We start from the raw sequence: 576716 nt of genomic DNA, 5'->3' as shown, positions 1-576716 counted from the left end.
CTGAGTAGTGGGGAGGGGTGAGTGCATGATGGAGCTGGCCAAGTTCACAACTCTCCGCAGTCTCTTGCAATGCTGTGCATTGGAGTATCCATAGAAAGCGATGATGCAACCAGCCCGAATGCTTTCCATCATTCCTCTATCGAAATTTTTATGAATCTTTGGGAACATATTGAATTTCTTTAAACTCCTTACGAAATAGAGCTGCTGGCATGTCTTCTTCATTATTGTGTCAACGTGATCTACCCAGGATAGATCCTGACACCCAGCCCGTTGACACTCAGGAACTTGGAGGTTGCTCACCCTCTCCACTGCTGAATCATCAATGAGACTGCTGGGTGTTCCTCCTGTCCTTACAAAGACATCATAGCATCTGATCACTTCTGAAGCCAATACTTCTTCATATGCTGCATCACTCACTCCACATATCACAGGCAACCATGTGGAAAGTGAATTGGCCATTTTGGGTTGGAAACACTAAGTATATGGGGTCCATGAATGGGATTAGGTGGTGGCAACTGTAGAGGATCAAGATCACATTTGCTGCAGGACCATTCTGTATTGTATCGTCCCGTATAATTTGAACTCCATGGAGCTGCTGTTTTAAGGAACGGTGTTATGTGACACCCGACATTTCCATTCCTGGGTTGTGCCTAACAAATTGAGTGGAAAGGATGCAGCTAAATCCTTCTGCTCAAAATGTGGGTGATTTGCCTGTTGTTGCATTGAAACATGGTATAGGGTGAACCTAGAATTCTCTAACTTCCAGTATTTTCTCTCCCCTCCCCCTTCTATCATTTCCCATTCCCCATTCTGGCCCTTCTCTTCAAAGGTTCATTTATTATTGAAGCAAGTATCCTTATCCAACTCTGAATTTTTTTCTTCTCCAGATAGTCACAGAACAAAGAGAGAACATGAAAGTCAGTCGTAGAGAACCATCAAACCCACACACCTCACAAAGAGCGGCATCCCATCGCCAGCCCCCAGGACCACCATCCCCTTGCACAACACTGAGAAGAAGATTGACTCCTCCCCCGCACAACAAACTAACAGAACACAACAGAGCATCAACCCTCAAACGCACTCTGCTCACACAACAAAATGGAAAAGGAACAGGTGATTCAAAAACACAATATAAAAACCAAAAGCTTGAAAAGGTCCACAGTCCATAAATGCAATAGTCCAATCCATAAACACAGAACTACGATATCATCTTATGATATCACCAACATTCATTGAAGGAGAGGGACACCACATGAGGCAGAGAGGCCTACCTGCCTGCTTCAGTAGCCCATGACCTTCCTCTGGCGGCGCTTTTTCTTCCCTTCCCCCCCACAATTCACTGGCCTCTCCAATCAGTTTCCTTCTTCTTCAGCCCTTTAGCACTTCCACCAGCCAGCTTGTACTCCTTCCACTCCCCACGTCCATAGAGCCTTCTTCCCTCTTCCTTTTCAGTCCTGATGAAGGGACTCCCAATATATCAACTGTTTATTTCTATCCAAAGATGCTGCATATATCTATCTATCTATCTATCTATCTATCTATCTATCTATCTATCTATATATATATTTTTTTTTTATTTTACATGAATTACTTTCTATTTGCTCTGTTATTCTCACCCTCAGGCAACTGGCAAATTAATACCATGCATGTCATTGCTCCTTTATCAGAACCATTAAACTAATCCATCATTAAAAATTAATAACCCTTTTTGCACATAACTCTTGTAGGTTTAATTTTTTTCAGCCTGTATGGAAAGACTTAATTGATGTGGAATCATTTCTGTGAAATTCCTGTTTTAATAGCTCTGCAATTTAAAAATATTATACTGGAATATTCTTGGGATCCATAAAGTCCAGATATCATACTTGGCCACACTTAATGCAAGTTTTAGTACTCCTTTAAACTTTTCTTTTAATTGAAAACAGAGCTTGAGTTGAGCTTTATCTGAAATAACTGCCCAAGAACTTCGCAGTGCAGTGCTTAACCCCAATAGAAACATGATGAAAAAGGAAACATTTGCAATCATTTAGTTTAGTGTTGTGTGGGAGCTAAAACTGCTCGCTAAATTATTCCCAGTTGTCCTGATTGTATGACACTTGCCGATAACTTAACTGAATCTTTCTTAACATCTATTTCACACCTCATCCCATTGGACTCTACAATACAGTACATTATTCTAGTCATAAATTGTGAAGAACCATCACAAATAGAACTAAACTAGAGATGTTGGAAAAATGAAATAAAATCAGAAAAAGACTCAACAGATTAGGCAGCACTTAAGCTTTCGATGAAGGATCTCTGATCCAAAGCATTGTTACTATATCTCTTTCCACAGATGCTGCCTGATCAGCTGAACATTTCCAACATTGTCTGCTTTTATTATGAACCAGTGTCTTTAGTTTCAATAAGTGATGAATATATTGTCATATATCATTTTATAAAGCACTTCATTCTTTACTGCAGTGTTCTCTCTTGCATCTGCTTCTGCTTCTCCCAGCTTAATTGTGTGAATTTCTGTAAGCCTCAGTACAAATGTTGGTTGAGCACTGTGCCCGGTGTTCCTGGTGTGGCCATCTGTGTATCTGTGAGACCCGATGTCGGTTGAGAGACCACTTCGCCCAGCACCTGCGCTCCATCCAGCCACCAGGAGAAGCGAGATCTCCCAGTGGCCACCCATTTTAATTCTGCTTCCCATTCTCATTCTGGCTTGTCAATCCATGGCCTCCTCTACTGTCATGATGAGGCCACGCTCAGGTTGGAGAAACAACACCTTCTATTCTGTCTGGGCAGCCTCCAACCTGATGACATGAACATCAATTTCTGGTAATGCCCCCCTTCACTATTTCCTGTCCCCTTTCCCCTCCCTCACCTTACCTCCTTGCCTGCTGACTACCACCCTCTGCTACTCCTCCCCACTTTCTTTCTTCCATGGCCTGCTGTCTTCCCCTATCAGATTCCCCCTTCTCCAACCCTGTATCTCTCTCACCAATCAATTTCCCAGCTCTTTACCTCCCCCTCCCAGATTTACGTAACACCTTGTGTTTCTCTCTTCCCTCCACCACATTTTAAATCTGCTTCTTATTATTTTTTCTCCAGTCCTGCTGAAGGGTCTTGACTCGAAATGTTCTCTGTACTATTTTCCATAGATGCTGCCTGGCCTGCTGAGTTCCTCCAGCACTTTGTGTGTGTTTCTTGAATTTCCAGCATCTGCATATTTTCTCTTGTTAGTTGCTCTACATAAACTGTATGGCCAAAGGCAGTAAAACTAATACAAAAAAAAGACATAATTAAGCTTTTTGTCTCAAGAATGCATTGCCTCAGAATCAGCTAAATACATGAATACAGTTTGGCTTCAAGTGTAAATGGGAATAAAAATGCATCAAATTTACTTACAGGCACAGCAACTGCTATTTAGGTACCTTGTCACTGTAGGTGAAGCAGTGTAGTTAATTTTACCTTATCCTGCCTGGCAAAAAACAAATTGTGTGGGAGTTGGCGGAAAGCTCACATAGAATGGGAATGGGAATTACCCACTTTCCACCCACATCTGGCCAACCAAAATTTTAAATTGCAAGAGTACTTTCCTGAAGGCAGCTGATTTCACGTTGTGCAGATCGGGCTTTGTTTACATCACTGGTGAACTTAAGGAAGTTTAACTGCGAAACCTGGGGAAACATAAACAACCAAGCAAGCTGAGCAAGAAACCTTTGTCATCCTGTGCGTTGACCCTTCTGTCTTCTCCCCATTAAAATTTGCCTGCTGGAATATTTGCCCTACAGTAAGAACTTTGCTCCAGCAGATTGGACATTTTTGCTGAGAAGCCAGCAATCAATATGTCCATCTGACTGTCTACTCTTATAGGAAGGGTCTGTGTTCTCCTGATCCAAAGGGCACACTGTTCTTTCACTACATACCCACCCTTAGATGTTAAAAGCAGCCCCACATGTTTTTTGCTCCCATATCTAGGCTCATTTACATATAAATGACATTTTTTCTGTAAGTGCACTCAGCATGAGCCTCTTGAATGTAAGCATGCAAACATCTTTTTTTGTACCTAATTTATCCACTCTTAGAATTCCTAATAGTCAGCACAGATTTATTTTTCTGTACTGCAATAAAATGCTGTCGTTGTTAAAGTTATGTTTATCTGTGAAAGCCTCTATGTCCCTCAATTTATGAAGCTGCATTGAAAGTAGTTATAAAAGACGCAAGTTCATACTTGGTTACCATTGATTTACATATTTCTGTCAGAACTGGCTGTAATTGCTGCAACAATGTCCTTCAAACTTTTATCTGACTAAATATGTCAAAAGCCAAATTTATCTTGAATTTGCCATTTGACCCCAACTCAGTGATAGAAGCAATTTTTGGTTGATGATAAACAATGGAAGTGTTAAGATGTGTTTCTAGTCACGAATATGTAGAGATGTGATAATATTATTATTTCATTTCCTTACTGAAGTAGATAGGTCCTGCTTTTGGAATATAGCAATAGAAATGTTTCTGTGTTGTTACTGAAATATACTTTCATAGTTTCCTTTTGCTTTTGTTTTGCATGTATAGACCAATTCTAAAACCCTTTCTAATGCAAATATTCTAAATATTATTTTAGCTACTTCCTGCTATTTTCTAATTTGGATCTGGAGCTGTTTCTCACATGTCTTTTTTGCTGTTCCTTTTGTGCTTTTTTCTTCCCTTATTTTGAATTCTCTGACTTTTCCAGCCTTAATTTCAGTCCATGAGAGCAACATGCTGTGGTGAAGATTCTCCAATATTTATAACCTCAGAGTAATTAGTTACTCAACCTTCTCCATATTAGAAATGGAAATCTCTGAAGAAAAGGGGTTTTAAAACAGTGTGGTAATACCTTCATTCAAGAGCTGAAAATCTGTAGGTTGTACTGGCATAGTAGCCACTGATCCATTGAGTGGCTACGGGGAGAAGGCATTATTTGGTAAAGTATAGATTATCTGCCTCTGCTATCTCCCTGATATCACAACTGTGCCCCCTCCCCACACACACACACACACACACACACACACACACACACACACACACACAGACACACACTCACTCACTCATTCACTCCTGTAGTCCATGTTAATTGTCCTGTTAGGAATATGGATGGTCTGAGTGTGTTTAAGGTGAAACAATTTTAAAACATTCTGTAACCAGCTATGGCCCTAACTCACATCTACAGTGGGAGGTCATTTCCCTTCTTCCTGCAGATCATCACACTATATCTGGCTCTGTAAAATGACTTCATACCTTGTTTATTGGCCTGACACGTGGTGTTTCCCATTGGAGAAAGGCCTTGCATCTGGTGTAATGATATGACTGGCCTGCTCACAAGTCTGAAGAAATTCATAAAGTCAAGTGCTGTCAGATAATAATAATAATAATAATAATAATAATAATAATAATAATAATAATAATAATAATAATAATAATAATAATAATAATAATAATAATAATAATAATAATAAATAGCTTCTTCTGGGTCATTTCCATTGGATTAAAAAACAGTACAGTAAAGTTGTTAATACTAAACTGACCCCAAAATGTTCAATTTCTAATAAATACTTAATCACCAATAAAAAGACTGCAGTGTAAGTGTATTCACTGATTGACATTACATGAAGTTGTCATGTAATATAAATACACATTGCACATTTAGATGGAGATGTAACGTAAAGATTTTTACTCATATATGTGAAGGATGTATGTAATAAAGTCAATTCAATTCATTTCAATTCAGTCTATTCAGTGGCTTTAAATGATCATTTGTGATATTGTACCAATACTTAGCAGTTTTGTATTAACATTTTCCTTTTTTAATATTTCAGTAATATCTCTTAAAATGATTATATCATATTCCATTGATTGTGAATTGCATCAAGGAAGTGCAGTGGATGTTTATCTAAACTGGCAGAATGACTAGATTTTGTGTTACTGAGTTGCATGAGCTGTTGTGGAGAGGTGGAGACCCACAGGCAGGGAACGTGCAGCTGAATCTCCTTGACAAATTGTTGGGCTGTCAGCTGGCCAGTTGGCTAGCCTGACCACCACAGAACTTCACAGAGAGCAAGGCATCAAAGGGATGGTCTCTTGCACTGATCAATGTTTAGAAAAGCTGAGGTCTGTCTTGGGAAGCTGAAGATTAAGGTCAGTAGGGTCCTAAATACCTCTTTGACACCAAGATTGAAAAATATGTTAATTACTTTGAGGAATTGACACCATGTGTCACAGCTGCTAGGATATACACTATGGGACTTCACTCACCATTAAATTCAGTGTTGATGTACTGCAAAGGATTATATCTGTCTTTTATTGATACCTTGTCCACAGCCTGACTCTTGCACTTGATAATTAAGAATGGGTTGGAATTTTTGGTTGGGATGTCTGAACCCAAAAGTTAAAACCCCCTATTGAATATGCTGCCAATCTTGGATTGACATATAGAACATAGAAGTGTATACAACACAGGGATAGGGACAGTCCTTCCACCCACACTACCACAATGCCAACCTAAACTAATTCCAATTGCCTGTTCATGAGCCTGTTTAAATGTCTTTTAAACATTGTTATTGTAACTGCATCTACCACCTCCACTGGCAGAACATTCCAGGCATTCCAGAACATTCCACTCTCTGGTCCCTAGGTCATAATTCATGTCTAATTGTCTTTCAACCACACATGAACTCCCACGAATACAGCCAATACAAACAGCGCTACTCTGGAATCGAGGTGCAAATCACAATACCAACTGTTGCAGAAGGCACATGGAGCGCATAGAAGATAGCAAATACATATAAGGTATCAGGAAAATATGGTCACTTAGAAAAATATAGTCGAAGATCCTGAGTCCATGAACGTTGCGGAAATCTGCAGAGAAGCACAGCAGGGCTTGTCTTCTGCTAAGCAAAGACTTGGGGGGAATAGTTGGGGGGGGGGGGGTGGAGAGGAAGCATCAACTCCAGGTAGGACACTGCACCTTACCACCTCCAGTAGAGGGCACTGACTCTGCCATCGCTCTCTTGGGCCTGTAAACAGGCTTCACTGCAGCTTGGGGCCTAGTCTTTGCCATGTCCGAGGCCACATAAATAAATAAATCAGCGAATCGGACTTGCAGCATTCCGCATTAACAATGTCCTGTATTCACAAGAAAAGGGACTAAGATGATCTCTCGCTGTTGGACTGCCCACCACCTTGGTGCACCATTGCCTCTCTGACGTATGCAGCAGCACGATCTGCATGAAATACAGCTCTGTGTAAGAAGACATACCTTATCCATTTCATTTAAAATTTCCTTCTTTCACCTTGAGGCTATATCCTACAGTATTTGATATTTCCTCCAGTGTATGATATTATAATACCTCACACTTGTCCGGTATAACTCCATTTGCCATTTCTCTGCTAATATTTCCAGCTAGTCTAAATCCTGCTGAATCCTTTGGCAACTTTACTCACTTCTATGGCCAAACCAATTTTGAATCCAATCTTTCAGTCTCTATAGTCTCTATATATCAAATGCAACTTATCTTCTCGATCCCTCTACCATGACAGACCTAGTCAACATTTTTACAGAAATCAAGTAAAACGTGACCTCCTCAGCATAAAGCCAAGCTAGCTATCCAAAATAAATCTATAATGTCCAAATAGGGGTATATCCTGTCCTAAGAACTTTCTGTATTAATTTCCTCACAAATGTAAGGTTCACTATCCTACAGCTTCCTGGTTTGACACTATTAGCCTTCTTAAATCTTCTCCAATCCTTTGTGATCTCATCTGTGACTGAAGACCATACTGAAGACTGAAGACTGAAGACCTCTGTCATGGCCCCAGCAATCTCATCACATCCATCTTAATGTTCTTCAAGAGTACCAATACATCCTCCTCCTTGATGTCAAATTGCCCAAGAGTATCAGCATATACCTGAAGAGCTAAACAAATGATACTTGGACAATGTGTTCAATATCATTGCACTTGCTTTAGTCAAGTATGAACTAGAAAAAAAGTTTCAAATCAAATATTTGATGTTTTGTACTGTGGTGAGTTGAATTCCCCAAGTTGTAAATCTAAGAAAGTAAAAATAAATAGACAAAAAATGAGGAATAAGTGAGGCTTAAATTTTTAAAGAAGTATTTCATTGATAATTTTGTAGCAATGAAAAACAAAGAGTGATATCAATTCAACAAAAATACAGTACTGTATATTGTTCTAAATAACCTAATACTTTTGGAGTTTTTAATTTGTTAAGATTGCACTAAACTGTTTAATTTCACTGGCTCACACACTGCACCAAACTGCAGAAACCCAGTGACAGAAGTGAGGATCATTGCTCAGAAAGCTGCCGAACGCCCAGACAAAAATACGTTGAGAGGAATCAAGCTGACTGTCACTGGACAGTTCTTCTGGTAACAGCCCATTGCAGTTCAAATTATTTCAGATATCTTGCATGCCTGGATCAGCAGGGTAGTTGGAGACAAGCTGCTGCTGGTCTTGCCTTTGAGTCAGGCAGCAGAACACAAATGTGCTAAGGAGAAGGACCAGACCTGGCCTTTTAGCTTATACTGGAGATGGTTGCCATGCTAAAGGAAATACTATTCAGTGGCATGGGGTTCAATGACTCCATGGAAAATACAGGGTAGTGATCAAGTTATTTTCACTAATTTTATTTAATTATATGTTTTTAATTATATGCTTGTATTTTAAGCCTATATTTTAATTGAATGTATAACGTTCCCTTAATTAGTTAGAGATTTTGAAGTATTTCTATTGGAGGATGTCATTAATTCTGAGGGTGTAGGTCTCAGTGGTGTATTACCCATGATAGAGTTGCTGCTTGGGATCTCTGTTGAGTGCAGTGGGTGAGATTCATAAATGGAATAAAACTAAGTTTCACACACAAAATGCTGGTGGAATGCAGCAGGCCAGGCAGGCATCGACGAAGGGTCTCGGCCCGTAACATTGACAGTGCTTCTCCCTATAGATGCTGCCTGGCCTGCTGTGTTCCACCAGCATTTTGTGTGTGTTGCCCGAATTACCGGCATCTGCAGATTTCCTCATGTAAAAGTAAGTTTGGTGGGTTTAACCAAATGCACCAGAATCAAGCCCATTGCCTTGTGCTTGGAGGGAGTAATAATGGCCAGTTTAGCGTTATCCTTTATTACTATTCCGTGACACAGATATCCAATAATCCACTGCAGGATCTCCACACACGTGGGGTTTAATGTAGAAGTGCTAAAGCTGTATTCAATGCTTCAATGCAATCTCACAGGTTGTGCTGTCTTCTGTCTTCTCCAGTGGAATGCAGGGAAATCACTTCAACTGGTGTGAATATAAGATGATTGCAATTCTGTCTCATTGGATGATAGCCAAAATAAAAATCTTTTCATTACATGAAACCTAGGAGTAATTCTATAGGCATAGTAAATCATAACCCTTGCAAACTGCCTAATTCTAAGAATTGATTTCAAGGTTTTTCCCATATTTCTAAGTTTCTTTATGTGCTTCATGCTGTGAGTGATGACAGACAAATGTCCTGCATTGTATAACTGTGATATTATGAATAGAATATATTTTTGGGAAAGAAGCAATTATCTAGGCAGCTGGTCAAAGCTTTTCTTCTGCCCAGATGTTTTTTTCTATGAGGTACAAGTAGTACAACATGGTGTAACCGACTGGAATGTTCTCCAGCATGAGGCCAGATTCATCCTTAACAGTTTGAGCAGGTAGCCCCCACCTCTGCCCATCATATGTGATACCCAGTGTTTCCAATTCCAGCATCAACACACAATTGATAAAGCTGCACACGATAACACTCAGGACTAGGGCTACAGAGGGTAAATTTATCTTTTTTTTTTGCCTTGTAGATTTGGACACAATCTATTTTTGAGCTTCAAACAAAATGCATGACTGGAGTGACTGCTGTAATCCATGAGCAATGTATGAAACACACCTTTGTCTCATCACACAATACCATGAGCATCTTTCACCTCATAACCACATTTCTTCAAATTGTTGAAATGGGAGTTGCTCTCACTTACCCACACAATTAATCTTGTCACTATGTTTTACCCAGGCGTGACACTTCCAAACCAAATTCTCAACATCCTCAGCTTTGGAGTAATAATGTTATTATTAATTGTTTGTTATTTATTATTATTTATCATTTATTAATTATCATTATTAATAATTAATATTATGTGTTATTTATGATTTATTAATCATCACTTCCCCGGATGTTGGTTGTCTCATTATAGAGCTAAATGGCGAGGGTAGGAATGGCTTCTTAAAGCGCTGTTTGGAGCAGTGCAGTTGTCTTCATCTTCTACTAAAAGTGCTCCTCTGTTCAGCCAAGGTGGCATACAGAGGGTGAGAAACATTGTCCAGAATTGCCAGGATTTTCTAGAGTGTCCTTTGTTCTACGGCAGCCTCCAGTGTGCCCAGTTTGACTCCTTTAACAGAGCCAGCCTTTCTAATCAGTTTATTGAGCCTGTTGGCATCACCCATGTTGATGCCATTGCCCCAGCACACCACCACATTGAAGAATGTACTGGTGACAACAGGCTGGTAGAACATGTGAAGGAGAGGCTTGCATACTTTAAAGGAGCTTAGTCTCCTCAGGAAGTAGAGGCAATTCTGGCCCTTCCTGTACACAGCCTCTGTGTTGGTGCTCCACTCTAGTCTGTCATCCAGGTGCATCCCCAGGTACTTGTAGGTCTTCACCACACTCACATTCTCACTTTCAATAGTAACAGTGAGCAGTGCATGCTTGGCCTTCCTAAAGTCCATCACCATCTCCTTTGTCTTACTGACGTGAGCTGCAGATGATTCAGCTTGCACCATTTAAAAAGTCCACCACCAGGGCCCTGTATTCATCCTCCCATCCTCCCTTTATACACCCAACTATTGCTGAGTCATCAGAGATTTCCTGCAGATGACATGACTCAGTGTAGTATCTAAAGTCTGAGTTATACAGGGTAAACAGGAAGGGAGCCAATACAGGCCCACGTGGGGCCCCAGTTTTGCTTATAGCCATGTCTGACACACAGCTCTGAAGCTGCACAAGCTGTAGTCTGCCAGTCGGGGAGTCCCTTATCCAGGATACAATGGAAGTGCCAACCTTCGTTGAGTGGAGCTTTCCCCCAGCAGTGAGCACTGTATGGTATTGAAGGCACTTGAGAAATCAAAAACACGATCCTCACAGTGCTGCCCTGCTTACCCAAATGGGAGGAGGCTCTGTTCAGCAGGTAGATCACAGCATCATCAACTCTAATGTGCTCCTGGTAGGCAAACTGCTGGGGAGCGAGAGCTGATCTGATCAGAGGTCAGAGGTGATCAAGGACCAGCTTCTGTAGTGTCTTTATGATGAGTGAGGCCAGGGCCACCAGATGATAGTCAGTCAAGACTTTTGGCTGGTCCTTCTTGGGTATTGGGACATCACACAATGGGTACAGGGACATCACACGATGGGTACTGGGATATCACACGATGGGTACTGGGACATCACATGATGGGTACTGTGACATTACACGATGGGTACAGGGACATCACACGATGGGTACAGGGACATCACACGATGGGCACAGGGACATCACACGATGGGTACAGGGACATCACACGATGGGCGCAGGGACATCACACGATGGGTACAGGGATGCACAGTCAGGACCCCTTCCAGGCTGAGACTCAGATTGAAAATGAGCTGGTGAACTCCACGCAGCTGCTCAGCACACTCACTCAGGACCTTGACATTCACAGCATTCGGTTCCGATGCTTTGCCATGGCTGAGTTTCCTGAGAGCCTTTCTCACCTGCTCGGAAAGGAGGATAGATAGAAGGGGATAGATGAAGCCTGATGTGGGGAAAAGTAAAGGGCTGGAGAGGAAGGACTGCGATAGGAGAGGGGAGTAGCCAACAGGAGAAAGGGAAAGAGGAGTGACACCTGGGGGAGATGATAGGCAGGTGAGAAGAAGTAAGAGGCCAAAGAGGGGAATAGACAAAGAACAGATGGGAAGAGAATTTTTTTTACCGGAAGGTGAAATTGATATTCATGCATTCAGGTTGGAGGCTACCCAGACAGAATATAAGATATGACTCCTCCATCCTGAGGGAGGCCTCATTGCGGCACAATAGGAGGCCATGTGTCAACATGTTGGAATGGGAATCAGAATTAAAACATTTGCTCACTAAGAAGTTTCACTTTTGGTGGATGGACCAACATTGAAGGGGTCACATAGGGAGTTTCTTTACACTGGACGCCACTCAAGATCACATTTTCCATGCTACTCTGAGTTGTTGCTTCTTCAGATTCTCTCCTGCCTCTGAACATCCCTGAAATGTAGAAATTCTTTTGTTTGTATGCCCACGAGACCCTTTAAGAAATAGAGTTAATGCAAGATCTTCGATGGTTCCTCCATCAGATGGTCAGTACCATTGCCTGAATCTTAGTGATGTCGGGAATGAAACTGTGGTTGTCTGCTGCACAAATAGCGGATGAATGACTCTTTAATGTGACATCTTCTGGAACTAAACTGCAGGATAAGTCCATGCTTTAACTACAACAGTTTTGGGAAGTGTCAACTACCTTCATATGCATCCTCCAATGCTAACAGATTAATCTCAGACCTTCAACCTAAATTCTAATATGAGTTTTGATACTCCAAACAAATTACATACATAATTGAAAATTGTTTTCAAGGGAGTAAGGAGAGAAATTAGTTAAAATGTCTTTACTTAGAGCATTATTGAAGCATGAATTACTCTGTCATGGGAAATGGCAAACACAGAGTCCATTGCAACTTTTAACAGAATATTGAATTAGGGAAATGCATTTTGGAGCAATGGAAACAGATAATTTAAAAGCATAATCTTACAAAAGTGATTTGTATTGTTATTGCAAAGAACTGCAGCACATGTGAAAGGCCAAATGATCTTTGTTATATTCTTCTTATGGAAAACTTCAAGGGAACCACATACAACCTAATGCTTACGTAACATCTGAATGTTATTTACAGATTACTTATGAGCTTCTTTTTGAAAAGAAGCATACTTCATATGCGCTGTATAGATGCTCAAGGCCACTATATTCATTACAGCTTACTGAATGGCCTGAATGATTTTCTTTCTGAGCAAAAGACTGATTGTGTAGAGATTCAAGAATGTATATATCTTTCTTACTGAAGGAAAGTATCCTCAAGCATTTTGAAAGAATAAAACAAAAAAGAACAGATGCAAGAGACAGCTGTGTAAGTTAGAAAAAAAATCCAAAAGCCTTGTCAATAAATTGATTTGTATCATAACTCAACATATTGAACATTGGGTAGTGGTGGTTAAAGATAGGACAGCCAAGTAGTGAAAATAAGTTTCCAGAAGCTTAAAGGGGCATTCCTGGGTCAGCTTCCGGACAGCAAATGGTGACTTGTTGTAGACAGCACCATTGAATCACTGCAGGTGCGACCAAGCTTTGCCATGAAAAGATGATTGTTCTGGGATTAAAATCTACTTGGAAAAGCATGGCCTAATCTCCCAAGTAACATTTCAGTTTTTTTCCAGGAAGTTATAATCTTCTGTACTTGATTGATGAAGAAATAATCTCATTGATTCACTCAGATTTGACTCCATTAAATGTCCAATCAAATATTTCCAGAATGATGCAATTTGATTGGAAGCAGTTCCCATCAAAAATAATGGATTTCAGTCACAATATACAAAAAAAACCTCACATTGTTAGACAAGTTTTCCTGGTAGAGGAAAGCACTTTGTTTGAGGACAAGTTGCAGAGCTGCCTTCAGTGTTTGAAGTAGAAATATATATTTACTGAAAATACTAGTTCCCTAGCCGTCACATTATTTGTGGAATTTTTCTGATGTGCATTGAAACAGATAGGGTTTACTTACAATGCGCGAGGCTCCTGAACATTCTAAATTACATTCAAATGCTAAATTAACACTGAATGCAATTGAGATTCTAAATGCTCAATTTTCAATGGCAGCTGAGCCTCCTGTTTTGGTATGGAAAGAAGTCCGTTTACATTTTTGTCCTTTTCTTAATCCTTTTTTTTCACTTTATTGCTCCTTGAGCTGAATTTTGATTTCAATGAGGGCAGAAAAGGAGCAATGTCAAATTAAGCACCTGTTTTAAATATTCCCCCCCACCACTCCCATCCCATTATGTGGAAGCTTGAATTTTTCAAGCTTCCTCATAATGGAAAATATTGTATATAATTCTAATATGCATTGACTATCCTGCATATCTATCTTTGATTTACTTTGTTTTAAGAAGTTCCAGTTGATTTGAAATGGATAGGGTAATAAATAAAGACTTGAAACTGTTACAGGATCCAATAAATAATGTAAATATCTCTATATTCAAAATCTAGTGGATACGTATATCAGCAAATCACACAAAGTGATATAGGTTAGTACCTGTTGGTAACCCACAGGTGGAAAACATTTCTTAGGTGTGCTTCTCTGCAGTAAGGATCATTTTAGATCTTTCTGTGATCTCTGTCATTGTGAGATGAGTAGAGCATTTGGAGAAATGATTCATAAACCGTTCTTAAACATAAATTACTTTTACAGATCAAATTTCTTGTCACTGACATATGATGTGAAATTGTTTTGTGACACCAGTATGGTGCAATAACATAAAAACTATACATTACAAAAATAAAGAAATTCTGCGAAAATGATTAATGAGGGAGCGTATGTGGGTTCATGGATCATTCAGAAATCCATTGACAGACAGGAAGAACTGAACCATTAAGTCTTCATGGTTCTTGTACCCGCTTTCCTAATGGTAATAATCAGAAGAGGTCATAACCTGGATAGTGAGGGTCTTTAATGATGAATACTGTCTTCTTGAGGCACGGCCTTTTCAAAATGTCTTTGACAGTGGGAAAGGTTGTGCTCATGATGGAGCTGACTGAGTTTATAACAATCTACAGTCTCTTTCAATATCGTGCATTGGAGGCTCCATACCATATGGTGATGCAACTCATCGGAATACTCTCAATCATGCATCTGTAGAAATATGTAACAGCATGTAACGACATGCCAGATCTCCTGAAGCATCCAACAAAGTAGACCAACAAGTGTACCTTCAATGATTTGAGGCAGGTTGTACTCACTGAGACTTTGATGCCCAGGTACTTGAGGCTGTTCAGCCTTTCCATTGCTGATCCCCATAACAAGGACTGGTGTGCGTTCCCTCAGTTCCCCTTCTCAAAATCCACAAGCAGCTTTTTGGCCTTGCTGATGTTGTTGTGACACTATTCAACCAGCCAATTATTCTCACCTCTGTAACCTTCTCATTGGCATCTGAGAATCTACCAAAACCAGTAGTGTCATTTGCAAATTTATGGATGGAATCTGAGCTGTGTTTCACCACACAGTCATGAGTGTAGAGAGAGAAGTGGGCTAATCATATGTCCTTGAGGTGCATCTACATTGATAGTCAGCAAGGAGTAGATGTTACCACTGATCTACACTGACTGTGGCTTCTCATTAAGAAACTCAAAGATGCAGTTACAAAGGGATGTACAGGGTAGAAGAATGGAGAGAGAAGCTGTAGGAGTGCTCATGGAAGAATTTCCAGAACTAATTTCAAAGCATTTGAAGGCAAAGCATCCCAAGGTGAGGAAATAAAATCTGAGATGAACAATAGGCCAGAATTAGAAAATAACAGAGAAACTCCAATGATCTGTACTATATAAATAAGACATTTCACAGTCAAGAAGGCATATCTTGAATGCAGTCACAGATAATATATACCTAGAAATGACATAATGTAGGTGAGCCTTGATATTTCTGATCATATGGAAGAATGCACAAAATACTGGAGGAACTCAGCAGGTCAGGCAGCATCTATAGAAAGGAGCAAACAATCAATGTTTTGTGTCGAGACCCTTCTTCAGTTCTGACTGGTTTACTCTGTTCCATAGATGCTGTCTGGCCTGCAAAGTTTCTCCAGCATTTTGTGTGTGTGTTGCTTTGGATTTCCAGCAACTGCAGATTTTCTCATGTTTGGGAAAGTAATTTTTTTTTTCCTGTCCTATTAAGGCAGTTCATATAAATTTGATGGAAAATGTGTTACACTTTTAGTTGGGTTAGACTTTGAGGATTTTAGGACTGTGAGGACTCGGAATGATGATGATGGTACAGAAGAAGGATGCTCACCCATTTATATCTGTGCTGGCTCTCTACGAGAGCAGTTTCTTACAGGAGTTCCATCTCTGGCCCTTTCCATCACCTTGAAAATTTATTTTCATCATATATTTATCCAGTTCTCTCTTGAAGACTGTAGTGGAAGCTGAATCAGTCACATCTGACAGTAGGGCATTGGATCTAACTTTATCTGTTGATAGATCAGGAACAATTCCCTATTCTGTGTTAGACCAGGTCAATAGCAGCAAGCTATATCCAGTAGTTAAAGGTTCCAGAACAGTATGAGGTTAAATACAAAGGGTTAGAAATGATGAGAAGTAAAATATAATCACAGAAGCAGTTGAAAATATGTGGATCTGAACAGAAAGGTCAGGATAAGAGAGAGAAAGTGAATAGAAGGGTCATGGGCTTGAGAAGTAATTGTCATATGATTAAATTCTGACAATGATGGACTCAAATATTTTGTTTCAGTGTTGTGTATACCTAGCCCCTCAATGATAATTGCTAACTTCTGAGTGGCTGTAAGTAATAGACAGCGTGACTAAATCATCATTGGTCCATAAGTATTACCACTGCCCTGAATAAACTATAATTAATTCAGGTCATATATATAACATAATTTAAAGCAATAGTGGACCAGGTTTTCCTAGAAGAAAAATGGTTAATAGCGTTACCAATGTGGATTATTTGTAATGTCAAATAGAGAAATAATAGTCCTCTGAGGATGCAGATCGGTAGAATTTCCATGAAGATTTACAGAGTTCAACACAAATGGCTTCTCACCCTTAGTCATTCTGAAATCATTGTCAATCACTGGCAATCATTGAAATTACTGGCTCTCTACTTACATTGTAAAAAAATTGCCCATAAATCCCAAGCAAAATCCATGGCATGAGTTAAATAAATAAACCAAAGTAAAATAATCATATTTTGAAAGTTATAATCCTCATAAGTATCCTCATACTTTCAGTGCTATGTATATTTTCCTATTATATCTAAGTATAGCATAATTATATACATAATATATTGAAGTGGATTTTAGTTAATTAGGACACATTGCGACCAATACATTCTGGCCCAATTAAGTGGCTGCACCAGTTAGCCCAAAGTCCCATGTAAATAGTTTAAAAGGTATTTAAAAAAGACAAACTGCTATTTAACTGAACAACAAACTATGTATTTACAGAGTAAATTAAATGCAGAACAAATTAGAACACTATCAATGCTACAATAGTACTGTAAAATTGCATATTGGTTATCAATGGAAGAATTTATATAATATATGCTGTTGCATTCTTTTGATTAACTGTATATGAACAAAATCCACACAGACACCCAGTGTAGATTATGGGCTGCCTTTATACAATGCTGCCAACTGCATCCTACAAACATTCAGTTCCATTTAAACATTCAAGATTATTGTTGATACCTTCAAATTCTTCATAATTCCTAATTTGTTGAAGTAGTGAAATAACTTCACTTTCACTCCCAGCTTTTTCTGGCTTTTTCAATCCTGAATGCTTGAAGCCATAGTGAGGAGAACAGTTCTGAATTGTATTACTGCTTATTTCTCATGAACTATTAGGGAAAAAAATCATTGCTTTTTGAACCCAAGCATACGCATCTTATGCTACTGAAAATCTGTTTACTCTAAGCACAGTGTAGTGTCGAATAAGTGCACATGTCTGATGCTAGTTAGAAACTAATTGGCAAAAGTCTCCTGCCCCAATTAAACAGCATTGTGTCCCAAATAATCAAAGGAAATATAGACTTTTTTCACAGTTAGTTTTTGTTCTTTAAGAGTTGTAACCACGATCCACTATGCAACATCACCAGGGTATTTTACAGAAAGAAGAGTTTCTAAACCCCCGAAATGTTTGGCACATGTGACTTTCCTTGATAATTCTGGCAACACTCCAAACAGCACAGCTCATAGACGATCACTAACCTATCAGCAATAAATTTATGATTTCCTTTTAAAGTGAAATGTAACATGAAATCTTCACAGACAACTCAGACAATTACAATGTTTTACAACTGAGTCACTTGCCATGGACCAACTAGATTTCCAGATTATTTCCCGTAAATCACCTCAGAGCATAAAACTAATGTATTAACAGAATATGTAATATTTGGATATTGTTCTAATATTGAGATTAGTTCAGAGAAATCTTTCTAACTGAAAAAAACTCCTGCAGATTCTTCAGGTAGACAATTATCACAGCAAAATTCAAATATAATGTAATATCACATTTCCATTCTATATGTTCTTTTGTAATCAATCCTTGTCTTTCTTTCTCCCCTATCCCTCATTTTACTCACCCCACTTATTCAACCTCCTACGTGGCTCATATTTTCTTTCACAATCCTTTCATTATTTGAAGAGATACATTGTTAGCCCCACAGTTTATGCTCTCCTTGTTGCATTGGTTAATCCATTAGCAGCTCACACTTACAGCAAAGTATGAAAATGTTTCCAAGACAGAGGATGCGAAAAGAATGACTTATGTTCTGTGCTGTAAATATCCCACTCCACTTTGATCAAGTTCACTTTAAACCCTGTCAGCAGCAGGTGAAGTTCATCACATTTTGACAGTGGACTTTTGCCAGAACAAAGGGACTTAATATTGAAGTATTTTTGTGCATACGCCTTCCAATGTTTGATCACCTGAACATGGTAATACTCTTCATTCATTTTGTGTGATTCAAAAATGGTAGCAACTTTTGAGTGCACAGATGTTCCTTTATCCTGTATATTGATTTCCCTTTCTAAAACATCTCTGTTCTATATTTCTGTTCTCACATAATGTCCTTCTACTGCATCTCGACACAGGCACACTTATATCCTAAATATTATTACATCTTTATTGTTAGTACAGTTATGTGTTGCTGTGGTAACAGAGCTAACAGAGCAGACCTACTTTCAGTGACTTTCAAATTAATTTCTGTTATTTCTTCAGCTGTGATCACCTTAATTCTTTTCATTCATAGAAAAGAGATTGCAATTTTTGTTGATGTACTTCCATTCTGTGGTAACCTACTCTCCCAATGTATCCTGGATATTTTTAGCCTGTCCAGTTAGACACTACAAAGAACTTATCCTGTTCATTTAGAATTAGAATCAGAAAACCATTGTAAGGTGCACAATGCACTGTAGTAACCTAGTAACACACTGTTAATACTGGCAGATTATGCTCGTTCATGAACCATGTGACTCTTATTTTTCACTCGTGGTTCTACCCTTCTCATGACCTGAATCAGCGCTTTTTTATCTGTTGTTTAGTCATATAATTCAATAGATTTTGTGTGAGGATGTTTAGCAAAGATTGCAAAGCAAAATAAGGCAAAAACATGAAATAAACTCCAGAATTATTTGCTTATCTCTCTGAACCCTCGACTGAAATGCTACCTTATAAGCTGTCTCAACAATTTATCTGATCCTATATCCAAGGCTGCAGGTAAATGGATTTATTGAAATTTGTATATTAGACTCTTGTATTCATATTTATTCTACAGTAAATGTCATGTAAATGAAGCAAAATAATTTAATGTTCAGGAAGGTGAGTGTATTTTTTAAACAATTCTGTCACCTCTTCTACTCTACATTCAGATGGAGTTAAGATCATTTGTATTAAACAATTACCATTATTAATTAACCTTGTCTTTTTATCATTAATTTGAATAACATTCAAGCAAATAATATCTTAGAAAAGCTGACTCTTCATTATAGATCATTTCTTGTATAGTAGTATCAGTACATACTATTTACATGAAAATATGAAAAATACAATATAAACTCACATATATTTCATAACTGAGCACCATATCGCCAAGAAAAGTTCCAGTAGATGTTCCTCTGAAGCATTAGTGACTTGCTGTATGACAAGTTACTGCAGATACAGTTGGTACAATTAATCAAAGTGCTCCGTTACAATGGCACTAAGCTGAAATATTTCAGTGACACGGCTCCCACTCAAACATGTCTTTAGCTGTGAATGAACATGTCAAAATTAAAATTCCACTGAGCAGTAGAATAATAACATCACAGCAAGTACCCCGCAGAGTGTTGACAAAAGAAATCTTCTAGCTCTATATGAACCTTTATCTCTGCTTTCAAACTGTGCTTTGATTTTTTTTATTCACTGTATCACAAGCAAGACATAAACATTAGCCACACTCTCCGTGTCTGTGGAGAGCACTGGTTGCAATTTTTCTGATTAAGTAATACCGAAGATGGGGGCTCTGATGGGTACTTTATCAATCCAGACGAAAGAAAGGAATCGTCGTAAAGGTAGGCAAAGTTATGTGTTTTTTATGAATTTGTTGATGTTAGTAAACTTTCACAGAGCAGCATTTTCACCTCCTGGCAAGTGTAAAGGAATCCCTAACCTCCTGATCCTTAAATAAGTTGTTAAAATAAATACATAATTTAATACTGATTTATAATCTTAATGTAGCAAACTATTCTGTAACTTTTTCAAATATGGAATGTTTGTGTTTGATCATTTGCAGTAACTGTGTTGAAAGATTAGTATATAATAATCTGTACCGTGGCTCACCAGTATTCTGCAGTCATGTTGGCAATTCATTTTTTAATGTTTGCTCTGCTTCAGAAGTCATCCATTTGTGTGACTCTGTTAATATGATTGCTTTAAATATATTCTACTCCAAGCGAAGGGATCGGGGTCAAAATCAAAGTGTATATAATTAGTAGATAGTTAAGTTAATGGAATATTTGATAGAGTCCAGGTTTTGTTTATATTTTCATTAAAATACATGTGAATTGTTTCACTCCAAACTGAAAAAATTATGGAGGTGTAATCAATGTTCAGGCAAACTGATGAAAACTTACAGTATGTTCATAGGAATGCTCTGCACAATTCCACAGTGATGGTTATATCGATGGCTGGATTCTGATGAAGTCTTGCTCAAATTCAAAAGACGTTGCTAAAGTGATGCTACAAAAATGGCAAATAGAAGAACCCTTGCACTTACTTACAGAGCACATAGACGAAACCTGAGGAAATACAGTAGACCTTCCATTTTTCTTTCATTTTTTTTATGCCAGAACAACACCAGTTTTCTGCATAGTATTGATTGGCTCAAACTAATTTGGTCTTTTTGTCAAACAGAGCAGGCATCCCATATGCCCAAAGGCTTGAAGTTGTCACTGATACTAAATTATATATTAAATTCCTAATGATTTTTTTTTGGTAGGTCCTATTGTTCAAGGGAGACCTTAAATCACTCGATACATCATAGGCTGCAAGAAATTGTTTTAAAAAGGCAAACATGTCAAAAGATGAAACTTTTTATACTTTTTTATCTTTTCATTGTTTCTTTTTAACCAAGAATGATTAAAATGATCATTAATTTGATTAATCATTAGCTCGAGGAGCTACTGTGTTTCTTCCACCATTTACACTTGCTTCTGTGTGCTTCTACTGAAGTGATTCACCAATTACTTAAGAACTTAAATTCAAATCCTTTTGGAGAGGTTCTTTAAACAGATGCATAATATGCACATGCATGCATGCATAAGTTTCCTTAATATGATTAATAAATTCCGGGAGTCATTAGAGGTTGTACACATTTTCAAGGAAGCTTTGAGAACATCCTTGAAATGTATTCTCCTCCCTCCAGGTAACCTTTTGCTGCAGCAGAGTTCATAGTGTCAGTTGTGGGAGTGCTACTTGAGGTTTGCAAACAATGTGGCTCGTCCATCAAAAGTAACTAAGCCTTTGTGTGGGTGATGTCAGCCTGGGAGAAGATGCTGATGTTGGATCAATTATCCTGGAGAATTTTGCTGCAACTCTTTTAGTGTTCGATTCCCAGTGCATTGAGTGTACAGTAGAGTACGGATCTCAGTAAACCAGTAGACCATGACCTATATGCTAAGACTGTGGTTGTAATATTCAAAAATGCTTTTCTTCTTATGGGGAGGATGTGCTGGTGAGAAGCAGCTTGTAATTTCTAGGCTCTCCGACAAACTTTTACAATTGGGAACCATGCTGTATAGCAAGGGAACAGAGATAAGTAATGCAGGGCCAATCTCTCATCTGCTTCAGTGAACGAAGTGAAGATAAGTTTGGGTTGGTCTCCTAACAATAACATATAGAAGTGCTACCTGCACCCTGTAACTTATGATTAAAGACATGGATACCTTGGTTCTGGAGTGGAGGCAACATACGTTGAACAATTTGTCATTTGTTCTGGTGGTGTGGTACAGTTTGGGCTGCACTAAGTAAGAGTGAAAAAGTGTTGGAGTATTGACACAGTCTTGCATCACAGCAAGATTAAGATGTAGGTTAAGATGACATAATGTTGGAAAGGATGAATTTCCCAACCAGCCAAATGGGAGCAGCATACACCATGGATACTTTCATATCAACAGCTTTTGTGAGGTAAAAAAGACCAGGTATAGAGGTCAATGCTGCTCCTGAAATTGCAGCATGGTGAGGATTACATTCACTGTGCCTCTAGATCAGGGGGTTCCCAACATGAGGTCCTTGATTAATGGTAAGGCCCATTGGCATAAAAAAGGCTGGAACCCCTGCTCTAGATGGGTAGAATCTATACTGCAACTCTGGGACCAACTTGTTGGCCCCTTGGAGGAGATGGTGGGGAGCTGATTGAATTATTGACATTCACATTGCCTTCAAGTTATAGGGCACAAAAAGAGGACCTTTAGCTCATCTTCTCCATACTGATACCTATCTAAACTAGTCCTTTGCCCACACTTGGCCCATTTCCCTTTAAACCCATCCTATTTATACTTGTCCAAATATCTTTTAAATATCTTTGTACCAGCTACAAACACTGTCTCTGGCAGTTTGTTCCATATATGTACCACCACCACCCTCTGTCTGCAGAAGTTACCATTCAGGCCCCTTTAAAATCTTTCCCCTCTAACATTAAAACTTTCAGTCCATTGGTCCAAAGAATAATTGCACTCTTTCCCGTTTAATGATTTTTTTTTCAGTAATAGGGTAGTTAAAACCCTACACAGTACTCGAAGTGTAGCCTCACCAATGTCCTGATGACTGCAACATAATGTCACAATTCCTATAATCCATGCCTTGCCCGATGCCAAAAACCTTCTTCACCACCTACTCATTTGTGAGGTCATTTTCAGGGAATTGTGCGCTTGTATTCTAAATCCCTCTGTTCTACAACACTCCCTGAGGCCCAACCATAGATTGTGAAAGATCGACCCTAGTTTAACTTCCCAAAATGCAACACCTTGCACTTATCTGAATTGAATACCATTGGCACTTTTCTTGCTGATCAACCTCCCCTGTGATTTTTCATAGCCATCTTCACTATCTGTGGTATTCTCTATTTAGTGCCATCTGCAAACTTACTAACCATGCCTTGCATATTCTCATGCAATCTGTTTATATAAAAGATCAGCAACAATGGGTCCAGCGCCAATCCCTGTGGCACATACCTCTCACAGGGCTCCAGTTTGAAAAACAAAATTCCACCATCACACTGTCTTTTTCCTATTATCCCATCTTGTATTCAGTTTCCAAGCTCTCCCTGGATGCCATGCAATCTAACATTCCAGGCTAGACTATTATGCAGGACCTTGTCAAAGGCCTTGCTAAGTCCATACAGACAACATCCATCATACTGCCCTCATCAGTCCTCACTGTTCTCTCATCAAAAGACAAATTTATGAGAGACAATCCCATGCACAAGTCCAGGTTGTGCTTAGGAAATTGTCTATAATCTGTCTTTGTCTACTGAACTACACTCTTTGCATTAGTTATTGCAATTGCCTTTGTCTGCTTCGGGATATCTATGATTATCACATTCTGAAATTCACAGCATATGCTTCTATCCCAAATGTGGAGGAGAGGATTGTGAGTTTGTGACTGAAGAGTCTTATTGGAAATTTTGGAACTTTAACGGGGATGCTATCATCTCACAAGCCCTGATGTTTATCAGTTGACAGATGACTTCAACAACTTCCTGTTAGTCTTGGATAGTGGAGGAGATGAATTTGATAGCTTTCTTTGGGATAGAGTCAGACACTGCTGAGTAGAACATTGCCATTTTTGAACAGATTTTTGAGTCTTCCTGCATTTTCTGTTTCTTGTTCTTTGAAGTGTTCCTCCCAGTGGACCTTGACTGTTTGTCTTTGTCCCTGTCCCTCCTTCGTTTTTGCCCCTCACTGGGAAGTGCCCTTGGCTGTTTACGTTATAGGTGGCTGTAAGAGCACTGGAGAATTTTCATGCTTCAGTGAGATTCTGGATCTCTAGGGCTCCATTTTTTCTTTATGTAACAGGCTTTTTGTGAGACCTCAGTCATAATGTGCCTGTAGAACTCTCTTCAGCTGATGCATGGAGAAGTTTCCAAGCCAAGAATATCTTGTGTTTGTGCATGGTTAACTTCTGGACCTCTTGGTCATTCCAAGAACAGTCAAGAGTTTTCACAGATAGTGATTATGATGAACTTCAGCACAGACAGGTGCTTTTGGTTGGGTAATTAGATCATTTACAATGTGCTGCCTGAGCTAACTTTGTGGAGTCTTTAAGACCTTCAACATCAATGTACTTGTGGCAACAATCCTGTTTCTACCATTGTTTTTTGCCAGTCTGGTGGAAGTTGAGAACAGATTGAGTGGGGTTCAGTCCAGCAGTTATCAATATCTGTCCCAGTGGTCTTGCTCGCATGACAACTTCCTCCAACAGAACTGATTAGGGCAAGAATGTACTCCATGCATTTTGACAGGAGAATTCTATTGTGATTAACTTCCCCCATTCCATTCTTGATTACATCTCTCCAGAAGTTTGTGTCCTTTCCAACTTTGTATTGAAGTTACCCAAGAAGTTCACTTTATTTCCCAATGGGATGCAGGCTAGACCTTTCTTAAAATCAGAATAAAAATTTTCCTTGGGTAGAACTGTGACTCCAGGGTTGAGAGAGAGGAACTGATAACTACACAGTGCTAGTTTCATGCTACAGTCAGGCTAAGGGCCAAGCGATATTAACTTATCCCATAGAGCACTCACAGAGGTACCAGGCCCACTTATTCTTGATGGTAAGGCCCACCCCATGGAGACAGTACAGTCCTCTAGTTCACCCTTCCAAAAGAAGGTATATTCACTTTCTTTGTCTTTGACTGTCCATCTCTGCTAACTCTGTCACAAGAAGTTTGGCTGTGTCAATGCCAAAATATCCAAATTCTTGAGCTAGTATTGTGAGTGATATTCAGCTGTTCTGCTATCAGATTTGCCTGAAGTTCCAAACTTCATATCGAGCAATAGAGGTTATCGGTGACCCCTTTTAACTTGGGCTAGCCTTTTCTCACGGATACCGCACAAGTTTAACTGAATGAAATCGTGGTCATGTGGCACGGTGGTTCTAGATGACTGGAAGCCATGCTCAGCTGCATCAATGTTGACATACTTAGTAATGCACACAAAATGCTGGATGAACTCAGCAGGTCAGGCAGCATCTGTGGAAATGAGTAAACTGTTGATGTTTTAAAATGCTTCTTCAAGACTGGAAAGGAAGGAGGAAGATGCCAAAATAAAAAAAAGGATGGGAAAAGGGGAAGGAGGGTTAGCTGGAAGGTGATCAGAGGAGTCAGGTGGGTAGGAAAGGTAAAGGGCTGGGGATGAAAAACATCTGATAGGAGTAGAGAGTGGACCATGGGGAGAAAGTGAAGGAGAGGCTCCAGAGGGATGTGATAGGAAGGTGAGGAGAACAGACAGGAGGCCTGAGTGATGAATAGAAGAAGAGGGAAGGGGAGGGGAAAAAAAGAAAGAACGAGCATAATAATGGGTTGCTAGAAGGAGGAATTGATGTTCATGTCATCGGGTTGGACGGATTATGAGACGACCCTGAGAGTGGTCTCACCATGGCAGAAGAGGAGGCCATGGATCAACATGGGAATGAGGGCAGGAATTAAAATAGTTAATCACTGGGAAGTGATGATTCGCAGGTGAAGTGTTGCCTCACCTGGAACGACTGTATGCTGCCCTGAATGGACGAGGGAGGATGTGAATGGGCACGTGTAGCATTTCCGTCACTTACAGAGATATGTGTCAGGAGGGAGATTAGTGGGGAGGGACAAACAAACAAGGAAATCATAGAAGGGGAGATCCTTGCTGAAAGTGGAGAGTTCAGAATCTTCAGAGTCTCGTGTGTTTATGTTAACATACTTATATATGTCTGGACTTGTCAATGTGAGCGCGCGTGCACATACACCCACACACACACACACACACACACACACACACACACACACACACACACACACACACACACACACACTCACACACACACACACACACACACACACTAGGCTTAGGCACAGACTCACGTGTCAATGTTGGCCTTGGTGCTCTCCCCATCCACCTTTTCCTTGACTTCTCTCCCATCGTTGATTCTCTCTATTCCTGTATTTCCTCCCTTGCATCCCACAGACCTGTAACTTCTTCCACAGCCGCTCAGACTTCCTGTCCCCACCTATGTTATGTTTGTGGTGCTGGGAAGCCTGCTGGCCGTGAATAACACACACAAGACACGGAACGATGAGGAACAACGTGCTGCTGCCTGTTTTACTTGTAAGTCTTCCACCCAGAATGCCCTCTCACAATATATTCAGTACATAACACAAACGGAAGCTTGATAGCAAACTGTAAGTGTCAAAGTACACATGAATACATAACATGTCTCTCCCCTTTCCCATACACACGTTAGCTGCTGAATTGATCTATAGAGTAATCATCAAATTCAATCAACAGCATAAAAATTCTTCCAATTCCCCATTGTCCACTGAATCCACAAATATTTGCACTCTATTTTCCAATTGGCTTCCATATCATTGACTGTGGGATGTATTGGTTATACGACAGCTACCCCCAAAGCTTCGGTACTGAGGACTGACTACAACATCAAGAACTTTTTCCTCTATTCCCTGCCGTGGATCTGCAATTGTTTGCTTGAGATCTACTCACTCCAGATCTGAAGCATAGTCCTTAGTTCCATCACAGGTAAAGCCCTCCACACCACTGAGCACATCTACTCAGAGCGCTGTCACAGGAAAGCAGCATCCATCATAGGGACCCCCACCACCCAGGTCATGCTCTCTTTGCACTGATGCCATCAGGAAGAAAATACTGGACCTTCAGGACTCACACCAGCAGGTTCAGGACCAGCTATGACCCCTCAGACACCAAGCTCTTGAATCAAAGGGGATAACTTCATTCAACTTTACTTGCTCCATCATTGAAATTTTTTATCTCATGTTCTCGATACTTACCGTTTTATTATTATTATTATTATTATTATTTATTTTGTATTTGCACAGTTTGTTGTTTTTTTGCACACTGGTTGAATACCCAGCTGATGCATTCTTTCATTGATTCTAGTATGGTTATTATTCTATTCTGGATTTATTGAGTATACACACAAGGGTTATATATGTTAACATATATGTACGTTGATAATAAATTCATTTTGGACTTTGGACCTAGAAGGTACAGTGGTGAACAGCTGCCAGAACTGAGACACAAGGATGCATGCCATCTCTCAGGTTTCCAAATGCCTTTACTGTCACATTTTTCCAAAAGACATGCTGGTCTCTGTTTTGCATATGGGGATTCTTTGATTTCTAGCAGTTTTTCCTTGGAATATCTATATGGTTTCTTTATGCCACACATTTTTATTGTATCATTTAATCGTTCTTTCCTTTAATCCATTCTTTTTCATCCCTGCCATATCGAGGCTCTGCAGCCACCTCCGCTGCTCCACAAAGAACCTGGGCTTAACAGTGATTCCTTTCATAGTGCCCATTTCTCCATTGAATATTTTTGCATGTTTCCTCAATACCTTTTTCAGACCAGTGCCCCCACCAATCAAGTGCGCGTCATGCTAGTTGAGTTTGAGCTAATCCTATCATGTGTGGCACAAAAGCGCAGGATAACTGCCTTTAACGATGTACAGCGGAGGTTTCATTAATCTCCACTACAACGTGCACTACTCCCTTCACTGCTACAACCTCACCAGTGTATATCTTTAAAGTCAATCTTGCCCTTTCTGGGGGTGAGACACTGCAATATCTGTTTGTCTCTGACACCAGTGATAATGTAGCACCCACCTCCACCTGTATCCTACTGAGGCTCTATCCAACCGCGGTTTCATCCAACTGAGTCTTTTGTGTCCTGAAATGAATAAAAAAACACAAGGCTTCTCAACCACAGTGAGAGTCACTCAGTCCATCCTGAATATGCTCCAGCTCATCCACATGTTTCTTTTTGTTTTTCCAAAAGTAATTTTTCTTGATTACAATGTTTTTGGTTGACAGTGTCTCTTTACTTTTACATGAGCTTTCAGAATGGCCCCTTTTGCCACAGCTTCAGCAATCTAAATCCTCATATTCAACTTTATATTCAATGTTCAACACTCTTTTGCTGAATGTCCAGCACCACCCCAAACTGTGAAATACTCACCTTCCTTTTGATTCCCTTCATGAAATCTAATCTAATCTCTCAAAAACAGTCAAAGGTTTAGGTGAATAGGGTTCCTTTTAGACTTCAACTATGTCCTCATAAGGCTATCACCAGGCTTAGCGGGTTGCAGTAGTCCATGTAATAAGTTAAATGTTTTTGCATTCATCACAGCCAATAAAGTTGGAACACAAATATCATCTGAAATTTGAGTTGTCGGTGCATAATATTTAAATCTTTCAGAAAATGAACTCCATTGCTCTTTTGCTCTGTTGTTTCGGCATACAGCCTCGTACTGCTAAATAATGTTGCCATTTTCAACCTCAATCATGTTTCATAGATGATAACTGGTCCTACCTGTCTCTCTCCCTCCCTCACTTATTTGTTTCATTTAACTGTCCCATTCTCTCCCCTCGGACTCTTCACTCACCAAGCTTCCTCACGCGCAGTGTCTTCGTTTCACTCACCTACATTATCCAGGATACACTGCCAGCATTGCACACAGACTTTTGTCACTGATAGAAACAAAACCAGAAATATCACGTGAGGGCTTGTCACCTCATCACTACATTGACGGTGCTGGGAAGCCATGTGGCCGTGAATGACACTCACGAGAACAGGGGAGGTGAGAAGCAAACATGCAGCTGTCTATTTTGCTTGTCAGTCATCCACCCACAATGCCCTCTCACATATGTTCAATATGTAACACCGAGGGAAGCTTGACAGTAACCCCTAAGACTCAAAACATACATGAATACATAACAACCTTTTCTTCCCCTTCCCCCTCTTTTTCACTTGGCTGCTCCAGACACCCCTTTTGCACATTTCCTCTGCACTTTGCCACTTTTTATCCTTCAAACACAGATGTATGTATGCTCACAAATACATATGAGCTTGCTAACACATTATTCTACATCCTCTTCTCTCTCACCCTCCACTCCAGACCCCTCACTTCCTTAGACTCCCCTTCACCTCCTGCTTTCTTTCTGAATTCTGCAGCTCGACTCCACAACCTTAAAACTCCTTTTTTTTCCATTCTTTAACAGCTAGTCACTCACTCACTCAAGGTTTCTGCAGCCATGCTACTTGAAGCCTACCCTAAAACTGCTGCATTCTTCCCAGAACCTCAGGGATGAATCTTCTGCAGGAAGACAAGAACATCTGCAGAGGCTGTAAATCCAAGCAAAACACACAAAGTTCTGGAGGAACTCAGCAGGTCACGCAGCTTCTGTGGAAAAGAGTAAAGATTCGATGTTCTGGGCTGAGGCCCTTCGTCAGGTCCTTCGGCCCAAAACGTCAACTGTACTCTTTTCCATGTTTTCTGCCTGGACTGCTGAGATCCTCCAGCATTTTCTGTGTGTTGCATGAATCTTCAGCTGCTCACCTGGTGCTGCCAGTGTTGCCAGGTTTCAATCTCCTGTTGTTAATTTAATTATCTTATTTATATAGAGATACAGTGTGGAACAAAACTCTCCAGCCCAGTAAGTCGAGCTGTCCAGCTACACACCTACATAATACTTGCCTCATCGCAGGACAACTTACAATAACCAAATAACCTGCTAGCCAGTTCTATGGGTGGAAACCAGAGTACCCGGAGGAAACCCACTGGGTGATGGGGGTAAACACATAAGCTCCTCACATATGGTGTCGGAATTATACTCTGTAATCTGGTGCCCCGAGATTTAACACCAGAGAGATAACTGCTGCCCTAGTGTGGCGCCCTTAGCACAGCAGACTCTGGATTCTACTTTCCAAGCTAACGGAAGCAGATTCATCCTTCATCTCAGCAGCATTTCAGTGGGTTGCCATTTATGGTCAACGGCTTTCCAATGTCCTCCCAATCGCAAGAGGAAGTTGATTCCTACAGCAACTGGGGAAACGTTCCTGGAAGCACAAAACCTCATGGCAATTTTTGCAGTAATTAAAGTGAGGCCAGTTTAAGAGCCTAGCCATTTATGTCTAGCAAATTTGTGCCAATACAAACATTTTGTGGCTTCCTGATCATGCCAACCTTACCTAGATCTTCTTGTTTGACTTCCATCAGACTAGGGTGGAGCAGTGACACAGCTGGTCAAGTTTTTCCATTGACAATGGTTCAATGCCGACCTTCAGTGCTATCTCTATGGAGTTTGCCACAATAGAGAAAAGGCTCAGATCCAGTCATTGTTTTCATCCTGTGTGACTGCTATGAAGATTATCTATCTTTCCTTGTTCTTCCTGAACTGTCTCCAGCCTCTGATATAACTGACCTCCATTGTCTCTTGGAGATCATTTGGACGAAGGAGTTACAGTATATGCTTATCCATTCACATGTGGCCAAAACAATAATATTTTACCCTCCCTGACTTTTTATCATTACCTCTAAAATCAGACAAGGATCTTAGCCATATCTATGCAGTACAGGGTAAGAATATATATTATCAAACTTAATATTAAATAGTTCAAAGCCATTATTTTTGGACCCCACTAAAACTTCTCCAGCTCTCTGTTCCATCCCTCTCCCACTAGATTGTCTGACACTGATCGGATAGCTTGACATAATCCTTCACCCTTGAGGACCTGTAAACTTCAATCTTACCATTTATTTTCCACCCTATGATAGATATAGCACTTGCTTTTTTAATTTTAATTTCAATATACTCATTAAAGCATTCATCTTCAGTTATGCTTTTGGCATATACCCAAGTATCTTGTGTGACTAGCCAACACATTATAGCTTAATAATTCCTTTGTATAGTACTTTGGTGCAATATTAATTTATTAACATATCGTATACAGTAGTTTGCAGGTATATTGACCAAATGAAATCTGCCTTTAGTATTGGTAAAACGTAATTGCAAAAATACTAAAATCTGTGGATTTACTTTACCATTGTGAAAAAAAACAATTATTTGATTTTGACTGTATTTAAGGGCAGCTTGTGAAATGAGCCAGTTCCATTTACATCTGGAATGAATTTATCAACAGCATACTACAAAATAGTGCAATTATGATGCATCCGTTACAGTGTTCATTGAGATATAACTAGAGAAAATTATGAAAATCTGTGAGCAGATCACAGCAATCAGTCAATTTGAGAATGTTGTCAGGATTCAAGTGTGCTAGGTCAGGCAGGGTGTGGTTTAGGAGCATTGCATTATGTAGATTCAACAAATCCTTTCATATAACTCTGACTTAAGCACTTAGAAATGGTTTATTTCCTTTCTTACATTCTCATTTCCTCTCCTTCTCCCTCACCCTCATCCCCCCTTCCCCCTCCCCATCTCCCACCTCTCACCCCCTTCATCCCCCTCTCTCACCGCACCTCTCACATTACATCTTTCACCCCCTCACCCAACTGTAACAACCCCCTCCCTCCCCTCACTCCACATTTTCACATTCTTTCTCTTATCCATCTGTCACCCCACACTCTCACAACCCCTCTCATCCCCTCTTCCTCCCACTTTCACATCCCTTTCCTCACCCCCTCGCATCCCCCTCTCACTCCCCACCCTCACCCCTTCTCAGCCCTCTCACCCCCCACTCTCACATCCTCTTTCACCCCCTTTCACATCCCCTCTCTTACCCCCTCTTATCCCCCACTCTTACTCCCCTCTCTCACCCACTTCTCAACCCCCACCCTCACCCTCACCTCTCACATCCCCTCTCATCCCCCACAACCCCAGCCCCACTCTCCCATCCCCTCTCTTACCCCCTCTCACCCCCAATTTCTCATCCCTCTCACCCCCCACTCGTGCAGCCTCTCCCAATCCACTCAGCCCCCACTCTCACATCCCATCTCTCAGCCCCCACCCACCACACTCACATGCCCTCTCTCACCCCCTCACCCTTACTCACCCACCTCTCACCCCCACCCTCACCCTCTCACACCCCCCTCATCCCCCACAACCCCACCCCCCACTCTCACATCCCCTCTCTCACTCTCTCTTTCACCCCCAGTTTCACATCCCCTCTTTCATCCCTTCTTATTCCCTACTCTTACATCCCCTCTCTCAGCCCCCACCCTCTCTCACCCACCACTCACCTCCACCTTCACCCCAACTCTCATCCCCTCTCAACCCCCACTCTCATCCCTCTCTCAACCCTCACCACCCCACACCCACTCTCTTAAATCCCCTCTTACCCCATTCTCTCACCCACCCTCACCCTTCACTCTCACATCCCCTTTCTCACCCCCCACACTCACATACCGTTGCTCAATCCCCTCACCCCCTACTCTCTCATCCCCTCACCCCCACTCTCACATCCCCTCTCACCCCCTACTCTCACATCCGCTCTTTCACTCCCCCCTCCACCCTCACCTCCTTCTCTCACCCCTCTCTCTCAACCCCCTCCCTCACTCCTCTCACCTCCCTCCCTACCTCCCTTCACTTCCTTCTCTCACCCCACCTCTCTCAACTCCTCCCCTCCCCCTATCCGCCCACTCTTTTCTCCCCCGGCCGTCATCAAAGACGAACACAGGTGGTGAACACAGCTTTCTCATCTTAACCTCTGGTGAATATGTTTATTCATGTGTGAATTTTCATTGCACCTTATACGCTAATATGTTCAAATTAATAAATTGGGTAATGTGCATAAAATATTAAGACACGATATTAACCATAGCATGGAATATCTTAAATAATACTGAAAAAAAATAGAACACACTTGGCTGAGGACGGTGATAAATGCTTCAAGCAGAGAAAAGTTATTTCTCCAGAGAGCAGAAAACGCAGGGGAATCAACCCACACAGAATTTGCTTGCTTTTTTGCCATCTTGCTGGAAGCAACATTAACTACCTATTCACGGGGGATATCATGGAGAATCCTAAATGTGAAAAAATAGACAGCATGAAATAGTAGGAAAACGAATTTTGTGAACTGACCAAGAATACCAGTGAGTTGAGTTGCAGTCTTGAATTATACATAATTGCTCTTTACCAAATAGTAGAGACAGAAGTACTCTGGAGCTATTCATATGTAACTGAACTAAGTAAACAAAATTCAGAGTCACAGAATCATAAAGATACAGAGTCCAACACAAAAGCAGCACAAATCATCCTTGCTGATCAAGATGCTCCTGTGTGAAAAATTGTCCCTCTATATTCCTTTTAAATCTTTGCCCTCTCACCTTAGGTCAAAACCCTCGTGCTTAGATTCCTCTGTTCTGGGAATAAGACTGTGACCATTCACCTTTTCTATAGTTCCCAAGAATTTATGTACAATAAATTTCATGAGTTATTAGAGCCATAGCAGAAATGAAAGGAATACTCAGCAGATCAGGTGCCATCTGTGGACAAAGAAAGATGAAATTGAAGATTGATAATCAGTCATCTGAATTGCTTGACCAGCTAAGTAGTGTCTGTTATTATTTTCATCATCTGCAGCATTTTATTTCGGGATTGTACTATAGGGCAACATGAAGATTTACCTGGCAATTTGAACGACTTATCAGTCTCAGATTCATAGAAGCATAGAAAATAGGTGCAGGTTTAGGCTATTCGGCCCTTCGAGCCTGCACCGCCATTCAGTAAGGTTATGGCTGATCATCCAACTCAGAACCCTGTACCTGCTTTCTCTCCATACCCCCGATCCCTTTAGCCACAAGGGCCATATCTAACTTCCTCTTAAATATAGTCAATGAACCGGCCTCAACTGTTTCCTGTGGCAGAGAATTCCACAGATTCACCACTCTCTGTGTGAAGAAGTTTTTCCTCATCTCGGTCCTAAAAGGCTTCCCCTTTATCCTTAAACTGTGACTCCTCGTTCTGGACTTCCCCAACATTGGAAACAATCTTCCTGCATCTAGCCTGTCCAATCCCTTTAGAATTTTATACGTTTCAATAAGATCCCCCCTCAATCTTCTAAATTCCAGTGAGTATAAGCCTAGTCGATCCAATCTTTCTTCATATGAAAATCCTGCCATTCCAGGAATCAATCTGGTGAACCTTCTCTGTACTCCCTCTATGGCAAGAATGTCTTTCCTCAGATTAGGGGACCAAAACTGCACACAACATTTTAGGTGTGGTCTCACCAAGGCCTTGTACAACTACAGTAGAACCTCCCTGCTCCTGTACTCAAATCCTTTTGCTATGAATGCCAACATACAATTTTTTTCACCGCCTGCTGTACCTGCATGCCCACCTTCAATGACTGGTGTACAATGACACCCAGGTCTCGTTGCATCTCCCCTTTTCCTAATCAGGCACCATTCAGATAATAATCTGTTTTCCTGTTCTTGCAACCAAAGTGGATAACCTCACATTTATCTACATTAAATTGCATCTGCCAAGTATTTGCCCACTCACCTAACCTATCCAATTCACCCTGCATCCTCTTAGCATTCTCCTCACAGCTAACACCGCCGCCCAGCTTCGTGTCATCCGCAAACTTGGAGATGCTGCATTTAATTCCCTCGTCTAAATCATTAATATATATTGTAAACAACTGGGGTCAAAGCACTGAGCCTTGCGGTACCCCACTAGTCACTGCCTGCCATTCGGAAAAGGTCTCGTTTACTCCCACTTTTTGCTTCCTGTCTGCCAACCAATTCTCTATCCACATCAGTACCGTACCCCCAATACCATGTGCTTTAAGTTTGCACACTAATCTCCTGTGTGGGACCTCGTCAAAAGCCTTTTGAAAATCTAAATATACCACATCCACTGGGTCTCCCCTATCCACTCTACTAGTTACATCTTCAAAAAATTCTATAAGATTCGTCAGACATGATTTTCCTTCCACAAATCCATGCTGACTTTGTCCGATGATTTCACCTCTTTCCAAATGTGCTGTTATCACATCGTTGATAACCGACTCTAGCATTTTCCCCACCACCAATGTCAGACTAACCCTTCTATAATTTCCCAGTTTCTCTCTCCCTCCTTTTTTAAAAAGTGGAGTTACATTAGCCACCCTCCTATCCTCAGGAACTAATCCAGAGTCTAGGGAGTTTTGAAAAATTATCACTAATGCTTCCACTATTTCTTGGGCTACTTCCTTAAGCACTCTGGGATGCAGACCATTTGGCCCTGGGGATTTATCTGCCTTTAATCCCTTCAATTTACCTAACACCACTTCCCTACTAACATGTATTTCCCTCAGTTCCTCCATCTCTCTAGACCCTCGGTCCCTTACTATTTCCGGGAGATTATTTATGTCCTCTTTAGTGAAGACAGAACCAAAGTAGTTATTCAATTGGTCTGCCATGTCTTTGTTCCCTATGATCAATTCACCTGTCTCTGACTGTAAAGGACCTACATTTGGCTTGACCAATCTTTTTCTTTTCACGTATCTAGAAAAGCTTTTACAGTCAGTTTTTATGTTCCCTGCCAGCTTTCTCTCATAATCTTTTCTCCCTTCCCTAATTAAGCCCTTTGTCCTCCTCTGCTGGTCTCTGAATTTCTCCCAGTCCTCAGGTGTGCCTCTTTTTTTTTTTGCTAATTTATATGTTTCTTCTTTGGACTTGATACTATCCCAAATTTCCCTTGTCAGCCATGGGTGCACTACCTTCCCTGGTTTATTCTTTTGCCAAACTGGGATGAACAATTGTTGTAGTTCATCCATGCGATCTTTAAATGCTTGCCACTGCATATCCACCGTCAACACTTTAAATATCAATCTTAGCTAATTCATGTCTCATACCTTCAAAGTTACCCTTCCTTAAGTTCAGAACCTTTGTTTCTGAATTAACTATGTCACTCTCCATCTTAATGAAGAATTCCACCATATTATGGTCACTCTTACCCAAGGGGCCTCGCATGATAAGATTGCTAACTAACCCTTCCTCATTGCTCAATACCCAATCTAGAATGGCCTGCTCTCTAGTTGGTTCCTCAACATGTTGGTTCAGAAAACCATCCCGCAAACATTCCAAGAAATCCTCTTCCTCAGCACCCTTACCAATTTGGTTCACCCAATCTATATGTAGATTGAAGTCACCCATTATAACTACTGTTCCTTTATTGCACGCATTTCTAATTTCCTGTTTAATGCCATCCCCAACCTCACTACTACTGTTAGGTGGCCTGTACACAACTCCCACCAGTGTTTTCTGCCCCTTAGTGTTATGCAGCTCTACCCATATCAATTCCACGTCCTCCAGGCTAATGTCCTTCCTCTCTATTGTGTTAATCTCCTCTCTAACCAGCAATGCTACCCCACCTCCTTTTCTTTCCTGTCTATCCCTCCTGAATATTGAATATCCCTGAATGTTGAGCTCCCATCCTTGGTCACCCTGGAACATGTCTCTGTGGTCCCAACTATATCATATTCATTAATAACTATCTGCACATTCAATTCATCCACCTTGTTACGAATGCTCCTCGCATTGACACACAAAGCCTTCAGGCTTGTTTTTACAACACTATTAGCCATTATACAATTATGTTGAAAAGTGGCTCTTTTTGCTTTTTGCCCTGGATTTGTCTCCCTGCCACTTTTACTTTTCACCTTACTACTTTTTGCTTCTACCCTCATTTTACACCCCTCTGTCTCTCTGCACTTGTTCCCATCCCCCTGCCACATTAGTTTAAAGCCTCCTGAACAGCAGTAGCAAACGCTCCCCCTAGGACATTGGTTCCAGTCCAGCCCAGGTGCAGACTGTCCTGCTTATACCAGTCCCACCAGTTCACAATTCAGGTTCACAAGTGTAGGGAACCTTGATTTTCAAAAGATTTTGAGGTCTTGGTTAAGAGACAAAAGGAAGTGCACTACAGGTATAGGCAGGTAGGAACAAATGAGGTGCTTATGGAGTATAAGAAATGCAAGAAGATGCTGAAGAAAGAAAACAGGAGGGCTAAAAGAATGCACAGAGCCTATAGAAGTGATGCAAAATGGCAAAAACTTCATGGACCCTCTACAGATTACAGAGGAGGAGGTATTTGCTGTCCTGAGGAAAATCACGGTGAGTAAATCCCCAGGGTCTGACAAAGCATTTCCTCAGATACTATGGGAGGCAAGTGTGGAAATTGCTGGGGCCTTCTCAGAGATAATTAAATCATCCTTAGCAGCAGGAAAGGTACCTAAGGATTGGAGGATAGCCAGTGTTGTTCGCTATTTTAGAAAGGCTCTAAACATAAACCAGGAAATCATAGGCCAGTGATTCTGACATCAGTTGTGGAAAGTTATTGGAAGGTATTGTAAGGGACTAGATATGTAAGTATTGGATGGACATGGACTGATTAAGGGTAGTCAGCGTGGCTTCGTACATAGTAGGTCACGTCTAACTAATCTTATGGAGTTTATTGAGGAAGTTGTCTGAAAAGAGGATGGAGGCAAAGTAGTGGATATTATCTACACGGACATTAGCAAAATGTTTGACAAAGCCCTGCATGGGAAGCCGGTCAACAGGGTTCAGTCACTTATCATTCACAGTGAGGTGGTAAATTGGATTAGACATTGGCTTTGTGGGAGAAGCCAGAGCGCAGTAGTAGATAGTTAGCTCTCTGGCTGGAGACCTGGGACTACAGACAGACAGACATACTTTATTGATCCCGAGGGAAATTGGGTTTTGTTACAGCCGCACCAACCAAGAATAGTGAAGAAATATAGCAATATAAAACCATAAATAATAAAATAATAATAAGTTAATCATGCCAAGTGGACTAGTGGAGTATCACAGGGATCATTGCTAGTTCTGTCATTGCTTGTCATCTATATCAATGATCTGGATGATAATGATGTCAACTGGATCAGCAAATTTGCGGTTGACTCTAGATAGGGGTGTAGTGGACAGTGAAGAAAGCTATAATGACTTGCAGAACAGATCCCTCTCTCAGTGGTTCCCACTGTCCATTACGCATTAGTAGTGATCCAGACCTGTTCAATTGGAAACATGGGATGTAAATGATAGATGGAATTTAATGCAAACAAGTGCAGATTGTGTTCTTCAGTAGGAACCACCATGGTAGGTCTTACACAGTGAATGGTAGGGCACTGAGGAGTGTGGCAGAAAAAAGGGATCTGGGAACATAGGTCTATAACTCATTGAAAGTGGTGTAGATAGGGTCACAAAGAATGCTTTTTTACATTGGCCTTCAGAAATCAAAGTATTGAGTATGGGAGATGAGATGTCATGTTGAAGTTGTATAAGATGTCAATGAGGCCTAATTTGGAGTAATGTGTGTAGTTTTGGTCACCTACCTACCAGAAAGAGGAAATAAGGCTGAAACAGTTCAGAGGAAATTTACAAGGATGTTGCTGGGTATGGAAGACCTGAGTTATAAGGGAAGTTTGAATAGGTTAGGACTTTATTCTTTAGAACGTAGAAGATTGAGAGGAGATTTAATAGAGCTATACAAAGTTTTGAGGAGTATAAATAGGGTAACTGAAAGCAGGCTATTCCCACTGAGGTTTGGAGGGATGACAAACAGAGTTCATAGGCTAAGGGTGAAAGCTGAACACGAGGGGAACTTCTTCACTCAAAGGGTTGTGCGAATGTGGAACAAGATGCTCGTGCAACTGGGGCATGCGAGCTTGATTTCAATGTTTAAGCAAAGTTTGGATAGGCAGATAGATGGTAGAGGTTTGGAAGGCTATGGTGCAGGTTGATGGGAATAGGCAGTTTAAATGGTTTTGGCATGGACTGTATAGCTGAAGGGCCTATTTCTGTGCTGTACGTTTCTATGACTCTGTGATTCTCGATCAGATCCTAGTGTCTGTGAATCCAAAAGTCCATTGGAGGCAGGAAGCCAAAGAAGATGGCTTGGCGTTAGGGGACTGTGTATGTGGGTGGGTGGGAGGGAAGGAGGAACAGCACTTGTTTTGCTGTTGTTGTTTTGTGGCTTGATATGATCTATTTTGTTGTTTTCTGTGTTCTGTTGAGCACTGCGGGCACCCTATGTTAGAGTGGCGATACTGGCAGGCTGTCCCCAGCACAACCCGTTTAATGCAAGTGACACATTTCACTGTGTGCTTCAATGCAAAGGTTTCAAAGGTGCATTTAATGTCCGAGAAATGTATACAATATACATCCTAAAGTGCTTTTTTCTTTGCAACCATCCACAAATACAGAGGAGTGCCCCAAAGAATGAATGACAGTTAAATGTTAGAACCCCAAAGTACCCCCCCCCACCAGCTTCCCTTCGTTTCTCATGCAAGCTGCAGGAAACAACAATCCCCCCCTCCCCACCGGCAACAAAAGGCATCGGCACCTGCCAACGAGCACTTGAGCATGAGCAAGGCAACAGCAAAGTACCAGGCTTGCAGTACTCCAAGGACTACCAGTTCACCTGGTATTTGACATATCATAGGCTCTCACTTCCCCTAATAAGGGAGAAAGAGATGTCTCTGTTTCACAGCAAGAGGGGAGACATAACAAGCAACTTGCTGGTTTATGATGCTAAAAGTCTGTTGCGTTGCTATTCCCGAGCTCTGTGCTCAAAGATCTCGGGTCTCTAGGCACACAGATCTTCCGTTTCCCATGACACATGTATCTCCTGCCCAGTCACCGACCTCTGATACCCACCCCACCCCCCGGCCCCAGAGCCACAAAATGTCGGTCCTCCGAAGGCATGCGATGCTCTTAGGTGGAGTCCTTGGTGTGCCAAATAACAGCCATTCATGAAACCCCGAGAGTGGATCCCATTCCCACTAAGAACTGTAGTCAGCGTGTAACTGCAAATCAGGGTCTTCAAAAACACCCCAAAAGTGAAAAATAGAGACATTAAAGATGGAAATAGAGCTGTTTCTGAAGATGGAAGCAAAGCACTCGCTGTTAGGTGCCATTAGTCCTCCTAAGCACATATGATAAATAAACCTGAATCTGAAATTTTATGTTTTCTGGCTGCATACAGTACAAGACATATAATCACTATAAGTTAAAAATAAACATAGTGCAAACATGAAATATGAGGCAGAGTCCATGGGTCCGTGGACTGTTCAGAAATCTGATATCAAAGGGGAAACTGTTTTTCAAACATTCAGTGTATGCTCAGGCTGCTGTAACTCCTTCCTGATAATAGCAATATGAAGAGACATGAATATGGCATGTTTCAAATGGTCTGGTCTTCAATGATGTACCACCTCTTGAAGAGGTCCTCAGCGTTAAGGAGGCTTGTGCCTTTGATGAAACTGCCTGAGACTGCAATCCTCTGCAGACTTCTGCAATTTTGTGCATTGAAATCTCCAAACCAAGTTGTGATGGAACCATTCAGAATGCTCTCCAGTATACTGTACATTATTAGAAATTTGCATGAGTCTTTGATAACATACCAAATTTCTTCAAAGCTCCCCTGTGGCCCTTCCCCTCAAGAACAAGTATACCGATTTGGATACTGTTGGGGGAGGATGACTTACTTGGGACAAACTGCGGAAGCCGGATCTCTGGCACTGAGTCTGGTTCTGCAGTGCAGAAGGGAGGGGGGAAGAAGAGGAGAGCGGTAGTGATAGGGGACTCGATAGTTTGACGTACAGACAGGAGGTTCTGTGGTCATGACAGAGACTCCCCGATGGTTTGTTGCCTCCCGGGTGCCTGGGTCAGGGATGTCTCTGATCACGTTCACAGCATTCTGAAATGGGCGGGTGATCAGCCAGATATCATGGTGCACATCGGTGCAATGACATAGGAAGAAAGAATGAGGAGGTCCTGGAAAGTGAGTATAGAGAGTTTGGAAGTTAAAAAACAGGACCTCGAGGGTAGTAATCTCCAGATTGCTACCTGTGCCACGTGCCAGTGAGGGTAAGAATAGGATGCTCTGGAGGATGAACACATGGCTCAGGAATTGGTGTAGGGGGCAAGGTTTCAGATTTCAGGATCATTGGGACCTCTTCTGGGGCAGGTGGGACCTGTACAAGAGAGACGGGTTACACCTGAACTACAGGAGGACCAATATCCTTGCAGGGAGGTTTGTTAGTGCTATTGGGGAGGGTTTAAACTAGATTTGCCCGGGGATGGGAACCAGAGTGCCAGAGTAGATAGTGGAGCGGGGGTGAAAATAAATGATGTTAAAGGTTCATGCAAAGTCACAAATAGAAGATCTGTGTGTGATGGCAATAATCTTCTGAGGTGTGTCTATTTCAATGCAAGGAGTATTATGGGGAAGACTGACAAGCTGAGGGCATGGATTGACACGTGGAATTATGACGTTGCAGCCATTAGTTAAACTTGGCTACAGGAGGGGCAGGACTGGCCGCTTAATGTTCCAGGGTTCCGATGTTTCAGACGCGATAGAGGCAGAGGGATGAAGGGGGGGTGGGGGGGTTGGCATTGCCAGTCAGGAAAAATGTTACAGCAGCGCTCAGGCAGGACAGATTAGAGGGCTTGTCTACTGAAGCCATATGGGTGGAGCTGAGAAACAGGAAAGGTATGACCACATTAATGGGGTTGTATTATAGACCTCCCAATAGTCAGCAAGAATTGTAGGAGCAAATCTGCAGAGAGATAGACAACTGCAGGAAACATAAAGTTGTGATAGTAGGGGATTTTAATTTTCCACATATTGATTGGGACTCCCATACTGTTAAAGGTCTAGATAGGTTAGAGTTTGTAAAATGTGTTCAAGAAAGTTTCCTAAATCAATATATAGAGGGACCGACTAGAGAGTAATCTAAAAGTAATCTGGGAAATTTTAGGCTGGTAAGTTTGATGTCGGTAGTAGGTAAATTATTGGAAGGAGTACTAAGAGATAGGACCTACAAGCATTTAGATAGACAGGGACTTATTAGGGAGAGTCAACACGGCTTTGTGCATGGTAGGTCATGTTTAACAAATCTATTAGAGTTTTTTGAGGAGGATACAAGGAAAGTGGGTGAAGGGAAGGCAGTTGATGTTGTCTACATGGACTTCAGTAAGGCCTTTGCCAAGGTCCCACATGGGAGGTTAGTTAGGAAGATTCAGTCACTAGGTATACATGGAGAGGTAGTAAATTGGATTAGACATTGGCCCAATGGGAGAAGTCAGAGAGTGGAGGATTGCTTCTCTGAGTGGAGGCCTGTGACTAGTGGTGTACAACTGGGATCAGTGGTGGGTCCATTGTTATTTGTCATCTATATCAATGATCTGGATGATAATGTGGTAAATTGGATCAGCAAATTTGCTGAAGATACAAAAATTAGAGGTATAGTGGACAGTGAGTGAGGTTTTCAAAGCTTGCAGAGGGATTTGGACCAGCTGGAAAAATGGGCTGAAAAATGGCAGATGGAGTCTAATGCAGACAAGTGTGAGGTATTGCACTTTGGAAGGACAAACCAAGGTAGAACATACAAGGTAAATGGTAGGACACTGAGGAGTGCAGTAGAACAGAGGGATCTGGGAATATAGGTACAAAATTCCCTAAAAGTGGCGTCACAGTTAGATATGGTAGTAAAGAGACCTTTTGGTACCTTTTGGCCTTTATAAATCAAAGCATTGAGTATAAGAGTTGGGAAGTTAAGCTGAGGTTGTATAAGGCATTGGTGAGGCCGTATTTGGAGTATTCTGTGAAGTTTTGGTCACCGCATTACAGGAAAGATATTAATAAGTTTGAAAAGTGCAGAGAAGGTTTACAAGGATGTTCCCGGGACTTGAGAAACTGAGTTACAGAGAAAGGTTGAATACGTTAGGATTTTATTCCCTGGAGCGTAGAAGAATGAGGGGAGACTTGATAGAGGAAAATAAAATTATGATGGGTATAGATAGAGTGAATGCAAGCAGGCTTTTTCCACTGCAGCTGAAGGAGAGAAAAACAGAGGACATGGGTTAAGGGCGAAGGGGGAAAAGCTTAAAGGGAACATTGGGAGGTGAGGCTTCTTCACACAGAGAGTGGTGAGAGTGTGGAATGAGCTGCCAGATGAAGTGGTAAATGCGGGCTCACTGTTACCATTGAAGAAAAACTTGGACAGGTACATGGTGAGAGGGGTATGGAGGGATATGGGCCTGGTGCAAGTCAGTGGGACTAGGCAGAAAAATGGTTCAGCACAGCCAAGAAGGGCCAAAAGGCCTGTGTCTGTGCTGTAATGTTCTATGGTTTCTATGGTTCCTGGAGTGTCAGTATATCTACTTTATGACTGCATCAGTGTGCTGAAGCCAGGGTCGATCCTCTTAGAAGATGAACTGGAAGTTGCTCACTCTTTCTCCCAATGAAGACTGATGTGTGTTGTTCTGACTTCCCCTTCCTGAGGTCCTCGATCAATTCCATGGTTGTGCTGATGCTGAGTGCCAGGTTATTGTTGCAACACCTCTCAACCAACCAATCTATCTCACTCCTGTGCCCCTCCTTGTCATCATTTGGGGTTATGCTAACAACAAACAGTAGAAAATCTGCAGGTACTGGAAATCCAAGCAACACACATAAAACGCTGGGTGGATTCATCAGGGAAGGCCTGAAATGTCAACTTTTCCATAGATGCTGCCTTCCCTGCTGAGTTCCTCCAGTATTTTGTGAGTGTGTTGCTTATGTTAACAACAGTAGTGTTAACGGTAAGTTTATTGAGTGGTGCCTTGCCACACAGTCACGAGTATACAGAAAGTAGACCAGAGGGCACGTTTTGAAGTGAGACTGTGTTGAATGTCAGCAAGAAGTTGGTATCACTGATTCACACTGATATTAGAGGTTCATTGTGATTGTGGTCTCCCAAACAGGAAGTCAAAGATCCACTTGCAGAGAGAGATACAGGGGACCAGGTTTTGAAGCCTGCTTATTAGTAGTGAGGGGATCATGGTGTTGAATGTGAGCTATAATTGATAAGCACTCGTCACTGGCCTCCAGTCAGAGAGACAACGACCTACTACCACAGTCTGGTTTCTCTTGTTAAACCAATTTTGAATGCAATTAATTACTTCATCCTGATAAGGAGATACAAATGTTCTTGAAGGTGCACACTGATCCATGCAGGTTCTGATGAAGTTGGTGGCGGCTGTGGTATATTCTGTTAGATCCAAAGATGAAGTCCTGAATAAGATCCAGTTCACTAATTCAAAGGAGTCCTGTAAATGTTCCTCCTCCTCCCTTGAACATTGCAAACCTCTCCATTGCCTTTGTGGTCCTCATTCTCTGTCTGCATGCTGCGAGTAGAAGTACCGCCAGGTGATTCGACTTGCCAGCATGTGGGTGCAGGGTGGTATGGTAAGCATTCTTGATGGTGTTTGAAAGTATTGGCTCCTCTGATCCTGCAGATGATGTGTAGGTTACTGTTACTACTTCACAATTGGTAGAGTTGAAATAGGATTCTTTTTGTTTCCTCATTAGATTAGACCTCTCAGTGTTTTTGATTCTGATTTGTCCTGCTTGGAAGGTAAGCTAAAATTATCAAAAATAACTGAGCCCCCGTATAAGAGAATTGAAACAGAACTCCAATTTGTCCAAACCAGCATGGTCTATGTTCATTGGAGCTCTGGGAACATCTTAACACCTAGTTTTTCAGCAGAGGTGGCACTGTTGATGATTAATCAAAGGTTGTGTTGCTTTGTTGGACACTGCACAATGTTTTACTTGTTGATAATGATGAGCTGTATTTACATTACCTGTCATACTGAAGCTAACCAATTTAATTGCTCCAACTAGTCACCCTAATCAGTTAAAGGTTAGATGCTGATACTCTGGACAGGTCAATTAGTAGTTAATTACAGGTCAAAACTTTACAAATCAACCCAAAACACCTGCAGTACTTTTCTTTGCCATACTATCTATCCAGTTTCTGAACTTAAAAGCAAGATGTTCTATTTGCAATTGGAACAGTTGTAGGAAATTAAGAAAGTTAATAATATTTCACATTAATGTTCTAAGCTATTCAGGTTTTAATCAATTTGATATGCAATAATATCAACAAAATTTCAAACTGTGTGAGCACTTAACAGAGAAAAAATTCACCTCCATCTGCTGATTAGAGAAACAACCTTGATCATTAAATTAAACAGTAGCTTTCATGTCATAAATTACTTCAATATTTTGAATGTGAAAAAATGTGTCTATTGAGTTACACATTTACAATGGGAGCACATCTTAATTGACAAGACCATTAAATATCTTTGATGAAACAAGATGGTTCACTTCGGCATTCCAAAAGCCTACGGTAACAGAGCCTCATACACAACAAATGTTGTTGTTCATGCTCAGGTTCAGATTCTGATCTATTTATTACATGTACATGGAAACATATAGTGAAGGGTGTCATCAATCAGCACAACCAAGAGTTTGCTGGGGGCAGCCCCAAGTGTCGCTGCACATTCTGGTGTCAACATGGCATGTCCACAATGCTCAGTAGAAACGTCAGGACCGACGAAGGGTCTCGGCCCAAAACGTTGACTGCTCATTTCAATGCATGCTGCCCGACCTGCTGAGTTCAACCAGCTTGTTTGTACATGTAGGTTATTTCAGTATCCAGCTTCCAGTGGGCTCATGGATTCACAAACTCTAAGCCCTCACTTTACCAGCAGACCTGGGGGACTCATAGGCTTGTGGTTCCAGCGTAGTTGACTAGATTTCCAATCAACTTTTGGGCTTTGATCTGGACTTCTGATTGGTCTTCAGGCTTTGATCCGGGTCTCCAATCAACTTCTGGGCTTCAATCCAGATCAGCCTTTGTGTTTCAATTTGAACCTCCAATTGACCTTTAGGCTTCTATCTCCAGTAATGATCCCAGGCTCAAAGAGGATGATGAATGAGGATCCTGGATGAGGGCACAAACATTAAACTCGCTGATGATGGGACACCAAAAAATAGGTATCAAACTCCATACACTCCTTTGAACTTAGAATTAGACTCTGGCCTGTCCTCCAATTTCCCCACATTATGTCTGTAAACCCTAACCTGACCCTAACTCCCCTCTTTGTTCCTTTTGAAGTATTCTCTGTCCCACTGAGGTGGGCTTTAAAATTGCACATTAATTTGTTGGGTTTGAAATGATCTCAATCCTGACATGAATCTATGCACCCAGATTGCAATTCAGAAACTTACCTTTATATTTATAGAACTCTTATGAGTTGACAGATGCTTTGATCTAAAATGATGAATTGCAATCTTTATATAAAAGTATTGTTGACATAAAATCAAACCAAAATAAATGGAAACCAAAGTTGTGTGCTTAAGTAATGCATCATATGTGGACAGTTTGTCACTTTATTAGGTGAACCACAATCCAAGTAGTTCATCTTCAAAGAAATGTTGTCTGAGATCTAAGTTTGCAATATAACATGAGGATCTTAACTATGGTTCACTGTGATGTTTAGCTGGCTGGTGGTGTAGTGATATCTGCCCCAGGCTTTGAGGCGAATGGTCCCAGGTTTGAATTCAGCCAGCACTTGCGATGCTTTCCATCCATGCAGGGTTGAGTGTCAAATTAGCAACTCAACCTTGTAAAAAAAACAGACAAATGCTAAAGAAAAGGCAAGATTGCCACCAATGCATCACAAAGCATGGAAAGGAGCAACATACAAAAAGCAAACAATGTGATGTTTAACTATAGTGTAGCTTTTGGAGAAATCTGGACCAAGATTAATCCAAGCGCTAATGGATGTGGATGGTGTTAGTACTTACGGCACTGCTGTTCCATAATATGATTACCGAGCTAGGGCTGTTTGTGGATACAAATTTGTTTCCTCCTTGCTAAATTTTGGTTCTAAAAATATCAGAAAACATCTGATCAGCTTCAACACTTCCCATGAGCTTCTCTGTTAACTCTTGTTCTCAACCTTTCTTCAAATATTGAACCTCCAACACTTATTGAAGGTAGGCAGAACAAGGACATGAGGGAGAGCAACCTACAAGCAAATCACGTACAGCTATTGGTGAATAATTAAGAATTTTGATTGTGATTTCAAGATTATGACTTCCAGTTTTGGCTTAACACTAGATCAGTAAGAGCAGTTAACTCTCTTTATAAAGTAACAAATTCCAAACTCCACATGGATTTAGAGAACACCCTTACTCATCTATTGTGTCTGAATACTTCAAGTAGTGGAAGCTGTGGCTAAAACTGACAAAATCTATAATCACCACATTCCACTTTGTAAACCACCAAGCAACTGCAAGACTTGATGTCGTCTTTCACTTGGAGAAAGCCCAACATGTTCCAACAGCTTTATGGATGGGAGTGACTTGATAACTCACTGACATCAAATCACAAGATGATGCCTGAATATAAAATTAAAACGTGGATTAATATAATCTGTAAATTCACAGACATGACCCGAGGAATTGATGGGAGCATATTTTGGGGCCTTCAAGCTTACAGGTGTGGGGTGATCACCCATATCATAATAAACTCCTTGACGTTCAACTGAACTCAGTCTTGCAGGCAAATACTAGAAGTTTCAGCTCAATATTTCCAATGCTGTTGATGTTGTGTGAATCTGCGGTGACTAATCTACTGGAGCTACTCACAACTTGTGGCATGATTTCAAGGAACCCTTTCTTGTCCCATTGCCTTGCCCATCAGTTTCAATGATAATAAATAGAATAGAGGCTGGCCAGCAAACAGGAGCAATCAATTCAATCAGAACCCAATAGCAAGACACCCCGATTTGACCAGTATTGAAGAACATGGATTGTTTTGAACTGGATCCGGGACATCAAAAATATGCCAATATAGAAACATAGAAACATTAAAAACCTACAGCATAATACAGGCCCTTCGGCCCACAAAGTTGTGCCAAACATGCCCCTACATTAGAAATTACTGGGCTTATCCATAGCCCTCTGTTTTTCTAAGCTCGACGTAGCTATCCAGGAGTCTCTTAAAAGACCTTATTGTATCCGCCTCCACCACCGTTGCCAGCAGTCCATTCCACATGCTCACCACTCTCCGAGTAAAAAACTTACCCTTGACATCTCCTCTGTATCTACTCCCCTGCACCTTAAACCTGTGTCCTCTTGTGGCAACCATCCCAGCCTCTGATTACCCACATGATCAATGCCTCTCATCATCTTATATACCTCTATCAGGTCACCTCTCATCCTCTGTCGCTCCAAGGAGAAAAGGCCGAGTTCACACAACCTGCTTTCTAAAGGCATGCTCCTCAATCCAGGCAACATCCTTGTAAATCTCCTCTGCACCCTTTCTATGGCTTCCACATCCTTCCCATAGTGCGGTGACTAGAACTGAGTACAATACTCCAAGTGGGATCTGACCAGGTTCCTATATAGCTGCAACATTACCTCTCAGTTCCCAAACTCAATCCCACGATTGATGAAGGCCAGTGCAGCATATGCTTTCTTAACCACAGAGTCAACCTGCACAGCTGCTTTGAATGTCCTATGGACTCTGATCCCAAGATCGCTCTGATCCTCCACACTGCTTAGAGTCCTATCATTAATAATATATTCTGCCATCATATTTGACCTACCAAAATTAACCACTTCACACTTATCAGGGTTGGACTCCATCTGCCACTTCTCAGCCCAGTTTTGCATCCTATCAACATCCTGCTGTAACCTCTGACAGCCCTCCATACTATCCACAACATCTCCAACCTTCATGTCATCAGCAAATTTACTAACCCATCCCTCCACTTCCTCATCCAGGTCATTTATAAAAATCACGAAGAGTAAGGTCCCAGAACAGATCCCTAAGGCACTCCACTGGTGACTGACCTTCATGCAGAAAATGACCCGCCTACAACCACTCTTTGCCTTCTGTGGGCAAGCCAGTTCTGCATCCACAAAGCAATGTCCCCTGGTATCCCATGCCTCCTTACTTTCTCAATAAGCCTTGCATGGGGAACCTAATAAAGTGCCTTGCTGAAATCCATATACACTACATCTACTGCTCTACCTTCATCAATGTATTTAGTCACATCCTGAAAAAAATTCAGTCAGGCTCATAAGGCACAACCTGCCTTTGACAAAGCCATGTTGACTATTCCTAATCATATTATACCTCTCCAAGTTTTCATAAATCCTGCCTCTCAGGATCAATTTACCAACCACTGAAGTAAGACTCACTGGTTTATAATTTCCTGGGCTATCTCTACTCCCTTTCTTGAATAAAGGAACAGCATCCGCAACCCTCTAGCCCTCCGGAACCTCTCCCGACCCCATTGAAGATTCAAAGATCATCGCCAGATGCTCAGCAATCTCCTCCCTCACCTCCCACCGTAGCCTGGGGTACATTTCATCCTGTCCTGCGACTTCACCAGCTTAATGCTTTCCAAAAGCTCCAGCACATCCTCTTTCTTAATATCTACATGCTCAAGCTTTTCAATCTGTTCCAAGTCATCACTACAATCTTCAAGATCCTTTTCCATAGTCAATATTCATTAAGTACCTCTGCTATTTCCTCTGGTTCCATACACACTTTCCCACTGGCTCACTTGATAGGTCCTATTCTTTTACGTCTAATCCTCTTGCTTTTCACATACTTGTAGAATGTCTTGGGGTTTTCAATTTATTGCATAACTGGCAAACCATATCCTGATTGCTCCTTGAATGTCGTAACCCAGATAAAATTATAGACCGAATCATCACATCCTGCACTAACACAAATTTGCTGGTGATATTTTAGAGATAAACTCTATCTGAAAATACCAGTGTGTCATAAATCTCAAGCGCATCTTATGAGGGTGATTGTTAAGTCTGTGGCCTGAGGTAGAAGGAGATGAGTTATACAGCTCTCGTTACATGCACATGCAGGTCAACTCTTTGAGTGATTATGTAGTCACTTTGAAGTTAATAACTCATCTCCTTCTACCTTAGGCCACAAACTTATCAATCACCCCTGATGAGTTATGAACTGATGAGTTATTAACTTCAAACTTTCTGCATAATCACTCAAAGGGTTGAACTGCATGTGCATGTAACGAGAGCTGTATAACTCATCTCCTTCTACCTTAGGTCACAAACTTATCAATCACCCTGCTCTGGGCACTTACTGGAGGTCCAAGATCTGTATGCTCCACAACTGCTGGACTAAGTGTGTAAATGTAGAAGGGGACTATGTTGAAAAATAAATGTGCTAGGTTTTCTAAGATTGATTCCTTCTCCCTTAGGCCACAAACTTATCAATCACCCCTCGTATGAAGTTCGAACAAGCCATAGGTAACAAGAAGATGATAAATTTTAGGTGTTAGGTATTGCACACATGACTCAAGAGCTTTATTAGTAGGAAGACAGGATTGGAGCAATTAAGGCTATAAAGGGATAAATCAGGAATGTGAAGCCATTGCGAAACATTATGGCAGACTGTAACTTGAAAATCTTGTAGATCCCCACATAACTACCTTCAACTTGGCTCGTGTGCAAGGGTGTAAAATTAGCTGCTGTTGTGGACCAATGGGAATGAACCTTGGCAGGGAGATTGATGAGGCTTCATAGAATTGTGCTGGAAGCTTGAAGTTGGATTCCATGTTAGTGAAACTGTCTGGTTTAGAGATTTCCCTGAAGATCAAGGAAACTTGGGGGTGGAGATTCCTCAGGCTCCCCTTGGAACTTAAAGGATAACAAATAAAGGAAGACATTTTCTCTAAAGCAATTTCTTTTCCCATCAGCTAGCCCACGCCATACACCCCCTTGCTGAGCAGCATGTGGCTGTAAGCCCTTTCACTTGAATAGTAATTTTTCATTATGTAATTGATAAAATCATCAAACAGTTACTCCTGAATGCTAAGTACACCTTTTTTAGTTTCCTAGCTTTGACTGAGTCCTCAAACACCATTGCCATTAAAGTGGCAGTCAGGATTGTGTGTTTTAGAAATAAGATCTTGATTCTCAGGATTATTGCTGCTTGTTGAATCCATTCTTGAGACTTGTGGTCAAGGCTGAACAAAAAATATGAGATGTTATATCTCCATAATCTTAGTAAAAGGTGGAGCTATCAAGAAATTATAATTGTTCTGCTCTTACACTCAATACTTTTATTTTAATAGTATTATTGAGATTGGTCAATTTAAACTGCCTACAACTTAGAATCCTGCAACAAGCTTAACACATCCCATAGGCTTGGAATTTCATCTACCACAGCAAAGTGTTTGAGACATCAGTTGATCTTCCAACTTCAAGTGGATTGAATGTTGGAGGGAACTACGTGTTCTATGGCTAGAGGCTGGGACTTTTTTTTAACAACATTTACTGAGTTTGGTTACATCATGCCACCAAGTTTGCTTTGACTCAGAGGAATGTCGATAAGGGAACCTCCATTCATTCTGTGAATCTATTTAATCCTGATCATATTTTATGGGTATATGCATCTTGGACCTGTGCACGGTTATTACTTTGAAGTGGTTACAAAAGCTCAGTTAGCAGACAAACGAACTCTGTATATCATGAAAACATGAAATCTTTGAACATCTGGGCTTAACAAATACCCCTTATATTCCACCTTCAGAATTGCACTAGTGGACATAAATAATTTGGAAGCTAACTTTTTCTTGCTTGCTTGTTGTTCCTATACATTTAGTCAGATGTGGGTTTATATACCGGACAACAATGGCCTGGGAAGCTGGAGATGAAAGAAATCCAGAAGGAGGCAGGAAATAACTGGACTGTGTTGCTAAGCAATTCTTCGCCCCTGTGCTGGGTATGCTAATTAGCAGGGCGTGGGCGGGAAATCTAGGCCAACAAATTAATTTTTTTAGCTATTACTTTAGAACTATAGGCAGACATGCAATTAACTTTTTTTTTCTTCATTCCTGTACAAAAACATTTCTTTGTTACTTGTTTCTTACAAGTATGTTTCCAAGCCTTTTTTCTCCAAGCTGGGTTTACAATATATTATTGGTCAAATAAATTACCTTTCTCATTTCAAATTCACTTGTGGGCTTCTTAGCAGCTAACTTCAGAAAAAAAAGAGGGGTCTGATAATTTAGTGGAAGTTCTCCAGCTACCAAGGCAAGGATATGAATGGTTAAAAATTACTCTTCATACTGTTTGTGCTGAGCTATTGCCAAATTTATCGCAGGTGTTTGGAAGATCTCAGAAAAATTCACAGCTTGGAGATGAATAATCAAGAAGTAATTTGCTTGTTATAAAAATGTGGCTTTTTTCTTAAAAGTAGAATTGATTCCTGTGTCACTTGGAAACAATAATATTTCCAATAAAAGTATGATTTAGAAAGAGCTGTGCTTAGAGTGGAAGTGTTCAGGAAAACAACTTCTCATTTTGTAATCAGACTGCATTGAAGATCTGCCTGCAGCGCTAGAATACTATCTGTTCTCTTACAGGCATGCTAGTGAATCCAATATTCTAAAACAAAATTATCATGCTATAATAATTCTTGATATATGGCACTGCATGTCTTTTCTGAATTTTTAAAGGTACTAATTTATTGGATTAATAAATTGCATTTTTATTGCTTGAAGCAAATAAGAGCAAAATTGAAAAAGGAAAATATGAGCCATTAATTCAGAAACTTATAAGTACACTTTGATCTGTTATGGTTTCCATTTGAAATTAGTTTAATGAAACATATTATCTTTGCAGGGAGATATTCAGAACTGTTTTCATGACCTAATTAAGCAACCATTCCCATAACCAGATCAATTAGTGTATTCTCCACAGAGGAAGTAATTATAAAGGAATATAATTAGTTTCCAGGATCTAGCATTGCTATTTTACCATGGTGTATTAATTATATTTATCTGATTTAATATTTATGATCTAACTCAATTACTTTACATAGTTTTTGAGTCAGGGTGGAAAATGGCTGTTGCATTCAGTTAAATTAACTTTTCCTCCGCAAAATGCTATTATTTTATATTCACTGAAAATGTAACTAAACCTGAATTATTTAATACCACTGCTTGTACAGATGTAGGAGCTGGTTTTTGAGGTAAGGAAAATAATAGTGATTTTGAAAGAATAGGATGTAAGAAGAAAAAAGAGCAAAATAACAAATGATTTAAGATTAAACGATAGACACATTGGCCCTGAAATTTTGGAGGTCAAGATGGCTATCAAGCTAATGGTTTTGTACAAGATGATATGAAGTCAGATAAATTGTAAAAGAGACACATTACCTTTGTCTCAAGCTATGGAACCAAAGCCATTAAGCACTTCTAACTTGCTAATAATGCTTTATCAGAATAGAATTTTACCATATAATTTTCCCATAGCCTTTTATCTTACTCCACTTTCTTGATTATTTTTTTGTTATCCTTGTTCTTAAGTTCACAATTGTCTCCAGCCAGACCCAGAGTGATGGAATATTCTGTTTCCAAAAAAATAGTTCGAAGTAAACCCGTACTTTTCTTGTCACTTATACTGATAATCTCAAAGTTGGAAACAGTGCAGGAAACTGGAGCCAAAAAAAACAAGCTGCTGGAGGAATTTGTCAGGTTGGGCAGCATCTGTGGAGTTGAAGGAATAGTGAAAGATGCACTATCAGGATCAAATCACAGTGGAAGAGGGATGGGGAATCAAAGTGGAAGGTGGCCAGAAGCTGCAGATTGTGTGTGGATACTCCACAAAGTGCCCATTCAATCCCATTTTGAGCACTGAACAGTAGATTGGAAGAAATGCAGGTGAAGTTCTGCTTCAGAATTTCTGGTTCCCAAATGGAGAGATAGGAAGAAGTGAAAGGGTGGGTGTTGCGTCTCCAGTGGTTGAATAAAAAATGGTATAATATAATAAAGATGAAGATTAGCTTTATTTGTCACATACCCATCAAAACATGCAGTGAAATATCTTATTTGTGTCAATGACCAACACAGTCTGATATCTGCTGGGGGCAGCCCTTCAGTGACTCTACGCTCCCAGCAACAACGTAGTATGCCTACAGTTTACTAATCCTAGCTCATCTGTCTTTGGAATGTAGAAGGAAACCGGAGCTTCCAGAGGAAACCCGTGCAGTCATGGGGAGAACAGAAATGCTCATTACAGGCAGCAGCGAAAATTGAAGCCCAATCTTACTCCTCGTGCTGTTAGTGGCAACAGAGAAGCGGAGTCCTGAAGGGAGTGATCTCTGGAAAATGCTGAAGAGGAAGGGAGGAAAGAGAAATCCATATCTGGTGGTGAAAACTTGTCATTGTTGATGGAAAATATGAAGGATGATCCATTGAATGTGGAGGACATCTGTGTCAGATGTGAGAGGGTGAGGGCAGAGCTGGGAGAAATAGATAAGATATATACAACGTTTCTGTCCACTATGGACGAAAGAAAACTGCAGTTTAAAAAGAAGCACAAGAGTGCCTCCTTCAAAGTCATCCCATTATCATTTTGTTGAAATTTCTCATTTTGAGATTTATTTTCTTATCTCTCTTACAAATACTCTCAATTCTGAGCAACATTGATATCTTCTGGAATTGTTGTTCATAATTCATCAGTGAAATTAACACTTATTTTCTTACAACCTTTTGTAGTATTGTTTACGTTAATTTCTCCCAATTCTTTTGTGGAACACATTCTTAATCGTCCTTGAAAAATTGAGTTCTAGGTTTTTCAATGCAATGCTCCCAAAGAAATGCAATAAATATTAAGATAAAGCTCAAAATTCAAAATAAATTTATTATCAAATTATGTACTGTATATGTCAACATGAGATTCATTTTCTTGTCGGTAATCAGAGTAAATAGAAGAAACACAACAGAATCAATGAAAGGTCACACGCAACAGGACGGACAACAGCCAATATGCAAAAGTGAGAAGACTGCACAATACAAAAATAAGGGAAAAAAAAATAAAAACACTACTAATAATATATAAATAAGTAATATATATCTAGAATATGATGAAGAATCTTCAAACGTGTCCGTAGGTTGTAGGAACAGTTTAGTAATGGAGCAAGTGAAGTTGAGTGAAGTTATCCTCTCTGGTTTAAAAGCCTGATGGCTGAGGGGCAATAACTGTTGCGGATCCTGAGTATCCTGCACCTTTCTCCTGATGGCTGCAATGAGAGGAGACGGTGGCGGCCCTTGATGATGAATGCTGTTTCCCTGTAAAAGTGCACCATGTGGATGTGCTCAATGGCAGGGAGGGCTTTTCCCATGATAGATTGGGCTATATCCACTGCAGGCTTTTCTGTACAATGTGTTTTAATGCATGATCTGCTGTTGATTTGTTGTGATGGTAGGCAAATTGGAGTGAATCCAAGTCGCTTTTTCAGGCAGGATTAATATTTTTCATCACCAACCTCTCAAAGCACTTCATCACGGTGAATGTAAGGGATATTGGATGGTAGTCGTTCAGACATGTCACCACAATCTTGATAGACACCAGTATAATTAAAGCCTACTTGAAGCAGGTAGGCACCTCAGACTGCTGAAGCAAGAGTTTAACTATAGCAGTGAATACGCCAGTCAATTGAACAGCACACGGCTTTACTACTACCCTGTCTGGGCCGAATGCTTTCCCTGGGTTCATCCTTCTGAAGGATGCTCTCCTGTCAGCTTCAGAGACAGAAGTCACAGGGTCATCAAGGGCTGTAGGAATTTATGAAGGTTCGTCCATCTTTTGACAGTCATAGCAATCATAACAGGGATCGAGCTTATCTGGGAGCAAAGCCTTGTTGTCACCTACGTTGCTCAGTTTCACTTTGTAAGAGGAGATGGCATTCAAGCCTTGCCACATTTATCCTTCAGATAAATCATTCTCTGGGTGTTCTATCATATTCATTAATATAATGTCATGACTTTAGTAGACCTATATGGAAATGTAAGACACTCATTTTTTTCAACAGACTTGCTTGCAAAATTTTAAATATATTTGAATAGAACTTATCATTCTGGGAAATCAATAGACAATATTACACGAACAGCTTCACACACTGCCCGTCCTGTTTTACAGACTCTTTGAGGAAGACTTACATCCTGGATCTCCATTCTCCTTGAGATGAAATTCTAAAGGAATGGTAGAATTGACCATCCTTTACTGAAATGTAGACATAGGGAAATATGTTCCCTACCTGCACCCTCAGTTATTCTTTTGTTCAATGTAGTCATCTTTTCAATTATTTGCTACTATTGATATTGCTGCATTGCCAGATCTATAAAGGACTTACTACAGTTAAATAGATAATATATTAATCTTCACATTATATGCTTTAGAAAAAAAACATACCATGCAATGTCATATATTTTGCAAAACATGTAATTACTCTGATTGAGGGTTAGCGATTTTAAATTAAATTCTTAATTAATTACAGCAACTAATTATTGTGCAATTGTTAAACTTTGCTCTAAAATGCACAGGGCAAAGCATTGATTAAAAACTCATTTATTTCAAATCATTTAACTAATGCCGAGAAAGATATTTAAGTTTAGTTGCTGTTCGTGCTGCTTCCAATGAGTCCAAATGATCTGTTTAATTAACTTAATGTTTTCTCCATTCTCTATTAACCAGAGAAATTAAAGTGGTGAATCTACAGAGGTTCCCTTGTTTTGTAAAATGAAATCTGAAATTGTGTTCATTCTCATCGGCATGTTGCTGTTCTGTTGACAGAAATCTTGACGTGCATTCAGTTTCATTCTGGATTATTACTTTTTTTGCAGGAATGTACTTTTGTTTAGTTCTTTGTTTACTTTCTCTGAGAGTTAGCACACTTTCTGTGCAAGCTATTCCTCCCTAACCATCTGTATTATTAGGTATCTTAACACTTTTGAAAGCCCTTTTTAAAGAAACAAGCTGGAACCATTCGGCACTTAAATCTGTTTTGCCATTCTATTTAGTCAAGGCTAAACTACATCTCAGATAACTGCATTCATCATTGTTCCTAATCTTATGCATACTATAAATTTTGACAAGTAACCTTGGATTTAGTTTTGCATTGCTTTGTGTTATTTCTGGTGGAACCTCATTGTGACGATTTCTGTATTGAATCACACCATTATGGAAATTCTGCCAACGTTCTTTCTTGCCCTCCTGAGTTTGTTTCTATCAATAATCCACACAAAGCCATCATTCCCAGTGGGATGCATCCTTTTCAGAGTTTTGCAGTGTTGGCAAGCAAACTTATCCATATAGTCTTGGGAGAGCCTTTTATCCCCTTCACAATCTGCATACCCTAAGAAAAAAAGTGTGAAATGAGCGTAACTGATATCAGTAGGGAGGGACCTGTGACCAAAGCAGCCATTAGTAATGACCCTTTTACAGCACATGATATCTAGGACGTTATGTTGCCTCAATCAAAACCTCCCAAACTGTTGATTTCTTTTCAGTTGAGCCAACTAATTGCCACTCATAAAGATGTTAATGGAGTCTTCTCCCAGTCTGAGTTTTATGCTCTTCCATTTGAAGGTAACTAGGATTCTAACTAGGCCTGTTGTCTATCTTGCTCAGTATTTCTCTATGTTATCCGGCTGGTAACGTAGTGTCAACTGCACCAGACTTCAAGGCAAGTAGTCCCAGATTTGAATCCGGCCAGTTCCTTGCACACTATCCATTCATACTGGGTTGAGCATCAAGTTAGCAACACGGCCTTGTAAAACAGACAAAATGCTAAAGAAACAGCAAGGTTGCTGCCCGATGCACCAGTGAGGGCAGGAGGATATTATGACATTATTATTTTCCAGATAGGAAAGGAGTGAGTAACACAAGTGCCACCAACCAATGTTTATTGATAGTCACTGTTAGATTACTCTTTTGCATTTTTCTGACTCTCTGTGGTCCTGCACCACATATTTTATGAAAGAAGGAAGTCATTCATAAAGGAAATATATGCACAGAATTTTCTGCCACTCGATGTAGTTGTAATTTATGGAAGTGCAGATATTGAAAATAAACTCAAACAATCTATCAGGCACAGCAAAATCTGACAGTTATATGGATCTACAGTGTCTAAAAGAAATAACATCATGAACCCACCTATTTTATATTTTTGGAATAGTTGTTGCTCACATTATGACAACCTAATAACATCCTTTTTATTCGTGTAATTTAATGTTTGGGTTGTAAATTAGACTTTTAGTAGAATAATGCTATCTTAACAAATTTCCATTCATGATTCAAAAGAGTCTTTGTAATCTCTGGATTTCTGTTTACTTTTAGTTGGAAACACATTCTGACACAAAACACAGTTCAATATCTTTCCATTTTCCTGATTACCTGCATTAATGCACTTGAACAAAATAGCAATCAAAAGCCTCCCAACAGAGCAAAACTCTTTAACAGTTTAATAGCAAATAATTAAGGGAGTGGGAAGATTTACATTGCATTCCTCATCCTGAAGTTACTGAAACTCTAGTAATTAGACAAATAATATATATATACGCATAAATTTTAAAATTTATCATTTAGCTCTCCCAAGAAAACTGAAAGGTGGTGTAGCTAAATGGAAAGATGGTGTATCATCAATCCTATTAGTTGAGATGTTAATTTGCTTGGCTGCTGGATGTGGTAAGGCCCAATGTTTTCCAAAAACTGTATTTCCTATGCCTTAGTAGGATTTTGCCATTCTGTCCTTCTAATAAATACCAGCACCAACAGTATGATGATAACACAGATTGTCAGCTGTAATGAAAGAAAATTGTTAAAGGGATTTAGGTTTGGAACAAGTACTTGCTAGCTGTGGTTCAGAAAGGAACCATCAATGTTTCACCATTGCAATAAAAGCTATTCTGTGATCTCTGTGCATACATAATTGAACATGGAAATGCCAGAATTACTGTTGGATTTGGGTCACTGAATTTGTCCACTCTTCCCATTGTTGCATGGAAGGTGAACTCTGGTGGCAGAGGTTAGCCCTGCTGAATTTCCCAGTGGATATGCTGGGATATTGTTCTAAAATCCTCCAGCACAAAGATTGGATGTTTTTAGGATATGATCTTCAAATTATTTTTCTTGATTCAATTGTTTTTACTTATTTGTGTGTTTTAGGTGTTTTAATTAGTTTAAATTTGTCTATATTTTGAAAAAAGTATTTTAATTGCAACAATTCATTACCTTCTAACATGCCTCTGAGTACTGAAGCTTTGTGGGCCAGAACCCGTTCATTGCACCACCAAAGGTGGCACACACGGAGAATGCAAGAGAAACCTTCCCCAGGCATGTTCAAGCATGGGGAAGCCAGGGACAGCAATTTCAGCTCAGTTTTTTTTTCTGGAAACAGTCCTTGAGTTGATTGAGAAGAATATTCAAAATCATTTAGGAAATAGAGAAAGACTGATCTGGACACATTGTTCAGTGCAACAGAAGGTTTAAGTACCATTGACCATGATTTTTAGGAAAAGCAGTTAGAATATTCTTGTTCTGAAATATGATACATCTATAGATTTGCCAGGTAGGGTTAATTGAAATGCAGACTACAGGTTGAATGAGATTCTCAGTATATAGAAGCTGAGCCTACTGGGCCTGAACACCTCCCTCTGCAACTGGATCCTAGACTTCCTGACTGGGAGTCCTCCGTCAGTCCAGATCGGGAGCAGCATCTCCAACACCATCACACTGAGCATGTGGGGTCCCCCAGGGTTGTGTGCTCAGTCCACTGCTGTTCACTCTGCTGACCCACGACTGTGCTGCAACACACAGCTCGAACCACATCATCAAGTTCGCCGATGACACGACTGTGGTGGGTCTCATCGGCAAGAATGATGAGTCAGCATATAGAGAAGAGGTGTAGCAGCTAACACTGGTGCAAAGCCAACAACATGTCTCTGAATGTGAACAAAACAAAAGAGATGATTGTTGACTTCAGGAGGGCATGGAGCGACCACTCTCTGCTGAACATCGACGGCTCCTTGGTAGAGAGTGTTAAGAGCACCAAATTTCTTGGTGTTCACCTGGTGGAGAATCTCACCTGGTCCCTCAACACCAGCTCCATAGCAAAGAAAGCCCAGCAGCATCTCTACTTTCTGCGAAGGCTGAGGAAAGTCCATCTCCCAACCCCATCCTCATCATATTCTACAGGGGTTGTATTGAGAGCATCCTGAGCAGCTGCATCACTGCCTGGTTCGGAAGTTGCACCATCTCGGATCACAAGACCCTGCAGCAGATAGTGAGGTCAGCTGAGAAGATCATCAGGGTCTCTCCTCCCGCCATCACGGACATTTACACTACATGCTGCATCCGCAAAGGAAACAGCATTATGAAGGACCCCATGCACCCCTCACATAATCTCTTCTCCCTCCTGCCATCTGGGAAAAGGCTCTGAAGCATTCGGGCTCTCATAACCAGACTATGTAACAGTTTCTTCCCCCAAGCTATCAGACTCCTCAATACCCAGAGTCTGGACTGACACCTTGCCCTATTGTCCTGTTTATTATTTATTGTAATGCCTGCACTGTTTTGTACACTTTATGCAACCCTGGGTAGATCTGTAGTCCAGTGTAGTTTTTTTTCTGTGTTGTTTTCTCATAGTTCAGTGTAGTTTTTGTACTGTTTCATGTAGCACCATGGTCCTGAAAAACATTGTCTTGTTTTTACTGTGTACTGTACCAGCAGTTATGGTTGAAATAACAATAAAAAGTGACTTGACTTGAGAAAGGTAGAATAAAGATATGATGAATATTAAGCTGATGTGGGTCTTCCAATTTTCCCTGAAGTAATTGGCATCCAAAAGTCCATAATGAGTGAAAATTAGATATTCTGGCGAGTGATCGGTAATACTCTTCAGTTATGAGCCCTTCAGAGCTTGAAGAAGCAAGTGGTAGGTATTGAGTTGTTTCTGAGATATGTGTGTTACTTTCCATCATCACTGCCCCAAAGCAGCTGCTTTTTTCTCTCATTATTCATACAAAATCCCCATCTGTTTATTAGGGCCACTTCTATCATCTTGGTCTTCTCTTCCACTTATCTGATGGTGAATGTACCTCATATGAGTCAATGCATCATCGACCACCCATAAGTTAGACTATTCTTTAGCTTTTGAAAAGGAAATCAGAAAATAGAGAGCCTCTGCTTCCATCTCAATTCCTTGGGCAATATTGACATTAAAAATCAGATTTGGAACTCACAGAGTAAACAGTGAGTCCTGCTGGAATCAAGGAAGAAATTTGTGGTTAAGTTCTTTTCATGTCATAGAAATTAAGTCTCACTATTTAGCATTATAACTACCAATAGTCTTAATGACCTTTTCAGAAATGTCTTCACAATGTTCTATATTCTGCACTCTAATTACTGATCTGCAGAACACACCTACAATACTTAAACAGAGCCGGTTCTTACTGTGAGGTAAACAATAGTGTCAGCAAAGGGCTGATAATCGTTAATGAGAAGTACATAATAGTGTGAAGTGTAGATCCATTTACGAAAATAAAAGCATGACAACATGAACCAAAAAATAACTAAAAAGATGCAGATTGCACTGAGAATAATACGTTGTTGATTTTCATTGAACTGTGCTATATATTGATATAGTGCTAACTTCTCACTGCGAGAGACGGCAGTCTTCAGCTAGTGCACCTTCTGCCAATTCTCTGACATTAGATATGCCTGTACTCCTTTCCAAGATAGAATATTGCCTACTTTTGTCTAAAATCTTAAGATTATAGGCTCATCCACTAACGTGCAGGTGCAGATTTGTGTTTTCCTGACCCAGGCTAATGGTCACTTCCCAATATTTGTGTTACTTTCCATGTAATCAGGAGGTGTTAACTGTATATTAAAAGATCATTGCCACCAAAAGGTAACTCTGGCTCTGAAACATTGAGTGTAAGATTATTGCTTTTAGAAAACCTATTAAGCAGATTTGAAAATAAATTAATATTGTATATTTCATCAATTTTTGTTTGTTTTGGAAATCTCTTTAATTTGATACTATTCTAAATCAAAAACAAGCATGTTTTCCATGGGGAAAGGTTTCAGGGTGCTGAGATGCAAATTCTGACTGACCTGTTACATGATTAGCAAAAGGCAACAGTTAAGCAAATGTTATTGTTCGTTACAAGGGAAACAAAGTTCAAAAGAAAGAGGCTACACTTCAAGTATAAATAGTATTGGTGAGATCAAATCAGTATTACAATATGCAATCCTTTTATTTTAAGAGGGAGGTTCATATTTTGGGAGTAGTTTGGAAATGCTTGGCTGTACCTGTAGCCAGAATGAGCTGGCTATTTTATTGGGAAATGTTGGGCAAATTAAGCTTGTATCTGCTGCTTGGAACAGCAAGAGGGGAATTAATTAAAACATAAACAATTCTGAGGGCTTTGACATGTTGGATCTGCAGAAAATGTTTCTTCTTGTGGGCACATCTAGAACTGGGGGTCCCTGTTAAAAATAAAAAGTCATCTATTAGATACAAAGATGAGTGATTTCTTTTCTCTTTTAGAATGCCATGGTCCTTTGGAACTCCCTTCTTCAAAGGGCAGTGGAAGCAGAACATCTGAATATTTTATGGCTGAGCTAAGCAAGGAGATGAAAGGTTACCATGGAAGGCTGGGAGTACAGAATTGAAGTGACAAATAGATCAGCCGTTGAATTGAAAAGTAGCCTTAAGAAACTGAGTGGTTTCTTATTGCTCCTGTTTTATATATTCACATTTCATTATCATTCTTAATGTGATTAAGGTATAGTTCATATTTCATGATTTATACATCTCCCAGAACCTTCTTAATCAGTAGTTAAGACACACTAAATGAGGCCTGTATAAAGTACTAACACCGAATCCACAGTCACAAAGTATAATTAAAATTGGGACATCCTTGCTTTAAGTTTTATATTTTCTGCTGCGTTGTCGATGGACAACATCCTGAGAGTGGGTTGGGAATGTAGATGATGGATGGATTTGATTGGTGCCTGCGATGGATCTTTGTTGAGCATGGTACATGGATGGGCTGGGGTAAAGATGCATGGTCCTCATAGCAGAGATCCTCATCCAAACATGTCCATTGTACCTAGTGATGTCTGATGATCAGCAAAAATATCAGGGCATCACGGTAATATAGAGATTAGCACAACACTTTACAGCACCAGTGATCACTGAGTGCAGTTCAATTCCCACTGTCTGTAAGAAGTTTGTACACACTTCCTGCGACTGAGTGGGTTTCCGCAAGGTGCTCCATTTCCTTCCTCATTCCAAAGACGTATGTGTAAGGGTTAATAAGTTGTGTGCATGCAATGTTGGCACTGGAAGCAGAGCAACATTTGTGTGCTGTCTCCAGCATATCATTTGCCTGTGTTGCCGTTGACTCAGAAGGCATGTTTCACTGTATGCTTTGATATACAGGTGGCAAATAAAGCTAATCTTTATCTTTAAATAAAGCAATTCTGAATTTGCTGGAGGCAGTCTTCACAGTGGAAATTGTAGAGATCGAATTGAGTATGAAAGACATTGAGAGGATGTCTTCCTACATATATGGAGGCAATAACCTCAACCTTTTGATCTAAGTTCTGTCATAACTGAGCCGTGCCGACTGGTGATGTTGTCATATGTGCAAAGTATAGCTGAGAACTGATACCCATGATAGGAAGTGCCTGGTCCAATTTCATGATTGATAGTACTTCAATCGCAAATGGGCACAAACACTTCAAAACAGGTGCAAAATATTTTTGAAGTATGATTTATGCATAAATAAACAGTTGCAGATGGTCCAGTTTCTAAGCATGCATGTGTCAGTGAGGATTCTTCAAACCGGTTGAAGTGCCTCATCTGTGCGAGAAAATGTGTAATCAAATCACTATGCTTATTACAAAAATTGCATTCTCTTTGGGCTTTCAAACATGAATCATGTGTGAACCATTTCAATTACCAGTGATTCAAAATGCTGTTTTCAAAATCACTTAGATCGTTAAAATAAGGTTTTCAGAAGGTGCTATCAGTTCTCAATCTCTGTATTGGAATTAAATTTGTAGTTCTAAGTGATTCAGTGACAAACATAAAAGTAGTTTCAACAAAATGTATCTTTTACAATAATATATCCTAAATTTAATGTCATTTGCAGTGTTTGAAAAAGCAAGGTGGAAGGGATGATAAAAAATGTAATCTATAAAAGAACCATACTTCACTGTGATGAGATGAATTTTTCAAAGAGTTTTCACCTGAAATATCAGGGTGCAGCGAGAGGTCAGTCACACCTACATCTGACCTGCAGTACTTTGCTACTTACATGTTGAGGTGCATGAGTGCAAAAGGGAAAAATGCAACCGAAGTGCATACATTGCAGTCTGCTGGCAGTTCTCTATGGAAACAATAGATACATGTCGGTGTGATCTTTCTCAATGAGGAATGAAAGAAAAGCCCTTGAGACCCCAAAACTATGTAACATGAGAACGTAAAGAACTATTCGCTTTGATGGAAATTAGGCTGGAGGCCTGATGCACCATCAATAACTCACACTGAGACGTAGGCGAGATATCGGCTTCTAGAGCATTGGCTGTCTCTATCGCCGAGCTTAAGGTAAGGTCTGAGTTTTCCAGCAGTCGCTGGCGCATGTACACTGACCTCAGTCCCGACTGCAAGACGCTCACGGCAGAACAGCATGCGGAGCTGCTGGTGCGAGACGCCTTTGTGACGGGACTGAGGTCAGTGTACATGCGCCAGCGACTGCTGGAAAACTCAGACCTTACCTTAAGCTCGGCGATAGAGACGGCCAATGCTCTAGAAGCCGATATCTCGCCTACGTCTCAGTGTGAGTTATTGATGGTGCATCAATTTTATTGACTGGAAGAAGGAACCAGGAGTGAGTGTCTATCATACAAGGTCTTGGAGACTGAGGCCGAGCGTCAGGCCGCAGGTCTCCTTTATACAGGGGCCTGTGGGAGGAGCCACAGGAGCAGTCAGCAGGGGCGTGTCCCGACAGGCACATAGTTCACCACAAGGCCTACATTACACTGCCAAGTTTTCTCATAATACATATAAGTGTTTCAAAATGTTGTGCAAGCAAAAGATTAGTTTAATTCAAAGTTGTTAGAAATAGCTGGAAGCTTAAGTTTGTGCATGGGTCCGGTAGCAGAGCAAGGCAGTTAGTGTGTAGGTGTTTGTGAGGGTTTTCTGTTATTTCAAGGAGTTTTTGAAAGCATCTGTGAATCAGTAAAGAGCTAATCCTTGCATTATAGAGAATATCAAAATATATTTGGTAAGTCCATGGAAAAATTAGGAAATTAAGCTGCTCTTGTTTATTATGATGCCACAACAATAAATTGAAATGGTGTTATACGTGTTGCAGTGAGTTGTCATGTAAGTGGGGGTACCTCAACTGAAGCTTAGCTTTGTAATACCTTCTCCTTTGGGAACAACTACTTATGATGAAAGTACTTGTTTTTTACTTTTGCATTTATGATTAAGGATCTTCAACTTGAAATGTTTCTTTTTTCATGGATATTCCCTGACATGCTGAGTATTTCCAACGGTTTCTCTTTATCTTTCAGACTTCCAGCATCTGCAGTCTTTATCATTTTGTTTTACTTTGTGACATTGCGGAGTTTATTACGTTGGAGACCTTGGAGTAGGTTTTAAATTAAAATGAAAATTCATTTTGTTTCTAAATTTGTAAAATCCATCTTGCAGTAGAGAAGAATGAATTGAATTATATTTCCAGGATTTGCATGTGCCAGTACATGTGGCATTGTATAAAATAACTGCAGTGATACTCAGCCGCTGGTGTGACATTTTATTAAATTAATTAACGTGATCATACATTGCCGATACAAGTTGCAACCCAATGTTTGTGTATCATGATGAGTACACAGAACTAACTTTTAATTTTCAATATTTCTATTGAAGGTCCTAGCATTATAATACCATTATTGATATTATGCACATTACAGATACTATAAAAATAATTGCCAATCCTAGGCCTTCAGTTCAAAAAATGCAAAGAAACCCATTTTATTTTCATTGTACTGTATTCTCACAGGGAAAATGGACTAAAAATGAACAGAAGTACTGTTTCTGAAGTGTTGGTGAGAACAACCTTCCATTTCTTTCATCTCAATCTACTGTATATCTTGAGATGAATATATGACTTGTTTACACTCAGTTCTGTAGGCTATAGCAGACACAGTAGAGGGAAATCTGATGGAACAAGTGTATGGGTTATTTGGGTTGCTATATCCACCCACTGCTCTTTTCAGCAAAATTACTGCATGTTTCTATTGTATGTTTTTAATGTCTTGCAGAATGTTCCTTCTCCACTCTGAGCAATCAAAGGCAATAGTTCCTCTGATTTGATGTGGGTGTTATGTTATTTCATGGAAACTTGCAAATATCCCCCAGACACTTGGAAATCTCATCACGATAAAGCTCCCTTTTTTCAGGGGTCTAGTTTCATGCATGCATACCATTTGACCCTCCCAGCAGAACTGCACTTTGGGAGGTGAAATGTAAACAGAAAGTACATACTAATGGCAAGACCATTAACAGTGTTGATATGCAAAGAGATCTTGGAGTCCAAGTCCATAGCTCCCCAAAAGTGGCTACAAAGGTCAATAGGGAGAAGACAGAAGAGATTTGCCAGGATGCTGCCTGGATTAGAGGCTATGTGCAAGAGGGAGAAGTTGGAAAAACTTGGGTTGTTTTCTTTGGAGCAGTGAGGTTGAGGGCAGACCTGATATACGTTTAGTAGACCATAAGGTATAAGACACAGGAGCAGAATTAGGCTATCCAGCCCTTCAACTCTGCTCCTCCATTTCATCATAACTGATTTATTGTCCCTCTCAACCTATTCTCCTGTCTTCTTGCTGTAACCTTTGACGCTCTGACTAAACAAGAAATTATCAACCTCCACTTTAAGTATATCCAATTACTTGGCCTGCACAGCTGTCTGTTACAATGAATTCCGCAGAATCATGACACTCTGATTAAAGAAGCTCCTCCTCACCTCTGTCTGAATGGACATCCCTCTATTCTGAGGCTTTGCCCTCTGGTCCTAGACTCCCCAGCTATAGGAAACATGCTCTCCACATCCACTCTATCCAGACCTTTTCAGTATTCGATAGTTTCAATGAGATGCCTCCCCACCTCATTCTTCTAAACTCCAGCAAGTATGGGCCCAAACCCATCAAATATTCCATGTATATTAATCCTTTCATTCCCAGAATCATTCTTGTGAAACTCCTCTGGGCCCTCTCCAATGCCAGCACATATTTTCTTAGATAAGGGGCCCAAAACTGCACACAATGCCCAAGTGTGGTCTGACCAATGCCTTATAAGGCCTCAGCATTACATCCTTGTTTTTATATTGTTTTGACGTGAATGCTAACATTGCATTTGCCTTCCTTAAAACCGACTCAACCCGCAAGTTAACCTTTAGGGAATCCTGCACAAGGACTCCCAATTCCCTTTGCACCTCTGATTATTGAATTTTCTCCCTGTTTAGAGAATAATCGAGGCCTTTTTTCCTTCTACCAAATCTCATGATCATCTACTTCCCTACGCTGTATTCCATCTGCCACTTCTTTGTCCATTCTTTTAATCTGTCCATTCTTTTAATTCTTCTTCAGTCTCCTTACTTTCTCACATGATCAACGCCCTCATTATCTTATACACCTCTATCAAGTCACCTCTCATCCTGCGTTGCTCCAAGGAGAAAGGGCAAAGTACACTCAATCTATTCTCATGTTACACCCTCCAATCCAGTCAACATCTTTGTAAATCTCCTATGCACTCTTTCTATAGAATCCACATCCTTCCTGTAGTGAGGTGACCAGAACTGAACACAGTTCTCCAAGTGGGGTCAGACCAAGGTCTTATATAACATTACCTCATGGCTGTTGAACTCAATCCAATGGTTGATGAGTGCCAACAAACCATACGCCTTCTTAAAAACACTGTCAAACTCTGCAGCAGCTTTGAGTCTCCTGTCAGCATGGACCCCAGGATCTCTCAGATCCTCCACACTGACAAGAGTCATACCATTTATATTATATCCTGTCTTCAAATTGGACCTACCAAAATGAACCACTTCACACTTACCTGCGTTGACGTCCATCTGCCACTTCTCAGCCCAGTTCTGCATCCTATCAATGTCCCATTGTAACTTCTGACAACCCTCCAGGTTATCCACAACACCCCCAGGTGTTGGCACGTGGTTAAGGCATTCATCTAGTGATCTGAAGGTCGCTAGTTCGAGCCTTGGCTGAGGCTGTGTGTGTGGCCTTGAGCAAGGCACTTAACCACACATTCTTCTGCGACAACACCAGTGCCAAGCTGTATGGGCCCTTCCCTTGGACAACTTCGGTGGTGTGGAGAGGGGAGCCTTGCAGCGTGGGCAACTGTCGGCCTTCCATAAAACAGAAACCTTGCCCAGGCTTGCACCCTGGAAACTTTCCAAGGTGCAAACCCATGGTATATTGATCCTAACGGAGGCCTACAACACCCCCAACCATTGTGTCATCAGCAAACTTACTAACCCACCCTCCTACTTCTTCATTCAGTTCATTTATAGAAATCACAAAGAGGACAGGCCCCAGAATAGATCCCTGTGGAACACCACTGGTCACTGATCTCCATGCAGAATATGAACCATCTACAACCACCTTTTGCCTTCTGTGGGCAAGCCAATTCAGGATCCACAAAGCAAGGTCTCCTTGGATCCCAAACCTCCTCACGTTCTGAAGGAGCCTTGCATGGCAAATCATATAATGTGAAAAGAAGCTGTCCCATCAAGAACCTCCTGCAGAACAGTCACTGGCATCCATCCAGAAAACCCCCGTTTATTCCCAGTCTTTGCCTCCTACCAGTCAGCCAATGATCTATCCATGCTGGTATCTTCCTTTTAATTCCATGGGTTCTTACCTTGTTAAGCAGCCTCATGTATGACACAGTGTGAAAGGACTTCTGAAAATCGAAGTATACCACATCAGTTGATTTTCCTTTGTCTATCCTGCTTGTTCTTTCCTCAAAGAATTCCAAAGATTTGTCAGGCAAGATTTCCTTGTCACGCTGACTTTGGTCCTTTTTATCTTATGTCTCAAAGTACCCTGAAACCTTGCCCTAAATAATGGATTTCAACATCTTCCCAAACACCAGGATCTATAATTTCCTTTCTTCTACCTCCCTCCCTTCTTAAAGAGTGGAGTGATATTTGCAATTATAAAATTATGACGTAGAGTAATTAGCTGATATTTTACCCCAGGTTCAAAATATCTAGTACTACATTTAAGCTGAGAAAGGGTAAATTCAAAGTAGGTGTACAGCTCGTGTTTCTTTACATCACAAGAAGTGGGTACCTGGATTGTGTTGTCAGGTGTGGTGTTGCTAGTAAGTATGGTAGAGGCATTTAGGAGGCCCTTAGAAAGGCATGTGAATTTGCAGAGAATGGAGAGAATTGTACATTATCTGGCCAGAATGGATTAGTTTAGTTAGGCATTTAATTATGAGATTAATTCATTTGGCACAATATCATAGGCCAAAGGCCCTATTCATGTGCTTCACTGTTCTGTGTTCTATGGAACATTCGACTGGGATCAGGGAGTTTCTGTGCTAGGAAAACCAATGGATGCTTAGTCCAAAATTCTTGTAGTTTTCCTCGAAGCACAGAAGTATCCTCACATCACCGTTCCCCTTAAGCTGTTCAGGTCAATGTCCACACAGTAAAGGCAACGTTTCGACACACATGGCCTTTGTTGCGGCACAGCTGGTATTTTCTTTTATTTAATGTTTTAGTAAAGTGCCACGTAATTTTCAGGCCATGCAAAAAATTCCTGTTCAGAGAATGTTTGCTCCGCGCAGCTGTGAAAAATACTAGAGGGAGTATTGACTCATTTATTCACGAAACACGGTCTCTGCTTCATTATTGACAAGTATATGTTGGTGCAGCTGCTGAATTTCCAGATAAATTAATTTCAAAAGGACAATCAGTATTTAAAAATGCTCATGGGAAATGACCGTTGCTTGTAAATTCAGAATTTAATGCCCTGCCTAATAGCTTTTGTGAAGGTGGTGGTGAGTCACCCTTCTGAATTGTTGCAGCCTTTGTAGTTGAAATACTCCCATTGTGCTACTGGGGTTTGTTAAAACATGGGCGATGGCAATTTACTTAAAGTAAGTGACAGTTGAATTTTGTAGTTTTGAGATTTGTAGGTGTTTTATATTCAAGCTTTAACATTTCTGGCTCTGGAATTGTCAGTTGAGTGATCCGTTTTCCTTTTTATATTATTTGAAGCAGTAAAGGAGAGTACAATAGGTGGAAAACATTGAGAGAGAATTCATTCATCTGTCTTAACCTTGTGGATGAAGCTGATCCAGTTCTGGGAACCTGAAGTCTTTATTGGGTGGGAATGTAAATATGGGATTATTGTTTCTCATGCATACAGATAATGATTACCAATGACAATGTTAAAAATACTTGCAGCCTTTCTAGGTTTGTGACAGACAAGTAGCAAGGAATCTCTTTAAAACATGACTGTAGCGAAGGTGTTAGGGATTGCACCTTCATGATATTTCTGTCCTGCGCCTTCAACATAAGAAATGCTCACTTTTCCAGACAAAGTGTTTTTTTTAAATTGTGGTTACTCTTAAAATGTGATTTCGCTAGCAATTTGAGTACATTCCCTCCTTCACTAATTCTCCTTGATTTGAGCGGCTTATTGAACCATTTCAGAAAGTGTCCTAGAGTCCATGACATTGCTAGGGGTCAGGAATCATCTGCTGGCTCTGATAAAGGTAGAAATGTTCCATTCTCTGAAGAAAATTTTGAATTCATGTACCATGAGCAAATTCAAAGAGCACGCAATTTAATGCATCAACGTTGGAACAAACTTCAAACTTTGAGGCTTCAGCGAAGAAAGGCTTCAGTCTAACAAACCAAAATAAGAAAAACTTTAAGTGAAGTTTTTTTCTTTCCTTTATTATGTCTGTTCAGTTAGAATAGTAGATATCCCAGGCAGGATGGTTGAATGTCCCTCTTGCAGGATGAGAGAAGGCAGTATCCCTGACCACTAAAGCAGCAAGAAGAACATCCAGTTACAACTTCTACCATCTGCATTAAGGTGTTTCAGTTGGAACTGGATGAACCCCGGCTCATTTGGGAGGCTGAGGGGGTGATAGGTAGGACATATGGAGAAGTAATTACACCTAAGGTGCAGGACACAGGGAACTGGGTGACAGTCTGGAAGGGGAAAGGGGTTCAGGAGCCAGTGCAGAGTACCCCTGTGGCCATCCCCTCAATAACAGGTATCTCACTTTGGATACTGTTGGGGGGGAAATGACCTAGCAGAGGAAAGTCATAGCCCTCAGGCCCCAGGCACTGATTTCACATCCGTAACTCATAAATGAAGGAGTAAGGAAAAAACATGTTGTGGTGATAGGGGATTCATTAGTTAGGGAAAGAGCAGGAGATCACATGGGCAAGAACGAGATTCGTGGATGGTATGTTGCCTCTGAGATGCCAGGGACTGGAGCATCTTGTTTTGAGCCCTCAGCATTCTGAAGTGGGAGGGTGAACAGGCTAGCGGTTGAGGTCCATGTGGGTACCAATGTCATGGGTAGGATGAGCAAAGAGTTTGTACATAGGAAATTCAGGGGGTAAGGTGTCCCCGGTTGTCATCTCAGGTTTACAAGCCGTGCCATGTGCTAGTGAAGCCAGAACTAGGACAATAATACAGTTTACCATGTGGCTAAGGAGTTGGTGCAGGAGGAATGACATAAGATTCTGAGATCACTGGGCTCTCTTCCAAGGAAGATGGGACCTGCAAAGAAGGGACAGGGTGCATCTGGAACTGGAAGGGGATGAATATCCCAGCGGGAAGGCTTGCTAATGCTGCACAGTGGGGTTTAAACTAGATCTGCAGGGGGATGGGAACCAGAGTGCCAGAACGTATAGTGGAGAGGATGTGGAGACAGATGTTGGTCAGACCTCAGACAAAGTCAGGAATCAAAAGGTTGAGATGGTACAACTAGTATCTTGAGCAGCATATTTTTCAATGCAAGAGGTATTGTAGGATAAAGCATGGATCAACATCTGGAATTATGTCATTGTAGCCATTAGTGAAACCTGGTTGCAGGAGAGGTGGGACTGGCAGCACAATATTCGGTGTTTCTGTTGTTTTAGACGTGGCAGAGTGGGAGTGATTAACTGAGGAGGGGTGACGTTACTAGTCAGGATCGACCGGAGAACTCGATTAGTCAGGCTGTTTGTGTGGAACTGAGAAATAAAAAAAGGTATGACCATGTTAATGGGGCTACACTACAAACCAACCCACAGCCCTAGGGATTTAGAGGAACAAATTAGTAAAGAGATCGCAGAGTGCTACAAGAAAAAAATAAGGTTAGTAGGTGATTTTAACTTCCCACATATTGACCAGAACTCCCATACTATAAAAGGACTAGATGGGATAGAGTTTGTCAGATGTGTTCAGGAAAGTTTCCTTCATCAGTACATAGAAGTCACAGCAAATATGTAATACTTGATCTGCTATTGGGGAATGAGAGGGGGCAGGTGATAGAAGTTTGTGTGGGGGAACACTTTGCAACTAGTGACCACAATGCCATCAGTTTCCAAGTAAGTATGCAAAAAGATAGGTCTGGCCCATGAGTTGAGATTGTAAATTGGAGGAAGGCCAGGTTTGATGGTATCAGAAATGATCTGGCAAGTGTGGAATGGGACAGGCTGTTTCTGACAAAGGTGCACTTGGTAAGTTGGAGGCCTTCAAGCATGATATTTTGAGAGTACAAAGCTTGTATGTGCCTGTTTTTAGAACCTTGGTTTTCAGGAGATAATATAGTCTTGGTTACAAGAATGAGTAGGTGCACAGGAGGTTTAGGCAAGTAGGAACAAAAGAGGTGCTTATGATGTATAAGAAATACAGTAGAACTCTTACGAAAGAAATCAAGAGGGCTAAAAGAAGGCATGAAGTTGCCCTAGCAGTCAAGGTGAAGGAGAATCCTAAATGATTCTACAGATATGTTCAGAGCAAAAGGATTGCAAAGAGCAAAATCTTCCTCTGGAAGATTAGAATGGTAATCCATATATGGAGCCAAAACAAATGGGGGAGATCTTAAAAGAATTCCTTTCATAGGTATTTGCTCAGGAGACAGATACAGACTCTATAGAAGTGAGGCAAAGTGGCACCAACTTCATGGACCATCTTCAGATTACAGAGGAGGAGATATTTGCTACCCTGAGGCAAATAGGGTGGTTAAATCCCCAGGGTTTGACAAGGTGTTTTCTCGGACCCTAAGGGAGGCAAGTACAGAAATTGCCCAGACTCTAGTGGAGATATTTAAATCATCTTAGTGACAGGGGAGGTACCAGAGAATTGGAGGATAGCCAAAGTTTTTCCATTGTTTAAAGAAGTCTCTGAACACAAACTAGGAAATTATAGGCCGATAAATCTGACACCAGTTATGGAAAGATTATTGGAAGTTATTCTAAGAAACCAGACACATAAGTATTTGGAGCGACATGGGATGATTAAGTATAGTCAGCATGGTTTCATGTGTGGTAGGTCATATCTAACCAATCTTAAGGAGTTTTCTGAGGAAGTGACAGGAAAGTGAATGAAGGCATGGCAGTGGAAGTTGTCTACATGGACATTTGACAAGGTCCTGCATGGGAGGCTGGTCAAGAAGGTTCAGTTACTCAGCTATAGTAGTACAGGGTTGCCTCTCTCAGTGGAGACCTGTGACCAATGGTGAACTATAAGGATTTCTTTGTAGTTCTTTGTAGTTTCTAATCTATATCAATGATCTGGATGATAATGTGCTGGTGACACCAAGATTGGGGGCGATGAGTTCAACTTGAAATTTGAAAGGGAAAAAGCAAAGTCTGATGTAGCAGTATTTCAGTGGAGTCAGGAAAATTACAGTGGTATGAGAGAGGAGTTGGTCAAAGTAAATTTGAAGGAGTTACTGGCAGGGATGTCAGCAGAGCAGCAATGGCATGCAATTCTGCGAAAAATGAGGAAGGTGTAGGACATGTGTATTCCAAAAGTGAAGAAATACTCAAATGACAAAATAGTACAAACGTGGCTGATAAGGGATGTCAAAGGCAATATAAAAACAAAAGAGAGGGCATACAATAAAGCAAAAATTAATGGGAAGATAGAGGATTGGGAAGTTTTTAAAAACCTACAGAGATCAACTAAAAGAATCATTAGAAGGGAAAAGATGAAATATGAGAGCAAGCTCGCAAATAAAAATAAAGTGGACAGTAAAGGTTTTTTCATGTCAAAAATATAAATGTGATGAGAGTGGATATAGGACCACTGGAAGATGAGGCAGGAGAAATAATAACACAGGACAAGTCGATGGCAGATAAACTAAATGAGTATTTTTCATCAGTCTTCACTGTGGAGGACACTAGCAGCGTGCCAGATGTTGTAGTGTGTAATGGAAGAGAAGTGGGTGCAGTTACTAGAACAAGATGCTTCAAAATCTGAAAGACCGAAAAGTACACAAGTCACCCGGACCAGATGAACTGCACCCTAGAGTTCTGAAAGAAGTAGCATTAGAGATTGTGTCAGCTTTAGAAAATATCTTTCAAAAATCATTGGACTCGGGCATGGTGCCAGAGGACTGGAAAATTGCAAATGTCACTCTACCCTTTAAGAAATAAAGAAGGCAGCAGAAAGGAAATTATAGACCAGTGAGCCTGACCTCAGTGGTTGGGAAGATGGTAGAGTCAATTGTTAAGCACAAGATAATGGAGTACTTGGTGACACAGGACTAGATAGGACAAAGTAGGTATAGTTTCCTTAAGGAAAAATCCTGCCTGATGTACCTGTTGGAATTCTTTGAGGAGATTACAAGTAGGATAGGTAAAGGGGATGTAGTGGATGTTGTATATTTAGATTTTAAGAAGGCCTTTGACGTTGCCACACGTAAGGCTGCTAAACAAGTTAAGATCCCATAGCATTACAAGAAAGCTATTAACATGGTTAGAGCATTGGCTGATTGGATGAAGGCAGTGAGTGGGAATAAAAGGATCCTTTTCTGGTTGGCTGCCAGTGACAAGGGTGGGACCACTTGATTTTTTTGCTGTATATGAATGATTTAGATGATGAAATAGATGGTTTTGTTGTCAAGTTTGCAGATAATATGAAGATCAGTGGAGGGGCAGGTAGTGTTGAAGAAACAGTTAGGATGCAGAAGGATTTAGACAGATTAGGAGAAAGGGCAAGAAAGTGGCAAATGAAATATAATATTAGAAAATGCATGGCTATGTACTTTGGTAGTAGAAATAAATGTGCAGACTATTTTCTAAGCAGGGAGAAAATACAAAAATCTGAGATGCAAAGGGACTTGGGAGTCCTTGTGCAGAACACCCTAAAGGTTAACTTGAAGGTTGAGTCAGCGATGAGGAAGGCAAATGCAATGTTACCATTCAATTCAAGAGGTCTAGAATACAAGAGCAGGGATGTGATGCTGAGGCTTTATAAGGCACTGGTGAGGCCACACATTGAGTACTGTGAACAATTTTGGCCTCCTCATCTTAGAAATGTGCTGGCCTTACAGATGGTCTAGAAGAGATTCACAAGGCTGATTCCAGGAATGAAAGGGTTATCATATGAGGAATGTTTGATAGCTCTGGGTCTGTACTCACTGGAATTTAGAAGATGTGGGAGGATCTCATTGAAACCTTTTGAATGTTGTAAGGACTAGTAGATGTGGAAGAGGATGGGTTCCATGGTGGGAGAATTTAGGACAAGAGGGAGCAGCCTCAGGATAGATAGGGAGGCATCCATTCAAAACAGATGTGGAGAAATTTATTTAGCCGGAGGGTGGTGAATTTGTGGAATTTGTTGCCATGTGCAGCTGTGGAGGCCAGGTTGTAAAGTAGTGTTTGATAGGTTCTTGATTAGACATGGCATCAAAGGTTACAGGGAGAAGGCCAGGAAATGGTGTTGATGAAGAGAAAAATGGATCAGTTATGATTTAATGGCAGAGCAGACTCAATGGGCCATATGGCCTATTTCTGCTCCTATGTTTTATGGTCTTATTTATGTCAGACTGTGAGGAAGGCTGTCATGGCTTGCAGAGGGATCTGCATCAGTGGAAAAATGGCCTGAAAAATGGCAGAGGAGTTTAATGCAGAGAAGTGCAAGGTCTTGCATTTCGGTAGGACCAACCAGTATAGGTCTTACACAGTGACTGGTAGGGTACTGAGGAGTGTGACAGGAGAAAGGGATCTGGGAATATAAGCTCATAAGTCATTGAAAGTGGTGTCACAGGTAGATAGGGTAGTAAAGAAAGCTTTTGACACATTGGTCTTCATAATTAAAAGTACTGAGTACAGGAGATGGGATGTTATGTTAAAGTTGTATAAGACTTTGTTGAGGCCTAGTTTGGAGATTTGTATGCAGTTTAGGTCATTTACCTACAGGAAAGATTAAGGTTGAAAGTGTACAGAGAAGATTTACAAGGATGTTGTCGGGTCTGGAAGACCTGAGTTATTAGGAAAGTTTGAATAGGACAGGACTGTAGAATGTAGAAGACTGAGAGGAAATTTCATAGACGTATACAAAGTTTTGAGGTGTGTCGTTGAGTAAATGTAAGCAGGCTTTTTCTACTGAAGTAGGGTGGGACTACAACCAGAAGTCATGGGTTAAGGGTGAAAGGGAAGAAGTTTAAGGGAACATGAGGAGAAACTTCTTCACTTGGAGGGTCATAAGAGTGTGGAATGAGCTGCCAGCACAAGTGGTACATGTAAACTCGATTTTAATGTTTAAGAGAATTTTGGATAGATACATGAATAGCAGGGATATGGAGGGCTATGGTCCTGGTCATGTTGTTGGAAGTGGGCAGTTTAAATGGTTTCAGCATGGACTAATTGGGTCAAAAGGCTTGTTTCTCTCCTGTGCTTCTTTATGACGATATGACTCTTTTTAGTTTTACCTGATATTAACACAACAATTGGTACCTATTAAAAATTTCAAGCTCAAACCTTATCTGTTGAATGAAAATGAAAGCAGCATTAAATTTCATGACATACTTGCAAAACTAAGCTAATGCCAGCAAATCTTGCCACTACCAATAATCTAACTAATGTATCTATTTTAATGCTGGGAGCATTGTAAGAAAGGTGGATGAGCTTAAAGCGTGGATTGCTACCTGGAATTATGATGTTGTAGCTATTAGTGAAACATGGTTGCAGGAAGGGTGTGATTGGCAACTAAATATTCCTGAATTTAGTTGCTTCAGGTGTGATAGAGTAGGAGGGGCCAGAGGAGGAGGTGTTGCATTGCTTGTCCGAGAAAATCTTATGGCGGTGCTTTGGAAGAATAGATTAGAGAGCTCCTCTAGGGAGACTACTTGGGTGGAATTGAGGAATGGGAAGGGTGTAGTAACACTGATAGGAGTGTTTTATAGGCCACCTAATGAGGAGCGTGAGTTGGAAGAGCAAATGTGTACAGAGATAGCAGATATTTGTAGTAAACACAAGGTGGTGATTGTGGGAGATTTTAATTTTCCACACACGTAGATTGGGAAGCTCATTCTGTAAAAGGGCTGGATGGTTTAGAGTTTGTGAAATGTGTGCAGGATAGTTTTTTGCAACAATACATAGAAGTACCGACTAGAGATGGGGCAGTGTTGGATCTCCTGTTAGGGAATGCGATAGGTCAGCTGACAGATGTATGTGTTGGGGAGCACTTCGGGTCCAGTGATCACAATAGCATTAGCTTCAATATAATTATGGAGAAGGACAGGACTGAACCTAGAGTTGAGATTTTTGATTGGAGAAAGGCTAACTTTGAGGAGATGCGAAGGGATTTAGAGAGAGTGGATTGGGTCAAGTTGTTTTATGGGAACGATGAAATAGAGAAATGGAGGTAATTTAAGGGTGAAATTATAAGGGTACAGAATCTTTATGTTCCTGTTAGGTTGAAAGGAAAGGTTAAAGGTTTGAAAGCACCATGGTTTTCAAGGGATATTAGAAACTTGGTTCGGAAAAAGAGGGATGTCTACAATAGATATAGGCAGCATGGAGTAAAGGAATTGCTCGAGGAGTATAAAGAATGTAAAAGGAATCTTAAGAAAGAGATTAGAAAAGCTAAAAGAAGATACGAGGTTGGTTTGGCAAATAAGGTGAAAGTAAATCCAAAAGGTTTCTACAGTTATATTAAAAGCAAGAGGATAGTGAGGGATAAAATTGGTCCCTTAGAGAATCAGGGAGGTCAGCTATGTGTGGAGCCGAGGGAGATGGGGGAGATTTTGAATGATTTCTTCTCTTCGGTATTCACTAAGGAGAAGGATATTAAATTGTGTAAGTTGTGGGAAACAAGTAAGGAAGTTATGGAACCTATGACAATTAAAGAGGTGGAAGTACTGGCGCTTTTAAGAAATTTAAAAGTGGATAAATCTCCTGATCCTGACAGGATCTTCCCCAGGACCTTGAGGGAAGTTTGTGTAGAGATAGCAGGAGCTCTGACGGAGATCTTTCAGATGTCATTAGAAACGGGGATTGTGCCGGAGGATTGGCGTATTGCTCATGTGGTTCCATTGTTTAAAAAGGGTTCTAGAAGTAAGCCTAGCAATTATAGACCTGTCAGTTTGACATCAGTGGTGGGTAAATTAATGGAAAGTATTCTTAGAAATAGTATTTATAATTATCTGGATAGACAGGATCTGATTAGGAGTAGCCAGCATGGATTTGTGCATGGAAGGTCATGTTTGACAAACCTTATTGAAGTTTTTGAAGAAGTTACGAGGAATGTTGACGAGGGTAAGGCAGTAGATGTAGTCTATATGGACTTCAGCAAGGCCTTTGACAAAGTTTCACATGGAAGGTTAGTTAAGAAGGTTCAGTCGTTAGGTATTAATGCTGGAGTAATAAAATGGATTCAACAGTGGCTAGATGGGAGATGCCAGAGAGTAGTGGTGGATAATTGTTTATGGGGATGGAGGCCGGTGACTAGCGGGGTGCCTCGGGGATCTGTTTTGGGCCCAATGTTGTTTGTAATATACATAAATGATCTGGATGATGGGGTGGTAAATTGGATTAGTAAGTATGCCGATGATACTAAGGTAGGAGGTGTTGTGGATAATGAGGTGGGTTTTCAAAGCTTGCAGGGAGATTTATGCCGGTTAGAAGAATGGGCTGAACGTTGGCAGATGGAGTTTAATGCTGAGAAGTGTGAGGTTCTACATTTTGGCAGGAATAATCCAAATAGAACATACAGGGTAAATGGTAGGGCATTGAGGAATGCAGTGGAGCAGAGAGATCTAGGAATAACAGTGCATAGTTCCCTGAAGGTGGAGTCTCATGTAGATAGGGTGGTGAAGAAGGTTTTTGGAACGCTGGCCTTTATAAATCAGAGCATTGAGTACAGAAGTTGGGATGTAATGTTAAAATTGTACAAGGCATTGGTAAGGCCAAATTTAGAATATTGTGTGCAGTTCTGGTCACCGAATTATAGGAAAGATATCAATAAATTAGAGAGAGTGCAGAGACGATTTACTAGGATGTTACCTGGTTTCAGCACTTAAGATACAGAGAAAGGTTGAACAAGTTAGGTCTCCATTCATTGGAGCGTAGAAGGTTGAGGGGGGATTTGATTGAGGTATTTAAAATTTTGAGAGGGATAGATAGAGTTAACATGAATAGGCTGTTTCCATTGAGAGTAGGGGAGATTCAAACAAGAGGACATGATTTGAGAGTTAGGGGGCAGAAGTTTAAGGGAAACACAAGGGGGTATTTCTTTACTCAGAGAGTGATAGCTGAGTGGAATGAGCTTCCTGTAGAAGTAGTAGAGGCCAGTTCAGTTGTGTCATTTAAGGTAAAATTGGATAGGTATGTGGACAGGAAAGGAGTGGAGGGTTATGGGCTGAGTGCACGTAGGTGGGACTAGGTGAGATTAAGAGTTCGGCACGGACTCGGAAGGCCGAGATGGCCTGTTTCTGTGCTGTGATTCTTATATGGTTATATGGTTATATAACAAGTTTTGTATCCAGGCATTTTATGCTGGGTATTATTATTGTGAAATGAATAGAATTATATGATGTTTTGCTCTTGATGTCTCTTCAAGTTATTAGCTTATGCTAAAGCATAATAAATCTTTGATCCATTTTATCAAGGAGACTATAATAAATAATATAGTACCAAACTGACTTTTTTCAATATTGTTCTGCAGTTGATTTGCAGAGATTTCTAGCCTGGCAAGAATAAATATATTTGAAATCATGGGCCTCTGGCTGTTCAGCTTTATACTTACTAGGGAACACCAGTGTACTCAGGGAGATTGAAATAAGTTTTTTTTTAAAAATGAGCAAATTCTGTTTTTCAAAAAGAAGTATATTAACATTTAGAGGCACAGAGCCATGCATCAGAGAAACAAGCCCCATTGTCCACCATGTTTCTGCCAAACATCAAGTCCCTCTACATTAATTCTCAGGTATCAATCACATAAGAAGCATTGATCCATTCTAAGTTGCTGTTCGACCAAGACCACAATAGGAAATTGGTTTGCAATATTTCAGCATCATTGGCTTACATTGTGCTCCGTGGCAAAAGTCAACACAGCATGCTGTCTTTTACAAGAAAACTCAAAATGTTGTGAGGTCATATGGAAGAATGGTTATTGACTCATGCAAAGCCCAAACCAATTAATATTACTTCTTACCAAAGTATGTATACCTTATACAGCCTTGAGCTTTGTCTTCTAACAGGCAACCACAAAGAGAAGACACCCCCTAAAAAACCTATATATAGAAAAGAAGATCTCTAACGGCCAATGTTCAGAGAATAAAAAAAAAACACACCATGTCCATAAAGCTACGTAAGAAAAGCTGAGTAAACACTGTAGGGCGGTGACCTGAACTGGCCCATACCTCACCTCAGAGCCCGACACCATGGCATTTTCAATCTGGCCCAGTGCTTAAGTATCCATTCGAATAATGGGTGCTGCCACCTTGATAAAGATTTAAGATAAAGATTGTTTGTCATATGCATTAATGATCTGGATGATGGGGTGGTAAATTAGATTAGTAAGTATGCAGATGATACTAAGTTAGGTGGCCTTGTTGATAATGACGAGGTTTTCAAAGTTTGCAGAGAGGTTTAAGCCAGTTGGAAGAGTGGGCTGACAGATGGAGTGCGGTGGCAGATGGAGTTTAATGCTGATAAGTGTGAGGTGCTACACTTTGGTAGGAATAATCCAAATAGGACATACGTGGTAAATGGTAGGGCATTGAAGAAGGCAGTAGAACAGAGTGCTCTAGGAATAATGGTGCATAGTTCCCTGAATGTGGAATCTCATGTGGATAGAGTAGTGAAGAAAACTTTTGGTTTGCTGGCCTTTATAAATCAGAGCATTGAGTATAGGATTTGGGATATAATGTTAAAATTGTACAAGGCATTGGTAAGGCCGAACTTGGAGTATTGTGTACAGTTCTGGATCACTGAATGATAGGAAAGATATCAACAAAATAGAGAGAGTACAGAGAAGATTTACTAGAATGTTACCTGGGTTTCAGCACCTAAGTTACAGAGAAAGATTGAACAAGTTAGGTCTTTATTCTTTGGAGCATTGAAGGTTGAGGGGGGACTTGATAGAGGTATTTAAAATTATGAGGGGGATAGATAGAGTTGACGTGGATAGGCTTTTTCCATTGAGAGTAGGGGAGATTCAAACAAGAGGACATGAGTTGAGACTTAGGGAGACTTGCCTTGGTTTTACCATTTTGAAATACCTTCAAGTCCAAAGGTAAGTTACAGACTATTACTTAGGATGATTATTTTCCAGAAAAAGTGTGGTTAACAAAGTACTAGGTTGTTTTCTTTGTTTCATTAGCCACCAGTCAGAAGTTGCAGAGGTTCACCAGTGGCATCTTAAATCTTAAATGTCTATCAGGATATTTAATTCAATGCCAGAAAAGAAACAAAAGAAAAAAATATATATAATTAAGAAAGAGTGAGGAAAATGGAAAGAAAAGAAAAGCAAAGCTTATCTTTTTTCAATCACTATTGTTAAAAAGCTAGAGAATTGGACATAGAAGCTGTTTGGTAGTAATTAAAGCATCGTAGCGGTGTGCTACACGCAGCGCTGCAATAACGACACGGAGTCGGTGAGCTGCAGTTACAAAAGATTTCAAACTTCGCGGCCTCGCTTTAAAGCCTTCCCGATCCCGCCCTCCCCAGGCAGGAATGCTGTAGGGGGTGCGTATTCACAGTCCCGTCCCGTGCGTGGGCTTTTCCCCTTGCTGGGGAAGCAGGCTTGGCACCCTCTTTGGGACCGGCCTCAATGCCGGTGCGCGCTGCTTTGGGAGCCAGTTTGAGTGCGCTGGGAAGTGGGTCACCACATAACCCCCCCCCCCCCAGAACCGGCGATACACCCCCCCAATGTCCACAGTCTGGGTCAGACTCTGTTTGGGCCAGTTTGAGTCGGTCCACTGTGAAAACCTCCTCTTTCCCCCCCAATGTCCAGCACGAATGTGGACCCGTTGTTTCTGATCACAGTAAACGGCCCCTCGTAGGGCCACTGTAGTGGTGCCCGATGTCCGCCCATCATACAAAAACAAACTTACAGATTTGCAGGTCTTTGGGTACACAGGTGGGGTTCTGCCCATGCTGTGAAGTGGGTATGGGGGCCAGGTTACCGAGCCTCTCGTGCAGTCTGCCCAGGACTGCTGCTGGTCCTTCCTCTTGCCCCCTTGGGGCTGGTATCAACTCTCCTGGGACGTCGTACACCAACTCGGCCGACGTGGTGAGCAGATCCTCTTTGGGCACCGTGCAGATTCCAAGCAGGACGCAGGGGAGCTCGTCCACCCAGTTAGGCCCTTTGAGGTGGGCCATGAGAGCTGACTTCAAGTGACGATGGAAACGCTCCACTGGTCCATTCAATTGTGGGTGGTAGGCAGTTGTGTGGTGTAGCTGTGTCCCCCAAAGGCCGGCCATAGCTGACCACAGGCTGGAGGTGAACTGGGCGCCTCTGTCGGAGGTAATGTGGGCCGGTACACCAAAGCGAGATACCCAGGTGGCAATCAATGCCCGGGCACAAGATTCGGAGGTGGTGTCGGTGAGCGGGACCGCCTCTGGCCATCTTATGAACCGGTCCACAATAGTCAGGAGGTGCTGCGCTTCACGCGACACTGGCAGGGACCCCACAATATCCACATGAATGTGGTCGAAACACCAGTGGGTGGGGTGGAACTGCTGCGGCAGAGCTTTGGTGTGCCGCTGCACCTTGGCAGTTTGGCAGTGCATGCACGTTTTGGCCCATTCACTGACCTGCTTGCGGAGTCAGTGCCAAATGAGCCTATTGGCCACCATCTGGACGATTGTCCTGATGGAGGGGTGTGCTAAGTTGTGAACGGGGTTGAAAATGCGCCACCTCCAGGCTGCAGGAACGACGGGGCGGGGGTTGGCCGGTGGAGATGTCACAGAGTAGGGGCCTCTCGCCTGGGCCTACTGGGAGGTCCTGGAGCTGTAAGCCATGGACTGCGGTTCTGTAACTAGGGATCTCCTCATCTGCCTGCTGCGCCTCTGCCAGTGCTTCATAGTCTACTCCCTGGGATAGGGCTTGGATGTTAGGGCGGGACAGGGCGTCCGCCACGACATTGTCCTTTCCCGAGACATGCCGGACATGCGTTGTGTATTCGGAGATGTAGGACAGATGTTGCTGCTGGCGGGACGACCATGGGTCGAATGCTTTCGTGAACACAAAGGTAAGCCGTTTGTGGTCCGTGAATGTGGTGAAGGGCCTACCTTCTAAGAAATACCTGAAATGCCAGTTTGCCAGGTATAGGGCAAACAGTTCCCGGTTGAAAGAACTGTATTTGAGCTCGGGTGGTCACAGGTGTTTGCTGAAAAACGCCAGGGGTTGCCAGCAACCCTCGATGAGTTGTTCCAGTACCCCACCGACTGCCGTGTTAGATGTGTCCGCTGTGAGGGCAGTAGGGACGTCCATTCTGGGATGCACTAGCATCACGGCGTTTGCCAAGGCTTCTTTCGTTTTAATGAAAGCAGCGGTGGGCTCTTCATCCCAGGTAATGTCCTTGCCCTTACCTGACATCAGGGCAAACAGGGGGCGCATGATTCAGGCAGCTGAAGGGACGAAGCGGTGGTAGAAATTCACCATACCCACGAATTCCTGAAGGCCTTTGATTGTGTTGGGTCGGGGGAAATGGCGGACCGCGTCTACTTTGGCGGGCAGAGGGGTTGCCCCGTCTTTAGTAATCCTGTGGCCCAGGAAGTCGATGGTGTCTAGCCCGAACTGGCATTTGGCCAGGTTGATTGTCAGGCTGTATTCACTCAGTCGGGCATAGAGTTGACGGAGGTGGGACAGATGCTCTTGACGACTGTTGCTGGCTATGAGGATGTCATCCCAATAGATGAAAGCGAAGTCCAGGTCGCGTCCCACCACGTCCATTAACCGCTGGAACATCTGTGCAGCATTCTTTAGGCCGAACGGCATGCGGAGAAACTCAAAAAGGCTGAAAGGAGTGATGAGTGCTGTTTTGGGGACGTCATCCGGATGCATCGGGATTTGATGGTATCCCCGGACAAGGTCTACCTTGGAGAAGATCTGTGCACCGTGCAGGTTTGCTGCAGTCCTGAATGTGCGGCACAGGGTAGCGGTCCAGTGTTGTAGCCTCATTCAGTCTGCGGTAGTCGCCGCATGGTCTCCAGCCCCCTGTTGCTTTGGGCACCATGTGCAGGGGGGAGGCCCATGGGCTGTTGGACCACCGTGTGATCCCCAATTCCTCCATCCTCTTGAACTCCTCCTTCGCCAGCCGGAGCTTGTCTGGGGGAAGCCTTTGAGCACGGGTGTGGAGGGGTTGTCCTTGTGTCAGGATGTGGGGCTGTACGCCATGTCTGGGCACGGCTGCCATGAACTGTGGTGCCAGAACAGATGGGAAATCCGCCAGGACTCTGGTGTAGTCGTTGTTGGACAGCATGATGGAGTCTAGGTATGGGGCCAGCAACTGGGCTTCACCCAGGGAGAACTTTTGAAAAGTCTCGGTGTGGACCAGTCTCTTCCTGGGCAGGTCGACCAGTAGGCTGTGAGCTCACAAAAAATCCACTCCCAGGAGCGGTTGGGCTACGGCGGCCAGTTTGAAGTCCCACGTGAACCGGCTGGAGCCGAACTGTAGCCGCACCTTACGGGTGCCATAGGTCCTTACTGAGCTGCTGTTCGTGGCCCTCAGGGTGGGACCCAGTTCTCTGTAGTGGGTGTCATAACTCGTCAGAGGTAAGACGCTGATCTTGGCTCTGATGTCGACCAAAAAGCGGCTTTCTGACTGCTTGTCCCAGACATACAGGAGGCTATCCCGATGGCCAGCCACCGTAGCCATCAGCGGCGGCTGGCCCTGCCGTTTCCCGGGAACGTGCAGGGCGGGCTACAGTGGCGGGCTTCTGTGCCCCACTGCTGGTGGTAGAAGCACCATTGTTCACTGGTCTCCTCACCCCTGCCTCTGGGGTTAGCGGGCTCTGCAGCTGGGCCTGGTCTGGTTTGCTGCTGGGTGCGTGGCCTGGTGATCTGTGCAATGGACGCCCCACTCTCCTTCTTGGCTTTCCACAGCACGTCCGCCCAGGCCGCCACCTTCCGGGGGTCGCTGAAATCCGCGTCGGACAGCTGCAGGCGTATGTCCTTGGGCAGCTGCTCCAGGAATACCTACTCAAACATGAGGCAGGGCTTGTATCCTCCGGCCAGGGTCAGCATCTCATTCATCAAAGCCGATGGTGGCCTGTCCTCCAAACCACCCAGGTGCAGTAAGCGGGCAGCTCGCTCGCGCCGTGAGAGTCCGAAAGTCCTTATGAGCAGGGCTTTGAATTCTGTGCATTTGCCGTCCACTGGGGGTGATTGTGTGAACTTCTCACCCTGGGCGGCTGTCTCCTGGTCGAGGGAGCTCACCACGTAGTAGTAACGTGTGGAATTCGAGGTTATCTGCCGAATGTGGAATTGGGCTTCTGCTTGCTGGAACCATAGGTGAGGTCACAGCGTCCAGAAGCTTGGCAGTTTTAACGAAACTGCATGAACAGATGTGGTGTCATTCATCTTCAGCTCAAATATCGTTTGGGCCGTCGGGGTCACCAATTGTAGCGGTGTGCTACATGCAGCACACTGCAATAACGACATGGAGTCGGTGAGCTGCAGTTACAAAAGAGATTTATTCAAACATCGCGGCCTCGCTTTAAGGTCTTCCTGATACCGCCCTCCCCAGGCGGGAATGCTATAGGGGGTGCATATTCACTGTCCTGTGCCGTGCATGGGCTTTTCCCTTTGCTGGCAAAGCAGGCTCGGCACCCTCTTTGGGTCCGGCCTCAATGCCGGCGCGCGCCACTTTGTGAGCCGGTTCAAGTGCGCTGGGAAGTGGGTCGCCACAGTGTCTCTATTATGAATGAAACTTAGAAGAAGCAAGGCATCTTAGGCACTGAAGTTCCAGATTTCAGACATATCACACAACTTCCTGTTGATTTACTTTGATAGCCAAATCACTAAATATGCAATTGAATTGATATTTGCTTGCTAGCCATTTCTTAAGTTAACAAAAATGAAGATTAACTAAACTCACTGGAATGGTCTGCTCAGGTTTGAAGGCATGGGGTCATGGGCTGACTAGACTTGGGAACCCAGACAGCATCAGATCAGCTTACTATGCAACATGTGCAGATTCGTGGGCTGTCAGTGACTCTACTGATGACTGAGAAAAGCCATATTGGATAGTAAGTGATCTGATTTGAATTGTTTTATTTTGGTAAAGAACATTCTTGAGCTACTTTTCACATTGTCAGGTAAATGCCAATAGCATTGGAACAGCTTGTCCCAAACCTTGGTTCATTCTGGAATGCAAGTCTTCGGCATTTCAGTAGGGATAATGTCAGATCCGTAACCTGTGCAATGTCCACTGGATTCAGTCATTCCTTGCAGTCACGCAGGGTGATTTCGACTGGTTTAATAATGTTTGGTAGTGGAGAAGCTAGGACAATGCCAGCAAGGGTCATCCACAATTCTGCTGACCAAGTTCTTATTTTGGCCATGCTTGTAGACTCTAATCCAACACATGCAAGCCCTCAGTCCTTCAAATGCTTCATCTCACCAACTACAGAACTGGAATATCTCTTTTGTTGGTTCACTTTTGAGGATAACTTTAATATATTTATGCATTTTTGTTTGTTTTCAAATGGAGGCAAAGGGAAACAATGCATTGTTTATCCTTTACAGCTGATGGCATTCCAATGGGTATATTCTAGCCAGTTGATGCACGACATTAAAAAGTATTTTGGTGGTTCTGTGAAATACACATCTGCTATCTTCTTTCAGGATGACTGTCCCTAAGTTCTAAAGCTGTTACTATGAAAGTACTCTCACAGTTATCCATCAGCCCTCTAGCCAAGATGGATGTGGTTCATGGAGAGTCAGTATAGACCGAACATGACCATCTGGGCCTCCACTGCACAGCAATATATATCAGGCCTAGTTCAGTTTGGGAGAGTAGCCATCCTTCCTACTGGAATGCAGCTACAGAAGGAGCACTGAATAGACAAATTGAGCAAGAGACAGACATTGAATTTATGTCTAAGCTTGACTAGGCAATGATTGTATTTTTTCTCTTTGATTTAGATGTACAGCATAAAGATATTAGTCATATTGTAATGCTTGGTTCTGGTTTTCAGGATCTGTGGAATGATCAATAAGAAAGGATGAAAACTTGATGGCTTTGTTGCTATGGGAATTTGGGTTTCTCCTTAGTTGTTACTGCCTGTGGGTGTTAAGTGTTGCTTGGAGGTCAGCATTTGTTTCTCCTCTCAGTTTGTCACTGAGGATGGTGGGAGCCCGTTTCATGCTTGCGGCACTGGTTGAGGTGAGATAATTCTTATGGTTTTGTTATGGAAGCAGTTGCAGCTTTGTTAATGAGTGAATACTCACTAAGGTAACCAAGCAACACATGCCTTTTACTTCCTAGATCTTACAGGTTTAAGTCTTTCCCAACGGTTGAAGCAACCCTGGGCACATTTCATGAATTCCATTGGAAAATGACAGACATTGTAAACATTGCTTTAATGCTGGCCTTTGTATTCAGGCCATCGTGATTTCTGGGCTTGGCCTACTTCCTGCTGTCCAGGATGGTGTACTGTTCAGTGTCTTTAGAGCTGTGACCTTGGTGACATGCCAGAAACATTGTAGTCCTAAAACACAGGCTATTTCACTTTCTGCTAGATACCTGCTAATTTTTTTCGTGCACTTTCTGCTCTTGTTTCAAATTCCACTACCTGCATTTTTGACATACATATTTCCAGCAAGAGCACAGTTCTATGTTCTCAGTGTGGTGCTTATTGAGGCCTTGTTGAGGGTTTCATAAAGGCAAATTGAGTGCATTGTGCTGTGTCTTCAGTTGTTAATTAACACTGATCTTATTGGTGATACCAACCTGGAAGATTATATTAAGAAGAGAAACTTTAAATGTCCACAAATGTCCACAAGCTTCAGAAGTAAACTGAACATGTTAAATAGTTAACTAAATTGTTGGATGAAAGTCATTACCCTTGTTCTTAACTATTTCAATTATTAGAAGATATTTGATCAAAGCATCATATTAAAATCTATTACTAGGTTTTATAAATCAGCAGAAAATTGTTGTAGTGGAGAGCACTGTTCTTAACAAAATTTTCAAGGATTTTTGTTAGCAGTTGAGTTACAACATTTCATTGTTTTAATACAATTAAGTTTGTAATTAAATCAATGATTATATATTTATTTCAATTCTGATTTTTATGACCCAAATCTGCTGAAGAGGAATCAATCAGCCCACCTCTGCAAGATATTAGAATAAAGCCAGTAACTTATGCTAACAAAATGCTTTATCAATCAACAGAGGAGGAGAGCATTTTCTACTGTGTGTCTACAAATAAGCAACCAGTTCAATACTAGCAATGTAACATTTAAAATAAATCATTCTAAGTATTACATATGCAGCACTAACATCCAAAAGAACATTTCAGCCTCTAGGCAATCCTCTATTACATGAGTTGATAGAATGTCCTTTCAGATCCAGCCCAGCAATTATGTCTCTTTTATGAGACTGTAACTTCTGTCATGACCTCTTCTGAACCATGTTACTTTATGTGTCCTCACTACTTCTATTATGCTGTTAGTTTGTTGTAGAATTCATTCTATTCTATCACCAATTTTTATCAGCGACACATCTATGGCAGTTCTACAGTAAAAGCCTCTCTGTCTTTTCTGACTGCCTCCTGGATGCTGTCTTGATACATCTATATGCTTGACTCAAATACTTCCAAGGAAGTGTGTGTTTTGTTTCTATGATAAAATCAGCACAGTAACTCTCTTGATCTTTTGGGTTCATCACTTTAGATCCAGTCCAGAATATTATACATCAACAGCACATCCCTCATCAGCTTTAACTGTACTACCTTTAGATTGATGGTTCAACTAGAAAGAACATTACTCATTACTCCTGAGTGAAGATTAAATGCTGTTGATTGTTCTTGCACTAACATCTTAACGTAGATAATTGGCCTTCTTTGGTACACAACATTATGTCCTACTGGGGCTCTGAAGTTGTCTTTGCATGGCGCATCTTATCTTCTACTTCACTTACTACTTGTGAAATGATTTTCCAATCCATGCTCTGCACATATTTTCCTCTTTACGTGCCATTTTTCCCTCAGCATTCATATTTGTGGCCACAGTAAGTATAACATTTAAGTCACCATGCTAAATTCTTTTCTATTCTGTCTTTTGTCTCATGCTTTATTAATTGTATTCTTGGTCGGCTAATGCGTTTTGCATTGTCTTGCGTAGTTCTACAGCTTTATATGTCTGTAAGACATACAGAATCAAAGGATTCTCCCAGCTTATGAAGGCAAGAAAAATAATTACTGGTCTGCTACATTATTTTTAAGTGGTTTACTCTGCTTTAACGCACCATTCTTCAGGGACTCACTAATTGGAATTTTGGGACTGTACACTTCTTTTCCTTTGTGACCAGTGATATACAATGGCAGCTATTCTTTTGCCTGTTCTAGTTTACTTTGCAGTCTCCGCTTTATTTAGATAGGTTATTGTCTTTAAGTTCCAGGGTGCAGACATCTTGTTTCATGATGTTGTATCTCACTGGAATCACACTACTTTCTGTCCCTCAGCACAAATCTATATATTCTTAATCGGGAGGGATCCCAGATAATGTTCATTGACTTGAAGCAAATCCAAATTTTTTTAAGAATAAACTGTAGCTAGGTTATTTGGAATATTTTGTTGATCAGAAAGAAAAGCATAAATTGGAAAAAAATGAGTTACAGAACTATGAATTCCAAATGCAATGACTTTTAAAAAATTTAAATGGAACAATGATGATTCTCGAGATGAGGTGAGGTGGAGAGGCATGTAATGTTGTTGACGGGGTGGAGGGACAGGATTGTCTCCCACTTTATTCAAAGATGACAATGTAGACTATTGCAGTTTCTTTTCCTCTCTCTCTTCAACAATCTTCAAAACATCATCTAAAGAGTATTTGACTGCTATGTTTCTTTTGGTGCTAAATGTCCTTGTAGAAATAACATCATCATTTTATTGTTCTGTTGAGGATTTATAACTGACATCTCTGCTTAGATTGTCCTTGATGAAGATTTCTATTGCTTCTTCGATAAGTTGAATTGCTTTGGTCCATTGTTTGTCGTTGACAATAGAGAAATGTTCTTTCCTCTTTCAGCTCTTTCTGTAGCAGCATTTGATAATTTATTTCCTTGTGACAATGGAGTCACACATTATCATCATTTATCTCATGGATCTGCAATGTTTTCAACATCTTTGTGGAGTTATTATCATTATAGAATCTTCTGACTGTTGGCTTATCTCCAGTGTTTGTTTCCTTGATGAGGTGCAAGACGGAACAATGTAAATAATAAGCCTTGAATATTGCTATTTCCCCTTGTTGCTTGGGCTGTGGCAATGGAATCATGTTGGGCGGCAACATGAAAGTCATCAAGGTCAATAAGATGCCAAAGAACATTTTCTTATGTGTAATCAATATTAACAGTTTGAGATTTACTTCCATTCTTAAAAACAAGTTTTAAAAATTGTTCTAGAGTGGTGTCATCTGCGAATTTATAGATAGTGTTTGTGCTGTGCCTAGCTACACAGTTGTAAGTGTAGAGGAAGTAAAGAACTGGGCTCAGCATGCACCCTTAAGGTAGCACCTGTGCTGACCATCAGCAAGGAGATGTTATTCCTGATCTGCACTGACTGTGCTCTCCTAATATGGAAGCCAAGGATCCAGTTGCAGAGGGAGGTACAGAGGTCCAGATTTTGAAGCTGTTGATTAGTACAGGTGGTATTGAATCCGAGGTGTGATCAATGAATAGCAGCCTGTCATATATTTTGCATTGAGGCAGTTCACTCTGCTCTTCTTGAGCACTGATATGATTTCTGCCATTTTCAATCAGATGGGAACCCCCAACAGCAGCACTGAAAGGTGTAAGACATCCCTGAACACTCCAGTCAGATGTTTGGCATAGTTATCAGTGCCCTGCTAAATACACTATTTGGGGCCTGATGCCTTACAAGTGTTCACCCTCTTGAAAAATGTCCTAACGTCGGCCTCAAAATCATAGGTCACAGGGAATTGCACATGCTGAGGGGATTTACTCATGTATTGTCACTCACCCTTTAAAAGGGTGTGCAAGGTGTATTGAGCAGAGCATTGGGGTTTGCTGCTCTACCCTTCTCTTTAATGCTTTACAAAGTGAAACCATTTCAGGGTGCTAAAACTAATGACTAGAACTCAAACACCCCTCTATGAATTAACTCTCTGTTTACATTTTATGACTTATTCAAATTTTGGCAAAACTAAGTAGAGTTCCTTGATTTTGGTCTTTATCTATATCTTTCATGATGATGCTTCCAGTATGGATTGTCTTGGCAACATTGAAAGATGCCATACTTCAATCATTACGTTTAATTCTTGTCAGCATTGCCAGTAACTGGCTCACTCTTGTGGCAATAATCCAACCACTCTCCAAATATCAGCGTCCTGTTTGAAAATAATACTTTCCCTCGTTTCCTTACTGCCAAAGCCAAAACTTATTGTGTGTATTTGACTTGTGTTCTGTAAGTGATTGAACATTATGAGAAAAAATAAGGATTATTGTGCTTCTCATAACAGAGGCTAAGATTGGGAGTAATAGCGGAGATCTGGTGTTAGGGAAAAAACTTACTGATAGCCATACGTCAGTGTGATATCAACTATCAATATTTGCTAAGACTGAATAAAAGTTAATCTAACAGTGACTATTAAAATGTTAATGTATATATATTCACTATTGAATTGGTGGAGTTTTAATTGGCCAATGACGATGGTGTCATCAGCAAACTTAAATATGGCATTAGAGCTGTGCTTAGCCTCACAGTCGCAAGGGAAAAGTGAGTAGAGCTGGGGCTAAGCACACAGCCTTCTGAGGCACCTATGCTGATGGAGATTGTGGAGCGAATGTTGTTGCCAACCCAAACTGACTGGGGTCTGCAAGTGAGGAAATCCAGGATCCAATTGTACAAGGAGGCATTGAGGCCCAGGTCTTGAAACTCATTGATTAATTTTGAGGGAATGGTAGTATTGACTGCTTAGCTGTAGTCAATGAAGAATATCCTGATGTATGTATCTTCACTGTTCAGATGTTCCAGGGTGGACTAAAGAGACAATGAAATGGCATCTACTGTTGACCTCTTGTGACTGTAGACAAATTGGATTAGATTCAAGACAGTTCTCAGGCAGGAGTTGATATATTTCATCTCCAGCATCTTAAAGCACTTCATCACAATGGATGTAAATACTACTGGATGATAGTCATTGAAGCAGGTTACCACATTCTTCTTAGTCTCCAATATAATTGAAGCCTGCTTGAAGCAGGTGGGTATCTCAGACTGTCAATACGAGAGGTTAGAGATATTGGTGAACACTCCAGCCTGTTGATCAGCACAGCTCTTTAGCACTTGGCCAGATACCCCATTTGAGCCGGATGCTCTTACTTCAGTCTCTGAGACTGAAAACAGTCACTGGAGGCTGTGAGAGATCGTGAAGGTGCTTCCATGTTTTGGCAGTCAAAGTAAGCATAGAAGGCATTGAGCTCACCTGGGAGTGAAGCCTTGTTGTCACCTATGTCCCTTGATTTTATTTTGCAGGAGGTGATAACATTTAAGCCCTGCCACAGATGTTAAACATACTTCAGTGATTTAAGTATGGTCTGGAATTGCCACTTGGCATGTGAAATAGATTTCTGGACCTCATACCTGGAACTCTTGATTTAACTTGGTCACCTGAATGCCACTGATGTGGCACTCAGCAGATTGTGAATCTCATGGTTCTCTCAGGGCTTCTTTTTATGGAAGACTCCGAATAAGTTTGTGGGGCCATACTCGTCTATGACTGTTTTTATAAAAGTCTGTGGCAACCATGTTGTATTCATTCACATCATCTGATGAGTCCTTGAACTCAGACCTGTCCACCGACTCATAGCAATCCCATAACCACTCCTCAGCCTCATGGGTCTACCTCTTTGTCGTCCTTATCTCTGGAGCATTCCTCTTTTGTCTCTACCTGTATGCAGGGAGGAAGAGGAGGACAGCCAAGTTATCAGATTTCGTGAAATACAGCCTAGGCATGGAAGGGTGGGCATTCATACTCGTAGTATCGCAGTGTTCGGGTTTGTTGTGACCTTGGTGCTACACGTTATAATCAGGCAGATATTTCTGCAAAGAAGCCTGTATGAAGTCCCCAACAATGTTTGGAAAGGCATCTCAGTAGGTTGTTTCTTGTTTGCTGAAGGGGGCACTCAGTACCTGGAGCGTTCAGTACCTTCTTAACATTGGCTTTTGGTGGTATGTAAACTGTGGTCAAGATTATGGAGGAGAATTCTCTGGAGCACCAGTAAGTAGAATGGTTGGCATTTAATCATTAGATGTTCGAAGTTGGTGGAACAAGAGTGCGACAAGACTGTTGTGTTCGAACATCACAAAGAGTTGTTCATGAAACATAGACCCTCCTCCCCTCCATTTGCCTTCTCCAAATCAGCAGTCTGGGTTTATTCAGTGTATCAAGAAGCCCTCAGGTCTTATCAATGAATCCATCACATTCTGAGTGAGCCATGTCTTTATGAAACAGAGCACAGCAATCCTTCATTTCCCTCTGATACAGCAATCTTGCCCATTGGTCCTCAATTGTGTTCTCCAATGACTGTACATCTGTTAATAAGATGCTGGGTAGAGGAAATTTAATTCCCTGGCATTTTAGTCTGGTATGGAATCCTCCTGTCCTCCTTCTCCTTCAGTTGTAATAATGTACCTTTGTCTGCTTAAAGATACCATACTTGCATGCTTGAGAGTGAAAACAACCAAGTCCCTCAGAAGACCATGAAATTGGTAGTTCATGAAGACAATTCAAAAGGACATTACATGAAGGAATATTACAGGCTGCAGATTACAATGAGATAGTTCAAAAGAAGTATATTTAGAAGTTTTGTAAGTTGTCCACCACATGTTGCTGTGTTTCACTAATGCCATCTTGTTATGGGAAGGAGTGCACACCCAGTATTAAGTAATTCATGTACGTTATAACGGTTTGCTCTCAGCATGCTAGACACAAATGATTTTTCCTTGTTCTTCAGTCGGAAACATTTTGTGCTTTAAGTTGCAGGAAATGTTCTTTGAATGCTTGTAAGATCAGTGGGCCATCTAGAAGCTTGGTGTTCAATGGATACAGATAATGTATCTCTTAAACGAATGTAATTTAGGCCTGCAGAAAGAAACTAAAAAATATTGGCAATCTCATCATTAACATTGTCCTCACAGTAGTATTTCACAAGTCCCAGCTTCTTGTGGTGTTTTAATTATATTTTAAACAATGAGTATACAGCAATTTGTTGGAGCTCATGGGAAGCCAGGTAATGGTTGGCAAGGCAGAGTAAATCTTCCAGAAATCGGTGTGCATTCACATTTTTCATAGTTTCTCTTCACTTACCAGTTACTGTCTTTTTCCTTTTATGAACTGTGCGTTTATAACTCTTGCACCATTTTCTCAGCAAACTTTGGTTGTTCTGATTTCTCAGTGATGACTGAATTCTTGCTTAGACTTGAAGTGTGTGTAAGATTTGAAGCTTTTTGCAGCACACTGTAATTCCTATTTATAAATCTAGTAATTTCAACTGACACAAGCAATAAGGTTTACAGTATATTACTCTATTTTACTATATGGCTCAAGTTTTAAGATTTATATTTTTGGAGATCAGTCATAGTAAAGAGCATAAACCTGTTTTGCCCCCTTGTTAAGCTGCCTGATTCCACATATCCACATTTAAGACAAGATAATATGAAATTTGAATGACTCTAAAACAAATGATATTTATTTTAATCTGTTGAGACTAATGACGAACAAAGAGATTCTCCTATGGGATCACTCTTGACTCACTACCATCTTGTTTCCCAGCAACAGTGAAAATGGCTGACATGCTGCATGATTATTGTGCAATTGATTTGACTTAGGAAGAGGATGTTACCAGTATAATGGAGAAAGCTGAGCTTGTAGTGAAATCAAATAGATAAAGTAGATTACAAGGAGAAATCCTTTGTCAAGTCTCCTTTAAAGATTGAATTTTTTTTCTAAACTTCTTTGAATATGGTTAAGGAATATTGAGCACTATTTAAGGAATGATGGTAATCCTTTGGAGGCAGTCTGGAGAAGGTTTACGAGGTCAATACCTCAAATGGCAGGTTGACTAATAAAGAAAGTTGGACAAACTTGGCTTGTATTCTACTCAAGACAAAGGTGTGGCATTCCTTTTCCAGACAATGGGTGAGTGTTTGAGATTTTCATTTTCAAAAGAGTGATGGAAGCAGAACACTTGAATGCTTTTAAGGCAGAGGTATATAGGTACTTAATAAGCTAAAGGGTTGAAAGGTTACCACATAGAGAAAAGAATATGGACATGAGGATATAACCAGGTCACACAGAATGTAATATGTGGAGAAACAGGGTGAATGCTTGAGTAATCCACAACTGTATGTAATTCATATGTTTGTATGATGTTAGGAATGAAAAAAATCCTTAAATAATAATCAAATCCCAGGACCTTGATTAGTGTAGTGAAATTAATTTAACCTAGTATTAGTATGTCTTCAGTTGATAATTGTTGATCACTTCCCCTCTCAAGATTGCGGGGAATACATTGTCATTACTAATGAGATAGAAAAGCTAATTACTTCATTTTATAGACTTACCAGACTGTTAATGGAGGACAAAATAAGCTCAAATTACCCCCTATGGTTCTGAACCTAAGGACACTATTCTCAGACTGATATTAGAGGCAGTAAGTGTCAGCATATTGAGGAGGAACCTGGATATATATTTTGCCTGGATACTTTTTAATTATCTTTAGGAACAGCTTATTCACAACAATCATTTTCTATTCCTATAAATTGGTGGTGCTTGAAATTGAAAAAAAAATACACTGCTGGGCAGAGCAGAGGAGACTTTATAATGGGCTTTACTACACTAAATTTAAAAGTATTTGCAGAGAACAAATTGTTACCGAGAAAGAAATGCATTAAAATTTTCGGATTTTGCTTAATAGGAGAGGGTAATGATTATCTGTATTTAGTATATAAGAGCTTAATGTTGTACCAGTAATAAAGTACAGCTCTTTGCCTGTTATTATTAAACATACTGAAGGTTATGTTTGTAATTTGACATCTGCAGGCTGCTCTAAAATGTGCTGTTCTAGCTCAGTCCTGAAAATAATGTTGAATTATTATATATTCAGCGACCACTTTTTTCAGAACACCTATCAACTTGTTTGTTAATGCAAATAACTGATCAGCCAATCATGAAGCAGCAACTCAATGCATAAAGAAATATATAAAAGCAACATAGGTGACTTTGAGCATGAAATGATTGTTACTGCTGGACAGGGTGATTTGAGAATCCTAGAAACTACTGATCTAGAATCTTCACATCCAGCTTTCTCTAGATTTTACAGAGAATAGTGTGAGAAACAAAAAAAAAAAATCCAGCAAGTGACAGTTCTATGGACAATAATGCTCTGTTGAAAGAGGTCAGAGGAGAATGGCCAGACAGGTTCATGCTGACAGGAAGGCAATGGTAACTCACATATCTAGATGTTACAACAGAGGTGTGCAGAAGAGCATTTCTGAACACAGAACACATTGAACCTTGAAGTAGATGGGCTACAACGGCAGAAGACCACGCCAGGATACACTCCGACCTAATAATGTGGCCACTGAGTGTATGCTGCATGCTTCTTTCAAAGTGTTTTTGGTAGAAGTTGATTTTCAGTGTAGACTGGCCACAGTGTGGCGCCAAAGTTTGTACAATTTTAGGACATTGAGAATGTTTTGGTTTAAATAAGATAAACCATTTTTAATGAGTAGTTTATGGTGTGAATCAAAATATATAATGAGATAGGATTTTCATTTTACAGCTAATAAATTTTATTACACATTTCAGGCTAATGGAATTGTGTGTTCTTTCCATTTGTCTCCGGGGACTATCTCAAATAATCTTGCTTCTTCAGAAACGATGAATTCAATGAAAGCATTGAAATAATGAAAACATTATTCTGTGATTTTGCACAAACCAAATTTCCCTGTAGTGAAATATATTCCAATATCACTTGCTTTCAAGCTTCTTGTTTCTGAAGTGGATCACTTATAATGAACTAAATCCAATTTGGCTTAGTTACTGGACTTTGCAGCTACACAAAGTGATGAAAGATAAAGGCATTTTTAAAGGAAACCAGATGGGTAGAAAGATATGGTGTAAGGCTGAGAGGGAACAAATGGAATGGGAAAACTTGGGGTGTAAAAACCAGGACTATATGAGGCAAATGGTTCCCCATCTCTACTGTATATGCAATTCCATACAATTATTTTTATTTCAATCGGAGGTGCATAACAGAGATCTCAAAATTATTAAGGAATTTCATGAAATAATGATATTCGCTGGTTGAACTTGACATATCAGGCAGCATCTGTAGAAAGAAGAACAGAGTTAATATTTCACTTTGAAGACTGAGAAAAGGTTTTTAACTCAAAATGTTAACTGTGTTTCTTTTCTAAAAATGCTGCCTGTACTTCTGAGTATTTAAAAATATGTCTTTTTTTTCCAGGTTCCCAACATCTGTAGTTTATATCTATTTTCAATTTTACTGGTCAGTTAGAATGCATAGATTTAACAAGAAGATTTTGTTTTTGAATGTGTCAGTGAAATACTCTAAATAAATTAATTATCATGCTAAGGCCTTCATATCTTTAATAAGATATGAATTAGTGTTCAGAAAATGAGGAGTTGGCAGTGAAATAGCTCTTTCCAAAAGTTGGATGGGCAACATAGACTGGTTTGACTCCATCTAAGAATAAAAATTAGAAGCACTAGATATGTATATTTCCTTATGATATAAAAAGAAGCCATTCAGCTCATCCATTAGATAACACAGCAAATTCAGGTGATTCAGCCCATCAGTTCTGCTCCCCTACAAAATCATGGAAGATTTATTTCTCCTGCCTTATCCCTGTGACCCTTAACACCTTTACTAATCAAAAACCTATCAATCTCTAGCTTAAGTACATTCAATAACTTGGCCTCCTCAACCCTTAGTGGCAATGAATTCCACAGAATTTCCACCCTCTGGCTGAAGAATCTGTCTGGTTTTTAGACGGTTGGTAGATTTCAATGAAGTCTTTCCCTCAACCTTCTGTACTCCATCCAGCTATGAAATGCTCCTCATATGTCAAACCTTTCTTCCCCGGATCATTCTTTTGAACATACTCTGGATCCTCTCCAGGGCCAACACATTCCCTTGATATGGGGCCTACAGCTGCTCTGAATCTAGTCCATTCAGGCTCTCAGAATAATTCGACTCGCCCACTTGTTTCACTGTAATTTATTCTCCCACCTGGATATCAATTTTCCATTTCAGAATATCTATGGATTGTCATTACATTAATACTTGAAAACAGTTAAACCAGGTAGGTATCAAAATTCAACAGAAAACATATTTATAATTAAGAAGTTATAAAGTAATTCTAATGAACTTTGAAGCCGTGAAGTAATAGGGAAGACTAGAGGGAAGTGTGCAGTGGAGTTCTCAGGAGTTAGTCCCAGAAGCACACTGCCTTTCGTAATATGTATGGTATCTTTTTTAAACAGGTCTATGTGGCATGATTTCTTTATATTTTAGGCATTACATAAGCTAGAGACTGCAATTCTGAAAATGATACAAGGATAGCAAGATGTAGTGTTAGTCTGTTGAATCAGTCTGAAGCAGATCATTAAGGTCTAGAAAGAGTAAATACAGAGAAGTACTTCTTAGTGGTGGCAAGTTGAGGTTTAGGAGAGAGAGTGAAGATGTCAGACAAAGGAACATAGAACAATAAAGTACAGTAGTATGATGTTGATACAACCATTGTTGGTAGAATCTCAGGTGGTGATGAGAGGGCGTACAGGAGTGAGATATGCTAACTAGTGGAATGGTGCTGTAGCAACAACCTGGCACTCAACGTCAGTAAGACAAAAGTACTGATTGTGGACTTCAGGAAGGGTAAGACGAAGGAACAAATACCAATCCTCATAGAGGGATCAGAAGTGGAGAGAGTGAGCAGTTTCAAGTTCCTGGGTGTCAAGATCTCTGAGGATCGAACTAAGTCCCAACATATCAATGTAGTTATAAAGAAGGCAAGACAGCAGCTATAACTTATTAGAAGTTTAAGGAGATTTGGCATGTCCACAAATACACTCAAAAACTTCTATAGCTTGGAGAGCATTCTGACAGGTTGCATCACTGTCTGGTTTGGAAGGGTTACAGCACAGAACCGAAAGAAGCTGCAGGAGGTTGTAAATCTAGTCAGCTCCATCTTGGACACTGGCCTACAAAGTACCCAGAACATCTTCAGGGAACAGTGTCTCAGAAAGGCAGCATACATTATTAAGGACCTCCAGCACCCAGGGCATGCCCTTTTCTCACTGTTGCCATCAGGTAGGAGGTACAGAAGCCTGAAGGCACACACTCAGCAACTCAGGAACAGCTTTTTCCCCTCTGTCATCCAATTCCTAAAAGGACATTGAAGCTTTCGACACTACCACACTTTTTAAAAAATATACAGTATTTCTGTTTTGCACTTTTTAAAATCTATTCAATACAGGCAGTCCCCGGGTTACGTACGAGTTCTGTTCCTGAGTCCGTCTTTAAGTCGCATTTGTACGCAAGTCGGAACAAGTACATCTGGTATTATTTAGCATCAGTTAGTCAAATGTTTGTCTTAGTATATAGTATGTATTTTACCTTTCTATGCATATAAAACACTTAAAAAATGTACATATTACAATAATTAAACCGCTGCATTGCTTAGTAATAATTGTAGCTTTCATCGGGGCAGGGCCTTTCACATGCTCCGTTATCCTTTAAAATAGTTCCGATTGTTAATGGACTGTAGCCTAACACCTTTCCAATTTCACCTCTTTCCAAATGCTTTATTATTTCCATTTTATTTTCAATCGCGATTGCTTCCCCTCAATGGAACAGAAACACTATGGGCGACGGGTCATGAGCTGCGCCGGCTCCCGAGGTCTGCTGGGTCCTAAGGGCCACCACACTGAATTCCCCGGGTCCTAAACTCCACCACACTGAGACAGGTTAAATGGGTCAAGTGGGGGCTGTGCTGGGTTTGGGTATTTGATCCTCCACAATATTCCGCGTGGGAATTTAAACTGGAGGGGGCAGTGTTTTTTTTTACGACATCGAGTTGCGAGCTTGACATCAACCCAGTACGGATGGTACGGGAGTCACTGGGTCAACATCAACCCGGCACGGGAGCAGCCTGTCACTAAATCAAACTCGGGAACCTCCGTTCTCCAGCACGGCGCTGATCTCACTGTGCCACCAGCCAACCAGAACGGGGGGCAGGGTCAGGGTGAATCTTACTAAAAAGAAATTTAAGCCAAATACAAAGGTAAACACTCAACACAGTGTCAATGGCAATGACTTAAAATGGTGGACGGCGTTCTCCTTCCTCGGATTGTAAGTACGATTTGTCCGTAAGCCGGACATTCGTAACCTGTATATGTAATTGATTTACTTGTTTATCTTTGTTATTATTATGTTTTGTTTTTTTCTATTTTTTTTCTCTCTTCAAAATTATATATTGTATTGAACTGCTGCTGCTAAGTTAACACATTTCACGTCACATGCCGGTGATCATAAACCTGATTCTGATTCTGATGATGTCGTACTGACCAATTAACCTTTGTTAAGATCATTCTAACCCTTCCCCCAACTTAGCCATCCATTTGTATTTCATCTATGTGCCAATCTAAGAGTCTCATAAATTACCTTAATGTATCTGCCTCTACATCCACTATTGGCAGCACATTCCACACATCACCACTGAATGTAAAACAAATCTACTTCTGGAATACCACCACCCTCCCCCCATACTTTCCTCCAATCACATTAAAATGATGCCTTCTCATATCATTAATTAACCACCTTGGAAAAAGCCTGGGGCTGTCCACTCTATTGTTGCCTCTTATTAGGTCAGGTCACCACAAATTCTCCTTTCCTGCAAAGAGAAAAGCCCTAGCTCACTGATCTATTCTCACAAGACATGCTGTCTAATTCAGGCAGCGTCCTGGGAAGTCTCCTCTGCACACTCTCTAAAACTTCCACATCCTTCCAATAAGGAACTAACCAGAACTGAACACAATACACTAAGTGTGGTCTAACCAGATTTTTTTAAACTTTATTTTAATTGTTTTGCCAATAACAGAACAAACAAGATAAACACAAACATCATAGGTGAAGTTTCTAGAGCTGCAGCATTATCTCACAGCTCTTGATCTCAATTCCCCAACTAATGAAGACCAACACATCATACACCTTCTTAACCACCCTAACAACTTGGGTCTTAACTTTGAGAGATCCATGGTTATGGACCCCAAGATCCGTCTGTTACTCTGTTCTGCTAAGAATCCTGTCATTAACCCCGTACTTTGCCTTCAAGTTCAATCTTCCAAAGTGTATCACTTCACACTTTTCTGGATTGAATTTCATCTTTCACCTTTCAGCATAGCAACCTACTAATACCCCATTGTAACCTATCTGAGCAAAAGGATTTAGTAATGTCATGGGGTGGTCAGCAAGTTGTGCAGGCAATTTCAGTTGTAACATTCAAAATGAATCTGGAAATGTATCTGATGGAAAAGAATCACAGAGTTATTGAGAGAGGGTGGGGGAACCGAGCAACCTAAATTGCTCTAACCGGACTGGTATGGAGACAACAACCCTATGCTGAAGGCTGTAGTTTTACTTTTGTTACTTCTCAAAGCACTGTTAATCTTTTTTTTCAATATAACAAAGTTTCCATTTAAATTAGTCATTTTAGATTGTCAGTATTTGATACAGAAGCATAAAAAGTTGCTCTGTTTCTTTGATCGAGCTACCTTGTCTTCAGTATTTACCTTATACTTGGTTCAAAGTAAACAAGATCAAAATTCTGTTCAAATGTTTTTTTGTACTAAGGATCTCAGTTTGGAATTGCACAGCAAAATTAACTTGACATGCTCCATTAGACAGAACTGGAATTATTCACTAATTGTTACGTTATGATTTCTGGGCTATTTCTCCAAGAAAGTTGTTGGAATGCCATTTCTACATTTTTGTTCTTGCATCAAAGGTTCATAACTTCTAAAAATATTACAAAAGTTTGGGTCTTTGACAATTTTCAGCTTAACTTTAATTTTTGTAGGCTTCAGCTTCTGAGTCAGAGTTTCACAAAGATCAGCTTCTTAAATGCAATATTTCCCTTTGAAAAGTAGATGACTGTAATGGGAATTCAATCAGGTTTGTATTGACTCTGTGTGTATGTGTGTGCGTGTTTGTAACCAATTGGACCTATTCCTGGAATAAAGCTTAGCATGGTGGTGTAGCAGTTAGCGTAAGTCTACATTGCCAAGTGATATGTCCGCTCGTTCTACCTCTAGGTTTTCTCTGGGGGCTTCATCCCACACCCCACAGAGGTACCGACTCGTAGGTTCAATGTTCAGATGGATGTAACTGGGCAGAATGGGCTTGCTGGGCCAGAAGGGCCTATCACAGTGTTATACTTCTAACTAAATAGCAAAATTTGTACTGTACATTTATCGTATGGCCAGGTGGTCCATTTCCAATTGTAACCATTTTTTATCTAATAGAGTAAATTGTGTTCAAATAAAATAGAAAAATAAACACTTTTTTTCTGCGAGAAGAACTGGAGAATTGGAGAAGAATTAGGTCATTTGGCCCCTCGAACCTGCTCTGCCATTCCATCATGGCTAATTTATTAAATCTCTCAACCCAATTTTCCTACCTTCTACCTGTAATCTTTAATCCCCTGACTAATCAAGAAAGACAAAGAAATAATACTAACAAATAAATAAGCAATAAATAATGAGAACATGAGATGAATAGGCCTTGAAAATTAGTCCATAAGTTATGGGAAAAATTCAGTGAGGCGGCAAGTGAGGCTATCCTTTCTGGTTTAAGATATTACCCGATGGTTGTCGAGTAATAACAATTCCTGTACCTGGTGGTATGGGTCCTGATTACAGTGGCTAGAAGAGTTTGATCTGGATGGCGTCCTTAACGATGGATGCTGCTTTCCCCGACAGCATTCCATGTAGATGCACTCAGCGGTGGCGAGGGCTTTGCCTGTGATGAATAGAGATAGGATCCTCTCCTGCCACCCCACCAGCCTCCAGCTTTTCTTTGCAACTTCTGATAGCACAGAAGTCCTCTCCTGGATCCATCATATAAATATAATTGCATAGGAAGCATGACAGCTCCTCTACTTCCTCAGGAGTCTACGGAGATTCGGCATGTCATCAAGAACCTTGGGAAACTGCTGTAGATGTGTACTGACCGGCTAACTGCATTACGGCCTGGTATGGGAACACCAATAGCTTTGAGTGGAAAATCCAACAAAAGATAGTGGATTCTTCCCAGTACACCATGGTAAAGCCCTTTCAACCATTGAGCACAACTACATGAAATGTTGCCATAGAAACACAGCATTCTCACCACCCAGGCCATGATCTCTTCTCCCTGCTGCCATCAGGTTAAAGGTATAAGTGCCTCAGGACTCACTCCAGCAGGTTGAAGAACAGTTACTGCTCCTCAGCGTCAGGCTCTTGGGAAGAAAAGGGGATAACTGCACTCATTCTATTTCTGGTTTTCCCAAAACTAATAATCTCATTTTAAAGACTCTTTACTTGTTATTTCATACTTGTGAATTATTTCTATTTATTTATATTTGCATTTGCACAGTTTGTTGTCCATTGATCCTGTTTACAGTTACTGTTCTATAGATTTGCTAAGTATGCCTGCAGGAAGAAGAATCTCAGGGTTGTATGAGGTGACATGTATGTACACTTATAATAAATTTTACTTTGAACTTTGAAGAGAATCCTACCAACAACCACATTTTCCCTTCCTGACCCCTTAACACTTTATACAGGACCAGTCTTTCTGTCTCCCTAGCCTTCTTATCTCTCCCCTGTAACTACCAGAGATGTAGTGCCTGCTACTGCAATCTATTGGATCTAGTGCTCCTGTTGTGGCATCCTCTGTATTGGTGAGACCAGACGTAGACTAGACAATCCCTTTGCCGAGTACCTTCACTCTGCGGTCTGGATCTCCCACTTGCCAGCCATTTTAAGTCTCCCTCCCAGTCCCACACCAATGTGTCTGCCTCGGTTTCCATTACTGTCCATTTGGGGCTAAACACAGAGAAATGGTAACAAGGTTCACCTGGGCAGCCTACAACCCGGCAGCATTTAAACTTAATTGTTTTAATGTCCAGTAAATGCTTTCCCCTCACTCCTCTCTTCTCCTGAATGATCTGCCCCCCTACCACCATGCCTTATTTCCCTACCCCACCTTCTCCATCTACCCATCACCTACACACACCTCCCATTGCTTTTCCCCACCTCCCTCTCTTTATTGCATCTCCACCTTCCTCTCCCTCATCTTCAGCCCTTTGTCATCAACACCTATCTCCTCCCAGCCTCTGGTGTTGTTCACTTTCTGCCAATGCCCATTTGATTATCACCCCCACCCCCTTCCTGCCATCATCTTCCAGTTGTTGCTGTACCCCCTGTCTTCTCATTTTTATACTCACTACTTCCCCTCTACCTTTGAGTGCAGATGAAGAGACTGAACCCAAAACGTTGACTGCCGATTTCATTTTTCTCCTGCCTGATCTGTTACTTTCCTCAGGCATCTTGTGTTTTGCTTCAGACCCCATGCATATGCAATTTCTTGTGCTTCCAAGTGTTTTCTCAGGCAATTGAGACTCACCACTTATCTGATTGATGCGGAAGTAAAATTTCACCTGATAGCAGGATATGTCAGGATGAGAGAAAAGCCATTGCAAGCTGTTGTTAGGAGTCACTTCAGTAACTAGTACAGGAATTCCTTCTTTGATATCTGTGTGTTATGGTCTGTGCATGTGGTCCTGAAAGGAAAGGTATAAAGAATTATATGTCTTCTGAGCTCTCTTGGAAAAGTTTAGTGTTGTAGATCGTGGTGACAAGAAGGCATGTCAGTCTGCATTTATGAACAATAATTTATCAGACACAAAATGCTGGCAGAAGTCAGCAGATTATAAAGCATCTATGGAGAGGAATAAACCTTTGACATTTTGAGCCAAAACCCTTCATCAGGACTCTGCATTTTGTGTTTTCTGTTCTGAATTGCCAGCATTTCCAAAATCTCTTGTATTATAATTTATTAGGGTCTTTATGAAGAGCATGTCTCTGAAGGAGAGATTTTATAGACTGTTCATTCATACCTCTTCTTTCCAATCTGCAAGAGGATGAGGCTGTAAGATACTAATGGAACCCCTTATGAACCAATAAATGCAATTACTGATTGCCTTCCTTGATGGTGTAGAGCAGGGCTGGCAACATGGGTGTCTTCGTAGCTCTGCACTGCAGGCTGCACCGCAGACTGAAGTCAGCAGCCTGTGCACACAGGCCCACGTCCTAAGGAACATAAAGTACTAACTGATGAACAGCAAGAGCAAGAGGACACAGACATCTCCAAACAGGGTACAGGAAGGAGGCACTGCCTCCACAGGCAATAAAGAATTCTCTCAAACAGAGGTGCCATGTGTGACACCAGGCTATCAGTGACTATCTGGCCTTACTGACGCAGTGTGAAGAGCAGACTTGTATGGCTGCTTGGAAAGACTGTGATGTGGATGCTGAGAATCAAGTAGCTTCTGTAAAGAAGCAGTGTGGACACAAGAATATAACCAATGGTCTTGTATTTATCTCAGTGAAGGGAGCCTTGAAATACCCGAGCCTGCAATTGCGTAATTCAGGGAAGTTCAGATAGAATACGATTTCCTAGAGGGATGAGTGGGCGTAGTCTGTTCTGACATAGGCATAGCTTTTCTTTCTGCTCCATAATCCTCCGCTAACCCTTGGTTGCCATTCTTTGCCATGCCATCATCTTCATTTGCTTCCAGCAGTTTCACGATAGAATCTCCTATTGATTTTCTAAACAGCTCAGTGAGGAAGAAAGTACTTACTAGTGTTTTAGTACATCTTAAAAACACTGAAAGGTGTTTAACCTATTTAATAGCTGCTTCAGAAGCTACACACGCATTTCCTGGAATATGCTAATTAAGTACCAAGAAACCCAACAAGATGATGCAATTTGCTTCAAAATCTACCACAACCATAGAGTAATTCTAATAAACTGCATTCTAATTCTTCAGATTAAGGACAAATGTTGATATTGCATGAATAGTGATGTCATAAAATGCTCATATGACACTGAAGAAACCTAAGAAACATTAAGATGAATGGTACCCGAAATAGCTTCGTCCAATCTCTCCTCAGCTTCAGTTAGAAAGTACTGTTCACACAATTTCAGTTGAATCAATTTTTTGCACATCTTGAAAGTAAAAACACATGCTAACTGATCCAATTAACAGTTTTTTTTTTAAATTGGTGTGTGAGCTATAAGTGTTTGTAATTTTTGAGAGAGGATGGAGATTGATAGGGTTTTTTTATCTGTTGAACATTGTCGAAAAAGTCAGTCCTGTATGACTGTATAATACAAAAAAATTGTATATAATTCTACCCAACTTCTAAACAGTATTGACAGTATTACTTTTAAAGTAGTGATATAAAAATCAGTGTAAACAAATATTGAGTCTACTCATAAACACAAGCAGTTCTAAAGCAACACACACAAAATGCCGAAGGAACTCAGCAGGTCAGGCAGTATCTGTGGAAATGAGTACAGTCGATGTTTCAAGTCAAGACTCTTTTTCAGGAATGGAAAGGAAGGGAGAAGATGACAACAACAAGTGGGAGGGGGGAGAGGAGGATAGCTAGAAGTTGATTAGGGAAGTCAGGTGGGTGGGAAAGATAAAGGGCTGCAGAAGAAGGAATCTGATAGGAGAAAGGGAAGTAGAAGGGATCCCGGGGGAGGTGATAGGCAGGTGAGAAGAAGTAAAAAGACAGAGTGGGGAATAGAAGAAGAGGGGAGCGGGAGAGATTTTTTTCTATCAGAAGGAGAAATCGATAAATATGCCATTGTGTGGGAGGCTACCCTGATGGAATATAAGATATTGCTTCTCCACTCTGAGGGGCATGGCACAAGAGGAGACCATGCTCCAACCTGTCAGAACGGGAATGGGAATTGGAGTTAAAATGTTTGATTCCCAGGAAGTTCCACCTTTGGCAGACAGACTGGAGGTGCTCAATGAAGTGATGCCCCAATTTACAACTGGTTTGACCAATGTAGAGGAGGTTGCATTTAGACACCGGACACAATGGACAACCCCAGTAGATTCACAGTTGAATTGTTGCCTCGCTTGGAAGGACTGTTTGGGCCCTGAATGGAGGTGAAGGAGGAGCTGAATGGCCAGGTGTAGCACTTTGTTGCTTGCAGGGATAGGTGCCAGGAGGGAGATTAGTGGGGAAGGACGAAGGGAGAAAGGAATCACGGAGCGAGTGATCCCTGCAGAAAGTGGAGTAGGGTGGGGGTTGGGGAAGGTAGAGATATGTTTGGCTTTAGGACCACTTTCGAGATGGTGGAGAATGATGTGTTGGATCAGGAGGCTCATGGGGTGGTAGGTAAGCATAAGAGGAACTATATCACTGTTAAGGTGACAAGATGATAGAGTGAGTGCTGATGTTCAGGAAATGGAGGAAATGTAGGTGAGAGCAGCATCTGTAATGGAGGAATGGAAACCCTGTTTTTTTTTTAAGAAGGATATCGCTGATGTCTGGGAAAGGAAAGCCCCATTCTGGGAATAGATGCATGGAGATGAAGGAATTGAGAAAAGGGAATTTTTACAGGAGATGGTGGGAAGAGGTGTATTCAAGACAACCATGGGAATCAGTAGGTTCATAAAAGATGTCAGTCAATGGTTTGTCTCCAAACATGAAGACAGAAAAACCGAGAAAGTGGAGGGAGGTGTCAGAAATGGACAAAGTGAACTTAAAGGCAGTGTGGAAGTTGAAGGCAAAGTTGATGAGCTCAGCATGGGAGTGTGAAGCAGCACCAATGCAGTTGTCAATGTAAGTTCCAGAGATGGAGACAGAGAGATCGAGAAAGGGGACAGAGAAATCTACACGAGTGAATTTTAAATAATAAGTACTCTTCTAAAACTATGATTCCAGAGCTTTATGTGTTGTGAAGGCTCCTGGCAGTAAATGTCCAGCAGGTGGCATGCCTTGATCACTATATGCTGCTTGTTATGCATTCTAACCAAAGGCAACAGCTATGCTGAAGGAAAAGCGATACACAGTCCCGGACCTGAGGAACATGATGCACTGATAGAAAGACAGAGCAAGTGTAAGATGACAAGGAAGGCCACTTCTCCAGCAGAATGCCAAGAGGCTTATCACACTGTTGTACCGGACAAGTAGGCAGGTTCTGGAAAGGAAAGATGAGGAAAGCTCACTCAGTACCTTTCACTAGCATACTAAGCCTCCAAGCTTAAAATGCAATTGCATGCTGAATACTCATCTGAATACAAGAAGGAACTTGTGAAAACTGTGTGGGAAGCTTTGATCAGTCAAGTTTAGAGCCCGAAATGTACTGGAGCTGCAGGAAGGAGGAAGGTTCTCAGCAAAGTTAATATGGGATTCCCGAAGGCAGTTTACTGTGCTTCATCATAATGTTAAACTGGAGTTGGAATTAGAATTAGAAGTGGAACTGATTTATTATTATCAAATGTACAGTGAAAAGCTTGTCTTGCATACTGTTCATACAGATCATTGTTGAGGTAGAACAATATCAATGCTGAATAAAGTGTAACAGCTACCGTGAAAGTGCAGTGCAGATAAACTCTAAGGTGGAAGATCGAAACAAGGTAGATTGTGAGGTCAAGAATCCAATTTATTGTACCAGGGAACTAAAAACTCTTATAACAGTGGGGTAGAAACTGTTCTTGAGCCTGATTATACATGCTTTCAGGCTTCTGTATCTTCTGCCTGATGGAAGAGGGGAGAGGAGTGAGTAACCAGGGTGGGGGTGGTGGCCCTTGATTACTGAGGCAGCGATTAGTATAGACAGAGTCCACAGAGGAGAGGATAATTTCTGTGATGTGCTAAGCTGTGTCCACAAGTCTCGACTGTTTCTTGTGGTCACACCCGGAGCTGTTGCCAGTCCAAGCAACATCGATAGGATGCTTACTATCGTAAGACTGAGAGAAGAAGAGATTAAACAATGTTTAAACACCTCCTTAAACAAAATGTAACAATCCAGAAATTTCTGGGGATTCCTAATTAAGCATAGTAACAGGAAGTCAGGTATCTGTGGAACAAGAAACAGTTAATTTTCAGGATCAGTTATAACACCCTTAAGGGTACTGTTTGCACAGATACGGTCTGATTTGCTGAGTGTTTCTGGTACTTTCTGATTACATTTAAGGTTTTTGGTGTTTGCAGTTTTTCTTTATCATTTCTTGAGAATTTCTACTGCCCAAAGTGGAGAAAGAGTGCTTAGGAGCCTTCATTGCATGTATTAGGAGCAGTCATCCTCTCTAGCTACTCACTTTTTGCCCTGGCAAACACCTCTTGCCTCACCTGTGGCAGAGATGACAGATCCCACCTCAGAACTCACAATGTTAAGAGTGGGTGGAAGATATAATCCTTAAGAACAAGGGATGGTCTAAAGAAAAGGATGGAAACAGTCAATACTTCAAAATATGACAAAATTTCGAGGCCATAATGACACTCGATTAGATTTTATTTTCAGAGGTTCACCCAAATTTATTGCAAGGCTAAAATATAATCCATGCATTTATTAATAGGAATCCATTGACTGTTGGAGCAGTAGGCTAGGATCATGAAGCTGCTTTGCAGGCCCTCCGTCAGATCCATGCTCACAGAAGATCAATTTTGAATACATCCTTGCGATTAATGCCTGAAGGATGGCATTCAAATATCTTGCTGGAGACCTTCATCTGCTAGTAGATATGCAAACTTCACTCAACCATTTGCTGTAGTTCCTTATTGATCTTATTTTTATAAAGACAGCCATTTTGGTCCTTCAAGTCCTTGCTAATTACACAGCAATCCCATTCCCCCATTATTTTTTCCCATGGTCCCATACAATTCCCACTCACATATGCATTAAGGGCAATTTACAATGACCTATAAACCAACCAGCCTGCATGTCCTTGGGCAACTGGAGTGCCTATGGGAAGTTCACATGATCAGAAGAATATGCAAGCTCAACTCAGACAGCACCAAAGGTCATTGGAATGGTGGAGTAGCAGCTCTAACTGCCGTGCCATTGCACTTCTCTCATCACAGCCCTCTAATCCCTCATCTGACATTAAATGCTAAGTTTAAAACAATGTATAACTTCCATATTTTATATCAGAGTAACTGTTTTATTTTGAAAGCCTCTAATTTGCTCTTTCTCAGAGTAAGATTACTTCTGCTTTTGTGTTATCAGATATCTTAAATTAGATCAACTCTCTATAACAAAAGAGAGACCCATTCTCTTTCTCCTTTTGATCCATTGCCAATGGAACTACTTTTTCATTGTTGCTATAACTTTACTTTCTATGATGAATGGAATTTTTAGAGCTGTCCTTATGGAATTAAAGTGCTTGACCTGGCTTGCTAAGTTTTAGTGATTTGCTTATTTCTATTCAGAGATTCTGTTTTCCTAACACACGAATTTCTCTTTTTTTCTCAAATGAAGCTTTAGCTCTTCAAGGGCTTCAGCGGAGAGAGGCTTCAGTCAGAGAAAGCAAAGAAAAGAAAAGCTGTAGGTTAAGCTTTGTTTTCCTTCCCTTCTTTATATCTGCTCAACTAGGACAGTAAAGATCCAAGGCAGGATGATCAAATGCTTCTCCTGCAGGACGTGCGAAGGTGTGTCCCTGATATCTATAACTGCGAGAAGTGCAGTTCATACACTCCAGGTTCAGAAATTGGAGCTTGAACTAGATGAACTCCAGATCATTTGGAAGGCTGAAGACGTGACAGATAGGACATAGAGAAGTAGTTACACCCAAGGTGCAGGACACAGGAAACTGAGTGACAGTCGGGAAGGGGAAAGCAGTTAAAGAGCCAGTGCAGAGTACTCCTGTGGCCATCCCCCGCACCAACAAGTATATCACTTTGCATACTGTTGGGGGTGGATTGAACTAATAGACGAAAGTCATGATAGTCAGGTCTCTGGTAATGAGACCGAGATCTGTGACTCAGAAGAGAATGGGGGAGAGGACACGCTGTGGTGATAGGCGATATGTTAGTTAGAGGAATGGACAGCAGGTATCCAGGATGGTATGTTGTCTACCAGGTGCCAGGGATCAGGACTTGTTGGTTCGAGTCCTCAGCATTCTTAAGTGGGAGAGTGAATAACCAGAGGTCGTGGTCCATTAAAGTACCAATGACATGGTTAACAAGTGTCGAGGTTCTGCATGGGGAGTTCAGAGAGTTAGGTGCTGAGTTAAAGGGCGGGACCTCCAGGGTTGTGATCTCTGGATAACTACCCTTACTATGTGCTAGAACTAGGAAGATTATACAGTTCAGTATGTGGCTAACAAGTTGGTGTAGGAAGGTGGGCATGGGGTCAGAAGGTGTTGAAACATTGTCGATAGAGCTAAGGAATTGAAAGGATAAAAAAACCTGATGATAGTTGTATGCAGACACCACCCAAACAGTAGTAAGGATGTGGTCAACAAATTACAATGGGAAATAGAGAGTGCCAAAAGAGCAATGTTACAACAGTCATGGGGGATTTCAATATGTAGATAGATTGGAAAAATCTAAGAGATTGCTAGATTCCAAGAGGGGGAATTTCTAGAATGCCTACAAGATGGCTTTTCAGGGCAGCTCATGGTTTAACCCACTAGGGGATCAATGATTCTGAAATGGCTGTTGTGCTATGAACCAAAATTGGTAAAAAGAGCTTATAGTAAAAGAACCCTTTGGGCCAACTGATCACAATATGATTGAATTCACCCTGAAGTTTGAGCAGGAGAGGCTAAAATCAGATGTATCAATATTACAGTGGAGTAAAGAGAATTACAGAGGCATGAGAGAGGAGTTGGCCAGAGTTGATTGGAAAAGAACACTGGCAGAAATGATGGCAGTGTGGTGAACTACATATACCTGTCTGAACACGCCCCCTGCTGACTGCTGCTGTGGCTCCTCCCACAGACCCCTGTATAAAGGCGATTGAGGCTGGAGCCCGGCCTCTCAGTCTCCAGGATGTAGTATGGTGGTCACTCACTGCTTGTTCCTTCTTCCAATCAATAAAAGCCGATATCTCGCCTTTACATCTCAGAGTGAGTTATTGATGGTGCATCAGGCAGAACAATAATGACTGGAATTTCTGGAAGCAATTCAGAAGGCACGGGATATATACTTCCCAAAGAGGAAGAAGTATTCTAAAGGCAAGATGGCACAACTATGGCTAACACGAGAAGGCAAAGCCAACATAAAAGCCAAAGTGAGGGCATATGATAAAGTAAAAATTAGTGGAAAGTTAGAGGATTGGGAAGCTTTTAAAAACCAATAGAAGACAACTGTAAATGTCATTAAGAAGGAAAAGATGCAATTTGAAAGTAAGCAAGCCAATAGTAATATTAAAGAGGATAACAAAAGTTCCTTCAGATATATAAAATGTAAAAGAGAAGCGAGAGTGGATATTAGACCGATAGAAAACGATGCTGCAGAGGTACATAATGGGGGACAAGAAAATGACAGATGAACTGAATAAGTATTTTGCATCAGTCTTCACTGTTAAACTCACTAGCAGTATGGTGGAAGTTCCAATTGTCAGGCATCATGAAGTGTGTGAAATTAACATTTCTAGGGAGAAGGTTCTTGGAAAACTGAGAGGCCCAGAAGATAGATAAGTCACCTGGACCAGATGGCATACACCCCAGAGTCTGGAAACAGATGGCTGAAGTGATTGTGGAGGCACTAGTAATGATCTTTTCAAGAATCATTAGATTCTGGAATGGTTCCAGAAGTCAAGAAAATTGTAAGTGTCACTCCACTCTTCAAGAAAGGGGAGAGGCAGAAGAAAGAAAACTATAGGCCAGTTAATTTGACCTCAGTGGATGAGTTGACGTTGGTGTCAATTATTAAGGTTGAGGTCTCAGGGTTCTTGGAGGCACATGATAAAATAGGCCGTAGTCAGCTTGGTTTCCTCAAAGGAAAATCCTGCCTGACAAATCTGTTGGAGTTCATGGAAGAAATAACAAGTTGAATAGACAACAGAGAATTGGTTGATCATGTGTACTTGGATTTTCAAAAGGGCTTTGACAAAGTGGCAGACATGAGGCTGCTTAACAAGCTATGAGCCCATGGTATTGCAGGAAAGATTCTAGCACGGATAAAATAGTGGCTGATTGGCAGGAGGCAAAGAATGGAAGTAAAGGGAGCCTCCTTTGCAGGCTGCCGGTGACCAGTGGAGTTTCACTGTGGTCTGTGTTGGGACCAATTCTTTTTATGTTATATGTCAATGATTTGGATGATGAAATTGATGGCTTTGTTGCAATATTTGCAGACGATATGAAGATAGTGGAGGGCAGGTAGTTTTGAGGAAGTAGGGAGGCCACAGAAAGACTTAGACAGATTAGAATAATTGGCAAAGAAGTTGCAGATGGAATACCATGTTGGGAATTGTATGATCATGCACTTTGTTAGAAGAAATGAAAAAGTAAACTATATTTTTAAATGGAGATAAATTTTTAAAAAAACTAGGGTGCAAAGGGATTTGAGGGGATTCCCTAAAGGTTAGTTTGCACATTGAATCTGGGGTGAGGAAAGCAAATGATAGTTAGCATTCATTTCAAGAGGACTAGAATAGAAAAGTGAGGATATAATGTTGTGACATTATAAAGCACTGATATAGCCTTACTTGGAGTATTGTGAAAGTTTTTGGCTCCTTATCTTAGAAAGGATGTTCTAAAACTGCAGAGAATTCTTTTCTTTCTTTCTAAATCTTTTTATTATTATTAATCATATGGACAGAATACAAATGATATATTAATAAAGAAATTACAAACATACAAATTACATTACAGATGAAAAATGACATAAACAATAGTTACAGTATAAATGAGTTTACCAAGACATAAACCATACAGTAAATGTATGAACATAGTAAGTCTAAGTATTTCATAATATATGATATAAAAACACAGAAAAAAGAAAGAAAAAAATATATAATGCAAAATTAGCTAATCTACTAATCTAATAACTAATAACTAATAAAGAAGAAAAAAGAATCAAAAAAAAGAAGAAAAAAAGAAACATTGGAAAAAGAAAGAAAAAAAAGGGGCTGTTTATAATATCTCACAAGAATAAATATTCATCAATGCCGTCACTTCCGGTCCTCTCAACATACATAAGCTAAAAGCTGGGAAATCAAATGAACTTGGAACAGGGTCATATTACATCATATGAAAATGTTGAATAAATGGTCTCCATAACTTTTCAAATTTAATAGAAGTATCAAAAACACCACTTCTAATTTTTTCTAAATTTAAGCATAACATAGTTTGAGAGAACCAATTAAATACAGTGGGAGGATTAATTTCCTTCCAATTCAACAATATAGATCTTCTAGCCATCAGAGTTAGAAATGCAATCATTCGACGGGCAGAAGAAGATAAATGCAGTGAGTCTAACATTAGTAAACCTAAAATTGTGGTAATAGGATGAGGTTGTAAATCAATATTCAAAACCACAGAAATAATATCAAAAATATCTTTCCAATATTTTTTCAAAAATGAACAAGACCAAAACATATGAGTTAAAGACGCGATTTCAGGTTGACATCTATCACAAATAGGACTAATAGGAGAGTAAAAATGAGCTAATTTATCCTTGGACATAAGGGCCCTATGTACGACCTTAAATTGTATTAATGAATGTTTGGCACATATCGATGATGTATTAACTAATTGAAGAATTTCTATCCCAATTCTCACTAGAAATAATAAGGTTAAGCTCTCTTTCCCAATCCTTTTTGGTCTTATAAAGGGGCTCTGAATGTATCTTCATAATTATATTATAAAGTTTTGAAATAAGCCCTTTTTGAAAAGGGTCTAATTCAAACAAACTCTCCAAAATATCTGAAGGCACAAAATTTGGAAACGTAGGGAGTACAGAACTTAAAAAATGTCTAATCTGTAAATATCTAAAAAAATGAAATCTAGGCAAGTTATATTTGTTGGATAATTGCTCAAAAGACATAAAACAATTGTCCAAAAATAAATCAGAAAATCTTAGTAATCCCTTAGTTTTCCAAGCCGAATAAGCTTGATCTATAATGGAAGGGTGGAAAAAACAATTAGATACAATAGGACTATTTAAAACGAATTGAGTCAACCTGAAAAATTTCCGAAATTGAAACCATATACGTAAAGTATGTTTAGCTATCGGGTTGTCAATTCGTTTCAGCAATTTAGAAAGAGCAAAAGGGAGAGAAGTCCCTAAAATAGAACCCAGAGCATAAGCTGATACAGATTTAATTTCTAAACTCACCCAATGAGGGCCGAAAGATCCACCCCAATCTTTCAGCCAACATAACAAGTATCTAATATTAACTGCCCAATAATACAATCTGAAATTAGGTAATGCTAACCCGCCTTCCTTCTTTGTCTTCTGTAAATATATTTTACCTAACATGGGATTTTTATTCTGCCATATATATGAGGAAATTTTTGAATCAACATTAGTAAAAAAAGATTTCAGAATAAAAATTGGTATCGCTTGAAAAATATGTAAAAACTTAGGTAAAATAACCATCTTAATAGCATTAATCCTACCTATTAAAGATAAAGATAATGGTGACCACTTAGTAAACAAACTTTTAATCTGATCAATTAAGGGTAAAAAATTAAATCTAAATAAATCTTTATGGTTTTATGTGATTTTGATCCCTAAATAAATAAAAGAATCATTAACTAATTTAAAAGGTAAAGTTCCATAAAGCGGGACCTGTCTATTCAAAGGAAACAATTCACTTTTATTAAGATTTAACTTATACCCAGAAAACTCACTAAATTGAGCCAATCATGATAAAACTGCTGGGATAGATTTCTCAGGGTTAGAAATGAATAGTAATAAATCATCTGCATACAAAGATAACTTATGAATGTCTGTCCCACGATTAATACCCAAAATATCCTGTGATTGTCTGATGGCAATTGCCAAAGGTTCTAAGGCAATGTTAAATAGTAATGGACTAAGAGGACATCCTTGTCTAGTGCCCCGAAATAGGCAAAAAAAGGGAGATCTTTGATTATTGGTAAACACTGAGGCTACTGGAGTGTGATAAATCAATTTAATCCACGATATGAATATCGGACTAAAATTAAACTTCTCCGACACATTAAATAAGTAAGGCCATTTAACTCTATCAAATGCTTTCTCCGCATCTAATGAAATCCCGCATTCTGAAATGTCATGTGAGGGAGTATAAACAATATTCAATAATCTCCTAATGTTGAAAAAAGAATAGCGATTTTTAATAAAACCGGTTTGATCTTCTGAAATAATTTTGGGTAATACCTTCTCCAATCTGGATGCCAGTAACTTGGAAAAAATCTTGGAGTCTACATTCAATAAATATATTGGTCTATAGGATGCACAGTTAGTAGGGTCTTTATCTTTCTTCAATATTAGAGAAATGGAAGCTCTATAAAAAGATTGTGGCAAATTCCCCAATCTAATTGCTTCCTCAAAAACCTTACATAACCAAGGGGAAAGAGTAGCAGAAAAAATTTTTAAAAATTCAACTGTATAACCATCTGGACCCAGTGCTTTCCCAGAATTCATTGAGGAAATAGCCCCTTTCATTTCTACATCCATAATAGGAGTATCCAATATTGAAAGATCATCAGATGATAATCTTGGAAAATTTAATTTCCCAAGAAAATCACACATGGTATTACGATCCTGAGGAAATTCAGATTGATACAGGGAAGTATAGAAGTCTTGAAATGCCTTATTTATCTCATCATGATTAACTGTCAAATTCCCATTCTGCTGACAAATCTTAGTGTTTTGACATTTAACCAAAGCATTCTTCAATTGTCTAGCTAACAGTTTACCAGATTTATCACTATGTATATAAAAATCAGATCTGGTTTTCATTAATTGATTTTCAATCGAGGATGTAAGTAATAAACTACATTCCATTTGTTCAACCCTTTGTTTGTAAAGCTCATTACTAGGAGCAATCAAATATTTCTTATCAATCTCTTATCGACCAATAAAAGAGTTTCCATCTTAGTGCGTTATCTCAAACCAACAGAGTAAGAGATAATCTGTCCACGTATATACGCTTTAAAAGTGTCCCAAAGTGTTCTGCAGGAGATATCATCTGTGGAATTAGTTGAAAAGAAGAAGTCGATCTGCTCCTTCATAAATTTTATGAAGTCCGAGTCTTACAACAAGGTAGAGTCAAATCGCCATTGTCTGGCATTAGAAGCTGTATCCGTAAATTTCATAGAAAGTAATAATGGAGCATGGTCAGAGATAGCTATAATATCATAGTTACAACCAATTACCAATGGAATAAAACAAGAGTCTACAAAAAAATAATCAATTCTTGAATAAGAGTGATAAACATGTGAGAAAAAAAACTCTTTGTCTTTAGGATGCCGAAATCTCCAAACATCAAAAACTCCATTGTCAGTCAAAAAAGAGTTAATAGAAGTGGCCGACTTATTAGGTAAAGTCTGAATAGATAAAAATTTATCCATCAAAGGATTTAAACAACAATTAAAGTCACCACCCATTATTAACTTATATTCATTTAGATTTGGTAAAGAAGTAAATAAGGACTTAAAAAAGTCAGGACAATCCACATTTGGAGCATGAACATTAACCAAAGCAACCTTTTTATTACAAAGTAAACCCATAATTAACAAAAATCTACCATTCGGATCAGAAAAAATATCATGTTGAACAAATGGAATAGAGGAGTCAATAAAAATTGAAACTCCTTTTATTCGAATTTGCATGATACTGTTGACCCCGCCAATATCTAAAAAAATGGAATTTGTCCTCCTTCCTCACATGAGTTTCTTGTACAAAAATGATATGAGCATTAAGTCTTTGGAATACTTTGAAAATCTTCTTTCGTTTAATTGGATGATTTAAACCATTAGTATTCCAAGACACAAAATTAATGGTCTGAGCCATAATTCTAAAATCAACCCTTTGGTATAGAAAGGGTTAACCAACTTATAAACTCATGCACCCTGAAGAGGAACAAAAGTAAAGAGAGGACCCAGAAGTGACAACAACGCAGACATATTTGAAGTGCAAAAACAGCCCAAATGAAAAAACTAACACAAACTGATGCAAAACAAATAGAATTAGGAAACAGACCATCCCCCCCCCCACCCCACAAGAAAAAGAGAACAAGCCAAAATATGACTTAAAAAAGGAAAAAATGAGACTAATTCTACCCCTATGTCAGCGGAAGAACACTCCGTATATAAAGGATATATAAAAAAAATCACCCCAACTTTAAAAATTAAAATCGCTATAATAAAAACCATATTTCTACATATTTCTAAGTATAGTTAGTTGTAAAAAATAAGAATATAGTCACTAAAAAAAACTTATAAATCGGGCTCTAGCCCAGACAAAACAAAAAATATTTAAGCTATGATAAGCGATGCATTGTAGGAAGAAGAGGAAAGAAAGAAAAAAATAACACCATCTTAAGCAAAACCAAAAATCTTTTTCAAAAAACCACCATCTTAATAAAAAAAATTCACCTTCAAAGGGTTAAAAATATACCTTCGAAGAAACAAAGTTAATAGACAAGAATGTAGTATAATGGTTAAAATGTATAAGACAAAGCAATTGATATGATGAAAACACACTTTAACTTAAGTATAAAGTATAGGATAAACCTACACCAATAACCAGAGGTTAATTCTGGTTTAAGAAATCGAGAACCATCTTACATGATCAGAATCGTTCATTTATTAGAGAGTGGTGTCTATAGCAGTAGGGAAGTTCTTCTCCAGATAATTTCTCGTTTCTGAAGTTGAAAGGAAAACTGGCATGGAGCATTCAACGGAGAAATTCGAAGCTTCGCAGGGTATAGGAGCGCAGGTTTCAGATTTTTCTCATAGTATTCAGCCATCAACGGTTTAAAAAGAAGCCTTTTTTTAAAAGATCAGGACTAAAGTCTTCAACCAGATGGAAGCATCTTGAAATTTAACCATTCCTGGCCGACAAGCTGCACGTATATGTTGTTCTTTGTCTTGTACATAATGGAACTGGACAATTACAACCAAAGGTTTGTCTGTAGCACTCGGTGATCGACGCTGAATTCTATGTGCCCGATCCAATAAAGGAGGGTTATTTGGGAAAATCGTCGGAAACGCTTCTTTTAATAGTTGAGCAAAATATTTCGAAGGGTCATCTTTTTCTATGCCATCTGGAAGACTAAGTATACGTAGGTTCTGTCTTCTGGACCGATTCTCAAAATCGTCACTCTTGGCTTTAAGGGCTTCCATCAGCTTAATGGTCGAAATTAAATCCTGTTGCAGTTTTTCAATAGTCAAATCTCACTTCCGAGCATCTTCTTGCAGAGATGCGATAAGAGCTTGTTGCTGGTTAATTACTGAATCCGTCTTAACCATGTAATCTTGAAAAGCCTTTATATCTTCTTTAAAAAATTGTTGTAGTTCATCAAATTTTTTGTCCAAAACCTCCATAAACAGTTCATAAGTTAATTGAATGTGTTGTGACGGAGCCTGCTTCTTTCCGTTACCGTTCAGATTGCGTCCGGGTTCTCGTCCTTTAGACCTGAGAGATATTTCTGTTTGCATATCTTCAAAAGTTCACGACAAACTCTTAACAGTAAGTTAAAAAAAAATTAACAAAGAAACTTTCAGTATAGGTAAAAATAAGCTGAATAAGGGTGATCAAAGGTTAAAAAAAAAGTAAAGGTTGTGGAGCGAATCCAAAACAGTACTCACTCCATGAGTGTCTCCCGCTGACCACTGCAGAAAATTCAAATGAAGTTCACAAAAATGATTTCAGGATTGAATGGCTAGTTATATGAAGAGTGTACGATGGCTCTGGGCCTGCATTCACTAGAATTCAGAAGAATGAGGGGTGACCTCATTTTTGCCTAACAAATGGTGAAAGGACTTGATAGAGTGCATGTGGAGAGGATGTTTCCTATGGTGGGAGAGTCTAAGACCAGAGGATACAGCCCCAGATTAGGGAGGCGTCCTTTTAGAATGGGGATGACAAGGAATTTCTTTAGCCAGGGAGTGGTGAATCTCTGGAATTCTTTGCCACAAGCAGCTGTGCAGGCCAAGTCTTTATGTACCTTTAAGGCAGAGGTTGATAGATTCTTGTTTGCTCAGGGCATGAAGAGATTCAGGGAGAAGACAAGAGACTGGGGCTGAGATGAAAATTGGATCAGCCATGATGAAATGATGGAGCAGACTTGATGGGCCAAATTCAGCTCCTATATCTTATACTTATATGATCTTCAGATACACGTTGATGAAAAATTCAGGAACAATCAGCATAGACATATCAGCATGTTCTCCCTTGTGGAATTTACGGAGGATCTTTCTTGCCTTTATGCAATGGACTAGGTTGATCTGACCTAAACTATTCAAATGTCCAGGAGGTTTGGTAATAAGCGTACAAACATAATAGAGCAACAAAGCAATTTATCAGAAATAAGACACACAAAGTACTACATAACAAACCACAAAGATTTCAGGGCTTACAGTTCTCAGACACCACTTGATTGTCACTGCTGTCAAGGGAACTTCAAATTCTGACTCACTTATGAAACCATCCATGGTTCCAGATGCCAATCAGTTTCCGGTCTGGGCAAAGTCCAAAAATCCCAGGGAAAGGTACCCCAATAAAAACAAGCTGCACAAGTAGAGGGAGACACAGAGGCAGACAAATTCTTTGATCTTTTGTTCTCAAGTCGTCTACTCAGCCTAGTTTCTTTCATTGAAACAACAGATGTGTTCATTAACACAGTGTTCAGTATACCCTTATAAATTAGTTAGGCACTCCTTATCAATCTGTCCACCAGTGTTTTGGACTTAACATTCCTTTAGTTACAAAAGGACATTAGCATCACATATGAGCAATAACCCTGAATTCAAAGAAGATTCAATCAAGCCAATTTGACAGATGCTAAGAAAGAATCCATCAGCCCAACTCTCAATGTGGCAACAGACATTGAGTCCTTAACAGACAGCCTTGTGTTAGTGGTGACTGAGACTAAGAAATAATCTAGCTGCTATCAACAAACTTTAGACATAAACAAACTTACAGTGCTTACCTTGTACAGACACTCTACACGTTGCAAGCTCGGAAAGAGTTTAATTGTCATTTTGAACTTTTCAGACATTCATTTACAATTATACAAAATTTAACATAACATATTCCATCCTTTAAACATCTGGATAGGCTAAAGACACATAAAACTCTTCCTTCTGTTTAAATTAATACACAATGGTATCCCTTGAATGATTAAAACTAATATTATCATGATTATCAAAATATGAAAAATTATATAGATCCAACGATTAACCTCAACTTTCACTTTAAAATATGTATCATCCTTAAGGGATGACAACATCTTGATGACAATTCAATCAATATTAGTACGAAAGGGTCCTTTAAGAGGCTTTTAGATAGGTACATGGAGCTTAGTAAATATAGGTAAGTCTAGTAATTTCTAAGGTAGGAACATGTTCAGCACAACATTGCGGGCTGAAAGGCCTGTATTGTGCTGTAGGTTTTCTATGTTTCTATGAGTAAGATTTATAAATACTATAATGTGATCAAGAATGCAAGAGTCAAATTACAATCAATTTGGCACATGTTTCACAGGGAAAAGGTCCTTTGAGACCAGTCACTCTAGGTTTGCAATACTCCTTCACACATATAAGCCCCAATTAGCACATCTATCACATAATGTACATCTTTTTCCAAAACAATAATACCACTGTTACAAATCCCTAAGTTATTAATGGCTTGTTGGGTCTCAACGGAAGTCAGACATCCAAAAAAACACAAGACAAGCATTTGAACAGAACAAAACAACATTCTGTCAGGAACCTTTAAGTACAGAAGTGGAGAGGTAGTTACAAATGTTTTCTTTCTCTCTTAGTCACTTTTCCCTTATCTACACACATAGGATGTCCTTGTATCCATCACCCAGTATGTTTTTCCTTGTCTGTCAGCAGTAATCTCACCCTCCACTGGAGGGGAAGATGGATATGTCACAAACACTTTGCCTCCTCTTGCAGAACTGAATCGGTTTCATTATCAGCACATTCAGTTGTGCCCAGGATCAAAAGGAATATATTATTCTGTCATTAACAAAAAGGGAGTACCTCCTTTCAAAGAGCAGTGATACAAATTATACAAAGCACAAGGAAGGACAGGTAACCATCCAGATAATGTATGGGCAGAAATAAGTAAACAAATTTGCTGTTTTAATAGACGATTCATTTGTTCAATCAGATCACTGGCCTGAGGATAACAGGGGGACAGAGATGATCCACCATACACTATTAGAGAGAGCAAATTCTTGTACCCTGGAACCCCTAAAGTGAGAACCACTAGCGGATTGAATTTCAAGGGGATTGGCGTATGCAGAAGCAAGATGTTCTAACCCCCGAAGGGGACCATCCTGATTAACTTGAACAGCAGGGATTACCATCAAAGGTTCAAAATAAGTGTCTGGCATAGTGAAGAGATATTGGAGTCACTTTTCTAAAGGGAGGGGCTGACATAGTGTACTTGCCAAATCTGAGCAGGGGCACGCCCACTGTGAATAGCAACTAAGGGTTGTGTTAAAAGCTGTTGGTATCTTAATGTCTAAACGTAGCCCACAATTCTCTACCACTCTTCGGGCTATATCAGCAGGAACGCCCCATGCAACAGGCGAGGCATTGAACAGAGTAGCTTCAGGCATGGATAAACTTAGCTCGAGGGGACTCAGTAACCAGTTCACGTAAGTTACTAATACTGTCCTGCTGCTTTGATGCTTGTTCAGAAATACAGCACTTCCACTTGACAATTGAACTCTGTTGTGCATTCCTCACCTATGGATGAATGTGTCGGAGAGAACCGGTCTCATATTGGGAAGGTCGGGGGGAGAGAGATGAGAGAGTCTCCCATCTGTGTTTCAGTCTCTAGCAAAGCCTAGTAGCAGGCAAGAAATAGTTTCTCAAAGGCAATGTATCTGGTGGCAGCATAGGGAAGCTTTTGGGACCAGAAACCCAGAAGCATGTTCTTTCCTCCATACTTCTGCCAAAGGTTCCAGATGACACATCATCTTTAACAGAAAATTGCATTTCCAAGGGAAGGTTTTCTCCATGAGAGACAGGGGTAAGGGCCTGTGCTCAGTGCCCCATATAAATCTAATCTTTTTTCTAGCCACAGCGCACAGGAGTTGGAGGAACATAACCAAATGGGATATGTAATGCCACCAGTATCCCAGAAGACCAACAAAGCATTAGGCTTCTTGTTTTGTTACGGGGAGGGGGGGGGGTCTATGTCTAGGATTTTAATTCTGACCTTATCTAGAATTATCCTATGGTCCTTAGTCCATTATATTCCCAGAAAATAAACAATTGTAGTTAGGCCCTGTACTTCATCAAGGTTAATTTCACATCCCTCGATTGCATGTGATCAATCAAAGTATTAAGGGTTTCGAAAACCAGCTCTTCAGAGCACATCATCTATATAGTATGCTACTTTAATGCCTCAGGATTGGACATATTCAGGCAAATCCTGTGCCACCACGCTGTGGCAACTAGAAGGACATGGACATATCCTTGTGGAAGCTGTGTAAAGGTGTATTGAAGGCTGTTCCACCTGAAAGCAAACTAATCTTAGGACTGTTCATCCATAAGGATAGAGAAGAAAGCATTAGCCAAATCAATAACAGCGTCATAACCGTATCCAGTGGAGGGGCAAACTGACTTAACAAGAGGTAATTGATGGTCATAAGCTATGAACTATCAGGTTTCCGAACTGGCCAAATTGAATTATTATAAGAGGATGAGGCAGAACTAAGAACTCCAATGTTTAAAAAGGACTTAACTGTTTCATTGATTTTCAATGCTGTCCTGCAATGTGATATTGCTTGGCAGCAAGTAATTATGATTTAATTAAATCATAATTATTCACTGGATAGAAGATTATCTTACTTCACCATTAGATCTTCTGTCAGTCACTGCAGTTTTGTTAAATATATACAAGACCAAGACAGACAGATTTTAGACTACAGAGGGGTTGTGGTTATGGAGTGAGGAAGGAAAGTGGAGCAAAGTCAAAAATCAGAACCGTTAAAATCTTACTGATCAGCAGGCAGCATCAAGAAAGTATTTGTCCTGTTCCTCATATATTTTATGTAATGTATAACATCTTACTCTTTTGTTCACTTCAAACATGTCTCTTATTATTCTATTTCCCATAAAATCTAACCAAAGCACCTCAAAAATCTCCCCAGTTAACTTAAAACTATTAAAAACATTTCAATGCCCTAAACTCATATGTTTCCCAGAGAAGGAAATAGGCCATCTGAATTTGCAATCATATTGAAAAGATAAATGTTTAACGGCATGGAAGAACAATCCTTTATAGTCATTGGAAATTGTCTGTGGAATTCTTTTTTAAGCTATAAAACATCTATTGGACAATTTCCCAGGTGAGCCTAAAAATGTTGGTGCATTTTGAAAAATGATGCTCCACCGCTCACCACTGAAACTGCTTACCATCAAATAAGGAAGTAGTGCTGTGTTCAAGGTACCAAGGCGCAGATGAATATTGCTCCTTGCATAGAACATATGCTCATGTGCCCCATGTAGGCCTCCGCCATTTTATTCTGTGCCTTACTAGTATCACTGAAGTGTTCAAAATTGACTTTCATGTATTCAATTGGGAATCATCTTTTAATAAGCAGTTTTCCAATTCCCCTACTAATATTGTATTACCTTACTAAGTAACAAATTCTTAAAGATCATACATACATCAAATACCATGCAACATAAATAGCATAATTAAAATCCAAATTTGAAATTATTTATCATAACCTTAAGCAACTTTAGAGCGGAAAAATAAGTAAATACACAGTATATTTTTCTCTGGAGTTCCTTCAGATTATGTTACAACTTATTCTTAGTAGAAAACCCTTGGAAATTGAACCAGAAAGATATTTTTTGATGAAGGAAGCTGTGCCACAATTGTGATGAGCACAAGAGGGCAGTAGAAAGATGTAATAGTTTTGCTCAGAGAAAAATCCTGCGTTAGCTTAAGCAAAAGCAAATGAATGGTTAATTGATAACTTCTGATTTTTTCATGTGTCTCTGAGAAAAAAATTAAATTTAAGAATTTTTCACTGAAATAGGCAGATATCAAGTACTTTCTTAAGGAAACTTCAAATTAAATTATTCGGAAATCTAAATACGTTGTCTGTCCTGTGTAGAATGTAGAGTCAGCCCTCAGGAGATTAGTTATAGAGTCATGGACTTAAACAGCACAGTTACGGGCCACTCGGCCCAACTTGTCTATGCTTACCAAGTTGTCTATTTGAGCTAGTCTGATTTCTTCATGTTTTACCTATATCCCTCTGAACCTTTCCCACTCTAAATGCCATTTAAGCATTGTAATTGTAACTGTCCCTACCACTCCCCTGGCAGCTAATTTCGTTTACCCACTACTCTCTGTATGAAATTTCTCTTCCCCGCCCACTGTCTATCACTTACTTAAGGATAAACTCTTTATCAGAACAATTTCAATGATTCCTCACCTCGCTCCTCTACCTGTAGCCCTGCATTTATTTTTCTTCTTTCAAGTACTTATCTGGATCCTTCTTTCAATATAATGATTTAAATTGCCTCCCCTTACCTCCCCTCCCATTCCTAAACCACTGTCATGTCTACACAGCAAAATAAAACACACACTGGTTGATTTGAGAGAAACACACAGTTCATTAGACCTCTCGATTCAAGAGTTGAAGGAGTTGAATAAGAAAAATTCAAATCCCTGGGAAATAGTCTATCTATACAGATACACAATTAACCATGCTGACTCTCTGGTTCTCAGTTATGTTCTGAAATAATGCAGACTTCAATAATTTAGTTACCAGATTATAAAGTCTATTAGATACTGGATCATCTTCAGCCTCCTGTCACTGTATATGTCACCTTGACTTGACATTGTTATGATATGCTGTCACTGGTAGCTTGTTCTTCCTATTAATAAAGTACTCTTTCTCATAGATTTTGTGGGTTCTTGCTGAGTTATATTATCAGATATCTTTGTGCTACTTACAGGCCTGTAATATAGTTACCTTCCATCTCAGCATCATGCCCTCTGACTTCAAAGAGCTTAATGCTTATAGTTGTTCTATTAGCATTTGGTCACTTTACTTACTTTACAATCTTTCAAAGAAGCCACCGTTGTTTCTTTCAATTGGGCTTTTCATTAATTAGTAATCAGATAGTAGATGAGATCTGTAAGTATGCTGACAGGTCAGAGATCAGGAGCACCTTCTCAGAAGCAATGTTAAAAAAAAGTAGTTCCCAAAAATTTCAAACTTCCGATATTCAGTAAATGACCTGATTATTCTGGGCTTCCATTTACTTCCCTGTTTAAACCCCATTTTCTTTGATTTCCTGAGTATGCAAAAAATATATTGATTTCAGCCCTGAATGTAATAACTTGGTAACTGAATTCTCCAGGATGGAGAATTACAAAGGTTTACTATCTGATGCCTGATGAGATTTCTCCTCATCTCTGTACTAGATATCCTAAATAGCCTGAGACTTCTCACTTAGAGAAGACAGCCTGTTAACATTGACCTATTTACCTAATGCAACCAGAAACCCTTTCATTCTTCAAAAGGTGAGTGAATGCAAGCCAGTCTTAGACTTTCCTTTGTTACAAACCACCACCTAGAATTTAACTTTGTGAATTTGCATTCTACTGACTATGAGGCAAGAATAATCTTACTTAGATAAGTGAACCAGAACTTGCCTCTGGATTTAAGATGCCATCTTACCAATGGTAGTGTAGTGGTTAGCATACACTTTACAGTATGGGTGAATGGGGTTCAATTCCTGTAAGGAGCTTATACGTTCTCCCCATGACCATGTGGGTTTCTTCTGGGTACTCCAGTTTGCTCCCACAGTCCAGCGATGTACTTGTTGGTCAGCTAATCGGTCACTATAAATTGTCGCATCATTAGGCAAGGATTAATTGGGGGTTTACTGGGCAGCGTGGCTCCTAGGGTCAGAAGAGTCTATTCCACAGAGAATCTATAAATAAATAAATAATCAACTCCTGAATGATCTCAACAAAACTACCCTACCTCTGCATTCCAGTCATTTTACAATGAATGCCAAAGGTGTCCACCTGTCTGTAGTTTAGCATACAACGTATATCCTATCTTTAACTATTAATTGATTACAGTATGACATTTTTTTTTTCTCTAAACGTGTTCCATAGAAATTTGATTGCATCATATTTATACCTTTAGGTGTTACTTGATGTTGCCTGGAATATAGTAGATCATACTGGAGGTCATTTCCAGACAAATTGAAGCCAAGAACAAGACTGGGTTTGGTAACTTATGTTTATGATCTACATTGGTGCTTTGACCTTTCCTTAGCAAGAGGCAACAGTCACCAAGTAAACTCACTATTCATTCAATCCTATTTCCGCCCTTATGAACAAATCTCACTTGAACCTGGATCACTTCAGGTTAGTTTGTTGCTTTTCTTACGTTGTAAAGCAACATTGTACTGTCATTTTCTTCAGCAGTTTAACAGGGGCACGACTGCGCAAGCGCGTGTAAGTCGGACCGTGAGGCAGCGGGAGTATTTAAAGAGAGCAGTAGATGGAGCGGGCGACATTGTAGTGGGCGACGGAGTAGAGGGAGACAGAGTAGGAAGGCTTTGTCTTGAGAGGCTTCGGCGAGCAGAGGCTGAGGACGAGCTTCACTCCAAGTGAGGTAAGGCTGGGTAAGTTCCTTTCAAAGGAGAAAGTTTCAAAAGTTGAGGCAAGTATTGGGTAGGTCATGGCAGCTGAGATTGGCCCCATGGTTTGTTCATCCTGCGGCATGTGGGAAATCGGGGATACTTCCAGTGTCCCTGATGACTATGTGTGCCGGAAGTGTGTCCAACTGCAGCTTTTGGCAGACCGCATTGAGCGTCTGGAGCTGTGACTGGATTCATACTGGAGCATCCACGATGCTGAGAAAGTCGTAAATAGCATGTTTAGTGAGTTGGTCACACTACAGGTAAAGGCTACACAGGCAGAAAGGAAAGGGGTGGCCACTAGACAGCATAGCAGTAGGCAGGTAGTGCAGGAGTCCCCTGAGGTCATCTCCATCCTAAACAGATATACTGTTGGGGGAGATGTCTCATCAGGGGAAGGCAGCAGCAGCCGAGTTCATTGCACCATGAGTGGCTCTGCGGCAGAGGAGGGAAGAAAAAGGAATGGGAGAGCTATAGTGATAGGGGATTCGATTGTAAGGGGAATAGATAGGCATTTCTGCGGCCACAAACGAGACTCCAGGATGGTATGTTGCCTCCCGGGTGCAAGGGTCAAGGATGTCTCTGAGCGGCTGCAGGACATTCTGGAATGGGAGGGTGAACAGCCAGTGGTCGTGGTGCACATAGGTACCAACGATATAGGTAAAAAACAGGATGAGGTCCTACAAGGTGAATTTAGGGAGTTAGGAGATAAACTAAAAAGTAGGACCACAAAGGTAATAATCTCTGGATTACTACCAGTGCCATGTGCTAGTCAGAGTAGAAATAGGAGGATATTTCAGATGAATACATGGCTTGAAATATGGTGCAAGGGGGAGGGATTCAAATTTCTGGGGCATTGGAACCAGTTCTGGGAGAGGTGGGACCGGTATAAACAGGATGGTCTGCACCTGGGCTGGACTGGAACCAATGTCCTAGGGGGAGCGTTTGCTACTGCTGTTCAGGAGGATTTAAACTAATGAGGCAGGGGGATGGGAACAAGTGCAGAGAGACAGAGGGGTGTAAAATGAGGGTAGAAGCAAAAAGTAGTAAGGTGAAAAGTAAAAGTGGCAGGCAGGCAAATCCAGGGCAAAAAGCAAAAAGGGCCACTTTTCAACATAATTGTATAAGGGCTAAGAGTGTTGTAAAAACAAGCCTGAAGGCTTTGTGTGTCAATGTGAGGAGCATTCGTAACAAGGTGGATGAATTGAATGTACAGATAGTTATTAATGAATATGATATAGTTGGGATCACAGAGACATGGCTCCAGGGTGACCTAGCATGGGAGCTCAACATCCAGGGATATTCAAAATTCAGGAGGAATAGACAGGAAAGAAAAGGAGGTGGGGTAGCATTGCTGGTTAGAGAGGAGATTAACACAATAGAGAGGAAGGACATTAGCCTGGAGGATGTGGAATCAATATGGGTAGAGCTGCATAACACTAAGGGGCAGAAAATGCTGGTGGGAGTTGTGCACAGGCCACCTAACAGTAGTAGTGAGGTTGGGGATGGCATTAAACAGGAAATTAGAAATGTGTGCAATAAAGGAACAATAGTTATAATGGGTGACTTCAATCTACATATAGATTGGGTGAACCAAATTGGTAAGGGTGCTGAGTAAGAGGATTTCTTGGAATGTTTGCGGGATGGTTTTCTGAACCAACATGTCGAGGAACCAACTAGAGAGCAGGCCATTCTAGATTGGGCATTGAGCAATGAGGAAGGGTTCATTAGCAATCTTGTCATGCGAGGCCCCTTGGGTAAGAGTGACCATAATATGGTGGAATTCTTCATTAAGATGGAGAATGACATAGTTAATTCAGAAACAAAGGTTCTGAACTTAAAAAAGGGTAACTTTGAAGGTATGAGACGTGAATTAGCTAAAATAGACCAGCAAATGATGCTTAAAGGGTTGACGGTGGATATGCAATGGCAAGCATCTAAAGATCGCATGGATGAACTACAATAATTGTTCATCCCAGTTTGGCAAAAGAATAAACCAGGGAAGGTAGTGCACCCGTGGCTGACAAGGAAAATTAGGGATAGTATCAGGTCCAAAGAAGAAACATATAAATTAGCAAAAAAAAGCAGCACACCTGAGGACTGGGAGAAATTCAGAGACCAGCAGAGGAGAACAAAGGGCTTAATTAGGAAAGGGAAAAAAGTTTATGAGAGAAAGCTGGCAGGGAACATAAAAACTGACTGTAAAAGCTTTTATAGATATGTGAAAAGAAAAAGATTAGTCAAGACAAATGTAGGTCCCTTACAGTCAGAAACAGGTGAATTGATCATAGGGAACAAAGACATGGCAGACCAGTTGAATAACTACTTTGATTCTGTCTTCACTAAGGAGGACATAAATAATCTTCCGGAAATAGTAAGGGACCGAGGTTCTAGTGAGATGGAGGAACTGAGGGAAATACATGTTAGTAGGGAAGTGGTGTTAGGTAAATTGAAGGGATTAAAGGCAGATAAATCCCCAGGGCCAGATGGTCTGCATCCCAGAGTGCTTAAGGAAGTAGCCCAAGAAATAGTGGATGCATTAGTGATAATTTTTCAAAACTCCTTAGATTCTGGATTAGTTCCTGAGGATTGGAGGGTGGCTAATGTAACCCCACTTTTTAAAAATGGATGGAGGGAAAAACCGGGGAATTATAGACTGGTGAGTCTGACATCAGTGGTTGGGAAAATGCTAGAGTCAGTTATCAAAGATGTGATAACAGCACATTTGGAAAGGGGTGAAATCATTGGACAAAGTCAGCATGGATTTGTGAAAGGAAAATCATGTCTGACAAACCTTATAGAATTTTTTGAAGATGTAACTAGTAGAGTGGATAGTGGAGAGCCAGTGGATGTGGTATATTTAGATTTTCAAAAGGCTTTTGACAAGGTCCCACACAGGAGATTAGTGTGCAAACTTAAAGCACATGGTATTGGGCGTATGGTACTGATGTGGATAGAGAATTGGTTGGCAGACAGGAAGCAAAGAGTGGGAGTAAATGGGACCTTTTCAGAATGGCAGGCAGTGACTAGTGGGGTCAGTGCTGGGACCCCAGTTGTTTACGATATATATTAATGATTTAGATGAGGGAACTAAATGCAGCATCTCCAAGTTTGTGGATGACACAAAGCTGGGTGGCGTTGTTAGCTGGGAGGAGAATGCTAAGAGGATGCAGGGTGACTTGGATAGGTTAGGTGAGTGGGTAAATTCATGGCAGATGCAATTTAATGTGGATAAATGTGAGGTTATCCACTTTGGTTGCAAGAACAGCAAAACAGATTATTATCTGAATGGTGGCCGATTAGGAAAAGGGGAGGTGCAACGAGACCTGGGTGTCATTGTACACCAGTCATTGAAGGTGGGCATGCAGGTACAGCAGCCGGTGAAAAAGGCAAATGCTATCTTGGCATTCATAGCAAAAAGAATTGAGTACAGGAGCAGGGAGGTTCTACTGCAGTTGTACAAGGCCTTGGTGAGACCGCACCTAGAGTATTGTGTGCAGTTTTGGTCCCCCAATCTGAGGAAAGACATTCTTGCCATAGAGGGAGTACAAAGAAGGTTCACCAGATCGATTCCTGGGATGGCAGGACTTTCATATGAAGAAAGACTGGATCGACTAGGCTTATACTCACTGGAATTTAGAAGGTTGAGGGGGGATCTTATTGAAGCATATAAAATTCTAAAGGGATTGGACAGACTAGATGCAGGAAGATTGTTTCTGATGTTGGGGAAGTCCAGAACGAGGGGTCACAGTTTAAGGATAAAGGGGAAGCCTTTTAGGACCGAGATGAGGAAAAGCTTCTTCACACAGAGAGTGGTGAATCTGTGGAATTGTCTGCCACAGGAAACAGTTGAGGTTATTTCATTGGCTATATTTAAGAGGAAGTTAGATATGACCCTTGTGGCTAAAGGGATCGGGGGTATGGAGAGAAAGCACATACAGTGTTCTGAGTTGGAAGATCAGCCATGATCATACTGAATGGTGGTGCAGGCTCAAAGGGCTGAATGGCCTACTCCTGCACCTATTTTCTATGTTTCTATGTCATTGAGAGCCCTGACTACACACACTCCACAACATTCTCACCTATTTCCTTGTCTGGGAATTCTCACCTCCTCCTCCTCCACTGCCCCACCCCATCCCAGCTGGCGACGCTTTGTCTATCTCTAGCACTCTCCTTCTACCTGGACTCCTTCTGAACTTCTCGACCTTTTATTCCTAATTGCCACATCTAAGGTCCATTCAGAATTGGTTGCTCAAGCACTTCCAGGCTATAACGCTTAAGATGAATAACTACTACTACGTCGACTTAGGCCTAGGGGGCCGGCGTCAGGCATGATGACAGATTCTCCACTCCTCCCTCTCCCTCATCAGTGTGTTCAGTTCATCTACATTAGCCGTGCTGCTATCTTCTAGGAGCGTGTTGACCGTAGTCTTGGGATGGAGCCCAGGGTTCATCCTCCCATGCGATGACTAGGCTGGCAGGTAGCTCAGGGTGGCGTAGACAGTGCCCCACTAGTTTGCAGTCTTTTTGCCTCAATTTTAGTAGTGAGCATCAATAGGTCGTCATAGAGCTCGATGTTCATCATGTGCTGTAGCCAACTCACATCACGAGCCATCCAGAGCATTCGTGCATAGCAACCATCTAGTGACTTTTTCATGGTCTTGGTGAGTGTCCACGTCTCACATCTGTACATGAGAATGGACTCTCTGACTGATGTGAAGATCCTCTTTTTGAGCCTCTGGTCAGGTTTGACCTCCAGATTTCCTTCATGTCATTCATAGCCCTCCACGCCAGCGCCTTCCGTATCTTTATGTCCTTCTCCGAACACATCATTCTTGACCTGAGGTACTTGACATCTAAGACTTCCTTAATGGTATCATTCTTTATGGTCTTGAGATGAATAAAGTGCACCAATAACCAGCACAGAGTTCATGTGAAGCAGCAAGTCCCCTCACTTTGTGTGGTCAGATTCACTTTAACTAAATGTACACTCCAATCAATGTTTCTCTGACCCTACAGCTTGCTCTAAATTATTTTGTTGCTTAATGAATTATCAACTCAGCACTAAAAAAAGGAAGTTCCTTTGATCAATCCCACTCAAAATATTGGTTGATGCTCTTGATTACTGTTGAATATTAATGGTGACTGGTGAGCATTGAAACCATGCCTGATGAGAGGGGTGCATTTTAATTAAGAGGGAGATATATTAAGCGGCTAAGCCTTAAGCAATGCAAAGTTCTTCATGAGACTCCATTTGAGATTAATGTTAAAGTTACTATGAGAATTAACATCTTTAAGGTACAACTAAAGGAGTATCAGTGACTAGAGCACTATTTTTCCCCTCAATACACATCAATAGGATCCAGTCAATATAACGTTACGTTCCACTGCACGGGCCATTAATTTCAATGGATGTTCGCTCATATGTTGCCTTGAATCCCACCCTCTACCACACACATAAACACACTCATGAGTCTCTGGGAGAAAGGACAATGTCAATCAGATTTTTTTTTGCTGTACTACCTGCCAACAATGCTGCTGACCAGTAGCATCTGTCTGCTCCAGGAGCTCATCACATTGCTACCTGGAAATACATCACAACTTTCCCAGTCCTTCAAGGTACCACATGCGACAGAGAGAAGACGAGTGGATGTTTCTTTAGATCAGAGCAATTTGAGAAGAGGCTTAACTGAAGGGCATAAAGTTATGAGAGGCTTAGACAATGTTAGGAGGCTACAGTATTTCTTTTATCAGAATGGTCAAAAAACTAGGGGCAGGGACTTAAAGTTGTTGGTGGCAGGATTTTAAGAGGAAAGAGGAAGTTTCTTGTCATCCATTACCCAAAAGGGTGATAAAGGCAAAGGCCCTTCAATACATGGGTGTGCACTTGAAGAGCCATGACCTGCAGGACCAAGAACTGGAAAGGGGGATGACAATCTCTAGCTCTTTCTTGACACTAAGGGCTGGATGGCCTCTTTCTGTTATTCTATGATTCCACAATTCTACAGCTTACAAAATCCAAAACGTCCTGGAAGCATGCTGGTTTTCAAATTGGAAAATGATTGGTTGCAGAAGTGCTGTTTGATTGGCTGCATCAGTCTGCAGAGTGGGGTCCTAACATTAGCAGTAGATCCTTGACTAAAAATTGCTATAACTGGATGAAGTTTTCACCAAGCATGATCCATCTTAATCCAACGCTTCAACACCCTAGCCTACAAACAGGAGAGTAATTCCACTGATGAATTTCTGTGTAGCCAGAAAGAACATTGATTTTCCATGCTTTTCCTCAAAATTAAACTGTGCGCATCCATCCCAGGCTATTTATCCTCTGTTCTATCATTATATCATTCAGTTCAATCTCTAGATCTATCTGTACATGAGTTTACCACTGGCTCAGTCTGAAATTCTGAGACACAAATGCTATGCTGCACTAGGAGACCTGATTGGTGTCCATTGCTCACCACTCTTATGCAGCATTGGGTTACATACTGAAGAACGTAAATCTGTTCCATTTTAGTTCTGTAGGAATGTTGCATAGTCCGCAGTACCATCATTCAACCAGTAATTAAAATGAGATTGAGATTAAGATGAAACTGCTCTACTTCCTCTATAACAAGGTTTTTCAACTGGGGTACCATAAGAGGTCACTAGGAGCTCCAGGAGAGTTTTTTTAACTTTGTGCAAAATGAGGTGCTAGCACTTGCAGTGGTGGGCAGTGACCAAGCAGCCCTGTTAGCAATCTCAGCCTGGTATGGCAGTGTGCAGTAGGACCCCATTTATTGAAAACTGCCTGGAAGAGCTGCGGAACAAATTGAACTGTATTTTTCCTCCCTGGATGAGGGAACACATTCTCTAAATCTTCTGCTCAGCCTGAGAACTTGACTTTGAGAGGAGAGGAAGAACTTTGGGGACAGCAGTCTGTTAGTACACTCACGATGAGATTTGCTGACCTGCCCCTGGACAAGTTCTGGATTTCTGTTAAAGAAGAGTATCCTACCATTCCTAGGGAAACAATGAGCATTTTACTTCTCACATGTGTGAACAGGCTTCTCTTTGTTTAACAAGCATCAAGAGCAGGGATAGAAATAATTTTATTTCAGTTAAAGATGAAATCCATGTGTGCTTATCTCAAGTTTGACCCAGAATTGAGAAATGTATTATGTTTGCCTGATAAGTTTTTAGAACTTATGAAAGGGAAAGAAACAGATTAATTTCAAGAAAGTTAAGCTTAGCTTAACTATTTGTTTTTTTTCCAAGAAAGGTTGACTAAAATATCATTCCCTACTCAAAAGAACATTGATAATTATTTTTGGATTACTATATCTACAACTTGCTGATCATGTCAAAGTACCGTAAGCTGTAGATATAATAATTTTTATGCAGGGTTCTCTGAGATTTGAAAATTATTTCAAGGGTTCCTCCAAGGCAAAAGGTTGAGAAAGGCTGCACTATACCCATGACTGTGTGGCTAGGCTTAGCTCAAATGCCATCTATAAATTTGTTGATGATACAATCAGTGTTGGTAGAATCTCAGATGGAGATGAAAGGGTGTATAGGAGTGAGATATACCAGCTAGTTGAGTGCTATCACAGCAACGGCCAATAAAATGAAAGAGCTAATTGTGGACATCAGGAAGGGTAAGATGAGGGAATCCTCATAGAGGGAGAGAGTGAGCAGTTTCAAGTTCCTTGTTGTCAAAATCTCTAAGGATCTAACCCGATCCCAACATATTGATGTAGCAATAAAGAAGTCAAGACAGTGACTGTATTTCATTAGAAGTTTGAAGAGATTTGGTTTGTCACCTAAAAGACTTGAAATCTTCTATAGATGTACCACGAAGAGCATTTTGACAGGCTGCATCACTTTATGGTATGTGTGGGTGGGCTACTGTACAGAACCCAAAGAAGCTTCAGGAAGTTGTAAGATTAGTCAGCTCCATTTTAGCTACTAGGCTTCGCAATATCTAAGACATTTTCAAGGAGTCATGCTTCAGAAAAGCAGTGTCCATTATTAAGGTTTCCCATCACCCAGGACATGCCCTCTTCTCATTTTCACCATCAGAAAGGAGGTACAGAAGCCTGAAGGCACACACTCAGTGATTCAGGAACAGCTTTTTTCCCTCTGCCATCCGATTCCTAAATGGTCATTGAACCCATGAACGCTACCTCACTTTTTAATATATTATTTCTGTATTGCACTATTTTAATCTAACGATTTAATATACATATATACTTACTGGAATTGGTATAGTTCGTTATTTAGTTTACCTTCTATATCATTATGTATTGCATTGTCCTGCTGCTGCTAAGTTAACAAATTTCACGACACTTGCCAATGATAATAAACCTGATTCTGACTATATCTCAGTTTGGTGAATGTAAGAGTTCTCTTGCCATTACTTTGAAGGAGATCAGCCATCAATAGTGTTTTTTTGTGATTACCTATCCCTTATTTAACATGTGTAAAACGACTTCCAATCATTATCAGTTGCTGTTTGTGAGAACTTGCTGTGTACAAGTTGACTGCCATATATTATATTTCATAGCATTAAATACATTTGTAAAGTACTTCATTGCCTAAAGAGATCAAAGGAAATCCTGGAAGATCCATGTAAGGAGCTGTATCAATGAAAATGTATTAGCGTCTTTCAACATGAGTTCCTTCACTTTCTTCCTCCCATGCTCAAAACTCATACTGTCTGAATTTCTAGGGTCTTTCAGTGAATATTTCATGATCATAACAAAGCTACTGATTGGTTAACAATGGCAAATATCGTATTGATTGCTTTATCAAATACCCTGATTAAACTTCTAATAATAATTTCTAAAGTCGACCTAATTCATTGAAGAAAAGGGTCATAATTCCAGTTATATAATTCCTGGTTTACCAATATGTCTCACTCAAACACCCTCATAACTTTTGTTTTGGATTTTCATACACAATTCAGAGATAAAGATTTGAAGCAATTATAGCTAACCACCCAAATAATGGCCAGACAAAAGAATACACTGCCTTTCTAGAGTTTATATTGACTTTTCCACCTTATGGTTTCTGCAAGGGAAGAAAAGCCACAATGTGCTTTGATGAAGTTAAAGAGATAGAAGCTCTTCTCATGTGATGTACATGATTCCTTTCATTCATTGGTCCTTGAGTTTGGAAAGAGCTATTATGACTACCGGACTTCTTCATTTTCCTAAGCCTATCACATAAGTTTGGACTTCTAGCTCTGTATACACTGTATGGTAGTTTTCCTTAGGTGTTGTAAACAAATACTTCCAGGTGTATGATCATTTCACACATTGCTACTGGTTGGTTGCATTAAATTAAAACATCTATGCTTTTGATGAAACTTAAAATAGCTTTGGAGGAGAAGAATCCAGAGAACTGTGAACGGTCTTGGCAGCGGCTGTTTTGACAGCATTAACTTGAAGATTTCACATAACTTATCTGCAACAGACAGAATAAACCTTCCAAACTCTGAGTTATGTATCCTTTATAGCCACACTACGGTCAAGCAAAAAAGATTCATTAGCTTAATCCATGTGGGGTATTCTATGAGTGTTACAGAGTCACCTGCAAATATTGGATGTATGGTTTTTAAAGAAAGTCCTGATATTTTTCATTTTCAGCTGGAAGTGTTTGGATCTATTAAGTCATCTGTTAAGATGCTCTGTCTTGCAATTAAACAAGCATAGCATCAAATCATTCTAAGTAAAGTAAGCATACAACAGACAACAAAGCAGTTTTCTGCTGCAAGAAGTGAATCCGGACAACTTGAGTCTCTTGATCTAAAGGTTGTCAATATCTTAAAAATGTTTATTTTTGGGCGCCAGAGTAGCCTAGTGGGGAGTGCAATGCTATTACACCTTGTGCAGTCAGAGTTTGGAGTTCAGTCCCGGCATCCTCTGCAATGAGTTTGTATATCCTCCTCGGGGAATGCAAGGCTTTTCTCCAGGTGCTCCAGTTTCCTCCCACAATCCAAAGGCATACTGGTTCGCAGGTTAATTGTAAACTGCCTGTGATTAGGTTAGGGGTTGCTAGATGACACAGCTCCAAGGGCCGGAAGAGCCTGTTCTCCACTGAATAAATATCTAAATAAAACCTCATTGATTAATTGAGGAAGGAAAGTGAAGGGCAGAGCTGTACATTAAATATCTCCAGTCTTTGAAATTAAAATTCCCATCTGCCAGTTTCACTTGAAAGGCAAGGATTGCTATCAACTGAGTTGAACAGTGCGAACTTCACAGCAATCACCTCATTCGCAAGGTGGAAATGAAAACTGTCAGAGTGAAATATAAGAAGGTCCGTTGAATTCTGAAAGCATCATTTCAAACTATCTGTAATTTCCTTCCCTGTAAAGTCATATATAATATTTGTAAATAACAGTATATTTTATTAAAGGAACTTGTATGTCTTGCAGTGTTTTCTATACAAACTTAATTTCCAAGACTGTTTGACGATATCTGTTAGAGATATCTGATAGAGAAAAATCTGATAGAGATTTTTTACTGTGTTAGTATGGTACTAAAATTACCTGGTCTGAAAATAAGGAGTAAAATGTGGTGACTGTAACTTAATTTAAAAGGGTAGGCATGTAATATACATACAAGCATGCCCGTCTTCAGGCTCTCTATTGGTGGAGATTGACTATGGATATTGCATCCTAGTTGTCCATGTGTTATATAAACCTGTGTGCCAGCCAGGGCAGTACGATATGGAGAGCAAGCTGTTGCCCATGCAGCAGGCTCCCCCTCTCCATGCAGCTGATGAATCCAAAGGAACGGCAGAGACTGATACAGTTTGGCACCAGTGGTGTCAGAGGAGTTGCCAGACAGTGTTGAACCCAATGTAGAGCTGCCTTAGGGACTCGCACTCCAAATTTTACCTCGGGGTTTATTTCTGAAGCCTACCCCATGAGTGGGTACAGCCGCAAAGGAGCGGAGGTTTGAGGTGAGTTTTCCTTCTCCTAGGTGAGCTGACAAGTCGTATCTGCCCAAAGCGACTGGTTTTAAGGTGTCAGTAAACCACCTTTTCCCCTTCTCCTGTCAATAGAAATGGTTCCACTGGGTTTAGTGTCAAAGCCACATCTGAGTCCTGATGAAGGGCCTCGCCTTGAAACATCGACATTACTCTTTTCCTTAGACGCTGCCTGGCCTGCTGAGAGTTCCTCCAGCATTTTTTGTGTGTGTTGCTTGGATTCCAGCATCGTTTGTTTGTGAAGGCCAGGAGTTGTACTTGATTGTCAGAGGATATTTGAGACTTATACCATTGGGAGCATTTAATTGGGAGTGGGCGCTTATCCCCAATATCATCACCCCCAACCACCACCCCCACCCCCAAGCTACAACAGCCTTAAGGAAACTGCCTCCATCTAAACTCCTGGAAAGTACATGGATGGGCAAGGGTGTATGACTGGGGTTGGGGGGTGGGTAGGTTAATATTTAATCTCCAGTGATTTCATGGAATCAGTTGTGCGTCCATTGCAAAGTGCCTTCATTTTCAATTCAGTGAAGACTGGTAGCACAATACATTCTGAAAGATAACTCTTTAGATGACATAGATGAAATTTAACTTTGCCGTAAAGGTGTTGGGAAGTAACACTTTCTGGAAAGTGGGGAAGAAGAGGAACCCGTATATTCTAGCTAAGGACTATGCTGCATATGTTTAGCATTCAGATCCTCCTCTGAACCGCTTGTTCCTGAGCTCATATTTATATACATACAGTGTCAAAGCCACAAGAATAGACCTGCGTCTGACTACACTTTTGGTTTCATTCTTTGCTTGCATCACATGTAATTCATGGTCACAGATGGTTTTAATTTGTTATGCTTTGGGGCGTTTGTGTGTTTGTATTAATCCTCTAAATGAGCCATCTGGTTTTTCCAGATGTTTGTCTTGACTTCTCTTCTCTCTTTTACCTCCCTGCCCCTATGAATGTGGGAGTGGTGAGTTGAAAGTCACTGAGAAGAAGATGCTCACCTTCTACCCTCAGTCTTTCAGAGCTTTCTCTCTGACATCACAATGCTTTGCAGAGCTACGGCTCCTGGAAATAGGGACGAGCTTTCTCCCTAATCAATCCATGCCAACATCACTGTTTGCTTAACCCAGCCACTAGCTTGTTGGTAAGTGCCAAGAGTCAGTTATCATTTAGAAAGTGCCATCCTGAAATTGTGAAGGATATGCACTGTCCAGGACCATGATGCCTTTTTTGCCAGGCTCAGCTTTCTAACACAGCAGTTGACTCCTGCAGGCGTCAAAGAGTTGTTTTGGAGTAAGTTAAACTTCCAACCAATATTCTTTGTTCAACTTCTTGCTGTAAACAAGTACCAGCCTTCAGTTCTTAAAGAAAGTTGCAAGCAATAATCAGTCTGAAGTTAAAAGGACAGTTTTGTAAACAAACATCACTAACTACACAGCATGGGACTGGCTGTTGAAAGGATGTAGTACGAAAAAATAAGATTATGTTCATTGGGCCTGCATCAAACCAAACACTGGCTAAGGTATTTCATTCAAAGAAGCCTGCAGACCAAGCTGATAGCATAGCAAATAGCTGATCTATAGCTGATTAGCTGTGAGTTTTGTGTACTCAGACTCAAACATTGCAACATTAATTTTGGGTGCCTGGGATCTCTGTTGTCAGAAGCTTTGAGACTACATGCGTGAATTTCCCAGCAAAGGTATCCGAGAAAATCTCAAGTGTGTGAAGTCACCATATAGCAAAAAACAGTATAAATGTTAGACAGCAGTCAGGCTTGTTAGGAACGGTGAAGGAATGCAAAGAATAACGATAGAAGGTGACTAGAATCCATTCCTTTGCCTTCGATTTCTATGACAGATGATTTGTTTATTTGCAACTTATTCATATGTCTTTCTAACTTATAGGAATTGTACCTGATTTAGAAATCCTTGGTGTTTCAGGAATCATTTATAATTTGATAATCTTTTATAAAATAGAAATCCTCTGAGTTTTAAATGCTTTTTAAGAATTTTATCTAAATCTAAAGGTGGATTACTAAAAGCAAATTAACTGTGTTTAAGCTACTTTGTTAGCTGAAAGTATCTCCTCCTCCATAGGGAGAGGAGACCCAACTCTCCTATAAAATAGAAATAGTGGGTATTGGTAGCTGGACCTGGGGTTATCTGTGAAGTGGTTTGTCATTGCCTTCTTCTGGGCAGTGTCTTTACAAGACTGGTGACCCCGCCATTATCAATGCTCTTCAGAAATTATCTGCCCCAACGGCAGAGGCTGCATATGCACCAGCTGCTCATATGACCATCTACTACTTGTTCCAGTGACTTCATGTGACCCGGTCTGGTGGGCTAAGCAGGTGCTACACACTGCCCAAGGATGACCAGGAGGCTAGCAGAGGGAACGAGCGCCTTGAACCTCCATTTACCTCCACCCCGCCACCCAACTCCTTCATAACTTCAGTCTATTAACAATGCAATTAGCTATGGCAGCCTACACACACAAAATGCCTGAGGAGCTCAGCAAGTCAGGCAGCATCTATGGAAAGGGGTAAACAGTGAACATTTCAGGCCAAGACCCTTCATCAGCACTGTTTGCTTTATTTGCATATTTTATCAAAACCAGTTCCTTGGCTGTTGACAACATCAGGTAGCTTTGTGGTATGTCCATTTCTCAAACCTTAGAGATAAACCCTGTTACTTGCAAAAGAAAAACAGATGGGGAATCTGGCCCTTATAATCAAAGTTGTGGTGTGCTTTGCTGTGTCTATTTGTTGTCAGTGAAAAGTTGCTTACAGCTGTTCTAATCCCAAAAGTTAACACATTCATATAGAGCTGATCAGTTGTACAGTGAATGATTTCAAAGGTTTAGCTCTCATCATTTTAAGTTATGGAATAACCTGAGGGAAATAAGTGCCATATCAAATGTGTCACTTATGTCAGTTCTCAATAATACACCTACAGTTGGATGCGAGCATGGGATTGGGGGGGGTGGGGTTGCTTATGGAGTTGTCTCTACCACCTCAAGACTCCAAACAGCATGATTTTCTATCACTACAAGACACATTTCAGAATTGTTATACAGTAGAAAATTACTAAGCTGCTGTTTTGAAAAGGAAGGTAATTAACAGCTGACTTTCTTTAATTCTCCAGAGAAAGAATGCTATATATACTGCCAGTTGGTTGACAGGGTTGGAAATTGCTTGACATAAAGTCAGCTGAAATGTTTCTTACCCCTGAAAAGCACAAATATGTTTATACCTTGGGTGAATCTTCCACTAGAAACACGGATTTTATTTACAATTAGTTTCATGCTGAGGAATGTACATTTTATTTTGCAGATTTTAGCTCATATACAGTTGGCAGCACCTGATGCTCAATAGCTAACCTATCGTATGAGCACAGATGTGTGTCCCTGCAGTCTGCATTGAGCTAATAGTGAATGAAGTGAGGAAAGTAAGTACTGACGGGCTCTTTATATTAAATTGTCTCTTCAGGCTGCAAGGCTTCTGGCTGCAAGTATGATTTAAAGAACAAAATTAGCCATTTATCAGAGAGCCTGACTGTAGTGGAAACAAAGATGCAGGCCAAATGACGTTAGTTGGGTATTAAACTCAACATCTGGTTTCATTGGGGTAAACGTGCAAACTCTTCAGATTACTTTGTATAGTTTTAGGTTTGAGGTAGATTTCAAGAGCTATAGTTTCACTTAAAGGGCTCATTTATATGCAGAAAATTGAATTAATCCATTAAATTCTATTAATATTTACGATTGTACTTGGTCTCAAAATAATGTAATGCAACTCAAAAAGGGTAAAATATTTCATTTTCCATGTTAGAAACAGCAGGATGAACAATCTATTTTGTGCTGCATTTTTTCCCCAGGAAAATATTGTTCATGGCGTATCTTTGTGTCTATGTGTATGATCCCATTGGACAGTTCAGTGATTTGGTGCACCTACTCTGCAGCGACGTGACATTGTAATAAGACATTGAATCTACATAAATAACTTACTCATCTACAAAAAGTTCAGATACATCATCTTGCAAAACAAAACAACTTTGGATATATTTATATGCTGTGCCTCAATTACAAAATAAAGTAATAAATAACATTATTAATTATAGATGTCTGTCAGGCAGGAATGCATATTCCTGAACATGGAGCATAGCTGTCCAATGTCCTTAGCCAATTTAAAAGTGTTCCATCATTTGTATCTGCAACATGTGATTATGAGCACTGAATCATTAAATAACACTGATTAAACTTTGCCCTCTGATACCTAATAAAATAAACCAGAGTCGAATGCACGCGATGGATCCTGTTCTGCACAATTAAGCTAGAGCAGGACAGGTTCAGAAATATGATGAAACAGGTTAAGTGAACAGGTCAAAATGTCCAACACTACATTTTTGCTTCTCAAACAAAAGATGCTTTAAGTTTTGACAGGGAAAGGGTAATTTTGAAAGTCTGAAAGCAGCAAGGATTGAATCAAGATTTCTTGCTCCTTTAGGTTTCTGGTTTACTCTTTAGGCAGCAGGACTATAATTGAGTTTGAATCGTGGTTACAAAAATAAAAGCAACCTATTTATAATTGCTCACTTATTGGCAGCAGAATTGCAAACCTGTCACTTTTACTATCAATTCTCATCCAAGTAATTGCACTTCCCTGACCTTCCTTTCTGGCTGCTGCTTTATCCAAGAGGATTTACGAAGGTGACCTGTCACAAAGTAACATAATTTATCACATCCCCATGATAATCATAAACATGGGATTAATAAGATAGATAGTAGTTAGGGAAAAAAAGCATGAAAAGCTTGAAATTTGCTGACTTAGTGATAACATTACTGAAAAGCTCATAATCCTTTTCTTTCTTCAGTATTCACTTGACTGACATACGTCTATTCCACCAAGGATATAAAGAGCTATAAATGATTGATACCTATCAATTTCCATGAATTATTAACATTGTTTTCCTTGGGAAAATTAGATTTTTCTTGTGTTTTCACTGAAGAAAAATGAGGTAAATTTCAACAGGAATTGACTGGGCAATGATGAACCCAAGGCTCAAAATCACAATGACATCTTTAAGAGTGATGGGCCTTATCCAATGAAATTTCTCATTTGTTGTGTCTGGAAGTTCCAGGTAAAAAACTACAGACTCGGTTTTGTCTCATCTGTGGTTTGATCTGACCCTTTGAAGTATCTTCCAGAATCTCCACTTTTAATCCCTTTCAAACAATTTGCTCATCCGTGCCGGAAATACGAAAGAGTAGTTTAGTTATCGTGAATGGGATGAAATTTATGGAGTCTGCACCAATTGATTCATTCATATTGAGACCCAAACACAAATTCGGACTACTCATTTGGAATGCTGAGTGGGCTCTGTAGAACATTTTACAAAAACTATTAAATCTACACACGTTTTGTTTTGAGTGTTTTACAAGGAGTGCAGACATTTGAAACATCTATTTCTTAACCTGAATAAGATATGATCACTTAAACAAACCTTTTATACTATAACTTGACTTTAAGAGTTTTGTTCTGGTTTAATTTTCAAAGTCATGGAGTCATACAACAGGATCTTTCGCCCACAATGTCCAGCACCATCCAGCAATCTTCTCTACTAATTGCATTTCCCAGTACTTGCCCTGGAGCCTTCAAAACCTTGACAGTTCAAATGCTCATTCAAATCCTTCTTAACTGTTATGAAAGTCTCGGACTTCACCACATTCTAGAAACCTGCCACACTCTAAAATGGGGGTTCCTAATCTGCGGTTCACAGACCTCCTGCTTAACCATAGCATAAAAGAGGTTGGGAACTTCTGCTCTATACAGGTGTCCCCCCCCCACCTTTACAAAGGTAGAGTGTTCCTATGAAACCTTTCTTAAGACAAAATTGCATAAAGCAAAGAACCATTAATTTATATGGGAAAATTTTCATAAAAGCAAAAAATCCTCTTTATAATGTGAAAACAGGTTACTAATGTCGGTCTTTTGTAAAGTGAACATTCATAAAATGGGGGACACCTGCAATGAAAGAATTCTTCCTTAAATCTCATTGAAGTATCCTACCCCTTATCTTAAACCTCAGACATGGGGAAGATTTCTTACAGTCAACTCTATCTGTGCCACTGATAATTTTGTATAATCCAATCATAACTGCTCCCCACCCATTTGTGGTTCCTGGAGCAAAGAAGATCCCAACTACTCAGCCTCTCTTTCAAAGAGAAGTGCTCCATATCTGGCAGCATCCTAGTGTTTCTCCTCTGGACCATCTCCAGTGTGATTATGTCATTTATTTTTTGCAGTATCAGCCAAGATGCATACAATACTCCTATGCTAATCTAACCAATATGTTACAATGTTGTATCATAATCTCCACGCTGTTATTGTCTGGCTCCTGGCTAATGAATACTGATAATTTATGTGTAATCTTCGCTGCCTTCTCTACTTGTGCTGTCATATTCAGGTTCCTTGAACTTGTGCAGCAAGCCCCTTCTGTTCCCAATACTCCAAAAGAACGCCACTCATTTCACACTGTAGGTCCAGCTGTATGACTCCTCCTAAATGCATTGCCTCAAAAATATCATATTACATTTCATTTGCCATTGCCCTTGCCAATTAGTTAACATCATCTCTGTTAAATAAGACTACCCACCTCAGTATCAATAGCACTAATCTGCATGCCCAATCACAAAAAAAAACAACCTTCCACCATTACCTGCTACCACCTGGAATTAGATTGCCAATGTTATAGAATCATTTATGCAAAAACAAGTCCTTTGGCCCATCATGCCAATACCAACTCTCAGGTACGTAGTTCTATTGATACTATTTACCATCACTTAGTCTGATGCCTTCCAAGCCTTGGCAAATCAAATGCTTGTCCAGATGCTTTTCAAACTATGCCAGAGTACCTGCCTCCACCATCATCTCAGTGCGTCCCAGCTTGTAACCATGATCTGGGTGAAAAAATTCTTCCTGCATGTGCAATAGTCATGTTGCTCCACACTCTCCACCAAAACCTTTGGTCTTAGACATCTCTGCCTTGGGAAAAATGTTACTCACTGATTAATATATCTATGCTTCTCATAACTGTGGATCCAATTTTAGACCCGTTTGCCATGTCAAATCTTATTAGAGACCCTCCTGACTATAGAACGTAGAACAGCACCACACCCATAATGTTGTGCTGACCAATTAAATTAGTGATCAAATGCCCAATTGAACTAATCACTTCTGCTAACACATTTTATACATCCTTCCACTTCTTCAGAGTTCAAGTGCCTACCTATTAGCCTATTGAACACTTCTATCACATTTGCCTCCACCACCAATCCTGACAGTGCATCCCACTCACTGTGCAACAAAACTGATTTCCTTTGAATCTCAGATACATGCCTCCTGATACATGTGATTGCACCCCTCTATCTTTGAGCTCTACTCACATAGACTCAATGGATGAACCTTCTGCGATGTTTCCTCTGAGTACAGCTGTGAAATCTTTCTTAATGCAACTTTTCCAATCGTCTCCCACCCCAACACTACTTTACCTCCATCTCTATATTTTTGTAAGGAAGGACCGTTCAGCATCCAGTCCTATCCCTCTCTCAACTAATTCCCTGTTATGGTCAAGACAGGCTAAGAAAGGTCTTGATGTTTCATGGAGAATTCTGGTGATGAGACATTTTGCCACAAGATATTAAAAGTCTGTTCAGGATATTTATGCATAATTGATTCCATCTATATTTTAACCTCTAACTTTATTTTTAATATAACTCTGACCTAACTTTGAATCAAATTGTAACAGTCCTGTTAGTTTCACAAATACTGACACGAGAATTTAGCTGCCATTTCTTAACCCAGTTCCCTGTTTTTCCAATGAAACACCACCCACTGCAGCATGTTTTGGTTTTCCAAAGAAATATGAAATCTTCCTACAAAGTTTAATCTGGGAATGTTGAAACTACAGTCTCACTTGCCCCCGAATCATTGATTATGGAGGGAACAGAAGTGGTTCCGGAATGGAATGAAAGCTCATCTTTACAGTGCCTTGAAAACGGATCCAGCCTCCAATCCTTTGTTCACATAAACGAGTGTTACAGCCAGGGAGTTTGATCAATTTAACAGAGATTTTTTTTTATTTTGTGAGTCACATGCCTTTTTACAGTAGAGCCCAAAAAGCAGGGAAAAGTGTAAAGCATAAAAGAGTAAAAATTCAAAACCTGAAATGTCAGCAGTTCAAAAGTATTCACCCCCCTTTGCTCAGTACTCAGTTGAACCACATTTTACAGCTATTACAGCCAGTAGTTTTTTTTTTGGATACGTTTCCATTAGCTTTGCACAATATGACGGAGCAAGGTTTGCGCATTGCTCCCGGCGAAAATGCTGAAGCTGTGCCAGGTTAGTAGGGGAGTGGCAGTAGACAGGAAATTTGAGGTCTTGACAGTGATATTTGATTGGGTTAAGATCAGGACTCTGACTGGGCTTGTCAAGGACATCAATTTTCTTCATTTAAAACCACTCCATAGTTGCTCTGGTAGTATGCTTTGGGTTGTTGTTCTGTTGTAAGATAAACTTATTCCCAGCTTCAGCTTTTGAAAGTTTAGATCTAGGAACTCCCTGTATTTAGTAACATTCATCTTCCCATCAATCCTGACCAGATTTCTAGTCCTTGCTGCTACAAAGCATCCCCATAACATGATGCGACCTCTACCATACTCTACAGTAGGGATGGTGTTAACTGGCAGATGTGCAGTGTTAGATTTATGCCACATGTACTGCTTAGTGTTGGAATTAAAAAGTACCATATTAGTCTCATCCGACCATCTTCTAAGTGATGCTATGCGAAGACTTTTTGGGCAAGGATATGTTTTATTTTATTAGCCAGGGTTCTTCCTTGCCACTCTTCCTTTCTGTGCAAGGCCTCAGAGATTGTAGTCATGGACTTCATCTCCAGTTGTAGCCACTGACTTTTGCACTCCATTCAGAGTGTAGCTGTAGTGATATATTTTGTCCACTTTTTCATTTTCAGTTCCTTTGGGATTTTTAGTAAATTGTTGACAGGTTTTGGAATTTTTATTTTGATTTGACATGATACAAAATGTTTTGTAGATAAGTTCAAAAAATACTGCTTCAATATATTTTAAATTTGGAAAACGATGCAGTAAAATGTGAAAATAGTTGGGGGCTGAACACACTTTCAAGGCACTGTAAGTCAGTTTTCTCTCATTCACATTTATAATCCTGCCACTACTTTAAAGCTCCTTTTTTACCCAGAGTTCCCCTGCCTCAAATATTTTTCTAGACACACCACCAATATATCTGGTACATTTCTTCCACCTCCTATGTGAGTCACCATCTCAAAGAGGGATGGTTATGTACAATCTTTCCCTTTTTTGGCTGCTTTTAAATGTAATAATTTTAAGCTAGGTATTTCATAATGTTATTCTTAAGTAAAACCCTGACTTTGTATTCAAAAGATGTTAAGCTAATTCTCGCTTTACTAAACTGCTTAATGTACCTTCAAAGTCTTATTACAGGATGCAGATAATTCCATTATCACTCCTCTTCTAAGTAAACCAGCACAACCATTCAATTAAAATATACTTGTTACTCCAGGATGTGCACTTAAATATCATGGGCTTGGGCTTGCTACAGTAAAGTTTTTTTTCAGATTCAGATGCATTTAACATTCTCTTTGAGGAATGTTTTTACCATGCTATGCAAAGTTGTGTTCTACCGCAATAATCATGTAATCTGCATATGACATATTGCCCTCTTTTAAGGTGCAGCATCTCCAACATTCCTTAAACCAATTCACACTCAAACTGCAGAATGCTGCTGCATCAGTCTGTCTCCAGTTGGACAGGCATCAACCATAATCACCCTGATACCTTAATTGGCTCACAGTGTTTAAGTAAATAGTCCAGTGATAGATCACTGCTAGTTAATGAATCACATATAGGAATTAATATTAACTATTAAATACTGGCCTGGGTGGGTGGTGTTACAATCTGGGTTGTGGTCACTCTTTATGCAAGGAGTAAGTTTGTGTGGCTGCTCTCCTTGTATGCAGCAAAAATATGTTTCCCATATTCTCAGATTTATGTGATTATTTTGCTCTACTTTATGTTGGTTTCCTTCAGGTTTTTAGTGTTTTCTTTCTTAATCTTTAAGAATAATTTCACCCAAAATATTTTCCAACTGATTGGCCATTATCTTTGACAGGATCTTAGCATCAACATTCAATAATGAAATAGGTCTATATGAGGCACAATCAGTAGGATCTTTATCCTTTATCCTTTATCCTGTTTTCTTTCTTGTGGTTGATCAGTGGGTGAGAGATCTGTCAATTTTGCTGTGTGGGGGTGGGGGTTGAGGATATGGTGCCACTGTTGTTCTTTTCTGCAAGTGAGGGGGTCGGGGATTGTTAAGTGTAGAGTGTCATAGATTGTTATTGCGGCTGTTTTTTTGCTGTGGGTGGGGCGTGATTTTGGGAGTCCACAAGTTTTGTTTCTTTTCTTTTTCATGCTGGTTGTTGGGTGGTTGATGTTTTGTCTTTCATCAGCACCTATGGTCTTTCTGTATTTAATGGCTATCTGGAGAAGTCAAATATCAATGTTTTACTATACAGGCATACTTTGACAAAAAAATGCATCTTTGAACCTTTAAAATAATGACCCCTGCAATATTGTTTATATGGGAACATCCCTTTAATAGCTGGTGAACTGCATTGTGACTTGGTATGAATATGAATGTTCATCGTTGAGAGTGTGAATTTATCCAACAATAGAAGTCCAGGAGGAAATTAATGCCTTTGCAGAGAAGTAAAGATTGTCCTTCTAAAGTATTCTTCAATGAATTACTTCTGAAGGTTCTGGAACTCTTAAACTTTAATTAATAGATAATTGTAAACTTTGATGAATGTAGTGAGGATATAACCATTAAATGTGAGGTAGATGTAGTCACTGGGAGCTTGGCTTTCAGATCATTATCCCCATATCTCCCACCCTTCAAGGAAGGTGGGAAGAGGAGATGGGGATTGATATAAATTCACCCCATACTTTTGAATTCACACCTTTGAACTGGAGCTTCATATAAGTACAGTAGTGGGAGTTGACTCCCTTCTCCAATGGACAGTAGTGAACCATCTGATTTTTACAGCAAGCTTGATTATTTTTCTGATACTGGCCCACAGAATGTCCATATTTATTACATTCTACTCGTGATGTATCAGATTAGGATTTGGCCTCAGGACCTCCGGATTGCATGCCTTCATGTTACCACATCCTAGTCTTTGGTTTGATTCATCCTTCTTTCTAACGTTATTATGTTTACTCTGTCTTCTTGAAGTCCTTAATGTGTTGGTAACTTTGGGGTTGGTTTTCACTGCAGAGCAAAGATATACAGTGTTGACCAATCCACTGTTGTATGGAGCACTTCTTCTGAGAGAAATTCAGGGACACCAGTGGAATTGGATGGGTGTTGGAACTTTTGCTTGATGACCTGACTGGCCTGCTGAAATAGAGGCCTAAATGATTCAAGCAGCTGATCCCAGTGTATTTGGGCATTGCTAGCTCCAACATAGAGAAATGAAATATATTAGCTCTTGGCACCAAGCAGCCTGCCTTTCTCTTGTGGACTAAATCGGGAAGATGGAGAATTGGTACAAGGTTAAGATAAGATGAAATAAACAATGGATGAAGTCCAGGACTCATTAGGAACACAGTTCAGTCCAAAGAGTGAGCAGCTTCAAATTCCTTGGTGTCAAGATCTCTGAGGATCTAACCTCACCCCAACATTTCTATGTAGTTATAAAGAAGGCAAGACAGTGATCATACTTTATTAGGAGTATGAAGCAATTTGGCATGTCAACAAATACACTCAAAAACTTCTATAGTTGTACCGTGAAGAGCATTCTGACAGGCTGCATCACTGTCTGGTATGGAGGGGCTACTGCATAGGACTGAAAGAAGCTGCAGACGGTTGTAAATCTAGTCAGCTCCATCTTGGGCACCAGCCTACAAAGTACCCAGGACACCTTTAGGGAGCAGTGTCTCAGAAAGACAGCGTCCATTATTAAGGACCTTTAGCATTGAGGGCATGCCCTTTTCTTACTGTTACAATCAGGGAGGAGGTCAGAAGCCTGAAGTCACACACTCAGCGATACAGGAACAGCTTCTTCCCCTCTGCCATCCGATTCCTAAATGGACAGTAAAGCTTTGGACCCTACCTCACTCTTTTTCAATATACAGTATGTCTGTTTTTGCACGTTTTTAATCTATTCAATATGCATTATTTATTTATTTATTATTATGTTTTATTTTATTATTTTCTCTCCCTGCTAGGTTATGCATTGCATTGAACTGCTGCTGCTGCTGCATTAAAAAGATTCACATCACATGCTGGTGATAATAAACCTGATTCAGATTCTGAGTCATGGTGCCTAGAAACAGGCCCATATGCCCACCATGCCCATGCAGACCTTCATCGTCGCCATCCATATTTATTCTATGGCTCACAGCTTCAATGCCTTGCTAGTTTGGCTGTTCATGTAGTGAATTGATGCGGTGATGGTATGTGCCTCCACCGCCTCCACAGACAGTGAAGCCGCCGATTGTTTAAGGACTATCGCTGATTATCTAGGCTTCACCTGCTTTGTGCAAATACTTTGCTGATAGTTTTGAGGCTACTACTAGAGACAAAGAAACATTTGTTTGAAGAGCTCCAGTCAGCTACTAGCAACAGTCAAGGCAGTGTTAAAGTTTTATTCTGGAGGGGGCACAGATTTGTGGCTGCAGTAGCTCTCAGAGGATTGCAAGTATAACCCGTCTCCTGGCTCTGCACTGTGAAGAGGGTGACCATCCCGGTGAGCTCATCTCCAGGTACTGTGTATTCTCTCTGCGTAGCTACTTGCTTTCTACTTTTGCTGTCACTACACTTTGACCTCTAACCTGATTGGATTCAGCAAAAGTTCTCAATGACTGCGCTGAAACTACATTCACAGAAATCCCTCCAGGCATTTTATAGCCAATTTGTAGCCATCACATCACATATCTGTTTAAATTAAGAAGCAACAAAAACTACCACGGTCACATGATGCACCACAGGCAGCTGTGGAGGCCAAGTTTTTATATCTATTTTAGGCAGAGGTTGATAGGTTCTTGACTGGTCAGGGCATGAAGGGATATGGGGAGGAAGTAGGAAACTGAGGCTGAGAGGAACATTGGATCAGCCATGATAAAATGGTGGAGCAGACTCGATGGGTCAAATGGACTAATTCTGCTCCTATATCTTATGGTCTTATGATACAGACTATAAGGTTTGAGAAAGTGTGTATCCTTCAATGACTGTGTCTCATGAGCTCCTTTCAATGTGTACCACTCAGGGGCTTTCAGAAAAAATGTATGGAGGAAAAGTTATTGTCAGTGACCTTGACTACATTTCAGTCAATGACCAGTCATGAACTTTTCTCCTAATTTTGACTGAAGTATTGGCTGTTGAAATGTAAACTGTATAAAAAGGGGAATATCACAGAAACCAGCACGGCATACTTTCCACAGATTTTTACACCCTTTTTGACTAGTTTTAAGGGTAAGTGAGGTATGTACCTTTTGTAAGTAACTGCATTACTTTAATTTCTGAAGAATAGTTATTGGATTTGAATGCCAGTGAATACCAATGATTGATGTATTAGATTAAATTAGTCTCCTGATGTACTTCCATAGGTTTAAACAGATTGGCAGAGAAATCTTCCAATTACACATGCCAAGAAGATTAATCAACCAATTTACTATATTAACACTGAAACTTGGTAGCAAGGTATTGATAAAAATAATGGAACTACCAAAATGAAACTAAAATACATTAATATATATGCCAACCTCAAACCATAAAAAGACTAAGAAAGAGTCTTTACACCTTCGATAAAAATTAACAAGAAAGCAAGTCTGTAATATATTCAACATTTTTCCCTTACCACTTTATAATTATTCTGCTCCACAGAGAGGTATAGTAGTGATGGATACAGCTTTATTTACTAGATGTTACAGTGTGAAAGAAGTAATTGCATTTTGTTCTTTCTGTCCAGGCGTCATGCTGTGTTGCAAGTGTATTTAATCTTAACTGTATTGAGTTGAATCTGCTTCAAATGACTAATTTTAGAAGCCTTGTACAATGAGAAGTAGACAAAGATTTATATGTCTCTGGTCTGGAGGCTAACAGAAAATCTACTTATGAATCTGTCTATCTGCAGAGACCTCTGAAGCCATGCCAGTACACAGCAAATTGTTGTAGCATCACTGATAAATAAGCTGAAGTATAAAGTACGGTGTCAAAACCACAAATTCTTCTGAATTATGCAATTCTAAGTTTTACATCCTAGCCACGCTGTGGAGAAGTAAATCTTGCCAAATAAAAATGGTAACTCATCAATGTTGTGTTTTGTAAATTCAAAACATTAAACTAATTAAAAGAAAGGCATAGGAGTCGGAAATGCAGGTCTAACTTTGTGCTTACTTTTAAGCTATGCACGCACATATCACGTGGTAGCGTGATGACGTATGCAATTCACATATTTGTACATATAACCCGGAATGAATTATTTAAACAAACAAGTTTACTTAATCAAACAATATATACTAAATACACACAGTGAGTTTGGCACTCTAGTGCACAGTTGGTGATGCTTTCTCACATCTCCAGTGATCTGGGTACCATTGATGCACAGTTTGCACACTCTCCCTGTGATTACATGGGTTTTCTGTGGATGTCTGAGTTTCCTCCTGCATTCCAAAGTCAGTGCAATTGACAGTTCAATTTACAGTAAATTGTCACTAATGTAAGGGGCAGCAAGAGAAACAGGGAAATGGAAATTTGATGGAATGCGAGAGGGAAAATGGAACCCACTGTTCTTATTCTTTGATAGGATTGAGGTTGTGGTTTGGGAAGTGCTGTCAAACAAGCATTGGCAAATTGCAACAAATCAAGTAACAGCTAACCTCTTGACCTTAACCCACAGTAAATGATTGCACAAAAGGAATTCAATATTCTATGTTGTGCAATCAAAAGCTGATTTCATCACCAAAAGACAACTAGGACCAATTCTGTGCGAAAAAAAATCTTGCTAGACAGCTTGGTGTTGGAACCGCCTGTCTGTCTGGCTTGTGAAAATGTATTTTCAGAACGGCACCACAAATAACTGGTAGATTTATTTTACAGAAATGAACATTGATTTTTTTGAATGTGTCATTCAGTCCAAATGGTTTGATTGGAATGTTATTTTCCCAGTGCGCTGCAGAAGAAGTGAATGACAATCACGACAGAGAGACTTTGGAGACTATTAAGTGAAGCCAATATTATAGAAAGTACAGTTTTCACCTAACATCTTTCAAACAGTCAGAAAGAAAAATGGGGCCAAGCAAAAGATATTGAAACTTTATAGGATTTGCTGTATTCACATTGGGTATGCTTCACAATTGACACACATTTACATTCTGTGGACATAAAGATATGATTTGTCTTTGGTCTACTGAAATGATCAGTGGCAACTCTCTGGCATGTGAGAGAAATGAATTACCCAACTAATTGGGTTGTCATGACAACAATGACATAGAAACAGACATTAAAGATTTTCAGTATAATTCATCTGATGAATGGAAAAGCATTTCCATTAATTGATTTTGTTCTGGCCACAGTCATTTAAAAATCTTTGAACTAAAATATCTAAGAGTTATTCTGTGATTTTATCAAGGTTTGGAATTCCATTTATGAAAATTCGTTTTACAGTAAATCATTTTAAGAGTAACAAGTGATAAATAGCTTTGTTTTCTTTAATGAGTCTCATTTTGTCTTTGTATTTATAGAATCTAGTAGTCTGTAACATAAAATGAGATTATAGTGCAGTGGGCTGAAGAAGGATTTGAAAGCTGGGAGCTGGAGGCTAGAGGTTGGTTAGTGAAGCCAGAATATGAAGGCAAGAAACAAAAGGGGTTGTGTTGTAGCGACAAGTAAAACAGGTTTGTAATATCTGGCCACAGATTAGGAAGAGGGAGGGGGCAAATGAAGAAGATGGCAGATGTGGTTATGTCACAAGTAAATATGAAACAGAAGGAATATGTTTATTATCAAAGTATATATATGTTACCATGTACAACCCTGAGATTAATTTTCTTACATGCATAATCAATAAATTCATAATAGATTAATAACCATATTAGAATCAAGAAAGATGGCAACCAACTTGGGCATTCAACCAATGTGCAAAAGACAACAAACTGCAAATATAGGAAAGAGATAATAATAAATATTGAGATAATGAGATAACGAGGCCTCTAAAGTGAGTCCATAGGCTGTGAGAATATTTCAGTGATGGGACAAGAGGAGTTAACCCCTTTGGTTAAAGAGCCTGATGGATGAGGGGCAATAACTGTTCCTGAACCTGGGGGTATGAGTTCTGAGAGTCATGTACCTTCTGCCTGAAGGCAGCAGTGAAAAGAGAGCATGACCTGGGTGGTGGATGATCCTTCCTCATGAGAACACTCCATGTAGATGTGCTCAATGGAGGGGCGCGCTTTACCTGTGGTGGACTGGGCCATAGCCACTACTTTTTGTAGGATTTTCCATTCAAGGGGATTGGTTTTTCCATGCCAAGCTGTAATACATCCAGTCAATGTACTCTCCACAACACATCTGCAGAACTTTGTCACAGTTTTAGATGTCATGCCGAATCTTTGCAAACTTCAAAGGAAGTATTGGCATTGTCGTGCTTTCTTCCCAATTGCACTTACATGCTGAGCCCTGGATAGGTCCTCCGAAATGAGAACAGCAAGGAATTTAAAGTTGCAGACTCTCTTCACCTCTGATCCTCCGATGAGGACTGGCTCATGGACCTTAGGTTTCCTCCTTCTAAAGTCAATAATCAGCTCCTTAGTCTTGCTGACATTGAGTAAGATATTGTTCTGGCCCCAGTCAGCCAAACTTTTAATCTCACTCCTAGTTGATTTGTCATCACCTTTGATTCGGCCCACGGCAGTGGTGTCATCAGCAAACTTGAATATGGCATTGGAGCTGTACTTAGCCACAGAGTCATAAGTGTAAAGCAAAGGAGAGCAGGGGAGTGAGCATACAACCTTGTGGGGAACATGTGCTGATGGAGATTGTGGAGGAGATTTTGTTGCCAATCCAAGCTGACTGGGGTCTGCAAGTAAGGAAATCAATGATCCAATTACACAAGGATGTATTGAGATCAAGTTCCTGAAGTTTATTGATTAGTTTTGAGGGGATGATGATGATGTATGCCGAGTTATAATCAACAAGGAGCATTCGGATATGTATCTCTGCTGCCCAGATGTTCCAGGGTTGAGTGAAGAATCAATGAGATGGCATCTGCTGAGAGCCTGTGGTCCAGTAGGCAGATTGGAGTGCATCCAAGTCACTTCTCGGACAGAAGTTAATATGTTTCATCACCAAAGTAGCTGGAGGCAGGGTGAGATTGAGAGATAAGAGAAAATTTAATCAAGAAGATTGATAAAATGTCAATGCAGAACGTGGGATAAAAATGGGAGCACAGGAAGAGAAGTGGGGCAGACAGGAGGTAAAAATACTCTCAAAATATTTTAATATAATTAATCAAAGGAGAATCAAAGCGGGCCCATGTACAGCATAAAGTCGATTAATGGACAAAGGGCCAAATGATCGTTTATGCTTCATAGACTCACTATGACTCAATGTGATAGGATATAAATAGATATGTCACAAGCAGTACCATGAAATATATTTAAAGAAGGAAAGCGGTTATTAGACCTTACAAACTATCTCAATTTTTCCATGGCCTGTGAAGTGATATGAAAATCAATGCTAGTATCATTCTTCTAGGTGTAAATTGTGATTTATTGCATTTTTTATATAATTTTCTTGTTTAATCAATTTTACTTGTTGTTGAGAATCAACTCAAATATGAAATGGAAAATCCTAAGCTATTCATCTCTTCATGATTTGACTACCTTGGCAATTGTGCTTCTTTAATCAGTTGAAGTCTATTTAAAATATGCCTGAACTTTTAATAATGTAAATGAAGTAGCAATGACAAATTTGCACTAGAGTTTCACTTATCAGAGTTTAACTGGACGCAGGCTGCTTTTTTATGTGTGAAGGTACGGTTGAAGTGACACATATCAGATAATGATATTGGAACCTCAGATTGAACATCACACTGTGAAGCAATCACTGCTGTTAATTGCTTCAGTTTGTTACAATGATGCAATTTTAAACTAATTGCAAAATGCTAATCTGTAAATGTCTTTCATTCAAGCAATAAGGGGAATATTTAACTCATTACTTTATTTTGTCAGTGATGTGGATGTTGCACAAAGTATTCGTCAGACAGATAGATATAGTGCTATCAGTAATTTCTTATGACTGATGTAAGGATTGACTGAAAATGTTCTAAGTATATATTGGTGTCATCTGTAGTTCATTTCATGCTTGAGGTGTTATGATACTAAAAGAATAATTATTTTGCCTAGATCACTGTGGGTTATGGGTAAAATTAAGTCTGTAATGAATTGTGGTCTGATATAACCCAAATCTTGAACAGACAAGAGATATTCAAAGTCACACAATAATAACTTGGCCACTAAGTCTAGTTAAAAATGGAATAAAAATATGATCTCTACCCATACAAGTATTAAGAGGTAAGCTGTCTGAAAGTGAAAATGAAGCGACAAGAAAGAATTGAATCAAAACACAAGAAGTAGAGACATGAGTCAGCCATCAGCATGCCCTGACTCTCAATAACATCATGGGAGTATCTACAGCATCAGAACCATTTTCTTGTACCATGAAATAAGCGCAGAAGCATGTCATCCAGTCCACTGAGCCTCTTCCACCATTTAACAAAATCACAGTTAATCTTTGGCCACAATTTATTCCCCACACTGTCTCCACATCCTTCAATTCTATTAATATCCATAGAAAAATCTGTCAAAATGCGGGGGGATCTTGGCAAGTCAGGCAGCATCTATGGAAAAGAATAAACATTTGACGTTTTGGACCCTGACTCTTTATCGGAACTGGCAAGGAAGCGGGGAGGTGCCAGGATAAAAATGTGGGGGGAGGGGGAAGAGGACAAGGGAGAAGGTGATAGCTGAAGGTAGGTGGGTGGGGGAGGAGGGATGAAGTAAAAAGCTGGGAGGTGATGAGTAGAAAAGGCAAAAGGCAGGTCTGAGAAGAGGTAAGAGGGCAGAGTGTGGAAATTAAGAAGAGGGAAGGGGTGGAGAAAAAATTTGTCAGTAGTTGGAGAAGTCGATATTAATGCCATCGGTTTGGAGGATACCTAATCAGCATATGAGGTGTCAACCTAACAGTGGCCTTACTGTGGCAGAAGAGAAGAACATGAACCAACATATCAGAATGTGATGAGGACAGGAGTTGAAATTGTTGGCCACCAGGAATCTCCACTTTTTGCAGATGGAGCTGAGGTGCTTGACAAAGTGGTCCCCCCAAACTACCCTGGTCAATCTGCCTAACACTTTCCCCTGGTGCTGCTCCTTCCCTCACTCCCATGATCACTCTCCTCTCATATCAGAATCCTTCTTCTCCAGCCCTTCACCATTTCCACTTATCTCCTAGCTTTTTACTTCATTCCCCCTCCCACCACCCAGCTTCACTTATCATCTTCCAGCTTGCCCTCCTCCCCCACCTTCTTATTCTGGCATGTTTGCCCTTCCTTTCTGGTCCTGATGAAAGGTATCATTCTGAAATGCCAACTGTTAATTCATTTCCATCGATGCTGTCTGATCTGCTGAGTTCTCTCAGCATTTTGTGCATATTGCTCTGGATTTCCAGCATCTGCAAGATTTCTTGCACTCAAAAGAATCGATCAATCTCTGTTTTTGGCTGGGGTCCCACAGCCTATAGGGGTGAGCATTTTCGGAAAAAAAATGTCTGATCCCATCCTTAAGAATCTTGTTCCTGAGACTGTGATCCCTGAATTCCTTAGCCAAGGGAATAATCCAGCCACCCTGTGTTGTTTATGTCAAACTCCACAACAACTCCAGATGTTTCAGTGAGATCATCTTATATTTTTCTAATTCAAGACTGCATGGACTCGGAATTCTTAATTTTTGTTCTTGTGACAAATATGATATCAAACTTCCTTGCACTTCTTCTGTTGAGAGCATACACTTCTTTTGGTGGGGAGTCTAAACCAAAATGTGTAAGACTTCACAAATCTTGTACTCAATTCATTTTGCAATGAAAGTTAACATTCCCTTTGCCTTCTTCATTTCTTGCTAAACTCACATGTTAAACTCATACAAGAAAAGGCAGGTCTCTTTGCATCCCAGTAGTCAACTTAAAAAATGACCATTTATTCTGAATCTCTGTTACCACTTCATCTGAAATTGTATTTAATCTTATTAGAGCACAATATCTTCTGTCACATCGTATTAATGGTCATTTAATATCCAAATACACCACATTCATTGACTTGTCCTTATGAATTCTGTTGTTAAAACTCAGAAAATGTGTATTTTCAAGCATTATTTCCCTTTCATAAATCCATGCTGACTCTGTCCAATCTAGCCATTATTACCAAAATGTTTTTATTCCACTTACTAAACCATAAATTCCCTTCCACTGGTGACATGCCACTTGCAATTTCTCTTTTCTTTTTAAATGGTGGTATTACATATATATCCTTTGAAGTTGTCAAAACTTTGCCAATTTTTGGAGTTGGAAGATGATAATCAATAGATCTATTATCTTCATTCCTACTTCCTGCAAGATCCTAGGAACCAGGTGAATATGCCACTGTTACTTTTCAATCTCCTTGATTTTTATAATGTTTATTTCTTTGAAATTCTCATTTACTCAGGTCTGTATTATACCAATATTTCTGAGTTTCTTACCTTCTCTCACGAAGGCAGACAAGAATACTCATTTAATGTCTGAGTCATTTTCTCCAATAATTTCTACTGTCTCAGTCTTTGAGAGTCCTACTCTGACATTAGCTATTTTTTTCTTTACATATCTCTGGAAGTTTTTACACTTACTAGTTTATTCTTATTTTCCACTTACTTTCATCCTTATCAATGCTTTAGTTCCACTTTGCTGAATTGTTTCCACTCGTCAGATTTACTGCAAATTTTGGAAACATTGTGAGCTTTTTCTTTTGGTTTAATACTATTTTTACCCTTTATTCATCAGTAGGCTGCAGAATGAGGTGAATATTGAAGAGGTCAATGATATAAATCTGAAACTGAGAACAAAGATTTTAAATTCAACACATTGGGAGACCAGAGCAAATTAAAATCCCATGACTAAAGTAATAGGTGACAATGGCATGTAAAAGGATAGAGTGTAATGATTTACATTTTATGGCACCTAAGGTTAAAACTTGTGCATTCATGATAATTTCCTATGACAGAATTTCCAGGCTGGAGTAGTAAGATGATGGTGTGGAGTTTTCAAATGCGACTCTATCATGAAATCTGCCCTGATTGACATGAAGGAATTTTGCGGCATGATTGTGATTCAGGAATAGATATCTATAGTGCTGATCAAGGAATTAGAAAATTCCATTGGGTACAAAGTGACATGCGTGTTTGAGTAATATTGCTGAAGCTGGGAGTCACTGACACTTTATGGATAGAGGTGGGAAGCTAGTGTATTGAAGTTAGTGAAGATTCCAAATGCAGGATATAGACAATCTGTGAGTGATAATATGAGCTTGAGCTTCCAATAACGGTAGGAGATGTGATCATGGCAAAGGTGGTCTGAGATAACAGGAATTGAAAGTAAATTATTTATTTCTACAGCTTTGCCAAAGTGATTACATTTGGTTATTATTAATTGCTACCATTTTGTAATGTGATTTACCTAAAGACTCAATTACCATCTGGAAGTTTTCACTCAATCTTCTAAATCCTTATTGACCTCAAATCTACTTACAGAACAATTAATATTAAAATTTATTTTGATGTTACATCATCTAATAATTTTGTTTCTTTTTACTTCTCTCTGTTGTCCTATTATTATAACTGGCTTGACTCCAAGCCAATATACTGTACATTCATTGATTTACTACAAGACAATGGCAATACCAGAGACATGTCTGCAATTAAATAAATTTCTAGTCAACATATTTCAAACAATTATAGTGTTTGTAAGACTGACACCACAGGAGAAAAATGGCCGTTGTGATCAGGAGTAAAAGAATCAAAACAAGTTAATTAATTAATTTTAACAAAAGCCTTGAAGATGCTGTTTCACCATATAAATGCAGTGAGCTATATTTTAATAGTGATTTTCACATATATCATTAAGGAAAAATTTGAAACTATTTCATTCATTTAGGACTTTTAATGTGAAAGCTAATAAATTTTCTTGGCTTAAGAGCTAATTTTAATTGAGCAAATAACTTTGGAGATATTTGCAAGCAATCAGCATTGAAAAGAAAGTATAAGTGTTTCTTGCAAGATGAGAGAGGTAAGGTCTTCCTTACAAATTTCTCCCAGAGATTACCGAAAGAGTGAGTGTCTTCAATATTTCTTTATACTTATGATAAATTAGATACGTATTTGAACCTCCATCATTTCAATTATGTTAGGTATGCTTCAGTAACACCTGTAGAGAGCACATTTTGTCAGAGGCCCAAAGAGGAATCCAGAGTTACTGGGACAGGTGATGGAATTTCCAGAGCAGCATTGGTATATTTTGTTTCTGGAGCAAAGGAAACTGTGATATCTGTCAAAATTTAACATATTTATGTTTTTTTTTGTCTGGTTCTTTTTCTTGATTGGCTTATAATTAGGCCATTCTTGAGGTCTTGCTTTATTGAAGGGTTGATCATTTTTGTTGAAATTGTTCATTATCCTATGCTGGTTGTCTTGCCCTCCTAAATTGGTGTTTATATGGAAGCAGGAAACTATCTATATCTGTATTGGATAACCTACTTGAAATGAGTTGACTAAGATACTTGGCATTTATTTTCAGCATTTTCTGATTACTTAAAATTGACCACCAGAGTGAATTAACTAGAGCACAGTTCAAAAGGTGATTAAAAAGACTATGAAACCTGGCTCATGATTACAGAAATGTGTGATTGCATACTTAACCTTCACAGTTATTTACAGCTCTGTGCAAGGTGCAAATATTAAGTTCATTTTCAGTTTAAGTAAAATAAGTATGGCTTAATATTTTTGGCTTTAATTTATGTTTAATTTCTGATGGTTTTCAGTTATTATTGGTGATAAATTTGGACTTTTTGATACTATAAGGGAACTTTGGACAAATGCGTTGTCTTTCAGTTTCCATCTTAAATTACTACTGGATGAATGGTGACAATACCCAATGCCTGCACATTCTGTTGCTGCTGACTGTTGTACTAACATTTTTATTCTCTAGATTTATCTGTTCATGGTACATATTCCATTAGACATCTGTGAACTAATATGAATGGTATATATTCTAGCCACAATACTTGCATCTTAAAAGCTGCATTCTTACAGAGAAATAAAGCTATATTTGATGAAAATCGCCAAGGTTGAGTTTTATTAATGTAAAAAAAATCTGTATTTTCAATTAGGTCTTCATGATTTTTCTTTCAGTTATTGATGGTGGAGATTAAAACAATCAGGCTGTCTTTTTAAATTCTCTCTGAATCAAGGTTGACTTCCTTCCACTTTTTTTTAGTTTAAAATGTGACTTATAAGACCATTGTGGCAATTGCAGACTATTGCACTATTGGAGCAGGATGTGCCAGGCAGGGTAGATGCAAGGGTAGTGTAGAATGGTGCTTGTCTACACAGAGTTTCTGCATGGTCCTGATGCTTGGACTTGAAGTTCTTCAGACAATTTGAAAACTCCTTCTCTATTTTTGGGAGTTATAGACCAAGGATTCCCAGGAGTCACTGCTTCTGTAGGCATCAAACACTTCATTGGATCATTTTCTCTGTATGCCATATAATACAACAGAACTTAAAATACAATGTCTGTTTTGGGGAATTCAGACTGAGGCATGTGAAGGACATGGCTATTGTAACAACTGAATATAACAAGGGCCTCAGCACTGGGCATGTTGACCAGCTACATTGCATTAACATTAGTTTGCTTATTTTCCAAAGAATTTGGAGAAATTGTTGGTGGATTTATTCTGGTGTCCTGAAACTCCAGTCATTGATAATCCAGGTATCTAAACACTGGATTATGAATTTTGAGCCTGTGTTTAAACACTTCTTTTTCCTTAATCAAACAAAGACTGTGCTGATGTATTAAAGGCTCTGCTGTATTCCCCCTTTGGAGTAAAATACTGTAGCTTCAAAAGTATAGGAAACAGTCCATGTCTTTCAGGGTTTTGCTGTGAAGTATTACTTTCAGAGAGCAATGTAGTGCAGCAAATGATTTTTTTTGGGGGGTTTATATCATTCTTTTAGATGATTAACAGGGAAAATTAGCACATCAGAATATCTTCTTGGACAATAAATATGCTGACTTAACTCTGTTCCAGCTCATCACCTAATGAAACCCTCCAATATCTGAAGGCCAAGCTATTTCATTTACCTTACATAAACTAAACATCCAAAACTTTGCTGCCCATTTCCTAACTTGCTTCACGTTTTCCTTGGCAGAGCTCCTGTGAAGTGCTGTCACTTGCTTTACAATGGCAGAAACATTACATACAAGCTGCTATTATTGGGAAAACTGAAATATTGAATAATAACAGACACTTCTGTTGGCCAAAGCTATTCTGAATGAGTGTAAAATTGAAAGTCCCCAAACGTCAATAGTATTGCATTATGAATGTAACATAATGAAAGCTGAAATTGTCTTGACAGGCAACATGAGTTTGGTTTTATTAGCAGAAAGTATTAAAAGAAACAGTTTTAGGAAAGGAAACCTTCATTAATGTTTTTCCAATATATTACTATTTATTCCAATATATTACAGTACCAGCTAGAGGGAAATGCTATTTCTTCTGTTAATAACCTAGGCAAAAATTATTCAAGTTTCAAGGGAAAAGCAATAATCCACTTTGTACTTGACTTTATTTTAATTTTAATTTTAAGTAAGTAATTTCTTTGCTATTCACTTTTTAGTTTGGAATGACACCAGGAAAACCATTTAATTATTTTATTTTGGGACTTGAGTGTTGTGATCTACAATGAAATTGATAAATACCCTGAGGGAAAGAATGCAGAGGAGAAGCAAATGCTGTTAATGACCCAAGACTGGGTTAGTTAGTATCCATGTCTGATAGTGTTTTTTTAAAGTCTTTTTATATCTAACACTGTGTAGCTTTCATTGCAGTTTACATGTCCTTTTAATCTCATTGGAACCAAATGAAATTGATCAAAATGCTTTTCATGAAGTAAACATGATCTAGGGTGGTATTAAAGATGTCACTTTGTCTACGGTTTTGACAACACACTATTATTCTCTAATTTATAGTCGATATTTAAGGGAATTAACTAATCTTCATAATTTTACTCACAGCTTTAAATTTAAATGCTCTGAGCCAAACCATTACTTGTGATTTTGTTCATTAAAATAGAATTCATTGTGTAATTATAATTCAGTTGAATAATTGATTTATTTTGAATTAGTAATACATTTCTTATAACATTATTCATGGCTATTCCAAGAATGGACCTTGAGATTTCTCACATTTTACCTTTGTTCAATTTTTCATTGTTATATTAACTCAGACTTTGTGAAATTTCACTAATAGTTTGCCTAGAGTCATAGCCAAAGAAAAGAAAAACCTAAAGCTAAACTGACAGAGAAGTTTAGCTGCTTCTAATTCATATCAATGAATGGATTTGGAAACAAACCAATTTCTCAGGCTTGCTTTTAAAATGTAGAAAACTGAATCTGAGGTAAGAACTCAAAAGACGAGCATTAAAATTTAGTCCTCAGGATTAAAAAAAAGGTGAAACAATTTAGCAATCATGTGTTTTGCACTACCTGGTTTCCTTTAGAACTAATCAACAGTTAATGTAGCACCCTACTCCACAACATTAATGAATATTTCATTATTTCTGTTTCCTGTTTTAGCTTGGCCGTCTCATCTGTCTGAGCTGTGGTTATAATGGCATAGAGTCATACAGCACAGAAACAGGGCTTTGACCCTTTGCGTCTAATGCACCATCAATAACTCTTGGAGACTGGAAGTGAACAATAGGCTTTTATTAGCAGCAAAAAGGGAGCATGACATCTCGGAGACTGAGGGAGGAGCAGTGCCCCAATCGCCTTTATACAGGGGTCTGTGGGAGGAGCTACAGGAGCAGTCAGCAGAGGGGTGTGTCCAGACAGGTATACATAGTTTACCACAGGGTCCTTGCTGACCATCAAGCACCCACCTATATTAATACTACATTAATCCTATTTTATCCTCCCCATATTCCTATCAACATCTCCCAGATTCCAACTGTCTTTGACACATCATGAGTAAATTACAGTGGCCAATTTAACCAATGTACCTTTGGGATGTGGGAGAAATCCAGAGCATCTGGGGAAAACCACACAGGCATAGGAGAACATGCAAGCCACACAGACAGCATTTAAGATCAAGAATGAACTTGAGTCACAGGAGCTGAGAGACAGCTGGTCTCCCAGCTGTGCTACACTTTGTTCTCAAAAATATTTGCACTGCCTTGATTATTTCTGACTCTCATTTAACTTGGAAGTTGTTTTTTTCAGCTTCTATGCCAGCTTTCAAATCCAGTGATAGAAACAAAAGCACATTCCTTGGGCTGACCCTGCAATATCTTAATGAGAGACTGTTGGAAGCATGTCTTTTAGATGAAATACCATTTTGAGGCTTTGCCTACATTTCTGTTGGGCATAAAAGTCCCAAGGATACTAGTCAAACATGATTTCGTGCTTCTTCTGATTTTGCTGAACCATATCCTAGAAAACAGAATATCAAGCAGTTCTTGCATTGCCCTTTACTCTTCCCACATTGTACATAAGTTTGGTATTATATATAACATCGAGTTATCATTTGAGATGTCGTAGCATTGTAAAATGTACTCTAAAAATTCAAGGTATCTATTTTCCTCTGTCTTTCCTGACAGATCTCGTATTTCCTTATTCTCATATAAAGGTACAATTTCAAGGATTTTATGCAGTCCTTCATAGAAAATACAATCTGTGAAAATGTGATGCACATTTGAAATGAAGTTTTATGAATTATATTCCAAAAATATCTTTGATTAAACAAATGTCATGTTTGTAACTTTAGAAAAGTAATGCATTCTGAGAAAGATCTCAATTTGAACTTTCTAGAGCAATATTAGTCCCAGAATGATATGCTGATGCTATTTCTGAGGAGCAGTCAACAATAATTACCAGAGGTCATATTTAGTGATGAGGATACATGGCAGCTGAACTGAAGATAGAAACAAATCCACTCCATGACATGAGAAAAATGCTCTTTCAGTCACAGCATTTTGTGTGTGTGTTCCACTTCATACCGAACTTCAGAACCAAGTTTAATATCATCAATATGTGTCATAAAATTTGTCAACTTTGCAGCAGCAGTACAATGCAATACATAATATAGAAAAAAAACTGAATTACAGTGAGTATATGTGTATATCAAATAGTTAAATTAAATAAGTACGCAAAAACAGAAATAAAAAAGTAGTGAAACAGTGTTGGTGGATTGAATGTTCATTCAGAAATTGGATGGCAGAGGGGAAGAAGCTGTTCCTGAATCACTGAGTGTGTGCCTTCAGCTTCTCTACCTCCTTCCTGACGGTAACAATGAGAAGAGGGCATGTCCTGGGTGCTGAGGATACTTAATGATGAACATTGCCTTTCTGAGGCACCACTTCTTGAAGATTTCTTGGATACTCCGAAGGCAGGTGCCCATGATAGAGCTGACTATGCAACTTACTTCAATCCTATGCGGTATCCCATCCCCACCTCCCATACAGACAATGATGCAGACAGTTAGAATGCTCTCCACAGTACATCTGTAGAAACTTGCAAGAGTTTTAGGTGACAAACCAAATCTCCTCAAACTCCTAATGATACATCGTCACTGTCTTGCCTTCCTTATAGCTGCATCGGTATGTTGGGACCAGGTTAGGTCCTCTTTTGATCCCTCTGTGAGAACTAGTGTGTTTTCCCTCATTATACCCTTTCTGAAATCCACAATCAGCCTTTTGGTCTTATTGACGTTGAGTGAAGGTTGTTGCTGAGACACCACTCAACTAGTTGATATATCTCGCTCCTTTACGCCCAGTCATCACTGTCTGAGATTCTGCCAACAATGGTTGTATCATCTGCAAACTTATAGATGGCATTTGAGTTGTGCCTAGCCACACCATCATGGCTGTTAAGAGAGTAGAGCAGTGAGCTAAACATATATCCCTGAGGTGCACCAGTGTTAATTGTCAGACAGATGGACATGTTATTTCCAATTCACAGAGATTGTGGTTTTCCAGTTAGAAAGCTGAGAATCCAGTTGCAGAGGGAGGTACAGAAGCCTAGGTTTTGTAGCTTTTTAATGAGGACTGTAAGAATGCTGTTGTTAAACGTAGAAAACATAGAGAACCTACAGCACAATACAGGCCCTTCAGCCCACAAACTGTTCCGAACATGTCCCCTGAGCATTTGCCACAATTCTTCTGTACTTTTCCCTGAGAACATCTGTTTCCAATTTAAGCTCTCAATCTTCTGCCAGATAGCCTCATAATTCCACTTACTCCAAATAAACACTTTTCTAACTTGTCTGTTCCTATCCCTCTCCAATGCTATTGTAAAGGAGATAGAATTATGATCACTATCTCCAAAATGCTCTCCCACTGAGAGATCTGACATCTGACCAGGTTAATTTCCCAATACCAGATCAAGTACAGCCTCTCCTCTTGTAGGCTTATCTACATATTGTGTCAAGAAAACTTACTGAACACACCTCATAAACTCCACCCCAACTGAACCCCTTGCACTAGGGTAATGGTCACCAACCTTTTTAAGCCATGATCCCCTACCTTGGCCTTAGTGAAAAGCAAGATTGACCCCAGATTGATTAGCTACACGCATGCGCACTGGGGCAGAAAAGAGCTGAAGTAAAACCCTGCAACTTGGAAGTAGAAATAATGTATAAACACCAGGGGTACCCACCCTTTATTGCACCGCGGACCGGTATAATATTAACAATATTCTTCTGGACCAGCCGAAGGGGTGGTGGGGGGGGGGGTCAGGGTGTTAATCACGACTGGAATACGACAATACTCGAAGGAGGTTCCTTATGTCCGGTCTATTCCGCAATTTCGTTTTCGCAGCTCTCGTCACTTAGCTGCTGTCCTGCTTGCTCACGTTTTTTTCTGCTGAGAAAACTCAGTGTGTTCATCTTTAAGTGCAGAGTGCTTGGACTCAGGGTACTGAAGCAGTTTTGAGGGCTTCATTGCCTCATTAGACAGCCTCCCGGCCCGAACTGCAGCCTCCTGCCCGCCCACCGCCAGATGTCTTGGCCAGGTGCGGCTGGTCGTGGTGAGAGGACAAGGTAAGGGCTGGAGGTCCCCGTGCCGGGGCCGCGGCAGTCGCAGTCCAGAGAGAGCAACTGAGTGAGCGAGGATTGCGACAGGGCATGCGTCTCCCCCCCTTGTAGGATCTATCAGCTGACAAAAGTTTGGCTCGAGGGATGATTTTCAGTAGATCGCAGCGAGGTAGCTGCTCTGCTACTTACGAAACCCTGAGCCCAAATGAAGTCTGTAAATATTTTAGCACTGGGTTCCCCATGAACATTCGGTGTGGTGAACAGGTTCAGAGGTGGTGCCCATCTGTCCGCGCTCCAGGCCGGTAGCATCGGCATTTCCCGCCGGCCGTGCAAGACCAACCAGTGATCCCTGGTGCGAGGGTATCACTGTGTTTAGGCGACTGATGACCTCGCATGGGTTCAAGTTCAACAGTGGCGTGACAGGGGATGAGGAAAGGTGCAGCTGACTCTTATTGTTTCCTCGCGACCCAGTGATTGGGGACCACTGAAGTACACTGTGTAGTGCGGGGGAGCTACACGCATGCCCACTGGGCAGAAAGAACAGAACTAAATCCCCGCAACCTGGAAACAATCTCTCAACAGTATTTGTGTATTTCTTTTCCTTTTTATTCGGGATCTACTGGGAAAGTCTCAAAGATCGACTACTATTCTAGGGAGATGCCAATCGATATTTGGGAAATTAAAATCTTCCATCCCGACAACTCTGTTATTATTACACCTCTCCAGGATCTGCTTCCCTTTCTGCTCCTCAATATCCCTGTTACTATTAGGCAACCTAAAAAAACACACAGTAGAGTTATTAACCCCTTCCTGTTCATAACCTCCACCCAAAGAAACTCCATAGACAATCCCTCCATGGCGTCCAACTTTTCTGCGGCTGTGTCACTATTTCTGATCAACAGTGCCACGCCCCCACCTCTTTTAGAACATAGAACTTAGTATAGTACAGCACAGTACAGGCCCTTCTGCCCACAATGTTGTGCCAACCCTTAAACCCTGCCTCCTATATATCCCCCCAACTTAAATTCCTCCATTTACCTGTCTAGTAGTCTCTTAAGTTTCACCAGCGTATCTGCCTCCACCACTGACTCAGGCAGTGCATTCCACATGCCAACCACTCTCTGAGTAAAAATCCTTCCTCTAATATCCCCCTTGAACTTCCCACCCCCCAACTTAAAGCCATGTCCTCTTGTACTGAGCAGTGGTGCCCTGGGGAAGAGGTGCTGGCTCTCCACTCTATCTATTCCTCTTAATATTGCCTCCCTCCCTGTCCTTTCTGAAACACCTGAAGCCCAAAGTAACTATTCCTGTCCCTCAGCCATCCAAGTCTCTGTAAAGTCCACCACATCATATCCTCAAGTACTGATCCATGACCTAAGCTCATAAGCTTTGTTCGCAACACTCCTTGCGTTAAAATAGGCACATCTCAAACCTTCGGTCTGAGCCCGTGCCTCCTCTATCACCTGCCTATCTTCCCTCACACACTGTCTCCTAGCTTTCTCTATTTCTGAGCCAGCCACCTCTTCCTCAGTCTCTTCAGTTTGGTTCCCACCCCCTAACAATTCTAGTTTAAACTCTGCCCAGTAGCCTTAACAAACCTCCCTGCCAGGATATTGGTCCCTCTGGGATTCAAGTGCAACCTGTCCTTATTGTACAGGTCACACCTGCCCCAAAAGAGGTCCCAATAATCCAGAAATCTGAATCCCTGCCCCCTACTCCAATCCCTCAGCCACACATTTATCCTCCACCTCATTCTATTCCTATTCCATTGTTGCGTAGCACAAGCAGTATTCCTGTGATTACTACCTTTGAGGTCCTGCTTCTCAACTTCCTTCCTAACCCCCGTAGTCTTTTTTCAGGACCTCTTCCCTTTTCCTATCTATGTCATTGATACCAACATGTACCACTACCTCTGGCTGTTCTTCCTCCCACCGCCGGATATCTTGGACGTGATCAGAAACATCCCGGACCCTGGCACCTGGGAGGCAAACTACCATCCGGGTTTCTTACCTGCATCCACAGAATCGCCTGTCTGACCGCCTAACTATAGAGTCCCCTGTCACTACTGCCTTCCTCTTCCTTTCCCTACGCTTCTGAGCTACAGGGCCAGACTCTGTGCCAGAGGCACGGCCACTGTCGCTTCCCCCAGGTAGGCTGTCCCCCCACCCACCAGCAGAACTCAAACAAGAGTACTTATTGTCAAGGGGTACAGCCACAGGGGTACTCTCTAGTACCTACTTGTCTGTCTCTCGTGGCCCCGGTGTGACCACCTACCTACAACTCCTTTCTATCACCTCCTCACTCTTCCTGACCAGGTGAAGGTCACCAATCTGCAGTTCTAGTCCTGCTACCGCCTAAGCCGATTGAGCCAAAGCCCTGTCACTCTGCTGCTTCTCACTCCGCGGGCTGCTCCAATGCTGCCCGCTGGATATGGCGGCCTTTTTTTTAAACCTTTTGTCTTCTAGTTAATGACATCAGTATTTGTATTGTTCAGGTGATCCAAGGCTGCTCGGAGAGTCAATGAGATCATGCTTGCCGTAGGCCTATTGTGGCAATAGGCAAATTGTAGTGGATCCTTGCTGAGGCAGGAGTTGATTCTCACCATGACCAATCTGTCAAAGCATTTCATCACTGTAGATGTGAGTGCTACTGGACAATAGTCATTAAGGCACCTCCCACTGCTCTTCTTGAGCACTGGATCTCTCCTTCAGCACTTTTATTAAAATGATGTAAAGAAAATATTTTCATTTCCATTTGAAGTCTTCAGTGAATCCTATTTACACAATTTATTTTGTTTAGATCCTGTATACACTGGAATAGAAATTATTCCACATTAATTTAAAACCTAATAATTGGAGGAAGTTCATTCTGGGTTGGGAACACTGATGGGTAAAATACTGCTGGGTAATTTTTACTTCAAAATTAATTTGCAAAATTTTGACACATTAAAAATGGCTGCTTTGAGCAGCCATTCAACTTCTCATTAAATTGCAAATTTGGCAAAATATGGGATGAAATGTCATTAGTGAAAACAAAAACTTAAACAGGATCCTAATAATCATCCTAATAATAAAGCTCAAGCTTAACTTTGCTTATTCCCAACAGTAAAAGTGCAATCCTTCATGGCCACATCAAACGCTTTGGCTGCTTTGGAAGAGAAAGAGGCTGTGGTAGAACACGGGAGATCCTAGATTTAGGGAAGGAATCAGAAATCTTAATAAGTGAGATAGTGAAGTCCCAACATATGAGATAGCTCTGTTATTCATTCAAAATGACAGGCAAATCCTGGTCAATGAGATATATGCAAGGAGCAAAATCCTTTGAAACAGGACATTCAAAAGCATGCCAGGTCCACTATGGCTGTTGCTGGAACAACATTGAACAAATTGAACAAATTTCCTGATCTCACAAAATATGTCAATGTGATCTGCATGCTATAGCTTACACCTACAGAATGAAGATCCTCACAGAAAATTCATTTCTTAAGATTGTGAACTCTTAATGGAAGGTACCACTTCATAGGAAACACATTGATCGGGAAATACAGCATCCATTAAAATAAGTGGAGTGGGATGTTACTTCCAGTGCAGGATTTGAGGAGAATTATTGCACCTGTTTGCCTTTCCCAGCTGATTATTAATATGTTGATGCTTGACTTACCAGTTCTAATATGTCAGGACTTTGTTTCAGAGAATTTATTTTTTGGGCTTCCTTGAATATCAGGGAGTCCCTTATATCAACCAATATAAGACTCATTCCACTCATCTGGGAGAGGAGGAGGTTGATGCTGATTAGCTAACTACACGATTCATTAAGAATGAGACTCTTTTCTCTTAAACATATATTCTGAGTGTGGCCTGAACCCGCTGACTGTAGTAAAAGTAGTCATGCCTCACAGATTGCTCTTTCAATTGTATGATTACACTTTACCAAAATTGAAATATAATTCAAAAACATTAACAATCATTAAAGATTTTAAGGAAATGATCTAAAAACATAAATAACTAAAAGGAAACATTAAAATGAATTTCTGTAGTGCTAAGGCAAATCACTTTATTCCCCAATTTAAATGCATGGGGTCTCTTACAGGTCTAGTCCAGTCTAGAATGAAAGAAATAGTTTCTTCAGGACAATGCAAGGCATTTCAGTAAGAATATTTCCACCACTAGAGTTTGATAAAATGAGCTGGCAGATTTGATCTTCTGGCACTTTCATATTTAACAATACAATCATAGAAGTTACAGTATTACTATTGTTTACACAGTAGAGTGACTAGCTGTAGCCAACAAGATCTGGTCAAATGTTTTTGCCTCCATCCTTATAAATGAGTTTTCAAGGATAAGTATAAACTTGTTATAGCTTTACTTATAGTGACCATGAAATAAAAATCAAAACATGCACATGTTGGAGATCTGAAAATAAAAAGAGAAAATGCTGGTTGCACTTGGTAGGTTGGGAAAGGAAAACAGAGCTATGATTTCAAGTCAAAGACCCTTCCTATCAGAAATGAAGGAGAAATTGTTCAACATGAGAATGAAAGGAGAAGTTGTTTGGATTGAAACGTCAGTGGTAGGGAAAGGATTGGAGAAACATCTGAGTGATAAGGTTAATCTGCATTTGCAACGATAGGGTATAATCAAGTAAACTCAGAATGGCTTGACAAATAGAGGTCCTCTCTAACTAAATTAATTGTATTTTTTGATGAGATAATCAAGCATGTCGATGAGGGTAGCACTTTTCATGTCCTTTGCATTGATTTCAGGATGGGCTCCTGTATGGTGCTGGACAGTAACAACTCTTTGTGTGCAGCTCTCAAAGGAATCATCAAATATAGTGGATTCCAGTTAATTAAGGCACATCAGGATTAGTATATCTTGGCCCAACTAAGTGGCTGGCATAGTAACCCAAATTTTCATGGAAGCAGTTAAAAAGGTATACAAAGGCAAACTATCATTTAACTGGGTAACAAATTATGTATTTAAATAAAATACACAAAAAACTAGAACACTACCAATACTACTACAGTACTGCAAAACTGTTTATTAGTTCCTAACAGTTATCAAGAGAGGAATTCATCCTGTGTACGTGTCCATTTGATTGACTGTAAATGGTCTAAATCAATGCAGAACCCAAATAGACTACCTTCATACAATGCTATCAATGATCGCCTCCTCCAAATCTTCGTTTTCATTGTAGCATTCCGGATGATTGAATGTACCAATGTTAGTGCGCCTTCAACTACTGTGTAATTTCTAACCAGCTGAAGTAGTGAAATCATTTCATTTACACTGCTGGCCGTTTCTGGCATCTCCCAAGTCTCAGTGCTTGAATCCTCAGTGAGCAAACCAGTTCTGAATTATTTCTCACCAACTGTCAGTGACAGAAATCACTGCTTTTTGAACACAAGTGTATGCAACTACAATGCTATTTAAAGACTGTTCACTCTAAGCACAGTGTTGTATCTAATGGCCACACAGGTGCATGCATCTGATGCTAATTAGAAACTGTTCGGCAACAGTCTTCTGCCCTAATTAAGCAGTATAGTGTCCCAAGTAAACAAAGAGAATCTTGGCTATTTTCTTGATGAGTGTTTATTGGGTGGTCCCAAATAAGCGACTACACTGAGTAACTAGTGGCCCACCTAATAAGAATCTATTGTATTCCCATTTTGGATTACTACAGCTGAAATCTAGTCACAGTCATAGATACCTCAGTAAGTCACATTGTTTCAGAACATTTCATTAAAAATTATCCTTAATCTTCATCTCCATAAACATCGACAAAATTGGCAGACTCAGGTCCACCTCAGCGGTGAGTGCAGTTTCCCTTTAATAAAGTGAGGCCACCAAGCTGGGCTGCAAATAAAAACCTGAAATGCAGAGCCCTAAGGTTCCTACCCTCTTTTCTCTGGAAAATAGAACTGAAGATCTCACAGTAAGATTGCGGTATCAGAGGGTTATTAGAAAATGCTGCACTCTTTGCTTCACACAGAAATGGCTTATCCCCAACATGCTGGACACTACGCTTCAGCCCGATGGCTTTACCTTCCACCACATGGACCAGATGGGCAGCATGAGGAAAAGGCAGAGACAACAGTGTTTGCTTCATGATTAACTCGTCATGATGCACAGACGTTGCAGTTCTGTCTCACTCTTGTTCCCCCAATCTGGAACATCTAGTAGAACATCAGATATCATCTATCCTATCTGCTGGGGGAAATTCCTGCTGCCATCCTTGTTGCAGTGTACTATCCATTCCATTTGGACATCTACTTTAAGAAAAAAAGAAATTGTGTCTTTCAGATTTCAATCTGTTCAGATTATTCATTAGCTTTTTGCCTCTTGTCAGCTTTTAAATTGGTTCCTACAATTTGATGGAACAACAAACAATTATGGATTATTTTTAATGAATTCAGAAAACAAAATATTTCTTCAGATAGCTGCTCAAATGAAGTCAAATGGATGGAATATCAGTAATACCTGATATTCTTTTACTATCACATCTGCTGAGAGGCAGAAATTCCCTTGGAATATAAAGGTCAGGATTAGGCAGGTTGATGGGCTGGGATGAAGATTATGAGGCCAAGGTGGAGTGTTGTGGTTGGTGCTCACCATGGTAACCATCTTCCTGAACGCAGTATCCCCTTTGCCTGCAAATGTGAAATCACTTTCGATTTGGGTTTGCAGCAGCTGAATGTGTTGCTATAAATAGCAACATGCTTTTGACCGACAGTCCCTGCCGCATGTTGGCATGGATTCCAGACATAACAAACATAGTGATGCACAATTCATTATAATGTCACACAGGGCTTGATCAAGCAATGAAAGCAAGGGGACAGGAGGCATTGCTGCTGATCTTCATTCTGTCCAATAATTAACCAGGAATTAGTTGTAGTCAGTCATTTACATTGCCTGGTGTTCAATAAATGTGAAGTAAATTGCCAGCTGCTACCTTAGAGTCCCTGATTTCCGAGCATTTGCTCTCACAATATGCTCTGATAAAATCAGGGGTATAAGAGACTGACTTGTATTTATAAAGGTTGAAAACATTTTGCTTGTTTTGCTTGCTTTGAAGCAGTCTGTGCTCTGAAATATTCAGCAAAGTGAACAGTCAAACATCGTAGTGGAAAAGAAATGCCTTACCACCAAAATCAGGTTAGGTGATCCCAAGCCCATTTGGTACAGTACATGCAGCAAATTTAATCAGTGCTCCCCGTCCAATGAAATATTTGCTGTCCATACTGTACGTTAGCTGCATGCTTTTGCAAGTGATCCAATACTGTCGATGGTTGATGCCACTTCTAGGTAGTTGGCACCTTTTATAGGGAAGTGATTTATGATTGCAGGAAGCTTTGGGAGTTTTCTCGGGTCAGTCTGGGTCATGACGTGCTGTGGCATGGCTGAATGTTCAAGAGAGTGAACTGCATGAATTCCAAACAATTCACCAAGAATTAGAGTAGGGGGAATTGAAAATGGAACAGGCTTCCTTTCTCTGCAAGGATGGGGAATGGGTAAAGCACCTCATTCTAGAGTCGGTGGAAGCAAGTAATGACGGAATCATTGCCAGGAGTTTTGATACAAGAATACACAGCTATATAAATTACTAGAAGAATTGTAGAGCTGTAGCATCATGAAGTTAATGCAACATGGAAACAGGCCCTTTGGCCCAAAAAATCTCTGCTAGCCCAAGTACTCATTTAAACTAATTCCACTTTATTATTTATCAGCTCCTGCGTCCCCAGGTACTACCTCTCAGAAAGGCACTGCATCCAATTAATCTACTAGCTTGCATCTATTTGTGCCTTGGTGGGGGGAGACCAGAGCAACCTAGACAATCATGGGGAGAACTTGTAAGTTCCTCATGGACAGGTGCTGAGGTCGGGATTGAATCGTAGTTGTGAAGCAGCAACTCTACTTGCTACGTCACTGTGCCAAGCAAGCCTACTTGTTATCTCAGTGAGTGAACTGATTTTGAATTGGAACTTTAGCCAGCTTCATTGGTACCTTCTTCTGAGGCTGAGTCCACAAGATGCACATCACCTATCATCCGTTCATCTCCGTCAATCAGAAATTAATCCTGAATTTAGATGGTTCTCTGCTCTCTCACCCATTTGGTGCTGGCTCTAGGCTCATCTTCATTAACAGCTGATCAACTGGCACAGCTGCATCACTAACAAATATTGTAGGCTCTACAACAATTTGTGGCCTCCTTTCTCACATAAATAATGGTGAATAGGAAGGAGAACACATGAAGTGAAATCCCTGGTATTGCCCAAAACAATGAGAGCTACTATGGCTGATTTCTGTTTAGCAACACCCTGACACTATGGTCAAGTAAGGGTGCAGCTCCCAAGGATACAGTATGCTACAGTCTGACCCATTATATCAGAAGGACTTGTGGACAGGAGGTCTTTAAGAAAACCAATTGAATGAAACAATAAATGAGGTTCATATTGTTTATTGCTGTTGGATACCTCAAACTATCATGCTGTCACAAAGTCTCAAAATCAATCTGCAGGAATCACTCCACATCTCTTCCTAAAAACCACTGTTTCTTTTCTGTGTGTATTAAATGCTTCTTCTCAGCCACCTACAGAAGTGACAATTATTAATTTGTGAATCCTGATGAACATCATAGAGTCATGGCTGGACAGTATCTTTCTCTACTTCCTGCACATGCAAATATTCCATCAAGAACCTTCGTTAAATATTCAGATCTTTTTTCTCTACTCTTAATTGTAAGATCCTCGAAAATATGTAAATAGGTGTAATTATACAACCATTTTGACTAAAATCAACCTAATGACTGCAGATCAAGATCTACTTAAAAATCTGGCGGAATACTATATTTTGATCAGATCAAATCAAATCAAAGAAGAAGTTATATGCTGACACACACTTGGAACAAAATTCTGTATTTAAATTTCAGTTGCAGGTGCTATTCAAAGCTGGTTAACATACATACTTCACTGATTACGGATTTTTCAGTTGGTATTTAAACTAATATGAATATTTTGCAACACTTGATACATGAGTTAGCATTCCAACACCTGGGTTATTACATAGACAATATTAAAATTCCTTTAAGTTACTTGAGGCAAGAACTACAACACTTAAAGACAGCCTTTTATCTGTTTCAGCAATCAACCGGTTGCTGGAAATATGATTATTTTGTTTCAAGTGTAAGTAAAAATGAAGAGTGAGGATAATTTAATTTTTATTCGTATTGTACCACTTGATTTGTTTAGTAGTCCTTAGCAGTCCTTTTTATTCACTTAAACTAAGATGATTTAAATACCTGGCCTTTGCCAGCTAATCCATTGATAGGATTGCTTTCACTCGCACTGCTTTTTGTTCTCCTATGGTAGGTCGGATTGCCAATTTAATAAATCACTTGCAATGAACATTCAAGATTATAAACTAGTCAAGGACATCAGTTTGTTCCGTCCTGTCTGGTAAATGAAATTTAATGTATTTCCCAAAACTGTAAATGAAACACTTCAAAATATTGTCAACAAGTCAAATAAATGCAAATAATTCTTTTCCTTTTCAGTGAAGTATATTCCTCCTTGGAAAGGGTATCTGAGAAAGAATGTCTGAAATTGTGAAATATATGTTGAGCTCATAACAGTTTTATTGAAAATGGTTTGGACATGAAAGTATATGTAAGGGCACTTACAGGCAACATCCTAAGAGCAAAGGTTTAATATCAGTGGAACAAGAGCTGCAAGTAACTTGTATAAAATAGAATAGGCTTTAAAATATGCTTTCACAGGCATACCTGTATATGCAATTTCAAAAGATTTATTTTACTCAATCATTAATTGGAGGTATTGCTGACAAAGTCAAGAATTTTAATTGGCCTTATGAGCTTGGGAGTAATGCTGGAAATGTGGCAATTCTTCTTTTGAAGCTACTCCCAAAGTTCTGTTGGATAGAAAGTACCAGAGTTTAGAGCCATTGATGATGAAGGATTGGTGATATATTTACAAAGCAGGTAAGACCTGTAGAATAATTTGAACATTATAGCATTTGCAAGTATTTACTGCCTTAGATCTCTTAGGCTGTAAAAGCTAGGGGGCTGGGATAAGCTGCCAACTAAATCTGACAAAGTTGCTCCAATTAGTTTGTACAGAATGCACACTGCAGCTGGTGGCAGTAGATGTGAAAGAATTGGGCTACTAGACTGAGCAAAAATCAAGAGGGTTGCTTCGGTGGGATGGTAATGGAGGGATAATTTTTAAATATCTTAAAGATGTAGAGATCTTTATAGATCTAGAGCTGTCTATTATTGATCATTAATATATGATGTTCAAATAATTCTTTTCATAGCATTTCTGGTCAAATGATAAGGAAAAGCAATCTCACTCCGAATCTCCCTTCTCCTCAGACACCATCAACCCCCATCCCCCCCACCCCCTGATCCCAGCTCTCATCCATGCCGGGTTTTTACCATTCCCTCCAAACATCCCCTCTCTGAGGCAGAATGGTCTGTCCTCAGCAAAGAGCCTCACCTTTGTCAACATTCCCTCCGACCTTCCCCTCTCTGCAGCAGGATGCTCTGTCCTCAGTAAGTGCCTCACTTTTGCTCCCCTGTGCCCACACCTCAGTGAGTTCTGCGCTCTTCTTCTGCTGCCTCCGTCCCCGGGCCTGTTTCTTTGGCAGGGTCTCCCCAGCCCACACCGATGACCCCATCTCCCACCTCAACTCTCCTCCTCTTCCTGGACACCCCATCCTGGTCTTCTTCCTGCTCTGGGCCTTTTCATTGCCAACTGCTGAAGGGATGTTAACCATCTGACTTTAGCACTCCTTTCTCCAAATCCAACCTCACTCTTTCCAAACGCTTGGCTCACAACTCCCTCTGTACCAATCCTAACTTCACCATCAGTTCCACAGATAAGGGAAGTGCTGTAGTAGTACAGTGAACTGACCTCTACCAGCTGAGGCCCAACACCAATACTCAAATACTCTTACTTACCCCCCAAACATGATCCCACTAAGTAACACCATCACCAACCTTATTGACTCTGGGGAAATCCCATCTACTGCCATCAACCTGATAGCTCCTGCACTCTGCACCTACTGTTTCCATCTCCTACCCAAATTCCACAAACCTGCTTGTCCAGGTAGACCCATTGCTTCAGCTAGTTCCTGCCCCACCAAACTCATAACAGCTTACCTGGACTGATTTATGCAGATATGAGTTGTTGTTCCCCCTTGGTTCAGTCCCTTCCTACCTACATCCATGACACCTTACATGCTCTGGATCTTTTCAAGGATTTCAGGTTCCCTGGCCCCCATCATCTTATGTTTACTGTGGATGTCCAGTCCCTATACCCCTCCATCCCCACCAGGAAGGCCTCAAAGCTCTCCGTTTCTTTCTGGTCATCAGACCCAACCAGTTCCCCTCCACCTAGTGGAATGTCCTCATTCTAAATAATTTCTCCTTTGGGTCCTCCCACTTCCTTCAAACAAGAGGGGTAGCCATGGGCACTCACATGGGTCCCAGCTATGCCTGTCTGTTTTGTCAGCTATATCAAACAGTGTATGTTCCAAGCCTACATTGCCAACCATCCCGCACTTTTCCTATGCTACATTGTTGACTGCATTGGTGCTGCTTCCTGCTCCTGTGCTGAACTCGTTGATTTCATCCACTTTGCCTCTAACTTCCAACCTGCCCTCAAATTCACCTGGTCCATTTCTGACTGTTCCCTTCCCTTTCTCTATCTCACTATCTCTATCTATGGAGACAGCTTATCTACTCATGTCTATTATAAATCAATGTACTCCCACAGCTACCTCATCCCACCGTGCTATTTGTAAAAATGCCAATCCCTTCTCTCAATTCCTCCGTCTCCTCCGCATCTGCTCTCAGGATGAGGCTTTTCATTCTAAAACAAATTAGATGTCCTCCCTTTTCAAAGGAAGGGGCTTCCTGTCCTCCACCATCAACAGTGCCGTCGACCGCATCTCTTCCATTGGACGCACGTCTACTCTTAGCCCATCCTCCTGCCACACTACTAGGGATAGTGTTCCTCTTGTCCTCACCTACCACCTTCATGTCCAGCACATAATTCTCCGAAACTTCCGCCACCTCCAAGTGGACCCCACCACCAAACACATCTTTCCCTCTCCCCGCTTTCTACTTTCCGCAGGGATTGCTCCCTATGCGATTCCCTTGTTCATCCCCACTGATCTCCCTCCTGACACTTATCCTTGCAAGTGGAACAAGTGCTTCACCTCCCCCTACATCGCCTCCCTCACTACCATTCAGGGCCCTAAACAGTCCTTCTTTTGGGGTTATATATTATGTTCGGTGCTCCCGGTGTAGACTCCTGTATATCAGTGAGATCCAGCATAGATTAGGATATCACTTCACTGAGCATCTATGTCCATTTGTCAGAACAAGCAGGATCTCCTAGAGGCCACCCGTTTTAATTCCACTTCCCATTCCCATTCCGATATCTGCATCCATGGCCTCCTCCACTGTTGGGATAAGGCTACATTTAGCTTGGAGGAACAACACCTTATATTCTATTTGGTTCACCTCCAACCTGATAGCATGAACATTGACTTCTGAAATTTCCAGTAATATCTCCCCCCCCCCCCCACTTCACCATTTTCCATCGCCTTGTCCCTCTCTCATGTTATCTCTTTGTCCATCCATCGCCTCCCTCTGGTGCTACCCCTTTCTTCTTTCTTCCATGGCCTTCTGTCTCTTTCACCAGTACACTTCCCAACTCTTTGCTTCATCCCTCCCCCTCTGAGTTTCACCTATCGCCGGGTGTTTCTCCCTCCCATTTCCCCCATCTTTCAAATCTTCTCCTCAGCTTTTTATCTCCAGTCCTGCCGAAGGGTTTCAGCCCAAAACATCGACTGTATTTGTTTCCAAAGATGCCGCCTGGCCTCCTGAGTTCCTCCAGTTCTTCATTGGTAACTATCAAAATTGACAGGAAATCTGAACTTACACTGTAATTTGTCACATTTTATATATTTCTGTTACTGGAAAACAGAACAAAATCTAACCAGGAAAATAGAGTCTAGCATAGCTAAACTTTTATGCAGTGCAATGCTACCTTTCGTCACAGATTTACAGCATATCCTCTGTTGTACCAGAACATTGTGCTTTCTTTGACTTCTAAGTTCTTTGTTGATTTGAACTGGCAATGTGTTCTTGTCAATGCAAAAACTGACTAATCAGATAATGACCTTGAATACTGACCATACCGGATTCTAAAGAAAAGAGGCAAGTTACAAACAGCTCACCACAGACTCATTGATTGTTATTATCTGATGCAATGTGCAAAGACAGACCACACTGCCCTGGCTTCTGACCTTCGAATTAGACCAATTTACAAAGTAAATCTGAATAGCTTGCACACATGTAGGTTACTGTCCATTCTCCAAATAATATTTCAACCTGGAACATTAATTTAACCAATAATAGTATTTAAAAGACAGTCAAAAATCACTTACATAGTGATTGTTTTATACTCTCTGTGGTTCATATGGTAGCCTACTCTGTAATCGATGTCTATGTACCTAAAATATTATTTTTACTTGTAATTTTCCTCCTAATTTTGTGTGAGAATCCATTTTCTGGTTATAATTTTATCTTTTCCACTAACTATTCCACACAATGAAGAACCACCAAAAGTTCCATATTGTTTAATATCAATAATAAAAGCTAAAAAGATATGTATCATATAACAAAAGGTAATTATTTAATGCTAAACTGAAGATTATATCACCTTAGTATTAGTTCCATCTTTGGTGCCAGCACATTAGGGCATGTTCCCTGCACTCAACACCATTTTGGATAAAAGCACACCCCAGAATAGTAACAACAGTACCCAACATAAGTTGAATTTTAAAAATCTTTTTTTAAATCCAGTAATTATTTCACAAATGGAAAACACATTGAACAATAATGTCAAGTGAATCATTAATCTTTGTTCATTTGCAATGAGTGACAAAGTAACAGCATTTGAGTTATCAAATGTTGATTGACCAACACAAAATAATACACATGATGTTTTCCTATATCAGTGGGTCACCTCACTTGACAACCAGAATAATTGCTTACTCTTCACCTTGCCTCACCTTGTTCAATCAACGATACAATTTTGCTGGCCCTGAATGTCTGCCATTGTCTCCAGCTTCGTTCTTTATGTCATTCATGCTCACAACCTGAAGGATTAGAAACTGCACATACAATGGCTGAAGAAGACTAATATTTATCCCATTTGCAGACCACATTTTACTGTAGATCATTTTAATGCCTCTTTCAAATGTGCGAATAAAGTGCAAGATATAAAAAATAACACTTCATCTAAATCTTTTCTATGATAAAGTTTTCCACAAATTCTACAAAGTAATTGCCCATTCAGGAAAAACATAAGAGCAATAAATAGCGTGGAGGTGCCTCTCACTAAAATAAATATGTGCGGCACCATTGTAGTTGTTAATTTGCCAAGACTCTTTCAGGAAAATATTTCTTTCAATTCATATTTAATTATACCCTGGTTTATAAGTTTCAATACAATTTAATCATTGCAACTGCCATTTCTTTAAAGTTAAATGAATCTGAATTATCCAGAACTATGGAAAAATAAGATTATAGACATTACATATTATTTTAGATTATAGATGTATTACAATAATGTTAGTAGCACAAATTAATTTAATATAATCACAATAAATGTTAAAACTGCTCATGAATTAATCCAGAATTTTTTACATCATAATATAAAAAAAAACTGTTGATGTGCAAGTGATGCACCATCAATAACTTTCGGAGATGTGAGACGAGAGATAGGCTTTTATTCGCTGGAAGAGAGAGTACTATCAGCAGCAAGAGGCCATCATACAACATCCTGGAGACTGAGGGAGGAGCAGTGCCTCCAATCGCCTTTATACAGGGGTCTGTGGGAAGATCCACAGGAGCAGTCAGCAGGGGGAGCACGTCCAGACAGGTATATGTAGTTCACCACAGAAAGTAAGTTTGCTGTCAGATGAAAACCTGATTCAGTGTGAAGAGAGACCGTGTTAAAGTCCAATTAAGTAAAAGCAACATTTCTGTTTTTTCCTGTTTTTTTTTTGTGTATTTGTGTTTACTTTCTCATAAGGAACATACTGTTTTGTTAGGTAATCACAAGGAAATCAGAGACTTTCATTTTAGGAGAAGTAGATGCTGATGGCAAAATATTTTTCAACTCAACCCTAGCCTATTACTTTTGGAAACATTATACAACAAATAAAGAAGTCAGCGTCAGCAGTGTGGCAATTAGCCAGTGAGAAAATAGCCTTACAAATGCATTGAAGTAGTACTGATGAAATTATACTTTATATACTAACCACACTTTATTCATTGTCAAAGTTCAGTATTCAAACTTAATAGCAAGGCAAGCAGTCATTTTAAATTCTTTGCAAAGTCCCGAAATTTTTGGATAAATTATATTGTTTACAGGATCTAGTGCTTTCCCAGCGTATATGACAATAAACTCTTCTTGGGCTTCCATCCAGGTACAGGTATTAATTTAAACAGATGTTTCAATGAAGATGGCAGAGTTTGTCATTGAAACGTCGGTTAAAGTCAATATCTGTACCCGGCTGGAAACATGAGAAGAGTTTATTCACATATTGTTTACCCTCTTTAAGATCTCCCTAAAATGTATTTTTTATCAGTCATTAGACAACTATTTTAAAGTGTTGGAAGTAACTCAGAAAATGTGTAGCAGAGGTGGTTGATGGTTGGTTTGAGCTGTTCTCTGATCTTGGCAGTCCATTTGCAAACATTTCATCACCATACGAGGAGACATCATCAGTGCGCTCTTCACTTGTGTTGTGTCCTCCAACTGCTTGGCTTTTATACCTATCAATCAGTTGATTGGTCATTATTACGGAAACTCAATTGTGATGTAGGGAGGGGTTCTCGTTGCTGACAGGTTGTGTGGCGAGCTCTGTACATTGTCTGGAGTTTTGATGCATTGGCTGATAAATGGGATCAAGGTGTACATTTGTGTTTATAGAATTATTTGCAGAAAACCATGCTTCTAGGAATTCTCTTGCATGTCGTGTATTTGCTTGCGCCATGACTTTCATTGATACCCAGTCGAATTTGTGTCCCTCTCGATCTTCATGGGTAGAGACTAGGGAGAGTTGGTCATGTTGCTTGACAGCCATTTGATGTTCATGGATCCTTGTGTATTCTACCACCTTGGCTGATGTAACACCTTGCTGCAGTCCTGCTTTGGATTTTGTGGACCAGATTGGTCTTGTCCAATAGCTTGCTTTGTTCTTTAGGTCTTCAGAGTTCCCTCCTCAATGTTGCTATTGGATTAGTAACATTAAGTAGAGCACTTGGCAAACCTAAAGAACAAACCAAGCAACACACACAAAATGCTGGTGGAACACAGCAGGCCAGGCAGCATCTGTAGGAAGAAGCGCTGTCGACGTTTCAGGCCGAGACCCTTCATCAGGACTAACTGAGAGGAAAGATAGTAAGAGATTTGAAAGCAGTGGGGGGAGGGGGAAATTACACAAAATGTTGGTGGAACACAGCAGGCCAGGCAGCATCTATAGGGCGAAGCACGGTCGACGTTTCAGGGCAAGACCCTTCGTCAGGACTGACGAAGCAAGCATTTGCAGCTTATTCAATATATGCACTACCATCTCCATTAAGTAGTTTCACCTCTCATCTTAAACCAATATCTCCAGCTTTTAATTCACTTTACCTGGGAAAATGACTGAAGGCGTGTGGTGAACTCCGTGTGCCTGTCTGGACACGCCCCCTGCTGACTGCTCCTGTGGCTCCTCCCACAGGTCCCTGTATAAAGGCAATCGAGGCCTGATGCTCAGCCTCAGTCTCCAGGATGTAGTATGATGGTCACTCACTGCTGGTTCCTTCTTCCAGTCAATAAAAGCCGATATCTCGCCTTTACATCTCAGAGTGAGTTATTGATGGTCCATCAAGACACACACTCAACGATCCAGAAACAGTTTCTTCCCTCCAACATCCAATTTCCGAATGGACATTGAACCCCTGAACACTATCTCAGTACTTTATTTTTTTTTGTTATTTTTACACTAATTATTAAATTTAATTATATATTTTTTTCATGTTTTATCATTTTAAAACATTGAATCATAGTGGATTTGCTTTTTTATTGACACTGATCAACAGAAAAAAGCCTCCTTGGTGTCAAAGTGAACAAAGGGAAAACAGATCTCTACAAAGTAATCTAAATTAATTACAAATATAAAACAGTCAATAATTCATTTCATAAGTATTCACTCCCTTCAAGTCAGTATGTAGTAGATGCACGTTTGGCAACATTACAGCCTTAAGTCTGTGTGGCTAGGTCCCTATCAGCTTTGCACATCTGGACACTGGAATTATCCCCATTCTTCTGTACAAAACTGCTCAAGCTCTGTCAGTGGCTTTCTCTTTGCCATTCTCCCATAAAGCTGCGACTGGTGAAGCAACTAGGCAACAGTTATTGTATGCACAGTCTCTCCCATCTCAGCCACTGAAGCTTGTAACTCCTCCAGAGTTGTCATAGGTCTCTTGGTTGGCTTCCCTCTCTAGTCCCCTTCTTGCATGGTCTCTCAGTTTTTGAGGAGGGTCTACTCCACGCAGGTTTACAGCTGTGGCATATTCTTTCCATTTCTCAATGATTGATTTAACTGTACTCGAAGGGACAGTCAGTGACTTGGAAACATTCTTGTATCCATCTCCTGACTTGTGCTTCCTAATAATCTTTTCACAGTGTTGCTTAGTGTGTTCTTTTGTCTTCCTGGTGTAGATGTTGCCAAGAAACTGACTTAAAAGCAGTTGAACCTTCCAGATACGGGTGCATCCACAGTACTATTACGGTAGATTTCCACTTCAGTAAAAATACCATATTTGTAATTGATTTAGACTTTGACATGAGAGAGTTTTTTTCTATTGATCAGTATTTTAGTCATGCCTTTTCCATAACAAGTGAATGAAACTGTATGCAATACTCTACTGTGTCACCAATGTCTTGTCCAACTGCAAGATAACATCCCAATTCCTATACTCTGAATCCTGACTGATCAAGCACAACGTGCTAAATTCCATCTTCACCACCCTGTCTACCCTTGACACTGCTTTAAGTACCTGTACTCCTACGTCCCTTTATTCCACAGCACAGCATGGATATTCACTGCCTAAGTCCTACCCTGGTTTGACATCCCAAAATATAACACTTTGCAATAACCTGAATCGAAAGCTATTTGCCAATGCTGGATCCACTTACCCAGTTCATCGTGATCCCGCTGAAATTTTTGATAACCTTCTTAATTGTTTACGACACTACCTATTTTGGTATCCTCAAAATTATGAAAATAATGGTCTCAATACTGACCCTTGTGGTACACAGGCCTCCAGTCCAAGGAACAACTTCCAACCATTATCTTCTGCTTTCCACCATTGAAACAATTGTGAAACCAATAAGGTGCAGTTTCTCTCCTTGAACTCCATGTAATCTATCTTTCAGACTAGCCTGCTATGTGAGGTTTTAAAAAAAGGCCTTGCTAGGTTCCTTATAGATAACGTCCACTGCCCTACCCCCATCAGTCTTTTTTGGTTACTCTTCAATAAGTTCTGAGAAATTTGTCAGAGATGATTTACTGCTCATGTTGCAGTTTACCTGAGTTAATATCACAAAATATCATTACCAAAGAATGCTATCCATCACTGCTCATTATCACATTCTTTGATGGAAAATAAAATCCATTAAACAAAAATCTATATGTTCTGCTATAAGTAACTACAGACAGCACTCTTCACATAACTGACCCAGAACTTGTTGCAGCAGGAGCCCATTTGTTAGCTTTTATTCCTCATTATACTGGTCAAAAACTATGTATTTTATTTTATTTAGGGATACAGTTTGGTAACAGGCCTTTCTGTCCCAACAAGCCCAATATCACCCCATGTGACCAATTAATCTACCAACCCATACATCTTTGGAATGTGGGAGGAAACCGGAGCACCCGAGGGAAGCCCATAAAGTAATGGGGAGTACATTCAGTCTCCTTACACAAAACTTGTCATGACTTTTTACAGTAAATTTATATTTTTAATAGCCAAAGATAATACCTGTTATGTCTAATGGTCAAATAACCAATAGTTATTACAGAAAGTTTCAACAACTGGCCCCTACCTCTCCTAATCAGCTGGCAGAGAGGGTGGAAAAATTAAATGAAGATGGAGCTTTTGCAAAGTGGTTACAACTCCACTCTTACAAAGTGAGGAAGAGAGGTTTCATTGCCGAGGAAGGTCAGAGGAAACTAACCACAGCAGGTGAGGAAATTAAACATAGAGAACAACTAGTCAAGAGTAATCATAACATAATGTAAGTGATCATAAAACAAATACCGGAGTAATATTCAGAAGAATAGAACTAAAAAAATGTTAAATTTACACAAAATTTCAGATCACATTTGAATTGCCAAAGTACAGTAGGTATTAAATGATGTTAATAATGCAAAGATAATTCACAGGGATGGCATTAGAGCAGAAGAGGTAAAGCTGTTAAGAAACAGTAAAATTTCAAGGTCCTTTATCATTAGATAATAAAACACTGTGAACAAAGTAATCAAAATACACATTCTAAGTTAGAAGTGGAAAAAGCATAATCACTTGAAGGAGAGTCTAAAACTGAGGGCTATGAATATAAGCCATCTATTAGTAATTTCAGTTATACATATATGAGTAATTTCTTTACCTGAAAACTGCTTAGAATGTGGAATGTCCTACAACAATGAGTGATTGAGCAAAACAGCATCGATCCAGGTATTAAGCATAAAAAAGAGAAAGCCACTGAAGGGTAAATTTATATGGATTGATGGGAGAGATGGATAGAGTTGGGAATGTGGAATATAAATCAGCTGTACATATGGGTTATTATTACACAGTAAGCTTGAATTAACATTATATAGTTTTCATACAGTCTGGGAGATATGTAAGACAATAATGTTTTATATAAAACTGCAATCAATCAGTTTTGGTCTTATTTATGAAGGATATTAATGCAGTTTGGTAGAAGTTGACTTAGTTGAATGGTAGGATGAAAGGGTTCCTCTTGAAGAGAAATTGAGCAAGTTGGAAGTTATCTGAATGTGTGAAGAATAATTCTTGAACATCTTTCCACTTGTAGCACAATTTAGAACTAGCTTCAGAATGAGTCACCCACTTAAAATAAAATAAGAATGATATTATTTTTCTCTGTTGGACAATTGTAAACCACTGTAGTTCTCTATTCCAGAGCTGCGGACATTGAATTATTAAATGATTTCTAAGCTGAGATAGCTTTTTGATCTAAAAGAAGGCACAGGTTATGCAAAATAGGAAGGAAAGTAGATATAAGGCCAAGATCCAAGTACGATCTTATTGTATATTTGTGGTGAACTACATATACCTGTCTGGACACCCCCTCTGCTGACTGCTCCTGTGGCTCCTCCCACAGACCCCTGTATGAAGGCGATTGGTGGCACTGCTCCTCCCTCAGTCTCCAGGATGTTGTGTGGTGGTCTCTTGCTGCTTATCGTTGTCTCTTGCAGCTAATAAAAGCCTATCGTTCACCTCCCGTCTCTGAGAGTTATTGATGGTGCATCAATATTGGAGCTTCCTCAGACTAACTTGTTATGTTCTATGTAAACTGCAGATCTTTGTAAATTGTCCAGCAATTTGTGGTGATTAACACTTAAAAAAAACTTAGTGAGGACAGCTTACCAGCTCTCGCTTCTCCCTCCCACTCACATCTTTGTTTGAGGTACCTCCCCTTTACACTCTGGTGCAAAGCCTGAAAGTAAAATGTTGTCTGCCCACTTACTTCCCTAAATGTTGCCAGACCCACTGAGTTCGTCCATCAGATTTGTTTTTGCAATTGAACCCACCATGTATTTGCCCCTAAACAAAGTTGGTTGGCTTGGCTTGGTCAATCACATAGCCTTTGGGAGGAGAGGGGAGGGTGGTTCTGGTGTCACATATAGGCCACGCCAAGTAATGATGATAAATTTCCTGCCATCGAGAGCAGTTGTGAAGCAGGTGGCTTTTTAAGACATTCCAGGAATTTTGTGATCATTATTACTGCAACATCTAGTTCCAGATTATTAACTTGAATTTAAATTTCATAAGTGCCTAGTGGGATTTGAACTTGATTTGTTTGTCCAGGCCTGAAGGTTACTATCTGGTAATTTAACTGCTGTGTCAAGTCACAGTGCAGCTTTTGCTCGTCAGAAATTACACGATCTGTACATGTTAATTATAGTACACACATTCAACCTTCTCTTATGTTACCAGAATTTTTATGACCAATGCATCTTATTGAAACTCCAAGTCCTTTGAGATCAATCAGTTTTTAATTCTTTTTTTGTAATCATTACTCCCATTTCCAGTGGGTAATTATCTTGTAAATCAATTGGTTCTTCTAGTCTCTCTTTTGGTTAAGATATACTTTGTTTTAATGAAACAGTTAGCTACAAAGTGTACCTTTCCAGAGAGGGCAGCAAGAATAATGATAAGTTAATTATTCTGGAAAAATTATACTTGCTTCTTAAATAGCTTTAGATAATATATTTAATTGGAATTTTGTTCCAATTTCTGTTTCTCCATCTCACATCATAGCAAGAACTTTGAAAGTATCATAATTGGTTTAGCCACAAGTTCGATGCACTGCTTAGTAGAAATGCTGGACAATGACCCACTCACAATGGCTATTGAAGATCTCAATAAAACTGCAGATGCTAAAATCTGAAAGCAAAGCAGAAAGTGCCAGAAGCTGACAGCAGATTAAAGAGCATCTAGACACTTGTTAAATTTCAGTCTGAGCGATTATAGTTGTAATGCTCAATATAATGTTCTTCAGGGTCTATTGCTGAGCAGTTCCAGAGTAGGCAGGAAGCCCATTTGAAATGGAGATCTTGGACAGCATATTTGGACTGAACATTGAGCAAATGCTTTTGAACCGTGTGTTTTTTTTAACCATATACGGATCATGGTGACCCAGCTTAACAGGATCCTGGAAGTAACTCCTCCCCTTATTTTTTGGCTCCTCAGGGGGAATAAAAAAGCTTTTTAAACTGCATAAGTCCCCAAGTCTTCTCCTTCCAGTATAGAGTCTCAGAAATGGTAATGCTTCTTTTTAATGAATCAAATTGTTCACGATTCGATCAGCATAAAGAAAAGTGCTACTTGGATGGAAGGAAATGTTGTTTACATTGCAAATGACTGAACTATAATTGATCCAGGAGTGTGGAATGCTAAAATGGAAAATGATTTGATTTTCCAGGATGAACATCCCAATTGAACATAGAACCATAGAACATTACAGCACAGACCCTTCTTGGCTATGCCAAACTATTTTTCTGCCTAGTCCCACTGACCTGCACCTGGGCCATACCCCTCCATACATCTCTCATCCATATACCTGTCCAAGTTTTTCTTAAACATCAAAAGTGAGCCCGCATTCACCACTTCATCTGGCAGCTCATTCCACACTCCCACCACTCTCTGCGTGAAGAAGTCCCCCCCCACTTTAAACTTTTCCACCTTCACCCTTAACCCATGTCCTCTGGTTTTTTCTCCCCTGGCCTCAGTGGAAAAAGCCTGCTTGCATTCACTCTATCTATACCCATCATAATTTTATATACCTCTATCAAATCTCCCCTCATTCTTCTACGCTCCAGGGAATAAAGTCCTAACCTATTCAACCTTTCTCTGTAACTCAGATTCTCAAGTCCCAATAAAATCCTTGCAAACCTTCTCTGCACTCTTTCAACCTTATTAATATCCTTCCCGTAATTAGGTGACCAAAACTGCACACAATACTCCAAATTCGATCTCATCAATGCCTTATACAACCTCACCATTACATTCCAACTCTTATACTCAATACTTTGATTTATAAAGGCCAATGTACCAAAGGCTCTCTTTACAACCCTATCTACTTGTGACGCCACTTTTAGGGAATTATGGATCTGTACTCCCAGATCCCTCTGTTCTACTGCACTACTTAGTGTCCTACCATTTACCTTGTATGTCCTACCTTGGTGTGACCTTCCAAAGTGCAATACTTCACACTTGTCCGCATTAAACTCCATCCGCCATTTTTCAGCCCATTCCTCGAACTGGTCCAAATCCCACTGCAAGCTTTGAAAACTTTCCTCACTGTCCACCTCCAATCTTTGTATCATCAGCAAATTTGCTGATCCAATTTGCCACATTATCATCCAGATCATTGATATAGATGACAAATAACAATGGACCCAGCACTGATCCCTGTGGCACACCACTAGTCATAGGCCTCCACTCAGAGTAGCAATCCCCCACTACCACTCTCTGGCTTCTTCCATTGAACCAATGTCTAATCCAATTTACTACCTCTCCATGTATACCTAGCGACTGAATCTTCCTAACTAACCTCCCATGTGGGACCTTGTCAAAGGTCTTACTGAAGTCCATGTAGACAACATTCACTCCCTTCCCTTCATCCACTTTCCTGATAACTTCCTCAAAAAACTCTAATAGATTGGTTAAACATGTCCTACCACACACAAAGCCATGCTGACTTTTTCTAATAAGTCCCTGTCTATCCAAATACTTGTAGATCCTATCTCTTAGTATTCCTTCCAATAATTTACCTACTACCGATGTCAAATTTACCAGCCTATAATTTCCTGGCTTACTTTTTGAGCCTTTTTTAAACAACTGAACTACATGAGCTATCCTCCAATCCTCCAGCACCTGACCCGTGGATATTGACATTTTAAATATTTCCGCCAGGGCCCCTGCAATTTCAACAGTAGTCTCCTTCAAGGTCCGAGGGAATAACATGTCAGGTCCTGGGGATTTAGCTACTCTGATTTGCCTCAAGACAGCAAGCACCTCCTCCTCTTCAATCTGTATAAGTTCCATGACCTCACTACTTGTTAGCCTTGTATCCAAAGACTCCATTCCAGTTTTCTTAGTAAATACAGATGCAAAAAAACCCATTTAATATATCTCCAATTTCTGTTGGTTCCATACATAGCCAACCAATCTGATCTTCAAGAGGACCAAATTTATCCCTTACTATTCTTTTGCTCTTAACATTCCTGTAGAAGCTCTTAGGATTATCCTTCACCCTGACTGTCAAAGCAACCTCATGTCTTCTTTTAGCCCTCCTGATTTCTTTCTTAAGTATTTTCTTACTCTTTTTATACTCCTCAAGCATCTTATTTCCTCCCTGTTGCCTATACATGTTATATATCTCTCTCTTCTTCTTTATCAGAGTGCCAATATCCCTCAAGAACTAAGGTTCCTTATTCTTATTCATTTTGCCTTTAACCCTGACAGGAACATACAAACTCTGCACTCTCAAAATTTCTCCTTTGAAGGCCTCCCACTTACCAATCACATCCTTTCCAGAGAGCAACCTGTCCCAATCTATGCTTTTTAGATCCTTTCTCATTTCTTCAAATTTGGCCTTTTTCCAGTTTAGAACTTCAACCCAAGGGCAACCCTATTAATGTGGTCATACCTTTCCTGTTTCTCAGCTCAGTAGACAAGCCCTCTGATCTGTCCTGACAAAGCACTGCTGTAATATTTTCCCTGCCTAGCAAAGCCACCCCCCCCCCACCCTTCATCCCTCTGCCTCTATCACGCCTGAAGCATTGGAACCCTGGAACATTGAGTTCCCAGTCCTGCCCTTCCTGTAGCCAAGTTTCAGTAATGGCTATGATGCCATAATTCCATGTGTCAATCCAGGCCCTTAGCTCTTCTGCCTTTCCCACAATACTCCTCGCATTGAAATATACACGCCTCAGAAGATTATTACCACCACACACAACCTTACTATTTGTGACTTTGCATGAACTACTAACATCATTTATTTTTACCCCCATTTCACTATCTACTCTGGCACTCTGGTTCCCATACCCCTGCAAATCTTGTTTAAACCCTCCCCTGTTTAAATCCTCCACTGTTTAATTGCTTTGACAATATAAAATACTGATAATAGGAATACGTTTTTTTCCAGTTTGAAACATGCATTCATAACATTGAAGCATGTATTCATAACATTGCTTAAACATCGCCTGCGCTGTTATAGTTTTAGTTAGAACAGTGATGAAATAGAGCTTAATATGCAGCAAATTGGAGAGCACCTTCCAGAGTAAGCATGAGCAGTTCAATGCAGAAACTGGGGAGTTATGTTGATAGTTGTTCTATGGCAAGAACTCACTAATAAGCTTGACAGTGAAATGGTTTGATGTCAGATATTTGCCCACTAACACACTAGACATGCTGAAAACTAAGCTCACATTTTCACAAGCAAGTGAACTTTAAAATACATTATCCCTGACATTTACTGCCTGGAAGTTTTTCTATACCATTTTTTAAAGTATAGGTTTAGGGTTCAGTGTTAAGTGTAGTGTTAGCCTTCTTTCCTTCCTTTAGTATTTGATATTCAAAGCAAAACTATTAACTTTCTATTAACCTCTTTTATCTCTCACTGCCTGTCCCATGAATAAAATGATTGCATTCAATTTGTTCTTCATGTGTAATCTGCCATGGTTTAGATTCTACTGAAGCTAAATTCAATATCTGGAATACATGGGAACCAAGATTAGGATGTATGATTAATCCAGACTTGTCAGCAACATTGTAAAGAGAAGGGCAATTTTGTGTTTTCTATTGAAGATATTTCAATGTCCATCCAGTGCTTCCAAAGTGAAACACCTTACCCTTGGAGCTTGAAACACCTCACTCTGCAATAAGTTCCATCTAACTATTTTCAGTCCATTTATTCTAGCTGGTCCAGATAATGCTACAGGTTTTGAAAGCCTTTTTCACTGACCACTATACCTCCAATCTTGATGTCAGCCCCGAATTTGCAGAACCATTCAGCAGCAGGGCCAGCATTGTTCAGGTTATGGCTTGCAGTGACACTGGAGAGGTCAAAGGTGATAGAACCTATAGAAACAACCACAAAGAACAAGAGTAACACACACAGAATGCTGGAGGAACTCCCCAACCCTTTGGAAACGAATAAAAAGTCGATGTTTCATTTCTCATCTGGACGGGGAGGTCTCGACCCGAAACATCAACTCTTTATTCTTCCCCAAAGATGCTGCCTGACCTGCTGTGTTCCATTATGATGTTGTGTGAATTATTTCGGATTTCCAGAATCTGCAGAACCTCTTGTGTTTATACAAAGTACCAGGCACTCACAGAATTATTGTGCAGTTAGAAGAAAGCAAATTCTCTGTATCGTTCATGTAGTCATTTCTTCGTGCTGCTGAACATGTGTGTGCAGCTGTGTAAGTTAATGGAGGGTGTTAATTCAAGCACAGAGCTTGAAGCTGGCCTTGCAGATATTGATTTATGTTGATTAATGCTGTGTTGTGCCTGCTGTGTGCATTCCAGTGGGGCTTCATTGAGCACAGTTGCCAGCGGCCCTTACCAACATGGTGCTTGGAATGACTCACACCACAAGCACTATATTGGCACTGATGTTCACGTTGATAATCGCAACTTTGTGCGCAGAGTGATTCAATGAGGGTTTTTCAGCCAGTTCCTTCTCTTTTTACAGATGCCCTGTAGGTGGCATTGTGGAGGATCTGATGTCTAATTGGAGTAGACTGGCAGCAGCATGACATTTTTTCCACATTATTTCTTAAAGATATTCCTCATCTCACTTCTTAATGTTGTTCTGTTGTTTTATTTCCTCTGATCATAGATAAAGCATTTTGGGGTGTGCAGGTAAAAGTATCTCCAAGCAATTTGACTTTACTGTTCTGACTTATGCATTGCCACATGTTGTGGCAAAATTTTGGTTTTACCGTACAGTTCAGACATACTCAACTTCCCTTTAGATTTTCCAAACTGGTTTTGCTGTATCTAGCTTCCCTCATCTACTGTTAAGAAAATTCAAGGGTTTTGCTTGAATTTTCTCCCACATCCTTGCAGATCTTTTCCTAAATACACTTTGGAATTAATTCTACCCAATAAGTTTTCTGTTCAAGCATTTCATTTGGGTGAGGTTGTTTTGGAGAGGACAACCCGTGATGTTCAATGTTTTGTATGGGGTGTTGAAGTTGGCTTTGTTGAAGAAGATAATAATCGAACACTTGCACTGGTAAATGTGAGACTTGCGCTAAGGGCAGTGACAAGGAAACTTTGACTTTTGGTTATGAAAGAAGTACTTATTGTTTTTTTTTAGCTTTCAGCAAATTGAAATCAGCTGTCTCGAAATTACCAACTGCACTTTGTTTTGCATGTAAATGCATTATATTTAATTCAGTTCAAGTTTAATTGTCATTCAACCTTACGTGAATACTCATGAATACAGCCAACTGAAACGGCACAACTCCAGGGCCAAGGTGCAAAACACAGTACCAACAGTCACACAGCATAAAGCACACATAGCACGTATAAGAAAGCAATTAAAGTCAACAGTAAGAAACAGCCATGCAAAAAAAGTCCAGACTCAAGCCATCAATGCAGAAACCTGCAGTCAACCACAATAGAGCTTGTCTTCTGCCAAGCGAACATTGGGGGCAGCACCGACCCCAGCCTGAACATTGTGCCACACTGCCCCCGGTGGAGCACACTGGGGGTTCTGACGCCTCCCTCCTGGCAGCCGTAACAGGCAGCCCTGCGCCTTCAGGCGTTGAACATACTAGATAGCAAGCAGATAGAGGATATCAGTGATATACAAACCCATAAAGCATATGGAACGTATAAGTTCAAACCCTGATTCCATGAATACCAAAGACTACAATAGAGCTTGTCTACTGCCAAGCAAACACTGTGGGGTGGGGGTCAGTACCAATTCCAGCCTGGACACTGCGCCACACCGACCCTAGTGGGGTGCACTGACTTTGATGATTCTCTCCTGGCAGCTGTAAACAGGTGACACTGTGGCTTGACGTCTTGTCTTATGACTGAAATTTGTGAATAAGTATTTTCAATACCTGCCAAAATCAAAACCGCCATTTTAGCATTCAACGCCAATCCCAATTGATGAATGCAATGGTGCAGCACAGGTTTCTGAATTTCAATTACCATTATAGGGATGCCAGTCTTTGAAAAATTACTCATTTTTTTGCTTTCTCTGTTACATTTGAAGGAAATTTTAAATAATTTTCAAGAAATCCTTGTAAATCTTCAGACTTTGCTACTAATTTCATATCAGTTGTAAATTGTTCTTTACAATGGAAATCTAGGGTGGTATATGTTACTGTAGCTTCAGAAGTACCTTAAGTAACTGCACTAAAATTTCAGAAACATGAAGATACTCATACCTTTAGGGTGATATTAGGTCAGTACTTTGCAAAGCATCTTGAATGATATTTTCCTTGAGGTACAGTGGCCAACTATATCAGAAAATAATGAGCAAGAATGGCACATTGGGCAGTTCTGTGCTTTCATGGAAAATGGATTTTAAAATGAGAAAGTGGTTGGAAAATGTACCCAGGCTTGAAAATAATGTAGTATCAACAAAACAATTTTTCTTTAATAATTTCACTGTAATTGTACTCCTTTCTTATCATTGGGACCCTAGGGTTACCTTTATGTTATCTCACAATGTCACATTCATCAGGCTTAAGAAATGACTGGGGTATAGATAGGCAAATAAGTAGCCGTGTGGAATGGATTAAAAGTTGGTATACAGTATTTCAGAAGCAGGCAGACAACTGGATGATACATGGCACTGAACTAAATTTGGGGAAACGCAGAAAAGTTACAAAGTCAATTCCAGTAAAAAGTTAGAAATCTGTACGATTACAGAACATCTTATATATCTTGATAAATTCACATCAAAAAATAGATTAGAAATGAAACGCTGTACAACAATTCTTTTCTTTAACTCAATAAAAAATTCTTGCAACTCTTCAAAATATTTCAATATCATCTTTTCCTCTGTAAGGACTCAAGGACATATGCAATTGCTATCTTCAGTTTAGGGCCTTTGGTCCAGCCTAATATATACATAATTCCAAATCCCTTAATCCTACCTGAAGTCTCTTAAGTTTTGAGTTCCAGATATTTCACCCTTCCTTCTATTCCTCCTGTTAACATTGTCTCTGAACCTGAACAACAACTAAGTTAGGACTAATCACTTTTAATTAGGCCTGCTTGATTCCCAACATCATATCCTGGTTGCAGATTTTTTAGCTTCTGGTTATTTTCTGAAGCTTAACTGAACCATTTAGATCTACTGACTGTTAACATTGCTATAGGGCATTTGCACTCACCCTGTGCTATTTGGTTTTTCATAAATTCAGGCCTCGTTTTTGTTAGCCAATCTTTTAATTTACCAGGTCCAACAAGCTTCAAGTCCAGTCAAGTCACTTTTTATTGTTATTTCAAACATAACTCCTGATACAGTACATAGTAAAAATGAGACAACGTTTTCAGGACCATGGTGTTAGATGAAACAATACAAAAACTACACAGAACTACGTAAAACAACACAAAAAAACCACACTAGAATACAGACCTACCCAGGACTGCATAAAGTGCACAAAACAGTGCAGGCATTACAATAAATAATAAACAAGACAATAGGCACAGTAGAGGGCAGTAAGTTGGTATCAGTATAAACTCTGGGTATTGAGGAGTCTGATGGCTTGGGGGAAGAAATTGTTATAAAGTCTGGTCATGAGAGCCCGAATGCTTCCGTGCCTTTTCCCAGACGGCAGGAGGGAGAAGAGTTTTTATGAGGGGTGCGTGGGGTCCTTCATAATGCTGTTTGCTTTGCGGATGCAGTGTGTAGTGTAAATGTCCGTAATGGCAGGAAGAGTGACCCCGATGATCTTCTCAGCTGATCTCACTATCCACTGCAAGGTTTTGCGATCCGAGATGGAGCAATTTCTGAACCAGGCAGTGATGCAGCTGCTCAGGATGCTCTCAATACAACCCCTGTAGAATGTGGTGAGGATGGGGGGTGGGAGATGGACTTTCCTCAGCCTTCACAGAAAGTAGAGATGCTACTGGGCTTTCTTTGCTATGGAGCTGGTGTTGAGGGACCAGGTGAGATTCTCTGCCAGGTGAACACCAAGAAATTTGGTGCTCTTTACGATCTCTACCGAGGAGCTGTCAATGTTCAGTGGGGAGTGGTCGCTCCGTACCCTCCTGAAGTCAACAACCATCTCTTTTGCTTTGTTCACATTCAGAAACAGGTTGTTGGCTCTGCACCAGTCCATTAGCCGCCGCACCTCCTCTCTGTAAGCTGACTCATTCTTCTTGCTGATGAAACCCACCACAGTGGTGTCATTGGCGAACCTGATGATATGGTTTGAGCTGTGTGTTGCTGCACAGTCGTGGGTCAGCAGAGTGAACAGCAGTGGACTGAGCACACAGCCCTGGGGGGCCCCTGTGCTCAGTGTGATGGTGTTGGAGATGCTGCCTCCAATCAGGTCTAACTGAGATCTCCCAGTCAGGAAGTCTAGGATCCAGCTGCAGAGGGAGGTGTTCAGGCCCAGTAGGCTCAGCTTTCCAGTCAGTTTCTGAGGGATGATTGCGTTGAATGCTGAACTGAAGTCTACGAACAGCATTCGAACGTATGTGTCTTTTTTTCCAGGTGGGTGAGGGCCAGGTGGAGGGTGATGGCAATGGCGTCGTCTGTTGAGCGGTTGGGATGGTACGCAGACTGCAGGGGGTCCAGTGAAGGGGGCAGCAGGGTCTTGATGTGCCTCATGACAAGCCTCTCAAAACACTTCATGATTTATGGACGTGAGTGAAATGGGACGGTAGTCATTGGGGCAGGACACTGAAGACTTCTTTGGCACAGGAATGATGGTGGAGGCCTTGAAGCACGTTGGAACGGTGGCACTGCTCAGGGAGATGTAGAAGATGTCAGTGAGCACATCTGCTAGCTGGTCTGCACATCCTCTGAGCACTCTATCAGAGATGTTGTCTGGTCCAGCAGCCTTCTGTGGGTTGACTCTGCACAGGGTTCTTCTCACATCGACCACGGTGAGACACAGCACCTGGTCATTTGGAGGAGGAGTGATCTTCCTCGCCACCATGTCATTTTCTGCCTCAAACTGGGCGTAGAAGTTATTCAGCGCATCTGGGAGGGAGGCATCACCTGCACAGTCAAGTGATGTTGCCCTATATTTGATGATGTCCTGAATGCCCTTCCACATGCACCACGTGTCATCGCTGTCCTGAAAGTGGCCGTGGATTTGCTGGGCATGTGGACGCTTTGCCTCTCTGAAGGAAAAAAAATTCATGATATATATACCGAACCAAAAGCCAGACAAAATCACAACTAAACTTTGGAATAACAGCAAATATTTACCCTACTCAATTAAACAAACTCTTTCCTTTCACAGTTTTAATATTGACATATATTTCTCATTATAATCAAAATAATTATTAGCTAGCAGGAATTGAGTTTCTCTCATTAGAATAAATTATGGGTACAATCAAGCAATTATCATGGAAGTGTTAATGAAGCTTAAGAGGAGAATCAAGCATTCACTAAGAGTGGCTAAGAAAGTGATAAATTGAGTGGGAGAATTGCACCAAGCATCAGCAATATCACTGATTGGAAAGTTTGCTTGTCAATGATCTTTTTGTTCAGTGAACAAGGGCAGATCATATCCTGCCTTTCATTTCCTCTGTCTGACCTAATCACAGTGACAACAGGAGGTGCAAGAGGTTGGAAGTCATTTGGTGGAATGACATCTGATGAGTTCATGCAGATTATCATCTGAAAACTGATCCATATACTGAGAATATTTGCAAAGATTTAGAGTGGTTTGCCAATTTAGTTACAATGCAGAGCTTAATTGTTTCCTAAAAATAAATGCACTATCTTGGATTTTCTCTGCACATTTTAGAGAAATTTACAAAGACTAGATTCTTTGAGAGTGATGATAAGATGGCTTGGTCTTCCTGAAAATCGGACTTATTGTCTGCATGAAGATAACAAGAAAAAAGACACCTCGATGTTACTTAGTGCTACGTATCAGATGTTCTGCATTGACAAATAAATGAAAAATATCCTTGAATGCAGGATTAGGCTTTGAAGAAAAATACATCTTCTCTCATGTTACCACTATTTCTGCAGACATTTCAGTTTTCCTACTGGGATTAATAGTCAGTTTCACTTTTATTTATATCAACAATAAACTTTTCTAATTAGGTTTTCAGAATTCATTCAAAAAATTCATGTAAACATTTTCTGTATTATTTTAATACTCAATATTTCAGGTAGTACCAGGCTGTAATGACATATCGATGAAGCACTGTGAGATGAAAAAGATAATAAAGTATTATTGATTTTGCAGAATTAATTGTTTATTATTTACTCATTCGGCAAGGGTCATATTAAAAACTTTCATGCCTTTTCACAGTTTGACAGCTTCAGATCTTGGTTTATAATTCTGTGCAAGTCTAAAGCAAATGTATATGCCTAGGGTGCTTTTGCACAGCACTGTAGTAATTTTTTTTTGCATTGCACTTTACTGCTGCCGCAGAAACAAACAAATTTCATGATATACGTGAGTGGCAATAAACCTGATTCTGATATGGGTCTCTATTGTGGACAGAGAGTGGGGAGAGGATAGGGAGAGGGGAGTGATGGTTGGGAAAAAGGGAAGGAAGAAGTGAGGGAGAGGGAAGCACCAGAGAGACATTTTGTAATGATCAGTAAGCCATTTGTTTGGAATCAAATGACCTTGCCTGCTGTCTCAAGTCTGGATATGTGTATGCCCGCATCACCCCTGCCCCTGGGACCCCTCCCATGACTCTCCACCTTGCCAGATCTACAATCTTGCTCTCCGCTCCACACTGATAAATAGAGTACTGTGCAGAAGTCTTAAGGCTCTCGCTATAAAGGCGTGCCTAAGACTTTTGCACAGTACTATATGTTATTGTGAGACTTCACATTTTGTAACATAGAAGACAATGAAAATTGCCTACTTTATGCTTACAGATTGTCACTTCACAATATTGAGAAAATGGTATTAATCTGTTGCTTTAAATTGAATTTCATCCAGAGGCCTTATTGACAACATTAACTATATATAACATTTGAAAACCCATGTGCATCAAATATAATATCACCAGCTGACAACCTTCATACAGCCCACATCCAGCCCAGTTCATTTTCTTGCTTGGACTGATAGTGAAGACTATATTGAAAGGGATGGTAATTTTTTTTTTGTTCCGCTTGGCATCCAGGCATCAAAAAAGCTGCTAAGCAGCCCCATTACTGTCTAATTTTGTCTCATCTACTTATATGTTTTACAGCAGGGCATCATTTTCAAGCGGTTGGAACAAAATTGAGTGCTGATTTTATTTTTCCTTCTTCACTCCTGGACATCAAGGTCAATTGTAATAGCTCTGTCAATATCCCACTTGTGAACAGTTATCTCAAGGAAGAAACATAGAACTTTCCTAGTCTATATAGTTCAATTTAAGTTCTATATTGAAACCAAAAGTTCAGATGTAATGCAGTTTAAGTGCCTGGAACTCCACATAAACATGCCTTCCTTGGTATTCCACCAACTTTCTCCCACATAATACCAAGCTCCTCACCAAAAATTGGTAAATTGGTAGAATCTCTCCTTTGTACTCTTGGTTGGCCTTATGTCACTTTGCAAGCAGCTTAAAGCTTTAAGCCACAAAATGACCTGATGATGAACAAAGACAACAGAAAAATGCAGATGTCAGAAATCTGAAATAAGGCAGAAAAAAAGCTGAAAGTTCATTGAGCTGAGATGGTGAGTCTTTTTTTGTTGTCTGCAGTTGCTGGCTTGCATGTTGAATCTTTTCAACACTGTTTTAATTATTTCTATACAGATGCTCCTTTTTTGTCATTTTCTCTTTTTTTTGCTCTTTCTGCTGTACATCTCAGTAAAAGAAGAATTTGGTCACAGGCTACTGTGTATTCTGTTTTACAGAACAGCAGCTCTCTATACTATTTTCACAACAGGTTTTCCTATCTCACATCAAGGAAGCACCTTACTTCCACTTGTGCCTTTGCTTTATTTGGAAATAAAGGAAAATAAAGTTATATAAAATTCAGACTGGAGGCCCTAGATGCTTGAGCATGCTTTAGACTCAGATGGACGGTGGTGGATTTAGATAGATTCAGACAGAAATTCTTTCAATTGTGCCCAATTTTCTGTGGTTAGCACAGCTTCAAGTGCGCAAATGACAGGACTGGAAAATAATCTGTTAGTAACATTCTAAGAAGGATGTTGTTAAGAAAGATTCAAAAGCTTTCAGGAAACTTCAAGGGGAATTTCAGGTAGCTTCCATGAATAAGTGGAGGGCAATGTTTCCTCTAATTTGTAATGGCACGTGCGCGCAAAAACCTCATGCTGTGCAATTTCTTGACCAGTGACAACAACATGTGTGTGCTGAAATTTTAAGTGGAAGTAAACTTGAAGCTACTCTAAGAATAATGAACTACCAAATCCAGTTTGTTGTTCATTGTGTAAAAGAAATAAAATAACTGTCAATAAGAACTTTGATCTCCTCTGGGTTTGAGCATTTTCGCTCTCGTTCATCTGCATTCTCATAAAACATCCGTAACAGGCCTATAGTGGGTAATGAAGGATTTTCTCACCGGAGCTTTTGCACACTGTCCATGCTTCTAAACAACACTTTTAAAAGTCAAGTTTCCAAATATCACTCCACTTCTTCCCACTTGCAAATTCTCCAGCAACTTTTGCATCATGACAATACACACAGGTAGCACCAGTTACTGTACTTAAAAAAAATGTTCTCATAGCTTCATGTTCCTGACCTCATGAGCTTTCAGTGTAGCAATTTCTACTGTTTCATTGAGCCACTCCGCTTTAAATAAACTGGTAATTCTTTTGCGCTTCACCCTAAGACTGTATAAGTAAGCCATTTCTAAAATCTGTGGAGCAAGTTTGCTGATGATACTAAGCTGGGTGGCAGTGTGACATGTGATGAGGATGTTAGGAGAATTCAGGGTGACTTGGATAGGCTGAGTGAGTGGGCAGATACTTGGCAGATGACATTTAATGTGAATAAGTATGAGGTTATCCACTTTGGGAGTAAGAACAGGAAGGCAGATTATTATCTGAACGGTGTAAAGTTAGGTAAGGGAGTAATACAAAGAGATCTAGGAGTGCTTGTTCATCAGTCACTAAAGGTGAATGAGCAAGTGCAGCAGGCAGAGAAGAAGGCTAATGGAATGTTGGCCTTTATTACAAAGGGAATTGAGTGCAAGAGCAAGGAACTCCTCTTGCATTTGTACAGGGCCCTGGTGAGACCACACCTGGAGTATTGTGTACAGTTTTGGTCTCCAGGGTTAAGGAAGGACATCCTGGCTGTAGAGGAAGTGCAACGTAGATTCACAAGGTTAATTCCTGGGACATCAGGACTGTCTTACGCAGAGAGGTTAGAGAATACTGGGCGTGTACATGCTGGAATTAAGGAGATTGAGAGGGGATCTGATTGCAACATATAAGATTATTAAGGGATTGGACAAGATAGAGGCAGGAAATATGTTCCAGATTCTGGGAGAGTCCAGTACCAGAGGGCATGGTTTGAGAATAAGGGGTAGGTCATTTAGGACAGAGTTAAGGAAAAACTTCTTCTCCCAGAGAGTTGTGGGGGTCTGGAATGCACTGTCTCGGAAGGCAGTGGAGGCCAATTCTCTGGATGCTTTCAAGAAGGAGCTAGATAGGTATCTTATGGATAGGGGACTCAAGGGATATGGGGACAAGGCAGGAACCGGGTATTAATAGTAGATGATCAGCCATGATCTCAAAATGGTGGTGCAGGCTCGAAGGGCCAAATGGTCTACTTCTGCATCTATTGTCTATTGTCTAAATCATCACAAACTCCACATTGTCAACACTCTTTGCATCAGAAATGTGATCTTGTACGATCATGAAAAATATTTAACATGCCAACAAGGTAGAGAGTGACAACCTTTTGTGCGCAGTTCAAATTCCTTTGGTCACTAGAAGCAAAAGACGTGTGCACACCCAGGCGCGCACACCTCAGTGGAAACATTAGTGGAGGGGGCTACAATGTGATGGAAAAGGGGATAGAAACTTAAGAAGCATGAATTTGGGGGCCAGACAACTTGCCGATAACAGTTTAAATGGAATTGGTGCTCCACAAAATCTTTGATTGCATCTATCTTTAATGTTTTACAGAGGCACGTTTCAGTTTTGTCTTGCCATGATCCGAAATGTTCCTCACCATGAGGAAATATGTGGCTTTAGTCTAATGTTCTGAAGAGTCAAATCAGAATGGGATTATTTGACCATAATCATACAACACTTCATGGTTCAAAATACGTGAAAGGGCATCACCAGTTTTTTGAGTGCCAGTCCCAAAGATCTTTTTATGTTTCACAATAGGGCTACAGTGTAACTTAGGCAGTGATTTTGAAGATTCAGTCTGTACTATTTTTACTCATACTTTGTTTTGTTATAGTCATTTCTAGTGCTTGCGTCTTAACTTCTGGAATGGAATCGTTAAATCCCATCGGTCCATCCACTGGCTACCAAGGCATCCACCACACAAAGATATACATTTGCAAGTCATTGGTCACGAGGCTGCATCAGCTGTCCCACCCTGTTCTTTATTACTGCAGAACTCAACCAGCGTCTTTTGTGGTTTTGCATGGTTGCTGATTCATCATGCAGAATGACCCGTTGGGGTCCACCTCCTCCCCAGGTTTGGAGAGGTAACTACACACTCTCCCCACCCAGGTTAGACCAGTTGTGACTGTAGGTTCATAGCTGACTACTTAATCATGGAATAGAATTTCAGCAATTTGAAATCCATGCATAAGTCAAGTCTATTTTTGGAATTTACAACTTTCTTCTCATAAAGTGCACTGAAAAATCATAGCAGCCGTAAAAACTTCAATCTATGAAAATGCATATAAATATTCCACATGGTACGGAGTCATTAGCAAAGGCATCCCTCCCACTCCAAACTTGATCATGGGTGAAGTAACAGAGCTAATGACATATAACATTTTAAGTCATTGCATAAATCATAGTTTTATGAAAATCTGTGTGTAAGCTATCACGTCTAGTGCAGGGGCTCAGCAATATTTACTCAGTTTTCCTAAAGAAACCTAATGAAGAGCTGTAGCATTACTTTGCTTTTATCTTTCATGCTTTTGTTCACAATATTCAAGACTTGCTTGTTATGTCTCAGATCAACCTATTGGCCTGTAATCTGCAAAATACTCTGCATTCAGCTGATTCGAAGTATGATAAGGATGTTTGATTTATCGGAGATTAACTCTGGTAGTGTGATTTACAAAGCAATCATTGTAAATTGTTTAAAAGAGTATTATGAAATGCTATGCAAATTGCAGAAGGTGAACTATTAGTGACGGTGCTTTATCACATTTTTTCCCTCAGTTGGAAAATACCCTATAGATTGAAGCTTCAATAGAATTCTTTGGGGTGGTGAAACATTTCACTACTCGAGCTTTTGCTTTCTTTATGGTGGAATTATGTCACTCGGCAAGCTAGAACTGTTTGATTGCTTGTCACGCAGCCAGATTGTTGAAACCCCTCGTGCTCACTTAAACATCAATTTCAAAATTTAGTTCAATTGTTTTTAGTGTGACTAATTGGCTTTAGCTTAACTACAGCTTTGAAACTATGATAATCTCCTGCAAAGGATTTCCTTTTGAAGCTGAACCTGATTTTTATATATATATTGGAAATATTTCAACTACAATGAAATAATTTCATCCCACATTGGCAGGATGGGCGATGCGTTTTGTCATGGACTTTAAACATAGACTATTCTTTAAAGTGCACTGTCTCAAAAAGTGTAATTTAAAATTTGCATGTCTTCATGTTTCAATAGTTATTCAGATTATGGGAAGAATAAAGACCTAATGTGGTTTCTGAATGCGATAAATAAACTGTTGATGCTCAGGAGTATTCCATTCACTCTCAATGCTTTTACCATTTTGCCTCAAAAACTCTGCTCCGAAGCCAGGAGCTTAAATAGCAGAAATTGTCAATAACATGTAAACAGTAAACCAGAAATCAAGGAAATTGAGGACAAAGGTTTATTCATATTTTAGTCTGCCTTTACTTATCTGCCAGGCTTGTGGAACATAGGGACATAAGAAAATGCATATGAAGTGGTCAGATAACTCCTCAAGCCTACTTCCTGTTCAATAAGATCATAACTAATCTGATATTGGCCTCAACTTTCCCGCCTGATCTCTGTCATCTTGATTCCACCATGGCACATAAATTGTCAACCTCAGCTTTGAATAGGTACAATATTTAAGCTATATTCAAATGCTCAACCTGATTCTACAGTTCTCTGGGATAGAAATTCTAGAGATAGATATAGGTGATTCCTTATTGTGAAACAGGCCAACTGCAGTCCCAAAGCTGGAACCATCCTCTCAGTATCTACCCTGTCAAGCCCCGTAATTTATGGGGAGTCATGGGGAGAACATATAAAATCATTACAGGCAGCAGTGGGAATTGAACCAAGGTTGCCTATACTGTAAAGCATTATGCTAACCACTGCACCATTGTGCCATCCGAAGTAGTTTTTACATTTCAATAAGATTTCCTCATTCTTCTAAACTCCAGTAAGCAGTGGCCTAACTCTTCAATGGTTCTTCTTAAAATAATCCCTTCATCCCAGGATCAACCTATTAAACCTTATTTAAAGTGCCCCTAATGTAAACATATCTCTCGTTAAACTGGGAGACCAAAACTGAATGTAGTACAGTAATGGGACTAAGCAATGCACCGTACTGTTGTAGTAAATTCCTCTTACTGTAAAGGGAAAGATCATATTGGTATAACCAAATGCTTTCTGTCCAACAGCACACAAAGGTTCCATCCCTGGAAGCTGTAACAGAGCTGAATACCAAATGCATATGTTTTCCTGAACATTTTGTCCATAGATTACCTATATCATTTGGGCTCTGACCTGAGAAAAACCAATTTTGTTACATATATTGTAATAGGTTTAGATTACCTACATTAGTACACTGAAAATCAAAATAGGTCAAAGAAGAGTGAAATATTTAGGTTAATGTTCTCAGGAAATGCAGAGGAAGCTTGAGCCAAATGCAGAGTCCTGGAGACAATTTAGCAGTGAGGTATCACTTTAATAATAAACTGCAAAATTACAAGCTGCAGAAGGCCACAAAACAAAAGATGACAGATATTTAACTTAACAAGGGAACTGAAGGCCAGGAGCTGCTAGTTGAACCTAACTGGTTCATAGGGGTGAACAAGGATTGCGGATGAAAACCGGGTCTAAATGGACTGCAGGTGATGAGTTGGAAACAAATGGCAGGTGACTTCTCTTAGCTGGGAGGAGGCCAGGAGGTGCCTGGGCCTGACAAATGCAGATCTTTGTATTTTATAATATTTTCCTTAAAAACAACCAGCAAGTACATTTCTGCAATCACGTTATCTTCTTATTTAAGGTCAAACCGTGTGCTTTTCATCCAAGGGTCTTCAGTAATTGTTGTGGACACTGAGTGCTCAGTGGAATTTCTAACATTTGATTCTCATAAAATGAAGGTGTATCATACACAATAATAGTATTGGGAGACGAATCCTTTTTCTATTTCAATCCCATGGAAAATTCCAAGTTGTCATGATATAAAGCTATTTCTCCTTTGCTTCTACAAGTGTCCTAATCTCCACTTTTAGGGGAGCAATCTCTATTGCAGCAAGGGTCATTGGGTTATAGGGTTGTACAGCATAAAACAGGCCCTTCAACCCATTATATCTATGGCAGCTGTCATGGCTATCTATACTAAAGCTGTTTACTTGCATTAACCTGATATCCCTCTGTGTATTGCTCATTTAAATAGATGCCCAGATGCTGATTAAATATTATTACTTTTCCCGACTCTGGCATCTCACTCTAGCTGCCGACTACTCTCTGTGTGAAAGACTTACCCCTCCAAACACCTTTCATTCTCTTCCTTCTTGTCTCAGTCTACTCTCCTTTTATAACTCAAGTCTTCCAATCCAGGCTACATCTTGGAGAATCCTTTCAACATCTTCCCTATTGGGCAATTTTCATTTCTCCCATCAAGGCTTCTTTTAATTAGACTGTCAATTAAGTGCCATAGGTAAATAATTCTGGGATTACATATCCAAAGGCATATACACCAGTAACTCTCAGTGATTTTTCCCACTCGAGATATACAGAATGCTGGTGTCTGAGAAGACAGGGAGAGAAATTGCAATATAATTCAACTTCTCTATTCAGAAGTAGCCAGCTTAAGCTGAGGAATACAAGTTTCTGTACATGCTTATTGGATTGTTAAGTATTTCAAAACTAGTTATAAATATTATTTTTGAAGTGAGATCACTTCTTTGATGTGAGTGATAAACAATATACAATGCCAGACTACAGACATGATGCTTTACTCCATTTATAAGTACCTTTTCATAACTAATGTGTTGTGGTGTGGATTATGTTGAGGTTCCTTTACTGCCGAAGATAACTACTGAAGAATTCCAATATCTGTATTGCCTCTTTTGAATATCTTTAAATCACCAAATGTAGCCATCTGTGGAAATCTATATCCCTCATAAGCCTCTTTTTTCCATAATCTCTCCCCATCCTGTGTTGTTGACCTTTATTCTCATTTTCATTACATCCTTAAAGGCAACCCAGTTTCAATTTGTATGTAGGAGGATTCGTACTTGCAATCTATATATGATCTGAGGTAGAGAAATTAGGAAACGACGAGGCTGCATGGGTGTGCAACAGTTAGCGTAATGCTATTACAGCACCAGCCAACTAGGTTCAGTTCCACTGTAAGGAGTATGTATGTTGTCTACTTGACTGCATGTGCTTTGTCCGGGTGCTCTGGTTCCCTCCTATATTCTGAAGACGTATGGGTTAGTAGGTCAGTTGGGCAGTGTGGGTTTATTGGTCTGGAAGGGCCAGTTACCATGTTGCCTCTCTAAATAAATCAAAAATAAATAAAATGTGGTACTGGCACAGAAATGCTAGCAACAAGTCTGGCTAAAGCTAATTTTTGAATGGAGGAGGGCTTGGTTAGTTTGTCATGCAAATAGCAGATGTTGTTATTATGTTTCAATGCAAGAATGAAAGATAGCCTGAAGCATCATGGGTAAGATATCAGATGGAGTAGCGAAACAGAGAGAGGATGGTATGATGGTCAGTAGTCATGAAGTTTAACCAATCATCACACATGGGCCTTATGTTCAGCTTTCACAGAGATTTGGAGGCTGCTATATACAAGAATGGGTAATTTTCTGTTAAGTTCTCTACAAATATTTAGAAAATACAAGCAAGGAGGTTGATAATGACTTAAAGGAATGAATATCCAGCATTGATTGATCACAGGATTCTGAATCCAGAATTGTTTCGCAAAGCCAAAAGTGGCAACTATAAGACTATGAAGTAAGCATAACAATAAGCTGGGACTAGAACAGCAGAAGATAAGGGACATCCCTAATGTAACATCCCTTCAACTTCACTAAATAACCTTCAGTGACCGAACAAGTTTGAAGCAATATGACAGTGGCCATTTGGTTGAATTGAAATAAGAAACAGTCGATCCACTCTGAGACACCTCAATAGCATGTAGCGTGTCAAGGGCAGACAAAAACAATTGGAATTTGTTATGACATTAGCTGCATAACGGACGTTAGAAGGCAGACTATCTTGTAAGATGAGACAAAATCTAAAAAGGAAAAGGAAGAGTCAGAGAAAGACCATCTGGAGGTGAGAGCAGGGTGGCAACTGGTAGCAAAATAATGAATTTTTCAGGGTCTGCATGAATGCAGGAATAAGCACCAAAGCAAACGTCAACTTAACCGGTGAAAACGTTGAGGGAATGGCCCAACTAGAACTGGAATGAATAAATTAGGATATTTCTCACCAGAAATCAGACGATTAACGAAAATTTCAAGAAGTTTCCAGATGATGAGCTGAGAGGGAAGTTATCTTACATACACAACAACTAAAAGAGGAAATAGCCCAAGGAAACAATTTGTATTGCAATTATCTGATTACTTTCTACAAATTGCTACAAATAGAATTATATAATTGTTTATAAAAGATAGTTTAAAAGAAAGGTGTGGAATGAAGATAAAGAATAGATCAAAAGGCCAGTATGGAGAAAAACACCATTGCAAAATGGTTAGCCAAGAGGCCTAGTTTACATTTTCGATATTTCAGTGATTTTTCTGACAGAAAATCAAAGTAACTAAGTTAGCTGAGGTCTAGAACTAATATTGTTTGAAGTCAGGATATGATTAGATACTCTAAAGGGACGTGCTTACTTCAGAGGATTCTTTTGCAGTCTTCTGTGTGAGACAGATGCACAGATGCTCTTGGGCACATACAGTGATATCTATCAGTATAACGTTGGATTGGTGCTTTCTCACTTTTCCTGCAGAATTAGTGGTAAATGAGCAGCCTGGGTCCCAACAGCATGGGACCTCACCCAAAACGTAGCAGCCTGCAGCCATGCTACATAAAGGGTTCTCTCATAGTCTATCTGTACTTATTTCTGCTAGGCAACACACAAAATTCTGGAGGAACTCAGCAGGATCTATGGGAAAATGTAAACAGTTGACGTTTCTACAGGTTTCCTCGTGTTCGTGATACTACTTCTTTCTGCTACCCTCCCAGCATCTCACATGGTCCACGAACTCTGAAACCTTAGGCTACTTCCATTTCATCAATCTTCTCCTCAGTCTTCTCTCTTGTGACCCTGTTGTGAACACTGATTTCTTCCCCAACCATTTTCCTGATCTTCTCCCAGACACTCTGCTGTTGTCTTTTGTACATCACAGTTTTCTTCCATTTCCACTGCCTCTGCTCTCTACAGCCCATTCTAATTTTCCCTTCACCAGAATAGCTCCCAATCCTTGTTTTTTTCTCAAAAACCCTTTTGTCATCCTCTCCATGTCACAGTTTCTTCTTCAGTGGGTGAAATCTGTGTGGAGCCTGCACTTTTTCCTGCTGACCACATGGGTCTCATCCAGGTGCTCCAGTTTCTCCCTATATCCAAGAATGTGTTGATTGTAGATTAACTGGCCAGAGTAAGTAGTCCCTAGAGCACAGGTGAGAGGTAGGGTCTGGGAGATTCAATAGAATTTAGTAAGACATTTTTTTTTAATGAGATCAGTATTGGCTTGGTGTAAATGGATGGTTGCTGGTCAGTGCAAAATTGATGGGCTAAAGGGCCTGTTTACATACTGCATCTTTCAATGACTTTATAACACTATATTCTGATTGTGACTTTGAAGGTGGTAAACTGAAATCTAGTTAGTGCCCCCATATTCTGAGCATTTTTGGAAAACCTGTGGAAAGGCAGCTAGAAACATAAGATAAACTGGTTTCAAGGCCACAAATTGGGATTTTCATCATAAGTTACTGCTGTCTGTCATGACACAATACTCACTCCACCATGAAGCGGCAAGCACACCAGGTTCACACTCAATAGAACATGTTCATGCCATTCCTGTTTAAGCTATTGAGCCTCAGCCACTGTCAACTCTGCCCATGTTTCGTAGGAATTTGCCTGACTACACATTTCAGACCAACTGTTTTGCAGAACTTTCCTTGGACAATCTAATGTTTTCAGCACTTTGATTTTCCTACCTATGTTTTCATAAAAATAACTTCCATTTCTTCGATGCATTGGTTGAACCATAGTATATACCGTACTCATACTTAATCAAGAGAAAACTAGGATTGAAATAATTTCATTTAATGTTCATAGGTATTATTGCTTTCTTGGAATTACATCAAAACAATGTGAAAAAAGAGATTACTATAAACGCTTTATGATAATGATTAATCTACAAACAGGCACAATCAGAAGTGAAATGTATTTTAAACATGGACCTAAAATAGTTGATCTTATTACGATTCTGGAACAAAAATATGCTGTTAAAGGGAACTTTGGTGCCTATAAATGGCTTCAATTTCTTTAAATAAACCGAAACACATGAAGTACGGACAAACACTTGAACCTGGGAATTACTTTGGGTAATGTTATCACTTCAAAGAAACACAATCATGCTTCAGATATCCTTAACCTGTTATGAATATGGAAATATTATTAATATTCTGTTGAATTATTTTAATGGTAATCAGGATTGTAATCATTGTAATCATAATGTATACATTTATTAACTGCCAGTCAATGAACTGCACAAAGCTGATTGCTTTCTGTCATTAAAGTTCTTATCTCTTTCTCAACCTGCAGTATGATTTCTGACACTTGAGCTTTAGCCTTGCTGCTTCTTCTTCTTATAGCACATTACAGTAATTTGACTTCCACCATTCATCACATTGAAGAATTTCAAATGCACTGATGCCATTATAAATATTCTGCTTCCTGGAGTTAAAGTGTGCAATTACCATTAATCATTTCTTACTCTGCATATCTATCTGATACTTGTGCATTTAGTTTCACACGATAAACACTGAAAATCGTCTTTTTCCCACTCAAATTTATTAAACAGCAGTGCATATATAATTTACAATTAATGAATTAATTAACATTTTTTGTGATGCATTTACCTTTCAAAATCTAGATGCAGTAGCATTCAACTGGATTTCACATGGTTGGATATAAATGACAATTGGATATTCCAGAAAAGTAAGCTTCAGCTGTTAAAATAAAATCTCTTTAAAGGTGCAGAAATGCAATGCTCACAATTATTGGAAAATGAATACGTTAAAAGCTTCTCAATCACCTCACTGTATTCCTGCTCACTTTTCTTTGGATATTCGAGTCTTATTTTTACTCGGCATCCAATGTGAATCCACACTCAATTGCTCTTTCCTGTTACCAAGGCAACTGATAATCCACAACAATGCCACCCAGCAGCATTGGCATAAAAAAGATGTGAAACCCCAGAAGTCTAGCTATCACAGCTGCTCCACAGTCGTTCCAGGACGCTTTAGTGAATGACCTCCTAAATCTTTAGGTGATCCATGTGTTTATTCATGCACAGCTGTTTTTTTCTGTGTTTCAGAGATAACGAAGGAGTAGATAATCCTGGCAGGCCTGACTTATCTGTCTGCCACTCCTGGTCTGTCTTGGTATATACAGGATGTGTTCACTCTCTGAACTGTGGCTTTAACATAGTTTGATGGCCACACAAACAGAGCCCAGCTGAAAAAAAAATTCTTAGCAGCACCAGTGAGACAATGACCTGATCACCATGAACTTGGAAGGGCTTGAGATGATAGCAGTTTTAGTGGTGATTGTGTTATTTGTTAAGGTGTTGGAACAGTTTGGTCTGCTGGAAGCAACTGTTGAAGGTAAGGGACATCTTGTCTCAGATTTGCTGTGTTTATTTGGGAAGATGCTGTAGCAAACTTTACAGTGGGCATATAGCTGTTGCTTGAAAGAATTGAATTACTTTGAATCACAGTGTTAGATCACAGAGTTTTGTTTTGCTAACTAATGCCGGGAAAATTTAACTGAGACAACTTTTTTCCCCACAGTGATTTTCTCGTACCTTGCTCTAGTATATTTTCTTCCTTTCATGCCTGAGAAAATGAGAAAGATTTTCTGAGCTGTATGAATCAGTTTTGTTTCATATATATGGGTAACAATGCAGTCGACTGTGTAATAGAACCAGCTTTTCTGTCATCTGTCTGTCACCTGTTAGATGCATATTTGAAAGCAAATACCAAATATTGACAAAATAAAAATTATTTTAGGATATTTTCTTGGGCATAGTCATACAAATCGATTCTCAAGCTTTTACTACCCTTGAATACTGTCTTCTAGTTTGTTATTATTTCCCATGATCATGAACAATGAATCAGTAAAATCAACCAATTAAAATATTACTGATGAGGAACCGTAGTTTGTTATATGACTTAAAATTTCCTTGCAAAGAAAACTTCTTTAAAATGTCTGTTTCATAAGAAGGAAGGCAATTATTATAGCGATTATACAGTACATGATCCAGCTTTACGAGTTGGTGTTATTCATGTGGAAAGTGTTTTGTTTAGATGTGTAAAATGCATACATATATGTACCTGGCTTGAACGTAATGTGAATCTGTTTTGTTGAAGTCTCTACGTGGTCTGTTCTGTGAATTTATGACATCTGAATATTGTTATTCAGGCAAAATGATCAGTGGATTAGCAACATTCAACTGAATGTCTGTATACTGTAACTTACTTTTAACTAAGGATTTATATTATTCAATGTAGCTCTTCTGAAGCTAATTTGGGAAAAAAAGTCTAAGCAAATTAATTACAGAAAACAATATGTAAAATTCTAATAAATGTTTAAAGAGTTTTTTTCAATAAGTTAAGCTGTAATACATTGATTTGTTAAATCTTCATGATATTATTCATGATTACTTACTGGCATATAATTGATTTCATAGTTTGCAGTCGTCTCCAGCCATCCAATAGGAGAAAGCCACATTTCTGCCTGAATATTTCTGGACAGGCAAGTTGTTTGGCCAAACCATGTGACTTCATGCCAGTTGTGTTTAATACCTTTTGTCTTGCTTTGCTGGAATTATGTTAACTTCGATTTTAGTCCTGACGTGCTTGGCAGCTGGAAAACAGAGCTAGGGCAAGGCTCTCCCTGCTCAGATATCATGATAAAACACAGAGTTGAAAATTCCTTATCACCACATCATGCCAGCAGCAGTTTCTAGCAATCGTGTTACTGCATCACCAAAACTTCCTCCGAATGTGAAACGAATCATATAAACGCAAACCTGAGACGTTGCAGGTGATACTTCACATTGAAATAGTTTCATTTCTCCAGATTTAACAAGCAAAACAGATTCACTGACCATGGTTAAATAAAGCCACTTTGACAACACCTTATAACTTAAAGGACTGGATTGAGAGTATTTAATGATAAAGAGCAGCTGTTAGACATGAATTTAATATTTTACCCAGAAATAAAAATTCTTCCATGAAGAAGTCAAACACAGTGATAGTTCAATCTTCTGTATCTTTTCGCTTTCAGGCGATTTTCTTTATAAACTGCAGATCACATTTCAGGGAAGGTATGCAACAGCAGCTGGAAGTGTGAAATATAAAATGTTATTCTGTACAACACAGCTGCATTCTTTTTGACTTTTACAAATACGTCACCTCAGCAGAGCTGAAACATTGAATTAATAATTAGTTTCTTCACACCATCTGTGAAACCTATGGGCTAATTGATGTTACAAATAATCAAATATAGTTTGTGTTTATGGAAAATCCTAGGAGCCAGATAACAGATTTTTTTAAATGTGTCTAATAAATAACATTGCTATCATTTAAAAAGGTGGGAACATAAGAAATAGGAACAGGATTAGGCCATAAGACCCTCAAAACCAGTTCTGCCATTCAATAATATCATGGTTGATCTGGCCATGGACTCAGTTCCATCTTCCTGCCCTATCTCCATAACTCTTAATTCCCCTACTGTGCAAAAATCTATCTCACAAAGTCTTACATGTATTTAATGTGATAGTCTCTACCTCTTCCCAGGGCAAAGAATTCCACAGATTCACTACTCTCTGGATCCATCCTCTTCTCCATCCTAAGTCTATTCCCACAAATCTTGAAACTATGTCCCCTAGTTCTAGCCTTACTTACCTGTGAAAACTACTTTCCTGCCTCTATCTTGCCTACCCCTTTCATGATTGTATATGTTTCTATGAAACCCACACTCATTCTTCTGAATATCATGAGTATAGTCCCAGGTAACCCAATCTCTCCTCGCAGGCTGACCACCTTATCTTCAGAATCAACCCGATGAACCTCTGTTGCACTGCCTCCCGAGCCAGTACATCTTGCCTCAAGTAAGGAGACCTGAACTACAGTACTCCAGATGTGGCTGCAGCAGTACCCTTTACAATCTCCTTGCTTTCCTTGCTTTTAAATTCTATCCCTCTAGCAATGGCCAACATAACCTGTTGCACCTGCAAACCAACCTTTTCCAATTCATTCACAAGCACTGCCAAGTTTCTCTGCCCAACATGCTTCAGTCTTTCACCATTTAAAGACAACTTGATCTTCTATTTTTATTCCACTATGGATGACCTCACATTTTCCAACATTGAACCCCATCTGTCAGAGCCCTGCCCACTCACTTAACCTATCTATATCTCTCTGCAGACTCCCGGCATCGTCTACACTGTTTGCTTTTCCATTCAATTCAGTGTCATTATCAAACTTAGATGTGTTATAATCAGTCTTCCAATTCACTAATTGTGAACAGTTGGAGGTCTAGATCCTTGCTCAGGAGGTAATTAATTCTAGCCATAACCGAACTTTTGAAGCATATTATTATGGCTGAATTCCACAGATACACCACTCCCTGAGAACAGCATTTTCTTATCATTTCAGTCCTAAATCTATTCCTCTAAATCATGAGGCTATGTCTCCTAATTATCATCTCATTTACCAGTGGTAACAATTCCCTTGTGTCTATCATTTTTTAAAATTTTAATCTGTTTCTATAAGATCCCCTCCCCCATTTAATAATGAATGCAATTGGCAAGTCTACATTGTACCTAATGTTCCTATAAGGGAGGAAATCTACATTTGGAAAATAAATATTTTGCTGTGATGATCCAGTGACCATCCTGGAGCCAGATACTAAAAGATGAAAAATTATCATCTTGTTCAGGGATACAGCACATAATTATTAGTTTGCTGTTCAACTTCTAATTCAAGACAAATATAACAAACTAGCATTTCATATCCATTACTAATTTTATGGCTGGTAATTAGGAAAATGTTCTATTGTCTATGAGAGTTACTACTTCATGAAAACAATGCTTGAAAGGTTTACTCCCCAGATTCACAAACACATAAAATGAGAATTTAAACAGAGTCAACAGGTGATACATACATAACTGATATTAGACACCCAAGTCCATTGTCTGATCTTATTACAGAGACAAATAAATCAAAATGTTTCAAGAAGACCACTCTCTTGTCCACACCAGTACAGATACAAATGACGTAGTTTTCTGTCATCATATTTTGCTATGAAAACATGTGGGTTAACCCTTAACCTTATAATCCATTCCTGAGTGGATAGTTCTATTTTTTAAAAAATTCTGAAGCAGATTAGAGTCTTATTGTTTGGTGTGTATGAATATTTAGTCAAATTTTTCTTACCATAGAGCTCCAGTAGATTCTTCTATATGCTTATTTAAATAAATGTTCTTGTTTTCAGTCTGTCTCAAGTCTTTGAAGCAAATTTGCTTTAGTATACCTGGGAGGAAGAATATGTCTTTGGTTGGTGCAACAATCAAACTGCTGGAGGAATTCTATCGGCCGAACTACAGCTGTTGGGGGAAAAGAATTGTTGCGAGCTTTAGACCTGAAGCATTAACAATTCCTTTCTTCCCTCAGATGCTGCTTCACTCAGTGAGCTCCTCCAGTCAATATTTTGTTGCTCCAGATTCCAGCAAACATGTAGGGGGATCTCATTGAAACCAAGTGAATGTTGAAAGACTAAACAGAGTAGATAGAGACAGGATGTTTCCTATAGTGGGTGAGTCTAGGACTAAAGCACTCAGAATTCAAAGGAATCCATTTAGAACAGAGATAAGGAGGAATTTCTTTAGCTTGTGGATGGTGATCTATGGAATTTATCACCACAGATGGCTGAGAAGGTTGATAGATTATTAATTAATTAGGGTGTCAAATGTTATGAGGAGGAGAATGGAGTTGAGCGATAATTGAATTGAATTGAATTGAGTGATTTTTATTGTCATTATACATAGGTACAATGAAGCTCTGTTTGGCTTCCTCTCGGGCAATCAAACAAAGCAGTAGATAAAAACAAGACAGTAATAGAAAAACAGTATTAAATGGATAAGTAGCAGAAAATAAGTTGCAGCAGCACCAGAATATCACAGTAATGCACAAAGAGCCGTTAGTGCAAGTATTTGAGTCCTTGTTTATGCATATGTGCACTCATAGTTTCAGTCATTGTTCTGTGGGAGTGGTGTGATGGAGGCCACAGCTCTGGGGTAGAAGCTGTTCCTCAGTCTATTTGTTCTGGCTTTTAGTGCCCTGAACTGGATGGCAGCAGGTCAAACAGTGAGGTGTGTGGTGTCTCTGGTTATGCTGATTGCTTTCCTCCTGAGTCTGCTGGAATAGATGGTGTCCAGTCCTGGGAGCTCCATCCTGACAATTTGCTGGGCCACCTTCACCACACAATGCAGGTCTTGTTGCTTAGCGGCTGTGCAGCTGGCATAGTTAGATGGCAGAGTAGACTTGATGGCTGAATGACCTTATTCTACACCTATGTTTCATGGTCTTATAGCCAGCAGCTGATACTACTTAAAGTTTTTAATACTGTCAGTCAATGGTCTGTTTCTCTTTATTAATGAAGACTAATTTTCAACCACCAATGCCATTTTTCTTTCCAGAAAAAGACAAGTGGGATATTCTGTGATATGTTGTTGTGTCTCAGAGTCGCCTAATACAGTTTCCAGGTTTGCTAATGCTTGATTGTGCAGGTGGTTTAAGTTGCAAATCCTGGATTGGAGTCAGTTGCAGGAGACAGGTTCCAGTATTTTTACGGAAAAATAGTAGAGTGGGCCTACTATGTCCATTATACCAGGTAGTGAATATCAGCTCACTGGAAGTCCCCTGGGGTCCACAGGAATTAATTCATGTTTTTGGAACTCTGATTCACTTATTTTTGAGTAGAAATGCAGAGTAAATTAAATCCTTATGACCTACTGTCAAGTTGGCCAGAGTCAGGCTACTTCCTGGGCAGAACGATAATGAATCCAAAAAATGTGCAATCTCTTTTCTGTTTCACCTCATTAATGTGCTCACCTAGCTTGCATTTCATGTGCACTAAAATTACCAGGCCATAATTTCTGATTCGGTTTTATCAACTCTTGGTTTATTGCTGCATGAAAGTAATTGTGCAGATGTCACTTATTCATTTAACTAATTAGTTCTGTGTATTTAATTTGCATCTGGATGACCTGTGGTTTCATTACGCAAGTTGTTGAGAGATTTATAAGTATGCCTCACAGCCACCCTACTTCGTTTCTGCACAATTGGTTTCTAACCATCTGATCAAGGACAGGAAGTCTCATGGGGATTCCCCCTCCCTTTGATTTCCCCCAACCTCAAGCTAACCATAGTTTGTTCAAGTTATCCAAATGTAGCCTTGTTTGGGGGGGGCTAATGTATCATCTAGATATCAGTGATTGCACTATGGTCTCTGAGGCAGAAGGTCACATCCAACTCAGGCAACTCAAGTACAAAATCAAAGCTGATGTAAAATTTCACTCTTGGACGTGCTGCCATGTGGGGGGGGGGTGGAGTTCAAATCAATGGCCCACCTACTCTCAGAAGAGTAATGAGGAACCCTTCTGGCCTGTTTAGAGTTGAGCAGATGAATTCCTTCAGTGACCTGGAAAATGCATACTGCACAGTCTTCTTCACTCAGAACAGACTGAGCTTATTATCTTATTATTCATGGAGAGTTGCTATTGCAAACTGGTAGTTGCTTTTCCAACAATATAACAATGATCACATTTGAAAATGCCTTCATTGTCCATACAAGTATTTTTGGGGATGCAGTTGGCCATTTTAGGTGACATATAACAGCAAACTTGTTCTTCTCAGGAAGACCTTTGGGACTTAGGATGACTTACTTAAACTCAGCCTTTTAACTACTTTTACATACAATATAAGACTGCTGGGTGAATATTGTAGGAGATGGAAAGATACTTGGGGGAGGCATGGGGGTGTAGAGGGAGTATTGGTACAGGAAGGTGATGTAGTTTGTCATAGGATGACTACAACTTTAATCTGTCTTCAGTGCTTTAGTCAGCTCTGATTAATGAGTACATGAGGTTAAACAGATAGCTGCAGTGAGGTAAAGTACTAAAATAACAAAGGTACAGCAGATGAGACCTCAATATTGACACTTGTTTCCATTAGGAGATTGGAACCATTTAGTTCCCATAACTAAAATAGGTTACTAAATTCAATAGATTATTTATTTTTCCACAGTTTTTTTTTTACTTAGGAAAGATGCAGGAGATAACCATCACATTCAGAAACATTTAATATACAACTAAGATGCCAGAGGCTGTCAGTTTCTATAGAATAACAAAACAGGATAAGTGAGATTCTAAGATTAAAAAAATACCTTGTAAAGAAGAAAACTTATTAAAACTCTGTTATGTGTTAGAGAATTATGTTTTTAATACCAGCAATGATGTCTCCAGGCATTTATTGGTTTGTTTTGTATTTTACTCTTTCTTTCTTGAAATTTAAGTCATGAGGTTAATTTTATGCCTCTGACTCCACTGACAATGTTAATATATGCAAAAATTTAGCTGCAAATTACATTTAACACAAATTGACTGTCTGTGATCTATTGCGCTTATTTCAACAAATATTGTGTTGCCCACATAGTTGGTCATACTCAAAGATGAGTTAAGTCCCACTAGAAAATGTCATTATCGGAGTTCATTTACAGACCTTTGTCAAGAGTCTTAACAAAGTGCAAAGTGATTGTATGTATAAGAAAGGTTCTCGATATTTTGAATTGCAAGGAAAACACTGATTATTGTATCCAATATGATGAAGACATTTTGTTTGGAGCAACATATATCTGCAGATTTTCTCTTTATTTTGCTCAGAAGTCATTTTCTGTAATTTACCCTATAAGAAGTAATATTTACGAATACATATGCTTTTACAAAGAAAGAATTTACAGTACATTAAAAGATCTTTATTGAAACATAGAATCATAGAAATAGACACCAAAATGGGCCCTTCTGTACTAATTAATTTGCCTGTATTAGGCCTGCATACTCAGCTCCTTTCCTATTCAAGTGTCTGTCTAAATGCCTGTTAAATGTTGAAATTGTATCTGTCTTCACTGCCTCTTCTGTCAGTTCGTCCCACATAACCGTCAACTTTGGTGTGAAAAACCTTACTCTCAGCTTGCCTTTAAATTTCTCCCCTCTCACTTTCAACCTGTGCTCTCAAGTTGAAGGTCCCTGTCGTCGGGGAAGGATTCTGACCTTTGTAAAGATTATTAGATTCCACACTTATGGTTTCCAAAAATGTTGCATGGTATGTTACAGCTCTTAATATGAGGATTGAGCTCATAATTTCAATATCTCCCCTGCTTTTAAACCTTCTGTAAAACTTGTTTCTTTATTGAAAACAGTTGAATTGTTACCTTAATAGCTGCTTCTTCAGTGTCAGTATTTGAATGATTACTCTCCTATTAAGCTCCATGATATATTTTCCTATGCTAATGTAACATTTAAAATAAAAGCTGTTGATGCAGGTTGCCAGAAATCTAAATGACTTTAATAGCATAATATAAATAAGTAAAACATGGTTAAGAAAATAATACCTGTATGAATACAGCAATTAATTGTTCTGGTTTTATAAACGAAGCCACAAATTTCCAACAGTAAGATTAATTATTAATATGTTATTGTTAATTCTGATGCTACCATAAATTCCTTTATCTGATGTCATTCATATCAATCATACTATATGTGTCACGACACAGAAGGAAAGCCTTAGAAGGAAAGCCCCCCCCACCCCCCATGTCTCTGCTGGATCTCTGGGCATTCCTACTAGCCCCATTCCCCCACATACTTCCAGTTTCACATCACCTATTCTCACTTACATGTCCATTAATTCTGTTCCTATTTTTCTTTCATACTCTAGCTCACAGAAGTCAACTGGTCAACTTGCTTTTAGTATTTGGGAGGGAACTGAGTACCCAGGGAAATACAGGGAAAATGGGCAGATTTTACTGCACAGATAATACCAGGAGTCAGAATCAAACCCAAGTGATACTGTGAAGCAAACCCTGTATGTGCTAAATGAATGTAGAGAATCATCAAGCTTACCTGCATTTTCAACAGTTCAATGGTTCCATTTAGTGTCTGAGTATATATACAATACACAACCTGAAATTCTTACTCTCCACAGACATCCTCAAATAAAAGTAAATCCCCAAAGAATGAATGACAGACAGAACGTAAGAACCCTAAAGCCTCAACCTCCCCCCCCCCCATACGCAAGCAGCATCAGAAAATATCAAAATAATAATTCCTTCTAAAACATGTTGGAGTGATTTTAGCCCATGGCAGTTAAAATACAATTGTGGAAAGGTATTGTCTCAGGTTCCTATTTAATTCTCAACTAGCTCAGACAATTACTTCATTAGCGTGGTAAATAATTTGGAATTATAAGAATTATTTTTCATAATGTACAATGATATAATGAATATTCTAACCCATGCTGTCAAAAAGGTGCCTCTTTCAAATCAGTCAGTACAGAAGTCATTATTTGTTGCCCAGTTTATTTGAACAGCATACTCATAACAAAAAAAAAATCACTAGTGAACGCCTGAACCAAATGCCATAGCTGGCATTTGGTAGGTCTATGATCTGGTAAGTATAAGATCTATGTAGAACAATTGGTCCAATTTCATTGTCTACGCCTAAAGAAGTCAATGTATTCCAGTGAAACAGTTCAGTGTGCATACAAGATGTAAGTGATATAAACATTATCCTTTGTATAGAAGTAAAGGACATAACTGCAGAGGACTCTGATGAAGGGTTTCTGATGAAGCCAGTCCTGATGAAGGATCTTGGTCTAAAACTTCGACTGTTTATTAACTCCTTTCATAGATGCTGCCTGACCTGCTGAGCTCCTCCAGAATTTTCTTGGTTGTTACAGAAATATCTTGGTATTAGGTATTGCAGGAAAAGCTATCAAAGGGATCCCATATCAGATTTGCAATAACTGGCAAGTCATGTCTAACTTAAGTGTTATTGTGGATTCAGGGCTTGAAGGTTAACTATACACATAATATCTTGCCTGCAACAGTTTCAAAACATCATTTTTGGTAAAGAAAGAAAACACTTTCTCTGACATCTCCCCCAAGTAAATTGTCTGCTTTTAGTTATTGCTGCCCTGAAAAAAAAGGCTCTGTCTGTCCACTCTATCAATTCTCTTATTACAGTATCTAATACTCCTCTAGCAAGTCACCTTTCATCTTCTTCTGCTCCAAAGAGAAGAACTCTAGCTTACTCAGCCTTTCCTCATAAGACATGGTCTCTAATCCAGGCGGTATCCTGTTAGAACTCTTCAGCACTCTCTGTAATGTTTCCACATCCTTCTATAATGAAGCAATGAGAACTTAACATAATACTCCAAGTGCGGCGTAATCAGAGTTTTATGAGCTGCAACATAACCTCTTGAACTCAATCCCTTGAATATGAAGGCTTAAATGTCATAGGTCTTCTTAACCACCATATTAGTTTGCACAACAACTTTGAGGGATTTATGTACTTGGAACCTAAAATCCCTCTTCTTCTCCACATTGCTTTGTACCCTGCCCTGAAGTTCAATCTTCCAAAGTGTATCACCTCACATTTTTGGGATTAAACTCCATCTGCCACTTCTCCACCCAGCTCTACATCCTCTCTGTATCCCACTGTAACCTACAACAATCTTCCACACAATCCATACTACCTCTAACCTTTGAGTTGAACATAGGAAAATCTATTACTACCTTCATCAGACCAACAAAAAGAGTAAAGAATAACTCAATGCAACATCATGACAATAAAATGCTAACATACATTGGGCTTGCAAGCTTAGTATGTTGAAGAATTATGGATTAATTGTACACACCAAAGCAAGGTTAAGCTGATTTCCTTTGCACTGATTATGCTGCATTCTCTATATCAAATGGCATTTAAAAGTCACATTTAACAAGTGTGGCAACGCTATGCAAAATGATTTGATTGTGCTGGTTAGACCATCTGAGGAAATTGGATAGTGGTCTCATAATCCAAGAGCACACTTCTGAGGGAAAGGTCTGGGAGAATTTGTTGGAAAAAACATGGAACTATTTCATGAACCGTGCTTATTACAGCTTATGATGTTTGCACATTATTAATAGATTTAATTTTTTAAATGTCAGTGATTAACATCAGTCTATTAACAAAGTACTTGCTGTAATCCTTTAGTTTGTTCCCTCAATAAGATGTTTAATTACACAATGTCAGAATTAATGTTTAAGCTTTAGAGTTACCTAGCATGTTGTGTGCAATGTAGGTTGTATAAAAGGATCTTCTAAATGAGAGCTGTGTACGATGTACTACCAACTCCAACAAACTGGTGGAACTGGGCAATAACAGAAGACCCAGCATGCCACCTGTGCCAGAAACCAGCCAACCTAGAGCATATTCTTTCTTCGTGCCAGGTTGCCCTTCCCCAGGAATGGTACAGATGGAAACACGACCAGGTTTTGAGAGCACTTACCCACTCTTTGAAGACAGAGAGGAAGAAGGACCACAAAAAGGACAGCCAACCAAACTTCTTCAGGACTGGGGAACATCCTACAGCAACAAACAGGTGCAGAGACGGTATCCTGAGCATGACAAAGGACTGGGAGATGAGGGTCGAGCTTGAAAAGAAGCTGGTATTTCCACCAACAGCAGAGACCACACTTCAACTAGACGTTCTACTATTGTCAGAAAATGCAGAGAAGCTCGTGGTGATAGAGCTAACAGTACCATGGGAGACCCGATGCCAAGAGGCCCACGAGAGGAAGCTGGCGAGGTACGAAGACCTAGTGGCAGACTGCAGACGGCAAGGCTGGCAGACATGGAACTTCCCTGTCGAACTGCGGTCAAGAGGATTTCTCGCCATGTCATGCTGGAAGATGATGGCAGCTTTAGGGATACAAGGGAGAAGCAGGGAGAGAGCCGTTAACACCATGGCCCAAGCAGCAGAGAAAGCGTCCTGTTGGCTTTGGCTGTAGCTGGAAGTCTGATCATCAGCGGTAGAAGACTGATCACCTTCTGCTGTCCCACCATCCCAAGGATGTTCTGAGTTTGGGGATGAAACGTCTGGAGACAGATGGACCTGGCTGATGACTTGACGGTCCAGCAGCAGAAATATCACAGCTGTGTAAGGTAATGTCTATTACCCTTGTCACCAGTGCAATTATGCCTTAAGTTTTGAGACATCGACAATTATGCTCCAGAACCATTGGATTGTTATTTGATTGACCAGAGAAGTATTCTATTGCTTCATCTTTACCACTTTCCACTGGCAGCATGTTGTGGTAAATGCTTCCCTTTCAATTCATTGTTAACTGCAGAGTGACAATAATATAAATTAACATTTTCCATTTAAAAAAAAACAGCTGTAGAAATTGCTTATCACTAAAGATGGGTGCAAATATTTGGCCTGTTCAGGACCTTCATAGTCCCTATCTCTCATTTGCTTTCAGCAACATGGAATATAACCAGATGTTCACATTGCTTGAAGAGTATACGTCATTATTCTATAGCCCATTATTATTGCCCAATATAACTTTAATGCTGTTTGATAACATGGGGCATTGAGCGTACAGGCTTGTATTACAGCGTAAAGTGCTTTAAATTTATGATATAATTAAAGCATGTTATTTTTGTATCTCAAAGCATTGAAAGAATCTATTTATGCTTCATGTTCCACTAAGATTCAGCTTCAGCTTGATTTTTGTGCTGCTCTGATGAATTGGGACAAGCACTGGTGGTTTGTTTCTTTTAATTAGCAAGTCATTAAGTTACCCATCTGTTTATTACATCTTAGCAGTAATAGATAACGCGTTCAAGTTTCATAGGTTCTATTGTTTCAATTCAATGACTCAGTTTCAATCACTGTTGTTATCACATTATTGCTGTGTTTTTTCTCTCTAAAGAAAGACCAGCTTGTGCAAGTTTCCAGTAGATTGTAAACATTCCATTGAATTTAATCAATATTAAGATTAATATCTCTTCCGACAGCACAGTTTTAGTTAGAATTCTACCGTGCATTCCACAGAGCAGTGGCATTGCTCATCATGGTGGCGGGCAGTTCTTCGCAGCTCATTGTTTTGCTGTTGATAATTATTGGTGTGAATGGAATATATGCAATCCACTGTAAGCTGCATTTAAATAATGAAAATCAAATGGAGGGTAGAAGAACTCAGACATGTTTATAACTGGTGTTGTCTATTTGCACCCACACATTGAGGTTTCAGCCATATTTCTGTGAGTCAGCTGTAAGAGAAGCCACTGTTAAAGACTCAATTTCCATGGCTTTGCAGTGGAGAAATGGATTTGGATTTCATTAACAACTATTCAACCCCTTGTTCTCCGACTAAAGAACAGGCTCAGCTGAAGCATTCTCCAACCAATGTCATAGAACAGAAATGGATCTTTTGGCTCACTGAGTCTCTGACAACAAATAAAGTGTGCATTTCACACAAAATGCTGGAGAGTGGATGTCAGTGGAGTTAGAAGAGTGGACCAGATAAGTTGGAGAGAACAGTCCCTTTGGAATGGTGAAAGGAAATAGCAAGGGGAGGTTGCATCTAGTATTAAAATGTCTTTATGGAAATTGGTCTATTGAATATTCAAGTGGAAGGAGAGAAAAAGAACCCCAGTTTAATAGTTATTGTTATATCAATTCCAGTAATTAAAAGCAGCCTAATTTTATTATGAGGAGACTGATAATTTCCAGTAGTGTAACAATACAGAAATTGATGGATTCAGTCGAAATGAGAATATCCCTTTCTCAACCCAATCAATAACCCTTACCTACTGATAATTGCTTCCAGATCATAAAGGGAATCATCATTTCTTATAAACGACATGCAAAGTAGGCAATCCAATGTGATTTTCTCTTCTATGCAAAAACATAATCTCTCTGCATGTATAAATTACAGCTTTTAGAAAATGCAGATGTGGTTTCAATTCTTACCAACAGTAATACAGGTCATAATATGACCACATTCAAGAGGGAAACGTGTAATTCTCAAGGAATACATGCGTGTATGTTGATGATCTCAACCTGCAAAATGACTCTCATTTCCAGTTTTTATTTTGGCAACTGCTACGCTTTTCAGACTTTATTTAGATACCTTAGATTAACACAAATCTGTTTTGAAACCAATTAACACAATTTTATAACAGAATACAAACTGTTTATAAAAAACTGCACATTTTTATGTTTAAATCACTGGTGAGAAAGGACAGATACTTTACTCAACTATAAACGTTTTGTCATTTTATACTTGGGCCATCTGAATGAGGTGCTAACTTGAGCCAACTTCCAGACTAATCCAATAAGAATTAATAACTTCATTAAAGAATTACACTGAAAGTATCAATCTATTTCTGTGTATTAATCTTATGTGAATGTGGATGTTGATCCAGAAGTGGCATTTCCCATTACACTCTCCCATTATAAATAAAGGAAGGAGGAGGGATCTGCTCCCTACAATGCTTAAATTAACTAGTTGGATGTGCCTCCGGACATGCTGTCAGTTTAATCTCTAAGCTGCTCCTAAATCTTCTTGTTCAAATATTAAAATTCTGGACAAATAGACAGTTAGAAACCTTCCAGGTCCTGGAACCAGTCTTCCAGCAAATATTTAAAGAATTACAGTTGGCCCTTCTTATCCGCAAGTTCCGCGTGTGCGAATTCAACCAACCGCGTATCAAGAAAACCCGGAAGTGCACTTGTTGTTCGAGCATTGTTTGCCTCGCGTCTTGTTCATTCGCCTCTGTTCCTGTGAAAAAATGGCTCCTAAAAAGCAATTAGGTAGTCAAAGTAATTCCTCAAAGGCTAAGAGGGAGCGAAAAGTGCAATCTCTCACCGAGAAGATAGAACATGTCACGGAAGCATATCCCTGTTGAAGGCCAAGTTATATGTGAGAAAGCTCCTAGTCTCTATGAGCACTATTGTGATGCGGTTGATGAGAGCGAGAGAAAGGAGTTTAAGGCTAGTAAGGGATGGCTGGCTATGTAAAGTGCTACAGCCTCAAGGACGTAAAGGTCATGGGAGACAGCTTCCTATAACAATGTTTCTAACTAAAGCATCTGCAATTCTGAAATCTCAATGTTCAATGCTTGAAGATCCTCAGCCCTCAACCTCCACAGTTCCTGACTTTAGTATTATTGAGCCTCCTCCAAAGTGTCCTTATTCCCTAAACAAGACAGTGTAACAACTACTGTACAGGTATTACAAGTTTTACTCATTGTTTGATCATTGTTCACTGCGTCTCATTCATTCACTGTTTGTGTTGTGAGCGGGAGGAACATGTACAGTTTTTTTTTCTTGTCAATATTTCCTAAACATTACAGTATAACAACTACTTACATAGCATTTACATTGTATAAAGGTATTATATTATAATCTAGAGATGACTTAAAGTGTATGGGAGGATGTGCGACGGTTATATGCAAATACTACGCCATTTTAGATAAGGGACGAGCATCCACATATTTTAGTATCTGCAGGAGGTCCCAGAACCAATCTCTCATGGATAAGGAGGGCCATCTGTATATACTCTGCTGCAAGATTGCCCCTCATTGTTTTAAACTCCTGCCCTATAGGATGTCTATCTGAAAACCTGAGAAAGCAGCAGAGAGTAACCAAGAATAAGTATGATAGGAACAACAGGGTGATAGAAAGAGTATAGGCAGAATGCAGACCAAGCAAAAAAGGTTCCTTTCCATCCGTCCATTCTTCCTTCTTTCCTCCTTCCATTCTTCCTTCTTTCCTCCTTCTCTAGTTTGTAGATTATTAGGGAGAAGGAATTTGTTAGCCTTTAGCCCATTATTTTCCAAAGTACTATTTTGTTACGACACAGATTACTTCAGTTTCTCCTTTTCACTGGATCTTTTGTTTGCTGAGATATTTGAGAGGGCATTTGTGGGAGTGAGTATAAGCTTTGGTGGGAGCCCTTCAGAGGATTGCACTGGGTTTTTGTCATATTATTGACATGATGGGAATGCAACAAAAACTTACTGGACAATTTCCAGATGGTTGGACTCCTGGGTGAGGAGAGATGATATGAGTTAGTCCTATATTCATTGGAGTATAGGGAAGTGAGATGGAATCTCATAGATACTTGTAGAATTCTAATAGAATTAGGTAGACAGATACAGGGGATAAGTTGCCGTAAGACTGTGAAGTCCAGATCCAGAGTTCACAGACACCAGGATGGAGTGTGAGTTAGAACCGAGAACTAAGAAAAACTTCTTCATTCAGGTGGCAGTGAACACATGGAATTGTTCACCGCAGAAGTCCAAGTCATTAAATACATTCAAGGAGATAATAAATACATTTCTTAAAGCAAAATGTATCAAGCAATAGACAGAAAAGCCAGTCATAGCATACTGAAGTACTGGTATTGCTATTGATTTATTACTGTCACATGTACCAAGATACAATGAAAAGCTTCTCTTGCATACTATTTTACAGATCAAATCATTACAAAATTCAGCATTTCAGTGGAAATTCCATTAGTCAGAGCCTGAATAAAGCAGTATATGTAATACTAAGTCCTATGAAGGTCTCAGAATATTGTCTCCAAACTGCAAAAAATCAGAAACCAACTGTTGCTTAAACATCAGATCCGAAAATGAAGTAAGGACACAAGAGAGCATCTTACTGTCATGCGGTCCATTCAAGAATTTGATAACAGTGGGATAAAAGCTGTGATAGAAGCTCACTAGCCTTGCCTGACATCTGAGCCCAGGTGATGCCAGCAAATTATTTCACGCTATGGGGTAGTTTTAGCTTCTTGTCATTTTTAGAAATTGATGCAAAATTTAAATTAGTTACAGCTGGCTTCCCTAATTTTGATCAAATGTCTTTATAATGCCTGAAGTCTGGGAGCTACACCTGCATCAGTTTTGATGCCAGACATGGTTAGCTGCTGACTTATGTCAGGATGTTTAAGCAAGGGTGTACAACACAGCAGGAAACCAAATGAGGGAGATATAGAAATAATTTCCGAGCATATGTTTCTATATTCATTATATTCATAAGAAAAACGATCAAAATGTGAGTCACTCACTATTTTAAATTTTTTATTGGGCCATCTCAAACAAATCTTAAAACAATCTTTGTGAATTTACTATGTGGGGAAAAAAAGATGATAAATTCACCGATTCAAAATATTTGCTGTTCTTTATTAGTGAATTAATTATGTAGAAGTTCAATATGTTTGCAGATCCTGTGACATCTTAAGAAACAGGGAAATATCTTACCTAGCCAGCCTATGTTGTTTCCAATATCAAATGCAAATATGATGGGTTCAAATGATTGTGATGCAGTTATAAAACTGTTTTCTAGCATCAGAAAAGTGAAAAATTTCCAGTCTCTCAGGCAATTCTTGTAATGTAGCATTACTGACACACAAGATGTTGTTATTCAACTGCCTGGTGAATATAGTTTATGTATATTTTTGTATCAATATGCCCACCACTTCTAATAAATTCTTCATTACTCTAGTGGTAAGCCACTTGCAGGAAGAGGATCACTTTCAATGTAATAATTGTAAACATTAACAAAGCCATTCTATATTACTAAAGGAAAATGATAATGACGGCAAATCGCTCAAGTTTCCCTTTTACAGACTGGTATCGTCTGGGAGTCTGTGGCTTATCTCAATGTTTATTAAGGTCTATTCTGATTGTTACTTTATATGTTAATAAGGCTGAAAGTTCTATTTTGATGGGGAGTTAGTTCATCTCTAGCATTTTCTTAAAAATGAGAATTTTGAATGATACGAAATGAAATGAAATAACAATTTTATCTCATTGCATTTACCAGATATTGCAGTCTCTTACCTCTCTTTTATTTCTAACTGGACTCACAACCTATAGTCTATACTTTGATACAGAGAAAATAGGAACTAGAAGAGTCCATTTGGCCTTTCAAGCCTGCTTCAGCTTTCAATCCCATTATGACTGATCCTTGATCTCAACACCATGTTCACATTTTTACTTCTTGATCCCTTTTGTGTCCCAAAATCTAAGTATCACTTCATCAAAAGCATTCAGTTGATTGGCCTCAACTGCCTTAGGTGGCAGAGAATTCCATAGGTTCAACTACCTCCTCTTCACAACCCCTGATGTCTTACCCTATATCCACTCTCTGAGTATCTCCCAAGCCAGGGAGAAGGATCCTCCCTGCATCATTGTTTTCGAGTTCCATAGTAGATTTAAATGAGACCCCTTCTGACTCTTCTAGCATTGAGTAATACTGCCCTAATCAACCCAAACTTCTCAGAGAAGGTCCTCCTCAGCTTGATAAACCTTCAATGCATCCCTCAATGGGGAATAAATCCTTCCCTTGGTAAGATGTAGTCCCAGCAAGATCTTGTATGACTATACAATCTTGATCTTGGTCGCCTTGTTCTTGCACACAATGTAGGCCAACAAACCATATGGCTTCTTAACTGCTTGTTTTTCCTTTAAACTTGATCTCAGTGACTGATATTACAATGATACTGATCTCCTTTGTACATTAACATTTCCTGATAAATAATACTTGTTTTTCTGATTTTCTATCAACACGAGTAACTTCACACTTAACCGTTTTATATACATCATCTGCAATCATTTGCCATTTATTCAACCTGTTTAAATCACCTTGAAACGTTATAGTGTCGTCCTCACAATTCACAAACTTGCCAATGGAAATTGGTGGAGGACAGGAAGGAAAAGTGACATAGTGACTAGCTCCAGAATTCTATGTGTGTTGTACCCACAGGCACTGTTTTAGCATTGTACAGAATTAAAGAACAACACAGCACATTCAACTCATTGGAAGATTACTCTCACAGAAGGAAACTATTTGGCCCCTAACACCTGTGCAAGTCCAAAAAGTACCACATGACCTGAGCTATTTTAACACTTTTCCGTCTATAGCCCAACAGATTACATCCCTTCAGGTACTCAATCAGGCAGTTGATAAAGATTTCTGTCACTACCCCCTTTTCAAGTAGTGAGTTCTAGAACAATACCAGCCTCAGGATGAAAACATTTCTTTTCATCTCCCCTTCAACCTTTACTTGAGCCTCAGAATTGAAAAGATACTTATAATTCACTAATTCAGTCACCAATACATTGATCTTTCCATCTTATAGAAAATAATTCTACAATCCACATGTCTTATCTGTTACTAATTGGTTTATTTTACATGCTGAAGAAGATTTTTAAATTTCCATTTCCATTTGTGAAACTACTATGGTTACAGAACTGATCTGGCGTCAGTCACATCTAAAGTAAGAAGGTTATATTCCTGATGCACTTATCAGTATTAGAAGTTATTAGAAGTTGTTGAACTAAAACCAGATTTTGAGACTTCGCATAATACATATTTCACTGAAGGAAATACTTAAAATTATGCAAAATAGAACAGTTGACAGAGTCTCCCACCCTGGGGCCCACAGACCCCTCAGTTAATGGTCAGAGTCCATGACATAAAATGGTTGAGAACCCCTGTTTTAGAACCTTCATTGCTTAGTTGCAGTAATACATCAGAAAGCATCCATTAGGCCCAGAAAGAAAATAAAAAATTCTCTAAAAAGCATTTTACTTTACTGTGATTTTCTACTTAGCTTGAAAAAAAAAACATAAAACTGCACAGTTCATCTTGGGAATTATATGTCCCACAGGGATGTCTGCGAATCTAACACTCCTGCACCAGAAAAAAAAGAGATTTAATTTCCCTCCATCCATTGAACCAAGACCATCAGGAAGGGCTGCAGTTTTTGATTGAGGGACATTCTACAGCACATTAACCTGTCCTCAGCTGATCTGCCAAGAACAACTAATGACAGTCAAGGCACAATATGTGTGCCTGCCTGTTGTTACATCATTTTAGTATTCATTAAGAAAACTATCCTGTAATTGAGCAGAAAATGATGATGCACATAATTCTATTACTTTGGTTGTTTTGGCATTTTCTTTTCATAATCCAAATCATTAATCTCTCATTATGAATAAAAAATATAAGATTTTTCAAAAGTGTGCTTTTGAAAAGTCTGCAATATTTGTCAAAATGAACAAGCCAAAAGCATTAGTTTGTCTGTCCATGCAGATCCAGAAAATATATTATACACTGAACTGAAGCTGATAGCAGTACCACTATAACAAACCAGTTAAAAATGGAAGTCAGGTGATGAAATGTCCCAGATTCATTCTCTTCAGGGAGCGTCTGAACATGTCAAATAAGAATTATTTGTACCAGTAGTACGTTTCCCATTAATGTGATGAACTAGCAGCTGTGAGTGAACTTTAACAGTATTCTGTCCTTTCCTTGGAGTAGGTTCAGGAAATAGATTGAAGTCAAGAAAATATAATGATAAGGTGCACCTAGGTTTGTCCATTTTTAATTTTATTCAGAACATTGCATTTATGCTTTCAAATATAACGTGAAAGGAGGAGTGAGGCCAGCCTTCATGCCTATGGAGCAGACACTGCCAATAATACTGGCAGTCACTTGTCATGCTGAAACCGGATTCAGCAATGAGCAAGAAACCATGGAGAATCATATTATGCTCCTGTAAATCTATCCCTACTCAGTAACTCTCATTTGAGACATAGGATGAAGATGGTGGAAGTGCAAACTTCCTACATATCTCCTTTCCCAAATCTCCCAAATTTCCCTTGTGATTTTCCCTGCCATGTTTCCAAACCTGAACAAGCAGTAAAGGAATTGGATGAAGGTAGCCACGGTGATGGGAATTTCACACGCACAGCCATTCCCGTAGGTAAAGGCTTCCAGTTTGGTGCCGTTATTTTTCATTGCAAGAGAGGGGCAGTGAATTTTGAAAGATGTGATTGGGTAATGTGGCTATCATAATTGAACTGATGGAAGTTTGTGTGAATTGTGGGTTGTCTGAGAGTGAGATGACACAATGCCTATCTATTGGACAGGAGGCCAGTTTGATAGTGATCATAGTGAGGTGAGTGATGAGATCTGTGAACCGAGTAGTGCATGGAGTGAGTAGTATAGTTGGTATGATAGGACATTTAAAGAAGCATCCACTGACTCTCACCACAGGTGTAAGATTATTGGAACTTTATTGTGACACTTGTTCATTGTGTCAAGTCTTAACTCTTTGACTTTAAGGTTTATCTGCTTTGAACGTGAGTCTACATGGACTCTTGGGCCCCTGAAGAAGTGAGATATTATTTCCCAATCACAAGAGATTGTGCAGATACTGGAGATCTTGAGTAACACACGCAAAATGCTGGAGGAGCTCAGCAAGTCAGCTAGTATCTATGGAGGGGAATACACAGTTGATGTTTTGAGCTGTGGCCCTTCAACAGGACAGGACAGAAAGGGGGGAAAAGACAATAAAATGGTGGTGGAAGTGAAGGGGTACCAGCTGACAGATGATAGGTGAAAGCTGGTGAGGGGAAAGATGGGTGGGTAGCGGTGAGAAATGAATTGAGAAACTGGGAGTGACAGGTGGAAGAAGTAAATGGCTAAAGTAGGAATAGAAGGAGAGGATGATGGATTTTGGAGAAAGGGAAGGAGGAGAGGCATTAGTGGGAAGTGATTATCTCCTAATGTCCAGCTCCTCTATCAAGTCATTCAGTGCAAAGTAATGTCCAATAACCTTGGCCTACTATTTCTAATTGTTTCTCACTCTCTGCACAGCTGCCCACATCTTCCTCAATCTTACTATTACAACCCTTTAAGAGGTTTAGGCTGGATTTCAGCAAGGCTAAACAAATTTGACTGGAGCTACCCACTCACATAACTTGACACTTGTAAATACATTCAACCAATCAACACTGCAATCAAATATATTCAACCAATTGAAACAAAGAATTCTACAGATGCTGAAAATCTTGAACACCATGCACAAAATGCTGGAAAGACTCAGCATGTCATTTTGGGCAGAGGCTCTTCATCAGTGCTACAATTAACATTAGTTGTATAATGAAACAGTTGAAATGAGTGGCTAAGTGAAGCTAGCCTGCTTCTTGCTTTCAACACAAGAGGCAGAGGCTCATTACCCAAGGAGATCCATAAGCCCATTTCATAAATGAGATATTCAGTTTAGTTCCCTCCATCATTTTTTAACTTTACAGAAAGGTTGTACAGGTTGTGTGTTGCAAGCGTAGGAAACAAAAAGCTGCATTTGTGAAAATGACAAACAGTTTTCTCTGAATCTGCTATCCAAAATGGGAGAGGCATGTAGAAGAGTTTTCTTTCCAGTAACAGTACATCAAGACCAGTAATATTTTGCTATAATTTCTAAATATTCAGATCTAATTTTATTTTTAAAATAAATATAACTTCTGTTTTGGCTTGTTGAAAAGTACTGCTTCCAAACTTCCTCTTAACTGTACTGTTAAACAGAACTATTTTGATACATCACTAACATCTTTGTAGCTCTTTTTAATTGTTCATAAGGGGAAACCAGATCTTCAAAATTAATAGCTATTCCAACATAATTAACATTAGATACTCATAATAAGCATTTACATAATAGGACAAAATTAGAATATATGAAAATTAAAGCAAACTAATGCACTGGCATATTATATTCTTGAATAGGTTTGTCAAACATTTGCAATTTCCTAAAGTCAACATAGTTCTTATGAAATCATCTACAGAATTTTAATGCAACATTAAAAGCTAAAGCTCAATTGAGTCCGTGATGGAATATTTGTTCTATTTCACTTGATTATCACGATTCACAAACAGTTACTTTTAAAGATCAGTTTGTGAAAAGGTAAATATCAAAGGTCAAGGAACTTAAAATGATTTGAAGATAAGTGGAAGAAACTGCAGGAAATGTTAATGATTGTTGCTAAGATTAGTTTTGGTGTTTACTGGTAAGAATCTAAGTATAAAAAACCATGGCCACTATGTGCAGTCTATGCAGCAATTTCAAGATTACTCTATAGGCTATGCAGATAGGAAGAAACCATAGAGAGAGCCACTTTAAAAAATTAATTGAGAACTTTAAAAATGTCAAATGATTGGTGATCCTGAATAATCCAATTTAAGAAAATGCGCATAGATGCTGAGATACAATAATTCAGATTCTTTGAGAAAAAGAGCAGCTCAGATGGCGCAATGAAACAGGAAACTGAACAAATCTCAACAACTGAATGACTTCTAGATCTAGAAACTATTAATTCTGGTTCAGTAATTTTTGACATGAGATCAGGGGCTAAGAGCATGTGTGATATCAATAAATCTAAGGAATGAAATGAATAGCCATCTTGGATAAAATGTACCAGTCAGCTCTTCAGGAAAATCAGACTAGAAATGTAAATATTCAGTTAAATATTTAGGGATTACAGGCATCAATGTCGACTTCAACAAAGCCCATCTGTTTTTATTTTGAAAGGGATGTGATGTGTGACTCTGTAATGGATTTTTTTAAAACTATAAATGAAAACAAATATGAGCTTTGCACATCACAAAAGTGTAGAATTCCCATAAAAGAGTTGTCAAATATTTGGTAACATAAATCGAGAAATACATCAGGACCTTGAAAGTCCTGTTAAATTACTGATGATTAGCAGACCAACATATTCCTTTCATGACCCTCTGGAGGTAAAATACTGTTGCACATCAGGCCCAAGAGCTAATGTGCAACCGGTGAGATCGGTGTCTGGAGCACTGAATGTGCAAGGGATACTCAAGCAGAGAGAGGCCAGAGAAAGGAAGGCAACTGGGGTGGGTTGAAAGTGGATCAAGACCAGAGGAATTATCAGGATATCAGGGATTGGAGGCCAAGTGTAAGGCCTGGTGTGTTCTGAAGGATTGCTTCTCTGCATTTGGCCCATGTTAACTCATTGGCGACTATTTGCAAGTTAAAGATGTGCGTCAGAAAAACACAGCACACAGAAGAGAAATAATGCTTGTTGTGATCCCTGCAGTAAACTTTCACAGAAGAACCCTCACTTCACATATATAAATGTTCTCATTCAGACAGAGTCTAATCTAACGTTTTTTTTTTCGGTTTCTTTACTGTGTATCCATTTTAGTTGATGTTAAGAATCCAATGCTGAAAATGACTGGATAAACAAAATTATATTTCACTTCAGAGACATTTCTGAAAGGCTGAAGAGTTGTAGTATGGGAAGTGGTAAAGAGGAGCATAAAGGCATGAAAACACCAATCAACTCTTTCAGATACACCATGGCATTATAACTGATATACAGTTTATATTAAATCCAAAATACTGTGGATGCTGGAAGTGTAAACTATATCCTACGTAAGTCCATGAATCATTTTATACTTAACCATTGAATACATGTTCTTAGCAGATGTACCAAGATTACTTGAGCTTGATTCTATTGTATGTTGTGGGTAAAATCACTACGCCTCTGATACCGTTTACAAAGAAAAACGTTACTAACTTCTCAATGGCACCTGTCTGAATTTAAGATTGCGTCCCCACGCACACAAATTGAAAAAGTTGCTCTCTACTTGATTCATCCAATTTCCAAAGCTATAGTAAAATCACCTTTTTATATTCCATTGAACTGAGAAAAAAACATCTTGTGTAGTCTCTCTTCTTCATAATCGAACAAATGGACCTCTGGTAATTTTCAGGTGAATCTGTATTGCATAAAAACTAGGATCTTTCATCCTATAACTTATCATCAATTTATATCAGGTGACATTTCATTGTGCTTTCTTTTTATTATTTAAACTTGAATAATATAGTTGAGTGATCTGTGTACATATATGGACCCCTGAATCTTCTTTATTTCCATGTTGCTCTCATAGGTTTGGAGAATGCCTGTATGTTGGTCTATCCTCCAAAATCTGCAAAGGCTTCTTATTCCTCCAATATCTCACTGGGATTTTATGATCACTATTTACAATGCTCCAATCATATTTATAATCAACAACAAACTTGATCATATAGTTGTGGACAGTGAATGGTGGAAGCACCAGTACAGAAGCTTCAGCAAGGGTGTGCAGTTGTGGTGTCAAGCAGTTGGGGACACGACTCCAGTCACTTCCTCCTAAATCAAGTACATATTCAAAAGTAGTGGAAAGCCAGGTCTATTATTTTTTCCCTTAACTGTAGAATTGTTTCATTTATAGTATAAAGGGCCTACTTAGCTCTATGCAGCACTTTTTCTCGATATACTATACTTCTCAGGTTTCTTTATTATCTTTGATTGGATATTCTCATACATTTTTTTTTTACCTTTGCCATTTCTCTTCCTATCACTTGCTACTGTGCCAATCGCAGCACATCTTTCCTTTGGCTTTATGTTACCTTACATGCTTTGAATTATTTACTTGGTGCTGAATGCTTCTGTTTGTTAGAGGGGTCTATGTCCTGTATTAAGATTAGTTTTTACATTGGCTTCTTTCACTGTTCATCTGTAATTTTACACAGGGTCAATTCTGGTTGGCATACAAAAATCCACATTTTTTTTATGATAGCATTATATCCCTGGTTTTTAAGTATTATACTAAATATCATATTATAAAAAATACTTGAAAGATATTCACTAGCTGTTAGATTATGAACTGCTCTGGCTCATTATCCAGTACCAGATCTGGGAAACTAGCCCTCTTTTTGGTTCTAAATAAAACTATTTTGAAAGAAGTGGGCTTGAATATGAAACAAGGGAAACATTTCTCAAATGACAACCTATTTCCCAGAACAATTGTGGCCTTTGGCATATCCCATGCACAGATTCAAGTACTGTAGAACTTGAATTATGTGCCTTTTCATGAGATTGCTAAATAACAAGGTAACTTCTCTTAGATTTTGTTAATATTTTGTTGAAGTATGGCATCACCATTTTGGATGCTGCTGTGTTGTAAAAGGGTTTTCAAATACTATTTTTGTAAATTTTGCAAAGAGATCTTACAAAGGTGCTGAATAACACAGCAAACACTCCTAAAATAAATGTCCATAACTCTATAATCAATTGCCTTTGGAGCAAAACATTTCTTGAATTTGATACAATAAAAGTTCCTGCTCAAGTAGTATTAAATCCACCATAGTTAACATCTGCTCCCTCCACCATTAAGCATATGGTGGCTGTAATGTATACCATCCATGAAATGCATCACAATTAGTCATCTGGACAACAACAATACCTTCCAAACTCACATCCACTAAGTGTAAGGGCTGCAGTTGTCAAAGAATGTCATCTTTCCTAGTTCAGATTTACAGATATATCACAGTTATTTTATCATCACTGATACTCCGAGAAGCCCGAATTCTACAGCACAACAGGAGTAGCTTCTCCAGAAGGAATCAAGTGATTCAGGACAATGGCTCACCAACATCTTCTCAAGGGCAATTCAAGATTGGCAGTAAATGCTGATGATGCCAATGAGACCAACATCTTATTAAAAAGAATTAAAATATGCATTTAACGTGAAATAAATTTAAATTTAAGTTGAATGCTTTGTTGAAGGTCTTCAACTCAATATAACTCGCTAACAATTAAGTTGAATGGGTTCTCTTAACCGTAAGTCATGAGAGATTCACATATTAAAGATTGTTCATTTAAGGGGAGAGTTACTTTTGGCTGCTTTTCAGCAGATCACCTATAAATTTTAGTTTTACACAGTAATTAGAGTGAAGTATAATGCATGAAATGAACGGTACATTAGTTTAAATGGGCATAAAGTATCAGTGTATTGCAACATGAAGCAATGTTTGATCTCGTGTTTTCTCTGTTTCTTAAAATTGAGAGATTGTACCATTAATTTTGTCATCTCAATAATGATATGAATTGAGACAAGTTAACGTTTCTTTCAGGACTGTGGTTGGACATATTTTATTGTCACGTTCCGGTCCATGGATTCTGCATTCCAGTTCATGGTCCGGTCCGTGGATTCCGCAGTCCATTTGTTTCCGTTTTCCCTTGTTCCGTTGGGCACCTTAATTGAGGCACCTGATTCTCCGTCTGGACCATTATCAGAGCTACTGAGTACCGTGGACTCTAGGTTGCTTCAGTGCCTGTGGCTGCTTAGCGAATTCAGTTGTTTTCATGTCTAGCTGAGTTGCCGGCTGTATGAATTATGACGCTTTTGTGGCCAGCTGAGAATTGCTGGCAGTTTGCAGTACAAAGAGTCCCAGCTCTGTGTCCATGTCCAAGTTTCAAGTCAAGTTAAGTCGAGTCCAAGTCCAAGTTAAGTCAAATTAAGCCTGAGTTCTAAGTCAAGAGCCAAGTCAAGACCCAGGTACCGAGTCCCTGCCAAGACCTGAGTTCCGAGTCATGACCCAAGTTCCCAGTCAAGTTCAAGTCCCAAGCCCTAGCCCAGGTTGTATCCTGTGTCTACATCCATGTTGTTATCTTGTCCTGACTCCTTGGCTTCCCTAGGATTCTTAATAAACATTGTCCTGCTCATACTGCTTCAGCGTCTGTATCTTGCATTTGTGTCAGCTCCTAACGCCCCCTTGTAACATTTATACTGCAAGGGACTAGCGTTAGTATGAAAACACCACTGTAATAATACAACTGCAGTAATGAGTGAGAATATCCCAGAAGGTTCTTCAAAGGAGGACATATGGGTGGAGTTTATGAGCAAAAAGGTGTGAACCTATTTCTGAAGACACATGGAAAATTCCTAATAATCAGCAAGAGCCAGAAGAAATATGAAGAGAAGAGTTACAATAGTTTTGAGATTCTGACTTCCCCCAATAATAACTGGCATCACCTTAGTGTAAAAGAAGTAGAAGAGGTGGAATTTTTGAAGACCACCCACTACTCAATTCTGTCTGATTCTACCTAGCCTCTACAAATATTTCTGCTCAGTTAGTCATTGACGAGTTGCGCTGAAGAGCCAGTTTCCATTATGTATAATTCAATGACTCAACATATACAATTTGTAGATAATCCTGCTAGAAGAAGACGGGCCTAATGCTGGGGAAGGTGGCCAGACAAGTGATTCATGTCTCAGTGGAAGAGCATTTTAGAAATAATGGCATTATCTCCGTAAATTTCCAGGTAGTTATGGAAAAGATGATGAGGAAATTAAGGTCTTGAATTTGGAAAAGGCCAGTTCTGATATCAAGAGACAGGACCTGACAAAAGTAAATTGAGAGCAGCTACTTTCAGGTAGGACGGCATCTGACAAGTGCGAGGCATTCAAAAGTCAAATAATAAAAGTTCAGGACCAATGTGATCCCCATAATGGTAAAAGGTACAGACAGCATTTCCAAGGAATTCCAGATGTCAAAGGATAATCAAGGGCTGCATGGAAAAAAAGGAAGCTTATGGCTGATGAAGAGAAATGAATGCTGCAAGGGTATAGAAAATATAGAAAGGTACTTCAATAAAATCAGGTGAACAAAGATGGGCATGAATAAATCTCAGCAGACAAGATGAAAGAAATTCCTAAAGCATTTTTAGAACTGAACTAAGTGCAAGGGGGTAACCGAGGAAAGAGTTGGACCTATTAAGGACTAAAGTAGCAAACTACTTAGAGAGCCAGAGAGCTAACGTAAGGTTTTGAATGAATACTTCTCTTTTGTATTTACCAAGTAGAATAATATTGTAGTTGGAGGATTCTGGGTTGTAGGTGGTGTGTGTTGAGAGTTTAGAACATTATTTTTAAAAAGGAGAAATTAGATATCTTAGTGAGTTAAACAGCAAACATGTTGTATACGTGATATTATTATTTAAAAATAATAATAAGGATTAACTAGATAGTTCTAGGCTTATTAGATTGTTATAGTTGATGAGGTTATTGCAAAAAATGTGAGGAACAGGATTAATTTATTCTTGGAAAAAAAAGGGACAAATGAATGATAGTCAGCATAGCTTTACTAGGGGAAAATCCTGTCTGACAATTTGATTGTATTATGTGAAGAGAGAGTAAAATATATAGTGATGAAGGTAGTGTAGTTCATATAGTGTCATGGACTTTAACAAGGCCTTTGACCAGGCCAAAAGATTAGAGCCCATGGGATGGATCCAGTGCAAATGGGAAAATTAAATTAAAGATTGGATTAGTACTGGGAGCCTCTGACCAGTGATGTATTATAGGGACTGGTGCTGGGACCGTTTGCTTTGTAATACACATTAATAATTCAGACATAAATATAGGTCCATTTAAGACTTCAGATGACATGAAAATAGGTGGTATTATTGATAGTAAGGGTGGTCATAGGCTACAGAATGACATTGGTCAGCTCATAACCAGGGCAGACAAATGGCAGATGGAATTTAATCCTAATATGTGTGAAGTTATGCATTTTGAGAGGACTAATAAGTGTGTAACTTAAACAATGAATAGTGAGTCTTGAGGAACAGACTATTGTACAGCTAGTGTACAATCCCTAGGCAGATGCAATCTAGAACACATTGCCGGAATGGGTGGTGGCTGGCCAATACTCTCACAACATCGAAGAAGCATTTGGACAACTGCTTGAATTGTCAAGGTTTAGGAGGCTAGTAAATGGGATTAATATAGATGACTACTTAATGGATATGGTGGTCCAAAGGGTCTGTGGTTCTATCTCTTTACTAGCATGGTGGTTATTGAAAACCATACAGAAGCATGTCATGGCCACAATACATTGAGATTATAGCTGTTTAAAATCATTTTCCTTATTATCAATAGAGTGAGCAGCCGAAGTGTTTCAAACACATGTAACACAAATAAATATGAATCTGTTGAACATAAACTTAGGTAATCAAGACCATGTTGTGGTATTAGGCCACTCAGAGCCTTTGATTCATTGAGTTGTCATCCCCAGAACAAAATTTAACTGCTGTAGTTATAATCAGCAAATTTTGAGGTAGAGGATAGAGGAGGCAAAACTACTTTTACCTGAGTTTCCACAGTTGGTTTGACAGATTGTTTGCGTGAGAGATAACGTGCTAAATATTTTGTTGTTTGTGCATACTGTAGAGCAGCCAAATTATGAGATAATGAAAAATATGCTGCTTTAAATTTGCTCATTAATTCTTGTTACATATAAATATTAGATGACAGCTATTTGCAATGAAAAGAATAATTTTGGTTCACAATTCAGTGCTTGATTTCTTCCATCTGACCCCAGGCTAGTGGACAGAAGTCCTAACTGAAGCAGAGTGTGGAATTAGAATGCATAAACCAAAGTAAAAAGTGGGCTTACTTCCAAATGGACTGTCTGCCATGTATTTGGATTTCTTGCTGAGTAATCCATGTTGGAGCCAAATATCTTTCTCTCATGTATTAAAATTTAATTGCATGCTAACTTCATCAAAGTGGAAAAGGATGTGATATTGTAATACAATTCATGTTTAGAATATTTACTATGGCTTCCAAAAAAAATCTCAGTAAGTGAGTCCTGATACCAAGTCAACTCATTAACATGTAGATTGAAAGCAATGACTAGTATAAATGGGCTTAAAGGAAAGGTAAAACTTAGAGAAAGAGCTACAAATTATAATGACATGGTGATGCAAGTTCAGAAGGCCAAATGGGATGTTCCCAATCAAAATAATTTTCAGGACTGGCAAGTCTAGCATTAACTTTCATTTCTTCAGGTGGTTACCCGCCTTTGAGAACTAGTGCAATTTCTGAGGCAATTCCATAATGCTATTAGGAAGAATTTGACTACCAGAATAATAGTTGAAAAAGATGGAATCCAAGAGATGACATTGCTTCCATTCTCCAGTTGCCCTCTACCTTCAGAGACTAAAGCTGCTAAAAGAGCAGAATAAGTTGCAGAATTTCGTCACTGCAGACAATGAGTTTGGTGAGTTTGAGAGAGTGAATCTGTAACTTGATGGATGACTGTTTAACTCCAGTTAATATTGAAATATGCATTGCAGAATATTCTATCACAAGTTTGGTATTTGAAGTGCTGAAGAGGCTTTGGAAGTGAATCATTACTATAAGATACAGAGCCTCTAACCTGCTCCAGCAGGCAGAACATTCATGTAGCTGATCAGGTTAGAAACTACTACTCAATAGAAACTACTATTCAATAATTACTCCATGTTATGGACAATAGGGAAAACGACAATGCTAATACCATTGAATGGTAAGATACACAAGTCTGATCCTCCTTTTGAAATTGTGCTGTAAGATGTATGGTTAAAACTTAACAGCCTAAAAACAAATATTGTCCTGTCTGTACTGCATGGAGCCATGATCTACCTCATTATCTGTTATGATCTTGCACTTCATAATTTACCTGCATTGCACCTTTTCAGTAGCTTTTGCATTCTATTCTGCATTGTCATTGCTTCATCTTATTTAAGCTCAACACACTGAAATGAATTGAACTGCACAAACAGCTTGCAAGACAAGCTTTTCATTGTATCTTGGTACATAAACCAATATAAATACAATATGAGCAAGCAGAAAGAGACTAATCAAGAATAGAACCAGAACACTGAATTGGTTTTAACAGTTCATGAAAAATTGAGGAATGTTTTTAAAATATTTCTCTATGTATTGCTTATTTCTTGAAATTTATGGCTTATTTAATTATTATTGTTGTAATGTGAGTATTATTAAAAGTAAGTTAATACTACCGGGGTTGGCGGGGTCTTTACTTCCGCTCTTTTTACTCCTAGTATGCATTGTATATAGTTCCTCCACCCATGCTGCACGAGGTACCTGGAAGCCTCTGTATTGTAAATATCATTTCCCATCCCAGATAAAGATGCTCTTTTGGCCATCAAGTTGTCAAGTGGTCTTTTTGTAAAGTAGAAGTTACCACAATTATCATCATTATTTTTTCTTGTCCTTTTATACTTGTGCAGTTTTTTTGTTTATTACACATTAGTTGTTTGTCTCTATCATGTGAGGTTTTTCATTGATTCTGTTGTGTTTCTTTCTATTTACTGTGGATGCCTGCGAAAAGATGAATCTTGGGGTAGTATATAGTGACATATACGTATGTACTTTGATAAATTTACTTTGAACTTTGGGCATGCCTGGAAATTCATGTCATGATGGGGTGCAGAGGAGACTAGTTATTAGTTTAGTGATTTTATTGTTAACTGTGTTGAGCTGCAGTGCAAAGTTCTTGTTTGCATGTCATCCTGACAGATCACTCCATACATTTGGAAAATGGAAAACAGAATGCAGAATATAGTATTACAGTCACAGAGAAAGTGCAAAGCAAGTAGACAAGTGCAAAGACCATGACAAGAGTTCATCAAGAGTTCATCTTTTAGCATATGACAAGAGCATTCCTTGAGGCCGAGCGTGGATGCTGTGTCCCAGCTGTCTATGTGATGCGCAAGCCAGGGCAGTACAATATGGAGGGCGAGGTGTTGCCTGTTCGCCGGGCTCACCCGCTGTATGCAACTGATGAATTCAGAGGAACGGTAGACTGAAACATCTTACACAGGAGTTGCGGGTCAGCATTGAACTCAGCGCAGGACTGCCTGAGGGACTGCAGCTCCGTATTTTTCCTCTGGGTTTATTCCTGAAGCCTTCTCCATGAGTAGGTGCAGCCACAAAGGCAGCAGACCTTTGAGGTCAGAGCTTTTCTTCCAGATGAGCTGCCAACCATGATTGGTGATGAGCTGCATCTGCCTGAAGCAATTGGTTTTAAGGCATCAGTAAATTGCCTTTGTCCCTTCTCCTGACAGCAGAAGCGGCAGCTGGGCTTAGTGGCTAAGCCACATGTGAACGCCAGGAGCTAGGTTTCAGTCAGAGGCAATTTGAGACATGTGCCATTAGGAGCACTTAATAGGTAGTGGGAGTTTATCCCCACTACCTCCCCCAGCTACGACAGCCTCAAGGAACCAATGTCTATTAAAAGAGTGGAATAGAAGCTGCCCTTGAGCCAATTGGTACATGTTTGTTTCTTCTGCCCATTGCAAGTGAAAAGAAGAGATTGACTAGGATGGGATGGACCCTTGATTTTGTTGTCTTCTTTCCTGAGACAATGGGAAGTGTGGACAGGGTCTAAGGACAGGAGGCTATATTGTGTAATGGACTGGTTTCTTGCCGTCTTGGACAGAGCATTTGCCATATTAAGCTGAGATTACCACATCTGTTTTTCAAGGAACGGGAAGCAATTGCTCTGATATAATTAATATCCTATGATTCAGTTGCTTGAGAAGAAAAATTGAATTAGACTGTCATCTTGCTCACCATGCAGCAGTTTCACTTATTATGATGTGTTATTAATAGAAGCTTCAGTGACTCCCGCATTGTTCATTCTACTTGCTGACATTTGTTTAGATGAGACCTATAGAAATGTGAAGATTATCAGCTTTGCTATATCTTCACATGGCAGCTGTTAAAATCAGATTTTAGAGGAACAATTTAGAAGGGCACTCATGGATCATTATAAAACCCATGTTTATTTATTACATGTCATTTGTATGAGCTTGGTGCATGCAGTTGGTTAACACTGGCAATTCAGTGTTGTTTTTGAACTGCTACAACAGGTAGCTATAATTTAGTTTTTCAGCAACAAATCCTGCAACTTAATAAATGGGCCAGATGGTGAAAGAGTAGGAATGTACAATAATATAGCATTCCACAAGAGGTTGTCTGCCACTGATCTGTTAAAGTAGGAATCAGCTTCAGCAATGTGCCTGCTAGCATTGTATTGAATTGATTTGACTTTATTTCCTACATCCTTCACGTACATGAGGAGTAATCATCTTTACGTTATGTCTCCATCTAAGTGTGCAATATGTGATTTATAGTAATTTGTAATAAATGGTATGTACAACAGGACAGTTAATATAACATAGAAATACAGTTGCATCAGTGTAAATTAACCATGGCCTGGTGGAAGAAGCTGTCCCAGAGCCTGTTGGTCCTGGCTTTTATGCTGCGGTACCGTTTCCCGGATGGTAGCAGCAGGAACAGTTTGTGATTGGGTTGATTCAGGTCCCCAATGATCCTTCAGGCCCATTTTACACACCTATCTTTGTGTGACAGATGTGTTGGGCTGTCTGCACCACTCTCTGCAGAGCACTGTGATTGAGGGAAGAACAGTTCCCATACCAGGCAGTGATGCAGCTCTAGCAAATGGATGTAAAAGGTTCTAAGTTGAAGAAATGTCAATGACATTATCACCACTATTAAGAACACAAAAAATTGTTCAGATGCTGGAAATCCAGAGCCATGCACAGAAACTGCTGATGGAACTCAGCAGGTCAGGCAACATCTTCGGAATGAATAAACAGTTGATGTTTCGAGCCAAGATCCTTCATCAGGACTGGAAAGGAAAGGGGAAGAAGCCAGAATAAGAAGGACAAGCTTGAAGGTGATAGGCTGGTAGGGGAGAGGGGATGAAGTAAGGAGCTGAGAGATGATATGGTGGAAAAGGTAAAGGGCTGGAGAAAAAGGAATGCAATAGGAGAGGAGAGTGGATCATGGGAGAAATGGAAGGAATGGATCCAGGTGGAGATAATAAGCAGGAGAGGAGAAGAGGTAAGAGGCTGGAGTGAAGAAATGAAAAAAAGGGAAGGGGAAGGGGAAAAGGCACCAGGTTAGAGCAATCGATATTCATGCATCAGGTTCAAGGCTACATAGACATGATATGAGGTGTCGTTTTTAGCAGATAAATTGAATGGGTACTTTATAAAAAATGTATCTTTCTTTACACGTTACTAATGTTTGGAAAGGAGATAAAAGATAGACAAGCCTAAATTTATGTTGATTTGTTTAAAAAATTGCTGAATTAACATGTGGGGTGGTGCAAACTTACAGTGCCTATAAAATGTATTCAACCTCCTTGGTTTTAATGTTTTACAACATTGAATCACCACAGATTTAATTTGGCTTTTTTGACACTGATCAACAGAAAAAGACTCTTTTGTGTCAAAGAGAAAGCAGATCTCTACAAAGTGATCTAAATTAATTAACATAAAACATTAAATAATTGATTGCTAAGTATTCACCACCCACACCCCCCCCCCTTTTAATATGGCACACCAAATCATCACTAGAGCAGCCAATTGATTTTAGAAGTCACATAATTAGTTAAAAGGAGATCTGTTTTTGGAGATCTGTGTGTAGTCAAGGTGTTTTAATTGATTGTAGTAAAAACACACCTACATCGGAAAGGTCCAACTGATGATGAGTCAGTTACCTGGAAAAAACCACACCATGAAGACAAAAGAACATTCCAAGCAACTCTGTAAAAAGGGTATTGAAGAGCACAAGTCAGGAGATGGATGCAAGAAAATGTACTTGGAGTACAGTTGTCAATCGTCAAGAAATGGAAAAAATATGACACAGCTGTAAATCTGCCTAGTGCAAGCTGACCTCAAAAATTAAGTGACCGTGCAGGAAGAGGACTAATGAGGGAGGCCACCAAGAGACCTATGACAACTCTGGAGGAGTTACAAGCTTCAGTGTCTGAGATGAGAGAGACTGTGCATACAACAACTGTTGCCCAGGTGCTTCACCCGTTGCAGCTTTATGAGAGATTAGCAAAGAGAAAACCACTGTTGAAAAAAACTCACATGAAATCATGGCAAAATTTGGCCAGGAGGTTTTGGAGTCCATGAAATCAGCTGGACGAAGGTTCTACAGTCTGATGAAATGAAATTAAGCTTTTTGGACATCAGACTAAATACTATGTTTGGCATAAGCCAAGCACCTCACTTCATAAAAAATGGACAATCCCTACCATGAAAGCATGGGGGGGGGCGGGGGGGGGGGGCTGCATCGTACTATGGGATGGTTCACTGCAGCAGACCCTGGAAGGCTCATGAAGATAGAGGGTAAATTGAATGCAACAAAGTAGAAGGAAGTCCTGAAGGAAAACCTGATGCAGTCTGCAAGAGTCTGCTATGACTTAGGACAAAATCTGTTTTCCAACAAGACAATCACCCCAAGCACAAAGCCAGAGCTACACAGGAATGGCTTAAAAACAACAAAGTTAATCTCTTCGAGTGGCCAAGTCAGAGTCCAGTCATCAATCCAATTGAGAATTTGTGGCTGGACTTGAGAGGGCTGTTCACTCACAATCCTCATGCAATCTGACAGAGAGCCTGAGCAGTTTTATAAAGAAGAAATGGGAAAAATTGCAGTGTCCAGATGTGCAAAGCTGATAGAGACCTATCCACACAGACTCAAGACTGTAATTGTAGCTAAAGGTGTATCTAATAAATAGTAACTTAAAGGGGGTGAATACTTACACAATCATTTATTTTGCATTTTATATTTGTAATTAATTTAGATTGCTTTGTAGAAATCTGTTTACACTTTGACACAGGAGAGTTTTTCTGATGATCAATGTCAAGAGAAATCGAATTAAATCCACTGTGATTCAATGTTGTAAAGCAGTAAAATATAAAGGGGGGGGGGTGATTACTTTTTATAGGCACTATACATTGCTCTGTAGCTGCTAAATAATTATTTTTATCAGCATGTGTCATGCAAGCCTTTATAGATTTAAACAACAAGATCTGCAACCCTTTACCCAGCTGCACATACTAACCACATACAATTTATGAGATATTGAGAGAAATGTGAACTATCACATGACATGCCATCCTGAAACACTAGTATTCAGCTGCAAGCACTGAGGACATTGAATGTTGTGACTTGAATATAACGATGAAATCAAGTCAAGTCAAGTCACTTTTACTGTCATTTCGACCATAACTGCTGGGACAGTATGTAGTAAAAATGAGATGTTTTTTCAGGACCATGCTGTTACATGACACAGTACAAAAACTAGACTGAGCTACGTAAAAAACAACACAGACCTACCCAGGACTGCATAAAGTGCATAAAACAGTGCATCATTACAATATGTAATTAAAAAGACAATAGGGCAGTAAGGTGTCAGTCCAGGCTCTGGGTATTGAGGAGTCTGATAGCTTGGGGGAAGATGCTGTTACATAGTCTGGTCATGAGAGCCCGAATACTTCGATGCCTTTTCCCAGACAACAGGAGGGAGAAGAGTTTGTATGTGGGGTCCTTCATAATGCTGTTAGCTTTGCGGTTGCAGCATGTAGTGTAAATGTCCGTAATGGCAGGAAGAGAGACCCCGATGATCTACTCAGCTGACCTCACTATCCGCTGCAGGGTCTTGCGATCCAAGATGGTGCAATTTCGAAACCAGGCCTCGTTGACGCCTGAAGATAATATAGACGGCTTTTCCTGTATTATGATTGAAAGCCTGGACCATTGTTGCAGCCAAGCTGACTATATCGACATCTTCTTTAATGGACTTCTCAATAAAAATACAGGGAATGGTGTAAAACTTGCCTGATCAAGCTTTAAAGTTTGCCTGATCAAACCAGGTTCCTTCTTGTAGGCAGCATGCCCTTGGCACTCACTGTTCCTTTATATTATCCAATTTCATAACAGTAGATATGACAATCAGCATTGCCACAAGTATGTTGTGTTCCTTAAAGCACAGATGTGCATAACACAAAGTTTCATTGAACACCATATATATTGTGCAGACCTGTCCATATTCATTGGTCAAATGAACTTCAGGCCAAGAAACTAGTTAAGTATGAATATTAAATGTATGAATGAATACTTAATATTCATAGTGGCATGGTAGCGTAGTAGTTAGTATAATGCTTTATAGTACTAGTGGCATGGGTTCACTGCCTGCTGCTGCCTGTAAGGAGCTTGTACATTCTCCCCATAACCAAGTGAGCTTCCTCTGGGTGTTCTGATTTCCTGCCACAGTCCAAAGACGTACTGGTTGGTAGGTTAAATGGTTATTTTAAATTATCCCATGATTAAGCTGGAACTAAATCGGGGGATTGTTGGGAGGTGTGGCTCAAGGGGTCGAAAGGGTCTATTCCATGCTGTATCTCAATAAATAAATAAAGTTGTCTCATGTTACTAAGCTATGGCTGGAATTTATTACCGAGGCAGTCCATTTGCTTTAGACCACCATGGCATTGAGAACATCAGTGCAATTTGTGTGAAAAGATCACTTCCTAGGAAGGCTCCTAGCCAGGAGTGGAACAGGAGAGATTCCAGAGCATCGGCTGTCCAAGCTGAACGAGCCGAGTATAAAGGAAAAATCCTGTTTCTCCTGGATTCACAAAGAGGAATCTAACTTAGCATCTTCATTGACCAAAATGTTTTTAATGATGATTAAAGCACATTGTCCTAAAAATAACATGAGACTGCTTTTGATATAACATTGTTGCAGCAATTGAGTGCTTGTGTTTACAGTGTCTTTACAAAATTTCCATGATACAGTGGGGAAGAAAGAGATCTCCTTCCCACAGCCACTTCTGAAAGGGAGGAGACCTGAAAATTCATCTTCTAAAAAAAATCATCCTTCGTAACAAGGAGACAACACAGTAGAGGCTGCAGATGCTGGAAGTCTGAAGCAACACCCAAATGTGCTGGAACAAATCAATGGGTTACACAGGGAAATGGACAATCAATAGTTTGGCTCAAGACCAGTGACCTCAAATGCAATTGTCTACTTCCCTCCATAGCTGCTACCTGACCTACCGAGTGCCTCCAGCACACTATGTGTGTCATTCTTTCTAGCAATAGAGATAATCTGCTTCAATGTTGCCTTGGTAACAATTTCAGTTAATTAACTTATTGTTTTAATAAATGAATGTAAACTGATAATTACTCTTCTTTGCTGATTTTTTTTAACTAGGAACAGATTAAATGAAACCATCATTGAAATGTTTGTAGAAAGAAAATTGTTATTAGTGATACCTAGTCAAAGTTCAAAGTAAATTTATTATCGAAGTACGTATATATGACACCTTATACAACCCTGAGATTCACTTTATTGTGGCCATACTCAGTAAATCCAAGTAACATAATGGAATTAATGAAAGGCCACAGCTCAGACAAACCAATGTGCCAAATACAACAGACTGAGCAAATACAAAAGAAAAAAGAAATAATAATGGTAGTGATAATAAATAAATAAATAAATAAATAAATAGATAAATAAATAAATAAATAAATAGATAAATAGATAAATAGATAAATAAATAAGTAAATAAATAAATAAGCAATAAATATTCAGAACATGAGATGAAAGTGTGTCCATAGGTTGTGAGAACAGTTCAGTGATGGGGCAAGTGAAGTTATCTCCACTGGTTCGAGAGCTTGATGGTTATGGGGTAATAACTGCTCCTGATCTTGGTGTGTGGGTTCTGAGGCTCCTGCACGATTTAGCTGATGGCAGCAGCAAGAAGAGAGCATGATCTAGATGATGATAGTCTCTGATGATGGATGCTGCTTTCCTGTGACAGTGCTCAGGGTAGATATGCTCAGTAGTGGGAAGGGCTTTACCCGGGATGGACTAGGCCATATCCATTAGCTTTTGTAGGAGATTCTGTATTAGGACATTGGTGTTTCCATACCAGCCATAAAACAGCCAGTCAGTATCCTCTCTACCACACATCCATAGAGGTTTGTCAAAATTTTAGATGTCATGCCAGATCTTCACAAACTTTTAAGGAAGCAGAGGCATTGTCATGCTTTCTTCATAATTGCACATACAAGATGGATGCAGGGCAGATCCTCTGAAATGATTATACCAAGAAATTTAAAGTTGCTGACCCTCTCTACCTCTGATCCCTCGAAGCGGATTGGCTCATGGACCTTTGGTTTCCTCCTCTTGAACTTAATAATCAGCTCTTTGGTCAAGCTGGCATTGCGAATTTGTTGATGTGGCACCTTCCAGCCAGATTCTCTGATCTCCTTCCTATATGTTGATTCATCACCACCTTTGATTCGGTCAACAACAGAGGTGTGGTCAGCAAACTTAAATATGGCATTGGAACTGTGCTTAGTCACACAGTCATAATCATAAGATGAGTAGAGCAAGAGACTAATCACATTGCCTTGTGGTGCAACCTATGCTGATGGAGATCGTGGAGGAGTTGCCAATCCAAACTGACTGGGGTTTACAAGTGAAGAAATCAAGCATCTAATTGCACAAGGAGTTTTTGAGGCCAAGGTCTTGAAAATGATTGTTTAGTTGTGAGGGGATAATAGTATTGATAGCCAAATAGTCAATGCTCCTGACTTGTTTGTCCCAGGAAGTGAGATGTGTTTGTTTTGCTGAGTATGCTATATTGGCACTGGGATGAATAGTGACACTTGTGGGCTGCTCCCAGCCTCGGGGTGTTGGTTGTTAATGCACTTCACCGTGTATTTTGATGTACACATGATAAATGGATTTGGATCTTCAAATGTGAATCTTAAGTCTTAATTCTAGATAACTCTATGCAATCTTAACATGAGAGTTCATATTGTTCCCTAGAATGTCATAAAAACTTTACACTTACCAATTTTGAAAACTTCAGAAATATTTTGCATTCATCTGCAGAAGTTCAGTGATTTTATTAAGTCTGGCTTCAATAATCAAAGAATTTTAGAAAATAGAGTGTCTAAGTATATTGTACATAAAGAATAGAACTTGGCAACTTCAGAATGTTTTCATCTCAGTGATATCATCCTTCATAAATTGATAGCGGAGGGAGATTTATGAAGGCTATATCACTGTGATGAATATCAGTGGTTACATTGATTTTCAATATAATCTCAGTTGTACATTGGCTTATTGTACAATTGATATATTTATATAAATAAATACAAATATGTTTGATAAATTGGATAATTATTGTCACATGTCACCCAGACAGATCATTTCATCATGTCAGTGCATCGAGGTAGTACAAAAGAAAATAACAACAGAATACAAAATAAAATAATATAGTTACAGAGACAAAGCCATACAGGCAGACAATAAGATGCAAGACTGTAGTTAGACAGATTGTGAATTAAATTGTCTACCTTATCATACTAAATAAAGGACGGTTCAATATTTTTATAACAGTGGGTTAAAAACCTTCCTTGACCTAGTGGTACATTACATGCTTTCATGCCTCCTGTGGAAGTGGGAAGAAGAACAAATGTCTAGGGTGGGTTTGGTTTTTGACTGGACTGGCTGCTCTAATGAGACAGCAAGAAATGTGACAGACAACATGGTGGGGGAGTCTGGTTTCTGTGCAGTGTGCACAACCCGCTGCAGGTTCTTGGAGTCTTGGGCAAAGCAGTTGCCACACCAGGTTGTGATGCATCTGAACAGGATGCTTTCTATGGCGCATGTATAAAAATTCATGAGGGTCAAAAGAGATATGCAGGTGATCTTCAATCACTTAAGGATCACCTAGGTGAATACTTGAATCACCAAGGCATATATTAGCAGTGGACCAAATGTCAGTAGGTGGGATTGTTGCCAAAGTGTACTTGATTAGCGCATGGACATGGGGGCCAGAGGGTCTTTCTCTCTACTGTATGGCTCAGGGCCTTAAGGAGATACCATAAATAGACTAATATTTTTCAACACAGACATCAATTCAATTTCTGTCAGAAACTGGGCACGAAATTGCCCTTCAACCACTCATCAATTCATTGCACAGCTGCCAACTGCACTCTGTCCATATATTGAGCGTACCTTTGCTGAATTCAAATTTCTTGTTTACCTCTTAGTGCTTTTATATGATGTATGCCACGTTTCTTCATCAGGGGTTGGAGGCATGCTGTCAGAATCAAGTCTGAATTGCTCAGGTAGTCTTGGATTGTACTTTCTGATTCTTGTAGCAACTGACAGCCTTTTCAAAGAGTGTCGTGGTTACCATCAGGGCTACATGTGGGATATTGGAGCAGTAGGTAAGTAACAAGTGGGTGAGACACAGGAGGATTATATCTTCTTCATTAGTACCAACTCTACCAACAACTGCAGGCTAGTTTTATGATGATTAACAACGTGCTTAAGGTTGTACTGCAGCTTCAGGTTATAGACATGATGCCATCCAATATATGTGTCCTTGGTCTGTGTAATCTCATTCAAGGATCTCACTCGTATCCTTACATCTACTTCCTCCATCACAGAAAATCTTGCAAATTTGGTTAGATTAAGTGGGTTTGTTGGATTTCCACTTGCATAGGTAGATGGCAAAATGAGTCAAAGTGGAGTTGCTGGGCATAAGAGAGGGAATATTTGCAAGATTATGGAAAAATAGAATGGAATTTATAGAATTGTTCTATTAAGAAGTGGCATGAAACTGATGGGCTGAATGTCTTCCTTCTGTGTTGCAATAAATAAATCATATTTTATGCTACCAGTCACTGGTGCTAGTTATGCTCTTAAATATAAAAAGGAAGCAGGCATGTGGTGTGTCTGCCACACCTGAACAAACAGCTGATGCACCTCAAGCATTCTCCTTCTCAACCATACCTGCCAGTCGTCAGCATCTGGGCCCAACTGTGCAAAGTGTAAAGATAATTGTGTCGCCTGATGCAAATTCCCCACAGCTCTCTCTGCCAGCAGTGTCAGTCTCTGCTCATTTATGCATTGTGAATCATCAGGTAAAAGACACTCCGGTTCTTTAACTCAACCCACTGAGGTGTGCTGGTGCATTGCTGAGTCCTGCGACAGTTCACCCTGCAAAGCAATGAAATCCTCAAAGGAACAATTCTCTCTTATGCTCAGCTGCCACTCGCTATGTGCCTGAAGGCACTGGAATCCAGCAGGAAAGATCAGATTTATAGGAGCAAAGTCAGAATTATGACAACTGCTGCACTTGTGTTTATCTTAAATTTTTCATTGCCGACCAGTTGTCGGTGGTATTTGTAATTCTGTGATCAGCTATCAGTGACTTCCCAGTAACTCATTGGGTTGCAGATGTTCTCAGTATCTCCGGGACCTCCTTCACCAATCAATCAGCTGGAAAATTTACTGCCCACTTTTAGTCCTCTCCTCTGTCTTGTAATTTTTGCCATCTTCTCCTAGAGGTGGTTAAGTGAGTGAGGGAAATTAGGGTATTAACCCGTTCTTAACCGAGGTGATCAAGAGGCAGACACATCCCAAATTGAAGGCTTAATACTGTTGGAAGTTGTCTGATAGGAGGAGTGATATGCAGGAAAACAGCCAATATCAAAAGCGAGGTGATGCTTTAATTACTAGATGTAGCATAGATACCTATTTCCTGCCTCGCCAGATCATTTTCCATTTCTATCCATGTCCTGAACACCACACTGCTCTTGTACACCTCCTTAGCATGTGCTACCAGATTTCCTCATATTCCTTGGGATATGCCACCCTTTCACCACCTACCCTTCTTTACCTCACCTTTTCCTCTCCCCTTCCAATACAGCAGTAGTTATTAAGGTCGTGTTAAATCTGGGGACTGCCTTCTATATTCAACACTTGCCTTAAATACCTGAAATTCAACAGTCAGTGATTTTTTTTTTAAATCTACAGATGCAGTAACACAGTGATAGAAAAACAGAAAATGACAGAAACACTCAATAGGTCAGACAGAAACTGTGGAAACTGAAGAAGAGTGTATGTTTCTAGTCAAAGACACTGCACTCCGTACTGTAGTATCAAATTTGTTTCACAAAGCATGGATGTTTCAAGTGTATTCCAGCAATTTCTGGTGTGATGTCCAAATCTGAAGACCCAACACTACCTTGATGTTTATCTCAGAATGGCAAAGCATATAAGTACGCTCCATACTGACCTCACTCAAATTATTATACAAAAGACTCCACCAGGACATTGAACAACAAAAATGTGGGCAGATTAGGGATGGAGGTAATAATAGGGCTGTTGTCATGGATGACTTCAATTTGCCCAATATAGATTGGGACTTTCTTGATGCCAAAGATTTAGAGGGGACAGAATTCATTAGATGCATCCAGGAGGGTTTCTTAAATCAGTATGTAGATAGCCTGATTAGAGGATCTGTTGTACTGCCTGGTATTGGTAATTAACCTGGCCAGATGACTAAATATTCAGTGTGAAAACAGTTAGGGACCACATCTTAAATGCTGGAGGAACTCAGCAGGCCAGGCAACATCTATGGAAAAAAAGTACAGTCAACGTTTCAAGCTGAAACCTTACTGTGGGACTAGAGTCAGTCTCCAGTCCGGCTGAAGGGTTTCAGCCCAAAACATCAACTGGTACTTTTCCTCCATAGATGCTGCCTGGCCTGCTGAGTTGCTCCAGCATTTTGTGTGAGTTGCTCGGATTTCCAGCTTCTGTTGATTTTCTCTGGTTAGTGTTCACATCTTTTTTCTTTCGAGACAAGAAGAAAAAGGAGGCATATGTAAGGTTTATAATGGTGAAATCAAATGGAGCCCTTGAGGATTATAACAAAGCCAGAAAAGAACTCAAGAAGGGACTTAGGAGAGCCAGGCGGGGCTATGAAAATTCCTTGGCAGGTAGGATCAGAGAATACCCTAAGGCATTTTATACATACGGTGCCCATACAAAGAATTTACTCCTCTTGGAAGTTTTCATGTTTTATTATTTTACAATATTGAATCACACTGGATTTAATTTGGTGTTTTTTGACACTGATCTACAGAAAAAAACCCTTTTGAGTCATAGTGAAAACAGATCTCTACGAAGAGATCTAAATTAATCACAAATGTATATTTCTATCACACAGATAGAGTAGATAACTTGTATCTTTTTTCCAGTGTCAGGAAGTTTAACACAAAAGGACATGCATTGAAAGTAAGAAGGAATAAGTTCAAAGAAAATATGCAGAGCAAGTTTATTACATTGAGAGTGGTGGGTGCCTGGAATATGCTGTTAGGGCTGTAAGCGGAAGTAAATACTACAGAGGTGTTCAACATGTTCTTAATTAGTTGAATGAATGACTAGAGAATGGAGGGTAATGGACGTTGCGTAGGCAGAAGAGATTAGTTTAGTTGGCATTTAATTACTAGTTTAACAAGTTTGGCATAATATTGTGGGCTGAAGTGCCTGTTGCTGTGTTGTACCGATACGTGGTCTATAGTGCATTCTAAATCCAAATTGGGCAGTGTCCCTTCAAGTACAGCTGAAATTACATCTTGTATATTGTATATTTCTCATGCAGTGAAGCTTGGAGTCATGAACAAAGAAGACAGAATTAACCAGTCCAGTTCTACTGAGATTTCAGTTTCTGATGCACTCCACCAGTTTCTCGGCTTTCCTCCGATGGTTCTGTCGTACTGCAATGGAAAATATATTCATGCATATCAGGGCTAACATTTCTCCCATTAATATATAGTACCACACATCTATACATGAAATATTAGATCCATTAAAAATGACATTTATAACCATTGATAGTTATCGTTCTGCCACACCAAAGCTTTTATTTAAAATCTAGCGAATGATATTCTCACCTCATTCACCCTTTTGTTATCAATATTTTACATACTATACTATATGCTGATGTTTGATTGATCAAAGCACACATAAATTCTATACTAAAATAATATTGTATCTTTTAGAAGACCATTTTATGTTTCTTTATTTTCTTATGACTGGGTCCATTGAGTCTACGTCAGCTCTCAACACATTCCCATCAATCCCATTCTGATGTAATACATTCTCTTATACATGAGTGACAACTTCCCTAACCCCCAATTTCCCTGCCAAATAACTACAGCAGGGATCATTCACAAAAACATAGAATCTATCAGTCGGCATGCATTATTTAGGATATGGAAGGAAACCAGAGCATTCACAGAAAACAAGATAGTCCTAGAAAGAATGTGCAAACTCCACAGAGTGAGCAGCAGAAGTCATGATTGTACCTGGGTTTCAGGAGCTGTGAGGCAGCAGCATTACCCACCAAAGTATTGTGACGTTCATTTACTCGAAATATCTAATTTATATAACGTATGCATTAGTTTAGCAGCTTGCTTAAGTTGAAATTGTAATTTGTAATTGATTAACAGTTTAAAAAAAAAAGACAAACCAAGAGCAAGATTTAGTTTCTCATCAGGACTGAATGCAAGAAGGCATGATCAGGGTCCTATATTCCAAAATAGCGACAAGGAAGTGTGTGCATGCTTGTCTTACCAGATGCTGGGTGAAGGGCTCCTTAAGGTTGTCAAAGCCAGGGGAGGTAGTGGGGATAAGCTCCCACTACCTATTAAATCTCCCATTAGCGTGCATCTCAAATAGCCTCTAACAACCAAGTCCAGTTCCTGGCCTTCCTGTCAATGATTTCTACTGACAGTTTACTAGCACCTTAAAATCAATCGCTTTGGGAAGATAGGACTCATCAGCCGTGGTTGTTAGCTCATCTAGGTGCACCAAAGGGAGGTGATGGGCAGGTAAGGAGATAAGTTGAGAGAGGGAAATGAGAATGGAGACTGGTGAAGGAGAGAGGGAGGCAATTACTGGAAGTACAAGAAACCTCGACTGCTTTGTGTTTATACCCACTCATGGGGAATACTTCGGAAGTATTATGGGGAACGCGCTAAGACGGTAGTGCAATAGTAATACGCAGCAGCCTCTCCAGACTCTGGATTTGGGGATTACCAAACGTTATGTGAATTTTCTGGTATAGTCTGTTTTGTCGTGTGCTTTTGTGATATCATTCTGGAGGAACGTTCTCTCATTTTTTAACTGCATTGCATTTGTGGTTTCTAAAAGACAATAAACTAAAACTGAACAGAACTGATGTAAACCCTGAGGAAAAATTTGGATCTAGAGTTCCCAAGCCAGTCCTATGTTGCATTCAATGCTGACTGGCAACTCCTGCAATACTGCTGGTGCCAAACTGTAGTGTCCTCTGCCATTCCTTTGGATTCATCAGCTACTTGGAGAGAGGGGAACCAGCCACATGGGCAACAGCATGCTCTCTATATCGTACTGCCCTGGCTTGAGTATTGGCTTGTGTATCACGTAGACAGCTGGGATGCAACATCCATGGTTAACTCTGACCCACAGCGGACCTCATTGGGTGAAGATAGTCATGAATCATCTTTTCCCCATGCTGGAAGGAGGTATTGGGCACTTTTTATCAACGTATAAGTAAAAGACTAAGCATACACTGGCAGTCCCTGCAACAAAATTGTTTGCACTTGTATAGCCATCCCTGTAGTTTGCTTTTAGGCAAAGGATAAAGGTGAACTATGCTTCTAATAGATGCCAGTTCATCCACATGCACCAAGAGGCCTGAGTCCCATAACGTGGCCACAACTTCCAGTTTCCCTTCCCTTGGCCAATGCCCATTTATTCTTCTACCGCTCTGCAGTCATACCTGAAACCTGTTCCTGCCCTCAGTGCCATATACTCTGTCACTTAGTCTCCTGATTACATCTGATGAATACCACAGGAATCTGTCCATATATTGTATTTGGAAGGCTTGTTCTAAAAAGAATTGGACCTACCCTTTCTTGCCTCCTGTTGTGAAGTTACATAGCTTACAAATGGAATCCAATTCACTTTCAGTCATGACAGTTCAAAAGGTTTAAATTGAACCTTCCAAATATCTACTTGAGTGAAACAGGTGGCATGGCAATGGTCTGCTCAGGCTGTCATCTCCCAAATCAAAGTTCAAGATATCTGGTGGAGTATTATTATCAACAGCAGCAAGAGATGAAGTACCAGTGTGCTAGAAATAAATAAGGTGCAAACAATGGAAAGATGAAGCAGAAACAAGATTAACATTTCTGAAGTTTACACAATATTGTAGACAGAAATTAACGTGCACCCTTTGAAAGACTGTGGTTCCAGTTACTTAAGAGTGTCTAAATTACACTCTATGCCTATAGTAACAGAATCAAAGAGATTCCACAAAGTGATAAGTGACCTCCGTCCACCCTTTGGTTGGGTCCTTATGTCACAGCCATTGCTGTGAGTTATCCAGCCAGCCAGTATGGTCGATTTCGGCTATGTAATTACATTTTTGATTACATTCTTTAGACTATGAGGATTTATGGGTTGGAATTAGATAGTAAGATTTAGGATCAGAATTAGGCCATTTTGCCCCATTGACTCTGCTTCACCATTTCATCGTGGATGATCCAATTTTCCTCTCATCCCAATCTCCTGCCTGCTCCACATATCCCTTCATGCCCTGACCAATCAAGAATCTATCAACCTCTGCCTTAAATATACATAAAACCTTGGCCTCCACAAGTGTCCGTGGCAAAGAATTCCAAAGATTAGCCACTCTCCGGCTAAAGAAATTCCTCCTCATCTCTGTTTTAAAAGGATATTTTGCATTGTGTAGTTATTAGTATAATTGTTATGCAACGCATCGCCAGTCAACTAACATAGGTTTTGGAAATACTGTAGATCAATCTAGAAAGATCAAGGTTATCAGTTTCATCATCTAAGAATCACTAGGCAAAAAGCATATTTACAAAGTTTTGATTTAACATTTAAGGCCTGTTATAGTGGAAATCCAAAAGGAATTAGAGAGGTAATCATCATTCACCTCATCACTTATAATAGTCACCTCAGTTGCATGTGTTCAATTGCTTAGTATGATCTTGAGTTCAAGGTTCAAATTAAATTTATTATCAAAGTACAAATACCGTAAGTCAATATATACAACCCTAAGATTCATTTTCTTGTGGGCACACTCAATAAATCTAATAACCATAACAGAATCAGTGAAATACCACAGCAATAGGGTGCAAAAGATCACAAAATGCTAATAAAGAAAGAAAAAAAAATAATAATCAATAGGTTTAAAAACATGAGATGAACAGCCCTTGAAATTGAGTTCATAGGTTATGAGAACAGTTCAGTGATGGGGCGAGAGAACTTGAGTGAAGTTATATCCCCAGTGGTACAAGAGCCTGATAGTTGAGGGGTAATAACAATCTCTGAACCTGGTGGTGTGAGTCCTGAGACACCAGTACCTACTTCCTGATGGCAGCAGTGAGAAGATTATGTGACCTGGGTGGTGGGGGTCACTGATGATGCAAGCTGCGTTGTACATGTACTCAATGGTGTGACGGGCTTACCCATGATGGACGGGGCCAATACACTAATTTTTGTAGAATTTTTCGTTCAATGACATGGATGTTTCCGTACCAAACTGTGATGCAGCAGGTCAACATGCTCTTCAGCACACATCTACAGAAGTTTGTCAAAGTTTAGATGTCATGACACATCTTCACATACTTCAAAAGAACGTGCAGCCATGCATTCTTCGTAATGGCACGCATGTGCTGCACCCAGGACTGATCCTCTGAAATTATAACACCAAGGAATTTAAAGTTGTTGACCTTCGCCACCTCTGATCCCCTGATGAGGGACTGGCTCATGGACCTCCTGCTTCCTCCTTCTGATTCATCACCACATTTGACGCAGCCTATGAGAATGGTGTCGTCAACAAGCTTAAATATGACATTAGTCATAACACAGTCAGAGCTCTTTTCTTTCATTTGCTACCTTCTCGTTAACATACATATTATTATAATAATCTTTTCAGAACTGGTGATAAATTTACTTTGTACCTAAATCAGCCTCTTGTAGCACCTCAATAGTTTCCCTAAGAATTCTCTTCACTCTTATCCATGTAATATTCTTCTTAATTATTTTGTTTCCACTGACTATGATGCAGTATATTTATCAGTAAACTGCAAAGTTAGTTCAATTTAGCTTATGCTTCACACAATATGATATATTTAAACAGTTTAACTGGAATATTTGTTTAATTAAGGTTAATTTTAAAACCATTTGTAATTATTTCTAATGGCAAAAAGTTGCTTTTACTATTTCCTTACTTTCACCTCCCAAGCCATCCCTCCAGCTTTTTTGTCTGAAAGGTCAGGCAGAAGCCCAGATAAACGTCATTGAACACATGACAGAACTGATTATTAGTCAGCAATCAATTGTTTTCTTTCTGATTTTGGATTAACACTTCAAGCATTCTCAGAAGTTTCCAATATATAAATAAAATATCTTTTTTATTTTAAATATTGCTGCCAATAGACTTATTATTTGGTCTTTCTTGTACTATGATTGTTTCTGATAATGTATAACCTTCAAAGTCATTATGAACAAACATAAAATTTCAATCATGGTAATGGGATAAGCTTGATTTAGATTCCATCCTTTATCAAATAGAAACACATTTTGTTGACTTCAGATCCATTCCAGCTCATGCACACCCACCTGCCCCTGCTCTGACTCAATTGCATCATCATTTACATTTTGGAATTTTTGTTTTGGAAATTAATTTGGAATGGCTCACAATGGGCAGCATTCACATTTTGGTTTGCAGTTATGTGAACATCTTAGAACTGGCATAACTGTTTTTTTTAACCATCCATTTAAAGGTTCAAAGGTTCATTGGTTTTATCAAAATATATAAGCAGTTTATAACCTCTGAGATTCGTCTTCTCCAGATAGCCATGAGGTACAGAAAAACCACGAGTCAGTCAAAGAAACGTCAACCTCCTTCCACATGAAAAAGGAAAAAGAAACAAAACTCACAAACCTCAACCCCCCAACCCCTCCTTCACACAAAACCTAACAGTTTATCCACTCAAACATGACAGCTAAAACATCAAACCACTAACTCACAAGACCTTCACATGCAAAAAAAAAACAAACAATAACGTCAAACTCTCAACATCTCTCACACACAAAAATCTAACAGGTCCTTCACATGAGAAAACACCAACAAGAGCATTAGAGCTCAAATCCCTAAACCCAATAAAGTAACATATAACCCACCTGCCAATTAACAACAAGAATGAAAGCACAGAAGAACTGAAGGAGATCTATATAAACCACAGTCCACTCCAATAATCGCATGTCTCAGAATTTCAAAAACATCTTCTGTCAGCATCAAGGATAGGGACAGCTCGAACTCAATCCTTCCATGGGAAGCGACTACTGACCCACAGCCTTCATCGGCCAACCTGCAGCCACTTGACCTCTTGCCCGACCCGTGAAGAGCAACAGTTGACCTGACATGACCTCTCGACCTTGTTTAATATGGCTACACCCAATCCCTCATATTTTTTGGTTGAAATCACTGTTGGATTATTTGTGTCAAATTTCTTATTTCTTATTAAAAGTTAAAATCATGTCCTCTTGAAATTGGCACCTAACTACTACCCGATCCTCTGTACGATTGAATGGAACTGAAATTCAATGTTTGTCATAAAAAGCACATTTATTGTATCTATATTCATAGTCTGGAGGATATAGATTCTGGAAGAAAGCAGGAGTCTTTACTAAATAATAGCAGATGAGATTAACTTTAAAAGCCTTGATGTTGAAATGGCTATCTCATACAATTATTATACCCATTGAAAAGAAGTCAAGCATAATAATTTATCTGTTTATCAGTAGCATGAGTTTTATGAAAATGGACAAAGCATTCTGCCGCTACTGATTTCTAAAATGTTGGCTAAAAACTGTTTAGTAATTTCCATTACGTTAAGTTAGTGATTATAAGAAAAACATTAAGTGCATTTTGAAAACCAATAATTAACCAACATTGTCATGAGTGATAGGCGGTTGAGGGAGATATGTCTCTACCAAAGGAAGTATCAGTATTCTTTCCTGCACTAGCCTGCAGGTCATACTTGGACAAGGTGCAGCAGTCCTTTGATCAGGGTCACATAAAGCCATGGGAGCAAGCAGTGGATGGCCATATGAGCAGCTGGTGCATACCACAAATCCTGGTTATGTGACTAACACCTGGCAGACAATCTCTGAAGAGTATTGACAATGGCTGGGTCACCCTTTTGTAAAGACTCTGCCTAGAAGGGGACAATGGCAAAGCACTTCTGTAGAAAAAATTGCAAAGAACAATCTTAGTCAAAGGCCATGGCCGTCCACGTCATACGACACTGCACTGAAAGATGATGATGAGTCATAAATGGATTTAGCAGAAAATGTGTTATAACATTCTTGCATTGATGGTGTTATGATCTCATATACATTGATGAGAAAACTAATAGATAAAGTGAAGGATTTAAAATGGAATTTCAGAAAGAGAAGAGGGAGTATGACAGTTCTGTCAGAACTGCTGTCAAAACTATTACTTTTCATTTTTCCAGGATTTTCTCCTGGAATATGTCATTTTAAGATTTTTTTTGCATCCTTAATAATATTAGGCAGGATTGTGAGATGGCTTTGGCTGTGTTGTGATATCCTTATTCTAACTTTAAGGAAGTACTCCACAGTACAGAATTAGATCTAAATGTGAACAAATTAATTGCTGAGGCTGGTGTTTGAGGCATTAGTCAAAAAAGCAAGATTTACTCCTTGTTCTAAGAAGGGTACATTATATTTGGTGATGGGATAAAATCTTAAACATGTTAAATTGGATATGGCAAATTCCTGAATTTACAAGTAGAGTATTATTCAGAATCAGGTTTATTATCACCAGCATGTGACTTGTAATTTATTAACTTAGCAGCGGCAGTTCAATGCAATACATAATCTAGCAGAGAGAGAGAACAGAAATAAATGAAATGAAATAAAACATAATAATAAATAAACAATTAATCAATTACATATATTGAATATATTACTAAAATTGTGCAAAAACAGAAATACTGTATATTAAAAAAGTGATGTAGTGTCCAAAGCTTCAATGTCCATTTAGGAATTGGATAGCCGAGGGGAAGAAGCTGTTCCTGATTCACTGAGTGTGTGCCTTCAGGCTTCTGTACCTCCTACCTGATGGTAGCAGTGAGAAAAGTGCATGCCCTGGGTGCTGGAGGTCTTTAATAAGGGACACTGCCTTTCTGAGGCAGCACTTCTTAAAGATATTGTGGGTATTTTGTAGGATCTTACCCAAGATGGAGCTGACTAGATTTGCAAGCTCCTGCCACTTCTTTCTGTCCTGTGCAGTAGCCATTCCATACCAGACATTGATGCAGCCTGTCAGAATGCTCTCCACGGTACAACTATAGTTTGAACATATTTGTTTTCTTCAACTTAATGCAAAGAAACAAGGTATTTAATGTGAATAAAACGTGCACAATTAGAAAATATAGCATGAATTCATTCTGTTATCAAAGTTGCTACCTATACTTCTGATTACAGTTGTTATCTCCTGCATGTTGATTATCAGATCACTCATTTTTTTCCCTGATGAAGAGCATAATGTAAACCAGAAGCAAGTGGAAATGCTCAGTAGGTCAGGCAACAACTGATGAGAGGGAAACAAGTTGTTTATCTTTCAATAATTCTCAGCTTTCAACAGTATTTTCTGCATTCAGTTCAGATTCCTCTGTAAGTAATGCTTAGCATTTTTAACTTCCTAATTTGATATATATCATGTATCAGAGCTGAGGAATTGTTCACCTTTCTTTGCTCTCAGTGCTAAGTTGCTTTCCTAGTTATTTTTGGACATTCTTGATTTGATTTGAATTGACTTACATACTTCACATACATGAGGAGTAAAAATCTTTACGTTATGTCTCTGTCTAAATGTGCAATGTGCAATTATAGTCATTTATAATAAATATTATGTACAACAGGACAGTCAACGTAACATAGAAATACAATTGTATCAGCACGAACTAATTAGTCTGATAGCCTGGTGGAAGAAGCTGTCCCAGAGTCTGTTGATCCTGGCTTTTATGCTGCATTACCGTTTCCTGGATGGTAGCAGTTGGAACAGTTTGTGGTTGGGGTGACTTGGGTCCCCAATGATCCTTCGGGCCCTTTTTGCACACCTGTCTCTATAAATGTTCTGAATAGGGGGGAATTCACATCAACAGATGTGTTGAGTGCACCACTCTCTGCAGAGTCCTGCGATTGAGGGAAGTACAGTTCCCATACCAGGCAGTGATGCAGCCAGTCAGGATACTCTCAATTGTGCCCCTGTAGAAAGTTCTTAGGAATTGTGGAGCCCATACCAAACTTCCTCAACCTTCTGAGGTGAAAGAGGCACTGTTGTGCTTTTTACGGAACACGTGAGATCCTCAGTGACGTGTATGCCAAGGAACTTAAAGCTGTTCACCCTCTCAACCCCAGATCCATTGGCGTCAATGGGGGTTAGCCTGTCTCCATTCCTCCTGCAGTCCACAACCAGCTCCTTTGTTTTTGCGACTTTGAGGGAGAGGTTGTTTTCTTGACACCACTGTGTCAGGGTGATGACTTCTCTGTAGGCTGCCTCGTTATTATTGATAATTGCCTCATTGATTAGGCCAATCAATGCAGTATCATCAGCAAACTTAATTAGCAGATTGGAGCTGTGGGTGGTGATACAGTCAAATGGGTATACAGATAGCAAAGAATGGGCTTAGTACATAGCCCTGAGGGGCTCCTGTGTTGAGGGTCAGAGGGGCAGAGGTGAGGAGCCCATTCTTACCACCTGCCGGCAATCTGACAGGAAGTCCAGGATCCAGCTGCACGAGGCAGGGTGAAGGCCGAGGTCTCTGAGCTTCTTGTCAAGCCTGCATGGAATTATCGTGTTGAATGCTGAACTGTAGTCCAAGAACAGCATTCTCACATAAGCATCCTCCTTCTGCAAATGCGTATGGACTGTGTGTAGAGCTGTGGCCATTGTGTCATCTGTCGATCGGTAAGCGAATTGTAGGGTGTAGGTGGTAGTGTGCTGCAGATGTAGTCTTTGACCAGCCTCTCAAAGTATCTTATTGATTTCTAATGCATCTGTGAAGCCAAATTTTTACAGAAGCATAACAATACATTATTACAGAATCATAACAAACAGTAATTTTTGAATCAGATTTGACTTCCAAGTAAATGAGCCCAGAAAATATTAATGGCAGTAGGGGTAGAAAATCTGTAGCCAATTGAAGTGATATTTCTCTATCCGTCTGAAAAGCTAATGACACCACTAAGGTATTATATAATAGATTTTGATGTAAAAACATTCAACTTTTCGGCTGGTCAATAATGATTCTCAGCCATTATTAGCATTGTGTAGTGAAATCCAATTCAACAGGGAGAGATGTCACAGAGGAGAGATGTGGTAGCAAAAAGTACAGAAGGTAGAGATTGAGCTGTCATTGGACACGCTTACAATTGCAGATCATACAGAAGATCAGACCATGAAAGGAAGCAGGGATGGGCCTCTGGGCAATAACAAAATTAACATTACAGTCCAAATGGATACAAAGCGGCTCACTTGGCTAGGCACAAAAGCAAAGTTCTTACTTCATTTTGATTGAGATAAATCTAGAACAGATGACATCCATTGCACAGCTGTACTGCACCCTTAGCACGATTTATCTTGCATTATAAGTCTGACAGATATTTTAACAGATCAGTAACTACATTTATTTAAGGTGACTTCACGTACAGTATTTTTAATTTGATAATTGCTTCATTTGTTTTATCAGAAACTTCCGAGTCCTCTGTGAACTGGCCACCTGAGGCCTTAGAGAACAAATCTGCCTTGAGACCCACAGATAAAGTAAATTCTAGTTGTAGCTTTGTGCTCTGGAGAATATCTTTCAAGATCAAAAGTTGCAAAGGAATTTCTTTCAGTTTCTTTTAAAGGATGTCAACTCATAAATGTCAGATGATCTATCAACCCGTGGGATTCTTTCATTTTTATTCTCATGAGAAATTTGTAGATTTGTTTGGCACTTTATCTTAAATTTCAGACCAATGACAATTTTAATTGAATTGAATTGTCTTTATTTCTTACATCCCCCACATTCATGAGAAAAAATCTTTATGCTACATCTCCATCTAAATGTGCAATCATAGTAATTTATAATAAATAGAACAGTCAATGTAACATAGAAATACACTCCAATCAGTGTGAGTTAATCAGTCTGATGGCCTGGTGGAAGAAGCTGTCCTGGAGCCTGTTGGTGCTTTTATGCTGTGGTACCATTTCCCAGATGGTAGCGGCTGGAATAGATTGTGATTGGGGTGACCTGGGTCCCCAGTGATCCTTCTGGCCCTTTTTTCTTTGCAAATGTTCTGAATCATGGGAAGTTCACAATTACAGATGCGCAGGGCTGTCCACACCACTCTCTGCAGAGTCCTGTGATTAAGGGAGGTACAGTTCCAGGCAGTGATGCGACCAGTCAGAATGTTCTCAGTTGTGACCCTGTAGATATTTCATTGGATTTGGGGGTCCATACCAAACTTCCTCAACCGTCTGAGGTGAAAGAGGTGCTGTTGTGCCTTTTGTGCCACACAGCTGGTGTGTACAGACCACGTGTGGTCCTCGGTGATGTGAATCTTAACAAGGCCTGCAAGTAACTTGTTAAGAACTGAAGAAGTACACCTCAATTTCTCCCAAACAGTTTGTTATTAAGCTCTAATCAGTAAGTTCTTTTCCAAGACTCAAGCATCCTGGTGAGCAACAGAAGAGAGATGATGAAGCGACCCAGTCTGAAACATCTACTGTTTATTCCTTTCCATAGATGCTGCCTAACCTGCTGAGTTCCTCCAGCATTTTGTATGTGTTAATATAGATTTATGGCTTGTAGCACTTGGGAAGTCTACAACATTAACATGGTTAAAGTGATGCCAGCTGCCTGAATAGATTCTTGTATTGTACAGAAAGCGCTCTGGTACAAAGCTGTTCCACTTTTGTGTATTAGCACAGTGAAATTTAGAAGAAGGCTAGGTATGAGAACGTATGCTCATTGATTCAGATCTCACTTACCATGATTGCCTTGCAGAGAACCAAACATCTGCTACTGATGTACCCTATTTAAATCTGTTGGATGCTCATGGTGTGGCTAGGGAAATGCAGCTTCATGTATTATGGTTGATTTGTGCTAAGTTTCATACAAATTCAATGAGCTACAGGTATTTATAGTTGGAATCTAATTTGCAAGTTATCCAACAAAGATTTTAAGTCCTTTTTCAGTGATATACTTGTAGATTAATGGTAATCTGCAGATGATTATGTCTTTGAACTATACTGCTGCCATAAAACAGCAAGTTTCATGTCATCTAAGCCAATGGTAATAAGCCTGTTTCCGATTCCTAGTCAGTAATTGTTTTGGGATCTACAATATGCTGTGGGTTTCTGCAGAGGTTATGTTGATTAATCAGGAGAGTGATTGAAGACATTGCCAACAGGAGCCTCATCAGGTAGTTCAGAATAACCTAATAAGATTTACCTACACTGATCAGAGGCATCTGAAGACAGAAATCAGAGACTTTCAAAAGCCGATGAATGATTCTTATCAAAAGTCTATAGACCCAGTGTTTTGCTTGGGCTTTGCATCTTCCGTTGAGGTGCTTATTTTTATTTTATGAAATCCAGAAAATCAGTCAAAGCTGTGAATGTCAGGGAGATAAGAATGTAATTTATGATGAAAAGGGCTAACATAATTCATCTCCCCATACTTTAAATATTTAGGTAAGGAAGTTTCTCCCAATTTCACTAAAGTATTTTTTTAACTAACTCATGCTTAAGCTCTAGCCCTCCCAGATTCTTCTTTTCGTCAAAGCCGGCATTTTCATTTCTAGAGATGAGAGCCCCAGACTATTCAGTTTATGAAGGTGCTGACAAGAATGACAACAGTAGCACAGTGGTTAAACTACTAGACAAGTGTCCACAGAACCAGGTCATTGGCCCAGAGATATTAGGTAGACCTGAAGAATTCAAGTTTAAATGAAACATTGCCAATAATGGTAATGGTATATTTACCAAATTGAAATAAATACCCAGTTAGTTCAGTAATTCCTTAAGGAGAGAAATCTAGTAGACTTGAAAATCAAAAAAAAAATTCCAGATGTTACATATCGGAAATTTAAATAGGTAGTGATGGAAAGCTCAACAATTCAGGCAGCATTTGTGGAAAGAGAAAGAGTTAATGTTTCAGGCTAAAGACCTTTCATCAGAACTGAGGAATCTTCAGTCTGAAATATTAACTATTTCCCTTTTGTTGTGAGGAGTCAGGTTCATATGTTCTTTGAGTGGGGACAGAAGAAACTCACTGTCAGTAAGTAGGTTAACTATTTACTTACAAGACAAAACAGACACTAAGCATTGAGTAAACCCTTCAAGCTAAACTCAAATACAGATAGTCATCTAAAATGTGAGTTCACAGTAGCAGGACAAAACTGACACTAAACATACACACAGTGGCAAATACTTATTTAAAGTGTGCACCCAAGCCTTCTGCACTACAACACACCCCCTACAGTCTACCGTTTTCCCGGCACCCTCAGCTACCTGGACCATGGCAACCCGAGTGGAAAAGTGATCATATGGTTACTGTGCAACAGATTTAAACCCTACTGGCGCCATGAGGTCATCAACTAAATGGAAGCTAGTGGGAGGGGCTGCAAAGCTCCTTACACAGGCCATTCCCTGCCTCCCATAGTGGCTTTCAATGAGCAATTAAGACCCATACAGCAACATCTTGCTAGTTAATTTTTATTTTATTTAGAGATACAATGGGGAACAGGCCCTTCGAGCCCAAAGTAAAAGAAGTAAGGACCAACATTATCACTATCTGGTCCCTAAATAGCAAAGGACTGTTAAAGTGGCGGCATGTCATTTCTTATCTGCTGGCAGGACACTGTCGTTGTTGCCACTTTAACCATTCATTCTAGAGCAGTGTTGCATCCTCATTTCAGACACATGAGATTTAAACCACAGTGGCTCAGCGTGCCAAAAGGGCACAACTATAATCTTACTATGCAACCCGAGGTAAAAGGCATGAGAGAAAGAGCAGCAGTTCTGAGGTGTGAGAAAAAGGCATTTTAAATAATATGTTCAAAATGAAAAGGAAACTTTGGAGTTTCCTCAGAATGATTTTAACCGACTTCCTCAAAAATTAAGTAAGTAGTGGAAAAAGAGAGAAAAAAGTACTGAGATGGTAATGTCCATTCAGAAATCTGATGGTAGAAGGGAAGAAGCTGTTCCTGTGTTGTTGAGTGCGTGCCTTCAGCCTCCTGTAGCTCCTCCCTGATGGTGGCAATGAGAAGAGGGCCTGTCCCGTGGGATAGGGGACGTGAGCTTGACCCTTATTACACCAATTCACTTCAGTTAAGACTGTGATAGAAAAGTCCCCTGAGCAGCATCAGAGGTTGTAAAAGTGTAAGAGAAAAACTAATGTCATGTGAAGGGGAAAGAGGAAAACAAGCAAATTCTACATAAGAAGTGGTGACTAAGAGCAGAGGATGGAAGATGGACAAGTTGGTAATTGAGACTGCTTATTGCCTGGAGGCAGCAACAAGATACCGATCACAACATGCTGGGGAAAGGGGAAAACAATGCACGTCCATTGATGTTAGACAAGAGAAAGATGAGCAGCAAAGGGATAGAGAACTGAAGGGAATTAGATAGTGACTCACAGTGACAGGCGATCACTGGCATCTATGAGGTGAGACACAGGACATGTCAGTTGGTAACTGGGTAGAAAATCAGCTCCTTTCTAATACCTTCATTGTCATTTATAGATGCCAAGTGAATGAACGAGAGGCAGCAGTAGAAGAGGGGGCCCATAGAGAGCCATATTTATCAGACTCTAATGAAGACCATGTCTTCAGAAAAGTGGGTGTGCTTTTGGATGTTCACCCAATCTGAGATTAAATGTGTGATTTTAAAGAAGAGAAAATAATACATATAGAGAAACACAGAAACATAGAAAACCTACAGCACAATACTGGCCTTTTGGCCCACAAAGTTGTGCCAAAAGTGTTCCTATGTTCGAAATTACTAGGGTTACCCATAGCCCTCTATATTTCAGGAGTGCAAGCTATCCTCAATTAGTGCACCTGATACATTCATACAGTGGTTATCAACGTGGGGGCATTTGCAACTCCCCATCTGCTGGGGGTCATGTTGGATTTTGTTCTGGCCACAAGTGAAAATCTAGAAACACAGGAGTTTCTGAATTGGCCATGATATATTGACTATTTGAATGAACTATTACTAAACTATAAAGATATAAATAAAACAGAAATGAATGTATGTGATATAATTGTAACCCTGAACCAAGTGACTGGGAAAATATAGTTGATGTTGCAAATGAGTCAATCAGTGTGTATGCAAGAGGACACTGGTTCTGGTTGCCTTCCACTGACTTATAAAGCGTGACATCATCTTTTTCGACAACTTTATGAAGAAAGCAAAGAAGATTTTGAGCGGCTACTAATGCGTACAGAGGTCAGATGTTTATCAAAATGTAATGGTCTCCATTACTTAATTGCACTTTAATCATAGAGTCATAGCATAGAAACATGCCCTTCAGCCCACTTAGTCTGTGCCAAACCATTTAAGCTGCCTACTCCTGTCGGTCTGTACCAGGACCATAGCTTTCTATACCTCTGTCATTCATATACCTATCCAAACTTCTCTTAAAAGTTGAAATTGAGCTCGCATGCACCACTTACACTGGCAGCTCATTCCACACTCTCATGACTCACCGAGTAAAGAAGTTTCCCCTCATGTTCCCCCTGATCTTTTCACTTTTCACCCTTAACCAATGACTTCTAGGTGGAGTCCCACCCAACCTCAGTGGAAATATCCTACTGCATTTGCCCTGTCTATGCCCATCATAATTTTGTATACCTCTATCAAATCTCCCCTCAATCTTCTATGTTCCAAAGAATAAAGTCCTAACCTATTCAAGATTTCATTATAACTCAGGTCCTCTAGTCCCAGCAACATCTTGTAATATTTTTCTGTACACTTTCAACCTTATTTACATCTGTAGGTTGGTGACCAAAACTGCACAATACCCCAGATTAGGCCGCACCAATGTTTTATACAACTTCAACATAACATCCCATTTCCTGTACTCAATACTTTGGCCAAGGTGTCCGAAGCTTTGGGATAGTATAATAGCGTTTCTAAGTGATAAGCAGCTCGGAGTACAAATTGTCACTGCTGTCTGACATATTTTGCCTGTCAGATATATTTGAAAAGTTGAATTTATTAAACAGTTACATGAAAAAATCTGCAATCTCATTTCATACAAAGTGGCTATTACCGCTTTTCTAGGAAAACTGAAACTTTTCAGCAGCAATAGTAGACGTCATGAGTTTATGCAATTTCCTTCACTGGCCATTCTTAAAATAAAATTACAAGACAATAATCTAATTGGATATGAAACAACTGCAAACTGATATGGGATTTTGATGCAGAAACCTGCTGGAGATGCATATTCCAGATTGGGTGGTGGATCCATTTGGGTGAATGTGAATGATATTGACACCACATTACAAGTTTGTGTTATTGAGCTGCAGAGTGATGTAACAGCTCAAGCAATATTCAACCATACCAAGCAAAATTGCTGGATTACTAGTGATATTCAAAATAAGTTTCTGAAGCTCTGGGAGAGAGCAAAGTTGTTTTTAATTGGACTTCCCACCACTTATCTAGTTGAATGAGGTTGTAGTCAAGCTCTTCACCTGCTATCAAAACCCCTTAACTGTCTTGATGTTGTGAAAAGAGGAGATCTTTGATTATCTTTAACCAAGTTGCAACCAGATATGAAAAAACTTGATAGCTTACACCAGTCACAAAGATCTCACTAAATACCCAAAGTAACAATATTAAACACTTTTTCATTCCTGGTTGAAGGAATACTATATGTTATAAATTAAGTATCCTATTCAGGCCTTTTAAATACTTCTATTTTTCATATACACCTGTGTCATTACATTCAACAACAATAATAGCTACAGTATAACCTGTAAAACATAAATATTGAGTGTATTAGCACAGTTGATAAAAATGGGGACTATGGAGGGTGGGGGCTGCAGAGGGAAATGCAAGTCACAAGTGTGTCACGAGAAGGAACAAGTTGAGAACCAATGCATTAATACAACTACAATTTGAAATTTTCAGCTTCAACCTGTTAAAATTGCGGCATTTGATTGTTAGAATCGTGGTTAGGCAACTGACTGATTCCATTTGATATGCATGGTCGGTGGCCTGACGGGAGTGAGTAATGATCGATGACTAAAAGAACATGCTAAAATGAAGCAGTATCAATGTCCCCATTGGAGTGTAACTATAATGAAAAGAAAGTGCAAGGAGGAGGCGATGTCACTCGTGAATATGTTTCGGCCACTCAAGGGTCACATTGTCTCAGGAGATATGCCTACTGGTGAGTTATTTCACCGTCAGTAAACACATTATAAGGTTATTGCAGGAATGGCTTATGATCTATATTGTGACAGGTGCAAGAACACTAAAAATCACTGGATGGTGTATCAAATGTTAAGTAGAATGCACATGTTGCATCTCTCAGTGGCACAGAATGAACCCAGAATGAGTAGATGAGATGGTTAGAATTTTTGACATTTTGAATATCATAGTATTGCTGACGTACTCCTGGAAAAAATAATCCACCAAACTCCCACTTTCCCCCATGTAAAGCACCAAATAATTGAAGAGGAAATGGAGCTGTGAGGGATGGTGCTAAAAAGGATGATGGCCATCACTAAGCCTGGGCTAGCTCCCATGTAAGGAAAAGGATGCCTGATATGCCCAGATCTTGAGGGCGAGGAACAAAATATCTGGGTACTTGGAATCAAAAATAATCAAACAGAAAATGCTAAAGACACATACTGTAGATGCAGCAGCTATAGAAAGAGAAATAGCTAATATTTAATAATTATTAATAATAGATAAAGGGGGGAATATTTATTTGGATGCAGAGAATGTGAGTGAGGTACTTAAGTCAGTACTTTGCTTCAGTGTTTTCTAAGGAAAAGGATATAGAGAACCAGGAGATCGGTTCTGAGGGAATAAATTCATTAGGGTGCTTAGAGGTCAAAGAGGAGGAAGTGTTGAGCCTCCTAACGAGTATTAAGGTGGATAAGTCCCCAGAACGTGATGGGATTTACCCCAAGTTGTTGAGATGAGATTGCTGGGCCCTTGACCAGTATCTTTGTGTCCTCTCTAGCCACAGGCGAGGTCCTAAAGGACTGGTGAGTGGCTAATGATATACCACCATTTAAGAAGGGGACAAGGGAAAATTCTGGGAACTCTAGACCGGTAAGTCTCACATCAGTGGAAAATTGCTGGAGAAAATTCTTAGGGATAGGATATACTGTATGAGCATTTGGAAACCCATGGTCTAATTAGGGAGAGCCAGCATGGCTTTGTGACAGGCAGGTCGTGTCCTACCAATGTGATTGAGTTTTTTAACAAGGTGATGAGAAAGATTGATGAGGGCAGGGCAGTGGATGTTGTCTACATGGGTTTTAGAAAGGCATTTGACAAAGTCCTTCATGAGAGGCTAATCTAGAAAATTAAAGTGCATGGGATTTCTGGCAAATTGGCTGTTTGTATTCAGAATTGGCTTGCACATAGAACACAGAGAGTAGTGGTTAAAGGGGCTTATTCCAGCTGGAGGTCTGTAATTAGTGGTGTTCCATAGGGATCTATACTGGGACCTCTGCTGTTTGTAATGTGTATGAATTAAATGGATGAAAATATAGGTGGGTGGGCTGGTAAATTTGCAGATGATACCAAGATTTTTGGAGATATGGATAGCGTAGAAGATTGGTAAACAATACAGCACGGTACAGACCAGATGCAGATATGGGCTGAGAAATGGTAGATGAAGCTTAACCCAGATATTGTGAGGTATTGCACCTCAGTAGGGCACATGCAAAGAGACACTACACTGTTAAGGGCAAGGTCTTCAACAGTTTTGCTGAGTAGAGAGATCTTGGGATCCAAGTTCATGGTTCCTTGAAAGTGGCTAAACAGGTCGATAAGGTGATTGCAACTTTATAAAACTCCAGTTAGGCCACATCTGGAGTATTTCACACCATTCTGGTCAGCCCCATTATAGGAAGGACATTGAGGCTTTGGAGAGGGTGCAGAAGAGGTTCACCAGGATGCTGCCTGGTTTAGAGGGCAAGTGTTCTCATGAGAGTTTGGATAAACTTGGGCTGTTTTCTTTGGAGTGTTGGAGGCTGAGGGAAGATCTGATTCAGGTATATAAGATTACGAGTGGCATAGACAGGGAGGACAGAAAGTATCTGTTTCCCAGGGTTGAAATGTCTAATACCTGGGCATGCATTGAAAGTAAGGGCGGAGTGTTAAGTTCAAAGGCAAACAGAGAGTCATGGATGGCTGGAATGTGCTGCCTGGTACGGTTGTAGGGTCAATACAATAGATGACTTTAAGTGACGTTTGCATAGACACATGGATATAAGGAAGTTGGAGGGAAATGGACATGCTATAGATAGGTGGAAATAGTGTTTGGGTGTTTTTAATTTGTTTTTTAACTGGTTCATCACAATATAGTGGGTTGAATGGTCTGCTCTTGCACTGTACTCTTCTATGTTTTATTTCAATTTGATGATCTTTTATCAAAATATCCTATCTGCCAAAACTGGAAAGATAATTGAGTTAACATTTAGATCATCACAGCATGGGATCTTATTTGTTCATAGACAAGATATTTAAAGACTATTACTATAAGATTCCATTCAACAAAAGGATAATGACTTGAAAGACACCATAATTTCCACAACAGTTATAAATCAGTCCTGCCGAAGGATTTTGGCCTGAAATATTGACTGCTCATTTCCACGGATGCTGCCTGACCTGCTGAGTTCCTTCAACGTGTTGTGCATGTTGCTTTGACCACAGCATCTGCAGTGTATTTTGTGTTTATAAATATGTGTGTAGAACCAAGAGCTCCTTAGCAATCCTTCTGACAGTTTTACTTCTGCTCTAGACCTTAAGGTTCAGAAGTCCCTCAGTAAACCTCACTGCGGTTCTCTCCTCCTTTAAATCTGTCTCGATGGCTAAGCTTTTTGATAAACTGTCATTGGTCTTGACATACCTTTATGTGGTATGTGACTACTTTTGTCTGCTAATGTTCCTGAAGAGCAAGCACCTTGGGATGTTCTAATATGTTAATTGTAATGTTTAAATCTGTTTTTGGTGGTGCTGCGCAATGGCATCGTTATGCGACATGCATGTGTCTGATATCTATTTACAGCAATTTAGAGCCAATGTACACACATTATGCTGCCAGTTTGAATAATACTGTGCTAGGAATGGGGGTGATTCTCATGCAGAGTTGGAATTCACATTGGTAGCATTCCAAAGCATTCAAAGAAACAATAATTCTTAGGTAATATAAAACAAATTAGTTTTGAATATTTCTAGTTAACCAAGTAAATGGAGGGATTTTATGAATTGCTTTATACCAGTTGTATTTATTGCACAGACACTGTAACAGTTCTTTGCTCACCAGAATTCAAACTGCGAACTACAAAACAAACAGCTATGCTTTAAATACAGACAATCTGGTAATATCATCAGTGCAGACTTCATAAATCTTTATAAATCATTTATCAAATATTAACTACAATATAAAATGTTAAAACATTGAAATAACTGGAATTACTGGGCTTTTTCTTTAATTTAAGCCTATGAAAAATAAAATTTATATTTCTTGTTTGAACTCTTTGGCACAGTAATGTATAATTACTTAATTGAACTTCCCCCTGGTCCTTACCTATCACCCTACCAGCCTACAGATCCAACGTATAATCCTCCGTAATTTCCGCCACCTCCTACGTGATCCCACCACCAGCCACATCTTCCCCTCACCCCGACTCTCGGCTTTCCGCAGGGATTGCTCCCTACGTGACTCCCTTGTCCATTCATCCCCCCCCCCCCCCCCATCCCTCCCCAACGACCTCCCTCCAGGCAATCATCCCTGCAAACGGAAGAAGTGCTACACCTGCCCCCACACTTCTTCCCTCACCACCATCCCAGGCCCCAGACAGTCCTTTCAGGTGAGGCACCACTTCACCTGTGAGTCAACTGGGGTGATATACTGTATCCGGTGCTCCCGATGTGGCCATTTATACATTGGGGAGACTTGCCGCAGTCTGGGAGACCGTTTCGCCGAACACCGGCGCTCAGTCCTCCAGCAGTGGCAGGATCTCCCTGTGGCCACACACTTCAATTCCACAGACCACTCCCACTCCAACATGTCTGTCCATGGCCTCCTCTACCGTCAAGATCAGGCCACACGCAGGTCGATGGAGCAATACCTTATCTCCTGCCTGTCAACATGAACATCCAACTCACAGACCTCCGTTGATACCCCTGCCCCCGCTTACTCCCATCCCTATCTATTATTTTAGTCTGGTTCTCTTTCTCTCTCTCTTTTCCCTCATCACTATAATCTCCCCCCAACCCTACCTTTCTTTCTCTTTTATTTCCCATAATTCTCCATCTTCCCCCTAGCCCATTTCCCTCCTGCCTATCACTTCCTAGCTCTCTACTTTATCTCTCCCCCCACTTCTTATCCCGCCTCGACCATCCCATGTTACTTCACTCCTGATGAAGGGTTTTGGCCCGAAACATTATCACTACCTCCTCCCATAGATGCTGTCTGGCCTGCTGAGTTCTGCCAGCATTTTGTGTTTTTATTTACTTCAAATGAACCCATTTGTTCTACATTATCGAACTTTTTCTTTGCTTCAATCATAGTCCCAAAGCAGTTAGTTTGGGTTGTATTTTCTTAGTCGTAGAAAAAAATCACAGACCATTCCGATCTGTTGTTGAAGCATTTCATTGGGGTTTTCAGTTCAATAATCAGCCAGCTTTGAGCTATGATGATCCACGTGCCTGACGTAGACTAGTTGTTATTACAATCTACAATTACAACTCAGATAGCCAAAGGTCAGCATGTTATTATGAATTCAGATTAACTCCAGTAATCTCTGGGGTTTCATTTCTTGCCCAGAAGATGACCAGAAATATTCTTAATATGATATTTCACAAAACCTTTGAGATGCAAATCATTTTGAGATATCTCCATGTTTTTTTTGCAATTATTTCTTTGTAATGTCATAAAGACTGACAGGTTTAGAGTGTCCCTTTTGGAAAGCAATTTTCAAGTAATTTGAACTTTACCTAAAATATCTGCATCCCCTTCATGCACATGTCAGTAGCCCTTTAGCAGTTTTGGGATCTGCTAAGCAAGTGGAAACATTATTATTTTCAATTTTCCAAACATGCATTTAACGTTGACCTTAAAATCATAAAATTAAAATGAATTTTAAATTAGCATTGCTACAGCAGTCCCTTTGTTTTGATCTTCCTAGTATCTTCTTCATAAAGCTGGAGATTAACAATAAAAATAATTTTCTTAAGGTTATACAGTATTTAAAAGTTCATACAACCTATTTATGTCGATTAAAACATTTAAAATAGTACTCATTTACTCACTTCTTTATGTGATGGCATAGAGTTTGCTGAATGCAGAGTTCGAAACTCATGAAGACTTTAAGCCCTATTCGATATAAACAGCCACAACTACTCTCAATAAAGGGAGGTTATACTGTAACTACCAAATCTTCAATGTCTTGTTCAGTTCCCTTTTTATTCTCCAGGGTGAGTTTAGATGCCAATAGCCACTTACCAGTAATAACAGTTCAGTTCATTTTACTACATTTTGACTATGTTTTACAACCCAATCATAATGATTTGAACGGTGTATGACTATTCTCTTAACAGGAGTTTGCCAATTTAAAGGAGGCAATCAATTCTTTTATAATCTATTTTGACACACTAGATAGCAAACATCAAATGGAATATTTATGAATCCAAATCAGGTAATATCACTTGCATATGTTATGAAATTTATTGTTTTGTGGCAGCATTACAGTGCAATAAATAATACTAGAAGTATATGAATGAATGAAATTAATTTATTTCAGTCAGTACAAACATAACAAAAAGCATCATTTACAATGATGATTTCATAGGACAAAATTATAACCAAAAATATAGATATTTTTAAAACAGAAGATCTGTGCATACATTACAATGCATTATAGTTGTATATACATTACAATAAGAAGAACATGTATAAAAATTAAATTAAATAGCACAAAAAGAGAACAAATTAGTGAGGCAATGTACATGGATTCATTGACAATTAAATAATCTGCTGGTGAAGGGGAAGAAACTGTTCCTAAAATGTTAAGTGTGTGTGTCTGCAGGCTCCTGTACCTCCTCCTTCATGGTAGCAATGAGATGAGGGCATGTCCTGGGTGAAGGGGGCCCTTAATGATGGACTCCAACTTCCTGAAGCATCATCTTTTAAAAATGTCTTCAATGCTGGAGAGGCTAGTGTCCATGATGGAGCTGCCTGAGTTTGTAATTTTCTATAGCTTTTTCTGATCCTGTGCAGTGGCCCATCCATATCAGATTGTGATGCAACCAGTTAGAATGCTTTCCCTGTAGATATCTGTGAGGGTCGTTGGTGACATATCAAATCTTCAGATGAAATAAGGCCATTGTAGTGTTTTCTTTGTAATTGCATCAATATAATGGGCCCAGGATAGACCTTCAGAAATAGTAACACCCAGGAACTTGAAACTGCTCACCCTTTTCCCTGCTGATCCCTGGATCAGCACTCTGTGGGTTCCCTTGAATTCCTCTTCCTGAAGTCTATAAGAAATTACTTGCTGTACTGATGCTGAATGCAAGGTTGTTATTACAACACCTCTCAACTAACTGATCTATCTCACTCTTGTATGCCTTCTCATCACCATCTGAAATTCAGCCAACAGTTGTGACATTGGCAAATTTATAGATGGCATTTGAGCTGTGTATAGCTGTACGGTCATGGGTGTAGAGAGAGTAGAGCAGTGAGCTAAGGACACAGCCTTGAGGTGCACTAGTGCTGATCGTCAACGAGGAGGAGATGTCATCTTCAATCTGCACTGACTGTGGGACTTCGAGTTGGCTGTCAAAGATCCAGTTGCCAGTTGCAGAGGGAGATACAGAGGTCCGGGTTTTGGAGCTTGTTGACTAGTACTGAGAGTATGATCGTGTTGAACGCCGAGCTGTAATCAGAAAACAGCTCCCTGACATAGGTATTGGTCTCGTGTTGTGACCTGAAGTGCCTACGTAATGTGCTATTGAACTATGTAGAAATGCCTGTTTAGCATGCTATCATGCTAATCATTGCACTCTCCCAGATATTTTTCACATACACCTTCTTCCTTTATAACCAAACCAACTCATGTACTGGAAAATAAAGACCAAATTTTCAGGCTCAATGTGGCAGAAGATACTGATTTTAACTAGCTTCTCCCCCTCCACCCCTTTATTACGTGTGATTCCTGCAGTAGTGCCAACCATTTCTGTCCTGACTGAGGCCTTGCTGAGGCCATCCAGTGAGATGGAGCCCTCTGTAAGTAGCAACTAGGCTTCAGAAGGTAAATGATGAAGCCCTGCCCCAACAAACCCTTAAGCTGTTGAAGGCAGATGGTTTTGTTAAAGACTGTTCTCTGTTTCTAAACATCTTTGATAAAATCATATTTGTGAATTCCATACAGAACACTTAGCCAGCAGTTTTGTCCTGTACACTGACAAAATGGAAATGGAAATAAAAGGTGATTAAGGAGCATCAGTAACCTCAGAATTGTTTTGTCAATGGGCAATCATGGTATTGATTGAGGTAATGGCAGGATACCTCACATTTCTGGCTATCCACGTCGATGGTTTTAAAAGAAGAATGAGATATTAGGCTTTAACAGAGAGTGGAACATTTGGAATGTGCTCATATAGATCCGACACAGAACAGATTAGCCAGTAGCTGCCTTTTGTGTGTAGATTTCTAAAATTCCACAAGAACATATTCCTAGCAATTGGGTAGATTGCCATTTTGTACAGCAATTTGCATGGGCACTGAGAATGTCTGGAAAGTATAACTGCAAATCCTCTAATGCATGCTCTAACATCAGCGATGAACCAGCAGAAATTATGACCAGCTACAATAGCTGACCGTTAATTTAAGGAAAACTTCCCATACTATTTTAACAGGAATTTGTAGTGTTTAGGTAAATGGAAGGATAAATCTTAATTTATCCAATCATGATTGAATCTGGAAGTCTATTTATTGTTTTCAGTGTGAGATTGTTGAACCAAACAAATGGATTCATTCTCAAGCCTTGTGCTTTTACATCAGAACATATTTAATGTTCTCCAAAAGAACTGTGTTATTTAATTTGATGTTAATTCTCAATCTATAAGAGTTATAGTACTTTATGCTTACTGATGACCAGAAGAGAGCAGTAGTGCCATGTTTAATACAAAACCCATTCTTGTTATTGTGTGAAATGTTATGTTATTGATTCCAACCATCCAAGTGTTTTCCTTTTGTTTTACATTGACTTCAGTTTTCCTGGAGTATCTTGATGTCACAGTTAGTCAATTGTAACCTTAGTCAAAAGCAGTTGTTCTTGATTCACACCTGGAGTTCATTTGTAACCATTGCTCTGATCAATTGCTTGATATTGCATAAAGCAAACCAAACTGGCAAGAGGTTAGCTTGTATGATAGTGGTGATGTCAAGTGAAAGTCAAGTTGAATCATCTATTCAGCACTTCTGGTTGAACATAGATGTTAAGACTTGTTTGTATGACTCCCATGCTGAGGCCTGCCATTATTGAGGATGGGGTTATTTCTGGAACCTCTTCATCCGTTTACTAGTTTAATGATCCACTAGTACTCAGAACTTAATATGGCAGAAATGCATAAAGTAGATGTGATCTATGAGTTATAAGATGTATTGACTCTATCTATTGTATGTTGTTTCATATCGTCTTGTGTTGCAGCTTTACTAAGACAACACCTCATGACATCTAGGTGTGCCTATGCTCACATACTCCTCTGCACACCTACTTGATCAGGGTAGCTTTCTTGGCTTGTGTGGTGAACTACATATACCTGCCTGGACACGCCCCCTGCTGACTGCTCCTGTGGCTCTTCCCACAGACCCCTGTATAAAGGCGATTGATGGTGAACTACATATACCTGTCTGGACACGCCCCCTGCTGACTGCTCCTGTGGCTCTTCCCACAGGCCCCTGTATAAAGGCGATTGAGGCCAGAGCCCGGCCTCTCAGTCTCCAGGATGTAGAATGGTGGTCACTCACTGCTTGTTCCTTCTTCCAGTCAATAAAAGCCGATATCTCGCCTTTACGTCTCAGAGTGAGTTATTGATGGTGCATCAGCTTGATTACACTGGACAGCATTTTTTCTTGAAGGCATTACTTCCTCAAAATTTTTTTGTGGTTATGATAGACAGCTTGAAGCTGAACACAAATATAAGCTCAGATGACTTGTATCATGTAGGAATTTGGAAAAACAAGAAATCAATTTCCATTGGATATAATGTGCTTGATTGCATAATGGCGGTGTTCATTGTAAATGTCCAACTAATCTGAAATGTTTTGTGGATGATTTTCATTTGTACTCAGTGTCTGAAGCTTCCTGCTTAAGTGTCCAACAATAATCAGCCAGTGCTGATTGATTCCAGTTACCTTAATACCATTTCTCCATGACCACAATGCCCTGGTGAAAACTTTCACAATGTTTGTCACTGACAGCACCAGAATTTGCAGGGAAGAAGTCTAAATAGGAATGCAGAACATGAACCTTTGGTGATATGTTGCACTTCATAGTGTTCTATGCTTGAAGCATGTTGTCAACCAGCTACACGTAGTTTGGTGCTCTGTAGTTGCAAAGAAAATTCTTTTCAGGCTTACAGCCGGGCACAGGTATTGATTATAACCAAAGTTTTGATTGGAAACTCTGCCACCTTCATCAGGGATAATGCCTGAGCATGTCTAGTCCAGCGGCATTTATACCCTCGTAGTCCATCCTCCTGATTGGTTAGCCCTTACCCGAACAGGTTTCTGCTCTCCCACCTTGTTTACAATCAAATTCAAGCTCTTACTCAGAGCGAGACCTTTGTCTTTCTGAAAATTCTTTTCCTTTAGTTTTATATCAATGATTTCCTTTAACAGACAGTCCCAAAAGCCACTGGCATGGCACAGTGGTCTTGTGCCATCCAAGTCAAAGAAAGACAAAGGTCTCGGTCTAAGTGGGAACTGGAATTTGATTATAAACAAGATGGGAGAACGGAAACCTGATTGGATGAAGACTAAACCATTCAGGAGGGACGGACTACGGGGTTATAAATACCACTGGACTAGACATGCCCAGGCATCACCCCTGATGGAGCTGGCAGAGTTTGCCATCGATGTGTCAGTTATAATCATATCTTGTACCCTGCTGGAAGCCCAAAAAGTGCTTATTTGTCATATACACCAAGAGAGCATTAGATCCTTTTTCAACATCCTTGAATGCCCTCCATGTGATTTTCTCCAGTCTCACTAGAAGTTCTTTAAATTGCCTGTCATTGATGGCCAGTTTGATTTGTGGACCAACAAAAATGCTTTCCTTAATCTTGGCATCAGTTATTCTTGGAAACATCTGTCTCAAATATTGAAAGCCTTCATAGAAATTTTTTAGCCTTTTTAAACCCTGTCCTGCAATGCAGCATCCACCCTGTCTCAGCATGCCAGGTATGCCTGGTCAGGGTAGAAGACTTTTCAGCTGATGGTGCAGGCAACATTTAATTGACTTGAATTATGAATTGAAATAACAAATACAGGAGATTTCAGAAAAATGGTGCATGATAGGAAATTTCATGGAGACTTTCATGATCGGGAGCCCAAAATCCACAAGATAAATCCAAGTATTCAGGAAGCATTATCTTTGTTGTCCAGTGTTATAAAACAATAAGTTACAATGCAGCAACATTTCTTTAACATTATCCTAAAGCAGTTAGACCATTTCACGAAAGAATAATAAACTCTTATATTCTTCAGAAATGTATTTCAGTACAAGATGCATAACAAAATGTGGTTTTGGAACATGAGATGGCAGGTGTCTTTCCCATTGAATATTGAAATAATGAGTCTGTAAATTGTGAGCAGGTTCTTTGAAAAGACTGAAGGAGGCAGGATGCTAAAACAATTGTGATTTCAGCGGGCAATTGGACATATTATCTGAACATAACAAGCCCCTCTGAACAGACTCATGGAGAGTGAAATTCATTTTAGTCTTCAATTCAAAACTGGAAAAAGCAAATTGTCAGCTAGTTTTACTCTCTGCTTAATCTTCCTTTCCATTTTTCCAACCATTTTGCATTATCATCCAAAACAATTCTTATCAATTGTAAATGTTTTCAGTTGCACTGAAGAGGAGGGTTTGGTGATGGGATGAAGATCTACTTCAAAATTCTTGTTGCATAAAATATCTGATAGCCCTACACAATAAGTCTTACTAATTGTGTAGGGTTTTCTGATACTTTATATAACTCTTACTAATAAGTCATGCAAAATCATACATCACTGGATTTGAACTAGTGTGATTAAAAGTTCTTTTTTCATTAGTTTCTTATCAGGAATGTATTCATTGCAGGTCAATATCCTTCACACAGTTTATTTACTGGAAGATGAATTTCTTGTCAAATCAATATCTTGAGTTCACTATGCACTCAAATTGGCACATGGACTTCACAGTTCAATGAAGAAATTACATACAGTAACTTAAACCTCATTTTATTCAAAATCCTGAAGTTATTAAATTGTGCGAGAAATAAGTTGTAGATACATTCTAACTTATTACTTTTTGATGCGTTTGCAACATCAATAACTTGGTGCATCATTCTTCTTCTCTAAAATCACCTTTCATTTAAGTGCACCCATTTGTTTTACATCGGATACACTCTGGTTGGTATCTTATGTTTAGGGGAATCAAAGGATATGGGGACAAGGCAGGAACCGGGTATTGATAGTAGATGATCAACCATGATCTCAGAATGGTGGTGCAGGCTCGAAGGGCCGAATGGTCTACTTCTGCACCTATTGTCTATTGTCTATTGTTGCTGTACTGCATCAAAATGATTAATTTCATAGGTATGATAAGACATCTCCTGGTATAGCTGCTAATAGTTATTTGGAAACTTCTAAGACTGGGGAGAAGGGAAAATGTATGTTCTGTTCTTTCACATTAATTTTGATGTACTAAATTCACAGAATGAGGTTATTCTGCCCATCAAATTTATGCTGGCAGAGCACATGCTTCAGTCCCATTCATCCACTTGACTCCCTGCAACCTATTTGCTGTCACATGCAGCAACTCCCCAAAATTTCCTGCCGTCTTGTTTCCTCAGGGGACATTTATAGAGGGCAGCTCTCCTGGCAGCACATCTGTCACAAGGTGAGTTTGCAAACTTCGTTTAGATAGCACCTGAGACCAACGTTGAAATGGAGCTCTGAAGCAGCAGAAGTATCACTTGAACAATTGAAAGTAATCAGGTCATCACTTCAAACAGATCACTTCCTGATGAATGCTATCCTCCCCTAGATGTTTAATCTACTTCATTGAATGTTGAACACCACTCTGATGATCTGTGAGAAGAGCAAGCTACCGAACATACTCTGATCTGGGAACATCTGCTTCAATCACCAAAAGTACTGTAGCTCAGTAGCACCATTACTGAGCTGGCAAACCTCTGCACAAAATAACACCAGACTGGGTCTGCAGCAGGTAAATTATCTTACCTGAGGGTCAGCCTACAGGTTTTATCCTCACAAAATTATCCAATGTAGACCATCTGTTCAATGCAGTTTTAGTAGGAGTGACCATAGTATGGACCCTTCATAAACAAAGGCACACCTTCACATAAGTCAACACGAGGAAATCTGCAGATGCTGGAAGTTCAAACAACACACACAAAATGCTGATGGAACACAGCAGGCCAGGCAGCATCTATAGGGAGAAGCACTGTCAACGTTTCGGGCCGAGACCCTTTGTCAGGACTAACTGAAAGAAAAGCTAGTAAGAGATTTGAAAGTAGGAGGGGTGGGGGAAATGTGAAATGATAGGAGAAGACCGGAGGGGGTGGGGTGAAGCTCAGAGCTGGAAAGGTGATGGGTGAAAGTGATACAGAGCTGGAGAAGGGAAAGGATCATGGGACGGGAGGCCTAGGGAGAAGGAAAGGGGGAGGGGAGCACCAGAGGGAGATGGAGAACAGGCAGAGTGAAGGGCAGAAAGAGAACAAAAAGCAGAGGGGGAAAAAATAAATAAATCAGGGATGGGGTAAGAAGGGGAGGAGGGGCATTAATGGAAGTTAGAGAAGTCAATGTTCATGCCATCAGGTTGGAGGCTACTCAGACATATCAGAATGGGAATGGGAGGTGGAATGGGTTGTGGGAATGTGGTCAGTGGCCACATATTTTAGTTCCATGTTTCCATGTCCCATTCCCATTCTGATATGTCTATCCATGGCCTCCTCTGCTGTCACGATGAAGCCACACTCAGGTTGGAGGAACAACACCTTATATACCGTCTGGGTAGCCTCCAACCTGATGGCATGAACATTGACTTCTCTAACTCCTGTTAATGCCCCTCCTCCCCTTCTTACCCATCCCTGATATATTTAGTTTTTTCCCTCTTCCCCTTTTTTTTTCTCTCTCTCTCTCTCTGCCCATCACTCTGCCTGTTCTCCATCTCCCTTTGGTGCTCCCCTCCCCCTTTCTTTCTCCCTAGGTTTCCGGTCCCATGGTCCTTTCCCTTCTCCAGCTCTGTATCCCTTTTGCCAATCACCTTGCTAGCTCTTAGCTTCACCCCACCCCCTCCAGTCTTCTCCTATCATTTCACATTTCCCCCCCTCCTACTTTCAAATCTCTTACTACTATCTTTTCTTTCAGTTAGTCCTGACGAGGGGTCTCGCCCCGAAACGTCAACAGTGCTTCTTCCTATAGATGCTGCCTGGCCTGCTGAGTTCCACCAGCATTTTTTTGTGTGTTCCTTCACATAAGTCATTTAGTTCTAAAGCTTTTTGGCCACTCTGTTGGTGCTAGGCTCAAGTACCTTCCCATACTAATAGCATTTTATTTCCTATCACTGAACACAAAGCCTTCAAGGTAATGACAGTTCAAGTGTTTATTCAAGACACTCCATTTGTGGCCTTACTAATGAAAACTCTCTGGTCATGGCTGTCCATCAGCACTTTCACTCGTTTTCTGGGGGGTTTGGAAGTGACAGATAGGATTCATGTGGGAATGATGGCTCTTCTACAAAAAGACCAGATGTGCCTGAGTTGAGTGGCTATTTCATGAGATGAGGCATTACTTTAGCCTCTGCTTGTTTCCCATGTGTGGGTGCAAGGTTTTCAGTACCATCCTGAATGTTTCTTCTTCATTTTGAACATCCAATGGCCAGGGATTATTCAGAGTCAATATCTATACTGCATTATTTGAGAAAATTGGAGCATGTCATTCAATCTTGTTCTTTGTTCTTATGGTAATTCCTTTCTGTATCTGAACTTGGAATTGAATTCATGGACCTGGAGGTTCTAATGTTGACAATGAGAACAGCATTGCCTATTCAACGGGTTGCTGCTCAATGTACTCATAAAACTATAGAACATAAATTATAGGAGCAGAATGAGGCCTCCAGGCCTATCAAGTCTGCCATTTCATCATGACTGATCCATTTTCCCTTTCAGGCGCATTTTCCTCCTTTCTCCCCATATGCTTTCATGCCCTGACTAATCAAGAATCTATCAACCTCTGCTTTAAATATACCCCATGACTTGGCCTCCACAACCACCTATGGCAATGAATTCCACAGATTCACCACTCTCTGGCTAATGAAATTCCACTCTATTGAGCCCTTTCATCATTCAATAGGTTTCAGTGAGTCACCCCTCATTCTTCTGAATTCCTCAAAAGTTCCTCATAATATAAGCCTTTCATTCCTGGTATCATTTTTGTCAAGCTTCTTTGAACTCTATCCAAAATCAGTGAATCCTTTCTTAGATTGGGGCCCAAACTGCTCACAATACTCCTAGTGAGACTTGATCAGTGCTTTATAAAACCTTAGCATTACATCCTTGCTTTTATATTCTAGTCATCTCAAAATGAATGCTAACATTGCATTTCCCTTCCTCACCAAAGACAGTCTACAATTTAACCCTAAGGGAATCCTGCACCAGGACTCCCAAGTCCCTTTGCACGTCTGATTTTTTGAATTTTCTCACTATTTAGAAAATAACCTATGCTTTTATTTCTTCTACCAAAATGCATGATCATACATTTCCCACCATTGCATTTCATCTGCCACTTTGCTCGTTCTCCTAACCTAAGTCCTTCTGTAGCCACTCCACTTCCTTAGTCGTAGACACCAATTCATCAACATTAGCCAAAAGCAGCGCAGATCTGATTCACCATCTACCAGCATCTGATCCCTGATCTTCCTTCCAACTATGACTTCTCTTCTTTATTACCCTAGGACCCAGCTTTTCCTTTGCACACTGTGCAGTGGCAAAATCTTGAATCTAAAGTTGGTTCAGTATTACGGGAAGTACAAGGCATTTGCACAGAGCTAGATTACCAGGTAAATGGCTGTCGGTGAGCAGTGAAGTAGCTGGTTAATTTGATGCTTTTGTAAATTAGTCTGGAACAGAAGTAATGCACAATGTGAAAGCATACTGACTAAACATGATAATTAGATGTTGCTAAACGTTTACAGAGGCTGTTTGTCATCTTCTGGTAAACTAGTGTTAAATATACTGTGGTGTCTAATAAAGAACATAATAGCAAACAATTTTTCCGTTAGATTTATTGCTTATCACTTGTAAACTATTTGAGTAAAACTGCTGTCCTCGATCAGAGAAATATGTTACAAATTTTCTTTTTTTAATATGCTATGATCATCATTAATCAGAAACTTTTTCATCATCAAGAACATTAATTGTTTTATTAAAAATGTACAATTAAAGTGGAAGCCAAAATCTCATACATTAATGCAGCTAGGATGCTTAGTTCTTCTGTCCATTTATAATTCCCAAGATGGCCAGTTAGAATAAAACCATGAGCCTTGATAATACTGCATTGCAGCAGATTGACATCTGTGTTTGGGAGATATGCTGAGCTGGTGGAGGAGGTCACTGAGTCACAGACCAGTGGAAGAAAGCAATATTTCAAATCAATTTTTCATCACGTATTTGGATTTCTTTTTAGTAATATTTGCCTGTTACTTTCAGTAAACTAGTTTCTGAGATCTTTTCAATTAGCTTTAAATTTACAAGTTGGTACTGTATCCATGTTTTGTGTAAAAATTAAGATTTTATTGAGGCATAGTGTTTATTCTCTAAATATTGGGATGGCTGACAACCATTGTGCTCAGCCCCAACGTAAATATTACAGCATTGTTATTGATTTCAAACGCACCCATTGTCTCAGAGTAAACCAAGCTGTTTGCACCTTTGACATTGTATTCAAATCTTTGCTGCTGCTCCCTAATATCTCTCCCTCACAACTGCCTTCTACATGCTTACATCCTCACACACTGACCTCCAGTGCAACTTCTTTCTTAAAATAACAGAGATGATTTTAAAACTGAAATTTTCTCCCTGGACCTCTGTACTTCTCTCCACTTTTTCTCCTAATGTTTCTTCTTTTGATTATGTACACTTCTTCCCAATGCCTCCATGAAGTTTCTAAGGACGTGAGTCAGATAGCACAGAACTGAGACCTTCAGCCCAACAACTCCATACCAATCATCAAGCACCCACTGACACAAATCTCCTCCATGTTTCACATATTCCTATTAACAACCTTCTGGACACGATCTCTGGATATTATCCCAAGTGTACGAGGGGTGATTGATAAGTTAGTGGCCTAAGTTAGAAGGAGTCAATTTTAGAAAACCTAGCACATTTATTTTTCAACCTAGTCCCTTCTTACATTTACACACTTAATCCAGCGGTCGTGGAGCATACGGATCTTGGACCTCCAGAAAGTGTCCACAGCAGGGGTGATTGATAAGTTTGTGGCCTAAGGTAGAAGGAAATGCATTATTCAGCTCTCATTACATGCACATGCAGTTCAACTCTTTGAGTGATAGTGCAGAAAATTTGAAGTTAATAACTCATCAGTTAATAATTCATCAGGGGTGATTAATAAGTCCGTGGCCTGGGGTAGAAGTTATGATTTAGGCCACAAACTTATCAATCACCCCTCATATGTCACATCTTGTTTCTTCCTGAAGACCCTGCACATCTGCTTCAAGCATCAATCTAATTGCCCTTTACAAACTGTAATTGAATTTGCCTGTAGAATACTGTACATTGTCAGAAATGAATTCCTTATGAATAGAAATTCTCAAATGTTCAGTGAAGCATCCTTTGCTAATGCACCATTGTATTGTCTGGCTTCATATAAAAGCTCATTAGTAAAAATGGCAAATGTCAAAATTAACACCTGAAATTGAAAACTGTGAACTTCTTCTGTCAGAATAATATTTCACACACTACAGCTTGATCTCCATTATGATTGCATGAATAGAATCTGCATTGTTATGATAAACAATGTAAGCATTAATAATGAATTGAAATGACCTTACATTTTAACCATGGTATTGCACCGGTCATTGTGGTGCTGTTGCTGGTTATTGCATTTCAGAGTTCAAAGGTCAATTCCGGCACTGTTTTATAAGGAGTCTCTGAACGTCCTCCCCATGGAATGTGTAGGTTTCCCCGTGTGCTTGGGTTTCCTCCCACAGTCCAAAGTCCTACTGGGTAGATTAACTGGTCATTGTAAATAGTCCTGTGATAAGGTTAGGGATAATCAGGGTTGTGGAGTTGTTGAGGTGGCATGGCTCAACAGACCAGAAGGGCCTACTCCACACTGTATAGCTAAATAAAATAAATGAAGTATCTTGGCACAAACATAATTAATGTTAACATAGAAAATGAAGATAGAGTTATTATTGCCAATGTCAAGATAGGAATGTACCTTGCCTTACTTTTAAATCAGCTTTCAACATTTTTTGTCTTTTCAAATGTACCCAACATATTTTCTTGGAGGACTTTCTAAATATATTTTCTCTGCAACTATCTACAACCCAATACCACAGATTCTATCCATATAAATAATATTTAATCCAAAAAGACATTGAAATATTCAACCCATTTTCATTGTTCAGGAGTTTGCACAGAGTTTCAAAGTTAAATAAAAATATTGAACTGAGACCACTTTGCCTTAATTCTTTTTTCACTTTATTCATGCCTGTCAATATTAAATCCACATGTCTCCTTGTTTCACGGAATAAACAGGTTGACTTTGAAATGTTTCTTTAACCTTCATGGACTCTTAATCTATATACAAGTTGGTTTTTCTTACCTCGGGGTTAGAACAGCCTTATTTTTCTCTCTTTCTGCTGCTGATTATATTTCTACTATTTGGTTGAAATAACTGTAGAACTGAAAAACTGGGAAAACTGTGATGAGATAAGCTGGGGAATAACTCTGCCCTGCCTTTGAAAGCATCTTTTCCAATGAGTGTGTTAAATGGTTTCTATGAGTTGGTAGATTTCCACAATAGAAATGTGAATCACCTTCACCCGTTAAACAGCTTCTTTCAACTCAAGGTTTAGCTAACAATGTAAATATAATTTTCAATCAGTCATTTGTCTGATGTGATTTGACATCCAGTGAGGTCCTTGTAAAATTACAGGAGTTCATTCTTCATCTTGTTTTATTAATTTTCCTCCCTTATTCTTTTATTTGCTTCATGTTCTTCTGATTAAGGCACAGTCCAATCAATATTCGCTGTCCATTAATCAACCTGAGAGCACATAAGAGGCTATTATAAATTGATAGTAAATTTCTTCAAAATATAAGTGTTTCATCAGAAAAGTACAATTCCCTTGGATAATACAGGAAACTGAAATTATTCATTATGAACATTAAACTTTGATCAGTACAGCACAGGACAGGCCATTCAACCCACGGTGTTGTGCTGATCTTGATGCTGAGTTATACTAAATGTCCTCCTCCTTCTTATCTGTCATAATTTTCCATTCCTTTCATAACCATGTGTTTACCTACAAGCCTCTGAATCTCCACCAAACTGCCTTCTTCCCATACTATCCCAGGAACCCTCCTCTCTTTGTGTATGTAAAAAAGTACCCCTCCCATCATCTTTAAACTTTCTTCCTCTAACCTTACAAGGATGCCCTCTGGTGTTTTATATTTCTATCCGGGGGTAAAGATTTTGACTGTATACCCCATCTGTGCCTCACATAATGTTTAAAAACCTCTGTCAGGTCTCCCCTCAGCCTCCAATGCTCTAGAGAGATCAACCCAATTTGCCTAACCCTTTCTCATAAGTTATACCATCTAACCCCGGCAGCATCTTGCTAAACCTCTTCTGTATCTTCTTCACAATTTCCACATTCTTCCTATAATGGGGTGACCTGAACTGAATGCTTTAGTCCAAGTATGATTAGCCCATAGTTTTATGTAGTTGCAACACGACCCCCTTACTCTTACACTCAACACCACTACCAATAAAGACAAACATGCCATACACTTTCCTTACCACCTTATTGATTTTCAGCTTGCAGTGAAATATGGACCTGGACTACACCCCCCCCCCCCCGACCCCATCTAGATCTCTCTTTACCTCAGTCCTCTTTCTGAGGAAAGTCCATCTTCCACCCCCATCCTCACCACATTCTACAGGGGTTGTATCGAGGGCATCCTGAGCAGCTGCATCACTGCCTGGTTTGGGAATTGCACCATCTCAGATCGCGAGACCGTGCAGCGGATAGTGAGGTCAGCTGAGAAGATCAGCAGGGTCTCCCTTCCCGCCATTACAGACATTTACACTACATGCTGCATCCATAAAGCTAACAGCATTATGAAGGACCCCACGCACCCCTCTTACAAACTCTTCTCCCTCCTGCCATCTGAGAAAAGCATTTGGGCTTTCATGGCCAGACTATGTAACAGTTTCTTCCCCCAAGCTATCAGACTCCTCAATACCCGAAGCCTGGACTGACACCAACTTACTGCCCTCTACTGTGCCTATTGTCTTGTTTATTATTTATTGTAATGCCTGCACTGTTTTGTACACTTTATGCAGTCCTGGATAGGTCTGTAGTCTAGTGTAGTTTTTTTTCCGTGTTGCTTTTACATAGTTCAGTGTAGTTTTTGTACTGTTTCATGTAGCACCATGGTTCTGAAAAACATTGTCACATTTTTACTGTGTATTGTACCAGAAGTTATGGTCGAGATGACAATAAAAAGTGACTTGACTTGACCCGACTCTTGAGGGGCTCACTATTCATTGTATACTTTCTCCTTTCACTTGATCCAAAAATGCAATACCTCACACTCTTCCACTTCTCTGTCCTTATCTGTAATTGATCTATATCCAGTGGTATTCCTTGATAATCCTTTACACTTTCCACAGCTCGACCAGTCTTGGTGCTACTTGCGGATTTGCTAATCCAGGCATCTACGCTTTTATCCAAATCATTGATATGTATCACAAACAACAGATATCCAGTTTCCATACTTGCAGAACACAACTGGTCACAGACCTTGAGCAAGAATAAAATCCTTGTAGCCCTACTCTCTGCCTTCTCTGAGTAAGCCAATTCTGAATCCAAATTTATGGTTCATTCTGGATCCCATGCATCTTTATCTTCAATCAAGCTATCAAGAAGGAGCTTATTAAATGCCTTACTGAAGTCTCCAATGATAACGTCCACTGCCTTACCCTGATCACCTGAAAAAACTCCATCAAGTTTGTAACGCATGACATGTCCTACATAAGGCCATGCTGATTGTTCTCAATCAGGCCATACTTCTACAAATGTGCATAAATATGATCTCCCTGAATCCTCTCCAATGTCATTCCTACCACGCTTAATTATAGGCTTAATGGCCTATAATTATCTGAATTATCCTTATTTTCCTGCTTAAACAAAGGCACAGCATTTGCTACTCTCCAGTACTCTGAGACCTTGCCTGTTGCTAGCAAGGACACAGCAATCTTTGTCAAAGCCCCAGCAAAACCCTCGCTGCTTTTTTTTTCAGTCTCTTAGGAAATATGCCACTCCAGTGCTTTTCAAACACCCTCCTCCTTAACCTCAAAATGTCCCAGCACATGAGCCTGCACCAGTCTGCCTTTGCAATCATCCAAAACTTTCACCTCAGTAAATACCAACACGAAATGCTCATTCAGTACCTCAGACACTTTTTCTGATTTCAGACTCAAATTTCAGCCTTTATCCTTAAGTGGACTTATTCCCTTCTTAGTTATCCCCCTTTTCTTAATTTAACTATAACATGCCTTGGGAATTTCTCTGATCCTCCTTTCCAGGGACATTTCTTTTGACCTTTTGCATCACTTCAGCATTTTTTGCTATCTTTATACTCTATAAGGGTCCAGTCCGAGTTTTAGTTTCCTAAACCTTACACACATTTTCTTTTTTATATTCTTGCATGTTTTCCAATGATGTATCTCCACAAGCTTCCTTAAGTTATGAACCTATTTACTATGGATTGACTGTATGAAAGGTTTCAAATAAGCATAATTATTTGACTTGAATACTTGCTTTGTGTCCACTGCTGGCTTCATCTGGTGCTTTACATCAAGGAATAAGCACAAGGTTAAAAATAACTAAATCTTGCTCAGTGTCCATGATTTCTAGTATGATTGCAAAGGATGTGTCTCTGAGCGGCACAGTTGGATTTATGTGAATAAAAGGAAGCAGTAGTAAAAAGTATATATACCTCAAAGTATTTCTGATTCCTTTTAGTGAAACAAAAGTTAAATAAAGGTCGAGTATTTAGATAAATGATGTCTGCAGCCAATGAAGTAGTTTTGAAAAGTGATCACTGATTAATAAAGGAAATTAATGTCTAATCTGTGCAAAGAAAGCCTTCATAAACAACAATGCTAACCACCAGATGCAGGTTCTTGTGATATTGATTGAGGAATAAATATTTGTCAAGGCTTCATGGAAAGCATCACTAATCTTCCTCAAAGTAGGTCCATGGGATATTTTAAATCCACCTGAAGGATGTAAATGTGTTTAATGTTACATTTAAGATATCTTCAATAGTGTGGCATTGCTCAATACAGTAATTTCAGCCCAGAGTAAATACCTGGAGTAAGACATGAACTCATAACATTCTGACTTAAAGGCAACAGTGATTCAAATTGAAAATTTTCTGACATGGGAGGAAGGAAGTTTGAGAAGAGTGTGCGATGATTGAAGAGTAGCGATTTCAAATAAATCTGTAATACATATTTTACTTCAGATAATAGCTGTCAAGAAACTAGATCCAATCAGAAGTGCAGACTTTCAAAATGATCAGTGACACAAGCTGAAGAAAGAAGAGACTGCCTTAATTGTACCCTGAAGGATTGAAGTGCAAATTTCGAGAGCAGTGGATAAAAACCCAACTCTGCAGCTGACTCAGATATTATAATTGGAAAACTGGTTGTAAGGAAATATTTTGTTTGAAATTGAAGTAATTCCAACACACAAACATGCACAGCTCACCTCTGCACCACATAGAGTGGAGGTAGCTGCCATTCAGCAGAACTGAAGTGCCAAATGTCTGGAATATTGTACGAGTATAACTAAAAACCCACTTTGAACCAGGTAAATGCCAGAGCAAGCAGAGAAATGGTCCAGGTATTTATAGGGAGGACACTGGACAGAGCAAAAGCTCCTAGGGAATGGATTGCAGGCAGGGAGTGATGTAGAGATCCTATTGATTTTAATAGTAGGGTTTCTCCTATTTCCCACCAAATAGCCATTGAATTGGCAGTGAATTTTGCTCATGGACCTGGCCAAAAGTGAGCCCTGGACCAATCTCATTGAAAGGACTTATCAATGCAATACAGTATGTGTAAACTTGATGTATGAAAATTGGTGCTATAATTTCCGTGATAATAAATAGAAGCCACCTTTATTGTCTGTAAAACCCTTTCAGAACTCAGTTCTTTATATTCAGATATTAAGCTTGAAAATCTCATGAAAAATCTATCTAGATAGGACTAGGAAATGATGATTTTAGGCAGAGCCAAATTTAAAATCAGGCTTCTTCATGTTTATGACCCTCATACTTATGGCAGGCATGTGCACATGCCATCAAATATTACATGTTAATGTTGCTATGCAAATGAAACTTGAAAATATTGCAGGCCTTGACTGCAGACATAGGTTTAAAGCAGAAGGTAGATATAGTTATAGAAATAAACTCTGCCCAAGAATGTATCTTCCACAATTCTTTAAGTCTTTCTTTCAAAATTCAAGACAGTTTAATGTTATTTTCAGTACACAAGTCTAAAGAAGAACAAAGAGAACAAAATAACTGTTACTCCAGCTCCGTTGCTGCAAGGAAAAAAATCAATAAGATAAAGAACATGATAATAATTAAAAACATAATGAATATCCATACATAAGATAGCTTACATACTATACATATGATTGTACAATATGTCCATAATGAGATGCTAGGCACAAGAGTGCCTACAGAAGGTGACTGAGAAATGGAAAAGTGGTGGTGGTTGGGGGCGTGGAGGGGTGGGTTAATGGGTGGAGGTGTTGATTAGCCTTACTGCTTGTGGAAAGTAACTGTTTTTGAGTCTGGTGGTTCCCTGGTTGCTACACAGCCTCCTCCCTAATAGGAGTAGGACAAACAGTTCATGAGGAATCCTTTCATGGGTGGAATCCTTTATGATCTTACTGACCCTTCTCTGGCACCTTTCAGTATAGATGTCCTCAATGGTGGGCAGGCAGTTTTGACTACACATTGTAGAGCCGTCCTGTAATTTCCATAGCAAGCAGTGGTGCAGCTTGTTAAGATGCTCTCTACTGCATATCTGTACAAGGATGAGCTCTCCTGAAGCCGATGAACAACCCTTTTGTCTTGTTGAGATTGAGGAAGATATTATTTACCTGGAATTAGGCTTTGAGCTCTTCAAACTAGTTTCTGTAGGCTGTCTCATCATTGTTGGTGATGACCCCTCCTCTGTCATGTCATTAGTGAACTTGACAATCTGAGTACTCAGGTGTTTGGACGCACATTTATGTGTGAGCAGAGTGTCCCACAATGGGCTCAGCACACAGCCCTGGAGGGCACCTATGTTGAGGATGATGAGGAAGCAGGAGCAATTGTGCATCCTGACCATGAGGTCTGTTGGTTCGGAAATCCAATACCATGTTGCATAGTGGTATATCTGTTCACTGAGGTCGATGGGACAATAGCGTTGAACTGGGGCATTGATCATGTGGACGGCCAAAGGCTTAATGGCTAACATGAGGGGGCATAGTTTTAGGGTGCTTGGAAATAGGTACCGAGGGGATGTCAGGGGTAGGTTTTTCACTCAGAGGGTGGTGGGTGCATGGAATGCACTGCTGTGGTGGAAGAGCCTCTTAGATAGGTACAAGGAGCTTAGAAAAACAGAGGGCTATGCAGTAGGGAAATTCTAGGCAGTCTCTAGAGTAGGTTGCCTGGTCAGCACAACATTGTGGGTTGAAGGTGCTGTAAATTTCTATGTTCTGAGTTCAGTGTTAAAGTACAGAAACAGCATTCTGCCAGGTGCATGACAGGTACAATGGTATTTGTCGTAGAATAGTGCTGTCAGTAAGAACATGGGTGAGTATCCATTGTGTCAGGAATGGAGTTTTTGAAATGTGCCATGACCAGCCATTCAAAGCACTTCATGATATTTGTCCTCACTGCTATCTAACAGTAGTTATCTCAGGTAATTCTTTAAGTCTTCATAGTTTATGATTGCTGTCAACACCCATAACCCCCAGCAGTCCCCAAACATTATCGTTAGCCACCAGAACCCCACCCCCCCCCACACTTCAACTGTAATGCTCTCTACCCTCACCACCAAACCTTGAAGAATCCCAACTGCCAATCCTCTATAATCTTTGTTCTCATCAGCGGTGGGAGATAATGCTAGGAAAACCAACTGCATGTATATGCATGTGTAAGAACTATTAAGACCATAAGACATGAGCAGAATTTGGCCACTCAGCCCACTGAGTCTGCTCTGCCATTTGATCATGGCTAATTTATTTTCTTTCTCAACCTCATTCTTCTACCTTCTCCCCAGAACTTTTGACACACTTATTAATCAGGAACCTGTCAACCTCTGCTTTGAATACTGCATATCCTGTGACCTGGCCCTCCACAGCCATCTGTAGCAATAAACTCCACAGTTTCACCACCATTTGGCTCGATAAATTCCTCCTCACTCTATTCTAAATGGCATCCTTTTATTCAAAGGAAGTGCCCTCTGGTCCTAGACTTATCCACTATTTGAAACATCATCTCTATGTCCACTCTGTCTAGGCCTTTCAACATTCAGTACATTTCAAAGAAAGACACTTCAAAACTCCAGCAGGTGTAGGCCCAGAGCTATTAAACACTATTTATATGTCAACCCTTTCATTCCAGGATCATTCTTGTCACCCTCTTCTGGATCTTCTCTAATGCCAATATATCCTTTCTTAGAAATGGAACCCAAAGCGGCTTCAAGTGCAATCTGACCATTACCTTGCAGAGTCTTAGCATTACATCTTTTCTTTTACATTCTAGTCTGCTCAGAATGAATGCTACATTGCATTTTCCTTCCTTACTGACGACTCAACCTGCAGGGTAACTTTTAGGAAACCTTGCAATAGGACTCCCATTCCCTTTGCACCTCTGATTCTGAATCTGCTCCTTATTCTACCATGTAGATCTCTTTAAGCCTCATACTGTATAAAACGTTGGAACCTGAGGACCTAAATCAAATTAGATACTATGGTTTTGCATGGCAGTAGTTTAAAACATGATTTCACATGCAGACTTTTTCAGAACCATTTCCTTTTGCAAGCAGTGGTTTATTGGCATGCATGAAAGAAATCTTTCACACTTACATGAAGAAATATTAAATTTCATTAGATTATTTGCTCTATTGATTGGATCAAATCTATAGCAAAAGATGTTCAGTTAAACTGTCTTAACCACAGTAATTAATGACTAGGAAATATGCTTTGAGGTTATTTGCTTTCTTACAATTATTTAAGACCTATACTTTCTGATCCTGCCTTAAGGTTTCTCTGTGCAACATTTTAAATAAATGTTAAATGTCTGCATGAAAACAACAGAAAGAAACATTTGCTTGATTTAATACCCCTGAGATAATTTGGTATTTATCATGTTCAGAAAACTTCCCTTGCTTGTTTTAAACATTATTTGATTTTAAAGCATCTTAAATGATTTGTTCCATATAATCTAATCAAGGTATTGGACATAGAGCTTAGAAAGAATAATAGAATTGTTTTGCTTGTCACAATTAAGCCTGCATCAATAGGCTTGCTATTAAGGCAGTATTTAATTAAACTGAAGAACAGCTTACTCCTATAAGCAAATCTCATTTGTATAAGTTTTTAACTCGCATTGCTCAGTAAATCGCACTCCAGGTTAAATAAGATCTTTCAATCATGCCTGAGAATAATTGTCCAAAGATATAGGATCTAAGAATTAGGGTACTTTTGATATGTTGGGGCATATTGGTTCTGAGTAAAGCTTCACAGCCTAGCTGTGATGTGCTCTCCCAAAATCTGTCAGCACAAAAGATTGATGTCACAATACAACATGTCATGGAGCAACTGAAGATGGAGAGAGGTAGGACTAGAGAAGAAGGAAGCTGCTAAAGAGATAGAAAAGCACAACAGAGAAAGTGTGAAAGAGAGAGAGACAGAGAGAAAGTAGCTTAAAACAGAGTGAACGTAAGATGGAGTGTTGCAGTGGATCACTTAGGTAACAAGAAACTTGGACAAAAGTGAGAGATATCAACATGAAATTCTGGAAGATAACTCCCTTGTTGTGTGATGCAATAGTGAATTGGCATTAAGTATACAAAACACAAACTTTCTTGGTAGCAACCAGAATTGTCCCCTTTCCAGCATATAGATAGACTTGTAGCCAAGCCAGCAATGGCTCTGCCCCAAGACAAGCCTATAGCTGAGGTACCAGATGACTTGAAGTACCTTATTTGAGAAGCCAAAAGCATCTCTGAGTCATTTGTCTAAATCACTGTTCCTTCTAAACTGTGCGGGTGCACAGCTGAACAGTAATTGAAATGCATCCGTGCACATAACATTTGTTGCCACACAGCTGAAATTTATTTTATATAATGTTAATATAATTTTGAAATTTATGTTAATACAATTGAGAAGTACACTGTAATTAATTATGTTAATGAATATCATACATAAATTTGCTAAGATAAATGTATCACAACCTTTATTTTGAAACATTTCAGAGTTTCAACATATTTACAGTGTTAGTGTTTCACATTACAACTATAACAATAAACACAAGGAGGCAAGTTGGTAGCTCATTGCTAATAAATTGCTGGCCCACTGAAAGCCAACACCATCTAGTCAAAACATTTTATTCTTGCCATAGCGCCTGACAGTTGTTTTGACTGCCTGATATCATTGCAAGTTGTGGTTAGTGTTTGGTTAAAAGATATGTGATTTTTCAACTTTCATTCTAAATATTCATTACAGACAAAATTCACTTAAGGTGCCATGAAGTATTCAGGCTGCGTAAAAATTTCCTGCTCAGAGCAATGATTAGTCCATGCAGCTGTAAAATAAATTAGAGGGGATGTTAGTCTAAATGCCTCTATTGATGGCTGACCTCACTACTGCACAATTTAGACCCATTTTCCATCTGTAAAGCATAAACTAATCTTGGAGTGCTGGAAATTTCAGTATAATATAGGTTTCACAAATAGGAAAGTTATACAATCCCTTGTTCTGATGTTACTTTACTTGGCATGTATAAACATTGTAAAAACAAGCTAGAAAAAAACAACAGGAAATTTGCAAAACAGTCTAATTGAGGTTCAGCTTGACTATTACTTATACAAAACACCTGAAGTTATTATTATAAAGTATCGTGTTTCTCTTTCTTATTCTATTTTTGAACTAGCAATTGCAAATACGATTCTTGTTCTCTCTATAGATCCAGCCTAAATCATGCACGTTGTCTCTTTAAAATATAATTAGCTTGGATATTGAAAGGGCCCTTTCCTATTTCACCTCCAAATCTATATTTCAGAATTATGAAGAGCTAAATTGGCTTCACCAGTTCATGTATTTAAAGCTTTGTTTTTATTTGTGAATAAATATCACCAAATATCTTCACTTGCCTTTATGGTCCCCTCTTGACCATGTTCCATCTGACATAAAATAACAGGAATGTGCTTATAAAAAACTTGATATATTTTACAGAATTAGAATCTCTGAAGATGATTCAATTGCTAACCCTCTCACTGGCAGACATTTGGCTCTATCATACAGATAAACTAATGGACAAAGACCACTGGCAATAACATCTTGTAAAATTTGTACTGATCCTAGCATCATTACAGAGTCACTGTACTCAGTGAATGGGTGAAATGTTCAAAGGTACTCGTGAATTTTACCATTCAAATGCATGTTGACATTACTTGATCCATGCAGTGAATTGTTCTATGGCCAATGCTATAATCATAGCCTTTCTTGACAGAAGAATAGTGATGGTGCAGTGACAGTTTGAGCAAATAGTTTTCCTTCCATTAACGATATTCATGTTAGTATAAGAGCAATTTACATTTTAAGTTGTCAAATCATACAATATTATAAGCCACAGCTCTGAGGAACAAAAATCAGAATGGTCATCATAATAGCTGTCATTGTCAAAAAAGAAAAAAATATGAAATATTCCCTGATTACAATTGAAAATCACTTTTCTATCACTTGCTAAATTAACTATTCATTAAGTGCATCTTTTTAAGTTATTCTAACCCAAGTATAAAAGCTTACCTGTAAAGTGTTAGGTAATTCCAGAAAGGCGAATATCCTTCCACTTCCAAAGCTTGGCTTTGGATCTATTTGTGAATTCAGGTTGTATCTTAAACAACTTCAGGTAGAATCGGTTTAATTTCAAATAAGTATTTCGGCATGACAAAAAAGTGATCAAAATTGGCATGAATTGGTCAAAACATGAGATGCCCCAGTCTTTTATAGCATTTTTCTTTCAAAATGGTAGGAGATACTGAATGTAAATGAAAAAATACAGCTTTCAAACACACAAATTCCAAACTCAAGACTACAAGGATCAGCATCATTAGCCTCTCCTGTGAGAGGCATACACGTTCCAGAGAATAACTTCCTTGGTCTGCTCACTGATCAATCTGGGGTTGGAAGGGAAGTAGTAGTGAGCAGGAGAGTTTAAATATCAGCACAGAGTGAAAGGGAGAGGGAGGGGGTAGGGAGAAAAGTAAGTAAGTGATAAAGTGCAAGAGAGAGGACTAGGGGAGAAAGTATTTGAAAAAGATTGTGGAAAGACCAGGAGGGAACTGTGGGTGAAGAGATTCACAAGTGGGGAGCATCAAGGACTTAAGTGTCTGAGGCCATTGGAATGCAAGCCTGCCAAATGTGCATGACTTGCTTCTGTGTTTGTGTTAATGTCCATGCAGCAAAGCTGGGGTCCAGTCATCTTAGATCTTTTTTTGTACTGAACCAAGGATTACATTCTATCCGTGCTGGTCCGAAATAAACACATTAAAACACATAAAAAAACACATTAAAAATAAATTCATTACAATAAATCAAGCAACTTCTGCTGCTCAATCTGATGCTGAGAACCTGAATTAATAAAAAAACTATGTGCTCCAACAACTCCAACCTGAATTTCATTCCTCTATCATAAGTAGGAACAAGTGCACTTTAACATTGTCATTGTTATCCTGCATGGTGCATAGGGGATGCTCAAAGATGAGTGCTTCTTCCTTTGAAAGGTCATATCAGAAGAGGAAAGTTGCCTTTCTGTGGTGGGTTTAAAGAATGACCTGGTCTGATTTTACAGAGAACCACTGTAGGATATATCTCATGACCCTTTGTCTGACTCCACTTTGGGAACAATGCACCATCAGTGCATATGTCCCTATCCTACATATGAGACCAGGATGGACTTGTGCTCTAACATTACAAAAACCCTAGCCTACATCCTCGAAAGAAACTAAGTAATCTTCTTGACCCGTTTCTGGGCCACTTAAAAGGTGAATGTTTCTGGGAAGCAAGAAGTAAAGAAATATCTCCAAAGATGTATCCGTATTATTGATAAAAACATCTATGGGAGGAGGTAGTGATGACATTTCGGGCCAAAACCCTGACTCCTGATAAAGGGTTTCGGCCCATAACATCGTCACTACCTCCTCCCATAGATGCTGTCTGGCCTGCTGAGATCTGCCAGCATTTTGTGTTTTTATTTATTTCCAGCATCTGCAGATTCACTCGTGTTCCCTATTATTGAAGTGCTAGGAACATGGTCTTGTCAGAACCAACATCCTGTATCATCGGAGAGATGCAGTGCAAATTCTCGTAGCAAGACTTCTGAATCAGGGATTGACACTTGTTGGATTGCGGGGTCATCTGACTGAGGGACCATAATAATATCTATGTCATTCACTAATACCCGTTGACAAAGTTCATCACCATCTTCAGTTCATCAACTTAGTCCTGGTCCATCCGAGAAAAATAAATTGAAAATCAAGACCTAGCCCGAACCTGCTCTACCAGGCAACACTGAGTTGTATCCTCCCATATTATCTGAGACACGGGCAACTGGCAGCTGCCATATCAAAGCACTGGATAATAATCAAGTGAACATCAGTAAGCTTTCTCACACCAAAATTACCAACACCAAGGCTTTGATTTTACTCAGCATACCCAGTGCATGAGCTACATTTTCCATATGCCTGTCACCACACAGACACAATGAAATCTCAACTCTGGAGACACTAGAGGCTGCAGATGCTGGAATCGAGAGCAACATCGAAAGTGTTGAGGAGCTGAGTGGGTCAGGTAGATTGGGTGACCAGTTCATCTTACCTTCACACCATCTGTCATGCTAGCCAGGAACTCCTGGGGGCCAGCCATTTCAATTCCACTTCATATTCTCACACAGACATGTCTGTCCAACCCCTCCCCCTCTACCTAGTCACAGACATAAGCAAACTTGAGGGACTGTACCTTATATTCCACCTGGGCAGTCTCCAACTTGGTGGCACAGACATAAATTCTCATACTTACAGTAACTGGACCCCCTGTCCCTTTCTCCTTATTTTTGTTCTCTCTCTACCAAAACCCTGTGCCATTCCCCTCTCCCATTCCTTTCCCCTCCCTCTGCCCACCACCTTACCATTTCCCTTTTCTACCTCTCTCCCTTTATTCCATATTCTATTGTTCTCTCCTATCAGATTCCATTGTCTTCAGCCCTTCATCACTTCCACCTATCAGCACCCAGCTTCAGTTATCATACCCACTTTCTCCTCCCACATCCACTTATCACAAACCTCACCTTACTGTGCAAAAATCTTAGGCATATGCATACAGCTAGGGTGCCCAAGACTCTTGAACAGTAACCTGTTCGTCAACATGGAACAGAGAGCGAGTTTGTTACTCTGGCAGCAGCAAAGGATGTTGGGAATAGTCAGGGTGGAACATCGTAGGAGGGGTGTGGGACAGGTGGCAGAGGAGTGCCAGGGTTAGGGGGAGGCACGGATCAAACACACCCAGCCTCTGTCACCAGGCAAGGTCACTTTATTCCAAACAACTGGTTTATTGTTCATTACAGTATGTCTGTTTGGTGCTTCCTTTCTCCCTTCTCCTGATCATGATTCCCCCTCCTTTCTGCCTTCCCACTCTCAGTCCACAACAGAAACTCATATCAAACAAGTTTTTCATTACTCACATATGTCATGAAATTTGTTTTTTGTGTGGCAGCTGTAACATGCAATATGTGAAGTTACTACAGTACTCTACAAAACACTTAGGCACTCTAGCTATATGTGCCTCAGACTTCTGTGCAGTACTGTAGACCCACCTGTCATTTCCCCAACTCTTGCTCCACCCTTTTCCTTCACTTCTAAAATTGGCTCAATCTTTCTTTCCAGTCTGCGTTAAAGGTCTTGACCTGAAATATTGACTGCCATAGATGCTGAGTTCCACCAAAACTCAAACCTGAGTTTCTCCATAGTGAAAAAACATGACCAGATAGAATAAATAAACACTTTGGCCGATGACTATTCAAAATAGAGAAGGAGAATTTGGAATGACTTCGAAAACCATGCACAAATATCAGGAGCACATAAAAAATCTGCATGAATAGCAGGAGGAACATGTCACCCTGCCTCCACATACCATTTGCCTACCCAATCAAGAACCTCCTATCCAGCCTGTGGCAGAGTTTTCAGGTTCTATGCTGGGTTCATCACCTAGCTCAAACTCTGTTTAGAGTGGAGCATGTTATTCTTAACCCCAAAGGAACACCTAAGAAAAATGCAATGGAGATCTCTTGTTCCTACTGGCTCTGTAACATTAAAACAGACACATTTTTCCAAAAATAATACTATGATGCTACACAAACTCTGGTGAAAGCAAAGAGATCTAGAACCTTTTTCATTGAATGTCAAATAAAAAGATGTTTGGTCTGTTATTTATGCAGCAAAATGCCTTCTACATGTGTCAGCTGAACTCACCCAAAAGTTGCCTGTGGCGGAACTCCAACCCACAGAGACTGCTTCATTGCTGGACTCTTCTCTTGAAATTGATTCCTTTTAACTTCTGGAGAGCAGGTGTAACAAATTTCTAAACAAGCAACCCACCATTAAAAATAAGATTTCCGTGTATGATTATGGAAAACATAAAGGGATTAGGGGAAAGTTTAACAAAAAAAACCTACAAATTTGAAGACAAAGATTTAAGCTATCAAGCAGCGTAAAAGGAATTAGCAAAGTATTTTGCAAGTATCATTAAAAAAGGGATAGTTGATATGGAATAAGGTTCCTTAAGGTTAAAAAGGACAAGTAGCACAGATAAAAGAAAATAAACTACAACTTCACCTTGATATTTACCAAATATCAAGTAGCAGGTGCACAAAATATTGGATGACAGTGAGTAAAGCAATAAGTTCAATTAAAACAGTAAATGAGGGAACATTAAATAAACTAATCAAATTAACCCCTGGTCTGGATCAGTTGTATCCATGCATCTTAAAAGAACCTGGGGTAAGAAGAGCAAGTACATTTTAAAAAACAGAGAGCAAACAAAAGGAATTATAGAACAATCAGTTTATATAATACAATAATAAAAACTCTCTCCTTATGAAGAGAATAGAAAGCAAAATTCATCATAATAATTATGAGCAAAGATTTTACAAGGGAATATCTTACTTGACCAATCTAATTAATGTGTAATGAAGTTACAGAGAGAATCGTTAATGGTGATAAGTAGATGTCATTTGTCTGGACTTTCAAAAGGGATTTGATAAGACTGCCTCTAATGGAGAAAAGTATAAGATCATAGAATATAGAGTCAGGATGGTAAATGCTGGAATAGATTGCTCCTGAGCTTCAAAATACAATGCCAAAAAGAGTGGGAGTAAAGGGAGCTATTCATAGCAGAAAAGGGTAGCTCTCTACAAATATCAGCCATTGCTGCTCACAATTTGCATTAGTAACTTAGTTTTTGAAATAAATAAAATATTTTCACATTTTCTAAATGATACCTAATTAAGCTGGCATTCAGAATGGAGGAAGTCTGTGACAATTTACAGGAGGACAATTTGCAGAATAGAAGTAGAGTTTGACACAGATAAGTAAAAGGTAGTACATCATGGTAGGACAGAAAGAATAGGGAGGTCACTTATTACTTTGAAGCTGTGAGGGGAGGTGAAGTAACAGGGCAGAAGAGCCTCAAGAGTGGATATCTACTACAGTTCAGTAGGACCAAAAGAGAAAGGAACAATAGCACAAGAGAGGGTGAAGTGAACTATTTTAAAAAAGAATAGAATCAAAAAGTATGTAATGTTAATTCTATATCGACCTTAATTTCACTTTATTTAGATCACTATGTACAGTTATGGTCACTGCATTATGAAAAGAATAAAGCAACACCAGACATGGGAAGAGAAGTGTTCTAAAAATGATCAACAAATACTGGGGTGTATGCATTAAAAAGGAAAAACAGACAGGGATCTTTTCTCATGAAAGGTCAGTATTGAAGGGCAACTCAGTCCAGGTCTTCAAGATGGCAATGGGTTATAATTTAATGAATATAGAGAGAAAGGTCCCTCCTGGAGGAGAAGTATAAGAGGATGCCATCATTACAAGATGGTTACTGGGAAATCGAACAGAGAATTGGGTGAATTCTGTTTTCTCAAAAATGTTGAACATGCTACTTCATCAAGTGAATGAAGCAAAGAATATGGATAGATGTAAAGGAAGGCTAGACAAACATATGGAGAGAAGGGAGAAAAGGAGTGCACTAGAGAGCTGGATGAGCAAAGCTGAAGAAGATTTAATTGGAGCATAAATGCAGGAGTGACTTTATTGGCTGAATGACAAGTTTTAGTGGAGATAATCATATTGCAGACAACTTGATATTCCTGAGAAACATACAAAAAGCTGGAGGAACTCAGAAGGTAAGAAGTCACAACATTTTGAGTCAAAATTTTTCTCTGGGTTGGTGTCTCAACCCAAAACATCGACTGTTCACTTCTCTCCATGGATGCTGCCTAACTTGCTGAATTTCTCCAGATTTCTGTGTATTGCTTCCAATTGCAGCATCTGCAGTCTTTTGTGCCTCCAAAATAATATACCTCCTGACTAAAACTGAGCGGCACGAACTATAATTGGGAAATATAGAAGTTCATTCACACAGCAAACCTCCAGGAGAGAGAGAGAATGTCCAGAGAATCTCACTCTCCTGACAAGATTTTGATACTTCTTCAACACAAAGTAACAATAAAAAATTAACTACAGTTCAATTATTATAATCACCTACTTTAACATTTTGAATATAGTCAGGGACATTTACAGAATTCCATGTTACAATGGTAGCCCATCTCAACTAGCCAACCCCCTTTGAACAGTCAACATGGGTTTCTGTTCCAAAAGCCTCAATACAAACTCCAGACACCCAAATAGACACCTTCGCTTACAGTGGGGAAAGATGGACCCATGAATATGCAACTCACCAGAAGGTTAAGTGACAAGTGGATCTTCCCTGAACTGTGCCTTAACTGGCAGTGATATATTTTTATCTATGCTAACTGCAAGAACATTCATCCGCTACCTTTTCCGAAGGAGTTTCAATGGGACAAAATCATAATGACCCACACCCAATGATTTGGTTCACTAGCCATAAAAATCAGTTGGAAGTTAAACTATGTACAGGTTTTAATTTCTAAAGCCTTGTTCTGATTTTAGTTAATTCATAATTATGCTATCCATAATTTAATAACTTCAGAATAATTCCTAACACTAACACTAACATTTACCCTGAGCATGGTTTATGTTGTTTCTCAAAGTAAACACATATTCCATATCTGGTTCACCTTATCCAAGACCACAAAAATACCGCAAAAGAATAAAGACTTGTTTCTGACAATGATTTTTTTTTCACAATTCAGGAAGGGTAATCTTTCAACTTTGCACAGCCCTCATGGAAGCTTTGCCTGCAGGTGGGGCACATCAATAATTTGCCCATCTCCTTTGTACTATGAGAGAAACTCCATGCTGGAAATGTGAATCTGTAAAACTATTCCTGAAACTGTCCTTGTCTTATTTGCAACAATTTGAAAGATCAAGATTCCATACCTAAAACGGTAAACTTTCTCAGCTCAAAAAAAGCATTAAATTCAAATCCAGTTGGATTGAAAATAGTTTTTGTGAAGCATAGTTCGGATAGAGATTAATTCAATTCACAGACCAGATGGCACGGTGACGGTGTTTTGAAATAAGATTACTTGATATTTGTACATTGCCCTTTGCAAACTAATCTGCTTTTGTCGAATTTCTCCTTTGCATATCAAAATGCAGTGCTGGAAGCAGGCAGCTTAGCAATGAAGAGACAATTGGAAAAACATTTTAAATATTACACTTCAAATCCCCATATCAAAACAAGATGATTATACATTCACTACAGAGTCCTGCAGAGATTTTTGACAGCAAGAGGTCCTGCTGCAGCACCTGTAGGCATGGAAGGGGTCTTAAAAAAGACTGCAGCAGATTGTTAAATTAAGTCTGTGGTCTTCTCTGCACAAAGGAACTTCAGAGCACATACTTTCAGATAACACTCAAGGGAGTGAGACCAGGTTTCTCAGAACTATGAAAAACAAATGGAAAGGAAGTATACAAGAAACTGTGACCCTGTCTTCATTCTATCATAACCATGTTGTGGGAAAAGGAAAGGGAACCTTTTATATCTCAGTCCACAGAAGGAAGATAGCCTGGAGATTATAAAACAACAGTGACTAAGTTACTATTGATTTGGAAATAGGAGCTAAATTTCACTGTGGTTTCTGAAAAAAATTAAACTTATATAATTTAATTATTCTGGTATTATCCAAGATGGCGGCGCGACGCAGCTTGCAGCGGCCACTCCAGAGCTGATTATCTGTTAGTTGTTATTTGTGAAGTGGGGTGCCGTGCGCAATCATAATCAATTGAAAACGGACGTGGGAACACGGAGGAACATTGGGAAATCTCCAGGAAGACCTTCTTCGTTGCTGCTGCTGCTGTGAGGTCTGGGACTCTGCTGAGAAGAACAAGCCACCAGTCCTCGGGGTCGTATTGTCGATGGTCATTGGCTGGGCCATCTTAATACACTCGGCAGAGGATGGTGCTCGGAGAAGCTGTGCTCGGGATGGTCGTCGGCTCTGAGATTCGACGAACTCGGAGCCCGTTGCGGTCAGATCGCTTTCACTGTGTGCTGTGTCTGCGAGGCTGAGTCGGGCAGCGCTGTGGAAGTCCATAGCGGGGGTATTCCCTTCTGCCGCCGGAGTGGGATGGCGAGTCTGTCGGGACCCTGGGGACTTGTGGAAACTGTGTAGTGATTTCTTTTGAACTTATAATCCTTTAACATCTTCAGACTATTTTTACTGTGCCCATAGTCTGTTTTTTATCAATTATGCTATTGTTTGCACTGTTGGAACTACATGGTTTTGTGCAGGTCTTGTAGCTTTAGTTTTTGGTCTTGTTTTGTCTGGTGGTTTTGGAGCTCCTTTCTGGGGAATGCACTAAGACTGTAGCGCAATATTAATATGCAGCAGCCTCTCCGGACTCTGGATTGGGGATTGCCAAATATTATGGAGATTTTCTGGTGTAGTCTGTTTTGTCATATGCTTTTGTGTTATAATTCTGGAGCAATGTTGTCTCATTTTTTTTAACTGCATTGCATTTGCGGTTTCTAAATGACAATAAACTGAATCTGAATCTGAATAAGAATCAGTAATGGTGACTAGGAATCTATAGGATTTTCATTAAAATTTTCATGATTATGTAATACACTTTGTAGAAAGAAGTATGTCATCTTTACCTAATCTGGTCTATATGACTCCAGTTTCTGTTTAATATGGTTGGATGATTCTCACCAAAACAGCATTTACAGTAGTTCAGGGGCAAAGAGAAACACCATTAAATCCTGATCTATCCAATAATGATGATATCTTTGAATTATTAAATAGAAAAGGCAGGGTGAGAATGTGGTTGCCAGCCTTGTTTGATTTGAAGTAAAATGGTCGAGAAAACAAAAATCCCAGTAATAGCGATTACTAAGAACTGAGTGACTCAACAGGTTTCCTAAATGACTTGGTATCTGCTATGCTATTTCAACACATTATCACACAGAAATCTTGAGTTCTTGATCCTGCCATTGTGCACAGGATTGTGCACACCCTGCAGTTCTGAATAATCCTCTGCAGTTCACTTGTACTACCCTGCCTCATTGAGCATTTCGCTCGCAGAAGAATTCTGCCTCGTCTGTGAACTGACGTTTTCTTTTTGATGAGTAATGTGAATGGGAATATTATAGAACACAACTGAGAAACAACATTTGTCCCTCAGTTGTGTGATATAATATTCCTATGACTAACTCTCTCTCTTATACATTCTGAATAGCAGAAAGCATCTGTCAGGCAGAGATGACAAGCAAAAAATGAAAAATAACTGTAAAAACTAGAAACATGAAATGAAAACAGAAAGATGATGGAAATTTCCAGGAGGTCAGGCAGCATCTATGAACAAGAAACAGGACCCTTCATCAAAACTGAGAAAGAAGGAAAGCAAGTTACTTGAGATGACAGGGAGAGAGGTACTGGATGGGTAGAATCAGGTGAACTTCCCAGATCGATTGAGATTGAGTGACGTAACATGGCAGGCTAAGCTTCATGTAATGCGTTGGTGATAGTAAGACCAAGGAAGATGCCTTGAAGACCTGTCTATACAGAAGAAGAAAAGAGAAAAGGGAAAAGCTGAGCTAAGTTAACTAAGCAAGAGATGATAAGTTATCCAATAGTCAACACTGAACCCTTCAAGTTGCAATATGTCCAAATGCAAGATGTGATGTTGTCTCTCAAGCTTCAGGCCTCACTGTAAGCAAACAGGACACAGCAGACAGAAAGGTCAGAGTCAGAATGGGATGGTGAATTAAAGTTCCAGGCAATGGGAAGATCAGGAGTCACTCCTGTGGACTGAATTCAGGCGACTACAAAAGAATCACCGAATCTGGGTCTGGCAGAGGAGATTACAGTGCGAACTCTGAACAGAATACATTAGCTTAGAAGAAGCGCAATTGAATCTCTCCTGCACCTGGAAAGGCCATTTGTTTCAGGAAATGTAGAGATGGCTTGAGATGATGTAGCAGTAAACAATAAGACCTAAGACCATAACACTGGCAGATGGTATACAGTGTTGGGAAATGTATGATAATGCATTTTGGTAAAAGGAAAAATAGTGTGGACAATTATCTAAATGGGGAGAAAGTTTATGAGCAGTATTAGGCTATTCAGCCCATCAAGTCTGCTCTGCCATTCCATCATGGCTGATCCTGGATCCCACTCAACCTCATACATTTGCCTTCTCGCCATGTCCTTTGATGCCTTGACCAATCAGGAACCGATCAACTTCCACGTAAAATATACCCACAGGCTTAGCCTCCATCGCAATTTGTGGCAGAGCATTCCACAGATTCCCTACTTTCTAGCTAAAAAAAATCCCTCCTTACCCCTCTTCTAAAAGGTCAACCCTCAATTTTGAGGCTGTGCTCTGAAGTTCTGGATTCCCCCACCTTAGGAAACATCCTCTAGACATCCATTCTATTTAGTCCTTACAACATTCAGTAGGTTTTAATGAGATCCCCACACGTTCTTTTAAATTCCAGTGAGTACAGACCCAAAGCTGCCAAACGTTCCTCATATGTTAACCTCTTCATTCCCAGAATCATCCTCATGAACCTCCTCTGGACTCTCTCCAATGATAACACATTCCTTGAGATAAGGGGTTGCCCAAAACTGTTGACAATACTTCATGTACAGCCTGACTAGTGCCTTATAATTATCTCTTTGCTTTTATATTCTATTCCCTTTGAAATAAATGCCAACATTGCATTTGCCTTCTTTACCACAGGCTCCACCTGTAAATTAACCCTCTGGGAGTCTTGCCCGAGGACTCTGATGTTTGAACCTCTCCCCATTTAGGTAATAGTCCACACTATTGTTCCTTCTACCAAAATGCATTATCATACATTCCCAACACTGTATTCCATCTGCCTCTTTTTTTGCCCGTTCTTCCAATTTGTCTCAGTCTTGCTGCGAACACACTACCCTAACCCTAACCCTCAGCACTACCAACCCCTCTACTAAATTCACATCATCCACAAACTTTGCCATAAAGCCATCAATTCCATTGTCCAAATCAATGATAAGCAATGTGAAAAATAGCAGTCCCAAAACTGACCCCTGAAGAACACCACTAGTCATTGGCAGCCAACCAGAGAAGTTCCCTTTACAAATAAACTGCAAAATAACTGGCCACCAAACAAAAGAGAACAAATATTAAGCACAACAAGCAAAGAAGTAACTGAAGGCTAAGAGCAGCTAATTATTTTAATAAGTGAACAAAGGCTGTGGGTGAGAACTGGTTTAAATAGGCTGCAGATGATTAGTTAGAAATGAGTAGTAGGCGATTCCTGTTAGCTGGATAATGGGATGTTCCTGCCTGTACAAACCTGTCAGTTTGTATCCCCCTTGTTTCACTTCCCTTCCAAAATGGTTTTCCAATCCCAAATAAGGAAAGAACAGGTTACAATTACAAAGGATGTTATGTATTTGTAACACACACAAAATGCTGGTGGAATGCAGCAGGCCAGGCAGCATCTATAGGGAGAAGTGCTGTCAACATTTCAGGCCAAAACCCTTCATCAGGACGTTGACAGCGCTTCTCCCTATAGATGCTGCCTGGCCTGCTGCTTTCCACCAACATTTTGTGTGTGTTACTTGAATTTCCAGCATCTACAGATTTCCTCATGTTTGCCTTATGTATTTGTAAATTTAGATTCAATTTTATTAGCTTTTTGAGTATCTAAGTATTTTAGAGGTTTGAATTGACCTTACCTCTAGCCATTCAGAATCCTAAGTAAGCTAAGCATGGCTTTGTCCATGAAAAGTTATACCTCATAAGCTTGATTCCTTTATAGAAGTGATCAAAATGATTGGGGTGGATAGGGCAGTGGACATTGTCTATGTGGATCTTAGTAAAATCTTTGACAGGTTCCATATGTTAGGTTGGTCTGGAAGATCTATGGTGAGCTTGCCAATTGAATACATTGGTAATAGTGAGAGATTGTTGCTTTGCTTATAGGCCTGAGACCAGTGATGTGGGATTGGCCGTTGCGTGAGTGGAGTGGTGTTAGAGTGGAGTTGAAGGTGTGGCTCATAAATTGCTATTAAGTTTCCTCTTAAAAAGCAATGAATGCAATGATTTAAAGTCATCTGCCCATAGACTGAACGAGACTGTTCTATGATATTTATAATACACACCTTTGAGTTCCAGTTTTTAGAGAAGAAATTGGCATTCGCATGAGTAATAGTGTAATTAAAGATAGTTTTATTTGTTATCTGTACATTGAAGCACACAGTGAAATCAGTTGTTTGCATCACGAACCAACACAGTCTGAGGATGTGCTGAGGGCAGCCTGCAAGTGTCACTATGCTTCCAGTGCTGACATAGCATGCCCGTGATCTTCTAACCCTCATGTCTTTGGGAGGAAACCGACATGGTCATGGGGAGAAGGCACAAACTCCTTATGGACAATTGCAGGAATCAAATCCCGATCGCTGATTGCTGGCACTTATGCCACCATGTTACTCTACACTATATTACATTATAGTAGTGGCATTACAGAGTCATCACCCATCAATACGCTCAGTCACCATTGAGCAACTGGATCTCAAAAACAGACCACATGCTGATTCACCTCCTGACATTCCTCTGCCTTATTGGTCAATGAGTTGCATGATGGGATACTCTCCACTCGAATGGCTGAGGGCAGTGCAAACAGCTCTCATGAAACCCAACATAATCCAAGACAAGGATCTCAATAAACACTCCAAACATTCATCCGCCACCAGCACTCAGTGGCTGCAGAAGTATGATCTGCATACTCCAGCTGCTTGTCTAGGCTATTGTGGTAGCACCCCCGCCCCCCCCACAAAGCCCAGACCACCAAGAAAGGCATGGGCAGCAGGTAGGTGACATAGGAATATATTCCCTGTCCTTCATCCAGTCTGGATGTAAATCCTACAATTCCCTCCACAAAAAGCATCTTAAGAGTACCTTCACCAGCACGGCTGCAGCAACCGTGGATTTCCCAGGGGCAATTAGGCATGGGCAATAAATACTGGCTTTGCACTGATGCGCAGTTCCCAGAAAAGAATATCTAATGAAAGTGCCTGGATCGCAACCAGAAATGCCTATTTCAATTTTGCAGCAGCTACGCTTTCATCCATAAATGCCTACAGCACAACATGCAGGTGGCATCTAAAAAAATAATAAGGAGCAACATGATGAGGATGCAAATAAGTATGCAATGCTGATCTTAAGCCACCTCTGCTGTTGGAATTTCACACTTCAAGCAGTGTCCCAGATTAACATGGCATAAATGAACACAATGTTAAAAGGACTGAATGTTTGCTAGTAGAACTGTTAAGGGAGATTATAAAATGCTTACGGTCCAATTGCTGAATTATTTCTTTTGCCTGCCGGTATATTTCTATGTATTATTATCTCACTGGCTTTCAGTCTTGCTGTATTTTTATGATGTTTCATTGCTTCCAGATTTAGATGATTAGGTGAGGTTTCCTGGGGTGGGGGGGTGGGATTGAGCTTAAATGGGAAAATAAACGTAGGTCAACCAGAACAGGAAGATGCCAAAACTAACGGAGGGGAGGTTACAACAGAGTTCAACTTTTAATACACAGGCACAATAGTACCATGGAGCCGGGTAAACTCTGCATTCTTCAGTAGTTTCATAGTTATACCACCCATCATTACATCCTCCAGCTTAGAGCATAAAAATCCAAACGTCCAGACAATGTGAATTTAGATCCAATGAAATAATACATGAAAAATTACTCAATGTCCTTCCTTCATATGCCCCGACTTGACCTAATGCTCCTTTAAGGTGCTTTTTTAAATGGCAGTAGCAAGGCTCGTAGGATGACCTTCAGTACTTCTGGACCCAGCCATACAAGTTTCAGAGCCCACTTTTTTAGCACTGTTGACAACAGTCATACAGGCAACAGCAAAGGAGTGGGCAGAATGCTACAGAGCTGCAGAGTATGGCAGAGTATGGCAGGTCCACATTCCACTGCTGTTTTACTGTCATGGCACGAGAGTAATCTTGGCATGCTGTTAGAGACTGGCATATGATTGATGTGTCGTCTGAAAACCATCTTAATCACTGGCACACAGAGGTAGTCTGAGTTTGCAAAGCAACATTCAAATCTCTTGAGAGATGCAGGTATTTTAAATAAATTTGTGACACAAGCCAAAAATTTGGATTGTTCTACAGATCTACTGATAGATGCAATACCTGTTGTATGCCAGAAAATATGGACTCTGGGCTCTGTATATTCATATATAAGTGATTCTGCCAGTTTGGGGCAAGTTTTAATAGGAGGCTTTCCAGCTTAGCAAGTATCATCGTCTTCTCCTTTTTTTGGCCATCCACTCTCTCCTATGTCCCCCTTTCCCCCCAGCAACCCTTTCCCCCGGCCCCACTTTCCCCATCCTCCCATTCCCCCATCCCCCCTTTCCCACCATCCCACTCATTCGCCCACCTGTCCCCCACTTTCCCCTGCTCATCCCTTCTTCTATATCCTTCCTCCCCTTTGTCTCCCCCAATTCCTCTTCCTCCTCCACCCTTTCCCCTCACACTAGTTCTTCCCACCATCTTCTTTGCTCCCTCCTAACTCCATCATCCTCCATCCCTCTGACTTCCCTTCTCTCTTGTTCCTCTCCTCTTCCCTGCTCTTTGCCTCCTCCCACCATCTGTACTCAAGTAAGAGATGATGCCTTCTGATGCTGAGCTTGTGGTCACTGTACTAGTATCTTTCAGAGACCAAACAGAAAACTTTGGAACACAAAAATACAACTGCAGATGCTGTGGATCAAAGAATACTTACACAACACTGGAAGAACTCGGCAGGTCAGGCAGCATCCATGAGAAAAGAGTAGCCAACGTTTCGGGCCGAGACCCTTCATCAGGAATGGGGGGGAAGAGAGGGCCGAAGTCCAGTAATAGAGATAAGGGAGGGGTAGAGCCTAGAGGTGCCAGGTGGAAAACCAATCAGAGGAGAGATAAAGGGGGGAGGGGGAAGGGATAAGCATGAAAGAACTGTAGAGATAAAGAAGCAGAAAGTTGAAAGGGGAGAGAGGCAGAGAGGGACCTGGGATAGGGGAAGTGGGAGGAGGAGGGAATTACCGGGAATTGGAGAATTCAATGTTCATACCACCAGGCTGGAGGCTACCCAGACGGTATATGAGGAGTTGCTCCTCCAACCTGAGTTTGGCCTCATCATGGCAGTAGAGGAGGCCATGTATGGACATATCCAGATGGGAATGAGAGACAGATTTGAAGTGGGTGGCAACTGGGAGGTCCTGTCTATTGTGACGGACGGAGCAGAGGTGCTCGATGAAGCGGTCCCCCAATCTGCGTCAGGTCTCAGCGAGGAGAGGAGTAGAGGAGGCCGCACCGGGAGCACCGGATGCAATAGACGACTCCAGCAGACTCGCAGGTGAAGTGTTGCCTCACCTGGAAGGACTGTCTGGGGCCCGGAATGGTGGTAAGGGGGGAGGTGTGGGGATAGGTGTAGCATTTGCGCTTGCAGGGATAAGTGCCGGGTGGGAGTTCTGTGGGGAGGGATGTGTGGACCAGGTAATCGCGGAGGGAATGATCCCTGTGAAAAGCTGAGAGGGGTAGGGAGGGAAAGATACGCTGGGTGGTGGGGTCCTGTTGAAGGTGGCGGAAGTTGCGGAGGATAATATGTTGGATCCGGAGGCTGGTGGGGTGGTAAGTGAACTTCTTTGAGCACCTACGCTCTGTCTGTCACAATAGACAGGGCCTCCCGGTTGCCACCCACTTCAACTCTGCCTCTCATTCCCATCTAGATATGTCCATACATGGCCTCCTCTACTGCCATGATGAGGCCAAACTCAGGTTGGAGGAGCAACACCTCATATACCGTCTGGGTAGCCTCCAGCCTGGTGGTATGAACATTGAATTCTCCAATTTCTGGTAATTCCCTCTCCCTCCCCCTTCCCCTATCCCAGGTCCCTCTCTGCCTCTCTCCCCTTTCCACTTTCTGCTTCTTTATCTCTACAGTTCTTTCATGGTTATCCCTTCCCCCTCCCCCCTTTATCTCTCCTCTGATTGGTTTTCCACCTGGCGCCTCTAGGCCCTACCCCCTCCCCTATCTCTATTACTGGGCTTCAGTCCTCTCATTCCCCCCATTCCTGATGAAGGGTCTTGGCCCGAAGTGTTGGCTACACTTTTCTCACGGATGCTGCCTGACCTGCTGAGTACTTCCTGCACTGTGTTCATATTCTTCAGAAAACTTTGGAATTCTTTCAGTTCACCGTGTTTGATAACATGGTGTCCTGGACTGCAGAAGTTAGAAAAGTGTTGTCTGATAATGGTGATATCATAATACAGCAATCAACTGCACTTAAATTAACAACAACTGCATGATAGTTCTGTAAATACCTCATCACCTGAGGGATACCAATGGCAATAAAAATGCTTCTGATTTTGTAACACAAATGCCTGAAATTCTCATTCGAAAACTAAAACTGGTTCTTAGCTTAAGTCTTACAATTACTTCTGTAATAATTAGTTCAGGTTTTTGGCCTATACCTAGGTATAACTATCAGCAGTTCCTAGCCTATATGCTACCAAGTCTGTGCAGTAAGAAGTTGAGATAATTCGCAATACATTGACTGGGATCCCCACATGAACATGCATCAGGTTAGGCCAAGCTTAGGACCAGCACCAACATCGGTCTGATCCATCTGATGGGGAGAGTAGCTCCACACTAAGTAGTAGCTAACCAACTTTTCAGTTTCATTTGTGTTTTAATCATCTTGTCATTTCAAGAGAAATTGTTTGTGTGATTGTTTTCCAAAATGGGAAGGATGGGGAGGTTTTCCCACTTTATTTTAAACATTTTGTTATATCAATTTTTCAGAACAAAGTATGTGGGGTACAATTTTAAAGTTTAGAGGTAACCTAAACCTGAATAACATAGTGGACAATAAGGAAGAAGATAAGAGACTTCATGAGGTCAGACAGGCTGGTCACAATGGCAGGCGCAAGGCAGATGAAGTTTAAGGCAGAGAAGTGTGAACTCATTTGTTTAATATGTTGTACATATTTATTTGCTGCTACATAAAATTAGTACTTTGAAGTCAATGATAACTGCTCCCTCATGGGACTGCACCATGGTATAATTTACTGTAACATTGTTTGTACTGCGCTTTCAGTTCAGAATTCTGACTGCCACAAATACTGTTACATTTTTCTTGCTGCTTTGCGTGTATAAAAATAATGATTAGCTTTATTTGTCACATGCAGCTCAAAGCATGCACACAGGCATCATTTGCATCAAATAAAATCAGTGAAGACTGTACTGGGAATACCCTGCAAGTATTGCCATGCTTCCAGTAGTAACATGGCATGCCCATTACTTATAACTCAAGTGGGTTATTGAGTGGATATGATGCTCAGCTCCTGACAAGTTCGTAAATTAGTCAGAATACCAGTTGGAGGAAGGATCTGGGACAGTAATCTAAGAGAAAAATAAAGTGACTGGTTCAGATGGAACACTGTGCCCAATTCTGGGCATCATGCTTTTGGAAGAAAACAAGAAAAAATGTACTTTATTAGATGGTCTTAAGTTGAGGGACTTGTAGGTATTGTAATTGTTCTCTTTACTGCAGAGAAGATTAAGAAATGTTCAAAATTATGAGACCATCTGATGGGAAGAATATTTTTCACTAGCAGAATGCATCACTGGCACCAGCTTACCCAGCATCAAGGACGTACGTACTGAGGTTACATCCACACTAGACTGGATAAATCCGTAACCAAAGTTTTTTCTCTTCATTTTGACCCCCCCATCCACACTGAAACGGTGTTTTCCTCCCCCGAAAATGGAGCTTTTCTAAAATGCCCTCCAGAGTGTGTAAATTTGAAAATGCCGATTGGGCTGAGTAGTGTGGATGGGGTAACCAGAGATTTTTAAAAACACTGTCATGACGTGCCGGAACAGATGGTGGCAGCAGCAAGGCATTTCATTGTTTTCTTGAACACAACCGAACAATTTCAGAACAGACGGCAATGAGGCTGAAACCAGAAGAGTTAGAAATGTACTCACCAAATATTTTGACCCATAACTTACTGAATAAATAAGTATACTCACTTTGCGCTGTTTTCTATCCTTGCTTGTTTGAAGGTAATTTACCTATTTATGCAAGTACTTCTCTGACAATGGATGTGTAACAGCCTAATGTAACATTGTATGGAAATCAAGTTAACACTGATGCAGACATGTTTTATACATTTAACAAGGTGCTTTATTAATACAACAGAGTTAGTCAGTTTTTTCAATGTTCATCATCAGCCAGGTCATACTGCCCATGAACTCCCTGTATGCTCTATATGCTCCAGTATTTGCCTCTATATGCTCCAGTATTTGTTTTTTTTTAGTTTTAAGTCCTTCTGCGCGAGAGCCAACAGCCGTCCATTGCTTGGCAATTTCCTTTTAAGTTTTTCTAGTCTGTAACGGCACAAACGTGCACTTTCACAGCGAGATTCGGCACCAAACATATTGCTTGTTTTCTGTAGGTGGGTCCTGCGCATGCCCAGTAGGAGGAGATTCACCCAAATACCCGTGTTACTGTAGACGGAGGTATTTTCAAAAATGCTTGGTGTGGACTCCTATCGTTTTTACACAAAACCGGCATTTTCAAAATTATCCGGTCTAGTGTGGACGTAACCTGAAAGTTGCTGGAAAATGGCCACCAATATTACAAAGGTTCCCACTCACTCTGCTCATGGGATGTTCAGACCACTTCCAACAGAGAGGAGGCTACATAGCATCCATGCTAGGATTACCTCAAAAGTAGTTACTTTCCTTAAGCTGTAAGGCTGTTCAACACCTCCACCCACTAAACCACCCCAGCACTCCCTCTACCACCACTACTTTATCATTTCCTGTCAGTCACCTTATGTATGGACACTCCTGTGCTTAGTGCCAGTTTATAAACATTGTGTTTTGTTTATGCTGTATTGGATCAGGAGTAACAATTATTTTGGTCTTATTTACACTTGTGTACTGGAAATGACATTAAACAGTCTTGAATCTTGAATCATGATTAATAATTAGAGGATATGGATTCAGGTAAAAAGTAATAAAAAAAGAGATGAGATATTCAGGAAAAAGTTATGTGGTGTTGTTATGATTAGAACAGCAATGCCTCAGGAAGTTTGGCAGGCAGATCCAACATTAACTTTTAAATGAGAATTGGATAAACATCTGAAGTGAAGAAAATGACAGAGCGATGGCAATAAGCATGCATGTGGGTCTAATTGGAAGACACTAACTATTGAGTTGGTACAGGCAAGTGGCCACTTTCTGAACTGCATCATTTTTATGATCCTGAAAAATGTCTTGATGTCTCCATGCTTATATTAATCCATGACGAAACGGTTCCCAACTGCTTATAAGAACTTGTCTGTCATGTATGCACAACCATTAAAATTTTTTAATTCATAATGTATTGACAAGAAATCATTGAATGAGAAATGGTAGTTATATCTTTGAAACTCTGAGGACAAAATATCATAAAATGCTATTGAAATGGCTTGGCAAAATGATCAAATACAGTTGTACAGATATTCTTATTATTCATCAGTTTTCAAGATTTTAATGAGAGGCCTGCATACTAAACCATCCCAGTTTAGTTTAAGTTTTGCACACAACGACAACATAATGTGCTGCACAATGCACCACTCACTTTGTATTCACGCATTCATGCAAATGAATGGATGCACACTTAAAAACTGCGGTCCACAGAAAGCAATTAGAGATAGTCAAGGCTGTTAAGTATGTGCTGTTAATATGAAAAGTTTAGATAAGATGGAGACAGGATGTTGTTTCCTCTGGTAGGTCAGACTAGAACTATAAGACATAGATTCAAGATTCCGGGGAGCAGATTTAGTATTGAGAAAGGAACAGCTGCTCCTCCTAGAAAGTTATGAACCTATTGAATTCTCTGGCCATGGAAGCAGTAGAGGTGACCTCACTAAGTAAGTTTAATACAAAATTAGATAGATTTTTGCGTAGTAAGGGAATTATAGGTTATGGGAGAAGGAAGGGTTGGTGGAGTCGAGACCACAGCCAGATCAGTCAAGATCTAAATGAATGACAGAGCAGACTTGATGGGCCAAATGGCCTAAACCTGCTCCTATTTCTTATGTTCTTATTTGAAAATTAGTATTTCTAGATTTATCATTTACTATATTATTATTTGTTCACTGTGATTTGGGTCAGGGCAAATGGTTTTCTTCTCTTAGGATGGTGATACATAATTAAACTATCTAATCTAAGCTTCGCAGATTAAAGAATCACTCTCCTCAGACAATTACATTTTTGATACAAGCTATTCCTGATATTACTGCCTTGAATTAGCTCAATTTGAAAGCTTCTGAACGAAATGTTTTCAATTTATGAACATGAATATAAAACTGCCACTTGTTCATTCTGTGATTAACTTGTTTTTAAATCATAATAGTGAATATAAACATTAGAGTTATAGAGACATAAAGCTCTACAACACAGAAACAGGCCCTTCAGCCCATCTAGTCCATGCAGAACTATTAAGCTGCCTAGTCCCATCGACCTGCACCTGGACAACAACTGTTCAAATCTCTCCCAACCATGTACCTATCCAAACTTCTCAAATGTTGAAATTAAACTCAGATCCACCATTTCCATTGGCAACCTGTTCCACACTCACACTCCCTCTGAGTGAAGAAGTTCCCCTTCATGTTCCCCTTATATATTTTTCCTTTCATTCTTAACCCATGATCTCTAGTTCTAGTCTCACCCAACCTCAGTGGAAAAAGACTGCTTGCATTTTGTATAACTCTATCAAATCTCCCCTCATTCTTGTGTATGCTAAGGAATAAAGTACAAACCCATTTAACCTTTCTCTATAACTCAATGTCCTAACCTGGATTGTCCTTACCAAGTGCAACACCTCATACTTAATTGCATTGAATTCCATCTGCCATTTTTCAGCCCATTCTTCTAACTGGTCCTAATTCTGCTGCAAGCTTTGATAGACTTCTTGACTGCACACTACATCCCCAATTTTGGTGTCATCTGCCAGTTTGTTGATCCAATTTGCCACATTATCATCCAGATCATTGATGTAGATGACAAACAACAATGGATCAAGCACAAATCCCTGTGGTACACCATTCATTACAGACATCCATTCAGAGAGGCAACCATCTACTACCACTCTCTGGCTTCTCCATTAAACTAATGTTTAATCCAATTTACTATGTGGGACTTTATCAAATGCCTTGCTAAAGTCCATGTAGACAGCATCCACTGCCTTGCCATCATCAACTATTCCTGGTATTTTCTTCGAAAACTTTGTATGATTGTTTAGCCTTGAATGACCACACAGAAAGCCATGTTGTCTATCCTTAATCAGTCCCTGTCTATCTGAATACTTATATATCCGGTTGCTTAGAATACTTTCCAATAACTTACCCACTACTGGTATAATTTCCTGGCTGATACTTAGAGCCTTCCTTTAAAAATGGAACAAAATTAGCTATCCTCCTGTCTTCTAGCACCTCACCTGCAGCAAATACTTCTGCTAGGGCCCTTGCAATTTCTGCACCAGCCTTCCAGAGGGTCCAAGAGAACACATTGTCAGGTCATGTGAATTTGTCCACCTAATACAGCAAACACCTCCTCCTCTGTAATGATGCAAAATATCCATTTAAGATCTCACCGATCTCTTTTGCCTCCATGCATTGATGACCACTCTGCTATCTTTTGCTCTTAGTCTATCTGTTGAAGCCCTTGGGATTATCTTTCACCTCAGCTGCTAGAGCAACCTCATGTCTTTTAGCTCACCTGATGGTCTCTTTTATTTCTTATATTCCTCAGGTACCTCAACTGCTCCTTGTTACGAATATCTGCTATGCACCTCCTTCATTTTCTTAACCAGGACCTCAATATCTCCCAGAACCCAAGGATCCCAAAACCTGTTATCCTTGTCTTTTATTCTGACAGGAACATGCAAACTATGCACTCCCAAAATTTTACTTTTGAAGGCCTCCCACTAACCAAGTACACCTTTGCCAGAACACAGTCTGTCCCAATCCACACTTGCCAGATCCTTTCTGATACAATTGAAATGATCCTTTCTCCCATTTAGAATCTCAGCACAATGACCAGGCCTTCTCCATAATTACCTTGAAACTAATGATAGCATGATCACAAGATGCAAAGTGTTTCCCTATACAAAATTCTGTCACCTTCCCTATCTCACTCACTAATAGGAGATCTAGTATAGCACTCCCACTATTTATGTACTGATTAAGGAAACTTTCCTGAACACATTTGCAAAGTCCACCCACCCCTTTTACAGTATGGGAGTCCCTGTCAATATGTAGAAAATTAAATTCACCTACTACCAAAATCTTATGTTTCTTGCAACAGTCTGCAAAGCCTCTACAAACTTGCTCCTCTAGATCCTGGAGATTGGTGGGTGGTATATAATATAATCCCATTAATGTGAGCATTCCTCTCTTATTCCTCATTTCCACCCATATAGCTTCAGTAGAGAATCTCTCCTGTCTAATTAGCACTGCCTTGACATTTTCCCTGACTGGTAATGCCAAACCTCCTCCTTATTCCCTCCCACTCTATCAGGTCTAACTCAATAGAACACTGGAACGCTGAGCTGCCATTTCTACCCCTCCTGCAACCGAGTTCTACTAATGACTACATTGTCATAATTCCACATGTTGATCAATGCCCTAATCTCATCTGTCCTTCCTGAAATACTCTTTGCATTGAAATATATACAACTCAGAACATCAGTCCCACCATGCTCAATTTTTTTTATTCCTGACTTAATATGTCAGCTTAACATCTTTCTCCACAACCACGCAACTAACTGCTCTGGCACTTTGATTCCCATTTCCCTGCAGCTCTAGTTTAAACACACTTCCTCCCCCCCCCCCCCCACCCCACCTTCCCCTTGCAGCACTAGCAAACCTTCCCACAAGGATATGAATCCCCCTCCATCTGCAACTATCTCTTCTGTACAGGTCCTCAGGTCCTTTCTCTTCATTGAAACTTCAACATTATCAGGTAAACACCATCCTTGATCTATCATGTGTTCATGTATCTTCTCTATTAAATATTTGACTCTTCCATAAGTTCACTATTATTAAGAACCTAAATTAACGCCGTCTTTACTTAAAGCGTCAAAGACTGGCAGCTTATGTACATTGATGAATCAATGCAAATGATTTAAAACTTTCATTTCTGTTGCATTCAAAATATTATCTTTTTAACTTTGGCTACTTTTTCCAATAAAATATACATGATACTCCATTCTTACGACACATTTTAGGATCCTGTTCTCTGGAAACTTTTCTATTGCCCTTTACTCAGGAACGCTCGGGGACTGTGTCTGAACCACCTCAGTAACATGACTAAGGGCAACATTTTTGGACCTCAAGAGAGCCTTGTACACTCAATGCATCCACTGCACTCATCCTGTCTCTCAGCTGTGCTGCCTGTATTCATTGTCAGCCTTCTTGTATCTCCCATTGTGGCAATGCTCCTCCCCATTCAAAACATTACCATGCAAAGCCTCATCCTGGTTTTCCTTCTGAAGAATTTACTCATTTCCTTTGCAATACATCATTTTTCATGCTTGGATAATGGTACACTGAGAGCAACTGTTTGTCACTTGGAAGCCAGTTTCCCACTGCCATGATTATCAATAAATTTATTAAGCTTTTGGTTTGCTTTACACATCTTCATGAGGACTGAGAATGACAATTAATATTAGTGATAGGTTGAGAGTCTATGTTCCCATTAATATTCTCTTCACCTCCCCATGCACCTTTTTGTGCTCTGATTCTGATGTTAGTTTCTGACCATCCCAGACACTATGACTGCCTCTAGCAGAGCGGTCCTTGTTAGTTTTTGAACGGCCTGACCAATAACTTGTGATTTCCACCATTTTCCCCATCTAGTGCTATCAATGTTCTTGCCAAGCTTCTTCTTTTCAGTTTATGGCATTCTCTAATGTCTTGTCATTTACCTACATTGAGGATTTTGACCTATCATCAATACTTGTGATGTGTATTGGTTCATTTTCTCTTGGTTTTAATCTTCTCTCCTTAGTTTCCAATGTGGATGGCCCTGTTCCAGCATATTCATTGTCTTGTTCCATCTCTACAGAAGCTTCATAACCGCTTTCAGGAGCCACATTCGTATTGGAACAGACCACTTCACCTGTGATAGTCATCTTTAAATCATGCTGTGTTCCCTGTGCTTTACCTTAAGCATCCCTATGACATCTCTTAGAACAGAGATGAAGAGGAATTTCTTCAGTCAGAGGGTGGTGAATTTTGTCACGGATAGCTGTGGAGGCCAACTAATAGGGTATATTTAAAATGGAAGTTGATAACTTCTTAATTAGTAAGGGTGTCAAAGGTTATGGGAAGAATGCATGACAGTGGGGGTAAGAGGGATAATAAATCAGCCAAGATGGAATGGTGGAGCAGACTCAATAGGTAGAATGGCCTCTAATTCTGCTTCTGTGTCTTTCTTATGTTCTGTTAGACAGCTATCAAACTCCAACTTCTATTCAGTGGCTTCAGTTCAGCTTCAGTTCAGTCATATCATTCTCAAATATAACAAGTCTAACTCTTTGGTATTCTGCATTGACTCAAGAGATAGGAGTTGTTATGTCTATAGTATTGCTGAAGGCTTATTTAGGTATCTAGCATTATAATACATGGAAGCTTTTGTACAACAAATGTTCTGCAATAAAAACAGAAATGGCTGGAAATATTCATTTGGTACAGCATCACCTCAAAAGCAAAAAGTAAAAGTTACCATTTCAAGTGGATGACTTTTCATCAACATTAGGAATAGTTAGTAAAACAATAAGTTGAACATTGCTGCAAAAGAGGGAGGGGGCAATGAGAACGAACAGTAAAACATGTGATAGGATGAACTTGCTCCCACCTAAATATTCTACAACCCCTTCCTGGGTTGTCTTCTCTGCTGGACAACTCCTTCAGCTGCTTCTTTGCCAGTTAGGCAACTGCATAATTTCTCCTGAGAAGGTGAAATCATTGAAACATATATATTACTTACTGGGCTTGACAAGGTCAAGCCCCTTGCAGTATTTAAAACTAGGGGCCATCATCTCAAAATTGGGCATTGGCACATCAGGACTGAAAAACAGCAGGGACGTTTTCACCAGTGAATTTTGGATTAATCCATTTAAAAAGGATGGTGGCTCTACTATGGAGTATGTTTCAAACATTTTAGATATTGAGGGAATCAAAGGGTATAGGTTTAGTGCAGGAAAGTGATGCTGAGGTAGATTACCCATGATCTTGTTGTATGTCAGAATGGGTGTGAGGAATGTTAAGAGTTCTATTTCTATTTCCAAGTCTCTGTTAACTTTACATCTGTTGAGTATTTTTATATACAAGTTCAGAGCATTGACTTACTGTTTTACAGACAATATTGCTGAAATCTTATGTCTGAATGACTAGTATTGCCTATGATTCAGCTGAACATTACTCGTGCATTGTTCTAAGCTCAGTTGCTGGTCTTTGTAAAAAATTCTGCACAGGAAGGTGATGTACTGAAATTTATCTGAGCCCTTTAAGAATTGAAGGCTTTATTTCTGTCAAAGCCATGCTTATCTTGAAACACGTCTTTCACTTGCTGACATATTAAACTGCTCAGCGGCTCTAGTTCCTAATGATGTAAATGAGTTGCCTCATTTTCTGTAGCATCTGTAGATCTCTAACATCAGCGTATTCATACCAATCCATAAATTACTGTTCTGTGTCAGCTTTATCATGTCCTTGGATTGGTATGTTAGGGCTGTCCCAGCTGACATTTTGATAAACTGCATTACTTCGTTTGGGAACTCAGGACTACATGATCCTTTGCTGTCCCATGTGAATGGGAAGATTTAATTGTCAGGCCTGCACAGGAAGGCACAGCTCAGTCTCCACCCAGCTAATAGGAGTCACCTGCCACTCATTTCCAACTCATCACCTGCAGCCTATTTAAACCCAGCTCACATCCACAGTGCTTGATCACTTGTTGAACCAGCCAGCTGCAACCAGTGGCTCCTGGCTTTCAATTGCCCTGTTGTCTCTGATGTTTATTATCTGTTTTCTCACTTTGTGGCCTTTTGTGCCTTTTTACTTAAGCAGTCTTTTATCAAAGTTATCATTCATTGCTGAATTGTCCCTGCTTGCTTTTGGGTCAAGTTTCCTTGACATTTCCTGACATCAAAGGTGAGGCCTGTAAATGTCTAAATGACAATGACCTCTCAGCTTCCACTCTAATTTGTACAGTGATTAGCTGGAAAACATATTCTTTTGTCCATGTGATTATTTAAGAGTTTTAAGTGCCCCTGATGTTTCCTTAATGTACCATCACCCCCAGCAGTGCATTTTATGTGCTTACCACTTTGTCTGAAATAAAAAAAATAATTCTGACACCCCACCATAGTTTTCTCCAATCACGTGAAAAAAAAGATGATATTTCATGTTAGCCATTGCCACCCTGGGGAAAAAGGTACCGGCTGACCGTTCTACCTCAGCCTCTTCTTGCACACCTCCATCAAGTAATCTCTCATTCTCATTGACTCACAAAAGTCCTAGCTTGCTCATAAAACATGTTCTCGAATTCAGGCAACATCCTGGTGAACTCCCTTTGCATTTTCACTAAAGCTTCCGCATCTTTCCTATAATGAGACATCCAGAAGTATACAAAGCGAGATCTAACCAGTGTTCAATTGAGCTGCAACATTCCCCGAACTTAATCCCCTGATTAATGAAGACTAACACAGCACATGCCTTCTTAGTCACCTTATCAACTTGTGTAGCAAATTTGAGGGATCTATGAACATGGATCCCAAGATTCATAACATTCCCCCACACTTAAAAATTCTTCCATTTTCCTTGTGCTCTGTCTTCTAGTTCAACCTTCTAATGTGAATCACTTTGTACTTTTCCAGATTAAGCAGCAGCTGCCAATTCTCAGCCCACTCTGCGTCTTGTCAATATTCCATTGTGACCTCTGACAACCTTGTATCTTATCCACAACATCACAATCCTTTGTGTTAACTGAAAACTTACTAACATACCCTTTCACTTCCTCATCCAGATCATTTATAAAACTCACTAAGATTAGGGGTCCCAGAGCAGGTCCCCGTAGAACACCACTACTCACCAACATCCAGGCAGAAACAACTCCATCTATAACTATCCTCTGCCTTCTGTGGGCAAGCCAATTATGAATAAATGCAGTAACATTTCCCAGGATCCTATGCTGCTTGATTTCTAATGCATGTCTGATGGGCAACCTTGCTAAACACCTTACTAAGATCCACTGCTATACCTTCATCACTTTGTTTAGTCACTTCCTTGAAAAAGTAATTCAGGCCTCTGAGGCACAACCTGGCCCCTCACGAAGCCATGCTGAGTATCCCCAATCAGACGATGCTCATGAATCCTGTCACTCAGAATCTTCTCCAATAATTTACCCACCATTAAGGTAAGCCTCACTGGTCTATAATTCCCAGAATTATCCCTGTAACCTTGCTTGAACAAAGGATAAACATCCACCAGACTCCAGTCTACTGGCACTACTCAACTTGCCAGTGCGGATGCAAAGATTATCGCCAAGCCTCAGCGATCTCTTCCCTCGATTCCAATAGTAACCTGGTCTCTTTCTATCCTAATGTTTTTCAAAAATTCCGGTATATCCTCTTGATTAACCCTTGTCATGCTCTAGCACATTGGCTTGTTCTACATGGAAGTCTGAGTAAGAGAGGGAAACTGGAATGGTGAAGGAGGAGGGAGCAATTACCGGAAGTTTGAGAAATCGATATTCATGCCATCAGCCTGGAGGCTATCCAAATGGAATATAAGGTGTTGCTCCTCCAGCCTGAGTGTGGCCTCATCATGGCAGTGGCGGCCATGAAACCGACATGTCCAAATGGGGTTTGTAACTGAAATGGCTAGACATGGAGAGATTCTGCTTTTTCTGGCAGACTGTGCGTAGGTCTCGGCGAAGTGTCTCCTAGTCTATGTCGGGTCTTACTGATATACAGGAGGGCACACCGGGAGCACTGGATGGAGTAGGTGATCCCAACAGACTTACAGGTGAAGTGTTGCCTCAGATTCCCCCTTCTCCAGCCCTTTATTTCTTTTATCTATCAACTTCCCAGCTCTTTACTTCACCCCTCCCCCTCTCCAGGTTTCACCTACCACCTTGTACTTCTTCCTCCCCTCCCCCCAACTTCTTGCTCTAACTTCTCTTATTTTGTTCCAGTGCTGATGAAGGGTCTCAGCCCGAAAAGTCAAATGCAAACCCGTTTCCCTTGGTGCTGTTTGGCCTGCTCAGTTCTTTCAGCATTTTGAATGGGTTGCTTGGATTTCCAGCATCTGCAGACTTTCTCATCTCAGTGGTGGAGAAAGGAATGTTTCAGAATCCTGGGACACTGCAATCAGTTCTGGAGGACCAATACAAACCAACTCATCTACACTTAGGCAGGACTAGTATCTATGTCCTAGGGCAGTGGTTCCCAACCTTTTTAATGCCATGGACCAATATCATGAAGCAAGGGATTATTGGACCCCAGCTTGGGAACCCCTGTCCTAGGGGATTGTTTTTTTGGTGCTGCTGGGGAGGGTTTCAAGAAATATGGCAGTCGGGTTGGAAATCCATTCACCAGGTAGAAAAACAGAATGAAGCAATGCAGCGACTAGGTGCTTCCTTCTATTTTTCTACCTGGCTGGAGATTAGGAAGAAGGAAGAGGAAAAAACCACTAACTAGAATTGTCTATAGGCCACCAAGTAATAACATTACAGAGGGGGAGCCAATAAACTAATAAATATCTGATGCATGGTAAGAATTGAACCATAGTTGTCATGCGGGACTTTAACTTGCATATGGCATGGATGAATCAAGTTAGTGGAAGCAGTCTTAAATAGGACTCCATGGAATGCATCCATGAAAACTTTCTTGAACAGTATGTTACTGAACCTACAATATAAAATATTTTAGATCTGGTGCTACGCAATGAGGCAGGTAAAATTATCAACACTGTAGTTAGGAGTTCTCTTGGAAACAGTGATGGTTAAATTTCTCATACTAATAGAGGAGGAAATGGTTTAACCTAAATCCAGTGCATTATAGGCAAATAAGGGAGACTACAACAGGATGAAGGGGGCAGTTGGCTAGCATAGACTGGGAACACAGGCAATGTGGTAGAACAATTGAGAAACAGTTGAAGTGATTTCAGTTTCAGTGATTTTTCACAGTGCTCAACAAAATTATATTCCAGTTAAGATCAAGGACATTAAGGCTGGGGAGAGCCTTAGATAATAGAGAATAATGGAAGGCATCAAACTAAAAGCTCAGGCATAAAAAGTCAACAAGACTAATGGGACTGGATGATTGGAAAACTTAAAAATTCTTAAAACACACTTAAAACTCAAAGGTTTGTTATCTTGTAAAGGATTTACTAATGACAAATGATTTTTAAAAAGAAGCATTTCCAAAACACAGGTATCAACAAGTAGCAGAGAGTAAGTCACCCGTTGTGGGAATGACAAGTAGAGGAGTGATTTCTAGTTCATTTCATCTTTTTGTCATTCTTATCATTCCTTGACCATTCGTAACAAGCCTGACTGCTCCTTTACAATTATACTGTTATTTTTGCCGCTGGTGACTTCACATGCATATTTTGTTCCAGATATCTTTTCACACAGATGGTCTAAAGGCTTCTGGTAACAGAGACCTCAGACACTCAAAGTGAATGCTGTGAAGGCTATCTCTTTAAGTACACATGTTATCCAACTATTGATAAAGCAGCTATATAATGTATTAAGTGATAGTAGCAGTGGTCTGCAAGCTTCCTTGAACTAAATAACTTAGCCGGTGGTGTCTGGTTTGATACAGGCCAAATGGCAAAACCCTATTGTTTTACACTGTATTTTTTAAGCATTCAGTTCTGATCTATAAGCCAGCACTGCTGTCCACTGATAGTGCTGTTTGTTAACAAAGCAGTCTTTTTAACATCAGACTGGTTTTTACTTGCCATTTATATTAAGAACTGATTCTTATTTATGAGAGGAAGCTGAACAAAGAATATCGGTAGGAAGTTTAACTTACTCAAAAACAGTTCATTAATCTCTAGAGAAGTCAGCTGCTGTGTAGAAATCTAAGCTTGGCAAAAAGGTCTCCAGGACCTTAACAGCAGAGGAATTTGGGAGTGCATGTGCATGAATAACAAAAGGTTGGTATGCAGGTGGAAGAGATTATCTAGAAGACAAATCGAATGCTGGTTTTCATTGCTAGAGGGATTGGATTCAAGAGCAGGTAGATTATGCTGCAACCATACAGGGTACAGATGAGGCTACACATGGAGTATTGTGTGCATTTCTGGTCTCCTTGCTTGTAAAATTGCTGGCTTTGGGGGCCATGCAGAATTAGGTTCAGCAGGTTGATTCTAGAGGTGAATTAGCTTACAAAGACAGACTGAGTTTCCTCGCACTCTACTCACTAGAATTCTGAAGAATGAGGAGATCTTATAGAAACATAAAACTATGAAAGGGATTGATAAGGTAGAGTCCTGACGAAGGGTCTCGGCCCGAATCGTCGACAGTGCTTTTCCTTATAGATGCTGCCTGGCCTGCTGCGTTCCACCAGCATTTTGTGTGTGTTGTTTGAATTTCCAGCATCTGCAGATTTCCTCATGTAGAGTCAGGAAAGTTGTTTCCACTGGTAAGTATGATGAGAATTACAGGGTATATCCTCAAGATTTTGGAGAGTAAATTTAGGATGAAGATGAGGTAAAACTGCTTTGCCCAGAGTAGTGAACTTGTGGAATCCTTTGCCCAAAGATGCAGTGGAGGCAATTGCATTAAATATGTGGCCATATTATTTGGTACCTCCTGTACCTGAGTGTACTACTGCTGCTGTATCGCATCCATGTCAAGGTTTGGCATGATGTAAACAACACTGTTGAAGCACATCATTATTTAAGTTAAGTTACTGTCAGCTTGAACCAGTCTGGCCATTCTCCTCTGACCTCTCTCATAAACAATGCGTTTTCATCCACAGATCTGCTGCTCATTGGATATTTTTTTTGTGTTTACCACACCTTTTTCTGTAAACACTAGAGGCTGTTGTGTGTGAAAATATCAAGAGATCAGCCATTTCTGAGATACTCAAACCACCCCATCTGGCACCAACAATCACTCTGCAGTCAGTCACTTAGATCACATCTCTTCCTCATTCTGTTGTTTGGTCTGAACAACTGAATCTCTTGTCCATGTCTGCATGCTTTCTATGGATTGAGTTGCTGCTACATGATTGGCTGATTAAATATTTGCATTAACACGCAGGTGTACAGACGTAACTGATAAAGTGGCCACTGAGTGTACAGAAATATTTGTATAGTAGGGAGTTGAGCATTCTAGGAAAAAGACAGGTAAATGAAGCTGAGATCATGGCCGGGTCTGCTATGATCTTATTGAATGGAAGACCAGGTGGCATTTTCCTACCCTGATTTTGTATGTTTCTTAATCTGAAATAACTTTGATACTCAGCCTTCAGGTTCACTGTGCTATCATTAACGGCAGCTTTGTAATATTTCCTAACTCCAAAACATGAAACTAATTGAAAGGAAAACAGAGTCCAATGTTCCTTCTAAGGTGCACAAGTGCATACATCTTTTTCTGCTAGGAAAGGAATTTAAACTGTGCACAAAAGGTTGTCACCCTCTACCTCATTGGCATGTTAAGTGTATTTCATGATTGTACAAATTCACATTTCCTTTTCCGGTTTCTGATGCAGATGGTCCTGACAACGTGGAGTTTGCAATGATATGTCTGCAGATTTTAGAACTGGCTTAGTTATATTGTTTTTTTAAATGAAACAATTGATTCACTATGTCAGATTCCAAAGAAACTAAAGGTGTGAAGTGCAAAAGGACTGCTGGTTCATTTAAAGCAGAATGGCTTAATGAAACAGTATAAACTGCTACAACAAAAGCTCAATGAGGTCAGAAACATGCAGCTATGAAGAATATTTACATACAATACAGAAACTGGTACAACATGCATGTATGTATTGACGTGATGCAAAAGATACTGGATAATTTGTAGGAAGAAGTGGAGTGATATTTGGAAACTTGCCTTTTTAAAGCATCATTTAGCAAAGTTATTGACAGTGTTTTGCTAGCTTTTAAGTGAATCCCTCTATATTAAAAATAATCAGTGCCCACATGTTGTCACTGGGCAAAAAACTAAAGGGAACATTGGGGGAGTCTGTAATGTATGTCTGACTTCAATTTACTTTAAGCAAGGCACAGGCATGACACTTGATAGTGTCATGACTTATGCAATTCACATATTTTTACATACATCCCACAATGGATTATTTACACAAATAATGAATGCTTAGTCACACAGTGTATTTATAATATTACTCAAGTTTTACTGAAATATTGAATACAAAATACTCCTCCTTGCTCAGCTATAAACTCCAACTCAATAGAGAATGCATCTCTTCTGTATACACAGTATACTACATAGCACAACTACTATATACAGACATCAGTGGCATAGTAAATTTTAAATTGTCCAATACAGGCCTAAAGATTTAATTGCTTTGGAGGCTTTAAACTCTTGTGGAATAATGTCTTCTCTGACAAAAGGGATCAGTCTGCTCGTCCGCTGAGACTTGTGACTGTGAAATGATCTCCGGTAAAGGGTTCTCCTCCATGGTGGTTGTATAAGTTAACTTTGGGACTGCAGGAAATGGTTCCGATAGCTTAAGCATCTTTCTTCTGGGTGTGTTGGCAACCTGAACAGTGGATGGCAAGCTTCACTGGATGATGTGGATCATAATGTGTGAGTACAGTGTCTGATGTCATATTTCTTTTACCTTTTGAAAAGCCACCTCTCACTGCTTTGTCCATTTCCATTTCTTCATGATCTGGAGTAATGAGTTCAAGGGGTCAAGCATAGTAGCCAGGTTTTGCAGGAATCTGTTGTAGTAAATGACAAATCCAAAAAAAGTCACAACTGCTTGAATTTTCTTACCATACGTGCATAAATATTCAATGATGTCATCACAGTAAGTGATGCTTGGTTTAAAGAATTCACACTTGTTATAATGAGCTCTGAGGCAATAATGTATTAATATTTTTAATACTGTCTTGGGATTTTGGAAATGTCCCTTGTCATCCTTTCCAGTAACACTGAGTGCCTGGGTAGCTTTGTAGCATCTGATCCATAACTTTCTGCTAGAGTACCGGTACAGATGCTACTCCAAAAATAAGTCTCTTGTAGTGATAAAGCCTTTTATGAGTGTTTATGGTGATTTCCATCTGAAGGCAGACCTCAGCTAAATCCACTTTGCTTAAGTTTTTTCTTCCAGAAGGGTTTACAAAGATAAAATTCATTCTGTACTGGGTTGATGGTGACCTTATAATCAGCACAGACCCTGACAGACACTTACTTCTTGGCTACTGGGACTACTGGTGATGCCCATGGGCTCCAGTGAAACTTGGAAAGAAATCCTTCAGCCTCCATGTAATGTAGCTCAGTGACGACTTTATTAGGGATGATAAAAGGAAATAGATGGACTTTGCATAACTTGGGTGTGGCATTTTCATTTAACCTTATTTTACCCTTGATATGTTTGAGTTTTCCAATACTATCCCTGAACACTGCTGTGGCATTACTTAGTTCCTTTCCTAATTTGCTTTCAGTTGGCTCTATTACAGGGTATGCAGCATGTAAATTCTGGTTGGAACAATTTGTAGCTGTCTCAGCCAATCATGAAGTTATCTTTTTTTCCAGTATGAATTCGTTGTTGGATATCTACACTACAGGCTTCAGTCCAATATCTTTGGAAGCCCTCTCAAACTCATTTTGTGAAATGACTGAAACAGCCAAGCTGGTGTCCTATTCCATTTTAAGCAGTTTGTCATTCACTTCTGATGTAAGACATATTGCTTGTCTATTGTTATTTTTCATATTGAAAATCTCAAGGCAACTCAATCCTGTGCATTCTCATCATTATCAGATTTTTCATTTTCAGCATGCAGATTAGTGCTCTTTCTGAAACTGCTACTTCAATTTCTTTTTCTCTTCTCTGTGTAGTCCATTTATTTTTGTTTGCTCTTTGTATGTCTCATACATTGCATTTTCTGCAAGTTTTGCCTATAAACCTGCATTTATCTGGTGTCTGTGAGCCCTTGCCACAAAGATAACACACTTTGTCGGCTGCAATTTTTTTCAAGCTCACTTTTGTTCCTGATGGTAACTTAATTGTTTCTCTGGCCATTGATTCTATTGATACAGATATTTCAACTGCTCTTTTAAATACAAGCTACACTTCAGTTGGAAGCTGTTTTTGTAAATTTTCTTGTAAGATTCCACAAACTAAATGATCTCTCAGCCCATCACTGAACTGGCAATGCTCAGACAATCTCTTCAATTCAGCCATATAAGCTGAAATGGAATTCCCTTCATTTTGATTCTGCTTTTGAAACCTAACACATTCTGCAATCAGCAATGGTTTTGGTTCTAAATGTTCCTGCATTACTTTTGTGATATCAGCAAAGTTAGTTTGGTTAGAGCAGTTAGACCTCCAAGCAAACTGTATGCCTTAATATCCAATGTATTCAGCAAAATTGGCACTCAGTTCTCATTGGCTATTTCATTTGTTTCAAAATTCTGCTTAATTTGCTCCGTATACATTACCAAGTTATCCCTTGTGCAATCGAATATGTCAGTCTTTACCATGCAGCCAGCCATTTCTGCTATTTTTTTTTTGTTTGTGATTATTGTCACCCGGTACACATTCTTTATGAACCAGTGAACTTGTCTGTTTTCAGCCTTGTTTTTACTCAACCATGTCTGTCCTTTCAAAAGAAGCATGTGCTGTGCTGTTTTTATTTTTACTGTACTGTTTTTTGCTGTGTGTATTTTTACTTGAACGCCTCGCTGCACTTCAGCAGGTAGGTAGTCATCTCTGGTTAATTTCAAACTTCCTCATCACCCCTGTTGTATTTTGTAACTCTAATACATAAAAATAATTGAAAGAAAAACACAATACATCTATAATGTATGACTAACTTCATTTTTACTTTAAGTAAGGCATGTTCATATCACGTGTGACCTATGTGATTCACTTATTTTTGCATGTAGATCACAATGAATTATTGAAACTAAACATGCTTACTTAAACTATATATTTACAATATTACTGAAATATTAAATACATAACAACTTTGGTCACATTGTACCTCATTTCTCAATCTCTTTGAAACCCTTTTTCCATCTATGTGTGAAAGAACCCCACTCTTTGAAAGTAGAACTTGTCCAAAATAATCCCAATAGATAATTTGAAATATTGCTGAATTGTCTTCCGCAGTGCCCACATTATTACCATGTCCTGATCATGTGTTCTCTTGGTTATCCATTTGTATTTCTCAATGTTATAATTGGCTTCAATAGCATCCGGAGTTTCTTGCAGCTGTAAGTTCTTATTTCTGGATAAACTCCAGATTGTGGTCTTGAGTCAGTTACATTCTGTTGGCTTTAATAACCTGGTGCTGTACATCCAATTATAACAGTGAGTTTTTTTAAAGTAGGCCGATGGAAGCTGCAGAGTTTCCCTAATATCAGCAGTATGGCTGCTGCTGAAATCAGCGACTCCCTAACCAACAGTTTACTGACCAACTACCCACATGAAAAGAACTGAAAGTCTAAGACTGCATGAAAGTCTTAGGCACATGTATATAGCTAGGGTGCCTAAGACTTTTACAAAAATTCTAGAAGATACTACCATCACTGTCCTGGTTACTTTGTTCAATAAACTCACTTCTACTGTACACTCAAAGTTGACTGAAACACATCCACATTTTTCAATGCCTTTTCCACTGAAAATGCAATTCTTGCTTTTTTTTTCAAAAGTAAGATATTCGGTGTTAATGAGTCTGCATTATTTTCTCACTACTGCACACTAATGTCCCTGAATTCTCTGTCTAGGAATGATCCAAGAGTATACCATCTTGCCAAGTTCCTCAGTCTGACAACATAATCCCCAATTGTCTCCTTTGCCATCTGGTTACAAGTACCAAATGTGTAATTCTGAAATATTCTACATGCTGCTGTGTTGAAGTATGTTCCTAGCTTCTCAACAATCTCATTAACTGAAACATCTGTTCCACTCTACGAACATGTTTGCAGAAGTCATGTTATTAGGAGCCTATCTGTAATCAGTTTATGACTTTTTTTTCTGTTCAATCATCACTGTATTTCATTCTTGCCATTATTGGCTGAAGCCTCTACAATACTGTTAGTCTTAAAAATGGACATCAAAGTGTCTTTGTATTTGCACTTTATATATCTGGGCTTTTCCTTACACTGAGCAATGTGAAAACTATTAAAACTGGACTGAATATTTCTGAAGAATCACTAACAAAAGTAAAATTAAACAGAATCAAATCACACATCCAGAAATTTAAAAATATTGAACCAGAGCATAATTACTAAACAAGTAAATAACTTCCTTCCCGGTCTTGCTCCAAATCTGCAGACCTAGAAACCAAATGAAATCAATTGGATTGCAGGTCCTTGGCAGATCTGCCTCCAGATAGTCTGGAAGGTGATTTATTGCTGTTAATTGAGGAATCCCAAGTTCTGTTTGAACAACTGAACTCTGGCATTTTCCCACTGAAACATTACCCACAGCCAGCAAGACTTAGCCTAATATCTGAATCAGAATTCAATCCATTCAATTAAGTGATTTTTAGATAGTAATCATTGTAAATCAGAAATTTCATGACAAGTAATTAATTGCAGTAGTCACAGGTAGGCATTAGTAAATTATTGTATCACAGTCACATGTACTGAGGTACAGTGAGAAACTTTGTTTTGCATGCTATCCATACCGTTCATTTCATCACATCAGAGCATCAAGGTATTACAAGTGGAAAGCAATAACAGAGTGCAGGAAGTGTCTCAATTATATAGAAGGTGTAGTGCAGGCAGACAATGAGGTGCAAGAGGTAAATTGTGAGGTGAAGAGTCCATTTTATTGTCCAAAAGTTCCTTCAATAATCGTTTAGCTGCATCTTCTGCTTTACAGAAGTGGAAACAGAGAATGTCTAGAGAGGGAGAGGGTCTTTGATTCTGGTAATTGCTTTATCAAGCCAGCAAGAAATGCAGTCAGTCCTTGTAGAGAAGGCTGTATTTTGTGGTATGCTGAGCTGTGTTCACAACCTACTGCAGTTTTTTTTATGCTCTCAGGCCAAGTAACTTCCACAGTAAGCTATGATGCTTCTAGAGAGAATGCATTCTATAATGCATCTATAAAATTTGGTGAGGATCACAGAGGATATGTCAAATTTTGTTAATGTCCTGAGAGAGTCGAGGCACCGGTGGTTTGTTTTGGCCATGGTGTCCAGATATTGGACCAGGACGGGCTGATGATGTTCACTTCCAGGAATGTCATCTCAACTATCTTGAGCTCAGTACCATTGATGTAAACAACAGCAGGTGTACTGCCCACCTACCAGCTCTCTTGTTTTGCTGATGAAAGGGAAATGTCTTTGCCATGATATCATAATAGTAGGTTTACTATCCCCTTCCAGTACTCCAACTCATTATGTGAGATTCAGCCCACTGTGATGTGTTCTCTGCAAACCTGTAGATGGAGTTAGAATGCAATGTGACCACACAATTGTGAATGTAAAGGTGGAAAATATAGGTAAATATTTAATACATCAGGTATGTTAGAAACATAAATGTCAAGCTCTGATCATATTGGCAATTCATTATATTGAAGGAATGGTAATTGTCATCGATCTTTCTATTCCCCAAGCAAAGAATTTGAGCATTATCTGCGATGCTGTCAATGTCCTACAGCTGCTCTTGTTTTTATTTTCCACATATTCCAAAGACATGCTGCTTAGTAAGTTAATTGGCCAGTGTAAATTGCCTCATGTGCAAGTGAGTGGTAGGATTTGGGGGAAAGTGATGAGAATGCTGGGGGAATAAAATAATAAGGAAGCTTTGATGTAAATGGGTAGTTGGCAATTAGCATGGACCGAAGGGCCTACACCCATGCCATATGTCTATGTGATACCATGTCTCAATGACTATGACAAGGTAGTGTTTACTTGCAGGACATAAGATGTTGACGACTTTGATCTCTGAAAACTTCTTTGCAGATGTGAAAGGCAGACCCTTGAGTGCAGAGTTGTTAGCTGGGATGTGGTGCAGCTGTTTTCTTTCTCAGATACTTTCCAGTTTCTTGAGCAAGGTGGTTCTCCTCAGAATACAGCAAGATGGCTCCTGACTTCACACCCTACCTCATCATGGCCTTGCAACATATTATCAGTGGCATTGCACTTTTTCCATATTTGCAACACCTTACTCTGCATTTTACTATTGCTATTCCTTTCTAATACCTCAGTTCACTGATGTGATGAAATTATTTGTATGGATGGAATGTAATATTGCTTGTTTTTCACTGTGCATCAGTATATATGACAATAATAAACTAATTTACTATGGTGCTTTACCAGCCAGCACTTAACTCCTCAAAGGAACAGAATTTCCACAAGTTCGACAGGCTTTAGAAAATATGAGATAACATGAGAGAGGATGCAATGAAAATTCAACATCATGTTGCCTGGCATGGAGAACGTCAGTTATGAAGAGAAAACGGAGAGGCTAGACTTGTTTTCCATGGAGCAGAGAGGGTTAAGAGAGAATATCACTAAGGTATATGAAATTATGAAAAGGAACAGATAGAATAGACCTGCAGAAAACTTTTTTCTATATCAGAGTTGAATAAGCTTGAGGTCATAGATTTATACTAAGGAGTGAGATTCATATAGCGTTTGAAAAAGACCTTTTTTATGCAGAGTACCCAGAATGTACTGCTTGAAACAGTGTGGGAAGCAGAGTCACTGTGGGCGTTTAAGAAAAACACTTCAATTGTCTCGGCATACTTTAATTTGGAAGGGTACTCTGTAGTCAGTATGGATCCAGTGGGCTGAAAGGCCTGTTTCTATGCTGTGTAATTCTATTTTAAAGGTGCCATTCGGGTGCCATATTGGATCTGAAAAATTATGGTGAAGACAAGTATCGCACATTCTGGACAGAAAATATGTATTTGACAGGTTTCTGAAATTTAAAACTGCAGATACTGTACTGAAAATCCAAAATAAAAGCCTAGAGGGCAGACAACATATGGCAGGCAACATCTGTGGAGAGTAACAAAGTTCAAAATTTAAAGTAAATTTATTATCGAAGTACATATTACCATATTCAAACCTGGGATTCATTTTCTTGTGAGCATATTCAATGAATCCATAATAGAATAAAAACAATAATAGAATCAGTGAAAGCCCATGCCAATTTGGCTGTTAAACCAGTACGCAAAAGATAGCAAACTGCAAATACAAAAAGAAAAAAATAAAATAAAATAAGCAATAAATATCTAGAATGTGAAATGAAGAGTCCTTGAAAGTAAGTCCATAGGTTCTGGAAACGTTTCAGTGATGGGCAAGTGAAGTTGAGTGAAGTTATCCCCTTTTGTATAAGAGCCTGCTGGTTGAGAAGTAGTAACTGTTCCTGAACTTGGTAGTGTGTTCTGAGGCACCTATACCACCTACCAGATGGCAGCAGTGAGAAAAGAGCATGGCCTTCGTGGACAGGCTGCTTGGTGATGGATGCTGCTTTCCTACGATAACGCTCCAGGTAGATGTAAAGCGATATGAGGGGTGGGGGGCTGATAGAGATTGTGGAAGAGCTGCCGCTGCCAAACCCAACTCACTTGAGTCTGCAAGTGAGGAAATCGAGAATCCAATTGCACAATGAGGCATTGAGGCTTAAGTCATGACGCTTATTGATTAGTTTTGAGGTGGTGACAGTACTGAATGCCGAGCTGTGGTGGATAAGGAGCATCCTGATATATGCATCTTTGCTGTCCAGATGTTCCAGGGTTGAGCGAAGGCCAATGAGATGGATTTTGCTCTGGACCTATTGTGTTGGTAGGCAAATTGGAGAGGATCCAGTTTGCTTCTCAGACAGGAGATGATATGTTTCATCAGCAACCTCTCAAAACCTTCATCACAGTGGATGTAAGCGCTATTGTACAGTAGTCATTGAGAACATTACCACGTCCTTGTCAGGCACTGGTATAAGTAAAACCTGCTTGATGGTGGAAGTGAGATTCTAAAGATCCTAGTGAGCACTTCAGCCAGTTGATCAGCACAGAACTTTAGTACAAAGTTAGTTTATTAAGTCAATGATGCTTCATTGTGTGTAATCATCTGTGAAGTTCATTTGTCATAGTTGGCTGTGGTGGCCAAGCCACTGGATATATTTTACACTGAGGTTGTAAGATTCTTGATTAGTAAAAGTGTCAAGCTTTCTGCGGAGAAGCAGGAGAATGGGGTTGAGAGGGATAATACATCAGCTATGCTGGTTTGGTGGAGTGGACTTGATGGGCCAAATGGCCTAATTCTGCTCCTATGTCTTATGGACTGTTTGAGCTCAACATTTATGTCACCTGTCTGCAGTTCATTATTTTGAAATTAGTAGTTTGAATATTAGATGAGCTTATTCTGCCACAGAGGACATCTTTATCAAATTCAATTTTCTCCTCATACAGTGTCCAAATGGATAATAGATAATCTGCAAACAATCAGTGACTTGCAAACAAGTGCAGGAAAGTTGCTGGATTTCCTGCCTCCACCCAGTTCGTGATTACTTTTATCGATGCGATAGTGAGCATACTGACATACAGAATGACAGTGTGCTGCTCCAGCTGCAGTCAGGCAGGTCACAAAGCCCTCCAATGTGCAGCCCTCTGCACATCACTGGGTCTCAACTCCGAGACCCGGAGACAATCCATAACTCTCGGCTGGAGTTCCACTGCAATCTCGTTGTCTTGAGCAATGACAATGAAGTTCTATTCTATTCTATTTGTTATTAACTCATCCCATTGCTCTTCCTCAAGTCTGCACTGGTAGAGATTCCCTGGAAAAAGACAAGTGTTTCCAATGGCCTGGCAGCCATTCTCCAACAACTTTAATGAGGGAATGATACATCAGATCTACCTTGCCAGCACTTCAGTAAATTGAGTAATGCCTTTACTGACAATAACCTCAGGATGAAAACAAAATGCTAATGAAGAAGGACAGGTAGCTTTCATTTAGCAGCATTAACTTCAATGAATAAAGGCATATCAAATTGACCTGACACAAAGCATTACGTGACATTTTCTTGCTCGATGCAGAATATACACTCAGTGGCCACTTTATTAGATAACTTATGCATCTAATAAAGTGCCCACTGAATGTCTGCCCATAGCCCATCCACTTCAAGGATCAATGTGCTGGCAGTCAGAGGGCTTCTTCTCCACATTACTGTTGTTATGTTTGGCTACTTGAGTTACTGTTATCTTCCAGTCAGATTGAACAAGTCCGGCCATTCTCTTCTGATCTCCCTCACTGACAAGATGTTTCCATCCTCAGAGCTACCACTCACTGGATGTTTTTGGTTTGGTTTTCAAAACATTCTCTGTAAACTCTAGAAAGTATTATGTGTGAAAGTCCCAGGAGATTAACCATTTCTGAGATACTCAAACCACCCCATCTGGCACCAATAATCATTCCACAGTTAAAATCACTTAGTTCACATTTCTTCCCCAATCTAAAGTTTGGTCCAAAAACAACTGAATCTCTTGACCAAGTCTGCATTAATGCATAGGTGTGCATAATGAAATGGAGACTGAGTGTATAATTAAGGTATAATTCCTAGCAGAGAGCCATGCAATGAGCTAGAGCCCATTCTCTGATCTACACTCCTTGTATGATTTATGCGTGGGCCATGGAACTATTCTTTAGTACCTTTTGTGCAAACTTTGGACCGGCTACATGGAAGTTGCTGCACAGCTTAAATAGAATATGCAATAAAGCTCAAATTTAAATGAAACGTTTACCGTTGCAGAATGTTTTGATTTAGAGTAGATATTAAGTTATAAGAATAGCTGAGTTGAGACATAGTACAGTTCAAACGATAGGGATATTTCAGCTTGCTGCCAAATTAGCAATAACATACCTTCCGGTAGAGAAAGTCAATAGGTCGAGCAACATCTTTGGGAGGAAAGGGATTGTTGACATTTCTGCTGGAAACCCTATGTCAGGATTTAATGAAAGGAGTCAACCCAAAACGTTGACAATTCATTTACCTCCACAGATGCTGCTTGACCCATTGAGTACCTCAAGCAGATTTTTTTTTCCTTGTTGCTCCAGATCCCATCACCTGAGATCTATTATGTGAGCAGGTTAGGAACGTCTCCTACCTATTGGCAATGCAAGCAGCGTGGAAGATGAGGAATCCAGTTAGCCCCTTGAACATGTTCCACTCTATAGCTAATCTGGGTCTGGCTGCCATGTTCCTGGTGTTCATTTCATGATTATAGGTAATCAGGAGAATAGTTTATCAATGTAACTTGATGTTCATTATTTGTTAAAGAAGCTCAATCCAGTATTAAAAATCTACAAAAATATTGGTTCATTAGGATGCCATTCAAGCTGATCCCTTAAACATTGTGTAATAACCTTATCAAGCACAGTTTTACTGAGGCAATAACTGTGAGGCATCTATGATGCTTTGGTCATTATCTTTTGCATAACTTACGGGTCAAGATGACAGAATTTTAGCTTTTACAGGCAAGTGATGTTAAGCTGCAATCATCGCAACATCTTTGTTTTGTAATTATTTCCCATCCAGCTGGGTATGGTATTGTTTTGTTATCTTAGCTAAACAGACTGAGCAGTACCTCTGAAAGCACATGGGAAACTTATAAACTATACGATCAAACATTTATCCACCTGTTATTCTGCATCTTTGATGTCCATCATTCTGAAAACAGTAACAAAGAAAATCGTGACTGACAAGACAGTCATAGTGAAAGAAGATTACTTATTTTAATATAAATCATGATAACATATGTGTTTAACCTTTGTTGATTTTGTGCTTTCATCTAACATCTAAATTTTATGATCATGTAAAGATTGCTTCATCATTAACTATACAGATTTTTCACAAACAAAACTGCAGAAATCCATTACAGATTAACAATACCTTTTCAGAAGGAGATGTTCTAATAGTTATTAATGTTAAAAAGACAATACCAAATTGGAGGAAGGTCAATTTTGATGGTATCAGAAAGGATCCGGCAAGTGAGGATTGGGACAGGCTATTTACTGGCAAAGGTGTACTTAGTAAGTCGGAGGCCTTCAAAAGTGAAATTCTGAGAGTACAAAGCTTGTATGTGCCTGTCAGAATAAAAAGTAAACATAACAGGTTTAGGGGACCATGGGTTTCAAGAGATATTGAGGCACTGCTTAAGAGAAAAAAGGAGGTGCATCGCAGGTATAGGCAGGTAGAAACAATGAGGTGATTATGGAGTATAAGAAATGCAAGAGAACAAGAAAGAAATCAGGAGGGCTAAAAGAAGGCTTGTGATTGCCCTAGTACACAAGGTGAAGGAGAATCCTAAGGGATTCTACAGGTATGTTAAGAGCAAAAGGATTGCAAGGGACAAAACCTGTCCTCTGGAAGATTAGAATGGTAATCAATGCACAGAGCCAAGAGATGGACACAGTCTGTAGAAGTGAGGCAAAGCAATCTCGCCTTCATGGACCCTATACCAGTTATAGAGGAGAAGGTGTTTGCCGTCCTGAGGCAAGTTATGGTTGATAAATCCCCTGGGACTTGACAAGGTGATTCCTCAGACCCTGTGGGAGGCAAGTGCAGAAATTGCAGGGGCACTGGCAGAGATATTTAAATCATCCTTATCAATATGCGAGGTATTGAAGGATAGCTATTGTTCTGCTGTTTAAGAAATCTCTAAAAATAAACTAAGCAGTTATAGGCTGGTTATCCCCTGGCACCAGTAGTGGGAAAATTATTAGAAGTTGTTTAATGGGACTGGATATGAGTATACGGATAAACATGGACGGATTTGGGATGGTCTGTATGGCTTTGTGCATGGTAGGTCATGTCTGAGCAATCTTAAGAGTTTTTCAAGGAAGTGTACGAAGGCAAAGCATGGGAAGTTGGTCAAGAAGGTTCAGTTGTCAGCATTCAAGATTAGGTAGTAAATTGAATTAGGCATTGGCTTTGTGGGAGAGGCCAGAGTGTAGTAGTAGAGAGTTGCCTCTCCACCTGGAGGCCTGTGACTAGTAGTGTGCTGCAGGGACTGGGGCTGGGCCCATTATTGTTTGTCATCTATATCAATGATCCCAGTGATAATGTGGTTAACTAGAGCAGCAAATTTGCAAATGACACCAAAATTGGGGTGTAGTGGACAGTGAGGAAGACTATCAAAGCTTGCAGTGGGATCTGGACCTGCTGGAAAAATGGAATTTATTGCAGACAAGTCTGAGATGTTGCAATTTGGTAGGACCAACCAGGGTTGGTCTTACACAGTGAATTCTAGGGCACTGAGGAGTGCTGTTGAACAGAGGAATCTGGGAATACAGGTAAATTATTCATTGAAAGTGGTAGATAGGGTCATAAAGAAAAGTTTGGCACATTGACCTTCATAAATCAAAGTAGTGAGTATAGGCAATGGATGTTATGTTGAAATTGTGTAAGCTGTTGGTGAGGCCTAACTTGGAGTCACCTACCTACAGGAGCATGTAAATAAGGTTGAAGGAGTACAGAGACAATTTACAAGGATGTGGCCAGGTCTGGAGGTCCTGCGTTATAAGGAAAGATTTAATAGGTTAGGACTTTATTCCCTGGAACATTGAGGGGAGATTTGATAGAGGTATACAAAATTATGAGGGGTATAGACCAGAAAAATGCAAGCAGGGATTTTTTGCTGAGGATGGGTGGGACTCCAACTAGAAGTCATGGGTTAAGGGTGAAAGGTGAAAAGTTTAAGGGGAACATGAGAAGATCATTTTTCACTCAGAAGGTGGTGACAGTGTGGAATGAGCAGCCAGCATGAGTGCTGCATGTGAGCTCAATCTCAATGTTTCAGAGCAGTTTGGCTAGGTACACGAATTGCAGGAGTGTGGAGGGCTATGATCCCTGTGCAGGTCGATGGGCCGAGGCAATTTAAATAGTTTGGAACAGACTAGATGGGCCAAAGGGCCTGTTTCCATGCTGTATTTTGTTAAGGCTCTATCAGTCTTTGTGAAGGAGTGGGTGAATACAGCATCATGACATTGTCCAAGTATGCCTCACAACTACAGCTGATGAGCTGCTATACTTTTAATGTAAATTATTTCATTGCAATCCAAACGCTGTTTGAAAAACAGGAAAGCTTTGCAACTGTAGCCTTAAAATTTCAGTGTATTTCATAACATTGTTTTCTCCAGCTCATGTATAATTCCACCTTGTAAGAAATTCACTATAACTGCAGACCCTGTAAATCTACCCTTCAGGCCAGATTAGCCTATTTGCATCTGCTAATTTTAAACTCAAAGTATGGCTCTGCAGATTTTTTTTGGGGAGGGGGGGGGGTCACTGCCTGGTTGAAGCAAAGCAGTGACAGTGTTAGTGTTCCCACTTTCATTGTTTCTAGACTGTAATGGATAAGATTGGCCAGGGTGATTATTTCAGAAAAAAAGACAGCACTGAGGTGCCAATTGAACGTCCAGGTTGGTGGTGCAGTTTCTCATTGGAATTAGCTTTGCGTCTCTAACTAATCTGAGCATCACAAATTACAGCAGAGACAGCTGAGTAAAATCTTTAGACTTAAATATTTCTGCTAGCTCCACAAGTGATATTCCAGTCTATTCGGACTTACTTGCTCCCAGGTCAGTCCAGTGCTCATTATCATTCCAATATACCTGCCAGTTTGGTGTCACAGAAGAACCACTGGAGATTCTTGATGCCCCTGCATCCACTCGGTGAGGTGATCTGTAAACACCAAAGTAGAACTTGCACCTCATTGGCGTGAGCCAAATGAACCTATTAAATAGCTCACATATTTTATTGAGGAGTAGCAGGATCACATTGGCACACCATCTGCCTGATATCAAAATTAGCTTCTCTTTGAATCTAAGACAGATTAATGAGTGGGACGTCTTATCCAAAGGGTCTGTCAGTCTTTAATTTTATTTTCACCTTGCTTCACAAGACAGTAGGAAACAAGTCAAGTCAGGCAGACAGGATTTGGAATCTGGGTGGCAACCAGGCAAATTCCAGACTCCAAGAGCACCCTGATATAAGCTGAGGGGTCCCATGTATACATGAGCATAGAATTGGAAAAGTAGGTAGGACAGATGAATCAGTAAGAATTTTCCCGTTCTTTCAGATCCCTAAGGAATTCTCAGAGAATTAAAAAAAGAGTTACTTTGTCTTTGCTTGTTACTCTGCTGCCAGTAGGTTTATAATATTGCACGTTCATTGACAATTGGTGAATTGAGAATACTTTGGAGCTTTAGTTGAATTTCTTTACTAAGCAAACCAGTACTTGTGTTGTTTTGCCCTAAATATCCCTCTGATTTGGTCACTGTGGAATGCATATCTGTGCTGAATAAATAAAAAGAACTGAGACTTTTTATTTTTCTTTCAGGTTGGCAGTGAACTTTATACTGTTAACATTTGTACCAGTTTTATGGAAACTGTAGTTTTGTGCTTGCAGCTGATTTAGAATCTTTCAATTTTCTCCATGTAAGTCTTTAGAAACTGAATAAGTTACTTTATTTTAGTGTCTCATTCCGTCAGTCTACTGGAAATGGTTTTTAAAATTCAGACATCCAAGAAGATTGTACACACATAAAATAGAACAGTGCTTTAATCTTTTGAAATCTGAGGTTGCTAATAATCCCATATGAATATATAAAGATTTTTTTTTCCCCAAGACTGTTGAGAGCTAGTGCTGTTTTACATTGGTTTACGTAAAATAAAACACTGAATGGACCTTGGTAATTAACATTTTGAACCCCATTTTACCTCAATAACTGTTGTAGATTTTTAGTGTAATTCCTGTAAAGTCAAGTAAAATGTAGCAATAGCATTTTAAGTTATCAAAGGTGTATGTGTATGTAATGTTCCACAAGAAGTAGCATCTTGAGATTGCTTTGCTAGTGGATTGAATCAAATCATCTGTCTTTAAAACTGACAAAACACTTCCAGTGAAGCTTATCAAACCTGGTGGCATTTCAAAGGTAAAAGGATATTTTCCTTTGTTAAAACAAGTTTCGTTCTTAAAACAAGTTGGTGCATGTTCCCAAGTGTCAATCGTATTATTTATTTGTCTATTTTCCCAAAGTGACATGCCACTGTCTCTTGCTAATTCCACTTATCAGACATTTCTTATAGCAGGGAGGTAGGAAACTGTTCACTGTTCTTGTAATAGGGTTACTGGTCACAGGAGCATTCTTCAAGAATTCAATGCTAATAAAATTAGCTGCTGATGAAAGCATGATATGCATGGTTCTGATGCCATTTCAGAGCAAACATTGTAGATAATTATTTTTGGTACAGCTATGGAAAGGTAATTTCCACTTCGTAGTTGTTCTGTGTTGCATTTTAACTATTGTCACTAGCAGCACTGGATTGCACGGGTTCTGTAAAAGCATCAGTGGTATGATTTGTTTAGTTGGAAAATGTTGAGTGTGGAATGGGAGTCAGAAGGTCTACAAACTGTTGGCATTGTTGTGATAATCTGCGCATCTCTCAAATTGCTCCATTTCCTAGGTCTTATCGATTTTTCTGAAGGTAAGGAGGTTGCTATTTGTTTCCATATATAAAATACAGTGTGAAGGCTTGAAGTGCCAGTCCTTAGTCAAGTCTGCATATTTACACTGGCTGTCATCTTTAACTCATTGACTCCTTCTATAAACCTCTTTTAAGAGTACCTTATTAGTGTTACTGAATGTGCAGTAAATCTTTTTATGTTGTGATATTGGATTTAGTGGAGCTAAATTTGGTTTCTGAGCTTGATACAGCTTGTTTCTTTAGACATATATATTCACAAGATCTTGGGTCACTGTCAGTGGGGTCAATATCCCACTTGCTCCTTCCATGCTCACTGCTTTAACCCCAGAGAGGGAGCTGTAAATATAAAAGCATTGATCTCCTAGCTCCTTGAAATTCTGCTTTTACTCCATGTAAAACCAGTGTTAAATTATGTTATGAATGTAGTTTAATCTAGATTACAAAAATATGTTCAGATCTTTTATATTTCTATGTTTAATCATCAGATTTGAATTATGCATTGCTTTTCGGACTTCTGTCTTTATGTTAACAGCTATACACAGTGATTTCAGATATTGGTCAAAAATGTTTTGTAATACAAACTAAAATCCCACGAATGCGTGGAACATCATTATGTATTGAACTAAAAACTCCCCTATTAGTCAGTCAATATGTTGTACAGTTGTACAGGGAAATTACAAAAATAGGTAATTTTGATAAAGCATCAAGTTTAGATTTGTTCAATTATAATCAAATAATTTGGTATTAAAATTATTACCACATGCATAAGTTCCCTGAGGAGTTACTGCAACATGACTGCTCTTGTCCCATGACAAGTGATTATAGTGTTTATATTTTAAGTTCAAAGAATGATTACAGTGTAAAATGAAGCACAGTCAGAAAGGAGGTTTTAAGGATAATCTTCAATTGTGTATAATTCTATTTACATTACTGGAGAGAAATTTATTCTTGACCTGATGTCTCCATAAAGATATTGGTAAATATTCAATCTTTTAGTTCATGCAGGGCATTGTGTCTGATGAATATATACTCGGTGACGTCCTTATTAGGTAAAAGAGTGGAGCTTGGTGTGGTTTTCCACTTCAAGGTTCGATGTGCTCTTCTTCACCACTGTTGTAGTGCATAGTTATTTGAATTACTGTCACATTCCTGGCAGCTCTGGCCATTCTCCTCTGACCTCTCTCATTAACACCCAGACAACTGACACTCACTGAATACTATCTGTTTTTCACACCATTCTCTGAAAACTCTAGAGATCATTGTGAACAAGAGATCATCAGTTTCTGACATACTCAAACCACTCCATCTGGCACCAAAAATCATTCCACAGTCAGTCACCTAGATCGCTTTTTCTTCCCCATTCTGATGTTTAATTTGAACAACAACTGAACCTCTCAACCATGTTCACATGCTATAATACATGTTCAGCATGGAGTTGCTGGACATTATTGGCTGATTAGATATTTGCATTAATGAGCAGGTGTACAGGTGTACCTAATAAAGTGGCTACTGAGTGCATGTTCCTTGTTTTACAACATGCTCAGTTACTTACAAGTGAGTCTAGCCAGTCAATAGTTCATCCCAAATCATGAATGAACTTTAACAGGTTTTGTCACAAGCAGAAGTAACAGCAGCCCCTAGAAGTTACTGCAGTTGATATTATTGTGTAAATTAAGACTTGCCTATCAATTTTTTTTTCTCACAGATTACTAACTCTTCATTTATACTTTTTTACAAAACACTTGAACTGACCAAAATTGTTGTATGCTGCTACAAAAGAAACAACATAAATATAAAAATAGTAAAATGCCAGAAAAAATGAACATAAGGGATTTTCGACCAGAACAGTATCTCAGGTGTACCAACATCTCAACAGAGCATAGAACATCGAACATTACTACACAGTCCAGGCCCTTCAGTCCGTTATGTTGTGCTGAACTTTTAATCTACCATGAGATCAATCTAACCTTCCGTCCTACAGAGCCCTCCGTTTTTCTATCACCATGTGCCTGTTTAGGAGTTTCTTAGATGTCTCTAATGTATCTGCCTTATTATCACATCTGGTAGGGTATTCCATGCACCCATCAATCAATACTTTTTTTAAAAATCACCTCTTACATCCCCCTCCCCTTATGCTTTTGTCCAATTACATTAAAAATATGTCCCCTCATATTAGCCATTTCCACCTGTCTCCGGCTATCCACTCAGTATTTGCCTCTTATCTTGCCCAGCTCTATCAAGTCAGAGATGTGACACCTCCTTCACTCATCCACCTCCTCATACACTTCCTTTCAGGACCCCAAACAGTCCTTCCAGATAGGGCGAAACTTTTCCTCTCAAGGTCATCTAATGTACCCAGCAGACCATTTTGTCGAGCACCTTCTCTCTATCTACTTCAAGAACCAATGCCATCCATTTCTATTTGATTTCCCATTCCCATTCTGACATATTAGTCTGTGGCCTCCTCTACTGCCAAGATGAGACTATACTGAGACTGGAAGAGCAATGCCTCATATCCCATTTGGATAGCCTCTGACCTGATGGTATGAACATCCATTTCTCTAATGTCCAGTAATTTCTCTCCCACCCCTTCTCTCTTTTTCCATTCATCATTCTGGAATCCCTGTTACCCCTTCCCTTCTCATCATATTCTTCTGGTGCACCTTCCCTTTCCTTTTCTTACATGGTCCACTGCCCCTCCTATCAGATGATGGGTCTTGGCCCAAAGTTTCAACCATAGATACTTGCTGAGTTCCTCCAACACTTTATATGCTTTGATCAAGATTTCCAGCATCTGCAAATTCTCTTGTGTTTGATTTGCTGGGAATATTTTGTTTAATGTAAGGGGATCAATGCCTTTGTGTTGTTTGATTGCAAAAGACTTCTAACTAGAATTGGAAAGTAAGGTTGCATTGCTACAAGGATTGAATGCTAAAGAAAACTGGATGATAATTTCAAATTAGGTTGTTACCAAACACAGTTATATAAGGAATAACTGAACATCTTGTATGTTGTTAATCTCCTGATATGCTGAATATTATAGTCAATTCACACACTCTTTTAGCCTGAGATTTCTCTGCAATGAAGGCTGAAGATCTGCAAGATGAAAAACACCCTGCCAGGGGTGTGTAATTACAGTGTGACGCTTATAAAGAGTATCTCCATATGCGTGGGCGTAAAGGTGTATAATGGGGAAAGCTGACATAAAAATTTGACAAGAAGTAATACTTGGCACTAAAGATGTATATGTAGATGTAATTTTTAAGGCATTTCCAATGTTGATGCATCCAAGGAGTAATGACTAAGTGAAGTGTTCAAGTGAAACAGGTTACAGAGGAGAAGAATAATTGTTCCATTGAATTTGCAACAAATATAAACTGCAAGATTTTGGAATAACATAAACATAAATTGTCCTATGCATCAGAGTCCCAAAGCTTATGAAACAAATAAAATGTGAAGCATAACTTCATGAATGAAGTCACCCTGTATGCTCAGCTGAGTCTTGCAGATCAGGGACTTTGGAGGTTTTTTCACCAACTGCAGAGAGTGGTCTAATTGCATTTTCAGTGTCTTTGGGAAAAGTTAATTTACATGGGCTTCGATACCTGCTACACGTTTCTGTCTAGTAATCTGTATTGGTAAATTATAAAGTGAGCAATTTTTTGATGTCCCAAGAAGGTTGTAAAAATAATTGAAATTGATGAGTAACTTGCCAAGCTGGCTGGTGGCATAGTGGCATCAGAGCTGGACTTTGGCTGAAGGTCCCAAGTTCGAATCCAGCTGGCTCCTCTGCACGCTCTCCATCCGTGCTGGTTTGAGCATCGAACTAGCAATTTAACCTCATAAAAAAGAAATTGCCTGCTGCAGAAACATCAACAGCAAAAAAGATAATGGCCTATGCTCTCTCGTGAGTTGAAAGGCAATCTATTTCTCTAACTTGCCAAGCTTCCAAGTAATGTCAAAGATTTGACAGTCTTCAAAAAAGATATCAAAGAGTAAAACCGATAATTGGGCAATGATCCATGTGCAGTATGCTCTCTGAAGGGCACAATCTTTTATCCATGCAGATGAAACCAGTTCATTCAAATACTGCCCTAAACAAAAGTTAGGTTAGAATGCTGGATCTCCTGCTTGTTTATTAAATATCTTGTCCTTACCAAGTGGGAGAATCCTGCTTGATATCTGCTTATCGGTCTTACTAGTTTTTGACTAAACCGGAAAATGCAACAGGTTAGTCAATATCATGAATTCCATTGAGCTGAAACGTTAACTCTGTTTCTCTCTCAGCAGATGCTGTCTGACCTGCTGAATATTTTCAGCATTTTCTGCTTTCAACTTAAATTTACAGCATCAGTAATTTTTTGGTTTTCTATTGATAATTAAACTTCAATATTTTCTATAGCTGACTTTGATTTATCTTCAACCTACGGGTAAGCAATATTCATTGATTAATAAATTATGACATACTTAACAGAAAATATCTTAAATTGATCATTTATTTGATTGCAGTTAATTGAAATATATTAAAAGTGAATGATTAATTTCAGGGCTTCATAATAATATGAAATAGATATAAATATTACATAGAATAAAATTATTATTTTTGAAATGAATAAGCTTAAGTTATATTCTATTCTATTTTCCAGTGAAAGGAATTTCAGTCAAGAATCTACATCTTCATTACATTTTCATCTTCCAATCTGTTGACTTTCTCATTTATTCTAGACTGAATGGAACCTCAAAACTTTTTTCCAGTTCCAAATGCAACTACACCTCATGATATTAAATGCCTCATCTTACCTCCACAAATTCATTCTCTGCTGCTGCCTCAATACAATAGAAATTTAACCATTTGTCCAAGTGTAAGTTAGACCAGGGTGGGACTTGCACATTAAAAAGTAGGGTAGGCATTCACCCTGGAGAAAGTTGTAGATTAGAGAAACCTAAGGTAGAAGTACTTAGTTCCATGAAAGTAGGAAAACAGGTAGGCAGAGTGGTGAAGAAGGCACCTGTGAGGTTTGCTTTATCAGTCAGGGCATTAATAGCAAGATTTGGGATTTTTTTAACTACACAAGATATTGGTGCACAAGATACTTGGAGTATTGTGCAGTTCTGGTCATCTCTCTGTAGGAAGTTTATTATTAAGTTAGAAATGAAGCAGGAATTTTTCAAAAGTATAGTGTAGCTATGTGGAAGCATTGTAAAGGGTACAGAGGAGATTTACCAGGATGCTGCCTGGTTTAGAGAGTATGGATTATGATCAGGGATTAAGGGAGCTAGAGCTGTAAGGTGCTGTACTATTCTATTTTTCTATGTTCTATATGTGTAACTAGAGAGCATAGGTTTGAGATTCACAAAGAAATATTCAAATAGGACCTGAGGAACAGGTTTTACATACAAGAGGCGGTAGATTTATGGAATGATCTGCCCAAGGAAGTGGTAGAGGTGGGTACAATTATAATGTGTGGAATACATTTAGACAGGCACATGGGCAAGAAGGGTTCAGAAGGATATGAGCCAAATGCAGGCAAATGGGTCTAGTTCAGTCAGGCATCTAGGTTGGTTGGCATGAATGAGTTGGACAAGGGCCTGTTTCCCTGCTCTATAACTATTGCACTCACTATTTTTTACCTCAGGGCAGAAATATTCCAATGATACCCTCTTTTCAACTGTTAGTTCGGTAACAACAAATTGCTTATATTGCCTTTATCTAAGTAAAATGTATTTTTAAAATTGCAACACAGTGCAGAGAAGGCCCTTCTGGTCCTTCAAGCCGCGCCACCCTGCAATCCCACAATTTAATCCTAGCATAATCACGGAGCAACTTACAAAGACCAATTAACCTACCAAGCGGTGCATCTTCTGGACTGTGAGAGGAAACCAGAGCACCCGGAAAAAAACGATGTGGGCACAGGGAGAACGTACAAACTCCTTACAGGCAGCAGTGTGAATCAGACCTGGGTCGCCGATACTGGAAAGTTTTGTGCTAACCACCATGCTACCGTGTCTCAAACCACATCACATAATCAATACCAGGCAAAACATGATAAGACACTTCGGAAATATAAAAGTAGATGACCAAAATGCTCATTTTTAAAAAAATAGTTTTTCAGTAGCACCCTTAAATGTGGAAAGGAAGAAGGAAAATTGGGCAAGATGGGGTGATGACTTGATGCTTGTTAAGAAATTAGGGTTACAAACATGTTTTACAACAGGCGTGAAGAAAAACCCCAAGCATGGGCACCAATGAAATGACCTTCCAATACTTTTTAAGCACATTACGGACACTCACTGTGTGTGTTTATGGCCCTCATAAGCAGTCAGTTTTAAGTGTCTGTGCACATTCATGAAATAAAAACAGAAATTTCTGGAGATAATTAGTGAGTGAGGCACCATCTGCAGGGAGTTAATATCTCTGGCCTTAAACCTTTGAACCAGACTGAAAAAAACAGCATTTTAAATAGCAGAGAAGGGGAGAGGTGAAGCAAATACTATAAATGAGGGTGGAAAGCAAAATAACACATTTTGTACCATCTGAAATGAGAATGAATACACATTGGTCATAACTTCTTCTCCAGCTCTTCACCTCTTCCATCTATCACCTCCCAGCTTCTTACTTCATACACCCCCCCACCTTCCCCTCACCTGGTTCCTTTCACTTATTACCTGCCAATTTGTACTCCTTCCCCTTCTCATATCTTATTCTGGCATCTTACTCCTTCCTTTCCAGTGCTGATGTAGTTTATTTGTCTGACTGTTTATTTCCCTTCATAGATACTGTCTGACCTGCTGAGTTCCTCCAAAATGTTGTGCATGTTAGTTATACAGTAACTGGTCTGTTTGTGGTCTAAACAGGGTGAGGTGAAGGTGGGCAGCAGAGGTAAAGTGCAACGCCAGAACGGTGAGATGCAGAGCACAGCAAATGCTGGCAATCTGCAATAAAAGACAAAGCTAGAAATATTCAGCAGGTCAAACGGCATCTGTGGATAGAAAAACTGAATGAATATTACAACCTCTGGCAGTCCATTAGTCTAGAACGTTCTGCATCAGAGACTTGATTATTTCTATTTACATATTTAAAATATCACAATTCCAAATTTGTTAAAGATTCAGGTTATAAGTAGCCTAGATGGAAATATTAGAAATTTGAAATACTTAAAAAACAGGTGAATGGAGAAAACTGTGGTAAATGGATTTCAGTGAAGGAACATAGAATCATCACACTTTAAAAGCAGAGATCAAACGACTTTTTAAATAGTGACAAGCTAGAGGTAGTGGAGCCTCGGAGATTTAATGGCAACATGTAAGTAAGTCATTTGTAAATGATGGAACAGGTTGTAAATCTAATGAAAAGTGTAATGACATATTGGCCTGGATATCCAGAGGAATTAAATACACTGTATAAGAAATTAGACTGCAACCACGCCAGCCTCTTGTTAGAATGCACCTTAGAATACTGCGAACACTTGGAGCGCTAACTTAGGAAGGACCTTCTGAAGAATAGAAAAAAAATCTAGAATCAGGTTTATTATTGCTGACATATGTTGTGGAATTTATTGTTTTGTGGCAGCAGTAAGTGCAATATCTAAAAATTACTATAAATTACAATAAGAATATATACAAAAATAGTTCAAAAAGAGAACAAAATCATGAGGCTGTGTTCCTAAACAGTTCATAAATCTGATGGCGGAGGGGATGAAGCTGTTTATAAAATGTTGAGTGTGTACCTTCATGTTACTACACCTCCTCCCTTATGATAGCAATGAGAAGAGGGCATGTCCTTTTTGGGGCATCACCTTTTGAAGATGTCCTTGATGATAGGGAGGCTAGTGCCAATGTTGGAGTGGGCTATACTTAGAACCCTCTGCAGCTTATTCTGAACCTGTGCATTGGCACCTCCATACCAGGTATTGATGCAACCAGTCAGAATGTGCCCCATTGGTAGACAGTGTAAACTGGCAAGATACCTGCAGATCAGTTATGAAGAGAAGTTACAAAGTTATGTGGCTTCAAAATTAGGGAGTCTATAAATATGCAAAAATAAGTGCAGAAAATCACACTCCTCACCCTATTATATAGTGCACAGCTTCTAACAGCAACTTAGTCGAGAAAGCCAGATCACCCTGGACAGAAAGTGAATAGAAATGCTCTCTGTACTGCCATCTGGGAAGCAGTTCCATCCATGGTGCAGAGAGAACATTTTCAGCAGTCAATTGTAAAGATGGGGCTTCCATCTTTATACACATTTGCATGGAGTTTGACAGTTACAGGCTATCAAGAGGAACTGATAGAAATAAACTGTTTCTGCAGCTTGGAGAATGAATAGAGACTGGAAATCTGGAACAATACACAAAGTACTGGAATAACTCAGCAGGTCAAACAATGTTGGTGGAGGGAAATGGAGAGTCATGACCTCTCATCAAGAGGGCATAGCCGGTATAAAAAGGTGTCGGGGAAGGACTAGCTTAAGAGGTGGTGGGTAATGGGTGTGTCAAGGTGATGAAATGATAAGCAGGTGACAGATGGGGAGAGTAGGAATGATGTAAGAAACAGGGAGGTGATAGGTGGAAGTGATAAACGGCGAAAGAAGGTGGAATCTGAAAGCAAAGTATAGTTGACCATGGAACAGTGGGAAGGTGCTGCCTGAATGACCGAGAACTGGGAAACTTTGCTTAGAAATCAGAGCCAAGCCTTTTTCAATTGAGGTGAAGATAAACAAATACATAAGGTGTCAGATATTTGATGCTCCCTTTCATAATAACAATCATGCTAGGTTATTTGATCATTTAAAATCTGAAATGTATAGTGTATGTGTAAATAATATCAGTAGTGCTGTGACTAAAACTGCTGCCTCACTGCTCCACCAACCTGCATTCAATCCTGATCCGTCTGTGTGCGATTTGCATGTGCTTCCCTACCCAAAAGAAGTGCAGTTTGGTGAGTTAATTGCCCATTGTTAATTGCCACTAATATATAGTTGAGTGGTCAGATCTGGGGGAAATTGTGGGGAAAATCAAATGTCATCAGTATGGGCTTAATGTAAATGGGTGCTTCATAATCAGCTCAACTCTAATAAGCCAAAGGGCCTGTTTCCATGTGGAATGAAAATGAGCTGTGCTTCCATATGAGATAATGATGGCATTGTATCTGTGACATAAGTACAAGCTGTTCTTCAGCATCAGATAGTCTGCGCAGTTTTGGTCACCATGGTATAGAACAGTGTATGAAATTATGAGAGATATAGAGAAGCTAGACAGTAATAAACTTTTCCCTATAACAGCATTGTCTATAACCAGAAGTTTAAGGTAAAGAGTAAATGGTTTAGACAATAGACAATAGACAAAAGGTGCAGAAGTAGACCATTCGGCCCTTCGAGCCTGCACTGCCATTTTGAGATCATAGCTGAAGGGATATGAGGAAGAACTTTTTTATTCAGAGGATAGATGGAGTTTGCCTGAGAAGGTGGTGGAGGCAAAGAAACTCAGAACTGAGTTTAGGCACAAAGAAGCTCAGAACTGAGCTTAGGCACAGAAGTCTGCAGCCCATATGACGGTGAATGAGATTAATATAGATAAATAATTGAAGGTTGGCATAGACAGGATAGTCTGAAGAAGCTGTTTTGTATTGTATAACTGCATGACTATGGAGCTGGTACATGTTTTCAAACTCCACTGTGTCCATGAGTTCACCTGATACATGATATTCCAGGTCCACAAAGTGGTGCATGCATTCACTATCTATCCAGCACTAGGTTGACCGATTGCTTATAACCAGAGAGTTACGGAGGTATGTACTGATAGACTTGAGGCCTTCTCAGTTAGCAATCTGCTTTGCAACTCTGTGGGTGAGTAGCATCTCTAGAGCGATAGGAATCGTGTTGAATAAAAATTGATCTAAAAATCCAACTACATGCAATATGCAGTATCCAGTATATTCAAGGGATATGATGTGGCTGACTAACTCTCACTTCTGTTCCACAAAGCCAAGTATTTATGATTTTCTATTTTGCATTACAATTCCTTGATGCTCTGCTTCATCTCTAATTTATGTACAGGTTAATCTTCCTCTTTTCCTTTGAGTTTTGATTGCTTTGACACATAAGACCATGTGACATAGGGGCATAATTAGGCCATTTGGCCCATTAGATCTGCTCCACCATTCTATCATAGCTGATATACTATCCCTCTCAACTTCATTCTCCTGCATTCTTCCCGTAACCTTTGACGCCCTGACTAATTAAAAACTTATCAGCCTCCACTTTAAATACACTCACTAACTTGGCTAAACAACCATCCATGGCAACGAATTCCACGGATTCACCACCATCTGGTTAAAGAAACATCTCCTCACCTCTGTTCTAAATGGGTGTTTGTCTCTTCTGAGGTAGTGTCCTCTGGTCTGATACCCACAATAGAAAACAAACTCTCCATATCAATTCAATCTAGGCCTTCCAGTATTCAATAGATTTCAATGAGATACCACCCCCCCCCCCCCCCCCCACCGCCTCCACCATTCTTCTAAACTCTAGCAATTACAGGCCCAAAGTCATTAAATACTCCTCATACATTAACACTTTCATTCCCAGAATCATTCTTGAGAACCTCCTCTGGAACCTTCTCCTAAGCCAAAACCTCATCCTAAATAAAGGGTCCACAACTTCTCACAATACTCCAAGTGCAGACTAATCAATGCCATACAAAGTTTCAGTATTGCACTCTTGCACTTGTGTTCTAATCCTCACAAATTGAATGCAAACATTGCTTTTGCCAACACTATCTGCAAGTTAATCTTTACGGATTCCTGCATAAGAACTCCCAAGTCCCTTTCCACTTCTAATTTTTGAAAGTTTTCCCACTTAACAAAAAATCCTTGCCTTTATTCCTTCAGCCAAGTTGCATAAATGTGCACTTCCCTGCATTATACTCCATCTACCACTTATTTGTGCATTTCCCAATCTGTTTAATTCCTCCTACAGACACCCTGCTTCCTCAACACCACCTACCTTCTATCTTCATATCATCTGCAAACTAGACCACAAAGCCATCAATTCCTTCAGCAAATCATTGACATACTACGTGAGAAGAAGCGGTCCCAAAACCAACCCCTGTGGCACACCACTAGTCCCTGGCAGGCAATCAGAAGAGGCCTCTTTATTTCCACTCTTTGTCTCCTGGCATCCATTCTAATTCCTTTCCTGTAATACCATGGACTCTAAATTGTTAAGCAGTGTCATGTATGACACTGTTATGAATGTACCACAGCTCTGAGGGGCCGAAGGAGCGGAAGCAGCCCCCTCCTTCCGGAGAATCGCAAGATCGCTATTAATTCGGGTCTCGGAAGTGAGAGACAATGCAACGGTTTTGGCCATTGTTCTTAGAGGCACCTGTGTGACGTGCATGTCCCTGCTACGTGACAGCTACCATGGATATGGACACCCTCAGGCAATGTGGGGGTGGAGATTGTATCACCCTACTTTGATGGACACCTACAACTCTGCAAGTAAAGATAAAAGAGGACTGCAGGAGGTAGTACCCCCAGAGAGACGCACCCGAAGGAGACCCTCGCTCAGTGCTCCCGTGAGAGCTGGAAGCCACTCAATCCCACGTGCGCTCCTAACTCCTTTGGCCTAGGGAGCGGGTGGCTGATGATACCGAGAAGGACTTCGAACTAACAACAGGGAAAACAACACTCCCCTGATTTTACTGAGTGGCCTCATAAAGACCCGGGCAAGTTTTCTTTTCGTTTTCACCGATCCCTCTAAAACACATGAAACCCAGCGATTCTCCGAAAGGCTAAAGTCTGCAGACTTCTGAGTGACTTTTATATTTCCAACGGACAATATATTATCCCCTAGACAACAGTCGAGATTACTTCTTAATGATGATTATTACTATACCCGCACTTTAGATTGAGTATTGACGACGTGCATTATCTGAATGTTTGTATTCACCCTACTTTTGTGCCCCTTAATAAATAAAAACGTTTGAAAATAGTGACATCAGACTTCAACGGACCTCTCTATCTTTGCTGGTAAGTTATCTAGTTACGGGATACGTAACAACACCTTGTCAAAGGTCTTCTGAAAATCCAAATAAACAACATCCACTGACTCCCCTTTGTCTATGCCATCAGTTGTTTCCTCAAAGAATTCCAACAGATATGTCAAGCAAGATTTCCTCTTTAGAAAATCATGCTGACTTTGGCCTATTTTATCATGTGCCTCCAAATACCCCGAAACCTCACACTTAACCAATGAAGTCAGGTTGACCGGTCTATAATTTTCTTTCTTCTGCCTCCCGTCCTTCTTAAAGAGTGGAGTAACATTTACAATTTTCCAGTCCTCAGGAACTATGCCAGAATCTAGTGATCCTTGAAAGGTCATTACTAAAGCCTCCACAGTCTCTTCAGCCACCTCTTTCAGAACCCTGGTGTGTCGTCCATCTGGTCCAGGTGACTTATCCACCTTTAGGCCTTTCAGCTTTCCAAGTACCTTTTTATTAATAGCAACTACACTCACTTTTTCACCCTGACAATACCACTTCTTTGGCATACTGCTAGTACCGTCCAGGGTGAAGACTGATGCAAAAAACTTATTAAGTCCATCCACTGTTTATTTATCGCCCATGACTACTTCTCCGGTGTCCTTTTCCAGTGGTCCAAGATCCACCTGCGACTCTGTTTTATGCTTTATATATCTGACAAAACTTTTGGTGCTCTCTTTGATATTTTTGAATTCCCAGTCCTCTAAATTCCCACTATTTTTTGCTTTATTACATGTCTTGTTTTTTTCTTTATGCTGTCTTTGACTTCCCATGTCAGACACAGTTGCCTCATTCTTCCTATAGAATATTTCTTCGTCGTTGGAATGTAACTATCCAGCACCTTCAAAACTGCCCCCAGAAATCAGCCATTGCTGTTCTGCCATCATCCTGGCTAAGACACCTTCCAATGAGCTTTGGCCAATCCTTTCTCACGCCTTTGCAATATGCTGTATTCCACAGTAATACTGATACATCTGATTTTATCTTCACCCTCACAATCTGCAGAGTGAATTCTATCACTGCCTCCTAAGGGTTCCTTTACCTTATCAAACACCTCCCTAATTAAATCTGCTTCATTACACAACTCCAAAATCCAGAACTGTCTTTCCTCCAGTGGACTCAGCCATAAGCTGCTTTAAATAGCTATCCTGTAGGCATTCTACAAATTCCCTCTCTTAGGATCCGGCAACCTGATTTTCCCAATCTACCTGGATATTGGAATCCACGTGACTATCATAACATTGCCCTTATTATATGCCTTTTCTACCTTCAGTTTTAATTTGTAGCCCATATCCTGGCTACTGACTGGAGGCCTGTATATAACTTCCATTAGGATCTTTTTACCCTTGCAGTTTCTCAACCCTACCCACAAGGATTCTACATCTTTCAATCAATCAATCATGTATCACCTCTTTCTAAGGATTTGATTTCCTTTTTTTAATGAGAGAGCCACCCCACTTTTTCTGCCTACCTGTCTGCCCTTCCAATATAATGTATATCCTTGGAAGTTAAGCTCCCAGCTGATCTTCTATCAGCCATAAATCAATGATGCCCACAATGTCATACATGCTGTAATGCCCTAGTTAAGTTTTCTACTGCTGTGCTGTAGGTATTTCCTTTTAGCAGTTTTCTGCAAAAGCAATGTGTCCTGCTGGATGTATGTTTTGATTTTGGCTAAAGATAAGACACCATGTTGTTCAACTTAGGAATATGTGTTAGCCGATCAGGATGGTGGGATTGGGAGAAAGATCTAGAGAGAGTGGAGCAGAGAGTGTTTTGAGATGGATAGTAGTCCAGTCTGGGGTCTTTTGATGGGAGCTGTGGAGTGGGATAGAATGGAAGTTGGTGCAGAATGTCATTGGAAGGAGAGTCCCCATTGTACAGTGCTCTGTGTAGGTGATTTGCTTCGAGGAGGAAGGACCATTGCTCCTGAGGGTGACCGGTTTGTTTGAGATGGACTTTGGTGGAAGTAGAGAATGTGACTTGTGCTTTCATGCAGACCATGAGTCCAGTGAGTGAGAAAAAGACAACTCCAGTATAAGTTCCAACAGTGATGTACACATTGGATTGGTTTAACTGGAATGGGCCCTTTTAGTTTCTTTCTCTTTCCTTTTTCCTATTAACTGTTTAATAAAGCTGAAATTTGTAAATATACTTTATAATTTTATGTGGTGTACAATCTGTTATTTCTTGCCGACCAACTATTGTGTATGGGCAGTATTTACACAGCATTCGCTCAAATCTAGGTTTCTTTAATCAGAACATCACTATGTTCCTGTTCGGTTGAACCCCAAATCATACTGACCCCAGATGTATATTGTTTACGATAGGAACATTTCTCACCGCTGAGTCGTTTGGCCGTCAGCAAAGCTCGCTAATGAGCCAGGTTTGTATATGAGCCCATAGAGAGGGTTACACAGCCAATCTCTTCTGCATGCTCAAATTCCACCTCAACAATGGAATCTTTCCGTTCCACCATCTAATTAGACGTGAAATCTTTGCTTCTCCATTTTCTCTCCTTACCTTTATGAAACCTTTCTCTGGTATAGTGACTAATGTTATAATTAATTGAGTGGTGTTAAAAAAAAGTTGAATTTTAGGAAACATCATTAACAAAACTATACAGTAAACCAATGACAAATGTTCATAATGCTGTTAATTTAACTGAAAGGAATAAAGGGAAATATATTTCCAAAATTGTGGTAGAACCATTTTCTATAAATATCTTTTGAATGCTAATCCATAAATAATGCTCTTCTGCCATTTGATGTTTCAGTGACATTTTCTATTTCCCAGCACTTATATTCTCTAATTTAATAATCATTTTATCTCTTTTCCCCATACAATCAATGGGAAAATGACAAATTTCAATTGAAATGAAAAATATATTCATTATACCAACATTTTTTGTATATGGAAAAGTGATAGTATATCTTTTGAGCTTTTCATTATGCAGGACAGTTTTTCATTTCCCCCTTTCTCCTATGAAGAATAATGAATAGTCTGAATATTATCTTGGCAGTCCACAGGCTCTGAATGACAATAGTACAAGACCACAAGAATCAGATTTAAAGTGCAAATTTATTTCCCACTCCTGCTGCTGTTCATATTTTGTCACTGCAACTTAAAAACTTGCTACATGAAAGCCTTAATTAAGGCCAGATATCAGCAACCTTTTTCAAAAATGTGGAAGTCACAGTAAGACAAGGATAGCCTGGGCAGTTGTAAACCTTTGAAACTGAGACTGCCAGAGACACCCCTGCTTGCTACAGACAAGATGGGCTGGGTTGACTGTGGCAGTCGTACTCAAGCCATAGGAGTGAGGCCACTGTAGTGAGACTTTTTCAGTGGGATGTTCCTGAAGCATAGCACTCCTTCACACAATGGGGGTGAAACATACCCAACAACTAAGGCTCTCTTGTCTTCACTAACTTCAAAATATCATCGATGTCCCTTTGAAGATTCAACTGACTTTAACACCTTTATTGTGGAGCGATTGATCTTGCAAGTAAGAAATTCAGACATTTACAATTTACAATTATTAATATCCATAAATGATACACAGTAAAGATTTTGTATAAAAATAGCAGTTTTCTGTTCAGACCAGGACAGTGCACAAGTAAAATAAAAAACATTGCTTGAGTCATAAAAATGCGTGTGTTCTGGACCCAGTTATGTCAGTTATTTTATGTATTATCAGTGATGACAGTCACTTTGATACATATCATTCACAGGGGACATTTGGCAGAAATAGATGAGGAATGAAACAGCAAGGAGGAAGGAATGAAGGGGTGGGAATGGCAATTGAAGATCCTGTTAACTTTACAGGGGTACTTTTGATTTGTGTGAGTGAAACGTAAGTGCATCCCACCCAGCAGAGTCTGTCTTAAATCTCTTGCAATTCTTCCTTCTACTGAATGAAATGTAAATCAAATTCAGGCAAGATCTAAGAGATGTAGCCAAGTCATTATCACTCAAAATTTATGCCTATTAGTTTTCAGGCAGCGTTTGATGTAAAAGAGCAAAGTACCAGTGAACTCAGTTGGGAAGAGTTATCTAAAGAGCAAGGACATATTGGTTAAAAGATTATTTTTGATTATGAAGCTGGGAGAACATAGGAATTGTAATCTAGGATTATCAAAGTACAGTGTGAGCTAGAGCATATGGTGTTGTGGTAAGGTCTGCTGAAACAGGCAGTACAAAGGTCCAAAACAGTGCAAATCTTGGCTGGATGCTGAGCATAATAGGTGCAAGGGAGGGTGAAGATTAACACCAGAAAGATGGGCATGAGTACAAGTGGATAATATTACAGGAATTAAAATTGTAGTTCTGCTGACCAGCTGCCAGACAGATTCAGATTTATCAATACACCAGGGCCAAGCAACAATTGATCGAAACTCCTCAAGGAGATCCAAACATGTATAGTTTACATAAGTGAGCAATAAATAAAACTTGGGTTGAGTTCTTATTTGAGAGACTGAAATAAGTGTGATTTCTTTAAAGAAATGAAGTTAATATTTTCCAATTGAGCTTTGCATTAAGAAAGCAGAATTTTAACTGATTGATCAAGATTGCGTTTAAAGGTTCTCACCCATCTTGCAAGCACCTGACTTGTGTACAGCCCATATATTTTCTGATTTTCTGCCTGCTAAGGAGCTGAAGGTATCTTCTACCACCTGGGAACTTGCAGCCACAGTTCTAGTTTATCACAGGAATGAATTCCACTGTAACCAGGGGACAAGTTCTATAACTATCCATTTATGTTATTTTCTAACCTAAATAGTAAGGCCCAGAAATTCAATCACACAGAAGGACTGGTCCCATGTGAGTTTTGTGCCATCACACCTGCATCAAAATTCTTGTACAGAAGGCACTGTGAGTAATAGAGTGCATATGGGCAGACAGGCCTTTTCTCATATAGAATAGTTCACAGAGAAAGACATACCATAAATACTCAAATTGGGTAATAGAGCAGGAGTGTTAGATAAGATAAAACCTTTGAGGGTGAGAAGTTGAGTTAAAAGGATGGGTTGTAGGGATATGTCAGCACCATTGAGGCATGTGTCAGAGACAGTAACTGATTAGTCACTGGAATAAAATGTGTTTTGGAGACCCAGATGGGTGGTGGGAAGGAGATTAGTGATACAATTGAGCCAGGGCTTGGGGATTTTTGATCCACTTCCTAAACGTTAAAGCACTGTCACCTCGCTTAAAATAAAAATAGTAATGCTGGTGTCACTTATCAGGCCAAGCAGTGTCTGTAGATATGAAAGCAAGCTGACATCACAGACCAGTGGCAATCTTTGTCCACACACTAACACCCATCTTCTCGCCTCATTACCTGATCTAATGATCCTCCCTTTGGACTGCTCTTCAATCTGATTAATTTCCTGAGGCTGATGGCATGTATTTTTATAACATTCTTTGGTAAATCAGCCCACTTCTATTTACACCATCAGAATTTACTGACCAATATTAAAATCACATTTCCATACTGCGAAACTTCCAGTACTCACTGCCATCACAACACATCATTTCTCTAATCATTCTGATGAGACTTATCTACCCTTAGTGTAAAAAAATCTAGTCTCACCGCAGCAGCCAAAGATTTTGTCCACGGTGCAAACTCAGTCTAGCATATACATATGGTATACATGTATAGCCTGGCCGGCTGAGTCTTTCCAATGATTTCATATTTTTTATTTCAGATTTCAGCAAGAGCATTTTTTTTTATTTTTGAACCATAGTCTTCAGGTCTTGCAGCTTGCCTCAAAGTCAATTCATTTTCGACATGATGTACAGTATACATCATTAAATACTCCCTGAGATTTTCGTGAAGCCATTTGCTGTAGAACAAAGTACAATAGAATGAATGGAAAACTATACACAAACACTGACAAATTGTGCAAATACAAAAAGAAACAAGTAATAATAAATAAATAAATAAACAAATAAATAGATCTGAGATCATGAGCTGTAGAATCCTTGCAAGTGAGTCCACAGATTGTGTTCAATAATCAGTTCAGTGTTGTGCCAAAACTGGCTCAGGAGACTGATCGTTGAAGGGCAATAACTGTTCTTGAACCTATTGATTTGGGACCTAAGGTTCCTGTACCTCCTTCCCGATGGTAGCAGTGAGAAGAGAGTGTGGCCGAGATGGTCGGGGTCCTTGATGATGCTTTCTTGTGGCAACGCTCTTTGTATCTGAGCTTTGCTGCTTTTGTCATTGGTGGGAGTGAAAATGATGGCATCAGTATTAATAAAGATCACATGGAAATCCCAATAAATACCAGGGACTAGAACTGTGAAAAATCAACAGAAGCATTGCAGAAAAAGAGACTGTGTGGTAGAGACCAAGGAGAGAGATACTGTAAATGAAAACTGGAGGAACATAAGTACAGTAGGGCTGACAATAAGGGCAAGTTGAATCGGTAAGGACTATATTCACTGGACAGTAGGATAATGGGTGGAAACCTACAAACTTCTAACTAGACTGAACAGATTAGCTGCAAGTAAGGTATTCCTGATGGCAGGTGAGTCCAAGAGTAGGAATCACTGTCTAACAATGAGCCAAACTACAAGACTGAGAAGGAGAAATCTCTTCTTTCAGTGTGTAGTGAACCTGCCGAATTCTCTACTGTGGAGAGCAGTTGAAGCTAAATCAGTAGAAATATTCTGGAAAGAGTTATATATTCTGAGAGTTACAGGGATTGAGTGGTTTTGGGAGAAAGCTAGAAGAGGGGTTGGGTGTTAAACCATGATTATATTTAATAAAGATCAGGTTAAAAGGGTTCAGTGGCCTACATCTGCTCATATTTTTGATGTAATAATACTAAAAAGTTTATGTCAGTGTTTTTGGAAACAAATGCCATCTGCCTTCGGCTGAATTTGCTCTGAAAAGATAGTACAGGCTACAGCTCTAACTGCTCATGCCAGATGCCAAATGTTTTGATTAATTTGTTAATCTCTCTATCAGTGAAAGTTAAGGAAGTTAGAACATGAGGCCTTTTATTTTTTAAAAAAGTGAGAAAGACAGACTAACTAGGTGTAGTGTTTCTGCCAATATTTATCCTCTTAAAACAAAAGTGTGATCGTCAGGCCACTGTTACTGTATAGCTTGCGAGAGCTTGCTCTGTGCTAATGGAATACTACAGTGACTGTACTTTAAAAGTATTTAATATGCTAAAAGGTACTTTTGGTCACTTTGAAGACATCAGGTATGGAAGATCAACGCAAAACTTTATATTTCTGATAAAAGCTTAGTAATGCAAATGCTGGAAATTATAAATATGAATTTATTGCAAAACCTCACTGGGATTGGCAGCTGCGTGGGAGGGAAATAGAAATACATAAATGAGGATCAAGTTCCATTTAGATTGCTTTCCTCCTTTACTAATGGTCCTGGGAATATAAAAAGACAGTCTAAGCCATCCTTCTATTCATTTTGATCATGACTAATCTGTACCTTGGAGCCGCTTGTCTGCCTTTGACTCATGTTCCTCAATACTTACAAAATCACATGACATCAGTCATGAAAACAGGCGTCCCAGTTTGGATATCACTGCCATAACTTCCGTTTATACATGGATTGACTACAGGTGCATGCCAGGGTTTTGCAGGCTCAAGCCTTCACAGGATATCTCAGAACTCCTCATTATTTGTTAAAGGGCTGTGGAGTTCAATACTGGAGTCTGCTTCAAATCGGTCCACTGAATAAATAAAATGTAGCTCTTCCTTACTAACCGTACCTATCACTGCTCCTATTTCCCAGTCCCAAGCAACTCTACAGTAAAACCCTAACCCTTTCCCTCCTAAACTCCCCCCAGACACTCAAGACCCAAATTCCTTCTCCAGACTCACACTTCAGCCCTACCTTCCTTCTAAAATAATAAATAGATATTAACAACTTTCCATTCCGGTATTACAAGTCCTGAGCATAGAGAGGACTGGAAGAAAATTACTTACATATGCAGCTTTTTCCTTCAGGTCATGATGAGTCAGTTATCCCGCTGGTATCACACAGCACAGGGTTATGCACACAGCACGGTACAGTTCCACCAGGACATTTCAAGTCATGTGCAAACCAAGCCTGGATGCCATTTCTATGATTGTCATGGCCCATGTATCTGGCTTGTGGATGGTGCGGTTCACTCACGAAGAAGTACACCTTCACAGAATCAGAGTCAGGTTTATTATCACTGACAAGTATTGTGAAATTTGTTGTTTTGCAGCAATACAATGCCATACATAAAAATTATCTAAATTATAATAAGAATAAAATACATAGTGCAAAAAGAGAGCAAAATAGTGAAGTAATGTTCATGAGCTCATAATCCATTCAGAAATCTGATGGTGGAGGGGAAGAAGCTGTTCCTAAGATGAGTGTGTGTCTTCAGGCTCCTGCATCACCTCCTAGTTAGTAGTAATGAGATAAGTGCATGTCCTGGATGGTGGGAGTCCTTCATTAAGGAGGTCACCTGCTTGAAGATGGTCTTGATGGTGGGGGGGGGGAACTAGTGGCCGTGATGTAGCTGGCCTCCCTATTATATTCATGTGATGGCTGCTTTGCTGTAACTTAATAATAACCTAGCCGAACAGGGCACTCATCATGGAGAACCCACAACAGGTAGGTCTGCAATGGGAAAATTATGTGGCTTCCCAGTACCCAGCTCCCATTCCTCTTCACCCCCAGACTTGAAAAATCCTCACTCCATCCCCATATTTGATCAAGACTTGGAACTTTCCCAATCCAAAAGTCAAGTCACAGTGCCCCCTGTTGAGGATTTGGTGGTGTGCAGTTTGCATGAACTGTTGTAGTCCTTCTGATGATGTCGCTCCTACAGTGCCATTGGATATGAAGTTTAAAGAGCTTGTCCAGTGCATAGGATAAATGACAACTTACTTTCAAATCAAGATTACGTGTGACTTGGAAGGGAGTTTTCAAGTCGAGGCATTGCCATATCCCTGTAGCTCTCTTCCTTCTAATTGGAAGACACTACAGGCAGATGGGATTAGTCTAGCTTGGCATGTTAGTCACAGACATGATGTTTCTGTGCTGTACTATTCTATGTTCTATTAAAAAGTGGTCAATGATCAGGAGATAATCTTTTGGGAGACAGGGACCTGCTGTGAACAAGTAAAAGGAAGTGCCAGTTCTGTTTGACATTCAGTCTTGACAAATAGGTAAGTAGAGGGAATGATTTAATTAAACAATCCTTTCTACTATTGCATGAATAAAACATGGTTGTTCCGAGACTAATCTCTGAATGTTGACCAACAGTTCTACCTGGAAAATGTGATTTAGTTTAGCTTTGATTAATATCCTTGGCAAGTTTTTGTTTCATACATTCTTTTGGAAGCTCTTGCCATATTATTACAAAACATTTACATTTCTTTAGTGACTTTGGGTAATACTTTAATAAAGGCCTTCGAGTATCATAAAATATACTGATGACGTGATTACAAGTTAGGTGACACTTGCTTTCATCCTCTGTAATCTGCAGAAAGGATCTGACAATCTTTCAAGCAGCTATTGGATTTTCATTTGGAGTTATTGGTGGGTTAAGAAATGGCTATCCATAACTTTGCTTCAGCTCAGAGACAAATGAAACTAGCAATAGACTTTATTATATTACACTGAATTGTAATTATGAGCATAAATCAAACCAGCAGTTCAATTCTTCAATCAAAAAATAAAATTATTTATACTGTTTAGATTAACTTGTGAATAATGAAAAGGCTGTAACACACAAATGAAGACTATTTGTTTTACATAATATTTAATTTTCTACATGTTAAAATATTTCATATTTTATTAAATTCTGCATCCATTTCCTTTCTGCAGGATAATATTTAGTAATTTTAAGTCATTGAAGATATTCCATCCTGTCCTGAAGTCACAGCTATATTGCCAGGGCTAATTTTCTACTGGTATTATTTTCTATATAATCATTTCTATTATATCTACTTGCCAAGAGCAGTGGGAAACTGAAAGATTGGGAGAAGTTTAAAAGGCAACAAAGCACCACAAAGCAATCAAGAAAGGAAAGATAAATTATGAAAGTAAACTACCACAAAATAGAGGCACAGATAGTGGAAGCTTATATGATTATGTAAAGCAGAATCGGGCGGATAAAGTAAATGTAGGTTTCTAGGAAGATAAGAAGGGCAGGACATATGGTGGCTTTAGGGGGGTTCACAGGAGTTCAACCAGGTGAACTCTGGATTTGTGGAGATTAGCCTATGAGAAGAGATTAAGTCAACAGTGAAAATTCTCATTGGATTTCAGAAAAATCAGTGGGGATCTTATTGAAACATATAAAATTATGAAAGGGATAGATAATATAGAGGCACAAAAGTTGCTTCCACTGGAAGTGGGGCTAGAACTTATGGACATAGCATCATGACTTAGGGGGAATTGTTTTAGGATGGAGAAATTGTTATTCCCAGTGTACAATGTACTCTGAATGTTAATCAAAATGGCTTCTTTGGTTTGCTGGAGTAGGAATGCTTTTATGTTTGATAAGTGTTTTCTCTCGCAGTTGTTTAGCTTTGTACTTGCTGATATATGAGGATTGTATTCATTTGTTAAGCAATGGGGAATATTATTTTGTCTTGTGAGGCTGGGAGCTTGGGGGTTTTGCGGTCTTTTCAGGGGAGGCAGGAAGGAGGCGCCGAGGAAGGTGGACGTGCGCTGCACTGCTCGGTCGACCACCTGGGTGGTCCCAGGTGCGAGGACGTGGAGGTCGGAGGCAAGCGACGAGGGGTCAAATGGTTCGATGGTTGAGCTCCAACGATGTGCACTAAACTGACTGAACTTTGATAAGTTGACACCTTTTACTTTATCTTCTTTTCCTTCATATATACTGTATTGCATAGTACTCTTATAGTTTTAGTAAAATCTTTAAAGTGTATTCTGTAACGGTATCTGGTATGAGTTTGATATTGTGTGGTACGCGCGGCATAAACTTGATTCTCACAGCACCTGCGTGTACGGAAGGCGGGGTTGGTGAGTGGCTGGATCTCCTTTTCCCCTAGACATATACCAGCCTGTTGGGTAAGTGTTACACAGAGAGTAGGGAATGGGTGGAATTCTCTGCCCAGGCAAGCAGTAGAGACTACCTCACTATATATATAGATATAAATATTTAAGACACAGTTGAGAGATGGTTGCACAACAGGGAATTAAGAGTTATAGGGAAGAGGCAGGTAGGTGAATTTGAGTACATGGTCAGATCACCATAATCTTGTTGAACGGCAGACCAGGCTCATCAGACCAGATAACCAGCTCCTGCTGCTCACGTTCTTACATTTTCAACCCTTGGAAAATGGCGCTATGTGCTATTTCAACAAGGACATCATTGCCAAACTAGACCTGATTTTCACCTGTTGTCTCAAAACTACATTCAACGCATTGTGATTATCCAGAGAGATGCTCATGCTTGAGTCTGGAAATATTATAATCAAAAATGTGTGTGTGTGTGTGTGTGTGTGTGTGTGTGTGTGTGTGTGTGTGTGTGTGTGTGTGTGTGTGTGTGTGGTGTGTGTGTGTGTGTGTGTGTGTGTGTGTGTGGTGTGTGTGTGTGTGTGTGTGTGGTGTGTGTGTGTGTGTGTGTGTGTGTGTGTGTGTGTGTGTGTGTGTGTGTGTGTGTGTTTTATAAAACACTGCCATCCCTCTCAAGTTAAAGAGACCCTGAGAAGGAAAGTGATTTGGAGTTTTTCATTGCTTGCCTCAGCTGCTCCATCATGAATTAAACTGCTCAGCCTCCACGGGAGTGCAGGATTATATACTGTGATACTTCCAAGATGTTTTGTATATTACTGCAGAGTTTAACCAATACTTATAGTACAGTACAGCAGCAGGAGAAACCTCCAGTCACCACATCATTGACCAACTACCACAATATGGAGTATCACCGATCCCATTTACCTGACCTACTCACATCAATCCCTCTGCCATGATGTTTCTGGCTCTACCTGCTCTGATTAGATTTGACCTTTTGGGCCAGGTTTTTCAATGTCTTAAGGGACTGTAGTCAGCAAATTCACCTGCCAGAAGGAAGAACCTAAGAGAGGTCTGCAATTACATTTTGGAGCTTTTTCAGGGACTAGGTCTTCCAGTTGTCATCCTTGATCTTAATTGCTTCAAGTTCCTTTTCCCCTCCCCCAACATAGGAATCAACAAGTCTAAAGTCCAGAACTTCCTCTAAAGGTCTGTTGAACTGTAAGGAATATCAAGTAGTGTTTTGAGAATATTTTCATCTTTTACTTCAGTTTTCCTCCTGACACTCTGTCCTGTTCCTCACATTCAGATTCATTTATCTATCACATGTACATTGAAACGCAACAGTGCACTGCATAGTTTGTACTGACAATCAACACACCGAAGGGGACAGCCCTCAAGTGTCACTTTAATTTCTGACACCAACATAGCATGCCCATGACGCTTGGCAGAACAACAGAGAACACAACAAGCAACAAACAACAGCAAGCAGTCCCCTTTCCTCCCTCCCACCTACGCGCACGGCCTTTCCTCCACCATTTGGCCTCTGGGCTTCGACATCTGCATTTCCAATCCCCATCTGAGCTTCAGTCTACGATATCAACCCCTGCAGACAAGTATCAATCCCATCTGAGTCCCTGTCTTTGAATCTTCCTGCGTTCATCTGCTAGCCCACTCATTCCAAAAAGAAAAGCATCCCACAGTGCTGATTTGGCATGTGTTTTGAAATGGCTTTTGCCTTTCTAGATTCCCATTGGCTGACTCACCTGTTGTGTAGCTGATCTCCAATGAACAAAGATGGAGGCAATGGGGCCAGACATTTCTGCACTATTGTTTGTCATTCCAAACATTTATTCATGTTGCATCTTAATAAAATCACTACTTGAAGTGTAATGGAGTCATTAAGTCATGCAGCATAGACGCAGACCCCTCTGTTCATCAACTAGTCCTTCATACTAATCCCATTTACCAGCAACTCATCAGTAGACTTCTATACCTTGAGCATTGATCTGCTTGTCCCTTGTTAGTTCCAAATGTCATATAAGAAACAAGTGATCAGTTTTTTCTTTCTTCTGATCTAATGAAAGAATTCAACAGGCTTTTTTGGACAGTTAACAAGTGATGCAGTGTTCACTCCAGTGAGCCAGAGCTTAGTGCTACATTTATTTCATCTCATTCACTCATTAACACTGTCAGCTTGTGACTAATTTATCAACACTTAGTCAGGTAACTATTTATTATCAGGTAACACCATTTCATTATGGAAGTTTTCCATTCTATTTTGGAATTGGAATGATTGATAAGAAGACATTATGTCAAGCCTATTTCTAAATGCATTCTTTAGTATAATCAGAGAACAATTTAAGTTTGTCATTTAGTGAAGTTGCATTCTTTCATGAATATACTCACAATGCAAATTGAAGCAAACATTGAGCTTCTCTGTTAATGGCTTCCACATATCATAGTATGGAATTTAACAAAACCAGTGGTTTGTTATTAATGGTGGTGTGCTCTGACGATATATATTAATGCAGCTAGATGTATTGTCAGGTTTTAAATGACTCCATATAGTGAAGCAATACTAAACTCAGGTTACAATTAAATGTGAAATAAATGAACCCCAGAATTTAAACATTCTCACATTCAGTTATTGCTCAGAATTAGAGCTCAGTTCACAAGAGTAATGATGAGAACACAGGTTAGTCTACACCAGTCTTAATTTGACATTTTATCAAAGAATAACCTGCTTAATAACATGAGCCTATATCATTACTCTGAAAGTCAATTGCATAGCACTGAATCGTTATATATTTTCATCTGCATATCTCTTATCTCCTGGGTACATGGCAATTACCATAATTTTTAGGTTGATTTGCATCTTTCCGAAAATTATCCATGACATTTCCTCCTGTGATTAACTTTTTTAATTCCAACATGAGCTCTGTATCGGGGTACAAAGGAGGATGTTGCTAATCAAATAGAACTGATTTTGGCACACTGGGTTGCTGGCCAGGGTGGCCAGGGATGAATAAGTCAACCATGTTGCTTTGAGAGCCCATAGAAAACATAAGGATGAAAGACAAGATTTCTTTTCTGAAGCAACAAGGACAATGATAATTTCATTGGACTACTGGTATTGACAAAAGTAATTTCAGTTTCATACTAGAACAGTTGTGTCACTAACATTACCATATTAAACCATTTATGTTGATTATGTTATCCATTATCTTACTCACTACACTCTACAGACTTAATTTTACTTTTGACTATTTGTTTGTTTGTTTATTAATTAATTAAGATACAGCATAGAACCAGCCCTTTAGGCCCTTCAAGCAATTTCACAATTTAACCTAGCCTAATCACGGGACAACTTCCAATGGCCAATTAAACTAGCAATCAGTATGTCTTTGGGCTGTGGGAGGAAACCGGAGCACCCGGAAGAAACCCATACGGTCACTCCTTACAGATAGTGGCAAAGTGAAGTAAACAAGTGAAGGAAGCCTCCCAGCCTCCCAGACAGCCACATCTGCGCCAGGTGCGTCAAGCTGCAGCTCCTTAGAGACCCCGTTAGGGAACTGGAGCTGCAGCTCGAGGACCTTCGTCTGGCCAGGGAGAGTGAGGAGGTGATAGATAGGAGCTACAGGCAGGTAGTCACACCGGGGCCTGGGGAGACAGATAAGTGGGTCACAGTCAAGCGGAAGAAGGGCAAGAGTCAGACACTAGAGAGTTTACCCCAGTGGCTGTCCCCCTTAACAATAAGTACTCCTGTTTGAGTATTGCTGGGGGAGATGGCCTACCTGGGGGGAGCAACAGTGGTCGAGCCTCTGGCACAGAGTCTGGCTCTGTGGCTCAGAAGGGTAGGGAAAGGAAGAGGAAGGCAGTAGTGATGGGGGACTCTATAGTTAGGGGGTCAGACAGGCGATTCTGTGGATGCCGGAAACAAACATGGATGGTAGTTTACCTCCCAGGTGCCAGGGTCCGGGATGTTCCTGATCGTGTCTGCGATATCCTGAAGTGGGAATAAGAACAGCCAAAGTATTGGTGCCAATGACATAGGTAGGAAAAGGGAGGAGGTCCTGAAAACAGACTACAGGGAGTTAGGAAGGAGGTTGAGAAGCAGGACCTCAAAGGTAGTAATCTCAGGATTACTGCCTGTGCCACGTGACAGTAAGTATAAGATTAGAATGAGGTGCAGGATAAATGCATGGCTGATGGATTGGAGCAGGGGGCAGGGATTCAGATTTCTGGATCATTGGGACCTCTCCTGGGGCAAGCGTGACCTGTACAAAAAGGATGGGTTGTACCCGAGTCCCAAGGCGACCAATAAGCAGGTGGGGAGGTTTGCTAAGGCTACTGGGGAGAGTTTAAATAAGAATTGCTGAGGGGTGGGAACCAAACTGAAGGGACTGGGGAAGAGATGGTTGGCTCACAAATAGAGAAAGCTTGGAGACAATGCGAGAGGGAGGATAGGCAGGTGACAGAGAAGGGATGCACTCAGACTAATGGTTTGAAATGTGTCTATTTTAATGCAAGGAATATTGTAAACAAAGTGGATGAGCTTAGAGTGTGGATCAGTACTTGGAGCTATAATGTTGTGGCCATGACAGAGAATTGGATGGTTCAGGAGCAGGAATGTTTACTTTGAGTGCCAGGCTTTAGATGTTTCAGAAAGGACAGAGAGGGAGGTAAAAGAGGAGGGGTCATGGTACTGTTGATCAGAGTTAGTGCCATGGCTGCAGAAAAGGAGTAAGTCATGGAGGGATTATCTCTGTGGGTGGAAGTTAGGAACAGGAAAGGGTCAATAACTCTATTGGCTGCTTTTTATAGACCACCCAATAGTAACAGGGACATCAAGGAGCAGATAGGGAGACAGATTCTGGAATGGTGTAATAACAACAGGGTTGTTGTGGTGCGAGATTTTAATTTCCCGAATATCGATTGGCATCTCGCTAGAGTGAGGGGTTTAGATGGGATGAAGTCTGTTAGCTGTGTTCAGGAAGGTTTCCTGACACAATATGTAGATAAGCCTACAAGAGGAGAGGCTGTACTTGATCTGGTATTGGGAAATGAACCCGGTCAGGTGTCAGGTCTCTCAGTGGGAGAGCATTTTGGAGATAGTGATCACAATTCTATCTCCTTTACCATGGCATTGGAGAGGGATAGGAACAGATGAGTTAGGAAAGTGTTTAATTGGAGTAAAAGGAAATATGAAGCTATCAGGCAGGAACTTGGAAACATAAATTGGGAATAGATGTTCTCAGGTAACTGTACAGATAACTGTACAGGTGACCTACTTCTGTACGTGTGGATAGTCAGAGGCTTTTTCCCAGGGCTGAAATGGCTAGCACGAGAGAGCACAGTTTTTAAGGTGCTTGGAAGTAAGTACAGAGGAGATGCCAGGGGTAAGTTTTTTTACTCAGAGAGTGGTGAGTGTGTGGAATGGGCTGCCGGCAGCGGTGGTGGAGGTGGAAATGATAGGGTCTTTTAAGAGACTCCTGGACAGGTACATGGAGCTTAGAAAAATAGAGGGCTATAGGTAACCCTAGGTAATTTCTAAGGTAAGGACATGTTCAGCGCAGCTTTGTGGGCCGAAGGGCCTGTAATGTGCTGTAGGTTTTCTATGAAGCAGCAGAATTTGAAACCGGAGTTATTTGTACTGTAAAGCGTTGTGCTTTGCAATACACTACCATACTTGCCATCAATGTCCATTTCCTCTAAATGACTAATGGTATCATTACTAGTGTTTATATTATGTTCCCTGTTTATCTAATTAACCAGACTTGAATTCCCCTTCTGTGGTGTGAAGAGATTTGAACCCATGCATTTGGAATACCAGTCTAGGGTTAAAGATCTGGCACCCTTCACAGCCTGACTCTCCATGATCCAATGCTTGCTTTGGAAAGAAAGTTTAGCCAGTCAGCAACAGACTCATGCAAATGTCACGGGGAACTAACCATCAGGAGCAACCTGACTGAACTTCCAGCATACTTTTACCAAAGAGCAGGTGGATGATAGTTTTATGGAATTCACTTGCAGCTTCTTTGATGCTCATCTAACGCTTCAAATTCACATTCACTCTGAACTCAAGCACCAGTGGCTGAAAGTGATGCAGGTGACATCTGACTGTGATGGAACAAGAAAATCTTGTGGTTTTTGAATTCATATATTTCTGCCCCCTCAGTATAATTGTATGCTCTGCACACCTCACTCGTGTTGATTTGCAAACTACTTGAAGTGACGGAAATTATAAAGCAATTAGGATCAAGGCAATAGAGCAAGATGTCTTTCAAGGGATTGCTTAACACGACAGGGGAGGTGACTGACTGCAGCTCTTAAGTACTTCTGCTTAATGTTACAGGTTCATTTCCCACAAGAGCATTTCCTTATTTAAACACTAATAATACTGCCTCAAAAATCACTATCAGCTTCAGTAAGCTTGCACCTGCAAAGCAAATGCTGCAAATGTAAAAATAGCAATGTATAGAGCTTCAGTCCACCCAACCGAATTGATTGAGAAAAACAGGTTGTAAATGCTGAAACACTACCAAAATAAATAAGCATCTAGAAGTGTTGAGATGGGACTCAGCAAGAATACTTTGTAGTTATAAACATTTTGATTATAGAAAACCTTAACATATTTTAATTACAATGAAATATTTTGAAATGTTAATCATTTTTTAAATTTTGTTTTACTTATAACTATTTAGATAGATTCTACTTATCTGACTATCAGAAACATTTAAAACTGTCGTCTGCTGGTTGAACCCTAGGCACCACTCACAGCCTGTTCCATCTCACAGGATACCTCTCAGTTGCTGAGGTTCAGCCTTTCCAGTCCTACACATCTGGAAGACTGGGGACTCAAGCAGTTACAGGTCATGTATGATGCCTTCTGCCTGACAGGCGGCTCTAGCACGACCCATTATTCCAATCTTCGAGGTTATATTTGCCAGGCTTGAAAATAAATTAACATTAACCATATAACCATATAACCATATAACAATCACAGCACGGAAACAGGCCATCTTGGCCCTCCTAGTCCGTGCCGAACCCTTAACCTCACCTAGTCCCACCTACCCGCACTCAGCCCATAACCCTCCACTCCTTTCCTGTCCATATACCTATCCAATTTTACCTTAAATGACACAACTGAACTGGCCTCTACTACTTCTACAGGAAGCTCATTCCACACAGCTATCACTCTTTGAGTAAAGAAATACCCCCTCGTGTTTCCCTTACACTTCTGCCCCCTAACTCTCAAATCATGTCCTCTAGTTTGAATCTCCCCTACTCTCAATGGAAACAGCCTGTACACGTCAACTCTATCTATCCCTCTCAAAATTTTAAATACCTCGATCAAATCCCCCCTCAACCTTCTATGCTCCAATGAATAGAGACCTAACTTGTTCAACCTTTCTCTGTAACTTAATTGCTGAAACCCTAGTAAATTGTCTCTGCACTCTCTCTAATTTATTGATATCTTTCCTATAATTCAGTGACCAGAACTGCACACAATATTCCAAATTTGGCCTTACCAATGCCTTGTACAACTTTAGCATTACATCCCAACTTCTGTACTCAATGCTTTGATTTATAAAGGCCAGCGTTCCAAAAGCCCTCTTCACCACCCTATCGACATGAGACTCCACTTTCAGAGAACTATGCACAGTTATTCCTAAATCTCTCTGTTCCTCTGCATTCCTCAATGCCCTACCATTTACGCTGTATGTTCTATTTGGATTATTCCTGCCAAAATGTAGAACCTCACACTTCTCAGCATTAAACTCCATCTGCCCATTCTTCTAACCAGCATAAATCTCCCTGCAAGCTTTGAAAATCCACCTCATTATCCACAACACCTCCTACCTTAGTATCATCGGCATACTTACTAATCCAATTTACCACCCCATCATCCAGATCATTTATGTATATTACAAACAACATTGGGCCCAAAACAGATCCCTGAGGCACCCCGCTAGTCACCGGCCTCCATCCCGATAAACAATTATCCACCACTACTCTCTGGCATCTCCCATCTAGCCACTGTTGAATCCATTTTATTACTCCAGCATTTATACCTAACGACTGAGCCTTCTTAACTAACCTTCCATGTGGAACTTTGTCAAAGGCTTTGCTGAAGTCCATATAGACTACATCCACTGCCTTACCCTCGTCAACATTCCTTGTAACTTCTTCAAAAAATTCAATAAGGTTTGTCAAACATGACCTTCCACGCACAAATCCATGCTGGCTACTTCTAATCAGATCCCGTCTATCCAGATAATTATAAATACTATCTCTAAGAATACTTTCCATTAATTTACCCACCACTGATGTCAAACTGACAGGTCTATAATTGCTAGGCTTCCTTCTAGAACCCTTTTTAAACAATAGAACCACATGAGCAATACGCCAATCCTCCGGCACAATCCCCGTTTCTAATGACATCTTAAAGATCTCCGTCAGAGCTCCTGCTATTTCTGCACAAACTTCCCTCAAGGTCCTGGGGAAGATCCTGTCAGGATCCGGAGATTTATCCACTTTTAAATTTCTTAAAAGCGCCAGTACCTCCACCTCTTTAATTGTCATAGGTTCCATAACTTCCTTACTTTTTTCCCACACCTCAGACAATTCAATATCCTTCTCCTTAGTGAATACCGAAGAGAAGAAATAATTCAAAATCTCTCCCATCTCCTTCGGTTCCACACATAGCTGACCACTCTGATTCTCTAAGGGGCCAATTTTATCCCTCACTATCCTCTTGCTTTTAATATAACTGTAGAAACCTTTCGGATTTACTTTCACCTTATTTGCCAAACCAACCTCGTATCTTCTTTTAGCTTTTCTAATCTCTTTCTTAAGATTCCTTTTACATTCTTTATATTCCTCGAGCAATTCCTTTACTCCATGCTGCCTATATCTATTGTAGACATCCCTCTTTTTCTGAACCAAATTTCTAATATCCCTTGAAAACCATGGTGCTCTCAAACCTTTAACCTTTCCTTTCACCCTAACAGGAACATAAAGATTCTGTACCCTCATAATTTCACCCTTAAATGACCTCCATTTCTCTATTACATCCTTCCCATAAAACAACTTGACCCAATCCACTCTCTCTAAATCCCTTCGCATCCCCTCAAAGTTAGCTTTCTCCAATCAAAAATCTCAACTCTAGGTCCAGTCCTGTCCTTCTCCATAATTATATTGAAGCTAATGCTATTGTGATCACTGGACCCGAAGTGCTCCCCAACGCATACATCTGTCAGCTGACCTATCGCATTCCCTAACAGGAGATCCAACACTGCCCCTTCTCTAGTCGGTACTTCTATGTATTGTTGCAAAAAACTATCCTGCACACATTTCACAAACTCTAAACCATCCAGCCCTTTTACAGAATGAGCTTCCCAGTGTGTGGAAAATTAAAATCTCCCACAATCACCACCTTGTGTTTACCACAAATATCTGCTATCTCCTTACACATTTGCTCTTCCAACTCACGTGCCCCATTAGGTGGCCTATAATACACTCCTATCAGTGTTACTGCACCTTTCCCATTCTTCAATTCCACCCAAATGGCCTCCCTAGAGAAGCTGTCTAATCTATCCTTCCAAAGCACCGCCATAAGATTTTCTCGGACAAGCAATGCAACACCTCCTCCTCTGGCCCCTCCTACTCTATCACACCTGAAGCAACTAAATCCAGGAATATTTAGTTGCCAATCACACCCTTCCTGCAACCATGTTTCACTAATAGCTACAACATCATAATTCCAGGTATCAATCCACGCTTTAAGCTCATCCACCTTTCTTACAATGCTCCTAGCATTAAAATAGATACATTTAAGATACTCTCCATCTCCTCCTCTCTTTCCATCCCTAACATTAACTTTACTCTTTGGAGAGAAGGAGAATGAGAGGAGACATGATAGAGGTGTACAAGATATTAAAAGGAATAGACCGAGTGGACAACCAGTGCCTCATCCCCAGGGCACCACTGCTCAGTACTAGAGGACATGGCTTCAATGTAAAGGGAGGGAAGTTCAAGGGGGATATTAGAGGAAGGTTTTTCACTCAGAGAGTGGTTGGTGCATGGAATGCACTGCCTGAGTCAGAGGTGGAGGCAGATACACTAGTGAAGTTTAAAAGACTATTAGACAGGTATATGGAGGAATTGAAGGTGGGGGGTTATATGAGAGGCAGGGTTTGAGGGTCAGCACAACATTGTGGGCCGAAAGGCCTGTAATGTGCTGTACTTTTCTATGTCTATGTTTCTAAAGTGGCAAATGTGGTGCTTTCTATTGTGAAATTAAAAATGTCAACAAGTTCCAAATTATTGTTCAGCTTTTATTCAGAATAAACGAATGATCAAGACAAAATAATCCACTAACCTACAGCAAACAGATCTACAGTAGAGAGCACTTTTCAATAACTTCATATGCTTAAACGATGCTAAATGGTACCATCAAAAGAGAGAAATATTACTGTGAGTATTATAAACGAGATGCTTTTTTCATTATTACTCATTTCATATTGAGTTATCTTCATTCACAATGCTGGAACTTCTCTCATTCCCTGGGTAAAACATTTAATACTTTTTTTCCAGTTTCATTTGAGAAGGAGAAAGCAAAAGTGTTTCTTTCTCCAGAGTCGGGTTCTGTTATTTTCCTCAGTGACTGACCTAGTCATATGGCAGTGTTACCTGTTCAATGATTTTTTTAAAATATCGTCAGCCTTGATAGTCAACCTTATGTTGACTTTCTGATGGTTCATTAAAATGTTGGAAGTAAGAACTTCCATTAATTTCCCTTGGAGACTATACTTGTATCTGAAGACAACATAACAAAAGAACATGAAGAATAAAGCAGGGTATACATCCCAACAAGCCTGCTCAGCTGTTCAGAAGATCACCATTGAACTAGTACAAGCTCCAGTCTAGTCTTCTATCTCTTAATTCCTCTGCGTCCAAAAGTTGATGTCTATCTTAGTCGTAGTCTTCTAAACATTTGCAGTTCTCTAGCACAGTGAGATCCAAGGATTCTCAACCCAGTGAGCTGTGAAATTTCTCATATTTTTAGTCCTCAGAGGCCAAACCGATTATGGCCATTAACTCATCAGGCAGGTTATATGGCCTCTTGGCATATGCAGCCTTAATCACAGTTAAGAAGAAATGTAAGTGTAATAATACAATCATTACCTCCGCTGCAGATCACTCTTTGGCTTGCAGGTACAAAATCTCTCAAAAGGAAAACCTGTTCAAACAAACTAAATGTTTCTGTGTACATCTTAATTTACAATTTAATTTACCAGCAGCCAGGCTAATTGATCATGGAATTTAGATTTTGTTCTACTTAACGTGGCATGAATGATCATTCCAAAACAAAAGTTTAAGGCATAAAATATGTGCCTAGAAATTCAATTGCTTAGTTTTTTTAACAAATGCTTCTGAAAATCATTGATTGTCCAGAGTTAAATGCAATCACCACTATCTTCAATTTTATTCAAATTAGCCTGGACATCTTGCAGTGAACCAGTCCTATGCTCTTGATATCATTTCTGCCTATGGGACATGCAAGATGACGCAGTTGCCTATGTGCTCAATCAATAACTCTAGGAGACTGGAAGTGAATGATAAGCTTTTATTAACAGCGAAAAAGGGAGTACAACCATGTTGGATGACTGTGGGAGGAGCCACAGGAGCAGTCAGCAGAGGGGCATGTCCAGACAGGTATACTTAGTTTACCACACTATGCAGTGCTCTTTGAGTGCATTGCAAGGGAGTGTGAATATCCTTTCCCGGGAGCACCCATCTCTAGCCCACACCAGACAAAATGGTCTTCCCAGCAGAGTGCTGGACCAGGGCACTAGCTAGTTAAATAAATTTCCTCTCTTCATCCTTAGGTTTCACTACTGCAGCCTCACCACCCAACAGATCAATCCTCCAAATACCTTTATTTCCTGTCCATTTCCCCACAGACAATTCTTCAAACCATTCCACAGAAAATACCAGCCCTCCTCCTACAGCAGCTGGCCACACGCTGGTCTAATTTCTGTTTCTCCTCGCTCCAACTTAGATGGTTCCTTACTCAAACTATTTCCACATTTCTATAAGGTTAGTTCTGATTTCCAATCCACTGTAAAAAAAATAATGGTTCCAATCCCTTATTTCACCAACCACCCCTCCACCTACCTACCTTCAAATCTACCTGTAGTAGTCTGGCAAATTGACCTCTACCTTGCTAAGGCCCAGTGACAACTCTCAGACACATCCTCTTACCCCTCAAACAGGACACCACTAAAAAACACCAGGCCATTGTCTCCCACACCATCACCAACCTTACTGACTCTGGGGATCTCCCATCCACTGTCACCAACCTCATAGTTCCTGCAACCCGCACTTCCCATTTCTACCTCCTGCCCAAAATCCACAAACCTGCTTTTTCAGGTAGACCTATTGTTTCAGCTTGTTCCTGCCCCCACTGAACTCCTATTGGCTTACCTCAATGCTGTTTTATCCCCCGGGTTCAGTCCCTACCTACATCCGTGACAATTCACACGCTCTGGATCTTTTCAAGGATTTCAGGTTCCCTGGCCCCCATCATCTTATGTTTACTGTGGATGTCCAGTCCCTATGCACCTCCATCCCCACCAGGAAGGCCTCGAAACTCTCTGTTTCTTTCTGGACACCAGACCCACCAGTTTCCCTTCCACCTAGTGGAACTTGTCCTCACTCTAAATAATTTCTCCTTTGGATCCTCCCACTTCCTTCAAACAAGAGGGGTAGCCATGGGCACTCACATGGGTCCCAGCTATGCCTGCCTGTTTGTCGGCTATGTGGAACAGTCTATGTTGTAAGCCTACACTGGTGACTGCCACACACTGTTCCTACGCTACACTGATGACTGCATTGGTGCTGCTTCCTGCACCTCGTCGATCTTATCCACTTTGTCTCCAACATCCACCCGGCCCTCAAATTCACCTGGGCCATTTCCAACACTTCCCTTCACTTTCTCTATCTCACTGTCTCTGTCTCTGGAGACAGCTTATCCACTGATGTCTATTACAAAGCCACGGACTCTCACAGCTACCTGGACTATTCCTTGTCCCACCCTGCTACCTGTAAAAACGCCATCCCCTGCCGTCAATCCCTCTGTCACCACTGCATCTGCTCTCAGGATGAGGCTTTTCATTTTATAACAAAGGAGATGTCCACTTTTTTCAAAGTAAGGGGCTTCCCTTCCTGCACCGTCAATGCTGCCCTCAACCGCACCTCTTCCATTTCACGCATGTCTACTCTTACCCCATCCTCCTGCAACCTTACCAGGGACAGGGTTCCTCTCGTCCTCACTTACCAGCCCACCAGCCTCCACATCCAGCACATAATTCTCCGAAACTTCTGCCATCTCCATCTGGACTCCAACACCAGACACATCTTTCCCTCTCCCCACTTATTGCTTTCCACCAGGATCGCTCCCTACACAACTCCCTTGTCTATTGGTTCCCCCCATCCCTTCCCACCGATCTCCCTCCTGACCCTTATCCTTGCAAGCGGAACAAGTGCTTCACCTACCCCTACACCTCCTCCCTCACTCCCATTCAGAGCCCCAAACAGTCCTGCCAGGTGAGGTGACACTTCACCTGTGAGTCTGTTGGTGTCATATTCAGTGCTCCAGGTGCGGCCTCTTGTTTCACTGAGCCCCTATGCTCCATCTGTCAGAACAAGTGGGATCTCCCACTGGCCCCATTTTAATTCCACTTCCCATTCTCATTCCAATATGTCCATCCGTGGCCTCCTCTACTGTTGGGATGAGGCCATACTTTGGTTGAGGAACGAGGCCTTATATTCCATTTGGGTAACTTCAACCTAATTTCTCGATTTCTCAAACTTCCAGTAATGCCTCCACACCCACCCTGCCCCTTCACCATTTCCTATCTCCTTGTCCCTCTCTCACATTATCCCTCGCCTGCCCATCCCCTCCCTCTGGTGGCCTCCCCCTTCTTTCTTCCATGGCCTTCTGTCTCTTTCACCAATCAACTTCCCAGCTCCTTGCTTCATCCCTCCCCCTCCAAGTTTCACTTATCACCTGATGTTTCTCTCTCTCCTCCCCCCACCTTTTAAATCTACTTCTCAGCCTTTTTTCTGCAATCTGGCCAAAGGGACTCAGCCCAAAACTTAGACTGTACTCTCTTCCATAGTTGCTACCTGGCCTGTTGAGTTCCACCAGCATTTTGTGTGTGTTGCTCAGATTTCCAGCATCTGCAGATTTTCTCTTGTTTCTTACCTTCAAACAAAGTTGCTCTGATTCCTAAGAAGCCACATCTCTCTCCAAACCCCCAACTCATACTAGCTGAAACTCAGTGATATACAAAACAACACAATTATTTGAAAAATGTGCCATGTCTGATCATTGCACCTTAGATTTTGATCCTAGAGGTGAAGTAACATTTTTGCCCGATCATCAGCAGAAATTGTCACTGGTGAACAATTTCTATCAAGTTAGATGCACCTGAATTTCTAGGCAAGTATTTCCAGAGACCCAAAGGGCTCAATTCTTCTAACCCATCCACTTGACATCCAAGTTGGTGAATAGACTTCACCATAGCATTTAGAACAGTGAATACATAATCATATATTTCCCCCAGTGAGTTATATCCATAAGCATCTTAAATTTTTGGTCATTTATAGCAGGCATTCTCAAGCTTTTTTGCCATGGGCCTGTACCATTAACCAAAGGGGTCCTTTGTCCCCAGGTTGGGACCTCTGATTTATAGGATCCCAGGCATCCTTCTCAATCAGGCCTGAGCTTGGCAGCCTCTACTACTAGGAACTGGAGAATATCCAGCCCTGGACTAGGATTCCAACTAAATCAGAACTTACTTTCGCACAAAATATCAGCTAAAACTGTATAAAAACATATATTCATGTATCAGAGCCAAACAGCCAGTTGGCATCCAATAATATTTTCAAAATAATGATATAAGAATACTTGCATTTATTTAAAATTGAAAATGAGTCTTTAAGTCAATGTGTTCTTTGAAGGTGTATTTTCAGGTGGTGCACCGGTCCTTCACTGGAGTGTGAAGTGAGTTTTTATACCCAGGGCCCCCAGATGAATTTAGAATTAATAGCCTCCTGAGTCAATATAATTCAGATCAATGCAAAATCATTTTGTGTCGTCATTGTTACTGCCCACCTAATTATGTTGGGTGGGTGGAGGAAGAGGTTATTGATACACTGTGAAGTTGCATATCTGATTTGTTCAAAAGAAAAGTTTTAGTTGTTGATATGGAATTTCCTTTGCAAAATGAATTGTGGAAGAAAGCTATAAAGCTTTGATTAAATAAAGTGACAAGAGGTGTAACTTTAACTTTTATTACTAATTTGAAAGCACAAACTGGCACCTTGCCAATCCTTTCTTTGCTCAATAACAAAAGTTGCAAATATTCCCAATAAGTGACGTATCCAATAATGTTGTATTGTTTCTCAGGGCATTGTAGTGTTTGTTTAGTTGCTTTTGTGCCTACTCATTGCCTTGGTACTCTTTGGTATGGTGTTGTTGTCAGCCAGCCCCTTGTAGAAGGTGCAAAGAGTTTCTGGACCAGGCTGGAAGCATCATCTATAGTACTGTGCAAAATTCTTAGGAACTCATATATAGCTAGGCAGGGCTTTGGGACAAGTGGCAGAGAAGGAGTACCAGGTGCAATTGTATGACATGGGTGCAGCCACACCCAGCCCTGAGATACCAAGCAAGGCCGTTTGATTCCAAATAACTGGTTTATTGGTTGTTACACCTTACCCTCACCCTTCCCCTTTTGCTCAACCATTATTCCACACTCCCTGCCCCCTTCATACTCAGTCTACCATAGAGACCATATTAGAACCAGCTTTATCATCATACACGTGAGTCATGAAATTTGATTTTTTTTGCAGCAGCAGTACAGTGTCATACATAACATTACTCTGAGTTGAAATAATGAAGTAAACTTTAACCAGAGTTAAACCAGTGCTGTAATTGTTATATGGTTATATAGTACAGCTGCACTGAGATATTTTTAGAGATATACAATTATGTAACTTTTATCTATCATTTTTACACCTTATTCTAATTGTACATTTTTTAAAAACTAGATATTAAACATGACACTTAAAAGGTTAACTGAAAATCATTGCTTTTTGACGTGTGTTCTTAGCTTTTTATATCTTTCTGTTTTCAGTAAACTATAATAAATGATAGGTTATGTAAAGATGACCTTATCAATGTATTTGTGGGAATACCAAGGTACAAACTGTAGGTTCCTTCGTACTGATTATCAGGCTCCCTCTGGGCAGAAAGCTACATGGAGCCCAATTAAGTTGTATGCAGCTAAAGTCAACACATATGTAATGAAAAAAAAAGTATTTTTGTCTCTCCAAGGTCATGTAAAAGCTAACCACAAATAGAATAAAAACTTCATACTGGGTCTAAATATTATAAAGTATGAATGTAATCTCTAACTTTAGGTGATCTTGATTTGAGTAAACCTACGAAGGGACTTAACTGAGAGGAATACTGGTTTTCCCCTGATGTTTAATGTGGCTGAAACTTTGACAAATCCCTGGTGAATTTATGTGTCTGCTCTCCCACCATTTGACATAATACTGAACCAAGTTGGGAATGCTATGTTGTACACCACTAACTATTTGAGGGAAAGGCTTCTCTATACCAGCCCTGGAAGCAACATTGCTGTGCTATGGAAAACCATTTAACCAATCTAATAATGAACACTGCATTCCTTAACTCCTTAAAGCATCATAATCTCATTTGAAAGAATCTTTTCACTTATTTTCATTTTTATCAGCAAGTTCTGTGAATTAATCTATCTGACATGAAGCAATTCAACCAATCCTGGGAGGATTCCATGGATATTTATTCTATCAGAGGAGACCCTCCTGTGCTACCACATAATGATTAAGGTTCAGAAGACTTCTTGTGTTGATTAGTGATTGAAGTTATGCAAAGTCCTCCTGTTCAAGTTCCAGTTCAGTTTTTTGTTGTGCAACTATACACAAACAAAACAACTTTCCTCTGGACCAAGTACATATAACTCACACATATAGCACAAAAAGTAATATTATCACAAATAAATTAAATAATAAGATGCATTTACAACACAAGTTTAAAAAGTAAACAGAATAATGCTACTGGTGCTTCATATGTGATGAGACCTGGGTGGTGGCAGGAAGTTCAGGAGTCCTATGGCCCTGGGAAAGAAACTGTTTCCCATTCAATCACTTCTTGTCCTAATGCTGCAGTACCTCCTGCCTAATGGTAGGACGTCAAAGAGATCATTGGACAGGTGCCAGGGATCATTGACAATGTGTACGCAGCAGGATAAATATCTCTGATGGGTGGAAGAGAGACTGTGATGCTCCTCTCTGCAGTTTCCACAATCCTTCGGAGAGACTCGAGGTCAGATGTCTTGCAATTCCTATATTCGACAGAGATGCAGCTGGTCTGGACATTCTCGACGGTGCTCCTGTAAAAGTTGCTTAGAATGGGGGGCGGTGGTGTGAGGAGAGTGTCACTCACCTCAGTCTCTTCAGGAATTAGAGACACTGCTGCACTTTCTTGATCAAAGAGCTGGTGTTGAGAGACCAAGTGAGATTATCTGCTTTGTACATTCACAGAATCTTGGTGTTCCTAGTTCTTTCTATGAAGGAGCAGTCTGTGCACAGTGAGGAGTGGTCATTCTGCACCTTCCTAAAGTCCACAGTCATCTCTTTGCTCGAACCATAGTACCAGCCACTCTACCTGTTCTCTGGACACTGTCTTTTCCTTGTTGATGCAGCCAACTACTGTTGTGTTATCAGCAAACTTGATATTACAGTTTGATCGGGACCTAACAGTACATTCATGAGTCAGCTATTAATGAGGGTGCACAAGATCCCTCACCCAGGCCAGTGATTAATGTTGTCTTAGAGCCCACTGAGTCAATTAATTTCTGAGGATGGAAAAGGGATTGTCTTGTGTTTCAGCTTCAGAGTGTTTCATAAGAATATGGTGCAAGTCAGGAAGAGCATTATAGGAAGAGATAAATGCAGTTCAGTGCATAAATAGTTTCTCAACAAATTTTCATGGCAGAAAGGAAAGTATATCTGTTTTAGAATCTTATAAATCTAATAGAATAGAACCACAGAATTGTGGAAAGTTTGCAACAGGGAAGAAGGCCATTTGGCCCATAATGTCAGTCCCAGTCAGAAACATGCCAATCAACCTGTCCTGAATTAGGTCAATTGTGTGTGATTTTTAAATAAAATAAGAGTTGTTCCAGACAATGAGTTTCAGACCTCCACCCATCGCTAGCTGGAAACCTTATCTCCCCTGCAATCAGGGACTTTACCTCTGTGCTCTCTGCATTTTTACCCTTTATCTGAGAAGAAAAACAGCTCTTTCCATTTACCCTATCTAAGCCCAAGGTAATTTTGTACCTTTAGTTAAGTCTCCCCTTAGCCTCCCCTCTTCCAAAGAAAACAAGTTTATCTCCATCTTTCCTCCTTCTTATAAATTTCAATAAAATCATATCATTCCTGTAATGTAGTGAACAGAACTGAATGAGTGCTCAAAGAGTGGCCTAACTTCTGCTGCTGACACTTCTCATATAATCATGCTGCTCTTACATCCTCTGCTTCAGATGATAAAGGAAAGCATCCTAAATGTCTTTTTAACTACCTCATTAACACGTCCAGCTGTCTTTAAGAATCTGTGGTCTCTTCTTCTGTGGCACTTATTGCATATTTCCTTCTTATGCATCTCCTCAGAACATTACCTCACACCTCACTGGCTGAAATCCATTTGTCGTTATCCTTCCCAGCTAACAAAACTATCTATGTTGTCCTGCAGTTCATGATTTTCCTCACTGGCATTCATACAACCATGTTTTCACATTGTTTGCAATGTCCTTATTACTCCCACACTTTCAGATTTAAATCATTAAAATATATTACAATAAACAAGGAACCCACTAACTGTGTCCTTGAAACTTTACCAGTAATTGTCTTCTATTCACTAAATCACTTACTAAGTTTTGCTTCCTCCACTGATCCAGCTGAGGATCTAGTTTGACACTTTTGTTTGCATAGAAGGCTATAGGTCACTTTAGACATTTAAGAAAAACTTGGACAGGTATATGGATGAGAGGGGTTTGGAGGAATATGGCCCAGGTGCAGTTCAGTGGGGCTAGGCAGAAAAATGGTTCGGCACAGCCAAGAAGGGCCAAAAGGCCTGTTTCTGTGCTGTAATGTTCTATGGTTAGGTCTACTGTGGGTAAATGGGATTTGTGTAAACTGATACAAAGGCGTAAAAAGAGCCCATTTCTGTAATTTCTGGCTGGACGACTCTACCCATGGGATTTTACTTTTAGATCATTCATGTAAAACAGTGTCAAAAGCCTTGCTAAATTCCACATAGGTCATATTAAATGACCTTCATCAAACTACTCTCTGATCACCCCTGAAGAACTCATTCAAATTAGTCAGACACAAAACACCCTTAACATGTTGATTATCCTTATTTAATCGGTGCCTTTGTAAAGGAAGGTTTATTCCATCCCTCAGAATGGATTGAGCACTGAGGTTAAACTAATTGTCCTGTAATTACTTGATTTATTCTTTTGTTTTTAAACAGCAACACAGGGTTAGCATTCACTGGCACAACCTCAGTAGGCAGAGAGGATAGAAAATTTGTAGTCGGAGCTTCTGTAATATTCTCCCTTCTTTATAGTTGCAATTAATCCAAGCTGCAATTAATCCAGGTTGCAATCCAGGATGCAATTACATTTTTGTAATTGTCATTTATTATGCAGTACAGGTTAATGTAGAAGAAGTTGTTAATGTCCAGAAGATGACCGGCCTGAAAGAGAGTTTTGTATGCTAGGTTGTGCACTTCAGTGTTACCATATGTGATCAGTAACATTATGAGGGGGTTGATTGAAAAATTATCTGGTTCTTTGCAACTCTACGCTCAGTACAGAATTATATTTGGTAAGGTAGACATTATGTTTCAGCCATGCTATAATTCATGAAACAACATAAAATATCAGAAGTAATAAACCTGAAAACAATCTTTTGCTGTCTATGTCTTTTGAATTTTGTTTGTGAAATCTGATCTCTTGGCTAAAATAACCACTGATATGCTGTCAAAAAGCTTTTTGTGGACTACCAGTCCCAGCTAAGCAGGATTGTTTTGGCATATCAAGTGTCCTCTGACACTGTAATTTCCTTTGGGATCAATAAAGTATCTATCTATCCATTAACTTATTTTGCAATCAACTGTGTTAACTTAAATGTCCTACTTTTTTTCAGGAGTTCCGTATTTTAAAAAAAATTAAATAGTTTTAATAGCATAATTAATTCTTAATTGCTTTTGAATGTTTGTAAATTTCAGAAATATTCTGAGACTTGCATAATAATCTCCCAATTCACAAAATATTTTCCCACACTCTGCCTACAGTCTAATTATAGTTTATTTTGCACTTTCTTCCTTCTTTGTTATCTTCCTCAGATCTGGACACTTTCTGCACATCTTGCCATAGTCCCGATGCTTTATAATTTTACACACATCATCTTATCTGTTTAATTGACATTTCTCTGTATATTAAGTAGTTAATATTCTGTATATATACCTTAAGCAGTCAATATTCTGGTGAATTTCCATCTGCCCTTTCTCCCTCTCCTACCTCATATTCTTTTGTATTAGCTTTGAATCCAAAACTACACAGTATTCAAAATCTCTAAGCAGCAGTGAGCTTACTGCTCTTTACCCTTTGTCAGAGAGCTATAGAGTCACACAGGTCCTTTGGCCCATTTGGTCCAAGACAAGCAAGATTCTCATATAGTCATATTTGGCCAGTATCCCTATCTATGTACACGTTCAGCTTTTTAAATGTTAATGTACCTGCCTCAACCACTTCCTTCGGCAGCTTATTCCACATATTCTGAGTAAAAATGTAGCCTCTCAGTTTCCAATTAAATATCTTCCATCTCATCTTAAAACTATGCCCTCTAGTTCTTAATTCCAAACCCTGGGAAAAAGACTATGTGCATGCACTCTCTCTGTATCCTTCATAATTTTACATGTCTCCCGCATTCTCCTTTGCTCCTATGAAAAAATGTTTCTACCTTTCTCCACAACTCAGTCGCCTGAGTCCAGTCAACATCCTTCTTAAGATCGTGTTCACCTGGCGGAGAATCTAACCTGGTCCCTCAACACCAGCTCCATAGCAAAGAAAGCCCAGCAGCGTCTCTACTTTCTGCGAAGGCTGAGGAAAGTCCATCTTCCACCCCCATCCTCATCACATTCTACAGGGGTTGTATTGAGAGCATCCTGAGCAGCTGCATCACTGCCTGGTTCGGAAATTGCACCCTTTCGGATAGCAAGACCCTTCAGCAGATAGTGAAGTCAGCTGAGAAGATGATCGGGGTCTCTCTTACCACCATTACAGACATTTACACCACACGCTGCATCTGCAAAGGAAACAGCATTATGAAGGACTCCACGCACCCCTCACACAAACCCTTCTCCCTCCTGCCGTCTGGGAAAAGGCACTGAAGCATTCAGGCTCTCACAACCAGACTATGTAACAGTTTCTTCCCCCAAGCTATCAGACTCCTCAATACCCAGAGCCTGGACTGACACCTTACTGCCCTGTTGTCTTGTTTATTATTTATTATAATGCCTGCACTGTTTTGTGCACTTTATGCAGTCCGGGGCAGGTCTGTAGTCTTGTAGTTTTTTTTTCTGTGTTGTTTTTTACATAGTTCAGTCTAGTTTTTGTACTGTGTCATGTAATACCATGGTCCTGAAAAACGTTGTCTCATTTTTACTATGTACTGTACCAGCAGTTATGGTCGAAATGACAATAAAAGTGACTTGACTTGACTAAATCATCACTGCACTTTTTCCAGCTAAATGGCATGTTTTCTATAGCAGGGTCAGCAAAACTGAACACAATATTCCTGACAAAGGGTCTCGGCCCAAAAAGCCGATTGTGCTTCTTCCTATAGGTGCTGCCTGGCCTGGTGCGTTCCACCTGCATTTTGTGTGTGTTACAATATTCCAAACATGGCCTCATCAAAAATTTGTACAACTGCAATGTAACATCCACAAATTTCATGACATATGCCAGTGATAGTAAACCTGATTCTTATTCTGATTCAACTTCTATACTTATTGCACTGTCTGATGAAGGGAACTGTGCCAAAAGCCTTCTTCACTATACAGTTTACTTTCAACTTCACTTTTAGGGAGTCATGAATTTAGACCCCTAGGTCCCCCTGTAGGGAACAATCTTAAATGGAGCAGATCTTCTATTGCCAACTTCCTTAGCTAAGTCTACTGAAAATAGCATCAGTTCCCATCCAATCCTGCCGCACCACTAGGCCTTGACATGCTCCACGCAAAGCTAGCTACAGAATAATATCTCCGAGTATCTCAAAAATCTACAAAAACTCAGAATAATTAATAATTAATAAAGCTATTAAAGTACTTTAAAATTAAGAAATATTCATCATTTGAATAAATGTATGTAATTTAAGTTAGCTAAATTAATTTTAAAAGGGTAAATTACTTGAGCCTACCACTGTTTCTTTGTTGAAGTGAATGGGGTCACTGCAGGCAAGTTCTTCAGCGTGACTTTTATAATAGTTCAGAAAATGTGCACTCAACTGTTTGATTCCTATATCAGAGCATAGACAGAAAATTACTTCTCATCAGAAAGTCTGAGACAGCTATATATGTCCATACGAGTGCAGGATTTTTGATCTTCCTGAAAATTGCAAAAGGAAGTATGACTGTTATCACATAGTGCTTATGCTATTTCTCAGGAAAGCGTGGGCCAATAGTTCAGCAATAAACTCAGCAAAGAGTTATATGGTAAATACGAGGAAATCTGCAGATGCTGGAAATTCAAACAACACACACAAAATGCTGGTGGAACACAGCAGGCCAGGCGGCATCTATAAGGAGAAGCACTGTCGACGTTTCAGGCCGAGACCCTTCGTCAGGACTAACCAAAAGGAAAGATAGTAAGAGATTTGTAAGTAGTGGGGGGAGGGGAAAATGTGAAATGATAGGAGAAGACCGGAGGGGGTGGGATGAAGCTAAGAGCTGAAAAGGTGATTGGCGAAAGTGATACAGAGCTGGAGAAGGGAAAGGATCATGGGACGGGAGGCCTCGGGACCTCCCGCCACTACTTTCAAATCTCTTACTATCTTTCCTTTCAGTTAGTCCTGACGAAGGGTCTCGGCCTGAAACGTCCACAGTGCTTCTCCTTATAGATGCTGCCTGGCCTGCTGTGTTCCACCAGCATTTTGTGTAATTTCCCCCTCCCCCCACTGCTTTCAAATCTCTTACTATCTTTCCTTTCAGTTAGTCCTGACGAAGGGTCTCGGACCGAAACATCGACAGTGCTTCTTATGGATGCTGCCTGGCCTGCTGTGTTCCACCAGCATTTTGTGTATTTCTTTCTCCCGAGGCCTCGCGTCCCATGATCCTTTCCCTTCTCCAGATCTGTATCACTTTTGCCAATCACCTTTCCAGCTCTTAGCTTCATCCCACCCCCTCCGGTCTTCTCCTATCATTTTGCATTTCCCCCTCCCCCCACTACTTTCAAATCTCTTACTATCTTTCCTTTCAGTTAGTCCTGACGAAGGGTCTCGGCCCGAAACGTCAACAGTGCTTCTCCTTATAGATGCTGCCTGCCCTGCTGTGTTCCACCAGCATTTTGAAAGTGTTATATGGATTCATTATTGTAATGGTTTGTTTTACTCTTTAATCTTTGCCTAGAAAAACGATATTTAATTTTCCTTTTATGACCTTTTCCACAAAGATGCTATTTTAATATCTGGTAAAAATCAAAATGTAAGTCCCACTTCTCCCACTTTTATATTTTTAATCAAAATAGTTTAACTCACAGTTAATAGTATTATGTTCCATCTGCTACTTTACAGTCATTCAGTTTCTCAATCATATTTCCAGCAACCTCTGCTCATTAGAAAGATATAACATGTTTTCTATGCTAAAATTTGACCATAATTCATTGTATACCTATATGAAAATCATTTATATCACAAGGAGCATAATGACGTTAGTACATCTGTCTCTTCACATTCACTTTGAGAAAGTGCTTTGAACTTAATCCATATACAGTACTATGCAAAAGTCTTAGACACAGCTAGGGTGCCTAAGACTTTTGCACGGTACTGTACAGTAATCATTTTATGTATTGTACTGGTGCAAAGAAGCAACTTTCATAACAAATATGAGTGATGGTGAACCTAATTCTGATATGGGTCTGTACTGTGGACTGAGAGTGGGAAAGGGGCAGGGAGCGGGGGAGTCATGGTTGGGAAAAGAGGAATGGAGAGGGGAGGAAGCAGGAAGCACCAGAAAGCCATTCTGAAATGATGAATAAACTAATTGTTTGGAATCAAATTACCTTGCCTGATGTCTCAGGGCTTGGTGTGTCTGTACGCAGGCCACCACCCCCCCCCCCCCCCACCTCACTCCAGCACTCTTTCTCTGCCATCTATCCCACACCTCTCCTGTGGCAGTCCACCCTAACCATTCCCAGCATCTTTTGTGCCCACCAGATTCACAAATTCACTCTGTGCTTCATGTTGACAAATAAGAGTACTGTACTAAAATCTTAGGCACTCTATCTATATATGTGCCTAAGACTTTTGCACAGTACTATATTGGTAATCTTCACCAAAGTTGTCTGGTCTAGCACCTTTTCAAAAGCATTCTGACTGCACTTTTCCATCTACTAGTTTTTGCTATCTCCTCAAATATTTATTTATTATATTCTTAAAGTATAATTTTCCCTTCTAAAATCCCAGTCATGCTTTTATAAATATTTTGCTGTAATTCAACTATATAGTTGGTTCTGCACTCCCAATCTTACTCAGAAATTAGATGGAATATTAAGAGAAAAGCCAGAAAAATTACTATTTGTGTCAATGTTCCACTATTTACTGCAATTTGTGCCATCGCTATGTGAATGGAAGATTAGAGAAGTTATCAAGTTCTGCCCACCTTTGGAAAATATTTCAAAGTTTTTAAAAAATTCCATTCACTAGTAATATTCTTATCACAACTACAAATCACATAAACTATTCTACTTCCAAATCTCCGGCTTAGTTGATAATTGCTATGAATGACCCTCAACTAATCAGTCTCATCCCACTGCCTGGATAGATGGCTCTGAATGCAGTTCCGAATGCTGCTGAACACAGCATTACCCACTCTTTATCCTAAAAAGGCTTCCCAAAAAGGTCTAACCAATGATGCTGTTGTATTTTTAAATGTCTTTTTTATGATCACAAGACCCTGCTGGGTATTAAAAACTTCAAGTACTCCAGGTCTACCCATTAGCAGTGGAGCTGGAGAAGCTGGACTTGCTGCAGGCCATGTTGCTGCCTACTACAGGTAGGAAGACAGTGTGTAACCTAACGGCATCTGATTGTCTTGGACACTCTTCTTGCGATTGTTGGGTCATTGGTAATGTAGAATACTGCAAGTCCAGTTCACTGGTCTGTTTGTGAGACTGATGGCAGGGGAACTGTGTGGCCTCGGTTGTAGTGCGAACAAGGCTTCACACCACAATGTTGCCCATTGCAGCAGCCCAAGAGAGGAGATGCTGAAGGTGGAGTGGTGCAGTGTCCTTGTTGGCCTCTTCCACTGATGCTGCCCTCTTCTGTTTACCTGGTGGAATTGCATTTGTCTGCAGATTGCTTGTTCTTGTCAACCACATCCATGCACCATCAACAAACTACAGGACATGACACTCAGGGTTGTATTATTATTATATTTTGTGCAACTGTATACTTACTGCTATTTTATATGTGCCCTAAGCTGTGTTTGACTGTTGCTGCTAAGTTTTGCACGTTGGCCACAGAAGAACACGGTTTTGCTTGGCTGAATTCATGAGTATTCACGTGCAGTTGAATGACAATTAAACCGAACTTGACCTTAATTGCTTACTGCGGTTGGAGAGCAATCAGAAACATGACCAATTCCTGATTTGCTATACTCTGCAGTCCATTTCTTTTTTGTTACCTTGTCATGTTCATCTAGGTTGTTAGCTTGTATGAAACTTTGATCTTTGATAAATCTACGTCCTGGTTATCATTTTACGCAGCCCTGTACAAAATCAGAGCAGCTCCTTAATGTAACATAGAAACACATAATTCTAGTTTTGTTCTTACTCAGTTTCCACAGCTACAGAAAAACACTAATTTCTTTATTTCTTCATTTAACCATTTGTACCAATGAGTGATCCCATATGGCAGAATTATTTTACATCAATGAATCAATGAATGACAGAATTGCTTTTTCACATCCCTGTCCAGTGAATGCTGAATATAATTAAATCAGTGTTGGTTGATAGCTAATTCGCTTCAAGATTACAGGTAAAAGGAAACAGAGGACTAATACCTCTATCAGTATAATTGCTTTGAAAAGATCCCCTTTTGCAGTTTATAGGAAAAGAAAATCTGAACTAAAGCTGTCTGCTAACAGAGTCTCCTTTCTCTGTAGAGTTTACAAGTGTTAAAAGGATGTTACTACTTACCATGCAAACAGACCAGCAACTGCAAATTATCACAAGCACTATGAAAAACACTTATTTGTTAGCTTTCCCACTAAAAAGAAAATATTTATGAAGTTCTTGAAATTCATAAATGCGCTTGAAAATAGCACTTACTTTAATGTCTTTATAATACAGTAAATTTGATTATATCCATCGTGCAACATGAAAAAAATCTCAAGTTATAACTCATATCAATAGAGGTCATATCACCTAAAATAACATTCAGCTTTATTCAAACTCTTGTTTGTCCAATATTATTCAGTTACCTAGCATGAACAGATCTCCACTTGCTCCATGCAACTTGATTTCTCACTCCACATAAAGTGAAAGAATGAAACATGATTTTTGTGATTTAACTATAATGTCTGGAAAAAGTGTGTGTAAATATATGAGGTAGAGATTACGCCTGGGAGCATGTGCATTAAATACTTTAGATAAGTTGATTATAGTACAGAGTTATCTCAGGCTATAACCTAGATTTTAGGTCATTGTGCCTCTCTGAATTTGGGTATCTGAGATCTATTTTACTGTTAATATTAGTGTTATTCATTTCATTGCTTGTGCCAAGAACATAAGATATCAGAGCAGAATTATGAGGAGGCCATTCAGTCTATTGCGCCTGTTCCACCATTCAATTACAGCTTGATTATTTTTTATTCCAGTTTCCCACCTTCACCCTGTAACCCTTAAACCCTTTTCCAATCAAGAAACTATCAATCTCTGTCATAAGTATACCAAGTCTATCCAAGGTGGCACCAATGAACCATGGCAACGTTCTGCAGACTACGTACAATACCTCTATATATACCTCTTTTGAGTTACTCTCACTGCAGTCTGCAGCATATTATTTCCCTTTAAGCAATGTATTTTTGAACCAATTTAATGAACTACAAACTTCACTATCTTCTAAAGGACTTGGTTGACCTACCCATCAAGCAAGCAGATATGACACCTTTAAGCAGATGAAGGTTCATCACCACGGCTGGAAGTGAGGCAGGAGGGGTGGATTCCAAACCATAGTGAAACACAAGGAAATGAGGCCACTTTACCCAACATCTTGCAAGCAAATGTGAAATTGCTGGAGAACAAAACTGAAGACCTGAGGGCAAGATTACTGTATCAAAGGGAAATCGGAAACTGTTGTGCCTGTATATTACTGAGACGTGGCTTACTCAGAGTTTGCCAGATACAGCAATTAGACCCAAAGGCTTCTCAATAATAAGATAGTCCAAATTATTGATTCATGAAAGGTAAAAGGTGGGGTTACCTATTTCATGATAAACCCTGCAGTGTTCTGATGTAGCAGCTTTGTCGTACTCATGCTTTACCAAACTTGAACACCTAGTGATCATATGCCGACCATTCTATTTACCAAGAGAGTTCTCCGTAATGCTGACCACAGTATACAATCTACTATAAGCCAACTGCAATCAAGTACTTGAGCTCCTCCATGATGACATCAGAAAACAAGAAAAAGTCCACCCCAACACATTTCATATCATAGTTGGGGATTTTAATGAGACTTGGTTGAAAAAATCCCAGCCCAAAAACCTTCAGAATATAACCTGTAGCACCAATGGTCCAAATACACTAGGCCAATGTTATATTAAGATGAGCAATGCCTACCATTCCATGCCCAAATCGTATTTCTGGGAAATCTGATCACTTGGCTCTTCTCCTACCTGCATACAGGAAGAGGTTAAAGAGAAAGGCTCCAGAAATTAGGACAACAAAGAGATGATTGTGGGCAGCAGAAGTGCAGCTGTGGGATTGTTTTGAGTCAGTGGACTGGGCTGTGTTCAAGCACTCATCTGTGGATCCAAATAAATGCACCACAGTTGTTACAGACTTTATAAAAACAATCGTAGATGAGTATGTCCACACAAAATCATTCAGAGTCTTCCCCAAACAAAAGCCCTGGATGAATCACGAGATCCACAATCTGCATTCAAATCTTATAACCAAGAAAGTTGCAAAAGGTTGAGGTACAATCTCCAGAAGTCCAACTCACAGGTGAAGTAGCAATTCTGGACTAAACTTGAATGAATAAAATCTGTTTGACAGGTATGGCAGGTCTTGAAGTCTATCGTCTCTTACCAAGTGACATAGGTGACAGCAAGGCTTCACTGCCAGATCAACTCAATGGCCTCTGTGCTTGCTTTCATCATCAAAATGTGGAAAAAAAATCCGGACCTACCACAGCCCCCGATGATCCTGTGATTTCCGTCTCTGAAGCCAACATGAGCATCCTTCAGGAGGGTGAACCTATGAAAAGCATTCGGTCCAGATAGGATACCTGGCAAAGTACTAAGGACCTGTGCTGATCAACAGGCTGGAGAGTTCACTGCAATCTTTAACTTTGGCAGTTTTGTTACCAACTTGCTTCAAGCAGGCTTCTATAACACTGGTGCCTAAAAGGAACATGGAAACCTGCCTCAAAAGACTATCATCCAGTAGCACTTACATCGAACGTTGTGAAGTGTTCTGAGAGGATGGTGATGGATGACATCAATTCCTACCTGAAAAGTAATTTGCCTACCAGCACAACAGGTGTCCACAGCAGATGCAGTTTAATTGGCTCTTCGCTCAACCGTGAAACATCTGAACAGCAATGGTGCAGTTTTATTGACTATTGCTCAGCATTCAATACTACCATCCCCTCAAAACTAATCACTAACCTTCAAGACCTTGGCCTCAATACCTCCTTGAGCAATTGGATCCTCTATTTCCTCACTTTCAGACCCCAGCCAGTTCAGATTGGCAACAGCATCTCTTCCACAGTCACCATCAGCACAGGTGCACCACAAGGCTGTGTGCTCAGCCCCCCCGCTACACTTGCTTCACACTTGAGTCTATGCTGAACTTAAGCTGAACCAAAGTTGGTGACAATTCAGTATATAGGAGGGAGATGGAAAATCTGGCTGAGTGGTGCCACAACAACCTCTTACTCAATGTCAGCAAGATGGAGGAGCTGATTATTGCCTTCAGGATGAGGAAACCAGAGGTCCATGAGCAATCCTCATCGGGGGATCAGAGGTGGAGAGAGTCAGCAACTTAAAATTCCACCACAGCACCTGTACTTCCTTAGAAATTTACAAAGAATCAGCATGAAATCTAGAAGGTTGTTGAATTTCTATAGATGTGTGGTGGAGAGTATGTTGACTGGCTGTGTCAGATCCTGGTCTGGAAGCAGCAATGCCCTTGAAAAGCCTACAAAAAGTAGTGGATATGGCCCCATCCGTCACGGGTAAAGCGATCAGCTGATTGGGCATCAGTTTGGAAACTCATTTGTGATCGGCGGAGGAAACTTTGTCGCTGATTGGCTGCATGACAAACTTCATGCGTGGTCTGGAATAAAGACCAAGCTCTCGGAGGACACACCACAATCAACAGCACACTGATGATGTATCCTTGGATGGTGACAAAACATTTGCAAGTAAATTGCCAAGATCGGAGAACAACTCAACCCAACCATCAACCACCTGAGCTACACATCATCTGAATTATTTCCAATAAAATTTATTATAAATTACAATAAGAGAATAACACTTGTGAGATAGTAGTCATGGGTTCATGGATCGTTCAGGAGCTGTTCCAAATTCATTGAGTGTGTGTCTTCAGACCCCTATATCTCCTCCCTGATGGTAGTAATAACAAGAGTGCAAGTTCTGAGTGGTGGAAGTCCTTAGTGATGGATGCTGCCTTTTTGAGGCATGCCTTTTGAAGATATCCTTGATGCAGGGGTGGGTAGTGCCCATAATGGAACTGGCTACGTTTGCAACTCTGCAGTTATTTCCGATCCCAAGCAGTGTCTCTTTACCAGACATTGAAGCTAAGAGCTTGAATGCTCTTCATGGTCCATCTGCAGAAATTTGCTAGAGTCTTTGGTAACATATCCAATATCCTCAAACTTCCAATGAAATATAGCCACTGGTGTCCTCCTTTGTAATTCCATCAATACGTTGGGCCCAGGGTTGATCTTCAAAGATTTTGACACCCAAGAACTTGAAACTCTTCACATCTTCCTCTGCAGACCTCGTGATGAGGACTGGCATGTGTTTCCTCAACCTCCCCTTTCTGAATCTCACCGGGTCCCTCAACACCAACTCCATAGCCAAGAAAGCCCAGCAACATCTCTACTTTATATAAAGGCTGAGTAAAGTCCATCTCCCACCACCCTGCCCCCCCATCCTCACCACTCTACAGAGGTTGTATTGAGAGCATCACTGCCTGGTTCAGAAATTGTACTGTCTCAGATCGCAAGACCCTGCAGCGGATAGTAAGGTCGACTGAGAAGATCATCAGGGTCTCTCTTCCCGCTATTACAGACATTTACACCACATACTGCACCCACAAAGCTAACAGCATTGTGAAGGACCCCACGTACCCCTCATACAAACTCTTCTCCCTCCTGCCAACTAGCAAAAGGTACCAAAGCATTCAGGCTCTCACGACCAGACTGTGCAACAGTTTCTTCCCCCAAGCCATCAGACTCCTCAATATTCAGAGTCTAGACTAACATCTACATCATTTATTATTATCTTGTAATTTGTTCTCTACTGTGCCTACTGTCTTGTTTATTAATTATTGTACTGCCCTGCACTGTTTTGTGCACTTTATGTAGTCCTGTGCAGGTCTGTAGTCTAGTGCAGTTTTTATGTTGTTTTATGTAGTCTAGTGTAGCCTTGTGCTGTCTCACATAGTCTAGAGTTGTTTTGTGTTGTTTCGTGTAGCCCCAGGGTCCTGGAGGAACATTGTTTTATTTTTATTGTGTACTGTACCAGCAGTTTATGGTCAAAATGACAATAAACTTGACTTGACTTGACTGAAATCCACAATCATTTTGTTTGTGTTACTAATGTTGAATGCATGGTTGTTGTTGCAACAAAGCTCAGCCAGCTGATGTATCCCACTCCTGGTGGCCTCCTCACCGCCATCTCTGATTCTGACAACAACAGTTGTGTTACCAGCAAATTTATAGATGGCACTTGCGCTATTCCTGGCTGCACTCTCATGGGTGTAGAGAGTTTAGAGCAGCATGCTAAGCACATATTATTGAGGTGTGCCTGCGTGGATTGTCAGTGAGGAGGAGATGATATTTCCAATCAAAATTGACTGTGGTGTCCCAATGAGAAATTCAAGAAACCAGTTGTAGCGGGAAGCACAGAGCCTCAGGTTTTGGAGTACTGAGGGGATGATGATGTTAACTGCTGAGCTGCAATCAATAAGCAGTAGCCTGGTGTAGATGGTTTCTTGCATGTAAAGATCCAGATACTGCCTCTAAACATCTTCTGACCACTTGGCCAATTACCAGTACCTGAGCTGGTGGGTGTGATTGTCAGATTTTGTAGGGAACCTTCTTCGGAGTGCAAAGGCTTGTCAGTTAGAGCCTCTCCACCTGCTGTTCCCTGATTCCTTGAAGAGGAATGTTATCACTGGGAAAAGAGTGGATTGGGAATGACAGCTTTAGTGAATTGGGAGACTGGGAACATGTGCAGGGCATAGTGAAGGAGAATCAGATGCATGTGGATTGGTAACCTCCTTTGACTGTAACCATGTAACTATTAATCAATTATCTGTCTTCAATTCTGTTTATTATATACAAACATAAAGCCTTCCATCAATATGCTGGTATATTCAATGACTGTGTACTACCACTGATCCAAGACAAAGAAATGGCAGTGTGGTATTATAAAGCATCACTTTTAGTTAAATATGTGGAGGAGTGAGTACGATTTAGCTTTCTGAGTATTGGAATAGTGGCATATTTTCTTAAATGAAGGGCAAAAAAAGTGCATTGTTTGTGAGAGATTATTGTTAGATGAGTACTAGAAGTGTGCTTCAAGCAGAGTGTGAGAGCAGGACTGTAGTTGCTAGTAAATTATTTCTGTTATAGAATTTCACTGACATCAACCACACATTTGAAGGCATTAAACTTTGTAACAGGCATGGCGATATGTGTAGTGACTTTTTGGGCATCTCCCATCATCTCTGGGCTTTTGTAATTGAGTGCTTTCTAGGCAGACCAGTTATTCAGGTTTGTGACAATTTCAACATCAGAGAAGCTGTGGGATTTCTTCAGTACTTCCTATGCTATTCATTGTGAGCCAACATAGCCTGCAATATGATTTCCAGCAATGGTCATGGACATTTAAGAGTTAAAACCTTTATTGTTTCAATTCAGAGCAAGAAGGCTATGAGTGAACTGCTGATTTTTTGGAGTGAAGGGAGTTTTTTTATTACTCTGGTTAAAGAGAGACGAGACTGCGCAGGCGCATGACATCAGCCAGTCGAGCACGAAAGGTTTAAAAAGGCAAGGAATCTTCAACGGTTTTTAATTCAGAGCAAGAAGGCTGCAAGTGAGCTGCTGATTATTTGGAGCGAAGGAAGTTCTTTACTACTCTGGTTAAAGAGAGGTGAGACTGCACAGGCGTGTGACGTCAGCCAGTAGAGTACAAAAGGTTTAAAGAGAAGGCAGCCATATCCAGTGGGCAGCGTCAGAGCAGGCAGAGGAGTAATAGGGCTTTGCCTCAACGGGCTTAGGTGGTAACGGGACGAGGCGAGGTAGGAAGTATGTGTGTGAGGCCAGTTTTCTGTGCTCGGTGTCAGATGTGGGGTGTCCTGGAGTCTCCCAGCCTCCCGGACGGCCATATCTGCACCAGGTGTGTCGAGCTGCAGCTCCTGAGGGACCGAGTTAGGGAACTGGAGCTGCAGCTTGATGACCTTCACCTGGTCAGGAAGAGCGAGGAGGTGATAGAGAAGAGTTACAGGCAGGTGGTCACACCGGGACCATGGGAGGCAGACACGTAGGTCACAGTCAGAAGTGGGAAGGGGAAGAGTTCAGGAACTAGAGAGTACCCCTGTGGCTGTACCCCTTGACAATAAGTACTCCTGTTTGAGTGCTGTTGGAGGGGGGACACCTGGGGGGAAGCAGCAGGGACCCTGCCTCTGGCACAGAGTCTGGCCCTATGACTCAGAAGGGTAGGGAAGGGAAGAGGAAGGCAGTAGTGATAGGGGACTCTATAGTCAGGGGTTCAGACAGGCAATTCTGTGGAAGCAAAAAAGAAAATTGGATGGTAGTTGGCCTTCCAGATGCTAGGGACCAGGATGTTTCAGCTCACGTCCAAGTTATCCTGCGGTGGGAGGAAGAACAGCCAGAGGTAGTGGTACATGTTGGTATCAATGACATAGGTAGGAAAAAGGAAGAGGTCCTGAAAACAGACTACAGGGAGTTAGGAAGGAAGTTGAGAAGCAGGACCGCAAAGGTAGTAATCTCTGGAATACATGACAGTGAGAATAGGAATAGGATGAGGTGGAGGATAAATGTATGGCTGAGGGATTGGAGCAAGGGGCAGGGATTCAGATTTCTGGATCATTGAGACCTCTTTTGGGGCAGGTGGGACCTGTACAAGAACGACTGGTTCCAGTTGAATCCCAGGGAGACAAATATCCTGGCAGGGAGGTTTGCAAAGGCTATTGGGGAGAGTTTAAACTAGAATTGTTGGGGGGTGGGAAGTGAACTGAAGTGACAGAGAAAGAGGTGGTTGGCTCACAAATGGAGAAAGCTAGGAGTCAGCGCAGGGGTGGGGAGAAGGATAGGCAGGTGATAGACAAGGGGAACGCTCAGATGGATGTTTGAGATGAGTCTATTTTAACACAAGGAGTATTATGAATGAAGCAGATGAGCTTAAAGCGTGGATCAGTACTTGGAGCTATGATGTTGTGGCCATTACAGAGACTTGGATGGCTCAGGGGCAGGAATGGTTACTTCGAGTGCCAGGCTTTAGAAGTTTCAGAAGGACAGGGAGGGAGGCAAAAGAGTTCGGGGCGTGGCACTGCTGATCAGAGTTAGTGTCATGGCTGCAGAAAAGGAGGAAGTCATGGAGGGATTGTCTACAGAGTCTCTGTGGGTGGAAATAAGGAACAGGGAGGGGTCAATAACTCTACTGGGTGTTTATAGACCACCAATAGTAACAGGGACATCGAGGAGCAGGTAGAGAGACAGATTCTGGAAAAGTGTAATAATAACAGAGTTGTCATGGTGGGAGATTTTTATTTCCCAAATACTGATTGGCATCTTCCTAGAGCAAGGGGTTTAGATGGGATGGAGTTTATTAGATGTGGTCATGAAAGTTTCCTGACACAATATGTAGATAAGCCTACAAGAGGAGAGGCTGTAATTGATCTGGTATTGGGAAATGAACCTGGTCAGGTGTCTGGTCTCTCCGTGGGAGAGCATTTTGGAGATAGTGATCACAATTCTATCTCCTTTACCACAGCATTGGAGAGAGATAGGAACAGACAAATTAGGAAAACGTTTAATTGGAGTAAGGGGAAATATGAAGCTATCAAGCAGGAATTTGTAAGTATAAATTGGGAACAGATTTTCTCAGGGCAATGTACAAAAGAAATGTGGCAAATGTTCAGGGGATATTTGCATTGGGTTCTGCATAGATACGTTCCAAAGAGACATGAAAAGTATGGATGAGACAGGAACCATGGCAGACAAAGGCTGTTGTAACCCTAGTCAAGAAGAAAAGAAAAGCTAACAAAAGGTTCAAAAAACTAGGTAATGATAGAGATCTAGAAGATTATAAGGCTAGCAGGAAGGAGCTTAAGAATGAAATTACAAGAGCCAGAAGGGGCCATGAGAAGGCCTTGCGGACAGGATTAAGGAAAACCCCAAGGCTTTCTACAAGTATGTCAAGAGCAAGAGAATAATACATCAGAGAATAGGACCAATCAAGTGTGACAGTAGAAAAGTGTGTATGGAATCAGACATAACAGAGGCACTTAGTGAATACTTCAGTATTCACTGCAGAAAAGGATATTGGCGATTGTAGGGATGACTTACAGTGGACTGAAAAGTTTGAGCATGTAGATATTAAGGAAGAGGATGTGCTGGAGCTTTTAGAAAGCATCAAGTTGGATAAGTCACGAACCTGACTAAATCTTTTGAGGATGTAACTAAACACATTGATGAAGGTAGAGCAATAGATGTAGTGTATATGAATTTCAGCAAGGCATTTGATAAGGTACCCCTTGCAAGGCTTACTGAGATAGTAAGGAGGCATGGGATCCAAAGGGACATTGCTTTGTGGATCCAGAACTGGCTTGCCCACAGAAGGCAAAGAGTGGTTGTAGACGGGTCATATTCTGCATGAAGTTCAGTGACCAGTGGTGTGCCTCAGGGATCTGTTCTGGGATCCTTACTCTTCATGATTTTTAGAAATGACCTGGATGAGGAAATGGAGGGATGGGTTCGTAAGTTTGTTGGTGACACAAAGGTTGGAGGTGTTGTGGATAGTGTGGAGGGCTGTCAGAGGTTACAGAGGGATATTGATAGGATGCAAAACTGGACTGAGAAGTGGCAGATGGAGTTCAACCCAGATAAGTGTGAAGTGGTTCATTTTGGTAGGTCAAATATGATGGCAGAATTTAGTATTAATGGTAAGACTCTTGGCAGTGTGGAGGATCAGAGGGATCTTGGGGTCCGAGTCCATAGGACACTCAAAGCAGCTGTGCAGGTTGACCCTGTGGTTAAGAAGGTGTACAGTGTATTGGCCTTCATCAATCGTGGAATTGAGTTAATGTTGTGGCTATATAGGACCCTGGTCAGACCCCACTTGGAGTACTGTGCTCAGTTCTGGTTGCCTCACTACAGGAAGGATGTGGAAGCCATAGAAAGGGTGCAGAGGAGATTTACAAGGATGTTGCCTGGATTGGGGAGCATGCCTTATGAGAGTAGGTTGAGGGAACTCGGCCTTTTCTCCTTGAAGCAAAGGAGGATGAGAGGTGACCAGATAGAGGTATATAAGATGATGAGAGGCATTGATTGTGTGGATAATCAGAGGCTTTTTCCCAGGGCTGAAATGGTTGCCACAAGACGACACAGGTTTAAGGTGCTGGGGAGTAGGTACAGAGCAGATGTCAGGGGTAAGTTTTTTACTCAGAGAGTGGTGAGTGCGTGGAATGGGCTGCCAGCAACGATGGTGGAGGCGGATATGATAGGGTCTTTTAAGAGGCTTTTAGATAGGTACATGGAGCTTAGTAAAATAGATGGCTATTGGTAAGTCTAGTAATTTCTAAGGTAGGGATGTGGGCCGAAGGGCCTGTATTGTGCTGTAGGTTTTCTATGTTTCTATGGTGAACTGAACACTTTAATTACTCATGAAGAGTGTCAGTTGATATGATAATATTTGCTTAAGTGAACAGCCTTTGCATGAAAATTTTATGTAACACTAAACAAACCTGCCTTGCTTTTCAATGTAGCAGCACTTTGCATACATTTTCAAGACCGATTTCAGCCTAAAGATTTAAAGTAACATATTAAAGGAAAATATTGCATTGTTCACTCTCTAAACTGAATTGAGCAAAATGTGTTGTACGAGCAGATTAAGCCTGAGTAAATTGACAAGTTATTATAATCAATATGTGTGTGGTTTGTCTTTGTATCTTTGCCCTTACTGAGTGCAATTTGGTGGATTCATTATTTTACCATCCAAAAGTACTCTAAGTGTGTTTTTTTAGCAGAGGAAAAGTTGATCAATATAACCGCAACAAGATTATATTCTCCAATGAAGGATACCAGAAGAAACTGTCTTAGATCTTCAGTGACAGTACAATCATGAAAACTTAACATTTAGAATACATAAAAACAAGAGAAAGAGGCTGCCTATCTCAACCAGCACAATGCACAAATTACTCGGATAAAACTCGGGTATGCTGAGATACAGTTATTATTATTTATGCATTTTTCAAATTGTAAGACTGTACAAACAGCAACCAGCTAGTGGAATGTATTTCCTCCTCTCCATGGTGATCCAGAGAAGAACTGATGAGCCTGCTACACAAGAAGTGTCAGAAAAGGGTTCACCTTGAATGTTATTCCTCATTTTTAGTTTGTGCTAACAAAAATCCTCTCAGGTGTGAGAAGTGATTTGATATTCTGAACATTGGCAGGCTAAGTCTTTCAAGAAGCTTTCAATAAGCTAACCCCATGAACACTACCTCACAACTTTTTTACTTACTGAAATTCACATCTTGTTCTATTAATATGTATTGCATTGTACTATTGCTGCAAAGACAACAAATTTCATGACATATGTCAGTGATATAAGACCAGAGGACACACTCTCGGAATAGAAGGGTGCCCTATTAGAATGGAGATAGGGAGGAATTTCTTTAACCTGAGAATGGTGAATTCTTTGCCACAGGCAGCTCGAGAGCCCAAGTTTTTATGTATATTTAAGGCAGAGGTTGATAGATTCTTGATTGATCAGGACATGAAGGGATACAGGGAGAAGCAAGGAGCTGAGAGGAAGATTGGATCAGTCATGATGAAATGGCATAGAGTTGATGGGCCAAATGGCCCAATACTGCTCCTATATCTTATGGTCTTATTAAACCTGATTAGGATTCTGAAGTGATACTGACATGGTAAAATTCAAATAGTTTTAACATTTGTAACTGTAACAAGAGCTGCTTTCAGACTCTGACATGGATTTAATTTATTCCCTAAACTTGGGTTAAACATGTTTAATAAAAGCAGATAATGCAAGCATTTGTTGAAGGGAAACAGAACAATTCTTTTTGGAAAAGCAGCCAGACCTCATGAGTGTTTCTTGAATTTTTATTTTTCTCACTCAAATTTCTGGAATTTTGCACAATTTATTTGTCTTCATGTTTATTTCAGAGTTATGCCAACTTATTTCATTTACATTTTGTAACAGCAAGGTATTAGATATTGGAATACAAATCTTCCCGTAGCTTAACAAAATCAATAAGTCTACACTGCTAAGAAAATGGAATTTTTTATCAAGTTATTAATATATATGTCAAGAAATTCTGTCACATAACACTTTTTCTCTGTTATGATCAAACATTGAATTGAGCTGGGGGAAGCATGGTATCGACCATTTCCAAGACATTTTACATCATTCTGAAGATTAAAGCAGCAATTCTTTCTCTGAGTCGTATATGTATAATTGGCACAATTTCCATTTCAGTTGTGGAAAATTACAATAAGTTATCTGGGGAATAAGTGCCATTTAGCACACATAGGAATATTTATATGATGGAGATGGGAAATTACGTGCAGCTCCAATTGCACATACTTTCCCATCTCCATCACAGCCCCATGAAGCCAACAAGTACCAACACCCCCCCCCCCTTCCCCCAGTTGATCCAATCTTCTGATTTTTTTGGTTCCTTTCTCTCTCATCCAACACCATGGACACAATCCCCTCCATCAATCACTCTAACCCCAACCCAATGCCCTCAATGGAGACAAATCCAGCTTCCTTCAACTTATCAATCTCACCTCAGTCACCAGACATTATTAATGCTGACATTCCCATTCACAGCTCTAATCCATATGGAAGACATCCTTCCAATGAAATCCTATTCCTGGCCCTGTTCCTTACTGAAGATCCTATTTTCGGCCTGATCTGCCAAGAAGATTCTATTCCCAGCTATAATCTCAAAGAAGGTCAATTTTTTCAACCGGATTCTCAGTGAAGAGGAGGCCACGTAAAGGTGCAACTAATAGATCTACTGCCTCACATCTCCAGCAATCCTGGTTCAGTCCTGACCTGCAATATTGTCTGTGTGGAGTTTGCATGCTCTCCCTGTTATATATGGGCTTCCTCCCACATCCTAAAACATGTGTATGTCAGCAGATTAATTGGCCACTATAAATTACCGTTAGCGTGTTTGAGTGGTTGAATCTTAGAGAGTGGATAAAAAAATGGAGAGAATTAAATGGAATTGGTGTAGAGTAAGTGAATAAATGGGTGTCTGTACGCGCATGACAGGCTAAAGGGCCTGCTTCCATGCTCTTGATTCTTTGTAAGCTTATGATGAAAAATCCCATTCCGTGACCTCATTATCAGTGATAATTCTATTCCATCCCCATTTTCAGTGAAGAATTAATTTTTGGCTCTAATTCTCAGTCATGATTCCATTCCAGACCCTGCCCTTAGTTAAGATCTGACACCAAGCACCAATTGCCAGTAAAGGTCCTTCTCCCAGCCAAAAGCTCTAAACCTTCCCAATATTGCACTCACACACCAACCCTACCCTGGCTATTTAGTTTCCATTGTGACCTAAAATTATTCACTGACCCTCAAAACATGAGTCCCATTCTTCCCCACCCTTTAGACTCAAACGCAATCTGGGTGCCACATTTTCATTTAGAATCGCAATGCCTCTTTGCAGGTCAAGACTTAGATCTTCAGAAGCTACTGAGACCTGCACCAGTAACCTCTGCCCAAAACAGATGATAGAATCCACTGAAGATCATATCTATCACACTCCTGCCTGTACCTAGAACTTAGAGGCCTTAAAACCAAGGGTGGTAAGCAGAGTTGGCCTACATTTCTCCAATGTTCTGGTAGATTGGCGGAACATGATTTTAAAAAAAAGATTGTCCCTTGGTTCCTATTCTGAATTAGATGCACATTCATTCTAGCAGTCCTAACTGCAATCAGAACAACAGCAAAGTCATGTATCAAAGACTCTCAAGCTTTCACGATTGCAGTGCTTGGCACGTACTTCAAATAGATAAAAATAAATAAAATAGCAAGAATGATGTGTAGATCAGTAGGTTAAAAGGACATGTAAATTGTCATTAGTATGCATGTGGATGGTTTAATTCAGGGTACTTGTGTGGGGAGGTTGAAATTTGGAATTAAAATGAAAGTGTGAATGGCTAGTCTCAGTGGGCCAAAGGGCCAGTTTCCCTGCTGTATCTTTAGATAATTTTATTAATTATTGACTCAAGTAATAATTCTTTGGGAGCAGCAGGTTTTAGTCCTAGGATTTAAAAAAGATAGGTGAGAGCTTTGCAGATGCCCCAACTATAATCTTCTAATGTCCTCGATTTATGAATTGTCCTTTTACATTGAAAAATTTTGCATTTTGCTCTCTTATTTAATAAAGATTATAGAGGAAAACTGGAGTTTCCTTATTAATAACAGGGTGACAAAAAAAACATTTCAATTAGTTAGTGGAAGGCAGCATGGATTTTTAATAAGTACATAGGTTAAGACCAATAAAACATTGCCTTTTATGAAAACAACACACACAAAATGCTGAAGGAACACAGAAGGCCAGGCCATGGAAAAGAGTAAACAGTTAACGTTTTGGACAGAGACCCTTCAATAGATTTTCTCATGATTGTTATTATGAAGGTCACTGTGGTGATGTTACTTATGGCATTTCAATAAAGTCTCTCATAAACTAAAATTGAAGACAAATTGTTGACCCCGTTTGTAAATTGGCTGTGCAGTGTGGCAAAAAGCAAAAATAGCAGGCATAGGCAAAGGGTCAGAATACTTGGATGTGATCGATAGTATAGTAAAATAATCTGTGCTGGATTACAGGAATTGGTCATATTTATAAAAGACATAGACTATAACCCAGTAAAATCTATTCTTAGACTCCCAAACTTGACAATTATTATAAATAATTTCCATCTGCCATTTTAACTTCCCATGATATCCTGAAAACCATACAACCACAACTCCTTGCTTCCTTGTTTCCAATGATACAGGATAGGCAATGTTTATTTGTGCAGATTTATTTCCTAACTCCTGTAATTAGAATCAGGATCAGAATCAGGTTTAACATCACCGACATATGTCGTAAAATTTGTTAACTTTACAGCAGCAGCACAATGAAATGCATAATAAATAAATATAAAGAAAAAAACTGAATTACAATAAGTATATATAAGTCTATTAAATAGCTAAGTTAAAGTAAGTAGTCTAAAAAAAGAAATAAAAAGTAGTGAGGTAGTGTTCATGGATACAATGTCCATTTCAAAATCGAGTGGCAGAGGAGATTTGTGTTCATTGTGCTAATGTAAACAAGGTAGATGGAAACACTAATTTACAAAGATATTACCGGTAGTAGTTGAGTGAATGGGGTTCAAAGGAATGTCAAGGTAAAAAATGAAAACTTATCTGTTTTGAATTATAAAAACACAGATCATATAATAGATGGAGAAAAAATGGGAGCCCTGGAGATCTAAAGAGAGTTAAGAATCGACAAACACATTTTATTGTAATGACCATACAGCTACAGAATATAAGAAAATAATGACACAACATTTAGTGTTAGCAGTGAGTTGTCCACTGCTCCCCTCAAGAACAAATCATTGCATTTATTTCCAGGAGGGTACTTGCTGAATGTACTTGTCCTACATGACAAAACTCTCTACAGCGCAGTATCTTCTGCAATGAAAAACCCGTTGCATTTACTGGTGAATGGGGTACAGATTCTGTGCATTATGGGGAAGGATGGAAAAAGCCCTTATAATGGTGCTGGAATGAATATTGACAGGCTGTCATACAACACTCCAGATTTATCTGGCTGATAATGCACTCAAAACACAGGCTTATCTGCAATTCAGAAATCATAAAATGTATTAAGAAATTATAAGAACAGTTTAAAAGGAAATTATTTTAAATAAATTGTAACATTTGAAAAAATGGTAATCTAAAACTTGCCAATCTATTTAAATGAATGGAGAAGCTGTTCCTGTGCCAGGTCTAACTGGAACAATTGTTTCGAGTGGGTTCCGTATTTTTGGTGGCAGGCCATTGTCAGAGCATCTCTGCCCATTCCTTGCAGAAGAATCTTCTACCAGCTAAAACCTCATGAAGGAATTGTAAAATTCAGGCCAATTAAAAATATTATTGGAATGCTAATTCCTGCAGTTGATGGTCACATCATTGCAAGAACATAGATCTAACTAAATGTAACTTACACAAAGCCCCAAGTTCCACATTGCAGTGAACAACTCACTGCACTACAGTGGAATAGGTCTTATTTGCTTAGCAATACAGCCTCCTGAGCCACCTGGCCCCAGCGAAGCCTGATCAACCTGACTAATCCTAACCTAATCATGCAACGATTCATAATGAGCAATTAGCCTATCCGGTACACCTTTGGACTTTGGGAGAAAAGCAGAGAACCAAGAGGAAACCCACCCGTTCCAAGTGGAGGGCGGACAGAGTGGCACCGAACTCCGGAATACCTTGAGCAGTCGGAGCGTCACAGTAGGCTACCATGTCTTGGCAGGAATGCAACCTAGATTGACTAGAATGGTGTCTGGACTCCAAATTTTAGATTATGAGAAGAGAATGCATAAACTATGGTTGAATTTCCTTGACTGTAAAAGTTATGACATCGATTTGATTGGAGTTTTCAAGATACAATGGGAAATTAAAATGGTGGATAGAAATTATTCCCATTTGAGAAACATTTCTACGTGTTGACTGTTGGACAAATTTGGAATTTTCTTGTTAATTGTAACTTGGACATGGAACATCGAACAGTACAGCTCTGGATTGGCCATTCAGCACACCACGTTGTGTTGGTATTGATGCCAATTTATACTAAACTTCTCTTCCTATGTAGCATGCATATCCTTCAATTCCCTTCATATTAGTAGATTATTGTCAACAAGTGTTAATAAGGACGTAAGGAAAAGGCTGATGTGCGGAGTTCGGTCAGGAATCTGCCATGATCACATTGAACGGGGGAATTAAGATCATGCGAGCAAATAGCCAGCTCCTGCCCCTCTTCAATGCCAATGAAATGAAAAAAAAATCCTCAGCAATGTCTTCACATAACAAGAAACTGATTGACACAAATGGACTCCAATTGCTGTCACTGACCTGAATCTATCAATCTTTGTATGAGTTTCCATACAAAGAAATCGATTTAGAGTATGAAATTGAGATGAGTAGCAAGGGAACAAACAATCAGCATATCCGCAGAGCGTTCTGTGTGGGCAGGTGGTTCGAATATTCAAAGAATATCAGCTGGAGATAGTCAACAGGCAAATCATTAGACTCTCAGTCTGAAGACAAATGAGTTAAGCAGAGTTGGCTCAAGTTTCATCAAACTGAAGTATAAACTCTGCTGGTGGATGAGGTTATCCTCACCAGCCTATTACACTCCCAAAGCAGCAATTGACCACAGAATAGGCTTGTGAAATAAACACAGGGGAAGTGAAGGTTTGTGCTATTTTTAGCAGATCAAAACAGGCTACTGACAAATGGTTACATTTGAACCAAACAAGAAGATTGTCTATTTGAAAGAAAATAATAAACCTATTTCAAAATGCAAGTAGCTCTGGAATATTGGATGTAAGAACATGGAAAATAGCTGGATTTTAATAAGGTACTTTGTCAGAAACAACACCTACACTTTAAAAATTGCTGTCACATACTGAGAAATCATTGGAATTTATTTTAACTTTATCAAGTATGATTTCGATTAGTCTACCTATTCATAAAAGACAAAGGATGATTATTTTTTAAATGTTAGTTAAGGTAATGATGCAGTTAAGATTTCTAATGTCAGTAGTTTTTATTTATACCATTTAATCTGTATAAAATTACATTCCACAAGGTAACACTAATAACAATTATTCAATACTATGACTCACTGCTTGGGAAAATATTGAGCAATATTTTATAAAACATTTTTGCTGAAATTTCCAAGCTCTGTTGCTATGCAAGTTAGATTCCATGAAGGAGAGCTATCATGAAATCCACAGGATGAACATGGTAGATAAGTTGATTGAAAGGTTTTTTTTTAATTAGAGGAATATCATTTAAAACAATGCCATGAAAATATGTTGAATTCTGGGTATTTTGTATATCCTTTCGTGACAGTTGATATTCCCAACAAAAGTTTTTGATGTTTGCTTGAGAGGACAGAGAGTGAATCTTTACTATGCACAAACAGATTCCTACATTCAGTTTTACTAAAAAACGAAGGTCAGAATTTAGAATTCAGAATCAGGTTTAGTATCACCTGCATACATTGTGGATCTTGTTGTCTTTGTGACAGCAGCACAATGCAATACATAAAAATAGCAAAGAGCTGAGAATTACTGTTACATATATATTAAATAGTTAAATTAAATAAGAAGTGCAAAAATAGAAATTAAAAAACAAGGGAGGTAATGTTTATGGGTTCAATGTCCGTTCAGGTTTGGATTTATAACTTTTCTACCAATTCTTCATTCAATACTTTCCTGTGTTCAAATGTGAAATGCAGAACTTGAAAGTGGCTTGATTAATGATATCAGATTTAAATTAAAAAATTAAAATAGAAGAATTTGGAAATATTCAGGCAAGCCATTCTGCACCAGCAGAGAGAAAAGAGTTAATATTTCAGGTCAGTGATCTGACATAAACTGAGAAAAAGTTCAAAAGCAGAGTTAGAAATATGTTTTATATTGCAGAGTTGGGAGAAGGAAAGAACAAAAGGAATGGCTGTGATTGGCTAGAGATCAACAGAGAATGAATGGCATAAGTGGTGATGCTACCAGCTGGAGACCATTAGGAGATTTATTAATAAGTTGGAAGAAATGCAGACACAAATCAAAACAGAGAAGGGAAGGGAAAGGAAGATAAAAAGGCCAATTCTAAATGGAGGTGATGCTGGAAATCTGAAATAGAACAGCAAATTTTGAAAATATACAGCAGATCAGATAGCATCACTGCAGAGGTATGTAGTGCTGATTTGTCAAGTTGATAATCCTACATGAAAACTGGCCGGTTCTGAAACACACTGGGAAGGACGGCCATTTGAAATGGGTCAACTCAATGTTGAGTACTGAGGATATTCAAGTGCCTACGTTGATGATACGATTCTATTCCTTGAGTTTACACTGGGCTTTGCTGGAACAAAGCAAAAGAAACAATGGTCAGAACTAGAAAGGGATGGAAATTAAAGTGAAATGTAACTGGAATCTGAAGATCATCTTCCCAGGTTGAACAGAGGTCTTCTTCATTTGTTTTTTCTTTTCCAAAGTAGTGGAAACTATGTCTTGGGAATTAAATGTAGTACATAAAAATGAAAACAACAACAACAATGAAAGCACTGTCGACCTTTCGGGCTGAGACATCAGGCCTGACGAAGGGTCTCAGCCCGAAACGTTGACAGCCATTCTCCCTATAGATGCTGCCTGGCCTGCTGTGTTCCTCCAGCATTTTGTGTGTGTTGTTGTTTGAATTTCCAGCATCTGCAGATTTCCTCATGTCTGCTCACATAAAAATAAAAGATGCATTCCACTTGAAAGAAGTCTTTGGGTCCATGACTAGTGGGATCAAAATGATAAATGTGTAGGTTTTGCAGTTCCTACCATTGCATAAAAAGGTGCCAAAACAGTGATTCTGATTTAAAAATAACATAAATTGATAGAGATAAAGTGTGATCCAGGGAACTGCAAATGCTCCTTCAGAATGCTGAAAGGGGTAAAGTGAAAATATGTCTAGAAGTGCTGGAGAGTACAAAGCATGATCCTTTGGATGCAGACGTTGATTGGGTGGAAGGTGAGGATAAGGGGAACACTAGCACTTTTCTAAGTGGGAAAAGAGCCAGTGAGAGCAGAAATCTGAAAAGTGGAACAGATACAGTTGAGATCCCTACCAACTATGGTGGAGAAAACCAAAGTTCAGGAAAATTAACACTATCTCAAAAGCACAGAAGTGAGAAGTGCAATTATCAGTCTGGATACAAAACTTTTCATTAATGCCATAGCCTCACTTAGTAAATTCAAGGGTTGATACATGACTGGAATTTGAAGCTACTATGAAAATGGAAGAATCTTTCTATCCCCACTTTTTCACATTCCCCTTCTCCATTCACCCTTTGCCAGTTCCCCTGTTCTTTCCTTTGACCTTCCCTCTTCTCCGTCCCTTGTCCTTCTCCCCTTCTCTACCCAGCTGTGATCCTGCTGTGTACTTTGTTGGCTGTGAGGAGCCAGTAGACAAGTGATATTATTAAAGATGCTATATAAATGCAAATTGTAAATAAAATGTCATTTTAGTCCAAACACGGCTTTGGGGTTTTCACTGCTGGGCCGTCCTTAAATTGATTATCTCATTTTTCAGTTCAAAGACTTATTCAATGCAAACAACTCCAAAGTATTTCTTTTTGAAGGTGACAGACTCTGTGGAACATTACCTTGGCATAAGCAGTTCCGTTCAGTGCCGGGAATAATGAGCATTAAATCAACTGAAAGGTTTCAAGGACACCATAGCATTTTGTACACATCCCCACTGTGCGCCTTTTCGCCTACAAGCAACTCATGAATATTCCAGGAAAGTCTGCTCAGAATTCTCTTGCCGTTGGTAACGGGAGACCTATAATTTAGTTCGAATTACATTCTAGGGTGCCACTGATTAAAAATCTGTACAATACTGTATAAAATGTTATTATAAACATCAAAGCACTCTTGTCTTATTGTGTCATTATGGTGACATAAGATCTAAGCAATAGTAGTAAAGAACAATGGAGTTGTAACTATTCTCCAAGATGGTTCATCATTGTAAGTTAGCCTCAACCAAATGCATTAAAGATATAAATAAGGTGAGGATATCTTACTGTAGACATAGTAACACTGAAATTTCACAATAATGAAATATTGTCTTTTATTATGCCACTTTATGATTGTAACAATAAGTTAAAAGAAACCTATATGATTTAGTAAATTGATAAAATGCTGATGATTATCCATTACCAAGTGAGAGGTTCATGTTACTATGTGCAGGAACGGACTGGTGGTTGGGCTAAGTGATAGTTTAATATTATTTTTAAAACTGTAGCGGAGAACTGGAAGGCAAAAGTACAGATGTGAAGCCCAGATGGCAGTGCTGTGTCAATCTGGAGAATGTGTACTACATGTGGATTCCTAAGGAAGGTGGATTACATTTACGACTATATATAATTGATCATGTCCAACTGTATGACTTGGAGCTTTACAAATGTTGCAATAGTAATTTAACGTTCCCTAATACCCACAATATCTAATTTTCTTCTGGTCAAAAGGAATCTTGGAAAACTTAAACTTGCCAAAATGGGTGGGAGACATGCAAATATGGTTAAGTCTCTAAACGTTAACCAAACCCACCTCCAACAGGCCCTGTGCCAGCTTAAAAGAGGTAGGCAGGTGATCGGGTGACCAATGTGCTCTGCATTGGTTTAATTTAACTATATTTCATGGGGTTAACTGTCTCAGATGTTAACAGCTTTTCAGATATAATTTTCAATAAAAATATCAGTATGAAGTAGTAAATGGAAATAGAAATGGGAACATCCAGCCCCTCAGACTTGCTGTAATTTTCAATCAGATCATGACCGATCGAATCACCACACTGCTGCCTTGACCCATGACCAGTGAGCGAATATTCTTTCCTCTTACCTACAAATAGCAGAACTACTCTCTCTAATACTTCTTCAAACGTGAATCCAAAACAAACTCCTTTGAAACTTCTTTCTGTAACAAACTAAAACAAATCAAATTTCCAATTTAATCAAATATTTTAAAAATGCATATATAGCCCCTAATTGTTATTCAACTCTTATAAAACTAAGCTAGGAGCAATAGGTAAAATATTTTTCCTTGTTGTTACATGTGCTTGACAAGGAGATATAGTATTAATACATATAAGCTGATTAAAACTATGAGACATAGGAGCAGTAATAGGCCATTCTGCCCATCATGCCTGCTCCACCGTTGCATCATAGCTAATTATTATCCCTCTCAACCCCATTCTCCAGCATTCTCCCTGTAACTTTTAACACCCTGACTAATCAAGAAATTATCAGCCTCTGCTTTAAATATTTTCAATAACTTGGCCCCCAGGAGTAATCCCACCAATGCTTTATAGAGCTTCAACATTGCATTCTTGTTTTTGTATCCTAGTCCTCCAAAATGAGTGATAACATTACATTTGCCCTCCTTACCAATGACTCAACCTGCAAGTTCACCTTTAGGGAATCCTGCACAAGGACTCCCAATTCCTTCTGGACCTCTGACTTTTTAATTTTCTCCCCATTTACAAAAACGATAGTCCATGCCTTTATTCCTTCTGCCAAATTGCATGACACACACTTCCCTACATTATATTCCATCTGCCACTCCTTTACCCATTCCCCCAATCAATCTAATACTTCTACAGACACCCTGCTTCCTCAACACCACCTGCCCTTCCACTTGTCTTCATAACGTCCACAATCTTGGCCACAAAGCCATCAATTCCTTTACCCAAACCATGAGTATACAACTTGAAAAGAAGCAATCCCAACATTGTCTCCTGCAGCACACTACAAGTCTCTGGAAACCAACCAGAAAAGGCCCTTTTATTTCCACTATTTGCCTCCTGTCAATCAGCTGATCTTCTATCCATTCTAGTACCTTTCCTGTAGTAGTATTGGCTCTTATTTTGTTAAGCAGCCTCATGGAGGCCTCTCGAACATCCAAATAAAGAACATCCACTGATTCTCCTTTGTCTATCCTGCTCATTATTTCCTCAAAGAATTCCAACAGATTTGAATTCCATTCAGGCAAGATTTCCCCTTTCAAAAATCATGCAGACTTTGGCCTATTTTATCATGTGCCTCCAAGTACCCAAGGCCTCATCCTTAATAATAGACTCTAACATTTTTCAAACCAGTGAAGACTGGCTAGCTGGCCTATAATTTCCTTTCTTCTGTCTCCCTCCCTTCTTAAAGAGTGGAGTGACTTTTGCAATTTTCCTGTCCTCCAGAACCATTCCAGGATCTAGTGATTCTTGAAAGATTACTAATAATGCTTCCAAAATATCTTCAGCTACCTCTTCCAGAACCCTAGGGTGAAGTTCATCTGGTCCTGTTGACTTCAGATTTTTCAGCTTCCCAAGCACCTTCTCCCTAGTAATAGCAACTACTCTCACTTCTGCCCCCTTGACACTCTCAAAATTTCTAGCGTAATGCTTGTTTCTTCCACAATGAAGACTGTTGCAAAGTACTTAATATGTTTATCTGACATTTCTTTGTCCCCCATTACTACCTCTCCAGCATCATTTTCTAATGGTCCAACATTGACTTTCCTCTCTCTTTAACTCTTTATATATCTGAAAAAACTTTTGGTATTGTCTTTTTATATTATTGGCTAGCTTACCTTCATATTTCCTCTTTTCTCTCCTTAAGGCTTTTTTAGTTGGCTTCTGGTGGTTTTTAAAAACTTCCAAATCCTGTAACTTCCCATTAATTTTTGCTCTATTATTTTCCCTTTCTTTTCCTTTTATGCTGTCTTTGACTTCACTTGTCAGCCACAGTTGCTTTATCCTCCCTTTAGAATACTTCTTCATCTTTGGGATGTATCTATCCTGTGTCTTCTGAATCACACCAGTAACTTCAGCTATTGCTCTTCTGTTATCATTCCTTCTGGTGACCTATTCCAATCAACTTTGGCCAGCCTCTGTAATTCCCTTTTCTGCATGTAATACTGATACATCTGCCTTTATCTTTTCCTCCTCAAGTGAATTCTATCTTATTATGATCACTTTCCCTAAGGGTTCCTTTACCTCAAGCTTCCTAATCAAATCTAGTTAATAGCACAACACACAATCCAGAATTGTAGCAAAATCCGCTCGTACCTCAACCACAAGCTTCTCTAAAAATCCATGCTACAGGAGTTGTGCAATTTCCCTCTCTTGGGGTCCAGCACCAACCTAATTTTCCCATTCTACCTGCATTTCAAATACCCATGATGGTTGTAACATTGCCCATATTTCATGCCTTTTCTATCTCTCTTTGTAAGAAGATATTTACTATATTACCTGATATTGTAATTTTGAGCACAATTTTACAATTGGCAGTATAATTAAACATAAATTGTCCTAAAGTCATTATGATATTCTCAACTTTCAAATTACTTTGTCTATGTTCACATAGAACACAAGTCTTATATTATAAATTTAGCCATGCTCTTTTATACTTTGATGTTGCTAAATAGAATTTCAGATTCAGGGTGAATTCAGGCCTTTTCTTTCTCTTTCTGACTGATACCCCAATACACATTACCTCAACAGGGATTAAAAATGGATCTGCTTTTTAATGAACTCTGCTACTTTCAGAGTTTTGGTTGTGGTTTTCCTATGTATATACTTATCAAGTAAATCAATAAACAATGTTGAGCCTCAATGAGTTTGTGATCTTCAAGTAGGTTTAGAAAATTTGAAGTTGTCCTGCTCTCCAAAACTGGCACCCTCAATCTAAAGCAATGTTCTGCTTGTTGCATGCTTGTAACTTTAAATCACTGACAATGCCACACTGCATGAAGCTTGCTCAATGTTATTTTTGGACCCCAGAATTAACAAATTCTGATGATGTATCTTCTAGGTTTCATCTATACACAGAATGCTACCAGGCGCAGCTTAAAAGAGCGTCTCAGGAAGCTCTTCCCCTGTTCTGTTGCCAAAAAGTCATCTACCAATGTTCAAAGCAAGTGCTTTTTTTTTGTTCTTACAGTGCTGTTTATGAATGCTTTCTTAACTTCAGCTTTTCCTGATGTTTAACATTTCACTACTAAGCAATACATTGTAGATATGAGTTTGTGCTTTCCAGGATAACACCTTTAAATATATTAAGATACAAAGGAAGCAGAGAGTAACCTCATCTTGCAAGGGTATGGGATGGGTTTATCTCATCTAGAAGGCAAAAGAGATTTATTCATCTACATCTCCATCCTGCAAAGGTATTGTGACACACACTGTCCCCAACTTCTGGGGTTTAAAGGTTGCGTCCAAGTCTGCTGTCATCCCAGAGTCTTACCACAGTGTGACGGATGAAAATAAATACCTTCATTCTGTTGCTTATTTAACTCCAGCATCACTGTGAGCTTAAAACTAGAAAGCACCTTTCTAGTTCTAGAAAGAAACTTTCTAGAAAGAAACTTTCACCATATCAGATAACATCTACGGACAGAGAAACAGAGTGAAAATTTCAGGTCAATGGCCTTATAGCAAAATGGGATTTCTGCCTCTCTTTTACTTTGTCCATCCTTTGTGTTTTCTTTATTATTTCCTATCTTGTTTTTTTGATGAAATTTTAATGCATATGGTTTCACTACCAAGTAACTTCACAACCAACCAATGGATTGGATGCAATACTGGGACGTATGTTTGCTCACTGTGCTGTAGGATAGACAAGCTCAGGGAATGAGCAAGATAAATAGCCAACCAAGAATTAGCTAGGCTGATCAAATCGTCAGTGATGGAGCACATTGATGATTGCCAGGATTGGCAACTTCATTGGTGACTGGCAAGGTCACTGAAATACCAGGGATTGGACAAGTTCTCTGGGTTTGTGAAGTTCACTGGTCTAAGGTAAATCGGACATCTTCACAGGACCACAAGGCAACAAAAAAGCAAATGTAATTTCTGACCACAACACATGGAAGCTATTAGTTTTCCACCTGTCAACTAGATATAGTACATGCAATTGAAAAATAAGTTCTACCCCATTCATTTAATTGATCTTTTCTGTTTGAATCAGCTCAATATTTTGCAATGAAAATTGAATAGTATTCCTTTGTTCTGTATTTTCCTTCTCTATTATTATGCAAATTAAAGACATGTCAATGACAGTCAAACTGACACACTGCCATGTCAAACACTTTTCAGTGATACAGCCATCCCTTTCTGTTTATTTTAGCCAATTCTTCCCTCAAAGTTTTTGCATGTTATTCTCCACATTGTTTAAATGCTCAGTTTCATGAAGTCAAAGGAAAAAAAAACTGAAGATTTGCCTGAGTATATATTACTTTCTGAACATTGTGGCTGAATACCAAACTGGATATAAACTCAGAGAAATAACAGCAGCTAAATCAATACTTTGTTCAAATTGAAAACAAGGTGACTGATAAATTTCCCAAAAGCCACAAAAGCACAGATATAACATCTCTGTGTGATGAAAATCTAACTTCTGTTTTCAACATCACACTCAGTTTACATAGATTAATACTTTGGCAACTTGCGTTTTCATCGCTCGGGGCAGTATTTAACGTTGTACGTTAATGTGATAGTCTTGATTGCTTCTAGTCAGTGGAGTACATGCTCATTTCTGATTACTTTTATGCTCCCCAAAGCAATGTATGCCATACCTCATGCATGGTGATTAATTTGGGTGAAGTAAATATATAGGTAGTACTAAATATTTGGCTATGCCCCAATTTCAGACTTGCAGTATGCAAGGCTCAACCAGGATCCCCAATTTTAACTTAAGTGAAAACTGAGTGTCAGAGGATAAGGCAGGAAATAATTCAACTCCACCTCCTTCCCCAACTAATGTGAGGACCAAAATAATACCTAAATAATGGCCCATCGAGGAAGAAGCTGTCAGAGTCAACATCAACAGAGGTGGGTGACACTGAAAATTGGCTCATCTGGTTAGTAGGCCTTGGATTTCCTAGCTGGATCGGTAAAGAATACTGGTCTTTAGGTCCATCAAGAACATACTTAAAGAGCTTTAAAGCTGACCAGCATGACATATTTTGCTGTGCATAAAACTTTCTGGCTCTTAATCAGCACACAGCTAAATTTGTATTACCATTAAGCAATCACTGTTTAAATTAGTAAAAAACACAAAATGCTGGCAGGCCAGACAGCATCTGTGGGAGGAGGTAATAACTGTTTAAATTAGAGCTGATTCCTAGGGGAAGGAAGACTTTCTTTGCTAGAACTCATTTATGATGTGGCATCCTAAGACCAGGCACTGACTATTCTCTTCTGTCCAGGTGGGATGAAGGGGAGAATTGAAATAATTCCCAGGATGCTCAGAATGTGTCTCAAATAGATCTTCGAACCCATTTGAATAATTTCAACCTTCTGTTTTAGTCTCCTAATTATATCTGAAATTGGATTGCATATGTGCACCTGTGCTCCCCTGTGCAGTGGAGAGGTTTGCACATGAGGCTTGATTCTCACAGAGATTTCATAATTATCAATATAGATCTCATTCAAAAATAGCTGATCTCTCATCCCTTGTAATTGGATCTTCAAATTGCATTTCATATTGATATCTTTCCTTTCATTCTCTATGGAATAATTAAGGTTTCAACATTTTTTCAGTATATTCAGTCATTTATAACTGCAGATGAATAGTTTATTTAAATTTTCTGAAAATAGCTGTTTTTTCTGTCACATTGCTGTGAGACGTATTACTTCAGACATTAATACAGAAGTATTCTTACAAACAGGCAGATAAATCATACAATAAGTAGAGTATTTAAGATTCACATTTATTTATTAGATGTGCATCAAAACATACAGTGAACACAAAGTACACTGCAGATGCTGTGGTCAAATCAAGACGTACAAAGAAGCTGGATGAACTCAGCAGGTCGGGCGGCATCCGTTGAAAGGAGCAGTCAACGTTTCAGGTCGAGAGCTGACGAGGGTCTCTTGAAACATACAGTGAAATGTATCATTTGTATTAACAACCAACACACCTGAGGGTGTGCTGGGGTCAGCCGACAAGTGTTGATACACATTCCAGCGGCCACATAGCACACCTACAATAGTTAGCAGAACAACATAGAACACAGCAAGCAACAAAACAACAACAACAAATCAAGCCCTGTTCTTCCATCCCTCCACACATACACAAGACAGGCTATTTTCTTCGGCCTTTGGCCTCCAGCCTCCAGCAGATGTGGGCTGATACACACTGGGCTTTGACTTTCCCAGCAGATTCACAGAGATTCCAGGCACGAGGTTCTGGCCAACAGGCCTGGACCTCCAAGTTTCCAGATCGAATCTGGCCTCGATCCATGACATCGACTCCAGGATCTGCTGATCAACAAAATCTAAGCCTCGAACACCACATTGGTCAATGACAAGATCCCGAACACCAGGCCTCAAATTCTGGTTTCATCAATTCAGGTGGCTAGAATGTTGTCGATCTCGTTCAGTTGCTTGCATGGAACTCCAACTCCATAACCCACTAACAACATATTGACCCTAGTGGGACCACAGTGCTCATCCATTTTGGCCCAACATCTGGCTGGACATTCCAGCCCAACCAATGGGTATCACATGTCCGTGTCATTGGCCATCCCGATCCCGAAACCTTAAGGTCACCCTTAACACCCCTCTCTTTAGACTCCTTATCTGGAAATTGGGTTACATGACATGGGTGGCAATATTAATTCCAAGAATCCCATATCCTTTCCTTTTTTTAAGCATGGGGGGGGGGAGAATTTGTGAATTGCTGGTCCAACCAACATTCAATTTTCATGCCTAGTTGTATTTCTGAATCAGAATCAGAATTAATATTGCTGGCATTTGCTGAGAAATTTGTTGATTTGTGACAGAAGTGCAGTGCAATATATTAAAAACCCATAAATTGCAATAAAATATATATTTAATTTAAATAAGTGGTGCAAAAAGAGAGCAAAAAATACTGAGGTAGTGTCATGGTTCATTCAGAAATCTGAAGCTGGAAGGGAAAATGCTGTCCTTAAAACATTAAGTGTGTGTCTTCAGGCTCCTGTACCTCCTCCCTGATTGTAGCAATGAGAAGAGGTCATGTCCTGGGCACTGTTGTCCTTAACAATAGATGCCACCTTTATGAGTCATCGCCTTTTGAAGATGTCCTTGATTATGGGGAGGCTAGTGCCCATGACAGAGCTGACTGAGTTTGCAACCATCTGCAGCTTTTTTCTGATCCTGTGCAGTGGCCCCTCCATTCCAGACAGTGATGCAGCCAGTTGGAATGCTCTCCATGGTATGTATATAGAAAGTTGCCAGAGCCTTTGGTGACATATCAAATCTCAAATTCCCAATTAAATATAGCCACAGTCGTACATTCATTGTAATTGCATCAGTATGTTGGGCCCAGGTGTGCATTCCATTGACAACATTCCATCAACAGTAACAGGAGTGTACACTCCTACCAGGATCATGGTGGAAAACTGCCTGGGCAGGTAAAATGGATGGCACTTGATGGCTAGATGTTCCAGGTTATGCAGGATTGAGACCTAACTGCCACGTCTGTGCACCATGATGAGTAACCCATAAAGCACACTCTACCCATGCTACCATTAAGTGACTCTACTGTTCTGTCCACACATGGATGGTGAAGTCCTCAGACTGCAGTGCTGCATCAAAAATGATGGGGTGAGCCATCTTTCTGTGAAGTGGTTCCTGAGGCCCCACCAGCTCTGAGGTTTTTAATTTTATTTTCCAGACACTGTACATTTGCCAGCATAGTAGGAAGTGGGTGTGTTTTGAACTTACTTGCAGCACAGCACACTTCCCACATTTCCTTTTCCTTTGGATTTGCATGCCACTTTCAGCCACCTTGGTGAACCACTGTTATTCTTCAAATGAAGGAACAGACAGAGTTGTAGCTGGGAATGTCTGGGTCCATCCATTTGGCTTCTGGGTTTCAGGTGGAAATCACCTTCCTCTTCAGGTCACATTCCTCTCTCTGAATACATGGGAATTTCTACCCTGCTACACAAACCCTTGCACTCCATTAGTACCAGCATTTATCTTACATCTGAGGTATCAGCTGTTGTACTTTGAAAGGAGCAATATTCACTTTATCTTGAATACTTATAAAAAGATTGTAATCTCTGGATAGCTAATGGTGGGTGTAAGAATAGGATGGAAACGTGGAAATCCGTGGAATTTTGGCTGTGTGCACACAGACAGTAGAGGGTGGCTGTAGATGGAGTAAATTCTACCTGGAAGTCATTGACCGGTGGTGTTCAGCAGGGATCTGTTCTGAGACCCCTGCTCTTTGTGATTTTTATAAATGGATGAAGGATGGGTTAGTAATGCTGCAAATGACATGAAGACTGTGGGTGGTGTGGATAAGTGCAGATGGTTGTTATAGTTTACAATAGGATGTTAAAACAATCCAGAGCTGAGCTAAAATGTAGCAGATGGAGTTCAATCCAGAAATGTGGGAAGTGATATCCTTTGGAAAATTGAACTTGAAGGAAGAGTACAGGCTTAATGACAGAATTAATAACAGTTGCAGGAATAGAGGAATCTTTAGATCCACATCCATAGATTGCTCAAAGTTGTCACGCATGTTGATATGGTGCTTAAGAATGTGTATGGTGTGTTGGCTTTCAGTAACCAGGGGACTGGGTTCAAGGGCCACAAGGTAGTTATAGTTCTTGGAGTATTGGGTTCAGTTTTGTTTGCTTCATTGTAGGAAGAATATGGAAGTTTTAGTGAGGGTGCAGAGGAGATTTATTGGGCTGTGACTGGATTAGAGAGCATATCATATGAGGGTAGGTTAGGAGGTGACTTGTTAAAGATATATAAGATGATAAGGGACATAGATAGAGTGCACAGCTGGGGAGCTTTTTTCCAGAGCAGCAATGGCTAATATGAGAAGGCATCATTTTAAGGTAATTGGAGGAAGGTATAGAAGGGATGTCAAAAGTAATTTATTTACAGAGCATTGGGTATATAGAACACATGGCAAGGCATGGTGGTCGAGGCAGATACATTAGGGTTAGATTGATCTTGGAGTAGGTTAAAAGGGTGAAGGACCTGTACTTTGCTGTACTGCTCTATGTTCTAAAACTGGAAAGAACTGAAGCTAGTGCATAGCAGGAATGTTGAATCTACCACTTGAAAGGAAGTTTAATACCCTTTACTTAAAGAGCATGGAGAAATTTAACCTTCGTAGAATTTTACCTGAAGAGATTGGAGATGAGCGAATCACATCTCTGAGGAATACCCCAAATAAGGGGAAGGTATTATTAATGTGAGTGGTCATTGAATTCCATTGATCTCGACCAGTTGTGGTTTATTTGAGGAAAGTATGTTGAGCAAATCAACAGGAAAATGCCCCTTTGACTGTTTAGCTTACTGATGGAAGCTTTTTTATCACCAGATTAAAATTTTATCTCAATTTTAGGTGAAGAAAAATATATCTCAGAAGATGTCCAAGAGGTTTGTTGTGTTTAAAATGCCAGCCAGGACTTACTGCATTTTGCTCAATACAAGTAGAAATTCTAGAATGATAAATCACAATTTAATGTAATTCTAACATTTTTAGGTTGTAAAATAAAGCACTCTTCAAATATAGCCAACATTCTAAGCCTTTCTCTTAAGTCGAAGGTGCATTTCTCAATTTCACATTCAGTGCCTGATTATTGCATCCGGTTGGTTCTATTTATCATTCTGCTTTCAGTTTCCTGCTTCTTGCTTAAGTACTAAGTAATTAATATTTAATTAATTAATAATTTAATACTTAAATAGGTCTGAGATGTGAAAACAGCAAAATTCTCCATATAATAAAAACACAAAATGCTGGCAGAACTCAGCAGGCCAGACAGCATCTGTGGGAGGAGGTATTGACGACGTTTCAGGCCAAAAACCTTCATCAGGAGTGGGATGGTCAAGGGGGGATAAGAAGTGGGGGGAGGGATGAAATAGAGAGCTAGGAAGTGATAGGCTGGAGGGAAATGGGCTAGGGGGAAGGTGGAGAATTATGGGAAATAAAAGAGAAAGAAAGGTAGGGCTGGGGGGGAGAGATTATAGTGAGGGGGGAAAATGAGAAAGAAAGAAAACCAGACTAAAATTATAGATAGGGATGGGGTGGGGGGGGGGGGCAGGGGTATCAACGGAGGTCTGTGAGTTGAATGTTCATGCTGGCAGGTAGGAGGCTACCTAGGCGGGAGATAAGATATTGCTCCATCGACCTGCGTGTGGCCTCATCTTGACGGTAGACATACCTTTCTTTCTCTTTTATTTCCCATAATTCTCCACCTTCCCCCTAGCCCATTTCACTTCCTAGCTCTCTACTTTATTCCTCCCCCCACTTCTTGTCCCCCCTCGACCATCCCATGTTACTTCACTCCTGATGAAGGGTTTCGGCCCGAAACATCGTCACTACCTCCTCCCATAGATGCTGTCTGGCCTGCCGAGTTCTGCCAGCATTTTGTGATTTTATTTATTTCCAGCATCTGCAGATTCATTTGTGTTGCCTTAAAATTCTCCATATGTTGCATTTATTTTGCTGAGATGAGTTGCAGTTAGGAAATTTGCTTTATGAAGAAGTTGATGTACAGTTTATTTAACTAAAAATCATTCTTGAGTCACAGTCGTACAGAAGTGGGTGTAAGTGATCTCCACCCACCTACACCTATTAACCCATACACTAGCATCAATTCCTCCTCTCCCTTGGATTCTCCTCCCATGCACCTACTCCAAAAGAAACTGACAGAGGCCAATTAGTAGCAGTGCAACCTCTCAAGTCAAGTATTACGCTCTTCCTTAATGAAAAGCGCCTATGTGTGACTTTGTTTGGTGTGGGGAGCCTGATGCGGGGGCATGCACTCAGTTCTTGACCGATTGGGGTCAGGGTCCAGTGGCATGGTATGCAAGCTGACAGAGATTCTTCACCAATGCACCCTTTCTCCTTCTCCATTGTCACTGTAATGTGTCATCAACTTCCGCCAGCTCCTCTGTTGAGGTCTTGGTTGAACCTCCCCCTTGACCCTACCAATAGAGGAGCTAAGTTCCATATGGCATCACGCTCAGCATCTCAGGACTTGGAAGCCTCTCCACTCTGACAAGGTGATAATCCTCGCCGATGAATCTACCGAATTGCACACCTTTAGGACTTGGGAGGGAACTAAAGCATCAGCACATGACCAAAGGGGGAATGTGCAAACTCCACACAGATGGCACCAGTGTCAGAAATGAACTGGAATCACTGAAGCTACGAGGCTGATGTGCTAACTATCCAACAGACGAGCAAGAGATGAAAAGTCTCCTGCTGTGCCGCTGAGCTAGCCAGTTTCACAAGAGAAGAGTGAAATCAAACAGAATAATACAAGGCCAGGAGTCCAACCCAGCTCTCCCATGTGGCAGGTATGACTTCTGCCCCAGAACTAGGTAAGATAAATAAGTTAAACCTTGTTTTTCCCATTTTAAAGTGGTGGCAGTGGTGAGGGAGGGTGCGAGGAGGGGGCGATGTGCATGAAATTTGCTGGAATCCAGGGTTCAATCTGCGCCAACTTCTAATGCAGTCAGTGCCTGCTTTGGGACTTCAGTGTCGAACAATTGAATCATATATCAATTACTTTCCACTCAATCTCCTTGGGTCTGTGGCAGCCAGACTAAAGGTGACTAGAGAATGCTGATGAAAGAGTTTTCACTTTGTTGTGGAGCCAAGGTCTGCAACAAAGGTGCTGATGCTTGCTAATTTCCTTCACTTCTGTTCTGCTCATCTCCTACTCCCCTACTTACAGGCTGGATCAGCCAAACACACTCAGTAGTGTACTAGGGAGTTTAGTTTAACTCATTCACTTGGTCTTCAAACTCAAGACACAAACATGATAGATTAAGGTAACAATAGTAAACTATATGACACTGTGTCTTAAAATAATTGCAACTTATTGTCCTCGGTAATAATTTCTGTACCAGTTAATAGACATAATCTAAAGATCTGAACATTTTTACAGCTCTCATCACAATTATGGAGATGAGGTCAAAAGAATTAAATTATGTCAACAATTCATCCTTTGCTTTTGTGCAAAATCATTGTTGGTATGGAATCAGAAAACTTTATTTCCCTCATAATTAACAAATAGGCTAAATGCTGGAAAAGGGGGCTAACTCGGCTAATTTAGACAGCATGGACCATTTGGGCAATGGCCATCTTTCCATGTGCTGTGACTATGACTCCTTAAGAAAGATAGAATTAACGGGAAGTTTTTAAAAATACATCTTCAACATTAATTTTTAACTGAGGAGATGAGACTGGAAGTTTTATTTATGGTATTCTTCAAAATATAACTTAATTTCTTTTCATCTATTTCTCAATGTGCCTGGTTATCAGAGATGACCCCTAGGGACAACAAAAAATTCTGGCAGTACAAGAGCGATCGTTGTTTCTGAATCTCAAAGCTGTAACATTGAATGGGTGTGCACTCAATAGCCACATTGCAAATGGTTTCAATGATTAAAAAGTCAGCACATAACTGGAATCTCATGGGCAATTAGTGACGGGAAACGTATGTTACCCATGCTGCATAAATGTCTCATTTAGAAATGAATCCATTTAACAAGTTCCTGCTTTTTTCAAAATGATTTTTTAAATAATTGTCTTTTTCAAATATTCCTGAAATTTTTAATGACCAGAACAAAAATAAATACAAAATCTTTCAGGTGTAACCACTTAAATTGCACCATTAAACTGTCTTTTGATGCTTTTGCTGCGTCAGTAATATTCTGAGCTGAGAACCTCATTCACTGCAAGACAAGCCTAGAATTGAAATTAGTGGTTTTTGCCTTGGATTGTGCAATTGGAGCATTTGCAACTATTTCCCGTGTTACATATATTAGTGAAAGTTAGTCAGTCCTGCAGATATTTATTCTCTTTGTTTCCACACTGGAGATTGTCTTCAAATCATATTGAAAATAGGGCCACAAATACCAAAATATTGAGGTAAATTTAGTGTTTTATGTCTTTCCTGAAAGAGCACAGGGGACGAGTTTACTGCAGCAATTGACACTTATACACATTTGAAGAAGTGGATTAATCTGAAAGAAGCAGAGAGTGAAAGATTGAGGAAGGTAGTTGTAGGTACAAAACTTGTAACTCAGAGGAAATAGAGCTTCCTTTGAACTTTTGCAGGGCAATGAATGAATAAGCATATAAATGGCACTCAAGCAATCAAGGGTCTATAGATCTGTTATGACTTTTGCAAAATTAAGTTATGTGGGTGAAAAGGATAAGGAGAGGGCTAAATTTTTTGCATTCAGAATTTGAATTGCTGAGTGACAAGATGCTGAAAATGAATGATTTTACAACTGATATTATCAGAGTTAGGGAATATGAAAGTATTTTATTGAAAAACTATCAAGTAAGGTAACTCAAAAGACTTCAGAAAATTATTACTCTAATCAAAATGAAATATGGATTGCATACTAGATATGGAGGATTGTCAAGGCCAGAAATTCTACTAAAGTGAAGTAAACCAGAACACTACTGCTTTTGGTGCCTATTGTAAACCAAGTAGATGGGCCTTGGAGAATGCCGTAATTTCTCAAACTTCCAAAATAATATAAATCCAGATATATATAACTTGCATTGCAATCATCGGTGTGCATGTGTATGTTAAAACATGGCCAGTTAGTAGCAAATTCTAAATGATCATGTTATAAAATCATGATGTTAGAAGTTAGCAGAGGAAGATTGAATCAATTTTGAGGATACAGAAAATATGATACGCAAACATAACGAAAGTAAGCCTCTGAGACCAGAATGTTAGGAAAAGCAGCAATAAGAAGTTTTTTAGAGAACTTCCTAAACTATTGACTATTATCCGGACATGATAATTGCTTCTATGGAACTTGAGGTTAGAATATTTTCTGGCCAGAATTAGGGCTTGGAAATTCTTCAGAAATAGTAGCATTTTGACTTGAGATTATATTCCTTCCAAATTGACTCAAATTTCTGCTCCTCTTGGCACCCAAATAATATATATTTCTTTCTTCAATTCATCCTGAAGTTATTTAAATTAAGCTATATAAATGGTTCCTCTAAAAAGCTCGGGACAGAAAACTGGGAGTAATTATTATTCAAAGTTCTTTGTAAGTTTTTGCTTCTTAGTTCAAGATAAATGGAGCATTTTGTCATTTCTCATTACCATTTTTACATACTGTATCTCTTCTATACAGAAGCTGGCTGTTATTTCAGTAAAACTTAAGACCTGATTTCCAACTCATCTCCATATCTTGGACAGCAATAGTCTAATACTACAAGCAAGGTAGCGTAGCAGTTTGTGTAAATCTATTACAATGCCAGAGTCCCAGGTTCAATTCCACTACTGTCTGTAATAAGTTAGTACACTCTCCCCATCACCACATGGGTTTCCTCCCACAAATAGCAAATAATGAGAAATATCAGGTGACATATTTTCCTGTCCCCCATTTCTACCTCTCCAGCATCATTTTCTAGCAGTTCAATATCTACTCATACCTTCCTTTACTCTTTACTATTTGGAAAAAACCTTTGGTACTGCCTTTGTTATTATTGGCTAGCACACATTCATATTTCATTTATATGTGGGGTTTTTTTTAGTTGCCTTCTGTTGGTTTTTAGAATCTTCCCAATCCTCTAACTTAACATGAATTTCTGCTCTATTATATGGCCTCTCTTTTTTTAATGTTGGATTTGACTTCCCTTGTCAGCCACAATTATGTCATCCTGCCTTTAGAATACTTCCTCTTTAGGATCTATCTATCCTGTGTCTTCCAAATTGCTCCCAGAAACTCCAGCCATTTCTTCTCTGCCATCATTCCTGCTAGTGTTCCCTTCCAATCAACTTTGGCCAGCTCAACCTCTGTAATTCTTGTTTGTCCTCTGTAATACTAATAGATCAAATGTTAGCTTCTCCCTCTCAAATTGCAGACAGAATTCTAGCATATTATGATCATTGTCTCCTAAGGGTTCCTTTACCTTAAGCTCCCTAATCAAATCTAGTTCATCACACAATATCCAATCCAGAACAGCTGTCCCTAATGAGCTCAACCACAATATGCTCTAAAAGGCATCTTACAGGCATTACACAAATTATCTCTCTTGGAATCCATAATCAGCATCAACCTGATTTTCCCAGTCTACCAAGCACGAAGGCATGTGGACTATTCTTAATCAGTCCATGTCTACCCAAATACTTATATATCTGGTCCCTTAGAATACCTTCCTATAACTTTCCCACTACTGATGTCAGGCTCATTGGCCTACAATTTCATGGTTTATGTTTAGTGCCTTTCTTTAACAGTGGAACAACACTGGTTTCCTTCCAATCCTCTGTTACCTATCTTGTCAGTAAGGAAGATTTAAATATCTTTGCTAGGGCCCTGAAAATTTCTGCACTTGCCTCTCATAAGGTCTGACTGATGGAACACCTTGTCATGCCCTGGGGATTTATCCACCCTGATTTGCATCAGGACAGCAAACACCTACTCCTCTGTAATCCGCATAGATTCCAAAAATTTGCCTCACTTCTATAGATTCTGTGTCCATCTCCTGAGTAAATACAGATGCAAAAAAATTTATTTAAGATCTCCCCCCATCTCTTTTGGCTCCACAGTTGGATTATCATTCTGATCTTCCAGAGGACCATTTTTGCCCCTTTCAATCATTTTGCTCTTAACATATCCCTTAGGATTCTCCTTCACCTTGTCTGCTAGAGCAACCTCAATGCCTTATTTTAGCCCTCCTGATCTCTTTCTTTAGTGTTCTCTTGCATTTCCTATTCTCCATACATACCTCATTTGTTCCTACCTGTCCATACCTGCTATGTATCTCCTTTTTTCTCTTAACAAGGGTTTGAATGTCTCTTGAAAACCAATGTTCCCTACATTTGTTATCTTTACCTTTTTTCCTGATAGCACATACAAGAACTGTACTCTCAAAGTTTTGCTTTTGAAGTTCTCCCGCTTACCAAGTACACCTTTACTTGAAAACCGCCTGCCCCAATCCACATTTGCCAGTCTATCATGTCTAAAACAATGGAATCCTAAAATATTGAGCTGTCAGTCCTGCTCCTCCTACAACCAAGTTCTCACTTGTGGCTACATTACCCAGACATTCATCCATGCTCTGAACTCATCTGCCTTTCCTACAATACCTGCTGCATTGAAATATATTCAGCTCAGGGCATTAGTCACACCATGCTCAACCTTTTGATTCCTGACTCTGTCTGAGGTCTTACCAATAACTGTCTCCACGACCTCTCCACTAGCTGTTCTGGCATTCTGGTTTCCACCCCCCTGTGACTGCAGTTTAACTCCTACCGTGCAGCATTAGCAATCCTTCCTGATGGGATATTCGACTCTTCCAGTTCAGAAGCAAACTGTCTCTTCTGGAACATGTCCCACCTTTCCTGAGCCCTATGATCCAAAAATCTGAAGCCCTCCTTCCTACACCAAGTCCTTAGCCATAGGTTAAACTGTATAATCTTCCTACTTCTGGACCAAATTCCCTAAATTCCCTTTGCAGGACGTCGTCACTCATCCTACCCTTGTCTCTTTACAGGTCGTACATTTTCCAGAGGAAATCCAAATGATCCACAAATCTGAAACCCTGCCCCCTACAACTGTTCTTCAGCCGTGCATTCATTTGTCAAATCATCCTATTCTTACCCTCACTGCCACGTTGCCCAGGCAACAATCCAGAGGTTACTACCCTGGAGCCCCTGCTTTTCAGATTTTATATGCTTTTTCTGTTTTTACTTTCTCTGCTTTTTTTCAGTTCTTCATTTGTCTTTAAGATTTATGGTGTTTCTGCTCTAATTTCATGCTGTGTCATAATATTTATCTTGTTCATAATATGTTTTTAAGATGACCAAGTTAGAAATTAGTGTAGCATAGAAATCACCCCACATCTCAGAAGATGAGTGGCACAGTTAAGGAATCCAAAATATGTCATGTATTGGCTTCCCACGGTAATATTCTATTATGCACAAGACTCGGAAGACATGCACAAAAAGCAACCACAGTGGCTCCTTCCCTCCATTAGCTCAGTTCTGGAGATCAGGCAAATCACAGAATGTCATTAATGGAAGCTATGGGGAGTTGATCGGGGAGGTGATGGGAATTTGGGTGGCGCATAGGTGTGGGAAAGTAGACCCTCAGTCCGTAAACATGACTTTGAGAGCATTATGGTGGAGGTAAGGAAGGGTGGTCGTGATTGGAATGCAAATGAACCAAGATCCAGTGGATCTGTAGAACTAATGCAGTGACAGAAAGAGTAATATAGGCCCCTTTAAAAGGCCCAGAAATGCCCCTCACTTCTCTTGTGACATTTTTCTTCTGAATATCCCATGTACCAGTAATTTTGTGCTCGTGACATCAAAACCTATATTGCACACTACTCAACTTCACTGCTCAAACTTCCACATGAAAATTGCATCATTTTACGGTGCTCCCCAGACAAATTAAGCAACTTGCAAGTCTCTCACTGTAAATATGATCAAATTACTGATTAGGCTCCCCAGCATTCTGCACAAAAACATTTCTACAAAGTGATTGGCTGCCCAATTCACTTGATAACAGCACCAGGGACCCTTAAAAGTAATATTTGATAGCAAATAATGCTGAGAAAGGGAAATGTTAAGCACAAGGATTCATTTTGTCAGCACTTCCCTTGAAGTCAGCAGTTACTGCCATCATTTTGTTGATGTATGTGAAACTGGGCCATTATATTGTACATAAAATCAATATCATAAATACAAGTCAGTGACCATATAATAACAGGAACCAAAATTCTGACCCAACATTTCATCAGTGGTCTTCAATGCTCTGACAGATTTGAACTTGTTGATAATACTATTTATTTATGTTTACACTTATTTTATGCTGGCTTACTTTTCAAGTGTGTGTCTTTTTCTCACTGAGAAGCTGTTATGACACAAAGATTACAGTCAGTTTTTAAGAACATCACTCTGCATTCTCTAACTTCTCTATATTTATATACATCTCTATATGTCCCCAAGACAATTTTCATCATCCATCACACTGAAAAATTATACTGTGGAATGATGCAGAAATTTTTATAAATCCACAAAGGTGCAACAACACAATGTAGTGTTGATCCGTGTGTGTGTTATTGAACGTTAAATTCTAATGGACTTCTAATGAAATCAGCCATCCTTAAAAGGACCAAATCAAGTGTTCCAGAAAGGTTTGCGAAAACATCCTCTTTCCTGGGAAGAGAATATTGATCTACTTTCATACTGGATTGATGGTGACCTTAACATCATCACAGATCCTGACCCTTCCATTCTTCTTGGCTACTGGAACCCCTGGCATTGCCCATGGGCTCCATTCAACCTTGGAAATAATTATTTTGGCTTCCATGCAACCTAGCTCATTGGCTATTTTATCATTGATGGTATACGGAACTGGACAGGTTTTGTGAAACTTAGGTGAGGCATTTTCATTTAACACTATTAACCCCTTGATATGTTTGAGTTTTCCAGTGTCATCCTATGCCACTACAATGGCATCATCAGTACCTTTCTTAATTTGCTTTCACTGACTCCATCACAGGGGTTGTGACATGCAAATGTTGAGTGTATCTACAATCAAATTGTATTTGTCTCAGCCAATCATGGTCCACAATGCTGAGTGACCTGATTTTAGCTCATACAAACCCAGTGTGGTTTGTTTGTTGTTGTATTTCAATGTTACAGAAGTCATTCCTACACGAGTTATCTACTCTTCAGTTGAAGTTCGTAGATGGGTATCTGCAGGCTTCAGTTCAGTATATTTGAAATGCCATTCAAACTCATTTTGTGGAATGACTGAAAAAGACAATTCCATTTTAATTAATTTGCTGTTCACTTCTGGTGTAAAAGCAAGTTGCTTATCTCTGGCTAGTTTTCACACTGTGAATCTCAAGGCAATTCAGTCCTGCGTCACTCTCATCATTATCAGATTTTTCATCAACAGCATGCAGATTAGTGCTATTTTGAAACTGCAATTTGACTTTTTATCTTTTTCTCGTCCATTTATTTTTGTCTGCCTGAAGTATCATTTGTATTTCCTACTTGGTTGCTTTTTCTGCAAGGTTTGCTCTTAAACCTACATTGGTCTGGTTTATGTGAGCCCTGCCACAACGATAAAGCAATTTGTTCAGCCAAGCCAGTTTCTGTTTAGAGGTTGCGATTTTGTTCGTGCTCACTTTATTCCTGGCTGCAACACAATTGCACCTCTTTCTGCTGTTTCTATTAATACAGCATTTTCAACTGCTCTAACTTCATGTTTACTTAAAGCAAAACATCCACTTAGGTGGTGTGAGGACATATACCATTTATGTACTTTTACAGATAAACTGCAATGCATTATGTAAACAACAAAGAATGCTTAATCGAGCAATAACAAAATTACTCAAATACTACTGACGTACGAAATACACTATAGTAATACAGAGCAACAGCAGGTAATTTGCACTCAGCAAGATTCCACAAGCAACATGGATATATGTAACTGATGAAGATGAGTAAGTTGGAGCACAAGCTCTATGGGTTTCCCTGCCTACAACATTTGCTACTGGGACTCTTTAATTAGCATTTCTTACATTAATCATTTTTGTGGTTCTGCTGACTTGTTTTATGATGGTACTTGATGGCAGCTATTAATTCTACATTAAACTGTAACAAAGAGACCAGGAACCCACGTGGTTCAGTTTTCAAAGATCTGAGGGAATTTTTGGACCTTAGATGCAGAGTCAAATTGGGTGGGAAAGTTTGTGAACTGCTCAAATAAACTTTGTGATTTTGAAGAACTGAAAATTGAGTAGTAGGGTACTTGTGAGTTCTAAGTGTATTGAGTGGCCATGCCATCATTTTCTATCAATTTCCTCAGAGCTGAGCCTATATGTCCTTATGCAGGAATGGAATAAGTTCCTGAAACACTAAAAGTCCTGAAAAGAGTTTGAGTATTGTCCTCATTGCTCTGAAATTCAGGAATGCAAATCCAGGAGTACTGAGCATTTCAGTTTGCTATTCTTTTGAACTGTGTGGTTCCAATCACAATTGCTTATACCCTCACAAGTTGTTTCTCAAAACTCATGGTGCCCATTATGATAATAAAACTATACATTGCCCCAATAAAGCATAAAATGCAGATCAGATATCTGTGGAAAGAGAAACAGAGGTCTGTTCCAGTCTTAACTCTATTTCTCTATATATTTATATATATATATTTCTATATTTCTATATATCAGTGCTATTCAGACTTCTGAGTGTTTTCAGCATTTTCAGTTTTAATTCAAACTTCCAGCATCCACACATTTTCTCATTGCAATATAATAACCAACCCTAGTTACAGAGAAGAAATAATGATTGCTCCCTGTGAACTTGGCCATCCTTCTGTTGACATTATTGCATAGCGGCAATTGGTTTGAAATTCCAAGATATTTGTGGATTTGGGAATGATGACTTGTATCCAATTTTGCATTATTTGAGACTCAGAGGAGACTTGGTAATGATGATGAGTCCAAAGTATTGCTTCTGCTGTCCTTTTTGGACTTTATAGTCTGAGAGGAGGGAAAGACATTGATCAAGTAAATGGTCCTTTTCACAATTAGGTTAGGCACCCTGTGTGCATTTATTTACAATGAATATCATTTGAGTTAGTGTAATCCAATCCCACAAGACGTATTGTAGCCAATATGTCCCTGGCCTTTTCAAAATGCAACCCTTCCTTCAATTGATATCTTTTATTTTTGCTTACAGACAGTGTTGAGGATGAGTTGGAAATGGCTGCTGTCTGCCATCGTCCCGAAGGGCTGGAGCAACTTGAGGCACAAACTAAGTTCACAAAAAAAGAACTTCAGATCCTCTATAGGGGTTTCAAAAATGTAAGTAAACACAGTTACTAGAACTCACATTCAGAATAAGGCCTGAATCTAATTCCATTGAGATTTCGGTGAGACAGCTGGTGGGATTTTGGATGAGATAGTTAACGGATTTACTTCTTAATCCTTAAATTAAGAATAGGACAGTGAGTGCTCTATGTCAAAGTCTCTCTCTTTACTGTGAAGCTCACTTTCATGGCAATGAATTTTACTTTCTATGGTGGATGTACTTTAATCATATTCAACTGTTAAATAGCTTTTGAGAATAGAAAAACATAGAAGTATAATTCTGCACTGCAGAAAACATGTTTCATTATGGTACCATGTTGTGAACCTTAATTCCAATAAGCATTTGATTTGGGCACTTTGTTTGGTACACAGGATCTTAATATTATCCTCAACTTAAGCTTATTATCTTTTCCTTCCACTCTAAAACAATTACAAAAGGGAATGATGGATTAGTGCTTTCAATATATATTATTTCTCAATAACAAGATGAATCTGTTTTTAACATAAAGGGAATCTCTTAATCTTTGGAAAATTGTTTCTCTGCTGACCATTGACGATTACAATTCAAGCCTTTAGAATTAAGCTCTGTACTCAAATTTCTGATTCAACCAAGGTCATTCTGATCTCAAGTAGTAACATTAGAGAAATGCTTACCTTAATTCTGTGAATTTTAAGGTGGCACAGTGTATCATTAGAAGAACTACTAACTGCTCTAGACTTCCAGTGACCCAGGTACAACTCTGAACTCCAATGACCCAGGTTCAACTCTGAACTCCAATGACCCAGGTTCGGCTCTGAACTCTTGTATTGTTCACATAGAGTTTACATATTCTTCCTATGATTATGTAGCTTTCCTTTAGGGGCTCTGGCTTCCTCTCAGTTCCCTTATCCTTATTGTGTAGTGACTATGACAAGTACTACATTGGTCAACAGGAAGAAAACTATCAACCAGGCTACACAAGCATCAACTAGTATCAGCTCATGAAGACGAAGAAGAACATCATTTCAAATGGAGTCAGCGTCTTGACTCAAGCAAGAACAAAAAATAGACAATTTCTTGAAGAGTGGTCATCTACAGAAGGATCCATCAACAAACACATCAACATAGATCCATTAGATGAGCCCTTATGGTGAAAAGAGAAACAATGACATCATCAATCAATGAATCACCAATAATCTTGGGATCTGGACAGCAAAGCCAACACTTTCAACAGACCTCACTCGATTCTAGCCAATCAGAATTTTCTACTACTAAACTGTTCACAGAGTTTTGAACCAGCCAACCAGATCACCGTGTCTAATCAATATCCATTCCAACCCCAGAGGAATATATAAACTGGCACTCCGAGGAGACAACACCCTCAACTGCACACTCATGATGGCTTCTCGATTGGAGCCAAAATGTCTGCAAGTATTTTGCCAAGCTCGGTGATCAACCAAACTTCCAAATAGCCAACCCAAGCTACCAATATTCTGCAACATTTCAAACCTCAATAATGTATTTACACTCTCACTTAGTGGAGGTTCAGGCTGATTGCAGTTAACATGACAGCTGGGATCATAGTTAGTCCGTAAGATTTATGGGCTGAGAATGGAACATAGGGAATAAGGGTCATGGATAAAAAAAAGTAGAAAGATTGGCTAAAAGTAGGGTGAAACTAGATTAAAGGGAAATAGAAGAAATTTTTAAAACTTTTCTTTTAATTTTTTAAAATTATTACTTTTATGCAGGATTATGATTGAGCACTTTATAAGCATGAGACATTCTGCAGATTCTGAACAACCAGAGCAACATGTACAAAATGCTGGAGAAAATCAGCAGATTAGGCTGCATCTACAGAGGGGAATAAACAGTTGATGAATACTGATGAGTACTTTAAACTGCAATCTTGGCCAGCAAAGTGGCTAAACATTAATATACTGGAAACAACTAATGTTGCTCTGCATTGTCATTATGAAGATTCTGTGGAGTACTTAACAGACAAGTCATGTGGTGATAAAACAGATTCTTAAATATAATGGGAAACCTCTGCCTTAAGTGAAGCAAAAAGTGGAATGGCATAAGATAGACTTTTCAACAACAAGGTACTGTAAAGTATGGGTCGTAGGGGGATAGGGGTGGTGTAAGTTCAAAAGTAGTGTTGAATACAGAGTTGGATCAGCCAATATAAAATTGAATTGTGGAATAGGCTTAATGTTCTTACTCATACAATGTTCTTACATTCCACCAGCAAATTCAACAACTTATGACATACTTTTTATTCCCGAATTTTCTAGACAACCTACACCTTAGTAATGACTTTCATTACTAACAAACTATTAGATTCTCTGGCAAGATTCAACCTTGTTTCCTATTTTTTTATGTTGAGTCACAGTGTGGTAATACAAACAACAAAGCACTGATGAAAGTCCACACACAAATGTTAGCCTTGCTTGTTCCTTTTAGAAATGTCAGTCCACCCACTGCACAGTCAGAAATTTTCTGATTTAATCATAAAAATATAAGACCATAAACAATCTTTGCATCTAGGAAAAGAATACTTAAAAAGGTTTTTTGACATTCCCATATCCATTAGTTGAATGGAACCATTAACCTACATAATATAAACTGCTTAATCTCTCCATTAGGAAACAGACAGGACAATGTTATATCATCATATTGTGCATTTAGTGCCAACCACAATTTCTAGTGTATGTTGTTCTATTGCACACAATAAAAATGTTTGTTTCTCTGCATATTTCACTGAAATGATGCAAGATGTGATCTATAGGAATAGGCTCAGATCAGCCTTTGAACGGAGTCTGGTCCATGGTTCACTATAACAATATAGCTTATTATTTTTGATGGCTCCTTCAGATACAAGGAGCCTCTGAGGTAGTCACAAAGAGGTCTTTAGCACAAGCACCACTTACAACTCCGAATGGTGTAAAGTGCCCTCTTTTAAAGGTGTTAAAGTTATTGCTGGCTGTGACCTTTGGAATAAGCTATACGTTGCTAGTTAGTGCTCATTAAGGTGAGTGCATGGAAATAATCTACCATAGGGACTATGGAGGATTGGTTGCTGAACTAATTCAAGAGGAAGATTTACAGATGTTGGCATTTTGAAGGAAACTTGGAATATAGGGATAGGGTGTTGAGGTAAAAGAAGAACGATGATCTTCCTAAATGAGGGAGAAGGTATGAAAAGCACGTCTCCTACTTCTATTTCATAGCTCTTGTATTCAAATGTATTTTAATGAATATCTTTTGATCTGAAGCTGAGTCCTCACTACAAGTATCTAACTGAAGCATTTTAAATGCTAAGTAAAGAGATCAACTTCCTCAGTTGTCACGCATGAAAAGTTTGAAGGGGTCTCTTGAAACATATAGGCAAACTTTGTGAAACTCTGTGATAGAGTAGTGGTAATGCCTTGATGACATTTAATGGATTTGAAGATCTTTTACTTACAGTCCATACAAATGTATGTGTACCATTTTCCACCCTTACATCTGCACTATTAATCTCCCAATAGTTATTCTTAAATGGGTTAATTAAAAAAAATGAAGCAAAACAGAACTGGAAGCTTCCTCTTGTAAATTGGTTGTTTTATGATGCAAGAATGATGGATGGCGTGATGGCTGAGTCCTCCTGGAGGGCCAGGACTGTGAGATATTTCCAAAAGGGAAAGACAGGAGGAAACATCCACTTCGGTACAACACTTAGAGCATTGGCAGTTCCCTCTGTGAATACTTGTACTTTACAATGTGATCAAGGGACCCTTCCACACATGAACTTGAAAGGGACATTCACCAAAAGTTGAAGAGTTATGGAGACCTGCAGCACTGAAGCAGGTCGCTTGACCCTCTGAGACCACACTAGCCATCAGACACCCATTTATTTTCCCCACATTGTGATCAACTCCCCCTAAATTATACCGCTCGACTACATACTTGGGGGCAATTTACAGCAGGCAGGTAACGTGCCAACCTACACATCTTTGAGACCAGAGTGCCTGGAGGAAATACATGCTGTCACAAGGAGAACGTGCAGTCAGTGCAGGAGTTCAGGATAGAACCTGTGAGGCCACAGCTCCTAGAACAGGGAAATTCCCCACCTTGCTGTCTGTGCTTTTATTTTGAGTCTGCAATGCAGTAACGAGCAGTAAGATTTCTTATACAGAGAGAGGCTTCGAGGATTTTGAAGCAAGTTTGCTGAGAGCAAGGGTGACTCTAACTTTGATGAAGCATGAGCTGGTGTTTGCAGTTTTAAAGAAAACTAATCTCTAAGTTTAGATCAGCCTCATCCACTTTGAAACGTTGCCTGTAGATCCTTGCACACTGCCTCCTCTGATGTATGTATGCTAATATCTTACTTTGTTTCTCATTGCAGAATTTAAAAAATACAACTTATCAAAGTGGTGAACTTTCAATTTTAATGATGCAGTCTTTGCATTCATTGCAGGAAAGATCATTTGATGACAGATAACTCTTCCAAATATGTAGGAGTTTATTGAGGACTCGCTTATCTTATAACGACCTCCTTAGCAATTTACTGCCATAATTGTACTTCACGCAAGTACACTTCTTCAGAAGTCTGGGCAGGCCTTTTTGCACCTTGGGGTATTCTGCCACCAATCCCGATCTCTCCCCTATCTCCATCCCCTGTCCATCATTGTGGTTTACATCATTCCTTCCCCACTTTTCCCAGAGTGCTGGTTGTATTGTGCTGTGACTCCTTAAGAGATACTTCCTGTGTTCAAAGTATGGAGGAGGTTGACATTGTCAACACTTTTGTCAAATGATTTTTTTTCCCATTTCTGATCTGGCAAACATGAAGCCACTTACAGGATTTCCTCCAGAGTTCACCACTTAAAGTTGAAATCACCATGGAGTGTGGTAATTGGGATCCCAGTTTGGGTCAGTCTCCTTGAATTGTTCACAGGGATTCAAGCATCACCCTACCTGTGGCTGCAGGAGAGATGTGTCTGACACTTTAAATAACTTTCAGTTTGACTTTCAGCATTATTAAAAGCTGGTTCTTCTATGTGTAAATAATGTCTATTGTGATAGATATCATTTGGGAAAAAGAGACATCAGGGAACAATAGTGCTAGGGTTTATAAAGCTTCAGCACTGAAAAGACCATACTCTGTCAACGAATGTTGTTGACTCTCCCACAAACATGATCAAAACTGCTCAATGCCTCATTAATGTGGTTTTTGTTTGAAATAGGGCACATACCAAGAGAAAAGGAGGGCTTAGTCATGGGTATCTTCCTAGTGGTCCCATCATCATCGTCATCATTATATGTTGTGTAGTATGATGTGGGCTATCATGGTCTTTCCACAACTGATTGTTCCCATGACCATTTTCACGCCTTATGGTGCAGCATCAGGGGGCATTGGTATTTTATTGTTGCTATTTCCGTAGCATTTGACTGTTTTTATGTTGTTATGTTGCTGGCTCAATGCTCAACCCAGCATGGATGGAAAGCATGCAAGGAGCCGGCTGGATTCAAACTCAGAACTATTCACCGCAAGTTCCGGTGCTGATACTGCTACACCACCGATCGGCTACCCATGATTGTTTATAGCAAATTTATCTACAGAAGTCGTTTGACTTTTCCTTCTTCTGAGCAGTGTCTTTACAAGATGGGTGAACCCAGCCATTATCAATACTCTTCAGAGATAGTCTGCCTAGTAACAGTAGTTACACTTGTGATATGCACCAGCTGCTCATACAACTACTCACCACCTGCTCCCATCGCTTTACATGACCCTGATCGGAGGGCTAAGCAGGTGCTACACCTTGCCCAAGGGTGACCTGCAGGCTAGTAGAAGGAAGGAACACCTTATACCTCTTTCAGTAGAGATGTATCTCCACATTTCCACCCTCAAGTGGCACCTGGTCTAGAGGAGGATCAGAAAGAGAACATGAAGGCATACAAGTAGCTTGAATGTCTGCTGGAAGTAGGATGATGATGGGCAGGAAGCATCCATCCTTGCCTATGAGTCCGACACGTCCCCTTTCCTCAAGATCTCCTTCACCAGTTTTATAAATCCATGAGGCTTCTAATGATCAATGAATCATCCTGAAACTTACAGCATATGTAACCTGTAAACACCATATCATTAGGGAAAATGGGTACAGGATATCCATATATTAATCTGCTAGAATTGTTAAACTAGCAAAGTTCAAATTATAGTAATAAGCAATCAGTAGGACCTTTGACCCTTCCCACATTTAGCCTTGCAAGAGAGGGTCAGAGAGAGCAGACAAAAAGAAATTGGGGAGGGTTTAAACTAGATTTGCTGGGGTATGGGAACCAGAGTGCCAGAATAGATAGTGGAACGGGGGTAAAAATAAATGATATTAGTAGTTCATACAAAGTCACAAATAGTAAGGTTGTGTGTGGTGGTAATAATCTTCTGAGGTGTGTCTATTTCAATGCAAGGAGTATTGTGGGAAAGGCAGATGAGCTAAGGGCCTGGATTGACACATGGAATTATGGCATCATAGCCATTACTGAAATTTGGCTACAGGAGGGGCAGGACTGGCAGCTTAATGTTCCAGGTTTCCAATGTTTCAGACATGATAGAGGCAGAGAGATGAAGGATGGGGGGGGGGGGGGGTGGTTTTGCTAGTCAGGGAAAAGATTACAGCAGTGCTTCAGCAGGTCAGATTAGAGGGCTTGTCTACTAAGGCCATATGGGTGGAGCTGAGAAACAGGAAAGGTATGACCACATTAATAGAGTTGTATTATAGACCACCCAATAGTCAGCAAGAATTGGAGGAGTAAATCTGCAGAGAAATAACAGACAACTGCAGGAGACAGAAAGTTGTGATTGTAGGGGATTTTAATTTTCTGCACATTGATTGGGACTTCCATACTGTTAAAGGTCTAGATGTGTTAGAGTTTGTAAAATGTGTTCAGGAAAGTTTTCTAAATCAATTTATAGATGTATAGATGTACTAACTAGGGAGGATACAATATTAGATCTCCTATTAGGAAATGAGTTAAGGCAGGTGACGGAAGTATGTGTAGGGGAACACTTTAGTTCCAGTGATTACAACACCATTAGTTTCAACTTGATCATGGATAAAGATAGATCTGGTCCTCGGGTTGAAGTTCTAAACTAGAAAAAGGCCAAATTTGAAGAAATGAGAAAGGATCTAAAAAGTGTAGATTGGGACAGGTTGTTCGCTGGAAAGGATGTGATTGGTAAGTGGGAGGCCTTCAAAGAAGAAATTTTGAGAATGCAGAGTTTGTATGTTCCTGTCAGGGTTAAAGGCAAAATGAATAAGAATAAGGAACCTTGGTTCTCGAGGGATATTTGAACTCTGATAAAGAAGAAGAGAGAGATGTATAACATGTATAGGCAACAGAGAGGAAATAAGAATAAAAAGAGTAAGAAAATACTTAAGAAAGAAATCAGGAGGGCTAAAAGAAGACATGAGGTTGCTTTGGAAGTCAGGGTGAAGGATAATCCTAAGAGCTTCTACAGGTATGTTAAGAGCAAAAGGACAGTGAGGGATAAAATTGGTCCTCTTGAAGATCAGAGTGGTTGGCTATGTATGGAACCAAAAGAAATGGGAGGGATATTAAATGGGTTTTTTGCGTCTGTATTTACTAAGGAAACTGGAATGGAGTCTATGGAAACAAGGCAAACAAGTAGGGAGGTCATGGAACTTATACAGATTAAAGAGGAGGAGGTGCTTGCTGTCTTGAGGCAAATCAGAGTAGATAAATCCCCAGGACCTGACAGGATATTCCCTCAGACCTTGAAGGAGACGAGTGTTGAAATTGCAGGGGCCCTGGCAGAAATATTTAAAATGTCGATATTCACGGGTCAGGTGCCAGAAGATTGGAGGATAGCTCATGTAGTTCTGTTGTTTAAAAAAGGCTCAAAAAGTAAGCCGGAAAATTATAGGCCAGTAAGTTTGACATCGGTAGTAGGTATATTGGAAGGAATACTAAGAGATAGGATCTACAAGTATTTGGATAGACAGGGACATTTTGGAAAATGTCAGCATGGCTTTGTGCATGGTAGGTCATGTTTAACAAATCTACTAGAGTTTTTCGAGGAAATTACCAGGAAAGTGGATGAAGGGATGGCAGTGGATGGTGTATACATCGACTTCAGTAAGGCCTTTGACAAGGTCCCGCATGGGAGGTTAGTTAGGAAGTCGCTAGGTATACATGGAGAGGTAGTAAATTGGATTAGACGTTGACTCAATGGAAGAAGCCAGAGAGTGGTAGTGGAGGATTGCTACTCTGAGTGGAGGCCTGTGACTAGTGGTGTGCCACCGGGATCAGTGCTGGGTCCATTGTTATTTGTCATCTATATCAATGATCTGGATGATAATGTGGCAAATTGGATCAGCAAATTTGCTAATGATACAAAGATTGGAGGTGGACAGTGAGGAAAGTTTTCAAAACTTGCAGATGGATTTGGGCCAGTTGGAGGAATGGGCTGAAAAATGACAGATGGAGTTTAATGTGGACAAGTGTGAGGTATTGTACTTCAGAAGGTCAAACCAAGGTAGAACATACAAGGTAAATGGTAGGACACTGAGGAATGCAGTAGAACAGAGGGATCTAAGAATACAGATACAAAATTCCCTAGAAGTGGCATCACAAGTAGATAGAGTCGTAAAGAGAGCTTTTGGTACATTGGCCTTTATAAATCAAAGTATTGAGTATAAGAGTTGGAATATAATGGTGATGTTGTATAAGACATTGGTGAGACCGAATTTGGAGTATTGTGTGCAGTTTTGGTCACCCAATTACAGGAAGGATATTAATAAGGTTGAAAGCGTGCAGAGAAGGTTTACAAGGATGTTGCCAGGACTTGAGAAACTGAGTTACAGAGAAAGGTTGAATAGGTTAGGACTTTATTCCCTGGAGCATAGGAGGATGAGGGGTGATTTGATAGAGGTGTATATAATTATGATGGGTATAGATAGAGTGAATGCAAGCAGGCTTTTTCCACTGAGGCTAGGGGAGAAAAAAAACAGAGGTCATGGGTTGGGGTGAAGGGGGGAAAGTTTAAAGGGAACATTGGGGGGGATTCTTCACGCAGAGAGTGGTGGGAGTGTGGAGTGAGCTGCCAGATGAAGTGGTGAATGTGGGCTCACTTTTGACATGTAAGAAAAACTTGGACAGGTACATGGATGAGAGGGGTTTGGAGGGATATGGTCCAGGTGAAGTTCAGTGGGACTAGGCAGAAAAATAGTTCCGCACAGCCAAGAAGTGCCAAAAGGCCTGTTTCTGTGCTGTAATGTTCTATGGTTCTAAATGAGGGATTTCAATTAGCATTAGGAACTTGTGAATCCAATTTACGATTTAAGATAAAGGAATGACAGGGGGAAAACAATTTCTTATGGTGAATAAAAGGTCCTGGGAAGCCGATTGCATGGTGATTTTTGGAATACACTTAGTTAACATCTTGAAGAGAAAGAGCAGGTATAGACCATCCCCCGAACTCAGGTTGAATGCATAATTCTTTGAAAGAGCCAGCAAAAACATTGTAAGCCAAATGGCTGTGTGCAATGCTTCTTCTGTGTATGAGCCACTAAAATAATGCTGATTCTCTCCACAATATTTGCAGGTAAACAAACTGCAATATGTTACCAAGGCTACAAAACTTAACTTAGCTTTGCAGTCAAACAAAATATCCATTAATCTGTATCAATTATCATAGTAGCATAATGCATTAAAATCATCTGTAATGGAATGTCAATGGGATATTTTCATTTACATGAAATTCCTCATGTTTTTAGTCTCACCTCTCATTTAATTTCCAAATCTTGGCAAGTCCAGGAGCCTGTTGCCAAGAATACTGATATAAAACTATTTAAATGCATTGCTACGAGGGAACATCCTACTTATCTCAAAAATGCAGCTGCAACTGGGCCTGAAAAATATTCAGTAAGAGTTTTCGTTTTGATTCATAATATCCCTCTGAGGAAAATGGAAAATATATTAAAACTGAATTTTTGTAGCTCACTTGTTTCTTTTATAATGACTTGGGGGACTAACACTGAATAAATTTACCTGCTAAGCAAACTCACTGAAGGTCTTCATAAAACCTCTTTGCCCCAGATGAATTAGGCAGTGGGTAAAGAAACCAGAATAGTGCTCTTTTCCTGGACCTAACAAAACCTGTTTTGACAACTGTTACAGATCAGCTTCATTTGATCCTAAAAAAGCTCATCCTTTTTTGGTGAAACTCAGATTGTGCAAATTATAGCACCAAGATCTCGAAGTTCTTCTGCACAATGTTTCCAGGCTTAATGTTGTTTTCGAGCAACACACACAAAATGCCGGAGGAACTCAGCAGGCCAGGCAGCATCTATGGAGAAAAGTACAGTCAACTTCTCAGGCCGGAATCCTTCGGAAGGACTGTTAGCACTTTCCCAAACAATTTTTAAAAGCTTAAAATAGGCTAAATCCTTGAGCACAAATGAACATTAGGGGTTAAATTTAAATTAGTAGCACTGCTTCTCAGGGCTCAAGAAGTAACCCTTTTAAGGAGCCCCACATAGTTACAACCAGCTACTGGGAAGTGTGAGCAACTAATAAATGCAGACACCAAAGATACCAGGAGGTGGTGGAGTCCTCCATTGAGCTGAGGGAGCCTGAACATTCGTTCTGAAGAACAGAGCATGCGGGGACAACTTCCACATTCAAAGGGTGCTTGGCACAGGAGGGAATTAAATGTATGAGTACCCTCAGTGAACGTTGGACTTTTGGGAGCTTTGTGATGCAGCTGTAAGCTCTTCACGGGTGTGAATGAAAGCTATGCAATCAGTAAAAATTGTCAGTTCCTCACTTTACTGATTGATCATTCTAATTTTAGGCTGTTGTTGATTTCTGATAAATGCAAGTTCACTTCGCTCAAGCACATGTCCTGCTCTCAAGCTGAACATCATCATCAGCCTCACTCCCTGAAGTGTTGCCCTAGGATCCTTTCAGATTGTTTATGCTGAGACATAAGCTTCCTCCTGCACTGCACAATCAAAATAAACTCAATCAGCAACGCGGGAGACTTTTGAATTTTAGACAATAAGGCTAAAAGAATTAGGAGCAGAATTAGGCCATTTTGCCCATCAAGTCTGCTTCAGCGTTCCATTATGGCCAATTTCTTATTCATCTTAAAACCATTCTGCTGCCCACTCCCCTTAACCTTTGATTGCTGATTAATCAACCTCTGCCTTAAATATGCCTGATGATTTGACCTGCACAGCCGTCTGTAGCAAAAAATTCCATAGATTCGCTACCCTCTTGTTAAAGAAAGTAAATGAACACTCCTCATTTCTGAGACTGTGCTCCCTGGTCCTCGACTCTCCCACTATTGGAAACATCCTCACCACACCTTTCAATATTGAATAGGTTTCAATGGATCCCCTCTCAATAAAAGAGGCTCAGAGACGTCAAACGCTCCTCATATGTTAACCCTTTCATTCCTGGGATCTTTCTCATGAATATCCTCTGGACACTCTCCAATGCCAAAACATCCTTTATTAGATAAGAGGCGCAAAACTGCTCACAATACTCCAAATGTGGTCTGACCCATGGATTACAAGACCTTAGCATTAAACACTTGTTTTTGTATTCTACTCCTCTCGCAGTAAATGCTGACGTTTCATTTGCCTTCCTTACCCCTGACTCAATCTGCGTGTTAACCTTTAGGGAATCCTGCACGAGGACTCCAAAGCCCTTCTGGACCTCTGATTTGTGTACTTTCTCCCCATTTACAAAATAGTCCACACCTTTATTCCTTCTGCCAAAGTACATGACCATGCAATTTCCTACATTGTATTCCATCTGTCACTTATTTGCCCACTTCCCCCAATCTGTCCAATTCTTTCTGCTTCCTCAACTCCACCTGCCCATCCACCTACCTTCATATCGTCCACAAACTTGGCCACAAAGCCATCAATTATTTCATTGAAATAATTGACATAAAAAGAAAAAAGCAGTCCCAAAACTAACTCCTGAAGCACACCACTAATCACCAGATATCAAGCAGAAAAAGGCCCCTTTTATTCCTACACTTTGCTTCCTGCCAGTAGGCTAATCTTCTATTCATTCTAGTACCTTTCCTGCAATAACATGAGTTCTTATTTTGTTAAGCAGCCTTATGTGTGGCGCCTTGTCAAATGCCTCCTGAAAATCCAAATAAACAATATTTGCTGATTCTCCTTTGTCTATCCTGACTTATTTCCTCAAAGAATTCCAACAGATTTGTCAGGCAAGTTTTCTCCTTTAGAAAACCATGCAGACGTTGGTCCATTTTATTTTTTACCCAGTATCTCATCCTCAATAATAGAATCCAACATCTTTCTAAGGACTGAAGTCGGGCTAACTAACCTATAATTTCCTTTCTTCTACCTCTGTCCCTTCATGAAGAGTGGAGTGATTTTTGCAATTTTTCTGTAACTCAAGAACTATTCCAGAATCTAGTGATTCTTGAAAGAGCACTACTAATGTCTCCACCATCTCTTCAGCTACTACTTTCAAACCCTGGGGTGTAATTCATCAGATCTATGGAATGTATCTACCCTGCACCTTCCGAGTTGCCCACTGAAACTCCATCTCCGTCATTTCTGCCTTCACCCTGAGAGTGTCCCCTTCTAATCAGCTTTGCTCAGTTCCTCTCCCCTGTAATTCTCTTTGCTCCACTTTAAAACTGATACATCCAATTTTAGCTTCTTCTTCTCAAACTGCAGGGTGAATTCTATCATATTATTATCACTAACGTTTCCTTTACCTAAATTTCTAATCAAATCTGGGCCATCACATTACTCCCAATTCAGAATTGTGCTTCCCCCTGTGAGCTCAATCATAAGCTGCTCTAAAAAAACGTCACATGGGCATTTTTAAAATTCCCTCTCTTGGGATGCAGCACCAACTGGATTCAATTTGTTGTATGTGACAAATGCAAGGCTTATTGAAAAATTAAGGAGGCATGAGATCCAAGGGGACATTGCTTTGTGGATCCAGAACTGGCTTGCCCACAGAAGGCAAAGAGTGGCTGTAGACAGGTCAAATTCTGCAAGGAGGTCGGTGACCAGTGGTGTGCCTCAGGGATCTGCTCTGGGACCCTTAATCTTCGTGATTTTTTATAAGTGACCTGGATGAGAAAGTGGAGGGATGGGTTAGTAAGTTTGCTGATGACATAAAGGTTAGAGGTGTTGTGAATATTGTGGAGGGCTGTCAGAGGTTAACAATAGGACATTGATAGGATGCAAAACTGGGCTGAGAAGTGGCAGATGGAATTGAACCCAGATAAGTATGAAGTGGTTCATTTTGGTAGGTCAAATATGATGGCAGAATAGAGTATTAATGGTAAGACTCTTGGCTGTGTGGAGGATCAGAGGGATCTTGGGGTTTGAGTCCATAGGACACTCAAAGCAACTGTGCAGGTTGACTCTGTGGTTAAGAAGGCATACTGTGTATTGGCCTTCATCAATCGTGGAATTGAATTTAGGAGCTGAGAGGTAATGTTGCAGCTGTATAGGATCCTGGTAAGATCCCATTTAGAGTACTGTGTTCAGTTCTGGTTGCCTCACTACAGGTAGGATGTGGAAGCCATAGAAAGAGTGCAGAGGAGACTTACAAGGATGTTGCCTGGATTGGGGAGCATGCCTTATGAAAATAAGTTAAGTGAACTCGGCCTTTTCTCCTTGGAGCGACAGAGGATGAGAGGTGACCTAATAGAGGTGTATAAGACGATGAGAGGATTTGATCATGTGGATAGTCAGAGGCTTTTTTCCAGGCTGAAATGGTTGCCACAAGAGGACACAGGTTTAAGGTGCTGGGGAGCAGCTCCAGAGGAGATGTCAGGAGTAAGTTTTTTACTCAGAGAGTGATGAATGTGTGGAATGGGCTGCCAGCAATGGTGGTGGAGGCAGATACAATAGGGTCTTTTAAGAGACTTTTGGATAGGTATATGGAGCTTAGAAAAATAGATTTCTAAGGTAGGGACATGTTTGGCACAATTTTATGGGCCGAAGGGCCTGTATTGTGCTGTAGGTTTTCTATGTTTCTAATAACGTATATGATTATCAAAGGCAGCCATGCCCTTTCAGGCACCTCACTGACAATATCCTACCTTCAGTATCTTCTGCATATGTAAGCTTCTTCGAGTTTGCACTGTACTTTAGAGTCCTCTGCACATTCTTCTGCATTTGAAGCTGATCAGCTACCTGCCTCCCATTATTGCAGTATATTCCTCCTTTTTCAGCACCCTGGTGGTTGTGTTCATGTCTGGTCACCTCATTATAGGAAGGATGTGGAAGCTATGGAGAGGGTGCAGAGGAGATCTACCAGGATGTTGCCTGGTTTGGAGAACAAGTCATATGAAGCAAGGTTAGCAGAGCTGGGACTTTTCTCTTTGGAGAGTAGAAGAATGAGAGGGGACTTGATAGAGGTCTACAAGATTATGAGAGGCATAGATAGGGTGGATAGTCAGTACCTGTTTCCCAGGACACCAATAGGACACCAATAGCACACACCAGAGGGCATATTCAGATTCAGATTCAGTTTATTTGTCATTTAGAAACCACAAATGCAATGCAGTTAAAAACTGAGACAACGTTCCTCCAGAATGATATCACAAAAGCATATGACAAAACAGACTACACCAGAAAATCCACATAACATTTGGCAATCCCCAATCCAGAGTCCAGAGAGGCTGCTGCGTATTAATATCGCGCTACCATCTTAGCGCGTTCCCCGGAAAGGAGATCCAAATCCACCAGACATAATTACAACATATAGTTACAACAGTGCAAGCAATAACATAATTGATAAAAAGCAGACCATGGGCACAGTAAAAATAGTTCAAAGATATTAAAAGACTATAAGTTCAAAAGAAATCACCACACAGTTTCCACAAGTCCCCAGGGTCCTGACAGACTTTCCATCCCATGCCGGCAGCAGAAGGGAATACCCCCGCTATGGACTTCCATGGCGCTGCCCGACTCAGCCTCGCAGACACAGCACACAGTGAAAGCGACCTGATCGCAGCGGACTCCGAGTCAGTCGAACCTCCAAGCCTCCGACCATCCCCTCCGGCACAGCTTCTCTGAGCACCATCCTCTGCCGAGCGTATTAAGATGGCCCCGCCAATGGTCATCAGCAACGCGACCCCAAGGACTGGGGGCCTGTTCTTCCCAGCAGAATCCCGGACCTCACAGCAGCAGCAGTAATGAAGAAGGTCTTCCTGGAGATTTCCAGATGTTCCTCCGTGCTCCCACATCTGTTTTCAATCGATTATGATTGCTCACGGCAGCCCGCTTCACAAATAACAGATAATCAGCTCCGGAGTGGCTGCTGCAAGCTGCGTCGTGCCGCCATCTTGGAATACATATGTACAAAATTAAGGGAGGGAAGTTTAGTGGAGACATTAGGGGTAAGTTTTTTACACAGAGGGTTGTGAGTGCCTGGAATGACTTACCAGGGATGGTGGTGGAGGCTAAAACATTTGGGGTAGTTAAGAGCCTCGTGGACAGGCACATGGATGAAAGAAAAATAGAGGGTTATTTGTGGGTTTAGTACTTTTTTATTAAGGATTATATGGGTCCGCACAACATAGAGGGCTGAAGGGCCTGTACTGTGCTGTAGTGTTCTATGGTTCTACATACAGACTGTTGGCTGTGTTGTCATCAACCCCTATTTGACTTCTTCATGAGATCAGAGCCATGAGGGAAGCTGGAGCAGGTAATTTGCTCCTCTTCCGTCAGATATCTTTCTCCTGCCTATCCCCCTGTTTTTCTAATCAGTTGAATTGGAACCCCTTTTTTTATGATTTCTTCATTCCGTGGAGAATATGCTGAAACCACCTCAGAGATTGTGACTGAGATTCTAGCCTGCTTGAGACCTACCTTACGTGAAGTCTCCCTATAAGATTCAGGAGAGATGTACCTGACCCTTCAAATAATATTCAACTTAAGCCTGCAATGTAGTGAAGCATTGGTTCTTCTGTAAGCGAACAGTATCAGTCATGTATCAGGTCAAGGTGGTTGCGTTATCTCAGTAGAGATTAATCTTGGGTGTTGCAACACCCTTGACAACATTCTAATGAGACATCAAGGAAACAATGCCAGGTTTCACAAGAAACTCGTACCACAGAGATAATACAATATCACTGAGCAAAATTAGCTCTCCCTGAAGCATACATAAAACTGATTATGAAGGGAGTGCTTCCTAATAGCTTTCAGAGAACATAATTTGATGGTAAATTTCAACAGAACGAAGTTCTAGACTCAGCTATCAAATAATTCCTATCAGTGGGTTTGCTTTATAATTTGAGAGGTTAATCTTTATCCAATCAGGTTTCTGCTGTCCCACCTTGTTTACAATCGAATTCCAATTCTTACTTAGAGCAAGACCTTTGTCTTCGTTAAAAAAATTTTCCTTAAGTTTTATTTCAATGGCTTCCTTCACCAGGCAGTCCCAAAGCCATTGACACAGCACAGTAGTTTAGTGCCATCGAAACCAACCCTATCACCATTGCAAATGCTATGTTCTGCAACCACCAATTTTTCCGGGCAACCCAAACAGTTATCTCCTGTGTTCCTTGGTGGGATTTCCACAGTGCATCCCATCTGGACGATATACATTACTCCACATTCACAGGGAATCCTGCAAACAGCAGCCACCCTGAATCCCACGTTACTTTTGGCCTACATAAGCTGTGATTTGAACTTCCTTATGGGTTTGTGGAAGGCATTAATCCAGTATTTCTTCAGGATCCTGGTGATCCTTCCAGAAACCATGGAAAAATAGGGAAGACAGGCGGTAGCGATCGACTCCTCCTTGTTGTTAGGTTTCCTGGTTTTTCTGTCGGCATTTTTAAGGGGCCAAATGAGTTCTTCACCTTGTAGCCATTTGTAGGAATGTCGTCCGTAATTGTCTTATTTCCTTGGGGAGATTCTTCGGGTCTGAAATAGTTTTTGTACAACAATCAAAGTAGAATGAACCACTCTACGTCAGGAGGCACGATGGTGCCTGTTATTATTGAGGTATAGGTCCGTGAGGGTGGGTTTCTGATGGATGCCATGTCCAAGGCTACCATCCAGTTTTAGTCATATTAGAAATGGGACACAGCCATTCTTCTCCATTTCCTTCATAAATTGAATGTTTGGATGTATGCTGTTCATATGGTCCTAGAACAGTTGGAGTACCTGGAGTCCTTGAGACCACACTACAAAGGTACTATTGACATACCTGAAACTGCGTAGGCTGATGAACTCAGAGCCCTCTCCTCAAAGACTTCGATGTAGAAATTAGCAATAGCGGGTAACAAGGGTGATCCCATGGCCACTCCGCCCGTTTGTTCATAGTAGATCCCGTTATAGAGGAAGTACAATGATGTATAAGTGCGTTCAAAAAGGTCAATAGTACCCTCATCAAACCTTGACCACAGGAGGACCAAGCTGTCCTTAGTGGGGACTCTCCTGAACAGAGACACCATGTCGACACTAACCATTATGTCCTCTGGGATCAGATGGATGTTGGTTATGGTTTTTATACAGTCGGTCAAATTCATGATGTGATGCTAATAGCCTGCAACAAAGAGAGACAGCATGCTAATTAAATGCTTAGCAAGGTAGTAAGTCAGAGAATCTATCCTAGTGACAATAGGCCTCAGGGGGGATATGTGTCTTAGGGAGCCCGTAAAGGTACTGGTGCCTGAGGCAGAAGGCAGCTTATGCAGGCCAAAGCTGACAGCTGGCATCTACAGAACTCCCTGTGAATGTGGAGCAGCGTATATCAGCCAGACAGGACACACGGTGGAAACCTGCATCAAGGAGCACAGGAGGTGTATCCGTTTGGGTTACCCAGAGAAATTGGCAGTGGCAGAACATTACATTCACATTGGCCATAGATTAACTTTGTTGGCACAGAACTACAGAGCGGCGCCATTTGCTTTTGGGACCATCTGGTAAAGGAAGCCATTGAAGTAAAACTAGAGGAAAATAATTTTATCAAAGACAAAGGTCTTGCTTTAAATAAGAACTGGAATTTGATTCTAGACAAGGTGGGTCAGCGGAAACCTAATTAGATGAGGACTGACTGATCAGGAGAGGCGGATGATAGGCGTATAAATACCACTGGATTAGATATGCCCAGGCATCAACCTTGATGAAGATGGCAGAGTTTGTCCTCAAAACATCGGTTAAAATCAATACCTGTACTTGGCCCAAGAAGAGTTTATTCATTATATACTCCAGGAAAGCACTAGACCCTATCTTGATCTAGATTACTGTTTTTAGATGTTTGTGGAATTTAAGTTTTAGTGTTTCATAGAGTGTAAGGTACCCAGTCTTATTGAAGGCACAGAGATTAGCCCAGTGAATCTCACCTAGGCTGTCTCCAATGCAAGTACACAGGTAGGGAACCAAAACTCTGCACATCCTCAATAATACACCATCCACGTATTCAAGAGGACATAGAACTATAACAGCATGGTGTTGGAGGCCTCAATACTATGATCAGAAAGACAGATCTTAGACACCTTCCAGGTAGCTTCAGCCATAATAGCAGGTTACTATTGCAACCAGTGGTCTTTACGGGCAAAATCAGATGCAATATCACTAGAGGTTTATGCCCAGCTAAATTAATGGATAGAAGAGGTCCTTAAATGTTGGTACTTCAGCTAATGCAGTAATCTTACACTGTCAATATATCCCACTTTTTAAGAAAGGAGGGAGGGAGAAAACGGAGAACTATCGACCTGTCAGCCTAACATCAGTAATTAAAGATGAAATAGTGGCAGATCGAGATAGCAGTGATAGGATTGGGCCGAGCCAGCATGGATTTACCAAGGGTAAATCATGCTTGACTAATCTATTGGAGTTTTTCGAGGGTGTAACCAGGAAGTTAGACAAGGGAGATCCAGTGGATGTAGTGTACCTCCATTTTTAGAAGGCATTTGATAAGGTCCTACATAGGAGATTGGTGGGTAAAATCAAAGCTCATGGCATTGAGGGGAAGACATTGAAATGAATAGAAAACTGGTTGGCAGATAGAAAGCAAAGGGTAACGGTGAATGGGTGTTTCTCGGAATGGCAGGTGGTGACTAGTGGGGTGCCACAGGGCTTGGTATTGGGGCCACAGCTGTTTACAATTTACGTCAACGATTTAGATGAAGGCATTGAGAATAACATCAGCAAGTTTGCTGATGATACTAAGCTGGGTGGCAGTGTGACATGTGAAGAGGACGTTAGGAGAATTCAGGGTGACTTGGATCAGCTGGGGGAGTGGGCAGATACTTGGCAGATGACATTTGGTGTGAATAAGTGTGAGGTTATCCACTTTGGGAGTAAGAACAGGAAGGCAGATTATTATCTGAACGGTGTAAAGTTAGGTAAGGGAGAAATACAAAGAGAACTAGGTGTCCTTGTTCATCAGTCACTGAAGGTGAATGAGCAAGTGCAGCAGGCAGTGAAGAAGGCTAATGGAATGTTGGCCTTTATTACAAAGGGAATTGAGTACAAGAGCAAGGAAATCCTCTTGCATTTGTACAGAGCCCTGGTGAGACCACACCTGGAATATTGTGTACAGTTTTGGTCTCCAGGGGTAAGGAAGGACATCCTGGCTGTAGAGGAAATGCAGCGTAGATTCACAAGGTTAATTCCTGGGATGTCAGGACAGTCTTACGCAGAGAGGTTAGAGAGACTGGGCTTGTACACGCTGGAATTAAGGAGATTGAGAGGGGATCTGATTGCAACATATAAGATTATTAAGGGATTGGACAAGATAGAGGCAGGAAATATGTTCCAGATGCTGAGAGTCCAGTACCAGAGGGCATGGTTTGAGAATAAGGGGTAGGTCATTTAGGACAGAGTTAAGGAAAAACTTCTTCTCCCAGAGTTGTGGAGGTGTGTAATGCACTGCCTCAGAAGGCAGTGGAGGCCAATTCTCTGGGTGCTTTCAAGAAGGAGCTAGATAGGTATCTTATGGATAGGGGAATCAAGGGATATGGGGACAAGGCAGGAACAGGGTATTGATAGTAGATGATCAGCCATGATCTCAGAATGGCGGTGCAGGCTCGAAGGGCTGAATGGTCTACTTCTGCACCTATTGTCTATTGTCTATAATGTATATTATGTGCTCTATTTCCAACTGAAAATGAGAGAAGCCATCAAAGCAGCCAGAATCTTTCATTTTAAACAATATAATTATATTTGTTCTTTTCCAATTTATGACTGATGACAATCTATATGCAGTTTCGAGCAGCTGTAAATCTTTTTCTTGATCTATAAAAGGCGAAGAATAAGCTTAAAATGGACACTGACTAATTTAGCTGCATAAATGACACTAAATAATAGGCTGCCAATGTGGTGGGCAGGAGATGCTAACTCTTTTGGAGGAGGAAATGGTTGAGGACTAAGGGTATAAGGCTGGCCTGAAATAAGGAACTCATTGTGATGAGGAGCAATGAAAGAGGCTTGTCCTATCCATTATCCCTCAGCAAGATTCTGTCTGTCAACCCTCAGGAGCCACAGTGATTACTTTCTGTTGCAACATTCTTGACATTGAACTCTTCCCCCATCCTGTTTGTGCACTTTCTCTCCAGTTTCAAATGCTATTAACCTATTCACCCAATCTTTCTCCCACTCATCCACTGTCATTTCTCACCACTCCTTTTCTCACCTCTATTCTCAAGTAAAAAAAAACTACAGATGTCGTTAATATTCAGCAGGTCAAGCACCGGCTTTCACGGGTAACATATGAAGGTTGATAATCATCCATCAGAACTAAGAAATATTGGAAATTAAAGGTTTTTAAAGATGAAAAGGAAGGGGAAAGATACAGGGAATATCTCTAAATGGTTGAAAGCCAAAATGGTGGAGGTGGTATGTGCTGTCAACAGTGCCTGGGAGAGTATAGTGAAAGTGATTTAATCACTGCTTTTCACACTGGGTGAAATATAAATAGAAAGAAATGAGTGAAGATGACTGTTAGAGAAAGAGAAAACAAAAACAAAGGTAGAATTGTGAACTGCAAAACACTGTGCTGGAAATCTGAAATATAAGGAGATGCTAAAAAGTGCCAACAGATCAGGTGATTTAGTTACAGAAAAATTAACATAATATTACAGATAGATAACCTATCACTAGAGCCAAATAGCTCTGGCACAAACTGAAATAGCTGATTATCTGAAATGGTTGAATTCATAGTCAAGTCATGAAAAACCATACCTTGATGACACTTTACTTCTTGATATTGGCAGTAACAAAAGAGGACTAAGACACTGAGGTTACTATAAATGTGGGATGGAGAGTTAAAGTGAGAGGCAAATGGAAGTTTGGACTCACCTTTGCAAGCTAAACGAAGGAATTCTCCACTGTGGAGAAAAAACTTTTCACAAGCAAAAAATCCAGTTTTCTGAACTGAAGGAGCTATATATATCAATGGTTTACTTGAAAAGAATAGCTGGGTGTCTGGAAGGTGGAAGTGAAAAGGTTAACAGACAGGAACTGCATCTCCTGTAGTAGCAAGGAAAGCTACTGCTAGAAAGGGGGTGGGATTATATGCAGATGGAAGAGAGAACCAGGGAGGGAACTTTCCCTTCAAAAAGTGGTGGAAATTACAGTAATTATGTGCATTTGCTAGGAATTTCTTTTGCTCCTGTCTATTCTCATGCAAGCTATATATTAGGCCATGCCTCTGTAAAAAGTTACTACTGGTTTGAGGGCAACATGGGGAGAGGGTTGTGGGTGCGTAATTGTTGAGTAGTGAGAGCTCTTGGTGGTTGATGATGGAGCAGTTCCAGGCAGTGAGCTGAATCATACTCAACACAATGTCCTTTAGGAAACTATATCCCTGCTCTGTTTGACCTAAATGTGAGAATAGCTCTTTATCTGGCTAGCTTTTGCTAGCTTTCATACAACCAATAATGGAAAATAATTAGATAATAATTAAATAGACAGAGGTTTGAAAAAAAGTCACTAGTTCCTGTGTGAAACGGCTCTTTAAATTACATACTTCATTAGGAAAATTTGACAGTCGATTGGTTGGAAGAAAGACAAATATTAATAGCCCAATTTAATTCCTGATGTTGGTATCAATTTACAAAAAATGACTTGTCCAATGAGAAGACAAAGGATCTGAAGAAGTTTATCTACTCAACTCCTGTAGCACATTGGAGAGGAATATATAATTAGTATTTTAGGACAAAGAATTTATGTTAGAAATTGATGTCAGCTTTGAAAAATCAAAGTATTAGTGGCCCTTTGAGGAAAACCCTTTCTAGACAGTTACAATAGTGTTGTTATTTTTTAATAGTTTATTCTAACTGGTGCTAATTTATAATCCGTCTGCTTTGACATAAGAACTGTTTAGTTTAATAATTAACTAAAAATATAATTTTCAACACACTTACAGTGCACATTGAAAATATCTCACACGTTTACTGCCATGGATTGTAATTTCACAATTGTCAAGCTACAAACAATTTACTATTAATTTAGAGATCATAAGCTTGAAAGATATTTTGCACTAGAAACCAAACTAATGTTTGAATTGATTTTAAAACCACAATATTAAGTGATTTCTTATGCAGTTCTGTGACAACAATTCTTGTAAGAAATTACATGATGTACATATATCTAATTTACAGTGACTGCTATGCTAATACGGAGATCAATGTGAGATTACACTTGGCTTCAGCAGATAGGACTTTTAATTTGTGTATGTTCATCTCCAGGAATGTCCCAGTGGGATAGTAAATGAAGAGACATTCAAAGAGATTTATGCACAGTTCTTTCCCCAGGGTGGTGAGTATTTATAGAGATAACACCAATACTTGTAATAATGCAAAGCTATTAATTTATATTGCACTCCTCATATTGGCTCAAACTCATCCATACTAATGAAAATGGTCTGAAAGTGTAATTATTGCTGGAACAAAGTAGCAACTACATCTTGAACATGGCAAAATTTCACAAATAGTTACGAGATAATACTTATGAGCCATGATAGTTTAGCGGTTGGTGAGATGCTATCACATGGGAGTTTGGAGATCAGTTCTGATGCCACCTGTAAAGAGTATGTGCATGCATAGGTTTCCTCCAGGTGTTTCCCTTTCCTCCCACATCCCAAAGACATACTTTGGTTAATTGGTTAACAATTGGTTAAGCAGGTTAATTGGTCATTGTAGATTGTCCTATGATTGGGCTAGGGTTAGATATGTGGGTGCCTGGGTGGTGCAGCTCGTTGGGCAGGAAGGGCATATTCCATGTTGAATCCCTAAATAAGTAAATAACCAGGAAAATAGTTTTAGTCATACAGGTTTCCCCCGCCATCCAAAGGTAGAGTATTCCTATGAAACCGTTTGTAAGCCAAAATGTCATAAAATGAAGAACTAATTACCATTAATTTACAAGGGAATTTTTTTTGAGCGTTCCCAGACCCAAAAATAACCAATCAAATTATACCAAATAACACATAAAACGTAAAATTACACAAATATATAGTAAAAGCAGGAATGATATGATAAATACTGTATACAGCCTATATAAAGTAGAAATATTTTATGTACAGTGTAATTTCACTTATCAGAATCAGGAATACAGTGAGCCAAAATCAATATGGAGAAAAAAAAAATCGGCACATATATGCATGCGCATGTACACATCTACACACGTACACACACGCGCACACAACTGCCCGCTCAAGACTTCACAGTCATGGTAGTCTTCCTCGGGGTAAACACACATTTAAAGCAGGCGTCTTTTTCTCGTAAAAGCGAAAATCCTCTTTGGTTAGCAAAAACAGGTACTAATGTAGGTCTTTCGTAACAGCGAGCTGTTGTAAAGTAAACATTTGAAAAATGAGGACCACCTGTATTGGTAGAGTGCACATATATATGAAATATGAAGTGCACAAGTCTCTGAAATGGATCTTGAACTTCACAGCTCTCTTGAGGAGTGCAAGCAAAATTAGGTGAAAGCCAAGCATGTGCGAATGGTTTAAACTAGGAATGGAAAATATTCATTGGAGCATTTTATTGTGCAATTTCTAGAAAATTTGACAAAATAACACCTATGACTGCGTTCCTGTACATGGTTCTAACTCCATAATCAAGTTCGCAGATGACACCACGGTTGTCGGCCTCATCAGAGGGGATGACGAGACAGCTTACAGGGACGAGGTCAGTACCTGGCCATGTGGTGTGCCAACAACCACCTGGCCCTTAACGCCCAGAAGACCAAGGAGATCATTGTGGACTTCAGGTGTGCTAGGAGCCACACTCACATCCCCAGCTACATCAACAGAGCAGTAGTGGAGCATGTATCATGCTTCAAGTTCCTTGGTGTTCACATTTCCAAGGATCTCACCTGGTTTCTGAACTCCTCCATCCTGATCAAAAAGGCACAACAGTGCCTTTATTTCCTGCGGAGCATCAAGAAAGCTCACCTCTGTCCCAGGATACTGACAGACTTTTACCGCTGTACCATTGAGAGCATACTCACCAACTGCATCTCAGTGTGGGATGGCAATTGTCCCGTATCAGACTGCAAAGCACTCCAGCGTGTGGTGAAAACAACCCAGCGGATTATCGGCACCCAATTGCCCACCATTGAGAACATCTACCATAAACACTGCCTGGGCAGAGTGAAAAACATTATCAAGGATGCATCTCACCCTAACCATGGACTTTTTACTCCCCTCCCAACCGGTAGGCGCTACAGGAGCCTCCGCTCCCACACCAGCAGGCACAAGAAGAGCTTCTTCCCTGAGGCTGTGACCCTGCTGAACCTCACATTGCAGTGCTAAGCAGTATTGCACCCATATTGTACTGTCTCAGTACTTTTATATTTGTGTGCTGTAGCACTTACTTTTTATTTGCAGTTATTTTGTAAATAACACTATTCTTTGCATTTGTGGTTAGATGCTAGCACCATTTCATTGGCTTTGTATCTGTTTTCGGCATAATGACAATAAAGTTGAATCTAATCTAATTTAATCTAATCAACATTTTCAAAGCCAATAATATCTCACACATAGAACAGAAAATTGTATTTAAGTTTAAACAATGTTAAATTGATTCTAGGAACTTTACACTCAAGGCGAAATATAAGGCACATAGAAATTAAAGAATTTTTTTTGTGTATTTATTTCTAGATATCAGAATCAGGTTTATTATCATTGGCATGTTACATGAAATTTGTTAACTTAGCAGCAAAAGTTCAATGCAATACATAATACAGAAGAAGAAAAAAACAAAATAAAATAATAATTAATAAATAAATAGATATACCAATTACAATATGTTAATTGAATAGATTAAAATTGTGCAAAAACAGAAGTACTGCATATGAAAAAATGTGAGGTAGTGTCCAAGGGTTCAATGTCCATTTAGGAATCAGATGGCAGAGTTGAAGAAGCTATTCCTGAATCACTGAGTGTGTGCCTTCAGGCTTCTGTATCTCCTACCTGATGGTAACAATGAGAAAAGGGCATGCCCTGGGTGCTGGAGGCCCTTAATAATGGACACTGCCTTTCTGAGACACCGATTCTTGAAGATGTCCTGGGTACTTTGTAGGCTAGTGCCCAAGATGGAGCTGACTAGATTTACAACCTTCTGCAGCTTCTTTCAGTCCTGTGCAGTAGCCCTTCCATACAGATAGTGATGCAGCCTGTCAGAATGCTCTTCACGGTATGACTATAGAAGTTTCTGAGTATATTTATTGACATACCAAATCTCTTCTGTTATGATACAGCAACAATGAATATAGAATTGACAACTTGTTTTTTTATAAACAAAGAAACATTTATTTAAACTCAGCTCGACAACAAATGAAAAGTAAACAAACGACTAATTTAACCGGAAGTTAACTGCTATACGGCAACTCAAACAGTTCTTAAAGCAATAAATGCGAACACAGTTCTTAAAGCGATAAATGTGAACAGAATTCTTAAAAGCGGTAAATGCAAAAGTCCAATTGATTTATACAGTCAATTAGGAGAGACTTTCCTGAAGTAACGAATTCCTCAATGACGTGATGTTACTGCTGATCCCAGCCGAAATATGCCTTGCCCGAAGGATTTATAACAAAGGAAATAAAAACGGCTTAAAGGAACTGACCTTTTCCTTGGCGAATAACACTGCCCCAATCCTTTCTGCTCTTATAGCAGTGATTACCTCAGATGCAGGTAACTGTCTCTTTGAACGAAGATTAAATAAGTTGATCCTATATTACCACCAACAACACCAACTTTACACAACCCTTCGGGTTTCCGTACTTTGATAAATTCTTCACTCTCCGATTGGACTAAAACTGGCAGTGTTGTGGCCAAACTGCCGGCAATAACCTTTGAGACTTAAGATAGAAAATAAAACTCAACTTTAAAACAAAACTGCATCATGAGACGAATATGCAGCATTACGGAGTAACTGATGAATTAAACAACAAACACAGCAAGGCTTTCCCGTTTTATACCTGTTGGAACAGGCCATCACATGACATCCCACTGGCAGGAAATTACACCACCCCACCATCACAAGACCATTACATCATGCTCACCAGGTACTCAATTACATCATGGTCATAAGACAGTCACAAGATACCCACAGGGTATGTAACACTTCAAACTCCTAATGAAGTATAACCGCTGTCTTGCCTTCTTTGTAACTGCATCAATATGTTGGGACCAGGTTAAATCTTCAGAAATCTTGACATCTCTTCTCACTCTCTCTACTTCTGATCCCTCTATGAGGAATGGTATGTGTCCATTCGTCTTACCCTTCATCTTATGAAGTGAGAAATATGTTAAATCCACAAAAAATTGGATCTTGCATATTATGAAGCCAACAATGGTTTTAGCTTGCATTTATACAGTTCATTTGAAGCAGTAGTAGCATAATCTATTCACACTCCTGGCTTTCACCTAACCTTACTTGCACTCTTGCAAAGGTGTCAAATGGTTGTACAGTTAAAGATACAATTCAAAGGCTTGTGTATGGGATACAATATTATGCCTCAGGAGTTAAAAGAGACACTAAGTCAAAGAGAAAATTAGAAAGGGTAACTGCTATGTTCATTAAAAATTAGTTTTGAAGAGAGATATGGAGAAATTGTAGGAAAGATTTTGAAGAGAGACACTACAGAAAGACACTGAAAATCAAACATAGAAGACTACAGCACAATCATACTGTGGCCCACCTACTCTCAAGTTCATTTCAATGCTTCTCTCCCATATAGTTCTCCATTTTTCATTCATCCATATGCCTAGCTAAAATTCTCTTAAATATCCCTCATGTTCCTGCCTCCACCACCATGCCTGGCAGTGTATTTCTTGCATTTACCACTCTGTGTAAAAAAAACTACTTCTGATATTTCCCCTATACCCTCCTCTGATCACCTTAAAATTATATTCCTCATACTAGACATTTCCACCCAGGAAAAGGAGCTGGCTGTCCATTCTATGCAACTTATCATCTTAAACAGCTCTGTCAAGTCATCTCTCATCCTCTTTTGCTTCAAAGAGAAAAACTGTAGCTTGATCAACCTGTCCTCATAAGATATGCTCTCTAATAGAGGCAGCATCCTGGTGAATCTCCTCTGCACCTACTCTAAGGCTTCCATATCCTTCCTATAATGAGACACCAGAACTGAACACAATATGCCAAGAATAGTTTATAGAGCTGTAAAATTACCTCATGGCTCTTGAACTTAAATAATATCTCACACAATATCTCCTCCAACTAATGAAGACCAATGCCCCATATGCCTTCTTAACCATCCTATCAACCTGTGTGGCAATTTTGAGGGATCTATGGGCTTGGAACCCAAGATTCCTCTGTTCTTCCACACTGCTAAACATTCTGCCATTACCCTTGTACTGTGCCTTCAAAGTGAATCACTTCATACTTCTACAGATTGAATTCCGTCTGCCACTTTTCAGCCCAACTCTATATCCTGTCAATGACCTGTTGTAACTACAACAATCAGCTACACTATCCACCACACCACCAAACTTCATGTCATCTTCAAAGGTACTCACCAACTCTTCCACTTCCTCATCCAAGTCATTTATAGTCACGAAGAACAGGGGTCTCGTGCCCACCACCCACTGGTCTATAATTTCCAAGATTATCCACGTTGCCTGTTTTGAACAAAGGAATAACATTTGCCACCTTCCAATTAAACTAAATCAGGACATTTTCAATACAGAAACTTAACTCTTAGCTTTAGGTGAATGTATACAGTTGGCAGTTTGTGTGTGTTTTCCCTACACGGAGTATTGTACTATGTTTTTTATTCTGTTTGTTATTTGAAAGATCTAAGGAGGGTCGTGTTAGGGGAGTGGAACATTCCAGAATGGAATTTTTCTTAGTCAGGCCAGAGACAGTTCCGATGAAAAGAAGCCATATGCAAAATTTCCTACTCGGGCAGTAAACTTAGTTGAAACTTGTAAAGCTTATGATATCTGACTTTTTTCAATCCTGGAATGTTCAAAGTAGTGAGGGGTTGTGATGTGATGATAGAAGTGGGTGAAATTGGCCAATTGGCGCTCATTTTTAGGAGAATGGAGCATGTACGGCTTAAGAGATCTTGAAACAGTCAATGCCGAGAGGCTCGTTTCTTGGACTGGGGAATTAAAATCTAGGTGCATAATCCCAGGAAAAAAGGATTAGACATTTTAGACAGAGATAAACAGAAATACCTTCAATTCTGTCTGCAAGTACTCAGAATTCTTACCCCCAGAGGGTTTTCGTTGCTCAGTCATTAAGCTCAAAGCTGAAATGGAAAGATGTGTAGAGACTAAAAACAAAACAAAGATTATGAAAATTGGACAAGAAAATAGTTGAGATAAATTAGCAGCCATGAATTTGTTGAATGTCATAGCAGGCTTGGGTTTCCAAATGTTTCTACTTCTCGTGTTTTTCTGGTTTTAATTTCATATGGTAAGTTGAAAATTATGGACAAATGCCATCAGTTCATTCATTATGTTGTGTATTACGTGACCAAGATATCAACAAATATGCTCATGCTATACTGGCCATATAAAACACTTTTTTTTGCATTGGGAACGTTCCCTCCTTAACCCTGTACATTCTGAAACAGGTCCCTAAATAATAGTCTGGAAGAGGTTCCTTCTCATCTATAATCCCACAGAATTCCCACAAAAACACATCCTTTGAAGGAGCTCATCCTCACAACACCTTACAAGTTATTTAAAATTCTATAGCCATCTCAAAAAATGGGAGAATATATTTATTGAAATAGCAACATGAATGTGACTATCTCTAATTGAGGAGCAATTTATAATTCAGTTAGCTGTATAGTCACTGTGTCTCAACAAGAAAAGAATTTTGTCTCATCCTAAAATCTCCTGATAAAATCTAATAGAGAGGCAATGAAAAATGACAGTGACCAAAAATGTGATGAATTTACTTTGCAAGATTAAATTGAATATATGCCTTTTGCTAGACAGTTATGGCTTATTTGAATTTCTTTTATCTTTTATAGATTGTGTCAGTTCTGTCTGATGTCAAATCCAATAAAGTTCATTAGAACTGAAAGTTTTACAGCATATAATACATTTCAACTTTCTTGTTAAGTAATACATTGTTGTCCATTCCAGATGCAACCACGTATGCACATTTTCTGTTTAATGCCTTTGACACAGATCATAATGGTTCAGTAAGTTTTGAGGTGAGTTTTATATTTTGTATAACTTACTGAAGTTGAGAATTAGCACAATTTTAGTCACTTGACGATCTAAAGCTATACAAAAGTGACCGGCCAATATCTTGCTTCTTTATCAAAATATGTTCCTTGAAATAATGGCCTTTTGTCAGTTTTCTATGTGATTGTCCCAAAACAAAATCCAGCTCACATTACTGCAGCTGTTCACAGAAATTAGAGTATTCACAGCGCAGGAGAAATGCAGGGAAGAAGTGGTTTGACACGCAAGTCCCCCAACGTGTGTGCAGAGGAGTAAACTCAAATGAATCTTGTTACACCAATGATTCAAATGCGTATGTTTTAGAATCTTCACATTGGCTAATAGGTACTACCTGTGCTAATGAAAACTAAGATTTCAGGAACATGAAGTGATTCTTGGGAGAGGAACAAAGAGAACGGTGGTTGTGGAACGGGCGAGGGTAGTAGGGTGGAATGTAACCATTCTCAGTTGACTGGGGGTTGTAATTTGTCAGAGCCAGCAGTAATTAACCTCCTGGAACAGAACTTGAAGAAGAGTGAGTGATCTAGTTGGCAAATCAATGATGGACTACACAGTAAGATTTGATTAGGTAGGATAAAATATTCAAATCAGAAAAGAGAATCCTTTATGTATTGTAGCATTACTTCCACAGATGCTAGACTTGTGTGCATATTGGTAGTATAAGAGATTGCAAGATTAGCAGTACTGCTAAGATTCAGGTTTCAGTTCATTGGATGTTGTCCCGACTCCAGGGAAAAAGGGAAGTGTTTTCATTGAAACAGTCCACATTTACAGTAGGTAACAGTCAGTGTCTGGATTAATTGATTAAATACAAAGTCTGTAAAAAGAGGGTTAAACTAAGGCAAGTAGTGTGGAGGTGAGCTAAATTTATCACCTTAAATGGAAAACACAAGACAAGTTGGAACATTGCTTGGATAACAATTAGTAGAATGTATTAGAAATACTCAGAAAGAATTATAAAAAGTATTGAGCGATTAATTACATCAGAGAAAAAACAAACTTAAAAGAGCTATATATGATTGAAAGAAGCAAGATAAATGAATAACTCATATTAGAACATTGAACATCGAACAGTACGGCCCCATTTCAGGACCTTCATCCCACAGTGCTGTGCCTAACTTTTAACCTACTCCAAGATCAATTTAACCCTTCCTGCCACATAGCTCTCCAATTTCATTCATCCATGTGCCTATCTAAGAGTTTCTTAAATCTCCCTAACGTATCTGTCTCCACCAGCAGTGCATTCCACACTCCCACCACTCTATGTGTTTAAAGCCTACCTCTGTTATTCCCCCTATACTTTCCACAAGTCACCTTAAAATTATGCCCTCTCTTATTATAAATAAGGTGGCTGTCCACTCCATCTATACCTCTTATCATCTTATACACCACTATCAATTCACCTTTCATCCTCTGTCATTCCAAACAGAAAATCCCTAGCTCACACAACCTCATGAGATATCAACCTGGTAAATCTCTTCTGCACCTTCTCTAATGCTTTCACATCCTTCCTACAGTGAGACATAGAAACATAAGAACATTGAAAACCTACAGCACAATACTGGCCCTTTAGGCCACAAAGCTGTGCTGAACATGTCCCTACCATAGAACTACCTAGGCTTACCCATAGCCCTCTATTTTTCTAAGATTCATGTACCTATCCAGGAGTCTCTTAAAAGACCCCATTGTTTCCGTCTCCACCAACGCCACCAACAGCTCATTCCACGCACTCACCACTCTCTGCATAAAATACTTACCCCTGACATCTCCTCTGTACCTACTTCCAAGCACCTTAAAAGTATGCCCGCTCTTGCTAGCCATTTCAACCCTGGGAAAAAGCCTCTGACTATCCATACGATCAATGCCTCTCATTATCTTATACACCTCTATCAGGTCACCTCTCATCCTCCGTCGCTCCAAGGAGAAAAGGCCGAGTTCACTCAACTTATTCTCATAAGGCATACTCCCCAATCCGAGTAACATCCTTGTAAATCTCCTCTGCACCCTTTCTATAGTTTCCACATCCTTCCTGCAGTGAGGCAACCAGAACTGAGCACAGTACTCCAAGTGGGGTCTGACCAGGGTCCTATATAGCTGCAACATTACCTCTTGGCTCCTAAACTCAATCCCACGATTGATGAAGGCCAATGCACCGTATGCTTTCTTAACCACGGAGTCAACCTGTGCAGCAGCTTTGAGTGTCCTATGGACTCAGACCCTCAAGATCCCTCTGATCCTGCGCACTGCCAAGAGTCTTACCAGTAATACTATATTCTGCCAACATATTAGACAGACCGAAATGAACCATGTCACACTTACCTGGGTTGACAACCAGAACTGATCACAATGATTCAAGGGTGATGTAACCGGAGTTTTCTAGTGCTTCAACATCACCTCCCAGCTCTTGAACCCGTTCTCCCAGCACACGATATGCCTTCTTAAATGCTGTATCAATTAGTGCGGCAACTTTGAGGGATCTGTGGATGAGGATCTCAAGATCCCTTTGTTCTTCTACACTGCTAAGAAGCCTACCATTACCCCCTGTATTCTGCCTTCGAATTTGACCTTCCAAAGCGAATCACTTCAAACTTCTCTGGAACAAACTCCAACTGCAGATTCTCAGCCCAGCTCTGCATCCTATCAATGGTAACCTTCTACACTAACCACAACACTACCAACCTTCATGTCATCTGCAAACCTACTAATCCACCTTTCCATTTGCTTATCCAAGTCTTTTAAAATAATCACAAAGACCAGAGATCCCAGAACAGATTCCTGTGGAATCTCACTGGTCAATGATGTGCAGGATTAATATTCTGAATGCATGTAAGCAAACTGGATACCATGTTTCCCACCTTTTAAGTGTGCTACCATGGGACACCTAGTCAAATACCTTACTACAGTCCATATATACCACATCCACTGCTCTACCTTTATCTTTGACTTTGAAAAACTTCTATAAATGCACAGCAGGAGAGTATCCTGACTGGCTGCATCACAGCCTGGTATGGAAACACGAATGTCCAAACAAAAAAAGCCTAGAAAAAATAGTGGACATAATCCAGTGCATCACAGGCAAATCCCTCCACAGCATTGAGCACATTTACAAGAGTGCTGCCACAAGAAAGCAGAATCCTTTAACATGGACACCCACTATCCAGGCCATGATCTCTTCTGGCTGCTGCCATCGGGAAGGAGGTATTGGCACCTTAGTTCCCACACTATCAGGTACAGGAACAGTTATTACCTTTCAACTATCAGGCTCCTGGGCCAGCATGGATAACTTCACTCACCTGAATTATGAATTGATTCCATGATCTATGGACTCACTTTCAAGGACTCCACAAATTTTCTTCTCATTATCTTGCACATTTTGTCTTCTTTTGCCCATCAGTTGTTTGTCAGTTTTTCTACGTAGTTTTTCATTGATTCTATTGCATTTCTCCGTTCTGCTGTGAATGCCTGCAAGAAAATGAATCTTAATGTAGTATACAGCAGGATATACATACTTCGAAAATAAACTCCCTTTGAACCTTTGAACTTTGAATCGATTCACTTCATCGCTGCTCACAGAATTCAGTCTTGTGAGGCATGATCTGCCTCTCACAAAGCCAATCTAACTATCCCTGATAAGACTGTGCTTTCCCAAATGCTTGTAAATGCTATCTCAAAGAATCATCTCTGATAGTTTGCCCAGCACTGATGCAAAACTTACTGGTTTATAATTCCCAGGAATAAATAGATTTGAAAGGTCATCAACATGAAATGTTATTCTCTCAGAATATTATAACAGGTTAGGTAAATTATATGTGGTGAACTAGAACATCAAAGCACAATCATGGTAATGTCATCTGGATATAATTATACAGCAGATAATGGAGATCCATGGATTATTATTCAATTCTCATACAATGGGACTGCCCCCCCCCCCTTACCTATTATCTGTATTCAACCTGAATCCATCAGGTTGTGCTGAAACTAACCAAGACTCACAGAACAGGATAACTCTGCTGTTTTTTTTAAAGTTTGTCACAACTGTGCAACACTGCAACCAAATAGAAATGTAAATCCTACAAATAGCATAAAATTAAAATAGCACAAGTCTACAAAATATATATTGTAGGAAATATTTCAACTATAACGTCGAACTGTTCACTACTACAGTCTTTGTATTTCCACAATCTTACAGTTTATAACAATGTTAACTCTTAACTGTAACAGTAACCCCTGCCTCAGTACATAACATTTCATTCAGTTTTAGACCCACTCATCCAGATAATTAAACAAAGCAGTAGGTTTCTAACTGTACTGGAGGACCTAACCTGTGTGCAATTTCCTTACAAGCAGCCACAATTCCACACCCCTCCCCAACTCCTTGCTTTCACAATACAAAAGAATGCCACCTATGACAATTCATTGGCATAATCCTCTCCCTTTGTAATTGCTCCTTTTATGCTCACTTTATTTGTTATCATCTAACCAGTGTAATACAACTTGTTTTTGAAACATAGAAACATAGAAAACCTACAGCACAATACAGGCCCTTCAGCCCACAAAGCTGTGCCGAACACTTCCTTACCTTAGAAATTACCTAGGGTTTGTGGTAAACTATATATACCTGTCTGGACACACCCCTCTGCTGACTGCTCCTGTGGTTCCTCCCACAGACCCCGGTGTAAAGGCTATTGGGGCATTGCTCCTCCCTCAATCTTTGACATGTCGTGCTCCCTTTCTCACTGTTAATGAAAGCCTATCATTCACTTCTAGTCTCCTAGAATTATTGATGGTGCATCAGGGTTACCCAAAGCAAAGCTTTTTCTAAGCTTCATGTACCTATCCAGGAGTCTCTTAAAAGACCCTATCATATCCATCTCCACCACCGTCACCGGCAGTCCATTCCATGCACTCACCACTCTCTGAGTGAAAAAACTTACCCCTGACATCTCCTCTGTACCGTCTTCCAAGCACCTTAAAACTGTGCCCTCTCATGCTAGCCATTTCAACCCTGGGAAAAAGCCTCTGACTATCCACATGATCAATGCCTCTCATCATCTTATATACCTCTATGAAGTCACCTCTCATTCTTCGTCGCTCCAAGGAGAAAATGCCAAGTTCACTCAACCTATTCTCATAAGACATGCACCCCAATCGAGGCAACATCCTTGTAAATCTCCTCTGCCCCTTTTTCTGTTTTCCACATCCTTCCTGCAGTGAGGCGACCAGAACTGAGTACAATACTCCAAGAGGGGTCTGACCAGGGTCCGATATAGCTGCAACATTACCTCTTGGCTCTTAAACTCAATCCCACGATTGATGAAGGCCAATGCACCGTATGCTTTCTTAACCACAGAATCAACCTGCGCAGCAGCTTTGAGTGTCCTATGGACTCAGACCCCAAGATCCCTCTGATCCTCCACACTGCCAAGAATCCTACCATTAATACTATATTCTGCCATCACAGTTGACCTGCCAAAATGAACCACATCACACTTATCTGGGTTGAACTCCATCTGCCACTTCTCAGACCAGTTCTGCATCCGATCAATACACTGCTGTAACCTCTGACAGCCCTCCACACTATCCACAACACCTCCAACCTTTGTGTCATCTTCCCTTTTGTCAATTTAAATGTCAAAGGAAGTGGAAGGGAATAAAAGTACCCAATAAAAGTTGGCTTTCCTAACATGATTAAGTAGGGTTTGGTCAGCTCCATGATAGATCAGTCTGTGAAAGGATCATGTTTCATTGTTGTTATATTTTTCTTGTATTATGCATTACCATGTCATGTCACTGCGCGTTGTCTCAAATATCCCCATGGTGCAAAGACTATCACAGTTATTTAAGTCTGATGCGAATCATGTGTGGCTGACCAATCAAAGAAGGATAGATAAGCAGTTCTCAAGAACGCACAAAATGGTCCAATGCCTGGGGGAAGTAACCTACTAAAACGGAGGGAACTAAGGAACAGCAGCAGTTGCTAACAATGCTGATAAGGGGAGGAATCTAGCAGAATGATACTGGGACAGTAATGTTCCAAAATGGTGAGTACTCAGGAGACTCTGAAAGTGAGAAAGTGGAATTCCTGTTTCAATTTTTTCGGTCCTGCAGGAACACTCTGTGACAGTGCCACCTTGTGGTGATATTGAAGTACTGCCTTTGGCCTGAGTTCGATTTTTTGACACATTTCTAACACCTCTGTGGTGAAATGTGTTCTTACGGAGCCATCTAATAATGCTCAATGTTGGTTCCTAAACTGAGAATTTGTTTAATTCCTGATTCTCTATCATTTTAGGATTTTGTCCTGGGTCTTTCTGTTTTACTTCGTGGGTCAATACAAGATAAACTAAAATGGGCTTTCAATTTATATGACATAAATAAGGATGGATATGTGACAAAGGAGGTAAGATATTCCCTACACTTTAACAGTGTTGAAAAAAAGTCTCCATCCACACTGGCCAAAAAATGTTATGAAGTGGATTCTAATCTCTTGTGTTTATTGATGAGTGGTGATTCCCTAGGATGTGTTTAATGTCTCTCTTCACTGACAGGTACCATGCACCACAGAAAATTCTCCTGCCGTGTGCTATTAACTCTTGTATTTACAATAATGTTATGATGTATAAATCACTGACCTTTTAATAATGTGATGAATGCAACATCTTTAGAGCCAGAAATTTAAAGACAACACTTTGTACAGATAACAATCATCTAATCTATTTACTGATGATCACTGTTGTTGTGTGAATGAAGTGACTGGAGAAAATTGCTGATTGATACAAAGCAGCATCTTTATTCGATAAAACAAGGTACAGCAGGCATCATTCGGAGACGCTTTTGGTTGAAAGATCTGCTGGCCCAACGTAGGGCTCAATATTTTATGTACCAAACATCAAAGGACAACTCCAAATTTACAATGTATGGACAATGCTTTCTTTGAAACTGCACACAACCTTCACCCCTCTTGATTAGCATCCACACCACAGACATCCAAATTAATTTTAATCAGGATTGTCTGGTCTGGGATTCACTGCTTGTGGGAGCCCATTGTTCAGAGCTGCACTCCAAATTAAATCCACAATACATATTCAGATATGAAGACCGATAGCCAGCCAATTGCTAAATGTTAATGTCCTAAACCCAAAATTTGCTCCAACAATCACAAAAGCTGTTACTTTGGGAGTTAATTTGACTTTTGTATAGTATTTCTTTTATGAAGTACAAGCCTCAATGTCTCCCTTTTCCGCCCTTAAAGCAGCAGTGCATCTTTACTGTGGATCTCCATAATCACCTTTAATTAATTTGAATTTCACTTAAACAATACTTGTTTCTAAGCAAAAACAAATAAACATCAGAGGTAGAGGAAATGCTAATTAATACAAATCAGTATGCCATTAAACATTTTCTTATGTTTGGTGTTTGGATCAGGATTTCAGTAATCTTCTAATTAAATATACAGTTCAAAAACAATAATGTCATGTGACTACAACATCTGTAGTAATGTTTTTTATATTGGGGAGATGCCACATCCATTTACCTCTTCTCTATACTCTTATTGGTAAGGCAATGCACAGTGCAGGCAGGATCAAACCACTCCATGCAAAAGTTGACACCACCATTTTGTGCCGTGTCATATGACGTAGGTGATCATCGTCCCTTGATCATGATTGTTCTTGGCAAAGTTTTCTACAGAAGTGGTTTGTCATTGTCTTCTTCTGGGCAGAGTCTTTACAAGGCGGGTGACCCCAGCCTTCTCTGCAGAGAGTGTCTGCCTGGCATCTGTGGTCGCATAACCATATGTATCAGCTGCTCCCATGTGTATCCACCACCTGTTCCCATGGTTTCATGCAACCCTAATCAGGGGGCTAAGCACCTTGCCCAAGAGTGACCCACAGGCTAATGGAAAGAAGGAGAATGTTACACTTCCTTTGATATAGATGTATCCCCACCCTACCACCCAGTTACAAAAGATGGTGGAATGCAAGAAGAATGAAGTCTGAGAGGTTTCAACCAAAACACACTTTTTAATCTTCCTCCTGTTCTCAGTTCACTTCAAGGACTTGCTTTTACTGTTGCAGGAGCTATAAACTGATGCATCTACGTCTCAATTTTGCAAACACTGTGTTAATGTGAAAATAGTTTGATAACTAAGATCTTCTCTTGATAATATTTAATTGTGGTGGGCAGGGAAGTGGTGGCCTATGACCATCTCTTTTCATCTGATATGAGATGCAAACACAATTGCAGTCCACTGTTTATTCATTTCCATAGATGCAACCTGACCTACCGAGATCCCTGAGCATCTTGGGTGTTATGTTGAACTGCAGTTCACAGAATTTGATTTCTGAAGATTTAAGATTCCAAGGCTAAATACAAGATCTGCAGTGAGACAGGAACAAAGTATTGCTACAGTTGAAATATCAATTGTCCATCACATGGTTAAATAAATAGTTCAATTTTCAGAAAAAAAAATATCTTTGCCTTTCATAAGTATAATGTCAAGTATTTTAAAACAAGTTCTAGCAAGAATTTTTCAGAGCTGGAAACCACAAAGGAAATCTGCAGAATATTGAAACCAATGAAAATAATGAAAGATAAGACCTGTACAATATATATCATGCCAGTGGTAATATGAGAACAGAACAACTTCAAGCTAAGTGCTTTTAAGCAATCATCCATCAGCAAAAAAAAAACATTCAGAATACTGCAGTTAGATTGGAACAAACTGTTTTTCTTTTATTCCTCAAAAAGTTGCTTTGACATAATATTAAATAAGTTGAAAAATGATTACATGGTTTCTGCAGGTAACACTGTCAATATTCATGAAAGAACAAGTGAGAATCCTAAATACTGGATCATATCAGATTCAGATTTATATTTTGCATGTACACCAAACCATACGGTGTTTGTGTTAACATACTCAAATATGTGCTGAAAGCAGCCCACAATGTTCACACACACACACACACACACACACACACACACACACACACACACACACACACACACACACACACACACACACACACACACACACACACACACACACACACACACACACACACACACACCCTTACCAACCCCCAGGACAGGCGGCCTCTGGTCTGCAGTTATACCTGAAGAACCAGGGGGAGGATAATTCAATAAGCTAGAACAAGATAGAGATTTAGTGAAGTCAAGACCTCGTTGACTATGAGGAAAAACTTAAGAAGCAAAATGAGCATTCAAAGTAAAATAGTTTATTGTAGTTTAATTTTCATAGCATTATCAAGCAATAAATCATGGATACAAGACAATCAACCCAACCTGCCAATCTTGTTGTCCACCTAACATATCCTATTTTCATGCATTTTTATTCATATCTCTCCAGGTTTCACCCCTTCCATCTACCCATTCAATTGTTTCTTAAATTATACTGTTGTACCTGCCTCAATAACTTCCTCTGGCAGCTCATTCCAGATACTCACCACCCTTTGGATGAAAATGATGCCACTCAGACCTTTTCCCCCTCATCCCAAATCTATGCTTTGCCAGTTCTCATTCATATTCAACTGTCGCCACACTTACGCAAAGTGTTGGAAACTTGATGAGTCAGGCAGCATCTATGCATACAAATGATTGGTCATCATTTTGGATCAGAACCCCTATTTACTGACATTTATTGTGTCAACGTGCATAAAAGCCACATACATCTTCCATCTTTATATGGAATAAGGTAGCTGATTATGTAGTGAAGTTAGAGACTGGCAGGTATGATGTTGTGAACATCATTGAGTCATGACTGAAAAAAGATTGTATTTGGGAGCCTAACATCCAAGGATACACATTGTATCTAAAGGACGGGCAGCTAGGCATAAGGGGTGGGGGTGGCTCTGTTGGTAAAAAGTGAATTTAAGTCCTTAGAATGAGATGATATAGGATCAGAAGATGGGAGTTATATACAGACCTCCGAACAGCAGCCAGGATGTGGGCTAGAAATTACAATGGGAGATAGAAAAGGCATGGCAAAACAGCAATGTTACGATAGTCGTGAGAGATTCCAACATGCAGGTAGAGTGGGAAAATTAGGTTGGTGCTGGATCCCAAGACAGAGAATTTGTAGAATGCCCACAAGAGGACTTTTCAGAGCAGCTTGTGCAGTTAAACCCACAAGGGGATCAGCTATTCAGGATTGGGTGTTCTGTAATGAACTGGATTTGATTTGGAAGTTTCAGGTAAAGGAACTCTTAGGAAGCAGTGATCATAATACAATAGAATTCACCCTGCAATTTGAGAAGGGGAAGCTAAAGTCAGTTGTGTCAGTATTACAGTGGAGTAAAGGGAATTACAGAGGCTGGAGAGAGGAGCTGGCCAAAGCCGATTGGAAGGGGGCACTAGCAGGGATGACGGCAGAGCAGCAATGGCTGGAGTTTCTGGGAGCAATTCGCAAGACACAGGATAGATACATCCCAAAGAAGAAGTATTCTAAAGGCATGATAACACGACAATGGCAGATAAGAGAAGTCAACGCCGGCATAAAAACAAAAGAGAGAGTATATTATAGAACAAAAATTGGTGGGAAATTAAATGGTTGGGAAACCTTAAAAAACCAACAAAAGGCAACTAAAAAATCCATATGGGGGGAAAGATGAAATGTGAATGTGTGCAAGTCAACAATTCAAAGAGGACACCAGAAGTGAGAGCTTTGACCAGTGACGAACCTCGACATTGGAAGTTTTGAAAACAGCTAGAGGTCATGGTCCATTTAGTTACCAATGACATGGGTAGGACAAGAGATGATGCTCTGCATAGGCAGTTCAGGGAGTTAGGTACTTACAGAGTACAAGAAATGCAAGAGAACTTAAGAAAGAAATTAAGGAGGCTAAAGAATTGCTCTAGCAGACAGGGTGAAGGAGAATCCCAAGGGATTCTATAGATAAGTTAAGAGCAAAATGATTGCAAGGGACAAAATTGATCCTCTGGAAGACCAGAATGGTAATCCATGTGTGGAGCCAAAACAGATGGGAGAGATCTTAAATGCATTTTTGCATCTGTCTTTACTCAGGAGACAGATACAGAGTCTATAGAAGAGGGACAAAGCGGCATCAACGTCTTGGACCCTTACAGATTACAGAGGAGGAGATGTTTGCTACCCTGAGGCAAACCAAAGTGGATAAATCCTCAGGGCCTTATGGTGTTCTTTCAGACCACATGGCAGGCAAGTGCAAAAATTGCCAGAGCCCTTGCAGAGATGTTTAAAACATTCTCAGCAACAGGAGAGATACAAAAGGATTGGAGGATAGCCAATGTTGTTCTGCTGTTTAAAAAAGTTTCTAAACAGAAACTAGGAAATTATAGGCTTGCGACACTGACATCAGTAGTGGGAAAGTTATTGGAAGGTATTCTAAGGGACCGGATATATAAGCATTTGGATAATCATGGACTGATTAAGGATGGTCAACCTGACTTTGTCCTTGGAAGGTCATGTCTAACCAATCTTAAAGAATTTTTCGAGGAAGTTACCAGGAAAGTGGATGAAGGCAAGGTTGTGAATGTTGTCCACATGGAAGGCTGGTCAAGAACACTCAGTCACTCGGCATTCAGGATGGGTTAGTAAATTAGATGGGACACTGGCTTTGAGGGAGAAGCCAGAGAGTGGTAGTAGTGGGTTGCCTTTCTGACTGGAAGTCTGTGACTAATGGTGAGCCACAGGGATCAATGCTGGGCCCTTTGTCGATCTGGATGATAATGTGGTTAACTGGATCAGCAAATTTGCAGACGACACCAAGATAGGCTGTAGTCAGCATGGTTTTTTAAGGAAAAATCTTGCCTGACAAATCTGTTTGAATTCTTTGAAGAAAGAACAAGCAGAATAAACAAAGGAGTTATGTTATGTACTTGGATTTTCAGAAGGCCTTTGATAAGTGCCACACATGAAGCTGCTTAGCAAGATGACAACCCAGCAAAGATACTAGCATGGACAGAGCATCAGCTGAATGGCAGGTGACAAGCAGTGGGAATAAAAGGAGCCTTGGCTAATTGGTTGCCAGTAATTAGTAGTGTTCTGCGGGGGTCAGTGTTGGGACAGCTTCATCTTACATTGTATGTTAATGATTTGAATGATGGAGTTGATGGTTTATGGCCAAGTTTGCAGATGATACAAAGACAGGTGGAGAGACAGCTCGGGTTGAGGAAGAAGGGAGGCTGCTGAAGAACTTGGACAGATTGGGAAAATGGGCAATGAAGTGACAAAATGAATAGTGTTGGGAAGTACATGTTCATGCACTTTGGTAGAAGAAATAAAAATATAGATTATTTTCTAAACAGAAAAAATACAAAAATCTGAAGTGCAAGTGGACTTGGGAGTCCATAAAGGTTAATTTGAAGCCTGAGTCAGTGGTGAAGAAGGCAAATGCAATGTTAGCATTCACTTCAAGAGGTTCCTATGGTAGGGGAGTCTTGGACGAAAGGAGACAACCTCAGTATAAAGAGACGTCCATTTAGAACTGGGATGAGGAGAGATTTGTTTCGCCCGAGGGTGGTGAATATGTGGAATTTGTTGCCACAGGCAGCTGTGGAGGTCAAGTATTCATGTGTTTTTAAAGCAGAGAATGATAGCCAAGAAATACTTCTTAAATTTGAAGACCAGAACAATTTTGAAGTATTTCCAACAATCCTCTAACTTCTGAGCAAGTTTGATTTCTCTGCTTTTCATTTCATTCCCACTAAAAACTAACCTCAGTGCTTTGTTTGTAAATTGTTATTATTAACAATCTCTACCTCTGTTGATTATGCATCTGTACTCCCAGATACCTCTATTCATTTTTACAAAGATCATGTAGTTTTATTTGCTATTTAATATGTATCATGCTATATTATTAATAACAAAATTAACCTGTCAATTTCATGCCTATTCTTCAAATGTATTGATGTATTATTATATTTTTTACAATCCTCCTTGGTAATGGATATACAGTATACTGTTTTATTGTTTGGGTAATTTAAAGAGGAAGGTGCTCATCACTGGCACCTTCCTCTTCATTCCCTGGATGTTGTATGAATGTTTGGCTTAGGTTTTATTTTGCTGTTATTCACCTGGGGCCTAATGCAGAGGCTGAACTGATGATGCACATTCTGCAAATGAGATTTTGCTGGAATTTTAGGTGACTACTCAGCCACACTTTTGAAATTTGGCACTACTTAAAGCGGTTGAGATCTTTTGAAGTGACACAGGAGACTGCAGATGCTGGAATCTGGAGGAATAAACAAGATGCTGGAGGACCTGGGTAGGTCATGCAGCATCTGTGGAGGGAACTGGGTGGTCTATGCTTTGAGGTGTGATCCTTCCTCTGGATCAAGTCTTGATACACACCCATACACTAGGACGGCCCTCCTCTTCAGTCAAGGGAATTCTGCTCATATTTAGAGAGGAAACAGGGAGCAGCTCAAGTCATGTACAATTTGTTCACTGAGAAGTATTCTACATCTAACTCAGTGCTTCCCAACCCTTTTTAGCCTTTTCATACTTGCCAACGCCCCTCTTAAGCACAATATACTTCCCAGCATCCCCATGATGTAAAAACATTTCTACGATATGCTAGCGTGAGAAAGATGATTCTGTTTTAAATTTTTATTTGACTTTAATCCTACACACAGTCCTGTGCTCTGTACAGCAGCTTCAATATCAATGTGATCGTTGAGCTTGATGGCTTGAGCAAGAGTTGAAATATCTGGCTCAAGCTGTGACAGCAAAAACCTGAAGTCCCCATGCGCAACAATGTCCAAGCAGTTCCTGTTTTTTGTGAGTATGTGGTCACTGCACTGAAGCCTCTTTCAACAAGGTAGGGGGGTTAGAAAGGCAATAAAGAGCAGTTTTGCTCTTCTCCAAAGACTAGGAAACTTTGTATGACAGTGTAGCCACATACCACAAAAGCTGACATTTTTGAAAAGCATGTTTGCTTCTTCATCTTTCTGAATTTTGGTAATGTCTTCCTGCAAGTTCTCTTCCTGTCTTTCCGCCTTGCCACGAAATGGGTTTATTACCCAGTCCAGAATTTTCAGCTCGTTCAAAACTTTGAACTGATACTGAAAATCTTTCTTTGGTGGCTGCAGGTGTAAGTAGTACTCTGGCACATCACCTTCTGTGAAAGAGAGTGCCATCATCTCCATGCAGGGAAACTGTGTACGTTCTTCTCCCAATGCTTACATATTTCCAATTTTCTATTAAAAGTGGGCATTGTACTTTCTGCCTGATTTAATTAAACTGATTTTTTTGCCATGCGATTTCATATTTATTATGTTCATTTCATCATACAGATCAGCTAGTTATGCCATATCTCCATGTAGAAGTTCAATCTTGTTTCTCAAGCTCTTCTCGACTTCGAGCAAAAATTCAGCTACAGTGTTAAAAAGATCAGAGAAACATTTTAAGCAGCAGCCTTTTGACAGCTAACACACTTCATTGTGAAGAAGCAAATGTTCAAACTCTTCATTATATTGGTTACGTAGAGGGCCAGGCTTTAGATGTTTCAGAAAGGACAGGGAGGGAGTCAAAAGAGGTGGGGATGTGGCATTACTGATCAGAGGTAGTGTCAGAGCTGCAGAAAAGGAGGAAGTCATGGAGGTATTGTCTACTGAGTCTCTGTGGGTGGAAGTTAGAAACAGAAAGGGGTCAATAAATGAACTGTACTCTTTGTTTTTTATAGACCACTCAATAGTAACAGGGACATTGAGAAGCAGATAGGGAGACAGATTCTGGAAAGGTGTAATAATAACAGGGTTATTGTGTTGGGAGATTTTAATTTCCCAAGTATTGATTGGCATCTCCCTAGAGCAAGGGGTTTAGATGTAGTGGACTTACTTAGGTGCGTTCAGGAACGTTTCCTGACACAATATGTAGATAAGCCTACAAGAGGAGAGACTGTACTTGATTTGGTATTGGGAAATGAACCCGGTCAGGTGTCAGGTCTCTCAGTGGGAGAGCATTTTGGAGATAATATCACAATTCTGTCTCCTTTAACACATCATTGGAGAGGAATAGGAACAGATAAGTTAGGAAAGCATTAAATTGGAGTGAGGAGAAATATGAAGCTATCAGGCAGGACTTGGAAGCATAAATTAGGAACAGATGTTCTCAGGGAAATGTACCGCAGAAATGTGGCAAATGTGCAGGGGATATTTGAGTGGCATTCTGCATAGGTACATTACAATGAGACAGGGAAAGGATGGTAGGGTACGAGAACCATACTGTACAAAGGTTGTTGTAAATCCAGTCAAGAAGAAAAGCTTACAAAAGGTTCAAAAAACTAGGTAATGATAGAGATCTAGGAGATTATAAGGCTAGCAGGAAGGAGATTAAAAATAAAATTAGGAAAGCCAGAAAGGGGCCATAAGAAGGCCTTGGTGAACAGGATTAAGGTAAACCCCAAGGCATTCTACAAGTAGGTGAAGAGCAAGAGGATAAGATATGAGAGAATAAGGCTGATCAAGCATGACTGTGGGAAAGTGTTTATGGAACCAGAAGAGATAGCAGACATAGTTAATGAATACTTTGCTTCAGTATTCTCTACAGAAAAGGATCTTGGCAATTGTAGGGATTACTTACAACGGATTGAAAAGCTTGAGCATATAGCTATTAAGAAAGAGGATGTGCTGGAACTTTTGGAAAGCATCAAGTTGGATAAATCTCTGGGACCGGACAAGTTTTACCCCAGGCTACTGTGGGAGATGAGGGAGGAGATTGCTGAACCTCTGGCAATGATCTTTGCATCATCAATGGGGACGAGAGAAGTTCTGGAGGTTTGGACGGTTGCAGATGTTGTTCCCTTATTCAAGAAAGAAAGTGGAGATAGCCCAGGAAATAATAAACCAGTGAGTCTTACTTCAGTGGTTGGTAAGTTGATGGAAAAGATCTTGAGAGGCAGGAATTATGAACGTTTGGAGAGGCATAATATGATTAGGAATAATCAGCATTGCTTTGTCAGAGGCAGGTCGTGCCTTACAAGCCTGATTGAATTTTTTGAGGATGTGACTAAACACATTGATGAAGGTAGAGCTGTAGATGTAGTGTATATGGATTTCAGCAAGGCATTTGATAAGGTACCCCATGCAAGGCTTATTGAGAAAGTAATGAGGCATGGGATCCAAGGGGACATTGCTTTGTGGATCCAGAACTGGCTTGCCCACAGAAGGTAAAGAGTGGTTGTAGACATGTCATATTCTGCATGGAGGTCAGTGACTAGTGGTGTGCCTCAGGGATCTGTTCTAGGACCCCGTCTCTTTGTGATTTTTATAAATGACCTGCATGTGGAAGTGGAGGGATAGGTTAGTAAATTTGCTGATGACACAGTTTGGAAGTGTTGTGGATAGTGTGGAGGGCTGTCAGAGGTTACAGCGGGACATCGATAGGATGCAAAGCTGGATTGAAAAGTGGCAAATGGAGTTCAACCCAGGTAAGTGTGACGTGGTTCATTTTGGTAGGTCAAATATGATGGCAGAATATAATATTAATGATAAGACTCTTGGCAGTATGGAGGATCAGAGGGATCTTGAGGTCTGAGTCCATAGGACAGTCAAAGCTGCTGCCCAGGTTGATTCTGTGGTTAAAAAGGCATACGTGCAATGGCCTTTATCAACCGTGGGTTTGAGTATAAGAGCCGAGAGGTAATGTTGAAGCTATATAGGACCCTAGTCAGACCTAACTTGGAGTTCTGTGCTCAGTTCTGGTCACCTCACTACCAGAAGGATCTAGAAACTAGAGAAGGAGTGCAGAGGAGATTTACAAGAATGTTGCCTGGATTGGGGAGCATGCCTTATGAGACTAGGAGAAAACTCAGCCTTTTCTCCTTGGAGCAACAGAGGATGAGAGGTGACTTGATAAGGGTGTATAAGACGATGTGAGGCATTGATCGTGTGTTTTTATGCAGAGTGTGGTGAGTTTGTGGAATAGGCTGCCAGTGATGGTGGTGGAGGCAGTACAATAGGGTCTTTTAAGAGACTCCTGGATAGGTACATCAAGCTTAGAAACATAGAGGGCTATGGGTACCCCTAGGTAATTTCTAAATTAAGTACAGGTTTGGCACAGTATTGTGGGCTGAAGGGCCTGTATTGTGCTGTAGGTTTTCTATGTTTCTATGTTATAGAACTGGCAACATTTTCTGCTATTTAATGGATGAGCATTAATTTTGCCGATAGCAGGTATTACAAGAGTCATGCTTGGAGAAATTTACTGGCTGAGGTTTTTGACTGTGAGATGCTGACAGTGAAGTACACAATGGACAGACTTGGAACGTCTTTTTTTATAAGTGCCACTAAACCAGCATGGTGACCTGTCAACTGCTCTATCAGTTGCACAAGAAATCATGTTTCTAAATGAATACTTTTATCCTCAATATATATTTTAAGCATGCTGTAGATTGATTCTCCATTGATATTTCTTCTTCTCTTTTTACAAAAGAGAGTGGAAAAATGTTTCCATTTTTGAAGAAAAACATACATATGCCATTTCCAATGCCTTGTTGTCTTGTGCAGCTGACTCATCCAGATGTAGCTCTGTGCATAGTTGATACTCAAAGCCTTCACTCAATTTGTCAATACGATGAGCTACAGAGTTATTACTCAGAGTAATTGATTTTAAAATACTGCTATCTATTTTGATAACAGTGGTGAACACTTCTGATACAGCAGGCATTATTAATCTTTTGTGAATTGTATGAGATCTTCCGCACTTTTTTCCATCATTTTAGAGATGTTATAAGAAGCAATGAAACCACTATCAAGGTCATTTTTAGCTTTCTTGGCAAATGACTTGAGTATGCAACACTTTTCAAATACTTCTTTCATCTTCTGGAACTGAGTAACACCACAAGTAGCCTTTTACAGAAAGTGTTTTTTACAGAAGTGTCTTTTACACAGAAGTGTAAAAGTGTCTTTTACAGAAGTGTTCCTGCAATTTTGATGGTTTCATGGCTTCATTAGATAGTACATTATCACAAATAAGGCACATGGGGTGTCACTGATGGGAATGGAATAAAACCATATTCCAGGTATGTAACGTCATATTGATGCACTTTCTGTAGGTTCTGTATCTTCGCAGGATTAGACTTTAAGTCTTTACAACCTTCAAAACCTTCAGACTTCAGTCACACTGCATGTATTTATCAATCATTAACTAGGCAAAAGTAAAATAAAAAAATTAACACGAACTGGGAATGCCTATCAGATGTTGACATAGTTGGTCAGGTGGTCAGGTATCATACCTCAAGTTAGGGTGCTGCCACCGCCATTCCCCCCCCCCAAGAATCTTGACTGCCCCCCAGTGACTTCTATTTCCACTAACACTCCTTTAGAACATGTAACCCCCTTGGATATAACTGAAGCCTTATCATCTTTTGCTCAACTTAGAAGTGACAGATGGTTTATCACAATCAGATGAAAGGCTGGATTCCCCCTCACTGTAAATTGCAATCAGTAATTATAGACAGCAACACCTCTGCCATGATTATCCTCTACTCTGGCTCCCCTACAGGGCCGCATCATCTGCCCCTTTTCTACTCACTATACACTTACTTTTATGTAATCAGATTATGTTCCAACCCCATTTACAGTTTGCAGGTGACTCTACTGTAGTGGGTCTTATCTCAAATCATATTGAGTTGGAGTACAGGAGGAAGATAGAGAGCTTAGTGACATGGCGTCATGACAACAACCTTTCTCTCAATATCTGCAAAACAAAAGACCTGTTCATTGGCTTCAGGAAAGGGGGAGGGAATGGCGTGGTGCATATGCTCCTGTTTGCATCAACAGTGCTGAAGTTAAAAGGGATAAGAGCTTCAAGTTCCTAAGTGTGAATGTCACCAATAGCCTGGTCCAATACATTGACACCACTGCCAAGAAAGCTCACTAGCATCTTCGCTCCAAATAAGTCTGGCAGACACACACCTCCAAGCTCAAAGATGGCTTCTATTATAAGACTGTTAATGGAACAGTTCTTTAGAATTATAAGATGTTCTCTTGACCTCACAAGCTATCTTGTTATGACCTTACACCTTACTGTTCATCTGTAGTGCACTTTCTCTGTAACTGTTATTGTTTAACCTACTTTAATGCAATATTGTAATGAATTGATCTGTATGAACAGTCTACATTTTTTTCAGTTTACCTCTGTACAGGTTGCAATAATAAACCAATTTACTAATTTTCCTGATTGTACTGCGGTGAGGATTGTAGCTTCAGCACTCTGCTCATGCGGTGTGACAATGAATGCCTGAAGCCTAACATCCCCACAGATACTAAATATATATTTTATCCCTGACACGAGTGCTCTCTCTGGGTGACTGACACCCCTCCAGGACATGAACCGTCATTAGAAATAAGTAGCAACCCAGGAAGAAGAGTTCGAGAGTGGTGCAGAATTACTAATAACATGTCAAAAAAGAAACCTGGCGAAGGCTTCTGTACACGACATCTATGAAAATCTCGCAATAGTATTGATATTGAATGTAATCAATCTGAAATACTTTGACATATGCAAGCTTTATTTAATGTATTATTTTTAATCACGGTTTGCAGGAAATGTTGGACATCATGAAATCTATTTATGATATGATGGGAAAATACACTTATCCTGTTCTTAGAGAAGAAACACCCAGACAGCATGTTGAATTTTTTTTCCAGGTATGTGGTAAACAGCTTTGTGAGCACAAAAACAATACAATTAATTTAACAACTTTTAATTGCTCTTCTAAATTGTTACCAATTAAAATAGAAATGATGATATCAGGTAACCAATTGTCAAATCAACAATTGACAGATCCCAAGTACAGGGACAATGAGCAGAGATTATAGAAACTAGGACTTAGAGTCATAGAAAAGTACAGCACAGAAACAGGTCCTTTGGGTTTAGTCCATTTAAACCTCTGACTCCCATCGACCTGCACCAGGACCATAGCCCTCCATATCCCTACCATCCATGTAACTATTCAAACTTCTCTTAAATGTTGAAATTGAGCTCGCACGCACAACTTGCACTGGCAGCTCATTCCACACTCTCACAACCCTCTGAGTGAAGAAGTTTCCCTTCATATTCCCCCTAGCTTTTCACCTTTCAGCTTAACCCATGACTTCTAGTTGTAGTTCCACCCATCCTCAGCAAAAAAAGTCTGCTTGCATTCACCCTATCTATATTCCTCGTAATTTTGTATATCCTCACATGGCATGGAAAGGAGACATCTAAGAAATGTGTCAGAATTGTCAGAGGTGAATGCCAGTACTTTAATTGTCACCATTTATCCACAATACCATCACCAAGTCTAGAATTCCTACAGAAGTCCCAAACTTGTTGTCATCCTTGCTACTGTTCTGCCAACAGAGTTCCCATGTTGATTGCAAATCCACTCTCGTTCCCCAGCACCTGTTCAATGATGGAAATTGTGCTGGATTAGTGCTGGGTTGAGGCAGGTTCAGGGAGCATGAGGGAAGGAAAGGGCCGTGTTTGATGGGAGTGGGTAGGTCACAATTTGACAACAATTTATAGTTCTTTTATGGGTGGTGCTTATTCTGGTCTTATCAAATGTAAGATTTGTAAATTGAGGCAACACCAAGTGTGTATGGTTCACCTCTGATATCAACTTGTGACCCATTATATCACAGAGGTTTATGAAATTCTTCCAGAAACAGGAACAGTCAATCTTAAACTGAAGAAAGAACAAGCGGAATGGCTACCGATTAGTCTATGTATCCACAGGAGTTTTGTCATTGTGCAAAGAATGAACATTGTATGGACTAGATTTAAAAATTGAGTGGAAAACACTTTTTTCATTGTTGTTGCTTCAGATCTTTAGAAATGGTTAACATTTGGGTTCTAATGCTTGTATTGAAAAGTGCATGCACAATCCTCTGGGCAGAGATGTTGGATATTATGATGCAGTTGGTTGCACAGAATGAACTGAGTATCCGTCAGACTGACAGAAGTTATAAGTGCCATTATGGTATTGGTTCTAAAGTGCATAGACAGAATAAGCCAAAAGCAAAAGAAAAGAAACTGCATATGGTAAACATCTGAACTAAAAATTAAAAAAAAATAGAGGAAAAGTTCAATAATTCAGGCAGCGTCTATGGCAAGAGAAGCAGAGTTAACATTTCAGGTCAATGGCATTTCAGAGCTTTGGCAAAAAGTCACCTTAAGCATTAACTCTGTTTCTGTGCCTACTGATTTACTTGTAGATTACTGTTTTTATTACAGATCCTGATATGGAGATGTTTGGGAATTTGTTCTAGAAATGACTGTAGATATAATATATGATAAACACACATCTACATCTAGCTAACATGTATCTCAGCCTCTGATACCTCCACTGGGTAACATACATGAATTTACAGTAGAGGTGATGTATGGTAGAACTTACAATAGAAGCAAATACCATTCTGAACAAGTGCAAAGGCCAGAACCTGCTGGTAATATCTCAACTTGTAGCTCTTCAAGGCTGCGGTCTGCAACATGCCCTAAAACCTAAGATAAGGAATCCACTCTAACATATTTGTGCCAGTTAGACATTTGACTTCGATGGAAAGGAATGACTAGCAGAGATTAAAGTATCAGTATGTTTAGATTTTATTAATTGACTTAACTTATTAAATTCTTACTATAATTGAATATTTTAGAAGTCTTTACATTCAAATTGCTTTATCATTTTAATATTTTTGAAAAAATTCTTTAGAAAATCATTGTTAATTTCTTTACAGTTTTAGAATGTGTAAGTCAGTGTTTGAAAGGCAGCCAAGCCAGGGAGGTACAGCTGTCACATCCCTTCACTATTTTCATGGGAGGTTTGTACTAGCCTGTCAACATGAGTTATGAATGGAAGGACCTGACACAGCACAGGTTGATAACATTTCAGAGCTCTGCAAAACGTTGTTGACCTTAAGCACTAATGGCTGCTGAGATTGAAGCCAACACTTTTCAGGAAATTTGGCTCAGAACATCCATACAAAGTAATTTTGTGGATCAATGATAAACATTTTTACCATTCCACAAATTACAATGGATTGTATCTAGATGCTCACAATTATACTACTTCCAATACTTTATCTGTCTCCTACATCACAATACATTTAAATTCCATGTTATATCTCTTCTGCTTTTAACAGAAAATGGATAAAAATAAAGATGGAGTAGTGACCATTGATGAATTCATTGATACCTGCCAAAAAGTGAGTGATTTATCAATATTGTTTATAATTCTGGTCATCGCCTTTTTCTCTTTTGTTCAGTTTCCCTCTCTTCCTCTCCTTCTCCCTCTTTGTCTCCTCACTCAGATTCGTGAAGCAGCTACTTGCTGATGTTTTAGACACATCACTAGACAGAGTTTTGTGGCATGATATGATGCTGTTCATTGAAATCAGTAAAATACAATAGCCTAATTAGTTATTAACATTTGGCCTAGTTAAAAAACATACCACTGCATAAGGCCAAACAGTGCATTTATTGCTCTGTTACAGATATAATGTTCACAAAAGTCTTCGGCATTTAGAAAATATCTTTCCTTTTATTTTTAGTTTGTTGTTAAAAAAATTGGTAAAAGAGCAAAACAGAACATAGTGGTCATATTCTAACCATATTGAAGATCAGTATGCTCATCGTGAGCATCTTGAAGAGCAAGAAGGATTCTGATTTTATTATTAAGAAATTGGTTGCTAGATTTGAATGCAAAGATTTCAAAATGGGCTGGGTAGACATAGTAGAAAGCCAAGATAATTCAACCTTTACAGTATATTTGTGTTAACTAATATAAGTTGCAATGTTATTCTTAAATTATTAATGTGGAACTTGTTGAAATTTACTGATTCCATAGAAATGAAATTTTGGAACTTATGCAACAGATCAGACATGCATATTGTAAATTATTAATTTATTTCATTATACAATGGACTAAATGAGTTATGGTGGTGAACATTAGAAACATAACTATCAAAAGCACGTAATGGTTTTTATAACCGCAAATCGTTCTTGTACTTCTTAAGCACAAAGTTGTCAATAAAGACTATTTTCTTAATTTTTAGAACTTACACATGTATAAAGCTGTAATCAATCATTCCTCATTACCTGTCAAAGTGGCGGTTATGAAAATAATCATAGGATTGAGGCAGCAAATTACGTAATATGGTACAAAATTATTTGCCTTGAATTACTTTTTTTATAAACTTAGCTACCTCATGCAGCAGGGTTCATTTCCTCAAATATTGTCAGATTTACTGTACTGTATATCAAGGTTCAGTCTTCTGCTTTCTTTTGCCTAGGATGAGAATATCATGAAATCCATGCAACTCTTTGAAAATATTATTTAATGAAATCAACAATCAAGCACTTTAAAAGACAGCATCAAAGATTCTAAACAAAAGGAGTGACTGTGATCAATGAAGGAATCACTACCACTATAATAGAACTCAGCAACATGTTGAGCAGATGTATTATGCAAGTCAGCTTTGTTCAGAGTAAAGCCTTCAACTAGTAAATATTTTTTAGAGTTATGAACATAGCCAATGTCATAACATTGAATTCTTTTAATTTGAAAAAAAAATTGAGTTAATTGCACAAGTAAAACGCATGCTTTCATAATCTGGCAAAGGACCATCGTAAAAATGGTAATGACTAAATAATGGTTATTTTACTAGTGTTGACTTCAGTGGATGGGAAGTGGAGTGAGTGAGTGAGTGTGTGTGTGTGTGTGTGTGTGTGTGTGTGTGTGTGTGTGTGTATGTGTGTGTGTGTGTGTGTGTGTGTGTGTGTGTGTGTGTGTGTGTGTGTGTGTGTGTGTGTGTGTGTGTGTGTGTGTGTGTGTGTAAAAGCACACACCTGGTGTGAATGTGTACGAGTGTATGGCTTCGAAACACAGCATTTCTAATTTGCTGCAGACTGTTTGGCAAATTGAAATAAGCAGCACATGAACCAAACATGATTCAAGAGCCTATTTACATGTAATTTTACTGAAACTTAGGGCAGTGTCGAGAATAAAGGACAAATGCAATGTAACATACTATCCATTTGTACATCACTTTCTTAACTAGAGTAATCATGATACCTTTTATTGGCAAGGTCAGAATCACTCAACTATTTCAGATATACAAATAGAATGCTAAGACACGTCCAAGCTAATCTGCTCTGGTTTAGTTACTGTCTGAGGAGCAGCATGGCCCCATTACATCTTCAATTTATGACAGTGTCTTTGTGTATTAATGTGTACATTTTGTAACAAAACAGCCCACAAGAAATAAAGAGAGAAAGTTTATCAAGGAAAATCTTCTGATGTTGGTTCGTTTCAACCCACAAGACTTTGGTGATCAAGCAGGAGCAGCATAAAAGGTTCTTCAAAATGTTGAACACAGCAATTGTTTCACAGCACTATTACCTACAAGGGGCGATTGATACGTTCATGGCCTAAGGTAGAAGGAGTCAATTTTAGAAAACCTAGCACATTTATTTTTTAATATAGTCCCCTTCTACATTTACACACTTAGTCCAGCAGTCGTGGAGCATACGGATCTTGGACCTCCAGAAAGTGTCCACAGCATGGGTGATTGATAAGTTCATGGCCTAAGGTAGAAGGAGATGTTATACAGCTCTCGTTACAGGCTCATGCAGTTCAACTCTTTCAGTGATTATGCAGAATGTTTGAAGTTAATAACTCATCTCCTTCTACCTTGGGCCACGAACTTATCAATCATGCCGATCAGTTATTGACTGATGAGTTATTAATAAACTTTCTGCATAATCACTCAAAAGAGTTGAACTGCAGCAGGAATAACCACATTGGAAAAGCTCTTATCAAGACAATATACCAATGACTTATACAAAGATCTGTGCAATTGGAAATTCCAGCTAAATAACATATATAACAAAGAAGCAGAATATGCATTATTTAGATTAAAAACAAGTTTCTGTGAAGGTGGTGACAAAGCTGGTAAGCTGCTGGCACGATATTTAAAGCAGCAAAATACGAATAGGGTTATACCTGTAATTAAGAAAGGGGATACATTAGTGTCATCATCTAAAGAAATAAACGAAGTCTTTCAACAGTTCTATGAACATCTATATGCATCACCGTTTAATCATGACCAGGAGGAGCTGAATCAGTTTTTGCTAACATAAAATTGCCTACATTATCTCCACAACAAGCTGAGTCTTTGGATGCCCCAATTACTGAGGATGAGGTCAGACGGGCTATTGCGGCTATGAAAGTGGGGAAATCGCTAGATATGGATGGCTTCCCAGTTGAATATTATAAGAAATTTCTGGACGTATTGGCTCCTATTCTAACAAAAATCTATTCAGAAGCATTTACTTTGGAATCTTTACCTAATACATTTAATGAAGCATTAATATCGTTGATCCCAAAAAAAGACAGGGATGCAATAGATCCTTCCAATGATAGGCCTATAAGCTTAATTAATGTGGACTGTAAGTTACTGACTAAAATACTGGCTTTCCGATTAGAGAAAGTATTCCCAACTATAATTAATACTGACCAGTTTGGCTTCATTAAAGGCAGATCCCCAACTGACAATTTAAGGAGATTACTGCACTTAACATGGCTGGACTCCCCAAGTGGTATCCCAGTTACTGCCGTCTCCCTGGATGCTGAAAAGGCCTTTGACAGGGTTGAGTGGAGATTTTTAACCATGGCCTTGTCATTCTTTGGGTTTGGCTCTATCTTTAAATCATGGATTAGAGTTTTGTATAAAAACCTTAAAGGCTGCAGTTATCACAAATGGTATCATATCCCAATTTTTCAACATTTCACAGGGTACATGCCAAGGCTACCCCCTCTCCCCACTGTTATTTACAATTTTTTTGGAACCGTTGGCAGTCATGATTAGAGTAGATCCAAACATTAGAGGGGTGAAGGGAGGCGGAAAACAGCATAAGTTGATGCTATATTTTATTACTGATTAGTGACCCTATTAATTCCTTACCTCCACTAATGAAAACATTTCAATTATATTCTGAAGAGTCTGGTTATAAAATCAACTGCAGTAAATCTGAGGCTATGCCAATGTCAAAATTGTATTATTCAAATTCAGTATCTCAGTTTAATTTCAGATGGGTGCCAGTTGGAATGAAGTATCTAGGGGGTCAAACTCAGTTAGAATCTGGATGAAATAATTACTTTAAATTATGATCCATTATTGAGTAGGTAAGAAATAATCTGGATAAGTGGGGAGCACTGAGACTGTCACTCTGGGGTAAAGTCAATGTAGTTAAAATGGTCATAGCAGCTCAGTTTAACTATCTATGATGCTTCCTTTAAATATATCAGTTTTGATCTACCAGCAATACAACAAAATTATTAGTGATTTTCTATGAGATAAGAAGAAGCCCAGAATTAAAATGAGTAAGATGTTTATGTCCAGGGACTTGGGTGGGCTCAGTCTACCAGACGTCAGAGCATATAAATTATCCTTTGAAATGACCAAGTTATTTCAAGTTAGCTAAACATTGGGACAGGGCTGATGTTGATTTAGATTGGGTAGTTACAGAACGGAGCTTGGCTGCACCACATTCTCCCCCTAACATTCTCTCACAACATGTGGAAAACAAGACTAATCTAAATCCTATTCTATTTCACTCAAGGAGTGTGTGGAGTACAATTAATGAAGCTTGTACAATGTCACATTTAAATCAGTTATACTCCTCGTGCTGGAATAACCCTGAGATACGCATTGGGAAAAGAATGGTGTACTGGAAATAATGGAAGATTCAAGGTGTAAATACAGTAGGTGATCTCTACGAGAATGGGATTTTTATGTCATATGTGGTTTTGCAGAGGAAATATAACTTTATAGATAAAGGGAATTTCTGGAAGTATTTACAAATAAGACATTGCGTTAGTAGCATATTCAAGAATGGTGGCTCACAAAGTAACCCTTTAACTGAATACTTTACACTACCACAGGAAGTTCATAAAGCATCAGTGTTTTATAAAATTTTCAAGTACTCTGTGGGTGAACCGTGTAACAATCTCAAAGCAGTCTGGCAGAAGGATCTTGCAAGAATGTTGAAGATAATGAGTGGTCAAATATTTTATCAAATATGGGTAGACATATTAGGAAAATGAGAGGGAATTTATTTAGTATAAGATAGTACACAGATATTATTGGACACCAACTAGACTCGACAAAATGGGGATTCTTGATAATCATTTATGCTGTAAATGTAAAAATGAGGTGACAATAGACAATAGAAGTAGACCATTCGGCCCTTCGAGTCTGCACCGCCATTCTGAAATCATGGCTGATCATCTACTATCAATACCCAGTTCCTGCCTTGTCCCCATATCACTTGATTCCCTTGATAGGTGGGCACATACTTTCACATGATTTGGGGGTGTTCCATGGTTTGTCCATTTTGGTGTAAAGTTCTTGATTTGTTGAGGAATTGGTTGGGTCCTACACTGCCCTTGTGCCCATGGCTTTGTCTCCTGGGTGATAGGACAATGATACTTAATGTAAACAATGACAAATTTACTATTTTAAAGGTGGGTCTCATCACAGCTGCAAGAATTATATTGCAAAACTGGAAAAAACCCAGATGTCCTACTGTGAGGGAATGGAAGAGATTAAGATCTCATTATATGAACACTTTGGGAAGAGTTAACAGTGAGGGAAAAGTGCAAGATGCGTGGGATCAATTTTGGTTGTATGTTAATTTAAACTTAAATTAGAAGTTTTTTTCTGTTTCTTGGTTTTATATGTTTTCCTCTCATGGGATGGCTGTGTAAATATGCTGTACTGTATCTGCTCTATGACATGCAGCGCTGATTTGTAAAATAAGAATAAATAATTAAAAATTTTGAATTCCAAAAAAATAAAGTAATGAGAACTGTATAACTCATCTCCTTCTACCTTGGGCCACAAACATATCAATCACCCCTCAAATTGTAATTTACTTAGAATAATTGAAGGATAATGTTACCTTTCTGCTTGTTTCCAATGGACTATGTATAAAGATCATGCATAAATTTCATAACATTGAAAACTAATTTTAGGAAAAATTAAAAATTAGGTACCTCCAGTACCTAATAAAGCAGTCACTGAATGCTTGTTCATGGTCTTCTGCTGCTCCAGCGGATCCACTTCAAGATTCGACATGCTGTTCAAGGATGCTCTTCTGCACACCACTGTTGCAACACAGTGTTACTTGAGTTACTGTCACCTTCCTGTCAGCTTGAACCAGTCTGGCCATTCTCCTCTCATCTCCCCCATTAACAAGGCATTTTCACCCACAGAACTGCCACTGACTGGATTTTTTTTCTCTGTTGTTTTTTGTTCTATTCTCTGTGAATGCTAGAGACTTTTGTACATGAAGATACCGGTTCAGCAGTTTCTGAGATACTCAAACCACCAACAACCATTTCATGGTCAAAGTCACTTAGATCATATTTCTTCCCCATTCTGATGTTTGGTCTGAACAACTGAGCCTCTTGACCACATCTGCATGCTTTTATGCACTAAGTTGCTGCCATATGATTGCCTGATAGATACTTGCATTAACGAGCAGGTGTACAGGTTACCTGAAGTAGCCACTCGGTGTACATTGTTCAATTACAGCCTCTATTTTCCACTTTCGTCACTTATAAATTTTAACAGAAAAGGAGACCATTCAGCCGAAGTGGAGATGACAGCACTCAGCTGTTGAAACAGAATTATTTCAGAATGCACTGTTAAACATGAACGTTCAGGAAATTCTGACAGATAGAATTCATCAGTTCATTTTGCCACTAGACTTCATTTGGAATCTAAGGCAGACTCTGATTATTTAAGGAAATCAACCCTCAGATCCTACACTAGTCATATCTTGTGCAATATCTGAGATCCAACTGATTTTAATGTGGAATTTGGGGCAAAGCTTTAGGAGGCAAGGGAGAAGATGAGTTATATTATAGATACAATCATTTAAAAATAAAATAAAAGCAGCTTAAGTGTTTGTGTTTTCACTTAACTCTCTAAAATCAAGTCAGCAAATCCCAGGTTTGTGATTGGAGAATTTTGTAGACAGTACCTTTTTGCATTGGCTAAAGCCTAACACCCCCTACCCTCCCCACCCCCCCAGCTTTTCCCGGGTGTGCACGGAAGGAACATACCTTCTGCAACTGGTGCAGGTATAATAAAAAAAGATCTACCTGCTGCTACTGAATCTGAGGATGAGGTTCAAGGTGGAAAACACGGTCAGCACAAATCAGCCCAGTTATTGATCATGCTTTTCTGCACTGATAAAGCGTCAGTGGAAATGGGTTCTGTCTATTCCCAGTTTGTAAATTCATATGTAAGTTCTCCATGATTTTTCACTGACTGAGCCTTACTGATACCTTAAATTCCAAGGTAAGTCATCCCAAAAGACGAGGCAATATATCAGTCGCACATTTCTAAAGATATCCTCCCAATGCACGAGTAAACCCTGAATCTGAACATCATCCTCAACCTGAAACTGCAATAAAATAGATTGAGATTTGTTTTAGAAGGGAATATAGAAATACAGAACAAATATTGTGTCTCATACAAACTGAAACAAGATATTTCCTGTGAAATCAATAGCCCCCCTCCTCAGTCTTAAAAGAATAATAGCAGAACATCTTTAGTTCCTCAAATATGAGGGTCATTTAAAAACTGGTTAAGATAGCAAAATAATGTAAATAATAAATTATTAGAAACACATTAAAACATGAGAAAATAATTTCAAAATATTAAATAAATACAGCACTTATCAACTACTGCATGGAATGGGCTGCCAACAACAGTGGTGGAGGCGGATAATTTAGGGTCTTTTAAGACTTTTGGATAGGTACATGGAGCTTTGTAAGATCGAGGGCTATAGGTAAGCCTAGTAATTTCCAAGGCAGGGACATGTTCGGCGCAACTTTGTGGGCCAAAGGGCCTGTATTGTGCTGTAGGTTTTCTAAGTTTCTATGTTTCTATTCACTATTACTAAGACAGAGTCAACAGATTAATAACCCATTATGGTCCTGACAGGGAATCTCACATTTGAAACAAAAGTTGAATATATAGATGTACTGTGCATAATACCTGATTACCTAACCAGTGCTTTCCTTTAAATGTGCTGCACCTTGAATATTGTCTCAGACAAATATGTTAGGACACAAGCATTGATATAAATTTCACCTTTAATGATGATCATGTATAATGAAAGTTATTTTTCAAATTAATTCTGCAATTTAATCCAACAACTTCTTGGGTGAATAGTTGTGAAACCAGTGTGAGTAAGAGACTGATGATTAGTAGGATCACTCACCGGACGCTCAGATATCTAAGTTTAATTAAACTTCCTTTGTCATCCTGAAATAAGAACATGCTTACATTTTGTGAATAATGACACTCATTGTGATAAACAAATGGAGCTCAAATTCCCTCCACAAATGGAGCAATTCCATTTTTAATCCAACATTATACCACCCTTCTATCGTTAATCACACAACACAAGAATGAACTTTTACATGAATCTCTCCAGATTAAAATATTCTTGAACAGAAGAGTCCTAATGAATAACATTTGATGATGAAATAAACAATCACCATCTGAATTAAATCTGCAGTTAAAAACAGATGGATTGAATGAAATTCATAAAATTGAAGACAATCAAGCAGACACTGCAAAGACACCAACCAGACATTAACTATTTTCCAAATTCATCAGCAGGACAAACAACCCAATGGTTTGATCTCTCCTTGGCCCACATCACCAGCATCAAGGATCTTGTTAAACTCACTCAGTTTTATTTGGCAGACCATGTCATTTACATACCCAGTGCCAGACTCGATACAAACACAAAATGCTGATGTCATCAACAAAATCCTGTCCATCTGAGGAAGAGTCAATTAGATCTGGTGCTCCCAATGCAGCTTTCTCTATATCAGTGAGGCAAATTAGGGGAAACGTTTTATTGAACACTTTTGCTTTGCCCACTTCCTATATTGCAATGATGAAGCCAAACTCAAACTGGAGGAATAACACCATATTCCAACGGATAGCATAAACATAGATTTCTGTAATTTCCAATAATAACCCTCCTCAATTCTTTTTTCTATTCCCCATTCTAGTTGCCCATCTCTTCTCCTCACTTCCCTCCAGTTCCTTTCTTCCCTTTCTTGCATTGTCAATTGTCCTCTCCTTATTGCTTTCTTCTTCCTCAGCCATTTACCTTATCCATCTATCACCTCACAAGATCACAAGACAAAGGAGCTGAAGTAGGCCATTCGGCCCAACTAGTCTGCTCTGTCACTCCACCATGAGCTAAACTATTCTGCCATCCAGTTCCAATTTCCGGCTTTTTCCCCATATCCCTTGATACCCTGACTAATTAGATACCTACCAATCGCCTCCTTAAACACCCACAATGATCAGGCCTCCACACCTGTATGTGGCAATGAATTCCATGAACCCACAACCTTCTGGCTAAAAAAAAAATCTCCTCGTCTCTGTTTTAAATGGGTACCCTCTAATTATAAGACTGTGGCCTCTTGTCCTGGACTCACCCAACAAGGGAAACAGCCTTTCCGCATCTACTCTGTCCAACCCTTTCAACATTCGAAATATTTCTAATAAATCCCCTTTCATTCTTCTATACTCTAATGAATACATTCCAAGAGCTGACAAACGCTCCTCATATGTTAGCCCCTGCATTCCAGGAATCATCCTCATAAATCTTCTCTGAACTCTCTCCAACATCAGTACATCCCTTCTAAGATAGGGGGACCAAAACCGTACACAGTATTTCAAATGAGATCTCACCAGTGCCCCGTTGAGCCTCATCAACACCTCCTTACTCTTATACACTATTCCTCTTGAAATGAATGCCAACATAGCATTTGCTTTCCTTACTGCCGATCCAACCTGGTGGTTAACCTTTAGGGTATCCTACACAAGGACCCCAAGTCCCTTTGCACTTCCAATTTTTGAATTTTCTTCCCATCTAAATAATAATCTACCCGATTATTTCTTCTTCCAAAATGTACAACTGTACATTTCTCAACATTTTATCTCATCTGCCCACTCTCTTAAACTGACCAAGTCTTTCTGCAACCTTTCTGTTTTTTCAACACTTCCTGCTCCTCCACCTATCTTGGTGCCATCCGCAAATTTAGCCACAAAACAATTTAATCCATAATCTGGATCATCGATATACAATGTAAAAAGAAGCGGCCCCAACACCAAACCCTGCGGAACACCACTAGTAACCAGCAACCAACCAGAATAGGATTCCCTTATTCCCACCCTTTCCTTTCTGCCTATCGGCCAATGCTCCACCCATTCCAATATCTTTCCTGTAATTCCATGGGCTCTCATCTTTCTCTTTCTCTCTTTCTCATCATGCCTCTTGTGCAGCACCTTATCGGAGGCCTTTTGAAAATCCAAATACACAACATCCACAGCCTCTCCCCTGTCAATGTTATTTCAGATTACCTCAAAAAATTCCAATAGGTTGGTGAGGCAGGGTCTTCCCTCCATGAAACCATGACTTGGGCCTATCTTGTCATGCACCCCAATGTATTTCATGACCTCATCCTTGAAGAACAACTCCAATAACTTTCCAACTACCGATGTCAGACTTAGGTCTGTAATTTTCTTTTTGCTGCCTCCCTCCTTTCTTAAACAGCAGAACTACAATTGCGACCTTCCAGTCCTCCGGAACCATCCCAGAATCTATTGATTCCTGGAAGATCATTTCCAATGCCTCCACAATCTCCAAAGCCACCTCCTTCAGAACCTTTTGGTGCACCTCATCCGGTCCAGGAGACTTATCTATCCTTGGTCCAATTAGCTTCCCAAGCACTTTCTCTCTAGTAATCTTGACTGTACCTAATCTATTCCCTGAGATCTCTGGCTATCAGGTATCTTGTTAATATCTTCCACTGTGAAGACTGATGCAAAATACTCATTTAGTTCCTCTGCCATCTCATTGTTACCCATTATTATTTTTCCAGCATCATTTTCAATCAGTCCTATATCTACCCATGTCATTCTTTTACTCTTCATATATTTTAAAAAACTCTTAGTATCCTTTTTAATGTTAATTGCCAACTTCCTTTCATAATTCTGTGGTAAGGACTCTTCTCAGAACATTTGTCATTTGTTTGATAGATACTCTCTTCTGTCCTCATCAAAATTGCAAAGTATGTTTACACATTCCACCAAATAATGCATACATAAAAAACAGGCCTTGTAAGAGCTTCAGTATTTATGGTAGAGTCAATGACTAACATGCATGGTATCTTTCTAATTTAATAATCTTTCTTACTTAATAAGGAAGGAACTTCAGGGGCTTCAGGACGAAATATACAATTGTTTATCAAATGTCCTAAACTAGCTGCTTTCCATACATCGCAGATGTCCTGCTGATAATCTTATAAAATTCACACTCCAGTCCTTTACATTGGAAAAGTGCATGTTCAGATGAGGATGTATAGTCCCCTAAAGGAGAAAATGTTAAAGACTCCAGTAGACACAGCAGGCAAAGAAATACTCGTGAGGGGAATACAAAGCTAAATTGCAACAGGAAGTTTACTGGTAAGGCGGATGAACGCAAACCTCTAATTAACTTGTAGGACCATGACGCTGTTGCTGTCCTTGTGAGGTGATTGAAATATGGGCAGAACAGACATCTTGGTATCCAGGCAAATCAGAAAGTAATGTAAGATGAGATGTTATTGCACCGTTAGCTGAGGAATACCAAAAAAGTGTCATCACTTTGCTGGGGTGTATTACAGATCATCTAACAGTGGACAGGAGACAGATATAGCATATATAGCAGTGAAACATGGTTATGGTGTTTCAATTTTCCAAATATTAACCGTGATAGCCTTGCTTGATTGTTCCCATGGAAAAATGCGTTTCTCCTTATAAAAGAATTATTATCTTCTGCTCAGTAGTTTGAAGCTTGCATCCAATCCACGTTAATTGAAAGAAAAGTTAGGGATGAGGCTGGAGATGGGGAAAAAGCTGCAGAAACAGCTGGAAAATGTGTTTAAAAAAGATCTAATGAAAGAGCAGTCCCACAGGCTAACATCATTGGAAATGATCATGGTGGCTTTTGCAATACAATAGAAATCTGGAATTTCACTGCACGTTTCTAGTTTTGTTTGGGTGGTGAACATAAAGGAATATCATATTGTTTGCTGCATTTGCCTGTGTTTTAGCATGGAGTTAATTGCAGTGCAAATTTCAAAACAAACGAAATGGAAAAGGAAGTCAAACCCACCCAATATGACCTTATCATATTTTCCCTGATTCAAATGTACTATTGGAGCAATTTTATCTAGAACCTGCAGTTAATATTGATCACTAAAGTAATTTGTAGCAGCTACCTGAAGTAAAATAAAACCCAGATTTCTACATGTGTTGAGAAATAGAGAGATTTCGGGCTCTGAAATATAGAGAGAAAGAGATTGAGAAAAAAAACGACACTCAAGTTCACTCTGGATATGACCCATCTCAGGAGGCTCAGCTACACTGAAAATAATGAGGTTTGGAGAGTAAAGGTTTCAGAGGCAAAGGGAGAGTGTCTTACTTTATTAGTGAGTTAATTATTTTGCTTTAGTTTAATATTTTAAAAATGCTTTGAAGGTTTTAATGTATTTTATGTTGTTCGTATTTAATGATTTTAATTATTAAAATTTAACACAATTATTTGAAATACCTATACATGCTAGAGGCATATTAGACCTATTAAAATGAATATACAATTTTCAGTCAGTGAAGACAATCATCGTTTAAAGGGAAAGGGAAACAACACTCAGCAATTCACCCAGAATTTCACTGCACATTTCAAGCTTTGTTTGGGTGGTGAACATAAAGGAATATCATGTTGTTTGCTGCATTTGCCTGTGTTTCAACATGGAGTTAAATGCAGTGCAAATTTCAAAATAAACTTGAAATGTAAATGTCAAACCCAACCAATATGACCTTATATTTTCCCTGATTCAAACGTACTATTGGAGCAATTACCAGTATGCATTTTATCTAGGACCTGCAGTTGACATTGAACACTAAAGTAATTTGTTGACATAGATAAAAGTACTTAGTAATGTCATCAAAATTGATTACTGCCATCAGTACTGCTACACTGTGCCCAGCATATGGACCATTAAAACCTATATTAAAACTTAAGCATTGGAGCAAGTGGTAACAAAATTGAGAGGGTTCTATTAATGCAAGTCACGAGTCATGCCATATCAGTCCCTTATTGCATCATTTCTGGTGATCATTCTACCTCTTGGAAAATAAAATTTTGATTTCAGCACACCAACAACCTCCTCCTTCCCACACAAACACACAACTTCTCCCCTTACATCATTTCAGTTCTTTAATGAGATGCACTTTTTTTCTTTCTGCACTTCCTCCTAGGCTTTGCATTTTTTAATTTCTTTATCCTTTATCTAATCCTATTATTATTCCTGTGGTGTATGAGTGGGAAACGTCTGTATTCCAATGCTTCCATAAAATAGTGACATCACAGTGCAGTGGAAAGCTTTTGGTTGATCTTCCAGCTTTTTTTATGGCTAAGTCAGGGATCTCTGGAAGACAAAAAGAAGGCATGACAGAACATTAGCAAGTTAACAGAGGGAAATTACAAATGCACAAAGAGAAAGGATTGAAAAGGAAACCACAGAGGTGCATAGAGCTGAGATGCGGGATTTATACTAAATTAATATTTTGTATCTATCTCATCAAAAGTAGAGGTATGGACATAGTAAAAACAAAAGAGAAGAACAGAATAAAAAGAAATTTGAACGTTACCTTTAAATTAGATCATTTTTACCACCAGATTGATAAGCAAAGGAAAAATTGTCAGAGGCCCATTATTTTCAAACTCTCTCCAGCTACACATGTAGAAGGCTGTTAACGAGGGACAGAGATAACTAAAGACCAGTCAGTCTAGCAGTGAGACTAGACAAATTATTGGAAAGAAATTCTAAGCAGCAATATTATTCATAGTTGAGAAAGGCATGCATTTATCAAGGTAGTCAGTGCAATTTTATTAAGGAAAGGTTGTCTTTTACAAAATCGAGCACTTCAAGGAGGTAGCAATGGGTTCAGAGAGGGCAAAACGCTTGAAGTGGTCTACCTTTATGTTAGAGAAGCATTAATGAGATTTTACACATCCATAAAATGAAAACCCCTTGGGATCACAGGAAGAAGAACAAACTGAGTTCCAAAATGTCTGATGGGCAGAAACATAAAATGATAATCATCGAGACATGTTTTACTAGATAGAAAGCTGTCTTGCAGGACTCAGTGGGGATCTTCAGAATTCAGAGCCATGTCTTTTATTTTGTGTAATCTATATTAACGATTTAAATTGTAATGTAGATGGAATATTTAAGTTTGTAAATGATGTAAAAACTGGCAGTGTGGTCAATAGCAAAATTCAATGCTGTAAACTGCAGGAAGATGTCAATATTTTAATCAAGTGATCAAAGCAGCAAGTGTAATTCAATCTCAGTGTGTGAGTAAATGCCTCTGGGGAGGACAAATGCTTCAGTAGAAAACACTATGAATGGCTACATACTGAGATGTGCAGAGGACAAGCTTGAATAGATGTCTAAAGGTCCTTGAAGGTAAAAGGAAAGGTAGATGAGATGACCAAAGCATAGAAAAAGAACCAGGCTATGTGAGATCAAACCCAGGAGTACCTTTCTATCCATGTAACCATCCAACTTTCTTTTAAAAGTTGTTATTGCACCTGTCTCAACTACTTCCTCTGGCAACTCATTCCACGTCCTCTGTGTAAGAAAATTGCACCTAATGTTCCTATTAAAGCTTTCTCCTCTCACCTTAAACCTATATCCTCTAGCTCTTGATTCCCCAACTCTGAGTGTACTTACCCTATCTATATCCCTCATGATTTTATACACCTCTGTATAGTCACCTCCCAGTCCCCTATGTTCCAAGAAAAAGCACCCCTGCCTGTCCAACCATTCTCTGGTACTTAGTGTCTCAAGCACTGACAACATCCCCATAAATCTCTGTACTCTTTCTAGTTTAATAACAACTTTCCTATCACATAGTGAACAAAACTGAACACAATATTCCAAGTGCTGCCTCACCAACATCCCGTAAAATTGCAAGATAACCTCCCAACTTTTATAATGCCTTGACTGTTGAAGTCCAACTTGACCAAAGCCCCCTTCACCACTTTCAAGAGCTCAGGAAGTTAAAGAAAATGCTTTTGCCCAGAGGGAGTTTGGAAATCCACACCTCAGTCTCTGATGGGTGGGAAAAGCAGAAACCCCCATCAGAATTGAAAAGTGCCTGAATTGCAACTTCATGTGCTTTAACCTACAAGTTAATCTTAAGGATCATTTTCTCTGTTCTTTTGCATCATTATATTATCTCACGTGTGAAATTATATGCACGGTAATGATCAATATATTTTAATTATGAAATGAAACGAGCTACTTTTGAAAGAATCCTGTATTTAGAAAGAATCAATGTGCCTCCCCATAATGGATGTTTTTGTACATATTTGGATTGGACCTGTACATAAATAGCTTATGCGGCCATTTACCAAGAACATCTGTGAATATCATACACAAATCAAAACAGGTATGCCATGGAACTTCATAGAAAACAGAATGGAAAGGACTAGTGCTCAATTGTGAGCCATCAGAGCTCATTGCAAACCAGTAAGGAAGTTTTACACTATCTCTGTATATCTCCTGAAGTGGATGTGCTGGATAAACTGATGCCAAGTTCAAAACTAAGAACATGAACCATAGTAAGACTACCCAATACAAGAACAAGCCCCAACAATGAAAATATTTTAAAAGGATGTGGCATTCCCTCTACCAAATCTGATGACTGGTCTTGGAAATGAAATGTTAACTGTTTCTCATTCTACACATGCTGCCTGACCTGCTGAGGACTTTTACCTCAAGCATGATGTTTTTTTTAAATTTTCATCCATCTGGCATTAAACTTGTAGTATGGTTGTGCCATCTATCACCTGGGTAACATCGGTGATCCTGTTAATTTCCTAAAAAGTTCTGCAGACTGAGCCCTTGGTGAATTCTGCAGAGCACTAGTTGAATCGGCTTTTTGAGCAGGGTGTGACTGATCCTTACACCTACTGACAGTGTAACTTCCTTCAACTCACATGTCACGGACATAAAAACACTTGGTGGTGTTCTGTGGGGCTAAGTCCTTTCTTGGGAGGCCTTGTACTCACCTTATGTTCCCTCCATCCCCAAAAAAGAACACAATGGAGAAATGCCATCAGATTTTCAATGTCAAATATCTAGGAAGAAGTGAGAACTTAGCTTTTATTTCAATACATTAGGGACAACCTCTGACTTTATTTAATTGCTCATCTGATCTACCTCTGATTTTGCTGGCTGGTATTTTGAGCAATTACATGGGCACTCTATGTTCACAAAATTTACATCCACCTCCCCAGCTCCAGACTGCTTGCTAATTATCATAATTACAGTGTAAAGCCACCTATAATTGTGCATTTAAGTAGCTTCATATCTCAGCGGGGGGGAAACATCACAAATCACATAAATCTAACCTATGGTGCTTAAAATCAACCAGCCCCTTTTGAAAAAGAGTTGCACTGAGGCTAAAACACGTCCTAGCACACAGAAGACTGGGCTGTTGCTCCAAAGTCAAGCTCAAGCCCAATCACAGTAGTGAATTTAAATTCAAAAACTTAAATTAATATGCAACTAGGAAGTTTGTACTAAAGTAGCAACTATAAAGCTGCCAGAATGTCCTACAGCCAAGGAAATCTATTGCCTTGGCTTTGTCTGCTCTACATACATCTCCAAAACTAACAGCCCTCTACAATGGTCTAAAATAACTCTGTCCAAGAAAGAGCTGAGGACAATGAAAATGCAAGTTTTGCCAGCATACCCATGTCTAAGCGATGAATAAATAGAATATGAGGAATTGTCCAGGGACCGATTGAGAATTGAAGTACAGCACAACATGGAGAAGGATTTATGATGAAACATGAGAGGCTATAGTAGAGAAGGCTGTTAGAAGAAAAGATGAGTTCTATCCTTAGAGGTCCTTCTAACCCCCAATCAACAGACAATAGGGCCAGACAACATTGGTAACCTATGCCATGGATGCAATGCTACATGGACAAAGATAGTGAGTGCTTCTTGAAATGGAAAACTGCACTGCTAGACTCAGAAACTCTGTCACTTACCAACCACTGTTGTCTATCGCTACTCATTTCTAATGCTCATATGCAATAATGACAAAAGCCTCACACGCACATCACAGATTAATGTAGCACAGAACTGAAAGCTACAGGAGCTACCTGGCAGAGGAGTTCCACCTTGCTCTCATTCTATAAACTATGCAGAGCTAGAAGGTGCTTCAAATATGCAGTTGTCATTTGTCACCACACCTCATCACAACTCTACCATTGTCTTTTACACTTTATAGATATTCATTGAGCTGGGAATGGAAGGGTTATAGGAGAACAAGACAGTGATGAACAAACTTTGCCAATTGACTTCATACATGCTGTCATAAGGAAGGATCTGAACAACTGTGGACTGTACTCATGGCTGGGATAGCAGAGATACAAACTCCTACTTTGCAAGGTTACATGTAATTCTACTGTAGAGAGTTTAGCTAAACTCTTCAAAGGAGTATACTACAGGAAGGATAGTATGTGTGCACAGATTAAATGTTTGGTGTATTAATAAGCTTGCAAGAAAACATAAAAGGTCAAAGAACAGGGGTGAAACTCAGCACCAACCTTGCATTGGAAATGGTTGTTTTGTAACTCCAAAACATATAAAGTAATTGTAAGGAAAACAAGGGATGTGAGTCTTAGTTCATTTTTACTTCATGCACACAGAATATACTATATGACTATGATATAGACATCCACAGCATAGCAAATTTTAAATTGTCCCATTCAGGCCTAAAGATTTAATCACTGCAGAGCCTTTCTTACTCTTCTGGGATAGTGTCTTTCCTGACAAGGGTGATCACTCTGCTAGGCAGATGAGACTTTAGACTCTGGACAAACCTTTCCACCAAGTTATTTGTAGCTGACTGAATAAATCGTGTTACCATTACGGCAGGGACTCACATGAACCAGACCATTGAAGATTGATTTAAAGGTGAAACTTGCAGAAAATGCAACAATGTAGGACATACAAAGAGCACATCAGGCAAACAAAAATAAATGGACTGCACGGGGAAGGGAAAAGATAAAAAATCAAATTTCAGTTTCAAAAAGAGCCAGACATGCCTCCATAGAGAGGTTGGAATTTTGTTCATGCTCACTGTTATTTCTGATGCAACTCACTTATGTCTCTGCCTACCGTTTCCATTGATACAGCTATTTCAACTGCTCTTTTAAATATGTTGTGCTTCAGTTAGGAGCCATTTTGAGTGCTTTTTTTGTAAGATTCCACAAACTAAATGATAAGCATCATTAAGCCCATTACCACACTGAGAATGCCAACAATGCTCAGACAACTTCTTCAATTCAGACACCTACACTAAAATGGACTTCTCTTCCTTTTGATTCTGCCTATGAAACTTAAAGGGTTCAACAATCGACAAAGTTTTCAGTTCCAAATGTTCCTGCACTACTTTCACGATATCAGCAAAGCTCATTTTGGCTGATTTGGTAGGAGCAGCTGAACTTCGAAGCAGACTGTATGCCTTTGAACCCAATGCACTCAGTAAAGAAGGGACTTGTTTCTCATTGGCTATTTAACTTGCTTTAAAACACTGTTCAATCCACTCAGTATATATTTTCTGTGTAATCTTCTGTGTCATCAAACTTGTCAATCTTTCCAATGTAGCCTGCCACTTCTGCTCTTTTTTGTTATTACCCGGTACTCACTGTTTATCAACCCATGAAATTAGCCTGTTTTATTGCCTTCTTTTTAACTTGACTGAGTCTCGCATGCTGTGCTTTCTTTTACTGAACTCTTTCTCACTGTGCTTTTGTTTTAACTCAAACATCTCACTGCACTTCAACAGGTAGTTATCTCAGGGTTGTTTTAAGCTTCCTTGTTGCCACTGTTATATTTTGCAACTCTAAAACATAAAAAAACTAATTGAAAGGAAAACAAGGAAGCCAAGAGATGCAAGTCTTATTTCATTTTTGCTTTTAAGTGAGGCGCACACATCATTGCCTGGTATCATCATGATGTGTACAATGCAAATATTTTTTTCATATAACCCATAAGGAATTATTTAAACAAATAAAGAACACTTACTCAAACAATCTGTTTACAATATTGCTCAAATATTAAAATACGATATAATAAATACACAACAGAGATGGCTCAGAACTGATAGTCACTGGACTGGATTTCATTGTCAGCCAGTCAGCAGTTCCATGGAGGACCACTGATCACCACAATGCCAAATAATGTGGCACTATCCAAAATAATGTGGAAGTTCCATTGCTTAATGAATTCAGGGGCTGCACCCAGTTATAAATGACACACATTCATTTTAAAAAGGGGTCATTAACCTTCATTATAAAGGGAAGTGAAAATAAGTGGGTTGTCTCTTTAAAAAAATTCTGTTTTATTTCCATATGTCCTTACAACGAAAAAATACTAACCCTCTGAAATTTGAAACCATGGTAGTTCACACATCAATCCTACTCTCTAATTTATTGTTGTAATCTAATATTTAAATTCATTTATACAGGTTAAATGATTTAAATTTCATTTATATTTTGTTAATAATTTAAATACTTAAATTATCTACATTTTTCTACACCAGTTTCTAAGTGTCTCTGATTGTAGAGACATTTGAAAACAATGAGTTCCCTGCCAACATGAGTTCTGGTAAGTCAAGGACAAGGTCTACATCACCTACAGCTTTGTCAAGTCTCATGGTTGACTCTGCTTTGCAAAATAATTGAGTCTACAATGTCAACAAAGTCTCAGATCAGTCCAGCTACCTGGCTAATCTGGGAAGAACTGAAGTATGGGCTGGATCAAGTTCAATCTAAACCATCATATCCAGCACAGAAGTAGCAAGCTCCAATCAACTCCATTCTCCTGTCTTCTCCCAGCAACCTTAGACATTTTTACTCACCTAGAACCTAGCATCCTGTGGCAATGAATTACACAGATTAACCACCTGCTGGTGAAAGGAATGTCTCCTCATCTCTGCTCTGAAGGGTTATCCTTGTATTCTGAGGGGGTGCCCTCTGGTCCTAAGCTCTCCTACTATTGGAAACATCCTCTCCATGCCACTCTTTGGGCCTAGAACCCAATTGCTTCCATTATACTGATATGGTGAAGGTTAAGCAAAGCCCCAAAGTTATTCTGTCACACCATCTGCAGTCTTCTTCACTGAAAGTTAGCCATGTAGTAACCACTGGGAATAACACTAAGTAGAGACAGATTGGTAAGATACCCAGAAGTTAAGTAGTAAAGGATTAGAGAAAAATAATTAGTGGTGGTCATTTCTGTGTAACATTAAGTAAAACTGACTTACAAACTTAGAAAGGAATGTTTATTTAATGTTGGCTTTTAATTTTGCATTGAAATTTTAGGATGGTCACTAACAACTGTAACAAAAGGAAGATAAAGAGTGAAAAGGAGGTTAGGATTAATATGGCACACAAATGTTTTACCACCAGATAGATTATTCTGCTAAATCTTGCCCCTCATGAATCTTAAGAGCATTTGGTGACCACTGCAGGACACCAGCAGTATCCAAGGAGCTGAAACGTTGCTTCAGTATACAAAATTATGCACATTGATCAATGTAACTTTCACTATATTTAGGTTGTCAATGTATATTCGAGTTGCACAAAGTCATTAGCCTATTTACCAGAGAATAGTCCTTTATGTTTCATATCTCCATTTGTATTTGCCACTAGAAAACTTGTCAAGGATGTTTTCAAAATCTCCCTAAAAATATATGCAGCGCAAACTTATTTGATGGATGTGGTGTATATGGCTCAAGTAAGCTGTTTGATGAAGGTCCTTAGGCTCATTCAGAAAGGAAGGAGGCATGGGATCCAGGGAAACGTGGCTGTGTGAATTCAGAATCAGCTTGCTTACTGAAGGCAGAGGATGGTAGCAGATGAAGTATAGTTTGCCTGGAACTCAGTGACAGTGGTATTCCACGGGGATCTGTTCTGGGACCCTTGCTCGGTGTGAGTTAATAGTGAGGAAGTGGAAGAGGGTAGATTAGTAAGTTTCTAGATGATACAAAGGTTGGTGGCAGTGTGGATGAAGAATGTCATTGGGTACAATGGGACATTGATGAGATGCAAGCCTTCTGCAGAGCTGGTACTCACACTTGGAACACTGAACACATTGAGCAGTATACAGAATAATGTAGATGAACCTGTAGTGCAGTTGGAGATTGGCAGATCTGACAAGGGCATCTCTGAATCACGGCTGGAAGAAGATCATATTTGGGAGCTCAACATCCAAAGATACACATTGTATCAAATGGACAGGCAGGTAGGCAGATGGTGTGGGGTGGCCCTATTAGTAAAAAATGAAAACTAATCCTTGGAAAGAAATGATATAGGATTGGAAGATGTAGAATCCTTGTGGGTAGAGTGAAGAAAATGGAAGGGTAAAAACATCCTGATAGGAGTTATATACAGTCTATTGAACAATAGTCAAGATGTGGTCTACAAATTACAACAGGAGATAGAAAAGGCATGAAAAAAAGTCAATGTTGAAATAATCATGGGATTTTCTATATTACATTAGGAAAATAAAGTTGGTGCTGGACCCCGAGGGAGGGAATTTGTAGAATGCCTACAAGTTGGCTTTTTAGAGTAGCTTGTGGTTGAGCCCTCTAGGGAAGAGGCAATACTAGATTCAATGTTTTGTAATGAACCAGATTCAACTAAGGAGCTTAAGGTAAAGAAACTCTTAAGAGGCAGTGATAATGTGATAAAATTCATCTGGCAGGTTGAGAAGGAGAAGAGTAAAGGGAATTACAGAGGTAGGAGAGAGCAGCTGGTCAAAGGTGATTAGAAGAGGTGTCACTATTAGGGATGACAGCAGAACAGCAATGGATAGTGCTTATGGGGGAAATACGGAAGGTGTAGGGAAGATACATCTCAAAGAATATTTTAAAGGGAGGATGAGGCAACCATGGCTGACAAGAGAAGTCAAAGACAACACAAAAACAAAAAATTGTGGGAAGGTAGAGGATTGGAAAGCTCCTAAAAACTGACAAATTTTAAAAAACCATAAAGAGATAAAAGATTATATATGAAGGTCAGCTAGCCATTAATGTAAATGAGTACTCAAGAAGTTTTTTTCAGACATATAAAGAGTAAAAGAAAGACGAGAGTGGATATCAGACTGCTAGAAAATGGCAATGAAGAGTAGTACTTGGGGGTCAAAGAACTGGTGGAGGAACTTAATGAGTATATTGCATCAGTCTTCACTGTGGAAGACAATAACAGAATGCCAGAAATGTGAGAATGTCAGGAGCAGAAGTGAGTGTTGTGACTATTACTAAGGAGAAGGTGCTTTGGAAGCTGAAAAGTCTGAGTGTAGATAAGTTACCTGGACTAGATAGGCTGCACCCAGGATTGTGAAAGAGGTAGTTGAAGAGATTGTGAGGGCAGTAGTAATGAGCTTTCAATTACTCTGGAACTCTGGAACAGTTTCTGAATACTGGAAAATTGCACACATCACACCACTCTTTAGGAAGTGAGGAAGGCAGAAAAAAGGAAATTTTAGGCCAGTTAGCCTGTCTTCAGTAATTAGACAGATGTTGAAGTCTATCATTAAGGATGAGGTTTCAGGGTACTTGAAGGCACATGATAAAATGGGCCAAAGTCAGCATGGTTTTCTAAAGGGAAAACTTCCCCTGACAAATCTGTTGGAATTCTTTGAGGAAATAACAGGCAGGATAGACAAAGGAGAGTCAGTGGATGTTTATTTGTTTTATTCAGAAGGCCTTTAACAAGCTGCCATACATGAGGCTGCTTTACAAGGTCCCTGGTATTACAAGAGAGACACTACCATGGATGGAGGCTTGGAAGAGCAGCAGGACACAAGGAATGGGAATAAAGAGGAGCTTTTCTGGTTGGCTGCTGGTGACTAGTGGTATGCCGCAGGGTTCCGTATTGGGACTTTTACATGTAAGGTGTCAATGATTTGAATGAAGGAATTGATGGCTTTGTGGCCAAGTCTGTAGACAATATGAATATAGATAGAGGACAGGAAACACTGAGAAAGTAGAATGCCTACAGAAGGAATGAGACAGATTTGGGGAATGGGCAAAGAAGTATAGGAAAATGCATGGTCATGCACTTTGGCAGAAGGAGTAAAGTCATGGACTATTTACTAGAAGGAGAGCAAATTCAAAAAACAGATGTGTGGGGGGCCTTGGGAGACCTTGTGCAGTATTCCCTTCAGATTAACTTGCAGGTTGAGTCAGTGGGAGGGGAGGTAAATATAACGTTAGCACTTATTTTGAGAATGTTAAAGCAAAAATGCAATGTTGAGGCTTTATAAGGCATTGGTCAGCCCACACTTGGAGTGTTGTGAACAGTTTTGGGCCCCTTACCTAAGAAAGTAGGTGCTGGCATTGGAAAGGGTCCAGAGGAGGTCTACGAGAATGATTTCTGGAATGAAAGGGCTAAAGATGAGGAATGCCCGATAGCTCTGGGCCTGCACTCACTGGAAGTTGGAAGAGTGAGGGGTGATCTCATTGCAACCTATTGAATATTAAAAGGTTGGAATAAAGTGGATGTGGAGAGGATGTTTCCTATAATAGGCAAGTCTAGGACCATAGAACACAGCCTCAGATTTGAGGGACAATAACTTAAACCAAAGATGAGGAACAAATTTCTTTAGCCAGAGGGTAATGAATCTGTGTAATTCATTGCCACAGATGGTTGTGGAGGCCAAGTCATTAAGTATACTTAAAGTGGAGGATGACAGGCTCTTGACTAATCAGTGCATCAAAAGTTATAGGTAAAAGGCAGGAGAATGGAGTTGAGAGGGATAATAAATTAGCCATGGTGGATCAGATTCAATGGTACAAATGGCCAAATTCTGCTCCTGTGTATTATGGTCACACGGTCACACATTGTCCCATCTGTGACAAAGTCCACTTAACCCACAACAAGCAAGAGAAAATCTGCAGATGCTGGAAATTTGAGCAATACACACAATATGATGGAGGAACTCAGCAGCCTGGCAGTATCTAGGAAAAAAGTACAGTTGATGTTTCAGGCTGAAACATTTTGTCCCGAAACATGGACCGTACTCTTTTCTTAGTTGCTGGCTGGCCTGCTGAGTTCCTCCAGCATTTTGAGTGTGTTGCTCCACAATAGGTTTAATAGATGCTTTTTCCAAACTTTAGAACTTGACAACTACTTTTTCTTTGTTACAATTAAATGTCATCTGTTTTACTGTTTTTCTGTTTACTCATTTTCACTGTGAAACTGCTGCCTAATTTACATATTATTTCCAAAGCTTTCTATTTTTATTCCATCCTTCCACCCAATCTCAGTTTCTTTATTAATATATCGAGAATGCTTGCTTGGGTAAATTCAAATGTCAATGCCCTGTGACTATGATAGTCCAGAGATTTTAGTTTGAACAATTAATTAAATTATATTAATTATTTTTAACTTGCTACAATATTTTTCAATGTTTCCTTGATACTCATTCAAAAGTCTTCATTGTGGTTTGGTTACATGCCATCTTGTGTTGCTGATGAACATTTTCCACATTTAATAGCAAAAAGACTTACCTTAGATTTCCATGTCAAGCTTAAACTTTGTTTAGTATTACAAGAGTTGTATCAGGTGTTCAGCTTTGTGTTTCTGACAAATTCAGATAACTAATATTTTAGTGAGAGCTAGAAGAAAATAAAACTGTAGGTTGCTGTCTAACAGTCTGGGCTAGAACTGATGTACACTTGTATAAGATAGAGCTTGACTTCATTTGCTTTTTTCCCTGCTACTATCAAATAGCATGTGGACCATCACAATCTAGAGTTAAAAATGAAGAACTAGCCCCAGTGAGGTCACTGCCTAAGAGATACGTAGATGACACAGAATCATATCCCATATGTCAGAAAATAAATTCAAGGAAAAAGATGGACAAGCAGCAAACAAAAAATCTTTGGTAATTATAATGAATGCAGCCTTAAAGATAAGTTCATGGTCTTTCAAAACTGATCAGGCTCTAATTTCTCCTGTATACAATAATTTGACTTGCCTCCATATATCATTTCATACATTTATTTAATTTTGTACACAAAGCTACAGAAAATAAAACAATATTCCATGCAATCAAACAAAGCTCCTGCAAGATATTCTTGCCATTTGTGGTTTCTATCTGGATGCTGGATGTACTGACCAAAGGCAGTTGTGTTTCTTCAATTATAAATGGAGCAATAGGTAGGAATTTTGGATTTAATAATAACCAGACAATCCTGCAACAGAAATAGAAAATCAGAGTAATGTTTTAAACAATTACGCCTTTTCAGTTCACAAGAGTGAAGCTTCAGCCAATGCCACTTCGCAATTAATCAGAGATTGAGGAAAATTGTAGGGTTACAACCCTCTGATTTTGTACCACTTACTTGCTAACTTCATAAGATTACGAAGCATTGTACTAATTAGGAACTCACTGTGCCAGTACTTAAAATACAAGACTATCTTGTTTATTAATCAAAAATAAAAATCACATTATAGCATAACTGTCAAATGTTCTGATCAAGGGTACTCCAGGTTCTTTCAATACTTTTCAGGCTCCAATTTGCAGTATGTATAAAAAAAAACCTTGGATGTTAGAACTTGTTCCCTTTAATGGGAATAAAGGGGATGAAGAAGTGAAGATTGAACTGGACTGGATCATCCTGCAGCTTGGCTCACTATCAGGTGTTCCCACTGAACCCATTTTTTTTCAGATGCAGGGGGCTGAATGAGTTCATTGCTCCCATATGATGGGACTCTGATGAGGCAGGATGGGCTCTTCGGGGCACATTGAGGGATGGGTGCCCAGAATGCACCAACAGCTTTTGACAGTCTGAATACCAAAGATATCATCAGATTTTTTTCTTCAATTTATTTTCAGGGAAATGAATGTCACAGGGAGTAGCTTTTGCTGCTACTCTCCAAATGCCCTTGCAGATGACGTTGACTTGTCTATTTTGAATTAATGCAGTCTTTTTCCTCTGGAAAGGTACTCCCAACAATGTTGATAGAAAGTCACCAGCTTTAAGAACTGTTTACAATGAAGGGATGGGGGTGCATTCCTAAGTCAAAACAGTGTAATTCATGATGGAATCCTGCAGAAGATGGTTTTCCCATCTGCCAGTTGCTCTTGCCCTTGATGGTAGAAAATATGGGCTTGGGAAGGTGTTGGTGGTGTAGCCCAAGTGAGTAACTGCAGTACATTTTGTAGGTGGAACATGTTACACCTGAAATGGCCCTGGTTAGCAATCGTTTTTGAATATTTTAAAACCACACTTGCCAGACTAGTGAAAAGTATTTGATCTCAACCTGGTTTGTGCTTTGTGGCATTTGGGTACAAGCAAGTGAATCACTTTCTGCAGCATACACAGCCTCTAATTTGCTCTGGTAGACACAGTATATTAGGTGAGTTTTAATTTTAACCACCAGTATGCTTATGGTGGTGGAATCTCATCGATAGGAATGCGATTCAGTATCATCGGTGTTTGGGTTCTGTCAGCAGGACGTCTACACCTTACTGCATACAGACCTGCATTGCTTCAAATCCTTATCAGGGTTTTGAGAAGATGGAACTCAATATTATGAAATCATCAGCAAAATCACAAGTTAAGAGTGTAATGGAATTTTCTCCTTTTTCCATGATGAATATAGGGTGGGTATCAAATACAGGTATCCCCTGCTTTTCGAAAGTTCACTTTATGCCACTTCGCTTTTACAAAAGAACTACATTAGTATCTGTTTTCGCTAACCAAAAGAAATCCGAAGATTTTCGCTTTTACAAAAAAAGGCGAAAATAGCGTTCAGCGTTTGTTTTGCAGCGAGCCGTCAAAGAGGAAACGATAAGTGAAACTACACTGTACATACATTATTTCTACGTTATATAGGCTGTGTATTTATCGTATCATTCCTACTTTTACTATATGTTAGTGGTATCTTAGGTTTTATGTGTTATTTGGTATAATTTGGTAGATTATTTTTGGGTCTGGGAATGCTCAAAAATTTTTTCCATATAAATTAATTGCTTCTTCGCTTTACGCCATTTCGGCTTACAAAAGGTTTCCTAGGAACACTCTACTTTCAGATAGTGGGGGAAACCTGCATTGACCTTTCCTGCAATGGTCAGATCCTGAAAATGAATAAATATCAGGCTGGGGCTGGGAGAAATAGCTTAAATGGAAACAAAATATTGAAGAACACATAAGTAAATTGTTAAAAAAATCTGCAAAGAATGTTACCATTGCAGACAAAGCAGTGACTATGTTCATCTAAACAGCACATCCTGTGTAAATTGCACAATTACTGGTACGTTCTGTTCACATGGAAGATCACTCTTGTGCCTGGGGATGAGACTATAATGTTATGCACAAACCTCTTACGTAAAGGATTATCTACTGGGCTGAACAATGATGGTAATAGCATGTAGCTGGAGGAGATCTTGAATCAATGTTACTTTATTTAGTTAAATGACCAAAGCTTAAACTAAAACAGAAAAATATTAGACATTTCGTGTTTCATCAGATTAGACATCCCACTGCCTAAAACTCCAGATTTTTATTAGTTTGACTGGACTTGCCTTTAAAAGGATCATGAGGGACTAATGGTTGCAGCTTGGACTTGCGCACAATCTGCAACAATTACCTCTTTGGCCCTAGAATGCGTAATGTCATCTTTCACATTAACCTTTATCCAAACAAAACTGGCAGAATCATCTAAATGTAACCATTAAATAACATTCAATTACTGAAAATAACAAAGACAAAATCAGGGACTTCTGAAATAATTCAAGACTATACTGCATTCTGGTAGTTGATCAAATGTTTCACATTAACAATTACTTAATACATGACCAGCAATACTAGAAAGAAGAAGGAGTCTGCACAAAATATAAAGTGGGTAATTTTGAATTATTCTGTATCTGGCTTGGCAATAAGTGGGCGAGCTGAAGTCAGTGTGAGGTTTAATCCATTTACATGCTGAACCTCATTAACATGCAGGGGGTGTTCTTAGCCACCTACAAGTTAGGAACATAAAAGAGAATTCTGAAAACCTCAGAAAAATAATTGGAAAAGATGTTTTCATTTTGGGAGTGGTGTACAGAGTATTATTTCAAGGGTAACTAATCTGCCTGCTTAATGCTCAGTTCCAGTGGTTGTAGCACCTGTAACTTGGTGCAATGGAAGGGCAAAGCTAAATAGTCATTCAAAGAATCTCTTAGGAAAGTGAACAGGAATTACTTTATGCATTTCTGGCAGAATCCTTTAACACCACCACCAATGTTCTCAACAGAATGATGATAAAACAAATGTCCACCAGAATATATGAGACTAGGTATTCCATTCATTGGAAATTTGCATGACAATTCAACCAATATATATCCATTTTATATCCACTTCTCAGAATATTGTATTTTAGCACAAGTTACAAACTCCCTTCTTCAGGAACAAATAATGACTTTTCATCCCAAATTATACTTTTAGAAAGCAAACACGAGGAAATCTGCAGATGCTGGAAATTCAAACAATGCACACAAAATGCTGGTGGAACACAGCAGGCCAGGCAGCATCTGTAAGGAAGAAGCACTGTCGACGTTTCGGGCCGAGACCCTTTGTCCTGACGAAGGGTCTCAGCCCGAAACGTCGACAGTGCTTCTCCTTATAGATGCTGTCTGGCCTGCTGTGTTCCACCAGCATTTTGTGTGCGTGGTTTATACTTTTAGAATATGGAATGCAGTCAAATATGATTATGTTATGCTTTGTACCTCCAAAACGTAAAAATTAACTGAAAGGAAAACAAGGGAGCCAGGAGACAATTTAGGTATGTTTGTTTTTACTTTAAGCGAGGCATGCGCTTCTGATGTGGTAGCATCATCACATATGCAATTCATGTATTTTAACATATAACCCCCAATCAATTATTTAAATGAACAAGAATGCTTAAACAAACAATATATTTACAAAATTACTCAAATATTACTTTGTGGCAGTCCACACACACAGGACTCGAACCGCCATCATGTCCACCCCGCTGGTCGCAGGGACCCATGAGAGGGGAAAGTTAAGCGCACGAGTTTGAATCAGTAAAGTCATTCTGAGTTCAGCTCTCTCTGCCTCCATATGTTCATTTTGTAGCACTTTGCGCGCAACTACATTGGTGACCCCGACGTTCCAGACGGCATCTGGAACCAGTGACTAAAACCAGCCATGAATCCAAGCAATTTGCGCAGCACTGTCTCTCTGAAGCTTCCCACTCTCTAGGCCAGTCAGCCCCACGCTTGGTTCGAGCTGGCTGAGGCACAGTTCAATATCAAAGACATTACAGCCGACGCTACACAGTATTACTACATGGTTAGCGCACTTGACCAGGAGACGGCAGGCCGGATCATCAACGTCCCACAGCAGCCACCAACGGCGGACAGGTACACCAAGCTTAAGGCGCTCCTGATCCGTAACGTAGGACTCTCCCACCGCGAACAGGCCGTGCAGCTCCCTCACATGGACAGCCTAGGCGACCGCATGCCATCCGAGCTCATGAATGATATGCTGGCGCTCATGGACGGCCACAAGCCGTGCCTTTTATTTAAACAGTTGTTCCTCGAGCAAATGCCAGAGGACATTCGCCTCCTCCTTGTGAGTGAGGATTTCAGTGACCCACGGAGGGTCGCAGCTAAAGCAGATGTCCTTTGGCAGAGCAAGCAATGTGGAGCAGCCTCCATGGGCCAAGCCACGATCACGCACCCCAAAGCCCAGGCCCCGCAACCAAAGCCGCCGAGACCCACGGGGGGAAAAGACAAAAGTTCAGAACAATGGTGTTTCTATCACCAAAGATGAGGCTCAGGAGCACGTCGCTGCCACCCAGCATGTGCTTTTCCAGGAAACACCAGGGCCAGCCATCGCTAATGGCTATGACAGCCTCCTGTACCTCTGGGATTGACAGTCCAGACAGCGCTTCCTGGTAGACACCGCGGCCAAAGTCAGCGTACTCCCCCTGTCGAATATAACCACTTGTAATGCGGTCCCAGGCCGCGAACTCACCGCCGCAAATGGCACCGGTATTTGGATGTACAGCCTGCGAACTACCGGACTGCATTTCAGGTCCAGCTGTTTCACTTGGACTTTCACGTTGGCAGCGGTGTCACAGCCACTACTAGGGGCAGATTTCCTACGAGCCAACTGTCTCCTGGTCGACTTGAAAGGCTGGGCGTTTGGTTCACACTGAGACGTTCCAGCTTTCCAGCTCGGAGAAGCCAAGCTACCGGTCCTCCACCTGGATTCCGTGACCCTCTCGGGTAATGAATTTGCCAGAGCATTGGCGGAATTCCCCTCCATAGTCACCCTGAAGTTCTCCCCGGCCGACCCCAAGCCATCCCCATGCAAGGACCGCCGCTGCACGCCCAAGCTCACAGGCTCCCACCCGACAAGCTCCACCTTGCCAAGGAGGAGTTCCGTAAGATGGAAGAGCTGGGAATCGTACGCCGCTCAGTCAGCCCGTGAGCATCCCCGCTGCACATGGTGCCCAAGTCCACAAGAGGATGGAAGCCCTGCAGAGGGCTCAACGACACCACAACCGCCAACAGGTTCCCAGTACCCCACATCCAGGACTTCACAGCAAACCTGCACAGAGCAACCATCTTCTCCAAAATCGACCTGGTCAGTGAATACCATCAGATCCCAGTGCACCCCGACAACGTGCCCAAGACAGCCCTCATCACCCTGTTCGGCTTGTTCAAATTCCTGAGAATGCCTTTCGGTCTCAAGAATGCAGATCAAACTTTCCAAAGGCTCATGGACTCAGTGGGACACTGCCTGGATTTTGTTTTCATTTACTTGGATGATACCCTGGTGGTGTCGTGGTTACTTGAAATGACCAGGAGACGCAGACAATTCTTCGAGAAGTTTAAACCTTTATTTGCAAACAAAGGCTGAGGCAATCAATGAACTTGTCACCGAAAGCCCACCGAGCTCCAGTGTACAGCATTCTTTATAGTAATTTCTTATCTCAGTTACATTCTGGTTTCATCAGCATACCCAATCAATTTATAATTGCATATCATCTATATATTAACTAATCAATCGCTGTTGCCTAGCTCTCGGTGCGTCACCATTATTTTTCACCCATTCTCATTGGGACCTTATTCGTGGCCAAGATTATGTTTTCCAGACAACCTCCCTCACATTACATTCCTGCTCGCAGCATCCTGTCCGCCACCGTTATCTCGTACTAAACAAAGGCTGAGTGTAATACATGGGATACATCTCAGCTAATAGTGCTGCTAAACAAACAGGTGTTCTGTAAGTGCCATAATATGCAGCTAAGAGAGTACAAAGTATCTAGTGAAAACAACACATAACAAAATGTGTCTAGTAAAATAATACATACTAATAGTCAGTACCTAGAAGTGATTACATAGTATAGTAAATAGCTAATACATGGTGATTATATTTCAGGTATATATAGTGGTTATGTCAGGTATATTTCTCAATAGTGGCTAGCAGTTCGCACCAACAGCACGTGACACATTTGCACCAGCTCTGCCAATGCCTGAGCGACCACGGACTGGCAATCAATCCAGTGAAGTGCCAACATCCGGAGATCGACTTCTTGAGCTACAGAGTCAACCGACATGGTGCAGTTTCCCTACCGGACAAGGTCCAGGCCATCCGCCAGTTCCCCAAGTCCAGCACTGTCAAGGGCCTGCAGGAGTTTGTAGGGATGGTCAACTTTTATCATCGGTTCGCGCTGGCGGTGGCCCGCATCATGAGACCCTTGTTCAGCCTGATGGCTGGCAAGGCCAAAGAAGTGGCATGAGACGTGGAGTCAATGGAGGCATTCGAGCAGGCCAAGGAGGCGCTGGTGAAGGCGGCCCTCCTAGTGCACCCGAGAGTCAATGTACCCACGGCACTCACAGTCGACGCTTCTGACATGGCAGTCGGTGGAGTCCTACAGCAGCTCGTCGAGGACCAGTGGCGACCACTCACTTTCTTCAGCCAGCACCTACGGCCACCAGAGGTGAAGCACAGTGCCTTTGACAGAGAGTTGCTAGCGCTCTACCTGGCTGTCCGGCATTTCCGTTACTTCCTCGAGGGAAGGGAGTTCACTATGTATGCGGACCACAAGTTCCTCACCTTCACACTGGCCAAGGTATTGGACCCATGGTTGGCTTGGCAGCAGAGGCACCTGTCCTTTATTTCAGAATTCACCACGGACATCCGCCACATCGCAGAGAAGAACAACGTCATCACTGACACACTGCCTCGCCCCTGCCTCCACTCAGTAGGCATATCGTCCACAGGAATAGACTACGCAGCACTGGCAGAAGCACAATGGTCGGACACCGAGATTCCGCCTTACCATACCACCGTTTTGGGGCTCCAGTTGGAGGATGTCTCCATCAGCCCGGCAGCAGATCGACTCCTGTGTGACGTGTCTACCGGCAAACCCCGACCTGTGAAACCAGCGGCGTGTTCGACACGCTGCACGATCTGGCCCACCTGTCCATCCGGGTGGCCATCAAGCTGGTAGTGGACAGATTCGTCTGGCAGGTCGGACACTGGGCCAGGACCTGCGTACACTGCCAGACCACCAAAGTCCAGTGACATGTGAAGGCTCCTCTCCAGTAGTTCGAGCCGACGCAAAGGAGGTTCCAACACATCCACGTGGACATCGCCGGTCCCCTGCCAGTCTCCCTGGGCGCCAGGTATATCTTTACCACGGTAGACAGGTTCACCAGATGGCCGGAAGCCATACCACTTGCAGACATGTCCACTGAGTCCTGCGCCAGGGAGCTCATTGCAAACTGGATCGCCAGGTTCGGCCTCCCAACGGACATCACCTCCGACAGAGGGGCGCAGTTCACATCTGGCGCAGCTCCTGGGCACCCAGCTGCATCCCACCACAGTGTACCATCCCCAGTCCAACGGTTTGGTAGAGCGATTCCACCAACATCTCAAGTCGGCCCTGATGGTGCACCTCAGGGGCCCCAACTGGACAGATGAGCTTCCCTGGGTCCTAGTGGGCATCCGCACAGTTCCCAAGGAGGACCTGGGCACCTCCTCGGCAGAATTGGTCTACGGCATACCCCAACGGTCCCGGACAAGTTCATAACAGAGTCCCGAGGTTCGGACATGGTCCCATGCCATCCTTCAACCCTAAAGACCTCCGAGATGGTGAGTATGTTTTTATTCGCAGGGGCATGCACAGGTCACCTCTACAGCAGCCGTACAAGGGACCCCTCTAGGTGATCTGGTACAACGGATCCACGTGTGTTGTGGAGGTGGGTGGCTGGGAAGAGACTTTTACAGTGGACTGCCTCAAACCGGCGCACTTGGGCATTGAGCAACCAGTGAGGGTACATGCACTGCGCCGGCAAGGCTGGCCACCCAGGCAAGCCACACAAACTGGGGGCTTCACTCCCCCGCCCCCCCCCCCCCAGAAATGTCCAGTGGGTGGCAGTTCGCACAGACGGGTCTCGAACCACCATCGGAAGCCGCAGCCAGACGCACGGCCCGCATGGGGCAGACCTTCCGTGGACAGTCTTACATCATGTCCACCCCGCTGGTCGCAGGGACCCATGGGGGGGGAGAGTTAAGCGCGCGAGTTTGAATCAGTAAAGTAATTCCGAGTTCAGCTCTCTCTGCCTCCGTGTGTTCCTTTTGTAGCGCTTTGCGCGCGACTACAATTTAAGTATTAAATACACAGATAACCTATCAAATGTACCTGCTGAGTTCTTCCAACATTTTGTGTGTGTTGTATCAAACGTAATATTTAAAACACAGCACCTTTTTGTTTCTAGAATCTCATTTATCTACCATGTCTGGATATAAACTCTCATTCTCTCTTTGTAAACAGCACACAAGCTTGAAATTAATTATTATCCAACTTTAAACATATAGTGGAAGTACATGAATGGCACAAGTAACAATTGATGTCAATAGATCCCATTCATGATTAGGGAATGGCCTATCCCTATATCTGACAAAATACATCTTCAACTATCTGAAACCAGGGCCTGCAGTGGGCATAGGCATCGATTCAATTTTTTAAAAAAATTGAAATTCAACATTTCTGACTGGTTTCAAAACACCTATGGGTGGCAAGACAGAGAATTTTGTATGCTTACAATTAACTAAGAATTTCAGTCTGAAATTTATAAAGCAAGGTAAGATAAAGTGATTGAGTTTGTTTGAAACTATAGATGAACAAACATACCTTTCCACCATGTTGTTCCAGTCTTTGCAGGGCATCTGTGATCAGCTGCTTAAGATTTTTATCCATCAGTCTTTTTGACAGCTTAACACACATTAAGAAAAATACATTGAGTTGTAAAATTTGGAATGCAATATACTCAGAAACAAAGGCTACAGTGTAAATAAAAACTCCTAAAACTCAAGAGAGGTCCAAGTTGACTACTTGAACAGTCCTGTTAAACCCTGTTTAATGGGAACAATAGTGGCAAAACTACTGGTTCATTGCCCCGTTAAACCAACAGCAACTTGAGGATTTTTGCAAATATGTGTCTGTATTTGGAAATCCAGCAGTATTCATGATCTCCATTTTCTCTAAAGCAATCGAGTTAAATTCACTTGTTTCTAAGCCAATTATCAATGACTGCCACTTTATAGTACGCTAAAACTCTTACTACATAGTGACAAAATTTCAGTGAATTTCTAAAATGGCATCCCAAACCATAATTACCACCTGGCAATGTACTTGAGTCACCTAAATGCTTAGTAATCCTTTACTTTATGTGCTAGAAACAGTTCAAGGAAAGCTACCAATCCACGCACACCTCAGCGTTAAGCAATGCCTCAGTGTTGAATTTGGTATGAAACCACACTGCAAAAGACCTTAGCAAGGGTAGCAAATAGTCCCAACAACTAAGACATGGCTGGAAATCTGAAAAGAGAATCGTGACAAGAAAACCCACAAATACTACTATAATATAGTAGCTCAAAACATAATGACAAGGCAGAAGATAATTATGGAAAATGTTTCTGTACTGGTGCAGAGAAACATTAATAAGAAAATAATCAGGAATTCTACAAGAAAATATTAAGACTGAAGAATGGGAGTGTGAAAACCTACTGCTACAGATCAGATTGATACAATTTGGATAATTTATTTAACTACTGTACATTAACTGTGCAAATACTACTAGTGATTAAAATGATCTATTCAATAACCACATTTAAATTCTGTAAAATATTGTCTCCTGTTCTTCCTTAGCAGGCAGATATTAAGTAGTTAAGTCATCACATTTTGAGTTAATCCCACTTGCAGGCACGAATCCAGACATATGGACACACTACATCACAAGTACATGGCAATATGGACACAGCATGGAATCATGGGAGAGACAGCATGGGTGATAATTAATAACAACTAACCTGATAATTTGAGGTCCACCAAGCTGTAAATCTTTCATAAGATATAGAGATATAAACCTTAGCCAACTTTCTTTAAACTTTTAATGCTGGAACTTCTAAAATTGCAACTATGGAGTTACATGGCCTGAAGTGCATTTTTGCAGCTATTATCCTCTCATTAGCATGCATGCACCTATTGTGTGGGCTGGCATATTTATTGGTAACCTAAAATGCGACTGAAATTTATTGTGAATTTTGCAGTTGGTTGGGAAAATGAGTTTCTAGGTCTGTTTAGTGTAAAATTCATGAGAAGAATTAACAATGTTAAATCACAACAGAAGCCATACCAACAGCCACTTTCTTAAAGCACAACTCCAAATACTTACACTAGTCAACAAATGTTTAAGATGATCATTCACAGCAGGGCCAACAACAGCACTTAGCTGGACTAAACCATGCAATCCCCTCTCAAACACCTCAATGTCTGAATGTGCCTTTAGAGAGAAAAGTAGCAATTTTAGAAACATTCACCAACTGTCGAAATTGAAAAGTTATTAATATTTATCAGCACCCAACTCAGGTTGCATGCCAGTGTACGTGCATGATCAAAAGCTCCTTACACATGGTTAAAATGTCTTCTTCATCCTCATACAGTTATAACAGGAAGAGTGATGGAATTGACAGTATTAGAATGCAGTCTGTAGGTTTCTTTGTTGGTATTCATGACTTTGGCCCTCCCAATATCCATGTGAGGAATCTTTAAAGGGACAAGCAATTGTGGCGAGGCCACTCTGGATGTCATTAATGGAAATATGGAACCATATAAAATACAGATGAGAAAAGAGAGAGATTGAAAATAAATCCTTAGATAGTATCCCAGACAGCACTATCCAATGGAGAGCTGGATTTATGAAAGCACACTAGCTCGTCCCGTACCTTTATGAGAAGGTACATTACTGGGCAAAAGTTTTAGGCACATATATTTAGCTAGAGTGCCTAAGAATTTTGCACAATTCTGTATTTGTCAACATGGAGCAGAGAGCAAGTTTATAAATCTGGTGAAGCAAAGGATGTTGGGTATGGTGAGGGAGGAGTGCCACAGGAGTGGTCTGGGACAGGTGGCAGAGGAGTATCAGGGGAAGGGGTTGGCACAGGTGCAGACACACACAGCCCTGACACAACAGACAAGATCATCTGATTCCAAATAATTGGCTTATTGATCATTACAGATAATCTCTGTGATACCTTGTGTTCCTTCCCCTCTCCCCCTTTTCCCAACTATGATTCCCTCTTCCTGTTCCCTTCCAATCTCAGTCCACAACAGAAACCCATATCAGAATCAGGTTGATCATCACTCAATAGGTAATAAAATTTGTTTGTTTTTGTGGCTGCAGTACAATAAAATGCATAAAATTACTAAAGTACTGTGCAGAAGTCTTAGGCACCCTAGCTAAATATATATGTGCCTTAGACTTTTGCACAATACTATATCTCTGTGTCCTTTAGTGAAAAGTAAACACCCACTCGGGCTGCTGTGATGGGAACTAAGTGAACACTGCTATCCTGCTGCAAAGGTCAAATGCAGTCATTTGCTGTTGAGGTTGTAATCCTGGAGAGAATCCTTAGGTTTAGAAGATCTGTGCAGCAAAAGTGTGCCACAAACTGAGAAAAGAGATAATTACAATCACAAAGCTATGAAAAAGGGTAATGGTGGTTACTAATTTTAAGTTAATGCAACATTAATGTTGTACTTGTGAATATTTTAAGAGTTTAACATAATACTTTGCAATGAAGCCAAATTTTCTGTTAATTCACATTCCAATTGCAAAGAAATATTCCCCTACAAAACATATAATGACTGAAAAGAAGTATGTCTGTTACTGCTACAAATCAAAATTTTCAATTGCAAAAGATTCACTGATAACTTACCAGAGCAGCTTTTAACTTTGGAATCACCTTTGGAACCAATGGAATAGCTTTTTCAGCGGCATCTTCAACCTCCAGCAGTTCTTTGAATCCTTCTTTGGTTACAAACGTGTAAGGGTGTCTTGTTTCTCTTAATCCCTATATAAGGAAGCAGGCAAATTACAAAGCCAAATGCTGGTGTTTCCCAACACAATCTGCCTCTGTCTTTATAATACAACAACCCCACCAAGTGGTCAAAAACCATTTCATAACTTTAAGTATTTCAGCAAACAATGCAATATCAGAGAAATATCCGATAGCAAATATCACTAGAGTGTTAATCTATTGGAATGTATTTAGGGTGGAGGATAAAGATCATTCTTAGAGCATACCAGAAATGTACCCTATGTTTTTAAACCACATGGTGAAGGCTCGTAAATTATAATCAATTTGCCTGAAGGAAACACAAGTAAGAAATTATTGAAGATCAGGGAAAGAGGAAAATAAAAACAAGCTGCAACTGCAAGATAAAAATAATCATTGCTATAAATCCAAAATAAAAGAGAATGCTTAAGATGTTCAGCAGATCAGACAGTAACTTTAGACAGAGAAAGACAGAGTTAGTTACATTAGAATTGGCCAGTTCTGGAGAAGTTATTTGTATCCTGAAGGTTCCAGTTCCCCTGGTTGGAAGACAAAGTGCTATTCCTTAAGCTTACACTGGGGTAATTGAAACTGTGTAAGAGACCAGAGCCAGAAGTCAGAGTGTAAATGGGATAGGCAGTTAAAGTCTCTGTCAATTGAAAGCTCAGTCACATGAATGGAGAACATATGGAACAATGGCAACAAAATATCCTAACTCCAGTCTTATTATTCACAAGGAATGAAGAACATCAATTGGAAGTAAATTGTCGCTTCATCTGCAATGTACTGTATATTTGGGTACTTAGATAATGGGAAAGGAAGACATAAATAGGCAGATGCTCTGCCTGCTGAGCCTGTAACAAGTTCCCATGTTGAACTTCTTCACTTTACCCACCTCCTCTTGATCAGGTTATAGCTATAGGAACTACCATGGGTCCAAGCTACACGTATTTCTTTATTAGAAGTATAGGACAATTTTCATTCAGCTTGGGATTCCACTCTCACACTTCTTCAGGTACTTTGATGATTTCACTGTCACTGTTTCCTGCACTCAAACAAAAAAACTGAAAATTTCATCTCTTTTTAAACATGACCCATCCTCTGACTCTTCCTTTCTTTTCTGGATCTCACCATCTCCACCTCTAGAGATCTGTTACCAACCTGCAGACTCCTGTAACTACCTCTTATATTTTCTCCCTCCTTGCCACTGCTATAGATTCCGTTCCATTTCTCACAGCTTCTACATATCAGTCATTAATTAGTATAGATAAAATGTTTCACATAGATACTTCTCAAGTATCCTCCTTCTTCTTTAACTTATGCTTCCCCTCTACTGTAGGTGACAGAATCCTTAGCTATATCTCATCAATATCCAGAACCTCTGCTTTCACCCCTCTCTTCCTAAATAGAATTAGAGTTCCCCTCATCCTAACTGTCTGCTTACTAAAAGATCATCCTTCACAATTTCTGCCAGCTACAGTAAAATTCTACATTTCATTTCCTCCCTCCACTTTTGGCATTTTGAATGGACTATTTGTTTAACGACTCCCTGGTCTGCACCAAAGACTCCCTTTCTTATTACACATTTCTATGCAATTGCAAGAAATGAAGCACGTCCATTTCTCCCACTTACTTCCCATGAGCTAGGGACCCAACCAGTTCTTTCAAAGTTCAATTTAAATTTCCTATCAATGTATGTATATCCCACCTTGGGATTAATTTTATAGTAAATCAGAGTAATACAATAAAATCAATGTAAACTACACACAAAGAATGACAAACAACCAATGTGCAAAAGAAGGCAAACAGTGGAAACAAAGAAAATAAATAAATAATACTGGAAAGATGAGTTGTAGAGCCCTTGAAAGTGAGTCCATATATTGTGGAATCAATTCAAAGTTGAAGTGAGTGAAGTTATCCGCACTGCTTCAGGAGCCTGATGTTTGAAGGGTAATAAACGCTCCTGAACCCAGTGGGTTGGGACCTAAAGCTACCCTACGTCCTTCTCAATGGCAGCAGTGTGGAGAGAGCACGGCCTGGATGGTGGGGTCCTTGTGGATAGGTGCTATTTTCTTGAGGCAGCGCTCCTTGTAGATGCATTCAATCATGGGAGGAGCTTCCACTGTCCACCACTGATTAAGCTGCTACTTCTTCCAACCTAGTGTGCTGCTGTTCAAATTGACGAAGTGTCTTCCTCTTCACTGGAGAAACCAAATGTAGATTACGTGTTTCCTTTGTGGCACTCCTCCATTGCCTGCTACTGCTTGAGGAACAGTACCCCATCTCCCATATTTTTCTTGACTCAACATCCAGAGCCCAATATCAAATTCTACAACTACAAGTAATTTCCTTATTTTGCATCAGAACTGACCATTTTTTCTTGAAACCCAAGTCATTACCAGTGATAGTGGCTCATTGTTTTCTCTCTTGATTAACATGGCCTGACCATGGTACAGCCATCTGTGCACCCTCATTAATTCATCAACTGAATGATTCAACTCATCATCCCCAACACTGGTCTCACTCAATCAGTATTATCTTTCCTGTCTTATCTTCTCTGCAATATAAAACAAACATCTTTTCTCATTTTCCCCTAATTCTTTGAGCTTCCAGCTGAAATGTTAACTGTTTTCCTTGGCACAGATGTTGCCTGTGTTGAAAACACTTACTTGGGAGTTTTCAACATTTTCTGTTTCTATTTCACATTTCCCACATCTTTCACTTAATGTGATATGTTACATAGGCATAGGAAGAACAAATTCTCTTAATATTTAGCTAGATCAATAGCTAAATATTAATTTACATCTTTTTAATTAACTGGCTGCTTAACTGCTTCTTGTTCATTAATATTTTATCATTTAATAATTCCTAACAGATTAACACCTGCTTCAGCTGTCTCACGCCATACAATATATCAGTGTATATTTTTAAAACATTATTAAAATTATCTTAACAAAATGTTACTTAAAATATACTTTCTTGTTTAAAAATGATTAAAGAAAAAAAACAAATTTTTCCAATTTGATTTTTATCCTAGATCTAGATTCTTTAAGTAAGGTTTCTGATGCTACGACACAAAAAAAGACAGTGATAACATGGGGGAATTCTAACAAGAACCCAGAGTACAGTTGAGCAGCATAGACGTAGAATCATCTGTCACATATCAATTCTCACACTTCAGCACACAGCAATGCACACAAAGATTTTCAAGACTTAACTGATAGATGGTGATTCCAAAAGGAATTTGCCAATTTCTAAATTTGCCGATGACACAACTGTTGCTGGTGAATTTCAGTTGGTGATGAGCAGGTGTTCAGGAGTGAAATAGATCAGCTAGTTGAGTGGTGTCAAAACAATGACCTTGCATTCAACATCAGAAAGACTAAGGAACTGATTGTGGACTTCAAGAAGGTGAAGTTGAAGGAACACACACCAGTCCTCATTGAAGGATCAGCAATGGAAAAGTAAGTAAGTTTAAAGTTCTTGGGTGTCGACATCTCTGAAGATCTATCCTAGGTCAAACATATTGATGCAATTACAAAGAAGGCACAGCAGCGGCTAAATTTCATTCAGAGTTTAAGGGGACTTGGTACGTCATCTAAGACTCTCACAAATTTCTACAGATGTACTGTGGGGAATATTCTAACTGGTTGCATCACCATCTGGTATGGAGGAGCCACTGGACAGGATTGGAAAAAGCTGCAGAAAGTTGAGAACTTAATTAACTCCATCATGGGTTCTAGCCTCGCAAACATCAATGACACCTTCAAAAGGCAAAGGCAATCTATCATTAGGGACTCCCATCATCTAGTAAATGCCTTCTTCTCATTTCTACCATCAAGGAGAAGGCGTCGTAAGACATACATTCAACCTTTCAGAAACAGCTTGCTCTCCTCATCTATCCAATTTCTAAATCGACAATGAACCCATAAATACTATATCACTAGTTTTCTTCTCTCATTTTTGCACTATTTATTTTTTTGTATGTACTTCTTATTGTAATTTATAGTTTTTAAATTATTATGTATTGCAATCTACTGCTGCCACAAAGCAACAGATTTTACAACATAAGCCAGTGATATTAAACCTGATTCTGAACTCCAATTTCAGTCCAGCAAGGTTTATTTGAAGAAGCTGTGATTTGTAATTTCAGGTAAATCAAGTAAAGAACAGAAGGAACTATAATGATACCAAGAGACTCAGATGCTCAACCATTCCATGAAGCACACTATTTTAATCAGGGAAAATACATTGAACTAAACTACAAAATCTCTCAACATCAATTGAGGGACTTGATGTGATCATTCAGAATGCAAAAGTACACTTGATAAACAACAATGGTGCCTCAAGGAACCCCTATTACAAACTTATCTGTGGAGTGTGACACATCCTGATGATAAAAGAGTTTTATTTTCAAATTAAGTTATGACAAATAATCCAACTCTTGCAAAAAGCAGATGAAGGAGCCTCTTCCTGTATATTCAGGGGTCAAGGAACCACTATATGGCTTCATCAGCAAAGAAAGATAGATGAAATTCACATTTAAATAATGACTGTTTAATTTGGAAAAAGTGAAGGGAATAATACACGATCCTAAAATGGAAAAAGGCACAGGAGAAAGTCACAGAGATAAGAGTAGAATGACACTCTGAAATAATTATAAATCTTTCTTCTTCATTCTTTCATATGCATATTTCTTTGGTTGATTAAGAAGAAGTAGATTTTGAATTTGCTGCAATAGATAAATGGAGAGACAGATCTGTACAAATTGGCTTCTATTTACAGTGAAAATTCACAAGCCCAAAGAGAGGACTACTGGAGAATTAGAAACCAGAGGTAATTGGCTTCAACTGTGAAGAGAAATGAGCTGAAGTAACAGTGTCATAGTTAGAGAATATTATGATTAATCTGTCCTAGACTAATTTGAAGCTCAGATCAAGTGTAAATGAAGTCTAGCTCGGGTCAAGATCAAGTTTCTCAGTCTATGAGGAAGCATTTGATGAAAAAGTGAGGAAATGAAAGGTAGAATTCTTGGTTGAAACAAAACTCTTGCTAATTTTGCAGGAAGCTCTAGTTCTTTCACAACTTAATTACAGGCAATATGATGATTGCACAATTAAACATGATCATGGAGAAATAAAACTCAACATTCATGTGGAAGCTTACATTATCCCTATGAAAAATGTTTACAAAAAGCAAATTAATGACAAAATTATTTCAGAGTAAGAAGGCTGCAAGTGAACTGCTGATTTTTTGGAGCGAAGGGAGTTTTTCTTACTACTCACATTAAAGAGAGGTGAGACTGCGCAGGCACGTGACGTTAGCCAGTAGAGCACGAAAGGTTTAAAAAGAAGGCAACCATATCCAGCGGGCAGTGGAGTGAGAGGCAGCAGAGTGGTAGGGCTTTGCCTCAACGGGCTTAGGTGGTAACGGAACGAGGCGAGGTAGGAAGTATGTATGTGAGGCCAGTTTTCTTTTTTTTTTAATAATTTTTTATTGCATTTTTAAATGATTACAAAGTATGAAAAAACAATGTATATAACCCATACCCCCTCCCCTTAACCCCTCCCCCCTAACTGCCCCATAGAAAAAAAAAGAAAGAAAGAAAGAAAGAAAGAATGCCTGGTGGTTGGAAGATCTCCACATGCTCCATGGAGTTCGTAATAATTTTAATATGTCTTGACAGTATGACAAATACAATAAATATTCGGTTAAGATTAGTGCAGTATAATTTTCTACATCAATTATATATTACACCACAAAAAATAAAAAAATTTAATCTAAATTTATCGGATCAGTGTTTCCGATGTAACCAGGAAACTGGTACTTTTTTACATTCGACATGGTCTTGCTCTAAAATTCAACCATTTTGGACAAATTTAAGACTTTTACTGGAACAAATTACAGGAACACAATTTCCTCATAATCCAATATTATTTTTACTAGGTGATATTGAAGGGATAAAACCGAAACTCAAACTAAATAAGTATCAGAAAGAATTTATAAAAATTGCACTGGCAGTAGCCAAAAAAGCTATTGCAGTTACTTGGAAATCGGATACACATTTAAGTATAGATTCTTGGAAGAAAGAAATCTATGGTTGTATTCCATTAGAAAAAATTACTTATAATTTAAGAGATAAATATGAAACATTTTTGAAAATTTGGAGCCCTTATTTACAAAAGACAGGATTAAATATATGAGGCCAGTTTTCTGTGCTCAATATCAGATGTGGGGTGTCCTGGAGTCTCCCAGCCTCCCGGATGGCCATATCTGCACCAGGTGTGTCAAGCTGCAGCGCCTGAGGGACCGAGTTACGGAACTGGAGATGCAGCTCGATGACCTTCACCTAGTCAGGGAGAGTGAGGAGCTGATAGAGAGGAGTTAGAGGCAGGTAGTCACACCAGGGGCACGGGAGACAGACAAGTGGGTCACAGTCAGGAGGGGGAAGGGGGAGAGTCAGGTACTAGGGAGTACCCCTGTGTACCCCTTGACAATAAGTACTCCTGTTTGAGTACTGCTGGGTGGGGGTGGGGGGGGACAGGCTACCTGGGGGAAGTGGCACTGGCCGTGCTTCTGGCACAGAGTCTGGCCCTGTCGCTCAGAAGGGTAGGGAAGGGAAGAGCAAGGCAGCAGTGATAGGGGACTCTATAGTTAGGGGATCAGACAGGTGATTCTGTGGACGCAGGAAAGAAACTCGGATGATAGTTTGCTTCCCAGGTGCCAGGGTCTGAGATGTTTCAGATCACGTCCAAGATATCCTGCGGTGGGAGGAAGAACAGCCAGAGGTAGTGGTACATGTTGGTATCAATGACATAGGTAGGAAAAGGGAAGAGGTCCTGAAAAAAGACTACAAGGAGTTAGGAAGGAAGTTGAGAAACAGGACCACAAAGGTAGTAATCTCAGGATGACAAGTCTCAAGCCTTCAGTCTGAGCGTGTCCCTTCTTTATCACTTGCCTATCCTCTCTCTCTCGCACTGTCTACAAGCTTTCTCTATTTGTGAGCTAACACTCTCTTCCCCAGTCTCTTCAGTTTGGTTCCCACCCCCAAACAATTCTAGTTTAACTCTCCCCAGTAGCCTTAGCAAACCTCCCCGCCAGGATATTGGTTCCCCTGGGATTCAAATGCAACCCATCCTTTTTGTACAGGTCACATCTGCCCCAAAAGAGGTCCCAATGCTTCAGAAATCTGCCACTCGACAGTGAGAAAAGGAATAGGATGAGGTGGAGGATAAATACGTGGCTGAGGGATTGGAGCAGGGAGCAAGGATTCAGATTTCTGAAGCATTGGGACCTCTTTTGGGGCAGGTGTGACCTGTACAAAAAGGATGGGTTGCATTTGAATCCCAGGGGAACCAATATCCTGGCGGGGAGGTTTGCTAAGGCTACTGGGGAGAGTTTAAACTAGAATTGTTTGGGGGTGGGAACCAAACTGAAGAGACTGGGGAAGAGAGTGTTAGCTCACAAATAGAGAAAGCTTGTAGACAGTGCGAGAGAGAGGATAGGCAAGTGATAAAGAAGGGACACGCTCAGACTGAAGGCTTGAGACTTGTCTATTTAATGCAAGGAGTGTTGTGAACAAAGCTGATGAGCTTAGGGTGTGGATCAGTACTTGGAGATATGATGTGGTGGCCATTACAGAGACTTGAATGGCTCAGGGACAGGATTGGTTATTTCAAGCACCGGGTTTTAGATGTCTCAGAAAGGGCAGGGAGGGAGGCAAAAGAGTTCGGGGCGTGGCACTGATGATCAGAGATAGTGTCACGGCTGCAGAGAAGATGGACGCCATGGAGGGATTGTCTATGGAGTCTCTCTGGGTGGAGGTTAGGAACAGGAAGGGGTCAATAACTTTACTGCGTGTTTTTTACAGGCCGCCTAATAGTAACAAGAATATTGAGGATCAGGTAGGGAAACAGATCCTGGAAAGATATAATAATAACAGAGTTGTCGTGATGGGAGATTTTAATTTCCTAAATATCGATCAGCATCTCCCTACAGTGAGGGGTTTAGATGGGGTGGAGTTTGTTAGGTGTGTTCAGGAAGGTTTCTTGACACAGTATGTAGATAAGCCCACAAGAGAGGCTGTAGTTGATTTGGTATTGGGAAATGAACCTAGTCAGGTGTCAGATCTCTCAGTGGGAGAGCATTTTGAAGATAGTGATCATAATTCTATCTCCTTTACAATAGCATTGGAGAGAGATAGGAACAGACAAGTTAGAAAAGTGTTTAATTGGAGTAAGGGGAATTATGAGGCTATCAGGCATGAAACTGGAGGCTTAAATTGGAAACAGATGTTCTTAGGGGAAAGTACGGAAGAAATATGGCAAATATTCAGGGGATATTTGTGTAGAGCTCTGTATAGGTATATTCCAAAGAGACAGGGAAGTTATGATAGGGTACAGGAACCGTGGTATACAAAGGTAGTAATAAATTTAGTCAAGAAGAAAAGAAAAGCTTACAAAAGTTTCAGAGAGTTAGGTAATGTTAGAGATCTAGAAAATTATATGGCTACTAGGAAGGAGATTAAGAAGGAAATTAGAAGAGACAGAAGGGGCCATGAGAAGGCCTTGGTGGGCAGAATTAAAGAAAATCCCAAGGCATTCTACAAGTATGTGAAGAACAAGAGAATAAGACATGAAAGAATAGGACCTATCAGTGGGAAAGTGTGTATGGAACTGGAGGAAATAGCAGAGGTACTTAATGAATACTTTACTTCAGTATTCACTATGGAAAAGGATCTTAGTGATTGTAGTGATGACTTGCAGCAGACTGAAAAGTTTGAGCATGTAGATATTAAGAAAGAGGATGTGTTGGAGCTTTTGGAAAGCATCAAGTTGGATAAGTTGCCGGGACCGGATGAGATGTGCTGTGAGAGGCAAGGGAGGAGATTGCTGAGCCTCTGGCAATGATTGTTGCATCATCAATGGGGATGGGAGAGGTTCCCGAGGATTGGAGGGTTGCGGATGTTGTTCCTTTATTCAAGAAAGGGAGTAGTGATAGCCCAGGAAATTATAGGCCAGTGAGTCGTACTTCATTGGTTAGTACGTTGATGGAAAAGATCCTGAGAGGCAGGAATTATGAACATTTGGAGAGGTACAATATGATTAGGAGTAGTCAGCATGGGTTTGTAAAGGGCAGGTTGTGCGTTATGAGCCTGATTGAATTTTTTGAGGATGGACTAAACACATTAATGAAGGAAGAGCAGTAGATGTAGTGTATGTGGATTTCAGCAAGGCATTTGATAAGGTACCCCATGCAAGGCTTATTGAGAAAGTAAGGAGGCATGGGATCCAAGGGGACATTGCTTTGTGGATCCAGAACTGGCTTGCCCACAGAAGGCCAAGAGTGGTTGTAGTTGGGTCATATACTGCATGGAGGTCAGTCACCAGTGGAGTGCCTCAGGGATCTGTTCTGAGACCCTTACTCTTCATGATTTTTATAAATGACATGGATGAGGAAATGAAGGGATGGGTTAGTAAGTTTGTTGATGACACAAAGGTTGGAGGTGTTGTGGATAGTGTGGAGGGCTGTCAGAGGTTACAGCGGGACATTGATAGGTTGCAAAACTGGGCTGAGAAGTGGCAGATGGAGTTCAACCCAGATAAGTGTGAAGTGGTTCATTTTGGTAGGTCAAATATGATGGCAGAATAGAGTATTAATGGTAAGATTCTTACCAGTGTGGAGGATCAGAGGGATCTTGGGGTCCGAGTCCATAGGATGCTCAAAGCAGCTGTGCAGGTTGACTCTGTAGTTTGGAAGGCATATAGTGTATTGGCCTTCATCAATCATGGAAATTGAATTTAGGAGCCGAGAGGTAATGTTGCAGCTATATAGGACCCTGGTCAGACCCCACTTGGAGTACTGTGCTCAATTCAGGTCACCTCACTACAGGAAGGATGTGGAAGCCATAGAAAGGGTGCAGAGGAGATTTACAAGGATGTTGCCTGGATTGGGGAGCATGCCTTATGAGAATGGGTTGAGTGAACATGGCCTTTTCTCCTTAGAGCGGGGGTCGGCAACCCGCGGCTCCGGAGCCACATGTGGCTCTTTTACGTCTGTGCTGCGGCTCCCTGTTGCTTTGGGAAATAATTGGTTGTGGCGACCCTTTTCCTGGCACATCCGAACCGACTCACTATTAGATAGCCTACGGGGGTTTGCGAGCACAGAGCTTTGGAGCCTCTGCGCCATGGGGGGCAGGTTGAGGGAGGCTTAAAAGTGAGGCTGAAGATTTCGAATAAAGTTTTTTCCTTCGACTGCAGTTACCGACTCCGTGTCGTAATTTTAGCGCTGCGTGTAGCACACCGCTACATGGTCAGTATTTAATTAAAATGTATTTTATGTTAGTTTGTTAGTTTTTGAAATGTAATTCTAAATTTGAAGATTATGGTGATCTTGTACAATCTAAATAAGACGTTGTGGCGACCCATTTCCTGACACATCCGAACCGGCTCACAATTAGCCAGCGCTCAGGCTAAGTTAGATAGCCTACGGGGGTTTGTGAGTACGTGCCTTTTGCAGCATCCGCGCCCATGGGGGGCGGGTTGAGGGAGGCTTAAAAGCAAGGCTGTTTAGTTCGAATAAAGCTATCTTTGACTGCAGTTTACTGACTGCGTGTAGCACACCGCTACAACGTGTTTTTATCGCTGGCTGTCCAGAGGGGAGGTGCTGAAACGCTTTGTCGCGTGTCTGGAAGAAGAGAAAACTTTCCTGAGCAGCAAAGGGCTCACCTTTCCTGAGCTGGAACAGCCAGAGTGGCTGGAAAAGCTACACTTCATGGTAGACATGACAGCGCACCTGAACACGCTGAACACAGCTCTTCAACGGGGTAAGGACGTACAGCCCTGCACATGTTGGAGGATGTTTTGGCATTCGAGCGCAAGTTGACGTTGCTTGCCAGAGATTTACAGAAAGGCACATTGTCTCACTTCCCCAATTTGAGAGAGTTCAAACAAGGTCACGACATGATAAATTCGGAGTATTTACATTCTGCAATCATTGCAATGCAAACATCGTTTGGGAAACGCTTCTGTGAGTTCAGAGAGGAAAAAAACACATTATCCTTCCCGGTCACTCCCCTAAGCATCGATCCATCCCTACTGAATACGATTGCATTGTCAGGTGTGAGTCAACCTGACCAAGTATGATAAATGTTTTAATTGCCTATTATTTTACGTATATTCATATGTTTTCATTGTTCAGTGAAATAGTCCTTTTATTTTTCAGGTTGACAGCTGGCTGACGTTATTTTTGGTTTGCTGCTGGCGGCAAATTTAAGTTTGGCGTTTTTCATAAATACAAGAAGGACTCAAATAGACGTTGAGTATTTTACTTAAAAGTAACCTTCAACCCAACGTCTTTTTTTCGGAGTTCAAAATGTTTTTGTTGCATGCAGAAATGTAATTTCGTTTTCTCTGCAGGAGTTCATCAATTTCATAAATGCAACACATTATAGTTTGTTTATACATAGCATAAAGGCAAAACAAAACGTTGTATGCAGTGTTATTTCATTTTAAATGTCAAACGGGTTTTGCGGCTCCCAGTGTTTTCTTTTCTGTGGGAAACGGGTCCAAGTGGCTCTTTCAGTGGTAAAGGTTGCTGACCCCTGCCTTAGAGCAAAGGAGGATGAGATGTGACCTGATAGAGGTGCACGAGATGATGAAAGGCACTGATGTGGATAGTCAGAGGCTGAAATGGTTGCCACAAGAGGACACAAGTTTAAGATGCTGGGGGAGTAGCAGAGATGTCAGGGGTAAGTTATTTACTCAGAGAGTGGTGAGTGCGTGGAATGGGCTGCTGGCAACTGTGGTGGAGGCGGGTCTTTTAAGAGGCTTTTAGATAGGTACATGGAGCTTAGTAAAATAGAGGGAAAAGGTAAGCCTAGTAATTTCTAAGGTAGGGACATGTTTGGCACAACTTCGTGGGCCAGCGGGCCTGTATTATGCTGTAGGTTTTCTATGTTTCTACGAAAATAGAAGCAAATTAAAGATGGGCAGTTGCAAGGTAAGATTGGAAGAAATATACTGGTTAGAGATTTGACTGGCTGCATTCAAAAAGAAAGTGTAAGAATGGAAAAAGTACAAGTTCTCAGTGTCATAGGGCAGTCCCATCACTCCCTGGCAGCTGGGTCAGCTGGGTCAGCAACAGACAAGCAAAGTGAGGTTAAGGCTGAACACCAGTGGAATGGGAGAAAAAGTTAATGTATCAATACTTTTCAAAAAAATGCCAAGAGAAAAAGTCAATAAAGCCAGATGTACTGATAACAGGCTAAAAATGGAATGAATACTTTAATCTCTATAGTCAAATTAACCTTATAAAGGATAACTGGAATCACCAGCTGCATATTGGAAATTACAATGATGTATATTTCAGGGCTTCCAGAAATCCTTTGATAATGAGCCTCAAATGAGTGGAGTAGAACTTCTTGCAATCCATCTGGTTAGACATTTTCCTCAACCTTCATCGCCACAAGGTATTGTCCTACAGGCTGCTGGAACTGCAAGCAGACAATGGCTCAGCTTGGGCGTCAAGACATAAATAATAGATGAAGAAATAATCCATTCAGACCATGAACCTGTTCTATTATTGAGATCACAAAGATATAATACATTACAGGAAATTAGGCCATTCAGCCCATCAAGTCTGCTCTGACATTCCATCATGGCTGATTTATTATCCCTCTCAACTCCATTCTCCCACCTTCTCCCCATAACCTTTGATGCCTTGACTAATCAAGAACCTATCAACCTCTGCTTTAAACATACTCAAAAACATGGTCTCCACAGCCATCTGTGGCAATGAATTCCATTGATTCTTCTTCATTTCTATTCTAAATGGGTGTCCCTTAATCTGAGGACATCCTCCCTGGTCCTGGACTCACTCACTGTAGGGAACATTTTCTCCATAAATCAGATTCCACTCCCCCCCCCCATTCTTCTAAACTCTAGTGAGTACAGGTCCAGAGCCATCAAACGCTCCTCATACATTAACCCTTTCATTCCCCAAATCATTCCTGTGAACCTCCTCTAGACCCTCTCCAATGCCAGCACATAAAGGGTCTAAAACTGCTCACAATACTCCAAGTGCTGTTTGATCAATGCCTTATAAAGCCTCAACATTACATCTTTGCTTTTATATTTTAATCCCCTTGAAATAGATGCTAACATTACATTTGCCTTCCTTACCACTTACTCAACCTGCAAGTTAATCTTTAGGGAATCCTGCACAATAGCTCTCAAGTCCCTTTGCATCTCTGATTTTTGAGTTTTCGAAAATCGTCTGTACCTTTATTTCTTCTACAAAAGTGCACAACCGTTCACATCCCTGCACCATTTGCCACTTCTTTGCCCATTCTTCCTATCTGCAGACTCTCTGCTTCCTCCTCAACTCTACCTGCCCCTCTACATATCTTTGTATTGTCTGTAAACCTGGCCACAAAGCCATCAATTTCATCATTCGAATCACTGTCATATAATGTGAAAAGAAGCAATCCCAATGCCAACCACAATAGAACACTACTGGTCACTGGCAGCCAACCCATTCTTTGCCTCCTGTCTGTCAGCCAATCGTCCATCCATGGTTGTATCCTTCCTATAATACCATGACTTCTTACCTTGTTAAGCAACCTCATGTGCATCACCATGTCAAATGCCCTTGGAAAATCCAAGAAAAGAAAATCCTTTGTCCATCCTGCCTGTTATTTCCTCAAAGAATTCCAACACATTAGTCAGGCAAGATTTCCCCCTAAGGAAACCAAGCTGACTTTGGCCTACTTTAACATGTGCCTCTAAGTACTCCAAAACTTTATCCTTAATAATGGACTCCAACATCTTCCCAACCACTGAAATCAGGCTAACTAGCCTATAATTTTCTATCTTCTGCCTCCCTCCCTTCTTAAAGGGTGGAGTGACATTTACATATTTTCCAGTCCACCAGAACAATTACAGAATCTAATATTTCTTGAAAGATCATTACTCCATAATCTCTTCAGCTACCTCTTTCAGAAGCCTTGGGTGTAGTCCATCTGGTCCAGGTGACTTACCCACTTCAGGATTTTCAGCTTTCCAAGCACCTTCTTCTTCATCGTACCAACTACACTCACTTCTGGCATGCTACTAGTGTCTTCCACAATGAAGATTGATACAAAATACAGGTTGCCCCCGTTTTTTGAACATTAGCTTTGCGACACCTCGTTGTTAAGAAAGACTTACATTAGTTACCTGCTTTCGCTAACAGAAGGTGTTTTCACTGTTATGAAAAACAACAGCGTGTGCCCCAAGCAGTCGAGTTCCTCCCCTGAAACTGCATTCTAGCCGCCATAGCTTAAACACATGCCTGTGAGCATCTGTGCTTTATGTCGATTTATTTTGTGCATCTGTTAGTAAGATGAATTCTAAGGTATCGGAGAAGCCTAAAAGAGCTCGTAAGTGTGCTACACTTAACGTAAAACTAGACATAATTAAGCGTTTCGATCGTGATGAACGAAGTAAGGACATTGCCTGCGTGTTAAAACTTGCCTGCGTCCACCATTCGTACTACAGTATTTATACGCAGAGAGAAAGAATCTTGAAAGCTGCCAATGTTACTGTTGGTTCTGCACATAGCAAAGTGGTCTCTCTTAGTCGGCATCCAACAATGGATAAAATGGAAAGTCCACTTGTTGAGTGGATTGATGGGTGTACAAAGTGTGGTGTTCCATTAAGTTATCTTATACTTCAGGAGAAATCACTCAGTCTTTTTAATAAGCTGAAACAGAAGGCACTGGACGATGGTGATGAAAGTGTTGCAAAAGTGGAATTTAAAGGTAGTCATGGGTGATTTGATCGGTTTTTGAGGCGAGGGCAGTTTCATAGCTTAAAGTTTACTGGAGAGAGTGCTTTGTCTGATACTGAAGCTGCTGAAAATTTCCCAGCAGAACTGAAGAAGATAATTACAGAAGGTGGTTATTCGTATAAGCAAATGTTTAACTGTGAAAAAACTGCGATTTATTGGAAAAAATTACCGAGCAAACCAACCTCCGACGACTCAGCCGAACACACCGTCATCAGTGTGCTCACTGTCTTCCTGATTCCGGTAAGTGAAACTACACTGTACATACACTATTTCTACTTTATATAGGCTGTGTATTTTTATGTGTTATTTGGTACGACTTGGCAGCTTCATAGCTTAAAGGTTACTGGAGAGACTGCTTCCGCTATGTAGTGAGATTTTCGCTACGCTAGACAATGCTGCAATGATTACAGAAAAGTATTTTTACTTTATATAGGCTGTGTATTTATCATATCATTCCTGCTTTTACTATATGTTACTGTTATTTTAGGTCATATCTGTTATTTGGCATGATGTTGTAGGTTATTTTTTGGGTCTGGGAACGCTCACAAATTTTTCCCATATTAATAAATGGTAATTGTTTCTTCACTTTATGACCTTCCTGCCTACAAACCATTTCATAGGAACACGCTACCTTCAGATAGTGCAGAAAACCTGTACTAAAGTTCGTCTGCATTTCTTTGTTCCCTTTACTACCTCTCCAGTATCATTTTCCAGCAATCCGATATCCATTCTCACTTCTCTCTTACTTTTTATATATCAGAAAAAGTTCTTGGTATCCTCTTTTAAATTACTGGCTATTGTACCTTCAAATTTAATCTCTTCTCTCCTTATGGCTTTTTAGTTGCCCGCTCTAGGTTTTTAAAAGCTGACCAATCCTCTATCTTCCCACTAAGTTTTGCTCTATTGTATGCCCTTTCTTTTCCTTTTATGCTTTGACTTCCCTTGTCAGCCATGGTTGCCTCATGTCCCCTTTAGAATCCTTCATCATTTCTGGCAAGTATCTATCCTGCACTTTCAAATTGCCCCAAGAACCTCCAGCCATTGCTTTCACCCATGATAGTGTCCCCTTCCAATCAACTTTGGACAGCTCCTCTCTCTATAAATCCCTTTATTCCACTGTAATAGTGATACATTGACTTCAGCTTCTCCCTCTCAAATTGCAGGGTGAATTTTATCATATTATGAACACTGTCTCCTAAGGGTTCCTTTACCTTAAGCTTCCTAATTAAATCTGGTTCATTACACAACACACAAACCAGAATTGCCTTTCCCCTCATAGGCTCAACCACAAACTACTCTATAAAGTCATCTCGTAGGCATTCTACAAATTCTCTCTTGGGATCCAGCACTGACCTGATTTTCCCACTCTGCCTGCATACTGAAATCCCTCATGGCTGTTGTAACATTGCAAGTTTTACATGCCTTTTCTATCTTCCATTGTAATTTATTTCCCACATTGTGGCTACTGTTCGGAGGTCTGTATGTAACTCCCAACAGAGAATTGTTGCACCGGCAGTTTCTTAACTTTACCCACAAGGATTCACCATTTTCTGATCCTTTATCACCTGTTTCTAAGGGTTTGATTTCTTTTTTTTTAACCAACAGAGCCAGCCTATCTCCTCTGCTTACCTGTCTGTCCTTTCAATACAATGTGTAACTTTGAATGTTAAGCTCCTAGCTATGATCTTCTTTCAGCCACTACTCAGCGATGCCCATAACATCATATCTGTCAATCTCTAACTGTGCTACAAGATCATCTACTTCATTCTGCACACTGCTTGCATTCAAAAGGAACATTTATATCTCCCTTCCTGATGTTGCTTCAACTCCAACTGCACAGTCTCACTACACAATGAATTGACTTGTATGCCAACAGCCCCATCCTCTGCCCTATCACTCTGGTTGCTACTCCCCTTCCTAGTTAGTTTAAACAGCTCTGGCAAACATGCCCATAAGGATATCGGTCATCCTCCGGTTCGAGAGTAACCCGCCTTTTTGTACAGGTCTTACTTTCCCCAGAAGAGATCCCAACGAGCCAAAAATCTAAAACCCTATCCCCTGCACCACTTCCTCAACCACTCATTCATCTGTACTATCGTCCTATTCCTGTGCTGTCTAGCACGTGAAACTGGGAGTAATCTAGAGATTACTTGGTGGTCCTGTTCTTCAACCTCTTCCCTAACTCACTATGCATGACCTCTTCCCCTTTTTACCTACGCCATTGGTGCCAATGTGCACCACAATTTCTGGCTCCTCACCTTCCCTCTTGAGAATATTCTGCAGCTGCATTGGGACACCCTGGATCCGAGCAACTGGGAGGTAACACACCATCTTGGCTTCTCATTGTGACCACATAATCTGCTGTCTGATCCACTAACGAGTCTCCTATCACTATCACTCTACCTGACTTCACCCTTCCCTTCTGAGCCTCAGAGCTGGCCACAGTGCCACCTGCCTGGCTGCTGTGCTTTGCCCTAATAGGTCACAACCACCCCCCCCCCCGCCCCCGCAGTATCCAATGTGGTATACCTGTTGAATGGCAACAGGATAATCCTGCACTTACTGCTTACTCCCTTTACTTTTATGGGTGGTCACCCATCTACTATATGAAGCCTGCACTCTGGGTATGACTACCTCTGTAAAAGTCTCATCTCTGAGGTTTTCAGCCTCCCGGATGGTCCTGGATTTCATCCAGCTCCTGCTCCAGTTATTCGACCTTGTCAGTCAGGAACTGAAGTTGGGTCCACTTCACACATCAGGGAGACCATTAGTTACCCTGCAATCCCACTTCTTACCGGAGGAGCATTCCACTGCTTTAACTACCATACAGACCTGTGCTGCATTTAAGCCTCGTGCTTCCTCACCAGGAAACCACTGCTCATGATGTTTGCAGACTGCTAAAAAGTTCCAAAAGGCTCAAGCTCTTTTTGGAACTTCTTTTGAAATTGCCTTACCAACAAATGAGTTGATAAGATCATAGCCATTCTCTTACCTCATTGCTGCCTTGCTGCATTAACCCCATTTTCCTAGATTCCTCTAATATCTATTCAATTTCAGTCTTTAACATAGCCAGGGGCTCAACTTCCATAGCCCACTTCAGTTGAGACTTCATTCTCTATTCAAAGCTTTTTCCCCCTTCACAGTTCTGAATTGTTGACCCTTATTTCGAGAATGAGCCTCAGATCTCAGCACCACAGCCAAGAGAAAACATCATCATTATATTCACATTATCAAGCCCCAAACTGTGTCAGTTTCAATGACCTCATTTCTCAGTCTATGAAACAACTGAGTATAGCCTGCTCTCCTTTAATTTATCTTCATGGGACAATCTGCTTTCTTTCTCTTGCAAGCATATGGTTCCCTTGGTAAGGAAACCAAAACTAAACATAATATTCTGTGTAACACACACAAACATAGTTTATTTAGGATCTTATGTAATTTCAGTAATTGCTTGTTGTAGCTGGACGTTAACTTACACTGACTTATTGATGTAAACACTAAGGACCCTTTTCAATTTCTCATCATTTATTCTTTTTTCTCCTTTACTGCAAAGGCAGGCAATTTCACATCTTTCCACATTATGTTCCATTTGCCATGCTCTTACCTAGTCACTTACATTGTCTATACCCCACTGAAGCCTCTCTCATTATACTCAAAAGTCATTGTAATGCCCTGGTTCATATTTCTTTAAACTGTTATGCTGTTCTGTATTAGATTTTTGTGTTTGTTTGGGTTGCTGTTGAAGTCAAGAGATAGGAGAATTGTGTGCCATTCAATTAGGGGAGGTTTCTCTGGTGAGGGACACCAAGGTTGGGCTTAGGGTCTGTTTATGAAGAAGATGAAGAGAGAAGACGCCAAAAAGAAGAGGTCATAGGAATCAACCGGGAATGGGGCCGTGTTTCCACAAAGCTCAGGATGAGATCGAAGGAGGATCAACAAGGGTAAACTGTGAGCTCCAACTGGGACACATTAGACTATTTCACTAAAATGAGCCTTTTTCTTTTTTTTCAACACACACAAAATGCTGGTGGAACACAGCAGGCCTGGCAGTATCTATAGGGAGAGGCACAGTCGATGTTTTGGGCCGAGACCCTTCGTCAGGACGGTTGTACTTCTTCTTATGGATGCTGCCTGGCCTGCTGTGTTCCACCAGCATTTTGTGTGTGTTGCTTGAATTTCCAGCATCTGCAGATTTCCTCGTGTTTGACTTTTCTCTTTTTGTTCTTTCTCTACTAACCCTGTAATCAAACTAAGAATTATAAAGCTAAATCTTTTAATTGTATGCAGTGTACTGTCTGTTATTTTGTGGCACTTATTTGTAAGAGGGTAATGAATCACTCAGCATCCACACAAACAGGGGTTTTTGGGGTGGGCTTGCACCTCAATCTCACACGTTTGTTGTGACTGGAGATTGTCTTCCTTGGACTTACGCAGCCGACGGAACCGGAGTGTTTCATCATTATGCCAACCAGCTTTATCTGTCAGTAAACAGGGTATTCGACGTTAATTATGAACTGCTGGGGTCTCAGCAAATCAAATTAAATCAAATTTAATTATCATTCATCCATATGTGGAGACAGCCAAATGAAACAGCAGTCTTCTAAGGCCAAGATGCAAAACATACACAACATATTCAAAAATAGCAAGCTTTAAAAAAAAAAGCACATTTTTTGTCATGCAAAAAAAAAACAAGTATGTACCCCAAGACACTGAACAACGTGTCCCGCAAATTGATGGTGCAGTATCTGACAGTGCGCAGATGCATGCAATCCAGCCTGTCATTCCACCAATCAAACAGTGGAGGGCAGCTCCGACAGGAGAGGCCAGCCCCCAACACAACACGGAAACCACACTGCACCAACTCTGGCATCTCCTCTCCTGGACTGCAGCCGCAGTCAAGCCCATGGCTTGAGGCTTTGTCCTCACTACAACCGATGTTATGTAGCTTCCCTGCCACCTTTCACACCACCAAACAAGGGAAACAGGCCTGCAGCATCTTACATTACCAGTATCCAACAGGATTTTGCAATCATAAGAGAAATATCCAAGGAAATCATCTTTGGTTACACAACACGCTGCCTTTGCACACCAGTTCTACTACCTTCAAGTTGTAGGCAACTCCTCCAAACTCAATCCAGCTCCCACAACATGCCAACCAGCTCCTTCAACACCCAGGTTAGATACTCCGATTAACGAACATCTCACTGATACGGTAGACCTACGGTACCCAAGGTTCTTGGGGTCCAATATTGTCTGTGATAATAAGAATCATACTTAACCAACAAAAACATACCTTTGGTTGGCCGCCGAGAAGCTGCTGCAACCGAAAGTGCTGCCCTCTTCCACAAGTGTCATCCCATACTGACGGTTAATTCCATGTATGCTGCCCATTAACAAATCCTTAATCCATATCAATATATTTTCCAAATCTCACAGGCTCTGATTCTTCTGTGCTATCTTACTAAAAGAATTCTAAATATCCAAATACACTACGTTCACTGGTTCCCTCTTATCCAGCCAGTTACAATGTCAAAACTCCTGACATAAAATCTCTTCCATAAATTCAAGATAGCTCTGCTCAATCCTGTTTTCTGTGTCCCTATCTTTGATAAGATTCCAGCATATTTCCTACTACTAATGTCAGTCTAACTGGCCTATAATTCTTGTTTTGTCCCTCGTTTATTAAATAATGGGTTACATTTATTATCTTCCATACTGTGAAGATGACAACCATTAACTATCACAATTGTCACCTCTTAAAATCTAAGGATGCTATTCATTGAATTTTATATTCCACTTACAGTCACATTTTTTTTTCAGTACATTTTAACTAACGGTAATTTCTTTGAGGTTCTTATTAACTCCGAGCCTGTGGTTATCCAAAATTTCTAGAAATTGTTTTTCTGTTTTCTTCCTCAAAAAGAGGCATACAAAATAAGAATATCATTTCTTATTCACTAAATAATTTCTCACATTAATTTTTGTTAATTTTCTCCTTAGAAGTTTTTATAATTGTTTCAATATTTCTTGCTTTTTTTACTTGTGTAATGCCCTGGTGAAGATATCTACTGCTATGCTGTAGGTATTTCATTTCAGCAGTTTTCTGCAAAAGCAGTGTGTCCTACTGGAAGAATGTTTTGGTCTTGGCTAAAGATAAAGAGCCATGTTGTTCAACTTAGGAATGTGGCGTCAGCCAATCAGGAAGTTGGGATCGGGAGAAAGTTGCAGAGAGAGCTGGGCGGAGAAAGATTTGTGACAGTCAGCGGTCGAGTTCATGGTCTTTTGGCAGGAGATGCGGAGAGGAGAGGATCTGGGAGGAGGCTAGGGGGATCCAATCCAAAGCAGAGACCCTAAGGCAAAGAGTGCTTTTGTGAGACGAAGGAGTCCATGAAGGGAAGTTTTACCTGTGATTGGTGATGAGAATTCAACACCATGAGTAAAGTGATACACCTGACCATTACAGACACATCATGGGCTCCAACATCGTATGCACTTTCAGATTGGTTTAATTGTAATGAACCCTTTTTTTTCCATTTCTTTTTTCCTATTAATTGTTTGCTAAAGCTGAAATTGATAAGTATAAAGAATGTATATTTATATGATGCACAATCTGTATATTTCTTGCCAATCAATAACTGTACATGGTCAGTATTTACACAGCATTTGCTCACATTGAGGTTCCCTTAATTGTAATCCCCAATGTTCCTGTTTGGTTAAATCCCAAATCACACCAACCCTAGATGTGTATTGCTTATGAAAGGTGGGTCTCTCAATGCTGAGTCATGTGGCTGTTAGCAAATGAGGCGAGTTAGCTAACAAGTCAAGTTTGTATACAAGCCCTGGTTGAGAGGATTACACTTGCTTTCTACTTTCATAAACATTACCAGTTTCTTGGTCCTGTTTTAGTGAGCTGTGAAATTTCCAATTCTTAAAACTAATGTTTTTGACAACTTTCTAAGCCTTTTCTTTTGATCTGATGCTGTCTGTAACTTTTCAATTGGACCACCTTTCCTGTTTGTTTTGCTACAGTATAAGACAAATGCTAAAAGTGACAGCCACAACTCTTGAGTGAGTTGGGTGGCTCAGCACAGCTCAAATGCTGAAAATTTGCCGATAACACAACTGTTATTGGCAGAATTTCAGATGGTAACAAAGTGTACAGGAGTGAGGTAGATCAGCCGGTTGAGCAGCGTTGTAACAATCAGTAAGACCAAGGAATTGAGTGTGGACTTCAGGAAGGGGAAGTCAAGAGAACACACAGCAGTCCTTATCGGGATGTCAGCAGTGAGCAGATTCAAGCTCTCAGTTGTCAACGGCTCTGAAGATCTATCCTAGGCCCAACATATTGATGCAATTATGAGGAAGGCACACGAGCAGCTATATTTCACTGGGAGTTTTAGGAGACGTAGTATGTCACCAAAGACTCTAGCTGCATTCTAACTGTATCACTGGTATTGAAAGGCCACCACACTAAGAAGCTGCAGAAGGTTGCAAACTCAGCCAACTCCATTATGGGCACTAACCTCTCTAGCAGCAAAGACGTCTTCAACAGCCGATGCCTCAAAAAAGGCTGCATCCATCATTAAGGACTACCATCCTAGGGCATGCTCTTTTCCTATTCCTACCATCAGCGAGGAGGCACAGGGCCTGAAGACACTCAATATTATAGGAACAGCTTCTTCTCCTCCATCAGGTTTCTGAACGTACCATGAAACAACCTGTGAACACTACCTCACTATTTTTGCTTTCTTTTTGCACTACCTAATTTAATTTTTGTATTTCTTTATTGTTGCAATTAATATTTTTATGTACTGCACTACTGCTGCAAAACGAACATCATGACATGTCAGTGATATTAAACCTGATTGTGAGTTGCACAATACTTAAAGATGGATCACTATCATCACCCACTCTTTTAAATAAATACCAGTGCATAGACTAGACACTTTATTCTTTCAGAAAATATCAGAAAAAAACTTCCAATGCTGGAAACCTGAAATAAAACAGGAACACTAGAAACATTCAACAAGATAAAAGTTTACATTTCAGAACTTCTTCTGCATGGGTAAGCTATTTGTTTAAAATAGGGCTCTTTTAAAAAGTATTTTAAAACCCTGTATCTTCCTTACAAACTACATATTAAACCTTACAGTGTTAGCTATTACTGGTGTACAATGTCCTGTGTATGTTACTCAAAATGGGTTTTTTGATTTGTTAAGAGTAGGAATGCTTCTTTGATAAGTGTCTCTTTCGCAGTTGTTTTGCTTTATACTTGTTGATATGGTAATTGTATTCATTTGTTAACCAATGGGGAATGTTATTTTGTCTTATGAGGCTGGGAACTTGGGGGAGGGGTTTTTCGCGGGCTTTTTGGGAAAGAGCGGGAGGAAGACATCGAGGAAGGTGGACGTGCGCTGCACTGCTCGGAAGACCACCGGGCGTGGTCCTAGGTGCGAAGACGTGGAGGTCGGAGGCAAGTGACGATGGGTCGAATGGTTCGATGTTTGAGCTCCAACAATGTGCACTAAACTGACTGAACTTTGATAAGTTGGCGCCTTTTTGTTTGTTTACCTTACATATATATTGTATTGCCTAATACTCTTTTAATTTTAGTAAACTCTTTAAAGTGTATTTCATAACGGTATTCGTTGTGGGTTTGATACTGTGGGCGGGCGCGAGGCATAAACTCGATTCTCACAGCACCTGCGTGTACGGGCGGTGGGATTGGTGTGTGGCTGGATCTCCTTTTCCCCTAGACATATACCAGCCTGTTGGGTAAGTGTTACATTTGTGGGGTGCTCGTCCCGGATTGGATTGCCAGGGGCTGTGGAATCGCACAGGCAGCAGAGCTGAGATGGACAGAGATAAGATTGTTAGCTGGTGCGAATTTGAAGTATGCTTGTGCAGTGAGCGGATTGAATTTTCGAGTTTCGGGAGACGCGATAGTGCGGGGCTTAAGTTCGGTGAAGGGTATTGGGCAGGTAGAATTGGTAGCTAGATGGTGTGGTAAAGAGGTAGAGTCTAGTTGGGTGTTGGTTCGTACGAGTGCTGACGTCAGGACGGTGGAACTGCCAGCGACGGTCAGAGTTCCAGGGGAGGCGGGGCCGTGGGGGCTCCACACCTTCTCCGAGGATGAGGATGACGAGACACCGGAGGAGGAGCTAGAGCTAGAGGTGGACCCCAGAGAGGTGCCTGGCACTAGTAAAGGGAGGTGGGAGGAGGGAGTCGTGACTAAATCCTGCTCCCCAGGTAGTGTGGAAGCCTCGGAGCTGGCAGCCACACTTAATTCCCTGGTGGGAGTGACCGAGAGGCCACAGCTGAAGCTGGGGGTGTTCTCCGGAGCTAAGCCTACTCCAGACAGGGAGGTGGACTATGAGACCTGGATCGAGCACACGTCTTTGATGTTAGAGGAGTGGCCAGGCTCGGAGGAGGAGAAGAGGCAGCGATTGGTGAGAAGTTTGAGGGGTTTAGCAGCCAAAATAGTCCGGGAGTTGAAAGCTGAGAAGCCTGGGGCCTCAGTGGAGGAATGCATAGAAGTTTTGGAGGGAGCGTTTGGGTTGTCAGGGGAACCCTGGCTGCTTTTAGCAGAGTTCCAATGCCTGGAACAACGGAGAGGGGAAAAGCTCTCCGAGTACATATTTCAGATGGAGAGGATGCTTACAGGGTTGCGGCGCCGGGGGGTAGTGAAGGCGCCTGACATGGCTAGCGTGAGGATGAATCAGATATTCAGTGGCTCTCTGGAGGAGGACAAAGTGGCGTGGACTATCCGGCAGGCTTATAGGAAAGGCCCCCCTCCATCGTTGGGCAACTGATTAGAGAGGTGCGAGAGGAAGAGAGAGCATTGGGGCGGAAAAGGGGCGCGGGCCTACGGAAGCGATCTTCAGTGACACAGGAGGATTGACAACCCCCCGGGGAGTAGGGAACCCCGTCTGGAGGGGAGGGACAGGGCAGGTACCCACTCCCGGGGGCGACCATTGCAGTGGGTTGGGAGCGGGAGCCATCCTGGGAGAGCAGGGGCGGCAGGCAGCGTGTGCTTTAACTGTGGGAAAGAGGGGTATTTCAGGCGGGACTTTGAGAGCCGCCTTATCCATGAATTACTGACTATGCTTGGAGTTGATAAATCCAGGACTACCCCTTATCACCCACAGGGAGATCCTCAGCCAGAGAGGTTCAACAGGACCCTGTTAGATATGCTCGGGATGCTGGAGATTGGGTAGAAAAGTAGATGGAGTCGTCATATTGGACAACTGGTTCACTGTTACAATTGTACTCGCAATGATGCTACAGGGTACTCGCCTTATTATCTGATGTTCGGGCGGGAAGCGAGGTTGCCAATTGACTTGTGTTTTGGGGGTGAAGTGGGTGAATTACCCGGGAAGTCCTATCTAAAGTATGTGTCCGACATGAAGAGGGAGTTACAGCGGGCGTACGAGTTGGCCGAGGTGGCGGCTACCAAACAAAACCAGAGAAATAAGATGCGGTATGATCGAAAGGTGAAGTTTGTCCAATTATTGCAGGGTGACCGGGTCCTTTTACGGAATTTGGGACTCCCTGGTAAGCACAAGCTGGCCGATGTAATAGAGAGCCAGATGCCGAACCTGCCAGTTTACCAGGTGAAACCTGAGGATGGGAAAGGGCCTATCAAGGTACTCCTTCGGAATCACCTGCTGCCCTTGGGTCAAGCGATGCAGGTGGATAAGGAGCCCGAGAGGGAGGTTGCGCCTAGTACAAGGACTCTGCGAGGGCGCGGAGAAAGGGAAGAGCCCACTGCTGAAGAGCTGGGACAGGTCCCTCACCCGGGAATGGCTACCGATTCGGAAAAGGACGACTCAGATGAGTGGGCCCTGTTCCCATTCGCTGGCGCTCCAGTACCAGAAGTGGAGGCTCCTGGCCCATCCCATACTGAGTTGGGTGAGAGGAGGGAAGGTCTTGAGGGTCAGATGGAGAGGCAGCCAACATTGGGGGGAGAGAGGGTGGAACCCAAGCGTGAGCCAGAGAGATTTCAGGTGAGGGAGGACCCCCGTGAAGAAGGGGGTGAGGGTCTGTCAGGTAGACCTGGGGAGTCCGAGACAGTGGATTTGCAGGTGAAGGGAGAGCCCAGTGGGGCAGAAGGAGTATGGAGATCTCAGAGGATTAAGGCGCCCCCCCAGAGCGGTTGACACATGTGGTGCTTGGAGAACCGAGTGTGATTTCTACTACTCTGGGTAGTTATGTCACTGTTTTCTGCACCTGGGTTGGGTTTTGTGTGTTGCAAGAAGCATTGGGGAACTCTGGTAATGCCATGAGGGCATGACATTTGCTGGTGGGGAGAGAATGTACAATGTCCTGTGTATGTTACTCAAAATGGGTTTTTTGGTTTGTTAAGAGTAGGAATGCTTCTTTGATAAGTGTTTCTCTCACAGTTGTTTTGCTTTATACTTGTTGATATGGTAATTGTATTCATTTGTTAACCAATGGGGAATGTTATTTTGTCTTGTGAAGCTGGGAACTTGGGGGAGGGTTTTTCACGGGCTTTTTGGGAGAGAGCGGGAGGAAGATGTCGAGGAAGGTGGACATGCGCTGCACTGCTCGGAAGACCACCGGGCGTGGTCCTAGGTGTGAAGACGTGGAGGTCGGAGGCAAGCGACGATGGGTCGAATGGTTCGATGTTTGAGCTCCAACGATGTGCACTAAACTGACTGAACTTTGATAAGTTGGCGCCTTTTTGTTTGTTTACCTTGCATATATATTGTATTGCCTAATACTCTTTTAATTTTAGTAAACTCTTTAAAGTGTATTTCATAACGGTATTCGTTGCGGTTTGATACTGTGGGCAGGCGCGAGGCATAAACTCGATTCTCACAGCACCTGCGTGTACGGGCGGTGGGATTGGTGTGTGGCTGGATCTCCTTTTCCCCTAGACATATACCAGCCTGTTGGGTAAGTGTTACACTGGCTACTGTCAAATCTATCACTGCAGCTTCCCAATCTACTGTGGCAAACTCATACCTCAGGTTTCATTACTCACTGTTCAGAATTGAGACTAGCTTTGGACTAAATTAAATCAGCTCCAATCATAATATAAAAACCTACAATATAAACACTTATCCTTAAAGGCTCCTCAACAATCAGGTTATTAATTGATCCTTTTTCATTAGAATGCATTAGATCTAAATATTCCTGGTTAGTTTTTTAATGTACTGATCCATGAAATAATTTGTGAACAGCTTCATTCTATTCACACTATTACTAGTAATTTGATATGCCCAATCTTTATACAGATTAAATCCCTCCACATTACATTACCTTTTTCACAAGCATAACAAATTTTCTGAATTATACCACTGTCTATACTATATTGCCAGTATCTTTTCTGTAGTCTAATAGACAACACTCAAAGTTCTCTCGCTCTTGCTATTTCATACCTCAATCAAAACTGAACCTGCTTCTTGGAGATACAAGTACCTATCTCTTGATTTTCCAAGCAAAACCTTTCCTTCTTCTGTATTATCCCATCATTTATGACTGGAATTACCCTACCTCCTTTGCCTTTAATTTTTCAGTTTTAAATATTAGGAATCCTGTAATATTTAATTTCCTTATTCACTTTGTATGCACACATCCAAAACGGCCGATAAATTGAACACATTTATTTCTATTAACTCTTACCTCACCCTACATAATTACATTTTTTAATTGCCTTACAGAAATGAAACTTCATACTTTGAACAGTTCATTTTATGAACCAAGAAGAGTAATTTCAAATTACTGCCACTTACCATGTGGCTAAAAGGATATTAAGACATTAAACAAATTAACTCCCAAACTCCCAAAAAACTCATTAGCAAGTTCAATGGGCAATTTTTGTAATTTAATGGCTGCTTAAGGGCATGATGTCTTTTCCATAAGCCTAGCCACAATGTGACACAAACTGTCCAGTGTCTTATCCAGTTCATGTTTTTTTTTTCCCTTCAGATTACAGATGTTTTGCATATCAGTAATAATGTGAGTTAGTCAGACAATTTTACTTTCTGCAAATTCTAGCAGAAATCCTAAAGGAAGAGTAAAATCCGAAGTAGCCATGCATCTTAGGTAAAGTTTTGATGTGTTTAAAGTGCTTGAAAGAAAGGAGACAGATGTTGCTAACTGTAGAAATTGTGCAAGGCTGGGTGAATATACAGATTAAAACCTTCAAGGGACTGATACCAGAATCATGTAGTTTAGTAAAATATAGACTGAAGTGATGGAAAAATTTTGCCAATCTTACCTCAGCTAAGATGATAAGGATTGGGTCAAACGGAATGGTCTCGGGTGGCTGCTCCCATTGCAGTTTATGACTGACTGAGCCATGAACCAATCTGATGGAAAAAATCTATGCATTAAAAATAATATTTAAGGAATCTGGATTTTAATACTGCTGCTATAAACAAGAATTTTCATTTATAAACCACTTTATCTCTTCAAATTGTTTCAAAGCATATTATACATAACATTTCTGACTTTGAGTCAAAAATAGATTTATTCTCAGCAATTAAATTAATGACCAACATAATTTCTGATTATTAGTGCAAACTTAAAAAATTGGGAGAGAAAATAAATAATCACCTTCTTGATTTTAACTAATACAATGCCTTAATTTGAAAAAGTTTCAGTTACTAATGAATGAATTCATCCAAGTATGCTATAGACTTGCTTGTTTTTAATCCCCAGATTGAGTAATTTATTCAAATTTATGCAGTCATCCAAAAATGGAACACATTTGTCATTTTAGTTACTCAGGTAACATGACAAACTGTATAATATTTCTTCCATGTTGTCTATACCAGGTAGCTTGCTTTTGATATCAGAAAGTAAGAACTTAGTGCATGGTGCAGTATGACTAGGCCAATTGTTCTTTTCAATACAAATCCAGTGTCAATTATGGATACTCATCTTCAGTATAAACTACTTAGCCCACATAGTGTTTTGTTGCAATTATTGGCAATCTTGTTGTCAGTTTGGCAATGATCTAATGAGAGATGAAAGAACAGCATTCCATTTTTTTTCTCAATTTCAATGTGTCAAGACAACCATCATGTATTTTCAGCAACACTTTGATACTTCTCCATGTAGCACACACTACTCCACATACAACAGTTAACTATTTAACTATATAGTTAACTAACTGAATTACAATAGTTAACTATGGTTATATGGTTAATAGTTAACTAAAGGCTATGTATTGTAAATTAACATTAATTAGAATTAATCCCACCATTGAATTATTTTGTCAGGGATATAATTCTTGCTTTAATTAATTACAATCAGAATGTGGTGTGCACAAATAGATATACAAACATAAATGATATGACAAATAATTCTATTTGGCAATATCAGTTTGATAACCTTTATCAATCAATTAATTGCATTCAATTGTTTGGAAAGCTACTGTTCATAATTGACAAAAGTAATAGCTATTGTATATGATATTTAGTTATAGTGTTAATGAAATCATACTCCTGACCAGAAAGCTCTCTGATGGGATAAACCATCATGTAATATTAATTTGTAATACATGCTGTCTAGTTACTAATCATATTTACTAGACTGAAACAAAATCGCAATGCTGGGTTGAAAAGTGTCAAGATACATTTGTTGCATATGTATTTTGCATAATAAAAAAGAAGCATTTATTATTTAAACATTGCACAGCACTGAAAATTCCTGCAGCTTTTCATATGAATGTGTGAGAAACAAAGTGGTATGTGAATATTGCAGAGAATACTTGACAGTTATCCTCTTTAGTTATAAATGAGGAATTGAATAGAATGCTGAACTTCCATCACCTGATAGATGATTTCCAATCAAAATCCAATACCTAAATCTCAATATACTACATATTTTAAATCACTTTCATTGTATATTATCAATAAATTGTGGATACATCAGTGTGGAAATCTCAAATTTTACATGCTTCTTGATGCAGTTCCATTAATTTTCAACCATGCAAAACAACATTGATACTACAAATTACGACTATTCATTATACAAGATAAGAGAAACTTGAAGGTGATACAAGGATGTTTGGTCTTATCTGAATATTCTTTAGGTAACTGTAATTCATAAGATAACATGAATTAATTACCTGCAAGGAATCTCTCTTTTAGCATACGCTGTAGCAAATGCAGATTTTTGGCTCAATGGGTTGCTGAACTGAAAGATAATTCTGACATGTTAAACAAGAGTAATTACAGTAAATCACATGCCAACACAACATGACACAGTACATAACATAACTATTTCAATCTTACAAAGTGATGGAATACATTTTAATCTTTGTCCTAGTCACATTATTGTTTAATTCTTAGATTAAACTGTTTAATTGTTATTTTCTTTGCAGTTTAACAATTAATTATCTGCTTATATATTAAGTAGTTCTTATATGCATAAATAGTTTAATATGCGTCTAATGGCTAAACAAAGTATAATTCTAGAGAGTTCTGGAAGCTTTTCAGTTCTGCTCTATTTAAATAAGTGCTTTCCCAGTGGTTAACTTGGGACTGCAGTATTTGAATGATTACTTTCTCATTGGTAAACCCTTATCTACAAATTAGAATAAAAATTTTCCTTATCTCTGTTTGTAGAAAAATAGCTGTTCCATGCCACACACCTGTATTCCAATACTCTCATAATAATGTCCAACACACCACTGTCCTTCCAAATTGATTACTATATCTGCACATTGGCTTTCCATTATATACAATCACATCTAGGTATCTCTGAACATCAACACTTATGCAATCATTTTAAAAATACCCTGCTTTTCTTTTTTCTTTGCATGGAAGTTGATAACTTCACATTTATTATGCTTGCTGATAATTTTTCCTACTCATTCAGCATGTCAATTTCACCATGATTTGCTTTATATATCCTCCTTCCTATTAATAATTCCACCCTCATTTTGTATTATTGGCAAATTATAAATATGACATTTCACTTCCTTGGACAAGTAATTAATGTAGTTTGTGAATTACTAAGACCCAAACATTGATCCCTGCAGTACCCCAACAGACACAACCTGACAAAATAAAAACAATCCATTGAATTTTGCTCTTTCATTTCTGTCTGATAATCAATTTGCAATTGATAGCAGTGTACTACTATCAATTCAGTGATTTGTTTGGCTCAAACTCTCCCAAGAACCAACTGGAACTCTTCTGAAAATCAAGATATACTATACACCATTTCATCTATCATTTCCTACTCTGTAGGTAGTTGTTAAATGAAGTCATTTCTTCTTGTGTGACCATTCCAATGCAACAGTGAGAAGTGAATTGTGAGACATAAAATGGACATTCAGCAGCAACCTGCAATGTTTCAGAGAAACTGAGAACGATACTAAAAGCTTTTTCAAGTATATAAAGAGTAAAAGACACGTGAGAGTAGATATAGGACTGATAGAAAATCATGCTGGAGACCATTGTAATGGGAGATAAGGAGATAAGGAACTGAATGTGTATTTTGCATCAGTCTTCACTGAGGAAGACATCAGCAATATACCGGACATTCAAGGGTGTCAGGGAAGAGAAATACGCGCAGTCAGAATTACGACAGAGTAAGGAAGCTGAATAGTCTAAGGGTAAATAAATCTCCTGGACCAGATGGAATGCACCCTCATGTTCTGAAGGAAGTAGCAGAGGAGATTGCGGAGGCATTAGCAATGATCTTTCAAAAGTCGACAGATTCTGGCTTGGTTCCGGAGGACTGGAAAATTGCAAATGTCACTCTGCTATTTAAGACAGGGACAAGGAAGCAAAAAGGAAATTAAAGACCTGTTAGCTTGACATCAGTGGTTGGGAAGTTGTTGGAGTCGATTGTCAAGGATGAGGTTACGGAGTACCTGGAGGCATATGACGAGGTAGGCAGAACTCAGCATGGTTTCCTGAGAGGAAAATCCTGCCTGACAAACCTAGTGCAATTTTTTGAGGAATTTACAAGTAGGCTAGACAAGGGAGATGCAGTGGATGTTGTGTATTTGGATTTTTAGAGTATAGGAGCAGGGATGTGATGTTGAGGCTCTATAAGGCACTAGTAAGACCTCACGTGGAATACTGTATGCAGTTTGGGCTCCTTATTTAAGAAAGGGTGTGTTGACATTGGAGAGGGTTCAGAGAAGATTCACTAGAATGATTCCAGGAATGAGAGGGTTAACATATGAGGAAAGTTAGACCGCTCTTGGATTGTACTCCTTGGAGTTTAGAAAAATGAGGGGGGACCTCATAGAAACATTTCAAATGTTGAAAGGCATGGACAGAGTGGATGTGGCAAAGTTGATTACCCATGGTGGGGGAGTCTAGTACGAGAGGACATGACTTGAGGATTGCAGGGCACCCATTCAGAACAGAGATGCGAACAAAATTTTTTAGCCAGAGGGTGGTGAATCTATGAAATTTGTTGCCATGGGTGGCAGTGGAGGCTAAGTCATTCAGTGTATTTAAGGCAGAGATTGATAGGAATCTGAGTAGTCGGGGCATCAAAGGTTATGGTGAGAAAGTGGGGGAATGGGACTAAAGGGGAGATTGGATCAGCTCATGATGAATTGGCGGAGCAGTCTTGATGGGCCGAATGGCCAGCTTCTTCTCCTTTGTCTTATGGTCTTATGGACTGTGACTGAGATCTTCAAGAAAAAAAGCAGTCTTGGCCAATATAAAAGCATGTAATTTAGGTCAGAGGCAGACATGGATCTCAGTCAGATCAAAGTTTCAGCATTTAGTTGGAAACAGTAATAGCAAAACCTGATTGCCCTGTGAACAGATAAGAACTGTTATTTTACAGACCAGTGAGGTTGAAAATACCACTGCAGACTATAATTGATTGTTAAATGACTGTTGGCATTTGGGAGAATTTTTGCTGGAATCATGTTGTTGAAGTAACCTAAAATTCAAGAATCAAACTTCTCAATAGATAATAAAACATCCAAAACCACTCTACTCCAGGCTATGCCAATTATATGGAACTGTTTTCATAATGTAGATTTGTGCAAAGGGGTTTTAGGTTTGTCAGCTCAGTAACTTTTCACCCCAATATTCCTTACCGGAATTATGTTTGGCATAACTGTTAGGTCTGAAGTCTTCTTCCTCCCAGTCTCCAGCACTGAACTTTCAATTTAATATCATTAATTGTACATGAAGGTAGTTACATCCACTCTAGGTAAGAGCTAAAATAAATGTGTGGAAACTTACTGGATTGATGGTTTTAGGATTCAGTCGATCACTGGGTCTTGGATGTGGTTTAATTGTAGAAGTCACAGTACTACTTGTCACTGATCCTGGTGCCTTCTTCCTTTGTACATCAACTTTAGATTTCTCATGAAACTGCGACGACATTATTTGTGCATAACTTGAAACCAAAAGATAAAACATCTGTATTTTAAATAAGCATTCCCCTCATAGTCGATACTGTATGTTCTGGTGAGAAGCACAGGATGGCCTGTCTCTTTATAAAATTCAAGATATAATAAATTGTACAAAGATGTTATTAATTTCATAACACATTTTATAACAGTACAATGTCATTGATAATTAAGTACTCATTTTAGACCAACTTTGGATATAGATCACAGAGGGAAACAGCGATGGAATCATCCCTTCAGTACATTTGTCTAATTCTGGTAGTTAACGCCTCAGCTTTGGTAGTCATGTGCTGAGCCCTACCAGTTCTGATGATGAGAATTGCATCTTGGAACATGCTCTTACAATTAGTTAATTGTCCATCCCCATTGCCTAGATGTGGTGGAATTAAAGGGTTATTTAACAACCACATACATAGTCCTGCATTGCAATCACACCTCATTTTTTTGGTACACCTAGTTTTATTCCTGGCAAGTCCTCCTACATTCCTCATTGAACCATGGTCAATCCTAAGTGAATTCTGAGTAGATTTACTTTTGTTGCAAATCAGAAGGGCAATTCTGACAACTTGGGCTGCCTTGTCTTCTAATGCCTGAAATGCTCTACAGAAATGATCAGGTATAAAATTTACATGAGCATAATGTTCATCATGGTCCTTGGGTACTAAGGGTGTTATATTGTTGTAATCGGAATGCAAAGACCAATATGGAAGTATATCCCTTAAAAGAGTTGTCAATAGAAAGATTCACTAGGATTAGAAGTCAGTGAACTTGTATTAATGTTGTAAACATATCCATTATGTGCTGTTTTATATACAGTGAGCCTTAGAAGAAAAAAAGAAAAATATCCCAGAGTAATTGACAGTTTTTAAAAAAAATTCTACTTGTGTTCTTATCATTACATAAACAAGCACCAGGTTACCAAATCAATACTTTTCTGTAAATAGCTACAGAATATTACAAGAAGCACATTTGATATCTAGGTCAAAGCTAGAAGTAAAACATAGAAGTACATCTTTTGAACATTTCTAAATAAAAATTGCAAGATAAAACATAAATAAGGTGAGTTAGAATGAAACAATGAAAGTACAGATATAGAAAGAAGTTGCAAAACTTACTTACAACTATTCCAAATAATTATTTCCCAAACAAAATTCCCTACAGGAATGGAGAAATGGAGGTTTTGTTTTCCTGAAAAAAAACCACTAATATTTCCTCTACAGCAAAGCATAAGTAGGTTCTTCCTTCGTTATTTGTTTTTTCCAACTTTCTCTACAAACGTGAAGTTGGAGATTAAACTTTAGCGCCATCACATGGAAAAACAATGTATTGATCCAATAGAAAAAATTATCATGACAACATCGGAAAATGATACAAAGCTCTTTGCAAAAGTGTATTTAAAGCAATTATCCAATTAGTTTGGATATATCAGGACCAGTACATTTTGGGGCAAATTAAGCAGCTGCCCCAATTAGTTGAAGTTTCATGGAAATAGTTAAAAGGCAAAAAAGACAAACAATTGTTTAACTGAGTAACAATTTGTGTATTTAAATGAAATACAGAACAAATTAGAACAGTACCTATACCTCTACAGCACTATAAAACTGTGTATTAGTTCCTAATACTTATCATTGGAGGAATTCATCTGTCATGTTCTTTTCATCGACTGTAAGTGAATAACATTAGCACAGATACCTAATGCAGATAATGGACGGCCTTCATACAATGCTTTAGACAATTCCATCCTCCAAATCTTCACTTTCATTGTAACAGTCAAGATGATTATCGATAATCATTTGTAATTCCTTACTCGTTGAAGTAGTAAAATCATTTCTTTTCACTTCTGGCCTTTTCTGGCACCTCCAAGACTCAATGCTTGAAACTGCAGTGAGCCAAACAGTTCCAAATTGTCTTACTACTTATTACTCGCCAACCAGCAGTGACAAAAATCATTGCCTTCTGAACACATATACACACACAACTGATACTAGTTAGAAACTGTTCAGTATCTTGCCCCAATCAATTTGCATAGTATCTCAAATACGATGTCCCAAAGACAACCTCAGATGTTTTCTCAATTTAGCTTTTGTTCTTTTAAGAGTGGTCCCAAATAAATGCCTGTACTGATTAACCAACTGCCCAATCAACTGGAATCCACTGTATATGAAAGTAGTTTTTATTGTGTGATAAAGCAAAAGGTCAAGAATCTAAGGAAAGCATTAAAGGATGGAAAAAGGTGGGGAAAGGACTGAGGAAACAGATAAAGATGAAAGTCTAGAGAATTTAAAAACAAGTGTTAGAAAAAAAAATGACAGAAAATTTACCATACCAAAGAGCGTTTGATTCGGGCTGCACGGAAAAAGGGTATGATCAGCTGTCAAGATTTTAAATTTCGTATTCTGGAAGACTACAGTCCCGAAGTTTTAAGGGCAAGAATGTCTTTTAAATTGGTTATGTCAGAAATTCATCAGAAAGGCTACAAGCAAGCGCTGTTATTTCCAGCACATTTGAGAGTTACTCTCGAAGACGGAACTTATCGGCTGTTCAAATCTCCAGCAGATGCTCAAAGATTTCTTGAAGAATAACATTTTATCAGGTTGACTAATGTAATAATTAGTTTATAGATTAGGATCTTTTATAAAATGATGGGTTTTTTATGTATGGCTTACATGTATTTTTTATACATGGTAAAAGTCTGTTTTTGGTTTATTCTGAGTTTGTTATTTTTTCATATTATTAATCTGTTAGTTTTGAAAGTAATTTATTAGGGTTTTCTTTTAAGTTCGTATACACTATTTTATATTTTTAATGTATAAATATTAAGATTTTTCAAAAAATAAAATGTTGTTTCCTCTTCCTGAAAGACCTTAGTGCTTGGAACGTCACATCAGTTTTGATGTGTTTGAATAAGTTTCAAACTTTCTTTTAAAACACTAATTCAATATTATTGATTAATGGGTTTTATCATTTTAATTTTTTTCTAAATCCTTTTGTTTTATATATATAGTACTAATTGTATATTTTAATTTTTGTTATACCAACCCTTTCTTATAATATGGGTGGTTTGTATTTTTTATTCAACTTTTTTTGTTTGAGTTGCTGTCTTGAGACATGGGGGTAATTTTAGTGTTAGTTTGCTTGCTTTCCTCTTTTTGGCTTTTTTCCTGGGGTTTTGAGGGTGAAGGGAGGGGGATTTTTCTTCTTTCTTTTCTTTTTGCGTGCTTTATGCCTAGTTTCACTTCATGGGCTCATATGAAACTACAAAAATGGTTGCAGTGCCATGACTTCCGGTTCCTCCTTGAACTTACTTCCCTCTTCCGGATTCATGAGTTCATCTTTTTTTTAACCTTATGTGTTAATTGTAATAAATATTGTCAATATGGATAGGGTTATTAATTTTGCTTCTTGGAATACTAATGGTTTAAATCATCCGATCAAACGGAAAAAAATATTCAAGGTATTCCATAGAATGAATGCTAATGTTATCTTTGTACAAGAGACTCATGTAAGGAAGGTGGATAGTCAGCGCTTTTTTAGGTTTTGGAAAGACCAACAGTATCACTCGAATTCTCAAGCCAAAGTAAGAGGCGTTTCCATTTTTATAGATTCTTCAACCTCCTTTATACTCCATGAAATAATTTCAGACCCACAAGGTAGATTTTTGCTTATTATTGGTCTACTTTTTAATCAAAAAGTTGTTTTAGTTAATGTTTATGCTCCAAACACTGATTGTCCTGAATTTTTTAAGTGTCTATGTACATCCTTTCCCAATTTGAATCAGTACAGGCTGATAATGGGTGTGGATTTTAACTGTTGTTTAAACCCTTTGATGGATAGATCCAAGCCCACCCAAGCTCTTCCGAATAAATCGGTCTCTCTTATTAATTCCTTTATGACTGATTCAGCAATTTTCGAAATTTGGCGTTTTTTACACCCCAATGACAAAGAGTTTTCATACTTTTCTCATGTTTATCATAATTATTCAAGAATTGATTACTTTTTCATTGATCACCATTTACTTACAGATGTAAGTAATTGTAAATTGTAAATATGACTCTATTACCATTTCTGATCATGCACCTTTGAAGATATCTATTAAGATAATGGATTCATCTATTAATGCTGAATTTTGGAGGTTCAACTCTATTTTATTGCAGGACTTAGACTTTGTTAATTTTATCAAACAACAAATTGATTTGTTTTTCTCAACAAATTCTACAGCAGAGATCTCTAGTGGAATTTTATGGGACACTTTTAAAGCATTTATTTGTGGACAGATTATTTCATACTGCTGGAGTTAGGAAATGAACTAATTCTAAAATAATAACATTGGTTGATAAAATCAAAGCAATTGATAAGATTTATTCAGTGACCCCCAGCAAAGAACTTTATAAAGAAAGAGTGGAACTTCAAATGGAGCATAGTTTGTTATTATCCTCTTCGATTGAAAATCAGTTAATTAAATCTAGAACCCAGTTTTATGAATATGGAGATAAATCTGGTAAATTATTGATTAATCAATTGAAAACAGCTTCAGTTAAACGACAGATTACTAGGATTCGTAAACAAGATGGCACTCTGACGATTGACCATAAAGAGATAAATAAAGCCTTTCAAGATTTTTATAATTCCTTATATCAATCAGAATTTGCTGAGGATTCTTCTATAATAGATGAATTTTTAATAAAATTGAAAATTCCAAAAGTAGAGGATAGTGTATTCTTAGATACACCTATCACGGAAACCGAAATAAAAAAGGCTATTTTTTCAATGAATTCCGGTAAAGCTTCTGGTCCAGATGGTTATTCTGCAGAATTTTTTAAATCTTTTTCCTCTATACTTTCTCCTTGACTTTGTAAAATTTTTAAAGATGTGTTAATTATAGGCAAATTGCCACAATCTTTTTATGAAGCTTCTATTTCTTTAATTCTTAAAAAAGATAAAGACCCTATTGAATGTGCATCCTATCGGCCTATATCCTTGCTGAATACGGATTTTAAGATTTTTAGTAAAATTTTGGCTACTAGATTAGAAAATATATTACCTCAAATCATTTCTGATCAGACTGGATTTATTAAAAATCGCTATTCATCTTTTAACATTAGAAAATTAATTAATATTATTTATACTCCTTCACCCAAAATACCAGAATGTGTCATTTCCTTAGATGCTGAAAAAGCATTTGATAGAGTTGAATGGCCATATTTATTTAATACGTTGCAGCATTTTAATTTTAGTTCAAAATTTATATCATGGATTAAATTAATATACTATAAACCCTTGGCTTCGCTTTTTATCAATAATCAAAGATCTCCTTTTTTTCAGTTATACCGTGGTACAAGGCAAGGTTGTCCTTTAAGTCCTTTACTATTTGACATTGCTTTGGAACCTTTGGCTATAGCCATTCGTGAATCACCTAATATTTTGGGTATTACTCGAGGGGAGGGGACGTATAAGTTATCATTATATGCTGATGATTTGTTACTATACATATCTGACCCTGAGAGATCTATTCCTGCTATTTCGTCCTTGCTTGCTCAGTTTAGTAACTTTTCTGGTTATAAATTGAATTTTAGTAAGAGCGAATTATTTCCATTAAATATGCAAGTTCCAATTTATAAACATTTACCATTTAAATTTTTTACAGATTATTTTACTTATTTAGGTATTAAAATTACTAAAAAACATAAAGATTTATTTAAAGCTAATTTTTTACCCTTAATTGACCAAATTAAGCAACTGGCTACCAGGTGATCTCCACTATCTTTGTCATTGGTTGGTCGAATTAATGCTATTAAGATGATGGTATTACCCAAATTCTTATATTTATTTCAAGCATTACCAATTTTTATTCCTAAATCTTTTTTGATATTATTGACTCCAAAATATCTTCTTATCTGTGGCAGAATAAAAATCCTAGACTAGGCAAAAAACATTTACAGAAGCCTAAGAAGGAGGCTTTGCCAAACTTGAGATATTACTATTGGGCAGTTAATATACGATATTTAATATTTTGGACACAAGAATCAACTACAGCTACTTGCCCACAGTGGGTAAATTTGGAATGTAAATCTGTACAAGACTTTTCATTGTTTTCAGTTTTAGGATTTTCATTTCCTTTTTCTTTATCTAAATTGAATAAGCAAATAACTAATCCTATAGTCAAATATACATTGCGAATTTGGTTTCAATTTCATAAATTTTTTGGTTTGAATAAGTTTATTTTATCATGCCCTATAATATCTAACTATTTTTTTCAGCCCTCTTTTATGGATAAAGCTTTTCTTTTATGGAAAACAAAAGGTATAACATGTTTTCATGATTTGTTTTTGGATGATAGCGTTATGTCCTTTGAACAGCTATCTAATAAATAAAATTTACCTAAAACCCATTTTTTTAGATATTTGCAAGTTAGGAATTTTTTGTATAATGAGTTTTTCCGAAACTATGTCCATTGGACATTACAGAAAGAATTTTAGCTCTGAATCCTTGTCAAAAGGGTTTAGTAGCTGTCATTTATAATATGATCATGAAAATACAGCCAGAAGTATCAGAAAAAATTAAGAAGGAATGGGAAGAAGAACTTCATTGTCTTATATCCACTGAGCAGTGGGAGAAAATTTTACTATTAGTCAATTCGTCCTCTATTTGTGCTAAACATGCCCTAATACAATTTAAGGTTGTACATAGAGCTCATATGTCTAAGGATAAATTTGCTCGATTTTATTCTCATGTTAGTCCAACCTGTGACAGATGTCATTCTGATGTTGCTTCATTGACCCATATGTTTTGGTCTTGCCCTTGTTTACAAAATTACTGGAAAGATATTTTCAGTATTATTTCAAGAGATCTGAATATCAATTTCCAACCACATCCTATTACTGCAATTTTTGGTTTACCAATGGTAGATAATAGTCGTTTATCCTCTTCATCTCGACGAATGATTGCATTTGTTACATTAATGGCTAGAAGATCTATTTTATTGAATTGGAAAGAGATTAATCCTCCAACTATATTTCAGTGGTTTTCTCAGACTATCTCTTGTTTGAGCTTAGAAAAAATTATGTGTTGTTTTTGATCCTTCAGTTAAATTTGAAGAAACTTGGAGACCATTTATTCAACATTTTCATATGAGTTAAATTGTCCTTTCCTAAAGCTCACTTTTATTATCCTTAATTATTTGGATGGAGGTTCGGAGTTATTGGCACTACTGTATGTATCTAACGTTATGCAATGGCCCATGTTGGTTAGTGTTTTTTTTTACTTCTCTTTTTTTTGGGTTTTTTTTTCTTTTTGTTTCTTTTGTTCATAAATACTCTGAGTTTGGGAGGCTATATATATTGATTATTATATATTTGAATGTCTACTTAAACTACCAACTATGTACTCTCAAACACTTTGTATTCATGTTTCATTTATGTTTGCTTAAAAATTAATTAAAAGATTTAAAAAGAAAGAAAGAAAATTTACAGGAGGTTGCAGTGATGGAGCAAATCTGGGTAACATCCCTGTGCAATAATTATTTAATGTTGTGTATTAAAATGTAAAGATAGTATGCAAATGAGCAAGAAGAGGGACCAAACATAGGCACTTGAGGAACTCCAGAAGTAACAGAATAGAGTTAAATAAAATTCCATTCCTAAGCACTCTTTAGCCAAGGCATTGTCACTCAGTTGGACAAAGAAAAAAGGCATGGAGTGAGAAGTGACATGCAACCTTTTATGTCAAAGCCGTCGAGTTCAAGGAGGATGCAAAGGAGGGCTCAGCAAAAATCAAAAGAAATACTTAGTTACTTCCAATGAATCTCCATATACTTGAATATCAAAATTTAAATATAGTTAAGGGAATATTGATAATCAAAGTAATCTTCAGAACAGCAAATAGTTTTGAAAAGACAGGCCAGGGCTCCACGTCGCTCAGCCAGGCCTTGCAATAAATTCTCAAACAATGTGCACAAATCAACTTAAATTTATATCCATTGTAATTAATAGGGAAAAATGAGTAAACAGAAAAAGAGAATGGTATTTTCTCATACTAAAATGATGCAGCCTGAATAACTAATTAATCCTAAGAATCTCATTATCTACAGTACATTTCAATCTTCTGAAAGAGGTGGCAGTAGATATAGTGTATAATTTGGTTAGCATTTTCCAAAAATCTATAGATCCTGGAAAGGTTCTTGCATAATAATGGATGCTGCCTCAGAAAGGCAGCGTCCATTATTAAGGACCCCCAGCACCCAGGGCCTGACCTTTTCTGTTACCATCAGTAAGGAGGTACAGAAGCCTGAAGACACATATTCAGCGATTCAGGAACAGCTTCTTTCCCTCTATCATCTGATTCCTAAATGGACATTGGACCCGTGAACACTACCTCACTTTTATAATATATATTATTTCTGTTTTTGCATGATTTTAAATCTACTCAATATATGTATATTGTAATTGATTTACTTGTCTATTCTTTTCAGCATTGTATTGTATTGTATTTTCAGTATTGTATTGAACAGCTGCTGCTAACTTAACAAATTTCACGACACATGCCAGTGATAACAAACCTGATTCTGATTCTGATCAGAAGACTGCAAGCATAACACCACAATTGAGAAAGAAAGGGAGGAAACAGAAAGCAACTGAACTTATGAGCAGATCTGAAAATGGACCCTTTTTGAGTTGGTAGGTTGTGACTTGTGGGGGACAACAGAAATGAACGCTAGGGTTTGCAACTACTGAAATTAATTTGACTGAATAGATCAAAAGTAGGATTTACAAGTTTGCTGATGATGCAAAAACTAATTAGGAACTTTGATATGAGCCAGCATTATATAAAAAAAACAAAGAGATACATACAACCTAAGAGAGTAGAAACCATGTAGGAGATAGAGCACAATGTAGAAAAATGTGGGATTTTTCATTAACAGAGAAAAAAATTAAAATATTGAGTACTTTTTAAAACAGTGAAAGCTTAGATCAAAAATTCCTGAGCACTTGCTTCATAAGTGTCTGAAGCAAACATAGAGGGAAAATAGGCAATTAATATGGCAAATTGTCTGTTGACCTTTATAGAAACATAGAAAATCTACAGCACAATGCAGGCTCTTCAACCCACAATGCTGTGCCGACATGTACAGGTATTTACTTTAGAAATCAGGGTTATCCATAGCCCTCTATTTTTCTAAGCTCTATATACCTATCCTGGAGCCTCTTAAAAGACCCTATTGTATCTGCCTCCACCACAGTCGCTGGCAGTCCATTCCACGCACTCACCTTATCGCAAAAAAATTGAAGGCATGTTTCCAAATGTACAAAACCAAGTTCTAAAATCAGCTATCTTGAACAGATTTCACATAAGATTTAAAAACAAAGAGACTAAAGAGGAATTGAGACTAAACTAAGATAGCATTTCCAAGTCAGGTGTCAGAAAATGATTCAATGTAAAATCAGCATTAAAGCTAGATATCAAATGATGAAGCAATAAAGATACAAATGCTGTACAGAAACCCAGTGTAAAATTTTGGATCTTTTCTAAATTGTTTTCTCCTCTCCATTCCATCTCATCTCCTGCTCATTCCTTTACTGTCCTCAACATTTCACTGCCAAACACTGCCCACCCCCCGCTTATTTTCTCCTCCTGTTCCCCATTATACCGTTTTTCTTTCTTCCCAAACACACCTCCTCCCCCTCCGTCTTTCAATTCAGACCCTATCAACCATCTTTCTCATTCCTCTCTCTACCCACTACTCCACCATTAATTCCCCTCCCCTCACAAAGCTCTCCATGCACATCTTTTCGCACCTCTCCTTTCCCCATCTGTCCCTAAACCTGTCCCCTCTCTTTCCATCGTCACACGGATCCCAGCCTTTTTCCTTTTTACGATGCTTTGCATCTTCCTCCCTAATATCTTCATCGGAACAGCTCTCCCCATAATCTTTATCCACCCCTCACTTCACATTTCCAGATAGCTACCTCTTTCCTCTGCATCCTGAAATTCCGCACACCCCTGCTCCATCTTCCCCGTGCCCACACTTTATTTCTCCCCGTTCCTATTCCCCTCTCCTTCCCTTTTTCTCCTATCCCTCTCCCTTCATCCTTCTACCTTCCCTATTCCCGTTATAGTTCCTCCCTTCCCTCCCACTTCGATGATTTCCCCCTCTCCTCCGCCTCACCTTTCGCCGCTTCCCCGTTGCTTGGCAGCGGTTTCCTACCTACGGGATCCGCCACGCTTCAACTCTGAACGCGATTTCAAAACTATGCCTATCCCCGCTCCTGCCCGAAACACCGGTTTCCTCACTTTTGTTTACACCAGTAAAACTTTCTTCCCTACGACTGCGCACAGGCCTGTCGTTTTCAGTGTGTTTTCTCCGCCTTTCCACCAGTATGTTCTGCTCTGTAGTGCGGGCAACTAATTGTTGTAACCCATAAAATAAAACACTTTGAAACTTGTCTCACAAACAAGAGG

General features: G+C 39.8%; 3 protein-coding genes across 6 annotated transcripts; 1 reads left to right on the top strand and 2 right to left on the bottom strand.

Annotated features, from left to right (window-relative positions):
* Positions 1-27008: 27008 nt before the first annotated feature.
* Positions 27009-27849, bottom strand: LOC132405090 (eukaryotic translation initiation factor 4E transporter-like). Its single transcript, XM_059989820.1, has 2 exons — positions 27699-27849; positions 27009-27136 (listed from the first exon to the last, which is right to left on the bottom strand). The coding sequence occupies exons 1-2, from the start codon at positions 27847-27849 to the stop codon at positions 27009-27011; spliced, it is 279 nt and encodes a 92-aa protein (XP_059845803.1).
* A 186250-nt stretch (positions 27850-214099) lies between these two features.
* kcnip4a (potassium voltage-gated channel interacting protein 4a) lies at positions 214100-497262 on the top strand. Of its 3 annotated transcripts, none has more exons than XM_059988950.1 (8): positions 214100-214228; positions 443642-443766; positions 466479-466548; positions 473366-473436; positions 479763-479870; positions 493016-493120; positions 495593-495655; positions 496742-497262. In XM_059988950.1, exons 2-8 carry the CDS (start codon positions 443665-443667, stop codon positions 496787-496789), a joined length of 567 nt encoding a protein of 188 aa, XP_059844933.1. In that variant the 5' UTR covers positions 214100-214228; positions 443642-443664; the 3' UTR covers positions 496790-497262. The 3 variants fall into 3 exon arrangements, with proteins under 3 accessions (XP_059844933.1, XP_059844931.1, XP_059844932.1); XM_059988948.1 differs by lacking the exon at positions 214100-214228 and adding an exon at positions 214266-214565; XM_059988949.1 differs by lacking the exon at positions 214100-214228 and adding an exon at positions 244969-245079.
* Positions 497263-503607: 6345 nt separating this feature from the next.
* Positions 503608-576506, bottom strand: LOC132404642 (PACRG-like protein). 2 transcript variants are annotated; one of them, XM_059988952.1, is made up of 9 exons: positions 576424-576506; positions 566092-566248; positions 562995-563062; positions 561138-561228; positions 532943-533077; positions 531400-531507; positions 529857-529937; positions 520813-520888; positions 503608-509025 (listed from the first exon to the last, which is right to left on the bottom strand). In XM_059988952.1, exons 2-8 carry the CDS (start codon positions 566233-566235, stop codon positions 520832-520834), a joined length of 684 nt encoding a protein of 227 aa, XP_059844935.1. In that variant the 5' UTR covers positions 566236-566248; positions 576424-576506; the 3' UTR covers positions 503608-509025; positions 520813-520831. The 2 variants fall into 2 exon arrangements, with proteins under 2 accessions (XP_059844935.1, XP_059844934.1); XM_059988951.1 differs by lacking the exon at positions 503608-509025 and having other exon boundaries at positions 520685-520888.
* Between the last annotated feature and the right edge of the window lie 210 nt (positions 576507-576716).

This window comes from Hypanus sabinus, chromosome 14, assembly GCF_030144855.1.
Source record: "Hypanus sabinus isolate sHypSab1 chromosome 14, sHypSab1.hap1, whole genome shotgun sequence".
NCBI classification, from domain to species: domain Eukaryota; kingdom Metazoa; phylum Chordata; class Chondrichthyes; order Myliobatiformes; family Dasyatidae; genus Hypanus; species Hypanus sabinus.
The sequence above is the reverse complement of the archived record's forward strand: the minus strand, read 5'-3'. Positions and strand labels throughout refer to the sequence as shown.

Excerpts from the sequence above, each read along its gene's own strand:
- LOC132405090 (XM_059989820.1), bottom strand. The coding sequence starts at position 27,849 with ATGTGTGGCATAAAGAAACCATATAGATATTCCAAGGAAAAACTGCTA. Across the intron at positions 27,137-27,698 it reads GAGATGGCATGCATCCTTGT|ATCTCAAGCAAACAATTGCA; the intron begins GTCTCAGTTCTG and ends TGGAGTGAGTAG.
- kcnip4a (XM_059988948.1), top strand. The coding sequence starts at position 214,466 with ATGAACTTGGAAGGGCTTGAGATGATAGCAGTTTTAGTGGTGATTGTG. Across the intron at positions 473,437-479,762 it reads ATGGTTCAGTAAGTTTTGAG|GATTTTGTCCTGGGTCTTTC; the intron begins GTGAGTTTTATA and ends CTATCATTTTAG. Across the intron at positions 479,871-493,015 it reads ATGGATATGTGACAAAGGAG|GAAATGTTGGACATCATGAA; the intron begins GTAAGATATTCC and ends CACGGTTTGCAG.
- LOC132404642 (XM_059988952.1), bottom strand. The coding sequence starts at position 566,235 with ATGTCGTCGCAGTTTCATGAGAAATCTAAAGTTGATGTACAAAGGAAG. Across the intron at positions 529,938-531,399 it reads TTAAACATTTGTTGACTAGT|CTGTCAAAAAGACTGATGGA; the intron begins GTAAGTATTTGG and ends ATGTGTGTTAAG. Across the intron at positions 520,889-529,856 it reads TGGAACAACATGGTGGAAAG|GATTGTCTGGTTATTATTAA; the intron begins GTATGTTTGTTC and ends TTTCTGTTGCAG.